The 576,716-nt window shown below is 39.9% G+C and overlaps 3 protein-coding genes and 1 pseudogene across 8 annotated transcripts; 1 reads left to right on the forward strand and 3 right to left on the reverse strand.

The window, feature by feature from the left end:
- Nucleotides 1–4,501: 4,501 nt before the first annotated feature.
- Nucleotides 4,502–340,877, reverse strand: FAM13A (family with sequence similarity 13 member A). Of its 2 annotated transcripts, XM_060011983.2 has the most exons (25): nucleotides 340,766–340,877; nucleotides 313,100–313,289; nucleotides 305,503–305,712; nucleotides 282,420–282,597; nucleotides 222,119–222,272; nucleotides 190,655–190,729; nucleotides 138,770–138,933; nucleotides 86,887–86,928; nucleotides 73,843–73,884; nucleotides 71,172–71,351; nucleotides 63,205–63,394; nucleotides 50,671–50,747; nucleotides 50,253–50,295; nucleotides 41,185–41,332; nucleotides 31,534–31,747; nucleotides 30,880–31,018; nucleotides 29,805–29,886; nucleotides 28,750–28,970; nucleotides 28,037–28,120; nucleotides 19,627–19,722; nucleotides 17,796–17,879; nucleotides 12,072–12,268; nucleotides 11,374–11,475; nucleotides 7,041–8,665; nucleotides 4,502–4,639 (listed from the first exon to the last, which is right to left on the reverse strand). In XM_060011983.2, exons 1-24 carry the CDS (start codon nucleotides 340,790–340,792, stop codon nucleotides 8,539–8,541), a joined length of 3,066 nt encoding a protein of 1,021 aa, XP_059867966.1. In that variant the 5' UTR covers nucleotides 340,793–340,877; the 3' UTR covers nucleotides 4,502–4,639; nucleotides 7,041–8,538. The 2 variants fall into 2 exon arrangements, with proteins under 2 accessions (XP_059867966.1, XP_069396774.1); XM_069540673.1 differs by lacking the exons at nucleotides 138,770–138,933; nucleotides 190,655–190,729; nucleotides 222,119–222,272; ... (2 more) ...; nucleotides 313,100–313,289; nucleotides 340,766–340,877 and adding an exon at nucleotides 104,001–104,727.
- LOC132425739 (protein BTG1 pseudogene) lies at nucleotides 77,560–79,054 on the reverse strand (annotated as a pseudogene).
- Nucleotides 340,878–362,021: 21,144 nt separating the features above from the next.
- Nucleotides 362,022–403,412, forward strand: TIGD2 (tigger transposable element derived 2). 5 transcript variants are annotated; one of them, XR_009519489.1, is made up of 6 exons: nucleotides 362,022–362,345; nucleotides 362,525–368,443; nucleotides 396,505–396,797; nucleotides 399,398–399,502; nucleotides 402,541–402,848; nucleotides 403,266–403,412. XR_009519489.1 is itself a non-coding variant. In XM_060011981.1 (2 exons), the coding sequence occupies exon 2, from the start codon at nucleotides 363,441–363,443 to the stop codon at nucleotides 365,016–365,018; it is 1,578 nt and encodes a 525-aa protein (XP_059867964.1). In that variant the 5' UTR covers nucleotides 362,022–362,345; nucleotides 362,525–363,440; the 3' UTR covers nucleotides 365,019–369,641. The 5 variants fall into 5 exon arrangements, 1 of the variants encoding a protein (XP_059867964.1); XR_009519488.1 differs by having other exon boundaries at nucleotides 402,541–403,412; XR_009519491.1 differs by lacking the exon at nucleotides 362,525–368,443 and having other exon boundaries at nucleotides 402,541–403,412.
- Nucleotides 403,413–469,989: 66,577 nt separating this feature from the next.
- Nucleotides 469,990–543,800, reverse strand: GPRIN3 (GPRIN family member 3). Its single transcript, XM_060011982.1, has 2 exons — nucleotides 543,476–543,800; nucleotides 469,990–481,221 (listed from the first exon to the last, which is right to left on the reverse strand). Exon 2 carries the CDS (start codon nucleotides 481,105–481,107, stop codon nucleotides 478,759–478,761), a length of 2,349 nt encoding a protein of 782 aa, XP_059867965.1. The 5' UTR covers nucleotides 481,108–481,221; nucleotides 543,476–543,800; the 3' UTR covers nucleotides 469,990–478,758.
- Between the last annotated feature and the right edge of the window lie 32,916 nt (nucleotides 543,801–576,716).

The raw sequence follows: 576,716 nt of genomic DNA on the forward strand, positions 1-576,716 counted from the left end.
TGATGGAGAGAAAGGTGGAATGAAGGAGGGCATACGACAGAACGTCGAAACAGATCTGAGGCGCAGCCCAATGAACAGAATGTCTTGTGTTAGGGTCAAGCACAGAAGAGGAAGTATATAAAATCAAGGCTAATATGCAGAATTTTATCATTTCCTCTCAAAAAGAAATGCAAGCTTTGGTTGTCTCCAGTTTTCTTTGGCTCTTAAAAATGGAGCCAAGCATATTTTAAAATATGCTTAGATAGCTCTAGAATATCTAAGAACATGATGCCCATGTTGCCTTCGTACTACTTAGCTGGGGTTGCTTGAGTTACGAGTCTTCTGGTTTGTGAATGTCTTCATTTTTAAGAGATGCCTTCTTGGGGCATTGATAGGCACACTGGCAGCCTCCACCTGCAGACTGATCTTGGGGAACAGTATCTCACAAAGCTGAAGAGGAGCTTGTGATAAGGAAGACAGTAGGTCCTCATGTCTTCAGAAGAGGTGAAAACTCTCCTGCAGATTAGATCAAGGCAATTCTCCAGTTGGATGTGACACAGAAGCTACCACCACGCCTTTCCAACCCAGGTAAGGAGGGATTGGTTAACTTCCCTCGTGGAGTGAGAAACAGGGATATGCAACAGAATAGGTGCTGGAGGAAGTGTCCACCCCATTGTGGGCAGATTCTCTGCATCTGTATTAATAACAGCCTCTCCCACGGATTAGCTGATCCAGGCTTTAGTGTTTTATTTCCTTCTAAAAGTAACGGAGTTATGTGTGGCATGGAGAAAATCAGTTCAGATGTCAGCATTTTTTTTCTTCCGAGAGTGGCTGGATGCTTGGCAGGGTGCACAATCATACGGTCTTCAGATCTTTTAAAAGCTGATTTTCCTGGGCCTAACCCCGGGGGAACTGGATACAATCTCTGGTTATTATTGATTCAGTTCCCATTGGTGTTGAACTTCCTGAGAAATTAAATAAGATCTAAAACTCACACACATACACTCCTCAGGTGAAGGGAAACTCTAAACCAGGTTAGTTTCACGGTCACCTTGTTTTTAGGATTAGGAGAAAAAGAAAGCCAAAGAGCAGATTTGGAAATAACCCCAATGCCTACAGTGTCATAAGAGGCCTGGGGCTCCTGAGAGCAAAGGTCAATAGCGAGCGCCAACTAGGTACTGGCTCGTGGCCCCACAGGGACCGGCCTGCCACTGCCAAAGGCTTCTTGTTGTTAAAAACGTGTCTCCTGACCTTTCGTGCCTGGGCTCTCCCAGGAGCTCAGATGCTGGTATAGCAGACTCAAGGGCTCTCAAGTTCAAGTTTGGCAGACTGTTCGGAGAAGAGACCTGGAGTTGCTGAATTTATGAGGTAATGGGGGGCAGGGCCTCATTCAATGAGAGTGGAAGGTCATTTGAACCCAAAGCTTGCTCTGCTGCTGGCCCGAGCAGTGGCACCCCGACTTTGCCCCCTTGGCGCTGATGAGGGAGTGGAGGATGACCCCAGGCCCCCTCCCAGTCTCAGCCTTGTCCACGGGCTTGGTGAAACACAGGATGCTACTGAGGGGCCTGCCGAAATCAGAGCAGCTCTTCTCCCTGGGGTACGCTTCATTTTTAGTTGTTTAAAAATACAGCCTGAGGGCTTCCCTGGTGGCGCAGTGGTTGAGGGTCCTCCTGCCAATGCAGGGGACGCGGGTTAGTGCTCCGGTCCGGGAGGATCCCACATGCCGCGGAGCAACTAAGCCCATGCGCAACTACTGAGCCTGCACTCTAGAGCCCGCAAACCACAGCTACTGAGCACAAGTGCCACAACTACCGAAGCCTGCATGCCTAGAGCCCATGCTCCGCAACCAGAGAAGCCACCGCGATGAGAAGCCCGCACACGGCAACGAAGAGTAGCCCCCCCTTGCCAAAACTAGTGAAAGCCCACGCACAGCAACGAAGACCCAACACAGCCAAAAGTAAGTAAATTTATAAAAAAAAATTAAGAAAAAAGTAAAATAGATAAACAAGGGCCTACTATCTACACAGGGAACTATATTCAATATCTTGTAATAACCTATAATGGAAAAGAATCTGAAAAAGTATATATATATATATATATATAAAACTGAATCACTTTGCCATACACCTAAAACATTATAAATCAACTATACTTCAGTTAAAAAAAGTAACAGTTACAGAAAAATAACAATATCTCAAAATATCTTACCAAGAAGTACTCAATGCTGTAGAACCAGAAGCATGACAAGGATTTCTCAGCATCTTTGAATTGCTTTTGAGAAATTAAAGGAAGATTCAAACGTGTGGAAGATATGAGTTTCAGAACTCACAGTAACACATGATTTATACACACAAAGGCTCAGCTGAGACATGGAAGTCCAGAGGTCTCGGATTTGGTTCTTGCTGCGTTTCGCACCGGGCCGCGTTCCCCGGAAGATGCTGCACAACTCGTATCCACCCTGCAGTACAAGCCTTGTCGATGGAGAGGAGCAGTGAGAAGCAGGCTGTCCACAAGCCCAGCTCCTGCCAAACCCCACTTGTCGGCCTGCCAGCCAGCATTCTGAAAACGCATTTGGGAATTTCTACTTTCAGCTTTTACTGAATATGAAATCCAACTGTGTATTTATAGCCTTGATAAGCTGACCCAGCTTAGGGATAACCCCGATACATTTTGTCTTACAAGATTCAGAATCCATTTCTAGAGGAGGTAATAATGAGGCTATTGAAAGGAGCGACGAGGACTGTCCTTCTCTCCCAACCTTCCCCCGTCGGTCCCTGTTCTGAAATTCCCATTCAGTTCGTCCATAGTGCTGCAAACTGATAGAGGAGGAGCAAAAACATTTCCAGGGGAGTCGGGGAGGCCGTCTGGAGGGCCATCAGGCTTTTAAACAGGCTGTAGAAGCTGGTGTACTTGGGCCAGCATCACGTTCTGGTCACTCGGAGGGGCGACAGCAAAACAGGACTTAAGAAAATGAAGGGTCGCTATGTACTGCTTGCCACTTCTGCCTCAGTTTTATTACTTTGGACCCAGTGTTTCAAAAGGTAAGTTACTCAGACGAGCTTCAGTGTTTTTTTTTAAATTTATTTATTCCATTTATTTTATTTTTGGCTGTGTTGGGTCCTCGTTGCTGCACGTGGGCTTTTCTCCAGTTACTGTGAGCAGGGGCTACTCTTCCCTGTGGCGCACGGGCTTCTCACTGCAGTGGCGCCTCCCGTTGTGGAGCACGGGCTCTAGGCGCGTGGGCCTCAGTAGTTGCAGGACGCAGGCTCAGTAGTTGCGGCTCGTGGGCTCAGTAGTTGTGGCTCGCGGCTCCAGATCGCAGGCTCAGTAGTTGTGGCGCACGGGCTTTGTTGCTCTGCAGCATGTGGGATTTCCCTGGACCAGGGCTCAAACCCATGTCCCCTGCATTGGTAGGCGGATTCTCAGCCATTGCGCCACCAGGGAAGCCTGAGCTTCAGTTCTGACAGAACGCCAGGCCCCTGTGCCGTCAGCAGTGCTGCGTCTTCATGCTCCGAAGTCAGACATCTTAGTTCAAATCCTGGTATCAGTCCTGGGACAGGGTCCTTGCTCCAAGCCTTAATTTTTTTTTTTTTAATTTCATGGTTAGTATACTCTGAATGTGTACTTGAGTCACTTCAGTCAGGCGTCTGTAACGCATGCAGCTTAAAGAACACCTGTGGGCCTAACCTCCCCCGACCACGAGCTACTCACCTCACACAACTGCAACGTGCCTTTTCTTCCATGTCACAGTTTTCTGGTGGCCTCATTAGCTTCAGAGTAGTGAGTGGTTCACATATTTGCGTGTGATGGCCTCCGAGACTTTGGAAATGTACTTAAACAGTTGTTTTTCTTAATGCCTTTCTTTCTGCACCCCTCCAGCCCCTTCCATTAATTGCTTCAAAGGCAGCCGAGCAGAGAGCACAAGCCTGTTTTCCTACTGACCATCACGGGCATGTCTAGCTTGTACCCAGTTTGCTTCAGCTTCCAGTGGCCTGCCTGGAGGGGAGGCTTCTGAGGAGCTCAGGGGAGCAGCGTGATTCCCTACATAGGGAAAGGTCAGACCCCACAGAGGGTTCAGTCACACGTTCCTGACGCTGTCAAAAAATTCAGGACACTCACAATTAAAAATATTTTATTTATGTTCATACAAAATACAGCCATGTACAAAAATGTACATAACATTTTCATTCAGTTTACATTTTACAAAAGGAACAACTGTAATTTCAAATACTTTCTGCTTACATGGCGTGTAAACATTGTTCTGGGCCCATGTTATTTACTAAAATTGCATCCACTCTCGGAGATTTTCATGATTGTGTAGGTGCTTTCAGATTGAGAGACAGATCTGCCGAATCGATTTCTCAAGCTGCGCACGTGGCCACGACTGGCTGGATTCCAGACAAAATGAGATCCTCTAGAGACATACCTGCACTTTCATAGCAATGTGAAGTTGTAGATGTATAGATTTCATTTTAATACACATCTGTGTGTACCTGCAATTGACCTCAGCTTATCCACATACATCTGTTATGAAGGATCACGGTGGAAGAGTGTGGATGCCCCAAGGGCGCGATCTCTACTCTGGAAAGTGGCTGAGGCCACGGCGCAGCGGCTGACACGTAGATCACCATCTCTTGGAGCTTTGGCCGTGTCAGCTGCCCTGTGAAGAAGTACCAGTATGCACAAGTTCAGTACCTACGGACTCAAAAACACGTGTAGCCTATCTTTTGACAAAATGTACTCTTCAGTAGATTCTGAGGGTCACGTGGGGGAAAAAAATATAACGGAAGGGAATTAATCAAAGAAAAAGCAAGCACACTCCGGCTTCTGCTAAACCCGTGGCCTTCCGAGGAAACACTGCTTTAACGTTTTAGCCCAGTTTTGTCCCTCCCTATCGGTTTAACCAAGTGGAGACTACGAAAGAATACCACAGAGGTGCTGACCTGGGTGCAGAAACTACCACTCCTCACCTCGGAAGAAACCCCCCCCCCCAGGATGCAGTGTGCCAGGAAGACCCGTCTTGAAAGCAAAACCAATTTAGACTACAACCAGATTTTCACAAGGCAGTTAAAAGAGATGATGGCGTTCAGCTATAAATATACCATCAAAGGTAGTGAGGTATACAGCCTTAAGAAATATACCCTTAAGAAAGATGGCATCTTCACGATCAGATTAAGAATCTCTTAAAAAATTCATCAACAAACTTTAAATTTTGATTTTCCTTATAAATCTGTGATCAGTTCTGGATACAGGGCTCAATTCTGTCTACTGAGAATTAGGCAGTCCCAGAAGGAACCAACTTAACTGGCACCATGGCTGCCCTTTGATTCTGATAATCAACTTAACAGTCACCTTATAAGGAATTCTAAGCGCAAGGCACAACCCTGAGGCACTTGTCCTGGGCTAGAAATGACACACCTGGGAGCAGGCACACCCTTTAACAGGCTCTTCTGGCACCACGCAAGTGTTGCATCAGGAGGAGAGAAAGCAAAAATCACACTGATGTTATATATAGAGGCATTGCCGATCCCTGCCTTGCCAATGAATAATCACCTTTTGACTTCAAACCAGCAACGAAAGCCATCTACTTATTAGCTCACAATAAATTATAGCTAGCAATTAAAAAAAATAGTTCTCCAGCCTGAAATGTGATGTGTTCTTTCATGGGACTTTTCCCTGAATCGGAGATCACTGAGATTGTGCAGACTTCCTTCTACCAGCACCAAGACAAACTTCGGCTGTCCTGAAAAACTTCTCAGCGGGCCCTTATCCTAAACCTCGCACATACCTGTCTAAAAAGGAAAATACGGACTCAACGCTTCAAAGATGAAATGCAGTAATGATAACATACTTAATATAAATATCTATTTCAAGGTTTGCTCCAGGCTAAAACATAATAAAGAGCAAATGCTTGGGAAATGACAAGCCTCTGCTATCTCTGATTCTTACAATCACACGGCCAAGTTGATTCATGCTTTGCTTCTACTTATCATTGTTATTACATAACCCTTGACATTTATTTTGTTGGCATGTGCTCATAAACACACACACATTCCCCACAGAGCAAAGGAAAAACCGCAGTCCGGAGTATTCTGTGTTAGGCCAATTAAGACACTGCCTCTAGGGCCTTGAGACTCTGGGCTGCAAAAAATGGTTGCTATGGAAACAAATTTACCTCCGCATTTCTGGCAGAGCCAGAACCTATGGACTAACCTGTCTTCAGATAGAATCTCCTGTAAACAGGGCTTCCCTCCCTTAATTTGGGCACCATTCTAGGAAGTATATTATTATAAATTACAAAGGAAAACATGACATTCCATACACATTTTACTATAACTCGGTATCTTCTTTTATTCAATCATACAAATTTGAATGGGGATTCCTGAATAAATCTTTTACTTAATTTACCTTTGGCAGAAACAAGAGATTTCAAAACATTTAGTAGCTTCTCATGTATATAGCTTTTTCTCTTTTAAAGTTCTATAGCATATTAGTATTTGCAAAACAATACTCTTAGATGTGCTTTGAAAGTTAACTGGTAATGATGTGATTTACATTATAGCTTATGTAAGAGATTACTTAAAAAGGACGAACTAGACATGTATTTCTTTTCAAAAATACAATTTTTGGTCATGTGAATGATTCATGTTCAGATTTCAAAAATAGAAACGTCCTAAAGTGCATCATTTTATAATATAACTCCTTGAAATTATAGCAATCTGCAATGTAAACAGTAAGGCAAAGAATACCAAGCTATATCTCTATTGCAGGATTCTGTACTGTCTTTAAGTACGTGGATTCAACCAGGGCACTTTCAACATATAGCTCATGCTTTTGGATGATTATTTTTAAGAGCAAATTTAAAGGTATTCTTTTTCCCCTACTCCTGACTTCAACGATTTTCAACCGACAGAGAGCTGCTACTTCACTTCAACAATGGAAAATGCTGCTACAAATCCAATCTGACCAGACAGTTTCTCAAGAACCCATTTTGGAAACTGACAACTGATCAGGAAGGAGTTTTATCCTTGTTATTATTATTAAAGAAAACAAAATGGTACCCTTTGCTGTCCCGTTCATCCCGCAACATTATCTTCAAAAGGCAGAGCCTGCTGAAACACCTTCTCTTGGCAACCAGCGGCTGGTGGGCAGACACCTGTGCTCAACCTCACAGAGCAGAAACGTGGGCCAGGATGGGCAGGCGGAACCAGGACCCACTTTCCTCAGCGCAAACACAGAAAGTCAAAAAGTAACAACAAATCACAAGATAACACCGGCACACTGGAGAGATGAATGATCTGGTGTCTTCAATTCCCTGGTCCCTCCAAAATGTCTAATATAGACAGTTTTGTGACACCGTCTTTGAAAAAATTAGAATCATCATTGGCTATACACCATTATTTTTTTTCTCTTTATACATGATCTTGAAAATAGTGTGATTTCGATTCTGTCTTAGGCTGAGCTCTCAGGGCTATACTTACCCTTCAGGAGATTTTTAGTGCAGGTTTACTTAAAAAAAAGAAAAAAAAATTAAAACTCTGGTAAGTCCTCAGGAGGCTCATTCTCTCTCACGATCCTCTACACTTAAGCTAAGAATGAAGCAAGACCCTTTTGTTCGGCTACAGCCAAAACAAAACCAAGCCCCAAATAGGCTGCTGGCCTCGCCCAGTGTTTGATGTTAACATCTGAGGCTAATAAGTGCAGTCAACGTTCAGGAAAGGATTCTCCAGGCTCTTCACCGCTGCCTAACTTAAAAATCAGCACAAATATTAGCTACTTCTCTATCCCCTCTGTCCTCTGCAGATGGTCCAGCCCTAGTCAGGGATCACAGCCCTCTATCAGCTGAGGACATCGTGAAGAAACACACGGTCAAATAGAGGACTGCACGGCCATTCTGGGCAGACGCGGCTTCCATCCACCTGAGAGCTAAAGGGGAAGCGATTCACACGAGTGGGGAAAGGCGCAGCTCTGTGGAAAGGTCACGAGGATGGTCAAGGCAGCAAACAGGGCTCCAATGCAGGTTCCCACTTGACTGGGTCCAAAGAGAGCCCGTGCTCTCTTGGGCTGGGCCCATGCTCTCTTGGGCACCTGCACTGGATGTGCACAGCAAGATCGCTCTACAGAGTGAAGTCCTGAGCTTGTTTTTGTCACAGTCCGACAGAGAACAGGCTGCTTCTCAGTTATCCAGAGAAGAACAGTGTGTATCCTCTGTAGATGAGTGTGTCTCAATGTAGTGATTCGTCGCTGCCAGTTGTCAGCGAAGCTTCCGCTACAGCGTCTGTGTGTGTCTGTGAGCGCTCGGGTGCACGGAGATCTCGACTTTCCCTTACACAACTCCTACATGGGGGCAGGTGCGCTCCCTCCATCTAGGCGGTTTCCAAGGCAGGCAGTGGAAACTGGAGACGATCCCAGTGGCCCAGAGGCAGAAGAGCTACTCTCTTTGTAGGTCCAGCTCCAAGGCTGCCTTCCAGTTTCTGCAGAGCTGCTATCTGCCAGGGGAGGTGGGGGGCACATTCACCCTGCACCCCCAGCCCCCTTGGCTCGGGTAGGGCTGCCTCCTCACACGGACTTGGAATCAGTGTCTCTCTTGCTGATGAGCACCTCCAGGAGCCTCAGTTTTGCCTTGATGTGCTTGTATTCGTTGTATTCTTCAGCCATAGAGGTGCGGTCTTCCTTCTGGACGTTTCTGACGGAAACAAAGGGAAAAGGGGCTGGTGATCACGTGCTGTCTCTTCTAGAGGATACTGTTCCTCAGGTGAAGGACCATCATGTGGAAATGTGCAGTTGATCACCCCATAGAATCAGTGTTGCCAGGCATCACTTGGTATCAAGACTGGAGCTGGGTTTAGACAAGCAGTGAAAGACAGTGTCCCCAGAAGGCACCATGCAACTGAGTTTCAGAGTTAATCTGGCATCTTGAAGCATGATGGGAAAGACTAAGAAATGTAGAAACTTTCTCTCTCTGCTGCTGCTACGTATGAATTCATACTACAAGTCTCCGTACACTGAAGTCCTTTACTTACACTTAATGCTTTCTCACTTCTATATACTTCACCTAATGAACCATTACATTTCTGATTAGTAATTGGTATACCCGTAATTTACAGGGTTTAAAAAAATAGTTAATACTCCTACTTACTATAAAAATTAGTCTTGGAATTCAGCAACTGGATCACAGAATACTAATAAACCTTTATAGTTTACTGAGTCATTTTACATGTATACTTTTTATGTGCACAAGTATTATACTTGAGAGCTGATTATAGGGTGAGCACCATGCTAAGTACTCTGAATCCATGATCTAATACAACCCGCAGGAGAACCTGACGAAATGCCGCCGTTACCCTCATCCTCAACCGGTACTGCCCTGCTTCTCATCTCACTTGGAAACGCACATGTCAGACATTCAAATACCAGGCTTCCTTTACTTCTTATTCAAGAGCAAAAATGGGAAATGGGATAGCCTGGGGCTCATTTAATTTTGCTCAATGAACTAATTTTATTGCTGCTTTGCCTGCTCAAGGAAAGGACCCTGGATGCTCCCAGGAGACGGCAGGGAAGGGGGCATCTGACCCTGGCCCCAGACGTGCCTTTGAGGGTCTTCACTTGCCTCACGGATAAAGTGATGGAACCAGATTCTGTGAAATCTGAAGTCCCTGACAGTTCTAAACTTGTATGATGATGACTGATTCCCATCAATTGTATTTTCTTAAAACTTGTGAAGGTTACATAATTATAGGATATCTATGCATAATGTGACTATAAACAAACGGGGAAAAAAATGAGCAGACAAACCAAAAATATGTTTGGGAAGAAGACTGGAATGAAACACATCAAAACATTAATCCTTTGGTTTGTCTTTGGGTATTATTATCATTTTGGGTATTATTTCTTTTATCTATATTTTCTAAATAACCTACAGTTCATGGAGAAAGAAAAACAAATATTTAGGTATAAAAATTCATAAATCTTGGGCTTCCCTTGTGGCGCAGTGGTTGAGAGTCCGCCTGCCAATGCAGGGGACGCGGGTTCGTGCCCCGGTCCGGGAAGATCCCACATGCCGCAGAGCGGCTAGGCCCGTGAGCCATGGCCGCTGGGCCTGCGCGTCCGGAGCCTGTGCTCCGCAACGGGAGAGGCCACAACAGTGAGAGGCCCGCGTACCGCAAAAAAAAAAAACCCATAAATCTTGAGAAAGTCATTATAGGACAGATCCAAATCAGAGATCCCCCAAATAAATTTATACAATAATTGAAATAAACTGAAATATAGTACATTTTTAATGCCTAAGTTAATCTTTATGGTACTTTTATTTCCCAATACTTTTGATAAGTATAAAAGGAGACTTAAAGAGAAACTGTATTTACACCGTTTAAATAATTTAGATTAAAACATTTTAAAATGATAAAACTTAACTCCAATGTGAGAGATGGAGCTCTATTCCCTGCTCTAACCTGGTCTCATGCTGTGACTTGAGTCGGACGTTCTGTGCGTGGTCACTTGCTAACAGGGGTGACTAACCCTCAGCATAGCGCTCTATGATGATGATTACAGTATGTCTTAAAACTCACTGACAGGGGCTTCCCTGGTGGCATAGTGGTTAAGAATCTGCCTGCCAATGCAGGGGACATGGGTTTGAGCCCTGGTCCGGGAAGATCCCACATGCCGCGGAGCAGCTAAGCCCGTGCGCCACGACTACTGAGCCTGCGCTCTAGAGCCTGCGAGCCACAACTACTGAAGCCCGTGCGCCTAGAGCCTGTGCTCCGCAACAAGAGAAGCCACCGCAATGAGAAGCCCTCACACAGCAACGAAGAACCAACGCAGCCAAAAATAAATAAATAAAATTTATAAAAAAAATAAAAAGAATGTTAGGTGATAAAATGTATTTAAAAAAAAAAACAAAACCTCACTGGTGAAAGGCACTCTATCAGTCAGGAGGGCTTCTTGTTTCTTGTGTATTTCTCATTTGACTTGACAACTCTGCTTTTAAAATGAGCCTACAAACCAGCAAGACCTAGAGTGCCCCTTTCCTTATTTCTCCTTCAAGTTTATTAAGATTAAAAAAACAAAAACAGAACCTAAACCAGTGCTGCCCACTAGAAACAGCTTTAAGCTGCTCATTTTCGATTAGAATTTGATATGACAGGTGAGTTTTGTAAATGTTAGCTGAATCTGTATCGGTCTTGGATATCATCCAAGGAGCACTTCTTCCTGAAGGGCCACACAAACCTCCCCATTTCCAGTAAGCCTCAAAGGGGCCCAGGGCACAAAACCAAGGGCCAGGTTACAGGAAAGCTGTAGGGTGGCTCCCACATGGGAGGCTTTGCACAGATGTGACACAGAAAAAAGAGGGCTGTGTGTGAGGTGGGGGAGGGGAAGGACAGCACACGCACTTACCTTCCATTTTGTCTGAAAAAATTGTCTTCAAAATCACGAAGTTTCTTTCGAACCCTTTTCTTTTCTTCTCTCATTTCCTGAAGGTGTTCCAAGAGTTCTGGTCTAAGAGGGGCAGAAGTATTTCAAGAAAATTGAGTTAAATCTGAATAGTTGTAAACGTAAGGAATGTGCAACTCGATAGGAGTTGTGGAGAAAGGGAAAAGCATATAAATGCAGGAACTGTGCAAGGAGCTGAGGGTCACCAGAAATGGATGTTTTCCATCCCCTGGAAGCCAAAGCACACGACGATAGATACGGCTTCTGGGGCTCCTGCGAGGCTCCTGCTACTTATGAATTCCTCAGGCTTGTGAACTCCCATGGCGCTTTGTCATATTTTGCTTAGAAAGAAAGAGATGCCATCTGTGCTCGGTATGTATTAAATGGCGAGCTGTGGCGCACAGGACCACACAATGCCATTACAGAGACCTTGCGATTGTTTAAGCGAGATCTCAGATGCTCCCTCAGATAACACGGGATGAAGCATATAGAACCACTGAGCCAGAAATTAAACAAACAAGCAAACCCTGTTTTATCCACACAGATGCACCCTAGGCAAGTCACTTACGTTTTGGCAGCCAATTTAAGTACAAAGGCTAAAATAATATTTCAGAAAATTATTTTCATCACAACATTCCAATACCACCACCAAAACAACATACATCGAAGCAGCATGGAGATTTGAAAGTCCGGTATCCTGGCTGCATTTTGATGGTATTTTATCATCCATCGGGGAAATAAAGCCGTCAGTGACATCTTCAAATTGGTCCAGAAAGCAACGTGCACTGAAATCGGTCTTCAGGGTGACGGTGAACTCTGGCTTTGTGCTGCTTTCGTCTTCTGAACCCTCCTCTTCTTCCTGGAGATACACAGCAACCCCAATAAAAATTGGGTCACTTTTTCGGGCCCTCTGTCATTACAGGTATCACTTCACGATCACTTAATTATCCAGACCCCATATAGTTTCTTCTATATAGCTACAGTTAGCAACACATGTGTACATGATGGATATATTATTGAATATCTATATGTACACAGTAAATAAGACAAACACTAAACACAGCTACTCAATAGGGAAAAAAGCTGTAAAAAAATTAGTATATGGCACAATTAACAGTTGTCAAGGTCGAGGGTAGGAAGGAACAATGATCACAATTTATACCCTAAATCAAAAGAAGCAAATGAATTTAAACACTCTCAGCTCTGTGACAATACCTAAAAAAAAAATCCACCACCAGAAATCAGTGCTTTAAAGATTCTATTAGTTATGTGTCTCAGAATTTTTTTAAGCTGTGAAGATTTTCCAGGAATTCAACAATACGGCCTTTCTATTTAAAAGTTGAGATTATGAAATATTTGTGGTTGCTTGGTGCACAAAATTTTAGGAAGCTTTTGAGAAGATCAAAACGTTTATCTTTGCATGATCAGAATCATAAAACTTACGTTTTTTCAAAGAGGTTCCAAGGACCACATGCTGTATTTTTCAGCATTCAAGATTCTAAGAAAAGTGTGATATTCTCTGTCTTGATAAAAATGCAATTAGAAAAATGAGGTCAACTTAGTTTTCTGAGAGAATGTCTTAGTGCCAATTTAAAGCTATGTGATTCTAAGAAATGATATCAGAGTCTGAAAGAAAGATTTAAAAAAAAAGTAATTTACTGCCAACATGTACAGTCAGACCAGAAAAGAATATCCTAATATCTTGAGAAATTAAAAAATTGGTTAGGCGTTCAGCTACATGAACAAGAGCATTATAACATCAGTTGTTAGTTCAACCAAGTGGCTTCAGGGCCACTGCAGCCAATGGCTCTCAGGAGGCAGGAGGAACCCCTGCTCACAGGTAAAGTACAGGATTCAAACTGTCTGTGGTGGATTTTTCTTACCATAAAGTGTGGTATGTTTATAATGGTGCCTCTGAAGAGAAATAATGTGAATAAAGAAACAAATAGGCAAAACAAAAGGACTAGTACATAACTACAATGAAACTACTGTTACAAAGGCATGAAGGTAAAGTTGGCAAAAAACTAGGTGACCTTTCCAGATTCTTTTTGCTGGGACTTCAGATCTTCAATCTCTTTTCTTGATCCATGGAAGTAAAAGCTTCATTATTAATTTTTAAAAAATTAAAACCACTTTTAAATTCACAGAGGAAAAGTGGCTTTTAAATCAATAGTTTAAAAGTTTCTCTTTTTTTATAAGATGAAGTGGCAAGTCCCATCTACATCATTTACATAAGAATTGAGAGAATGCGTGTTGAGTACCTGAGCAGGTACACCGGGCACACAGGCAGAGCTACTCAGCCTCTGCCCACCTCCCCTTCCTGGATGAGGAGACCAGGTGGGACCACCTGACTATAAACTCCATGGAAGAGGGATGGATTTGGGCCTCTCTGTTCACTGCTGTTCCCGGAGCTCAGCCAATGCCTGCCTATATTAGCTGTTCAATAAATATCTTAGTCCAGTAATTCAGCTTTAAAAGAGAAATACAAATGACTCTTAAGAGGTTATTAAAGCCCGAGATAGAAAGCAATGAAGTTAGGGGTCTAAGCCTTAACAATTATATCCCAAGGTCCTGAGAGAACTTCAGAACGGGAGACTGTGTCTTGCACATCCTGAGAACTCAGTGTTTTTGAAGACGAAGCTACACAAAGCTATTCTCAGTAAGCTGTGAAAAACATAGGGAAAAAGAAACAGCAAAACAGATCTTCAAATTGTAAGACCATCAGGTTGTTGTGGATACTGAGTGGCTTCTAGAAGGAACCGGTGTCCAGATAACATATGAGCAACTGAAAAGGAATCATGGATCAACGGTGACCAGCACTGGCTTCTTGCACACAAATCAGAAGAACTAACCATTTTCTTCTTTTGTGAGAGAATTGGCATAATATCTGGATTTCAATAAGGAATGAGGCAGGCTGATTTGTGCGAACATTTATGCAGAGTGCGGCTGCGGTGCTGAGGTGAATCTGCAGGGGGCCTCTAGCAGGCTCTCCACCTGACCCATCCTTACTCAATATCTAGCAGTCACTTGGATATTCACACAATGCGCAGCTGACACAGTGGGGAGGGCTATCTGGGTGTACTGGAACGTAAAGGCTAGCTGTAATCTGTTCCATAAGGCTAGCACAGAAGTATGAGAAGTAACAAGCGGGAAAAATGCAAGGTCCTATCATTAGATTAGGAAAAAAAAAGTGGACGCAGACACTGAGCAATTCTTGGAAAAGGAAGCTGGGGGCTGCATAAATCAACAGTGAGGCAGGGCGACAAGCCGTGGCTCTCAGCTGGGGGCAGGTCGGCCCCCTAGGGCACCTTTGGCAACGTCTGAAGGCATGTTTGGTCGTCATACTGGGGAGGGATGGTCGTACTGCACTACTCGCACCCCGTGGGTGGAGGCCAGTCCTCCACAGCAAAGAGTTACCTGGCCCAAATGTCTGCAGGGCTGAGGTGGACACATCCTGCCTTAGAAAGACTAAGAGGAACGTACAGCACACTGACAGTCACGTAGGCACAGACTTCGAGAACTGAAGGGCCTCGGTCATCTAGAACAAGGTCACGACTAGTCCTCGGTCCACTGTCGGGCTGGTTAAACCACATCTAGAATCACGTTCAGTTCTGGCTATCAGTTTTTTAGAGGGATATAGAGAGACTGGTGTAGAGTGCAGAGCCACTGCACTGCTGGACAGTCCGGAGCCCAAATCACATGAGAAAAGAGTAAGAGGAACCTGGAGAAGAAATGTTCACAGGGTGTGGGTGGCAGTGGGCAGGGCAGGTGACCGTAAATACGCCAAGTGCTCTCAAGGAGAAAGCAGTACGCTCAGTCCATGCTGCTCCAGAGGCAGAACTAGCCCTGTAAGTAGAAAGTCATACAACCGTAACTGTGAATCCTACAAGCTAATTCTTTCATTAATTATATTTTATAGTTATTAAACTTATACATTCTAAAATTATATCATTACTATAGTTTTAGATAATTTTTCAAATGATAAGCTATAAAACCAATAACATAAATTTTTAGCTCTTGTAGATGCTTAGCCCGTGTAACGAGCGACCTTACTCTCTTCATTGCTGTAGACATCTCAAGTTTGAGGGTGGAATAACTTCTTAGGGACGGTGCCTCTATTTTGTCAGAGAAGTTTTAGAGGAAACTCTTATGTTGGATCAGAGAACGGACTAGATGATCTGTAGGATTTGGGGGCTGGAAGTTCTAGGGCTTCAGAACTTGAGCTGGCTCTCTTTCACACACCGCTGGTGTCTTCCCATAAGCATTAAAAATCGGGGATGGTTTTCAAAAACCATTTAAATACAATCTGCACACACACCAAATTCTAAATTCTAACCGGATTTCTGAGAATTCGTACAGTCCAAATACCTGCTGATGAACCTGGCCAACTGGGACAAAATGAACTAAAAGACAACACCATTTGTGAGAACAATGTAATAATTGCAAAATTATCTGAAATTCTGACCATCGTGAGGGCCAGTGGCCAAAACATAATTGTGAAAAAAATAAACTAAGCTAAAGGATAAGATTTGGAGGAACACTTTTAAAAAGAGCATCCTTCCTGTGTCTTCCATTCGTTTCATGAGGCAATTATCAAGTGTCATATTTCGGATGTGTTTAAGAACACATTTTTATCTAGGAATAGTTTCAGCGCACGCTTCTAAGAGAAATATGCTAATTTTCATGCACACACTTGCCCAGATTTCTTCAATTATGGTGTTTTAATTCTTGTGTGAAATTACCAGCTAGATAAAATTTGTCTTCTTTCATCAACATCGAGTCTTATTGTAAGAAAGTAGCTCTAATTTTGAAGATACAATGTAGCGTATTTGCCTACATTTCACATCTACAGCATCTTTACAAAACAAGTTCTGTTTAAACAATATGAATAGTGAGCACGATCACTGCCTAACACCTTAAAGTGAGGTCTATGAAGTAGTTAAGACCCTTGGGAGGTAAGAAAAGGAAGAGAGTGAAGAGAAGAGACGGCTTTGTGGCTTCCGGTTCCTTACCTCAGTTACAGTGGAGGCAATCAGGCAAGAAATGGAGCGGTTCTCAACTGGTGTCCCTCCGTGGCAACGAGGCCCCCATATTTTGAAATAATCGTTCCTAACTACAGTAAATAAACGACACCCCAGGCTTGGGGTTGCCATAGGAATATGACAAGTGAAACTCTTAACACTCACTTCCACGTGGGGCTTTACTCCCGCTTCTGACTTAACTGCTAAATAACAATCATCAATTTTTTAAAAAGATTGACTTTGACTTTTCATTTCTAGAGCCCTGTACGAGGCAGTCAGTGTGTTCAGTTGTCCAGAAGTAAAAATATGAAAGAGGCTGATCCTAGTCTAGGCCAGTTAGGTCCCTACAGATCTATGGGCACAGACGGTTCCTCCCATTTCAGCAGAAGTAGCCACCAAGGACAAGGATTATCTGTACAAAATCCATGATTACTCCTGGTGGAAAAAACCAGAGCGCACATCCTAGTGACTGCTGGTCACAGCGCTACATTCACAGATCAAGAACAGATTATAGAATTAGCACCAAGGACTAAATGTGCCAGGGGGAAGGTGAGAGGAAAGGAGAGTGGATGAAACTGTACCCACATATCTGTCAAAGACAACTAAGATATTTGTCTATAAAATGATAATTTTTTGTGTGTGCTACGTACACTGCCTTCGTTAATTTTGGTTTCGCTTATAAACTTAGTAAAGGAGATTTTTTTTTAAAGTTACCCAATGAGTTGATTTAACAAAATTTTGGAGTACAGAAAATCCATTCCTCAAATAGGGGGAAAGAAACAAAACAAAAAACATTTTGAAAACAAAACAAATATCCCTGCAAGCAAAGTAAAAACCAACCAAACAACAACAAACAAAACAAAACAAAACAAAACCCAACAGCGAGGGAGTGAAATGAAACTAAGGAGATCAGCCGGTCTATGACAAATAAAAGAGGACTGCTTAAAGTTGGTTAGAAGCAGCTACTGATTTTTTTTCTAAATTTATTTAGTTCTATGTTATTTATTTATTTTTAACATCTTTACTGGAGTATAATTGCTTTATAATGGTGTGCTAGTTTCTGCTGTATAACAAGTGAATCAGCTCTACATGTACCTATCTCCCCATATCTCTTCCCTCTTGCGTCTCCCTCCCTCCCACCCTCCCTGTCCCACCCCTCTAGGGGGTCACAAAGCGCCGAGCTGATCTCCCTGTGCTATGCAGCTGCTACTGATTTTTAGGGACGGCTGCAGGAAGCCATCGCCCAAGGGCCCGATCACAGCGGCTTTCCATCCACAGGAGGGAGAGAGGGAGAGCGGGAGAGAGGGAAGGAGGGAAAGACATTGCTGCAGAGGTAGCAAGCGGTTAGCAGCTGGGGGTCTTCACCTTTATCTCCTTGAAGAAGGAAGCAGTTTCGCCCTCGATAATTGGCTGCAGCAAAGGGCTTCTCCGCTTGCTGGAAGGGGAACCCTGCGACAGGCGTTAATAGGCAGGTTATACGGAGAACTTCTTTCCCCATCCCCTTCTGACTCGCAAGTATTTACTTCTGCCTTTTAACTACAGACTCGAACCCCTCCCCGCCAAGAAGTCCCAGGAAAACCAGACACAACTGAAGCTCCTGTCCAAGTTGCTGCTTCACTTCGGAGCTCTCCCCGACCCCCACCCACAGAGGCCACATGAAAGCAAGGATGGCACACGAGTATGTTAACCACACACGCAGAAAAAACCTGAGGGGCACCTGCCTCCCGCCTTTCCTCCTAGTCACCATAACTTCCAGAACAACTAACGATAACGTAAGCTCATCAGGTGATGCAAAGGTTATCAACAGAGGCTATACGGTCACCCCACTGAGGGACACTAAGGACCCCTGACTGGGGAATAAAAAGGACTTCTTAGATTTAATCCTTTTGTTGGTCAGAACAACTAACGATAACGTAAGCTCATCAGGTGATGCAAAGGTTATCAACAGAGGCTATACGGTCACCCCACTGAGGGACACTAAGGACCCCTGACTGGGGAATAAAAAGGACTTCTTAGATTTAATCCTTTTGTTGGTCAGAACAACTAACGATAACGTAAGCTCATCGGGTGATGCAAAGGTTATCAACAGAGGCTATACAGTCACCCCACTGAGGGACACTATGGACCCCTGACTGGGGAATAAAAAGGACTTCTTAGATTTAATCCTTTTGTTGGTTAGGTTACTGATTTATTCTGTAGAAAACGTCCAGAAAGGTAGCTTTCTTCAAACACACCTGCCTGAGGTCTCTGGACCCTGCCCCATTAAATATGAACAAACATACTGTTAAAAGACATAGAAAGACTGCATCTTGGGCCTAGAAATAAACAAGGAGATTTAAAGGAGGAATAGAAGAGCAGCAGCTGAGAAGAACACGCATTTCACCAACAACATAAAAGCGAGGCCACGCCTGCTTACTACAAAGCCTACAGGCCAGCAGAGGAACCCTCAGGATCCCCGAGGTGGGCACTAAAACAGAGGCAAAGGGTCCCCACGAGATGGACAGGGCAGAAACACTGCCCTCACAGCAGGGCTGGGATCGGAGGTGGTGGTGGGGGGCAGGCTGGCCAGGGCCCGAAAGGGTTTCCTCGAGCTGAGGGCCCGTCGCTGTTCCCTACTCCTGACAAAGTCCCAATTCAGAGGCCCAAAGCAGTGAAGTCCAAGGGCGGTGGCCACTGAGCGCAGTTCACAGTTGTTAGCTGCCCTCCCTTTTCTTCCACCTCACACTTTCCTACATCCTCCTCCAAAAAGAGGAGGGTCCCTCTCCTGAGTGCCTTAGAAGCTCTCTCCCAGCAGGGCTGATCCAGCTCTTGGAGGTGGAGAGAAGACTATTAACAGAGGCCGCTAAGACTGTAGCGGGGCCCTGGCGAGGGCACAGCCCCGTCCTCTCGGTGCTCCGTCTCTGAGGAAAGCATGGGAAAGCTGGCCCAGCACGTGTCAGATGGAGGCATACGGCCAAGGCATATCCCCAAGGGGGAAAACAAATTTCTGTCGGCCTCAGATTTGCTCATTTTTGGCAAACGTAGCCTCAGAAGTCTTTGGTAAATTATTCATCCCTCAAGCTTAGGGGTCATGGATATTAATGGCAGGTTCAACTATGAGAGACTATTCTTTCATGAGAAGGCAAGTTGGGGCCCAAGTAATATAGCCAGGGCCCATTGAGCCACGTAATTGACAACCGGGCCGCGGTGTACTCACAATGATGGGGACAGTGCTGGCTCGCGACAGGATCTGTTTGACCAGGCGGTACCTGTCGTACAACGGCTTCATAATCTGCCGCTCATTCTTGCTCACCTGAAATGCAAGAACAGAAGAGCTGAAAAGCCTGCTCCTGGTGGCCAGGCTGGCCAAGCACGCTCTGGGCCGAGAGAAAGTACAGGTGATGCAACTGAAGACTCGCCAGTCTTGCAAAATTTACTAAACTGATAACATGAATCAGTGAATATTTAAAATATCGACTTCAGCTGCAGATCATTGGAAATCACTCCCTCAGCAGTACTACTTTTCTTCAATCAAAACTATGATCACTATTAATTATTAGTTCCCTATGTAAAACTCTTGAAGGTTGAGAGTTCCCAGATGATTCACTATTTTCTAGGTCCAGGGAAGAAGAAAGCATGTGTTTCTATTATACTACTTACCATGCAGGTCTGTAATCATTAAAAAAAATATATGTCTTTCTTGGGCTTCCCCGGTGGCGCAGTGGTTGAGAGTCCGCCTGCCGATGCAGGGGACATGGGTTCGTGCCCCGGTCCGGGAAGATCCCACATGCCGCGGAGCGGCTGGGCCCGTGAGCCATGGCCGCTGGGCCTGCGCGTCCGGAGCCTGTGCTCCGCAACGGGAGAGGCCACAACAGTGAGAGGCCCGCATACCACAAAAAAACAAAAAAAAAAACCCAAAATGTCTTTCTTCCCCCTGGAATTGTTGTGTTTTTGGGGACAAATTCTGGCAAACAGTAGGTATTCATGGAACATATGCCCATAGAATACATGGATTGATTCATCTCTGTGGCCCTAAAATCTGACACAGGGCTCAAAAATGTTTACAGGACTGACTCTACAGGCAGTGGGGAGAAATCAAGCTCAAACACCTGGCATAGTATTTGAAGCCCTTCATTACCTGCTGCTTCTCATCATCATTCTCATAACTCAAGCTCCAGAGAGAAACTAGTTTGTGTCACACCTCCTTGTCTAGTTCCCTCTGTCCTGGAATGGCCTCCTCACTGCTCTTTGGTTTAGCAAATTCCAGATCAAGAGCCAGCTCCCACTCCTGTGCAGGCTTTTTCCAACATGTCCCTCTCCGGGAGACCTGCTCATCCTCCCCTGCGTGTCACCTACCACAACCTGTGTGTGCCTTGTAATTCACATGTGCTTTGCTATAGACAGAACGTTCGTGTCCACTCACTCCCCCGTCCCCACTCCAAATGCATATGTTGAAAAGGAATCCCCGATGTGACGGTATTTGGAAGTGGGGCCTTTGGGAGGCGATTAGGTCATGAGGATGGAGCCCTCATGAATGGGATTAGTGCCCTTATAAAAGAGACCCCAGAGAGATCCGTCACTCCTCCTGCCATGAGAGGACAGTGAAAAGATAGCTGTCTATGAACTGGGAAGTCGGCCCTCACTAAACACCAGCACCTTAATCCTGGACTTCCAGCCTCCAGGACTGTAAATTTCTATCTTTTATAAGCCATCCAGTCTATGGTATTACAGCAGTCCTAATGGATGATATATTTCTATACTCTATAGTAACTACCTGTTGATACGTCTGTCTTCTCTTTAGGCTATAAGCCCCTTGACACCAGGAGTTTGTGTTTTTGTACCCCTGGTAACTATTTCAGTGCCTGACATGATAAAAGTATTCCATAAATATCTATAAAATGAGTGAATGAATATTTCAAATATAAATAGGTATGCCAAATTCATAAATATGCATTTGTTTACTTAAATGGAGTAAGAGGTGAAGTATCTTTGTTTCAAGTTTGCTGTTGGCCTTCTGCATTTTATTTCTACTGTACACATGAGGCAAGGGTTACAGAGGTAAGGAAGGGCAAACAGTATTCGCTGTGACCATTTCTCTTATGGGCCTTTTGGGCCTTCAGCTTTGAAGACAGGTCTACATTATGCATGAATTGATTGTCCTTTGTTGCCTTTTTTATTTGCCTTTCCCAAAGTGGTCAACAGTAAGTGAACTTTGGATAAACTTGTTAGAATACTGCCACTATGCAAAGACATCTTGAGTTATTTATCTTCTGTCATCAGCAATAACAATAATCGCTTCTTTCTATCTCTTCCTGTTACCAAAATATCAAGAGGTGCCATTTTCTTGCTTTTACTATCTACCATAGAGGAAGGAGTTTTAAATTTGGTATTTCATAAAAGATGAGTGTCAGAACTGGAAGGGAACACAGGAATTATTTCATACAAAAAAAAGAGTGAGGTTAGAACCACAGGCCTCACCACTACATACCTACCACAATGGCTGACCTGAAAGACAGACCGTGTCAAGTGTCGGAAAGAATGCTGAGAAACTGGAATTCTCTCTCAGTGCTGGCAAGGGTGGAACACTTTGGAAAACTATTTGGCAGTATCTCCTAAAGCTAAACATATGACTCATCAATTCCGCTCTTAAGTACACAGCAAACAAGTGTGGTCTTAAGTTCAACAAAAGACATTCATAAGAATGTTCGTAACAGCACTATTTATAAGAACCTCAAACTGGAAACCATCCATATGCCCAAGAGTAGAACAAGTAAGTTCCAAAACGGAATACTACACAGCCACGAACATGAATGGACACAACGATATGCAACATCATGGATTAACCTCACAAAAATAAAGCCAAGGAAAACAAGCCAGACACCTGAGAATACATACTGTAAAGTTCTAATTATACAAAGTTCAAAAATAAGCAAATCAAATGTATCACGTTAGAAGTCAAGAGAATGGCTCTTGTGGGTGGGGTGGAAGGTCATGGTATTGACTGGAAGGGGACATGAGAAGGGCTTCCAGAGGGCAGGCCACATTTTATTTCTTGATCAGGATGTTGGTTACGTGGATTTGTCTACTTTGTGAAAACTCATCAACATATATATTTATAATTCAGGCTCTTTTCTGTATTCATGTTATACTTCAACAGAAGCTCAACAGTAGGCACAAATAAGTGTGAGGAATAGAAATAAATGACTTGTACAACCTCACATGTAAAACGACAAAATTTAGTACTGGAACACATGAAATGATTTTTTTTTTTTTACTACAAGATGTATTCATTAAATGTATTGCAGATGAGATTAAGGCACATCCTAATTTTCAACCCATGACAAATATTATGTAAGATGTAAGATTATGTAAGATAAAAGACCACGTCTTTTGGTCACAGATGTTTAGTGACCAAAAGACGTGCGAAAAATAAGAGTAATAAGTAGCCAACATTTCCCCATTGCAGACTAGCATCCTATTACTACATCTGACCGTAGAACAAAATGGGTTTGAACTACACGGGTTCACTCACACGCGGACTTTTTTTCAATAGTAAATACTACATTACTACACCGTCTACTACATGGTTGCCTCCACGGATTCGGAGCCTCAGATATGGTGGAACCACGGATACAGAGGGCCGGCTCTAAGTTATACTCAGATTTTCGACTATGCTGAGGGTTGAACAATGCCTAACTCCCGAATTATTCAAGGGTCAACTGTAGAAACATCTTTGGATTATAAAAGGAGACTTTGGATTTTGGAAGGAGACTTAATGCTAAAATCAGCCAGACGTGGCAAATGTGACAGAATCAATGTCCTTTCTAACTCTTTGTTCGAAAACCTAATTTTCTAGTTAGAGTAGATGAAGAGGATAAGCTTGCTTACATGTGGCTTGTAACGCTGCTAGTTAGACTTTCTATGAATTGCTCATTTTAAGAATGAATGACCCTCAGAACTAATCGCCTGTGAGAGATCTGATGAGATCCAGTGTTTGACTCTGGAGAGTCAAAACTCATCATGATTTGACCAAAGTTAATGCTGGCATGTGATGGAAGTAGCTAAACACCAAAAATATCCATGATCTTTAGGTCTGAGGTGATGGAAAGAATACTACTTGATGTACACCAGGATTATTTCCATGATAAATGTCTGAAGCCAAAGGCCTGGTGACACCAAAGGTCAACACGACTTTCACCCTTCGTAAAGCCACGTCTTAGTAATTACCACTGCTGGATTCGTGAGCAGAGCCAAAATCGAACCAAGAGTTAGAAAAACAAAGCAGCTCCTTGGTTAAACCGTTAAAAAAAGGGCCGCTGATATTAAGTCGACCAGGGGCAAACTGTTCAGAAGTTTGACATCTCTTATTCTCGAGTCATCAGCTGCTCAGGGATTCCACTCCTAACCAAGAATAGCCCTTTGAATGAGCCAGTGAGGTTGAGTCTCGGTTTCTTGACTGGTAAACTGCAGAATTCAAATTAGAAAATCGTTATGATCCATAATTGCTTAAAAATGACTTTAGGCCAAGCTTATAGTATATTGTCTTTTCAACATACTTTCCCTCTTCTTTTTTTTTTGTGGTACACGGTCTTCTCACTGTTGTGGCCTCTCCCGTTGCGGAGCACAGGCTCCGGACGCGCAGGCTCAGCGGCCATGGCTCACGGGCCCAGCCGCTCCGCGGCAATGTGGGATCTTCCCGGACCGGGGCACGAACCCATGTCCCCTGCATCGGCAGGTGGACTCTCAACCACTGCGCCACCAGGGACGCCCCTCCCTCTTCTTGCTTCAAGCCTTTATTTAAATTTTCATTTAAGTGGCAGCTCTGAGTGGCTTTCAATGTGCGGAAATAGGGTTAAGCCTAAGATACACGTTTACACCCAAATCAAGACAGCATGAACATCTAGCTATGAAGATCTCATGGCTGAAGGCAGCACCTTCCACTCAACCTTTGCTTTAGATGGAACGAAATCTCCATCCACTGGTCTCTCACTATCCTATTTGGTTTGCGCTATAAGTCTCAGAAAAATATATCAAATCTCCTTAGTAAAACAAAAAATGGTCTGAATCTGTGTGTGGAGGGGTGTCTCTGAGTCATAAAACCGCTAGTGGGAGAAGACAGATGAGATGCATTCTTATAACGGCCGCATTCTTGGCCCGTTGATTCGGAAAACGGTGACCCGCTCTTCTTTACTATCAGGTGACAATGCTAGGCTGACTGGGCAAAGATCAGATCAAATAATCCCAAACAGCAGATAAACAAATGATAGTATTTATATGTGGCTTTAGAATTTGCATTTAAATTCGAACATGGTGCGTTTAGGGTCCTGTTAGTTCCCCGGTTTTTTAAACAAAAGATTAAAATATATCAGTGAGAACCCAGAAGTTGTGAGCAAGCCACCCAGTCTCTCCCCTCCACCAACATCGGGGTCCGTAAACAAGGTAACACAGGGAGCTGCAGCTGTCTGTTGGACTTCTGTGACGTGGTCTTCTGATGAGACCCTCAAATGTTGAAAAGGACACACTTCAATAATAATTCATAGGGAATTATGTGCCAGTGTGTAGATGAGCGTGTTTCTGTTTTCCTTACATGTGTCGGTCTGTCTGGAGGGTGTCCCGTTAGAGCAAACAGCCTTGTTAAAACGTGTACAGAAGCAGCACACGTGGCCTGTGATTTTGACTGTTAGTGTCCTTTTATATCAGAATCTGTAGACTCAGCAAAAAACCATCAGGCTCTAAGCATCTGCTTTTCTAAAAAACTCGGGGTTTGGGATCCCTGCCCTCACAGATCTGAGGATCTAGTGCATTATTCTCGAAGTTTCTTCATCTAAAAGAGCATATTTCGGATGAAAAGACTCTCTCCATTACAAAGCTATGGCTGAGACTGGAAAAGAGATCTGCATTTTGGCAGTATAAAAATCCATCTGTGAACATAAACTTCATGCTGCCTTACACCTGCTCTTAAGAACGTGTCTTGCTTGGGTTCTTGACAACATTCTTAACAGAAGGTTACTAAGAGTCACTGACTAGGCGATCTGATTACAAGTTCCCTAAGGAATAGAGCAGAAGCTGTCATGCTACTCTCTCCCCCAGGACTAACAACAAATGTTCAATAATGTTTTAGCTCCGGAAGTATATGTATTTTTCGTATTTATAAGTCCAGGGTCCGTGGCAACATCACAGATCTAAGAATGAAAAGTTCACTCTTTGATTTTCAGACTGGCCAGATATCAATTGAACTCTGCTTTTCCTGAGGAGGCTGGAGTATCATGTTCCAGAGACAGGCAGAAAGCCCGACTCAGGAACAGGAATCAATGACACTTGAACTTCCTAGAGCATTTGTCCCCTGCCCTGTGAGATGCTAGAATTCAGATCCCAGAAGTGTGCTTCCTTCATCTAAAAGAATGATGGGGGCTTCCCTGGTGGTGCAGTGGTGAGAGTCTGCCTGCCGATGCAGGGGACACGGGTTCGTGCCCCGGTCTGGGAAGATCCCACATGCCGTGGAGCGGCTGGGCCCGTGAGCCATGGCCGCTGAGCCTGCGCGTCCGGAGCCTGTGCTCTGCAACGGGAGAGGCCACGACAGTGAGAGGCCCGCGTACCGCAAAAAAAAAAAAAAAAAAAAAAAAAAACAAAATAAAATAAAATAAAATAACGATGAAAGAAAGGACCACGAATTAATAGTTCAGATTCCTAATGATAAGAGTGCTAAAAAATGTGCATTTCTCCTGATTCAATCATTTAATAAGAAATAGACAGCAGAAGGCAGAACATATAATTGTACCAGAAGTGAAACCTATCATTTACTGAGGAATCCCACCCATCTCTCCCCAAAGCCACTCTGCCCTACTTCCTCAATGCCAGACAGCCTACAGGTAAATGTGTGTGTGTGTGTGTGTGTGTGTGTGTGTGTGTGTGTGTAATGTCATGTAATCTCCATGACAACCTATAACAGACATCTATTAGGAAGACAAAACACTGAGGCTCTGAGAGTTACCTAAGCAGCCGAGTCACGGAGCCGGAGTCAGCAGGGCGGAGGTTTGCATCTAGGTCTGCTGATCTTGCCGCCTGCATGCTGCTACAGTCCAGGCAGAATGAGAGACACCGTGCCCAGCTCGGAGCAACAAGTACCATGGCACACAAACCCCTGCACTGACAGTAAGGTAAAGACCAGTGTTCAGCGGAGAGATCTCGGGCCTCAGGCAAGGAAGTCTTTGAAGGAGTCTGTCAATGTCATAACCTGAATCCACACCACGGAAAGAAGGAAGATACCTAAGTCCCACCTCCCTCATGGAGGCCTGCCTGGTGGCCGTGAGGACAGCCCTTTAGTGGAGAAGGGGTTTCTCTCTGTTAGAAGAAGTTTAGTTGCATCTCTACAAGCTTTGAATACCCCAGAAGAGAACGACAAAGTTTCACGATGTAGGAGAGCTCCGGAGCATTGACTATTTGGTTCAACGCCTTTAAAAGATCCAAAACAAAACTTGGCTTGAAACATGACCATTATCCCAGAGCACCAGTATTTTTCCACTGCAGGGACAGGCCAGCAACATCAGTCATCATCAGCTCCAGTTTTTTTTTTGTTTTTTGTTTGTAATTTAAACCTAATAGATTCAGAACCAAAATACCACGGAGGATCATTCAACAGATAGTTTATTGGGCACATGCCCCGTGTCAGGTCTTGTGCTAGCTGCTGAGGGCCAGGTTCACCATTAGGTAAACAAAACCCAGAACCCCTGCCCTCACAGATCTGAGAGGCTAGTGCATTATTCTCGAAGTTTCTTCATCTAAAAGAGCATATTTCGGATGAAAAGACTCTCTCCGTTACAAAGCTATGGCTGAGACTGGAAAAGAGATCTATGCATTTTGGCGGTATAAAAATCCATCTGTGAACATAAACACCTGCTCTTAAGAACGCGTCTTGCTGGGTTCTTGACAACATTCTCAACAGGAGGTTACTAAGAGTCACTGACTAGGCGATCTGATTACGAGTTCCCTAAGGAATAGAGCAGAAGCTGTCATGCCGCTCTCTCCCCCAGGACTAACAACAAACATTCAATAAACACTCTTGCTGAAGAACAAGTGGTCTCAAATGCTTCCAAAGACACATCTCGGATTCCTCACACTTTGGGTTCTCGATGGCAGCTAGAACTTCTCTACAAACACAGGTTGCAAACGGCATTGCAGAGAAACTGAATTTTAGGGCAGATCATTCTAGTTTAGCACCTTCCTTTTATGGATAAGAACGCCTAGAGCCGGCGGCGATGACAGCTTTATGGGGGCAGAAAGAGGGGCAGGCACGTCTCCTCACTCTAGGGCTCTGTGCACCGATTTATATCCTCCACCACCATTTTCCCCTCGAAGCACGTGTAGACATGAGTGACTACATTTTAGTTGCAAACTGATTTTTCTTTGGAGCTTTTTGAAATTTAGCACCTACTAGAGAGTGGAAATTTAGCACCTACTGGAGAGTGGAACTCGTATCATTGGTGTAGCCTTCCGAAAGCTTACTTCTGGTGAAAATACAGAGTATTTTAAACATCGGGGAACCTCATCTGCAAAATACTGAACGTAGAAGATCCCCTTCTAAAGCCAGGTGATTTACCCCAATCAGCAAATTCCGTGCATTCACGTACCGGCCGTCCATGAATGCTTTCATAATATAGCAGAGCTTTCTGCAGGGCCACTTTCTCATTAGCAATCTGGTCTTTGGTCATATCCTGTATAAACACAAGGATAGAAAATGAGAAAGGGGAAAACATTTGTGAACGTCCCGACTTCTTTATTTAGTTAAACAAATTTCCCACGGTAAGGTTAAAAAGAATGTTTATACAACAGCCCTCCCTAGCTCGATCCAAAGCTAGGAATTAGCTATTCCTGGTGTCTTACTGGAAACACAGACAGCACAGCAGAATCGTCACCTATGAGTACTCCTATCTCCCATGCCGTGGGCAAAGGCACGTTGGACTGAGGTAAACAAGGCTGCAAGGCACATGGGGCTCAGCTTACCAGCTCCGGCAATGACTACAGTTACAGGACACACATTCCCAAAGGCTTGTCTCTACTCCTCAGAGAGTCACCACGCTGTCTATTAACTGAAACAAGTCCATTCTTCAATCTGCACAACAGGGTTTCCTGCTTTCAGTCTGCAGTCCAAACCCAAAGTCCCTACAGTTAAAACACTCTGAGTTTATCTGCTTCTCTGGACGTCTCAGAGTACGGGAGGTTTAAGAAGGTGCCGCTCTACCCCCCTTCCCATTGGGACCCTGGGACGGGCCCTGCCATCCTACCACGCCGACCGGAATGCTTTAGGATTAGCGGTCGGCTCGGGGCCTTCAGAGAACCACACCTTAATGTCCTCAGGACGGCTGGTTTCCACCCGCTTCTCCTGGAGCTTCCTTTGGATGGACTCCAGCGTGGCTTCGACGCTAGGCTTTAAGGCTTTGTCTACCAGCTCCTGCTTCTTCTCGTCTTCTTTCTCAAGCTGGGAGCCAAAACTCTTGGGGAGAGTATTGCTTCGCTGCCGCATCCTGGGGCTTAGGTCCTCTTCCGATATCTTCAGTTTTGACTCTAGGAGAAAAGATTTGGGGGCGGAGATGTATGGGAACTGACGTCTGCTGAACCCAGATTGTTTCTCTATGCTGCTGACGACTGCTTAGCCTTGTCTTTTTTCCCCCCAGAAAGTATCTAATTATAATATCAGTCGAAATCCCTGGGTTATTGTGTTAAACCCAAGAAAAATGATAACGTCTTCCTGGATTCTCTGGTATGATTTCCTAACCCTAATTCCTGAGAACGTTTTAGTTCTTTAACAGCCATGCGTTAGCCACACCAACCTGTTTGCCGTTCTCAGAATGAGGCGGATGTCTTCCTACACTGATTCCCTCAGCGTTTACAGGTATTTGCAGATGTAGCGCCCAAGTGCTGGCCAACTTTTTCTGTATGACGTATAGACCTCATTTTGGAATTATTTTCACTTTGTATTCTATTCTATTGTGTATATGACTCTGTGTCCTAAAAGACAGCAAGCGCTTTGAGGGACAGGGACCAAATCCTTCTCATATCCATCTGTGTTCTATGTCTTAATTCCAGAGCAAATAAAGCCTTGGATTAAACAGGTCCTTCGAGTTGAAACCATCATCCTTATATTAGTGATTTAGGGAAGTAAAAACTATGCTGCCGAATTTGCATCTTAGCTGATCTGGGTTTCCCCGTGATTGAGGCCATGGGAAGACATGGAGAAAGTGTGCCCTGAACACGCAGAGCCCTGGGAAGCAGCTTCAAGGAACTTGTCTTTCCTGGAATATTTTAGCAGCGAGGGGCACTCAGCACGTGGTGAGGTCGCAGCTCCTGCACCTGGCTTGTTCTCCGGAGACCACACCGTAGGTCTAGAGCTTTACCTACCTTTAAGTTGTTTCCGGAATTTGGCAAGGTCGTTTGTCCATTTCAGAACCTCCGGATTGGCTGCTTTGTCGCTGTGGGAAGGCTGAGAAAAGGAAATCTTGAGTAAATGTTTTGGAATTGGGGCAGGAAAAAGAAGAGTTTGATAATCAGTTTGTTTTAAACAGGAAGGAAAAGTTGAGTTCCACTGGAACAATAAATGAACCGTGATTAATCAGAGCAACTTCACAGGTGCAATTCCATTATCCTTCTTTATATCTGGTTGTTTATTTATTTTTCAATACTATCTGGTTATTTTTTTTTTCTTTTGTGGTACGCGGGCCTCTCACTGTTGTGGCCTCTCCCATTGCGGAGCACAGGCTCTGGACGCGCAGGCCCAGCGGCCATGGCTCACGGGCCCAGCCGCTCCACGGCATGTGGGATCTTCCCGGACTGGGGCACGAACCCGTGTCCCCTGCATCGGCAGGTGGACTCTCAACCACTGCGCCACCAGGGAAGCCCTATCTGGTTATTCTTGATGCTTTCAAAGAATTCCTTAGAGGCAAAATTCTGGATTTTTATGATCATGGACTTCTATGAGGCCCATGGCCTCTTTTCCTTTATTTGTAGGGTTCAACCTGTCAGGCTAACAGGATAGAAAGCAGAGGGGTATACAATATTTTACACTACAAACACCACGAAAAATGCCTTTTTTGCCACTCTTGTGAGAAATACTAAGGATAGAGCTGAGAGTAGAATGAGGTCAGTACTAATAAAATTTTAGAAGATAATCCTGAATTACGTTTTAGGCAAGCGAAATACTTCAGTTAATGATTTTTCCCGTCCCTGTTCACTGATCAATTTACAAGACGTTGAGGAAAGCATTCAGTTCCTTTGTAAGGATACACCCGTGCAAGGAATTTGCTGATACATGATGTCTGGGGTTTATCAGGGTTTATTACCCAGTGCTTCGTGCCTTTCTGTTTTGAGATTCCCTAGAAATTTCCCTTCCCCTTTATCACTCCTCTGACTTGCTGACACTCAGATACATCACGTCGAGGGAGGCGGGGGACGGAGGGAAGCTGGTGAGGATGCTTACCCTGTACTTCCGCTCTTCTTCGAATCTGTCTTCAAACTTTCGGATCTTCTTTTTCAGGCTCTGAATCCTTCGCGTGAGCTGCGCAGGTGTCAGGTCCTCTTGCCCATCGTCATAGGAGCCCAGAGAGGAGCTGCGTCGCCTGTGAGGGACACAGGGCGGGGTCAGCTTCCCTAGGAACAGTCACCGCCTGCTGGGAGGGGCTCTGGGGATGGGATGAAGGATGGGGTAGACAGGGGTGGGCGGGACCGTCCACACCGCGTTTATCCTCTCGAATAAAAGAAAGCTGACTGCTAATTCATGTTGTGACCTTGAGCTCTGCATGTCCTGCCTTTGCCATAGGTCCAGTCTTCTCCAGCTCACCTTTACACTCGGCGAAGCTAGGACTGAAATGTGCACAGTGGACCTCACGGTTAAATATGAGAGAGCTCTGGAAAGGAGGGGCTGATGGAGATGCAGCTGATGATGCTGTCGTTGGGCCACAGGTCAAGTGAAAAATTACAACAGAGGATGTGCACTAGGATGGAGAGTCTCAAATATGTTCCTCCATCTACGTACGACTTAATTAAAAAAACTACTAGCCATCAGCAACATTCCTAGGTCTTCTAACGTTACAGGGATGGTACCTTTGCGCATCTGCGACATAAAGAAACACACCTCATGAAAGGATGGGAATTGGGGGGAGAAGGGGGCACTTCCGTGTCGTCCAGGTACTGCCTGCTCTGCCCGTAAGCGTAGAAGCGGGGAGAGAGCATGGGGCCGCTGTCCTCATCCAGGAGCTGCCGAATCAGGCGCCCTGCCTGCGGGGAGAGGCGTGCTTCGTCAGCGTGTACACTCTCCTGCTGCCACGAGGAGAAAGCCGGGGTGGGCTCTGGAAAAGAACAAGGGTAAGAGGCCAAATGGTTCTTCAGAGCACGCTTGTTTTCTGAATGCATCAGGAGGAACTGAACTCGGGAGGCACATTTTATTTATTTGTTTAGTTTTCGTTTGGCTGTGCTGCACGGCTTACAGGTTCTCAGCTCCCCAACCAGAGATAGAACCCGTGCCCCCTGCAGTGGAAGCGCAGAGTTCTAACCACTGGACCACCGGGGAATTCCCAGTTTCACAGTTTAGATGGAAGGTTGTAACTCGGGACACTATGCCCTGACCGGAATCGGCAAATCTAACTGACAGCCATCATCTACCCTCTGTCTCCACCCTCACTTGCCTTCAAAAGAGAATGTGCTAGGGGTGCCCTTAGGAACAGTGCGTGCTTCCAACTTTCCCCACAGATCCCTGTTGGTAACTTCTCCATCGGAGGGTGTTATGGAAGAGAAACTCACGTGTGCCTGGGAGCGAGTGGTTTGGCATCATGGCTGGACATCCCTCACTGAAACCACTAAGGAATCACATGAACCTTGTGAGACCCCATCGGTTTAGGAGTTTACGGCCTCCGCTGAGGTCATTCAATAAGCTTGTTTTGTGCGCTTCTGCTTAGCACATTAGGATTTAGCATGTTTAAAACACATGCTCTGTACTTGAAACCTCAGAGGCTACTTAAGACTACAGTTAAAGTAAGATACATGCATAAAATTAGTCAGAAAAAAAGAAAGCCTTACAAAGGACAAATCAGTATGAATTATTTTAGACACCCTTGAAAAAAAAACAGACTTAGCACAAAATCCTGATTTGTCATTTTGGGAGGGAATAGGATGATATTGGTTTCCCTTCGCTGCAAGACCCACCTCAATGTATTTCTTTCCTCATTAAAAAAATCCTATCTGACATATTTTCGGGATAGATCTCAGATGATGTAGGGTATTTCATTTGTAATCCTCTCCTTCATTAAAAGAACAAGAAAAGATTACGCTTTAAATACACTTGTGGATACTGTGATTTACACAAGGCCGGAATTTGGCCATGATCTTAAATTCTGGGATTCCCACAGTTTGAATCATGGAACAATTGCTCCTTCAGCTATCAAAGTATTTCTAAAATCTACAAAATTATCTTCAACAAGTGCTTACTCAGTATTTTACTTCAAAAGATCATACTGTAATCACGGAACATTAAAGCTGGTTGAAACTTCATACATCATCTAACCTGGTGACTTTTCAAAGCTGGCTGCACATTAGGGTCACAGAGAGAAGTATAAATAACTCCTACCGTACAGGTCCTCACACCACCCAATTGGGCAGAATTTTTAGGTGAGGGTCCACATTTGTGTGAGACACACACACGCAAACACACACTCTCTAGAAAGCTTCCCAAGTCTTCCAAAATGCAGTCAGGTTTGAGAACTACCGATTCAATCCAACGGATTACACATAAGGACACTGAAACCCAAAGAATTCCAGAGCAAACACCTAATCAATGACAAGAGTTGGGTCTAGAAACCCAGTCTCCTATCCTCCAGGACAGTGCTTCAATTCAGAATGTGCCAGGTGCTTCAAGGACAAGGATGGCTGTCTTAAAAATATTTTAAACCCCACAGTACAGCAGAAGAGTTAGGCGCATTAATTTAAAAAAATGAACCTCATGTGGGATGAGGCCCACAGGTTCTCAAAATTTAAAGACAACCAAGTTATCTGGTAACACAGATGATACTATAAATACTTTGAAAAATGAAAGCATGTTAAAGACAGAGTCTTGCCTATCGAGTCTTAAAGAGTGGCAGAGAATATGCTGGTAGATAGACACAGCTAAAGCCGGAGACGAACAGAAGTTGTTTCATTGTTTGCACTGACGCTGTCGGCTGCCCCCCCCCCCCCAAGTGGCAGAGCTCAGATACGAGCAGCTCTGGAAATGCCAACAGGAAAGAGTGAAAATGGATTGCGAGGTGAGGGGGTATGAGGGAAGGAGAAGGTGAGTGGAAAGCAATTCCTAGAAAAAGAACAAAAATGTAGTATAAAGCTGCAGAAGACGGGACTATTTAGCTGAGTAGATGACATCGTCTATTTCATGATATTTCATAAGACAGGAGTAATTTTCTATAAGGACTAAAATCAATGGAACCAGGACAGGGAAAGGGTTAAGATGACTTGAACAGTAAAGCAGCACGCAACCACCTCACTGCCAAGTGGCAAAGGAGCAAAACCCCTGGGGGAAGGGCTCAGTGGTTGGTGAGGACAGAGGGCATCAGCTAAACAAAGTCTGATGTTGATGTTGGCATGGGTGTGCTGTCTACATTTCTCCTCATCAAAACTCAGTTTGAAAAGGTGTTACTTGAGGTCCTGAAGCCCTTTAATCTGTCTGAATCTAGCAGATATCACTCTTAAAAAATATTACAACTAATCTCTGCTTTGAGCTTGAACTCTGTGGTCTCTGTGCACCAAAATTTCTGCAAAGACAGTATGTGTTTGTGACCATTAACCAAACATGTCTCCAGTAAAAAATATACAGTGATCCTGAGTTAACTACAAAATACTACTCATGTGCTTGTTGATGCTTTGTGACTAACATGGGGCCATCCCTCAGACTGCCTTTTTGTTAACACAGCTGTCTTCTGGGGCTCCATTCTGACCCATTGCTTCACTGACAAGAAGACAAAATGTGTCATTTTCCTAGTGTCACCAGTGGTATATATAAAGTACATGGCTAAAGATATTGTAGCTTATGGGTGACACTGTTTCTTGAATTCACTTTTAAAATTTTTACCTTTTACTGTATGATTCTGTTTATTTTTTAATTGAAGTATAGTTGGTTTACAATGTTGTGTTAATTTCAGGTGTACAGCAAGGTGATTCAGATATATATGTATACATATATATACACACACACACACACACACATACACACATGTATATTCTTTTTTAGATTCTTTTCCATTATAGGTTATTATAAGATATTGAATATAGTTTCCTGTGCTATACAGAAGGCCCTAGCTGTTTATCTATTTTATTTGTTCATTTATTTATTTATTATTATTTCTTAACATCTTTATAGGAGTATAATTGCTTTACAATTGTTTACCTATTTTGTATACAGTAGTTTGTCTCTGTTAATCCCCAACTCCTAATTTATCCCTCCCCATCCCCTTTCCCCTCTGGTAACCATAAGTTTGTTTTCTATGTCTGTGAGTCTATTTCTGTTTTGTAAATAAGTTCATTTGTATCATTTTTCTAGATTCCACATATTAGTGGTATCATAGGACATTTGTCTTTCTCTGTCTGACTTAGTTCACTTGGTATGATAATCTCTAGGAAATTCACTTATTTAAAAATGAGAAATAGGGCTTCCCTGGTGGCGCAGTGGTTGGGAGTCCACCTGCCGATGCAGGGGACGCGGGTTCGTGCCCCGGTCTGGGAGGATCCCACATGCCGCGGAGCGGCTGGGCCCGTGACCATGGCCGCTGAGCCTGCGCGTCTGGAGGCTGTGCTCAGCAACGGGAGGGGCCGCAGCAGTGAGAGGCCCGCGTACCAATCAATCAATCAATCAATCAATCAATAAATAAAAAAGGAGAAATATAAGACCATTAAGAATTTCAACCTTATAAGCTGGGACGAAGTGAGAGAGAGGCATGGACATATATACACTACCAAACGTAAGGTAGATAGCTAGTGGGAAGCAGCCGCATAGCACAGGGAGATCAGCTCGGTGCTTTGTGACCGCCTGGAGGGGTGGGATAGGGAGGGTGGGAGGGAGGGAGACGCAAGAGGGAAGAGATATGGGGACATATGTATATGTATAACTGATTCACTTTGTTATAAAGCAGAAACTAACACAACCATTGTAAAGCAATTATACTCCAATAAAGATGTTAAAAAAAGAAAAAGAATTTCAACCTTAACAAAATAAAAAGACGTGTTTCATCATTAGCTGCAGATAGAACAGAAGTTTCTCACCTATGCCATATGAAATGCTTAAATGATTTCTCTCTCCTTTTTCTCTTTCTTTCATTCTATAAGTCTTATAATTTAAGGCTCCTACTCAAAAGAGTTATATAATTACATGTAATACATAGTTCAATATAACTAAAGAATCAGTAAGACCAACTATCCCTCTGTTTTAGTTTGAAGTGATCTAAGAATACAAGGCTATCTCATGTTTTGAGAGTTGGCGCTCAAATAGAATAACAAGAACAAAGCGAGAACAGCCCTGTAGTCCGTGATAGCACGTCCTATGCATTACCTACCTGCTTAGAGAGCGAGTTTGAGACTGTGTTCACTGACCATTCCCCACTGAGGGCTTGGGAAATATTTTATATTTTAATCAGTAATTCTAGAGCAATGAAACAGACAAATATGTTGCAAGACAATTATTCAAAGGAAAAGAGAGAAGAGTTGAGGCTTCAAACTGGATTTTCATCTTAAAGGACCACATAAAACAAAAGCGTTTTCATATCTGGAGCAGAATTCCCTGGGTACGGTGGTTTTGGTTTTAGCCATGTGTCTGGTCACAAAGAACTCTGGGCTTAAGTATGGCACGTCTATTAAAAATTAATCCGCCCAGGTCAGCTGACATCACAGCAGGTCAGAAATAACAGAGATAAAAGCTGCATGCTTGCTACCTAAGTAATAAAAAAGAAGAGATCCTGGGGGAGTTCCGGTTCAGACACTTACAGCACACATGGAAATGAAGGAGATTCACTGCAGGAAGAGGGAATACAACTCTGACTAATGCTAACGTGATCACTGGGACATAGCTCCTCTCTGCTTAGCTGGCTGGATCCATTTACTACACAAAGAAAACTGACTACTGATGATTTATCTCTAAGAAATCTGCACAGAATTAAGGGAGCTGATGCTTTCCATGTCTCATTACCACCTATGTACATGCTATTTAGAGCCATTCCTACTCGTCGTGATGTCGCACTGTCTTCCCAGGAGGCTCCTCGGCAGCACTGGAGGTCCCTGCACATCCCAGATGCAGAAACGTGGAAGCCCCACTGGTGAGGGGTCTTCACTGGGGGAAGCCTTTCATAAAATTTTCCTTAGAATTCCAAAATTTAATCTTAGAACAATGGCTGTCCTATTAAATTGTTCCAATAGTCTCGCAAACTATCAAAGTTAGAGGGAAACTTAGTAACCATCAATCCGAAATAACATCAACTAGGTCCATCATTAATAAAATAATGCCATCTGCAAATGGCATTATTTTATTCTTTTTAATGGCCGAGTAATATTCCATTATATATATATGTACCACATCTTCTCTTTCCATTCCTCTGTCAATGGACATTTAGGTTGCCTCCACGTCTTGGCTATTGTAAATAGAGCTGCAATGAACATTGGGGTGCATGTTTGTCCTACTGAGTGAAGTAGGTCAGACAGAGAAAGAGAAACATCGTATGACATCCCTTATATGTGGAATCTAAAAAGAAATGATACAAGTGAACTTATTTACAAAACAGAAACAGACTCACAGACTTAGAGAACAAACTTATGGTTACTGGGGGGAAGGATGGGGGGAAGGGATAGTTAGGGAGTTTGGGACTGACATGTATACACTGCTATATTTAAAATGAATAACCAGCAAGGACCTACTGTATGGCACAGGGAACTCTGCTCAATGTTATGCGGCAGCCTGGCTGGGAGGGGAGTCTGGGGGAGAGTGGATACATGTATATGTATGGCTGAGTCTCTTTGCTGTGCACCTGAAACTAACACAACATTGTTAATTGGCTATACTCCAAGAGAAAATAAGAAGTTAAAACAAACAAAAAAGCAACATCAGCTAACACTCACTCAGTGCCCAACAAGTGACTGTGCTGAGTACTCTGCATACGTTAGCTCATTTAATCCTGCAAAAACATACTAAGTAGATACTACTGTAGTTACTACACGTTATTAGGTACTGTGTCACTTATTACAAGATGGGGAAGCTGAGGCCCAAACGGAGAGAGGCTGACTACCTTGTCCACAAAGCTGATTAAGTGGTAGAGCCATGATTTGAACTCTCGATGTGTCTGCCTCTTAACCTCATGGTCCGCTGCCTGCCGCGATACTGAACTGGCACTGCTTAGAAAGAGGGTGGAAGTCAGGAGACAATGATCTTGAATCATCATGTTGCCTCTTTTAGCCTCAGCTTTCTTAGCTGTATAATGGGAGGGCTCAACTGTAAGAGCTTGAAGATCCCTGGCTTCTCTATCATTTTTTTTTTTAGAGAATTTCCTTTCTACAGTGATTTTTGATAAGCAGTAAGTGATGAATAAGATATCTGAAGTATTTTATGTCCTTTAAAAAATGTTCTTTCAAAGCTGATTTCACCAGGACAAACCTAATAGAGTAACCGAGTGTTTACATCTCAGTCCTTCCACAAGGGGTGGAAATCAACATGAATTGGCCGATTAGGAACATTCTAATTATGTAACTCTCAAGGACTTTAAAGAAGGAAGACGAGTTCACTTGATTTGTGTATTCGTTTAATTTTGGAGAGCGGAAACCCTAGTAAGAGTGATGATGATGTTGCTGTCACGTGGACAGATCAAATAATGTGCCCTAATACATAGCTACACGTAGAGAAAAAAGAAGATCAAGCATGTGTTATGTATCTGTCAACAAGCACAACGAGACCGTGATCCCACATGCTCTTTGAGAGGGTTCCACTCTACGTAGCCTATGGAACCTACTATCAGTTTCATTTTTCTTTGTATTTCCCTGATACCATATGCCCCAGAAGCCAGAGAGCATCATTTCCACGTGGGAGCATACACGGCGGAGAACAGTACGAGCAGGCTGCTCATTAAGTACTGTCTCACCTGATATTCTGGGAATGAGAATGAACTATGGCTCGGGGATGGAGAATAAGCAAACCAAAAAGAGGGGGTTACACTACACGGTGGTCTGGAGACTAGTGACGGAGACCTATCGAGGGACACTGGCTCATACGGTTTCGGTAACTACTCCTTTTGTTTATGTATTTTGTTGCACTGGTTTCACATCCACCGTTTAAATTAGTGCCAAGTTAATTCCTTACTGGGAAGCCACCATGTTGTTTCTTACTGAAGCTATAGAAAAAGTGGTTCAGTTCAGTGACTGAACTGACTGCTCACATCTTAGCCACGCTTTATGCAAAAATTCCTTTGACTAGACTTACAGCTATATTACTGCTATAATGTAAAGTGGACCTTTAAAATAAATGAATATATATATAAATATAGTGAAAGCAGTAACTAAATGATCTAAACAGCCTTGAAATGAATCCACGTAGATTTCTGAGATATGCAAGTTCAATGACAAATGCAGTAATCGGCAAAACAAAAACAAAAACAAAAACGTTAAAACTACTTATTTCATAAATTACATGGATAACACAATTCACATTCCCAAGCACAGTAAAATGTATTTCTTTCTCTCCATAAGCTTTAAAAATTTCATCTAGGGGCTCCCCTGGTGGCACAGCGGTTGAGGGCCCGCCTGCCGATGCAGGGGACGCGGGTTCGTGCCCCGGTCCGGGAAGATCCCACATGCCGCGGAGCGGCTGGGCCCGTGAGCCATGGCCGCTGAGCCTGCGCGTCCGGAGCCTGTGCTCCGCAACGGGAGAGGCCACAACAGTGAGAGGCCTGCGTACCGCAAAAAAAAAAAAAAATTTCATCTACTTTTCCAATACAAAATATAATAAAATATTGGTCCCTTCATCTTATTTTTTATCTGGCAGAAAGTTCTTTACGTTAAGTGATGAAATAGTTTTAAGGAAACAATAAGTTAGCTTTCACCCGCTCTGGAGAGATTTTTCAGTTTTATATTTAGCCTCTTTAAGTGTGCTGGAAGAGACTATAAATTTATGATTAACCAAAGTAAAAACAATCCAACACCTGAGTCCACTTCAGTAGGAGGAGGAAGAATCTACCTTCCCCTTTCCTCAATAAATCATCAAGATAATATGGCCAATGTGAATTCTGACCCAAAGTCCTAGTTTTTATCTAGAGCTGTATGTTAATGATATGAGGAGACCATATTCTTGAAACCCAAATATAGCACTGATTTTGGCTACTGTTTTTGTTTTATCTGGGTGACAGTGGCTACCGTGGGACTTTTTTGGTGGGGTGGTAAGGTGGTTTTTAATGCATGAATGAAAAGCACACCTGATTATTTCAAAGTACACAAAAGAACAACAACAAACAACAGCCAGGAATGGATCTCTTAAAAACAGAACAAAAAACCCAGAATTCTTCCCAGTGGACAGATGATGGGCTAGGACGATCTGACAAAATCCCAGAGCCACTGCTTAATGACATGGGGAAAACAAAACAAAACAACAACAGAAGGAACTGGAACACGTTTCTGAGATTGCAAGGAGGGAAAATGAGAATAAAAAACCAGTTTGATTTTGTTTCCCTAAAGCCCGATGCAAGGAGCATCACGGGTGCCACTGTTTTTCACCTTGTGCTCTTTTGAGATCATCTTTTGGCCCTTCACCTAAGATCGTTAACATAATGAATACTTTTTGGTTAAAAAGGGGTGGGCAGAAGACAAGAAACTCCGGTGCTTTTGAAAAAGACTGATTTTCTTAATAGTTGTCATTCTCTGCTAAGTCATTGTGTTAAATCAGGCTGCTGTTCTGAACTCAGGAGCACAATTTCTCCCTCTCTGTAGGCTTCAAACACACATACGGCCTAGAGGCAGATGGGCACTTATTTTGGACACACACTGATATGTTTGGATGCAGACACATGGAAAATGGAAGAACAGCAGCTTGACAGAACTGCTGCAGGATCCTCCCTGAAACACAGTTTTGACAAGATGAGGATACCCTCTTCTTCCGCAGAAGTAAATTTCTAACGTTTTTGTCAAAAGTCTGTAGAAAAACCAATCTAAAGCAATGTATTACAGGCTTTCAAGAAGAAGCACTTTTATTCAGTGCTTTCCTGATAAGCAAATTCCTTGTTTGCTAACCTGGATTTAAAAATTCTATCCATAAAAACAAACATAGAATCAAAGCAGATCAAAATCATCTTGAAAAATGGGAGGAGACTTAGCCAAGGAGGTGGATGGTGGGCATGTAGCAGGGGGAAGCAGTTACACTGACAGCAAACCCTAAATGCACACCAGTTCCCTATTACTCAGCTTGTACTCCTAGAGGGAAAAAGGCACTCACACATCAGCACCCCTGGAGAGTCAAAATGAGAAAAAAAAAAAAAAAAGGACTGCAAGGTGACACTATAATAAAGGATAAGCACATTTTCTTTCATAGATTGCAGTTACTCTTGGCAACACTGAACGTGACACATTCCTATGTCAGGGGAAGGATTTTCAGTCATTTAGAAATGTGGTTTACTTCTGCACACACAGCTCTCGCTCTCACCCACACATCCAACATGCTTCTCCTTTCTGCTAATTTACATATGCTTTTCCACTATTAAATCATCCAAACAGCAGACGACCTTACCTTCCCAGCTCTTCTCATCGCACAATGCAGTCAGGTCCAGCTCCGGCACTCCGGAGACAAAGCTCTCTTGCTGGTCATCAGCATTTGGAGTCCTCTGCAGCTTGCTGTCAGGTAGGCTGGGACGCTCCTGGATCTTCATGGTGGGGTCCTGAAATAACAGCACAACGTCCCCAAATCTTTACTGCTCATCAAAGCCCCCAAACGTCCGCAGCAATTCCACTCCTGCTGGGTGAAACCTCCCAAGCCACAGCTGCTGATGTCCCCCGCACGGAAACCGAAATCATAGGTTGATGCCCCCTGGATGCTAGCTGGCCACTTGCATGCAAAAAGCGACCATCCGTCTGCGCTCCTTTAACTTTGCTTCTGGAAGAAAGACAAGATGCTTTCTGCGGCTGCTCTTCCTGATAACTGCTGGCAGCTGACAGTCTGGATGATTACTGACTGGGGCCAGGAAGGAGGGAAAAGGAGTTTGTGTTTCCTTAAAGGAGGACGGCTCTCCAGACTGTAAACGAAAACCCAAAACTCAGCTAGTGCCGTTGCCAAGGCTGCAGCAGCAACATGGTGTCTCCTGCACGCAGACTTCCTTGCCCCTTAGGTAAACAGTGCTGCAGGGCCAGGAGCGGAGGCTGTGTACACGTGTGCTCTCCTGCTGGCCCTGCAGGCTGAGATCCATTAAGCGGGGCTAGCTGCACATTCCCAGATTTCCTGTGGTTGTTTTTGCCTCGAGTGTGGGGAGAACAGACTATTTATGGAGGAGCTCTGGGTATGCACTGTTGCGCAAATTCAGACGGCAAGGGGGTCTGGTGTCGCAGCTAGCAGCTAAGCGGTAAGGAATACACATTCTGGAAATGAGCCAAAATCACACGGGGAGCACGACTTTTTTTTTTTTAAGTAAAAAGGCAAGAGCTGGCAAGTCAGAGATGCATAATTTATACCTTACAAATATGCAACTGTGGCTTGTTTCCTTGGTTTTGTTTATTGGTGGCGCGCACACCAGGCTAGGATGTCTGGGGGATGGGAAGACTCTCCCCCAAAGGCTGCTCTTTTAGCTAAGTGATTTCATGTTTAAAAAACTGCATTGAAATTTAGTCTTTTTTACCTTGTCCTCTGGCATCGGGTAAAACCCAACCACTGCCATACTCTCCTCTCTCATAAAATTACAAATAAAAGTGTTGCCTCAAAACACAATTCTCAAGTAGCACAGATCTGTACAAACGATTTTCTTTGAGAATAACCGGAAATTTATTTTAGCAAATATACCATCATTAAATAAAAACAAACAAACATCTGGAAATCATAAATGATTCTGTTAATGTATGAGAAATATTCTGATGCTTAAAATAAAGCAGTACTAAGACTTCCACCTCCTTTTAATAGCTATTCACCCTCCTTTGATATCACCAGGGGAATAGATAGGGCTTTTACTACTATATTTCCATGAAACGAAGCATTCTCTTTACATTTGGGATAAAATGAAATATCACCAATCAGTTCATGATAAGCTACTGAAAGATGCAAATGCTAAGTAAATCTGGGGCTTTAAGACACTTTAAACATTCTGCTTGTCTATTGTAGGGGAAAAAACACACAGATTATGCATTTATGTCACAAAAATCATTTGTTCCCTGAGCTGAATCCTAAGTAGACAGAGTTGAATGACCCAATCTGGTGCTCAGCTTTTTAAAAGTTACAGCATCAGTTAGTCACCTATCGTGTGTGTGTGTGCGTGTGTGTGTGTGTGCGCGTGTGTGCGTGTGCGTGTTAGAACCTCATACCGCAAATAAACATTTTGTCAATAAAGATCCCTAATAACTGTTACACTTAGAGACAGATAAAAGGGAAGAACATGAGATATGATTCCATGTGGTAAGTACGGCACTTTCTTCACGAGGAACATCTTTGCAGCCACTGACCAGCAGAGGAGTGGACATGCGTTTTCCCTCCGGGCAGACCTGGGATTGAAGCGTGACTGACGTTTAGTAGCTCGGTGCCCTAGCTGAGCCATTTCGCTCCTCTGAGCCTCCATTTCCTAATCTATAAGACGGCATTGAAAACACTAACCTGGCAAGGTTCCTTTGAAGATCTGAGAGAAGGTATGAAAGGCCTCTAGCACGGTGCCTGGAGCAGAGCCACACAAATGGAAGCGATCCCTCTTTTTATTATTATTAGGCACCACAGGAAGATGAGTAAAATATTGCTACATCTCAAAATGCTCAAGAGAGGAGTGGGAGAGGAGGCATATAAACTGCAATTCGAGGTGCAACATGCTACGACAGGGCGGGGCAGAGTCTTAGACGCATTATGAAAAATGATTAGAGAAGAGAGCCACTTGCGTTCCCATCATGGATCAACAACAGCGTCTGGGGGCTGCGTGGGCCAGAGAGCACTTCATACAGAGAGGCGGGCAGGAGTGGGGGACAGTGACCACAGGAAACGAGAGGCTTGGGTGCCGGTCCTTAGCACACGTGACGAGGGGGTCGGACGAGCGGCTGGGCTGCCAGACGCCCTGCATACTGGGCTAAGTTTGGATTTGATCCAGTGGTAGATAATGGAAAGTCACTGAAGGATTTACAAAACTGACTCATCCTGGAGAAACGTGCGTTTTCCAGGCTGATGCCTCAGGCATGGGAACGCACGCTGCTGGGAAGACCCACAGCCCTCAAGCCGGGCTCACAGGCAGCTGGCACCCCCTGCTACACCAGTCACCGGCTCTGCTCCCCCTGGTCCCTGTGTCCCCTCAGGGCACTCAAGAGTCCTGCAGTGCTTGACAGGACGTGTATAAAATCCCCCAGTTCCACAAACACACAAGCTAATTGAAAACGTGTACTCTTTATGATTGCCACATCCAAATTAGCACCAACCGCAAAGTGAGAAAACTAAAATTAGAAAATTCTTCCTTAGTTTTTTCCTCCGGAACGTATGGGTTCACTCACTCCTTCAACAACAGTGGGTTGGTGCACCCACTCTGTGCCGGGCTCTGTGTGAGACATGCAACTATGCTCAGGGAAGCTCTGGAAACTCGACTTTGGTGTGAGGCCACGGCAGTCCACCTTGTGAATCGGTGAGCTGCCCTTCACGGTGTTCAAGCCAAGTCTGGGCGTTAGAAATGCAGGAGAGGGAGCGATTACCACCCTGGGTAGGATGTTGGGATAGACAACCTTGATAGGACTCTACTATTCTGACAAAGAGAATCAGGTCAAAATTGTACTAGTTTATTCAATTATAAGAATATGTATCACATATTATATACCTATAACAGGGCTGCCTATGATATGTCAGGTGCTAGAGATACAAAGAGAAAATTTAGTTACTCATTCATCTAAGAAATAATTTTTGAGGGCCTTCCATGGGCTTGACAGTTTTTTAGATGTTGGAGAAATTTCAGTGGCCCAAGTCAAGTCTCTGTCCTCATAAATCTTAAAGAAGGGGACAGTTAATAAAGAAAAAAAAAAAAAAAGTCAGGTAGTGCTATGGACATGGAGAAAACAAAGCAGGGTAAGGAGGATGATGGAGGTACGGGCCACGGCCTGCTGTTTTCTTGGGTGGCCAGGGACAGTCTTTCCAGTAAGGTGATGTGTGAGCAGAGACACGAAGGAGATGCTCTTCTGTGGGAAGAGCATTCCAGGAAGAAGGAAAGCAAGTGCAAAGGCCCTGAGGCACGGTCATCTTGTACGTGTTGAGGAACAGCAAAGAGGTCACTGTATCTGGAGTCAAGCAGAGGCCAGTCAGGGCCATCAGTTATGCGTGCTTAGGACGTGCACTGTACCATCTGCAACGGGGTGTCATTCACACCGCAGACCTGTATTAACTCACATGAGCTTCTGGGCCCCCCGGCTGATCTGCACAGCAAGGGAGGGATGCGTCCTACGCAAACCCACAAGAGCTCGCACAGCCACGGACACACTCGGCAGGGCTCACTCGCCGGCACGTCCACCCACGCGCTGCTGCGCTGCTGTGCTCCGAGCAGTCCCCGGGGCTGCTCATTCACTTGCCTGCTGCAGCTTTAGGCCTGACTCCCAGGTTCTGATCTCGGAACCAGACACAGTCACCTTGCCTGTGGTTGCAGGGTGGGCTGCTGGTGTGGTCCCAGGGTTTACAGGCACGTGGAGCTCAGGATACTGCTCGGAGGCTACACAGGCTCGATAGCAATACACTAGCAAAAACCTACCCGTCCTTCAAACGTCTGTCAGGCTCGTCTGGGTGAGGCACCTCACCAGGTTGTTTCCCACTCTCTAACACTGCTTATTGCAGAGTATCGTGCCTGTCTACTTGCTTGTCTGTTTCTCCGGCTAGATCATTACTGTTAAAATGTCAAGGACGTTCTTAAATACCAAAATATTTTTGGTTTCAACTTTTGTTGTTTACACAGATTGTATCTTCAGTTAAATCAGGGTAAATACATTCATTTCACACTTATCAACTCAGAGATCCTTGTGCTGTGATGTCACACGCTAAACCCTTGTCCAAAATGTGGCACCATACGAAAACATGCTAAATATTCATGTCATGAAATAAACTGAGGGACTGGCTCTTTGGAGAGACAATAGGGTATGTGAGATATGGGTTTTAGAGTAAGAGACTGGAGTTCAAATACAGGTGACCAGTTGCAAGATCTTCAGTGAGTAAACTTCTTTGTACTTGAGATTCTTTTCCTCTCATACAGGAACAAAACTTCATAAAGTTGTGAAGATTAAGTGAAAAACATGTAGCATAAAAACAGCCAGCCCGTAATAACTGTAGAAGAAATGCTAATTCCATTTATACGCTACCTCCCCTTCCCATTCATTCATTGGGCAAGTGTTTATTGAACATGTACTATGTGCTAGGTACTGGAATTAAAGGGATTAACAAGATAGGGGATTTGGGGTGGAAGGGATTCACTGATCACATAAGTGCCAAGTCACATGCATGTTATAAAAGAAAACCACAGGGTGCTCGCGAGCAAATAAGAGAGAGCTCATTTTGCCTGGGGCCGCACGTGACATTTCACATTCAGGGAAAGGAACCATTAACTATTAGTCCATCCACCTGATCCCTGTTAGGACTTGTCCCTGTCTGGCTGGGCCCGGCTTTTTCTCTCCTGACTTTATTGATCCTGCTCTTGCCCTGGCATCAAATCGCTGGTGAATTTTTGTTCTACCCCTTCTCCCTCCCTACACAGGATTTGGATAAGCAGCAGTAACTACTAGCTCACCAGAGCGGGACAGGACAGTATCAGTGCCCTGCACAAGGCAGTGTGCACAGGAAGGAACCACACAGAGTTAACAGAAGGGCCACATGGAAGCATAAACATTTACTGCTTGGCTTGACAATAAAGGAAAATGAACATAACAAATTCCCCCAATTCATCTGAATCGTGAAGCTTCTGTAGCCTTTCGAGACTGGATGGAATTGGAAAGGAATCTACACAAATAGAGCTTTTATATTTTTTCTGGTTCTGATACTAAAGCCAGTAACAAATCCTAAAGCTTCCATGATATACAGTGAAACTGAAATAACAGAGTCATCCGTTTCATAAACACTCGTAGACAGGGATATTTCCGAAGTCATCTCAAACCTTCTCAGGGCAAATAAAAGCCTGCACTTAAGCTCTTGTGACAATTAATATTAATTCTTACGCTTGATTAGAAAGTCTTATCTTCTCTCCCCAGTTTTTTTTTTTTTTTTTTGGAAGCAGGATAAGAAAAAGGGAAATAGTCTTTTGTTTATTATGAATGTCCTGTTTGTTATCAAAGGTATGCTTCTAAGCTCTTTTAAAACAGTAGGCTTAGAAAGCATAAAGAATGTAAAAATATCTTGAAAGAATTTAACACTTCATCAACCGTAAACTTCTGACTACAAGGACCTCTTCCAGGTAATGTAATACCCATCCATGTACTTAATAATTTTTACATGTTTTGCTTTCTTCACAAAAAGATTAAGAATAAGGTTGTAACTTTACTAGTCTGGATTTTAGACGGAAGCCTAAAATATTTGCACGACAGAAAATAACTTACTGAACGGAATCAAATTGAAGCGTAAGGTATACACTCCACTGTAAACTGAACTCTGAAAATGTTTCAGTGTTGTCTTTCAGAATCTAGAAATTGCTAGTTTGAAGGACAACCTCTCTCCTGGATACTTCCAGTTGTCAAATGAGTTTAAAAACAAACAGAACAAAGTCTTTGAACTCCACATGCTCAGGGAACAGGGGGCTTCAGCTCTTGCACATGTTATCCTATTTCATCCACAGCCCAACGGTATTTTATTAAAATGTCAGCCTTTCCAAAGCTTAGCTGAAGAAATCATACTTAAATCTTTGACATTTTGAAGGGACTCTTAACATTTTTCCCCATCGCCAATGTGTCACTAGACGAATTTTAATGCAAACCACATTAAGAAATTCAGATGACCTAGAAATGGATGACTCTCATTGACCAGCCGAGATCTCAGCAGACTCTGTTTTTGGATAAGATAAGTTGTATAATTAAAAGAAAGTAAAAAGACGTGCAACGAAGTATAGGCCCATGTTTACTCTTCAACACATGCCTTCAAACAAAAACACACTTAGGGCTGCAAAATGATTATTTAAAACATGAAGTCACAGCTGTGCAGGCATTCGCCTTTGAGCAGCAGACTCTGAGCCAGCCCCTCTCTGCTGAGGAGAGAGGAGCATCTGTGACGGTGAAGGTTAGTGTTCCTCGTTCTGATGAAAATACCAGTGAAAGAAGAAAGACCAAGCACCTTTCTCCAAGAGCTGTCATCTGCCGTGTTATCGTATATGAATCTGGGCGTTTATAAGGAAAAACTTCAAGGGCAATATTAATGAGGACAAAATCTGCCTTAATGGAAAATGAAATCGGAAACATCATCATATCCATTCACAGTGGGCATGTAAATTCTAGCATCTCAATCTGATGCTCTAGGAGACTTGGAAAAAGTAACAAACAGAATTCTACTAGGGGTAACCAACCTCTAGACTTCCTTTCCATCTCTGAGATTTAGGAATTAGTGCGATATTCTCAGAAAACCAGACTAACTATTTGGGTTGTATAAGTTCTAGAAAGTGCTCCATATATTAAAAAGTAGGAAATTATGATAGACTGTAGACAAGGGAAAGAGGTTTAAAAATGGAAGACAGATCTTTTCACAGTCCTTCATTAGTAATAAAATACATTTCTTTCAGTGAAGGAGACACATGCCGTCACAAGTCGAAACACAATCCTAATCTTGTGGAGTGATGTCTTTTTTCCCTCCTTTGGTGCAGTTGTGAAAGAAAGATGACACAGAGAGCTTAGTCTGGATTTTAACTCACTGCCTAATTTTATCTCCTAGCTGAAATTACCATGATTACAATGACTATTACTAGTGAGTGCTTCAGGAGTGCCAACAGTGGGCTAGGTGCTGACTGGTAAATGTACATGCACGACACAAGTAAGAATAGATCCTGGCCCATGGAAGAAAGACTTGAGATTCCTTCCCCATGATGCATCCTCTGCTGGGGGAGCTGTCCACAAAAACACCGAGGTAAACGGAGTTCAGCACCCATTTTGTTTGGGTGCCACTTGGAATTTATGAGTTAGTTACATAGTTCATCCACAAAGGCCGCTCTCTACCCTTTTATCTCCTAAAGGATACGAGGCATAAAAGGGAATAACTGAGAAGAACTCTCTAGGAGGCTGTTAAAGCCATTTTCTTTAAAATGAGGTTCAGTGGCATGCTGAGTAGGTGCTTGCTGTGGGCAGAGGAAGAGAGCAGAGAAAGGAGGAAACAGAAGGAAACTAAAACAACACTATCATGGGGATGCTGGGCTCTGAAAAAAGGTGACTAGAGCCAAGGAAAGAAGGTCTGCTTGTTGCGTAGGTCTCAAGGAAGGATGCATAAACGAGTTGGAAATAAGAGATGAAAGCAGTGGCTCAGAATCTGTCAAGTCAAAAAGCAGCAGCCTCTAGCCTCCCTTCCCTTCGTCTGGCTGGTTAATGAAGGAGTGCACGTGAGAAACTGCACAGAGGAGATACGAGGCGTCTAGGACACGGCGGAGGCGGGCTGTCAGGTGGCCATTCATTTCTAGCAATTTTATGCCAAATTTTACATGAGTGGGCATTTTTCTAATAAGGGGGTCCACAGCTTTTGAATTCTTCATTTGCTAGACTGGAAAACTTTATGGAGGTAGGAACTGCAGCTGTTATTAAATCCCAGCTCCTAGCACGTCACCTGCACATAGTAGGACTCAATATATATTACTGGATAAATCCATCAGTGGGTTAGGTTAGTGCATAAAAAAGATGAACAATCACTGGGTTAGACGGGAAGTTCTATGTATAATTAATAGATCAAGAGTCAGAATCCAAGAACAGGTTGAGAAACGCTTTAACCCTTGCCAAAAAGAAAGCTGATTAATAAGATTGAAGGCGCAGCTGGAAGCATTTGGAAGTACTGGGTTACACACACATGCATGAATGAAAAATAAGGCTCAGAACCCTGAATGGAAGCCAGCGTTGGGAGCAAAGGAAACCAAATACTTGGGTCAGCAAGGCTATGCCCCCAGAGGACAACAGGGAAGCCAGGAAGGTCACCAAAACTTTAAGATCTAGACCACAGAAGGGAGTGAGATATTCTTTCTCTGTTGTCTACTTAAAACAAGACACAAAACTCAGAAAATGAATTGGATTTAATAACTTGAACTGATTTTACGTTAATTTGAAAATTAATGAGATCATCTCTTTGACACATCCACTAAAATTCACTATTTATTTTAATCACTTAAAAACTGCATGAAATCATGGAAAATAAAACTAGTAGCTTTGGTATTTGTTTTGTCTTATGTTATGGAAAACCTAAGGAGTAATCCCCATGCTATTAAAGTTTATCCTCACAAGCAAAATGAAAGAATTTCAAAAGCAAAAGAGTGGAGTTCTTCTGATTTCTCAAGGAACCTTCATGTCTTGGCATTTGTCTTTCTCACCAATCCCAATCCCGTCACTGAATGTCATCACCCCTTATTGATAAGCTAATAATGCTTCACACTAACTCTCAAGAATGTAGGGACAGACCTGTCACAGTCAAAATCTTACTTGTTAGCTACTCACCTCAGAATGCTGGGTCTGTCTGCAGTCCTTTTCATTTTCTTTGCTACAAACAAAATATCGTAAGATGTCATTCTGTTTTATAACAATGCTTTTCATTCATTGAAATTATGATTTCATTTATTTTAGAAGCTCAGTAGCTCTAAATAAAATTCTTATGAAATTCAAAAACAAAACAAAAACATTCATCACAACGAAACAAAACTAGAAACAACACAAAACAGGAATACGGTTATCTGCCTTTAACAGCACCACGGCAGATTTTTCCATTTAAACATTTTCCTCGCTATAAAATACTGTTGGTAAACATATAGTCCTTTAATTCTACTCCTTTTAGTTCTTACAATGCACATGGCACTAAATGAAAAAAAAGTCTATTCACATTCTTATAAACAGTGTAAGGAGAAAACTCTCAAATTACCTTCCATCAGATGTCAGTTCAACATCATCAGGTCCAATCCTTTCAGGAGATGGTGTGGGATTGAGACTTTCCATATTCTGTAACAAAACGAACCATTTGTTGCCCAGTAGGAATGGTAAGACGTATGCAACAACAGACCCGCCTTTCTTTAAAATAGAAACATCGGATAACAAGCAGATATTACTTCTAGTCATCAGAGTCCTATCTTGAAAATTATGACAGTTTATTAGACACTGCTGGCATAAAATTATATGCTGAACTTTACCATTCCATTAACAAAGATATCTGATAGCACCACAGAAATGGTCACTGTGGTCTATAACGTTCTTGTTAGTTATTATCCACATTTTATAGCTAAGCATAAACAAAACCCAGACTCCCAGAATACCAGGGTGGCATTAGAGCTAGACTTGAGGAATCTGACCTCCAATGTGATCAGAAGCCAATGTAACATTCATTGTCTATTTAACATCTTTTCAGTCTATATTGACAGTATGATCTGGGGTAATATGTAGCTTGTATCTAAGCTATCAAATAGCCGTAAGAAGACATGGAGTTCACTTGAGAACCTTTCTTTCTGTGATATTTAATGTGAATCTTTATATTAGCCAAGATGGACAAAAAATATAAACACGAAACTTACTTCAAATAGCGTGTATTTCAGGCTGACCAAGAGGGCTTAATGCTTTATCAGGAGGTATATTTGTAAGGTTTTCTAACTGCCTCTGTAAAAACGGCCAACAGTTTCTAAATACAACTCGGGTGACTGAGCACAAAGTAAGCCGTCCCCAGGCAGGAAGATTACAAATATGCAAACAGGAGCTCGTTTACATTCGGGAGACCCAAATACAGAGATGCCTTGGAGATCTGGAACTGAATTCCGTTGAAGTCAAAGATTCATATCTGCATTAAAAGACCATTAAGCACAATCCATGTATTCTGTGTTACCAAAATAAAGAACACATAGCGAAGCAACGTGTATTCATCTACATGTTTATAATCTCTCCTTGTGAAAAGCCCGTCGGAAAGTATATCTGATTAAGGTTCACAATGATCCCATGAAATTGAAATATACAAAAATCTTCACAAAATAAGACTGGATAACTAATCTTTGGCTTGTAAATATTTTCCATTTATGGTGGTGTGGCCAACCTGTCTGGAATTCTTAAAGTTTAAAACCCTAGGCTCGGGACTTCCCTGGTGGTGCGGTGGTTAAGAATCCACCTGCCAATGCAGGGGACACGGGTTCGATCCCTGGTCCAGGAAGATCCCACGTGCTGCGGAGCAACTAAGCCCGTGAGCCACAACTACTGAGCCTGTGCTCTAGAGCCCGCGAGCCACAACTACTGAGCCTGCGCACCACAGCTACTGAAGCCCGCGTGCCTAGAGCCCGTGCTCCGCAACAAGAGAATCCATCGCGATGAGAAGCGCGCGCACCGCAATGGAGAGTAGCCCCCGCTCGCCGCAACTAGAGAAAGCCCGCACATAGCAACAAAGACCCAACGCAGCCACAAAACACAAACAAAACCCTAGGCTCCATCAAGAATAAAAACAAAGGGAGACAGCATCCCATAATAGCTCTAATGGTGGCTTTGGAGCCAGGATGTTTCAGTTGGAATCTTAGCTCCACCATTTACCAACTGTAAGACCCTACCTGACTCTCAGTTTCCTCATCTGGAAAAGGGGGATGGCAACAATAAACATAGGGTGGTCATAGGATTAAATGAGATAATACACGTAAAGCACTAAAATAATACCTTGTACTTTTAATGAATAGTAGCTGTTGTTGTTGATGTTATTATGACTTCTAAAACTGTGAAATCTCCAAGGAAATATTTTGCTTCTGTTTACCCACAGTTAAGATGATGTTCTAGGAACTAGTAAGACAGTGATTGTGTCTGCCATTACTGCCCACCGATTTACATGTTTAGATAATTTACACAGTTAGATAATTTTAGAATGGATCTGAGAAATAAAGAAGAAATTATAACCACATCCAATTATACTTACATTTTTATATCTCTAAAGTTTGAGTTAGAAGAGGCCTCTCTACAATGGCTCTCATGAAGCCAAAGTGTAGCTGCTCTTATTACCTGAATGTGATCTTCCTCATAAAGAGGGATCTATGACAAAGAATCTTTGTTCTCATTGGTAATCTTCAATAGATTATCAAAATCTTTAGTGTAAGATCTAGTGCAATAGCATTAGGTTTTCCTGATGCTCTGAAACATGAATTCCTAGGGGAAGCACAACCCTCCACCTTCAGATCACTTTAAAACACTATCAATGAAATACATTTATAATTACAGTAAATACAAATGACTATTTCAGCAGAAATAAAAACCTTCAGGGCTTCCCTGGTGGCACAATGGTTGAGAGTCCGCCTGCCGATGCGGGGGACACGGGTTCGTGCCCCGGTCCGGGAAGATCCCACATGCCGTGGAGTGGCTGGGCCCGTGAGCCATGGCCGCTGAGCCCGCGCGTCCGGAGCCTGTGCTCCGCAACGGGAGAGGCCACAACAGTGAGAGGCCCGTGTACCGCAAAAAAGGAAAAAAAAAAACCAACAAAACCTTCACGTTGAGGCTAAGAGATATTCAGAAAGAAGGAAGAAAAAATAAACCATAGTATTATATAAATTTAAAGATACTTCAGTTAGAAAAATGTTAGAAGACTGATTTTTTTCCCAAAACAGAAAGAAGCAAGATTTAAGCAATATAGGTTTTGAGAATTATAGAAAAGAGACAGCTATGTTTTACAATAAAAAGCTCTGAGAAAAGCAGGTGTGAAATGTGAGAAATTTTAGTTGATTTCCAGGGTTAAAACAAGCAGTAACTTCAACTCCCTCGCCCCCCACCCCCGCCACTTTTTAAAAAATGTTTGATCTGTGTGTTTTATACCTCTCCAAGGACCTGAGTTTTTAATACATGTAACTGACAAAGGGTGACTTTCAGTATTGTTCAGTATTCCTCTCTAAAGCTTTACAATAATTCCAGTTTTCATGTTGTCCTCCACATGACTGAGACTAGTGAATATTCAGTCTGCTTTCACCAAAGCAGCATGCAAGTACACCGTGTTCCTTTGCTAAGGTAGTTGGGTTGCCCCTATACCTTTGGGAAACAGGAATCTGGGAAGAATGTGTTACAACTGGCAACCTACCCTAATTTTTTCAGAAGGAAAATAATAAAGGTAGTGAAGATCCAGGAGTAGAGTAACAAAAGTACCTATTACCATGGCTGCAAAGCATTTTATAGATTCTAACTTGCATCCTTTGCCTAAGGGTTTAGGGAGGGAAGGTTAAGAAATAGATCAGCAATTTCCCCACATCACTGAGATGGGGGAAGGGGAAAATGGAACGTACAGGTCAAAATATTGGCTGAAATGTAGAAAGCTTCCATTGTAAGAGAATTATGCTACTGGACTTTCAAACGCTCTGTAGTTGTTAATAGTGCTGGTCTTATGAGAAACGCCGACTCCACGCCTTTTGAAGGTTTTAAACTGTTTTATGTCCCAAACACTTCTCTAGGTGTGGTAAAAGAGTAGGTCATCGATGTTTTCATTTATTAAAGTTGAAGTAGTACAATTCTTATTAAAAATAATGACTTATTACATTAACTTAATTTTAATTAGTCTTCTAAAGTTAGGATCTTTTAAAGGTAATAGGTAATTTTAAGAAATAGCAAAGAACAGATTACGTCTTTATGTAGAATGTGATAAATTTGCTTTTAGAATTGCATTAAAAAAAGACAGATAGGACTTCCCTGGGGTGGTCCAGTGGGTAAAAACTCTGCGCTCCCAATGCAGGGGGCCCAGGTTCGATCCCCGGTCAGGGAACTAGATCCCACATGCCACAACTAAGACCTGATGCAGCCTAAATAAATAAATATTAAAAAAAAAAAAGACAGCTAAAGCCTAGTTCTGCCTCATAGAAGGCCTACCAGTGACTTTCAAAACATACAGATTTTCTATGATATAATTTACTTGGACAATTTTTGGGTGTCAGAAGAAACAATTTTAAGAACCACTCCCCTCAATCATAAAAATGACCTCAAATCTATAAAGAGCAAAAGCTTTGAAAAAATTAGCTTTAAGACTGTGGAATTTACTTTCAATTTTTTCCCCTGGCCCCATCTCTGTTTTGGCATTAACAGCTAGGCTCCAAACTTGTTTGACCACTGAAGCACTTGAAAACACCTGGAGCAAAAACAAATTTGTCTTCTAAAACTATAAAATGCTGACAAAGCCTTTACAGAGGACACTCAAACAATGCCTTCGCTCAGTATACAAACAGCTCAGTCTGAAGGCTGCATGAACACTGCTAGTCAAAACAAGTTCATTATTCTAACCTTGAGCTCTAAGAGAAGGTACGTGATAATATTCTCATTAACAAAGGATTCATGGCAAATCTGAATTTCTTTTTGTATCCTTCTGTTTTATGTTTTATTATGCTTAAAACTCATAAATTAATCCATATTCAAAAAGAATTCCCGGTACTGTAAGAGGACACCTATGGAAGAGCTGGCTAGCTGTCCCCACAAGTCCGTTCCACCTTTCTTGCACAGCAGTGCGGGAGCCACACGCCCAGCGACAGCGCAGCCGCAGCCCCTCCGGCAGGTAGATGGGGCCACGTGACCGACTTCTCTCCGACAGGCTGTGAGAAGTGGTATGTGTGTTTTCCAGGCCTGGCTAATAACCTGCCTCACCAGGTTCACGCCTTGACTCACTTATTCTCTCCTCTTGGGAGCTGGAACGGAGATGAAAACCACGAATGCTCTGGAAGCTACCTGCTAAAGACGGCAGAGAGGCAGTTGGCCTGGGTCCCTGAAACATCGCGTGGAGCAAGTGTTCTAACTCTTCTCCTGAGCCCCAAACTGCTTTAGATTGTCACGGGAGGAAGAACTTTTACGGTGTGCAAGGCATTGCATCTTGGGTCTTTTTGTTACCCAAGTTACTCTAAGCTATACGGGCAACCATTCATTCGCTCCCTTTTTTTTAACTCATTTTTTGTGAGTGCCGAGCTATGCTGGGCACTGGCGTACAATGGTGGATGGGGAACCGGACAGACACCGGTCCTTGCCACTGTGACTGATGTATTTTGGTTACTGCTCCAACTGTAGTTTGTTACACTGTTAATATCATCTTTATTTTTAAGATGCGTGCTATCTGAATAGCCCTCAGCACCCTTGGGCCATACAGTTGCCAGAGGGACCCTTTCAAAAGGTACTTCAGAAAATGACTTTTTTTCTCTTTAATCTTCGAATGGTTCCTCATCTCACTCAAGGTAAATGCTCGAGATCTAAAGATGGCTACAAAGCCTTAAGGGATCAGCTCCCTTGCTACACCTCTGACCTCATCTCCTACAACGCTCCTCCCTCAACTCTGCTCCAACCGTGGTAGCCTCTTGCGCAACCTCTAAAGGCTAGGGCTGTTCTCCCTCCACCTGGACAGTCTCTCCCCAGATATCCTGATGGCTCACTTTCTCACCTCGTCCAGGTTTCTGCACAAGCACATTCTCAGTGTGGCCTGATCTGAGGACTCAACCCGTGCAACGCCAACTCTTAACCTCCCGTCCACTTCCCATCTTATTTATCCTGCTCCACTTCTCTCCTAGCATGTGCTGCCATCTGACTATACGTTGACTTGTTTCTTATCTGCCTCATCCTTCGGGAATATAAACTTCAGGATGGCAGACAGTGTGTCTGTTTTGGTCACCATTTCGTCTTTAGTGCCTAAAACAGTGCTTGTCATATAGTTAATTGTTGTATCATTGAAGGAATGACAACTTTTAAATCAGTGGTTCAAATGGTGGGGTTTTTTACATTATATTGACACCACTCAGAGAATCACTGTCATGTAGTTTTGGACAGGAGTTCTTACTGAGTTATACTGCATTAAAAACGTGAGCTGAGGGGGCTTCCCTGATGGCGCAGTGGTTGAGAGTCCGCCTGCCGATGCAGGGGACACAGGTTCGTGCCCCGGTCCGGGAAGATCCCACATGCCACGGAGCGGCTAGGCCCGTGAGCCATGGCCGCCGAGCCTGTGCGTCCGGAGCCTGTGCTCCACAACGGGAGAGGCCACAACAGCGAGAGGCCCGCGTACCGCATTAACAACAACAACAACAAAAAGACTAAGAAGATGATGATCTGATGAAATCAGATCGGTATACTGAGTGAAAAGAGACCAATGAGGGAAAGAAGATGAGTTTGATCTTCACATGTTGACTTGGGAGGACTATCTAAGGTGAGCTGCAGAGAGCATTGCCTAGATGTTGATTTCTAAGTCATCTGTAGAGAGGTGACATCGGACAGCATGGAATTAGAGAAGCTCTCATGTGAAGTGCTAACGGAAAAGAGATATAAGGCAATTACCTGCATAACATTTACATCTAAGCATGTTTTGTGGAAGATCAGCCAGTAAAGGACACAGTAAAGAAGAATACAGTCATTGAGGTAAGAGGACAAAGAGAGGTCAACATCCTGGAGGCCAAGGGAGAAAGAGCTCTGAGAAAATGAGAGTATCAAGCACCACAGGGACTTCGGGAGGTCAAGGACCAAGCAGACAATAGCACAGCGGTCTTAAAAGACCAGTTCCAACCACATGTCCACCCAGTGACACAGAGAAAGTGGTTTCTTAGAGAGGTCTTTAGAGGGGTAGAATTCAGATTACAGGGGTTGACGAGCAAGTGTGGAAAGAACTGGAAATGCAGCTTGTTGAAAATTTTTGATGGCAAAATGAAGGGGAGAGGTTGGCCATCAGAGCAGAGGGAGTAGAAACGAACTTAAATATGTACTGCTGTCAGTCTTTCCTGCTCTTTAGCACATTTCATTGCATTCAAATCTCACACAAAACCAGAAAGAGATATTAATATTCCCATGCTACAGATGAAGTAACTGAGGCTAAGTAACATGCTCACTTGCCATAGCTATTAAGTGATAAAGTTACAACTGAAATTCAGGTCTGAGTGTAAGACCTATGCTCCTTCCTTGAACCCTGCCTATGGTTTCAGAGGGTATACGTGACATTAAGGAGATGCTGTTTATGAATAAGAGAGCTGCTAGACTATGTTTTTTTTTATATATATAATGTAAGGCTTATTATAGAATTAGTATAATCACACAAAGAATATTTGGAAAATATTCTTTGGGAGTAACGACTGCCTCTAATACTACCACCGCTCCCATAATACAATCATACCATCGTTTTAGGTATATTTGTCTTTTTTCCTAGGAATGAACATTTAAATATATATTTATATACACATATTCATGCATAAATGCATGCACTGTATATACTGCTTCATAACCTACTTTATTTAAAAAATCTATTTATTTATTTTTGGCTGCGTTGGGTCTTCGTTGCTACATGCGGGTTTCTCTAGTTGCGGTGAGCGGAGGCTACTCTTCGTTGCGGTGCGCGGGCTTCTCATTGTGGTGGCTTCCCTTGTTGTGGAGCACGGGCTCTAGGCGCGCGGGCTTCAGCTGTGGAACGCAGGCTTAGTTGTGGCTCGCGGGCTCTAGAGCGCAGGCTCAGTAGTTGTGGCGCATGGGCTTAGTTGCTCCACGGCATGTGGCATCTTCCCGGACCAGGGCTCAAACTTGTGTCCCCTGCATTGGCAGGCGGATTCATTTTTTTTTTTTTAGATGTTGGGGGTAGGAGTTTTTATTAATTAATTAATTTATTTTTGCTGTGTTGGGTCTTCATTTCTGTGCGAGGGCTTTCTCTAGTTGTGGCAAGCGGGGGCCACTCTTCATCGTGGTGCGCGGGCCTCTCACTATTGTTGCAGAGCACAGGCTCCAGATGCACAGGCTCAGTAGTTGTGGCTCACGGGCCTCGTTGCCCCGCGGCATGTGGGATCCTCCCAGACCAGGGCTCGAACCCGTGTCCCCTGCATTAGCAGGCAGATTCTCAACCACTGCACCACCAGGGAAGCCCTATAACCTACTTTTAATATGAGGGAGAGTATCGTGTAATCCGAGCTCCACCCCTTATGTGTGACCTTGGGCAGCTGTTTAATCTCCTGTGCCTCAGTCTCCTCATGTTTAGAATAAGAATATTAAAAACAATAACTACCTTATGGATTACTGGAGGATTAAAATTGATAATATATGCAAAGCACTTAAAATACCCCTTGCTAAACATTTTTCACTTTATTATATAGTCTTCAGAACCATAATTTTTATTTGATGCATAATATTTTATTGAATTGACATGCAAATGTTACTTATCTGGTCCCCTACTTTTGAACATTTAAATTGCTTCTAATTTTCCATGATTATAGATGCTCACGTGGTGAGCAAATGAATACTTACAGTCTTTTCCATATTTACAATGATGTCTCTAGAGCAGGGTGGCAGAGGTGGGATTATTGGATACACTGCGTGACTGAGTTATAGCTTTTGATTCAAACTGTTAAATTGTGCCCTAGAAGGAATGTTTTTAGAGACAGACATTTTCTAGGCTGACAGAAATAAGCCAGTGGAGAGGAAGCAATGAAAAGTGTCTGCATGAGTGAGGGACTGAGTTTGTGTATGTGTTTGTACACGTACAGGGGGTGGGGAGATGGATGTAGAAAAGAGAATTTCCAAGGCTACTTAACCTTAAAGTTAACCTTAGAATTTAGAAAAACCACTTCATCATTTGAGCAGGTGAGAAAATAAAATGGGTGGAGATCTAGAGAAAGTTTGAAGCATGAGTGAGGGAAGCTGCTGAAACACAGCCTGGCTCTCTTAGCTCTTCAAAATAAACCAGGGGGCAAGGTTTCCTTCTGAGAAAGGCTGAAGAGCACAGGTGTGAGCTAGCAGTGCAAGGAGAGAGGAAAAGGTTGGGACCACGGCAATAATTAGAGATAAGGCAGAGCACCTGAATGCCACTCACTAATTTCTGGGCTCTGAATTATCCGTAGTCTCTTAGTCTCTGCTGGTCATGACAGCCCCGAGAGGAAAAAGGATAAGGGAAAGTACGCAGACAGTTCCCACTTTAGAGATTCCAAATTTGCAAGATGCTTTTATAGGTCACTGTGGCTGTGTTGTGGGCTGGTGAGATCACTGTGATATTATCACTCAAACTCTTCAGTCAGTCTCTTCTCATTTTCTCTGGAAGATGGTTTGCTCCCATCTCTCCATCAAAACTGCCCTTACTGAGTGAACTCCAGCTTGGTAATCCCAGTGGCTAAGCTCTCAGTCTTCTACTCGGCCAATCATCTGACCTTCTTTCCAACTCGAGATACGTGGTTCACTTGGCATCCAGGACACCAAACACACTTCATTTTTTTCTACTTTGCTGGGGTCTCCTTCTTGAGTCTCCTCTACTGGGACCTTGTCATCTCCCCATCCTTTACACGATCGTATGCCTCAGGGCTCACGGTCCCTGAGGCCACTTCCCTTTTCTGTCCATCCTCGCTCCCTCGGTTATCTCATCCAGTACGCTGACTTCAGATAGCCTCTATCTGCTGCTGGCTCCCACGATGCATCTCCAGCCAGGATACCCTCCCTAAACTCGCAGAAATCCAGCTGCTTTCCTGCTATCTCCTCTTAGATATTTGACGGGCAGCTCAATCTTAACATGTCCAACACTGAACCATGACATCATCTCCCAAACTTCTGTCTTCTCCATCTCGGTAAACTGGCCACACAAATCTTCTAGTTGCCAAAAACCTCGGAGTCATCTTTGACTCCTCTGTTACTTTCACACCCCACAGTTACGTAATGTCAGGAAATCCTGTCAATTCTATGTTCAAAAATATATCCAGAATCCACCTATTACCTCCTGACTACTGCAATACACTACTCCAGGAGGACCCATGCACATGTTAGTCAATATGAACAACGCCCCCTAGAGCACTGCACTGTGCAGCCTGCAAGGCAATACGTGCCGGCTCCGGTATCACCTTAGTTCACACCATCATCAGCGCAAACCTAGATTATTGCAAGAGTTTCCTAACGGGTTTTCCTGTTTCTTGCCCTTGGCTGCTGACTGTCTATTTCCAACACAGCAGTCAAACCAAATTTCAGTAAGTCACATCACCGTTCTACCTGGAACCCTCACACGGATTCTCATCTCACCTGGAGTAAAGGCAGAGTCCTTAACAATAATCTACTTAATCTGTTCTCTCCCCCCTCCAACTACCTCTTTCACTTTCCTCATTCTCTTCTAACCCTAACAGTATCTCTGTGGTTTCTTGAACACTGCAGATAAGTGACTGTCTCGGGGTCTCTGCAACCTGCTGTGACAGTATGGCTCGTTTCCTTACTTCCTCTAGGTCTTTGCACTCGTGTCAAATTCCTGGGAGGTCTCCTCTGACCACTCTCCTTAAAATTGTATCCCCTGCCCTCTCACAATTCCTATCCTCATCTCTTGCTTTATTTCTTGCTTAATAGTTACCACTATCTAATATATTTTATGGTTTACTTTTTTTATCTAGATTTTGTCTGTTTCCCCTACTGGAATGTAGGCTCCGTGAGGGCAGTGATTTTTGCTTGTTTGTCTCTCAGCTGTATCCCTAGATTCTGACATATTTCCTGGCACACAGAAGGCATAGAATTGTGTATGTTCTTCCAGCTACAGAAACAAAAGTTTAGTCAGTGTATAAAGAACTTGAAGTGGGAGAAGGTTCTGGAGGAGAGTGGGGTAAAGTAAAAATAGAAGGTTAAAAGTAAGTGGGACGTTAAGATGCACAGCTGCACTTTCAGGACTAGTCTAAATACTAGTCGTTGTTATGTTCCTTAGCTCTTTGCTTTGTGGTGACCTGTGAAGATGAGATTTAAAATTAATGGAATATGAGTCAGAAAAGATCTTTGAGAATACCCTCACTTCACAGACGAGGAAGTTTTGCTTCTGTCTCAGTTGTGTTGACAGGGTTTTAAATTATTCATTGCAACAAAGACACGGTCCACCTAGCTCACTTATGTTAACATGTGACCTGCATAATCCTGGAATGCAGAAACTGGTGGCTAAGGTGGAGACAAACCCCTTTCACAGAAAAAAGACCACAATGGGATTAGGCTCTCTGCTCCAAATGTTTTTAAACAAACACGATGTCCATAGTTTTAGCAATCACACACATATTCTAAGGAATAAATGTACTTTCCCACTTTTATTAGCTATTACCACCTAGCTAGTTAAGATACTATTTCTGGTGGAAAAAAAAATATTGATGAGTTAAGTTCATTTTAAAAGGGATTCAGAGAAGTACATTCTTCTCTGAGAAGCCAAGTGTCAGACTTCTAGTCACTGTAATTCTCTTCGGCACATAAACAAATCATGGGCCAAATAAAGAGCTAATAGAGTTAGTATCATTTAGTTTATTAAAAATGTTACTTTTCCCCCAAATAAGAATTAAGTTAGTGTTAAAAACCATTTAATGTGCAATGGTTCCAAAGCTTACATTCTGTATTGGGAGAACTGTGTCAGACACGGGTCTGAGGTGGATGTCTCTGTCCATTCTAGCTGATCAATTTATTTCTAGAAGCAGGGCACCAAGACATTTGGAAGAAAATGGAATAAACATGTTTTCCCCAGATTTGCATTTATGCATATTTTATTTAGGGAATAAAATTGGGAATCTTCTCTGAGCACATGCAGAAACTGACAATGGGAAAATGAGTGGCCCATAAGTTTTGCTAAACTTACAGAAAACCCAGCATGGAGGTAAAAACTGCTCAGAGATAAAGCAGAACAGAGGCTTTACACATTGTAAGAATGGATATTACCTATTACCTATTTTTATTAGGGACGCTAGTTCATGTTATATTATAAAATTCATCTGCAGGTTTTTCTTTTCTTTTTTTCTTTGGTTACATTTCTTCTAACTACAGGGAATTAGAAGACAGACTTTTGTTCTCACTTTTCAGAGAAACTGAAGCATACACAAAAAAGGATGACATATATTTATAGTTAAACTGCATAAATATTTAGTTATTGACTAAAACTACCTGCTATAGCTTATGTATCAAATTAATGACCCAGAGTTCAGGTCTGAGGTAACCGTGTAGGAGATTAATTTTTTTGTTCCTGAGACATAGAGGAAAGAAACTATTTATAGTGTACAGCTTTGAAATTAAATTTCTGAACACAAAGAGATTTCTGAACACAAAGACAATTGATCCTCGTCCTGTATGTATTCTTCTTTCACTTCACTTTAAGTTCATTTATTAATTTTTTTTTTACATATTCATATAGACAGGAACAAATAAAATGGGGGAATAGAAGGAAAACTGCTGTGACAATTTTATTCCAAAAATAAAATTTAAAAATGCTCAAAAGAATGAGAGGAAACTCAGACCGATTTCAATAACATGGAAACCGAGGCATGTGTTGCCCCTTGTTCCTTTGGCAAAGTGTAATCTACCTTGGACTTGCTTCTTATATTTATCAGAAAGAAATACGTGTGTATACTTAGTAGCTCTTAAGGTCTTTTTCAGAACTCATGCTCTATAATTCTGTGAAACTCCACACTGGTATTTTTTACAAAGCAAGGAAAAGAGGTGTGATATTCCCTAACTGACCACAAGTAAAGATTTTACGGAAGTATGCACTTACCACAAGACTATCTTGATGTTCACTGAGCTCAGAAAGTCCGGAACTGGATTTCTGACGTTTCGGTTTGCCCCTTTCTCCAAGATAACCAGAAGTATTTTCATGTAATTTTTCCACTTCATGATGAGCATTCAAAATACATTCATCAAGGTTGCTGAACCCAGAAGGACTATTTTCTTTGTTGATAAGTCCCCTTGAATTGAAAAGAGATTTAGCTTAATTTTACTTTAAAAGGTAAAAGGGACATTTAAGTGACATTGCCACTGCATCACACAGAAAGTCAGAAGAGTGCTTAGAAATTCCAGGTTGCATTTTTGATCAAAATCTGAGCAGAGTGCCACTCCTGAGAGCACTTGGCGCCAAATATATCACATTAAAAGAGAAATCATTCTCAGAGGCAAATCGGCAAGGGCTGTGTTTCTACCAATGAACAGCTTTTGTATTTGTACCAAAAGTAATCTGTATTCAAATCAGGAGAACAGTGCAAACTTACAAAGACATTTCCCATAATTCATAGGTTTTATATAAATACACACACACACACACACACACACATAAATCTTATAAAGTAATAGAATGTATGAAGAAAAATCTGAAAAGGAAATACGCCTTTTTCTCCAGAATGGAACACTGATTCTCCCAACTGCGAAAGACATTTTAGCACAGTAGAAATGCATTCATACCTAAATCTGACTGCATTAGATAATCTTGGTAGAAATAGTATAATAAAAACTATGGAATACGAAGCGTTTTAACTGAAATATGGATTCATCACTTCCCAGTACAAGTTTCTGGATGTAAGCTTATAACTAGAGTTCCTCACGACTTAGTTTTAGACATTTTAATTATAGAATTTAATTCATTTAATGCTCTTGAAATAGTTTCCCTTAAGTATTTTAACATTCCCTTTTAAGAGGTTTTCACAAAATTAAATTACTTAGAAAAATGTTTATCCTTGACTACATCACAGAACAAATTAAACCATCAGTGCAGCACCATGGCTTGGTCAGGTACAAGTGAATGAGACTTTATACGCTCCCTCATGGTGTGACCTTAAAGGTATCTCCCTGCAGCTAGAGGTTTTCATACTAAGTGAAGTAAGTTAGAAAGACAAATACCATATGATATCACTTATATGTGGAATCTAAAGTATGGTACTAATGAACCTACCTACAAAACAGAAACAGACTCACAGACATAGAGAACAGACTCGTGGTTGCCAAGGGAGAAGCGGGGAGGTGAGGGATGGACTGGGAGTTTGGGGTTAGTAGATGCAAAGTACTACACACTGAATGGATAAACAGCAAGGTCCTACTGTATAGCACTGGGAACTATATTCAGTATCTTGATATAAACCATAATGGAAAAGAATACAAAAAGGAATGTATATATGTGTATAACTGAATCACTTTGCCGTACAGCAGAAATGAATACAACATTGTAAATCAACTATACTTCAATTTAAGAAAAATATAAAAAGGCATCTCCCTCAACACCCAAAGCTGTTATCTTGAAATAAATGAGCTCCAAAGAGTAAAAACAGATGACCATATTTTACTATCAGTTCAATCATATCCCCAAGTGAAAGATAACATTAAATATTTATTCTGCAATTTAAATTCATATCCTATCTTAGATAGGCTATCATGGAGGCAACATTATGAATTAAATATTATCATAATATTTTCAAAGTTATACTATCTTTGGTGATTTTTAATACTCCATATTTAATTTAGTCTTATTCTATACAACTTATAATGTACAAATATGTAGATTTAGTAAAATTATATAAAAGATGTATGTAACATTTATAAGAAATATCCTAAGTATAAAATAATTGAAGACGTGAGGAAAAGTTGCTAAGGACTCACATGCCGGCACATATACACACACGCTTAAATCTCTCCCCTCCCTCCACTGGGAGCAGTGCCTTCTGTGGATGGCTAGATGAGTTTGGTCTCAAATTCACAATCACTTGTTTTACTATTTAAATTTGTCTTCTTCTTTCTCTTCATATTTTCCCTAACTCCCGGGGTATAAATCCAACTGTAATTTTTTAATGGAGGAGTTTTTAGGTTTGAAAGTTGTCATGGACGAAATTGTATTCCCCCCAAATTCATATGTTGAAGCCCTGCCGCCAAGGTGACTGTATTTAGAGACAGGACCTCTGAGGAGGTAATTAAGGTTACGTGAGGTCATAAAGGTGGGAACATAATTCAAGAGGACCGGTGTTCTTAAAAGAAGAGGCAGAGACACCAGAGAACACAGTGGAAAGGCCATGTGAGGACACACTCACTGAGCAGGCACCGTCAGCAAGTCAGAGAGGTCTCAACAAAAACCAACCCTGTCAGCACCTTGCTCTTGGACTTCCAGCCTCTCTGAACTGTGAGAAAACACATTTCTGGTGCTTAAGCCCCTAGTCTGGGGTACTTTGTTATGGCAGCCTGAGCAGATGAATACAAAAGCTAAAAATTATTTTTAGAAATTAAAAGACCAAGTTTATTTTCTAATCTTTGTGAATAGTGAATGAATCACTGGAATAAATCCTGTCCAAATAAATATACGAAAATCTGATCGTGCAGTTGTGCTCAGGTGGAAATCCTGTTCTCCTCAAAGGAAACTCTTTGCTCTTGTGTGAGTGAGTGCCTCTCACTGCGGTGCCCATGTGACCAGGAGCACAGGTGCATGACTCCTTCCCATGACACGGTGACAGGCTCAGTCACACCCGAAACACTGTGATTTGACCTGAACTTAGATCTCGGTGGCCTCTCACTTTCACCATCTAGATCTTAGTTTTAGTTTTTCTTCTTTTGCGAGTTTCCTCCTCACCCCTACATACACACGTAATGTTCTAGCAATACTGAACTCTTCATTATTCTAAGATAGCACGCTTTTCTTTTTACTTTGCAGTAGGAATTTAATATAATATTTATATAACAAAAGATATGCATAATTTTCTAGTTCACTGTGTTTTGGAAGATTGAAACCATTTTCACCTGTCATGCCTTGCCTTTCTTTTTAAACAAAAGTTTATTACGAAATGTACAAACATAGAAAAATAGAGGGAATATCACCATGAATTTCCTTATATCCATCACCAAGATTCAACATGTCCATGCTCCTGGCAGATGGCTAATTTTTTAGTAAAAATTAAACCCTTTTACATAATGAATACATTCCTTAAGCTTTCACATTTTTATTGTAACAAATAATAATATAAGCCTGATAATGTTTCCTTATGAATTTAGACAAATAGGAAATCATGTGCACTAAAATGAAGTATTTATAATCTTTGCCCTCTACATTGCTTATTTAGAAAATCTGCCGTGATGATATTACGACAGACTTTATTGACTCTTTAATCTCACCTTGAAATGTGGTGACTGTTGGCTTAAAGGATATTTTTGTAAATAGTTGCAGCTCTAAGTTGTTAAAGGCGAAATAATAGATCATAGATTTTTATTTTTCAAAACATTTTAAAACCACTCCATATGGCTAATAGCTTTGAATACAGTAAAGTCTAGCTTTAACCTTTCCTTATTTTTTAAGCAAAATCTGTTGGAAATCTTAGATGACGAGTCAATTATGTATAAGCAAACACTGAGAAAAACATACTTACTTTAGGCTATAATAATGATTCTTAACCTTTTTACAACTGACACCATGTCAGTGCATCTCCTGGGGACATACTGAAGAGGACCTTCATGGGGGCAGAAGTAGCAGATCTAGAGCTCTGAGAGATAAGGTCCTTGTTCCTCCAAAGCTGTGGAGAGCTTAGAGCAGCCATTCAGTACGGGCTGAGAGTTCAAGAAGACGGACTATCAAGACACAATAGTGTCAGGTGAGGAGGGGCCTTATGACCAGGAAGGTGAAGCCAACAAGGACCATTTGAAAGGGACTTCTGAACGCCCAGACTACATGCTAAGGAAAAGCATCAGGTGAGACTGTGAGTTACTTCTGCTATAAATAGTTTACACCCCACGATTTTTTCACTCAATGCACAGCTGTGGTTTGACCACAATGAGTGGCCAGAATGAGCGGTGAAGGGACATCAGACAAGAGAAATGAAGGGAAAGGCTAGAGCTTCATGGATACCTCTTTAGATGATTAGGTAGACTCTACCATTCCCCACCACCTTTTGTTCCCCTGATGTTGATACTGAAAAACAATCAAGGTAACTTATACTAGAAATATCCCCAGATGTGGGAAACTGTATTTAAATTCTGCAGGAGTGGTTACTCTGTGTTTCATATTTCTCTCCCTGTCTAGCCCCTGTTCACTTTTTTCAAAAAAGTTTTTATTGGAGTAGAGCTGCTTTACAATGGTTCTACTGTACAGCAAAGTGAATCAGTTATATGTATACATATATCCCCTGTTTTTTGGATTTCCTTCCCATTTAGGTCACCACAGAGCATTGAGTACAGGTCCCTGTGCTACACAGTAGGTTCTCATTAGTTATCTATTTTATACATAGTATCAACATTGTATATATGTCAGTCTCCATCTCCCAATTCATCCCACCCCCTCCTTCCCCCTTGGTATCCATACATCTGCTCTCTATGTCTGTGTCTCTATTTCTGCTTTGCAAGTAAGATCATCTATACCATTTTTTAAGATCCCACATATACGCGTTAGTGTATGATATTTGCTTTTCTCTTTCTGACTTACTTCACTCTGCATGACAGTCTCTAGGTCCATCCCTGTCTCTACAAAGTACCCAGTTTTGTTCCTTTTAATGGCTGAGTAATATTCCATTGTATATATGTACCACATCTTCTTTATCTATTCCTCTGTTGATGAACATTTAGGTTGCTTCCATGTTCTGGCTATTGTAAATAGTGCTTCAATGAACACTGGGGTACATGTATCTTTTTGAACTATGGTTTTCTCTGTGTATATGCCCAGTAATGGGATTGCTGGGTCATATGGTAGTTCTCTTTTTAGCTTTTTAAGGAACTTCCATACTGTTCTCCATAGTGGCTGTATCAATTTATGCTCCCACCAGCAGTGCAAGAGGGTTCCCTTTTCTCCACACCCTCTCCAGCACTTACTGTTCGTAGAATTTTTTTGTGTGTAGTATGCGGGCCTCTCACTATTGTGGCCTCTCTCGTTGCGGAGCACAGGCTCTGGACGTGCAGGCTCAGCGGCCATGGCTCACGGGCCCAGCCGCTCCGCGGCATGTGGGATCTTCCCAGACCGGGGCACAAACCCGTGTCCGTTGCATCGGCAGGCGGACTCTCAACCACTGCGCCACCAGGAAAGCCCTGTTCGTAGAATTTTTGATGATGGCCATTCTGACCGGTGTGAGGTGATACCTCATTGTAGTTTTGATTTGCATTTCTCTAATAATCAGTGATGTTGACCATCCTTTCATGTGTCTCTTGGCCATCTGTATGTCTTCTCTGGAGAAATGTCTATTTAGATCTTCTGCCCATTTTTTTGATTGGGTTGTTTTTTTGATATTGAGCTGCATGAGCTGTTTGTATATTTTGGAGATTAATCCTTTGTCAGTTGCTTCATTTGCAAACATTTTCTCCCATTCTGAGGGTTGTCTTTTCGTCTTGTTTATGGTTTCCTTTGCTGTGCAAAAGCTTTTAAGTTTCATTAGGTCCCGTTTATTTTTGTTTTTATTTTCATTACTCTAGGCAGTGGATGGAAAAAGACCTTGCTGTGATTTATGTCAGAGAGTGTTCTGCCTATATTTTCCTCTAAGAGTTTTACAATATCTGGCTTTACATTTAGGTCTTTAATCCATTTTGAGTTTATTTTTGTGTATGGTGTTAGGCAGTGCTCTAATTTCATTCTTTTACATGTAGCTGTCCAGTTTTCCCAGCCCCACTTATTGAAGAGGCTGTCCTTTCTCCACTGTATAGTCTTACCTCCTTCGTCATAGATTAGGTGACCATAGGTGCGTGGGTTTATCTGTGTAGCCCCTGTTCACTTTTGACCTTACCCTGCCGTGCTCCTCCCTGGCCTGCCCCAGGTACCCACCACCACCAGGACCACTGTCCAGCTTTGTTCTACCACGTTCGCTATCGCTTCCAGCCTCTGCTTGCTATCCCTCTGTCCAAACAACGAGGGTGGAAAGCACGATGTCGTGACACACTAAGGCTTTTAAAAATGCAGTGTTACTCCATACTGTGTGGCAGAAAAATGAGGCAGAGGCTAAGAACAGTGTTAGATGAATAACTGGTACTCGCTGTATAACACAATATAGGCCACACAGACTAATTATATACCTAAACACCTTCTATAAAGCTTAGTCAGTAGCTAATTTTAAATGTAAATATGTCCCGTATTATAATTTTCCTATTTTCTAAAGGAAATACTACAGCACCCCCTCCTATCCACCAGCTCTAAGACAAATATTTTTTAAAACGTGCTGCTTGTACCACTTGAAAAGTCAGTGGGTTATAATACGGATACTTTTTAATTTCTAAAATTACATTTGTTAATATAGCTCTTAAACATCTTTATAATGTGCAGCATGGAATTTATTTATACTATTTATCTTTTGTATTTGCTTTAAGCAAAGAGAAGTTGCTTTTTTTCCATCAACATTTTGAGGTAGATTCTGAGTCCAGGTGAAAAGGAACGAGGCAAACTAGGGCTTGGTTTAGTCTTTATCATTTAATAAGAATTTCAAAATAATAACTTTACAGAGACTAAATGCTACAGTAGATAAAATTTTCAGGAAAAATATGGGACTATAGTCTATTATATATAAATGTATTTTCCTTGACAATTTAAATCATGATTATTCAATAAGATGAATGGTAATTAGTCATTTGTATTTTATCAAATCTTTTCACGGAGAATAAAATTTGTTGTAATACTCTTCTTGAAGTTCATGCTGAGAGAATGCCTTAAAATTAGTCATTATAATAATAAAGAACTCAAGCATTTCCTCTTTTGTTAGACTTAAGCTCAATCTTTCTTCTACTAAAACATCATCAACTGTCAGAGCATTACAGTAATATTCTGGTATTTAATCCGGTCAAAATAGTGGGGAAATCTACTGGCTCATAAGCAAGTCTAATAGCCAACTGAATGTCGTCCAACAAGGAAAAAACCGTCTCTGGACAGGAATGTGGCAATTTTCTCCTCCAGTGCTTCAGAATCTCTCTAAATATTGACAAGATATTCACGAGGAAGCCATGAAATGCATTAAATCAGAGGTGGCTTCCCATAACATACAAAACATCTAGATGAAAAGGAAATGTTTATTCAATCACTTATGAATTTCTAAATGCCAGCCAAGTTTAGAAGGGTCAAAATGAAACCTTAAAATGTTAACCTGAGTACTGAAATGAGAGTGTCTATAACACAGTCACTAATTCGGGGGTGTGTGTGTGTGTGTGTGTGTGTGTGTATATATATATATATATATATATATATTTTGTTTAATTTTTATCTATTTATTTATTTTATTTTTGTCTGTGTTGGGTCTTCGTTTCTGTGCGAGGGCTTTCTCTAGTTGTGGCAAGTGGGGGCCACTCTTCATTGCGGTGCGCGGGCCTCTCACTGTCGCGGCCTGTCTTGTTGCGGAGCACAGGCTCCAGACGCGCAGGCTCAGTAGTTGTGGCTCACGGGCCCAGTTGCTCCACGGCATGTGGGATCCTCCCAGACCAGGGCTCGAACCCGTGTCCCTTGCATTGGCAGGCGGAATCTCAACCACTGTGCCACCAGGGAAGCCCGAAGGGGGTTTTTGTTTGTTTGTTTGTTTGTTTGCGGTACGCGGGCCTCTCACTGTTGTGGCCTCTCCCGTTGTGGAGCGCAGGCTCAGCGGCCATGGCTCACGGGCCCAGCCGCTCCGCAGCACGTGGGATCTTCCCGGACCGGGGCACGAACCCGTGTCCCCTGCATCAGCAGGCGGACTCTCAACCACTGCGCCACCAGGGAAGCCCCCGGGTGTATATTTTTAAAAGAAGAAGAGCAAATGCAAACAAGAAGTACCAATGCCGACTCACATGTCGCTGCCATGTCGAACTTCATCCTGCTCCTTGGACTGGCGTCGTCGCTGTTTGGTGGATGTGGAGAAAGATGCTGATGATGTTCCAGATTCTGAGTCCTCTGAACTTTGCCCTCCAGAGCTATTAACATCCAAAAGATGTTGTTCTACAGCTGACCGGATGGTTCTTTCTAAGAGTCTGGTAAAAAAGAATGCAGAGTCAATCAAGCAATGAAACTTATCAATAACTGCGTTTAAAAATATGTCCCCGTACATGGAAAACACACTGGTGGTCGCCAAGGGGGAAGAGGCTGGGGGAGGGATGGAGTGGGAGGCTGGGGTCAGCAGACGTAAGCTCTTATATATAGAATGGAGAAACAACAAGGTCCTACGGTAGAGCACAGAGAACTATATTCAGTAGCCTATGATAAGCCATAATGGAAAAGAATATGAAAAAAGAATCTGCATATATATATATATATATGTATAATGGAATCACTTTGCTCTACAGCAGAAATTAACACAACATTGTAAATCAACTATACTTCAATAAAAAAAAGTTCCCGTAATATTGGAAATATCAGTATTTTCCATGGAACATCTACTACCGCTTCATGAGCAAAGACAGTATGAGGCATTAATCCCCAAATATTTGCGCTGTGTATTAAAAACAAAGCTACACAGAACAAATTCCACCAATGTGATAATTGCGTTTTCTATCCTGGATTACTGAAACTCTCACGGCAGGTCTAGCAACAATTGTAGGAGGCATTCAGGAAATACAGATCATTTAATATAAGGCAGAATGAGGAAAGATTTTTTCCTCATAGAATAATAATGGACCTATTCTTACAAAGGTGAGTTTCTTCCAGATTTATACCAGTTCTGCAGAGGAAGACAGTATGATTTACAAAGCAAATTGGCACAAATGATTTTATGATGCCTATTATCTCTTTGGAATCCCTTTAAGATAAAATTATATAGGCAATAATGCTATTAAAAAAGAACACCTTACCAGAGCAATTACTCCTCATAACAGAATGGTAAAATCTTTCTGAACCTTTATTCAATCAAATTGTAATATACATGATTGAAGCTGTATTCATGCAAACACCCCAATGTATATTACTGGAGATGGAAGGATAGATTTCTGAAGAAAACAGGTAAGCTCAGGGGCTAAAAAGAGTGCATGATAAGACAGATGACGTATCATTTTTAAAGCTATATAATCTTTCAATGTGTCTAAACCCATTTTTATCACTTCATTATTTAATTCTGAATAAGCAGGCATGAAAAATTCTAAACTGACACTCCTCAAAGCATGTTTTCCTTCACTTGAAAAAAGAATCACATCCAAACTCATCAAACTGTATACATTAAGTATACAATACAATAAGTATGTGTATAGTTTTTTGTATATACACCTCAAAAAAGCTGTTAAAAATTTTAAAAACCACATATATATTTTAAAAGTGGTCAGATTGAGAAACACATTCAGTTAAATGAGTTTTGAAAATTTAAGAACTTTACATTTTCCAAATGTAGTTTTATAATAGACTCATAGTAATTTCATTAAAACTATTTTACCACAATGAGCAAGTACAGAATGACTAGGCATTAGGACTTTAATATCTAGAACTCTACAACCCCACGATTTGAGATTACCTCATAGTGGTACATAGGAAAGTGAATAAATTAATATATACATACATACCAAAGCCACACCTTTTCCAAACGTTATACAAGACATATAAGAAGTAAAGGTCATTAGGAAACAGACAAGAACACATCAGTCTTGCTGTAATTCTGGAATCTCTTTAAAATTCTCAAAGATAAAAGACATCAAATCTGCCCTCGGAGTGCTTCCTCCCATAACAAGGAAGGGAAAAAAAAAAAAAATCCCAACTCATCCTATTAGAGCCACATTCATACCAATGTGTGTTCCTTCTAATGCTTTTCTCTTCCTCCTTATCACACACCCGCCCCTTCTCAGCCGCCTGATCCCTGCTCATGGAAGATGCTCCCAAAGGCCCACCCGGGTCCCAGCAATGTCATGGGGTGAAGCACAACGAACAGGCAGGGGGAGATGGTTGCAGTTCAGATTTTAGTGTAAGTGCGGTTGGTCGTCTTAGGAGGAAAAAGACATGCGATGGACATAATTAACAGAGCACTGCCACTGCCCTGTGGAAGAGGGACTTGCTGCCATCACTAACTTGCCTCCTCTTCTGTGTCCTATCAGACTGTAAAGGCCCCAAAGGCAGAGCACAAGGCTTCTTTGACATTAGACACCTAACACTATGCTTGGCATATAGCAGAGGCACTCCGTAAACGGAGGCCGATTCAAACAAACAAAGGAAGAAGTAAAACACACGGTTCATGTTTCCACCTTTAACGGCAAGACACCTCCCAGCGCACACAGACTGCTTTGCGCGTACTAACTGACACGATTTTGACTAAAATGCACAGAAAATCTCATATGTTCACACGGCTGAGGGGTCTCCAGTCACACACCCACACAGAAGCTCAAACGGGAACACTTCTTATTTGGTCTCCTCCTCTGGGTGGTTTTAAAAATCATCATTCGTTGCTTATTATATTAACCTTCCAATGCTATACACCATTAGAAAAGCTTTTTTACTGTTTAATACATGAGAGGAGGGGGAAAAAAGCCCAAAATCCGGATCACTTACTCGCCCGTTGCCGACACATTGCTGACTTGGGATACGTGGGCACTGTAGAAAAGAAGCAAAAGAAAGGAAGCCAGGTTAGACAGAGGACCAGAGAGTGCGAATCCAACATGTGAGGGCATCCCGGGCTGAAAGTATTAGCCCTGAATGACCCTCACATGACATTTAATTACCCACTGACCGCTGCTGATTTTTACCTGTCTCTAGATTAGAGATGGCCCTGGGTGCATATCCCCAAACAGCTTCTTTTCTCCATGTTAAGATGTCCATGACGGATAGTTTCAAAGGTGACCCCTGAAAACCGTTTCTGCCTCTCAGACTATGGCCATGGCCCTAGTCTGGGGTCTTTGAATTTTCCCCAAATGTTAATACGATTGCTGCCCACTGCTTTCCTGCTACCAACTGCCCTGTCTCTGCTCTCTGCAGCCCAGGTCTGTTCCCTCCTGACCCACTCCCTCCGGACCTGCAGACAGAAGCATCTTCCTAAAACTGCTCTGAACATGGAGCGGGGGCCGTAGGGGACAGAGAACAAGGAATAAACACTGTTTTCTACACGACTCTATCTGAGCCACGTTTTCTGCCTAAGCTCCTCAAGATGGAAAATACCTCAAGCTCTATAATGTTTCATCTTAACACCTAATTTATAGCCCTTTTATTGAGCATTTATAAACTTCCTCTAACTTTCCTATTTTCTCCAAAGCCTGAATTCCTTTGAAAGTATTAAAAAGTAGTCAGTAAAAAAAAAAAAAAAAGTAGTCCACATAAAACGGAATGGTGAAATGAGAGAACACTATCTGATTAGCACGCTTCAGAACTTCACCCTTTTGCCCCCGTTCTACTTTCATATAAGCACAGTGTGGGTCGAGGCTGGCATCCGTCTTAACCATATCAGTGTGAGTACTTTCTTACATTCTGCCTTGTACTGCTCAATTGGCTTCTAAGTCAAGATTCAAAAGTATCTATGTTGAAAATGAGATTTAAAAAAAATCTTCAGTGCATGTCAAACTACACTTTTGCCTAATCTAACAGTTCTCCCATTTTTACTTTCTTCTTTGTAGAAGACACCTGAAGAAAAGAAAAGCTGTTAATGACCAATACTGCTGGTTGCCTTTCAATCACTCCAAGCATCCTCACTTACACTGCAGAATTTTCAGCACGTGAATGTGTTGCTTTGGAATCATCTGTGGAGCTTTTCTTCCATGTACGTGTATATGTGTATCTCATCACTTTCCATTTAGAACCTAAGTGCTTCCAGGGACTGTATAATATTCCTCATTTTCTTTCATGACAATACCTACGAATACCACCAGCACATACTCATTATCCCAAAGGTGATCAACAGACACTCACTCTTTAACCCCAGAGAATTCCTTTAGCTAAAGCTGTAGCTCTTTGTCATGGTCACAAACCACAGCCAAGTCCCAGAACAACTGCATAAAAGGGTGCTGTTGTTCACAAGGGAAACGTATGAGAAGAATCGTCATTAATAAATGAATGAACAAATAAATAAACCCGAATGCTTACTGAGTGCCGTGCTTCAGACATTGTGCTTAGTATTGCTTACAGAGCTTTTCTCATTTACTGTTTACAAGAACCCCATGAAGTAGGTACCATTGTTTTCTTTTCCCTATTTTCAAATGAAGAGGTTAGAGAGGTTAAGTAACTCGCAGTCATAGAGCCAAGAAGCAGATGAGCTGAGATTGGAACCAAGAAAGTTTTAGCTTGGAGTCTCAGCTCCTAATCACTACACTCGACTTTTTGAAGCCATCACTCACTAGAAGAAACACTCACTAGAGTCATCTTCCCATATGGAGGCCTGGACTCAGGTATTTAACTTTGCTTTTAATTACAACCATTTCTGCCTCACAATACCTGCTATTCATAGAGGTTCCCAGGTTACATAACCAACAATAAATCCTTTGCGGCTCTCTGTCCTGAGCTGGAACAGGCAGTCCCTGCTTTCGATGCCTGTGGCTCACTCTCTGTAAATTCAACACTGTATAATTAACTCCGGCGCTCCATGTCTCACGCAGTTACACAACCTTGGTTTTGGGGGCAGGGGCCAATTTGAATAATGACTCCGGAAGAACATACAGGCGGGAAAAGAATACAGAGCTGCTAGATACTAAAAACATTCCAAAGACATAGAAATATAATCAGCCAATCAGTCAGCCACGCCATCTCAGAATGAAGGGATACATTTCCTCTCCTCCCTTCTATACACTTTTGACCTGAACTTCTTTTTGCTTATTAAAAAGCACACACTGATATTTTTATGTTCCTTTTGGGGTGGGGCAGGGCGTAGGGAGGAGAAGATGAAAAAAGGCGAGGAAGAAAGAGACACGGAAATGACAACAAATGGGACCAGGTTCTTAGACTCCTAACGCTCTAACTCTCTAACTCTAATGTGCACCAGAATCACCCAGGATCTTGTGCACACACAGATTCTGATACAGTAGGTCTAGGTCTAGGAAAGGGGACCTGAGATTTTGTATTTCTAACACACTCCCCAGTGATTCTGATGCTGTTGATTTGTGGAGGACATTGTTTAGCAAGGTTCCAAATTCCTGCAACTAAAATTCTTTTAGACTTCAGTGACTTAGATATCACAATTGCTGTTTTGAAAGATTCTAAGTTATGAAGGTATGATTTGGAAAACATATGCTAATTGGAATGAATAAAAGGCAATACATCAACATTTCCCTCAGAGCTTAAAGAAAAATGACCTGAGCCATCGAAATCAGTCTTAAAGAGCCTTTCTCAGAATACAAAATAAATGAAAAAATCAATAATAAGACTAAGTAATTAAACCATATTGATTTTTGTTAATACATATATCTTAGGTCAAATTTATGATAAATTTATATTTTTGTGTTTTTGTAATAGGCCTTTGGAATTTTTGGTATTACTTAATGTGTCCATACTTCCATGCTTTTAAAACAGAATTTTTCTGAAGGAAGTATTCTTTTTTTTTTTAAATGCCAAGAAAGAATTTATTACAGAGAGAAGAAAAATCTCTCATCCAAAATACAGAAATCTGTACAACTCTGCCACAATCAGTACACATGAACTGTACAAATTCACACCAGTTCATAATTTACCCAACAAACTATGACTAACAAGGTTCACAAAATAGATGGTGGTTTATGGAAAAGACTTTTACCCAATTAAGTACAAGAAAAGTTACAAAGCAGACCTCCACTTTCTAAAAATAAGAAGTATACTCAGTCTTAGAAAACTACAAGCTAGCAAATGTACAGAGAGCTGGCCAGTGCTAACACCACCCTTGAGAGAGTCTCTTTTTAAGGGTCTTCTTCAAAGGCTGTTGCCACTGCAGATTCTGGTCACTTGCTACTTTCAAGGCCAAAAACACAATACAAGGTCTGACCATTTCCCCAGGTCATCCTTACTAGTTTGTCTTATGTACATTTATATTTAAGAGCTAGGTAAAAGTCTTGTCATAAAATTTCCAGTACTACCACGTTTTAAAGGTTGAGCTGCCAAAATAGATACCAACTTTAAGTGTCATAGTGCAAATGTTCTCTGCAAGTTCTACTGCAGAGAAAGGTTCTTTGAAATACAGATTTGCGTTAAAGGGACTGATGTAAAAATGGATACCAACTTTAAGTGTCATAGTGCAAATGTTCTCTGCAAGTTCTACTGCAGAGAAAGGTTCTTTGAAATACAGATTTGCGTTAAAGGGACTGATGTAAAAATGGATACCAACTTTAAGTGTCATAGTGCAAATTTTCTCTGCAAGTTCTACTGCAGAGAAAGGTTCTTTGAAATACAGATTTGCGTTAAAGGGACTGATGTAAAAATTTAGGCATCATGTGTGGGAGAAACTGAAACCACCCTAGGACTTCTCTCCCTGCGAATAAGGTGATCATTTACTTGGACTCACAGGCTATTAAATCATTGAAAGGGACTGTCCAAACTATAGCACTGTCACGTACAAATTTTTTTTAGCACTCTGTTTTGTGCCAGAACTTCACAGCTGTGACATGGTTTAAATTCCATAATCCATCCCCCAAGAGGCGCCCACCCAAAGCAAGTATCAAATTTATCCATCCATTATAAGATGACCCGTCCATAGACTATATCTTAACCTAATACAGTCATTATATTGTAGCGTTGGGAAGGGCTTGTTCTGTCCAAGAGAAGTTCCTCCTTACAGCTGATTCTGCTGTCTACCGTTGGCACGTTGGTGCTGTTGCGGGTGCTGCCTCCTGCTGGTGAGGCTTCGTACAGCACACAGATGGAGCCATCCATCCTCTCCAGTTCTGCAGGACACTTCGTAAGGGTCAACCCAGAGTGTGAGTTCACTTGGGAGAAGCCTGAACTGCTCCTGACCGCTCAGTCCAATCGGCTGTGCTGCCTGTCCAGTGAGAGGATCCATTTTATGGTTGATGGGAATACAACGGTAACCCGATCCCTTGCAGGGCTTTTCTGGGAACCAGTGATGTTTCTAATGTTCTGCCAGCAACTCCTGCAGGCTCTGGCGGAAGGACTGCAGCTGTCGCTCGCTCGTGAGCCCCTTGATGCGGAGGAACTTGGAGATGAAGGCCTCGTTGGCAGCCATCTTGCCTATCACGGTGTTGGCCCGGGTGTAGAAGGGATGCGCGGGGTTGGTCCGGGCTACCTCACAGGTCAGAGGGCTGAGAGAGAGGGAGGGAGGGGCGGACGGCTACAATTTTTCTCCTTTCTTTATAGTAAAAAAGTTATTTTCGAGACAGGAGGTGGCCAGAGAGAGGAAGAGACGAGTGACCGCAGCCTGGTCACAGCGCCCGGACCTCCCAGGCCACCGCCGCCTACGGCTCTGCAGCCTCCGAAGCTCCCAACAGTTGCATTTCCAGCTCCGAGGGGCCTAAAGAAAGTGTTCTGAAAAGAGAGCATTTTGCGTTGGGAATCAGAAAAGTGAAGTTCTGGTCTTGGCTCTGCAGTTAACTAGCTGCAATCACAGTCAGATTGTTGGTTAGCTTGGCTGCTTCGGGCTGGTTTCTTCATACAGAAAATGAAAGACTTGGTTCATGATCTCTGGGATTTTCTTTTAGCTCTAAAAGTTTATGACTATCTCAGTTTCAAGTTTATTGCCCTAAAGTTTAATTCATTACAAAAGGTTATAACTGCATATTTAGTTGTATGACAGTGTCAGTCATAGTGAGGGTTTATCAGATACCAAAATAGCTTTGGTCAGGTATCCAATCACCTCCATAGTTCCTGTGGGATGTGCTTAACACTTCATCAATAACAAGATTTCTAAGAATATTTACTGTCAGAAATAGGGCCTGCTTCCGTTGCTATAATCAGCTTATGGAGGTAATGTTAAGACACTAACAAAAAGACAATAAGCAAATAAGCTAAAGTGAAAGATAATGATTTTCTTCATCTACACGTAGCTTGTTTTCTATCCCCTGCAGAGGGCTAAGAATAATGAATTTTTTTCAGAGCACTTGACTGATTTGCTAAGAAAATCTCTTACTTATGCAGCATAAACACCTGAATATGGAAGAATTCATTTCCTAATGTTGATAAAGCAAGTATTCAAAACTAAAATGAATAAGCAGACTCAGCATTATGGTCAATTTCATTACCCAAGCCTACTTAAGTGATGATGCAAATGAATGTTCTCCTGGTACGGTCATTCAAAACAGATTCTAAGCCTACTCTGAAATATATTCTATGATATAGTTAAATATATTTAGTCTTTATTTCTATTAGCAAAACATTTCCATAAAGGGATTATGCTCAGCAATGTTAGTCTATAAAATGTGCATGTGATAAGATGCACAGAGTGCCTGTTGACGAGTGATTCTCTTATTAGATCTCTTGATTTGAAATAAAGAAGCCTTTCAAATCGACTGAAACCAGACATCTTGAAGAAGGATGTGTCCTCTTTTTTCTGTCCTCTTACTTCAGTATATTCTCTTTTCAGTGGTGTATGAAATGCTGCCCGTAAAATATTGTTTTAGTAGGAACCATTAGGTCTAACAGAATTATCCTTTTTCTCTAGAAGATAATATTTACATTCAATTTTTTTAATGAGTAAGAATTTAAAAGACAATTACGTGATGTTTGTTTAAGCCTCAGGATGAGGATCCAGTAACTAATCATCAAACCAGAATGAAACTCTTCATTTGTCTATTTAACAGAATACGGTATTTTTAGTATCATCTTAAAATACTGAAAGTTGATACACAGTGTCAACATAAAAGATGATTGTACCACTATTTCCTTGTAACTGTATAATGAATTTGTAAATGAAAACATTTTTATGATTTTAGTTCAATTCTCTACAGTACCATACAACAAATACACTCAGTCCTCAATATTTATTCACTTTGCTTTAACTTTTACATATGATGACCACATGCAGAAATTTTAGGGAGCATTTATAGGTATTTAGATTTTGACAAAAAATATTTATCCCCACACATTTTTATCGAAACTCACACATACTATTCCTTTAAGTATTAGGACTGATTTGAAGAAATGAATTATTCTTCATTCCTATATCTTGATACTGTATTAAATATTTTCTAACAAATTAAACTGAGCCCATCAAAATGTCAAAATACATTTTGTACAGCTTCTTTAGGGCCCTAATTATGGGAGTTATCAGTTTCATATATTTAGAATGTTTTGCATAAAAAGACATTCAGAGCTTTATTTTAGTTTTTAGACTAAGGTCTTTATAAAGCAAAATTGAGAAATGAAATGGAGAGGTGACACTATATACTATACCCATTTATAGATGAGGAAATTGAGGTTCCGAGAGGTTTAGTATCTCACTCAAGTTTACACAGCTCTGATTCCATCTCACGTAATCTGGCTTCAGATATGTCCTTAATAAAAACATAATCCTTATTCTCAAATAATGCTGCTATTCACATAAATCTTTGGCTACACATCTATTTCTTTTCTTAGAATTAGAACAGATTATTAAAAGTATTTTTTGCATTCACATGGAAATTTCTTCTCAAAATTTATGCTTTCCAGAAAACCTTTTATTTCATCTAGGTTTTCATGTTTATTAGCATAAAATTGCATGAAGTATTCTATAACCTTTTAAAAACTACTATACCCCTCACAGCAAACTTCACTTCTGATTATTAGTATTGTCCCTTTTTTTTTCCTTAAGTTTACCAAAGGTTTTCTTTTTTATTTTCATTTTTACTCTCAGAGAATGAGTTCCTGGATTCAAACATGAGTTCTGCTATTTTTATGTTTTCATTTATTATTATTAAATCCTTTTGGGTTTCCAAGAAGTTGCTTTTCTTCCTTTTTGTAACTTCTTATTCTGAATGTGTGGCTCGTTTACTTTCAATCTTTTTAAGAAGGTAAAGTTACCTCTTAAAAAGAGTTTAGATCTCATTCCACAAATTTTTATATGTACTTTTCCTCTTTTTCTTCCAAATAGTCTGTTTTTATTTCCTATTTGAATTTCTTCTTCTCTTTAGGAGAGTTTTCGTTGGTTGATTGGAAATTTTTTGTTCTTAATTACACTGTGGTTAGAAGACACAACTTAACATTTCTACTCTTCAAGAACTTTTAGAGATAGCTGAGTAATCTTTTAGAAGGTAGCAGGAATGCTTAAGCCCTATTTGTAGATTGTAAAGTTTAGTGTATGTGATGCTCCTATATTTTAAATCTTATTAATTTTATTAAATTCTCAGCACTATTTATAAATTTTTGTTATAGACATATTGTGGTATATATAAGTTCTATACTTCAAATGTGTTTGCATGTTTATCCTTGTTAACTTAAGGGTTTAAATTTATATGATTTGATACAATGCTAGTTTATACATACTTATTATTTTAACCTTTATATTTTTAGTATGGATTTTACCCAATAAAGTCTAGGTTTGTCCTGTTTAATGGATTTGGCTTTAAACTCTAGTTGTTCTGGTATTGATATTGCTATCTCTGCTTTCTTTCTGTTCATATTTATCAGAGATAAATCCTGTATTATTAACCTTTCTGTGCTATTTTGTTTTAGGCATAGCTCTTTTGAGCAAAACATAGTTCAAGCAGTCATTTAAAAAAAATTACTTTTAGCTTTTATCAAAGAATTTAATCCATTTACACTTATTGTCATAGCTGATACATTTTTTCTAGTTTTATGTTTTTGCTTTATGTTTCATAATTTTGGAGCTTCCTTTTCCTTTGATTTCTGTCTTTGCTCTTATCTTCTGAGGTGATTTGGGATATATGAGTCTATGCACAATTCTACTAGTTGTTGCCTCTACAACCCATACATCTGTGACTATTAAAACTGAAACAAAAACGCAAAAAACAAACCACCAAAAAAAAAACAAACCCTGAAACACTTGATGCCTGCTTCTACTCTCCTACCTTCCATGCAAGATAAGAAATTTAGAATTTCATTACTTTCTTTGGCTTGCCACTAATAATTATAATCAGGTTTCTACTTCCTAATTAAAAAAATATTTTGGGGGATTCACCTCTCAATTAGCTGGGTATATATTAACACTGATTTCTACTTCTATTTCTATTAGTATGGTTTTCTCCTTAGAATCATAATTTTCAGGTTGGCTTTCTGATCTCTGACTTTCATATCTAACATTATTTCTCTCACAGCTTTTTCTTTACCCTTTATATTTTGGAAAAGCTTCTCAAGTTTCTCTCTCATCATGTACTTGATTTATTTTAAATACTTTCTGCTCTTTACTGCTTTCCAAAGTTTAAAAAATCTCTGCAAATACGTTTCTAGGCTTCTCTTTCCCTCATTTCAGCTGTTCTTGTGTGTCTCTAGCCTTTTAATTCTCAACTTATTCTCTCCTTACAGGTTCCTACTCATATTTCAAAGAGGCTGGTTATGTCCTTGAGCATTTTTGGAGAAGATTAGTACATATTACTTCTCAAGTTTTCTTCTGAATCATACAAAAAACAGTTTTCTGAAACTGTTTCTACTCTGAGTCCTCAGAGCAAGTCATCCTTTCCCCTAGCTTGTAATTTCTCTTTATAGGTCCAAAATAGTTCTTTGTGTCTAGGGGTTCGTCAGGGGGATCAATTCAGGCAGAGCCATTATCAAAAACCTGGCTGGGGGCTTCCCTGGTGGTGCAGTGGTTGAGAGTCCGCCTGCCGATGCAGGGGACATGGGTTCGTGACCCGGTCCGGGAAGATCCCACACGCTGCAGAGCGGCTGGGCCCGTGAGCCATGGCCGCTGAGCCTGCGTGTCTGGAGCCTGTGCTCCGCAATGGGAGAGGCCACACCAGTGAGAGGCCCGCGTACCGCAAAAAAAACAAAAAACAAAAAACCCTACTCCCAGTGGAAATAACCACAGAAATCAAAACCTGGGCTTGGCAACACCGAAGACTTAGATAAATAGAAGTAGAACTAGCAACAGATCCCAACCAGATCTGACTGGATGCCACCAAAAGAATTCAGACAACAGGCTGCATGTGGCACAGAAGAAGACCTACTGCAAGCTGCTTTCACACTAATCTGAGCAACTGAGGTGGGGGCTCCTTTTCTGGGATTCCAGTCTAGACCAGGAAAGAGGCCAGGGTGTGGGCATCTTTGCCAAGCATGTTCTGCACCCTTAGCACGCAGGTTCGTGTTTATTTGCGGCAATCTCACTAAGGGTTTGGTATAATCGGTCCTTCCCTTTCATTCCCTTAGTCACTTCAACAGGGTGGGTAATCTCTAATGAGCATCTGGGGAACAATGACACCTACTGTTTGAGCTACTGTAGCCGCAATAAACTTGCCACATGGGATGGTGGCAGGTGTAGATTTGTAGTTACTATTTCTTTCCTTTGCAAAAAAGGACAAATGGCTCTATGGTGAATTAGGTTAGGTTGGAGAAGTACTGGAATTAAAGAAGACAGAGTTCTTATCACAGAAAACTATTCATCTAGAATGAGAACATCTGAGTGCATGTCTATTTATAAGAGGCCTACCTTACTACAGAAAAGCCTGAAGGCAGTGGAAACGTACAGTAGACCAACACGTGGTTCAGCCGTAGATGTTAGAATAGCAATCACAGAAACCGCAATTCTACAGGGTGAACGGTGGAGCAAGGTAATGACCGAAATGGCCCCTCTCGGTCTCTGTTCCTGTAACCGACCTCCCTACCCCCAGCCACAGGAAGGTCCTGGAACCTCCACTAGTACACTGCAGCCTCTCGGTATGCTCTGCATCTCTACTCCAGACACAGACCCTCTCTTGCTGTTATAAATAATGCACCTTGTCTCCACCCCAATTGCTCGATGCCTGTCTGATCTACCGTATCTGAGTTCCTTTATAGAGCAGCTATTCTCCTTCCTCTGAAATGGGAGGCCTGCTTTGCCCTCATCCTCTCTCTGTTTTGATTTGGTCTACATGAAGACTGCCCACTCCCAAACCTGCAGCCTCTGAGATCTGCCATCCTACCTTATGTCGGACCTCTCAGAATAAACCACAAAACGGAATACCCCTCCGTTCAATACCCCATCTCCTCTGCCTGGCTGCCTGTGGCTGAACCTACTTCTGGTGAATACCCACCTCAGATGGGTCTCATGTCTTGATTGGGCCTTTCCTCCCCTGAAAAACCTGACCAATTAACACTGTCGATACATAATATTTAGTATTCAACATCCTTAGCCAGGGAAGATACCATTTTGTCACTACCAATCATTTTTTACTTTTCAAAGGCACAGAAAAAATTATTTTGGATTTAAAAGAGCCAATTTAGTTTTTCATCATGTTAATAAATCATCATGAAATTCATTAGTCATGTAATGACTCCCCTTTTCTAACACTGCAGCAAAGGAATTGTAATAAAGTTGGAGGGAAAGGAATAGAAGACAAGGACATTACAAAAATTTATTTAAAATGTTTAAGCACTCATTTGCTCTTACTAGAGGTAGTGCAAAAAAAAAAATGCACTGATTTATACATTAAATTATCAGTGGACATGTTTCTGATTCTAGTCCCAAAATCTAGAACTTAGTCATAATTAACAATCATGTTTTCCTTTTTCTACTTGAATTCTGTATACTAGATTAACTCAAGAAAAGTCAATCTCAAACCAGCCATGCAAATAATTAAAAAAAAACAGTTCATGTTTTATCAATAGATTCTCCCTATTTCATGTCAAGTGGGTAAGAAAAAAGCTAAATTAACTTGTACCAACCTAATTCTTACATAATTTTTAAATTATCATGTAATTTTATTGGTTGGCAGGAAACCAGGACGAATCAAATGGACCACCATGTTGTCTCAAACTGAAACCTCAGATGTTCCCTGCCTTGCCACAAAGTGATTACGCAACAAGCTTCAACTAGCTAAAGGGCAGAGCACTACTGCAAACCAGTTACTTGGCCAAGCCTGACTCCCTATGACACATTTCGGAACTGTGGTGGTTGAATTAAAGTCTAAATCTAACAATGAGACTACTGCAACAAATCAGACTCAGAAACAAAGAAACTATTTACGTGATACCCTGACACTGCTTTTTTTACATCTTTATTGGAGTATAATTGTTTTACAATGGTGTGTTAGTTTCTGCTGTATAACAAAGTGAATCAGCTATACATATACATATGTCCCCATATCTCCTCCCTCTTGCGTCTCCCTCCCACCCTCCCTATCCCATCCCTCTAGGTGGTCACAAAGCACTGAGCTGATCGCCCTGCGCTATGCAGCTGCTTCCCACTAGCTATCTATTTTACGTTTGGTAGTGTATATATGTCCATGCCACTCTCTCACTTTGTCCCAGCTTACCCTTCCCCCTCCCTGTGTCCTCAAGTCCATTCTCTAGTAGGTCTGTGTCTTTATTCCCGTCTTGCCCCTAGGTTCTTCATGACTTTTTTTTTTTTTAGATTCCATATATATGTGTTAGCATACGGTATTTGTTTTTCTCTTTCTGACTTACTTCACTCTGTATGACAGACTCTAGGTCCATGCACCTCACTACAAATAACTCAATTTTGTTTCTTTTTATGGCTGAGTAATATTCCATTGCATATATGTGCCACATCTTCTTTATCCATTCTTCTGTCGATGGACACTTAGGTTGCTTCCACGTCCTGGCTATTGTAAATAGAGCTGCAATGAACATTGTGGTACATGACTCTTTTTGAATTATGGTTTTCTCAGGGTATATGCCCAGTAGTGGGATTGCTGGGTATGGTAGTTCTATTTGTAGTTTTTTAAGGAACCTCCATACTGTTCTCATAGTGGCTGTATCAATTTACACTCCCACCAACAGTGCAAGAGGGTTCCCTTTTCTCCACACCCGACACTGCTTTTTAAAAAGTAGAATTCAAAATTGAGGAAAGGTTAAAAGAAAAACAAAAAAAAAACTTCAGCAATTTAAACTTGAATTTATATGGTCATATTACTTTCAAATATAGTTTCTAAGCCTCTGAAGTGGGTAGGTAGTGAGGAAAGAAATGCAGCAAGTAAGAAAAAAGCCTGGTTCCAGGTTCTTACTGATACCTAAGTGGGATGGTTCACTGAAAAATCACATCAATACAACAACTTCTTAGTCTGGAGGGAAGTGATCTCATCTAACAGCTACTTTGATGTAAACTTACCTGTTTTAAGAGTTGTCATTCTGGCTTTATAAACTTTAGAAAATAATCCTGAACTCTAAGAACTTGCTGAACATTAGTTTCACACTTTGCTACTATCTAGAAAATGACCTAATGTAACCCCAGACTCCTTCAGCAAGTGAGCCTTAGGCCCAGAACCCGCCCCACCAGCATGTATGTGTGGAACAGCGATTTTAAAATTTAGGTTACAGCCTAATCATTAGGCAGATTTTGAAATTCAAATGGAGAGCTTGACATCTTTGAATTTAAAACCAAATATCTTATTTTAGTCTTTTCAACTACGTTAAAATTTGTTCTAAGATTTCTTAAACAAAAGAGAAGAAAAATATAGCATGAACATTATGGTGAGGGATTCCAATAAGCTTAGCCTGGCCACAGCACAGAATATTCTATTGAAAAGAATTAACGTGGGCAAATAAACCCAAAGAAGCCTTAACCCTCCCCAATTCCCTGTAACAGACCAATAAAAATCAAATAAGTACCTCAAATAGAAAGGTGACATAGGTCTTTCATCTTCCTGCGAACTGAAAGGAAAAGAAAACTTGAATTAATATAATTCCTGTTAATATCATAACATCTCAATTTTACTAAAACTCTGTTCCACCTATCACAATTTTTCTTTTGACACATTAGAGCTAATCTCACTATGGAGTAAGGTTAGTAAAATATACGCTACCTTGGACCTAGCCAAGGTCAATCACTTCTTCAAGGGAGACCATCAAGAGAGGTTTCTTTCAAGATTAGCCTAAGGCAAAAGCAGTTCACATCACCCTTTGAAGAGGAAGTTTTTTACTACCTTATTCTACAAGCCCAATCCAAGTATTCATATATTACACATAAACCCTTAAAATGATTACATACTCAATTATCTCAATAAAGCTAATTACAACTCATTAACATGATGATGAAAGTAAGACAGCCAACAAAATACTCCTGTTAAGTGTATGCTGCCCTAGCAATGAAATGCTAGGGCATCAGTAAACAACACTCATGCTCTTTGTCGTCTATAGTTACGCACAGTATTAATGAGGGTGAATAACATGAAAGGACACAAATGAAACTATAAAGAATAGTTTAAGGGACTTCCCTGGTGGCGCAGTGCTTAAGAATCCGCCTGCCAATGCAGGGGACATGGGTTCAATACCCGGTCCAGGAAGATCCCACGTGCCGCGGAGCAATGAAGCCTGTGCGCCACAACTACTGAGCCTGCGCTTTAGAGCCCCTGAGCCACAGCTACTGAGCCCACATGCTGCAACTACTGAAGCCTGTGCTCCACAACAAGAGAAACCACTGCAATGAGAAGCCCGCACACCAAAATGAAGAGTAGCCCCCGCTCGCCTCAACTAGAGAAAGCTCATGTAGAGCAATGAAGACGCAACGCAGCCAAAAAAAAATAGTTTAAGTTCCTCAAACAGCACTGAAGCAATATGAAGCTTAATATAAAAATATTTAATTAAAAATATAAAATACATACTATAGTAAAATATTTTTCCTTTCTTCTACATGTTTTTTTCTTCTGATAAATTACCTCGAATCAATGAATGAGTCTCTCCCCTTCAGTGTCTACTGGAGTGGTCTTTGAACATTTTTGATTACACACTCATATAAAAATTTGCTTTTAAGCAGCTACTCCCCTTAATATATGACTGAGTATCTATTTATGTTAATTATGTGCATCATTAAACAGATAAAAGTAGAAATGTGAAGTATCAGATAAAATTAAGAAGCGCTAATATTTTCTTCTTGTACCCCTGTGGTATACCACAAGCAACATTGATGAAAAGAGAAAAATTTGCTTCAGTTGGTAATATTATCCTGGCAATCACCAAAAATCTTATTACAAGTTATAGTGTAAAACAGACACACACACACACACACACACACACACACACGCACGCAACCCTGTCCTGGAAGTTGAAAAGGTCTTAACATTTTAGTTGCAAGACGGCACATAAAATATGGCATACTAGGGCTTCCCTGGTGGCGCAGTGGTTGAGAGTCTGCCTGCCGATGCAGGGGACACGGGTTCGTGCCCCAATCCAGGAATATCCCACATGCCGCGGAGCAGCTGGGCCCGTGAGCCGTGGCCGCTGAGCCTGTGCGTCCAGAGCCTGTGCTCTGCAATGGGAGAGGCCACAACAGTGAGAGGCCCGTGTACCGCAAAAAAAAAAAAAAAAAAAAAAAAAAAATACGGCATACTATCTGTCACTCTCTCATGATTTTGGTTTCCAATGTCAATATCGCTTAACTATTCTAGTGTTTATCTTGCCAAAGATTTTGTTTGTAACTGATTGTGCCAATTCTTCCCAAGTGAAAGGTAAGTGACAGATCAGTTTTATTCTTGACTCTATAATGTTAATGGGCTGAAGGCAAAGCTTGACAAGTTACAGGCACTAACACCTGGGAACTGTCCACGTGTCTTGGGAAGAAACCACCTAGAGCAGCGCTATTACAGTAGTGACTACTTTAAGCCAGACTGATACAAGGGGCTTACACGTTTGACTTCAACACAGTCCTTGAAAACACTGAACAAATTATAAACATGTTAGAATTGGGTTTGTTTCCTAATCGAGGGTTCAGTGTCAAAGAGTACTAAGTGTGACCAACACTGTGCAAAGAGGCTGCAACAAAAAACCTATAATGATTTTACCATTATGGGAACATTGCCTCCATGTGAAACCGAGCGGAGCCCATGGGGCTCCCAGGCACAGAGGCCTTTCTGTTCCCCATTCCTTGTAGGCAAGACTCCAGCCTCCATGACCTTCCCTGAGTTCCAAAGGGCAGATTCGAACAGTTGCAAATCAAGGGAGGAGCTGCCACGAAACCACGTGAGGCGAGATTAAAGGGACCAGAGAAACTCATCAAGATCAGCAGACGGACCACCTGAGACCCTGCACACACCCTAATCCCGTCAGCAACCCCACCCTTTCGAAACTCTGCAGAAGAAAGAAGAATGCAGGACTGTTACTGCCTCCATCCTTATTGCACACCCCCGACCACGAGCCCTGACCTCTCCCTATGCCCCAGGGAGGGGGCACAGTTCTTGAGGTGCTAGCCTGCTGTGTTCCCCTCTTTGCCTGGCAAAGAATAAACCCACTGCCTCCATCCTTATTGCACACCCCCGACCTCGAGCCCTGACCTCTCCCTATGCCCCAGGGAGGGGGCACAGTTCTTGAGGTGCTAGCCTGCTGTGTTCCCCTCTTTGCCTGGCAAAGAATAAACCCACCCCTTCTTTCTCCTCCAATACTCTCTGTATCTCATTTCGGCATCGGTGTACAGGGAGCCAAGATTTGGGCCACACAAGTGTTATAAAATGAGCACCACACTAAGTACTTTTTTTGCCCAGAACAGATCCTTAACTCTAACACGTAACAAATTATAATGAAAATTAACAAGGGTACTTTAGTGAACGTTCAGTTAGCAATATGGTTGGTTTTCTTAGAAATCAGGAGTGCTTTGGGAGATGATTTAAGGGTACAGAGTTCTGAACACAGCTGTTCATGTGCTTCGGTTAACGCTTTTTGTGTGTGCCTGAAAATTTCCTTGTAGCCAACAGAGGCAATCAAAATCAATCTTTTCTCTCTTTACACCTTCTCTCCCTCAGACAGTTATTCATCAGCCAGGTACCATCGGGTGCTCGACATTAATTATCTGATGTGAATCCTCATAAAAACCCTCCCTGGTACTTGCCCCTCCCTTGAGAGCAGCAGGCTCAGAGAGGGCACACAACTTAACCAGGTCACACAGCTAGTGATGTGCAGACCACACACACACTTTTGTTGTTTACTACCTTGCCTTCAATTTTAACTTATCAAAATATTCTGGAGTGAATGTCCTCATTCTGGCACAAGACCTTGTGGACTTTATAATTTATAAGCTCCATGTCATGCTTCTGATTATGGCAACTCTACACCGACCTTAGTCAAAGTCCATTCACAATGCATTATGCCTGACGGTGTGTACAAGGTGATTAATTTATTAACATGTATTGGCACTATGTCAAGAATGTCTCGATAGAAACACAAGTTTTTAATCGTGAGCAAATATTTTTCAGGCTGCACTTGTATAAGGTAAATTTGTCAATGAAAGACAAAAATCAGAAATTCTTAATTGGGATATGTCCCTGAATTCTGAGCAGTTATAAGTGTTCCAAAAAAGAAAATGTAAGCACTGTTATTTAAATGAAACGAAACAGACTCAGCAGATTTGCTTACTCAGTAGCGGTCAACAGGGCAGCAATCCACGCACAGTACCCAAGAAGAACAATATAATTGGAAAAGAAAACGAGGATAAATAATTAATTTTGACACTTAATTAGCCGATTTCTTTTTTCCCTTTCATAAAAGTACCCTTGCCCGGGGTTTAGTAATGTAATCTTGACAACAGTATAAATTATAAAACAACTAAAGCATTGATTTCAAACTGATTAAGTCAATTAATTCTAAAAATCAATTTTATGCATTGACTTTACAGGCAATTTGAAGGAAAAATGGCCAAGGACAATTCTTCCAAATAGAACAGAGAAAAGAAACTTTTCCATAAAATTTACACACTGGAATGCAAAACATTTGAAAATATCACCATGTCTACCTCTGTGCAAAATGAATATTGGACTATTATTATATGTCCCCAAACACCTATTTATAGAGATATTTACGCCTGTTCCTAGCTTTACATCAATCTCAGACATGTCCAATGATATCAACTGAGTTGTCATTTTTTCCCTAAATTTTAAATTGAGAATTAATTCAGATTTACTTGCAATTTTTAAAAATAAGCACATGTACTGTGAATGAAGAGGGGAGTGCCTGTCATGAAATGAAGCCAATGACAAACCATAACAACCTGGAATTCATTCAGTTTCCTCCTTGGTTACTAGTATAAACCCAATGTTTTAATTATTTCCTGTTTGCTGACTCAGAATAATAGCCAAGTTTAAGCAGCTAATTAGTTTGCCTTTTTTTTTTTTTTAATTTAAATACACTGAGAGATTTGGGCAATCACCTCATGTATGACAGGCCACTGGGTGCCTAATGTCCTCAGACATGGGGTGTTACAGGCTCTCAAAACAGCTACCTGTGGGAAGGACATTTATCAAATAGACCCAAGTAACAGTCCAAATCTAAGAAGCTACAACTGAGAAGGGCAATAACAGACTGGAGGGTTTTAGTGGGGGCCTAACTTACCTTTTTTTTAAATTTAATTTTTATTTTATATTGGCGTTTAATTGATTTACAGTGTTGTGTTAGCTTCAGGCCTACGGCAAAGTAATTCAGTTACACATGTACATATATTCATTCTTTTTCAGATTCTTTTCCCATATAGGTTATTACAGAATATTGAGTGCCGTTCCCTGTGCTACACTAACTTATCTTTTTATGTGGTTCAACATTGGTTGAACATAAAGGCACAGGAATGGATGACACCTAGACTCACAATCTCTTCCTGAGCTGCACTCGGGTCTAAACTGAAGCCACAGAATGCAATCCCTATCAATTTAATTACACAGCAAGCTCACCGAAATTGTGAAAAGCATGGCGTTTTCTGTGTCTAAGAAAAACCAAATACTCTTGGGAGAATTCCCAGCCTGAGGTATTCAGAACGGACTCTCAGTTACTGGATCAAACCACCATTCCATTCAATTCCCTTTTGAACTGTCCTGATAAATGTTCCAATTAGTCCAACTTTCTAATTGGTTAATGCGGCTGGCTACCCGCAAATTAACATAATCTGCATATTGGGCTACATACTTCACATTTTCAAGTGATCTGAGCTAGGAGAAATAGTTTGTAAGTGTTCCTTGGGTACTGAAAAGTACAGCAAAATAGGGAAAGGCTAAGGATTAGGTTCCATTCATTGAAGAAACTCGAAAAAACATCTACTGGGGCTTAAATACAAACAAACAAACAAACCACAAACAGCCAGGGGGAGAGAGAAAGGGAGGGCCAAGTGAAAGGACAAAATTTAAAGTATTAAGTAAACATTTTCTCTGGAATTCAGGTTCCTCCCTCACGTTGCAACAGAATGTACTAAGTGGAAGAATTTTCATAGATGAATTTTCTTGGAGGACGATGAGGTGAGTGGAATTAGCACATTTTCTTTCCTTCCTTCCTCTGCAAACTATAAAGTACCACACTGGAGCCTTTTGATTTATCCACAGTCTCAGGCATTAACATTCATAACCCTCCATTTATAGCATTTATACCGCTCCATTTGGGGTGTGATGTAGCAGCTGGCGTTCTGCTGTTCAGATTTTTGGTTCAGCTCCATTCAGGAACACGGGAGAAAACAATCTCCCTGTTCCTTTTGGAAAACAAGTCAGTTTTGGAAAACAGATCAGTTCACAGCTAAGTGTTTGCCCCTGTAACTTCAGGGGGCATTTTTGTAGATGGATGTATACTTCTTTACTATAAACCCAAGCAACTTTGTTTCCAGTTTTATTATTTGTATGTTGTAACTAAGAATGCAACACCTAGCTGTCAGTAGAAATAAAAACAAACCATTGAAGTTCAAGAGCAAATATGTTTTCCTGACCAAAGGGTAATGCAATACGCTGAAATGTTAATGTTCACAGGACTAGAAAGTTTAGCTAACACCAAGAGGTATTACACTTCGGAAGCAAAACCGATCAGAAGACTTCCAAACATTTACAGCTTTCCCCCCAATAAGACAGGAAAGTATTTCTACCATTTTCCTGATTGCTTAGTAGAAATTTGAAATATATTGTTAGGGGATGAATTGTGTCCCTGCAAAAAGACGCGCTGAAGCCCTGACCCCCAGAAACTCAGGATGTGATCTTATTTGCAAATACAGTCTTTATAGAGGTGACCAAGTTAAAGTGAAGTTACCGTAGTGGGCCCTAATTCAATATGACCAGCGCTCTTATCAACAGGATATTTGCACACAGGGAGCACAAGTTGTGAAGACTGGAATTGTGTTGCCACAAGCCAAGATCTCCAGGAAGCGAGGAGAGAGGCAGGGGACAACTCATTCCCCAGGGTTTTTAGAGGGAGCACAGCCCTAGCCAACGTGTAAATTTGGGACTTCTGGCCTCCAGAACCGTGAGACAAGAAATTGCTGGTTGGGCTTCCCTGGTGGCGCAGTGGTTGAGAGTCCGCCTGCCGACGCAAGGGACACGGGTTCGTGCCCCGGTCCGGGAAGATCCCACATGCCGCGGAGCGGCTGGGCCCGTGAGCCATGGCCGCTGAGCCTGCGCGTCCGGAGCCTGTGCTCCGCAACGGGAGAGGCCGCAACAGTGAGAGGCCCACATACCGCAAAAAAAAAAAAAAAAAAGAAATTGCTGGCTTTCTGGGCTACCCTGTTTGTGGTACTTCGTCACAGCTGTGCTAGGAAACTAATATATCTACTAAAAAAATGTTTTTTTCCCAAATCCGGAATTAAAACCTGACAAAAGTGTGTCCATCTTATGTAAAGGTTGTGCTCTGGAAATTCATTTGTAGCGATGCTAAGACTAGAACGGATTTCCCACACTGACACGAGGATTCGATTTCCAGGCCTGTACTAACCTCTCGTTCAAATAAACTATCGTCAGTAAGCAGTCCAGAGTCAGTGTTTTGAAAAACGTTGGCCACGATCCAGTTAGAAACACATTTTACATCATGATATGTAGTACACAGACACATAGAAGGGACACATTTCATAAAATTATTCTTACTTTGGATGTTTTCTATTTTGTTATACTTCGCTTTATATAAAACACTGGTCACAACCTGCTCAATTGGTTTTATGACCACCAACAGGTCATGACCCACAGGTGAAAAACGCTATGCTAAAAACACATCTCCCTGGCTTGATGTGTAATTAATACTCAGTGAATGTTGCTGAATTAAGATCTATGTTCTCATAGGACAGAGAACAAACACTTTTCTTCTCTGCCCCACTGCCAGAATGAGCTCTGGGCCAAAGAAGTACAGATTTTGTTAAGCGTGGATGGCACAGAAAATCAGAGAGGAAGCGGGTCCAGATATGCCCAGCAATGGGCGTGAGAATGTCGTTCTAGATGACCGTGGTGGAGCTGACAGAGGATTTCCAGGTCTCTCTCTCTCTCTCTCTTTTTTTTAAAATTTTATTTCATTTATTTATTTATATATTTTTGAACGTTATTTATTTTTTATACAGCAGGTTCTTACTAGTCATCCATTTTATACACATCAGTGTAAACACGTCAATCCCAATCTCCCAATTCATCCCACCACCAGCCCCATCCCCGCTTTCCCCCCTTGGTGTCCATACTTCTGTTCTGTACATCTGTGTCTCTATCCAAGTCTCTTTAAAATATTCTTTTCCTGCTTATACCACAGGATGGTGTCAAGGAGACTCAGGGACCCCTGTTTTGTTTTGTTTTTTTTTTTTCGATTCCTCCTTACTTTGTGACCACAGCATTCTTTATCACCTATATTTTGGTCTCTTCAAGTCAAAGAACTATTATACTTGGAGGGAACCAGGGACCATCTCATTCTAATTCAGTCCCTCTACCCAGCTAGCTCTACCCGTGGATGCCCTTCTGATGACCACCTTTCAATCTCTAGGGAGTTGGAGGGGGTGGTGAGGGTGTGCGCTTGTCAGGGAAGGGGAGTAAAGTTTGAAGCAGGGAGGGGTGGGATTGCTTCACCTTCTACCTCTTGTGTATCTTTCCCTACAGTGAGAAGGTCAACAGGAAACTATTACTACCTGTGGACTGGCTGACACAGCCAAGAGCCTCACATTCCACTTTACAGGGGATCCTGGCTGGAGATGTGTTTAGAAGTCACAGGACAGAATCCTCATGCCTGTTACAATATTTAAGTTGTATTAACAGGCCAACTGCTCTCCTTAAAAAAAAAAAATAGTTTATCCCTTACCCCCCCCACGTGGTCAATCACCAGACTGTGTTGATTTCATCTCAGAAAGAGGCAAGTCTTCTGAATCTGATCTTTCCTTTCCATTTCCACTGCCGTAGTCTTTCAGAGGGGCAGTACTCTTTTTCCCTGCCATCCAGAGCAGTTTACCCTTAATACCCCCACCAGATTTATCCCCCTAACCTAAAAGCCTCCCTGCTTCCCCTCTGTCTTTGGGGTAAAATCCAGATGTCTGAACCTGGCGCACAAGAGTCCTCCCAATCTCAGGGCAGTGAGCCTCTGTCGACCTCTCACTGCACTTTCATAACTCTGTCTGTACGTGCTGTTCCCTCTATCTTAAATGCTTTCACCACCTCTCTCTGCCTGGTAAATACTTCATCTCTCAGCTCAAATGTCATCTAATCTGGGATGCCATCTCCATCACCCTGGAGAGGGGAGTGGCTCCTCCCTCCAGGCTCCCGGACACTGTTCACAGCCATGAGCCAGCGCTTAGCAAGAGACGCTGAAGCTCCTGAGTTCGGATGCTTGCCTCACCTCCTGGATTTGTCTTTACGTTTGTCCCACCGGCACCTAGCAAGGTACATTCCGGGTGCTCAGTCAGTGGCTGTGGAATAGTCAGCACCATCAAGACCATGCTGAGTGCTGACACTACCGTGTGATTGCATATTTTTAAAACACATAATTTGTAAAATTAACTTTGCCAGCTGGAAGCATTCTCAGAGAGTTGTACGTTGATTAGTTTAAGTTATCTTCTTCCCTGCGATTCCAAACTTAATGCAAGTGCAACTGTGCCACGGGTTTTCTCCCACCCTTATTGAGAAAAGAAAATTAATTTTCTCCCACTGCACAGAGGGGGAGCTCCGCCATTGTGCCAGTAATCTAAACCCTGTGCTTTCCGCAGGGTACAGTGTGCCCAGAAAAGGATTTGTTCAGGCAAGGCAATGTTTGCATATGGCCTTGCCACACACTCTATCTGTTTGTTCTGGCTTGAGAGCAGGCAAAGAAAATTTTTTTTTACTTCATTGCAAACCCAAAGGTTTGGGTGGAGCTTAGAGAAATTTTTGGTTTAGTCACAAAACTATTTTCAATGCAGCTGGAAGCTCTGATTTGTTTTTGAGATTCTTGTTCAGCAAACTGATGTGTATCATTATTATAGACATAGCAATACCGCCTCAGGGAGGCAGCAGTTTAGAATGTAAGAACACAGTAACTTTCTTTTTGAGGGGGTTGATATGAGTGGATAAGAGAATATTTTTGGAACATTAGCAAGTCAGTTAAAATGCTTTCTAATCTTCAGATACTGAAACAAAAGCAAAAGAACAGGGGGATACGTGCAGAAGGGAAGAAGGAAACAGGAAATTGTTTTTTTTACTAAATTCTTTCAATTATTCCCTTTATTATAACATTCTTAATGGCAGGTATATAATTTCCCCATTTCTTGAGGCAGACAGAACTGTGCCGAAAGCAATGCGAATTCGCCTGTCACCTTCCAGCCAGTGAACCCTCCCCCTGCCACAGGAGGGCTCTGCACAGAACGAGGAGTCAAGGACGTGTATCTATCTACACTGCCATGATTTTACACTGGTTTGCAGGAGGACGAGTGACCGGCGAGTGTACAAAGGTTGATGTCCACCCAGGCTTGAGCTCTGTGAGCTTCCCAAACCACGGGCCAGTGCTCATTCAGCCTTTTTTGAGTGTCTACTACTTATCAGAGCCTATGCGAGGGGCTGGAGATACACAGGCTATTAAGATATGGGCGCAACCTTCCCAGAATTTATAGACCAGCCGAGAAACAGAAACTTGACATTTGACCATTTTCATAAGAAAAGGGATCCAGAGCTACCGCGTACTGAGAGCTCTCCCTAATAAGCCAGGCTCTGGGCTGAGAACTTCACGTACATCATCTCACTCAATCCTCAGTGACATCTTTGGAGGAAGGTATTACTCACCAGCTTTTTCAAAGAAGAAAAGTAAGTTTTAGAAAGGTTAAGCAACTGGTGGAAGGTCACGGAGCCAGGTGGGGCTGAGATTCACATCCTGAATCTCGGCTCTGTGGAAGCCAGAGCTCCAGACCTTGAAGTCAGTCAGAAGCTCGGTGCAGACCCGCAAGTTAGGGGAGCTTAGGGGACGTAAGTGACACTGGGAGCGAATTGTGCGGGTCACACTGGAAAAAGATAATGGACAGGAGAAAAGTTCTCCAACAAAGGCAGAGGATGTGTGAAGGCGTGAGGAAGCACTGCAGGGGTGTGCCAGGCGGCGGCACTAGAGGAACTGAGAAAGACACAGAGACAGACACACACGCACACACACAGAGGCAGGCACTTGAGTTTTCACCAAGTCAAGGAGTTGAAAATGAAGGAGAGTCCCTTACAAAAACACAGCAGAGTTTATCAATGGTCTCCTCTGGCTGGCTTTTGGTTCCTAATTTTAGTTTCAGGGGCCATTTTAACCTAGACAGCGAAGTTACGTTTCTTCCCATCGTCATTTTGCTGACAGCAAAACTACTGAGGTATCACCTTAAGCTTTTCCTGAACCTACTTAACTTTTTCTAGTGTTTTGGTTCCATTCAATGTGATCTGAGAAAAGCAGTTCAGTTCTTCATTTTTATTTCTATCAAGTTCAAGTGTTCTGATTTTTATTCTTATATTTGATGAGAAGATGCCATGTTTTCCTGACCCCAAACCTTAAAAGGTTTTCATAGAATGTATCCTGTGTCCCTTCCCTCTCCCCTCACCCAGTACTTTTATTCCTTTTACTGGGGCCACTTACTTTAAAAAATCAACTTCTAGGGCTTCCTACTATTTCTTTTTACTACCCGCGTCCCCACTATTTCCCATCAATATACCTTTTTTATGCAAGAAATAAAATCAGTTTCCACATCTGGCTTCTTGATGATCTGTTATAATGTAGTATCTAGAAAAGGCGAGTCTATAGAGACGGAAAGTAGATTCGTGGTTGCCTAGAGCTGGGATAGGGGGCTTGAGGGTGGCTTTGGTCAGTCTGGGCTGCTATAACAACATACCACAGGTTGGGTGGCTTCCACAACAGAAACATTTACTTCTCACAGTTCCAAAGATTGGAAGTCTGAGATCAGGGTGCCAGCGTGGCAGGTTCTGGTGAGAGCTCTCCCTGGCTTGCAGATTTCCACCTTCTTGCTGTACCTCCATGGATGGGGGTGGGTGGGGAGACTGTGCTCTGGTCCTTTCGTCTCCTTGTAAGGGCACCAATCCTATCTTGGGAGCTCCACCTCTACGGCCTCATCCAAATCTACTTACCTCCCAAAGGTCCCACCTCCAAATACCATCACACTGGGGATTAAAGCTTCAGCATATGAATTTTGAGGGGCACAAACATTCAGCCCACAGTAGGGCTTGAGAGCTAAAGAGCACAGGGTTTCTTTTTGGGTGACGAAAATATTCTAAAACTGACTGTCAGTGATGGTTGTGACTGTACTAATAACCATTGAATTGTATACTTTAAGTAGGTGAGGTGCACGGTATGTAAATTATATCAATAAAGCTATTACTGAAAAAGTTATTTCTGGTTCTTGTTAAGGGAAGAATAAATCGTGCTTTTAAAAGGTTTCATATAGTACAAACTATTTTTTGGCAGTTCATTCTATCATCACATAAATATATAAGTATTACAGGAAAAACAGGGTAAAAAGTTTTGAGAGTTTCAAGGAATTTGATTCTATGGTATTTGCAGCGGCACTTCCCACAAATCATGCTTTAGCTCGCTTTCTACTACTCATCCAATACAATGCAACGGTAGAGCATCACCTTACGTGTAAAGCACTCTTGCTTCAAGGAACTGAAAGATAATGCAAGTGTAAGAGTAACAAAATCAGAAGGAAAGCAATATGCTACTACTCGTTACATGTGAAGAGTTACCACTTACAAAGAACTATACTATTCTTTAACTATAGAATTTCTCCTCTAAGTAAGTGTAGTAGGTATTACTATCCCCTTTGATAGGTGAGGAAGATGACCTGCCCAAATTCACACGGCTAATTAGCTGTCAGTGTCTGGATATGTTTCTTGACGGCAAGTTTATTATCTTTCCATCGCTTTCCCCACTGTTTAGTGCTGACTCTCTAACGCCTCTCCTTCTTTCAGTGGCTTAGACAGGGTGATCTCTGTAAAATTTAAGAATATCCTTAAGTAAGGTACGAAGGTATCCTTAACTGAGGTATGAACCTTAGTTCAGACTATCTTCTTTATCTGGAGTAATTAGCAAATATTTCAACTCCAGAGGTACTGCCACCATCACATGAGAGTAGAGCCCACAGAGGTCTGTCTTGTTCTCAATGATTCTTGTTACTACCAAATACAGACCACACTGGTGACGAGTCTAAGTTCAGATATTCAACCCCAGAAGGGTTAACCCAGACTTGAGGCGAGGCAGCTTTTCACTCCCTTTTAGACTGTGTTTGTGGAGGGGGGGAGGGCAGGGAGTGCTATCAAAGTGCCAACAAGTTCCGAATAACGCGGGTTTAAGAGCTAAATGAACTGAAGGCGTCACCACCACAAGCAGTAGAGGGCTCTCTAACATCACCCAGAAGACTCACAAGCAGGACCATCATTGCCTGGGTTGTTCCCTGGTCAAATCCCACATCATCCCCATGTTCCCAGTGTTTACTTGTTTGCTGAAGGACATTCTAAAAACCCGTGCTTAGAAAGACCAGATGAATTCTGCTGATGAGCAGATTCCGTGAAATTTTCCCATGCTGGATCACTAATACACGTTAACTAATCCTGTTGCCATAAACCTTCTGAAAGAGCCATTGCAGTTTAGAAGTATGGTGTGTTTCACCATCATAAAATGAATATTCAATAATGTATGTTGAATATCATAATTTTCCAGGGAGAGTAATGAAAAAGAGAGTTACACTGACATCGTTCATCTCAGTTTCCCACTTTGATCAATAAACCAAGGGAAAAAAGGGATGCTAAACATGTGAAAAGAGATGGCAATGCATTAAAACCAAAGGAATCTAGATTAATCACTAGTGCTCTTAACGTCATCCTCCATCATTAGTCTTTGTGGATAGAAGATGAGTTAGTGACTATTTGAAAGTTATTCTAGCAAATCAAAATCCTGCTGTGAAGTTGAGAGTTTTGTCATGGACATAAGAGTGAGTGAAGACTTTCTTTCTTAGCCTACTGAAGTCTTTCTACACATAAAATGGAGATCCTTACCTACAGCTCCATGATCTCTAAGGGAAAAAAAGCCAATGGAATATGAATCATGCAAAGAGTCTGAGGTCTAAGTAAAGCCTAGAGTCTGATAAAACATACTATCTCTTTAGTGACACAGGGTAAATTTAATACCTGAGAAAAAAACATTTATTTCAATTCTTAATATAGGTTCTCTACTTATTTATATTATTTTATTTCTTTGGAAGAACTTTTTCAGTTGGCAAGAATATCCATATAATGCTATACAGTGCAAATATTTTAGTATTTCTAAAAATATTTGGGATAATTGAACCATCTCAAAAGACATATAGGATCTATCATTAATTTAAGCCATTTGAAGTGAACATTAAGAACTGAGTCCTTCACTCTATAGAGGGTCCCATTTTCAATATTCAGCCTCTGCAGTTTTTCTACAGATCATGAGTTTCTGCATAGTTACTCCCACCCGGGAAAGTCTGCAAATTATATTAAGTTGTAAACAGATAGCAAAATACATTAAAGCGAACCCAGGTTCTTATTTCATTCTTAGCCTTCGACCCCATCTGTTAGTCTCATCTTAGTTACAGATAAGCAGTAACAGATTTATCTTCTACATACTTTCACAACATGCTAAGAAAGGCTAAAAAGTCACTCATGGGAATTATAAGCTAAGTAGACACTGAGATGCAAACGTGCCATCTAATAAGATCATATGCTTATATGAAGTCACGAAGGGTAATATTATCCACGCAGGTGCATCTCTATTATTATGCTAATTATACCCTCCATTACTGGATTCACCACAGTAATGTAATTGTAACTGTCTGGTAATGTGTCTGCATCCTCACTAGCATGTGACCTCTCTGAAGCAGAGTTGTGTCTTAATTTACTGGCAGTACAGGGTAGTGTTCGGTCATAAAGAAAATATTAAAAAACACTGTAAGTATGTTTTGTTCTAACAGGTAACACCGACCGTCTAGTAAATGAAAGCACCAATTATGACAGAGACACCTCACGTAAGGTCCTGCTATTAAATATGTTATTTGGGGATGTTGAATAGTAGAGTGTTAGCATCTTACATCCTAACACCTGCTGTCAATGGCTTTATACAAGCTATACTCATTAACCGGAGTTTAGATCAGTGTTTCTCCGCGTGGACCATTTGTACCAGATTTGCTTTCAGGAAGCTTGTTAAAATGTTGATACTTTCCCTGTCACACCCAGATTCAGATTCAGTAAGTCTAGGGAAGGAAGGCAGCAGGAAGAAGCGGATTTTTAAAAACAAGGTCCCTAGGTAATTCTCATGCACCTAAAGAATGAGAGGCACTGGCCTCTCTGCTCAATACAAACATGAGTGAGCATGAGCTTCTCTAACTGGTATTTAAAGCTATTCTTTCCCTCACCCTCTTTTAATTCAGTTTCTAGCCCCTCGGTGCTCTTCAAGAGAATGGAGCAAAGCGTTCATCCCATCAGCCGGCATGTGCACCACGAGGCTCTGCAACTTTCCTGTTCCGGGCGGGATAACAGTGCGGGCAGTTGGCAACAGTCACCTTTACTAGAGGGTCACAGAAATCCTTAGCCAAAAATGTTGAACTGGGCTCGGAAGCAGCAATCATACATAGGAACAGGAAAGTGCTCTGCATAAGCGCTTAGATTCACAAGAGATCCATAACGAAGTGAAACCACAAACCTACCGGTTCCTTGCCTTCAAGAGGTACATAATCACAGGCAAGCACAGGCTGGAAGTTAAGGACTGCAGGGTGACCCATCAAATGAAGCTCTCAGAAGCAGGGGGACAGTGAATGCACTGATCAGCAGTCGTGAATCAAATCAGCAGTCGTGAATGCAAATTCAAATGACTAATACATTTGAATGCAAATTCAAATGTATTAGTAAGGACTAACAGAGAAAAATAATTTCGGAGGAAATGACGCTGATTCTATTTTAGCTTTCCTCAACTTAACTCTCTAAACAATATTTTAGCTGAATAAAGATCTGTTTGCTTCTTAACAGTGGTTATATCACAGAGCAGCTTATTACAGAGTTCAGTAATAGCCAATATGCTTATCTAGAAAGGACTTGCTTAAGACACTTAAGAACTGACACCATTATAAGATAAAACAGGGTCCCAACTTTAAAGCTGGAAACCAAATGAAGACTCCGAAAAGTGTACATTAGTTTTTAGTCTCTCGCAAGTTTCAAGCATGTGGACATTTCCACTGAATTAATATCGACAAATTTCAGATCTATTCATAAATCACTCTGTGCTCCCTTGGGTTGGGTTATCAATTTTAGAAAAGGAAGTCTAGGGACACCCCCATCAAGTTCCCATTACAGTGCACTTGTCCTTACAGTGAAAGGAAAGCAACCACACCGTTTTATCTCACAGGGTACATCTGCAGGAACCATTTTCCAAACGAACACTCAATTTCTGTATACCTTATTTTCATGTTAAAACATGAACATCCAGTAAAATATTGGTGGCATGGTTTTTCAAAAGAAAATTCATTTTTTTGTCTAGGTTTTTTTCAATCTTATAGATAAACCACATTCACCATTTGACTTTTAAAATCACTTCCACTAACAGTTTTCTTAAAGGAAGCATTTACATGGAATCAAATGTCACTGCATGTAGAGCAGGTGCAGCTGAAACAGAATAATAGGATTGGCAAAAGTAATTCTAAAAATCCTAAAACACGACCCTAGGAAACTCAGACTTCCTTCAAGCCTCAGTTTTCCTGCTGTGAAACTGGAGGGCTGGACTCCATCACCACGGAGGTGACTCCCAGCTTCAACATTCCGGGACACCTTACTCACATATTAGTTCACCAGCAGTGTTCTTTTTAACAAGCCTTTTGTTTAAATTTACCTTTTTCTGCATTGGTATAATAACTCTTCCACCTCGCCCTCCACAATCCATATTACAATCATTAATGAACAGGACAACGCCTTGCGCTTAATCATTCTTACAGAGCAGTTTTTTTTTGTTTAAAGATGTCATCTGTGTAATAAACCTATCTAGAATTATTCATGGGGAAATAATAACCTTAACGTTTATGTCCATGTATTATAAAGTACTGATTGATAGAAAATCCTTGCCTAGATCTGAACTCCAGCAGACAGGGCTCCTAAGATGCATTTTTAAAAGGTCTTTAGCCTGTCGACATCCTTCAAAATGAGCTTAGAGCTCACCGCCGCTTCACAACATTGCTAACAAGCTGACTCAGTTTTATTTTAAACCTGCTCGATAGATTCTTCACTTTCTGTTTTTCTTCAGCTGTCAAAGCTGTTTTCTTCTATTTATTTTCATTCGAGGAAGGCAATAACTGAACAGACTAATCAAGTGAAGAAGATGACATGCTGGGCATAAGTGTCAGCAAAAGAAGCGATCAAACAGCTACATTTCTCTGGTCTTGGGGAAGCACATTGCGTCCAAGGAACTCTACACAGTTTGCAGCACACTACTGACAGATGCCAAGGATTGGCAAAGTTACACGGTTTTGGAACATTCAGAAAATACAGAAGAGAAGAACGAAACCAAATAGGAAAGCATACTACCTTTGCAGGGGCATGATTTCACAAGCCATCCTTGTCTGGAAATTTGCAAGGGACCCTCACAACTGTCTCTTCCGCGCCCAGCTGGGCGTCTGTATAAGGGGGGCCAGGCTGCAGTGGCTGAGCTGGGCTGGGGGCGTGAGGCTGTAGCTCACCGCTGGAGAAGCAACTTGCCCTGCAGTCAGCCAGCGTTCTGCTGTTCCCAGCCTCCAAACTTCTCGGAGCGGAGCTACAGTGCTATTCGATCGCTGCCTCTCCACATTTCCACCGCAGTCCACTCTGACCTTTGTTCCAGGGAAGCAGCTGAAGCAGCCAGCCAATCAGAGGACCAGCTGCTGCAGGGCTTAAAGGCGCTGCTGCTTTTGCTGCTGCTGCAGCTCCTCGCGGGCTTGCCTAATTCTGGTAACTCGAAACTCTCCTCTGAGCCCTTCCACAGACGGGCTTGTCCGTCTGGGGAAAGCAACCAATAACAGCAGCAAGAGCAAAGGGTCCCTTCACTTCTCAACGTCACAGAGACTGCCAGCAAGGAAATCCATTTGTCAAGGAAAGACACTGCCTCCGAAACGAAAGGTTTCCGTGACAGAAGGCATGAGCTATGCTCAGTCTCCTTTCTTCCTTAAAAAAAAAAAAAAAATCAAACCACTAGCATTGGAAGGCGTGACACTTTTCTAGAAGGCACACAGGCATTCTTCTAGACTCCCGCCCTACCCGTATTTATTTCCTGCTGATGTCTGTTTACATTGCGGTGGTTACTAGTCACTGGTGACATCTCCCAAGGCACATAGCTCTCGTTTCTGGGGAGAACACACGTCCTAAGACTGCCCACTGTCTCAAGGGATCAAAACGGCTATTCCCACGGAAGTATTTCAACTGATAATTTCTGTTTATCCTTATAAAATTGAATGTGTTTATTTAAAGAGTCATTTTCCTCTAAGAACATCACCAGCATTTTTTTTTGGTTGGTTGGTCATTTATTTATTTATTTTTTTACAGGTAACACCAAATCAATTTCTCATAAGGTCTGCTAAATGCCTACTAATTATCCAGCTCTCCCTTAGTTTCCTCTTCAGTGTGGAATACTAAAGTGTTATTTTAGGAACATAATTGTTCATTCAGAGGTTTCAAACATTGCAACAACAATAGTAAAAATATATTTTAATAGGATTTCTTTCATATCATAGGATTTGCCGAGAGTTACAACAAAGCCCAGAGCACAGCTTTTAGCAGAAAAAAGGGCAGAAAGCTAGAGTTCATGCCATTCAGAAACAGAGGGGGCTGGTACCACCAAAAAAGTATCCTTCTCCCCCGTATTTTTTCCCAGATTTCTTACAGATCACTCATAATTCTGAACTTAGAACACAAAAAGTCCTTTTGTAAGCGTCTGCTCTCCTTTGCTACACATGCTAATAAAAATATTTCATTGTCTGACTAAATCCTCTATCATATTTATGAAAATGGATTAATCATCCTGAAACTTATATTCAGACATTATGATAGAATATCAGTAACTAAAATCAGCCTTTTAAAACAATGGAAGTTAAGTCCACAACTTACTTTAATTGAAGTTGTCAATATATTCTTTTGTTTTGATTCTAGATTTAGAAATACTACTTGGATTCTCCAGCAACAGTAACTTAATTCTATATATTTGCTTAAGTTTTTTATCTTTCAAAAATGCAACTTTACATCTTGCTTAACACTTCAATTAACTTCTTGAGTTAGGAAATCACTATTATATATCATAATATCTATTTTATTGATGAGTAAACTTGGTACTAGAAAATTAAGTAATTTCTTCAAATTCACATGGAAAGTCAGTGGCAGAACAGAAACTGGATTCAGAATTTCTCAGGTCTGCTTCAGAACTCTGCTATACAGCATAGTGCTTACTCTATTCTACATGAGTTTTTAAAATATTTCACAAGTATTTTTAGAAATCGTTAAAATTCAAATGACAGAAATAATATTTTGTCTTTTCTAATTTTATGAACACAACAATACCACATGCCTAAAATAGACATATGAGTTCAACAATAAGGGACCCAGCATTTCAGACATACGTTAAACCAAACTATAATTTACATACAATACATACTAGAGGTAAAATACTGATGAACAGGGGCATTCAAATTTAAAATCTGATTCCACATATATTTCCTGATAATTTAAGTCTTGCTATCAACATCCCTCTAACATGCCACATTAGTAGTTAGATGTCAGTGGTCATTTTTGAAAATCGCCTAACACTAGAACTCAGTAATTAGCTGCCTTTTCAAGTCTCTATTATTTATTTATAACAATTCCTCCTTCTTCTGGTTTTTGGTCGATTTGGGGGGCATGACTTGATGATCAGTTTTGAATTTGTACCTGGACCGCAGCTCCTCCTTTCAACTACACCCTCTGCCAGAGTCCTCGATCACTGGAATAGCTTTATTACTCTACGTCCCACATCCTCACGTCAGTTCTTCACTGTCAGGCAGCAGAGCACCACTCCCTGAATCCTGCTGGTTCCAGCTTCTCAGACTCTGATCCCCTGCCTGCATTTCCTCCGCACGAGCCCCCGGATGTGCATCCCTCATAACCGCCCTGCCCCTGCCTCCCCCATTCCCCCTCCTCAGCTACTCAGCTCCGACCGTCCCTGTCTGCAGAGAGACAGCCTGCACCCAGACCAACTAGTGTGCAACTTTAAAAAAGGTGCATTCCTGGCTTCCCTCAGCATTCAGTTATTTCTCGAAACAGGTTCACTAACATCCTCTGCTTCTCCACCCTGTATGCATCCTGCCAGCTGCATGCCCTTACTGCCAGGCTGCTAAGACACTGCGAAAGGAAGTCACAGAACCCTGGCGACTGGGTAGATTAAAAGTTCCTGTTATTTAATCTTGGCCTGAACCTCAGTACTCTGGGGGCAAACTCTGTAGTCGTCTTTGACTGGTTTTTGACCACTTTCCCACAGAAACTACTGCTGACCTTCTCCAGTGGCACAAATCTCAATCTCTCTCGGTCACTAATCACCCTGCCTCCTAAATTTACTAAGAAAGTCCAGATCATCAGATATGAGTGAGTGCCTTTGATCGTCTTTGCATTAGGGGTTGAAGTACAACCACCGCCCCCGGCCCCCTCCAAACACACACACACCTTGCCTCCTCCTTTCTGACTTCTTCCTAGGCTAGGGGAACATGTCCCCACTCATAGGACTCAAATTTCTTATCCATGTATTGGATCTCATCATTTTATCTTTCCTCAGGAAGAAGCCTCATCTCTCCTCCACCTTAAATCTGTCCCCCTTCCGACAGGCACCCGAATAAGTGCCCCCCAGCCTTGAAAGCAGTCCTACCCTCTGGTGACGCAGCGCCATTTCCCTCCCCTTCCCCCTGACAGGCTCCCCAAAGCCCACCTCTGCTGCTCCCACTGCCTCAGAAATTACTCCTCCGCCCCATGCCAATGGACTTCAGACTCCACCACGTTTCTGAAACTGCTTTTAAGACCACCAATGCTCTTCTGGTCACTAAATCTAAACGCTTTGTCTTAGATGCCGTTTTACTCTCAACTTTGCAGAAACACCCACCTTCAGTTTTCCGAAAGTCTTTCGCTCTCCGTGATCTTTCCTGGGAATTCTCCAAGTGTCCCCAGTCACTCCATCCTCCTTTTATTTCATCTGTCTTTCCTCCTGTCTTACGCCCTTCCTGCCTCACCTTCCAGCCCCACATCTTTCAATACAGGCATTCTATTAGGGCTTGATAAACTGCGCTCTGGAATTACGCTCCTAGGGATTGGTTTCTGACTCTGCCACAGACAGGCGGCGTAAACTTGGGTGAGCTGTTTAAAAGCTCTGAAACGGCTCTGAGGAATAAATGAAATCATGCATGTAAAACACATAGGATAGTTCCTGGCAAGTAAGTGCTCAATAATTATGAGTATTATCGCCCTAATCAACACTTTCAAAGCCTCATATTATCTGATTCTTAAAATTCTCCTCCTCTCCTGGTCCCTCTTGTTAATGATGTTATTGTTCTCTTCATGAATCAGATTCAAAGCATGAGTCATCTTTACTCTTCCCTTTCCTCTCCTTAACCAAATCTGTTGATTGCCCTGTCACGTCTCTTTAATCAGTAGGCCTTGGTCATCTGCAGTATCATGATAACCTTCAAAACGATCTTTCTGCCTCTATTCGCTCTACCCCCAGTGAATACATTTCACTGTGAGAGTGAATTTTCTGCTGTGGTTGTGATCTGGTCACTCACTCCTCTTTCTCAAAAGCTTCAGTAGCTCTCAGCTGCCTCTTAAACGAACCCCAGTGTCCCTCTGCAGTTCAGCCGCTTATACCTCCTAAGGAAGCCACTCCGGATGTACCTGGACACTTTTTTCAAATCTGCTCTGAACTCTTCTACCCCAAACATTTACCTTTTGTCTGGAGTATTTTCTCATCCCATTTTCTCCTGGCAAAATTCTATGCATACTCAGGCTTAGGCCAGATGGAACAAATCTCTTGGCCCTTTCAACTCAGATGGCCCCTTGCAGCTCTTATGATATTTATCTCTTCTTCCCAGAATATTATTTTATTATTATTTGAATCTAAATATTATCTCCCGATTAGAATGTAAGTTCTCCAGGACAAGAATTGTATTTTTCCTGCAGCCATTACACAGAACAGACCCTCAATAAGTGCTGATTGAATGAATTGATACATCAATCACTCTTTACCGGAGACTGAAGCATAGTTCCTTTAATTAGACTTTAACTTATCAAGCAACATTTCTACCCACTTTTTAATATTTCCCATTGCAGGCCTACACTAAAGATAAAGTAGACACCTCTTGGAGTTTCAAATGAAGGATAATGATAACCAACAACTGACTAGAGAAATAAACTATTGGGGTTATACGTTGATGTGCAACCACAGAGACGCAAAAAGTAAGATGCTATCCAAAACTTTCAAGATCTTTTAAGCATTTTACATTATCCAATTTCTCCTAGTTTATTTCCTTTTCTACACTTCAGCTGGCTTGCAGACTTCTAATTTTCTTACATAACTTCTTCAGCAGATTCCAAGTGTTTGGCAATATGAGTTTACACTTGTGCTATCAAGAGCAACAACTGCTCCAAAAATGATGTGGCTTCATTTGTTTTAATTTCAACATCAACTTGAAGCAACCACAGAACCAAGAACATTTCTTGGCCACATTAACTTGTTTTCATATATCGTTTTAACATCAGATCGATTTGTTTCCTAAGAAAAAGTATGCTGCAATAATTTCTTTCTTACAAGTTTGGTAAGAAGGTGCTTCTCAGGCAAGGTTTCTTCCTCATATTTTTTATCAATCTCTATAAATTGCACTAAGAAACAAAACCTTCCACAAGATGCTCGCATAGTATTCATAAATGGTAATGAATAAATCGGACAGGATTTTCATAACCACAGAGCCAGGATTTTCAGGGCACATATAATTTAGATATCCTGGTACTGCTGCAAAGGTCCTGACTAAACTTGCTCTCTGGCAATCTGGGTTAGAACACTAGTGAATTTCAGGGCTCATCAGGGGACATCATCATCACTGACAGCAGCAAACGTCAAAAATAAAAGAGTCGGGGTGGGGGGGCTTCCCTGGTGGCGCAGTGGTTGAGAGTCTGCCTGCTGTTGCAGGGGACGCGGGTTCGTGCCCCGGTCCGGGAGGATCCCACATGCCGTGCCTGTGCTCCACAACGGGAGAGGCCGCAGCGGTGAGAGGCCCACGTACGGCAAAAAAAAAAAAAAAAAAAAGAAAAAACAAAGAAAAAAGAGTCGGGGGGAGAAGGAACTGAAAGGGTGGTATATGTAAGGCAACCAGCACTTATTGAGAAGTTATGCTGTGTTCATTTTCATAGATGTGGAAATGAAAAATTAACTTGAGCACGCAGCTAATAAGTGGATGACATGAAGCCAGTATCTGAATGCCACAGCATTTCCACCATACGAAAGCTTTTAAAGATGATAAAGTATTATACTCACCCATCAATAACACACATTATCAACTGACTATAGGAAACAAAGAATCCTTTCTTTTGGTCTGAGTTTTACATTTTGATGAGTGCATATATATTAAATAAGGTCTATACAGTCTAATAATGGCTGTCTGAACCAAAGACATACAGTGGACCAGAACAAACCTCTTTTGCTACTCTGAGCCAACAGTCAGGGAGTGTGTGTGTGTGTTGTGTGTAGTGTGTGTGCTGTGTAACGGTAGAAGCCAGCTGTAGTTGCAGCGGGGGAAGAAGTGGTTGCCATGGGGTGTTGAAGGAAAGAGGAAGAAATAGAAAAGATGGGAAATCAAGTTTTCAATTGTATTCTTAATTGTATTCCTCTAAGAACATATGGAACTGACAGGTAGGCTGTCAGTTGTTTTTACGTAAAAAAAAACACAAACCTACAGCATTTCTTAACTCAAAGAATTATTATAAAACCTCATTAAAGATTTATTTTAGAAAGCAAAACTGTGACATTTAAAACAGGTTCATGCTAATAGGAATACGGAATTTCTAGTTAGGTGAACTATTTTTCTTCAGTCACAGCAGAAATGCAGATGCTCGCTTTACTGAAGGCCCAAAGAAAACTAACTAATAAAATCAACATAATTAACATCTTTCCTCACTTATTTATTAGGCTTATTTAGTGTATGTTAGAAGACTACTGGAAAAAATCCCATGGGGACAGAAATTATATAACTGTTTTTCCAAAGACACACCTCTTTAATTCCAATGACGGATCTTGCTTTTAAAACGGTGTATGCGGTTATTTCATTAAAACGTTATCTGACTGGCCTTGGTGGAGCCTACAATGGCACACAGGGTTCACTTACTCAGGTTCTAAAATCCTGCAGAGCCGCCGTTGGGGGCAGAGGAGAAGGTGGCAAACAGTGAGGCAAGGCTGAAAGTCCTCCAGAGCTGGAGAGGCACTACTCAGGGTTCCCCTTTCCACCCCACGGACTCCTTGATTTCACTAACTGATTCCAGTGTTCCCAATATGAGTCGAAACCTTCGCCAGAAAGACTGAGTAATGATTTCAAATCAAAAGACAAGTAATTACAGTACATACTCACGGGGGATATGGCCAATATTCTATAAAAATTGTAAATGGAGTGTGATCATTAAAACTGTATAAAAATTAATAAAAAAGACAATTAGCTGTAATTTATGGCACATAAATAGTTATATAGAAATTCATACAGAAGCTCTATTTTTTTCCTTAAAAAAGTGAATTTCTTCTAAGAACAGAGGGACTGCAAGTTCTTCATAAAAAATGGTTAAAAATAAATTCTTTGAAACAACTTACATAATTGTTCTCCAACTTTCTGGGACAGTGAAAAATCCACACTTTCGCCAGATGGAATCTCAGTTAGTGATCACTGCCAATAAATAAATGCTTGAACACATTTTCCTGGAATGGGACTCCCTGGGCATGACTTTCTCCAAATCTCCCTCAGGAGCCCAGATAATAGTGTTTCTGTTCTCACAAAATAAGTCATGTCCCACACAACAGCTGCTACCACACCTGAGATCAGCTGCCTTCGACTGTCCCAGTGACCTTTCACCCTGTTAAATGGTATTTCCTGGCAGGGGAGAGGCAGGCTTCAGCGGGGCTTCCTTAGAGAAATGTCAAAACGGGTTAGTGTGAGATGGTAACCGATTGGTAATCACAACAGCTGACTCTGTATCCCGCAAACATAAAAGAAACTCTTCAAATTTCTGAGACACGAAATGCTTAGCATGAGCACAAAATCTCTCAATGGCAATACACTGCCTGATAAAATTAATTTACTTTCAAGTGGCATGCTTTGCTTTCAAGCAACTCGATAAATGAATAAGTGGAAATATGTTAAGAAGGAAAGTGAAAGGAAAGTGATTATTTGTATCACCAAAAATAGGCCACATTAAAAAAATCACACAAATAAAACAAACAAATTAATATAACAAAACAGAAACAGACTCACAGACATAGAGAACAAATTAGTGGTTACCTGTGGGGAGAGGGAAGGGGGAAGGGCATGATAGGGGTAGGGGATTAAGAGGTACAAACTGCTATGTATAAAATAGCTATAAGGATATATTATTATACAGCACAGGGAATATAGTCACTATTTTACAATAACTTTAAATGGAGTATAATCTATAAAAATTTTGAACTGCTATGTTGTACACCTGAACTATATAACACTGTAAATCAACTATAGCTCAATAAAAAAATTAAATTAAAAAAATCAGAACAATGGTGCCTTAAAGTGTCAACATCTCTAGAGCATTTTAAATGATTTGATTTAAAAAACCATTTTAGGGCTTCCCTGGTGGCGCAGTGGTTGACCGTCCGCCTGCAGGTGCAGGGGACACGGGCTCGTGCCCCGGTCCGGGAAGATCCCGCATGCTGCGGAGCGGCTGGGCCCGTGAGCCATGGCCGCTGAGCCTGCGCGTCCGGAGCCTGTGCTCCGCAACGGGAGAGGCCACAACAGTGAGAGGCTCGCGTACCACAAAAAAAAAAATTAAAAAAATAAAAAAACATTTTAAATTCAATGTTTCAGAGAATTGGACCCCCTGCATTAAATAACTGCATATGTGTTACATCTTCTTTCTCTAGTGCAATTCATGTGTAGATATTAGAATTCATAAATGAATCCAAAAACTTTTTCCTCATTGAATTTTAGTGAGGAGATATACAAATTGGACAAAGAAATTTCAAATAAATTAGGAAATAAACTAGACTTATAAATAAATACGTAAAGCTAATAAAAGCAATGGTCCCCTCCAAATAGACAACGCAGTTCATTCATTATTTAAATAGGTGAAAAAATACATTGAAAAGTGAGTTATAATTCCATAATAAGTTTCCAAAATGCTGCTTCAGGAAGACAACACTGAAATGTAAGTCAATCCAATTCGAAGAGTCTGGAAACAACCTAGTGAAATATTTTTGGACAAATATGAGTAACGCTAGAAATAACGTCAGCCTAGACTTCAGATCACTCTATGTAAAACAGATAGATGGTACTGAGTTTGGCCAAACCAAGTGATAGCTGAATGGATACTCTGTTACTAAGAGAAGCTTAAATGAGATAATATTGCCTCTCTTACCCTCAGTGAGCTCACTACCACCACCTATTCTTTTCCATTTCCTTCACCCTTCCCCCTAGTTAAAATTTTTATTACTCAACCTCTAGATGATAGCTTTCATATTAGGTTTGGTCTTTGGTCTTTCCCACCACAAATCCAAACTGTACAGAAGTGACCTTCCCAAAACGCCGCTTTAATAATAGCAGAAAGCTCTGATTGCTATTCATAGCTTAACAAAGTAAAATTCAAACTCTACACAGGGAAGACAATTAGCTGTAATTTATGGCACATAAATGGCACATAAATCTACACAGACAGGGCTCTTCTACTCCTCCATATCCACACACACTATCACTCTCTCCTTCACACGAACTGGAGGTCCAGGCAGGCTGAGCTGCGCTTGCCCACTGTCAAGCTCTGCTGTCCACTTTTTTCCTGTTCAGGCATTTCTCCTAGCCTGGAATCCCCCTCCTGAACCCATACCCAGTTGCCCAAACAAAACTCAGGCTTTCTGGGCTTCCCTGGTGGTGCAGTGGTTAAGAATCCGCCTGCCAATGCAGGCAACATGGGTTCGAGCCCTGGTCCAGGAAGATCCCACATGCCGCGGAGCAGCTAAGCCCGTGCGCCACAACTACTGAGCCTGCGCTCTAGAACCCACGCGCCACAACCTGAGCCCGCGTGCTACAACTACTGAAGCCCACGTGCCTAGGGCCCGTGCTCTGCAACAAGAGAAGCCACCGTGATGAGAAGCCCACGCACCACAACGAAGAGTAGCCCCTGCTCACCGCAACTAGAGAAAGCCCACGCACAGCAATTAAGACCCAATGCAGCCAAAAATAAATAAATAAATAAATTAAAACAAACCAAAAAACTCAGCCTTTCTGGGCTACTCATACGCTGCCCTTTCCGATTCCCCTACTCAGGGGATTTTATGCTCTTGAACGAGTGAAACCATAACTGTCAGGTCCAAAAGCAGTTCAGTTGTCACTCTATATGATTTCTCTAAAATCTGAAAATTACTATGTCTTCCTTGAGACATATGTCATCCTTTAACTAAAAGACAGAAATAAACATTTTTCTTCCTGCAAACTATGCAATCTATGCTCACACAGAAAATTTAGAAAATACAGAGAAAAAGAATGTAAAAGTCAAGCACAATCTCATCACTTACATAACCGGTATTTAATACGATTCTATGTTCTTCCATTCTTCTCTATTTATATATAATATGTATAATTATGTATAAAGATGGGACAAGGTGAAGGTGCTTAATGCCACTGAACCTTAAACGTAAAAATGGCTGCAATGGGAAATTTTACGTTATGTATGTCTTACCACAACAAAAAATACAGGACCACGCAGTATAACATACTGTTACCACATACTGTTTTATAACGTTAATTTTCATTTAATAATCAGTAATATATTTCTGTGACATTTCTAATCCTCAAAAATACTTTTATGCTTATCTTATTATTTTTTATCCACGATGATAAGTTTAATCATTTGGTTCAAGCAGTGACTGTGAGATTTCTCCCTTGTAAAAGAACCTTTCCTCTTTGTAATGAAAAATTATCTGTGAGATGATGATTTGAGACTGTGGAAATTTAGATTCCAGATGTTTGAGCATAGATTTTGAAGGCAGAGCCAATAGGACTTGCTTATGGACTGGCTGAGAGAAGTGGAGGAATCACAGATTTTTGGCCTGAGTAACTGGGTGAATGGTACAAATTACTGAGATGGGGGAAAACCTGAGGAGAAATGGGATTGTCTTTTTTTAGGCAGAAGTGTAAACTAGGAGTTTTGTTTTATATAGATTGAGTGTGATACGCTCATTAAATATCCAAGTATACTTGTCAGGTAGCCAATAGGCAGGGCTGGCCTCATAGGTATATGAAATCTGGGCCCACACTCAGAAAGCCCCACATTTGGTTTAATGCTCTGCTGTTGTCATCTTGAAATTCTCAGTAATTTTTAACAGAGGGCTCCACATTTTCACGTCGCATTGGGGGGCACCCCAAAGTTAAGTAACTTGTCCTACCAACTGGATATAATAATTTCTAATATAACAGAGAGGCTGGAGCTGGAGGTATAACTTTGGAGGTCATAGGAATAAAGATGGTATTCAAAACCGTGGACCTGGATGAAAGCACGCAAGATGAGCACGGCTTGAGATGGGGTCACAGGACTGAGCCTTCTGGTGCTCTAACTCTGAGAGGTCTTGGAAAAGAAGACAGATTTTGCAAATAGGACTAATAAAGGGGGTCCAATAAGACAAGAGGAAAACCGGGAGAGGGTAGTATTACAGAAGCCAAGTGAAGAAAGTGCTTCAAAACAGAGTCATTAGTTGGGTCAAGTCCTGCTGAGAGATAAGAGTAAGATGAGAACAGGAGACTGACCTTTAGATTTGGCAAGATGGGGACTGCTGGTGCCCTTGACAAGCACAATTTCAGTGGTGTGTGGGGTGAAGAAAGAATGCGAAGAAAGCCTATAACGACAGCAGGTACATATAATCCTTTCCCAGAGCTCTAAAGAGAAGAGGGATCTTGTTTCTAGGCAGGATTCAAAAATATTGAGAGCTATTATAAAATGTTTCTATGCTGATGGGAAGAATCTGGAAGGGCAAAACTGATGTCATAGGGGACGGAAGGGATTATTTTCACTTAGTCCTGGAGTGCGTGGGAGAGAATGGGGTTCAGAGTACCAGCACAAGGGTTGACCCCAGAGAGGTACAAATTTGGTTCATCCACTGAGACAGGAGAGAAGGCAGAGTGTAAGGGTAACAGGTACAGATACACTGGTAGATTTGGGAGGTAGGAGGCTAATAGGCATTCCTGATCACTGTGTGGAACAGGATAAAATCTTTGGATTGTGCTGTAAGATTTTATAAGTCTAAGCCATGCTTATTTCTCTACTAAACTGAAGTTCATGTTTTTAGAAAACAAAGGTGGTGAGAGAAGAAAAGATCTAGTAGGTTTAGCTTTGTTTTTCTAACATCAGACTCAGATGTTTGACAAGGAAACCAAAAAGACAGTTTAATGGGAAAGGAATAATCTTTTCAGCAAATGGTGCTGGAACAAATGAATGTCCACATGCAAAAACGAAGATGGACCTGTACCTCACACCATATATAAAAAGTAATTCAAAATGGATGAAATACTTAAACACAAGGGCAAAACTATAAAACGGTTACAAGAAAACATAGACGTAAATCTTCATGGCCTTGGATTAGGCAATGGTCTCTTAGATAGGACATCAAAATCATAAACAAAAGAAAAAAACAGATTAATTGGACTTCATAAAAATAAGAAACTTCTGTGCTTCAAATGACACTATCAAAAAAGTGAAAAGACAACCCACAGAATGAGAAAATATTTGAAAATCATACATCTGATAAGGGCTAGTATCAAGAACATATAAAGAACTCTTCCAACTCAACAGTAAAATGACAAACAATCCAACTTTTGAAAATGGACAAAGGATTTGAATGGCCATTTCTCCAAAGAAGATATACGAATGACTAACAAACACATGAAAAGATGCTATCATTACTCATTAGGGAAATACAAAGCAAAACCACAATGAGATACCATTCTTCTACACCCAGCAGGATGATTTTAATAAAAAAGACAATAACAGGTGTTGGTAAGGTTGTGGAGAAACTGGAAACATCATACATTGCTGGTGGAATGCAAAATGAAGCAGCCACTTTGAGAAACAGCTTATCAGTTCTTCAAAAAGTCAAACATAGAGTTACCTTATGATCCAGAAATTCCACCCTTAGACGTTTACCCAAGAGAACTGAAAACATGTCCATAGAAAGACTTGCACACAAACATTGATACTAGCATTATTCGTAATAGGCCAAAAGTAAAAACAACCCAAATGTCCATCAACTGATGAATAAAAAAAATGTGGTGTATATATAAAACGGGACATTATTCAGTCATGAAAAGGAATGAAATACTGATACATGATATGATACGGATGAACCTCCAAATTGGACACTAAGTGAAAGAAGGTAGATCCAAAGGACACATATTCTGTGATTCCAATTATATGAAATGGCAAGAGTTAGTGGAAGCCTCCTAGAGGAGATGAAAATTGACCATGGAAACAGTGGAACAAGGACACTCCAGATAAAGGGCACACGTTAGCAAAGATACAGACATGTGAAACCACTGGGATATTTGAACAATGTCGTTGCAATGTAGCCTGGGTATACAATAAAGAACTGTGCAAAAGTAAGTCAAGAATGTAGGATGAGCCAGATTTTTAAAGGCCTTGAATGACTTGAAATTCATTCAATGAGAAGTCCTCTTTGGTTTCACAGCACATCTACTACGTCACTTTAAAACCTTCTGCAGGAGGAGCTTCAAGATGGCGGAAGAGTAAGACGCGGAGATATCACCTTCCTCCCCACAGATACATCAGAAATACATCTACATGTGGAACAACTCCTACAGAACACCTACCGAACGCTGGCAGAAGACCTTAGACCTCCCAAAAGGCAAGAAACCCCCCACGTACCTGCGTAGGGCAAAAGAAAAAACAGAGACAAAAGAATAGGGACGGGACCTGAACCAGTGGGAGGGAGCTGTGAAGGACGAAAGGTTTCCACACAACAGGAGCCCCTTTGCGGGCGGGGACTGAGGGTGGCAGAGGGGGGAGCTTCAGAGCCATGGAGGAGAGCGCAGCTACAGGGGTGCGGAGGGCAAAGCAGAGAGATTCCCGCACAGAGGATCGGTGCTGACTGGCACTCACCAGCCCGAGAGGCTTGTCTGCTCACCCGCTGGGGCGGGCAGGGATGGGAGCTGAGGCTCGGGCTTCGGTCGGAGCGCAGGGAGAGGACTGGCGGCGTGAACACAGCCTGAAAGGGGCTAGTGCGCCACAGATAGCCGGGAGGGAGTCCAGGAAAGTCTGGAGCTGCCGAAGAGGCGAGAGACTTTTTCTTACCTCTTTGTTTCCTGGTGCGCGAGGAGAGGGGATTAAGAACGCTGCTTAAAGGAGCTCCACAGATGGGCGCGAGCCGTGGCTAAAAGCGTGGACCCCAGAGACGGGCATGAGACGCTAAGGCTGCTGCTGCCGCCACCAAGAAGCCTGTGTGCGAGCACAGGTCACTGTCCACACCTCCCCTCCCGGGAGCCTGTGCAGCCCGCTACTGCCAGGGTCCCGGGATTCAGGGACAACTTCCCCGGGAGAACGCACGGCGCGCCTCATGCTGGTGCAACGTCACACTGGCCTCTGCTGCCGCAGGCTCGCCCCACATCCATACCTCTCCCTCCCCCCGGCCTGAGTGAGCCAGAGCCCCCGAATCCGCTGCTCCTTTAACCCCGTCCTGTCTGAGCGAAGAACAGACGCCCTCAGGAGACCTACACCCAGAAGCGGGTCCAAATCCAAAGCTGAACCCCAGGAGCTTTGCCAACAAAGAAGAGAAAGGGAAATCTCTCCCAGCAGCCTCAGGAGCAGCAGATTAAAGCTCCACAATCAACCTGATGTACCTGCATCTGTGGAATACCTGAATAGACAATGACTCATACCAAATTGAGGAGGTGGACTTTGGGAGAAAAGGCATATATATTTTTTGCTTTTTCTCTTTTTATGAGTGTGTATGTGTGTGCTTCTGTGTGATTTTGTCTGTATAGCTTTGCTTTTACCATTTGTCCTAGGGTTCTGTCCATCTTTTTTTTTTTTACTTTTTAAAATATTTTTCTTAATAATTATTTTTTATTTTAATAACTATTTTATATTATTTTACTTTATTTTATTTTATTTCCCTTCCTTCCTTCCTTCCTTCCTTTCTTCCTTCCTTCCTTCCCTCCTTTCTTTCTTTCTTTCTTTCTTCATACTTCTACTAATTCTCTCTACTTTTTCTCCCTTTTATTCCGAGTCGTGTGGATGAAAGGCTCTTGGTGCTCCAGCCAGGTGTCAGGGCTGTGCCTCTGAGGTGGGAGAGCCAACTTCAGAACACTGGTCCACAAGAGACCTCCCAGCTCCACATAATATCAAACGGCGAAAATCTCCCAGAGATCTCCATCTCAACACCAGCACCCAGCTTCCCTCAATGACCAGCAAGCTACAGTGCTGGACACCCTATGCCAAAAAATCGGCAAGACAGGAACACAACCCCACGCATTAGCAGAGAGGCTGCCTAAAATCATAATAAGGTCACAGACACCCCAAAACACACCACCGAAGGCAGACCTGCCCACCAGAAAGCCAAGATACAGCCTCATCCACCATAACACAGGCACTAATCCCCTCCACCAGGAAGCCTACACAACCCACTGAACCAACCTTAGCCACTGGGCGCAGACACCAAAAACAACAGGAACTACGAACCTGCAGCCTGCAAAAAGGAGACGCCAAACACAGTAAGATAAGCAAAATGAGAAGACAGAAAAACACACAGCAGATGAAGGAGCAAGATAAAAACCCAACAGACCTAACAAATGAAGAGGAAATAGGCAGTCTATCTGAAAAAGAATGCAGAGTAATGACAGTAAATATGATCCAAAATCTTGGAAACAGAATGGAGAAAATATAAGAAACATTTAACAAGGACCTACAAGAACTAAAGAGCAAACAAACAATGATGAACAACAAAACAAACAAAATAAAAAATTCTCTAGAAGGAATCAATAGCAGAATAACTGAGGCAGAAAAACGGATAAGTGAACTGGAAGAAAAATAGTGGAAGTACCTACCGCAGAGCAGAATAAAGAAAAAAGAATGAAAAGAATTGAGGCCAGTCTAAGAGACCACTGGTTCAACATTAAACGTACCAACACTTGAATTATAGGGGTCCCAGAAGAAAAAGAGAAAAAGAAAGGGACTGAGAAAATATTTGAAGAGATTAGAGTTGAAAACGTCCCTAATATGGCAAAGGAAATAGTCAATCAAGTCCAGGAAGCACAGAGAGTACCGTGAAGGATAAATCCAAGGAGAAACACACCAAGACACATATTAATCAAACTATCAAAAATTAAATACACAGAAAAAATATTAAAAGCAGCAAGAGGAAAACAACAAATAACACACAAGGGAACTCCCATAAGGTTAACAGCTGATCTTTCAGCAGAAACTCTGCAAGCCAGAAGGGAGTGGCAAGACATATTTAAAGTGATGAAGGAGAAAAACCTACAACCAAGATTACTCTACCCAGCAAGTATCTCGTTCAGATTTGACGGAGAACTTAAAACCTTTACAGAAAAGCAAAAGCTAAGAGAATTCAGCACCACCAAACCAGCTTTACAACAACTGCTAAACGAACTTATCTAGGCAGGAAACACAAGAGAAGGAAAATACCTACAATAACAAACCAAAAACAATTAAGAAAATGGTAATAGGAAGATACATACTGATAATTACCTTAAATGTAAATGGATTAAATGCTCCAACCAAAAGACATAAATTGGATGAATGGATGCAAAAAAAAGACCCGTAAATACGCTGTCTACAAGAGACCCACTTCAGACCTAGGGACATATAGAGACTGAAAGTGAGGGGATGGAAAAAGATATTCCATGCACATGGAAATCGAAAGAAAGCTGGAGTAGCAATTCTCATATCAGACAAAATGGACTTTAAAATAAAGACTATTACAAGAGACAAAGAAGGGCACTACATAATGATCGAGGGATCAATCCAAGAAGAAGATATAAAAATTGTAAATATTTGTGCACCCAACATAGGAGCACCTCAATACATAAGGCAAATGCTAACAGCCATAAAAGGAGAAATCGACAGTAACACAATCATAGTAAGGGACTTTAACACCCCACTTTCACCATGGCCAGATCATCCAAAATGAAAATAAATAAGGAAACACAAGCTTTAAATGACACATTAAACAAGATGTACTTAATTGATATTTATAGGACATTCCATCCAAAAACAACAGAATACACATTCTTCTCAAATGCTCATGGAACATTCTCCAGGATAGATCATATCTTGGGTCACAAATCAAGCCTTGATAAACTTAAGAAAATTGAAATCGTATCAAGTATCTTTTCTGACCACAATGCTATGAGACTAGATATCAATTACAGGAAAATATCTGTAAAAAATACAAGCACATGGAGGCTAAACAATACACTACTTAATAACCAAGAGATCACTGAAGAAATCAAAGAGGAAATCAAAAAATACCTAGAAACAAATGACAATGAAAACACGACGACCCAAAACCTATGGGATGCAGCAAGAGCAGTTCTAAGAGGGAAGTTTATAGCAATACGATCCTACCTTAAGAAACAAGAAACATCTCAAATAAACAACCTAACCATATACCTAAAGCAATTAGAGAAAGAAGAACAAAAAAAACCCAAAGTTAGCAGAAGGAAAGAAATCATAAAGATCAGGTCAGAAATACGTGAAAAAGAAATGAAGGAAATGATAGCAAAGATCAATAAAACTAAAAGTCGGTTCTTTGAGAAGATAAACAAAATCGATAAACCATTAGCCACACTCATCAAGAAAAAAAGGGAGAAGACTCAAATCAATAGAATTAGAAAGGAAAAAGGAGAAGTAACAACTGATACTGCAGAAATACAAAAGATCATGAGAGATTACTACAAGCAACTCTATGCCAATAAAATGGACAACCTGGAAGAAATGGACAAATTCTTAGAAATGCACAACATTCTGAGACTGAACCAGGAAGAAATAGAAAATATGAACAGACCAATCACAAGCACTGAAATTGAAACTGTGATTACAAATCTTCCAACAAACAAAAGCCGAGGACCAGATGGCTTCACAGACGAATTCTACCAAACATTTAGAGAAGAGCTAACACCTATCCTTCTCAAACTCTTCCAAAATATAGCAGAGGGAGGAACACTCCCAAACTCATTGTACGAGGCCACCATCACCCTCATACCAAAACCAGACAAAGATGTCACAAAGAAAGAAAACTACAGGCCAATATCACTGATGAGCATAGATGCAAAAATCCTCAACAAAATACTAACAAACAGAATTCAACAGCACAGTAAAAGGATCATACACCATGATCAAGTGAGGTTTATTCCAGGAATGCAAGGATTCTTCAATATATGCAAATCAATCAATGTGATATACCATATTAACAAATTGAAGGAGAAAAACCATATGATCATCTCAATAGATGCAGAGAAAGCTTTCGACAAAATTCAACATCCATTTATGATAAAAACACTCCAGAAAGTAGGCATAGAGGGAACTTTCCTCAACATAATAAAGTCCATATATGACAAACCCACAGCCAACATCATCCTCAATGGTGAAAAACTGAAACCATTTCCACTAAGATCAGGAACAAGACAAGGCTGCCCTCTCTCACCACTATTATTCAACATAATTTTGGAAGTTTTAGCCACAGCAATCAGAGAAGAAAAAGAAATCCAAAAAAAAAGGAATCCAAATCAGAAAAGAAGAAGTAAAGCTGTCACTGTTTGCAGATGACATGATACTATACATAGAGAATCCTAAAGATGCCACCAGAAAACTACTAGAGCTAATCAATGAATTTGGTAAAGTAGCAGGATACAAAATTAATGCACAGAAATCTCTAGCACTCCTATACACTAATGCTGAAAAATCTGAAAGTGAAATTAAGAAAACAGTCCCATTTACCACTGCAACAAAAAGAATAAAATATCTAGGAATAAACCTACCTAAGGAGACAAAATACCTATATGCAGAAAATTATAAGACACTGATGAAAGAAATGAAAGATGATACAAACAGATGGATAGATATACCATGTTCTTGGATTGGAAGAATCAACATTGTGAAAATGACTCTATTACCCAAAGCAATCTACAGATTCAGTGCAATCCCTATCAAACTACCACTGGCATTTTTCACAGAATTAGAACAAAAAGTTTCACAATTTGTATGGAAATGCAAAAGACCCCGAATAGCCAAAGCAATCTTGAGGAAGAAAAATGGAGCTGGAGGAATCAGGGTCCCTGACTTCAGACTATACTACAAAGCTACAGTAATCAAGACAGTATGGTACTGGCACAGAAACAGAAATATAGATCAATGGAACAGGACAGAAAGCCCAGAGATAAACCCACACACATATGGTCACCTTATCTTTGATAAAGGAGGCAAGAATATACAGTGGAGAAAAGACAGCCTCTTCAATAGGTGGTGCTGGGAAAACTGCACAGGTACATGTAAAAGAAATAGAACACTCCCTAACACCATACACAAAAAATAAACTCGTAATGGATTAAAGACCTAAATGTAAAGCCAGACACTATCAAACTCATAGAGGAAAACATAGGCAGAACTCTATGACATAAATCACAGCAAGATCCTTTTTGACCCACCTCCTATAAAAATGGAAATAAAACCAAAAATAAACAAATGGGACCTAATGAAACTTAAAAGCTTTTGCACAGCAAAGGAAACCACAAACAAGACGAAAAGACAATGCTCAGAATCAGAGAAAATATTTGCAAATGAAGCAACTGACAAAGGATTAATCTCCAAAATTTACAAGCAGCTCATGCAGCTCAATATCAAGAAAACAAACAACCCAATCCAAAAATGGGCAGAAGCCCTAAATAGACACTTCTCCAACGAAGATATACAGATTGCCAACAAACACATGAAAGAATGCTCAACATCATTAATCATTAGAGAAATGCAAATCAAAACTACAATGAGATAGCATCTCGTACCGGTCAGAATGGCCATCATCCAAAACTCTACAAACAATAAATGCTGGAGAGGGTGTGGAGAAAAGGGAACCCTCTTGCACTGTTGGTGGGAAGGTAAATTGATACAGCCACTATGGAGAACAGTATGGAGGTTCCTTAAAAAACTAAAAATCGAACAACGATATGACCCAGCAATCCCACTACTGGGCATATATCCTGAGAAAACCATAATTCAAAAAGAGTCATGCACCACAATGTTCATTGCAGCTCTATTTACAATAGCCAGGACGTGGAAGCAACCTAAGTGTCCATCGACAGATGAATGTTTAAAGAAGAAGTGGCAGATATATACAATGAAATATTACTCAACCATAAAATGAAACGAAATTGAGTTATTTGTAGTGAGGTGGATGGACCTAGAATCTGTCATACAGAGTGAAGTAAGTCAGAAAGAGAAAAACAGGTACCGTATGCTAACACATATATATGGAATCTAAAAAGAAAAAAAAAAAAAAAGGTCGTAAAGAACCTAGGGGCCAGACGACCTACTAGAGAATGGACTTGAGGATACGGGGAGGGGTAAGGGTAAGCTGTGACAAAGTGAGAGAGTGGCATGGACATATATACACTACCTAACATACACTACCTAACATAAAACATATAGCCAGTGGGAAGCAGCTGCATAGCACAGGGAGATCAGCTCGGTGCTTTGTGACCACCTAGAGGGGTGGGATAGGGAGGGTGGGAGGGAGGGAGACACAAGAGGGAAGAGATATAGGAACTTATGTATATGTATAACTGATTCAATCTGTTATAAAGCAGAAACTAACACACCATTATAAAGCAATTATACTCCAATAAAGATGTTAAAAAAAAGTTATAGTGACAAAAAAATAAATAAAGAATAAAACCTTCTGCATTTTTTATCATTTTTAACCATGTATAAGTTTGCCTCAGTTAATGGACTAGGAGACTCCTAGAGATTAGAGATGGTGCCTTAGTTCTGTTTGCCTTCTCAGGGCCCAGTGCAAAATGTGCCGTACAAAGAATGTGCCCAATAAGAATCTGTTGACTTTGAATTACTAAAATAAATTCAGTTAAGACCACAGTAGTCCAGATATACTCTGGTGATTTACATGTTACTAGCAATGATCTGCAGGGAGTTCCCTGGTGGCGCAGTGTATAAGACTCCGCAGTCCCAACGCAGTGGGCCCGGGTTCGATCCCTGGTCAGGGAAGTAGATCCGCTGCAACTAAGAGTTTGCATGCCACAACTAAGGTGCCCATGTGATGCAACTAAGGAGCTGGCGAGCCACAACTAAGGCGCCAGCCTGCCGCTACTAAGACCTGGTGCAACCAAATAAGTAAATATTAAAAAAATAAAACTGGTATCAAAAATACTTCCAAGTTAATGATAAAAAATAACTCCTTAAATTTTTGTAAAAAAAAAAGATCTGCAAACATGATAATAAATTTCTTTACCATGACTTACCTTCCCTTACCAACTGCTCATACTATAAATGGAATTTAGAAAAAACTTTTAAATTGAAATTTGCATTCCAGTGAAAGGCCAAAATTTGAAGAGAGCAATTGTATTGAGTGGCAGACCTTGGTGAATAGGTAAATTGTTTTTTTAATAATCAAAATAATTGGAGAAATATCAGGGACTTTCATTTTAAATTACAGGAATAAAGGGAGATTGAAATTAAACACTAGAAAATATGTTTAATAGTTATTCAACGTATATGAAACAGTTTATGTAAGATGACCCTGGAATATTTATCGTGGGAGCTAGTGGTGTTAAGAATAGATTAGAAAACTATCTGTAGAAATGGAATTCGATATTTTTTCTAACCCAGCCTGGGACCCTGGGGACTTTTTCAAACCTAGTTTTCTATTAATCTTTGTTACGAAGGCCAGGGAGCGTAAATACCTCAGAAAATAATAGCTCTGTAGGTGAACTGTGTGGCGAGACTTACCACTATGCTTTTCACAAGGTGGTTGTAAACTTTCCTTTCCTCATGTGGGACTCATTGGAGGAAACCTTAAAGACTCAGCAGCACATTTACTGTACATGACATGGTTATGCATCTTGTAGCTAAGAATCCTAATTTCATTTCAGCTTCACTACTCAGTTAAAAGTTCTGAAACCTTTTTCCAAGTAGCAGAGAGTGAGACACTATGGGGAACAAACAGATGTTCAGGAAGTAACTGGAGTGCCCTTTATGAAGTGCAAACACAGGATAATTATGGCTGCTTTCTGTTGCTGGCTTGACTTCAGAAATGAAGAAAGTCATAGTTGATTGCCGGAGTTAACAGATTAGATATCTTGAAATACAATGGGTACAGTTAATATTGTTGAATATTGATTCATTATTAATATCATTGGAAGCCTGAATCTTATGAGATTTACTGTTGTAATGTGACTAACATATGACGTGTCACTTGGCAAACATCACAAGACACGATTTCTGCTACAAGGGCAGAGAGTTGCACAGAGATGTTATGAGCCACATAAAACAACGAACTTCTCCTACATAAATAAGCAGCACATTACTGATAGAAATGCAACATCAGGGCCAGAGCCCCCGTAGGGAGACGGCACAGAGATTAAGTGGGGATGATGAGAGGGCACAGCTGCCTGGAATTCTGTGGCATTTTCAAGGGTGGCCAGTGCAAAATCCCCAAGGAACACTTTCCAAGGACCACAAAAAACAGAATTAACACATAAAATTCCACCATTTTAGAATCAGACCTCAACGTCAGCTAAGAGGACGAGAGTAGAAATTCAAATTGAGCACGTGTAATAATATTACAAGAATAATGACTATGGCAGGAGCAGCTAAGTATATACCTACTAGGTACTGTCATGGATGCCAAAAAACCACATAAGATGCAGTCCCTCTAGTTCAGGAAGTCACAATCAGGTTGAAGAGAGAAGTATAAAGACATGAAAGGGTGAAGTAAATCAAGGTAGAAGACAGGCAGGAAATAATTGTAAAATAATCAGAAGACATATATTAATCTCAGCCTGCCAATTAACTATGTAATCTTAGATAATTCACCTAACTCAATCAATATCTGTGAAATGCATAACCTTCGCAGAATCATAGTTTCTTCATCCAAGATTACTTTTCAGCTCTGAAAATCCTTTCACAGGGTCACCTGACAAAACTGTGATGTAAACAAAAATGTTACACGTAGGGTTATTTAGTTTTTTCTCGCATTACTGAGATATAATTGACAAATACAAATTGCATATATTTAAGGTATAAAATGTGATGATTTCATATGTGTATACATTGTAAAATGATTACCACAATCACGCAAATTAACACATCCGTCACCTCACAGCTACAGTTTTGTTTTTCTGGTAAGACCAATTAAGGCTGACTGTCTTAGCAAATTTCAGGTATACAACACAGTATTGTTAATTATAGTCATCATGCAAAACATTAGATCCTCAGAACTTATTCATCTTATAACTGAATATTTTTATCCTTTGACCAACATCTCTCCTTTTCCCCAACACCTCAAATCCCTGGCAACCACTGTTCTACTCTGCTTTTATGAGTTCAACCTTTTTAGATTCCACATATAAGTGAAATCATACAGTATTCGTCTTGCTCTGTCTTATTTCACTTAGCATAACGTCTGTCAGGTTCATCCAAGTTGTCTCAAGTGGCAGAATTTCCCTCGTCTGTGTGAGTGTATGTGTGTATACATATACCATATATACACACACACACACACACACACACACACACACACACACACACAAGAAATATACAAGCAATGGATATACACACACAATGGCATATTATTTATACCATGTTGACTTTATCTCTTCATCCACTGACAGACACTTAGGTGGTTCCATATATTGGCTATTATAAATAATGCTACAATGAACATGGGAGTGCAGATATCTCTTTGAGATACCAATTTCATTTCCTTCAAATACATACCCAGAAGTGGGATTGCTAGATTACATGTTAATTCTATTTTTAAATTTTTTGAGGAAGCACCACACTCTTTCCCATGTGGCTATACCAACTTACATACCTACAAACAACACGCAAGGGTTCCTTTTCCTCCACATCCTCATCAATGCTTGCTCTCTCTTGTCTTCCTGACGACAGTTATCCTAACAGGTGTGAGGCAATAGCTCATTGTGGTTCTATTTTACATTTCCTTGATGATTAGTGATGTTGAGCACTTTTTCATATACCTGCTGACCATTCCTGTGTCTTCTTTGAAAAAATGTCTATTCAAGTCCTTTGCCCAGTTTAATTGGGTTAACTGGATTTTTTTTTTTTTTTTTTTTTGCTATTGAGTTATATGAGTTCCTTATATATTTTGGATATTAACCCTTTCTCAGGTATATAGATTGAAATATTGATATTTTCTGCCATTCCACAGTTTGTCTTTTTTGTTGGTGGTTTCCTTGACTGTGCAGAAGCTTTTTAGTTTGATGTAGTCCCACCTGTTGATTTTTGTTTTTGTTGCCTGTGCTTTTAGAGTTGTATCAAAAAAATCACTGCCAAAACCAACGTCAAGGAGCTTTTCCCCAGTGTTTTCTTCTAGCAGTTCTACAGTTTCAGGTTTTACATTTAGGTGTTTAATCCATTTTGAGCTAATTTTCAAGTGTGGTGTAAGATACGGGTCCAGTTTCATTCTTTTGCATGTAGATATCCAGTTTTCCTAACACCATTTATTGAAGAGCCTATCCTTTCTCCACTGTGTATTCTTAGCACCCTTGTCAAAGATTAGTTGACTGTATATGCTTAGGTTTATTTCTAGGTTGACTATTCTGCTCCATTGGTATGTCTCTGTTTTCATACCAATAGCATACCGTTTTGATTACTATCCCTTTGTAACATAGTTTGAAATCAGGAATATGATGCCTCCAGTTTTTCTTTCTCAAGATAGCTTTCACTCTTTGGGGTCTTTTGTGGTTCCATATAAAATTCAGGATTTTTTTTTTTAATCTGTGAAAAATACCACTGGAATTTCGATAGGAATTACACTGAATCTGTGGATCTCTTTGGGTAGTATTTTTAAATTATTATTAATTAATTAATTAACTTTGGGAGCTGCACTGGGTTTTCATTGCCGTGTGAGGGCTTTCTCTAGTTGCAGTGAGCAGCGGCTACTCTTCATTGTGGTGCGTGGGCTTCTCATTGCGGTGGCTTCTCTTGTTGCGGAGCATAGGCTCTAGGCACGCGGGCTTCAGTAGTTGTGGTTTGTGGGCTCTAGAGCACAGGCTCAGTGGTTGTGGCACACGGACTTAGTTGTTCTATGGCATGTGGGATCTTCCCAGACCAGGGCTTGAACCTGTGTCCCCTGCATTGGCAGGCGGATTCTTAACCACTGAGCCACCAGGGAAGTCCGGGTAGTACGTTTTCATGTGGTTACTTAGCTTCCTTTTCTTTCAATTTGAATAACGCTCTTAGGCCTTTCTTGTAAGGCAGGTCTTGTGGCGATGAATTCCCTGAGCTTTTGTTTGTCTGGGAATGTATTCATCTCCCCTTCATTTCTGAAGGACAGCTTTGTCAGATATAGTACTCCTGGTTGGCAGTTTTTTCTTTCACACTTTGAATATATCATCCCATTTCCTCCTGACCTACAAGGATCATGCCCCAAAATCCACTTAGAGCCTCATGAGGGTTCCCTTGTAGGCGACGAATTGTATTTTCTCTTGCTGCTTTCAGGAGTCTCTCTTGGTCTTTGACTTTTGACAATCTGTATAACATGTCTCAGAGTAATCTTGCTTGGGGTCCTTTGGGCTTCACCTGGAATGTTCATATCCCTTTTAAGATTCAGGAAGTTTTCAGCCATGACTTTTTAAAATAAGTTTTCTTCTCCTTTCTCTCTCTCTCCTGCTTGAACTTCTACGTTGTGAACATTCATTTGCTTAATGGTGTCCTCTAGGTCTTGCACAATTTTGTCACTCTTTTTCATTTTATTTTTTTGTTCCTCCAGCTAATGCTAAATGACCTATCTTCAAGTTGGCTGATTCTTTCTTCTTCATGATCAACTCTGCACTGTTGAAGGTCTCTATTGGATTTTCAGTTCTGTCATTGTATTCTTCAGCTCCAGGATTTCTGTTTGATTACGTTTATGGTTTCTATTTCTCTATTATATGTCTTGATCTGTTATGTACTGTTTTCCTGATTTTATTTAGCTATCTATGTTCTCTTGCATCTCAATAAGCTTTTTTTAAAAAATGAATTTATTTACTTTTGGCTGCATTGGGTCTTCGTTGCTGTGCGTGGGCTTTCTCTAGTTGCGGCAAGCGGGGGCTACTCTTCATGGCGGTGCGCGGGCTTCTCATTGTGGTGGCTTCTGCTGTTGCTGAGCATGGGCTCTAAGCGTGTGGGCTTCAGTAGTTGTGGCATGCGGGCTCAGTAGTTGTGTCTCGCGGGCTCTAGAGCACAGGTTCAGTAGTTGTGGTGCATGGGCTTAATTGATTTGTGGCATGTGGGATCTTCCCAGACCAGAGCTCGAACCCATGTCCCCTGCATTGGCAGGTGGATTCTTAACCACCGCGCCACCAGGGAAGTCCCATGATGAGCTTTTAGAACATGATTTAAAAAAATACTTTTCAGGAAATGTGTCCATCTCCACTTATTAGGTTTGGTTATTGGAGCTTTACTGGTTTCCTTTTGTGGTGTCATGTTTGCCTGATTCTTTATGATATGTGTAGCCTTGTACTTGTATCTGTGCATTTGAAGGTGCAAACACTTCTTCTGGTCTTTACAGACTGTTTTCAGCAGGAAAAGACATTCTTCTTTTAGGTCCCTGAGCTGATGGAATTGCCTCTGGGATCCCAGTTAAGCAGGATTAAAGCCATGTCATAGGGCTGCTGCTGGGTCTGTGGTTGGAGGACTTAGGCAGGTGTGGATCCTATCTGCTCCCTGGGATGGTGCAACTGCCTCCAGGACCTTGGTTAGTAGAGCTGGCACTGGGACAAGGGTCTGCCTTTGGGTCCTCAGACAGTGGCCTGTTACCAGATGTGTGGCTCCTGCCAGGTCTGTGGGAGGGTTCCTGCCAGGTCCTGGGTGGGCAGGACTGCCCCTGACCATTGCTGAGAGAGGCTGGAACTGAGTCACGGGACTGCTTTGGGGTCCACAACCAAGTCTGAGGTCTGTATCCCTGCCTCTGGGTATATGGATGGATGTGCCTCTTGCCAGGTTCCTAGGTGGGTAGGACTGCCGCTGGCCCATGGCTGAGTGCCGCTGGTGCTAGCTAGGTCATAGTGCTGCTTCAGAATCCACAGTTGGACTAAGCTAAACAGGCCTGCCTCTGGGGGCTTGGAGAAGCATGTCTGCTGCCAGGTCCCTGGGTAGGCAGGACTAGTCTTGGAGCACAGCTGGTAGGAGCTGGGGCGAGTCACAGTGCTACTTCAGAATCCTCAGTCAGACCGAGGTTGGCAGGCCTGCCTTTGGGGAAATGGACAAATGTCACTCCTGCTGGATCCCTGGGTGGGAGGGATTATTTCCAGATTAAGGCTGAGAGTGGCTGGAGCCAGGTCACAGGCTGCTTCAGGTCTACAGTTGGGACTGAGGTCATGGACCTGTTACCCAAGGCATGGGTGGGCGTGTTTCCTCCCTGGTCCCTTGTGTGGTACTGGTGGTGGAACCAAGGCCAAAGGGGGCTACAGCTGAGTCCACAGGGGAATGGGCCTTTTCCCAGGCCTGTAGCCACAATCATGGAACCATGGTTTGTGAGCCTGTCACCGGGGTGAGGGTAGGTTTTCTCAAAATGACCTTCCTTAGTCTTGGGCTATGCTGGAGTTTTGCAGCCTCTTACTTGGATCCCAAAACTCCCACAAAGGCACTTCTGTCTGCGGACGGCTGCCAAGTTATTGTTGCTGTGGGGGGTATGGGCGTGGCACCTCCTATTCTGTCATCTTGCTGTAAACATTTTTTAAGCAAATATCAAGACAAAGTCTGACACATGATTTAATCTTGAAGAGGATACACCTGAATCCAAGATAGTCATGGAAAGTATGGGTTATATGGTGGCTGTAAGTATGAGAAAAAGGCAGCCATAGAGGAGGGAGGAGGGGCTGGAAAGACAGGTAGAGAACAGAGAAAGGGTTTTCTTGTAGGTTGGGCACGTGTAAGCCACTAAATAGTTCTGAGAAGGAGTATGATCTGCATTTGCATTTGCAGACGTGGTAAGGAGTAGGGTAGTAGTGAGGCAAATATAGACAGTGAGACTGTCCAAGAGCATTCTGGGATTGGCTGGCTATGGATGGGGTAGGGGGCGAGGGAAGGGTCTGTGGTATCTTATGGATAAGTTGACACGTCTGCTAGTTAAGAGTGACATACAATGCGGGATTCTGAATGGGAGATATAGATCCAGAAATCACTGTATAGAGTTAGGAGTTGAAAACAGAGGCATAGGACCAACTTGTATGAAGAAAATAAATCCAGTAGGTTAGAGGAGCGCAGAAGATGTAGTAATTATCTAAGCACAAGGTGAGGGAGGCCTAAATTACAGTTGAGATCATGGGGGAGAAAATGGGGAAAAGGATGTCAGAGATACTGAAAAGGAAATACTGACAAGATTTGGTGACTTATTATATAAAAGGTTTGAGTCTAGTGGCTGAGAGGATGCAACACATAGCAAAGCTGGAGGGAAAGATGAACACGTGAGTTCTGTCTGGGCACAGTGAGTTTATGGTAAAGGCTGAAGTAGAGATGGCTGCAGGCCCTGGGAACTTAGAGCTGAGTTAGGGCCAAGATACTGATTTGAGTATTATCATTCCGTGACTAGATTAGCTGTGGAAGAGACAACAGACAGAGGAGGGAGTACCACTGAATAGCAAGGTGGGAAGGAAAGGGAAGGAATGACACAGTAGGAGGAAACGATACAGGAAACTGGAAAACTTCAGGAACACGTGAAGCGTCACGATACATTCAGTATCATGAAAATTGTTTCCTAAAAAGTGGAAAAGTGTGCAAACTGTACTCCTGTGTAAATACGCTGAAAGACGTCTGGAAGAATATATAATTGAACCCATAATAACAGTTATCTCCTGGAGGAGAGGGGAGGGAATTTGAATTGTAGAGCAAGACAGTCAAGGGGAACTTTAGTCTTATCGGTGGTATTTGAAACTTTTCTAAGAAGAACGTATTCCTCATGTAACTCTAAAGTATTGAAAAATGGAATACATAGACAAAACTTTCAGAATACAACAGTGCTTTCAGGCAGAATATGCTATCCCAGGGAACGATTTGTTTTTAATACACATTGAAAAGAGATTTATTGTCATTTCCCTCATTTATCTATCAAATTAGGAACACCTCTGTAACATAAGCAAATACATTTTAATTCTATATTCTTCATATTATTTTAAGTAAATGATTGGCATAGTGGTAGCTATTTATTTATTCCTATTACAGAAAATGAAAGCATTTTAATCACTCTTATTTGCGTTATCTCTTTATGTGAGAGCCAAGTACAAAACTTATTTTCATTGTCAATGTGTCTATAGGACACTTACCTACAGGAAAGGAGACCATGAACTTCTGTTGACAGAAGCATACTGGGTAACTTTTCTGCTTTATGAACAATGGACCTATGATTTTCTTTGTGGAACTCCCAAGATGTTGGAGCTTTTCCTTTCTGTTTCTATGTCTCCCTGAAATACTGATCACTTGAATAACTTTTGATTATAGCACAGTAAACCACAACCTGGAATCATTCCAGGGATGAAAAAACAAAGAGCTTTTTTCCCCTCTCTACTTTTCTTTCCTTATGAATTGCATTTCAAGAGGACCTGACCTTTATTCCTGCCACCATGCTGGCATAGTCAATGGAAAGTACAAAGGAACAAATTCTCTTAAAATGTAGCAATCACAGTTCTCTGCAGAGAGCATTTACTTATAACAATAGTGGTATCTCAGCAATTTGCACTCAAGTGACTTTCTTGGTAAAGCATATGCATTTCTCCTTACTCCAACTTTTTTTGTGTTTGTATTTTTTTAAACAGTGTTATTGAGGTGTATTTTACATATCATAAAATCCACATTTTCAGGTACACAGTTCAGTGATTTTTAGTAACTTTACCAAGTGGTGTTAACTACCATGATAAATCAGTTTAGAATATTTTCATTCCCCTAAATAAGGTCCCTCCAGGCATGTACAGTTAATCTCCTGTACATATACAGTCCCTTCCTGGCTCCCCACCCCCTGACAATCACAACTCTACTTTCTGTTTCTATAAATTTGCCTCTTCTGGACATTTCATAGAAATGGAATCATACAACGTACAGTTTTTCTTGAGTCTTCACTCTGACTTTATAGAACTAAAGTAGAAATTTTCCTTTGGCCTTTAAGAAAATCACATATTTAAGGAAATGCATAACCTTTCAAATAAAACATTACAATAAATATTGTTTAACATCTAAAAGACTAAAAATATTAATCCTCTTCTTTAAGCTCTAAAATTAAATCCTGAAAGTAATAATAGAGTGTAGTGCCAGTAACATGAAAAAATAATCACTTATCTATTTCACAGGTTGAAATAGATAATACTATAGCTATCCTTGAAGCTTCAGATCATTTTAACATCTTAAACTTTACACACGGATCTTTTCCTTTTCCTTTTTTAGGATGGATGTGTAACTTTCTCTTCCAGGAAGATGTTTAAGTGGCCTGTTTACTAACCGAGTTAACACCTACAGTTTAGTTCTTGTGTAAATGACAAAACAAATATTCTCCTCAGTATTTTTAAAAGCAGCAAGATAAGATTATCATGTGTAGGGAGAGGGACTGGAATGTTCCAGCCTTGCCTAAGGGATGCATCTGTCCAACAATATCCTCCACCACCAAACTTGTGCACTGTAGCTACACGGCGGAGAAGGACAGGCCTTTACTCCTTTGAAGTCAGCATGTCAGATTAGGAGTTATGCCTTTCAGTCTACTGTGAGTTTTGGTAATGCCAGCAGCTGGATTACAAAAAAGAATTATTGACAATATTCTGGAAATTGCTGATGTCAGATTCAGATGATATAAATGGATTAGCTAAATGCCTTTATTGAATGAAGTGAACCTCTCACTAAGCACTTCTGTCCTTGCCTGCGAGTCCAGCATAAAACAGCTCCACTGAGCTCTAACAAAATCAAGAGATAGTTATTCCTAAGCTTTTCTCATGAAGCCATTTTAATTATGAGAGAAAGATTCTATGAAGACTAGAAAAATGATTGTTTATATGATTACATCCTCAAAGCCAATTTTAGACAATTACAGAAATACAGAAAAAAGTTATTCACATAAATAAATAATGTTCCAAGATAGAAGTCAGCCAGTAAGCAATACATGATACTGAGCTCCTCTCTGAATGCTCATTTTAAAATGTGTTACTCCTTTATGCTTTTATTTCTACTGCCACTATCTGAAGAGCAGAAAAACAGTGAACACTTGCTGATAAAAATTCACATTTCTATTACATCTCAAGAAGCAATGGGACTATGTTTAAGATTTGAAACTAAGAAGAAAAAAGATCAAAGTCAGCCAACCTGGGAAAAAATACTGAACAAGGTCTAAACTCTAATAATTCCAAGTTATCAAGAACACACTGTTAGCCAAAATCACTTCTCAAAGCCCTAGATATCAAACCTGTTGTTGAAAAATCATAGGACACGTCATCATTCTGGACATTTCATACCAAAGGTTCTTTCTTGGTTTTATCTTTGTTGTTAACTGATATGGTAGCTCCGCTGAAAATCAAACTGTTATGTATAAATGTGCTGCAATGATTTTATTAAGAGGTGCAAAGAGAATTGCTTTATTTTTTGTTGTGTAAAGTAAATCAAACTTACCAGATCATAGGTCAAACAAGAATAGATTTTGCTGAATTTTTTTTTTTCTTTTAATAGGAGCAACTAAAAAATAAATCAATACTATGAAAAGCTCAGATGAATGCTTCTTGCCAATTCCTTGGAAAAGTGTTGGTAAGCCAAAGTAACTATATTTAGAGAACAAGGGCAGAGCAAAATACTTAATACAACACTGTCAACCTCTGTGGTTAAGACTGAGGCAACCAATAAACTGTTAAAGAGAAAAATGGAAACTTCCCTAAGAAAAGATTTAGAGAAAGTTGAGTGTGTGTACCAAACACAGGCACACTTCTTTTTTTCTAGCTCAAATTTATGAACTAACCAATAACTTGTTTTAGAAAGCAACTGCAAATGAAAACATCTTCGTAAGTTCGTTTTTGAAATAAAAATTGGCACAAGACCTATTCTGCTACTTCAAAGACATATAAAGGATTTAAAAGTTATTTTTAGTTAAATTCATTTTAATGATCTCCATTTGTCTTTTGATAACTTGTCAATCTATTAAGAGGTATATAAAAATAAAAAAGTAAAAATCTCTGCACAGACGCTCCAGATTTATGGATAGAGACAAGAGACTGAATGATCTTCTGCACGATGGTGGGTTGCAAGGTTTGACAGGGAGGTGTTGTCCTATCTAAATCTTTACGGTTGCCCAGCGGGAAGAAGTTACTTCTTTAAGACCGTACTTAAAAAAATAATTGGAAGGTACAGAAGAAATTAAAAAATACTAATATGCATTTGTTTTAACTGGAGATATGCTAACCAGAGGGACAAACGGAGGCCAGAGCAATGTTAGCTGTGCCTTCTCTCCATAATCTCACTTCTTGATTTGTGTCTCAGAAACACACAGGAATTTATAAAATGTAAGTCTGTTTCTATCGTTTTCCTGCTTATATTCCTGTAATCACCCTCTGTCACTTCTAAGAGAAAAATCCAAGCTCCTTAATATGGGGTACAGCTGCTCACGCCCTGACCTATTCATCTTCGTCTCTTACCCCACCTTTAGCCCCTCTGCCAGTCTCAGTTCCAAAATCCAGATGTCCTGTCTCCCCGCCGCACTCACAGCTCTCCTCCAAGCTGTCCTCACTGCCCTACGTGTCCTTGCACATGCGCTTTTTTCCTTCCAGAAGCACCCTTCTCTTGGTTTCCCTGCCCAGTACCTCCACGAATCCCACTAGCCTCAGTTCAAAAATCACCCTCATGGGCTTCCCTGGTGGCGCAGTGGTTGAGAGTCCGCCTGCCGATTCAGGGGACATGGGTTCGTGCCCCGGTCCGGGAAGATCCCACATGCTGCGGAGCGGCTGGGCCTGTGAGCCATGGCCGCTGAGCCTGCGTGTCCGGAGCCTGTGCTCCGCAACGGGAGAGGCCACAACAGTGAGAGGCCCGCGTACCGCAAAAAAACAAACAAACAAAAAATCACCCTCTTTCTGAAATTTCTGAACTCCGGGTCCCCACCTCTCACACGGCAACCTGCGGACGGTTTTCGAAGAGCCTTAAGAGAGGCACTTGAATGACTTTATCACCAGCCCATTTCACAGTGCCTGGTATGTAACAGGCACTTAGCGAATGTCTATTTAATGATAATTATGGAATTTTTACTCACTTATCCTCTGCCTCCCCTAGTGCAAGGCATATGTCTCTCATTCTCTGAATCCCCAGCGCCCAGCAAGTAAATGCCACACAACTAGATCTCAGTGAAAATTAATAACTGTTGAAGGAACCAACACTGTACCAGCCTCCAAGCTCTCCTCTCTCAATCAAGCCTGCATGCTGATGGAAGATTCCTTTTCCAACATGCCAACTTACCGTGGCTCCCATCACCTAACCCTACCCAGCTGGAACTCTCCCTGGTTTCCTGTTACCTGTAGCAGGAAGCGAAGCTTCCCGACCTCAGTTCTTCTGCACAGAAGTGCGCTTGCCTTGCAGGCTCTCTTCTCTCCCGCCTTCTTGTCTCAATTCAGGCTTCCCCTGCCTAAGCGAACTAAAATGGTCTTTGGGTCTGTCTACTACGTTAACCTACTTGTTTCTTAACTCCCCCATTTATTAATGAGCTGAAACGGTCTTCACAGGCTTTTTTTTTTTTTTTTTGTTTCCTGTGTGTCTTGCTATTGCCTCCCTCACTAGAACACAAGGTCCATGAACTCCAGGGTCTGGTCGGCTTGGTTCACTGCTGCACCCTCTGTCCTAAAGCACCTCCTGGAAGCAGAGGTCAAGTGCTGAACATCTGTTCAGTGAGGGGCAAGACTGAACAAGAAATAACTGCAGGCTGGCATTGGAGGTCCTCAGTGGCTTGGCCTCACCCCACCTCCCCAGCCTTTTCCGCACTGATTCCTCACAGGACTTCTGTTTCGTGTGTCCCAAATACGCTGCACCTACTCCTGCCTCCTAACTGGGCCCATCTACAAGAGCCTTGCCTTCTTTTTCTTCATATTTAAATTACCTTCATTTTAAAAATCCAGCTGGAACTCCATCTTTTCTATAAGGCAATCCGAAGTGGCAAGCTCTTTAACTGCATTATTTCCATAATGTCTTAAAAATCTTTCCATTCTTTAGGGCTCTCTGTCTTATACTTGTGATGACATTTTTTAAATTATAGAAATAGGTTGTCAGTTATAATAAAAGATGAAAAACCTTTAAAAGGAAAAATTCTGTATGTGAGGAGTAAATAAGGTTCAAGACCCCATTTTACCTATTTTAAGAAAATTGTATGCCTTTCTCCTCAAGTACACCACAGAAGTTTGCTTTCAGGTTTAACGTGCAACCTAAAGGTTAAAGGGCAACATTCAAAATCTGTGAGTGAGAATCGGTTCTAGTAACACCTGTGACGTCCACTTTCATTGCAAATAATACTGACCACTGAACATACTATGAAAAGCCATCTAAAAAATAACTCTTCCAACTTTTAATGTGAGCCTAGCACAGTCCGACTGACTAAATAATTTGTTTTAATCCATAAAATAAAATATAACCAACTAGGAATGCTTGTGTGATAAGAATGCTTCTGTGATAAGAATTACTAGTCAGAAATTTTTCAAAAGTTACAGTAGGTTTTAAATACCTGTACTGATCTGTATCCCAATGACCCCGGTGGTAGATACGTGCAAACATACCTGCACATGCGGGCCTGTGTATCAGCACAGATGATGCAATAGATGACGTGTAAACAAAGGAAACATGCTAACCTGGAGAGCAATTTGACAGCATTAGCATCCTCTGCTGAATTCATGTCATCCCAGCAGGAACTTCTCGGGCTTCGCTGCAGGCTGACCTGAGGAACGCCATCAGACAGCTCTGGTTGCGGTGCCCTGTGGGCCTGAATAGATCCCTCACTCCTAGATTTGGGGATCTAAAAAATAAAATAAAATAAAAAAGAGAAGCATTTTTAAAAGTCTTTCCAATTAAGTTATTGAAGATAATTTATTCGAATTTATTAATAATCTAATGGATTAATCACACTCCAGAAAAATATCAACCGAGGGAGAAAATTGAAAATGCATATTAAAAATTCTTATATAGCAAAGGGCACAGTGAAGGGGAGATACCAATATTTCTGAGGGGAACTTTCAAACCATTATGGCCCATACCCCTCTCCTGGATTCTCATACAAATCTTCCCCAGGCCTAACCTCTCCTTAGAATAATTATTCTATGTAATGAGAGATTATGAGAGTATATCAGACTGCAACCTAGAAGGAGAGAAGAAATAGTCAGAGAGACGCAGAAAAAAAATAAAAACGGCTGAGAACCACTGAAATAGAGAATGCCAATGTGAGAAAGGTGTCCGGAGATATTTACTACCAACAAGCAAAATACACACCAGTTGGCAAGTTTCTACTGTAATCCTCTGTTGTAGGGCAACGTATGGTGTAATAAATTTTGAATTAAGGAAATAAATAGGAAAAACACAACTTTTTTACTTTTCTTCTATCTCTGGAATCATGGGCAGCCCAAGTGCCAAATGAATACTGGGTATAGTCACTTTTCATATCTGAGGTCTCTCTGACCCCAGAAATACTTTCATGCTCTCTTATTTTAGGTCAGAAAAAATGAGAAAACAACCTGTATTCTTTTCCTAAAAATGTGTAAAAATCATGGCAGAATTTCAGGAAAGTTTCAAACCCTTGGATCAAAAGTATTCATTACACTGGAAGCTTTTCCTCATCTCTAGGACTTTTCTCTTGCTTGTCCTTTCATCTACAATGTCATGTGTTGATCACTGGCCAGTCACCAACCCAACCAAATCCTAAACTCCTTTGAGGTTGAGATAAGAATCCACTGCCCACAGAGCTTCACTAACTACCCTTAGGTCTAAATAACCTTTCCCAACTCTGAATTCCTGTAACTCACCACCACACAATCTACACTTGACTGCATGTCATCTGATACCGTAATCTTAGTTATCGCACGTTTCTAGGTCACGTGGCCTCGACCAGATCGCTCCTCCTACCTCGCCCTTCTCTTCTTCTTCTTTATATTATTTGTAACATTTTTACCAAGAAGTCTAGCAAAGTTTTGAACCCATTAATAACTACTTATTGTCGGACAAACACTCTTCAACTACAAGATATTCCCAGGACACTGACTGACCAAGAGGCTAGGATAATGGACAATTAAAAAGAGTAACAGACAATTATGGACATAAATATTTAATAAGTTCATATCACTGTGAGGATTACATGAAACTAATTTAGCAAACAGTTACATTTAACACAAAATAAACACTAAATCAAAGCTAGCTTTTATTAATATTGTTGTTATGTAAAATTTGCCCAAGTCTGATGAATGCCAATTAATTGTTCAGTTGCATTTCTCTGTAGAGCATTCGTAAGCTCATGAAAATCAAAGGGAAAATTTTTTTAAATTATGAAATAACTCTAGCTCATAGCTATATCTGCCAAGAATACTTCTAAAAGAAATACTCAGATAAACAGCAACACAACATGAAAAGTGTAAGCATCTGCTATTACATATTTCATAAAGGGACTCCTCTGGCATGTAATTTTTCATCAAAACAGACATGAAAAATCAATAAAAACCACTCAAAAAGCAGAACGATTTCCAATTAGTTAGCTTAAAAAAACTCACATCCACACATATTTGTTTTAATATTGAGAGAAAACTAAGAACAGTTGTTTGGCAATATTTCATGGTGTAAAATAATGGCATGACATTTTAGGTTCAGTGATAATTTGGGTTCTAAATTTGACTCAACAATTCACGTAAAAAAAATATTCTAAAGTAAAAAAAAGGTAATATGTAGCTTATTCCATCCTGCCAGTTTATATTAAAATAGACTCCATAACACCATAATAGAATTCACATACCAGCAACTACACCAGCTACATTTATCTAAGTGTATTTCCCAATGATTTAATTTCTATAGAAATAACAGACATGATTGTCGTTAACCATTAACTTTAAAATATAAACTCATTATTTATACCAAAGGAGTGCAAAGAATTCAGCTCGTGCACAGAACACGAAAATACTGCATGAAGTTTATGAGAACAAAATTGTTAGAAAACAAGTGGCTCAGTAAGTCTAAGATGACCAGAACTGTGGAATATATACACATTTTTAAAAGGAATGCACAATTTTTCAAGGTGATTAATGATATCTTCTTGAAGATGTACCTGGAAGACTATACATTTTCACTATAGAGATGATTACAGGAAAAATTAATAGAGTGATAAAATTTTAAAACCTGCCGTTTTACTGATGTAATTAATTTTAGTACAAATGTATTAACTTTGAGAAAAAGGAAGAGATCCCTTTCTTTACTTTAGCTGGAATTGAGCTTTTTAGGAACACAGAGTTTAAGCCTTGGCATTGTAATGTTGGTAGAGGAGTGGTTTTATTTCTGTGCTTCCAGGTGTCTATTTCGGATTGGATATAGTTCAGTGGTGGACTTGGAGACGGTGTTCAAGGCCCCTTGAACTCTCTGAGGAATATGACACCAGTCGGCCAAAGCCAAGGGTACAAAGCCAAGGGTACAAAGAGACATGTTATTACACTGTGGCCTTAGAGCAGGGGTTCTCACCCAGAGCCAGTTTTGTCTAGAGACATTTTCGGTTGCCATGAACAGGGGTGAGGGTATGTGATATTAGAATCTGGTGGGTAGAGGCCAGAGATGTGACTAAACATTCTATAATGCACAGGACAGCCTGCCATGAAAGAGAGTCATCTGGTCCAACTGTCAGTACAGCTGACGCTGAGAAACCTTGCTTTCAAGGGAATGGGGAGAAGAAATCTGTACGGAGGCAGCTCCTCTCTCTGTGTACACTTTTCATTTGTCATTGGCATGTAAACATATAACAGGCCCACATCAGCTCTGAGTTGAGCAGGAATGGGCCAAGAAGGCCCAGCAGGCCTGCCTTGTCTACACAAGAGTTGCTAGTGACTCCATGTGGTCCAGCCAAGCTCTGTGGGGTAAGAATTTACTGTAATAAAAATAAAAACCTTACTGTAACAAATGGGGTGAATGTCCTTAGAGAGACCCATCTGCAGCCTCATAACGTGTGGCTACGGTAGGAAGACGGCCAAGGGTTTGGGACACTGACTGGGGTAGGCAGCTTTCCCTTTCTACTGCAGATATGCAGGAGTTTACACCACGCTTTGCTCTTTTATTTGAGTGATCTTCATGATAACTTTTGGACTCGAAGGTGAAAACTATGAAAGCACCCCAACCATCTGTGAAAAACATTTTGCTAAGAATTCTGCCATTGGCTGTTTCAGATAAGGATCTATGCACATGCTGTGTGATTTATGTGTACAACTCAAATACTAGCAATCCCAGGAATCTTAAAGCACATTCCGTGCATGTATTTGCAGGTATGGAAGAGCCTAAGAAGTAATTTGAGATACTTCAGTATTCGAGGTGCCAGAGGAATAGAAACAAAAGAATAGTCTTTGAAAATGTAAAATCAGGAAATAGTCTCTTAGATGCCGTTGCTGTGACTGTTATGAACAAACATTCAGTGAGTGAGCATCTACTCTGTGCTAGCACCGTTCCAGGAGATTTACATAAATTAACCCATTTAATTCTTACAACAACCTGAAGAGGCAGGGACTACGATTATTAGCATTTCACAGCTGAGGAAACTGAGGCATAGTTCAAGTTGTCTGTCCAGTGAGGAAGTGGCAGAGACACAGTTACACCCCAGGGAGCCAGGCCACGGGACCTGTGCTTACCACTACTCTCTAGAGTTGGTCGCATGTTAAACGTTAGAATTGCAAGAAGAAAAGGCAGTTTTGGATAAAAGTCACATTATATCCCATAATGCAACCCATTTTCTTCTTTTGGGGGGGGCATTAGTAATTAAAACTTTCTTTAAATTTATCTCTCTGGCATCCACTGAAGCATTCTAGCAATATAATTTTAGGGGGAAGAAATTGAGTTTGAGGAAACTATACGGGAAATGTGTTCATTGTAGTTTATTTATAATAGACCCCAAATGTAACTAGTCTAAACAGCTAAATTACTATAAGGTAATCATGGCACATGTATATGATGAAAGAATATTCAGTCATTAAAATATCTACAAAGTTTTTACAGGACTGTGAAATAATTTTATGATATATAATATAGAATGAGCTCAGTTAGCAAATATATATGTACAGTTATACACACACACATATATATATGTGTAGGTATATATATATAGATGTATATGTCTCCAGTAATGCTTGGAACATCAGCATACTTGAAATATACGTGAAACAAACTCATGGTTACCAAAGGGGAAAGGTAGGGATGAATTAGGACTTCGGGGTTAACATACACACACTACTATATATAAAATAGATAACCAAAAAAGACCTGCTGTATGAAACAGGGAACTCAATATTTTGTAATAACCTATAAGGGAAAAGAACCTGAAAAAGAATATATATACATTATATATATGTTTATACCTGAATCACTTTGCTGTACACCTGAAACTAACACAACATTGTAAATCAACTGTACTTCAATTTAAAAAATTAAAAATAAATCAAAAATAAAACATACATGAATAAATTTCAAAGGCCAAAAATCAAATTCTGCCACAGTCAGCGCTATAAAGGTTTTAACAAGGTCTCCTCTTTAAAAACTGAACAAAGAATCCAGCACTTGAAAAACATGCTTATGATACCAGACTGATTTACCCTGATACAATGATCTGACTAAAAATAAAAGACATAAGAAAATAAGACATAAAGAAAATAATGTGGGCCTTAATATTTATCCATATAAATCTGTCACTGCGAGGGCACAACAGTGCCCTCTGTCCCATGGGCAAGTGTTGGGTGGGAGCTGTCTGCCCTGCAGGACTGAAACAGAGGAATGGCAGGTGAGTCAGAAGCAGGAGGGACTCAGTTTACTGGACGGGGACCAATCTCTCTGAAATTCGTAGCTCCCTTTCCTTTGTGTAGGTGAATGTTTCCTGATTATTTTAAGATTCTTCCTAGAAAAGTGATGTGCATGTGAATCAACTGCAGGAAAATTTATAACAGTAACTGAGCATACTATTATGAAATAGTATTGTTAATACTTAATTTTTAAAAGTTTAAGCGAAACAAACTTTAATGTTTTGGTCTTAGGAGTCACCCTAACCACCGGCCAGGTGCTATGCTTGCATTTTGAAATGACAAAAACTTTAAGTCTGTTCTTTTCATCATCAGGTACTTTGGGAGAAGATTAGAACAGGGCAGAAAATTATATTCAAGGCTCAATGATGAAGGAAAATTGTGATAGCAGGATGAAAGCAGAAAAGTTCATTTCTAACATTTAGACTTTCTAAATAAAGTTCACTAGACCTCCTCAATATCCTTGACCTTTTCTGTCTTCCATTTGTCATTTGTATGGAAGAGGACACAGCCTCTTGCTTTTTCTTCACGCTCATTAAACTCAACATCTTCATAAAAAGAAATGGTGAGATAACTAAGTACCAGAAAACAGATGTTTAGCTCTAATTTTTTTTTTTAAAGAAGACAGGCATTTCTAGCTTAAAAAATTAGAGAAAAAACAAAAACCTCTCTAAATTAGAAAAAATTGAAATAAGAAAAATTTTAAAAAGGCCATTGTTTTTGCTCAAAAATCTTTACATTTTGCTTTTCAAAAGTGAGGCTTGTTTACTCAATGGGAGCAATCAATTCTCCTCATAAATAACTCGGCCCATCTATTATGTGCCAGCCACAGTGCTAGCTAATTAATGGCCCAGTGGGTTTTTTTTTTTTTTTTGAGCAATTTATTAACATGCTTTAGGAAATTAGTTGTAACTAATTAAAATCTCATCTTGATCTAAATTTTAGAGTGGATCTGTACTTAGCATAAAATCATTTTAACTAAGTTTGTTAGAAAAATGACTCAGAGGTGAAAAGACAAAAATTTCACAATTAAAAAAAAAGTTTATCTTGAAATATAATAGATTAATTATGGTTTCACAGTGTGGCTCAAGCAAGTAACAAACCTCTTAGCATCTGACTCTCCTCAACTCTTTCCTTCTCACCTCCTCACTCCTCTGCAAAAGCTAAATGCCATCAGAGCAGAAATTTTTGCCTGTTTTGTTAACTGCTGTAGCCCCGCCTCCTAGAGCTGTACCTAGCAAAATAGTAGGGGACCATTACATGTTCCTATAATGAATAACCGAACAAACTAACTGATAGATTCTACCTTCCTTTCAGAAATACTGATGCCATGAAGCACATTAATTCCACTGTGTAAGCATTATTCTTATTCTAAAAGTTTTGTCTATATTCAGTTTCAAAATCTCTAAGTCAGTTTTAAAAAACAGCTATGGTACAGAAATGGGAAGAATCTGAATTTACAAAGCATAGGGATTATTAACGCAAGATTGGGGGCTGGAACCTGTCAATACATTTACTTGGCCTAAGTGGCCCCATGGTAGAGCCATCTGTCCTGGGACTTAGGCTCAAGTAAGTCTCACCATTTAGAAGCTGCTCATAGATAAATCTGCACATGGCAGTAAGGTGAGGCCTCTTAGAAACATCAACACAGTCCCATCTGCTATGTTACAAAGTCACTTGTTCAAGTTCCTGACTTCAGGTCTTTCATCAGAAAACAATTCAGGCCAAAAGTAACTGTGTGAACTGAGCAGTTTAGAAATTAATTAGAAGATTTCTACAGATTTTCATGCTATTAATAACATAAAAATTTGCTTTGAAAATTTTGATCATTTATCTCTGATGATCAAAACCAATGGTCAATCAATGGGAATGTTTGCCATCCAATCCCAAATGCGATCCTTTGGCCTCAAAAGTTCTTGCTAACTTAGAGGACATGATTACACAGGGTGATGGGGCCTTAAAACAAGATGTTCTCTGGAAGCTTGTTCCAGAGGGACACTACCGACACTAGCTGGAATGCCGTAAGCAGTGCTTCTTACCCAGGGGTGCACACTGGAACATCCTTTGGAGATTTAAAAAAAGTGGTACACTTGCTAAAATTCATCCCATCACCTCACTTCCCATTCCCAGGGAATATATCTGAGTTTCATCCTGGGCAGGTGAATTTTTAAAAAATCCTTAGAATAATGTGTGCTGCTGATTCAGAGTTTAAAAATTTGTCAAGTAAATAATTTCTCTTTGAGGTTTTTAAAAATTAGAGTTAAGATGAAAAAATAAACTTAACATTAAATAACTGAATTGCTTGATCACAGCTGGTCATGGTTATGCAAGAAAAATTAGGTGGAAAATTCAGAAATTAAATGATTATTTTAGAACCACTCAGTTTTAGAGTTGACGAGAGGTCTACTCCAATCCCTTCATCTCAGAAATGAAATCCAGGGGCCCAGAGAACTGACATGATTTGTCCAGAGTTGTACAGAGAGTGGGAAACTTGGCTATTAAAATCCCCTTCTCCTGACCGAAGTGAAGGTGAGAAATAAAGTAATAAACTGTAAAATCCAGGGCAAACTAACAATTAATGGTAGTGCAGCGCAGCAACACACCTCCTGTGGCCTGGAAGGAGAGCAGATGGCAACACCTAGGCTGGGAGGCCCGCGCTGCAGCCGTGGGGAGCCGTAAGCTGAAGCGTCCTGGGTCTGTGGTGACCTCGTAGAGCCTCATTACCAGTCCTGGCCTGACTTACAGGTTTTGTTCATTTGAAGGAAATATATTTCTATCTTGTTTAAGCCAATGTTGTTTGAGGTTTATTTATATGCAAGAACACCTAATCCAAACTGATGTAAGATTTTGCTCAAATGCTGTCTTATCAGTGAAGCCTTCTCTGTCATTACAGAATAAATAGCAAAATTCTCCCTTATGCCCCACTCCCCATTTGCCTGACCCTGCTTTATTTATTTCCATTGCACCCAATACCATCAAACACACTGTATATCTACTTATGTGTATTTATTTGTTGTCTTTTCCCCCAACCAGATGTAAGTTCCACGAGGGCAGGAACTTTGGTTGGTGTTGCAAACACTGTGGGATGGGGGGAGGGTGAAGAAAGGGCACGCCTCACTCTTAAAGGGAAATCCAACTGCTTACTTTTGTTGGTCAAAATTTAGTCACATGGTGACACACAGTTGCCAGGGAAGTTAGGGAAAGTGGTCTTATAGCTGTGCATCCGTGTACGCGGCCAAGGAAGAGAAGGAGACTAGATCCCGGGAGGCCACTAGCAGTCTTGACCACAGACCTAAAGAAATAAAGGAGTGTCTCAGAAGAATGTCTGGGGAGCAGCATTCCAGCTGGAGAGCAGTGCAGAGGTCCTGAGGAGGAAGCATGATTTCCAAGGCTGAGGAACAGCAAGGAGGCCACTGCGGCTGGCTGGAGACAAATGAGTGAGAACAGTGGCAGGAGGTGAGGTCACTGAAGTAGCAAGAGGGCCCAGATCACGGAGACCTTCAGGCATTTTAAGGACGTTGGCTTTTACCCTGCGGGGGTGGGGGGGTACTTTTAGAAGGTGTTAGACAGAGAAGAAACATGCCTGACTTTTATTTTGAAAGGATCCTTACTGCTACAGCGAGAAGACTGTTGAAGGGTCAGAGTGATTAAAGGAGACCAACTAGGAAGTTGGAAGTAACTGAGATGCTCGTGGGCTTGGATCAGGGAAACGATGAGATGACACCAGATTCTGTATATATTTTGAAGGTGAAGCCAACGGGATTTGCTGATGCACTGGACAGGAGGAAGGAGTCAAGGATGACTCCAAAGTTTTTGGCCTGAGCACTGAAAGAATGAACTGTATCATGGAGTTGGAAAAGACAGCAGGAGGTACAGATTTTGGCGAGTAAATCAGGAGTTTATTGCTCTGGACATGCTAAATTTGAGATGCACATAAGACAGACAAGTGGAGATGTCATGTAGACAGTTGGATATAGGCGTTGGAGTTGAGAGGCATGAACTGAAAATACCAATTTGCAAGTCATCTATATGTAGATGGTATTTAAAAACCACGTAATTGGAAGAGATCACCTAGGGAGTGAATCTAGATAGAGAAGGGAAGAGGATTAAGAACTAATCCCCAGAGCACTCGAGGTTAGAGAGGCAAGACTCAGCGTGACTGAGAAGTGGACAGTTAGGTAGAGGGAAAAACCAAGAGAGTGTACTGAAAGGCAAGGGGAAAGGGTTTCAACAAGGAAGGAATAAATACAGTTACCATATAACCCAGCAATTCCAAAACATATGTCCACATAAAGACTTGTACATGAGTGTTCATAGCAGCATTATTCATTATAGCCAAAGACTGGAAATAACTCAAATGTCCATCAACCGATGAAAGGATAAGTAAAATGTGTATATTCATACAATGGAATGTTATTCAGTAATAAAAAGGGATGAAGCACTGATTCAACAGAGCTGAATCTTGGAAACATTACACTGCGTGAAAGAAGGCAGACACAACGGAAACATACAGTATTATTCCATTTATATAAAATGTCCAGAACACATACATCTACAAAGACAAAAAGTAAATCATTGGCTACCAGGGACTGAGTGACGGGAAGTGACTGCAAACGAGTGTCGGGTTTCTTTCTGGGGTGACGAAATGTTTGGGAATTAGATAGTGATGATGGTCGCACAACTATGTGAATATACTAAAAATCATTGAATTGTAATTTTAAAGCAGTGAATTTTATGGTATGCAAATTATATCTCAATAAAGCTTTTTAAAAAAGGAAGGAGTGACCCAGTGTGTCAAATGCTGCCAACAGGGTGAATAAGATGAAAATTAAGACCTGACCACTGACTGTGGCAAAGTGGCATCATTTGACAAAAACTGTTTCACTCTGTAGTAGGATGGATTAGAGCGGTCCCAAAGAGAATAGAGAAGAAGTGAAACAGCAAGCTTATATAATTCATTGAGGAGTTCTGTTGTAAGGAATAGCAAAGGAAATGGGTGAAGGCTAACTGTGGTGTAGAGGCGGGGTGTTGGAGTCAAGGGAGAGGTTGTTTTGTTTTGTTTTGTTTTTTTCTGGTAAGATGGGAAATATAGTATATTTCTATGCTAGTGGGACTGATTCAGTGGACAGACAAAAAAAGCCCTGATGACCCAGGAGAGAAGGAAGGGGTAGAGAATTCAGGGAGCAAAGTTCTTGAGGGGGTCAGAGGGTATGGGATCTTGTCCACAGTGGAAGGCTTCTCTGGGAGAGGAGCAAACACGGCACATCTCCTGCGACTGGAAAGAAGGAGAGAACACGGTGCAGGGGCAGATACTGGATGAATGTAAGGACAGGTGGAGAGTCTCTCTGGATTTTCTTAGTCAAATGAAAATCAGGTCATGAATGTTGCAAAGGGGGATGTTGGAGGTTAAGGACCAAGGAAATGGTATGAAACAGAGTTTAAAAGAGAGGGAAGAGTGAAAAAACTGGGGAGAGGAGTAGGACTGCCAGCGAAATGAGGACCATTTGAGGATGGTAATCACACATTTAAAGTGAGACATCAAGCCCAAAGTTAGCAGATGGAAGGAAATAAGAATGATCAGGGTAGAATTAAACCAGACTAAAAAGATAACTGAAAAGATCAATGAAACTAAGAGGTAGATTTTGGAAAAGATAAGCAAAACAGACAAATTTTTAGCTAGACTCACAAAGAAAAAAAGAGAGAAGATTCAAATAAACAGAAGTGAAAGAGGAGATGTTACAACCGATCCCACAGAAATACAAATGGTCATAAGAGACTACTAGGAAAAATTATATGCCAACAAATTGGATAACCTAGAAGAAATAGGTAAATTCCTAGAAACATACAATCTACCAAGATTGAATCACGAAGAAACAGAAAGTCTGAAGAGACCAGTTACTAGTAAAGAGATTGTTCAGAGGATTTTGATTACTGATTCAAACAAAAGTCCGGGACCAGATGGTTTCACTGGTGAATTCTACTAAACATTTAAAGAATTAATACCAAACCTTCTCAAACTCTTACAAAGAATAAAAGAGGAGCCAACACTTCCAAGTTCATTTTACAAGGACAGCAAACCCTGATACCAAAATCACACAAGAACACTACAAGAAAAGAAAATTACAGGCCAGTATCCTTAATGAACATACATGTAAAAATTCTCAACAAAGTATTAGCAACAATACATTAAATTCAACAATACATTAAAGGGATCATACACCATGATCAAATGGGATTTATTCCATGGATGCAGTGATGGTTCAACATCAGCAAATCAATCAATGTGATACACTATATTAACAAAAGGAAAGACAAAATTCATATAATATTCTCAATAAAGAAAAAGCATTTGTCAAAAATTCAACATATATTCATGACAAAAACTCTCAACAAAATGGGTATGGAGAGAATGCACTTCAACCTAATAAAGGCTATACGACAAGCCCACAGTTAACACCATATTCAACAGTGAAAAGCTGAAAGTTTTTCCTCTGAGATCAGGAATAAGACAATGATGCCCACTCTTGTGACTTTTATTCAACACAGGGCTGGAAGTCCTAGCCAGAGCAATTAGACAAGAAAAAAAGTTAAAAGTATCCAAATCAGAAAGGAAGAGTACAATTGTCTCTGTTTGCAAATGACATGATCTTGTGTACAGAAAACTCCGAAGACACCACCAAAAAAACCATTAGAATAAATGGATTCAGTAAAGTTGCAGGGTACAAAATCAATATACAAAAATCTGTTGTATTTCTACAACTAATAATAAACTATCAGAGAAATTAAGAAAACAATTCCATTTATAACTTCATCAAAAGAATAAAATACCTAGGAATAAATTTAACCAAGGAAGTGAAAGATCTGTACACTGGAAATTACAGGACAGTAATGAAAGGAACTGAAGAAGAAACATATGGAAAGATATTTCTTGCTCATGGATTGGAAGAATGAATATTGTTAAAATTTCCATACTACCCAAAGCAATCTATAGATTCAATGCAATTATTATCAAAATTTCACTGGCATTTTCCACAGAAATAGAACAAATAGTCCTAAAATATTTATGAAAACACAAAAGACTCCAAAATAGCCAAAGCAATCTTAAGAAAGAAGAACAAAGCTGGAGGCACCACACTTCCTGATCTCAAACTACATTACAAAACTACAGTAAACAAAACAGTATGGTATTAGCATAAAAACAGACTCAGAAATCAATGGAACAGAATAGAGAGCTCAGAAATAAACCCATGCATATCTACTCAATTAACTTACAACAAAGAAGACAAGAATATACAATGGGAAAAGAAAAATATCTTCAATAAGTGGTGTTGGGAAAACTGAATAGCCACATGGAAAAGAAAGAAACTGGACCACTACCTTACACCATACACAAAAATGAATTCAAAACAGATCAAAGAGTTGAATGTAAGACCTGAAACCATAAAAATCCCAGAAGAAAACACCTTAAGGTGTTAAGCACCTTAACATCAGTCTTGAAAATGGTTTTTGGATTTGACATCAAAAGCAAAGGCAACAAAAGAAAAAATAGACAACTAGGACTATATCAACCTAAAAAGCTTCTGAACAGCACAGGAAACCAACAAAATTAAAAAGTAACCTACTGAATAGGAAAAATATTTGCAAATCATGTATCTGATAAAGCATTAATATCCAAAATATATAAAGAACGCATACAACTCAATAGAAAAAAAGTCCAAATAGAAAATGGGCAGAGTATCTGCATTTTTCCAAAGATGGTCAACAGGTACATGAAAAGGTGTTCAACATGAATAACCATCAGGGAAATACAAATCAAAATCACAACTGAGATATCATCTCACATCTGTTAGAATGGCTATCATCAAAAAACAAGAAATAAGTGTTGCCAAGGATCTGGAGAAAAGGGAACCCTTGTGCACTGTTGGTGGGAATGTAAATTGGTGCAACCACTATGGAAAACAGTATGGAGGTTCCTCAAAAAATTAAAAATAGAATTACTATATGATCCAGCAATTCCACTGCTGAGTACCTATCCAAAGAGAATGAAATCACTATCTCAAAAAGATATCTGCAAACCCATGTTCATTGTAGCATTATTTACAATAGTTAAGATATGGAAACAATCTAAGTGTCCAAAGACAAATAAATGCAGAAATAAAATGTGATATATATACATACACACACACACACACACACACACACACACAATGAAAGCTATTCAGCCATAGAAAAGGAAATCCTGCCATTTGCACCAACATGAATGGACCTTGAGAGCATATGCTAAGTGAAATCGATCAGACAGAGAAAGACAAATACTGTATGATCTCATTTACATGTGGAATCTAAAAAAAAAAAAAAAGAACCCACAGATATAGAGAACAGACTGGTGGTTGTCAGAGGCAGGGGGTAGGAGGTGGGTGAAGTAGGTAAAATTGATGGAGGTGGTCGAAAGATACAAACTTCCAGGTATACCATAAGTAAGTCCTGAGGATGTAATGTACAACATGGTGACTACTGTTAATAATACTGTGTTGTATGTTTGAATGTTGCTAAAAAGTAGATTTAAAAAGTTTTCATCATAAGAAATTTTTAAAAAATTGTAACTGTGTGATGATTGGATGTTAATTAAACTTATTGTGGTAATCATCTCACAACATATACAGGTGACCCCTGAATAATGCAGAGGTTAGGGATGCTGATGAAAATTCGAGTTTAACTTTCCTGTGGGCCCTCCATATCTGTGGTTCTACATGAGCGATTTGATCCATGTAGTACTGTAGTACGTATTTACGGAAAAAAATCTACGTATAAGTGAACCTGAGTAGTTCAAACTTGTGCTGATCAAGTGTCAAACTGCATATCTCTCAAATCATCGTGTTGTACACCTAAAACTAATAATGGTGTTATATGTCAACTATATCTCAACAAAAAAATAAAGTGAGGTATCAGTGTAGTGTTGTGGGTTTCTCCAGCTCCATTCAGCTGCTGGGGTAGGCAAGGAGTAAGTAGCATGTTGGTTTTAGAGAGGGTTGAGATTTTAAGGTAGCAGATATTAGCTTCTTCATTCCTGTGTTGTAAATGCTTGTTTACCTGCCGTCAGCCTCATTAGTTTGAGTGATGCCCGAGTATATGTCTTTCTCATTGTTGTCTCCCCTGCCTATAACTCTTTGACATATAAGAGGTGATTAATAAATGTTTAATATAATATTTCCTTTCTGAAAACATATTTAGGAATTACTTCGTTGGTTATGCTACCTCCCCAAAATGCAGCTGATGAATCAAGCGAGATGATTTACTTATAAATTATATAAGACTACAGTCAGGTTTTCCCTACCAGTTCTTTATATTTAAATGTTGAATTGATATTTTCAGAAAGTAGTTATATTCCCTTTTCTGAGAACTAATCAAATCAGTTCATCAAAGTGTTAATCAAACATGAAAACGTCCTTTGATAATGTCATGGGTGAGTTTTAAAAAATATTATCTTAATCTTCTAAGCGCAAACATGGTGGGGGGGGGGGCAGTGTAATGCAACATAGGTTTCTCCAAAAGATGAGAGTTAACTCCTCAGGGAAAGATAAGTATTGGGTTGGCCCAAAAGTTCGTTTGGGTTCTCCATAGGATGTTGTGGAAAAACACGAACGAACTTTTGGGCCAACCCAATTTTGGCAGGATTCCTCGTTGTAAGACTTCTCATACTGTCCAGAAATAGTTGAGCTTCTCCCTCTGGAAAACTTCTAGTACCATTCTTTCTTCCATGTCTGTGAACAGTAACCAGCACTATTATCTAGTGATCTGTTTGTGTTTCTATGATAAATCCGTAAGTAAAGGTACATTTTTCAGGGGAGGGAAAAGCACCTCCCACATCAAAATGGGGAACTAAGATCCCACATGCTATGCGGTGTGGCCAGAAACAAAACACAAAACAAAACAAAAAACAGTGAAGGAATACTGCATTTACGGCTCCTTCTGAAGGTGCTGTTTTGGTGAGCAGGGCAGCACATTTCAGTCCACATCTGTTTGTCAATGTGTGTTGTGAGCATGACTGCCAAAAAATGATTAAAGGGATAAAAAAATGCTATTTGTAGTCCAAGCTTTCTTTTAACATAGTTCTTACCATAAACAAGGAAAGCTGATGGAATGTTTTGCACTCCTTTTGCCAAACTCTGAAACTAACGAACCCTCGGCCACAAAGCCACCTGGGAATTACAAGATCTAGAGTCAGTGGGGTCTCTTTCATTTTGGAGGAAGTCTCCATTAGGGCACTGCTCAATGTAACAAACTATGAGGCATTACTAGGTTGTTTGGTTTTGGTAAAATACCCATTCTCAATAGAGTAAAAGCCATTTTCGGGCTTCCCTGGTGGCTCAGTGGTTAAGAATCCACCTGCCAATGCAGGGCACAAGGGTTCCAGCCCTGATCAGGGAAGATCCCACATGCCGTGGAGCAACTAAGCCCGTGTGCCACAACTACTGAGCCTGCGCTCTAGAGCCTGCAAGCCACAACTACTGAGCCCATGCGCTACAACTACTGAAGCCCACGCCTAGAGCCCGTGCTCTGCAACAAGAGAAGCCCACGCACCGCAATGAAGAGTAGCCCCCGCTCACCACAACTAGAGAAAGCCTGCGTACAGCAACGAAGACCCAATGCAGTCATAAATAAATAAATTAATTAATTAATAAAAAAATAGGGTAAAAGCCATTTTCATTGTCATAAATATAAGTGAGTATTTTATAACATATTCATTTCTGGGGAAGAAACTGGCTTTGAACTCTACGTATTTCTTTCTATTGCTGGCTGCACGATTTTGGGCAAGTCTTCTACCTTCTCTAAAGCTGCACTGTCTCATCTGTATAATTAAAAACTTACACCTCATAAGACGTGATGGAAATTAAATGAGATAATTCATGTTCCATTAGCGCCGGGAACAGAGTAAGCATATAATAAATGATAGAAATGAGAGCTACTAATTTTAACAATTAACAAACATAATAAAGGACTGCAGAAGTTGGGACAACATGTCACTATTACCAAATTAACCCAGTGATTTAATCTTAGACAGCATTCTTCAAATTTGACAACAATGTAATTCAACGAGCATTTATTGAAAAATTATGACACGCTGGGCCACAGGCTAAGTCCTGGCATCATTAGTGATGCAGGCTGCCCTCTTAAAGAAGTGGAGAGTCTAGTAGGGAGACAGACACACAGACTCCTACCTCCTGCAGCAACTGTTAGGTGTTCACTGAAAAGTAGGCATAATGTTTAAGCACTGCATGTATATTTTCTCATTCTCAATTAAAAACAACGCTATGAAATAGGTACTATGGTTCTCATTTTATCAATGTGAGAACAGAGACACAGCGAACTTAAACTAGCCCAAGATCACCTAGCTGGTAAGTGGCGAATCTAGGATTTAGATTTCTGGCAACCTCACGAAGGAGCCAGCAGCTTTAACTTTATGCCACCTTGCCTCTTATATTTTAAAAAACATTCAACAGCAACAGACATTTACTGAGCATTTACCACCTGTCAGGCACGAGGGAGAATAAATCGGACCTGATTTCTGCACCGTGGCGCGTGCGATACAGTAGGGAAGACACATGTTCATCACCTAGCTACGTAAATATATACATATGAACCGTGATCAATGCTAGAAAAAACTGTATTAGGTAAAGAATGTATAATGTATGCAATGCTATTTGCGAATATATACAGGGCACACAGTTAATTCTGCCTGAGGCAGATACAGGTGAGAAGGGAAGGGCTTTCACAAGGTAATAAGAACAGGAAGAAAGGTACAAAATAAGAAAGCTGACATGACTGGGCACAGAGGGACTAGAGAGATGGGGGCAAGGGCTGAGGCTGAAGGACTGGGCTGGAATCACACTGTTAAAGGCATGTGTACTGGGCTAAAGAGTCTGACTTTTATTCAGTATTCAGCGGTGAACAAAGCGTTTTAGAATACTTACTCCGGCTACAGTGGTGGAGGAAAGACTAGGGTGATACTAACACAGTTTTGGACTGAAACACCCCCAGACACTAACCTTTATTGATAATAGAATGCCCTAGATTACATTCATAACTTTCTGACTTTTTTTTTTTTTTTTGCGGTCCGCAGGCCTCTCACTGCTGTGGCCTCTCCCGTTGCAGAGCACAGGCTCCGGACGCGCAGGCTCAGCGGCCATGGCTCACGGGCCCAGCCGCTCCGCGCCATGTGGGATCTTCCCGGACCGGGGCATGAACCCACGTCCCCTGCATGGGCAGGCGGACTCCCAACTACTGCGCCACCAGGGAAGCACCCTTTTTCACTTTGATATTCAGTAAATAGAGCATGTCGAATGGACAATTTTGGGTTGCCTCCCCAGTGCTCATATCTCTCCTTGTCCTCTGCCAATGTCCCCAGTTTCTATTGGTGTGCCATGGGGTTCCCAAGGTGACTCCTCTCCTGGCTCAGGGGCGAATCATGTGACCTAGCCTGAGCCAGTTAGTACACTCCTATCTCCTAGCCACAGTCATTTGTTCAGGAAGGTGACTCTCAGGGATTCTCCTGGGAATGCTGGGACGAAAGGTTCTCTCATTTCAGTGAACATGGTAGTGTTAGGAGAGAATTCTCTATAGGTCTCTTATGTTCCTGCATGTCTTAAACAGAAGCATTCACTGCCTTTATTCTGGATTATCTGTTCAAAACGTTTGTATAATGAACTGTCTTGGAAGATTGGATAGATTTTGCATCTGGAGCAAAGGCTGGTTTCCTTACAGCCTTGGAAGACAGAGATAGCTTCTCCCTCTGGAGCAAAGGGCAGTCATGCTTACTGCCTGTTATAAAAGAGTCAGGTTCCCTAAATTCAGAATACCTCTCTGGTAGCACAATTGACTGCTAAGGTATCAACTGAACCTCTTTGCATCATTGTGTGGGAACTGGGGTTTACGTAACCAGCATGAAAAAATGCTGGCTATCGCTAGTGCTGGGAGTAAGAAAGCGTCCTTCATCTCAGACCTAGGAGTCTCAGGTCTTCTACTAGCATCCATGAAACTGGCAGATTAACTTGTCAGCTTGCAGAAAGGCTAAAATCTCAGACCCTCACAGTTCTCAGTTGGTAGCATAGCCCTGGAAGCCACTGGCAGCCATCTTGGGGCTGTAAGAGGGGTTGGCTCTAATGTGAAGTTGACACTGTGGAATTCAAAAACATGGAAAGAAATCAGGTCCTCAGTAGACATTATTAAGCTATACAGTCAAGCTTTGACAGAACTCACAGTATTTCTAAGATTTTTGGTATATGAGTCAATAAATTCTCTTTCTGGCTTAAGGAAGTTGGGATTGTGTTTGTCTGCTATTTGAAACCAAAAGTATTCTTACTGGTTCCACCTGAATGTTGTTCTTAATTTGAAAATACATCTGATTTAAATGCAAGCCACATTAACTCTGGAATGATCACGTTACTCTGCTGCTGAAAGCGATAGCATTATCAATTTAAAGGCCACTGATTAATTGGAGTGCTTGGCGGAACCGGTGTTGACAAGATCACTTCCCATGAAAGCCCTAAGTAAAAAGGGACTCAGAAAACGTTTTTGGGACGCGAGAATACTACTAGTCAAAAGTAGTAGTTCAAAATATTGAACTCTCCTACTCTGTTTTCAATTGTTTAGCAGGTCCAGCAGTATATAAGGATCCCATTTAAGAGGTCTGGGTAGATTTAAGAATTGCTAGGCTACTTACCAGTCTTTATCATTCTATGCTATATAATATGGTCACAAAGAGAGACTTCTGACTTGGGGGCATGATGGGCATAAATAACTAGGTTATTTTTTTTTTCCTTTTTCTCTTCCCTCATTTAGAAAAATAGAAAAGAATAAGATAAAGGGATGTGAGGCTCCTATTAACAGAATGAGTAAATAAAGGACTGATTAAAGTTATCAGAGTAAGCAAATGATTAAAGAGCTTTAACAGGAAGCAGAGGACAAGGTCAAGTACAAATTTTCATGATGTTCTCAGGTCCCAAAGTGTATATATGAAAAAGAGAATCAAATAGTGTTGCATTTAAGATCAAGAAGTAAACAAAAAAATGGGAGTAAATTGTGATAACAGAATTAGAGAGGGAGAATAAATCATTTATTCAAACAAGAAGCATTTACTGAATGTCTATGCTAGGCAATATGTCAGATTCTATATACACAAGGATGAATACCATACAGCCTTATTCTGAAAAGAGCTTGTATTCTACTGAAAGGTAGACAGAGTAGTAGTCAAAAAAATGCCATACTGACATGGAACCCAATAGGTGTGATGATTTCCATCAGGGAGAATGATACCAGGAAAGGCTGCAAAGAAGAGTCACTTGCAAGACAAGTTAGTATTTATTTGATGGGCAGAAGTAGGTGTTGAAGAGGTTAAAACACTTCTTGATTTATAAAAACACATTCCTTTAAACTTTCCCCTGAATCATACCTTTCCTTAGGAGTTCCTAAATCAAGGAAACTGCTAGAATTTCCTTGTATTTGTGATACTTTAACAAGGATTTACCTATGTTTATGTGCTAACTGATTTCCTTTACGAAGAGCATTGCTGTGGGATTTTTTTTACAGTATTTCTCTAAGAAATAGAAAAAACTGAAATGTTGTTTTCTCTGTCATTCATAGCTATAACTAAGTAATCAAAGTGAAAGGTGATATCTATGAAAACTCCAGACATAAAACCTATGAGGAAATAAATAATATACATAGAGGTGCAAACATCCCTAGATACTCCATGACTGCAGAACATCACAGGGTATTTCAAAGAAGTAGCAACTTGTGATAAACATCAGAAAAAATTTTCATATATAGCCACCCAGAGAGAAAAACCAAATGTCTGTCTAGGCATATAATTGAGTTCCTTGGGCCATATCAATACATAATTGGGTCTGATGTACTGCTTGGTATAGACACTAAATAAATGCTTGGTGAATGAATGAATGAATGATTTATTCTCCCTCTCTAATTCTGTTATCCCAATGTATTCCAATTTTTTGTTTACTTCTTGATCTTAAATGAAACCCTAAATGATTCTCTTCTTCAGATTCACACAATGGGATCTGAGAATATCATGAAAATTTGTACTTGACCTTGTTCTCTGGTTCATGTTCAAACTCTTTAATTAGATGCTTACCCTGACTTCAGAAAACACAAGTGAGAAGCAAAGTAAAAGCTGAAGTATGATCAAGATTATAATAAGTTTTTGAAAATGTATTTACTCAATCCATATTGCCTATTATTATTTTTGTCCTAGCCAGTATGTCAGTAGAAGCCAGAGAAACGATTCACTCTAAAAGTGACTCATCAGATGGAAAAGTAAAGGAGAAACCAGTGTGATTTCTTATAATTAATTTAAAAATCAGATGGAATGTGATTTTAAAGTAAAATAATAAATTCATCTGCTTGCAGCTAATAAATAATTTATACTTTATAGCAATTATATAAGTTTTAAAATGACAATACAGTTGTAAAATAGGCCCAAGAGAATACAAAAAAATTTCAACCATATAAATTCTGAGTTTTAGTATCTGGTGTGGTAATAGTAAATGAGAAAAGTGATTAGTTATAATAATTCAGGTATTTACCTTGGTCTATAGCAATTATGCCTCTATGTTAGGAGGTGGCAAACATTATCTGTAAAAGGCCAGAAAGTAGTCATGGCTTTATGGGTTATATGGTCCCTGTTGAAACTATTCAACTCAGTTTTTCACACTGAAAAACAATGTGAAAGCAGCCACTGACAATATGTAAAGACAAGCACGGCTGTGTTCTAATAAAATGTTATGTAGAAAAACAGGTACTGGAGTAGTGTTGGCCTGTAGACCATAATTTGCTGACCCACATTCTATATCATTCATTTCTTTCACCTTTTTCTTTCTTCTCTGTTTTTTTAAAGTGTCCACACATTCATGAAAGGTTCAGCATTGTACATACAATTTTATATTGAGTTATTTGAAATTAATTAAATTTGACCAAACTTTTTTTTCACATAATTAACCTTTAAAATGTAATTATGAATAGTCCAGAATTCAGCAAACATTCTCAATCCCACTGGATACTAGGAAAATGACATTTTACATTCCAATCAGAGAGATACTAATTCACATCTATCATGTTGGTAAACATATAAGACTGATAATATCCCATGCTCACAGTTTATAGAGCGCTGGAACTCCCATATACTGTTGGCAGAAATACCAACTGGTACAACCATCTTAGAGAGTAATATGGCAACATCCAGACTTACTAACAATGTGTAGACACCTTAGTATTTCACTCCTGGCTACAAATCCTGACGAAATATATTAATATAAAATGTTTCTGTAGCATTTTTTATAATTAACAAGTTGAAAATAAGACAAGGGATCATTAAAATGTGTCATGGTCATACCACAGACTATCTCAAAGCAGTCAGATATATAGCTGGTTCTCATTATCTGTGATAGTTATGTTCTTTAAAGTTGCTATGAACACTGAATTAGAGAATACTGAACCACTGCTCCCAGAGGAAATACAGAGTTTGGTTCCTATGGGCCTCTGATTCCATTTTTGTCAACTAATCAATATAGAACCTTCTTTTATATGTGTTTATGTTTAAAGACACCTTATTTAATATACCTGTTGATTTATTAACATTGAACTCACAGCAAACAGCACTATAACTCATGCCTGAACAATGCTTATGAACACACATATTCTCTGTAAAGCACATCACAGCCTTCTTCTGCTTGAGAACACTAAGAGCTTGGAGATTTCATCCAGCAAATACAACAAAATCAAGCAACTTTACAAAATACTATTAACGAGATCCAGGATAGAAAAATAAATTATTAGACATATGGAGACACAGAAAAATGTTTCTCATATACAAGAAACAGGAAACTGAGGGAGTCTGATCTGGGAGTATCCAGGTACAGGATTTAGCAAGTAAGATATTTTCATAAGCTACTACAACTTTATAAGTTCCACTGTAGTATAACTGTATAAACTCAAGGACTTAAAGGAAAATATGCTCAGAATCACTATGTTCAAATAGGAACTGTCAACAGGGAAACAAAATCTATAAAATAAAAGCATCAAACAGAATTTCTATAAATAAATTTTAAAAACAGTATCTGAGAGAAAAATTCACAACATAGGCTTCCCTCAGATTTGCGATAACAGAAGTCATTAAACTTAAGACAAAACATTAGGTATTATCCAATCAGAAGAACAGAAAAAAAATTAAGTATTTAACAGAACTTGTAGGACAATAATATAAGGTCTCACATAAAGCTACTAAGAACCCCATAAGGAGAAAAGAGAGGCTGAGACAAAAGAAAATACTTTAAAAGAAATAATAGTTTAAAACTTTCCAAATTTGTTGGAAGACAGAATTTACCGGTAGAAAAAAACTGAAGCAAATCTCAAGCAGGAGAAAAGAAAACCCATTTAAGCACATCACAGTCAAAGTGCTGAAAGCCACTAATAAAGTGGACTATTTTAAGCGGCCAGAGACAAATGGTATTTCATGTACAGGAACAGTGACACGATTCAGAACTCACCACGAGAAAAAATAAAACAAAGAGAAACCAGAAGACAATGGAATGACAGTTTTAAATGGCTGAAAGAAAAAAAAAAAAATCAAACAACCATACACATAGAACTCTATTTGTCAAAAATATTCTTCAGGATTGAAAGCTAAACAAAGTCATCTTTGGATAAACAAAACTAATATTTCATTACCAGCAGAGTCACCCTATAAAAAAACGCTAAAGGAGATTCTGTTGAACAGAAATGATAACAGAAACTGACAGCTTCACGAAAGAATAAAGAGCACCAGAAATGGCAACTATACATGTGTGTAAATATAAAAATTGTGTTTCTCCTCATTTATTTGAAACACACATGACTTTAAAGCGAGAATTTTAACATTGCATTATAGAGTTATAAAGAGAGAATACATCTGACAATTAGAGCATAAAGAAGTGAAAGGAGGGACTTCCCTGGTGGTGCAGTGGTTAAGAATCCACCTGCCAATGCAAAGGACACGGGTTTGATCCCTGGTCCAGGAAGATCCCACATGTCACAGAGCAACTAAGCCCATGCACTACAACTACTGAGCCTGTGCTCTAGAGCCCTCGAGACACAACTACTGAGCCTGTGCCCCACAACAGGAGGAGCCACAGCAATAAGAAGCCCACGTACTGCAGCAAAGAGTAGCTCCCGCTCACCGCAACTAGAGAAAGCCCACACACAGCAATGAAGACCCAACGCAGCCAAAAATCAATCAATAAATAAAATTCAGAAAAAAAAGAAGTGAAAGGAGCAAAATGGATCTAGATTACAAGGTTCTTATATTTTACATAAGTAGTAAAACATTAATTCTGAGTAGATGGTGAAATGTTGAGGATGCAAACTGTAACAAATAAGCAATAATGCAAAGAGCTATAGCTAAAAAGCCAACAGATAAATTAAAATGAAAATTTTTAAAAAGCTCAGTAACCCCCCAAAACACATAAAAATAACAGCAAACAAAACCAGGGAAACAGAAACAAAACAAGAAAGAACATACAGAAAACAAATAATAAAATGGTAGGCCTTAAATCTAACCATATCAATAACTGCTTTACTGAAAGGCAGAGATCAATCAAATGAATAAAAAAATAAAGACAATAAAAATTTGATTATATGCTGTCTATATTACATGTACTCTAAATATAAAGACACAGTTTGAAAGTAAATAGAAAAAGATGTATTTACGTAAAAGGAAGCATACGAAGAGGTTTTATTAATAAAAGATGACGCAGACTTGGAGACAAAGAGTATTACCAATGATAAAGGTAAGCATATCATTATGATAAAAGGTCAATTTATTGGGAATATACAGGAATCACAAACGCTTATGTGCTTTAAAACAGAATATCAAAATAAAAGAAGTAAAACGTGACAGGATTAACGGAAAAAATAGGTAATTAACTAGTTGGAGATTTTAACACCGCTTTCTAGGAATTTGATAAAATGTGACAGAAATATCTGTAAAGATATCAGGATTGTGAAGACAATATCTAAAACACAATGAACCACTGTGACTTCACTGATAATGGTAGAACACTGTAACAAAAAATTGTAAGATACACACTTTTTCTAGTGCACATGCTACATTCACCAAGATGGATCATATGTGAGTCATAAAATAAGTCTCAGTAAATTTAAAAGGAAGGAAATCATACAGAGTGTGTTCTCTGATCACAACAGAATTAAATTAGAAATATTAATAAAACATCTAGAAACTCCCCAAATGTTTCAAAATTAAATATTTGTACTTCTAAATAATCCACAGGTCATTCAAAACGGAATGATAATGAAACTATTTTAAAATTTTTGTGATGCAGCTAAGGAAATGCTTGTATTAGTGAAGAAGAGAAAAAAAATGTATTGTCCCAATGTTTTACCTTAAGAAGCAACAAAATGAAGTGCTACGTAAACCCATAGATAAAAGCTGAAACTATAAAGCTTCTAGAAGAAAACAGGAGAATATCTTTGTAACTGGGAGGTAGGCAAAGCTTTCTTAAACAGGACAGGGACAGCACTAGGCATAAAAGAAAATAATCAATAAATTAGACCATCAAAATCAAAATCTTTTAATCAAAAGATAACACTATTAAGAAAATGAATAGTTAAGCTTCAGGAAGGGGAAAATAGTCACAAAACATATATCTGACAAATTATTTATATCAGAATATAATGCACTCCTACAAAAAAATAAAAAGACAAAAAACCCAGTAGACAAACTGGGCAAAAGATGAGAATAGACACTTCAAAAAATATATATAAACACATACATGAATGGCCAATACACACATAAAAAAGTGCCCCAAATTATTAGTCATCAAAAAATCTGGATTAAAATCAAGTAAGCTGCTGCCACCTCTTCCAGCTCCACCACAGGCGCTGCAGGGAAAGGCAAAGGCAAAGGGGGGTTCTGGAGATTCACCTGTGAAGCAAGTGCAGATAGATGGCTTCGTGGTATTAAAGATTATCAAACATTACCAAGAAGGACAGGGAACTGAGGGGGTTCAAGGAGTGCTTTGGGGCCTTGTTGTAGAAGACCAGCTTGAAATTACCAACTGCTTTCGTTTCCCCCAGCACGCTGAAGATGATGCTGACTCTGATGAAGATCTGTAAACTTGACAAGCCTCTTAGATAGCCTCATCTACCAGAGGGCAGACAGCAGAAGAAGAACTACAATCCTGCAGCATGTGGAATGAACCACATTCACAGAAAGATAGACAAAATGAAAAGGCAGAGGGCTATGTACCAGATGAAGGGACAAGATAAAACCCCAGAAAAACAATTAAATGAAGTGGAGATAGGCAACCTTCCAGAAAAAGAATTCAGAATAATGACAGTGAAGATGAGCCAGGACCTCGGAAAAAGAATGGACACAAAGATCGAGAAGATGCAGAAAATGTTTAACAAAGACTTAGAAGAATTAAAGAACAAACAAACAGATAAGCAATACAGTAACTGAAATGAAAACTACACTAGAAGGAATCAATAGCAGAATAACTGAGGTAGAAGAATGGATAAGTGACCTGGAAGACAGAATGGTGGAATTCACTGCCACAGAAGAGAATAAAGAAAAAAGAATGAAAAGAAATGAAGACTGCCTAAGAGACCACTGGGACAACATTAAACACACCAACATTCGCACTATAGGGGTGCCAGAAGGAGAAGAGAGAGAGAAAGGACCCGAGAAAATATCTGAAGAGATTATATTCGAAAAGATCCCTAACAGGGGAAAGAAAATAGCCACCCAAATCCAGGAAGCACAGAGAGTCCCAGGCAGGATAAACCCAAGGAGAAACACACCAAGACACGTAGTAATCAAATTGACAAAAATTAAAGGCAAAGAAAAATTATTAAAAGCAACAAGGGAAAAATGAAAAATAACATACAAGAGAACTCCCATAAGGTTAACAGCTGATTTCTCAGCAGAAACTCTACAAGCCAGAAGAGAGTGGTATGATATATTTAAAGTGATGAAAGGAAAGAACCTACAACCAAGATTTCTCTACCCAGCAAGGATCTCATTCAGATTCGATGGAGAAATCAAAAGCTTTACAGACAAGCAAAAGCTAAGTGAATTCAGCACCACCAAACCAGCTCTACAACAAATGCTACAGGAACTTCTCTAAGTGGGAAACACAAGAGAAGCAAAGGACCTACAAAAACAAACCCAAAACAATTAAGAAAATGGTCATAGGAACATACATATCGATAATTACCTTAAACGCGAATGGATTAAATGCTCCAACCAAAAGACACAGGCTCGCTGAATGGATACAAAAACAAGACCCATATATATGCTGTCTACAAGAGACCCACTTCAGACCTAGGGACACATAGAGACTGAAAGTGAGGGGATGGAAAAAAATATTCCATGCAAATGGAAATCAAAAGAAAGCTGGAGTAGCAATACTCATATCAGATAAAATAGACTTTAAAATAAAGAATGTTACAAGAGACAAGGAAAGACACTACATAATGATCAAGGGATCAATCCAAGAAGAAGATATAACAATTATAAATATATATGCACCCAACATAGGAGCACCTCAATATATAAGGCAAATACTAACAGCTATAGAAGAGGAAATCGATAGTAACACAGTAATAGTGAAGGACTTTAACACCTCACTTACACCAAAGGACATATCATCCAGACAGAAAATTAATAAGGAAACACAAGCTTTAAATGACACAACAGACCAGGTAGACTTAATTGATGTTTACAGTACATTCCATCCAAAAACAGCAGATTAGTTTTTCTTCTCAAGTGCACATGGAACGTTCTCCAGGATAGATCACATCTTGGGTCACATATCAAGCCTCGGTAAATTTAAGAAAATTAAAATCATATCAAGCATCTTTTCGGATCACAACGTTATGAGATTAGAAATCAACCACAGGGAAAAAAACGTAAAAAACACAAACACATGGAGGCTGAACAATACATTACTAAATAACCAAGAGATCACTCAGGAAATCAAAGAAGAAATAAAAAAATACCTAGAGACAAATGACAATGAAAACACGACGATCCAAAACCTATGGGATGCAGCAAAAGCAGTTCTAAGAGGGAAATTTATAGCAATACAATCCTACCTCAAGAAACAAGAAAAATTTCAAATAAACAATGTAACCTTACACCTAAAGGAACTAGAGAAAGAACAACGAAACCCAAAGATAGTAGAAGAAATCGTAAAGATCAGAGCAGAAATATATGAAATAGAAACAAAGAATACAATAGCAAAGATCAATAAAACTAAAAGCTGGTTCTTTGAGAAGATAAACAAAATTGATAAACCTTTAGCCAGACTCATCAAGAAGAGGGAGTACATGGATAGATCTAGAGACTGTCATACAGAATGAAGTAAGTCAGAAAGAGAAAAACAAATATCGTATATTAACGCATATATGTGGAACCTAGAAAAATGGTACAGATGAAACGGTTTGCAGGGCAGAAACTGAGACACAGATGTACAGAACAAACGTATGGACGCCAAGGGGGGGAAGTGGCTGGGGGTGGTGGTGGGATGAATTGGGAGATTGGGATTGATATGTACACACTAATATGTATAAAATGGATAACTAATAAGAACCTGCTGTATAAAAATATAAATAAAATAAAATACAAAAACTCAAAAAGAAAAAGAGGGAGAGGACTCAACTGAACAAAATTAGAAATGAAAAAGGAGAAGCTACAACAGATACTGCAGAAATACAAAGCATCATAAGAGACCACTACAAGCAACTCTATGGCAATAAAATGGACAACCTGGAAGAAATGGACAAATTCTTAGAAAAGTATAACCTTCCAAGACTGAACCAGGGATAGAAAATATGAACAGACCAATCACAGGTAATGAAATTGAAACTGTGATTAAAAATCTCCCAACAAACAAAAGTCCAGCATCAGATGGCTTCACAGGTGAAGTCTACCAAACATTTAGAGAAGAGCTAATACCCATCCTTCTCAAACTCTTCCAAAACATTGTAGAGGAAGGAACACTCCCAAATTCATTCTACGAGGCCACCATCACCCTGATACCAAAACCAGACAAAGATACGACAAAAAAAGAAAATTATAGAACAATATCACTGATGAACATAGATGCAAAAATCCTCAGCAAAATACTAACAAACAAAATCCAACAACACATTACAAGGATCATACACCATGATCAAGTGGGATTTATCCCAGGGATGCAAGGATCCTTCAATATATGCAAATCAATCAATGTAATACACCAAATTGAAGAAGAAAAACCATATGATCATCTCAATAGACGTAGAAAAAGCTTTTGACAAAATTCAACAACGATTCATTATAAACACTCTCCAGAAAGTGGGCATAGAGGGAACCTACCTCAACATAATAAAGGCCATATGTGACAAACCCACAGCAAACATCATTCTCAATGGTGAAAAACTGAAAGCATTTCCTCTAAGATCAGAAACAAGACAAGGATGTCCACTCTCACCACTATTATTCAACATAGTTTTGGAAGTCCTAGCCATGGTGATCACAGAAGAAAAAGAAATAAAAGGAATCCAAACTGGTCAAGAAAAAGTAAAACTGTCACTCTTTGCAGATGACATGACACTACATAGAGAATGCTAAATATGTCACCAGAAAACTACTAGAGCTAATCAATGAATTTGGTAAAGTTACAGGATACAAAATTAATGCACAGAAATCTCTTGCATTCCTATACACTAACAACAAAAGATCAGAAAGAGAAATTAAGGAAACAATCCCATTCAGCATTGTAACAAAAAGAATAAAATACCTAGGAATAAGCCTATCTAAGGAGGTAAAAAACCTGTACTCAGAAAACTATAAGACACTGAAGAAAGAAATCAAAGATGATGCCAACAGATGGAGAGATATACCATGTTCTTGGATTGGAAGAATCAATATTGTGAAAATGACTATACTACCCAAAGCAATTTCCAGATTCAGTGCAATCCCTATCAAATTACCAGTGGCATTTTTTACAGAACTAGAACAAAAAATCTTAACATTTGTGTGGAGACACAAAAGACCCTGAATAGCCAAAGCAATCTTGAGGGGAAAAAAACAGAGCTGGAGGAATAAGACTCCCTGACTTCAGACTATACTACAAAGCTACAGTAATCAAGACAATATGGTACTGGCACAAGAACAGAAATATAGATCAATGGAACAGGATAGAAAGCCCAGAGATAAACCCACGCACCTATGGTCAACTAATCTATGACAAAGGAGGCAAGGATATACAATGGAGAAAAGACAGTCTCTTCAATAAGTGGTGCTGGGAAAACTGAACAGCTACATGGAGAAGAGTGAAATTAGAACACTCCCTAACACCATACACAAAAATAAACTCAAAATGGATTAAAAACCTAAATGTAAGACCAGACACTATAAAACTCTTAGAGGAAAACATAGGAAGAACACTCTTTGACATAAATCACAGCAAGATCTTTTTTGACCCACCTCCCAGAGTAATGGGAAAAAAAACAAAAATAAACAAATGGGACCTAATGAAACTTAAAGCCTTTGCACAGCAAAGGAAACCATAAACAAGACGAATATTTGCAAACGAATCAATGGACAAAGGATTAATCACCAGAATATATAAACAGCTCATGCAGCTCAATATTAAAAAAACAAACAACTCAATGAAAAAATGGGCAGAAGACCTATATAGATATTTCTCCAAAGAAGACATACAGATGGCCAAGAAACACATGAAAAGCTGCTCAACATCACTAATTATTAGAGAAATGCAAATCAAAACTACAATGAGGTATCACCTCACCCGGGTTAGAATGGGCATCTTCAGAAAATCTCCAAACAACAAATGCTAGAGAGGGTGTGGAGAAAAGGGAACCCTTTTGCACTGTTGGTGGGAATGTACATTGATACAGCCACTATGGGGAACAATAGAGGTTCCTTAAAAAACTAAAAATAGAACTACCATATGACCCAGCAATCCCACTACTGGGCATATACCCAGAGAAAACTGTAATTCAAAAAGACACATGCACCCTAGTGTTCACTGCAGCACTATTTACAATAACCAGGTCGTGGAAGCAACCTAAATGCTCATTGACAGGTTAATGGATAAAGAAGATGTGGTACATATATAATGGAATATTACTCAGCCATAAAAGGGAGTGAAATTGGGTCATTTGTAGAGACGTGGATGGATCTAGAGACTCATACAGAGTGAAGTAAGTCAGAAAGAGAAAAACAAATATCGTATATTAACACACATATGTGGAATGTAGAAAAATGGTACAGATGGACCGGTTGGCAGGGCAGAAACAGAGACGCAGATGTAGAGAACAAACGTATGGACACCAAGGGGGGAAAGCAGGGGTGTTGCTGTTGGTCATGTGATGAATTTGGAGATTGGGATTGACATATAGACATTAATATGTATAAAATAAAAATCTGAAAACATCAAGTAAGATACCACTATATATTCTCCAGAATGACTAAGTTTAAAAAGATGGAAGTCTTGAAACAGGAACACCTAATTAAAGCAGAGAAAAAAAATCAAAATCAAATCAAGAAAGCTATTCCTTCTGGAATGGTAGGAATGGCGTTCAAGTGAGGAAGGGCATCTGGGAGCTTTCTGAGCTGTTGGAGGTGTTCTACAAATAATTAAACTCTAATAAACTGCATGCTCAAGTATTTAGAGGTAAAGTGTATGGACATATGCAATTTACATTAAAATACATAAAAAAATAAGACGGAATGAAAGATGGATCAAAGATGGACAAATAGATCCATATGTAATAAAGTACATGGAGTAAAATTATATAATTTTATACTATTATTATATATATTAATATATATAATTTTGTAATATTATTATATAAAATTATATAATATTATTATAAAAATTATAATTCTATAATCTGGTTGGTAAGTATATGTTTGTTCATTGTAAAGTTCTCTCTACTTTCTTTCTGAATATTTTCATATTAAATGTTGGGAGAAATATGTAAGCCAGAAATCGATGTAGTTTTTTGTTTTTTGGGTTCTTTTTGCGGTACGCGGGCCTCTCACTGTTGTGGCCTCTCCCATTGCGGGGCACAGGCTCCGGACGTGCAGGCTCAGTGGCCATGGCTCACGGGCCCAGCCGCTCCGCGGCATGTGGGATCTTCCTGAACCGGGGCACGAACCCGTGTCCCCTGCATCGGCAGGCAGACTCCCAACCACTGCGCCACCAGGGAAGCCCTCGATGTAGTTTTAATCACAATGAAAACACATCTAATATACCTGATCTTGTTTTCTAAAAACATATTCCCTGCTGAAAGGAACCAGGGCTCCTTGGAGAAATGGCTCATTCCAGGTCCATGACAGGAAAGGTAAAATGTAAGCTCAAGATGAACGAATACATATTAAAAGTACACAGGAGCCAGTCTGAAAAGTCTCCACTGGCCAGTGTGGGACATTTAAAGCAAAGAATAGATTTTAAAAAGGCTTATAATTTCATTGAATTATAACGGAATCTGTGAGTCCATGATGATAGTAAAAAGAAGACTGGGGTGGTATGAACAGGACACTCTTCTCTACAGAAAAATGCCAGTTCATATAGGAGGAATGCTAGACTTAGAAAATTACTATTTTGCACTTGAGCAAATTAATTGATTCAGACAAGGATCATCGATGTATGCTTACAACATTACTATGTGAGAGGTGTTGGGGAACAGGATATTCACTTGGGGTCGAAGATGACTTATCAGTTACTCATGGAGAAAGGTAATTTTACAATGGAGGGATCTGGCAGGACCCCAGCTCAACTAAATGATCACACTTAGCATCACCAAATAATGAAATAAGTAGACGTATGCTTGCTGATAGAGAGCACACAACAAAAAGGTTACCCTCAATCTATGAGAAGAAACAATTAGCTAGATCTAGACTGTGGAACATTCCACAACAAGGGTTGGCAAACTTTTTCTGCACAGGCCCAGGCAGTAAATATTTTAGGCTTTGCCTATTGTAAAGTCTCTGTTGCAGCTATGCACCTTTCTGTTTTATGAATGGGTGTGGCCATGTTACAACACAACTTTATGTACAAAAACAGGTAGTGTGTCTTAGCCATAGAGCTGCAGTTTGCCCACCTTTGTTCTGTCCCCTGACAACTGTCCAAGAGTCTTCAAAAAACGCCAATATCATGAAAGAAAAACAAAAGAAAAAGGCAGGATGACTATTCTAGATTAAAGGGATCTGATGCTATTACGACAGTAAAACAATGTTTGATCCTTGATCAGGTGCTGGACTTTAAAGGCATTTGGGGTACAAATGAAGCAATTTGAATAAGGACGAAAAATTATACACTATTTATTGTGTATCAATGTTAAAATTTCTTCAGTGTGATAACAGGATCAAGAAAATGCCTTTGTTTTTATTAGATATATGCCAAAAACATGATGCCTGAAAATTACTTTCAAAAAGGAGAAGTAAATATGTGGCAAAATGTTAAAAACAAAGTAAGCTATCTGCTAATCTGTGTCCAACAATAAAATGCGTATGTCGGAGAAAAAGAAACCACAACAGTTCACTGAAAAGAAAACCGATGTCTCTATATATACTACTATGTATAAACTAGATAACTAATGAGAACCTACTGTAGAGCACAGGGAACTCTACTCAATGCTCTGCGGTGACCTAAATGGGAAGGAAATCCAAAAACGAGGGGATATATGTATATATAAAGCAGATTCACTTTGCCGTACAGCAGAAACTAACACAACATTGTAAAGCAACTATACTCCAATAAAAAAGAATTTTAAAAAAAAATGATGTCTCAAAGGGTAACACATAACAGAGACTTTCTTGAAAACTGTAACTAGTTTTTGAAACTTTAAGGAATATAGTTACATTTTATTGTACCAAGAATCACTTCAAAAGCTTCCAAACATAGAAAGTAAGACAGATTTTGCCAAGGATGTTAAGATGCCAATACCCAACTGGTTGTCTTGTCTCCATTTCCTGATCTTGAAAAAATAATGATCCACGGGCAGCTGTTAATTGTGGTTAAGGCCTAATCAGTACACGATGCTGTGCTTGTATCTGCCCTGTCAAAGCCTATAATGAATGTTCAGTCAAAATATTTTTATGTTCGTCTCGGCATTTTATGAGAGAACGCCTCTATATTTTCCCCAAGTATCCCAAACTCCCCAAGGCCCAAACTAAACTCATCCTCTTCCCAGCCCTCAAGTAAGCTCCTCTTTTTTTTTTCTTTTTTAAACTTCTCGCCCTGAAGAAGGCAGCAAACATCCACCTGGTTTGATCTGGAAGGCATTCCTCCATTTCCTTGCCAGGTACCAAGTCCCGAGGCTTTTATCTGTATACTCGCCTCCCTTACCTATCACTGTAGGTGGGGCCTTCCCCGTTCGCTTCTGGACTACAGCTTCCTTCGGAGTCTCCGCCTTTGTAATCCACTCTCTCTGTTGATAGGGGTGATATGACCTTATTCCCTGATGAAAATTGTTCAATGGCTTTCCACTTCCTATAGTCTATAATCCAAACTCTTTGGCATTGCATAAATTGCACCAGACTATTTCTGCATGTCCATCTCCTGCCACTTCCCAAGACACACTATACTCTAAGACCAATACTTTTGCAAGTCTATAAACACGCATGCTCTCTCGTTCCCTCTGTTCATGCCGTTCCCTCTGCAGCACACCCTCTTACAATACAAGTTCTATCCTGGCTGCTCGGTATATACATAAATTCCCTAAGACTTCAACACAGGCATAGCACTAATCACCTGCCTTGCCTTAGTTTTCATATTATAATACAGAGAAGATTATGACAGTTCATTTAGGCACCAAATTCCATCAATATGCTAATGATTCTTAAATCTGCACCTTTGTCAAGACCTCTCTCTCAAGCTGCAAACCTATATCCAATCTTGATCTTCAGTTAACATCTCCATTTGGAAGATCGTGAGGCTAACACAGAGCTTGCAGAGCACGCAGCAGGGCTGGGGTTCGAACCATCAGGTACATGGTCTCCAACCAGCCTGGTCCCCAGACCAGGAACCTGACGGTCATCTTTGACACTTCCTTTTCCTTTACGTCTCACCTCCATCACCCAGTTCTAGTTCATTAATAAAGATCCCAAGTCAGCCTACCTCTGCTCACCTCCACCCATTCCAGGCTTCGACACGTTATTGCTCTGACAACCGCAATTGCTTCCTGATTGGTTTCCTGCTTTCATTTTTGCTCTCTCCTGACTTTATTCACTACATCTGAGCCAGATCTATATTTTCTAAACAGAAATTTTGTTAGAGTTTTCCTTATTTAAAGTTTATCAATGGTTTCTCATTTTGTTTTGGCAAAACGCCCCAATTCTGAAGAGCCTAAACAGCCCTTTTCCGGCCTCTCTGGAGGTGCTCTCTGCTACTCTCACTGGGCTTCCGCCTCCTCCCAGGGGCCTCTGTTCAGCTGTCTGCCTCAGGCCCCTGTTACATGTTACAGTGTTTGGAAATTCTCTACCCCTCCCACCCCTTCCTCACCTATTCTCCCTCATCTTTGGTCTCAAAAGAAATGTAACCTCCTTTACAAGTTCCTTCCTGGATGTATCAGTTTAAATCAGGTACCACTGTTATATGCTGCCAGCGCATTCTACTTTCCTTCCTAGCAATTTATACAAGTTGCAACTAAATATTTGCATGTTAGCCTCTGCTCCTCACTGGCTTGAAAACTTCTCCTACCAAGTTTAATATCTAAGTGTTTAGCTCTAGTTCAATGCCTGTCATATGATAGACAATTAGTATTCTGAAGAAATAAGTAAATACTGCAGGCTAAAATAATATAGGTTAAATGCATGGTAAGACAAAGAGAAGAAATAATCAAAACAGATATGACTCAGCATGAAATGACCAAAAGGACTAACATTGGAAGGTGCACAAAAGTCAGAATATGTCAGCAAAGTCACTATGGGCCCAGATGAAATAGAACTACTTACAGTAATTCATTTATTTACATCCTTTCTAATCATGCCAATTTTCAAAACCCAAGATTAACTCTGAACTGAGACTTCGGTGGTCTAAGTTTATGTTTCTATCCTGAGCCTGTTATCTAAAGCAAATTACTTCTCTGTGCTTCCTTCTTAAGAACAGGTAACATTTCTGCTATGAAAATGAACTGTAATGATGAAATTTTAAACTTAAGGGGAAAACAGTTTGAAAAGTACACTATTATCATTCTGTAGTGTGAATGCAATAGGGGAATTAAAAAGACTCTGCCCAATATCAGAGCAACATTATCATAAAAAATAATGTAATACAGAATTTTTCTTACTGGTGATTCTGTTCTAAAATCTATTCAATAGACAATAGGCAGATTAATCTTAATATACACTTATGTCTGGTCCCGTACTTCTTCACTCACAGACCTTCACTGCCAGTATTTTTAATACAGAATTAAATCATACAGCTTCTTAAGAAAAACACCAAGATTGCACGAGCTAAATGGAGAAGTATGTTGAATTGAAAGATACTCCACAAAAGAGGAAATGTAAATAACAGTAAGCCTGTATACAGAAATATGTGGAATTTCATTAGCAATATATCACAAAGTATGAAATTTAGAACAGGGTCTTATTTTTAGTCCTTTTGGCTCATATACAAGGATTAAATACCTACTGTTGATAAGGATGTATGCAATTGGCACTCTCATATTTTCCAGTGGCTGTGTAAATTTTTATAACTCTAGTAAAAATTTAACTTAGCAATAGGTTTTAAGGGCCATAAAAATACTTATACCTTTTGAACTGGCAAATCCACTTACAGCAATCTATCCTGAGGAAATTATTCTAGCTAAGAAATAAACCTTATGCTGAAAAATGTTTAACCACTCAGTATTTATAATATTGAATCACTGAAAACCTGAGGTACAATAATGAGAATGATCATTGTTATTATGAAGCTTGTACTAACATAGAAAATGCTTATAATAATATATTAAGGGAAAATAGGAGAAAATAAAATTGTTTATATGAGTATATCTTTCAAATACATCCACATACATGTAGGCAAAGAGGCAATAATATTATACATCAAAATTCTAATAGTGATTATATTAACAGAGGTAGAAAGGAAGGAGGCAAATTTTTGCTGTTTTCCTTTACTGTCTTTTTTTCAATGTCACTTGACATTTATAATAAAGTTAACAACAGCAACAAAATCTTCAATGGCTCCCCACTGTCGGTTTAAATTTATGAGTACGAATTTCCTATTCAAAGTCCTCAGTTCACCTCTGCTTTCTCTTGAATCTTATCTTAGACTTCTTACTCCTTACACTGTATCCATCCCTTAACAAGTCCCCTTCCAGTGGGCCCAGTGGTGGTACTCATTCCAAGTTTACTTAGTTGAATAGACAAATCTTTCCTCTTTTGGAACATTTCCTGACCCACTCCCTGCTGGAGAGAGATATATTTTAGTTAAAGCAATTTGGTACTTTTAAGAGAAATTCTATTTCCATAAAAAGACTGTTTATAAAAGCAGTAACCTATTTAATTTGGAAATAGGCATAGTAACCTATTTAATTTGGAAATAGGCATCAGATAAAGTCAATCGGGACACTGTACCGATTTTTTTCTTTTGTAGACATACAGTAATTGACTTTATTTTCTGCATACCATATGTCTCAAAATAGGAAGCACAGTTGCTTCAATAAATGAATTTAAAGGAGTCAAGTTATATTCCACATCTAGAATTTTGTTCTCTTATTTAAAATTTATTCCATTAACATGTCAGATACAAAAATAAACATAAACATTCTCTCAGTATTGGTTTTCAATAAAATTACTAGGTAAAGCTAATGATTTAGGATTATAAGAACTAAGGCAGTATTTAGTGATGGCTTTAAGAACCTTCTTTAGCATTTACAAAGCTATTTAATGCCTATAAATTCTGGGTATGAGAGGCCTTAACAAAGAAGTACATTTTACAGCTGCATATGACAGTGTGAAACAATAAACAAACATTTATCACGCTGAGGAAAAAGTCCAAACTTTATGGCCTGATATGAAACTTAACCTGTAATATTCCATAGCAATAGCCACATTATTGGTAAGGCGTTGGATTCCTAGGACACCCCCCTAAAATCTATTTACCTTATTATACTGAGAGTTTGGTAAGATAGTCTGAGGGAATCTGATACCCCAAAACCTTAGTTGACATATAAAATGGTGTTCAGAATGGGTGATAAGAATAAGAAGTCCTGTGCAATCGGCTGCCTTTACAAACAAGACATGTGTAATGCTGGTAACTGAGTAGAGCTGCTGTCATCACAGAGAAAACACAGTCACTACAAAAACAGTTCAGAGCTTTTGTACTTAAGAAAGACTCTGAGTTATGGGTTAAGAAGTAAAAGAAGACAAAAGATAACATCACCAGAACCTGCAGGCTCACTCCATGTTGGGAGTATAACAATTACTTAATTATGTTTAATTCTCACAACTTCTCTGCAAAGGAGACAGTATAACACAATACACCATGTAGGGCCACAGAAATGCGAGAGGCGCTAGGAGGGTAAAGAGTTTGAGCTTTAGGATCAAATATATCTGGAACTTATTATCCATACAACCTTGAGAAAATTAACTAGCTTCTCTAAGCCTCCATTTTCTCATCTATAAAGAAAGAAGGATGATGCAGACGCAGAGAATGGACTTGAGGACACGGGGAGGGGGAAGGGTAAGCTGGGACGAAGTGGCATGGACATATATACACTACCAAATGTAAAACAGCTAGTGGGAAGCAGCCGCATAGCACAGGGAGATCAGCTCAGTGCTTTGTGACCACCTAGAGGGGTGGGATAGGGAGGGTGGGAGGGAGGCTCAAGAGGGAGGGGATATGGGGATATATGTATATGTATAGCTGAGTCACTGTTATAAAGCAGAAAGTAGCACACCATTGTAAAGCAATTATACTCCAATAAAGATGTTAAAAAAAAAAAAAAGAAAGAAGGAAAATTAAGGTATTGGTAAAGTTTCTTCCAGGCGTATTGTAGGGTTGTATTTCCTGTTTCCACTGTGGCTGGGTGAGGCAATAGGATTACTTCTGGCTAACGAGTCATGACCAGAAGTGATCCAGTTACTTCTGAGCCAGGGCATTTAATTGCCAATGCAAGATCCTACAGAGCTCTTTCTTTTTCCTCTAGCCCTGTAACTGGCCACATTTAAGATGGGTTGCTCTGTCAGAACGGGTCCTCGAGAAACCATCGTAAGCAGAGTCCCCTTGTCAATCTAGATTGGACGGGTAGCATGAGCAAGAGATAAATGTAGCTTTAAGCCACTAAGATTCGGGGATTGCTTTATCATAAGTGTAACCAAGGCAATATGAACTGATAAAGGTCACTTCTCTCCTATAGAGTTATGAGGATTTAATGAAGTAATATTAGAAATATTTTTCAAAGTCTCTAGCAAACAGTACTCAATCGACATCTATGATTACTATTATGTTATTATCTTTTATAAATTAGAATACTGAGATCGCAAAATATTCCATAATGTGCCTCAGGACACACTGCTATCAAGAGACACAGTTGCTTCTGTAACACTGTAAAGCCTAAGATCTGTTCATTAAAGCCCCCCTCCTTTAGTCATCTAACCTGGCCAAAAAAACCCCCAACCTTCTAATAGTTATTATCTTTTTGTTCATATATGGGTTTTTTTGTTGCTGTTCTCAAACCTTCTCTCTGTTGCACAAAAATTAATTTCTTTTTATTCTCTGATTTTTTTCTGTGTGTTTGCTGTTTATTTTTTTTAATAAAGTTTGTCACACAGCATGGCAATCTTTATGCAAGATTTAACACTCACACCCCCCTACAATTTGACTGCAGCCTATCTTTCAGAATTTATCTTCTACTTCTACCCATGCTAGTCTGGTCTATAAACGCTGATCCAAATATGAAATGCTCATTTTCTCCTTCTAGTCTTTGCTTATGCCATTCTAACTGAAATTCTTCCTCTGTCCAGTTTCTGATTCTTCTTTTTAAAAATTGGACTTAAACTCTATTTCTTCCACAAAGTCAACTCTAATCACAATTTAAGAGCACAGATGGTCCATCCTGCTTATTTGAAACATAATTTCATGTGATTTTATAAGACAGCTGTGTACTGCAGGGGTATAAAGCATGGAAACTGCAGTTCCCAGAATCCCTTGCCAGTAGAGTTCTGGTTAATTTCTTCCTATGACGAGTTCTTACGAGATCTGAAGGCAGAGGAGGAAACAACATGCTTTGAGGATTTTAACTGCCTCATGGAACTGACTGAAAGCAAACAGATCAGACACTAATTACGTTTTTACATTTTGAGGGAGTTTACTGTAAACCCCCTTTACACAACAGCAAACGAATCAACAAACCACCGCCACTACCACGAAAAAACGTCAGCCCACACTAAAGAAGTCTTTGCTGTTCAAGAGGTTAAACAATCCCTGAGACACCAAACTTCCATGAATGGGAGGCAAGCTGTAGTTTAAAGAAGACATACTCGCTATACACACTTCAAGGGGAATAATGACAAAGAGGCAACTCTAAAAGGTGAAGGCACCTGTCAGAGAAAAAGGACAATGGAGTTCCTTGCAGGAAGTGCCTCCACTGCTTATGCGCACGTGTGTGTGTGTGTGTGTGTGTGTGCTAGAGTGTGAATGGGATTGTTTAGTGTCCCATTTGTATATGGGGTGGATGTGTGTGGAGGGAGGGACAATCTGTCTTCTAATTTTATAGATTCTCAGAACAAGAGGAACCACGTCTAGACCTGATGGAGCATTGACAGGTCTCCCAGATATTTTGGAGATTGAGTTGGTTGTAATGACTGGTTGGTTCTTTGGATTTTTATCCTGGCAAAAGGACTGGGTGTATTTTCTGCAGGGAAGAGAAAAAATGTATCTGGCAAACAGAAGGACAGGTTGCGGCAGCAACAATATACATACTCATCAATTCCTAGTTCATTGTCCTCTTCCTGGGCACACTGGAAAACTACATTTCCAGACTCCCACAAAGGTTACTGAGTCCTGGAATGTGAGTAGAAGGGACAAGAGTTGCTTCTGTACTAAGGCGGTTAAGTACCTATGAACTTTGCACACACTTTTTTTCTTTTTCACTCCTGATATTAGAAGCCACCTTTTTAGACGACACTGTTGAAAGATGGAAGCAGCTTGCCATCTGAACCACTGCTTGGAGGCTTTTTACCTATGAATCCCACCCCACCTGCATCAGACTGTGAATGAAGCCAATAATATCACGGGGCTAACGGTCACAAAAGTTGACATTAATAATCGTGATTAGACTGGTCATAATGATTGAACAGGACAAACCAGGGGAAACTGGAACAAAAAGGTCAGTGAGAACTTTAGGGTTAGTGAGAAATCATGGCAACCAGGCTAAGATTTGGTTGTTTTCAAAACAGGACAGTGAACCCAAAGGTAGATCTGAGATCAGAAAATCAGTCTAGCACGTGTGATGTCTTAATTTTGTTGCTTGTATGAATGTCTGTCTGGGCTCCAGTTCCTTCCGGTAAGAGACAGTGACTTTTCAACTTTGCACCCCTAGCACCTGGTGCAGGACAGATGGGATAAAATGTCCAAACTGAGCATAAGCTTCAGGGTGTTTATCAAAGCAGGTCAGATATGCAAGAGGACATGATTTTGGCTGGGGAAAGTCAGGGATCAGGTTTCTATACCCAGTCTTAGGAAGCTGGGTACTCAGGACCAGTGGGTCCAGGTCAGCTATTCCCTGTGTGCCACAGCAGTGCTCGTCTAGAGATACTTCATAGAGGTCCTTGCATTCCTTGGCCTGGGGTCACTTCAGCTTATAGCATCTGGAAAGAGGCTAAATATAGAGGTTAAATGAGCCAAGTTATTAGATTAAGAGATTAGGCAGGTACACCCAGAAATACCATCATATTTGCATTATTATTTAAAATAACTATTTAACTCTGTATTATTTTTACTCAATAGTATATATATGTTATAAAATATCACAGAACATAGGAAACACTATCCAAATAACTGAATCTACATGTCATTAATTCTAGAGAGATTAAAGAAAGAATATGCTTGTAAAAAATAAAAGATTTAGTCATAGATATAACTGTAGTAATAAATGAACAAAGTTATTCACTTTTACAATTTTTATGCTTCTTAACACTGAAGAGACAGCTTTGAAAAGTGATTTCCCAAGATAATGAAAGAGGCAAAAAAGGAAGAGAATTTTATCACCCAGCACCTATAGGGGAGACGGAAAAATACGGAACATTTTCTATCTAGTGAAGTAAACATACATTCATATATACAAACATATGGGGGCAGAGAAAGCAGATGGGAAATTATTATAAGAAAAGCTCTAAAGAGACAAATCAGGAAAAGAAACACATAAGACCCAGATTCTTAAATTCCAGAAATAATTATGTATTTAATGGTTATTGAACCCTTTCCAAAGGAAAAATGTACTGAATTTTACTAGATTTTTACAAGAGCAAATTCTCTTTAACCTCCCCCCAAAAACACACACACACTGACACTCACTGCTTTCATATAAAATAAGAGAAAAAATTGATTTATTTATTTGTTCTTTATCAAGTATTTACTGAGCATTCACTATGTGCCTGACATTGTGAAAGTATTACCAAAAAAAAAAAAAAAAAGGAAGGAAGAAAATGACATGATTCTAAAAGAGCTCTCTAATGTAATAAAGACATTCAACACATCAGAAGAGGCTGTCAATAAACAGAGCAAATACACTTAAAAGAACTGGTTATCGAGTTTCACTACCACATCACATGGAAAATGTATTAAAATATATGTCTATGGAGGAAAAGGTGACAGACATTAGGAAAAAAAATCTACTGCATGAATAATAGATATAGAGAAAATAGGAAATAATAGCAGAGAGCGATGAAACAGGAAATAGCTACAGTAGAGAATCTGTAAAACTGATAGCTGCAAAGACTAATAGACAAATATCTAGCAAGCCTAATCAAAAGCAAAAAAGAACATGTCCCAAAATATTAAAAATGAAAAAAAGACTAACTATAGATGAAATATTGATTTCAAAAATAAGAGGAAACATTAAAATATTTTATGCTGATTAATTAATTAAAATAGACAATTTCCTAGAAAATATAACATCAAAAAACTAAAAACAGAACTACTATATGATCCAGGAATTCCACTCCTGGGTATATACCCAAAGAAAATAAAAGCATTAATTTGAAAAGGTACATGCACCCCAATGTTCATAGCAGCATTATTTACAATAGCCAAGACATGGAAACAACCTGAGAGTCCATCAACAGATGAATGGATAAAGATGTGTGTGCACGCACACACACGCACACACATATATGTATATCGATAATGGAATAGTATTCAGCCTTAAAAAAGAATGAAATTCTGCCATTTGTAACAACATGGATGGACCTAAAGTGTATTATGCTTAGTGAAGTAAGTCACACAGAGAAGGACAAATACTCTGTTACGACTTACTTGTGGAATATAAAAAATAAACCAAATGAATTAACAAAACAGAAACAGACTTATAGATATGGAGAACAAACCAATGGTTACCAGTAGGGAGAGGGAAAGGGTGAGGGGAAAGCTATGGGTAGGGGATTAGGAGGTACAAACTACTGTGTATAAAATAAATATGCTACAAGGACATACTGTACAGCACAGGGAATACAGCCAATATTTTATAATAACTTTAAATGGAGTATAATCTATAAAAATATCAAATCACTATGCTGTACACCTGAAAGTAATATAATATTGTAAATCAACTATACTTCAATTAAAAACTAATAATTCAGAATAAATAAAAAATATGAGGGACTTTCCCGGTGGCACAGTGGTTAAGAATCCAACTGCCAATGCAGGGGACACGGGTTCAATCTCTGGTCCAGGAAAAGCCCACATGCCACGGACCAACTAAGCCCGGGTACCACAACTACTGAGCCTGTGCTCTAGAGCTTGCGAGCCACAACTACTGAGCCTGTGTGTCACAACTACTGAAGCCCGCATGCCCTAGAGCCTTGGTGCCGCAACTACTGAGCCCACATGCCACAACTACTGAAGCCTGCGCGCTCTAGGGCCTGTGCGCTGCAACTACTGAGCCTGCTCGCTGCAACTACTGAAGCCCGTGCACCTAGAACCCATGCTTCGCAACAAAAGTTCCACAATGAGAAGCCCGTGCACCGCAAGGAAGAGTAGCCCCCACTCGCTGTAGCTAGAGAAAGCCTGCACGCAGCAATGAAGACCCAACACAGACAAAAAAAATAAAATAAAAAATAAAATAAATTAAAAACATGAATAGGACTATAGGCACAAAATAAACTGAATCAGTAAAGATCAACTTACCAAAACAAATTCAAAAAACAAAACAAAATTAAAAACAAATAAATCAATAAACCTCACTAGATCTAGACACATTCTGCCAAATATTGCAGGAACTGATAATCCTCCTCTTAAACTGTTTCACAGATTACAAAAGGCTCCCCTCATTTCATTTTATTAACATAGCGCAACCTTTATACCAAAAGTAGACAAAACAAAAAAAATTATTAACCTAGATGCAAAAATGCTAAACAAAATATCAGCTATCCAAAACTTTCAAGGTGTTTAAAAATAGGTATCAGGGCCAGGTTCAGAACTGGTTTATTCCAGTGATGCACTGTTGGTCTAAGGTTAGAAAATCTATGAATATGACTCTCCACAATAAAAGAAAATGGGAGAAAAACCATGCAATTATCTTAACAGAAATCAAAGGAATATTTGCTGAAGTTTAACATTCACTCAAAATAAAAATTCTTAGCAAAATATAAATTTATAAAACATACCTACCAAAGACCTAAAGTAAACACCATAAACCTAATGAGTGTATGTGTGAAGAAAAAATGCATGAAAACATACTGACACTAACTACTTTCATATGAAACAAAAAAACACGAAGCAAATATTTATGTGTTCATTTTCAAGATTTTATTGGAGGTCGGCTATGTGCTTGGCATTTCAAAAGAATTACCCGCCCCCTCCCCAAAAAAAGGAAAGAAAGAAAGAAGATAAATGCAATTATAATATGTAAAAGTAAAATGTAGAAAACTTCCCTTAAAATCAGGAAGCAACTCAAGAAGGCATGCTATCATCATTTCTATTTAACCTTATACTGGGAGTCCTGGAACGTAGCACAAGAAAAAAAAGATATTAAATGATAAAAGGCTTGAAAAGGAATAAATGATGCTCATTATTTCCACATGATATGACTGTCTCCAAATGAAGTCAAACAGAATTGCTTACAAAATATTATAAGAATCTGGCAAGGTTTTCAGATATAAAGTCAATGGTAAAAGTCAGTTTCAACATTAAACGTCAGCAACAAAGTTTGAAGACATAGTAAGTACTCCATTTATAATATCTACAAAATGGAGATCTAGGAGAAAATGATAATTTTTTAAAAATCAAAAGACATTAAAGAGGACCTGAGTAAATGGAAAGTTACATGATGGTCATGTATAAAATACCAATGCTCATGAAATTAATCTATCAATTCAATTTAAATTCTAAATGAAATTTCTCATGAAACTTGATAATATTCAACTGCAAAAGCAAAGGACCAAGAATGGCCAAGATAATTTTCAAGAAGAAAAACAAAGTTGAAGAAACTTATTCTACCAGATAACACTAATTAAGACACTGTGGTAATGACATAAGATAAACACACAGAAAAAGCAACAAATAGTACAGTCCAGAAAGAGACATAGAAACATCTGATATACAATGGAAATGCTATTTCAAAAAGTGGGGGAAAGACGAACTATTGAACAAATATGCTGAGTTGATTGATTTTCACATATAAAATGAGATTACTACATTATGTTTAACATAAAATTCAATTTTGAATGATTAAGACCTATATATATATATACAAAGCAAACTTTAAAACTTTTGGAAAATAATAAAAAAGACTTTCTAAGTGATTTCAAAGTAGGTGAGGATTTCTTAAACAAGATGTAAAAAAGCACAAACACTAAAGACTTCACTGAAGTAAAAAACTTTCAAACATTAAAAGTCACTGTATTCTATATGAAAAAAAAAAACCCAGAAAATTGGGTGAAAGTATTTGGAACATATATAGCTGACAATAGCTAGCAAACTCTTACAAATCATTAAGAAAAAAGCAAACAACCCAATAGCAAAATTTGCAACAGTAGGAGAAAGCAGTACACAGAGTAATAAACACAGATATGACCAAAGTTTAATAAACATATGAAAACAAACACATGAAATACACGCTGCCCGCGTGGTAGGCTACATTATAGGGAAGGTACAAATTAACTCAGAAATCTCAGTGGCGTAACAAAACAGGTTTGTTTTTCAGTCATGACACAGATCCAATGCAAGCTGACAGGCCGCTCTGGGGACCCATGCTTCACTGTCCAGTTAATGTACTGTAAGAAAGGGCTGGAAAAGTTTTGAATCTCTACCTCTGACATGACAGTTGTCGCTTCTGCTCACAGCCTACTGGCCAAAAGTAGTTGACTGGCCTCACCTACCTGCAATGGGGCTGGGAAACGTTGGAGAGACACTTGGACATTCAGTGAAAAATAAATGTCTCTGTGATGAGTAGCAATTAGAGAAATCCAAACTAAGGCAATAGCAAGATGCTTCCCACACTCATTAGATTCGGGGGAACGACCATGAGAACTCTGATATTACCAACGATTTGTGAGGATGTGAAAAACGAAAGTCACACACAGCTGTTGAATATGTAAATTAGCACATCTTAAGAACATCTGCAATACCGGGACAAAGGTGTACCTACTTACGACCCTACTCTACAGGTGCATAAAAGGTGTCATGTGAAAATTATTCACTTAAAGTTGGTTTGTAATAGCAAAATATTGGAAATCAACTGAATGTTGGAGACAACCTAAATATTAGAAAAACCTAGAATACCTAAACTGTATTTTATTCTTACTGAAAGTGAATATTGATAGAGCATACTGAACAGGAAAAAAGTTGCAGAAGGTGATATACTGTACACTTTATTAATATAAAGTTGTAAAACCTGCAAAGTTATCATATATATTGTGTGTAGATACAGGTACGTGGTTAGCCTATAATAATGTGCATAAATTATAAACAATTTCAAAATGGGGAGGAGAGATGGTATGTTTGGCTACACTATTCATAAAACAATTCATATCTGGTAATTCTACTATAGGTAATAAAACCTAAGAAAATAATACTGTTTAACAGTCACAAGTTATTCTTTGTTAACACTTACCTAGTAAGGCTTTTTATATTAATGATAATTAGAAGCAGCTCCATATTTTCAAAATAGTTAAATATGGATGACAACACATGAAACACTATGATTATTAGAAATCTATATATTAAGTAGTATAGTGACTGGAACTTGACCAACAGTAGCTACTGTCATCATCATCACTGTTACTGCTACTACTATTATTTACCTTTATTAAAGGAATAAGTACGCAAAGTAGGCTGATGTGTGGAAACAATAGTGAAACAATGTCAACTGGAAAAAGTGGAATACTAATTAGAATGTTTGTATACATTAATTAAAGCAACATAAACTATATTCACATCCATTAACAATGATTTTAAAATAACTTAGCATTTTAGTAAAATTTAATGCTTATTAAATGACTATTAATTTGCATATTGAAAATAAAATTATACTGTCACTCAATTTTCTCAAAACCCTACGTTAGTTTAAATTTCTAGTTCACTATGCTAATAGGCATAGGCATTTATTTTATTTTTTATTTTATTTTATTTATTTATTTTTTTGCAGTATGGGGGCCTCTCACTGTTGTGGCCTCTCCCGTTGCGGAGCACAGGCTCTGGACGCGCAGGCTCAGCGGCCATGGCTCACGGGCCCAGCCGCTCCACGGCATGTGGGATCTTCCCGGGCCGGGCACGAACCCGTGTCCCCTGCATGGGCAGGCGGACTCTCAAGCACTGCGCCACCAGGGAAGCCCAGGCATAGGCATTTTTAAAACCATTTAAGAAAATATATCTGTGACAACTAGTTTCATTATTGAAGAAAATCTCCTTCATAAATGATGCATGGCCCCTGAAATCATTAACTTCTGAAAAGAAAAATAATTTCACAGTTGTTTCTACTACATAACTGCTTACTTGATAACTGCATTATTTTTATCACACAGTTTTTAGTTAATATGACTTGGTTTACTAAAGGAAACACCTATAAAAGCAGTAGGAGAATGCAATGACTAAACCTATTATGTGCTTGTAATTTTAATTTTTATCAGTACAGTTTTATCCACTGAGAAAAGTCAGGAAGGAAAGAGATTATCTTCTATTTTATACTTTCACTCCAGCACTGAATGAATCTGACATTTATTTTTATACAATGGCCCGAACCTGAGGTTTTTTTTTTACCATGGTCAACAAGAACACAGCAAATTCAGTGGCAAGTCTAGGTCATACCCCAAGGGGAGAGAGAAGAAAGAGTTTTCTTCCCTTAGTTCCTGGATCTTCTTCAGGGTTTATACTGTGACCAACGAACATGGGTTGTGAGGCTTATTTAGAGCCATTTGCACTTGTGTTAGGTAGAAAAAGACTTTGTCTCCTCTCCTCTAATCATTATTATACTAGGTTACAAGGAGCTGTGCCTATGTTCCACACCTCTGTAAAAATCTATTTGATGTTCCCTTCTGTATCATCTATTCCATTTATTTGTTTGCATATGTAGTCTACCCAGTTATTGACCATGAAATGGTTATATGACCATGCCCTTGAGCTAGCTGGGCTGGTGATCATTGCTCATCCAGGAAGTGTCATGGCAGTGTGTAATGGAGGTATCATTTTTTTTTTCCAGCTTGGACTCAGATCAAGAAGAGGCTTTCCTATATAAGGGACAGAAATACAATTCTCCCCATTGCCTAAGAGCAGAGAAAACAGCTAGCAGAGAGAACACAGATGGGGACAGATGGCTTAGACTAGAGAGACATCTCCAGAGCCAGTGGACAAATGCCATTTCTGGATTACCATTTTACATCTCTAGCCATACAGGGATCAGAAATGCTTAGCTGTTCAAGACACATACAGCTGTAACTAGAGATGTCTGAGAAAGATAGCTACGGAGGCCAAATGAAGTAACATTAGTACCAAGGATAGACATCATTCTCACAGCTCACTAAGTCATTCTAGAAAGGACACACCAACCACATTTTGTTTGTCTGTTTTATACCAACTATATTTGAAAGTGTTTTCAGCTTCAGTTTTCAAAGATCAACTGGCGGAAAAAAAGATCTTAAGATACAATCTTGGTGAAAGAGTTAGTGCCTTATAATCTCTTGCAACTCACATGCTCTGCCTCATTTCTGGGGATTTGAAATAACAAGGATTTTAATCACCTCTAAACTAAGCAGAGCTAAGCAAAGATTAGTCTGCTCATGTAAATTTAAACTTGCTCATGCAAGACCACAGAGAAGCTAAAGTTACAAACTACGGATTAACCAATTTCTCTATTGAGTTAGCTTGGTCATGAACCATACAGTGAGACTGATAGAGGGTAATCAATATACATTAATTATTGATTCTCTATATGCCTGAAATATTCCAAATGGGATTAATTTCATAATAGAATCTCTTCAAACAGTTTTTATGACAGGTTTCAAGATTATCTTTCATTTATGAAGTGATTCATCTAAGTCTCTTCACCTAAAAGTAGGTATATTCCAATATAAATGGAGTTAATGAGCAAATGTTACCTAAAAATGTTCCTCAAATGCTATATTTTTAAATGCATTTACTTGGTGAGTATATTTTTGACACTGAATTTTTATTAATTCACAGTAAACAAAATTTCTACTATATATTTGAATTAGTTTTCTGTAAGCTTGTATACACAAATATTTCAGTGAAGAAGATACAGAAGATAGTTTGAATCTGGAAAGGAATGCCTAGTAGTTAAAAAAATTTTCCAAAAATAAAAATTAAGGTGGAACAAGTTTTATAAAAAAAGATGTTTGTATTTCTTTTAAAAATAAACTGTAGTCTCTTACCCTAAGTATTAAGTAATGACTCATTACTTCACTTGATTTAACTTTAAAAAGAAAGCCACAATTATTTTTATAATAACCTGCAATTAAAACCAGAGATAAGAATCCTTTAAAATTTTGCCTACAATGAACACAAGAAAGTTTGGAGAACATTTTGTCTTAGAACGGGAAAAAAAGTAGCTATATAAATATCATAGTGGTCAGTTAGGAATATTATATACACCTAGTAAATAGGAGAAGTTCTACTCAAAAGATTTAAGACTTAGAAAGGGGCTCTAAAATTAATGCGATCACTCTTCTGGTTGGACAAATGATCAAATAAATTCTCACGATATATTTTAGGTTAATGGAGTTTTTTCTTTTCACTAGCAAAACAACTATGTGCATTTTGGAATTCTCTTAATAAAGAAAACAAAATTTTACACATTAGACCCTTTATTCTGTCATATGTATGATAGTTCTTATTTTTCTTGTTAAAATTTGCTTACATACTTTCCACTGACCATGTGTTATTTTTATAATTATGAAAAAATCAATAAAGTGATTTCTATTTTGCAAAAGAAAAATTACAGTTGCACATTTTATTTTACCCCCGGAAGTAACCTTCCATTATACTTGAGTGTTCTCTATATTATAGGGAATACAATGGAAACAATTCTGATTGAGCAGAAGTAAAACTGTCTATTAAAAAATATCACTAAGAGTTTTATAGTATCCATTAGTCTTTAATCCATTTTGAGCTTATTTTTGTGTATGGTGTTAGAGAATGTTTTGATTTTCTTCTTCTACATGTGGCTGTCCAATTTTCCCAGCACCACTTACTGAAGAGACTGTCTTTTCTCCACTGTATATGCTTGCTTCCTTTGTCATAGATTAACTGCCCATAGGTGTGTGGTTTTATTTCTGGGCTTCCTATCCTGCTCCATTGATCTATAAGTCTGTCTTTAGGCCAGTACCGTACTGTTTTGATTGCTGTAGCTTTATAGCATAGTCTGGAGTTAGGGAGCCTGATTCCTCCAGCTCCATTTTTCTTTCTCAAGATTGTTTTGGCTATTCGAGGTCTTTTGTGTTTCCATATAAATTATAAGACTGGATACTATAAAACTCTTAAGAGGAAAACATAGGCACAACACTCTTTGACATAAATTGCAGCAATACCTTTTTGTACCCACCTCCTAGAGTAATGAACACAAAAACAAACAAATGGGACCTAATGAAACTTCAAAGCTTTTGCACAGCAAAGGAAACCATAAACAAAACAAAAAGACAACCCTCAGAATGGGAGAAAATATTTGCAAATGAAGCAACCAACAAGGGATTAATCTCCAGAGTATACAAACAGCTCGTGCAGCTCAATATTAAAAAAAAAAACAAAAAAAAACCCAATCAAAAAATGGGCAGAAAACCTAAACAGACATTTCTACAAAGAAGACATACAGATGGCCAAAAAGCACATGAAGAGGCTCAACACTGCTAATTATTAGAGAAATGCAAAGCAAAACTACAACGAGAGATCACCTCACACCAGTCAGAATGGCCATCATTAAAAAGTCTACAAATAATAAATGCTGGAGAGGGTGTGGAGAAAAGGGAACCCTCCTACACTGTTGGTGGGAATGTAAATTGGTACAGCCACTATGGAGAACAGTATGGAGGTTCCTTAAAAAAACTAAAAATATAGCTAACACATGATCCAGCAATCCCACTCCTGGGCATATATCTGGAGAAAACCATAATTCAAAAAGATACAAGCACCCCAATGTTCACTGCAGCATTATTTACTACAACCAAGACATGGAAGCAACTTAAATGTCCATCGACAGAGGAGTGGATAAAGAAGATGTGGCACATATATACAATGAACTATTACTTAGCCATAAAAAAGAATGAAATAAGGCCATTTACAGGAACATGGATGGACCTAGAGACTATCATACTAAGTGAAGTAAGTCAAACAGAGAAGGACAAATATCATATGATATCACTTATACGTGGCATCTAAAAAATGATACAAATGAACTTATTTACAAAACAGAAACAGACTCACAGACTTAGAAAACAAACTTATGGTTACCAAAGGGGAAAGGTGTGGGGTGGGAGGGATAAATTAGGAGGTTGGGGTTAATATATACACACTACTATATATAAAATAGGCAATCAACCAGGACCTACTGTATAGCACAGGGAACTCTATACTCTGTAATAACGTATATGGGAAAAGAATCTGAAAAAGAATAGATATATGTATATGTATAACTGAATCACTTTGCTGTACAGCTGAAACTAACAAAACATTGTAAATCAACTCTACTCCAATATAAAATTTTTAAAAAGTTAGTGGGTAAAAAAAATAAAAACATAAAAAATATCACTGTCCATTAAATAATAAGAGTGTCCTGAGCATTTTTGGATGAATATAACCTTGGATTAAATCCGCTAAAAAGAAGTATATTTAAGACCACTAGGTCCAAAAAAAAAAGGGGGTGTGATGCTGAGGGAAATGCAAGCCACAGAGCATGGAAACCCAAGAAGATAAAGAGTCTTTCTAAAGGTTTCACACAATAGCCTAAAGAGCAGACATAACCTACCTTGGTTTTTGGAGATGGCTTTTGTGTGTCTCTCACGAAGTCTTTTGTTAGAAGGATGTTCTTACAATTGGCCTCCTATAAAAGAAGTATAAAAGGAACATTAGAGACCGAAGAACACTACCCTAACCAGAAATTACAATGTAGTGAAAAGCATTTCTGGACTGAGTTGTTCATATCAGAAGCTAGTGAGACTGTAGAGAGCAGTCAAAACGTTTCCTTTCTTCTTTGTCACATACATCAGTGAAGTAATGTAAGACAGTGATGGAGTAGGTGTGGGGCTTACAGGACATATATATTCAGAGATGAGTATTAAGAATCTCATCTACGCTATCATGTCATTTACATATCCACAGACATTTCACCTCTTCTTTGGAGAACTGAGTAATTCTCCAAGATATCAACACCAAACTTGAAGTTTCCAACTTTCCCCAAGTATTTTACAAACGGGTTCTGATTCTGTAAATGTTTTATCATAAACAAATTCCTTCACATTGTTCATAATCCGTATCGAATAGTGACAGCTGCATATCAATATCCCAAGAAAAAATATCTGAGTATCTGTTTACAAAATTATTAAGCTTCTAAGTCCTCGGTTCACGCCACAACAGTACATGCAAAAATAAGAGCAGAGATTACGAGGCAGCAGCTTACTTGCGGTTGGATAGATTTACTATTTATTTCTACATGGTAAATAAAAACAACAATCTTGTTGTTTTTTACAAAATAATGTAGGGCCTCACTTCTGAATAGCCATTAACTTGAGTCAATTTTCCATAGATGATTCTATCTCCAAATTAAGACAGAACAAAAATACATAAGAGGAAGATTATAGTCAACAATAAAGCTAAGGAGTAAATAAGTCAGATTTCTTTTACCTGCTCCAAAACCTTCACCTCTGCAGCCCATTTCTTCCCCTATCATGTCTACCATTCACTCATCTAAATAATGAGGTTTTTTTCCAATTTACTTTAGGGTTAATTATCATCTTTTAAACAAAACTGTATTCTACACATTTTATAATATTACTAAAATTTCCTGGAATTACATTCTTATATTTTTAAAGGGAACAGTGTATTATGAGGACAAAGTGTCCCTAAAGAAAATAACACTACTACTTACTACTAATAAATAATTACTAAATCATAGGATGTTTCGGGCACTGTGCTAAAGACTTTGCATTCATAATGCCATGTCCCCCTCAACAGCCCTATGAGTTAGGTACTATTATTATATCGTATTATCATTCCCCCTTTAAGTATTACACAACAAAAGCATACAGAAGTTAAGTAAATTGCCTAATGTCACACAGGACTCAAAGATGGTTCTGAATAACTTTAAGGCCTGAGCTCTTATCATCTTTATATACTACTTCTCATCCAATATACTTGACAGCTTAAATGACCAGGTTGTAGAACCACAGCATTTTAAAGCCAAGAGATTTTTTAATGACCAACTACTCTATCCACGCCCCTAATTTTACAGATGAGGGGTGTGCATCCTGAGGTGATGTGCCCAAAATCACACAGAGAGTGGTAGAGTCGAGACCCATGCCTGGACCACAGGGCTGTACAGGCTACCTGTCCTCCACTCTGTGCTAGGGAGCAATATTCCCAGACTCGGAGGGTATCATGAACCTCTTGTGAGCTGGGGGCAGGGGTAGCTGCAGCACGGCCAACACTCTCAGCTGCCCGTGGCCTCATGCACAGCCCTGTGTAAGGACCAAGGGTACATTTCTGAGCTCTCCAAATAAGTGTGCATTCCAGTCCTACCCTTTCCCACCAGTCACACCACCTGCTGTTGGGAAGCTGTTTACTGGAAATAGTGAATGAACCCATTCCCGCTTCTGACTCACTGTGAGAGGGATAAACTATATCCAGCATGACATTTAAAAGGTTTAAGTGATTAACTGCATAGTCCGTTGCGTAATTTGGCTACCCTTGGATAATATAATTAGGTATAATCCTTATACCTCTTTTTAAACTACTGGTAAGTAAATGTTAGAATGTGATGAGAAGAAAAAAGGCCAACTCTTAAGGAAAGTGAATAGGAATAGGTGACCTTTGTTTATGTCTGTCTGAGCTTCTAAATGCCTATAATTCTTTCTTCCTTATGCATAAGCTAAAAGTGGCTGTGTTTCCTTTAAAAGTGACAGTATCACTCCTAATTTGCCTCCCTGTCCCTGTGAATTAATAAGTATAAGGCTGACAGTCAGCTTTTCCCTAAAAGACTCTGAAAGCATTTTCTGTAAACTTTTAACTGAAAATGCCACCTACATAAATTACATTTATTTTTTGTTTTATGACTTTAAATTCAGAGAGTGGAGTCAAAGTGAAGTTCAGTAGTCACAGCACCATCCTAGCTCTCTAACCAGCTCTAGGAAGTCAGGCAAGCATTTTTTTTTTTTTGCGGTACGCGGGCCTCTCACTGTTGTGGCCCCTCCCGTTGCGGAGCACAGGCTCCGGACGCGCAGGCTCAGCGGCCATGGCTCACGGGCCCAGCCGCTCCACGGCATGTGGGATCTTCCCGGACCGGGGCACGAACCCATGTCCCCTGCATCGTCAGGCGGACTCTCAAACACTGAGCCACCAGGGAAGCCCCAGGCAAGCATTTTAACCTCTTGGACCTCTCCCTCAGTTTAAAGATCTATACAACAAAGGGACTGGATTAGGTGAGCTCCAAGAATCCTAGCTAGCTCTTAAATTTCAAGACTTTATGACCTTATGATTCTTTCAGGAAGCAATATTTATTGACAAAAAAGTTAAGCCACATCCTGTTGAGGGTTGCATTCCCAATGCCCCCATCCGAATGCTGCTGGAGTACTGGCTCCCATGCAATAGCAGTGAACTATAGAACACAGGCCACACTTCCTGCAGGGCCAAGTGTTACTCAGATCTCTGGAGGGAAATTAAGTAATTCAACTAGTACCTTAAATTAGTAACTGGTAATAACTTAATGTATTGTTTTAAAACAGATATAGTATGGTAACTCCATAATATATTATGAGAAATATTTTAAAGATAAAACCTTTTTAAAGTTGTGCTTTTAAAAAACCATTTATGCTTGTAGGTATATACCTGAGAATTAAAAACATATGTCCACACAGAAACTTTTACATAAGTGCTCACTGTAGCATTTATGTTTGTAGGTGTATGCTTGTAGATATATACCTGAGAATTTACGCCTGTAGGTATATACCTGAGAATTGAAAACATACGTCCACACAAAAACTTTTACATAAGTGCTCACTGTAGCATTATTCATAATGGCCCAAAAGTGGAAACAACACAAATGTCCATCAACCGTTGTTCAGATAAAAAAAATACGGTGTATACACACAATGGAATATTGTCCAGCTATAAAAAGGAATGAAGTACTGATACCTGCTAATCACATAGATTCACCTTGAAAACACTATGCTAAGTGAAAGAAGCCAGACACAAAAGGACATATATTGTGTGAGTCCATGTGTACGAAATGTCCAGAACAGGCAAATAATGACAGGAAGCAGATTAGTGGTAGCCAGGGCCTGGGAGGAGGAGGGAACGTACAGTCACGTCTCATAGCTCCAGTCTGCATGGGGCTTCTTTTGGGGTGACAAAAATGTTCCGGAGTTAGGTAATGGTAATGGTCGTACAACTTGGTGAACATGCTAAAACCCAATAAACTGCATATTGTAAACAGGTGAATTTTATGGTACATGAATTATGTCTACATTTTTTAAAAAGCCTTTTAAAGCAAATCCCCACATTCCCAGGGCAAAGGGAAGAGACCTCAGGTTTGCGTTTGAACTCTCCCCTTAGAAGAACTTCTTTGCAAAGGTTTGAAGGGGGAACGTTTCGTGTTTGTAAGTATTATGTGAGCGTGGAAATTCTCTCAAATATTAACTGAACCCTATTATTATGTGTGGCATTGCAATGCCGGTCACTGGAGAATGGAATGATAAATTAGACACGAATATATTACATAGGGTATACTTATATTTATTTTAAACATTTCTACTTGAACGAGACTTCTGACTGAACTGACTGCCCACTCCAAAGACTTGAGTAACATCCAATTGCTTAAACCCGCTGTATCATGAAAACACCATTTAAAAATACAATAGGGAAAGAAAAAATACCTTGTTTGTCCCTGCTGTGTTGGCCTTTCCATTCACTTACTAACGACAATAAAAAATAGGAAAGCACCTGCCGTTCCCTCCGCCTAGCCCGCTGCTCCCAGCTATTCACATTTTGTGCCCACACTTCACCCAGGTCTCTGTTCAGATTTGCTGGAGGGGACTCCCTCCCTGGAACACCTCATCTGAATCACCACTGCTCTCCCCCCCACTGGGGCGCTCTCTATTTCTTCAGAGCGCTCAGCAGTATCTCCCTTTAATATTTAGTGGTTTTAATTCTTCACTGTCCATCTCACCCTGCTCTGTGAGAAGACCTGTGTCACTCACAGATACATCCCCAAGGCCTAGAACAGTGCTCGGCACACAGCAGAAGCTCAGCTGTTGTGGTGAATGAGTAAACCAAATCAATGAACAATATCCCTTTTCTAACCTTTCACAATCCCTTTGTGCATTCCTCCTGTTTTTAATTCTCTCCTTAATCAGCTTACACTTCACGACCTTTCATTCCTTTGCTAATGCCCTTCGTTTTCTTCCTCTTGTCGTCAATCACTGCATTTATTTCACAAAAGGACAACCTTGGATGAATCCGGTTATATGCCTTCTCTGTGCTGGGAATGGAGCAACTGAAAGTGGCTGGAAAAAAATTATAGAACTGGGGCTTCCCTGGTGGTGCAGTGGTTGAGAGTCCACCTGCTGATGCAGGGGACACGGGTTCGTGCCCCGGTCTGGGAAGACCCCACATGCCGCGGAGCAGCTGCGCCCGTGAGCCACGGCCGCTGAGTCTGCACGTCCGGAGCCTGTGCTCCGCAATGGGAGAGGCCGCAACAGTGAAAGGCGCGCGTACCGCAAAAAAGAAAAAAAAAATAGAGAGAGAGAATTGGTTGACTGTGTCATGTTAAATTTATTACCATAAATCTTGAATGAACCCTGTCTAATCCACAGCAATCCTGCTATACTTCTTTAGTAACATGATTTTCCACTCTCCAAGATGATACTTCATGTCTCCTCCTCTCTTCTCAAACCCTTTCCCTTCCATTCTTGCTTCACTGGAAAAAAGAAGCAACAGAGAAGCTTCTCATTACCCCACCATCAAATTTACAAACCACTCTATGTCCCTCCAGTTACCATGGAAGATTCTGGTCCTAATCAGCCATTCCCTCCACGCCACCTTTGAGCCCATCTCCTCTCACCTTCTCAAGGACGTCACTCTTTCAATTCTCCCCTCCCACTCCCTCTCCACTAGATCATTCCCATAATCACACGCATGCTCTGTAATTATCTTTAAGAACAGAAAACACCAACCAAAAAAACAACTTCCTTAATCTTAGTTCTCTCACTAGCTGTGGTCCCACGTTGTTTGCTTTCTTTTATAGCGCACTCCTCCAAAGCAGCTGTCTTCACCGTATCTACTTCTTCATCTTCAGTGCCCCCAAATCTGTGTTTTTCGTTTGTTTGTTTTTTTGGTCACTAGCCACAGAAAGTGCTGAAAACAGTCACAGCTTGGTTTCCATCTTACTCAGTTAGCAACACCTGACCCAGGTGATTCCTTCTAATAGCTGCCACGTCGTCACTGATGGGGGGAAGCTGCCCACCTCATTGACCAGCTCCACAGGATCTGCCTGGGCACTGCTTCTCCTCTATACAATACAGTTACATATCTATTGGTTATTGGTTTGTTTTGTGTATCCTCTACTAAATACAAGTTCTATGAAGGTAAATAATTGGTGTCCCTTACTCATGACTAAAACTACAGTGCCACTGAAAAGTGCCTTGTGTAGTAGGAGCTCAATAAATATGTGTTGAATAAATAGTTGAATGAAATCGGAGTGACTCAAGGGTTGATGTAGAGAATTCTTCTTTTCCCAAAGGATACAATGATCTCAGAACACTTTCATTTCTTTTCAATACAACCAATATCCTAACGACTCCCAAATCTGTATCACTGTCTGACATTTCTCCTAAGCTACTTAAGTCAACTGCTTACTTGGCAAATCTACCTTGCTGTCTAATAAGCACCTCAATTTATGTCCAAACCTGAGCTTTTGATTTGTCAGCAAAATAATTTACGTCAGTCCTGGAGTTTCTTCCCCAGATTAGCAAATGGTACCCAGTTGCTCAAGCCAATGTCTTAGGTATCAACCTTGATTCCTCCCTTTCCCATACCTCCCACCATCAAACCTATCATCAAGTCCAGTCAGCACTCTCCAAAGTAAACTGGGATTCATTCACTTCTCTCTATGTACACAGCCAACCCAGTCACAGCCATCATTTTTCACCTAAATTACTTCAATCATCCTGCTTTCTATAAGCTTTGTATACGTAAATCAGATGATGTCATTCCTCAAGCAATGTCTCATCATTACTCCCGGAATAAAATCCAAACTATTTACCATAACCTACATAGCCTCACATGATCTAGCCCTTGCCTTCTTGTCTAACCTCATCTCACACCACTTGCCCGCTCCCTTACTATGCCTTAGACACAATGGCCGCGTTTTCTACCTTCAAACACTCCAAGCCCTTTCCTGCCTTCAAGTATTCGTCCTTCATATTCCCTCTCCCTGGAATGCCTCTCCACCATTTCTTTAGCATGGCCGGTATATTCTCCTCCTTCAGCTCCTATGTCACCTCCTCCGAGAGGCCTTCTTTAACAACCCCATCTAAAGTGGCTCCCCTGATTACTCTCTTCCCTTATTAACCTGCTTTACTTCAAATACAGTACTTATTCTAATTTGTAATTCACAGTTTTGTTTTACATTTTGATTTATTTATTGTACATCACCTCCAGTAGACTTTAAGGTTCATGTGGGTAAGGATTTGCTCAGTGTACCCCCAGCATTCTGTAGGTATTTAATAAGCGTTTTTTGAATGAATAAAGAAAATAATGTCAACTCTTACATTTCCCTTGCCTTTAGTATTAATTTCCAACCACTAAAGAAACGTGATGGATCTCCATGATATTGAGAATCAGATGATAATACATTTTCTTACTACCTGGGTAATATAATAATGGGTGAGGGTAGGTGGCAAAGAAGCTGTTATTATGACAGGCAGAAGTTGTCAGAGAGCTGCAATTGGTATGCTGGAATCAAACCACACAAGTGATTTGATCGAATTTAGTGAGTTGGAGACATGACAGAGAGAAATGCTGATATGATTACAAGTGGGTGTAACAGCCCAAGCCTAAGGCCTCCTACAGGAAAAAGCTACACAACACACTGCTACTTTGCACACAACCAGGATCCAATAAATGTCACTGGCAGATTGCAGACCACTCCTTACAATACCATAAAAGGCTCCACTTTAATTCAACTGTATCTGCAAAATGAATCTTAATTTGGCTGACTATAACAAATGAACAGGATGTTTTCTTAAAACTCAAAAGTAGGGCTTCCCTGGTGGCGCAGCGGTTGAGAGTCCGCCTGCCGATGCAGGGGACACAGGTTCGTGCCCCGGTGCGGGAAGATCCCACATGCCGTGGAGCGGGTGGGCCCATGAGCCATGGCTGCTGAGCCTGTGCGTCCGGAGCCTGTGCTCCACAACGGGAGAGGCCACAATAGTGAGAGGCCCACGTACCGCAAAAAAAAAAAAAAAAAAAACCTCAAAAGTAATACAATGTTATCTTTACATAAATAAAGGGAACAAATTGAATTAAAATAGCATTTAACAGATTTTCATTATATAAACTTTTGGGAAGAAATCTGTAGTTCTTGGGCTTGGACCAGGGAAATATAAAGGGAAGAGGTGAGAAGTAGTTAAGTTTCAGATGTATTTTGGACTCATTACTTTTACTTTATAAACTGCAACTACACTAGTCACAAGTACCACCTTAATTGTCTTTTAAAACTGCTTTACAGAGAATGTTGAAAATTGTTTTACAGAGAATGGCAACCAGTCATTTCTGATTAAAGAAAAAGGAATGAGAATGAATATAGCAAGAGATGGTTAAAGATTTAAGCATCATCAAACATTAGAATCTAGACTTCTGATCTCATCATTACAATCCATTACAGTTTTCTCTTCCTTCCGCTCCTCTGTCACCTCTTTGGAGAAGCTTTCTGTAACAACCTCATCAGAATCAGCTCTTCCTAGTTACTCTCAACTTGCTTTACTTCTGTAACAGTCACAACTGGTTTAAGATTGGTTTAGGTGTCCATATGTTGTGCTGGTGATTTCAGATCTATTCTTAATATATGTGCATATTAGCCCACCATGCTTTCTTGTTTCACAGTCTTGAAGAAGGTCTACTTTTTACTGATTTGCACAGGGGTTTGAATCTGTTGTCAGAGGCGAGTGAACGAGTGCCAGACTCAGGCCTTTTTATCTGCTGGTCCCTCTGCCTGGGATGCTCTTCCTCCTCATGTCTATATGGCTTGCTCCACCACAGCACTGTGATCTCCACTCATCTCAGAGGGGCTTCCCTCAATTTTCTATAGAAAATAGTGATGCCAACTTCCCTCTCTCCTCTCATATACCATTAATCTCAAGTCTTTATCATGGTTTTAATTTTCTTCACAGAATGTATCATCAAATGTCATATTAATTTTCTTAATTGTTTACTGTCTGTGTCCCCCTCCTAAAGAGGCAAAGTCCACGAAGGCAGAGATTTTTTTAAAAAAATTAAGTGCTATAGCTCCAGTTCACATAATACTAACTGCTACACAGTAGGTGTTTAATAAATGGTGGTTCAAATTAGACTTTATTGCTATTTTCAGGATATTACATCCAAAAAAAGCAGAAAACATTTTTTTTTTCATGTGCACATGGAACATTCTCTAGGATTGACCACATATTAGGGCACAAAACAAGCCTCAACAAATTTAAGAGTACAGAATTACTTCAAGCATCTTTTCTGACCACAATGGCATGAAACTAGAAATAAACCACAGAAAAAGAAACAAGAAAAAAGTGATTACATAGAGACTAAACAACACGCTACTAAAAAAACAATAGGTCAATGATGAAATCAAAGAAGAAATTAAAAAATACCTTGAGTCAAATGACAATGAAAACAGAACCATACCAAATCTATGGGATGCAGCAAAAGCAGTTCTTAGAGGGAAGTTCATAGCAATACATACCTTCTTCAAGAAAAAAGAAAAATCTCAAATAAACAGCCTAACCCACCACCTACAAGAATTAGAAGAAAAACAAAGAAAACCTAAAGTCAGCAGAAGGAAGGAAATAATAAAGATCAGAGAGGAAATAAAATAGAGATAAAAAAATAGAAAAATGAATAAAACCAAGAGCTGGTTCTTTGAAAGAGTAAACAAAATTGACAAACCTCTGGCCAGGCTCACCAAGAAGAAAAGAGAAAAGACCCAAGTGAACAAAATAATAAGTGAAAGAGGCGAAATCACAGCCGATACCAAAGAAACACACACACACACACACACACACACACACACACACAAAACATAAGAGAAACTGTACAATTATATGCCAACAAATTCGACAACCTAGAAAAAAATGGACAAGTTTCTAGAAATATACATACCACCAAAACTGAATCAAGAAGAAATAGGTAACTTGAACAGACTGATCACTGGTAGTGAAATAGAATCTGTAATAAAAAAAACTCTCTACAAACAATAATCCAGGAACAGATGGTTTCACAGGTGAATTCAACCAAACATACAAAGAAGAGCTTATACTGATCCTTCTCAAACTCTTCCAAAAGATTGAAGGGGAAGGAATACTCCTAAAGACATTCTATGAAGCCACCATCACCCTGATACCAAAACCAGACAAAGATACCACCAAAAAAGAAAATTACAGGCCAATATCTTTGATGAATATAGATGCAAAAATTCTCAAGAAAATATTACCAAACCAAATCCAACAACACATAAAAAAGATCATACACCACGACCTAATTGGATTCATCCCAGGGTCACAAGGATAGTTCAACATATGCAAATCAATCAATGTGATACACCACATCAACAAAAGAAAAGACAAAAACCACAGGATCATCTCAATAGATGCAGAAAAAAATGATAAAATTCAACATTCATTCATGATAAAAATCCTTCTGAAAGTGAGTATAGAGGGAATATATTTCAACAAAATAAAAGCTATTTATGACAAACCCACAGCCAATATAATTCTCAATGGTGAAAAGCTGAAAGTGTTCCTGCTAAAATCTGGAACAAGACAAGGATGCCCACTCTCACCACTTCTATTCAACATAGTACTGGAAGTCCTAGCCACAGCAATCAGACAAGAAGAAGAAATAAAAGGTATTCAGATTGGTAGGGAAGAGGTAAAATTATCATTATATGCTGATGACATGATGCTATATTAATATGGATAACCCTAAGACTCCACACAAAAACTACTAGAACTGATAAATGAATTCAGCAATGTAGCAGGATACAAGATTAACACACAGAAATCAGTTTCATTTCTTTACACTAACAATGAAATATCAAAAAGGGAACATAAATAAACAATCCTTTTAAAAATCTCATCAAAAAAAAAAAAAATACTTAGGAATAAACCTCACCAAGGAGGTGAAAGACATATGCTGAGAACTACAAAACAGTAATAAAGGAAACTGAAGGTGATTCAAAGAAATGGAAAGATACCCCATGCTCTTGGACTGGAAGAATTGATATTGTTAAAATGGCCATGCTACCCAAAGCAATCTACAGATTTAATGTGATCCCTATCAAATTACCCATGACATTTTTCACAGAACTAGAACAAATAATCCTAAAATTTATATGGAACCATAAAAGACCCAGAATTGCCAAAGCAATCCTGAGAAAAAAGAACAAATCTGGAGGCATAATGCTCTCAGACTTCAGACAATACTACAAAGCTGCAGTAATCGAAACAGCATGGTACTGGCACAAAAACAGACATATGGATCAATGGAATGGAATAGAGAGCCCAGAAATAAACCCATACACCTACAGTCAATTAATCTTCGACAAAGAAGGCAACAATATACAATGGGGAAAAGACAGTCTCTTTAGAAAGTAGTGTTGGGAAAGTCAGACAGCTGCAAGCAAATCAAGGAAGTTAGAACACACCCTCACAGCATACACAAAAATAAATTCATAATGGCTTAAAGACTTAGACATAAGACATGACACCATAAAACTCTTAGAAGAGAATATAGGCAAAACATTCTCTGACATAAGTCGTAAAAATATTTTCTTAGGTCAGTCTTCCAAGGCAATAGAAATAAAAGCACAAATAAACAAATGGGACCTAATCAAACTTATAAGCTTTTGCACAGCAAAAGAAACCATTAAAAAAAAGAAAAAAGACAACCTACAGACTGGGTGAAAATATTTGCAAATGATGCAACTGACAAGGGATTAATTTCCAAAATATACAAACAGCTCACACAACACAACAACAATAAAACAAAAAAACCCAATCAAAAAATGGGCAGAAGACCTGAACAGACATTTCTCCAAAGAGGACATACAGATGACCAAAAGGCAAATGAAAAGATGCTCAACATCATTAAAGAAATGCAAATAAAAACTACAATGAGGTACCATCTCACACTGGTCAGAATGCCTGTCACTAAAAAGTCTACAGGACTTCCCTGGTGGCGTAGCAGTTAAGAATCTGACTGCCAATGTAGGGGGCACACATTCAATCCCTGGTCCAGGAAGATCCCACATGCTGTGGAGCAACTAAGCCCATGCACAACTACTGAGCCCACGTGCTAAACTACTGAATCCTGCATGCTCTAGGGTCTGTGTGCCGCAACTACTGAGCCCACGTGCTGCAACTACTGAAGCCTGCGTGCCTAGAGCCCGTGCTCTGCAACAAGAGAAGTTACCGCAATGAGAAGCCCGTGCACCACAATGAAGAGTAGGCCCGCTTGCAGCAACTAGAGAAAGCCTGCACACAGAAATGAAGAACCAACGCAGCAGAAAATAAAATAAAAAATTTTTTAAAAGTCTACAAATAGGGCTTCCCTGGTGGCACAGTGGTTGAGAGTCCGCCTGCCAATGCAGGGGACACTGGTTCGTGCCCCAGTCCGGGAGGACCCCACAGGCGGCTGGGCCCGTGAGCCATGGCCGCTGAGCCTGCGCGTCCAGAGCCTGTGCTCCACAACGGGAGAGGCCACAGCAGTGAGAGGCCCGCATACAGCAAAAAAAAAAAAAAAAAAAAAGTCTACAAATAACAAATGCTGAAGGGGGTGTGGAGAAAATGGAACCCTCATACACTGTTGGTGGGAACGTAAATTGGTACAGCCACTATGGAGAACACTATGGAGGTTCCTTAAAAAACTACAAATAGAACTACCACATGACCCAGCAATCCCACTACTGGGCATATATCTGCTCAGGAGATAATTCAAAAAGATACAAGCACCCCAATGTTCATTGCAGCGTTATTTACTACAGCCAAGACATGGAAGCAACCTAAATGTCCATCAACAGATGAATGGATAAAGAAGATGTGGCACATATAGACAATGGAATATTACTCAGTCATAAAAAGAAACGAATTGAGTTATTTCTAGTGAGGTGGATGGACCTAGAGTCTGTCATACAGAGTGAAGTAAGTCAGAAAGAGAAAAACAAATACCGTATGCTAACGCATGTATATGGAAACTAAAAAAAAAAAAAAAAATTGGTACTGATGAACCTAGTGGCAGGGTAGGAATAAAGATGCAGACAGAGAATGGACTTGAGGACACTGGGAGGGGGAAGGGTAAGCTGGGACGAAGTGAGAGAGTGGCATGGACATATATACACTACCAAATGTGAAATAGATAGCTAGTGGGAAGCAGCTGCATAGCACGGGGAGATCAGCTCGGCGCTTTGTGACCACCTAGAGGGGTGGGATAGGGAGGGTGGGAGGGAGGCTCAAGAGGGAGGGGATACGGGGAGGTATGTAGGCATATGGTTGATTCACTTTGTTGTGCGACAGAGACTAGCTCAGTATTGTGAAGCAGTTATACTACAATAAAGATATATATATATTTATATATTTTAAAGTATATAAGAGAATAGTCTGTTAGCCACAAGCCTTCAGAGTTGCCAATGGAAAGCAGTCACTGTGCTTTGAATACAAATGCAGAGAATTGATTAATCTAGCAAATTAGTTAGGTGGAGTTCCGTTAAGCAAACTTTTATTGTATACTCTATAAACGTGAATGATTACTAATGCGCCAAAGAGTTACTATGACTTTCCTGAAATAAATTTGAGTCAACTTTTATTTATACATACATGGTGCAATTCAATTGATATTTCTGAGTAAATATAAGGAACTAGAATAAGTGCTTTGGAAGACATAACGTATGAGTGATTCCACAACTTTTAGAGAAAACCCAAAGTACATGTAAATATGAGATATTTTTCTCAACTTTGAAGAACTTATAATGTAATACAAGAGAAAAAAACCAACTTTCCCAGGCAGAAGGTGAGACTTGTTCTCATAGAAGGAGAGAGAGAGCACCCTAAGACAACACAGGAGATGGGGATTAACTGTACCTGGAGAATGAGAGAGGGTTTCCTAGGGGGGGAAGAGAATTTGAGATGTCCTAGTTGGACTTCCACTCTCCCAACCAGAAGTACACTCTGCAACAAGGATCGATGGCAGGTAGTTGATACGGGTAGTTCAGCAGGGGAATGGGACAATAATGGAGGGAGAAGGTAGTTAGTAAGGGGTGTCATTATTAAGCTACTAGAGCTTTTTCAGTGGTTCTAAAGCGTCAACCTAGGGGGAAGCTCTGGGAAACTCTATAAAATACACACGCCAGAATTATTCCACCCAAGGAGTAAGGTTGGGAATTTATACCTCCATACTCCTCAGTCACTGGTTAAAGGCTGCTCCTGGAGGGATACTACTTTCTAGGCACTTCTGGTCCACAGAAGTATAACCTCTATCCCTACGAGGCCAACTGATGAAAGTAGCAGAAATTCAGTTCTAAAGCAAATACAAGTAATCTTTGAAAATCTTCAAATATTCTCTTGCTATTTACTGAGTGCCCCTATTTGCCAAATATATACAATGTAATGATTTAAAGTAGGCAATTTCTGAGGTGTCAGTCCCAAAGTATTGCTTTCTCACTGTAAGTAGTTTAAAGGTTATACAGTATAATAATGTTTTCACAAGCAAGAGCAATTTAGTCTATCTTCTATTAAACATTCCTCACAATAGGAAAGAAGGAATTGAACACCTGGCACGTATATATCTAATCTATTCCAATGATTTCTGAGCAGACATGACCTTCTAATGTTTATCTGTAAGCACTCTACAAAACAAAATGTCTAGGGAGAAAAAATTAGTAATCTGAATTGTAAATATGTGACCCCAAGGTAAGTAATAAGTTTTAAAACTACTTTTATTACCTAATACTTTATACTTATTGATAATCTAATCAGTTTCCACTACTGGAAGGTGCCCATTTGAGTCATGCAAGCAAACAACATTCTATCTTGCTATTTTACCTGTGCGTTTATTAACCATCATTGAATATTTTTTAACCTTCAAACTTAGAAGCAATCTAAAAGGCACAGCTCAGGATCCAAAGAACGGTTTGATCTGACAAAACGAGCAGATGAATTTAGTGTCACCTCTGAGTTCCTCGGTGCTCAAAATGATAACCTACAGATTTTGGTGCATACAAGTTAGTCATTCTTGCTATGTAAGTTCACCCACACAGAGAGACACCACAGCTAATCACAACTATCAAACAACAACATAAAAACCAAAACATTTTTTATTTTCCATTATGACTCCACTGCTACCCAGTTTGGAGTATTCTTGAAGGGCTATAAAAAAGACTAGTAGTAGTAACAACATGTAGGACTAGAGTCAGAACAACAGAATTCAAGTTCTTCCCTGATACTAAACTGCTATAATAGATACAGAATGAATAATTTGGGTTATTTCTGTACTTCGCCTGTAGTCAGTGCTTTGAATTCAAAACCCAGCTGTCATTTACTGCTACTGACCTGGAATAATTTACTCCTTAGATTTCCTCATCTGCAAAACAGAATTAAGGCCACTTACTTTCCAGGATTACTTTGAGAAGTAAATGAGACCATAGGAATAGAAGAACTCAGCACAGTATCTGCATAAAGTCCCCCTTCTCCTTTTCACCCCTCTGTGCCTGCAATGATTTTGTCTGTGTGTTGTAGACTGCAAATTCCCTTAGGGACAGACACATGTCTCATTTTCTGAAGAGGTCCAGCACTTAGTCCGATCTGTACACAGAGCAGGCATTAAATGAAAAAAAAAAAGTGAACGTGTTGAAATTAATTTTAGATTATAGCTCTAAATGAAAAAATGGAGACACATGCAACGTTTTTGAGCATGAAAAAGACATGGGAAATGTTCTAGGAAATTTATGTGATACACCAGTTTATATGATAAATGACTCGACAGGAATGGAATAAACTTTGTAATCAGACTTGCCAAAACATATATTGATGTGAGCACGTCTCTTAACTAATCACTGTTCTAAGATTTTTCTTCTGTTCAAAACATTTTAAAGTAACTGTTTTGAGAGTTTGCATGTGAGTCACACAGGAAAATCAGCATAATTATTTTACAACCAGATTTCAATTTTAAAACCAAATGTTAATATTTAATCATTAGTCCCCAACTTAGTGAACTGCTGTGGCTCAAAATGATCATTGACTACTTTTTGTAATCAAATAAAGCATTAAAGTACAAGGATTTCCCAGTCCAACAATGTATAAAAAAATAGGACACAGGAATGACATATATTTGAAGACAATTTCTAAATAAATTCCCAAAGATATGCTAAGCGACAGCGACACACTGCCTAGTAAAGACAGTCTCACAAAATGTTTGTTTGGAATACAGACTTATCTAGATACTTCTAGATAGATATTTAGTAACATATTAATCACATTATTTTGTGTATGTACATATATATGAGGCTCTACATTAACCCTATATATATGGTATATATACTTGTAATTTATGCACAAAGCATATAAGTAACGTGGATACACTAGGTAGACCAAACGCACAGCCTTCCTGTACGCCTCAGTATCTGCTACCCTCTTGGGTAAATTCAGGACCAATATGGACAAACCATCATCTTTGTCATCCTTTAACCATCTCTTTTCCAACGATTTTCTTTTTTTCTTCCACGTCAGTCACTCTTTCTCATAAACACAACTTAAACCTCATCATCCCTCCAGACAGTTCCACCTCCAAAATGACTACCGCAAACATCCCACTCTCTGTTCACAGCCGCCTACTCTTCTAGCTGGCCTCCTCACCCACTCTCATCTCAAACATTCTCCAGCCTACCTGGAGTCTCCAGGGCCTTCTACGGTGTTGCTCTTTCATATCCTAACTTACACTGCAGGTCCTCTCACCATCTTCACTGCCACCACCTGGGTCCAAGCTGCCATTGTATCTTAAGGTGACTACTGTGATAAACTCCCAGTGGGTCTCCCTGTTTCTGCCTGTCCCTCTCAAAAGTCTATTCTCAGCCTAGCAGCTAGAGTAATCCTTGGAGTAGATAAGTCCTATCATGGCACTCTTCTGATGGATACTAATTAAAAAGTGCCAGGATAAAAATGCAGGTCATTACAATGACCTGTAAGAGCATACACGATCTGGTCGCTTGTTGTCTATGTGACCACTTTTCTTCTCACCTTCCCCCTTGCTCACTGTAATCCAACCACACGAGCCTTTGCAACTCTGCTCAGCACACAGACCAGCTATACTTTCATCTCAGCCCTCTGTATAGCTCTTCTCCCCCACCAGCAGTGCTTCTCTCTCAAGGGTCTTCAAGGTTTGCTCCTTTACCTCCTTCAAGTCTCTGCTCAGACGTCCCTCGTCGATGAAACATTTTGTTCATCTTATTTAAATCAGCAAATGACATTTACCAGCACTACTTCTGTCCTCCCCTGCTTTCCGTCCATAGAACATATCACCACCTGACAAAGTACCCATTTCCTTAATCCTTTGTTTATTGCCTGTCGTTTACTGTATCCTCATTAGAATACAAGCTTCAAAAGGGCAGAGACTTCTGTCTATCCCTCACTGATGTAGTCCCTGTTCCTAGAACAATGCTTTGCACATGGCAGGCACCTGACGATTCTTTAATGAAAGCAGCTTAGATTTCACGGTCCATTATTTCAACCGTATTTTTGCCACCAAACTTTGTGTATCTAAGTATTTAGGTGATTAAGTTAATTCTTGAGTGCAGATAAGGGAAAAGCTTCACTAAAGTTTGAACTTAAGTCATCTTATGAGAAAAACTCTAAAATTATTCTGAAGCTGGAGAAATGAAACTATGGCTGTTAGATGCCTACTTGAAAGATGTGATTCTCTTAACCCATTTATTCAGAAATATAGCTTTGACTTTCCAGTTTGACAAAATAAAGGCACTTCCACTTATGCTCTTTTTTGAAACCTACAATAAAAATAATGAAAAAGAAAAAGGAAAGCTTCACCTTGAGTAAGAAATGGCCATAACTGTAGACAACCAACTGTGAATACTACTTGTCAAATTCAACAAAATGTGGACCAAAAGCCCAATAGCCAACATACACATTCTCAGACCTCCAGCAGACCACAGATTTCCCCAAATGTCACAGTCCTGAGAGGTCTACCCAAAATTCCTGTGACTGAAGTTGCTAGATGTGGTAGACATGGCCAAACCACTGCAAAATCTGGAAAAACCCTGCAGGGCCCGAGGTTCACATACAGAGAATGGCAGGGAAACGGAGCTGCAGGAGGAAGCACGCAGGTACACCTCTGTCCTTGTCTTTGCTTTGAGCTCCTGGTAGAGGACGCCTGTCTGGAAGGGAGGCCGATGAGTGTGTTACAGAAGCCACGATCAGTTTTGCAGCCCTGACCAGAGTCAGCTGAGCAGAAATAGACGGACAGCTTGCTACAAATATGCTTTACCGATCACACCAACTTCCTGCTCGTGCCAAAGGGATAAAGTAAAACTCTAAAGTATAGTTTAAATCAAATCCATCCTGTTCTTAAAACCTTTCGTCATTTTCCTATTCCTATAAGTTTTAGCTACTTAGTTAAACTCCATCCTAACTTAACTCTAGTATCTAGCTTTCTCCTGCTACTTCCTATGGTCCAGCCAGAAATGTTCAGTCACCACTACATGAACCCTCCACGTCCTACAACATCCTTTCTACCTAGAAGGGTTTCTGTTCCCCACAGCTCCCTTCCTCTCCCCAGCAACTTGCTGAAATCCGAGTCATTTTTCACAGAGCCACTTAATACCCCATTCATCCATAAAACTTCCACTTCAAAGAGTTTTATGGTTTATGAATTAATTCATTTTTAAAAAGCAGAACTGGCGAGATACATTAAATACTAAAATTACACTCTTCTGTCCATTGAGGATGCAATCAGATTGTTGCTTCCCAAAGATAAAAAGATGCTTAATTTAACTATACTGAGAAAACTAGAATACTGAATAGTAAAAAAATGTCTAGAAGTAGCAGGTGTTCCATCATGAGGAACACATCTGATTGGCAACATTATTTTTCTGCTTTTGACTGTTTTCCTTCTGTTATCAAGCCTGATACCCTTTAAGGTAAAGGGAAGTAAGGTGATATCATAAAGGTGATGTGACCCTAATAATTTCTTTATTTAAAAGCTAAAATTTATTGAAAACTGGCCATCATTATCTCATTTAATCATAACAAACCAAATTAGTTACAGATATTTTTCTTATTTTACAGATGAGGAAGTCAAGGTTGAAGGAGAGATTGAATAATTTGCCCAGAGTCACACAAATTATAAGTTCTAAGCCAATCTGATTCTAGAACTAGAATTCTTAACTCTGCGCTCTAAGCTTATTAATATATTTACTAAAGTATCTCTGACCAGATGGTTTCAAAAGTAAGCCAAAGGCTTCATCAGTTACTCTTCACCCTATATTATCACCCCACCCCCAAAAAAGTTGCAATACTTTCCATTTCTATACTACTTAACTGGCTTTGAAAATACTTCCACAAGTATTAATGGTTTAAATCCCACAACAAATCTATAGGACTTTCACCATTTTATATAGCAGGAAAGAGGAACAGAGAGATTATAAATTACCCAGTCACACTGCTGAGTAGCCAGGATACAGACACAACCTTCTTAACCTAATATCAGTGCTCTTTCCAGAACAGCTAAACACTTTAGAAGTATCTGATACCTTTCCTTAGATATGGAAGTCATGAAGTATTCAGCGAATTGTCATGTTTCCCAGTTTCACTCAATTAATTTGAAGACATTCATTGTTATTACTTTTATACTCTGTAGAAATTATGATCATAGACATATTTTCAGTAATATAATGAGTCCAGTCATTAATCAAGGAATTTTCAGTGTCAGGCAATATGTTCACCAGCTTGACAAGCACGAGGCCTGAAATGGCATGGTTTCTACAATTTCAATGGATAGAAACCATACTGTCATAGGTTTCCATCAATGACTGCTAGAACACCAAATGTATGGGCAGGAGTGGTGGGAAAGAAGTGTGAATAGGTAGGGTGAGTTCAAATCATGGAAAGCCTTGTTTATCATGCCAAGATTGAGATATAAGGATAGGTGAAGAGGATCCACTGAAGAATTTTGATATGGGAAGTAGTACGTTCATATTTGCATGACAGGAAGTAACTTAGGCAGTAGAAGATGGAAGATGGTGTCAAGGGCCAGAGCAGAATCAGGGAAACCAGTAAAAATGCTACTGTAATAGTCTCCCAAGGCACAGTCAATTCCCAAATGTGGCTCATTGTTTGAAATTACCAAGGAAGCCTTTTATTTTTTTTCATCATTAGAATATATTTTGCATTTATATAATAAAATATAGAAGACAATAAAAATAAGTGAGCATTGCTACAAACAACAACAGAAATAAAATTCAGCAAAACAAAGCAGACATAAAATGATATATATTGTATGGTTTCTTTTTAAAAAATTCAAAACTGGGCAAAACCAATTTATGGCGAAGATAATGGTTACTCTGGGGGCAGAAAGGAGGGGCCATGACCAGGAAATGGTATGAGGAAGGCTTCCGAGGTGCTGGGAAAGTTCTGTTTCTTGATCTGAGTAGTGCTTATGCTAGTGGGAGCTCACATAACTCACATAAGTCGTAAGTTTATAGTTAAACTTATGACTTATGCACTTTTCTCTGTGTTATAACTTATTAAGAAAGCTAACACAAAAGCCTTATTTAGTTCACTAAGATCAACAATTGGCAAAGAATTACTGAATATTATTTTAAACACCTACAACGTTCAAGGAACTGCCTTAGGTGATCAAAGATTCCAAGTACATTCCATTAACAAACTTTTTTTTTTCATATTAGTCATCCATTTTATACACAGCAGTGTATCCATGTCAATCCCAATCGCCCAATTCAGCCCACCACCACCACCACCACCCCCTGCTGCTTTCCCCCCTTGGTGTCTATTCGTTTTTTCTCTACGTCTCTCTCTCAATTTCTGCTCAGTAAACCGTTTCATCTGTACCATTTTCTAGATTCCATGTACATGCGTTAATATACAATTTTGTTTTCTCTTTCTGACTTACTTCACTCTGTATGACAGTCTCTAGATCCATCCACGTCTCTACAAATGACCCAATTTCGTTCCTTTTTCTGGCTGAGTAATATTCCATTGTATATATGTACCACATTTTCTTTATCCATTCATCTGTTGATGTGCACTTAGGTTGCTTCCATGACCTGGCTATTGTAAATACTGCTGCAATGAACACTGGGGTGCATGTGAATTTTTTTTTTTTTTTTTTTTTTTTTTTTTGCGGTACATGGGCCTTTCACTGTTGTGGCCTCCCTGTTGCGGAGCACAGGCTCCGGATGCGCAGGCTCAGCGGCCATGGCTCACGGGCCCAGCCGCTCTGCAGCATGTGGGATCCTCCCGGACCAGGGCACAAACCCGCGTCCCCTGCATCGGCAGGTGGACTCTCAACCACTGCGCCAGCAGGGAAGCCCAGGGTGCATGTGTCTTTTTGAATTATGGTTTCTCTGGGTATATGCCCAGCAGTGGGATTGCTGGGTCATATGGTACTTCTTTAAGGAACCTCCATACTGTTCTCCACAGTGGCTGCATCAATTTACATTCCCACCAGCAGTGCAAGAGGCTTCCCTTTTCTCCACACCCTCTTCAGCATTTGTTTGTTTGTAGATTTTCTGATGATGCCCATTCTAACTGGTGTGAGGTGACACCTCATTGTAGTTTTGATTTGCATTTCTCTAATAATTAGTGATGTTGAGCAGCTTTTCATGTTCTTTTGGCCATCTGTATGTCTTCTTTGGAAAAATGTCTATTTAGGTCTTCAGCCTATATATGGATTGGTTTGTTTGTTTAATATTGAGCTGCATGAGCTGTTTATATATTTTGGAGATTAATCCTTTGTCCGATGATTCACTTGCAAATATTTTCTCCCATTCTGAGGGTTGTCTTTTTGTCTTGTTTATGGTTTCCATTGCTGTGCAAAAGCTTTTAAGTTTCATTAGGTCCCATTTGTTTATTTTTGTTTTTATTTCCATTACTCTAGGAGGTGGATCAAAAAAGATCTTGCTGTGATTTATGTCAAAGAGTGTTCTTCCTATGTTTTCTTCTAAGAGTTTTATAGTGCCTGGTCTGACCTCTAGGTCTTTAATCCATTTTGAGTTTATTTTTGTGTATGGTGTTAGGGAGTGTTCTAATTTCATTCTTTTACATGTAGCTGTCCAGTTTTCCCAGCAGCACTTATTGAAAAGACTGTCTTTTCTCCATTGTATATCCTTGCCTCCTTTGTCATAGATTAGTTGGTCATAGGTGCGTGGGTTTATCTCTGGGCTTTCTATCCTGTTCCATTGATCTATATTTCTGTTTTTGTGCCAGTACCATATTGTCTTGATTACTGTAGCTTTGCAGTATAGTCTAAAGTCAGGGCGTCTGATTCTTCCAGCTCCATTTTTTTCCCTCAAGACTGCTTTGGCTATTCTGGGTCTTTTGTGTCTCCATACAAATTTTAAGACATTTTGTTCTACCTCTGTAAAAAATTCCATTGGTAATTTGACAGGGATTGCATTGAATCTGTAGATTGCTTTGGGTAGTAGAGTCATTTTCACAATATTGATTCTTCCAATCCAAGAACATGGTATATCTCGCCATCTGTTTGTATCATCTTTAATTTCTTTCATCAGTGTCTTATAGTTTTCTGCATACAGGTCTTTTGTCTCCCTAGGTAGGTTTATTCCTAGGTATTTTATTCTTTTTATTGCAATGGTAAATGGGAGAGTTTCCTTAATTTCTCTTTCAGATTTTTCATCATTAGTGTATAGTAATGCAAGAGATTTCTGTGCATTAATTTTGTATCCTGCAACATTACCAAATTCATTGTTTAGCTCTAGTAGTTTTCTGGTGGTATCTTTAGGATTCTCTATGTATAGTATCATGTAATCTGCAAACAGTGACAGTTTTACTTCTTCTTTTCCAATTGTATTCCTTTTCTTTCTTTTTCTTCTCTGACTGCCGTGGCCAGGACTCCCAAAACTATGTTGAATAATAGTGGTGAGAGTGGACATCCTTGTCTTGTTCCTGACCTTAGGAGAAATGCTTTCAGTTATTCGCCATTGAGAATGATGTTTGCTGTGGATTTGTCGTATATGGCCTTTATTATGTTGAAGTAGGTTCCCTCTATGCCTACCTTCTGGAGAGCTTTTATCATAAATGGATATTGAATTTCGTCAAAAGCTTTTTCTGCATCTACTGAGATGATCATATGGTTTTTATTCTTCAATTTCTTAATATGGTGTATCACATTGACTGATTTGCGTATACTGAAGAATCCTTGCATCTCTGGGATAAATCCCACTTGATTATGGTGTATGATCCTTTTAATGTGTTGTTGGATTCTCTTTGCTAGTATTTTGTTGACGATTTTTGCATCTGTATTCATCAGTGATATTGGTCTGTAATTTTCTTTTTTTGTAGTATCTGTCTGGTTTTGGTATCAAGGTGATGGTAGCCTCATAGAATGAGTGTGGGAGTGTTCCTTCCTCTGCAATTTTTTGGAAGAGTTTGAGAAGGATGGGCGTTAGCTCTTCTCTAAATGTGTGATAGAGTTCACCTGTGAAGGCATCTGGTCCTGGATTTTTGTTTGTTGGAAGATTTTTAATCACAGTTTCAATTTCATTACTTGTGATTGGTCTATTCATATTTTCTATTTCTTCCTGATTCAGTCTTGGAAGTTTATACCTTTCTAAAAATCTGTCCATTTCTTCCAGGTTGTCCATTTTATTGGCATAGAGTTGCTTGTAGTAGTCTCTTAGGATGCTTTGTATTTCTGCAGTGTCTGTTGTAACTTCTCCTTTTTCATTTCTACTTTTATTGATTTGAGTCCTCTCCTTCTTTTTCTTGATGAGTCTGGCTAATGGTTTATCAATTTTGTTTATCTTCTCAAAGAACCAGCTTTTACTTTTATTGATCCTTGCTATTGTTTTCTTTGTTTCTGTTTCATTTATTTCTGCTCTGATCTTTATGATTTCTTTCCTTCGGCTAACTTTGGGTTTTGTCTGTTCTGCTTTCTCTAGTTCCTTTAGGTGTAAGGTTAGATTGCTAATTTGAGATTCTTCTTGTTTCTTGAGGTAAGCTTGTATTGCTATAAACTTCCCTCTTAGAACTGCTTTTGTTGCATCCCGTAGGTTTTGGATCATCGTGTTTTCATTGTCATTTGTCTCTAGGTATTTTTTAATTTCCTCTTTGATTTCTTCAGCGATCTCTTGGTTATTTAGTAACATATTGTTTAACCTCCATGTGTGTTTGTTTTTTACGTTTTTTTCCCTGTAATTCATTTCTAATCTCATAGCGTTGTGGTCAGAAAAGATGCTTGGTATGATTTCAATTTTCTTCAATTTACTGAGGCTTGATATGTGACCCAAGATGTGATCTATCCTGGAGAATGTTCTGTGCACACTTGAGAAGAAAGTGTAATCTGCTGTTTGGGGATGGAATGTCCTATAAATATCAATTAAATCTATCTGGTCTATTGTGTCATTTAAAGCTTGTTTCCTTATTAATTTTCTGTTTGCATGATCTGTCCATTGGTGTAAGTGAGGTGTTAAAGTCCCCCACTATTATTGTGGTACTGTTGATTTCCTCTTTTATAGCTGTTAGCATTTGCCTTATATATTGAGGTGCTCCTATGTTGGGTGCATATATATTTATAATTGTTATATCTTCTTCTTGGATTGATCCCTTGATCATTATGTAGTGGCCTTCCTTGTCTCTTGTAACATTCTTTATTTTAAAGTCTATTTTATCTGATATGAGTATTGCTACTCCAGCTTTCTTTTGATTTCCATTTGCATGGAATATCTTTTTCCATCCCCTCACTTTCAGTCTCTGTGTGTCCCTAGGTCTGAAGTGGGTCTCTTGTAGACAGCATATATATGGGTCTTGTTTTTGTAACCATTCAGCGAGCCTGTGTCTTTTGGTTGGAGCATTTAATCCATTCACGTTTAAGGTAATTATCGATATGTATGTTCCTATGACCATTTTCTTAATTGTTTTGGGTTTGTTTTTGTAGGTCCTTTGCTTCTCTTGTGTTTCCCACTTAGAGAAGTTCCTGTAGCATTTGTTGTACAGCTGGTTTGGTGGTGCTGAATTCTCTTAGCTTTTGCTTGTCTGTAAAGCTTTTGATTTCTCCATCGAATCTGAATGAGAACCTTGCTGGGTAGAGTAATCTTGGTTGTAGGTTCTTCCCTTTCATCACTTTAGGTATATCATGCCACTCCCTTCTGGCTTGTAGAGTTTCTGCTGAGAAATCAGCTGTTAACCTTATGGGAGTTCCCTTGTATGTTATTTTTCATTTTTCCCTTGCTGCTTTCAATACTTTCTCTTTGTCTTTAATTTTTGCCAGTTTGATTACTACGTGTCTTGGCGTGTTTCTCCTTGGGTTTATCCAGTATGGGACTCTCTGGGCTTCCTGGACTTGGGTGGCTATTTTCTTTCCCACGTTAGGGAAGTTTTTGACTATAATCTCTTCAAATATTTTCTCAGGTCCTTTATCTCTCTGTTCTCCTTCTGGGACCCCTATAATGTGAATATTGGTGTGTTTAATGTTGTCCCAGAGGTCTCTTAGGCTGTGTTCATTTCTTTTCATTCTTTTTACTTTATTCTGTTCTGCAGCAGTGAATTCCACCATTCTGTCTTCCAGGTCAGTTATCCATTTTTCTGCCTCAGTTATTCTGCTGTTGATTCCTTCTAGTGTAGTTTTTTTTTTTTCAGTTATTGTATTGTTCATCTCTGTTTGTTTGTTCTTTAATTCTTCTAGGTCTTTGTTAAACATTTCTTTCATCTTCTCAATCTTTGCCTCCATTCTTTTTCCGAGGTCCTGGATCATCTTCACTATCATTATTCTGAATTCTTTTTATGGAAGGTTGCCTATCTCCACTTCACTTAGTTGTTTTTCTGGGGTTGTATCTTGTTCCTTCATCTGGTACATAGCCCTCTACCTTTTCATCTTGTCTATTTTTCAGTGAATGTGGGGTTTTTGCTCCACGGCTGCAGGACTGTAGTTCTTCTTGCTTCTGCTGTCTGCCCTCTGGTGGATGAGGCTATCTAAGAGGCTTGTGGAAGCTTCCTGATGGGAGGGAATGGTGGTGGGTAGAGCTGGCTGTTGCTCTGGTGGGCAGAGCTCAGTAAAACTTTAATCGGCTTGTCTGCTGATGGTGGGGCTGGGTTCCCTCCCCGTTGGTTGTTTGGCCTGAGGCAACCCAACACTGGAGCATACCTGGGCTCTTTGGTGGGGCTAATGGCAGACTCTGGGAGGGCTCACACCAAGGTGTACTTCCCAGAACTTCTGCTGCCAGTGTCCTTGTCCCCATGGTGAGCAACAGCTGCACCTTGCTTCTGCAGGAGACCCTCCAACACTAGCAGGTAGGTCTGGTTCAGTCTCCTATGGGGTCACTGCTCCTTCCCCTGGGTCCCCATGTGCACACTACTTTGTGTGTGCCCTCCAAGAGTGGAGTCTCTGTTTCCCCCAGTCCTGCCGAAGTCCTGCAATCAAATCCCGCTAGCCTTCAAAGTCTGATTCCCTAGGAATTCCTCCTCCTGTTGTCAGACCCCCAGGTTGGGGAGCCTGACGTGTGGCTCAGAACCTTCACTCCACTGGGTGGATTTCTGTGGTATAAGTGTTCTCCTGTTTGTGAGTCACCCACACAACGATTATGGGATTTGATTTTATTGTGATAGCACCGCTCCTACCATCTCATTGCGGCTTCTTTGTCTTTGCATGTGGGGTGGCTTTATGGTGAGTTCCAGTGTCTTCCTGTTGATGACTGTTCAGCAGTTAGTTGTGATTCTGGTGTTCTCGAAAGAGGGAGTGAGAGCATGTCCTTCTACTCCACCATCTTGAACCAATCTCCAAGGAAGCCTTTTAAAATACAGGTTTTAGAGCCCTGCCTTGAGTGTTCTGACTCCGTCTGGGTCACCAGGTACATGTGATAATGGGCCAGGTGTAGAATTCTCCTGCCTGGATGAGAGGCTATGAGGAAGCACCAGTGAGGGTGGGAGAGATTTATGAGATACTTAAGCAGCAGAATGAACAGGTGATCTTCAAGGGCAAGGAAAGATGATGAGACAGTCCACAGGACATGCAGGTACAGGTGAGCATTAGGTAGTTAGATATAGATGTAGGGTTTGCCAAGGAGAGCTCTAGACTGAAGGCCTAAGAATGAACCTAGGAAATAATGTTTAAATCTGACTCAGAAGGAAGAGACCTCAAAGGAGATGGAAGACAGGCCAGAGAAATAGGAAGGTAAGAACAATTCAAAATTTATTCAAGCATGTAATGGGGAAAGTTTGGCTTGTGGACAGAGCATAAAGGGCCTAAATTCCAAGAAAATAAGTTTTGATTGTATATTGTCAGCAAAAGTGGGGGAGAGCAAAACAATAACAGCAAACGGTTTGCTTACTTGAGTCAAGACTATGCTATGATCAGGTTTGTTTTGGGGGAACATCATTCTATCACTGGTAGAAAGGAGATGGAGAGAGGGTGAGTCTAGAGGTGGGAGAACAGCTTGAAATTGTGTGGCTGTCATAAGGGCCTAATCTAAAGCATTGGGGGGTGGGGTGGACACAAGACACCCGTTTCAAGAGCGATGTCTAAGGCAGAACGTGAGTCCCAGCGGGAATGGTAAAGGTGGAGGAGTTAAGGGCAAACTAAGGCTTCCAGCTTGGCAGACCGGTGGCCGGCAAACTAAGGTTGGAGAGGGTGGAACGTAGACAAAGTTTTGGTGATGATGTTGTGAGCGTGAGCAATTTCAGGCACCACATGGTTTTTCATGGGTAGTGAGAAATATGGCTCTATTGCTCTGCCAGGAGGTTGAGGCGAGGAGTTATGAGTTAGAAGTCATCAGCAGTATGGGAACTGAAGTAAAAGACAGTCACCCAGGCAGATACATATTTAGTGAGAATAAGTGACGACCAGTGGTGACTGTCAGGAGAGGGTGAACGTAGTACTCAGAATCAGATCTAATGCTACAGATGCTGCCTGATCTACACCAAGTGCAGGGAGACATACATTCTTTATTCTAAATATTACTCAGTATACTCAGTGAATCAATCAGTTTGTTTTTTTGGCAATCACATCACACTGACATTTCACACTGTGTTAGAAGTTAACTAAAATCCATGCATATCTTAATTGAACTATTATGAATTAATTTTGGTCTTCTCTTGACCATGGACCTAAGTAGAGGACTTTCCAATCATACTGATTCCATCAGACGTGATGCTTTTGTTGCAAGAAACAGACTACTGCACTAAAAGTAGTTTATCCTATGATGACATTTGTTTCCCTCTCATAACTATAAGTCCAGAGGTATGTGTGTTGAGGGTTGGCTCAGCAGATGAGCAACGATGAGGAACTGAGTCTTCTTCCTCCTTTAGCTGCCAACCTCAGTGTGTCAGCGGTACATTCATCAAGGGCAAAAGGTGATGGTGGCAGCGCCCCGCATTCTGCTTTCATATGACAACATCTGATAGCAGGATGGGAGCAGGGGCATGTTGACCCAGAGGCCTACTCTCTTTTTTATTAAAATTTAAATAATAATTTACATACAGTAAAATGCATGAATTTTAGTGTACAGTTGAAAGAGTTTTGAGAAATGCATACACCCATATAACCCACTTCCCTATTGAGAACATTTTCATCACCCCAGAGGGCTCCCTGGGGTACTTTCTTCGTCAGTCATCACCACTGCTGCCACCCTGTGCCAACCACAGCTCTGATCTCTTAAATCATTCTCTTTTTGGTAATCAGGAATGAAAATATTTCCCAGAGCCCTCTGCCCCCAGCACACTTTCCCTTACATCTCCTTGGCCCGAACTGGGTCACAGCCGACCTTTACGTCAATCACTGACTAAAGAGGATAGTATTATTGACCATTTATGACTCATCCATCTGTTGGGGCCCGTCTGACCTAAGCACACTGCTGCAGACCCAAATACAACTGGGTTTTGGGGGTTTTTTTACAGCAAGAAAGAATAGGGAAAGGGCTATATACACACACACCATTTTGTTGGTCTACGTATCCAGCCATCCAGTATCTGACCTATTCTTCCAGCTTTATTTCCCTCACAACAGTGCTAAGTATGTGCTCGTTCAAGCCAATGATTAAAATCCTGAGAATGACACAAACAAATGTAGAGACCTCCCCTGAACTGAACAGCAATCTATGTTCCAACACTCTGGTCAAAGTCCTTCATCCTGGTCCAAATGCAACCAAATCTGTATTTGGCTGGGTCCCCAATTTTCATTTAGCCCACAAGGGTATCATGAGAATGTCATCCAACACTTGGGCTCCTACACGGGGGCACACAGAGGTGTGTCAGTGGATAGGTTTAGTACTTTTTCCCTTTAAAAGCCCTTTTCTCTGTCTCAGTACGTTTTACGAGCCTCAGATTATTCTCAGCTCAGATATTTCGAGTCTCTGTCACTGTAGTGTATTTATCACTTCTTCTGTGCCTGTTGACTCTTTTTGTGTACATCCTTCTAAAAGCTGAGCTCACAAGAATGACACCTTGTTTTTCTTAGCTGCTCTTCCACTCTTCCTATTTTTCAGTATGTTAATGATATCCTAGTGAACCTCCCAATCCCTTTTCAATCCAGCTTCCTTTTGGCTTATCTCTAATGTTTCTACGATCTTAGGAATTTTAGAAAAATCTGCTTTCTAAACAATGTCCAGGTTTACATATCTAACCATGGCTAGCACATTCTTTATTGTTATGGATCTTAAAATGGCCCTGGTACATCCCATTAAACTAATTTCCATAACTTCCATTCAATCCCTATTGGTTATAATTAGGTCCAGAAAACCATGCTTCCTTGTTGCATTATTTACCATCTCAGAGGTAAGACTATCAGCAAGATCAGTAAAAAAAAACCACATTAAGGGCTTCCCTGGTGGCACAGTGGTTGAGAGTCCGCCTGCCAATGCGGGGGACACGGGTTCGTGCCCCGGTCCGGGAAGATCCCACATGCCGTGGAGCAGTTGGGCCCGTGAGCCATGGCCGCTGAGCCTGCGCGTCCGGAGCCTGTGCTCCGCAACGGGAGAGGCCACAGCAGTGAGAGGCCCGCGTACCACACACAAAAAAAGAAAACCGCATTAAGTATTCTGCTTTAACAGAATGATGCTTCAGAGTATAGACATGGAGTTCCCAATGAGGACATTTATCTGCCTCTAGGCCAGATTTGAAACTTGCATTATGAGAGCAGCAGTCATATTCATCCACCTAAGACATCTGCATTTGACTCCCTCAGTGTTTTCAGTTTATGTATCTTGTACTCTCATGCTTAAACCTAGTAGCTCAAGGATTTCCATGCAGGGCACGCTTCCACAGATCTCAACAGGTGTTTATTTGTACAGCATGTAAGCTCCTGTTGGTGTATTCTAGTGATTATTTGTATCTCAGCAAGTTTGTCTTGCTTAGGAGATGATATTTATCTAGTTTCATTCTATTCTAGGTTTACCGTATTATCTTACCAGCCCTCGTTAAAACGTATATGTGTTAAGAAGTGTTTATCCGTGATATAGCTGAAACAAAGTCAGTCACTTTTTAATATTTTAGAAAGAGACCCTTTGCAAAGCACTATAGGAGTCAGATAAACATATTTAAGGTAGATTTTTTCTATTTAGAAAATTATTTTAATTTTTCATAGAAAAACTGATACAAGTTACTTTGTTTTAATACTCTCTTGTGAATCACTGATATTTTCTCAGCTACCACATTACCTCCACTTTATGCTACACTTGATATTCTCCAAAGTAGCTCATTTTATCTGAGCATTGTTCTTCCTTTTCCTCAGAGTTCAGTTTAAAGTTCTCTTTATCAGGTTGGCAAGATTCTTGTCAAATGCATTCCTCTCATAGTACGCTATCCCCTATAGGGAGTCTGTTGTATTCACACATGAGCCCTAGTTAAGAAAACCTCATTTCGGTCTTTGCTGTTTTGGTTGGGTGCTACACGATACCGCTTACCTTTCATTTCTTCTTCAAAGTCATGCCTCAACTGGAAGAAGAAATGAAAACAGCCCTTCAGTGCCCAAACCAAATGCCATATGAACCAACAAGAGTATAGTGTGGTCTGTCAATGTGATAAGTCGCAGGAAACCTCCTGAAGGAACCTCCCGTATCAGTTCCATCAAGATTCACCTCAATATGAATGAGAAAGAAATAAGACGCCTTCCCTCTAGTCCCTACCTGAAGGACTGGCTTTGGATGTTTATCCTCTGACTCCCAGTTGTAAATCTTTAGAGAACTACATGCATTAACCTAATGTGTAAAAGATATGTTATAAATTATCAGCCAATGATAAAAAGATTTAGATAGTATTGTCAAGATTCCTCTATAGGTTTTAAAACTAGCCTCCTTTACTGGTGGCAGTTACCAAGGACCGCATATATGGGACTTACAGTCGCAAGTTGAACTTGGAAGTGTGCCAGGAACAGAAGAGACAAAAAGACATAGTAATACTGTCTGCAGGAAGCCACAGTCTACTTGGTAACCTAACACTGCTGGACACAGACCTCAGCACGTATCCCTGCTATTAACACCAGGTGCACCCAACTGACCATACCTCTGGGCTCATGTAAGTGCTTTTGAGATGATTTTATAGCAGTAAGGAAACATCAATCCACAATTATTCTCCAATCTTAGAAGAATATGTATCAGTTTAACAAACACTTGATACAAAGAATAGATTTCGTAAAAAGAATTCAACGTAGGAATACTAATCTGCAGGTATATCCATAAGGAATATTTATAACAGAGAATGATTAAATAAAATACCTTCCATTAAAAATAGAGCAATACTGAAAATTAAACACCAAAGTTACTTACTTTTACTATGATGAGCCTCGCTCGGTTTTCACACCTCTGGGTATCATTTTCTACATACTCCACTTCAAACAGGGTATTATAATTTTCTAATATTTTAGCCATTATCTTGTTGCAGAGGTCTTGCTCTTTCATGCCTTCAAGCCCAGGAGACACACTAGAAATAAGGGGAAAAAATTGAGAGGAATTACTTTGTAAAAACACAACTGGCAGCACAGCTGACTCAGGTTTATACTTTGACCTTTCCTGAACGATGGATCAGTCGTCTTATAAATACACACAGGATTTTAAATAAGTTCTATGGTGACACACAGGATGTTGTTGGGACAACTGGCAAGTTCCCAAGATCTGAATTAATAACTTGTGCTGAATAAGAAAAGTACATGTTGCTCAGGAAGAGGGCACAGGTTAACATGAGTGCAATCGATAATGCTTTATACATATTAGAAATTGCTGCATATAAAGTAACATTTATAAAAAAGTAAAAGCTAGAGAGACACCTTCAAGATGGCGGAGGAGTAAGACGCGGAGGTCACCTTCCTCCCCACAAATACATCAGAAATACATCTACACGTGGAACAGCTCCTACAGAACACCTACTGAAGGCTGGCAGAAGACCTCAGACCTCCCAAAAGGCAAGAAACTCACCACATACCTGGGTAGCGTGAAAGATAAAATAAAACACAGAGACAAAGGAATAAGGACGGGACCCGCACCAGTGGGCGGGGGGGGGGGGGGGGGAAGCTGTGAAGGAGGAAAAGTTTCCACACACTAGAAGCCCCTTCGCGGGCGGAGACTGAGGGTTGTGGAGGGGGGAAGCTTCGAAGCCACGGAGGACAGCGCAGCCACAGGGGTGCGGAGGGCAAAGCGGGGAGATTCCCGCACAGAGGATCGGTGCCGACCGGCACTCACCAGCCCGAGAGGCTTGTCTGCTCACCCGCCGGGGCGGGCGGGGCTGGGAGCTGAGGCTCGGGCTTCGGTCGGAGCGCAGGGAGAGGACTGGGGTTGGCGGCGTGAACACAGCCTGTAGGGGGTTAGTGCGCCACGGCTAGCCGGGAGGGAGTCCAGGGAAAAGTCTGGAGCTGCCGAAGAGGCAAGAGACTTTTTCTTGCCTCTGTTTCCTGGTGCGCGAGGAGAGGGGATTAAGAGCACTGCTTAAAAGATCTCCACACATGGGCGCGAGCCGCGGCTAACAGCGCGGACCCCAGAGACGGGCATGAGACGCTAAGACTGCTGCTGCCACTACCAAGGGGCCTGTGTGCGAGCACAGGTCACTGTCCACACCCCCCTCATGGGAGCCAGTGCAGCCCGCCACTGCCAGGGCCCCGTGATCCAGGGACAACTTCCCCGGGAGAACACACGGCGCGCCTCAGGCTGGTGCAACGTCACGCCGGCCTCTGCCGCTGCAGGTTCGCCCCGCACTCCGTGCCCCTCCCTCCCACCGGCCTGAGTGAGCCAGAGCCCCCGAATCAGCAGCTCCTTTAACCCCGTCCTGTCTGAGCGAAGAACAGACGCCCTCCGGCGACCTACACGTAGACGCAAGGCCAAATCCAAAGTTGAACCCCAAGAGCTCTGCAAACAAAGAAAGGGAAATCTCTCCCAACAGCCTCAGCAGCAGCGGATTAAATCTCCACAATCAACTTCATGTACCCTGCATCTGTGGAATACATGAATAGACAACGAGGCAACCCAAATTGAGGAGGTGGACTTTGGGAGCAACTGTAGACTTGGGGTTTCCTTTTGGCACCTAATTTGTTTCTAGTCTTACGTTTATCTTAGTTTAGTATTTAGAGTTTATTATCATTGGTAGATTTGGTTATTGATTTGGTTGCTCTCTTCCTTTTTCTTTTAATATACAGATATGTATATATAATTTACCTATTTCTCTTTTTGTGAGTGTGTATGTGTATGCTTCTTTGTGTAATTTTGTCTGTACAGCTTTGCTTTTACTATTTCTCCTAGGGTTCTGTCTGTCCTTTTTCTTTTCTTTTCTTTTCTTTAGTAGAGTTTTTAGCACTTGTTATCATTGATGGATTTGTTTTTTGGTTTGGTGGCTCTCTTTTTCTTTCCTTTACTACTTAAAAATTTTTTTTAATTTTTAATAATATTTAGTTTTTATTTTTCTTTCTTTCTTTCTTTCCTTTTTCCTCCCTTTTCTTCTGAGCCATGTGGCTGACAGGGTCTTCAGCCGGGTGTCAGGCCTGTGCCTCTGAGTTGGGAGAGCCAAGATCAGGACACTGGTCCACCAGAGACCTCCCGGCTCCACGTAATATCAAACAGTGAAAGCTCTCCCAGAGATCTCCAGCTCAACACTAAGACCCAGCTCCACTCAACGACCAGCGAGCTACAGTGCTGGACACCCTATGCTAAACAATGAGCAAGACAGCAACCCAACCCCACCCATTAGCACAAAGGTTGCCTAAAATCATAATAAGGCCACAGACACCCCAAAACACACCACCAGACGTGATCCTCCCCACCAGAAAGACAAGATCCAGCCTCATCCACCAGAACACAAGCACAAGTCCCCTCCACCAGGAAGCCTACACAACCCACTGAACCAACCTTAGCCACTAAGGGGGAGATACCAAAAACAACGGGAACTACAAACTTGCAGCCTGCAAAAAGGAGACCCCAAACACACTAACTTAAGCAAAATGAGAAGACAGAAAAACACACAGCAGATGAAGGAACAAGGTAAAACCCCATCAGACCAAACAAATGAAGAGGATACAGGAAGTCTACCTGAAAATGAATTCAGAGTAATGATAGTAAAGATGATCCAAAATCTTGGAAATAGAATGGAGAAAATACAAGAAACATTTAACAAGAACCTAGAAGAACTAAAGAGCAAACAAACAATGATGAACAACACAATAAATTAACTTAAAAATTCTCTAGAAGGAATCAATAGCAGAATAACTGAGGCAGAAGAACGGATAAGTGACCTGGAAGATAAAATAGTGGAAATAACTACTGCAGAGCAGAATGAAGAAAAAAGAATGAAAAGAATTGAGGACAGTCTCAGAGACCTCTGGGACAACATTAAATGCACCAACATTCGAATTCTAGGGGCCCCAGAAGAAGAAGAGAAAAAGGGACAGAAAATATTTGAAGAAATTATAGTTGAAAACTTCCCTGATACGGGAAAGGAAATAGTCAATCAGGTCCAGGAAGTGCAGAGAGTCCCATACATGATAAATCCAAGGAGAAACATGCCAAGACACATATTAATCAAACTATCAAAAATCTAATACGAAGAAAAATTATTAAAAGAGGCAAGGGAAAAATAACATACAAGGGAATTGCCGTAAGGTTAACAGCTGATCTTCCATCAGAAACTCTGCAAGCCAGAAGGGAGTGGCAGGACAAATTTAAAGTGATGAAAGGGGAAAACCTGCAACCAAGATTACTCTACCCAACAAGCATCTCATTCAGATTAGACGGAGAAATTTAAACCTTTACAGACAAGCAGAAGCTAAGAGAAATCAGCACCAACAAACCAGCTTTAAAACAAATGCTATAGGAACTTCTCTACGTAGGAAATACAAGAAAAGGAAAAGACCTACAATGACAAACCCAAAACAATTAAAAAAACGGTAACAGGAACATACATATCGATAACTACCTTAAATGTAAATGGATTAAGTGCTCCAACCAAAAGACACAGACTGGCTGAATAGATAAAAAAACAAGACCCGTATATATGCAGTCTACCAGAGACCCACTTCAAAACTAGGGACACATACAGACTGAAAGTGAGGGGATGGAAAAAGATACTCCATGCACATGGAAATCAAAAGAAAGCTGGAGTAGCAATTCTCATATTTTGTTTTAAAGACAAAATGGTCTTTAAAATATAGACTATACAAGAGACAAAGAAGGACACTACATAATGATCAAGGGATCAATCCAAGAAGACGATGTAACAATTTTAAATATTTATGCACCCAACATAGGAGTACCTCAATACATATAGCAAATGCTAACAGCCATAAAAGGGGAAAATGACAGTAACACAATCATAGTAGGGGACTTTAACACCCCACTTTCACCAATGGACAGATCATCCAAAATGAAAATAAATAAGGAAACACAAGCTTTAAATGATACACTAAACAAGATGGACTTAATTGATATTTATAGGACATTCCATCCACAAACAACAGAATACACTTTCTTCTCAAGTGCTCATGGAACATTCTCCAGGATAGATCATATCCTGGGTCACAAATCAAGCCTTGGTAAATTTAACAAAATTGAAATCTTATCAAGTATCTTTTCTGACCACAACACTAGAAGACCAGATATCAGTAACAGGAAAAAGTCTGTAAAAAATACAAACACATGGAGGCTAAACAATACACTACTAAATAACCAAGAGACCACTGAAGAAATCATAGAGAATATCAAAAAATACCTAGGAACAAATGACAATGAAAACATGATGACCCAAAACCTATGGGATGCAGCAAAAGCAGTTCTAAGAGGGAAGTTTATAGCAATACAATCCTACCTCAAGAAACAAGAAACAGCTCAAATTAACAACCTAACATTACACCTAAAGCAATTAGAGAAAGAAGAACTAAAATACCCCAAAGTTAGCAGAAGGAAAGAAATCATAAAGATCAGATCGAAATAAATGAAGGAAACGACAGCAAAGATGAATAATACTAAAAGCTGGTTCTTTGAGAAGATAAACAAAGGTGAGAAACCTTTAGCCAGACTCATCAAGAAACAACGGAGAAGACTGAAATCAGTGGAATTACAAGTGAAGAAGGTGAAGTAACAACAGGCAATGCAGAAATACAAAGGATCATGAGAAATTCTTACAAGCAACTATATGCCAATAAAATGGACAACCTGAAAGAAATGGACAAATTCTTAGAAACGTACAACCTTCTGAGACTGAACTAGGAAGATATAGAAAATGTAAACAGACCAATCACAGGCACTGAAATTGAGACTGTGATTAAAAATCTTCCAACAAACAAAAGCCCAGGACCAGATGGCTTCACAGGTGATTTCTATCAAACACTTAGAGAAGATCTAACACCTATCCTTCTCAAACTTTTCCAAAATATAGCAGAGGGAGAAACACTGCCAAACTCATTCTACGAGGCCACCATCACCCTGATACCAAAACCAAACAAAGATGTCACAAAGAAAGAAAACTACAGCCCAATATCACTGATGAGCATAGATGCAAAAATTCTCAACAAAATACTAGAAATCTGAATCCAACAGCACATTACAAGGATCATATATCACGGTCAAGTGGGGTTTACCCCACGAATGCAAGAATTCTTCAATACACGCAAATAAATCAAAGTGATAAACCATATTAACAAATTGAAGGAGAAAAACCGTATGATCATCTCAATAGATGGAGAAAAAGCTTTTGACAAAATTCAACACCCACTTATGATGAAAACACTCCAGAAAGTAGGCATAGAGGGAACTTACTTCAACATAATAAAGACCATATATGACAAACCCACAGCCAACATCGCTCTCAATGGTGAAAAACTGAAACCATTGCCTCTAAGATCAGGAAGACGACAACGTTGTCCACTCTTACCACTATTATTCAACATAGTTTTGGAAGTTTCAGCAACAGCAATCAGAGAAGAAAAAGAAAGAAAAGGAATCCAAACTGGAAAAGAAGTAAAGCTGTCACTGTTTGCAGATGACATAATACTATACATAGACAATCCTAAAGATGCTACCAGCAAACTACTTGAGCTAAGCAATGAATTTGGTAAAGTAGCAGGATACATTAATGCACAGAAATCTCTTGCATTCCTATACACTAATGATGAAAAATCTGAAGGTGAAATTAAGGAAACACTTTCATTTATCATTGCAACAAAAAGAATAAAATACCTAGGAATAAACCTACCTAAGGAGACAAAAGACCTGTATGTAGAAAACTATAAGACACTGATGAAAGAAATTAAAGATGATACAGACAAATGGAGAGATATACCATGTTCTTGGATTGGAAGAATCAACATTGTGAAAATGACTATACTACCCAAAGCAATCTACAGATTAAATGCAATCTGTATCAAACTACGAATGGCATTATTATTCACAGAACTAGAAAAAAAATTTCACAATGTGTATGGAAACACAAAAGACCCCGAATAGCCAAAGCAATCTTGAGGAAGAAAAACGGAGCTGGAGGAATCAGGCTCCCTGACTTCAGACTATACTGCAAAGCTACAGTAATCAAGACAGTATGGTACTGGCACAAAAACAGAAATATAGATCAATGGAACAGGAGAGAAAGCCCAGAGATAAACCCACACACATATGGTCACCTCATCTTTGATTAAGGAGGCAAGAATATACAATGGAGAAAAGACAGCCTCTTCAATAAGTGGTGCTGGGAAAACTGGACAGCTACATGTAAAAGAATGAAATTAGAACACTCCCTAACACCATACAAAAAAATAAACTCAAAATGGATTAAAGACCTAAATGTAAGGCCAGACACTATCAAACTCTTAGAGGAAAACATAGGCAGAACACTGTGACATACATCACAGCAGGGTCCTTTTTGACCCACCTCCTAGAGTAATGGAAATAAAAACAAAAATAAACAAATGGGACCTAATGAAACTTAAAAGCTTTTGCACAGCAAAGGAACACATAAACAAGACGAAAAGACAACCCTCAGACTGGGAGAAAATATTTGCAAATGAAGCAACTGGCAAAGGATTAATCTCCAAAATTTATAAGCAGCTCATACAGCTCAATATCAAAAAAAACCAAACAATCCAATCCAAAAATTGGCAGAAGGCCAAAATAGACATTTCTCCAAAGAAGATGTACAGATTGCCAACAGACACATGAAAGGATGCTCAACATCAGTAATCATTAGAGAGATGCAAATCAAAACGATAATGCGGTGTCACCTCACACAAGTCAGAATGGCCATCATCAAGAAATCTACCAACAATAAATGCTGGAGAGCGTGTGGAGAAAAGGGAAGCCTCTTGCACTGTTGGTGGGAATGTAAATTGATACAGCCACTATGGAGAATGGTATGGAGGTTCCTTAAAAAACTACAAATAGAACTACCATATGACCCAGCAATCCCACTACTGGGCCTATACCCTGAGAAAACCATAATTCAAAAAGAGTCATGTACCACAATGTTCATTGCAGCTCTATGTACAATAGCCAGGACATGGAAGCAACCTAAGTGTCCATCAACAGATGAATGGATAGAGAAGATGTGGCACATATATACAATGGAATATTACTCAGCCATAAAAGGAAACGAAATTGAATTATTTGTAGTGAGCTGGATGGACCTAGAGTCTGTCATACAGAGTGGAGTAGGTCAGAAAGAGAAAAACATATACCATATGCTAACACATATATATGGAATCTAAAAAAAAAAGAAAAAGTTTCTGAGGAACCTAGGGGCAGGCCAGGAATAAAGACAAAGATGTAGAGAATGGACTCGAGGACATGGGGAGGGGGAAGGATAAACTGGGATGAAGTGAGAGAGTGGCATGGACATATATATATACACTACCAAACGTAAAATAGATAGCTAGTGGGAAGCAGCCGCATAGCACAGGGAGATCAGTTCAGTGCTTTGTGTCCACCTAGAGGGGTGGGATAGGGAGGGTGAGAGGGAGGGAGACGCAAGATAGAGGAGATATGGGGATATATATATATGTATAGCTGATTTACTTTGTTTAAAGCAGAAACTAATGCACCATTGTAAAGCAATTATACTCCAATAAAGGTGTTAAAAAAAAAAAGAAAAAGCTAGAAAGAACAAGTGTTATCACAAAAAGAATGAGTGTTTTACCATGACAGAAATACTCAGTTACACAAATAACAGCAACACAGTCTTTATTTAAGGATTTCTTAGGTAATGCACAAAAGGCACACAACCTAAAGGAAAAGATAAATAATTCTGGGAAAAAATGCTGATAACTGTTGAAGATTATGTACATTGAAGATGCATTATACTAGTCTCTCTCTCTTCTTTTGGGTATGTTTAAAAGTTTCCATAATTTAAAAAAAAACGGTATAAAAAGCTTCTGAATGCAGAAGACACTCTATATAAGGTAGAAAGACAAGATATAGATTGGAAGAAAAGAAATATCTCTTCAGTAACATGGACAACTGACATAGCATTAGTGATCTGAGTATCTAAAGTATGTTTACTAATCAATAAGAAACTGAGTAATTTTCTTATCTTTGTTTTTTTTTTTTTAAAAGAGACAAAAGACAAATTGAAAAACTGAGAAGAAAACACTTGGACAGTCAAGAATCTTATGAAAAGATACTTAATCTGACTGAGTAATCAGTGAAATGCATTAAAAAAGCAACAATGATGTATCAATGAATATCCATCTGTATTCGTTTCCTATGGCTGATGCAACAAAACTGGGACAAGTTGGGTGGCTTGAAACAGAAATGTATTCTATCACAGTTCTGGAGGCCAGAAGAGTAACAGAAATTAAGGTGAGCAAAAGGCCGCACACTCCACAGAGGCTCAAGGGGGAGATTATCGCGACAGCATTACTTAGTTGTGGCTGCATCACTTCAATCTTCAATCAAGGCTGACACCTTAAATTTCTCTCTACTCCATGTCCACATGGCCTTCTCCTCTGTGTACATGTCCAAGCCCCTTCTGCCCCCTTCCTATAAGAATACATGTGATTGCATTTAGTACCCACTGAAATAATCTAAGACAATCCCTTTATCTGAAGATCTCTATCTTAATTACAACTGTAAAGTCCCCCTTTTTCACCAAATAGGGTAATATTTACAGTTTCCAAGGATTCTAACTTGATATCTCTGGGGGACATTGTTCACCCTACTACACCATCTTTGGGGTACCTATCCTAAGGTGACTCCCAATGAGTCACACTCCTGTACTCACCTCGGGGGTAGGCAGAACCTGTGACTTGCCTCTGATCAAGAGAATATGGCAAAGGTTATATGATGTCACTCCCATGCTTGAGTCTTATATAATGTAACATAATCTCAGCAGACTGGAGTGAGGATACCGCTGCTGGTCTTGATGAAATAAGCTGCCATGTTCGGAGAGGACCCACGAGACCGCCACATGGCAGGGGACTAATGTGTACCTGAGGCCTCTAGGTCACAGCCAGTAAGAAGCTGGGGTCCTTATGCAGCTGCAAGGAAATGAGTCTACCAACAACTCTCATGAGCTTGAAAGCAGATTCTGTTCCAAACTTGAGCCTCCTTATGAAAATGCAGCCCAGCTGTTACCTTGATTTCAGCTTTGTAAGACCAGAGACAGAGGACCCAGCTAAGTTGTGCCTGGACACCTGAGCCATGGACAGCATGAGATAGCAAACTTTTGTTGTTTTAAGGCACTGCATTTGTGGTGATCTGTTACACAACAATTGAAGACTAATACAGAGTTTGGTATCTGGAAGTGGGTTACTGCTCTAACAAATATCTAAAATGTGGAAATGTCTTTGGAACTGGACAGTGAGAGGAGACAGGAAGAATTTGGGTAGCATGACAGAGAAAGCCTAAAGTGCCTTCAACATATTTTTAGTTGACATCTGGATTTTAAGGACACCACTGGTGGACTTCCCTGGCAGTCCAGTGGTTAAGAATCCACGCTTTCACTGCAGGGGGCATGGATTTGATCCCTGGTCGGGGAACTAAGATCCTGCATGCCGTGCAGTGTGCCCCCGCCCCCGCCCCAAAAAAAGGACACCGCTGGTGAGAGCGCAGAAGTGCTAGCCAGGCAGTAATAAGGAAGGGGTGAGGTCAAACCAGAGTATGTCATATCTTACAGAAGGAAAATAATAGGCAATGAGAGAAGGTGTAACACGCACTAGACAAACAGGTTGAGACCCAGAGCGTGAATTTTAGAACTCTCTTGTGTCCTGTTTACCGATGACTTGGAAGAAGATGAATTATGGCCTCCTGGGTCTTCATGTGGAAACAAAGGATAGGTATTGGTATTTAGAACAAAGAATGCAGAAACAAATGACTTATCAGGAAGGAGAAGTAACCATAGCAAACATAATAAATCAGTCATAATGACTCCCAGGTTCCGTTCCAAAGGTACGGATCAGTCTAAAACATATTCTTTTTTTTTTTTGGCCTCAACCAGGGATCGAACCCACACCCCCCTACAGTGGAAGGTACCTGGATTTTGTCAACCTAGAGTGACCTTTGCCTCATTTTAAAGCTAAAATCTCCACCCCAAGGGTGGGGGATTGCCACTATTTCTGAACCTGCAACTGTGTTTGAGCATGTTGTCACACTGTGCAGGCCCATCTGGAACTCCACCTCTACATGGAAAATCACACTTGCCTCTTCAGGAAGATGCATGCACCCATAGCTTAAACTTCCCTGATCCTGCTGTGCTGGGAGACAAGGATTTGAGAGCTATCTCCCTGTCTCCTTACTTGTCGCAAGGAATAAATGCTTCTGCTTTAATCAAAAATACTTGGTGTGTTCATTTGGCGAAGCACCCCAAGTGATGGACGCATTGTGCCCAGTAACAGAAGAAAATAAGAAACACGTTATTGGAAACTGGAGGAAGGGAGATCCTTGCTTTGTTGGCAGAAAGCTTAGTGAAACTGTATCCTGCATTACGTGGGAAGCAGCATGTGTAAGCAACAAGCTTGTATATACAGTGCAAGACATTTCCAAGCAATATTTTGAAAGTACCACCTGATTTCTCCTTGCCACTTATGGTAAAAGCTGAGAGTGAGACAGAGACAGACAGAGACAGAGAGAGGAAAGGAGAGGGAAGAGAGAGGGAGGGAGAGAGGGAGAGGGAGGGAAGGGGAGAGAGAGAGAGAAACTGAGGTTAAAACTTAAGTAAACAGGAAATAGGACTTGATTTAAAAGTTGACTCTACAGATGGCAAAAGACACGTAAATTAAGAGATTCACTGTCAGGAAAGCAAGCTCCACAGAAAAGGTTGAGACTGTGATGATATAACCTTTTGCTAAAACCACAGAAAGATCAAAACCTCAGACTATGCAGTTAGACAAAGGTCCCTTTCAGGTGATTCAGGGTGTGTCTCACAGATCCTTTCAATTAAACCAGAGAGCCTCTAGGAACTTAAAGGCACTGCCCTTCAGCCATTTTAGCACGAGCCTGAACTACAGAAAGGATTATCTTGGAAAGATCTGAGGGGATGTGTCTTTTTTCTCTACTGGAGTGAATCCCAGTGAAATTCACAGAAGACTAGTAAGTTTTTGAGAAATTTATTTCAGCAGAAACACTGCCAACTTGGAATGCAAGGGACAACAAGGGTACAAAATGAAAGGAGGCCATTGGATTTCCAAAATTCTATTGGCAGGAAGCAGGCTGATAAAGCCACTCAGCTGCAAATGTGCTGCCTTCCATCAAAAATGAAGGATGACTCAGAGGGCAGAACCAAGAACCAGGAGGGGGAAGTTGAAAAGCGTGGACAAGTATTCCCAGGCTTTGAAACCCAGTCAACAGATTTGCAACATTTGCTGGGCTGGATATCAGAAATGTCACTAGCCAGTGACTTTATTTTTTTATCTTGAATTTCTTCCTCTTTGAACCAGAACATCTACTGTTGTTATCCTATGTTTGTTCCGGCAATATATGTTACGTGTGTTGCAGCAAATAACTTCTCTCTTTAGTTTCAACCTCTAAGGATGCCTTTCTCAAACCACAGAATAACAGCCAGTTTTGAGATGTTGCCAGCTATCTGTTGTAACAAAGTAGACACTTCTGCCTTATTCTGAAACTAAATTAGATTCAACGTATTCTATATAATACGTTTACTCTCAATCGTTTTTATTACAGTATGTTTCTTTAGTCAGATGTAAGGGTAAAGCTTCAGTTAAGGAATGCATGGATCCTATCACTTAAGACCTTTTGCATCAATTCTGCAGCAGTCTGCTGGAAATTGCTGTGGCAGTTATAACTTTCTGCCATAGGGTTATTTCCATTCAGAAAAGCTTGTCAATTTTAAATTTACCACTTTTTAAATATCCAAGACAAAACAAATGAGAAACAATGTAAGGAGAGGATTCTGGGAAGATAGTGGAGTAGGAAGCACCAGACATCTGTCCCCCTACCCAGGTAACAATTACACCAGCAGAATTTGTCTGATTAAATATTTTGGAGCTCAGTAACATCCAGGGAAGGCTCAGACAGTAAGCCGTGATTAAGTTTGGTCAATTTTAGCTCTTAGCACAGTAGCCACTCATCCCCCACCCCAGCCATGTGGCAGGGAAGCTATTCTCAGGTTCCTTGAGCAGCTTGCACACAGCTTGTGGGAGCCAGCATAAGCAAAAAGGACCCTGTCTTTCAAATATTGGGGAGCTGTGCTCTGAACGCTGACTGCTGCTTCTCAGGTGCAAAAAGGTGGGCAGCCATTGCTGCTGCACCTCCCTCCCTTGTTGAAAGCCCCTCCCTCTTAGCTGAAGTGACTTCTTGGGGATTTAAAGGGCTGACACCCTTTTTTATGCCACTTTGACTTTTTTCCATTTTCCTCTTTTGGGAGTCAGACATTCAAGACTAGGACATTCAAAAACACCTGCATATATGGGGAAAATTAGAAAGTGACTGTGCATGTCCAGGGAAAGGCTCAAAAAAGACCTGAGAAGACCTTAAGTTCATACTTAAGGCTGATGTTGGTACAAAAAAAGTCTACAACAATCAAAATCAAAAACCAAAACCAAAACCAATCAACAACATACCCCAGGCAAGGAGGAAAATCTGATTTCCAGAGTTACTACATTATTAGATTTACATGTCTTTTGTTCAACAAAAAAATCACAAGGCATACAGAGACAGGAAAATATGGCTCATTCAGGGAAAAAAATAAATCAACAGAAACTGTCCTAGAAAAAGATTTGATGGAAGATATACTAGATAAAGACTTTAAAACAAATGTCTTAAAGATGCTCAAAAAACTAAAGGAAGATGTTGAAAAGTCAAGAAAATAATGTGTGAACAAAATGGAAGTATCAATAAAGAGAAAGAAAACCCAAAAAGGAAGCCAAAAGAAATTCTGGAGATGAAAAGTACAGTAACTGCAATGAGAAATTCACTGGAAGGATTCAAAGACAGATTTCAGCAGGCAGAAGAAAGAATCAGTGAACATGAAGATAGGACAGTGGAAATTATTGAGTCTGAGGAAAAGGAAGAAAAAAAGATCTAAGAAAAGCAAACAGAACCTGTGGGACACCAGCAAGTACCAACCTACACATCATAAGAGTCCCAGAAGGAGAAGAGAAAGAGAAAAGGGCAAAGAAAATATCTGAAAAAATAATTAATGAAAACTTCAAGATGAAAGATATGAGTATGAATATCCAAGAAGCTCAAAGGACTCGAAGACCTACACTAAGACACATTATAATCAAACTTTGAAAAGAGAGAAGTGAATCATCACATACAAGGGATCCTCAATTAGATTATCAACAGATTTCTCATCAAAACTTTGAAGGCCAGATACTGATATACTCAAAATGCTAAAAGAGAGACTGTCAACCAATAATTATATCTGTGGCAAAAATGTCCTTCAAAAGTGAGGGAGAAATTAAGATATTCTCAGATAAACAAAAGCTGAGGGAGTCAGTGACCAACACCCCTGCCCTGCAAGAAATGCTCAAGGGAATCCTGCACAGTGAAATGAAAGGACAATAGGCAGTAAACTGAAGCTGAATGGAGAAATAAATATTTCAATAAAGGTAAATACATGGGGAATTATAAAAACTTGTGTTACTGTAACAATGGTAACTACACTTTCTGTTTTCTACCTAATTTAAGAGAATAATACACTTAAAATACAAAAAAAAATATTAGTTTAAAAGCCAGTAGTACTATAACTTTGACTTGTAGCTCCAAATCTAAGAGACTAGTGATTCAAAAGAATTATTAGTAACCCCAATATCAAAACCAGACAAGGACACTACAAGAAAACAAATTACAGGCCAATATCCTTGATTAACATAAATGCAAAAATCTTCAACAAAATATTAGCAAGCCAAATTCAACAATACATTAAAAGGATCATACACTATGGGATTTAGTCTAGGGATGCAAAGATGGTACAACACCTGCAAATCAATGTGATAATGTGTCATTAACAGAATGAAAGACAAAAATCATATGATCATTTCAACAGATGCAGAAAAAGCATTTGACAAAATTCAATATTCATTTACAATAAAAGCTCACATCAAAGTGGGTATAGAGGGAACATACCACAATATAGGCCATATATCAGGGGTCCCCAAATCCCAGTTCCTGTTGGGAACCGGGCCGCACAGCAGAAGGTGAGCAGTGGGCGAGTAAGCAAAGTTTCATCTGCCGCTCCCCATCACCCCCCATCATTCTCATTACCTCCTGAACCACCAGCCCCCCGTCCATGGAAAAACTGTCTTCCACGAAACTGGTCCCTGGTGCCAAAAAGGTTGGCGACCACTGCCATATATGACAAGCCTGCAGTTAACATCATACTCAATGGGGAAAAGCTGAAAGATTTTCCTATAATAACAGGAACAAGAAAGGATGCCCACTCTCAACACTTTTATTCAACATAGTATTGGAAGTCATAGCCAGAGCCATTAGGCAAGAAAAGAAAAGACATTCAAACTGGAAGAGATGAAGTAAAACTGTCACTCTTTGCAGATGACATGATGTCATATATAGAAAACCCGGAAGACTCCACCAAAACTGGAGCTGTAAAGGAGCAAAGTTTTTGTATGCTACTGGAGTAAAGCTGGTATTTATTCAAATTAGAGTATTAAAACTTTAGGAGAGTAAATGTAATCCCCATGGTAACCACAAAGAAAATAGCCATAGAATGGACAAAAAAGGAAATGAGAAAGGAATTTAAACATTTCAGTACAAAAAAATCAACTTAACACAAGAGAGAATACTAATGCAGGAACTGAGCTACAAAGAAGCTATAAGGCTTCCAATTATATAAGATACATAAGTACTTGGGATGTAATGTACAACATGAGAAATATTAACACTGCTGTATGTTTTATAAGAATATATTTAACAGAATAAATCCTAAGAGTTCTTATCACAAGAAAAAATTATTTTTCTTTTACTTTGTGCCTATATGAGATGATGGATGTTCACTAAACTTACTGTGGTAGTCATGATGTATATAAGTCAAACCATTATGCTGTACACCTTAAACTTGTACAGTGCTATATGTCAATTACATCTCAATAACACTAGAAGAAGAAAAAAGCTATAAGGCATATAGAAAACAAATAACACAATGACAGAAATCCCTACTTATCAGTAATTACTTTAAATGTAAATGGACTGAACTCTCCAATCAAAAGACAGAGAATGGATAAAAATACATGATCCAACCATGTGCTATCTACAAGAGACTTGAGATTCAAAGACACAAACAGGTTAGAAGTAAAAGGATGGAAAAAGATATCCCATTCTTATAGTAAGCAAAAGAGAGCAGAGGTGGGTATTCTAATATCAGACACAACAGACTTTAAATCAAAAAAGGTTTCAAGAGACAAAAATGGTCATCATATATTAATCAAAATTTCAATACAACAAGAAGATATTATAATTACAAATATTTATGTATCTAATGACAGACCATCAAAGTATGTGAAAGACAAATGGACAGAACTGAAGGGAAAAACAGACCATTCAATAGGAGTTGGAGAGAGTTCAATGCCCTACACAGAACAACAGAAAGAACAACCAGAGCGAAGATAAATGAGGAAATACAGGACTTAAAAAACAACAAACCAAATAGATCCATCAACATATACAGAATATTCTACCCAACAACAACAGAAAGCCCACTCTTCTCAAGTGTACATGTGACATTTCCCTGAATAGACCATGTGTTAGGCCACAAATTAAGTCACAACACATTTTAAAAGACAGATATCATACAATGTATCTTTTCTGACCATAATGGGACAAAGTTAGAAATCAATAACATTAAGAAAATGGGAAAATTCACAAAATTGTGGGATTAAATAACACATGTTTAAGCAGTCAATGGATCAAAGAAAAATTGTCAAGGCAAATTAGAAAATATTGATACTTAGAGATGAATGAAAATAAACCACAACAAACCAAAACTTATGGGATGTAGCAAAGTGGAGCTAAGGAATAAGCTTATAGTTATAAACACATTAAAAAACAAAAAAGATCTCAAATCCAAAACCTAACTTTACATCTTAAGGAAATAGAAAAAGAATTTTTTAAAAATCCAAAGCTAGCAGAAGGAAGGAAATAATAAAGGTTGGAGGAGAGATAAATGAACTAGAGAACAGAAAAACAAAAAAGTAAATGAAACCAAAAGATGGTTCTTTGAAATGATCAACAAATACACACACACTCACACATACACACACACATATATATACATACACACACACACACACACACAATGGAATATTATGCAGCCATTAAAAAAACAATGAAATACTGCCATATGCAGCAACCTGGATGAACCTAGAGAATATTATGCATAATAAAACAAGTCAGAAGAGACAAATACTGTATATCACTTACATGTGGAATCTAAAAAAACAATACAAATGAGTGTATATGCAAAACAGTAACAGACTTACAAATATAGAAAATAAACTTGTGGTTACCAAAGGGGAGAGAGAAGGTGCAGGAACAAATTAGGGGTATGGGATTAATAGATACAAACAACAGTATACAAAATAGATAAGCAACAAGGATATACTGTACAGCTCAGGGAATTATACCCATTATCTTGTAATAAGCTATAATGGAATATGATCCGCAAAAATAATGAATCACTGTGCTAGACACCTGAAACTAACACAATATGGTAAATCAACTATACTTCAGTAAAAAATAAATATATATATATGTAAGGAAATGCTAAAGATCACACAAAAAACTGTATAACAAATGAATTCAGCAAAGTAGCAGGATACAAGGTCAACACACAAAACTCAATTGTATTTTTATACACAATGTGAAAAGGAAATTACAAAAACAATTCCATTTACAATAGCATCAAACAGAATAAAATACTTAGGAATAAATTTACCAAGGAGGTGGAAGACTTATACAATGAAAACCACAAAACATTGGTGGAAGAAATTAAAGAAGACATAAATAAATGAAAACATACCAAATGTTCATGGATTAGAAGGCTTAATATTGTTAAAATGTGACTACTACCCAAAATAACCTACAGATTTGATGCAATACTTACCAAAATTTCAATGGCATTTTTCACAGAAATAGAAAAATCCATCCTAAAATTCATACGGAATCTTAAGAGACACCTAACAGCCTAAACAAACTCAAAATAAAAGAAGAAAAATAGAAGACTCACACTTAACTTACTGAAGGCTACAGTAATCAAAACAGTGTGGTATTAGCATAAGGACAGACATACAGACCAATAGAACACAGAGCTAGAAATGAACCCTAGCCTATATGCTCAAATGGTTTTTTGACAAGGATGCCAACACAATTCAATGGGAAATGGACAGTCTTTTCAACAAATGGTACTGGGAAAACTGGATATCCACATGCAAAAGAATGAAGTTGGCCCCTTACCTAGCACCATATATAAAAATTAACTCAAAATGGATCAAGGATCTAAAACAATAAAACTTTTGGAAGAAAACAAAGGACAAAAGCTTCATGACATTGGATTTGGCAATGATTTCTTGGATATGACACCAGAGACACAGGCAACAAGAGAATAAACTGGACTTAATGAAAATTTAAAAATTTTGTGCACCAAAATACACTATCAACAGAGTAAAAAGACACCCAGAGTGGGAGAAAATATTTGTAAATCATGTATCTGATAAGGAGTTAATAACCAGAATATACAGAGAACTCCTAAAACTCAACAACAACAAAAAACAACCAACCTGATTCAAAAAGAGCAAAGGATTGGAATAGACATTTCTCTGAAGAAGACATACAAATGGCCAATAAGCACATAAATGATGCTCAACATCACTAATCATTAGCGTAATTGCAATCAACACTGCAATGAGACATCACCTCATACCCACTGGAATGCCTAATATCAAAAAAAAAACAAACCAGAAAATAATAAGTGCTGGTCAGGATGTAGAGAAATTGGAATACTTGTGCATTGTTGTTGGGAATGTAAACTGGTATAGCCACTATGTGAAATAGTATGGTGGTTCCTCAAAAAATTAAAAATAGAATTACCGTATGATGCACCAATTCCACTTCTGGGTATATACCCCAAAGAATTAAAAGCAGGGTTTAGAAGAATATTTGTACACCAATGTTCATAGCAGCACTATTCACGATGGCTAAAACGTGGGAGCAACCCAAATGTCCATGGATGGATGAACAGATAAGCAACATGTCATACAGTGGACCCTTGAACAATCAAAGGGGTTAGAGACAGGGATTCCTGTGTAGTTCAAAATCTGCATGTAACTTTAGAGCCGGCCCTCCAAACCCATGGTTCTGCATTTGTGGATTCAACGAACCTCATGTGGTGTAATACCATAGCATTTATTGGGGAAAAAAAAAATCCAGGTACTGTATAAATGGATCTGCAGAGTTCAGACCCAGGTTGTTCAAGTTTCAACTATATATACATACAACGAAATATGATTCAGCCTTAAAATAGAAGGAAATTCTACTACAGGCTACAACATAGTTGAACCTTGAGGATATTAAGTAAAATAAGCCAATCATAAAAAGACAAATACTGTATGATTCCACTTACATGAGGTACTTAATAAGATGGTCAAAATCATAAAGACAGAAAGTATAATGGTGGTTGCCAAGGGCTGTGGGGGAGGGTGGGAGTTAGTGTTTAATGGGTACAGAGTTTCAGTTTTACACTGAAAAGAGTTATGGGGATGGATGCTTGCACAACAATGTGAATGTTTTTAAGACCACTGAACTGTACACTTAACAATGGTTATGGCAGTAAAATTTATGTCGTGTGTATTTTAGCACAATAAAAATACAGTTAAAAAAAAAAAAAAGGAACGTAAGGAATGCTTCTTCCTCTGTACTGCATATAAGGCAATTGGGGACACTGACATCTGGTTATCATGACCCTTCAGTGATGACTGCTTAATGAAAGGCAGATAAAGTGATGAGGCAAGATACACTTGCAATAATCATATTCACATTAACAACATATTAAAGCTATACATGATATCCATTGCAGCACTTAACAATAGTAACACTAATGTTTACTCTTCAATAGAACTAGTCTGTTCACCTTATTATATGTTAAAGTCAGGATTTAGATTAATAGCCAACTTTTAAAAAATTACTTTTAAAAATGAGCCATAGATAGATCAATGGAACAGGATAGAAAGCCCAGAGATAAACCCATGCACATATGGTCACCTTATCTTTGATAAAGGTGGCAGGAATGTACAGTGGAGAAAGGACAGCCTCTTCAATAAGTGGTGCTGGGAAAACTGGACAGGTACATATAAAAGTATGAGATTAGATCACTCCCTAACACCATACACAAAAATAAGCTCAAAATGGATTAAAGACCTAAATGTAAGGCCAGAAACTATCAAACTCTTAGAGGAAAACATAGGCAGAACACTCTATGACATAAATCACAGCAAGGTCCTTTTTGACCCACCTCCTAGAGAAATGGAAATAAAAACAAAAGTAAACAAATGGGACCTAATGAAACTTAAAAGCTTTTGCGCTGCAAAGGAAACCATAAAGAAGACCAAAAGACAACCCTCAGAATGGGAGAAAATATTTGCAAATGAAGCAACTGACAAAGGATTAATCTCCAAAATTTATAAGCAGCTCATGCAGCTTAATAACAAAAAAACAAACAACCCAATCCAAAAATGGGCAGAAGACCTAAATAGACATTTCTCCAAAGAAGATATACAGAGTGCCAACAAACACATGAAAGGATGTTCAACATCACTAATCATTAGAGAAATGCAAATCAAAACTACAATGAGATATCATCTCACACCAGTCAGAATGGCCATCATCAAAAAATCTAGAAACAATAAATGCTGGAGAGGGTGTGGAGAAAAGGGAACCCTCTTACACTGTTGGTGGGAATGTAAATTGATACAGCCACTGTGGAGAACAGTATGGAGGTTCCTTAAAAAGCTACAAATAGAACTACCATATGACCCAGCAATCCCACTACTGGGCATATACCCTGAGGAAACCATAATTCAAAGAGTCATGTACCAAAATGTTCACTGCAGCTCTATTTACAATAGCCCAGAGATGGAAACAACCTAAGTGTCCATCATCGGATGAATGGATAAAGAAGATGTGGCACATATATACAATGGAACATTACTCAGCCATAAAAAGAGACGAAATTGAGCTATTTGTAATGAGGTGGATAGACCTAGAGTCTGTCATACAGAGTGAAGTAAGTCAGAAAGAGAGAGACAAATACCGTATGCTAACACATATATATGGAATTTAAAAAAAAAAAAATGACATGAGAAACCTAGGGGTGAAACAGGAATAAAGACACAGACTTACTAGAGAATGTACTTGAGGCTATGGGGAGGGGGAAGGGTAAATGGTGACAAAGCGATAAAGAGGCATGGACATATATACACTACCAAACGTAAGGTAGATAGCTAGTGGGAAGTAGCCGCATAGCACAGGGAGATCAGCTCGGTGCTTTGTGACCGCCTGGAGGGGTGGGATAGGGAGGGTGGGAGGGAGGGAGATGCAAGCGGGAAGAGATATGGGAATATATGTATATATATAACTGATTCATTTTGTTGTGAAGCTGAAACTAACATAGCATTGTAAAGCAATTATACTCCAATAAAGATGTTAAAAAAAAAAAATGAGCCATATTTTAACTTCCCCTGTTAAATAATATTTGAAGATTATGTCTAATGGCTGATTTTACTTACCTACATGTTCTTAAGATGCTTTCATAAACATCTTGCCTAAAGTCTGCTGTGCTATTTTCTAAATTTTCAGTGTTATGAAAATTTGGGTGTGACCTTGAATGTGTCTCATACTCACTCAAGGGTCATGCATCATGCATGTCAGTTGGGACAATGGTTGAAGATCATTCTGGTCTAGTTCTACTCTAAGCATTCTCAGTGAGGGATATATTGCCCCCAGTGGGGCATATTGGTTCTTGCGGGATGGGTGAAAAAAAACTACTCTTTTTATATATAAAGCACAGATATTTACAGTACACACACAGAAATATAGTATATCTATGGTGTTAAAGTTTAATTGGGGAGGGTATGCGATTAGGAAAAAAATTCTAAAAAGGATCCTTATGGGAATGATAATGAAAGAAAGGTTGAGAAATGCTGCTCTGGCCCTTCCATTCTTACTGTGAATGTTGAATGCTGGCTCCTAATATAGGATCCACCTGCAGGTGAATGAACAATGCAAAGAAGCTGGGGCTCTTGGAGCAAGGGGCTAGATGGAAAGATCAAGGAAGTGTTTGGGATTCTGAATTAGAAAAATGAAGGTTCAAGTCCTGGATCCACTATTTATATAGTGTAGCTTTCAGAAAGTTCCTTAACTGAACCCTGGTTACTTCATTTATATAACAGATATTGCTAATATTAGATGCTGTAGAGATCTTATAAGAATGCAAAAAGTTATGTGAAAAATGCTTTGCAAAACTATGGGGCCAGAAAATGATCAGGGGTTACGAGGGGCTTGGATATACAGAATAGCTGACTAAAAGGGACATAAGGGAACTGTTGGGAATGAAGGAAATGGTCTACAATCTAAGTTGCGGGGGTGGTAATATGACGGTATGACTTTGTTGAAACTCAGAACACTATACTACAATGGATGTGTTTTACACTATGTAAACTGTACCTCAATATCCCAACTTTAAAAAAAAAAGTGCCTTGCAAACGATAAATAATCATGCCAGTGCTTTCTATTATGAAGAGTAAGATTCTAGCTTTCGAAGTAACACTGTTGGCCTACACTGAACTTGCAATTGCCTAAAATTCTCTAGTCTTTTCTTAGGAATTGCTATTAAACTAGGTCTTTCTACTTCTGATCTCTCTTGAGAATCAACGTTCAAGACTAAACATTTATTTACTGGAAACATCAATCTGCTAAGTCTCCATCCATTTTTTCCATCTATGATAAGATAAAAAGAAACAACTAACATTTTCGTAGTGGTCTTCAGATCTTTTATTTCTAACCTTGCTATGTGACATATCAGTTATCCTTCTCAGCTTTGTTTCATTCACTACTTTCATATGCATAAAGTCTTCTATATCTTAATCTAAATCATTAACAAAACGCTTAAGTAGGTAGAGAATGATGAGATACTTCAACTGCAAACTCTTTTTGGACTGTCATCATTTGATTCATCAATACCCTTAGAATACGCTTGTTCACCGAGGCCTGAATGTACCTAATTTCATTATCTTTACATCACATTGCCCAATCTTGTCCACATACATTATGTGCAAATAGTACGTCCTCAACTAATTATTTCGCAATAAAAAATCCTGACATGATGAAACATTCCCCCTTATTTAGATCTTAGGAAAAAAAATTTTTATTGAAAGCAATCACTGGAGGCCAGGTTTAATAACCATTTTAAAAGGTGTAAAAACTTCCAAATGTATTCTGTTCTATTAACGAATCTATTGTGATTGACCTATATTTATTTATACATTATAAATAAAATATTAGTACAAAGGAAGAGTTGGAAGATTTTTTTAAAAGATAACATTCAATAATAAAGCTCCTGGTGGTCCTTCAAGATGGCAGAGGAGTAAGACGTGGAGATCACCTTCCTCCCCACAAATACATCAGAAATACATCTACATGTGGAACAAATCCTACAGAACACCTACTGAATGCTTGCAGAAGACCTCAGACTTCCCAAAAGCCTCAGGAGCAGCAGATTAAATCTCCACAATCATCTTGATGTACCCTGCATCTCTGGAATACCTGAATAGACAAAGAATCATCCCAAAATTGAGGTGGTGGACTTTGGGAGCAACTGTAGACTTGGGGTTTCCTTTCTGCATCTAACTTGTTTCTGGTTTAATGTTTATCTTAGTTTAGTATTTAGAGTTTATTATCATTGGTAGATTTGTTTATTGATTTGGTTGCTCTCTTCGTTTTCCTTTTTTTAAATTAATATATATATAATATATATATTTTTTCCTTTTTCTCTTTTTGTGAGTGTGTATGTGTATGTTTCTTTGTGTGATTTTGTCTGTATAGCGTTGCTTTTACCATTTGTCTTAGGGTTCTGCCTCTCCATTTTTTTTTTCTTTTAGTATAGTTTGTAGCGCTTGTTATCACTGGTGGATTTGTTTTCTGGTTTGGCTGCTCTCTTCTTTCTTTCACTCTTTTTTTAAATTACTTTTAAGTTAAAAAAAATTTATTTTAATAACTTTATTTTATTTCTTTCTTTTTTCTTTCTTTTTTCCTCCCTTTTCTTCTGAGCCATGTGTCTGACAGGGTCTTGGTGCTCCGGCCGGGTTTCAGGCCTGTGCCTCTGAGGGGGGAGAGCTGAGTACAGGACACTGGACAACCAGAGACCTCCTGGCTCCACACAATATCAAACGGTGAAAGCGCTCCCAGAGAGCTCCATCTCAACATTAAGACCCAGCTCCACTCAACGACCAGCAAGCTACAGTGCTGGACACCCTATGCCAAACAACGAGCAGGACAGGAACACAACCCCAACCATTAGCAGAGAGGCTGCCTAAAATCATAACGTCACACACACCCCAAAACACACCACCGGACGTGATCCTGCCCACCAGAAAGACAAGATCCAGCCTCATCCACCAGAACACAGGCACTAGTCCCCTCCACCAGGAAGCCTACACAAGCCACTGAACCAACCTTAGTCACTAGGGGTAGGGGCAGACACCAAAAACAATGGGAAATATGAACCTGCAGCCTGTGAAAAGGAGACCCCAAACACAGTAAGTTAAGCAAAATGAGAACACAGAGAAAAACACAGCAGATGAAAGAGCAATGCAAAAACCCACCAGACCAAACAAATGAAGAGGATACAGGCAGTCTACCTGAAAAAGAATTCAGAGTAATGATAGTAAAGATGTTCCAAAATATTGGAAATAGAATGGACAATATACAAGAAACATTTAACAAGGACCTAGAAGAACTAAAGAACAAACAAACAATGATGAACTACACAATAAATGAAATTTAAAATTCTCTATAATGAATCAATAGCAGAATAACTGAGGCAGAAGAATGGATAAGTGACCTGGAAGATAAAATAGTGGAAATAATTACCACAGAGCAGAATAAAGAAAAAAGAACGAAAAGAACTGAGGGCAGTCTCAGAGACCTCTGGGACAACATTAAATGCACCAACATTTGAATTATAGGGGTCCCAGAAGAAGAAGAGAAAAAGAAAGGGACTGAGAAAATATCTGAAATTATAGGGGTGGGATAGGGAGGGTGGGCGGGAGGGAGACACAAGAGGGAAGAGATATGGGAACATATGTATATGTATAACTGATTCACTTTGTTATAAAGCAGAAACTAACACACCATTGTAAAGCAATTATACTCCAATAAAGATGTTAAAAAAATAAATTATAGTTGAAAACTTCCCTAATATGGGAAAGGAAATAGTCAATCAACTCCAGGAAGTGCAGAGTCCCATACAGGATAAATCCAAGGAGAAACACTCCAAGACACATATTAATCAAACAATTAAAAATTCAATACAAAGAAAAAATATTAAAAGCAGCAAGGGAAAAGCAACAAATAACATACAAGGGAATCCCCATAAAGTTAATAGCTGATCCTTCAGCAGAAACTCTGCAAGCCAGAAGGGAGTGGCAGGACATATTTAAAGTGATGAAATGAAAAAACCTACAACCAAGATTACTCTACCCAGCAAGGATCTCATTCAGATTCGACGGAGAAATTTAAACCTTTACAGACAAGCAAAAGTTAACAGAATTCAGCACCACCAAACCAGCTTTATAACAAATGCTAAAGGAACTTCTCTACGTAGGAAACACAAGAGAAGTAAAAGACCTACAATAAGAAATCCGAAACAATTAAGAAAATGGTTACAGGAACATACATATCAATAATTACCTTAAATGTAAATGGATTAAATACTCCAACCAAAAGACATACAGGCTGAATGTATACAAAAAAAGACCAGTAAATATGCTGTCTAAAAGAGACCCACTTCAGACCTAGGGACACACACAGACTGAAAGTGAGGGGATGGAAAAAGATATTTCATGCAAATAGAAATCAAAAGAAAGCTGGAGTAGCAATTCTCATATCAGACAAAATGGACTTTAAAATAAAGACTATTACAAGAGACAAAGAAGGACACTACATAATGATCAAGGGATCAGCCCAAGAAGAAGATATAACAATGTAAATTTTTATGAACCGAACATAGGAGCACTTCAATACATAAGGTAAATGCTAACAGCCATAAAAGGGGAAATCGACAGTAACACAATCATAGTAGGGGACTTTAACACCCCACTTTCACCAATGGACAGATCATTCAAAATGAAAATAAAAAAAGGAAACACAAGCTTTAAGTGATACATTAAACAAGATGGACTTAATTGATATTTATAGGATATTCCATCCAAAAACAACAGAATACACATTCTTCTCAAGTGCTCATGGAACATTCTCTAGGAAAGATCATATCCTGGGTCACAAACCAAGCCTTGGTAAATTTAAGAAAATTGAGATAATATCAAGTATCTTTTCTGACCACAATGCTATGAGACTAGATATCAATTACAGGGAAAAATCTGTAAAAAATATAAACACATAGGGGCTAAACAATACACTCCTTAATAACCAAGAGATCACTGAAGAAATTAAAGAGGAAATCAAGAAATACCTAGAAACAAATGACAATGAAAACAATGACCCAAAACCTATGGGATGCAGCAAGAGCAGTTCTAAGAGGGAAGTTTATAGCAATACAATCCTACCTCAAGCAACAAGAAAAATCTCAAATAAACAACCTAACCTTACACCTAAAGCAAACAGAGAAAGAAGAACCAAAAAACCCCAAAGTTAGCAGAAGGAAAGAAATCATAAAGATCAGGTCAGAAATAAATGAAAAAGAAATGAAGGAAACAATAGCAAAGATCAATAAAACTAAAAGCTGTTTCTTTGAGAAGATTAACAAAAGTGATAAACCTTTAGCCAGCTCATCAAGAAAAAAAGGGAGAAGACTCAAATCAATAGAATTAGAAATGAAAAAGGAGAAGTAATAACTGACCCTGCAGAAATACAAAGGATCATGAGAGATTACTACAAACAACTATATGCCAATAAAATGGACAACCTGAAAGAAATGGACAAATCCTTAGAAAAGCACAACCTTCCAAGATGGAACCAAGAAGAAATAAAAAATATAAACAGACCAATCACAAGCACTGAAATTGAGACTGTGATTAAAAATCTTCCAACAAACAAGAGCCCAGGACCAGATGGCTTCACAAGCGAATTCTATCAAACATTTAGAGAAGATCTAACACCTATACTTCTCAAACTCTTCCAAAATATAGGAGAGGGAGGAACACTGCCAAACTCATTCTATGAGGCCACCATCACCCTGATACCAAAACCAGACAAAGATGTCACAAAGAAAGAAAACTACAGGCCAATATCACTCATGAACATAGATGCAAAAATCCTCAACAAACTACTAGCAAACTGAATCCAACAGCACATTAAAAGGATCATACACCATGATCAACTGGGGTTTATCCCAGGACTGCAAGGATTCTTCAAAATATGCAAATCAATCAATGTGATACACCATATTAACAAATTGAAGGATAAAATCCATATGAAAATCTCAATAGATGGAGAAAAAGCTTTTGACAAAATTCAACACCCATTTATGATAAAGACACTCCAGAAGATAGGCATAGAGGGAACCGACCTCAACATAATAAAGGCCATATATGACAAACCCACAGCCACCTTCATTCTCAATGGTGAAAAAAACTGAAAGCATTTCCACTAAGATGAGGAACAAGACAAGGTTGCCCACTCTCACCACTACTATTCCACATAGTTTAGGAAGTTTTAGCCACAGAAATCAGAGAAGAAAATGATATAAACGGAATCCAAGTCGGAAAAGAAGTAAAGCTGTCATTGTTTGCAGATGACATGATACTATACATAGGAAATCCTAAAGATGCTACCAGCAAACCACTTGAGCTAATCAATGAATTTGGTAAAGTAGCAGGATACAACATTAATGCACAGAAATCTGTTGCATTCCTATACACTAATGATGAAAAATCTGAAAGAGCAATTAAGGAAACACTCCCATTTACCACTGCAACAAAAAGAATAAAATACCTAGGAATAAACTTACCTAAGGAGACAAAAGACCTGTATGCAGAAAACTATAAGACACTGATGAAAGAAATTAAAGATGATACAAACAGATGGAGAGATAGACCATGTTCTTGGACTGGAAGAATCAACATTGTGAAAATGACTATATGACCCAAAGCAATCTACAGATTCAATGCAATCCCTATCAAACTACCAATGGCATTTTCCTGAGAACTAGAAAAAAAATTTCACAATTTGCATGGAAACACAAAAGGGCCCGAATAGCCAAACCAACCTTGAGAAAGAAAAAAGGAACTGGAGGAATCAGGCTCCCAGACTTCAGACTATACTACAAAGCTACAGTAATCAAGACAGTATGGTGCTGGCACAAATACAGAAATATAGAAAAATGGAACAGGAGAGAAAGCCCAGAGATAAACCCATGCACATATGGTCACCTTATTTTTGATAAGGGAGGCAAAAATATACAATGGAGAAAGGACAGCCTCTTCAATAAGTGGTGCTGGGAAAACTGGACAGCTACATGTAAAAGAATGAAATTAGAACACTCCCTAACACCATACAAAAAAATAAACTCAAAATAGGTTAAAGACCTAAATTTAAGGCCAGACACTATCAAACTCTTAGAGGAAAACATAGGCAGAACACTATGACATACATCACAGCAAGATCCTTTTTGACCCACCTCCTAGAGTAATGGAAATAAAAATGAAAATAAACAAATGGGACCTAATGAAACTTAAAAGCTTTTGCACAGCAAAGGAAAACATAAACAAGACCAAAAGACAACCCTCAGAATGGGAGAAAATATTTGCAAATGAAGAAACTGACAAAGGATTAATCTCCAAAATGTACAAGCAGATCATGCAGCTCAGTATCAAAAAAACAAACAACCCAATCCAAAAATGGGCAGAAGACTAAATAGACATTTCTTCAAAGAAGGTTTACAGATTGCCAACAAACACATGAAAGTATGCTCAACATCACTAATCATTAGAGAAATGCAAATCAAAACTACAGTGAGGTATTGCGTCACACCAGTCAGAATGGCCATAATTAAAATAATAATAATAATAAAGCTCCTAATGCTTCTTGGAATTGAGGTGAGGCAATGGAAACAAAATTTTCCAGAATCGTTTTTGTACCTGCAGCCCTTCCACCCACCTCCCTGGCAATGCTTCCCTTCTTAAGAACTAAGATGTTGGTGTTTCCAGGTATTCAATTTATATTATGTATCTCAGCTTCCATTTTTTCCTTCTCATATTGCAGATTTTATAAACAATACCATTTACTATTAATTCAATTGATGAGTTAATCTTTTCTACTTAAAAGCACTAATAGAACATAAAACTTCCTAAATGAAAGTTCTAGTCTACTATATCAACAATTACCCAACCATGTCTATACAATAATCAATGTTTTAAATAAATTAGAAAAATTTACATCAATTATTTAGAGGTATTAAAATATCCAGATGATCGATTGGTAACTGAGTTCCCAATCATTTAGTCGGATAACTAATTTTTAAAAAATTTATAATTGATTACTCGATATGTTTCAATCTATTTTAGATACATGGTTTCAACCAAAATAGTGAAAAAGTAACAACTGACTGTTATTAAGGACAGTTATTATTAAACCTACAATGATAAATATCAGATAGAAATTGATATCCTTAAAATGAAGATCGGGATATTGTTATTGTCATTTCCAAGAGTTTTCAAAAAATTTTCCGTATTATATTAAAACAAAATATGTCCTTAAGTATCTTACAGAAAATCTGTCAGTAGTCTAGAGGCGAGGAGAAAACTGAGGTATAGGGAAAGGTAGATGGTATAGGCAAACCACTACCAGAATGAACAGAGATTAAGTGTTGGTGTCTCAAAGATACTGTTTGTCTGAAAGGTTTACAATCAGAAAGGCTCTAACAGATTCTGGGTGAAGAGCAGTGCCCCAATTCAAAATCTCACTGAAATTTTCCATGACTCCCATTTTTATACAAGGATGCGGCTGATGTTAAAATAGCATATTAATAGCAATGGGTTAATAACGCTCTTCAGCTGTTGTTAAATTGTTAGACCCAGAAGCAGCTAGGGTATCGACGGCATTTCAGGTAACCTGCTTTAGACAGAAGAGCTAAAACATGACAAGACACACAGAGGGAAGCGGGGCTCACGCACAGAGGTGGAAGCCCTCTGCCCATTCCTCTGCTGTGCTGGAAGGTGGCAGGGACCACGGGCTGAGAGCCAGAGCAACGGTGCCCCTGAGCTGCTGCTGCCACTTATTACACTTGTCACCTGGGCACTGAACCTCTCTGGAAACGTTCTCATTTTCAAAATCTGAGTTTTGTCCTGAATGGTATCTTGGATCCCTTCCATTTCTGTAATTGCACTTTTCCGAAGAAGTACACTGATGAGGTGAGGTGAGTGTAGACTCCCGTTGGCTTTAGAACACCAGTGACTGGACAGAAGAGCAGGTATGCGTGTGAGTTCTACCAGCATTAACAAAACATGGGGGATTTTGTAGAAACTCAACTTTACCACCAGTTCTCATTTTAAAGCAGGAGGGGAGAAATCTCATTTTTCATTTAAAGGGTTAATTTCAGGGCCTTACCTACAGAAACTTCTCATTGAGCAGGAACTATCACTCCTGGTCCTGGACTTGGTTATAAACTTTATACCCACCGAAAGTGATTAGGATCAGAATGGTAGCAACTTGAATGGCTCATGTCACTTTTAGTTCTTTTTCATCATTTCCTCCCCTGCTCCTTCGGGTCCTGTGACATCACAACACATCTTCAACCTCAGAGCTTCTACTCATGATGTATGATTTTTCCTGGAAAGTCTTTCCTCTCTTTCTTCACTTAGTAAAGTCTATTTATCTTCTAGGGTTCAACTAAGCTGTGGCCTCCACCTCCATCAAAATTAACTGCCTCTTCCTTATTCTCACGAAATTCATTTCATCTTCTATCATAGCATTTATAAGTGTCTGTTTTGTATCATAATTTGCTATGAAGGTATTTCTCTCCATTACACTGTAAGTAACTTAAGGGCAGGCAGTCTGTCCAAATCATCTTGAATTTCCAACAGAGGCTGCTACTACACACGGCTAAGAACTAAAAAATCTGCATACTCCTAGAAGCAGAATTGGTCTTTACAGTTCACTTTCAATTTAATTAAAAGTGACTTTCCACTTTTCAGTTATAAGGTGAATAAGTTCTGGGGATCTAATGGACAGCTTGGTGATTATAGTTAAAAATACTGTATTATATACTTGAAAGCTGCTGAGAAAGTAGATCTTGTCTGTTCTCACCACAAAAAAATGGTAATTATGTGACGTGATGGAGGTGTTAACTAACGCTATGGCGGTAATGATTTTGAAAAATTTAAATATATCAACAAATTGTACACCTTAAATTTACAAATGTTATATGCCAATTACATCTCAATATAGCTGGGAAAAAATTAAGTGTCAATGGCACCAAAAAAAATTAATTTCCTCTTTGTATATAAATGTACCACATATGCTTGTAGTGTAGAGTATAAAATATAGTGTAAAGAATATACCCAAATGTTGTTACTGGCAGCATCAGAATAAATAGCATTTATGATGCATCTCCTCTCCAATGGGAAGAGATACTCCCCGAATCAGCAAGTTATAGGCAAAAGCAGCCATTTTCAATCTAGTTGGAACAACTGGAATGCTTCCAAATGGGCTAAAGAAACACTGGCAAGGCCTTCAGGGAGATAAATACCAAGAAACATATGGTCTTTACCAAGAGCTCATCCTGTAATGGTACTGAAAATAAAAGTAAAACTTGAATCCTTCATTACTCCAGTATCAATCCCTTTTCAGGACCCAGTAGGGGTACATAACACTGGTTATCAAAAGAGTACGAAAACCTCTCAGAGTCTCAAAATCATCCTTATAATAGTTTGAAAGGAACTGTTTCAGTATTATGCCCAGCTTCATGGTATCTGACAGCAGTCTAGCTATTACCTGACAGGAGTCTCATGAATCCTAGCTAAAACATGGTGAAAATGTAAAGAAGATGACCATCTTATTCTTGTTTTATTCTGTACTACGTGTAGACACGTGTGCTTTACTCTAAGCCTTTAGCCCACTGAATACTTCAGAAGTTTCTTCAAGTAGCAAACGGGACTAGCTCAAATCTTAACTCCTTGTTTCCTCTTCTTTTTTAAAAATTGTCGTAAAGGCACATAACGTAAAATTGACCGCCTTAAGCATTTTTAAGTGTAGAGGTTCAGTGTAAGTATACCCACATTGTTGTGAAACAGATCTCCAGAACTTTCACCTTGCAAAACTGAAACTCTATAGCCATTAAACAACTCCCCTCTTCCTGTCCCCCCAGCCCCTAGCAACCAACATTCTACTTTGTTTCTATGAATTTGACTATTTTAAATACCTCATGTAAGTGTAATCATACAAGTATTTATCTTTCTGTGGGCTTATTTCACGTGGGTATAATGTCCTTTAAGGTATGTATTCACATGGGCATCATGTCCTTTAAGTTCACTCATGTTGTCACAAACGACAGAGCATCCTTCCTTTTTAAGGTTGCATATTCTCTTGTATGTATATGCCACATTTTGTTTATCCATTCATCCACTGAAGGACGCTTGGGTTGCTTCTACCTCTTGGCTAGCGTGCCTTGCCTCTTTCTACATAGAAGTGTTCAACAGCAACCAAGGGTTTAAACAGCGGGACAAGAAAGAATGGAATAAGAATAATGCACAAATTCTGAAGTCAGCCCTAACCCAACCAAAGTGAGCCAGAATGTCTGGAAATGACATAAACACAAAAGTTAAAAAATAAAATGTTAGACTTGCTGGATTTATCTGATCTACCTACAACTAAGCCAAAGTGGGGCTTCAGAGAAGCCAAAACAAGACAACTTAGTTCGTACGACACATAAAACCTTATGAGGTACTCTATTTCTTATACTACAGCCAAAGCATTTTGTTGATTTTCAGAAAAGGTAGATACTTTATGAGTAGCAAAAATGAAAACTGATTCACGACCATGAACTAACTTAACTCCTCTTATCTGTTTCTTTTGGGCAGTCCAGAGGAACACAGGAGAACGCTAGTGTCCAAGAAGAGCTACCATACTTTTTCTAAGCGCTAAACTGTCAGCTATCCATCCATCCATAAATCCAACCATTCATCCATCCACCGAAGTATGGGAAGCCAGGCAAGGCACTGACACTTCTGAGATGGGGAGATGGGATTCCTGCCCTAAAGAAGTTTACAAGTGGAATCTCGGGAGGAGTCAGGAAGAAGCAAATGTCAACAGGCTTAAACAGCTATCCAAGAGGGGCCGCAAAGCAGAAGCATGTTCAAAATGCTACGACAGCTGTAAGCATAGCAGTTGTTACTCGTTCTTCCCATCACCACCATTTTCTTCTTTTCTGGCTCTGATTTTCTTGATTCAGATCCCATCAGGATACCGGTCTGCCAGTCAAAATTAAAGAAACTCCAAAGTGCTTCTTTAATACCCCTCACAGATTTGAGACTTTCACAAAGAGTTTCTGAAGACTGGATGCTGCTCAGTCTTTTTCCTTTCAATGCTGGTGGCAGCAGAGCAGCAGGTAAAAGCCCTCTCTTAAGTTCAAGGCAAGTTCAGAACACGCACATAATCTATCCGAATACTGGCAGTTCCCAAGTAGTACACAACTGTGCTCTAAAAATTCGCGTTGCAAATCAGTCACCTAGAATACATATTCTCTCATAAGGAAAGGAGAGAGGAAGCGTGGCCCGGAGAACAGGGCGCCGCGAGCCAGCGGCACCCTGCCCGGCGGCCTTGGGGGCTGTGCACCGGCCCCGCTCTGCTGTCGCCGCGGAAATTCAGACCAGCACGAACGCGTAACAACAGAAAGCGGTGCTGGAACCGTGCACACCAGCAATTTTGCACGGAAGCTGTGGGAGATGTTGTTTACTGTAGTCTGCCTGAAGTTGGGACAGAATTGAACAAACAAGAGGAATCTGGTGCTTTGGAAAGTGTGGAAGCGTCTAGTGAACTCTATTCTCCTCTAACAGAAGTAACTGAAATTTATGAAGCTCTAGCAGAAAATCCAGGACTTGTCAACAAATCTTGTTATGCAGAGGGTTGGCTGATCAAGATGACACGGAGGAACCCTTCAGAACGAGATGAACGAATGAGTGAAGAAGCATATGAGAAATACTTAACATCTATTGAGGAGTGAAAATGGAACCCCTGAATGAACTACTTTGAAACAACTTAACCTAGCATAGTTGTCTTAAGTTAGGGGTGGATAAATTTTTAAAAAGCAACTTTTGGCAAAACAAACTACTTGCAACCATGTTTCCTGAAGAAAATACCCCTTAACTTCCTAATGACTTCAGATAAACACTGCATCTTTTTCACAGCACCCTATGATTTTCAGGCTAGTCTCCAGTTATAATATTCAGAATTCCTGAAATTATCTGTGGTAAAACTAGTTATAAAAATTATGTAATTCAAGGATAACATTGCCTTATATAATATTGTAATTTGCTTACAGCCACCCCTGGTTTGGGTCAAAATACTCAATGATCCTCCTGCTGGAAATGAGTGGCAGTGGAGGAAAGTTTGTTAGTTGTAGAGTGTCCGATGAAGACCATTACTACCTTAATTTTGCAATATACTGTGTTTGCCGGTGTTCTTTTTATACAGTGAAGCAACAGTCTTGCAGGAAAATAAACAGCTTAATAATAAAATATTCAACCTATTAAAAAAAAAAGTAAGCATGGAATTTAGGTTCTGACGTCACCCTCCAAAATCAATTTAACACATAAATAAGATTTACATTACTCACAACATAAACAAGAGTAGAAAAGCAACAGTAGCACTGTGTGTCAAAATATATTTGTGTGAATTTTTTCAGGAACCTGAAAAAAGCAACAGAAAGAATAATAAGTAGTAGAAGTAGTAGAAAAAGAACTTTTATTGAACACTTACTATGTGTTGGACACTATGCAAAGCACTTTGAATTCACAATCTGATTTAATCCTCACAACAGTCCTAGGAGGAGGGTGTTGCTATAACGTCTGTTAGACATAACGGAATATTAGTCAAAGTGGGAAAAAAAAGACACAGGACACCACATACTGTATGATTCTATTTCTACACAATATCCAAAAAAGGAAGATTTATAAAGACGGTAGATTAATGGCTGCCTGGAGGTTGGGTTAACTGTAAAGTAGACATGAGGGGTCTTATGGGAGGTGTAAAAACACGTTCCAAAACTGATTTGGTGATGGTTACACCACTCAGAAAAGTTACCAAGCATCACTAAATTGTACACTTGAAATGGGGGAGTTTTATGATATGCAAAAATATATCTCAAGGAAGCTATTATAAGAAAAAAAAAAAAAGATGGAGAAACATAGGCTTAAAGTTTAAGGAATTTACCCAAGGTTACTACATAAGTTTCCTACTGCTGTAACAAATTACCACAAACTTAGTGGCTTAAAACAACACAAATTTATTATCTTACAGTTCTGGAGGCCAGAAGTCCAAAATGGGTGTCACTGGGCTAAAATCAAGGGGTCAGCAAGGCTGCATTCCCTCTGGGACAGAATCAGCTTCCTCACCCTTCTGGCTTCTAGAGGCCATTTGCATCCCTCAGCTGGGGGTCTCTTCTTGCATTACTCTGACCTCTCCTTCTGTCATGATGGCTCCTTCTCTGACCCTCCTGCCTCCCTCTTCTAAGAGCCTTTGTGATTGCACTGGGCCAACCCAGGCAACCCAGCAAATCTTCCCATCGTAAGATCTTTTCCTTAACCATAGCTGCAAAGTCCCTTTCCCCATATAAAGTAACATATTCACTGGTTCCAGGACTAGCATATGGACAACTGTGACGGCACATTCTTCTCTCCACTGCAGTCACTTCTCTAGGCAGGTTTAAAACCAAATCCAAACCCAGGCATCTGAGTCCCTTGCTGGAGCACCATATTCCTACGCCCCACTGTACACAGTAGAAGCTGCCAGGCCCACAGCAAGAAGGCCCCAGGACAGCTCTGGAAATGTCTGCCCCAAATACCCTAGACACTGAGAAAGAAAGGATTCTGGGGTCTTAAAAACACGTCTCACATTCCAGAGTTCTAGGGGCAGTCATCTCAAATTCAAAGTGGTTGGCAATTCATATGCATGGAAATACCTACACAAGACAAGAGCAATCTCCCACCTCTCTGCAGGACATAAGTGAAAATGCTGCAGGAAGTCCTTTAGGAAAATAGACTATCAGTTATTGTCTTTCTGCCTCTCTTGCCTTTTTTTTTTTTTTTTTTTAAATAAACAACACAATTTCCAACATCCCAAGGCCTGTTTGATTTTTGAGTGAGAGAGACAGTTTAAAAATTTGTATCCTAGTTCTGAGTGGAAGTGTACCTGAAGATATTAAAAAAAACTGATGGAAAAATAAATAAATAAATAAATAAAAATAAAAAAACTGATGATTCAGTTCAACTATAAAACAATGGAGAGAGAAAAACAGAGGGATAAAAGCCAGCCTGCCCAAATGATCAGAAAAAATCCTTTGGTTCTGCTCCCTGAATATCACCTGCTTCAAAGGAAGACAATATACACAAAAGAGCAAAACAGTAAACGATTCCTTTTCTACAACAACCAAGGTATTAAGATGACTAACTTGAGTACTCTCATGGAGAGAGAAGAATGAAGGAAGTAGCAGGTAGGAAGAAACATACAGAGGTATCCCCAATACATTTAATTTTATTTTCTTTAGTAATAACTTCCTTATCATGATTAGTAGAACATTTTAAAAGTAGAATACTCATCTTGATACACCTTGATATATTATCACATTCTTTAATCAGTTGCCTGGCCAGACCTATCTCTACTCCTCTACTGCTGATTTTCTGAATTTTTTTTTTCAACATGGCTTTCCCAATTCCCTTTTTAACCTACAACCCAAACGTAGGGTTTCTTTCTAAGTGTAGGCACTGTCTCTTGTAAAACTGCTTCCTGAAAAAATTTACAGGATTATTGTGGAACACATATGTAACAATTTATATTGTAAACCAGAGTGTGCAAGTTGTAACGCAAGGAACAGTTACTAACTGAAGAACACAAATGCTAGTGAGAAGAAACTTTATGAAGAAACTTGAACAAAACTGTACTTCTTATGGAAATTGATGAACTAGCTCGTTAAGTAGCACAAAAAGTACATCTGTACTAATTATTAAAACTTCTTTAAGGAGGCCCCCCTCTTACAGTTGTATTCCAAAGTTCACTTTAAGTCAGTTTTAGAATTCAGAATACGCTTTCTGATAAACACAGTGATCAATTGGTGATTTAACTCCAAATTAGCCTAGAGCAACTGATATAACCCAAAGAAGTTTTGAAATAGAAAACCCAAAAAACAGAAAATAATATAGTTGGAATGAACATTTTGAAACAAAACACCCGTTTTAAAAATAAAAGAGCAGTCAGTTATGTTTTACCTAAAACGCATTCATTCATTTAACATGTAATGTCAATACCTACATCTGCCAAGAATGGAGAAACATCAAAACAAATTATTGGGCTTCCCTGGTGGCGCAGTGGTTAGGTATCTGCCTGCCAGTGCAGGGGACATGGGTTCAAGCCCTGGTCCAGGAAGATCCCACAGGCGGAGGAGCAACTAAGCCCACGAGCCACAACTACTGAAGCCTGTGCACCCAGAGCCCGTACTCCGCAACAAGAGAAGCCACTGCGATGAGAAGCCCGCGCACTGCAACAAAGAGTAGCCGCCGCTCGTAGCAACTAGAGAAAGCCCGCGCGCATCAACGAAGACCCAACGCAGCAAAAAAAAAAAAAAAAACCTTCAGCATTTGCACAGTTTTCCAGAGGGGAAAGAAAGGAGGTGGGAAAAACACTGGGAATCAGAGTTTCCAAGATTGGGAGTTTAAATGCAAACTGCGTAGGGAGTGGGCTGCTGGGGGAGGCTCCAGGGTGGTGGGAACAAGGGGTTACTGGGCTGTATCACCAAGGAGTCGTTGCTATTTGAGTGTGTGTATATAAATACATATGTCTATATATGTGTCAATCATGAGAGAGTCATCTAAAAACTATGCAGATTTTAATTTTATGACATAACTAGAAGTCACTGGAATATTTATGGGATATACACCATTCACTCATAGCAACCAGCCTTTCTGGACCTTTCTGGCCACTGAAGTGTGAGTGTAACATTCTAAAATTGAAAACCACCTAAATATTCATCAGAAGCGAATACAGCAAATTATAAAGCATAAAGGAATACTACAATAACTGTTACAACTGGTGTATAGATTAATGTTTGCTGACATGGAAAGATGTTCATGGCATCTTTATCATCTAGATGATACAGTTAGTAACAGAATAGCAAGCATGAGTAGTTCTTTTATGTAAAATGCCTTTAAATTTCTGTGTAGAGATTTCTGAAAGGATGTTCAGAAAAATGTGAAGAGCAATGGGTCATTGGGTAATTTTTGCTTTTTCTTTTTGCCCTTTTGGGTAGTATTTTAGTTACCTAACAAGGAGAGAGTATCATTTTAATGGAATAATGTTACTTAAAAACATTTTAGAGTGATGAGAGTATATGCTTCTGTGAAGCTTAGCAATCTGGTAACAGTATCATTTCCTCACCCAGACCAAACAAACAACATTTAATAAGCTGGTTTTATTCTATAGCAACACGTTGGCCACCCAGAGAGAGATTACTAATACTCTTAACAGTTTCATTTGATACCTTTTTCTTAGAGATGAGAGAATAATTTCACCTCAGTGTTGACACCTAGAAAAACAATTTTCAGTAGTAAAAAGCCATTACTAAACATCAAACTATATACTTTACATAAATAATTTCTATGAAAAAGTAAACAACATACTATGTGAAAGATGAGAAAGCCTCTTCCACCCGTGAGTAACAAGCGGAATTCCTTCAGGTGACTCTTTTGGAATGTATTTAACCAGTATACTCTTAGCTCAACTAAATTAAAATCAGTCCCCTGAAAATTAATTATATACCAAAGTTTCATTACACAGTATGTTTAACCTTAAAAAATATATGCCTTTACTGAATAAGTAATGTTGATGGGTGAGTGTATCCTTTCTACCTCCACAGGGTGATAGCAAATTTCCCTAGAATAATAAGACGATGACCAGGGTTTCTTTTCAAAAGTTTTCTTTTAAAAACCATAATTATATTTCATAGTTCCTTGTTTATCTGTTTGAGGGACCAAACAGTCTTGTTAGTTGGTGCTAAAATGTATAGATAAGATGGTAGGATACTTATCGTTTGAAACAGATCGCACCGACATGAAGGGTATTTCAAGCATGCAGACACCCACATTTACTTAATAGGGACAAGCAGTAGATGAGTCATCTGATGGCGAGCCAATGAATAAATGAGTGCTGAGTTTAAACTGTTTGGTGTACAGTACAATCCTCGGGCAGGTCCCATTGAACAGCAGCACCAATGAAGAAGAGAAGCTGTAAACAACTTCCCCTTCGCCAGAAAACTCAGTAGGTTTGACTTGCATTCAACACAAACAAAAACTTCCTGAACGGTCAACAAGAAATGAAAGTAGCTGCAACCTGTCTACCTAGTTAGGCAACAGGATGTAGTGAGGGACTGCACTTGCATATCTTCCAGCTAGAGAACAACGAGAACAGTTAATTGAATGAATATGTAAACAGTCAGTTCGATCCAACAAATATTTACTAAGCACTTACTGTTTTCTTTGTCAGTGGGAAGTGCTTCAGACAATGCCAAGATAAAAGGCAAGATAGTCCCTGCCCTAAAGGAGCTTATATAATAGCGTGAAGGGGAAGAAAATTATGTATCATAATTAATAGACTATTTCCATAGGAAAGGTACAAACCGGCATAATTACCAGAGTATTTTCATAAGATACGTACAGACTGGTACAAGCTGGCACAAGGTACGAACAAGAGTTAAGCATTATGTGTTTTGGCGAGTGATTTGTCTGTTTAGGAGCTAAAAAGTATTATCATTAGGAAAGGTCTTCTAGGGGAAGTGGCATTTGATATAGGACTTAAGTCTGGATAACATCGTTAGTACAACTACATTCTTCCAGAACCTCTTTTACAGAGCGCACCAGCTAGTAAGCATAGTGAGTCACAAAACTAACATGCACTCTGCTTTAGGTGGTTTCCAAACTGGACTGCTATTTATTAAAACCAAATTAAATAGATGATTAGTGCAGTTTAGATTAATTCTGGGTAATTGCTTTTCCTCAAATAATTAAGCATTAAACTCGTGTGGGCTCCATCATCCCTCCCCTCCTTTACCTAGATTATTAGAAACAGAATTCATCCTTCATATTCATTCACTCAACAAATACGCACTGGGGGTCTATTATGTGCTGGGCATTGTGTGCTAGGCATTGGCACCAAACAAGACAAAAGTGAAGTTTTCACCTGTCCCCTCTCACATCTGGCCTTTTTCCTGCAACAAAGAATTACAGCATTAGGGGGACCATCAGTGATCCTTCTGCCTAGAGGTTGGGCTATATCTTCATATGCCCAACAAAAAAGCTATTTATTTTTCCATCTAATTTATTATCTGCTTTATTACTAATTATAGGATGTAGGTTCAACTAAAGTTGAATCCCCGACATTTAGTTACAATATTCGTTATTTTTAGTCCATCCTGACTTGTGATATTCTATGTTAAAAGGAATCACATTAGTGCTTCTTCCAATGAACTACAAAGAAAAAAAAATGCTTATAAAGTTAATCAGAAATGTTACATTGAATTAAGCATCATGGGCCTATCTCTAATACATGCAGAACAAAACACTGCAGTTACTAAAGTAGAACCTAAACTTTTAACCTACTAGAAAATCATCATCCTTTCTCTTCAGTATTCTCCAACTCAGTACCTTGTTTTTCACTCTAGGGCCCTTGTTGTGTTTTCTAATTACAGTGTAGAAGTCAAGAATTCAAACTCTGAGCCTTGTATCCAGGTTTAAATCTTGGCTCTCTATATTACTAGCTGCATGACATTGTATAAGTTACTTAACCTACGTGTGTCTCTTTCCTCATTTGTAAATTTGGGATAACATTACCCAATTTATGGGGTTGTTGTTAGGATTAGATGAATATATGTAATTTGGTTAGAACAGTGCCTGACACCTAAGAAACACTGTTACCTGTGACTATTATTGTAATTATTATTTATTTGCACAGTGTTTTTGTCTGTTTCCTTCCACAAAAACATAAGCTCACTGAGGGTAGGCAGCATGTCTCTCCAGTTCATCCACTATATATCTGGTGCACAGTACATGCCTATGACAGGATGTGCTCAATAAAAGTCAGTGAATGAATAATCTCATTCCCTTCCAAAATCTACTTGATTTTTTTTTTACAGGCACTTCCTCCAATACCACCAGTATTTCCTATGTAACCAGCTCCAGTTTAGACAGACTGTACCAAATTCCCTTATTAGAGCTTTTATCAGTAAGTTCTATGTTAACATTTTAACTATTCTAGAGGGTTAGCTACGAATACTGTCAAGTCTTCACATTTATCTTAATTTATAGCATGAGCCCTCTGTGAGATGATGTCTAAGTGGCGTGCCTTATCTCTGCTCATTATAGAAATGAGAGACATTTCCATCTGACTTGTAACGTGGGAAAGAATAATGGAAAGAAAAATCAGTGGGACAAGCGTTGGGCCGACACAACTTTAGGAAGAGCAAACCAAACTCCAACCAACAGTCAGTTAGTCCCACTATGGCCAGGAGGTGGGTAAGTGGGGTGAAGGGAAGGAAGATTCTTTTGGAGACGGCAAATCAGTTGATACTCAGTTGTTACCAAGAGTTTTACGCTGCCACATGGAGGGGATTGGCTGAGTGACAGAGTCCATGGTGGTGTAGGTGTTTGCTCTCCACAATTAAGTCCACTGCATACTTACTTTTCCTGTTCATTCCTTTCAGAGGAGGGGCCATTATGCCTGTGCTATTGACTAAAGGTTTGTTGACTCAAGGTGGGAGGTTGTCTGGGTCCAATGGCCAAGAAGGGCTGATAGTGAGAACTACCTGCAGCATCTGATACAACACACATACAGGACACACCTTTCTAAAGTTTCAACTTCATACCACTTCTAAACAATCGGGAAGCGGGGGGCAGACAACCAGCGTCCCCAACATAGCAAGTATAAAAATACTAGGGTCAGAAGCAATGTAAATCTGATTCTTTGAAAAAGCTTTCAAATTTTCTCTTGGCTCTGACCTAGAATCAAGCCGTGATGAAGTGAGGATACAGTAATTACTTATTCCACAATGAAACATTTTGTTTTGAGTTGATTCATTCACTTGGCAGTTGTTCTCCGTCTTTTTTTTTCTGCCTGATGTGCATGAGAGGATATACACTGTTCTTTTCTTAACAGCAGGTGAATCACTGACTTAATTTCCAAAGGTATTTTGGAGGTTTTAATCCTGTCCCAACCTTTTCCCATTTTTTTTCATATTTCTTACCTCATGTTCCTGCCCTTTTCAAAAAATACAAATATACAAACAGCTCATGCAGCCCTATGTCAAAAAAAAACCAAACAAACCAAACAACCCAATCAAAAAATGGGAAGAAGATCTAAATAGACATGTCTCCAAAGAAGACATACATATGGCCAAAAAGCACATGAAAAGATGTTCATCATTGCTAATTATTAGAGAAATGCAAATCAAAACTACAATGAGGTATCACCTCACACCAGTCAGAATGGCCATCATCAAAAAATCTACAATCAATAAATGCTGGAGAGGGTGTGGAGAAAAGGGAACCCTCCTACACTGCTGGTGGGAATGTAAATTGGTACAGCCACTATGGAGAACAGTACAGAGGTTTCTTAAAAAACTAAAAATAGAGCTAACATATGATCCAGCAATCCCACTCCTGGGCATATATCTGGAATAAACCATAATCCAAAAAGATACAAGCACCCCAATGTTCACTGCAGCACTATTCACAATAGCCAAGACATGGAAGCAACCTAAATGTCCATCGAGAGAGGAGTGGATAAAGGAGATGTGGTGCATATGTACAATGGTATATCACTCAGTCATAAAGAAGAATGAAATAATGCTATTTGCAGCAACATGGATGGACCTAGAGATTATCATACTAAGTAAGTCAGACAGAGAAAGACAAATATCATATGATATCATTCATGTGTAGAATCTAATTTAAAAAAATGATGATACAAATGAACTTATTTATACAAGAGAAACAGACTTACAGATATGGAAAACAAACTTACGGTTACCAAAGGGGAAACGTGGGGGCGAGGGGAGGGGATAAATCGGGAGCTTGGGATGAATAGACACACACTACCATATATAAGATAGATAACCAACAAGGACATACTGTATAGCAGAGGAAATTCTACTCAATATTCTCTGATAACCTATATGAGAAAAAATCTAAAAAAGAATGAATATATGTATATGTATAACTGAATCACTTCGCGGTACACCTGAGACTAACACAACATTGTAAATCAACTATACTTCAATAAAATTAAAAAAAGGAAAAAGAAGGAAAAAAAAAGAAAGGCTAGTTTTTTTCCACTGATGTGAACTTCCAGGTCTTTGCACAATGACTGTAAAGAGCTCTAAAAAATCCAACCATACTGGATTGTTTAATGCATTGATACTGTCTTCATCTGTGTACATATATGATTACATCTGTTATAAAGTTAAAGAAAATTTTTCAGAAAAAAAAGATATGGTACATATATACAATGGAATATTAGCCATAAAAAGGAATGAAATCATGCCATTTGAAGCAACATGGATGGACCTAGAGATTATCATGTTAAGTGAAGTAAGTCAGAAAGAGAAAGACAAATATCATATATCACATATACGGAACATAAAATACAACACAAATGAACATATTCCATGAAACAGAAACAGACTCACGGACACAGAAAACAGACTTGTGGTTGGCAAGGGGGCAAGGGGGCAAGGGGGGCAAGGGGGTGGGGAGGGATGGACTGAGAGTTTGGGATTAGCAGACGCAAACTATTATATACAGGATGGATAAACATCAAGGTCTTACTGTGTAGCACAGAGAACTATATTCAATATCCTGCAATAAACCATAATGGAAATGAACATGGAAAAGAATGTGTGTGTGTGTATATAAATCACTTTGCTATACAGCAGAGATTAACATTGTAAATCAACTATACTTCATAAAATTAAAAAGAATATATATATATATATATATATATATATAAAAAACCACAAATAAAGCCCATTTTACAGATGGGGAAACAGACTCAGAAAAGTTAAGGAAACTTTCCTAGGGCCCTACAGTCAGTAAATGGCAGAGCTTGGATCTAAATCCAGTCCGTCTGGCACTGGAGTTTACGCTCTGAAGTACTTTCTAACCTGTTCGTGATCTTTTTCTCTGCTGGGATGAATTCTCGTACTTCGGATCTCAGCATAAATGTCACCTCGACAGAATGGCCATCTCTGATTCCCTAATCAAAAGTAGCCATCCAGTCCCTTGCTGTTATATCACCCTCTCCTTAGCCATAAAACAGTGCCTGTCACAGAGCAGCACAATAAATATTTGCTGAATGAACAAGGATTAAGAAAAGTTTGTTACAATTACTAGAATTTTGGAGCCGTAAGGTACCTTTGAAATAATATATTTCAACTTCCTCTTTTACATCTGAGGAGAGCTATTAAAGAGACACAGTGAATTGCCTAAAGAAATGAGGCATGCAGGGGTAAAGCAAGGACTTGAGTGTGGTGCTCTTAACAACCAGTTCTGTGTTAATCTTACTATTTGGCTTCCAAATTTAAGAGACTTTTGATAGCATATCTGTGATGATAGAAGCCATGTTTTATGCTTAATTAAGGGAAAGACTCAAGAAACTAAAACCCATGGATACAGAAAAACTGCTCATTTTATGTGTAGGTTTATGTCTTTGAGTGAGTGAAACTGATTAACATAAATGACTGAATAACTACAATGGTATTTTATCGCTCTTTGAAGTTATTGCCAAGAGAAAAGTTGCTAACGTTGCAAAACCATAACTTTGTTCCTCTACTTTAATATTTACTTAAAATAAATGCCAGTCTTCACACTCCCAGTCCACCCCATGTCCCTGTCGTCCAGCTTGTACGTACAGCTAAGCAAAACTCAAGCTAAACATTGCAGACTAGGCTTCGCATGTCCAGGACTATCAGTGTATTCCTCTAACTTAATCTGACCCCGCCACGTCTCAGGGTGCACGTGAATTCTCCTAATAAGAAAAGTACTACTGCTGCCTTTAATTTCTTTGGGCAAAGCTGTTTTCATAGAGAACTAGAGTGAGTACCCGACTGACCACATAGCATAAAGAAGGGTGACGTCAAGGCAGAGCTGAAGATGAACTGCTATTTGAGCCATCTTGGTTTTTATAAAATGTGAAACAGGGCCATTATTTCCACTAAATGGATAAAGGTAGATAGCCTATGGCTGATGAGTTTTTACAAAACAATGAAAATGTTTGAGATCTCAGGATTCCAAAATCCAAAAAGAAAACTCGACAAAATATATTAATTATTCAATTACAGCTCAACAGAAATCAATTTTAAAAATAAATTATAACGTTACGGGTTGTGGGTACATTTTAACATGTTTGATGTGATGCAGTGCGAGGCTGTCAAAAGAAGAGAGTTTAAAAAACCTAGGAAATTCTTCGAAAACAAAAAACGCCTAGAAAAGCAATACACTGAAATAAATGCAAGGAATATTTGCCATCTATGTTTAAAAGTACATCTACAAGCAAGATTAATCCCCTAGATTAATCCATGCACAAGGAAGTTACATTGATCTATATTAGAAATGAATACCATAATTATATCTAGGAAATAATAGTGCCTAACCTTTTACATGTCCCTGGACGTCTTTCTTCCAAGACATACACTTGTTTCCTATTTTAAGGACAAATCCGTGGCCGCAATACTGTCAACTGAGTTGAAGCCCCATGATGGGGAAATTTACAAACTGCGGTGAATCTGCTTTTCTAGAAAATCACTAAACTGTAATCATATATAATATTAATATGTCCCAGGAAATATTCTAAGCTTCATATATATTATATAAATATACATATACTGATATATAGCTATATATACACTTACATATATATATATTCATATATACTAACAACCACTATATAAGATAGCTAATATTATTCTCTCTCTTTTGTAACTGAAGAAATGAGAGGTTAAATAATTTGTCCAAGATCCTACTCTTAGAAAGTAATGAAGCCAAGTTTAAACCAAGGCAGTCTGGCTACGCCGTCTTTCGATACCAAATTATATAAAACCTGAACCATGTCTCATTTCATTTTGATTTATCACAGAATTGTTCCCATGACCCACCAAGGTAATTCTCTAGGCTCATCGGGGGGGCAAATTTTTCCTTATTAGCCACATTAAGGAGAAGGAGATACCATATGATCAGTCTGCCTTTTAATAGTCTATTAGTCTTTAATTACGAATGGAGGGGGGGGGTCTCAGTTTTTTCTAATTGTAACAGTTAAATCTTTAAAAACCAAAGGGATATGACCTTCTACCTGAGCCCAGTCCAACACAAAAACATTCCAATCAACTGTGTATATAGCAAACATACTATTCGATCACAGATTCTATAGAACTCATCAAAAACTAAGTCCTCCATCATTTACATTCTATTGATACTTCAGGAACAAACCTACGTGCATTTTTCCCCTTTTGTTATCTAATAGAAAATTTAGAGGAGGCATGACAAATTTAACAAAGACTGTATGTGATGGTATAAAATTGAGAACTTCCAAGTTCTCAAGTTTAAAAACTGAGTCAGGGGCTTCCCTGGTGGCACAGTGGTTGAGAGTCCGCCTGCCGATGCAGGGGACACGGGTTCGTGCCCTGGTCTGGGAAGATCCCACATGCCGTGGAGCGGCTGGGCCCGTGAGCCATGGCCACTGAGCCTGCACGTCCGGAGGCTGTGCTCCGCAACGGGAGAGGCCACACCAGTGAGAGAGGCCCGTGTACCACAAAAAAAAAAAAAAAAAAAAAAAAAAAAACGGAGTCAGTCGTTATTTATATTAATACATCTTAAAATGACTACTCATTCTAGAAACAGAGGGTTTTTCCCCTAATCCCAGAGGTAGTTATTTTTTCCCCATGTAACATTATGCCTCTCCTGTTTTCTTAATGAGTGTTATTCAGATGACTGTTCTTTTGGAAACAGTATAAAGTGTCATTATGTGCCTGCAATTAATGATTAAAAAAATCTCTATATCTACAAATCCAGGATACTTTTCTCAGTCCTCTTTCTCCTTGATCCCTCTCTACAGTTCACGCTTTCTTGAAATTCCATTTTCTTTGGCTTTGGTGATGCTACACTAGCTTATATTCCTCTGATCTCTCCAAATGTTTTTTCTCATTACTTAGTATAGACATTTCCCAGATGCCACTGTTCTTGGAGAGTTTGTCCATTTTGTCTTCAAGAAGTAAATTAGAATGAATGACTTTCAAACTCTAGCTCAGTCAGATTTTTCTCTAATCTAGTTACAGTTGCCTAGCTGTAGATCCCTGATGGACAATTCTTAGGAAGTAGCAGGACAACAAGTGAGGTTACACAAGAAATTAGGGACCAAGTCATTATAAGGCTTTGAATATCATGGTGGAGAAAAGAAATATCCCTGAATGAAAGTCTTGGAAACAAGAGAGAAGATCTGATTTATATTTTAAATAAGTAATCTAGCAACGGTGTGGATCTGAAGTACTTGAGAGCAAAAAGGAAAACCAGTTAAGAAGTTACCAAAATCAGCCAAAGAGGAAATGAAGGGAACTTGGGGGATGCTGAGTACATTAAAAGGGAGGGAGAACTATACATCAGCTAAATTTGAATGAGTCACAAGCCACTTCCCTGGCATACACACTCATAATCACATGATTGGGATCTCTACTATAAACCCCACTGCAACACTGATCTGAACTGTAATTCAGTAATTATTTAAGGAATCTCCCTGTTCCCCCAACAAGTATGAGCTCCCTGAGGGTCTGAACAATGTTGTTTGGCCAAGAGCTGGCACACTGTCTGCTGGCATACAGTATGTACTCAAAAAATACCTGCTAAATGAATAAATTTGCCAAATAAATTAAAGTTCTAGAAAACTAAAGTCACAACAAAATCAATGCAGAAAAGAAATTCACGGATCAACTACTAGCAAATAGAAGGTTAGAAAAATTAAATGACTTGCTTCAAGTCGCAAAGCTAGTTAATAACAGAGGGGGGAGTAGAATTCTGCTCCTCCAAGACTAGAGGAAAATAAAAGAAACGGCAAATGTAGAAGGCAGATATGGGGGTGTAAGATAATTCTGGAGATTATTACATAAGTGTACATACACGCCCACATGTCATGTTGAGAATATAAACTTGTCCCTGGATTTTGTCAACAGTGAGGTAACATGCCTCAATGTATAAATCTATATATTTTTGCATGTATGCCTAAATTTGCTGCTTGTCATTATTGGATGATGATGCCAAAAAGTTTAAAAGGTCAATAGCTATTTTTAAGATTACCCTTGAACAAGACATATGGCACTAGTTTTTACCTGAAATCTTATAGGCAGCAGCCATTACATTAGTAGTTTGACCTTGCTTTCACTTGAATTTTCTTTTAGAGGTATGAAATGAGAAAGCAGAATTATTAGAGTCTGCGTTTGTTTTCTTCCTCCCGAAGAGAAGAATATTCATTTTAAATTCTTTCTTCAATTTTTTAAAGTTATATTTAAAAACTGACTATACACGTGTGGACGTCAAGGCAAAGAATACAATGAAGGTTATTAATCCCGCACGTAACCCATGACTGCTGAGATAGAGCACAGTGCAGTACATAACAACTTCTGTAGCTGAGAAAATATGTGATGTAGTGGAAAACCCAGCAGGCCAGGAATCAGAAGACATCCTATTCTTAGTCTTCCTGCCTACAAGTCATATAACTTGAAGCCAATCATTGACACCCAGCCACCAGCCACCTGATGGAGCCTCAAGTCAGCCTTTGTGAAATAAAATCAACCGGCCTTCTCTCTTCCTAATACTCACACAAGGAATAAGCACGATCGTGCATGTAGAAGTCCTCTGAAGGTATTTTTGAAGGGAAACAGGCAATTTCATTTTTTAGATCAGTATTTAACAGAGTAGTGTTGATGACTTCTGGCTGAACATTTCTCTTTAAGAAATAACCGACTGACTTAAAGGACCTTGAATTTACCCTGGACCATATATTTTCCCAGCTGATCGTGAACGGTCAGGCAGACGTTATTGCTTATTTACTGCACTCCCACAGAGACGGAAGGACTCAAGGTACTATTTTTAAAAGGATGAGACATAGCGAGAGAGAGGCATGGACACATATACACTACCAAACTTAAGGTAGATAGCCAGTGGGAAGCAGCCGCATAGCACAGGGAGATCAGCTCGGTGCTTTGTGACCGCCTGGAGGAGTGGGATAGGCAGGGTGGGAGGGAGGGAGATGCAAGAGGGAAGAGATATGGGAACATATGTATATATATATAACTGATTCATTTTGTTGTAAAACAGAAACTAACACGCCATTGTAAAGCAATTATACTCCAATAAAGATGTTAAAAAAAAAAAAGGATGAGAAATTTTTTTGCTCTGGCTCCAATCAGTAATGTTTAACTACTGAGACTGGTTATTCTCTAAAGAGGTATATTCCAGAGAAGGGTTCACACATTTTAGAAACACTGCATCACACTGATGGGGTAAGAGACCCACAAGCCATCTACTTTACCCTTTTTCTCACATCAGCACTGACCTTAAATGTATTGACCTAAGAGTACTAGGGGGGAAAAAAAAATTTCTGCTCCTTGCAATATAAAAGTAAATTCTTATTTCACATAAGAAAAGATGTAAATTACCCTCGACATTTTTCAGTACTACTGGTTGTTTATCTCATATACTACAAACAAGCAATCTATTTCTATCTTTGCAACCACTTGCAGATCTAAGGTTAGTACATGGCCATCTCTTGAGTGAGACCAAGGTCAAAAGGCACCCTTTCTAATTGCTTACGTTTAAAAAAATCAAGGCTTGACCCATCATTATTACCATTAACCAGAGTAATAAACTTTACTCTACCTTCACACAGAATATTGGGAGGAACACTATGTATGGGTCATATAAAATTATACACCATCATTGTTCCTGGAAAAACGTAAGAGAACAGCTAACAGAATTTGTAGTATCATCTTCAACATGTATATTTGATTTCTTATGATTCAAACTCATGTTCTTAGCTGATAATAAAGGGAATAACAGACTTGCCCTTACTATTAGATTTAATTATATGTAGTTGCAATATTTGGCCATTTTGAACTAGAAAAATGGCAGTTTTATATGGTTTGACCTATACTTCTATTCAGCTGAGCAAGGGACAATGATAATGTAGAAATCTTTCTGCACCAATGTGGTTTCTTTCTCTCTGAAAAGCAATTGATTATTCTCTTGCCTAGTTCAGAGTTTCAAATGGAAAAAACCAAAATAAATTTCAGTTCTATTTTAGCTTCTGTAATCCTAAACATCGATACTTTGCACACTTCAGCTTTTTATCCATAAAAGTATGAGAGTACCAACTATGCTTATGGATTCACCCTGAGAAATACATAATTGAGGAATATACTTTTTGTACACACACAGAATTCAATATACAAGTCTGTCATCTTCTATACAAAAAAATCTTGGCTATGAGCAAACAAAAAAGATGTAAAACTAAAGGATTTAAATGACATGAGAAACATTATAATTTAATGTTTTGTACAAAAAAAGGATTAAAAAGGTATATAAAATGTAAAACATAAAATTTACAAAAGAACATAAAAAGAAAGCTGAAAGGAATAGACAAAACATTTTCAGTTAGTAATTCTGATATTACCTAGGATTACTGGATGATTTTTCACCGTATACTTGACAACTTTACATGTTTTTTTCAAACGTCTACAATTTTAGGGAAAAAATCTGTAAGTAAAAATTGGACTAAATGGGGAGATATGTCATTTTACTAAATGAATGACTCAATATTAAATATTTCAAACTCTACCTGATTAAAATTAAAACTCAATGGGAATTTTTCAATCTAGAAAAATATTCTTATGTTCTGGGAGAATATATGCACATAATTATCCAGGAAAATCCTGAAAAAGAAGAATTAAGTGGAAGAATACCACTCATGACATTAAAATAGAAAGGGTATGATACTAACACCAGAGAGGCAGGTATATTCATGTAGGGGAAGAGAGCCCAGATAAGGCCAAAATATATCTAAAAATTTGATATAGTAATGACAAAAGTGACTTCTGAATCACTTGGCAAAGTATGAATTACTCTCTAGGTGTTTGGTTAGCAGGCTAATTATTTCAGTGAAAAATTACATTTTTTTAAAAATTACATTCTTAAAGCATACCTTATTCCAAAGTAAATTTCACTAGAATTCAGTAACAAAATATTTTAAAAATTATAAATATGCTATGATAAAATATAGGAGAATATTTAATAACTTTTAGATTCCCATATACCTTTTCTAATATTCACGTATACTCAAGATTTCATTATCAAAATATGAAACTGCAAAAATATTGAGACAATATAAGTAAATATTCTTACAACCTTGAAGTAGAAGGTCTTTTATGGATAACATCAAACACAAACAACACAAACTGATATACAGGATTAATAAAAATTTTAAACTTCTTTATGGCAAAAAGAATTATGAGGTTTAAATGTGAATTATATATAAGCTGTGAGTATTTCTAATATATAACAGTAGATTAATAGTTGTACTACAAAAGGAACTCTTACAAATTGATTACCAAAAAAAAAACAAAAACAAAACCCACCAGCTTAGAAAGACTGAAAAAAGTAAAAAGGCAATTTACAAAAGAAAAACTATATGGGAAAACAGGTTTTTAAATATTTTGAACCTCACAATAATCAAATAAGCAACATTTTTAACAAGAAATAATATTCAATTATATTGGCAAATATGAAAAATAATAACATCAGTATTGGAGAAGGTGTGGGAAAGGGGAGACATTCAGAGGTGGACACTCCAGCATGAACTGGTACAACCTCTCGATGAAGAAAAAATTTGTGCTACAAATATCCTTTGACTAGTCAAGTCTACTTCTAAAAGTACATCCAAAGAAAATAATCAGTGATGTGTGAAAAATGTATGTTCAGTAATAGTCTCTGCAATGCTGTTTATAGGGGAAACAGTTACTGAGTGGTGATTAAGAGCTTGGAGCTGAGGAACTAGGCTGTCTGGATTCAGATTCCTGATGCTAACCTCTTCCTACCCATGTGACCTGCAGCAAGTTTAACTTTCTGTGCTTCAGTTTCTTCATGAGTAAAGTTCAGACAATAATAGTATTTGCCTCATAGGGTTTTAAGAATGAAATTGGCAAATAAATGAAAAGCACCCAGAACATTGCGAGGAGCTTAGTAAGCACTCAATAAATGTTACCTATTATCATTGCTGAGAAAAAAATTGTGAAATGCCATTTATAGGGATGGCTTAAGTGAAGGATATTGATCAAAAGATCAGAACACTATGAGGTCATTAGAAATGACGAGGTAAAATTACAAGCATGGAAAAATGCCACCGTAGATGACATTAAGTTTTTAAATAAGGGTTACAAAGCAGGAATACTTTACTACCTCATCTTTAATCGAACAGATATAAATATATATGTGAGCACTCAGAGAAAAGAATACGGAAGCACATAAGCCGAAGTACAAAAACAATGACTGCATGTGGGTGTAGAATTACGGATGATTTTCATTTTCATCCTTATACTTGCGGTTTTTTGGTATGAAAAAACCTTTTCTTTTTAAATTAATGTTACTTTTATAATAAAAAATAAACTTATACCCATTTTGAAAAAAAGGCAACTGGAAAGTCAATTAACACAATTAGAAGTGATGGGTGATTGATAACGCAGAAGTACAGGCAATGAAGTAACCACGGGAAAGGGCTGGTCCAGGTTTCAGCAGAGAAAGACCAAACTTTCCACTCACCCATTCTTTAATTGCCAAAAACATGTTTATGGAGGATGACGATAATATATACAATTGTGCTAAAAATTACTTGAACAACTTGCAGTTTATAAATAGATATGTCAACAGGTTATAAATATATAAGTATGTGAGACTAGGGCTTGGGCTTAATTTTTTAAAAAGATCAACCATCTACATTTTTCAATCCAAATGACCAATTTCCCAAAAGTAACGTTTGGGCTACAAACCAAACAAAGCTTCTTAGTAGCAGTTAGCAGGTAAGATGACAGCAACATCGTAGGCTTATCTGGTTACACATCCTGTTTATGTCTACAAATTTAGCTGATCTCATCTAATATTAACTGATGTCCAAATACCTAATTATACACACACACACACACACACACACACAGATCATGTAACCACAGGTTATAAGTCAGTGACTTGGTACCATTAACTTACTGTATTATTTTGTTTTCAACGTTTGAAAGAGGCCAATAGCAGCTTTAAAACCATTTTTATGGTATCTCTAAGCAAAAACATAATATTTCCGATAGAAGCACATGGGGAAGGCCTTATCATTCAAAATCTAAAATTGATTGATCTCTTTAAGCTTCAGAAATACCCATATTACTGATTACCTTATTAACACTGAAACATCTGTTTTAAGGGATAGGATTAACTTCCTGATCTATAGACAAAAGGCAAAGGAAGCATAGGGATGAAGCAGAGTTTGATCAAAATGGCTTACTCATCCGTAGCAATTAGCAGATTTGTTTTAATTACTGGATATTAAATTTTGATGTTACTGATATTATTAAATGATGGAAACTGAGTCTACACAATGAGTTTAATGCAGAGTGTCAAGAATATTAAACAACCAAAAAAAAAAAAAAAACTCAGCTAAAGCATCATTAGGGGGTCTTTGGTCTCTTCATCAATGTCTATTTAACAAATAGATTTTTAAATTAATAATAAGAGTAAATACAAATATTTAGCTTTTTCTAACATCATTCTCAGCTTTGAATACTTTTTCTCAAAGGAAACTTCAAACTCAAAGGACTCCTATAATAATACCGGGGAGGTAAAATGTTTACAGTGAAGTTGCTGTTTATGAGGAAATTAGGTTCCAAAGTCAGCATGTAAAAAAAAAAAATCATGCATAGCCAACATTATTCTTTAAAGTTCTTAAAGTACAACACTCTCACCATAACTTAAGAAACTAGATTTCTTCCTGTATTGGAGCAGCCTGCTGAGCCCTTAGGTGCACAGGGCCTTAGAGCAGATGCTCAAAAAACAGAAACAAAAACCAGAGACTGCGGCAAGGATGGGGATGTTGGTGCATAACTTTGGAAGTAGGGGACAGGTCAACATGGGTGAGGAAAAGAGGCAAGTGGGGATGTGAAACAATGAATAGTGCGCATAGCTATTTTGCAAAGAACACCAAGACACACAACAGTTTGTTTGAAAGACGCTGTTTGATGGCCTGGAATCCAGCAGGTGGGCTGCAAGGAGAGAGAAGCCATGGCATGCAGTATTCCATGGGAGGGTGAAAGAAGAGATCTAGCTGGTTTCCTCCCAACTCCTGTTCTGCATTGCTACGGTTCACTCAGAGGGACTTAACTGTTCTAGACTTTCAGGTTGCCTTATTCAGCCCCTCTGGCAGCCATCAGGAATTCAGATGCTAGTCCAGAGTCCAAAAGTGATGGGGGAAGCTCTGGGCAGGCGGCTGGCTGGCCCAGCTGCAAGGCAGCAGCCAAGGAGAAGGATCCAGCATTCCCAAGGCAGCTGAACAGTCTACCCCTGGTGGCAGATTCGTCTGGGAGGTGGATAGTGCCAAGGCAATCTGGGGAGACACACATCACAAGATGTGTGTCTGATAATTTGAAGAAGTTGGTTTGTATTTAGAAGTTTTACTGGACAAGAAAAAATATCTTCTTTAAATATTAAAAGGCATACTCAATACTGTATGATCATAATACATGTAAGAAGAAAGTGAAAACGAAGACAACTGAGGTAAACAAAATGTCATGTCTCTCATCTCACATTTCTAAGGAGCTCACGTCATTAAGCAGTATGATGGGCAAAAATGTATAAAACCTGATCTTTCCCTTAATGCAATTTTAAATGTGTTCAGTTAAATGTATACACATTTCAACACCACTTTACCAATTGTCTACTAGGCACCAGGGCTTTCTCTTATAGTCCCACTTAAGCTTCAAAGCAAACTCTATAGGTCCCATTTTACAGAAAACTTAACAGAAAAGTAAATAACACAGAAGGTCGCACCTATCAAATGACAGAACAAGGACTAGAATAACATTCTTTTATTATGTCATGCTATCCAAAATCCAGTACCCATTTTAATAATTATCAAAACTTAGGAAAGCAATTGCTTCTAATCTCTAAGAATAACATTCTTTAGGAGGACGTGTACTTGTCTTAGAAACTAGAATATTAGGGATCTCCCTAGAAAAACCATATACAACTTACAGTCCAAAGTTTGCTGAATTTTTCATAGAAAAATATGTATTACTGTACCGTAGTATATTATAAAAACATTATTATCACATTATTATACAAATATAGTGAACTTTGTGGGCCTCACGTGCTCCTTCACACCAGAAATATTCATTACCCCAGGTGCCGAGAGTGTTGCCTACTTATGGCTCATAGCCAAGTCCCTCCCCTAAGATTACACCACCTCCCTGGGTACAGCTCACTTCCAGTGACTGATGGAGATGGGGTAAATGGACCAACCTCCTTGACTCAATTTAGGGTATCTCTGAAAAGCCATTCCAGCTTCTAAGTAATGCTGGGACTGAGTGAGGCCTTTGTTACCACTGTACAGCAGTTCAACTTCTGCCTAATCCTTCTTCCCTCTATTCCTTACAGGTATGGTTCCAAAGAGCACTACCCAATAAAACTCCTGCTTGAAACCTCAGTCTCAGGGCTTAGAACTTGGACAATCCAAACTATGACAAGAAGAGATATTGAATATTGATTGATATTCAATATTGATATTGAATATTGAATGTGATGTGACAAAATGAGACTGAGAGATAATCAGAGTTTTAAATGTGTTTACTAGGGGAAAAAAGAGCGCAAAATAAATAAATATCCAACAAGAGAAAAAAAAACCAAAACCCTGAGGACCTGATAGGAAAATGGGCAAAAACACGAACAAACACGTCGAGAGAAAGATACACAAATGGCCCTTAAATATAAGATGTTCCACTTCATTTATAATAAAATATGTTAATATTTTTATTAACTTAAAACTATGTTAGCACTAGCCATGAAGAATCTGAAAATAAAATTAAGAAAACATATTTAGAATAGCATCTAAAAGAATACACATTGAAGAATAGATTTAACGAAAGAGTATGAAATTTGTGCTCAGGAAACAATAAAACATTGTTGAAAGAAATTAAAGAAGACATAAGTATGTAGAAAGACATCCCATGTTCATAGAATGGAAGATTCAATATTGTTAAGCTGGCAATACTCCCAAAATTGACCTACATATTCAAGAGAATTCCTATCAAAATACCAGCTGGCTTTCTTTTGCAGAAGTTTACAATATGATCCTAAGATTTATATGGAAATGCAAGAGGCAATCTTGAAAAAGAAGAACAAAGTTGGAAGATGGACATTTCTTGATTTCAAAACTTACTAAGAAGCCATAGGAATCAGGACAGTGTGGTAACCGCATAAGGATAGAAATATAATAGATCAATGGAATAAAACTGAAAGTCCATAAATAAACCCTAACCATATGGTTAACCAATTTCTGACAACAGCGCCAAGACAATTCAATGGAGAAAAACAGTCTTTTCAACAAATGGTACTGGGACAACTGCACCCAAAGGAATGGAGTTGCACTCCTTCCTTACATCACACAAAAATTAACTTCAAATTAACTCCACAGACTTACGTGTAAGAGTTAAAACAATAAAGCTCTTAAAAAAGTCTTCATGGGTTAGGCAAAATCGTCTTAGATACAACACCAAAAGCATAAGTGACAAAAGAAAAAACTAGATATATTGGACTTTACCAAAATTAAAAATTTTGTGTTTGAAAGGACACAATCAAGAAAATGAAAAGACAACTCATAGAATAGGAGAAAATATATGCAAATCCTGCATCTGATAAGGGACTTATATCCAAAATATAGAAAAGACTCTTACAACTCAATAATAAAGACAAAAAATCCAACTAAAAATGGGCAGATGACCTGAGTGGACATTTTTCCAAAGATACACAAATGGCCAATAAGCACATGAAAAGATATTCAATGTCATTAGTTATCAGGGAAATGCAAATCAAAACCACAATGAGATACCACTTACCATGGAGACTCTAAACTTCCTCTGAAAGGGTAAATGTAATAGAAATATGGAAAATAGGAAGAAGCCATACAAACACCAGAAACAAACTCATGTATGTGTAGGAAGTTAATATGTGACTGAGTTGGCATTGTAAATTAGCAAAGAGATGTACTGCTCAATGAATGATTTGGTAACAATTAGCTATCTACTTGAAGAAAAATCAAACTGGATCCATATGTGATAGATACAAAAATAAATTCTAGGACCTCCCTGGTGGCACAGTGGTTGAGAATCCGCCTGCCAATGCAGGGGACACGGGTCTGAGCCCTGGTCTGGGAAGATCCCACATGCCGCGGACAACTACGCCGGTGCACCACAACTACTGAGCCTGTGCTCTAGAGCCCGCGAGCCACAACTACTGATCCCACATGCCACAAGTACTGAAGCTCATGTACCTAGAGCTCGTGCTCTGCAACAAGAGAAGGCACAGCAGTGAGAAGCCCACGCACCACAAGGCAGAGTAGCCCCTGCTCACTGCAACTAGAGAAAGCCCACACGCAGCAACAAAGACCCAACGCAGCCAAAAATAGATAATTAATTAAAAAATAAATTCTAGATAAAGTAAAAACCTAATCATAAAAGCCTATAAATATGACAAAAGAAAAATGTTTTGTAATACCTTTATGATATTATTAGTATTAAGCAAGACATTATTAATATTAAAGATCTAAATTCTGATAAAAAGAGGAAGAGTTGACACATTAAGTAAATTAAAATCAAAAAAATTTATAAAGCACCATAAATAAAGCTAAAAGGCAAACAACAGAATGGGAGAAAATGTTTGTAATCTTTCTAACGGACAAGAGACCTAAAGAACTTCTACGAAGCAATAAGGCAGGGTACATAAAGAGTCAGATGTGCACTGCAACTGTTTTAATAAAAAATCGACAACCTCAGTGCTCATCAATTGAGAGATAGTTAAGTTAGAATAAATTCACACTTTTAATAGCTAAAAGAATGAGGTATATAAATACTTTGTCATTAAAAGTTCTAGTGTTACCATAAAAACCATCAAGCTTCACAATATATGCATCTTAATCCCATTTATATTTAAAAATAGATTTATGGGACTTCCCCCTCAGTCCAGTGGTTAGGACTCCGCCCTTCCACTGCAGAGGGCGGATTCAAACCCTGGTTAGGGAACTAAGATCCCGCAGGCCATGCAGCATGGCCAAAAAAAAAAAAAAAAAAAAGATTTATGGCTATGTTCAAAAAGAAGAAGCAGGGGACACTTCCCTGGTGGTGCAGTGGTTAGGACTAGGTTCTTCTACTGCAGGGGGCACAGGTTCCATCCCTCATGGGGGAACTAAGATCCCGCATGCTGCACAGCGTGCCCACCCCCCAAAAAAAGGATACGTATCTACCGGTATGTATTTTACTGATTTTATCTCCAAAGAGAAGCGGTTGAAATGGGAGGAACTAACGGACGATATTTTTATTCTATATACCTCTACACTGTTTGAATATTTTACAGTGATAATATTACCCAATCATCTAAATTTAATAACCCATAACTGGAAGTACATGTTGAAAACCTGGTAATTAAGAGTCACCAAGAAGCCGAGCTTCCAGAATACCAATCATATATTATTGGTATTTTCCTTCCAGTTTTATTATTGTATACCTCATAACAATATCATTTTGTATCTAAAATTTATAGCCTTTAAAAAAATAACATTTCATGAGGATTTCCCCTTTTCAGAAAAAATCCTCCTCTACTGACCATATAATGTATACACTGTATTCACCTAAGTTATTGAAAAGTATTTCATTTGTCTCTCAGTGGTTCATGGTGAGAGAACTGTCCTTAAATGGCAGGCTTTCTACTGATGATTTTTGTAACAGTTATGGACTAACTGTGGTCATTGACCTAACTGTGGTCACAGGAACTGAAGTAACTATTTTCTTGTCCTAAATCGGCGAACTTCAAGTTCGAAATAAACCATCTCTCCCTCTTTGGACTCAATCAGATAAATGAGTACAGTACTTAGTAAGTTCTTAATAAACACTACCTGCTATAACTATTATACTCTATGTCAGTGAGAAAAGTACCTAATAGTGACTTCAAAATCCAAAAGTTTAGAAATACACATCAGTTAGTAGATCACACCAATGTGAATGGACTTAATGCCATTGAACTGCATACTCAAAACGGTAAACTTTATATTATGTTTATTTTACCACAATAAAAAAAATTTGAAAAGCTATATTGATTAAAAGACTCATTTCTTACTGGATATTATAATTGACTAATTGAAGCAGAAATTCCAGATCAAGCCCAATACAAGTCAGCAAGGAAGTATGATCTGTATGTCATTCGATCAGCATTCTATTTACAAATTCATTTTCACCTCTTCTAGAATCTAGGGTTTCAAAATTACTGAACAGTTTTCTACTTACCTTTATTTCTTACACGTAGGTCACCGAAGGTTTACTCTGCAGATAAGTGTAAAAAAGAACAAATACAGTCTTTTTACTATCACAGAGCTCCTGAATAAGATGTTAGTGGAGCCCGTGTCTGAGATAGCTACCCACAAGACCCTAACATATCCTATGCCATTATTTGAAATGTAAATCTCTAAGGTTACAAGGGGGATTAGTTATTTAAGGTAGAATTTCTCTCCACAGTCACTACGATCTAAGCCAGAGTTTATATTTAGAGTCATTCTGACGACTGTAATATTACTAGTTCTGGGCAGCTGAATGAGTCTGTAGATAAATGGAGTGGATAAGCAGATATACTATTTAAAAACAAAACAAAACAAAACAACAAAAAAACTTGCTGAGAACTTCTGAGAGCTTTAAAGTGTCAGTGGTCTTTCTTTCTCTCTCCTTATAAGTAGAAGGAACATGTCCGATATCAGAAGTATTAATAGGAGAGTTAAAAGCAAAGTCTCTGGTTTACAAAATCATAGTTCATGTATCAATGATTAAAGAGCTTTAAGGAATAACAGGGAAAATATAAAGTTTTACCAAAGTTCTGTGTCTAGAAATATAGCACCTACCAAGGAGACTAGTTTATTTCTGGTCTATTCCTAGAAAGTAAATAAATGTAGCTGAGGTTACATTTTTCTCTCACTGACATATTCTGCTTGTTATTTTCCATCTATTAGCAATGATTTGAACTTTATCACTATTAAAAAAATTACATACTATATCAAACTCCTTCCCTTTTTTCTAATCAATGTTTAAGATTAGATTTATTTAAATGTCCATTTTAATGAAAGTAAAACTCATTTCCAGAATTTTAAATAAGGTTGTTTGGAACATTACAAATTACAGTTTCATAAAAAGGCATAGCTTCCTTCTTCAAAATTGGGATGGAAAAAAAAGGCTAAAATGCCCAATACCAAAAATGGAACTTCTCCAACATAAACTGGTTGACTTTTTAGTCTGAAATATGTTTCTACATTGCAGTGATTTCAGGCAGTTGTAAAGGAAAAGGCGATATGTGATGATATTAACAGCAAAACTTCACTAACTTACTGAAAGCAATTTGGCCCAAATACAGTGGCGAGATTGTGAACATTCATGCGGTTCTGCCCATGGTGCTTGGCTACTTTTGTCAAGAACTGGCAAAGGTACTTGAGGAGGCAGTAGTGGGTGTCTGGCAGCTCTTTTATTAAGGCTCTTAAGCTACTCTCCTGAGCATCATTTCTGTCATCTGGAAAGAAAAAAGAACAAAAAATGTTCTCAGGCATATTTTACAGTAACAATAACAAAGATACACCGGTACAATACATTATAACACTTAATTCAGAAAATCATTCCCAGGGACTGAGATACAGCATTATAAAGAGGCATTTTTTCCTTTTCTTTGATCTTCAAGCATTTGACTTTAAAGAATAACTAACTTATTCAAGACATCCTGAAAACCACAAGCTTTTTATTCAGTGCATAAAATAGGTTACTATTTCAATTCTGTGTTTTCATGACACATATTAAGATAATGGTTGGGTTTTTATTCATAGCGGAATCTTCCATTTGACTTTTGTCTTCCAGTCTGTTAAAAACAAGAATCTCTTGGTTGAATAAAATTTGATACAAGAGACCTTCCAGGATTATCATGAGTGACACCAAACTTAGTAAGCAGGAATCTGTGCACAGAGAAAACTGAAGGAAACTTTTAATTTTTACACAGCTTTTTAATCGCCCACGTCATATAGTTTAGAATTTGCTACGTGCCTCATACAAAAGCGGAATAACCTTGTATAAAACCAAAAGTATCCAACGATGTGCCAAAATTCACAGGCAGACGTGTGAAAAGTTCTCCTCAGTTCTCAAAGATTTGTTTGTTTTGTCAATATTTAAATACAGTGAAGTTGCTATCTTAAGTAATTTTGTATACTACTTTCTATCAGAGGAAAATACAAATCTTTTATAGCAAATACTTAAGCAGAATAATGACAATCCATCCTTTAGACGGATGTGTAAGAGAATGAAAATTTAACCCAGTTATATTTAACGCACATTGGATTCTTTAATTGAGATAGGCCAGCTGCTTTAGCCAGTCAAGAGTATAAGAAACAGAAAAGTGAAGCAAATAAGATGCAAAGGAAGAGGGCTGATGGTTAACACTGATTAGTCAGCGTTACAAGATACATAGGCAACGTGCCATCACAGGAAACAAAAACACAGAAAACACACAGAAAGTCACAGACTGCTACTGAGTGTCTGCAGAGCACAGGGTAAGAATGCAGGCTTGGGAGCCACTCTGGGTTAGGATCCTGCTTTAGCCACCTACTACCTGTGTGGCCTCGGACTCTTCACTAAACTGTTTCCTTATTTGTAAGTGGTAATAGTAACTATCCAGTAGGGTTGTGATGAGGATTAAATGAGTTGACAGTCGTAGAGTATTTAAAACAGAGTAGTTGACACATACTAAGTGCTATGTTAAGTATTTGTTACACAAACAAAATAACTTTTTGCTTTACCTTCATTAATTTGGTTTTATGAGCACACTGAGGTTTTAGTGAAATGTCTTTCAATATGAACCCTAATCCAAACCTAACCTTTATGAATATTAGAATAAGTGATGCTGTCAAAAATAGCAATGCCGGCCTTCCCTGGTGGTGTGGTGGTTGAGAATCTGCCTGCCAATGCAGGGGACACGGGTTCAAGCCCTGGTCTGGGAAGATCCCACATGCCGCGGAGCAACTAGGCCCGTGAGCCACAACTACTGAGCCTGCACGTCTGGAGCCTGTGCTCCGCAACAAGAGAGGCCGCGATAGTGAGAGGTCCGCGCACCGCAATGAAGAGTGGCCCCCACTTGCCGCAACTATAGAAAGCCCTTGCACAGAAGCGAAGACCCAACACAGCCAAAAATAAATAAATAAATTAAAAAATTAAAAAATATATATAAAAAAATTGCAATGCCAAAAATGTGTAGATTTCAATCTTTGGTAGAATCATATTGGAGAACATTCTATTTATGATTAGAATAATTATTTCTTACTGATCACAAACAATGTGATTCAATAAACTATAATGTTTAGGGCAAAATAGATTTCTTGATTCTAGAAGTTTTTCATATTAACTTAAGTTACATTTAAAAAAGAAATCATACCCGAATACTTTGATAATCCATAAAGACGTGTGTGGCATGTTGCGTATGATGGCATTATTTTCCACTGTACTATGACCTTGCCTACCAGGAATACGTAAGAAATGGAAATAATTAAGTTTGGAGTGATTAAAAATGAAGACTACCTATTTCTCATGCCTTTATATCATATAAATATGAACTAAGAGAAAATGTACTCCTATTTGGTTTTTTTGTTTCTTTTTTTATGGTGACTAATCCAAAGTGAGTCTGGATGTCTTCATGGGTGTGTGCTCTCATTCTAAAATTGTGGATTAATTCCCAGCATTTCAGGGTACAAGCAACAGCTTTCCAACAGCCTTGACAATGCACCCCTGCCCTTCTTTCTGGCTCTGAAATGAAACCTCAAATCCTACGGCAGGCAATGCGTGAAGACACCAGATCAAAAAAATATATTCAGAATAGTTAGGAATTTATGACATCTTTGAAAAAGAAGCAGTACTTTGATCATACTTCTAATATTCTGAAATACAGTGAATAATTTCCCAGGAAATAAAACCAATAAAAAATAGGAAGGCAGACATCTATTCAGAGAATCTCCAACTTAACAAAATACCATGAAATCCTTTATGGCATGAATGAAAGAATCGCTGAATATGTTTTCCAGAAGCAAAACTAAATATGCGGGAAAAAATATATCTATCTCCTTCTACCCAAGAGCATTTCTGCTGCCTCTGATGGAAGACAGATTCACTGGTTCACTCGCTGGGTGAGGACACGAGTGGCCTCTACTTGGGCGGCTCTGACAGCAGCACATCACGTTTGGACCTTAAATATTCATAATTTACCTCCTGAATTTGTTCAAATACATCGACAGGGCTGTCAAGACCTTACTTTATTAGCATGACATTTCTACTGGCCTCTTTCCATACCGATTAATTACATGCTACCGTAATACTGAGAATCTACCACGTGCACTGCGTTTCCAGAAATATGGGGTAAATATCACCGTTATTGTCCGACTACAGCAACCCCACAGACGAGATCTCCTACACGTAAGATTAATAACCGCTCCACACGTTTAGAGGGGGACTGTGGAAGAATGCCCAGCGTAGCACTCCGTGGGGGAGTGTGGGTGTGAATGTGCCTAAGGAGATGTCTTCTGATGCTTTCCAGAAGCAAAATTCATAATAATTATTATTGCATGCATTACTTTTTGATTCACTGGTACCTAAATATAATAAACAGTGCCGTGTTCATTCATGTTCTTGCCTTTATATCGGTCATGACAATGTCTCCCTCAACGTCTCACATCATGAACAAGCGTCAGCCGTGCTTCTCTCTTGGCCACGTTGATTCCTAACGTCTACTTACGGCACACTACGTGTGATGTTGATCACATGCCGTCTGCGTGTCTGACTGTCTCTGACACCAGGAATATAGCACTGAACGAAATAAACATCATGCTTTTATTAAGCATATTCTACTTGGGGGGGAGACAGACAAAAATCAAATCGATGTTTTTGATTTATGCTATGAAGTGCTATGAAGAAACATAGAGCAGGGCTGGGGGGACTAAGGCAGAGCGACGCAGGAGCGAGGGATGGCGGGGAAGGCCTCTTGATGAGGTAGTGATTGTGTTTACCTTATCGAAGTCGAGAAGGCCTCTCGGCTGTGGCGACAACCGAGCAGAGCTGAAGGAAAGAGCCAAGAGCATTCTAAGCAGTGGACACAGCAGGTGCTAGGGCCCGAAGTGGGTCCTGGGGCTGGGGCCAAGGGGTGGAAGGTGGGAGAGTGGTAGGACATGAAATCAGGGGACGGTGAGGACAGATCATGACAGTCTTATAAGTCATGGGGTTTTTTTCTCCCCACTATGTCAGGGTTCTGAGCTGTGGGGAGACTTGGAAGGACCACTCTGGCTGCTGTACTGAATCCCAACTGTGGGAGGCGTAGCTGAACGCAGGGAGACTCTGGTTAGAGGACCACTGTGACACTCCCAGAGGAGAAAGGCCAGTTGGCCTGGACCAGGTTGCCAGTGGTAAGATGGTAAGACATGGGCAGATTCTGGATACAGTATCAGTGTGTCCTGTTTGTTTTACACATGAAAACTATGTGTATGGAATACTTATTCAGTCATTCAACAGGTAGCTATTGAGTTAACTACTCTATGTCAGGCACAATTCTAAGCATTTGGGATACATCAGTAAACAAAACAGAAATCCCTGCCTTGATGGAACTTACATTCTCGTGGATGAGACATTAAAAAATAAATATAGCGATAGGGCTAGAAGAAACTGAGAGTACCGGCCAGGGTGAGGCGTGGTGACTGTAATTATAAATAAGATTGTCAGGAAGGCGTAGTTGACAATGCATTTGATGTTTGGAGGAAGTTAAAGTAAAAAAAAAAAACAAACCACAAACTGGCAAATGTAAGCTCTTTCAGAGTTGGAGATCGAGTTTTAAATATCTTTTAAAGCCCCTCAATGCCTGGCATATAAAAAGTGATCAAGAAGTAGTTTTAATAGATCGATACACATTTAAGGCACACTTTTAAGCCACCCAGTAAGACCTAATACTATAGGAATAAAGAGACATCTATATATCAAATATGTCTAAAAGAGATGTGGACTAATTTAGTCAATTTACAGAACTAGCTGGGTCAGGGTGTTACATAGGAATTATACTACAGGGAGTATTTAAATGATAAGAAATCCTTTGGTGGTCAGAGAGGAAGGACACTCGGCAATAAAATTCCACAGAAAGGCCTCAGAAGTAGTGAAGTGCGCCTCTGCGGATGTATTAGAATATTGTAACTGTTTTAAACTTGAGGTTACTTCTAGAATTCAATTGGAATAAAAAATTAGGATGTGTATAATTTATTAATCCAAAAGGCTTAAGAAAACTTTGCAGATGGAATAATGGTTTAATAATTGAAACAGTCATCATTTTCCTCAACATCAATCTTTTCCTAGGACAAGAACTAACTTTTTTCCATTAGTGAAAAGGGCCACTTCAAATTATTCATGTTTCTTAAAAGATTTTCACTGTTGGCTGAATTTGACCCATTTTTTAAGCTACACCGCAAACAGGAAACTAGCACACAGTACATGTGGTACACAGGTAAACTACTCAGCAGTTGAAGAAATTGGTACCGTAAGAACTTTTGCTCCAGATTAGGTAGCAAACGCTGAACCGTGTGACAAGTATTTGCTCTCATTAAAAAGAGATTAGGATCATCATCAGTAACGCTGGACCCACATCACGGGATGGCACCTAACTCTAATCTGGACATTTATCCTAGCGCTTGTCATGTGCTGTGACTTTTCAGTGGCCATGAAGTGATACTGCATTACTATACACGCAATCTTAGCCTCAAGGAGAAAAAAAACAACAACTGGCAAAACGCTAATCTCTACTACGATGTATCTCAGGGCCGTGAGAAGGTCAGCCATGAAAAGAACCAAAATATTTAGCTTCATGGCGCCAGATTCACTGAAGTAGCTTTTTATTTCCTCATTAAATCTCACACAAGGATTTCTGAAAACTTGCTAATCTATCCGATAGAATAGTGAGCTGCTGCTGACCCTGAAGACGGAGGAAGGTCACAAGCCTGAGAATATGGACAGCCTCCAAAAGTGGAGAAGCCAGCAGGGAAACAGGGGCCGTGGCCTCACAACCACGCGGAACTGAAAACTCCCCCAAACCCGAATGAGCCTGGAGCAGCAAGAACTCAGGCTGACTGACACGTCGGTTTTGACCTGTGAGACCTGGGGAGAGAAACCCAGCTGAGCTTACACACTTCCCATAGAACAAGGAGACGGTAAACGTGTGATGTTCTAAGCCACTACATTTCTGGTAATCTGTCACAGCAGCGATAGGAATCTTAGGCACCCCCAGCTAGAGATGACTAGACTGAAAGAGAGAGATTAATTAACTCTTCCATGTTCACACAGCTACCACGTGACCGAGCTGCAACTCAGATCCCGGCAGTCTGACCTCAAGAGCACATGATCTGATCGGTGCGCTCCAACAAAGCTCGCCGTTACTAGCATCATTATTACACAGCCCCTAGCACACTGTCTCAGACATGTAAATATTTAAGAAATATTTCTTGAGTCAACAAATAAACAAGCAAAATTGGTGAGCAGTCGGGGGTGGGAATCTTCATTCATTTACAATCAATTATAGCTTCTTAGATGCTGGGGAGTATGCGGGGAACAGCATATTAATAAAAGCCTACAAGAGTGTCAGGTCACAGAAGGTTTTATACAACATGTAAGAATAAACAAAACACGAACTATATTTCTTTCTAAATATGCATTCACAGAAGAATGGGAAAAATAATCATAAAACACCAGCTACCCTGGATCGGCCTGAATCTTACCCCCGCATTTCATTCCTCAGGAGTGGAATCGCTTCTTTAGAGTGACGAGAAGTTTATATACATAATTATATCTTATGGTTAATGGAATTGGTATTTTTCCACGTAAAGGGAGAGGTTATATTTTTACAGCTCTCTCGCAACCCTTGCCCTTGACAACGTTCTCAGAAGCCTCACGCAAATTTCTCAAAGGGCAGGATGATAAAGTGACTAACAAAAATTAATAAATTACAGCCTATCCTTAGAAGCTATTAATGAAACGACAAATCTTATCATGCTGATTAGCTTCTGCAAGATGCAGAGGTGTGTTTATTGCCAAATTAGCTGGTATCTACACTGACACTCCCACTCCCAGAAGGAACCCACAAGTTAAAGCAAAGGCAAAGGGCACAGAAGAGCAAAGAGTTAGGTTCACATTTCAGTCCTATAGCCAAAACCTAACTCTCCATGACACCTAAGTAGTAGATCAGCGTATCTTTTCTGTGGGCATCCACTGAGGGCTGCATGCCTGTCAGTGGGGACAAAGACATAGTTTAAAAATATAACAAGCGGGCTTCCCTGGTGGCGCAGTGGTTGAGAGTCAGCCTGCCGATGCAGGGGACGCAGGTTCGTGCCCCGGTCCGGGAGGATCCCACATGCCGCGGAGCGGCTGGGCCCGTGAGCCATGGCCGCTGAGCCTGCGCATCCGGAGCCTGTGCTCCGCAACGGGAGAGGCCGCAGTGGTGAGAGGCCCGCGTACCGCAAAAAAAAAAAAAAAAAAAAAAAAAAAAACCATATATATATATATATATATATATATATATATAAAAAACAAGCATGTAAAATATTCTATCTAAATATCAAAACTAAGAGCTCACATCTAGGCTAAATGTTAGACACAAGCATGTTACAGCTGAAGAACCTGTTTATAATGTGGGAATGTCTGTACACAGGAGCATGGGAAAAAACGTCATAGCATATAGGAGGGGGAGCCTCCCACAATGATGCTAACCTTCAACAGCACTGGCAATATCCCAGCCAATAAAACTTGGCTTTCTCCATAAATCTAGTGCTATATTAAGCGAGCAAAGTACAGTAAATATGTAGTTTCAGTGCAAATCATACCACTCCTATTCTATCCACCCTCCACCGCTGATCCAGCTGACACTTGTGCTCAGCTGTAAGTGGACTGGATCGGTTTAAGTCACAGGACACCAAACCATCAAGCCCAGAGCTATTTAAGACTGTTCTGGATGTCTTCTCCTTCCCCTTAAGTCTTCAAATTGTTTATGGACTCAGTGTAAAACTTGACTATGCCCATGGGCTCAGCAAAGCAGGGCTTCAGGACATATGTTCAGGACACAGCTTAACTCAGTTCAGGTAGAGATGCAGGTGTCTAGCAAGCTCGTCACTTGGCATCCCTTCAAACTGATACTCTTTACACAAATTTTCAATATTTTATCTGAGCTGATTCTACTGATACAAGTTGTTTTTCTTCTTTTTTAAATAACTCATTTGTGGGCTGTTCTCTCTTTCCCTCTTCCAGCTCAATCTAAACAGGACCTCCTCACAAAAGCATTCATGCAAAGTGCAGAATTTACTGAGGATTTCACCCGGTTTGCAATAATTTGTTCCAAAACTCCCCAACAGACATTATCTTCTTGGACTTGGAGCTGCTGGGTCTCTTTTTTTCCTCTTCAAGCCCATAATCTTCATGCTATTACAAAACTCTACTGTCGGTACTATGAGGATAATGAAAATAAAAAAACACAGACAATAACAGGTATTATCAACAATGTAGAGAAATTAAAACTTCCATTCATTGTTGATGAAAACATAAAATAGTGCAACTACTTTGGAAAACTGTTCCTTAAAATGTTAAAGTCACCATTTGACTCAGCAATTCCACTCCTAAGTAGACACCCAAGAGAAATTAATACATATGTCCACACAAGAACTTGTACATAAATGTTCATAGCAGCATTATTCCTGTTAGCCAACGGGTGAGAACAACCCAAATGTCCATCAACGGATGAGTGGATAAATACAACGTAGTATAGTCATACAATGGACTATTACCCAGCCATGAAAGGAATGAAGTACTGATGTATGTTCCAGCATGGATGAACCTTGAAATGTATGCTAAGTGAAAGAAGACAGTCACAAAAGACCACATATTGTGTGATTCCATTTATAAGAAATGGCCGTGATAGGAAACCTATATAGGTGGAAAGTAGATTAGTGTTTCTCTAGGGCTGGTAGCAGTGGAGGGGGGAAGTGGGGAAGGAATGGGGAGTGCCTACTAATGGCCTTGGAGTTTCTTTTCAGAGCGATAAGACTGTTCAAAAACCAGAGAGTAGTGATGACTGCCCTCTATAAATACACAAAAACCACTGAATTGTACACTTTAAAAGGGTCAATCTTACGTTGTATAAATCGTATCTCAATAAATAAGGAAATTCTGTTGGCTCTAAAATCCAGTGTAGGAAAAAGTTAGATGAGAACTTTCAGTTAAAGATGAGTTTATCTACTAAATGGGAAGGAAATCCAAAAAAGAAGGGATATATGTATATGTATGAATCACTTTGCTGTACAGCAGAAAGTGACACAGTAGTGTAAAGCAGCTGTACTCCAATAAAAATAAAATAAAATAAATAAGCTACAAGGATATATTGTACAGCACAGGGAATATAGCCAATATTTTATAATAACTTGATGGAGTATAATCTATAAAAATTTTGAATCACTATGTTGTACACATGAAACTAATATAATTTTGTGAATCAAATATACCTCAATTTTTAAAAGTAGATACATTTTTAAAAAAAGAAACGAAACTGTCAAACTGTTTTCCAAAGTGCTGTATCATTTTTACATTCATACTAGCAGTGTGTGAGAGCTCTAATTCCTTTATATCATCACCAACACTTATAGGGTCAGTCTTAATTTTCGTCATTCTGATAATGTGTAAGTGGTAGCGCATGGTGGTTTTAAGTTGTACTTCCCTAATGACTAATGATGTTGAATAGATTTTCATTTGTTTAAAAAAAAAGTATATATAGTAAAAAGTGAAATGTACTTCCAGAAACATGTACCCATCCACATATACTATTTTTAAACAATCACCTCAATAATAATACATACCAGTCATTTATCATGTACCAAAAAAAAAAAGAGTTTATCTACTTTTCCTCTTAATAACTCACTAAAATGACAAGAATTTAAGGTATAAGCCATCAATCAAGGATAAAGAGAACACGGTTGAAAAGACAAGGTAGATGGAAGATTTCAGTGTATGTGTCAGTTTACATACACACATAATGTGTGTAGGTTTACATACACACATATTCACACACGTACCTCAAGACCAGTTGTTCTAATGCAGAATAACTTTGCTCAGTCATGACCTCTCTTCCCAAATTTGCATAATCCCACTCACTACCTAATACTACCTCACAGTGTCAAAGGTCATTAAGAGGAAAATATTTATATGTGTACTCAGCAAACAAACGATCATCTAGCTCTCAGGACCTACAATCTTAGAGATTACAGGGGATTATAAACAAGAATGAGGCTTTTCCTGTCACATGGATCTGGATGGAAGCAGAACCAAACTGGAATATCATCAAAATGTATAAAGTCATGCGTGGAAACCTGGGTCTCCTGACGCCACGTTTCTCATTTATTCCAGTGGAGCGTTCACACATCTGACGGGCAGCTGGGACAGATATGCAAATGGCAATGCTTTCTGCTCTGAGTTTAGGTCTTTACCCAGAAAAAATGCATAATTTATATATTTGGCATTGCTTACAGAAAACCTAAAAGGCATATACTGAAAATGGAAAGGGCTTAAACTTGGAGTTTAATATAAAGATTCTCTTTTTCATAGAAACAAATTTGTGAGGGTTGAATAATTTTGAAAGAAAAGGAACTCAGTAAGAAGGAATGAACCTAGGGAAGGAGACATTTCATATGCTTCCTCTGGAGCTCACACGACCAAAGGAGTAATGACTTAAGAACTAGTATTATAAAGCACCGAGCTGATCTCCCTGTGCTATGCAGCTGCTTCCCACTAGCTATCTACCTTACGTTTGGTAGTGTATATATGTCCATGCCTCTCTCTCGCTTTGTCACAGCTCACCCTTCCCCCTCCCCATAACCTCAAGTCTGTTTTCTAGTAGGTCTGTGTCTTTATTCCAGTCTTACCCCTAGGTTCTTCATGACATTTTTTTTTCTTAAATTCCATATATATGTGTTAGCATATGGTATTTGTTTTTCTCTTTCTGACTTACTTCACTCTGTATGACAGACTCTAGGTCTATCCACCTCATTACAAATAGCTCAATTTCATTTCTTTTTATGGCTGAGTAATATTCCATTGTATATATGTGCCACATCTTCTTTATCCATTCATCCGATGATGGACACTTAGGTTGTTTCCATGTCCGGGCTATTGTAAATAGAGCTGCAATGAGCATTTTGGTATATGAGTCTTTTTGTATTACGGTTTTCTCAGGGTATATGCCCAGTAGTGGGATTGCGGGGTCATATGGTAGTTCTATTTGTAGGGGTGGGATAGGGAGGGTGGGAGGGAGGGAGACGCAAGAGGGAAGAGATATGGGAACATACGTATATGTATAACTGATTCACTTTGTTATAAAGCAGAAACTAACACACCATTGTAAAGCAGTTATACTCCAATAAAGATGTAAAAAAAAAAAAAAGGAACTAGTATTATAACTAGCCAACATCTGCATAGTACTTTAAAATTTGCAAGGCCAAATCACTCAGCTAACGTCAAACAATACAAGTGGCATTATGATATATATCAATAGAATAGATAAAAGACAGCCTTAACTCAGACTTATCTAGTGAATACCTCACGTAATGAAGAAAACCAGCACAAGCCTCAAGCACAAGTCAGTGTACGAAATTAGATTTCTTTACCATTAGGCTCTGTACTGATTAAAATGGCATTACTAGGGTGGTTTTCTTAAGAAAAACAGATGCTGTCTACATTATCCAATGCTCATAAGCTAAAATTCACAGGTACTTAACTCTCACATAGTGTTTGAACAGCCGCTATTGTAAAATTCTATCCCATTTAAAATCAAGTATGCGGGGGGAGGCAAAGGAGAACGTCCATTTAAAGAGACGAACTGATCACATATTCTTCCCAAGACCCCACTAAAATGATGGTAAAATGATGTTTAAAAAGTATAAGCGCCCGCAAGCAAAAAAAGAACAGCGGAGAAGACAGAAGGGGATGAGATTTCAAAGCCATTTGGAAGTGAATGCAAGTGACTGAAAACAGACAGGCTGTTTGAAAGCCCGGCAGGCTCCAGGGAGCTTCCGCCGCCCCGAGCACCCAGGCAAGCGCGCCGCAGGCAGAAGTGCTGAAGTTTACGCTCTTCATAATGTCAGTGAATTCTTGGACATCTGAGATAGCTAAGGGCTAGAGCAAGGAACACAGCTGAAAATGTAAAGATTAGTGAAAATGTGCTGAGAACTAACGGGTCCATTAGCTTACTTCCCACGTCCCTCCCACTCCTGCCCCTGAGGAACTCAATGGTTGAAGAGAAAAATATGTCCACACATTGACATGTGTGGGTCCCCAATGAAACAGCTAGATTTCCCTATATCCCCACTATCTAATCTTCCTGAAGTGAGGTACACCAGTAGACAAGCCCAGCGGCCCACATACAAAATGTTATTCCTAAATCACAGCAGCCAAAGATGCTCCTATGTTTGAGTAAAGAGATACAAAAAGAAATATAAGGGGGAGAAAACCAAAGCAAAAACAAACAAGCACATACCACCAAAAGCCTTATTTGTATCTCAGAAAGAATAAGAATAGAATGCTATAAAACAGAGTACTTTGAAACAGAGCATAAATATGTTGGCTATTAAAATCGAAAAGCTAAAATTCAAACAAACAAGGTTGGAAAATAAAGTTGATTAAATTTCACAGAGAACAGATTTAAAAGAAAATTATTAAACCTCTAAAGGCACAATAAAAGGTAAGACAGGTACATTTCCGAGACCAAAAGACAATATTTTCCAGGTTGAAGGGATCTGCTGTGTGTCCAACACAATAGACGAGAAGGGACTGCAGGGAACAGCAGGTCCAGGAAGATTGGTGTGGGAGGCTCAGGGTGACACCTACTACTTGGGGAGAAGAAGCAAAAGGGCCAAAGAGGAATCGCCCCAGAAATGAAGAATTGATAAATTACTTGATGTTTTGAAAAAAATAGGTAATGGTGGATTTGTTGGAGCAATATGAAAAAAATTGCAGATATGTTTTCATTCACATAATTTTCTATAAACCTAAGACAAATATTAACATCAGGCAATGCACCTCACACAGGCACACACCCTCACACAGTCTTAAGGTAAAAATTAATTATGAATTCAGCTAAAATTATGATAGAACGATACTGGAGTAAGTAACAACGTAATAGCTAATTCCGCATATTTCGTAAGTGGAGGCAATGAGATAATGTCTGAAAGTGAGAGATCAAGATAAAACATTATATTATCAAATGGAAGCAAATACCAAAAGAACAGCTAGGTAAGTGAAAACTGATTTGCTCTGGGAAAGAAACTTAAGGGCTGCCAAAGGGTGTGAAGGGGTTTTCTATAAAAATCTTTTAATTTTATTTGATTTTTTTAATAAAACCGTATGCATGTATTAGTTTGACAAAAATATTTCTTTAAATAAAGGAAAATATGTCAAAAGCAATAAGATGATGAATTTTATTAAGAGTAATAACATCACTTAACAATGTGCCTCTTCAGTGTTTGATTAATAATGTTACTGACAAACTACCAAACCCAATTATAGTAACCACCCATTTCCCCCACCTTCCTGAACACACACTCTATGCTCACTGCTGAAATCACGTACCTCTGTTTTCCAAACACCTTTGCTCCTGTAATCCTTTCTTCCTAAAATGAACACCATCTGTGGGAATTCTACCAGCCCTCCAAAGCCCAGTTCAGGTACTAATTCCTTCTTCCGTAAACCCTCCTTATCATCTGACTTAGAAATGATTCCTCGCTGTCAACCCCACTTTATTCTGTGTATCCTGGCTCTCTGTGTACATGTTCTAGTTCCCTACTAAAACTGTAAGCCCACTGTTGGCAGGACAGTATCCTACTTTTCTATGTGATCAATAAAATACCAAACAATGCCTTCACCTCAATTTAATAATTGAAAAATTTCCAATCACTGATTTAATATAGAAAAAGTCCTGCACTATATATAACAGGCCATATTTGCAGGCTTATGCTTTCATTAAAATTATATAAAATATTTTAAAAAATAAAAATTGATAACTGGTAGCCATTCCAAAAATATTCCCAAATGAATTTCTGGAAGATATTGTCCATATTGTGTGATTTACCAGCTCAACCAACAATCAAAAGATCAGGTAGTTTCAATTAACTTGGGCAAGAATTTTGAAATCTTCATTTAACTCCAAACTGGAACTCATTGTGTCCCTTTTCCTTCCTCCTCCTTAATCATTAGGCAGGTAGGTGCACTTATTCTTCTGTAATTTTTTTTTAAGAGACAGGAAAGTTAGGATACAGAAAGGATAAAGAAATCAATTTTAAGGTTAAAAGTGGAAAACTTGAGGGAAATCACACTAAATGGTTTGTCTTCGTATAACTAAGAAACTAAGGGGTGGAAGTGAGGGTTGAGGATAAATTGGGACATAAGCACAGGGAAGGAAGACTGCATTCGAACAATGGATGCCTGTGTCTCATCTCTAGAGATGATGACTTAATTGGCGTAGGATGTAATGATCTCTGGGATTTTTCAAAGCTTCCCAGATAATTCTTCTGGGCTTCCACAGTTGAGAAGCACTAACTTAACATTTATTAAACATATATGACTGACACTGTTTTAAGCGCTTTAATGGATAAACTTATCCACAACAAACTCAGGAAGTAAACACTACTATGAACAAACTACTACAACAGTTAGGGAAACTAAGTGTGGTGGTTTCACAACGTCCACAAAGTCTGACACTTCTTCCTTCAAAAGATGGTGCCTAATTCCTCTCCTCTTGAATATGGGCCAGATTAAGGACTTGCTCCTAATGAACACAATGTGGGGCAAATGATGCTATTTGACTTCTGGGGCTAGGTCATTGAAAAGATAGCTTCCATCTCTCTTGACGTGCTCACTCTGGGGGAAGCCAGCGACATGTTATGAGAACACTCAAGCGGCCATCGGGAGAGGCCCATAGAGAAAGGAACTGAGGCTTCTCCCCAAGAGCCAGCACTAAATTGAAAGCAACTCCCTGACAGACTCTGAACCAGTACTGCCTAACTAAACCACACCTGAATGCCTAGCCCACAGAAACCATGACAGAAAATACACGTTTAGAGTAGTTTTAAGAAAATTGTTACGTAGCAATAGATACCTAACATACTAAGGCACAGAAAGGTTAAGAGCCTGTCCATACCAAAGCAGCGGGCAGTGGGCAAATAGATTTGTAACTAGTCAGAACGGACCCAGAACCTATGCTCTAAGCCACATGCTATAATTTCTTTCTTCAGAATGAAGATTATCCTATCTGTACCTCATCAGAGTTGATGCTGGGATCAAAAGAGGTTATATAAATAAAATATCTTCTAGGTATTATGCAGTGAGGAGTCACTAGCACCTATTATCACTAAAAGGGATAAATTCTTAAAAAGAATCAATATTAAAATACAAACAAAAATACAGAAAATTATCTATACAAAAACTGAAAACACACCCCAGTAACATTTTTTTCCACAGCTTGTTTTAAACTCATTCCTTACTCCTAGCTCTGCTAGTCATCTTTAAAGATTTCCAAGAAAAAACCATCAATTCTGTAGTCATGATTTCTATTCCAGAGACCACCTAGTTAGCATCCACTGTAGGCATTTTACTAATTAATTTTTAATCATACATATACCAAACTGTGGTAAGTTTTTAAAACTAGTGTTATGGACTGAATTTCGTCCCTACAAAATTCATAGGCTGAAGCCCTAACCCCCAACGTGCTGTATGTAGAGGCAGGGCTTTTACAAAGGTAATTAAGGTTGCGTGAGGTCATATAGCTGAAGCTCTAATCCAAAAGAACTGATGTCCTTACAAGAAGGGGAAGAGGCAGGAGAGCACACACACAGGCAAGGCCATGGGAGGCAGCAGTGAGAAGGTACCCTTGCAAGCTCAGGAGAGCTCCAAAAATTACCCTGGCCAGCACCTTGATGTTGGGCTTCCAGTCTCCAGAACGGTGAGAAAATACATTTCTGTTGGTTAAGTCTCCCAGTCTGTGGTATTCTTTTATGGCGGCCTGAGCTGACTTATATGCACAGTATGATGGAAAAAGCTTGGGCTTCAGAATGAGGCAGGTCCTAGCTCTGCACATTCTAGCTGCTTGCTCTTTGGTAAGTAACTTACCCTCCCCAAACTTCACTTTTCTTATCTATGAAATATTTGTAGGAGTAGCTGTAATGGAGTTTGGAAGGCACACATATGTAAAGCCTCTAGGCAAAATCTTGGCACAGAAAAGGTACTTAAGTCATGATGAAAGGTATATAAAATCCCCTTGCTCTCATCAGTTTACAGCTACACTACTGTCCACACATAAGTGATGCTCAGGATTCTAAGTATGAACACGATTAAGTCTACAAAGATGACTAGAAAGTTCACATCTTCAGCCTGATACCCCTCTCCCAAGCACTAATGTTCGTTTTATTCATTTAAAATGAGCTCCTCGGGCTTCCCAGGTGGCGCAGTGGTTGAGAGTCCGCCTGCTGATGCAGGGGACACGGGTTCGTGCCCCAGTGCAGGAAGATCCCACATGCCGCGGAGCAGCTGGGCCCGTGAGCCATGGCCGCTGAGCCTGCGCGTCCGGAGCCTGTGCTCCGCAACGGGAGAGGCCGCGACAGTGAGAGGCCTGCGTACCGCAAAAAAATAATAATAAATAAAGTAAAATAAAATAAAATGAGCTCCTCATGATGGCCCCATAATCTTCCTTTCTTGACTTCCATTATTGTTATTAATAGACCAATTACCAAGACGCCACATCAGGATCTCTCCTCTTTCTTCAATAACAACAGCTGGATCTCTGAGATAGGAGACAGACAATAAAGTCCCCACAAAGAGATCATCAGATCCTACCAAGCATCTGAGCCTTTGGGCTAAGTCCCAAGTTCACCTGAAGGCAATAGCATCTGAGCCTTTGGGCTAAGTCCCAAGTTCACCTGAAGGTAGAGAAGGAGAATTAGTCAGCCACAGAAGGTTCCTAGAAAGTTGAAGACTGAGCTTCTTCATTTCAGGACAAAAGATCAAGTCTAACAGACTGAAGCATTTTATAAAATGTTAAGATCCACCGTAGGTAGAGATAGAAAAGATTTGAATTACTGAAGACAAAACAACGTTAGTTGCTTTAAGCCTTGTCAAAGCACAGGAGTTGGCAGGGAGCTCTCCCCAGTGCTATGTCAACCTTGCCTCAGAAATTTCCTTCCCAATTTAATTGTTTCCACTCACAAAAGTTTAATAAATGCCCTCCGCTGCTGTGGCCTTCCCAGGGCCCATTTCTGTGGGCTTCACCAAAGTTATGGCCACCAGAGTCAGGCCACCACGCTACTCGTCCCACAGTTTTTCACTCCTTTCTTATGCTCACCCTCTAATTATCAGCGATCATGTTTCTGCCCATGTTTTCTCTCTCATATTTCTGTCTCTGGCAACCTTCCTTGAAAATTCCAATACCCGTTTCTGTTTGGGATGATGAGAAAGTTCTGGTAATGGGTAGTAGTGATAGCTGTGCAACATTGGGAATGCACTTAATGTCACTGAATCGTACACTTTAAAATGGTTAAAATGATCAATTTTACATTATGTATATTTACCCCAGATTTAAAAAAATATTCCATTGCCTATTACTTATCAGATACAGGTCGTTAGGATCAAGATTTCTGCCAGTACTCTAGATAGTCCCCCTGCACCCAGCATCTCCCCACCCAACCATCTTACACAGCACAGCCTGAAATACTGCTTCCATCATATGACTTCTTTCTTCAAGTATTTACTACTTACAGATAAATATTAGTTCCTTTAGCCTAACGTTCAAGACCCTCTGCCACCTAGTCTCAACCTACTTTTAAAATTATATATTTGGCAAATTTCCTTTAGCTATGGACAACTCTGTCAGACATTCCTGTCTTACACTGACAGTGTTTTTACTCACGCCCTTTCCTCACCTAGAAGATTTTCCTCTCCATTGAAATTAATTTTACATACCCCAGTTTTACTTTTTTCACCAAGCATTCTCTGATTACCATAAACCAGACTGGCTTCCTCCTCTCCTTGTGAACACCAGCTGAATGCACTTCCTCATCTGAAGGACTACAGAAGGTGTACAACATACATCCTACCTCCTCAATTAAACAGCACACTCCTCGAAGTCAAGAAGTTTAATCTTTTATTTCTTGGGACCATCCAGTGTATAAGTAGATGGTATTAAATAAATATTGATGGATTGATCCAACTCAAACAACAACAAGAATATTCCACGATGAGGCAGAAATATTTGTATTTACATTATAGAAGATTTTTCAATAGAGAGCATTCAAATACTGTAAAGGGGTTTCTAGTTAATTCTAAATTAAATGAATCCTATCCTAAAATCATTTTATTGCTTGCCATTCATACTTATTCCCCAAACACATCTGAAATTATTAAAATAAAAAATAGATATGTTACTGGCCCACCAAGATAAGGATAAAATAATATCAGAAGTCATGGAATATAGCCAAACTGAAACAATTATACTGGAAACCTAAATTAAGGAAGGCAAGTTGGTACAATCAGAGATAGGTTTAACATGACAACAGAAAAGGACAATCACTGAAGATCCTTTAGAGTCTCTCTCTTAAGATGAATTGTCTAAAGCAGGCATCTGACAGAAGCAAAAGGCTCTGGCAGAAATCAACTCTATATAGAACTTTTTGATAAACACGTGGTATGTAGATGTATTGGTTTGCTAACTAAAAATATACACAGTCTCAGAGCTTTAGACACTAGACAAAGTCTAAAGTTGATAATTATCTAAAGCTGATGATTTTTTATAAAAAGGAAAGAATCTAAATGTCCATGCACACAAGGGGCCACTGTTGATCTACAAGATCAAAGGGTGGTCTAGAGCATGGGTATGCCCACAGGCAGCAGCCATGCTGTCCTTGGGGGCTGTGGTTTAGCTTAAATGTCTAAAAATATATTAAGTTGGGGCTCCAGAATTCCATCCTCTAAAGTATGGAAGAGATGAGCTTGAGCTGAAAAATTTTAAGTCATATTCAATTACAAATAGCTTGCCCTTTATACAGGATACAATTCGAAGGCCCACAACATTTAAAAAAAAAAAAGAAATCTGGCATTGATTTGTGACAGACTATCAAAAAAACTAATCTGGTGTCATAAGGATTGAAATATAAAACTAGTGTAGTCTTTACTAGGGAAACTGTATCAAAAAATTTTGTTATATATTATTGTCTAACAGAAAAGAGATGAGAATATTATAACAGGCCAAGTGTAATATCTCCTTAGTGAGTCTGCAAAGAGCCTTCAACCTCTGGCTTTGGAGTGACCAGTTGCAGTGGGTACCCTCTACTGTGAGAGTACTGTGTGCAGGGTGAACCAGCAGAAGCACAGGAGCCCTACTTGCATATTTTCTACCTGGACTATTAAAGAGAGAAGTTTATTTTATAAAGGCTATACTGTCTGGCACCTAAGACATACTTTATTCCCTCTACTTAGCAGCTGACCTAACTTGTAAGTACTTCATTAGTACTTCCTTATTCGAAGTTCTCAGATCTAACCTCAGAGGTTTTCAAGCAATGAGAGAATACTACCAATAAAGCAAAAATTAGTGTTTCTGCCCCATTCAGAATTTGTTATTTGTGCACAATCACACAACCCCCAAGGCTGACTAAATAAGCAGTCTTACTTCTATTAGAATGATACCCCTTGCTTTTTCTGATGCGTATCAACTTTTTTAGCCACCAAGAAAACATGTCATGAATGACAATTTACAAAGAAAACTTGAATTATAACACATTACTATAATGTAAAAATTAACAAAAAAAATAAAAGAGTGCATTCTCATTATCAAATGAAAGCTATTCTAGGAAGTGTGATACACTTTTAAAATTCACAAGTATTCACAAGTAGTAGTATAGTAAGATAATATTATGATTATAGTATTATAAGTTATAATAATATATAATTATAGTATTATAAATTATAAGGTATAATTTTAAGAGTAACAAAGATTCTTTGTAATACTAAATATTTTGTATTAGGCACACAATATTGTAAATCTTCAACTTGCTTTTGTAGCAATTACTTTAAAATGTAGCTTACTGATAAAAAACTTAAAAGCACTGAAGAAAACCATAACAGACAAATAGTTCTGCAATTTTTGCTTTCATATTTTATTCCTGTTTTTCAATAGAATACAATATGGCCTTCTCACTTACTCATTCTTTAGCATACTACATGTGAATAGTTATACCACTGCTTTAAAGGAATGTGGCTTTCAGTAACATCCTTCTTAATCTGGTATCTAACACTCTTATAAATACATTTTCCCATTTTCACCCTAACTTGTCAAAAACAGGGAAAGAAATGGCTTTTCAAAGCTAAATCATTTTTCTTCCTATATTTAGGGGGGAGAACTCAATAATGATTATGTCTAAAATGAGTACCTTTAAAAATGAAGATTCTTCATTTAAAACCACTTTATAATACAATCAATGTTATACACCACATTAACAAATTGAATAAAAACCATATGATCATCTCAATAGATGCAGAAAAACCTTTTGACAAAATTCAACATCCATTTATGATAAAAATTCTCCACAAAGTGGATATAGAGGAAATGAATCTCAACATAATGAAGACTGTATACAAAAAGCCCATAACTAACATCACACTCAGTGAAAAGCTGAAAGCATTTCCTCTAAGATCAGGAACAGGACAAAGATGCACACTTTTACAACTTTTATTCAGCACAGTATTGGAAGTCCTAGTCACAGCAATCAGTCAAGAAAAAGAAATAAAAAGAATCCAAATTGGAAAGGAAGAAGTAAAGCTGTCACTATTTGCAGATGACCTGATACTAAAAATCCTAAATATGCCACCAAAAACTACTAGAGTTCATCAACGAATTTGGTAAAGTTTCAGGACACAAAATTAATATACAGAAATCTGTTGCATTTCTGTACACTAACAACAATCAGAAAGAGAAGTTAACAACCCCATTTACCAATGCTTCAAAAATATATATATATCTAGGACTAAATCTAACTAAGGAGGTAAAAGACCTGTACTTGGAAAACTGTAAGACAGTGATGAAAGAAATTGAAGATGACACAAACAGATGAAAAGATATACAGTGTTCATGGATTGGAAGAATTAACATTGTTAAAATGACTATACTACCCAAAGCAATCTAAAGATTCAAAGCAATCCATATTAAAATACCAATGGGTGTTTTCACAGAACTAGAAGACTTCTGAATTGTATGGAAAAACAAAATATCCTGAATAGCCAAAGCAATCTTGAGAAAGAAGAATAGAGTTGGAGGTATCACACTCCCTGATGTCGGACTATACTACAAAGCTATAGTCATCAAAATAGTATGGTAGTGGCACAAAAAGAGACATATAGATCAACGGAACAGAATAGAGAGCCCAGAAACAAACCCACATACTTATTATCAATTAATATGACAAAAGAGGCAAGGGGAAAGGACAGTATAATGGGGAAAGGAGAGTTTCTTCAAGAAGTGGTGCTGGGAAAACTAGACAGCTATATGTAAAAGAATGAAATGAGACCATTTTCTCACACCATATAAAAAATAAACTCAAACTGATTAAAGACCTAAATGTAAGACCCAAACCATAAAACTCCTAGAAGAAAACACAGGCAAAACACGAACATAAATTGCAGCAGTATTGTTTTGATCTGTCTCCTAAAGCAAAGGAAACAAAAGCAAAAATAAACAACTGGGACCTAATTAAACTTAAAAGCTTCAGCACAGCAAAGGAAACCATTGACAAAATGAAAAGACAACCTATTAAATGGGACAAAATATTTGCAAAAGATATGACCAATAAGGGACTAATATCCAAAATATATAAATAGTTCATATAATTCAACATCAAAAAAACAAACCAATTAAAAAATGGCTCAAAGACCTGAATAGACATTTTTCCAAAGACATACACATCACCAAACAGGCATATGAAAAGATACTCAACATCGCTAATCATTAGAGAAGTGCAAATCAAAACCACAACAAGCTATCACCTCATACCTGTCAGAATGGCCATTATCAAAAAGAACACAAATAACATAGGTTGGTGAGGATGTGGAGAAAAGGGAACCCTTGTACAATGTTGGGGGAATGTAAATTAGTGCAGCCACTATGGAAAACAGTATGGAGGGTTCCCAAAAACCTAAAAATAGAACTACCATATGATCCAGCAATTCCACTCCTGGGTATATATCCAAAGAAAATGAAAACACTAATTTGAAAAGATATATGCACCCCAATGTTCATAGTGGCATTATTTACAATAGCCAAAATATGGAAGCAAACTAAGTGTCCATTAATAGATGAATGGATTAGAAGATGTGGTATATATATTTAATATATACACATATACAACAGAATAGTACTCAGCCATAAAATAAGAATGAAATTTTGCCTTGACAGCAACATGGATGGACCTAGAGGGTATTATGCTTAGTGAAATAAGTCAGACAGAGAAAGACAAACACTGTCTTATCACTTAAATGTGAAATCTAAAATAATAAAACAAATGACTACACATAACAAAACAGAAACGGACTCACAGATATAGAGAACATACTAGTGGTTACCAGTAAGGAAAAGGAAGAGGGAAGGGGCAAGATAGGTTGGGGTAGAAGATTAAGAGGTACAAACTACTATTTATCAAATAAATAAGCTACAAGGATATATTGTACAGCACAGGGAATATAGCCAATATTTTATGATAACTTTAAATGGAGTATAACATATAAACATTTTGAATCACTATGTTGTACACCTGAAACTAATATAATATTGCAAATGAACTAGACTGCAGTGAAAAAAAGATGCTTAAGAACATTTAAAAAATCAATTTTAACCTCAGTTATGTAAAACAACTACTGTTTTAGGATCAGTCTTGCTTATAAGAAAAGGAAAGCCCACCAGTGACTTTTCGGTCTCAAAGGTCACTAACCAAACACAATTTAATTAATTAATATTTCCTACATAGAATTTAATGCCTTAGTCTTAGTATCAATACTTCCATGGCAGTCACTAACCAGTCAGAAAAGAATTTCTTTGGTCCCAAAGCATCAGGGCTTTTCAATGCCAAGAGTCTTAGAAATTACATTTAATATAATGGTATTTCATCATCAGTTTAGCATTATCTTAGGGTAGAAGATGAACACCTAGAGTGAAATAGCAAGATGATGGTTATGGACAGACCACCAATATTTAAAATCCTATTTTAACATTTAGAATTTAAATATTTAATATTTAAAACCTTAGTGTTAGCTGAAAAATAAAACTGCTTTCATTCCTAGAAGGATTCAGTGTACTGACCCTGAAAGAGCTGAATGAACCGAGGCTGCAGTGCCGAGGTGATCACGCCCTCCGGCAGCTCCCTCAGGAAGAGCTTTAACAGGCTGGCCGCCGCGCAGACGTCGCCGTCCCTCCCCAGCTCCACGGGCACCCCACTCTCAAACTTCCATCGAAGCTGTTCTACCACCCTGACGTTGCCATTCACACGAAAAAGGCCTTCCTGGGTGAGTCCTGGAACAGCAGAGTGCATGCACAGAAAATAACAGAGGTCTCTCACAGACAGGTACAAACTCTAAAGAACAGCGACGTAAATAGATCTCAGTATAGAATTTTCTGAATAATTATCAAGCACTGGAAGACTTTCACGTCCTATAAAAATGTTTCCTTAGAATAATACATCTTCCCATCTATTACACACCAACTACAAAGATCCTAAGTGGTTATAAAAGCTGACGTCTAAAACTAAGGTTAGGACACATACAGACACAGAACACGTACTACTCTATAAAGAAATTTCATTCGTATAATTTTCTACAGTGTATAACAGAAACTTACCCTGGGCTCCGAAAGCAGCTTAGCATTTTGAGAACAACTATTTAAGAAAAAACTAACATGTACGTAAAAAATGTTAACTATATGTGATTACCTTTGTAATAATTTGATAAAGAACTATTACTTCTTTAGTAATTAATAAATTCAAATTATAAGACTCAGAGACTGTAAAGTAGCGGAAGACGACATCCTTGCCTTTAGCCGATTGATTTGTGATTACTAGTGTTGGCTGGGGTCCGCAGAGAAGGCTTCACGGAGGAGCCATGGCGCTGCCGCATAATCTCTGGCTAAAGCACAGGCATGACTGGGGAACCGAGGCTGATGTACCGCGAAGCTAATGAAATTTAAGCTTCAGGGTCTCTCATTTTTGGGGCCCTTTCCAATGCTCTGTTCCTAATTCTATACTCTTAATTTTGTGTTCTTTTTCTTAAAGAGGGCCCCAGAAGGACTAACCATCAGGCCCACAAAAACTTGATCTACCCCTGACAAAGAGAAACAAATGTATGAACAGAGAAGCAGAGAGAGGAGCGTGTAAAGAAAGGCAGGCAGATGAAAATATAGGGTGTTTAGGTCAAAGAGTGATAGGGTACTAAGATGGAAGAAATGCTAAGTAGAGGGTCATGAGTGTCAAGGGAAAGAGTGAAGACTTTATCATTATTTATCACTGGGGCATTAAATGTGTGTGAGTTGGGGGCGGGCAGGGGAGAGACACAACATAATCGTAGTTTAAGGAAGACCTAGTTAGCAAAGAAGCGGAGAATGGAGAAGGCAGAGAGCTTGCCTTAGGGGGACTACAGTCAACTGTAAGACAGATTATGGTGGGAAGGAAGTGAAAAGGAGAGAATGAAGATGATTTGGTAACTTAGTACAAAAAGAAAATAGGGAAGACGAAGGGTTGAAACATAACTTTAAGGTTTGAAAACTAGAAATCCAGGAGAAAGCATGGTAAAAGATAAGGTGAACTGAGGGGGAAGGGCGGCAGCTGCTTTAAGGTAGAGGATAATGATTTCCAGCTCAGTGTGCTGGATTCAAAGAGACAGAGCACCACGAAAGCAGTGAGTCAGACCACGGAGCGATGCTCAAGGTGTAAGACACATTCTAAGAAGAGAGTGACCTGGGCTTCCCTGGTGGCGCAGTGGTTGAGAGTCCGCCTGCTGATGCAAGGGACGCGGGTTCGTGCCCTGGTCCGGGAGGATCCCACATGCCGCAGAGCGGCTGGGCCCATGAGCCATGGCCGCTGAGCCTGCGCGTCCGGAGCCTGTGCTCCGGAACGGGAGAGGCCACAACAGTAAGAGGCCTGCGTATCGCAAAAAAAAACCCCAAAAAACAAAAAAAAAATTGACATGAATTTTAGCTCCAATTTTGACAAAAATCTGTGAAACCAGAGATGCTATTAAAAATAGTTAACAACCAGTATGGCCACAGCACCATGTAATCAGAGAAGACACCAGTCAGTTTGTGTGCTAGGCAGCTTCTCAACTGGCCCATTGATCCCCACCTCTTGGTAACCATATCATGTATAATCCTCTCCCCGCTTGAGTGCGGTCTGGACCTAGTGACTTGCTTCTAACCAAGAGAACGTGATTGGGTTCCAAACTCACTTCTGAGATCGGGTTATAAAAGACTGTGATGCCTACTTTGTTTCCTTGTTTTTTCTCTCTCTCTCTGGCTCTTCTTGCTTTGCTCACTGTGATGAATCAGCTACTATTTTGTGAGCTCCCTTATAAAAAGGTCCACGTGGCAAGGAACTGAGGGCAGTTTCTGGACAACAGCCAATGAGTAACCGGGACCCTCAGGTCAACAGCCCACAAGGATCTGAATCCTGCCAACAAGCACATGAATGAGCTTGGAAGTGAACCTTTCCCCAGTCACGTCCTGGTATGACTGCAGCCTTAAAGAGTCCCTAAAGACAAAAGACATAACCAAGCTGTGCTCAGATTCCTGAACCACAGAAACTGTGAGACAATAAACACTGCTTTAATCTACTATGTTTTGGGGTCATTCGTTTTGTAGCAAGAGATAACTGATGTGATAGGCCATTCCCTTTAATACTGCAGAATATCGGTTACTATCAAGAGACTTCACCTCAGTCGTTTTTAAAGCTTTCAAGTTCTGTTTCCTCTACTCTATAAAGCTTCATCTGTAACTTCAGAGACATATACTGGCATCAAGCAGACAGCACCCAGTAAAAGAGAATCCCATTCCTGGTCAAGGCCCAGATCCTGAAGATACAGAATTTTACGACACAGTCCTGTATCTTACCCAGCTCCAGAGCCTGTTTTTGGACCAGCAGATGCCCCTGGATCTGATTTCACAGTGTTTTTCTAGCTTTGACCTGAGGTTCCCTCTTCCAACAAGGTTTTTTGACCTTTTCCTCAAATAAATATACTTCCAGTTATTCGAAAACAGCTACCCATCTCCAAGAACTGGCTTTGGTCTTGAAGTTCCTGATCCCCCCAGACCTTACTAGAGGAAAGAGAAGCTATAAATGGAAATCATTAAAGTCAGTGCTTCTCGACCATTTTTTCTGCCCTCGTGGCCATTTATTTGCACAACTCTCTTCCCTCAGGAACATCTCTCACCCAAAGAACTCTTAGGGGCTTCCCTGGTGGCGCAGTGGTTGAGAGTCCGCCTGCCGATGCAGGGGACGCGGGTTCGTGCCCCGGTCCAGGAGGATCCCACATGCCGCAGAGTGGCTGGGCCCGTGAGCCATGGCCGCTGAGCCTGCGCGTCTGGAGCCTGTGCTCCGCAATGGGAGAGGCCACAACAGTGAGAGGTACGCGTACCGCGGAAAAAAAAAAAAAAAAAAGAACTCTTAGGATACTTAGTGATTTTTCAATCCGGAGAAGTTTACTTCTGGACATGACTATATTACACTCTGGCAAAAAGAATCCACACAGCTTTTAAAAGTCCCTTACGAACTTATAATATATACAATACCCATGTGAGGTTTACCAGATTATATAATCTCTAATCTTTCCTACTCTAAATTCTTAGGAAATGATTATAACAGAAACGTTAGAGGGAGGAGATGTTTAGAAAGCTTTATGGAGTTACTGCCATACATTTAAGATTCTGTCATATTTGATTTCATGAGATATGGGTTAATCATCACGAAACAGCAACTTATAAATGGTTTAGTAATACCAAAAAATAATATATAACACTGACAACTACTTTCTTGTACAACTGAAGTATTTATTTCAAAGTCTGATGAGCACATCTATGAATGTATGAATACATCAACAGAAATGAAATATGCCAGAGGTCAGAATTTGTCTTATTGGCACACTGGCCCTGAGAGTCATGTGACAATATGTAAGCATATTCTGACATCTAGTGGTAAGTGGAGAAACCTACACTATTTAAATATCCCACAGCATCTTAATGGTAAAGTAGAAGGAATCCAGTAACACTGTCATCGAGATTAGTTATTTTAAAATAGTACAAAGATGATACGCCTCAGGCTTCCCTGGTGGCGCAGTGGTTGAGAGTCCGCCTGCCGATGCAGGGGACACAGGTTCGTGCCCCGGTCCGGGAAGATCCCACATGCCGTGGAGCGGCTGGGCCCGTGAGCCATGGCCGCTGAGCCTGCGGGTCCGGAGCCTGTGCTCCGCAACGGGAGAGGCCACAGCAGTGAGAGGCCCGCATACAGCAAAAAAAAAAAAAAAAAAAAAAAAAGATGATATGCCTCGTAACTTATAAGATTTTCCCCTGAATGTTAAAAATGTGTAATTTTTCTTTTTTTTCTTTAAAGAGAAAAGGCCAAAGTCTATTGAACAGGCCTTAATATAGGCCTTTATAAATGCTTTCTGTCCTAAAATTCCTTTATAATAATAAAAGGTTTCCCTCATGTCGAGTTGTTATATATCTACATGTACATTAAACAACAAAGTATGACCACAATATCTACCTATGGTTAATTATACAACCAATCACCTCATATCCCATACCTGACAGAGTGCCTACTGTATTACAGGTCCACAACAAATATCTGACTTAAACAGTTAAATAAAACTAATTGAAGTATCTTGCTCTCAAACTTACACAGGCTCTTTGGTTTATTAACATGATATCAATAGTTTCAAATACAGAAAGGGGCTTCTGGTTGTCCATGGAGTAATTAACTATATAGCCTTTCAAAATACAGGGCAGGTGCCCTACCCTAGTTTGCCCCATCAAGATTCTGATTCAGGGGCTTCCCTGGTGGCGAAGTGGTTAAGAATCCACCTGCCAGTGCAGCAGATACGGGTTCGAGCCCTGCTCCGGGAAGATTCCCACATGCCGTGGAGGAACTAAGCCCGTGCGCCACAACTACTGAGCCTGTGCTCTAGAGCCTACGAGCCACAACTACTGAGCCCATGCGCTACAATACAACTACGGAGCCCACATGCCTAGAGCCCTGCTCCGCGACAAGAGAAGCCACTGCAGTGAGAAGCCTGCGCACCGCAACGAAGAGTAGCCCCTGCTCGCCGCAACTAGAGAAAGCCCACACACAACAACAAAGACCCAATGCAGCCAAAAATAAATAAATAAATAAAGTTTCAAAAAAGGTCCTGATTCAGTAGATCTGAGGTACTGCCAATTGCATGGGTATTCTGAAAAGATTCCGCTAGTGACCATTTCACATCCCTGGTTAAGAATGACTGACTGAGCCCACTAAGACATTTAGTTTTGCATAATCTGAACACACCCTATTAAAGTACACCTAAGGGTATATCAAGGAGAGGCAGAAGAAAAGCAATCTCTAATTCAAATTTTTTCCAGATTTTCATACATTGATGGTGTGACTATAAAAAACTGGTTTATTTTAACTTCTGGGGTTGATTGTAAATGCACATTATCTTTTGACCCAGCTGTCCACTTCGAAAGGTTAGTCTACGGACACATCACAGTACTTGATACGTGTTAAAGGTCAGTCACTGAATCATTGTTTGTAGACATCAAAAGACTGGAAACAATTCAATGCTGATCAGGATGTAACTGGTTAAAGCAGTGACACATACAAACATAAAGTGGAATAGCATGCAGGGGAAAAAAAGAATTAAATGAGGAAAGCTCTTTATGTAAAATGGAACAGTCTCCAATACTGTAGAGTGATTTGTTTTGGCCGTGCTGTGCAGCATGTGGGATCTTAGTTACCCGACCAGGGATCGAACCCATGCCCCCTAAAAAGTAGAATTGCAGAGTCTTAACCCCTGGACCGCCAGGGAGGTCCCAAGTGTTTTTTTCTGTTTTTTTTTTTTTAGAGGATTCACAAATGGTGTACACTGTGTGCTATGTTAAAAGAGGGAAAAAATACACATATCTGCTTATATATTCAAATATCTTTGTAAGAACATAGCAAAAAATAGTATAGTACTATTGTTTCTGGGAGGGGAAATGAATGGTCAGGGGACAGGGTTTGGAGGGAGAGACTTTTCACTATATACCCTTCTGAACTTTGAACCACATAAATATATTAATATGCAATACTTTTAAAAAGGTTAAAAGTGAAAATGATTTTACATAAGAGTAACCTCAAAAGGCTATTATTCAATCATTGCTGCATAAAAGGTCAGAATACTAATGATGCTAAAACCAAAATATTACTTTAGTTGGTCACACTTTGGCACCCAAATGAGTAATACTGAACGACCCTATTTAAGGTATTAAATGCATTACCTAGAGATCCGTTTGTAGCTGAGTCAGTAGGATACAGTTTTACTCAATACTGAGTGTGTAAATGAGTCCTGTCAAAGCTCTATCTCAGCAACATCTGGCTGCAGGATCTTCTAGGCCAAGGGCCCATCTTCCTGCCATGCTGCATATAACACCTTTGTATTTAACCTGTTTAAAGTATCTGAACAAACTCAGAGCTGTTCGCTAAGAATCTCACCCTGCTGCAGCTATCTTCCTCCAAAAACAAGGAGACAACGCCTACGGGTTAAGAATGTAAACCTGGCTCTTCAGTTTTCAGAACAAAATACCATTTTGTCATCTACATACCAAGTAACCTGAAAAAACAGCTGTTTTCAACTAACACAAAACACCTGACAACCTTCTGAGGTCTGAACTGTCTTGCCATATGGTCCCTGTCACAAGCAGACACATGTTCCTACAGAAGAAAGGCGGTACCATGCCTCTCAGGCATTTCCCACGCAGCCACCTTCTCAGCAGGAAGAACGGACTCGGAATCACGGCAAGATTGAGGGGCGGAAGCAAACTGTGCAAAGTACAGACCTTCTTCCAGGTCTCAAGTTTCACGTTTAAAAATGCCCGCAAATGTTATATTCTACTCTGCAGTGAGTCTTGTTTTAGTATAGAAATGGTGTTTCAGCATAGAAAATTAAAATTCCAAGCTCTTCCCCCTGAATACCTTCTTCACAAATCTCTTAAAGTTTATTGATATTTATTATATAGTTTGGAGTTCTCCCACGATACTGCCCTAGTTTGATAAGCCTCATTGTCTCAAATTATCCAGGTTTTTAAGTTCCATTTTAAATAAAATAATTTAAAAAGCTATAAAACATAATAGTTCTCAGCAACTAAGAGAGATATAATTCATCTTTTTATCGTGCAATGTACTGTGGCACTCTGCAATTATTTGACACAATTGATTGTATCATTCCAAAAGTTAATGTCCCCCCCAACACCATGCTAGGTTACAGATCATACTTTTTTTTTTTTGGTATTCTCACTGAGTTTTGAAGGCAATTAAGGCATTCAGTAAGTTCATGACTGACCTCAAGCTGAAAGAGATACTCAAAAAGTATTCTGTGACATTAAAAATTATTGACTCTCAGTGGGAATTTAATGCATCAAGAGAACTCACTGTTAATATTAAAACAGTGTAGTTTAGCACTTCAAACTAGGAATCATTCCAAACTAGAAACCTCAATAATTAAAGTGATTTCTCGATGGTACGTTGAATTAAGTATTTTCAAAAGAATGTTAAGCAGTCATAATGCCCTTGACATCCTTTTATAAGGACAAAGTGTATTATGCCGTAATTCAATATTCTAATTAAGGTGTTTTAGGGACTAATTCACACAAAGCAACAGAATTACAACTCAACTGGACTTACCATGCATGGTCAAGTACTCCACTAGGCGCCCCACGATGGCTGGAACGCCGTTCTCCGTCAGCCCCTGCTGGTGGAGGTCTTGGAGACTGACTCCAAATAACTTTGTGTAGGTGGAATTCCTCTGCTCGTTGAGTGGCACTGTCACAATCTTTTTCATGTCTTCTTTCAGCCGAACTGCTGAGTTACTTTGCTTGAAATAGCAGAAGAAAAAAGAGCAGTCAGTCATGTTTACCACAGGAGGCTGCATGGTCACTACAGAATCACCTGAATCAAAGGGTACGCGTTCGGAGGCTGCAGAGTAGTGGTCTTCACTTATTTTTACTTCAGCTCAAACCCAAATCCCTAACATCTCTCACGTGCTGCTCAGTGTTAGGAATGGTGCACACCGACACAACGGTTAAAAGGAGTGAAAAATAATGAGGAACATAAAGCCACAACTTCAGCGTAGCTAAGAGAGGGAACAATACACTGCAGTATCTAAGATATATTACTAGAGTAACCAGGGTGTGACTCACAAGTGCCTCGTTAACAGCAAAATAAGACACTTATCAGAACGCCGAAACCCCATGCAGATTCTGAAATAGTAAGAGGTTACTGAAGACGAAAATTTATCTCAATGTCATCTTAAGGGAGCTTTAATTTGAAGGATTAGAAAAAAATATGTATGTGTAGAAGGAACATTTCTTTCTCTGATTTGATTATATCTGAATATGTCAGGAATATTTTGGCACATAAAAATCAACTCAATTTTCTTTGAAGTTCAAAATGCTATAATCTCCGAAATAGCAATGTTTCAGGTAATCACAATTTTTAAAATTTCAATGAGACTGTACATATTATAAATAAGAAATGCAATTTACAGTCAATCAATTCAAGTTATCACCACGCTGAAAACTTCATACAAATTTGTTTCTTCCTTTTAATAGAAAATTTTTCCCCAAGGAAGTATTTTAAAAGATAAATTTTAATATGGTTTAATAAAACTAAATGAGGGATTGTTTTTTAAAAAAAACAGCATGTGTCCTACATAAATGTATGTATCTGTAACTTTAAACACTGAAAAGATGGCAAAAAGAAAAAATTTTATTTGAGGACAGAGGAAGCAGATTAGGGGAAACACACCCTTTTTGAGAATGAATGCAGCAACTAACCTAAGTGTCAATATTATAAGTGTAGGCTCATGTAGCTGTTACAATCTAAAAGAAGAAACATTATCTCCACTGTAGAGATGAGGAAAGAAAGATCAAAGAGTTAAGAAATAATTCGGTAAAAGTCATGGAACTGGTAAGAGTTTCATCGTACTCTAAGTCCATGCTCCTTTCCTTAATTTAAATTTATATTAATGTTAAAGTGCAATTTGTGTATAACACAAACTGTGATAAATTCTACACGTGACACATGACAATTACACGAAGATAATTCTACAGTTGTGATTTTTAGTAGGTTCCCTGTAGTTTCAATTTGATTTTGAATCTTACAATCTGTAGAATCAGGCCAACTTTCATGGACATCTCTGCATCTTTTAATAGGTCATATCTGAAAGCCAGATTTCCCTAGTGATAATTCAGCAAATGTATAAAGTTACAGAATAGATTTAGTTATCTATTAGTATTATAAATAAGGCACAGCGTTAGCTACTGCAGAGTAGTACGGGCAAGAACTATCATCTCTGTTACCAAGGAAGTTTACTTAACTAAGTCAAATCTGTAACCACTAGTATTTTTGTGTGTGTAAGTTTAAAAACTTATCAATACCTTTCAAAAGAACACATGGGAAATTTCAGTCAACCAGGTCTATCTGGTGAGTAGGCAGCCAAAAAGTAACCTTTAATAATGAAAACTTGAAAATAGTCTCAAATGTTGCATCAGAAAGAGCTGACCATGAGATTAAATCCTACATGTTTTATCTTCTTATTTTCTTACAGACACAATATAGCAGAGTCGTTTAGAGCAGGGGTCCCCAACCACCCGGGCCGCGGACCATTACCAGCCTGAGGCCTGTTAGGAACCAGGCCACAAAGCAGGAGGTGAGTGAGCGAAGCTTTATCTGCCGCTCCCCACAGCTCACATCACCTCCTGAACCATCACCCCCCCATGCCCCCCGCCACTGCCCGCCCCCTGGAAAAACTGTCTTCCATGAAACTGGTCCCTGGTGCCAAAAAGGTTGGGGACTGCTGGTTTAGAGCGTGGACTGTGGAACCAGACTCCATTTCGAATCCCATTCTGATCTCACTAGCTGTGCAACCTTGGACAAGTCACTTACACCCAGTTTCCCCGTCTACGAAATGGGGATACCAGGAGTCCCTAGCTCATAGGAATATATAAGGTTGGAAGGAGCTCATATACATAGAAGAATGAGAAGGGTGTCTGGCATACTCAGTAAGTACTGATCGTTATTATAATCATCATCATCATCATCGTTCTTCCAGGAAATTATTCTGATTTCTTCTCAAAACAATTGAGAGATACTTAACCACTCAGGTACTCAAATGTTTTCGTGGACTAAAGATTGCTGTTGAAGAAGCCACCATGGTCTAGGCCCGTGGTTGGTAGATAGTCTGACGACCTAATTATTCTCCGTGTATCTCAATCTCTTAACATATATACGTATGACTTTTGAAAGATAAACATAAAATCATTTTGCATGTCAGTATCAGAATTTCTCAAGTTTTTATTAGAAATTCAAGGTTTTCTTAGAAATCCTGTCTACCTGTGCCATTCTTTCAGCTAATAGCCCTGTTTTATATTCCGTCCTTTACTCAAGTACAGTCACTATGTTGTGTCTCCTATTAATAGCATAAATAAGCAACCTTGGCATCATGGCTCAATATTTTCAAGGATGAGACATGTAATTAACCTCACACATTTTGAACTGATTGCAAATTAAACTGTTTACTCAGTACAGAGCCGTACTACAAAGCAAGTTTATATGTAATTATAGTAATAAAGGAACATCTGATTATTAATTGGTAATCTAATTTACGTTAATACTTTTAAAAAGGTAAATATTGTTTTGTTTTCTTTGTTTGTTTTTTGGGGTTTTTTTTGCGGTACGCGGGCCTCTCACTGCTGTGGCCGCTCCCGTTGTGGAGCACAGGCTCCGGACGCGCAGGCTCAGCGGCCACGGCTCACGGGCCCAGCCGCTCCGCGGCATGTGGGATCTTCCCGGACCGGGGCACAAACCCGCGTCCCCTGCATCGGCAGGCGGACTCTCAACCACTGCGCCACCAGGGAAGCCCGTAAATATTGTTTAAAGACAACTACAATGAAAAAAATACAGCTATATTTTTAGAGAAATCCAAATCAGTCCTTCACTGACGGGCTTAGAACAAATATTAAAAAAATATCCTTTCTGGTAGGTTATAAGACATATTCTATAGTTCCCTACTCACAGAAGAAATAAAATAACTGAGGTAGTGGAAAGCCATTTATGATTAATTCCATTTAAATTGAAATTACTTTCCTTTATACGATGATAACATCACTATCTCTTTATAACTGTCAATATCTGTGGAATTTCAGCTTCCCTTCAAACACACATTTTACCTTTCTTGACCTAATATAAGTTGAAAAAGAAAGTTACTAACTGAGGTATTCTAAGTCAAACTTAACTGTTTAAACCTTTGTTTGCATACAATGCCATACATCACTTGAGTTTGGAAACTGGACTCGTGTGTGTGTGTGTGTGTGTGTGTGTGTGTGTGTGTGTAAAAGTAATATAGGTTCCCACATTAAAAAAGACAGGGAACCTTGGGGTTTACTGCTAGAACAATCTGTAGGGGTTAGTGCTTATAATATCACCTTAGGAATAAGGAAACCAGGACCCCAAAACTTGTGGTGAACTCAAAGAGAAAGGGTTGAGCCTAGAGCCCATGTCACCTGAATTTTATGTCAATATTCATTTTTATAATTGCATGCTGGGACCTTGTTTTTCTATATTTATCTGTGATAAAAAATAGTTAAGATAGCTCACAAAATGCATGCACCAGGACCGTAGTGAATATTTGTTCACTACTGTGAACAAATGTGGGGACCACTTAGTCTTCACTTGCCCTTTTGTCTAGTGACAAATCCTGACTGCCTTTGGGGGAATGACTGCACCCTCACTGTGAACATCCTTGATGAGGCTGCCACTTACAACCGCTGCCCTGCCTTTAGCAAGAGCTGGGCTCTGGTGCCCTCGCAGGTCAATCAGACCCTTTGTCCTGCAGGCCACTGAAGCTTGAGTGGACTGCCACTGAAGCTTGAGAAAAATGGATGGAGCCAATTTATTCCAGCTGCAGTGCTCTCACAAGATGCTTAGATTAACTAACCATGATGTACCTCTTGCCACCTGCATCACTGGAGCTGCCGTGGGCCTTTAGCTGCCCCTTTCTGACACCGGTCCTTCAGCTGTTCCTTCTACATGGTGGGCCACTCTGTAACTTTCCAGTAAAGTTTCTTTGGGCTTAAGTTAGCCAGAACCCATTTCTGTTCTGTGTACACACACACACATACACACACACACCCCAACTGATAAAAGTACTCCAAAAAAAACAATAAAAGACTAATCAGAGCAAACAGAAAACCAGGGTTTTAGATAATGAGAAAATCAGAACGATAATGACAGCTAACTTTTATGGAATGTTTATAGAGTATGTCAGTCACACTTCCGAATACCTTAGATGGCTTCACTCTTTAAATCCTGATAAAGTGACATGAGGAAGGAAGATACTTTTGTGACCCTCATTTTACAGAGCAGCCAAGTAATGTGCTCCAGGTCCCAATCAAGGATATGGTGTGGCCAGGAGTCACGCTCAGGCCATCAGAGTCCAGAGGACACATGCTTAATGCTGTCTCCACGAAGGATGTAGTGATACTCAAGAAGCATGTGCTGGGAAGTCCAGTCCACGTGCTAAATATAAAACAAAATTCCTATTCTTGCAGCTGAGGAAAATAGGATTATTTGAGCTTCTTGGTCTCCTTAAAATAAAGTTAGATATGCTCAGAAGCGACAACAATATTTGATACTAGAACCTGCATAGAAAAGGTTTTCATCAATCTAGTAAACAGGATGAGCTTCAGAAGCCTTGAGTTTTTACCACAGCTAACATTTATTAAGTGCCAATTTTGTGCCAGACTCTGTGGTTAAGTGCTTTAAAATTAACATCTCTAGGGCTTCCCTGGTGGCGCAGTGGTTGAGAGTCCGTCTGCCGATGCAGGGGACACGGGTTCGTGCCCCGGTCCGGGAAGATCCCCCATGCCGCGGAGCGGCTGGGCCCATGAGCCATGGCCGCTGAGCCTGCGCGTCCGGAGCCTACGCTCCGCAACGGGAGAGACCACAACAGTGAGAGGCCCGCGTACCGCAAAAAAAAAAAAAAATTAACATCTCTAAATTTCAAAACTAACTTTTTAGTAGGTACTCTTAACTATTGCCATTTGGACACAAAAACTAAGGTACAAAGTAAAAGAAACTTGCCTAAGAAAGTTTTATAGCTAGAATGTAACCCCCAGGTGCTCTGGCTCTAACGCATGAGCTCTTAACCATGACAGACTGCCGTATTTCCAGAACCTTTAATATTGGTGGTTCTATGAGCCCCCAAAGGGACAAAACTACATGCAGCACTTTCTTTACAGAGTTTAAAGCAAAATGATTTTAGATTACTGAATTCAACGGCTGTATTTCCTTAAGGCAATCCTCCAGAAATTTAAGTACCATGAGTTTAAGGTACTTTGAAGGACAATCAGGTTATACTACTGGTTACATTCAGAATTGTGCACCTGAAAACTCTTTGCAGCTGGGGCTAGCACTGATCCATCCAAGCAGGAACGTGCAGGATAGAAAGCCACTCCACCACCACGTAAAATGGGTGCGAGGAAAGCACAAGGTGAGCCTGAGACCGCTTGTTCCCGAAGGCGTGGAAATGCTCAAGGATCGATGGGGCGTGTCAAGAAGACCTGTGGGCCATCTTAACTGGGCTCCTTCTGGCCAAGTTCCGGACAGTTGGAGCACCAGGACTAAGAACTATCAACGATTCTAAAATATTATGTAAATAAAATTCCCTGAATCAACAGTGATACTAAGAAGAGTGGAAGCATGGGCTTACCCAAGTAAAAGGCTGCTTTACAGAACACGCTGCAGCTAAATACACAAGGGACAACAGAATTAGAAAATCACCTTTTCCCACAAATCATTGCACAAAGAGTTTTGTCAAAGATTTGACAGCGGATGCTAAAACATCAGGTGAAAAGTTGTCTGAGAACAGCATTTTCACAGTGTCAAAGATCACACGATATTTGCAAAGGAAAAAAAGATTACCTTTACAATTGATATCTGGGTGTACTCAGCTTAACTCAAAAGATTAAATTTATCACCACTCATCACGAAGAGCTGACGTTACGTGCTCCTGATGTGATGCGACATGCAGAGCACATCATTTATATTCTTGCCAAAAATGTTTAAGCTGCTGCTAATCTAGCCTGTAAATCTCATAGTTTACGGGTAGAACAGGAGCTAAAAGAACAAGTTAAAAGAGACTGTGAGGAAACGAACAAATTCAGAATCAGGGACATTCTAACAGGCAACTGGCCTGCACTCTTCAAAACATCAGTGTCATAAGGGAAAGATCGGCTCCAGATTTTAAAGAAATTACACAAAGTTCAAATGTAGTCTGTGAATACTGATTGGTTCCTGACTGAAAAAACAAAACCAAAAACTAGCCAACTGTCTCTGAGACAACTAGGGAAATGTAAACGTGTTGGATGTTAGATGAAATCGTTGTAAAGGTTATTCGGTGTAATTCCACAGCGGCGGGATTTGAGGGTGTGCACACGCAGAGGTGGGGCCGACCCCTGAGCCTAGCGTTGGTGCTCCCACAGTGGGCTCAGCTTTGGTGGGCTTTGGGAGCTCACGCTCTGGGAGCATGCATACACAGGAGGCAGAACTGACAGCCAAGCAGATTATCGGAGCTGCCACAGCGGAGGCGGTCAGGGGCAGTGCTCCTTGTGGGCCTGCACACCGGGTGGCAGGTGGTGTCACAGAGCCATAGGTCCCGGCTGACAGCTCCCGGGGAGGAATAGCAGAGGCTCCTTCCCCAGAGGGAGTGCTCCAGTCCCACCCACCTCACACTACAGCTTAGCATGGGATCTGGGGGCTTCTACGCCAACAACCAGGGAGCACAGTCTGCCCCCAACAGGTCTGTGACAACCACAGAGCACAGAGGAGGCCCCACTCAACATCCAGTGCAGGCCCTGGTCACCAAACACACCCCTATAAAGGGGACAACAGCCAGCACACCCTGAGGAAAGACACGGCAGGCATCCATACCAAAAACAGCCCTTGCACCAGAAATACTGGACTCACACAGTCTGCACAGGGATACTCCCACATAAAAACAGCCCTTCAAGACCACAGTGGGTAACTGTTTCTCCTAAATTCAGAGAGTAAGAGAAATAAGTAAAATGAAAAAGCACAGGAACTACTCCCAATTAAAAGAACAAGAAAAATCCTCTGAAAGGCCAACAGTGAAACAGACCTCTCCAGTCTACCAGAGCCTGAGTTCAAAAAGGAGGTAGTGGGCTTCCCTGGTGGCGCAGTGGTTGAGAGTCCACCTGCCGATGCAGGGGATACGGGTTCGTGCCCCGGTCTGGGAAGATCCCACATGCTGCGGAGCGGCTGGGCCCGTGAGCCACGGCCGCTGAGCCTGCGCGTCCGTAGCCTGTGCTCCGCAACGGGAAAGGCTGCAACAGTGAGAGGCCCGCGTACCGCAAGGAGAAAAAAAAAAAAGGAGGTAGTAAAAATGCTAAAGGAATTAAGACTATGGGTAGAAATGCAGATCACTGTAAAAAGGAACTCGAAACTATAAAGAGGAGCCAATCAAAATTAGACAACTCAACTGCTGAGATAAAAACTGAACTAAATGCAATCAACAGCAGACTAAATAAGGCAGAAAAATGAATATGTGACCTGGAAGACTGAATAATGGAAATCACCCAATCAGAACAGCAGACAGAAAGACGAATGAAAAAAAAAAAAATGAAGGCAACAAACGAGAGCTATGGGATAATATAAAACATGCCAACATACACGTAATAGAGATTCCAGAAGGAGAAGACAGAGAAAGGGGGATCGAAAATGTATTTGAAGAAATAATGGCTGAAAACTTCCTAAACCTAAAGAAGGAAACAGATATCCAGGTACAAGGAAGCACACAGGGTTCCTGACAAGATGAACACAAAGAGACCCACACCAAGACATATCATAATTAAAATGACAAAAGTTAAAGATAAAGAGAGGATTCTAAAGGCAGCAAGATACATAGCACAGGGAGATCAGCTCGGTGCTTTGTGATCGCCTAGAGGGGCGGGATAGGGAGGGTGGGAGGGAGGCACAAGAGGGAGAGGATATGGGGATATAGGTATACATATAGCTGATTCACTTTGTTATACAGCAGAAACTAACAGAACATTGTAAAGCAATTATACCCAATAAAGATGTTAAAAAAATAATAATAAAGGCAGCAAGAGAAAAAAAACAAAGTCATTTATAATGGAATCCCCATAAGACTATCAGCTTATGTCTCTGCAGAAACTTTGCAGGCCAGAAGGAAGTGGCATGCTATATTCAAAATCCTGAAAGGGAAAAACCTGCAACCTAGGATACTCTACCTAGCAAGATTATCACTTAGAATGGAAGGAGAGAAAGAATTTCTCAGACAAGCAAAAACTAAAAGAATTCAGCAATATTAAACCAACCCTAAGAGAATACTGAAAGGTCTTCTTTAAATAGAAAAGTAGCAAGAATCTATAGGAAAGGCAAATATTTCTAAGGATTAAAGAACACTAAAGCCAGTATGTAGATAAAAAGACATTTAAAAAATTGTAAAAGCAATTTTAACTACAATAAACAGTAAAAGTATAAGCATAAAAATGTAAAATAGGACATCAAAATCACAAAATGAGGAGGGAGGAAAGTATAAAAATATAGATCTTTTAGAATGTGTTTGAGTCTGTATGTCTATCAGTTTAAAGCAAGTAGATATAGTTATGGGTCAACATGCTTGAACTCCATGGTCACCACGTCAAAAACATACAAGAGATTCACAAAAACCAAAAAGAAAGGAACTCAAGCATACTACAAAAGAAAATCACCAAATCACAAAAGGAAAAACAAAAAAGAAGAAATGAACACCCTGATACCAAAGCCAGACAAAGTCACTATAAAAAAAAGAAAATTATAGGCCAGCATCTTTGATGAATACAGATGCAAATATCCTCAACAAAATATTAGCAAACTGAATCCAACAATAAAGGATCATACATCATGATCAAGTTGGATTCATACCAGGGTCACAAGAATGGTTCAACATACACAAATCAAGGTGATACACCACATTAACAAAAGGAAAGACAAAAATCACATGATCATCTCAACAGACACAAGAAAAGTATTTGGCAAATTTCAACACCCATTCATGATAAAATCTCTCATTCAAGTAGTTGTCGGAGGGAACATCTCAACATAACAAAGGCCATTTATGACAAACCCACAGCCAATCCTAATACTCAAGGGTGGAAAGCTGAAAGCCTTCCCACTAAATTCAGGAACAAGACAAGGATGCCTACTCTTGCCATTTCCATTCAACATAGTATTTGAAATCTTAGCCACAGCAATCAGACAAGAAAAAGAAATTAAAGGTATCCAAATTCTAAGGGAAGGGATAAAACTTACTATTTGCAGATGACATGACACTCTATATTGAGAAATCTAAAGTCTCCACAAAAACTATTAGAACTAATAATGCAGCAAGGTAGTAGGATATAAGATTAATATACAGAAATCTGTTATGTTTCATTACACTAACAGTGAAACATCAGAAGATAGTCTCTTCAGCAAGTGGTGTTGGAAAAGCTGGATAGACACATGTAAATCAATGAAGCTAGAATGTTCCCTCATGCCATACACAAAAATCAATTCAAAATGGCTTAAAGACTTAAGACATGGCACCATAAAACTCCTGGAAGAGAACACAGGCAAAATGTTCTCTGACATTAATTGCAGAAATACTTTTTTAGATCAGTTTTCCAAGGCAAAAGACACAAAAGCAAAAATAAACGAGAGTGACTTTATTAAACTTAAAAGGTTTTGCACAGCCATGGAAACCATAAACAAAAAGACAACCCACAGAATGTGAGAAAATGTCTGTAAACAATAACAACAAGGGCTTAATTTCCAAAATATACAAACAGCTCATACAGCTCAATATCGAAAAAACAACAATCAAATGAGCAGAAGACCTAAAAAGACACTTCTCCAAAGACAACATACAGATGGCCAACAGGCACATGAAAAGATGTTCCACATAGCTAATTATTAGAGAAATGCACATCTAAACTACAATAAGGTATCACCTCACACCAGTTAGAATGGCCATCATCAAAAAGTCTACAAATAATAAATGCTGGAGAGCGTGTGGAAAAAAGGAAACCCTTCCACACTGTTGGTGGGAAAATAAATTGGTGTAGTCATTATGGAGAACAGTGTGGAGGTTTCTTAAAAAATTAAAAATAGAGTTACCACATGATCCAGCAATCCCACTCCTGGGCATATATCCGGAAAAGATGAAAACTTTAATTTGAAAAGATACATGCACTCCAATGTTCATAGCAGCACTATTTACAATAGCCAAGACATGGAGGCAACCTAATTGTCCATCAACAGATGAATACATAAAGATGTGGTATATATATACACCTTGGAATATTACTCAGCTATAGAAAGAATGAAATATTGTCATTTGCAGCAACATGGATGGACCTAAAGATTAACATACTAAGAAGTCAGACAAATACAAATATTATGTGATAACATTTATAAATGGAATCTAAAAAATGATACAAGTGAACTTATTTACAAAAGAGAAACAGACTCAGACATAGAGAACAAACTTACGGTTACCAAAGGGGAGAGTGAGCATGGGGGGGGGGGACAAATTAGGAGTATGGGATTAACAGATACAAACTACTATACTTAATATACATAAGGAACAGGGATTTACTGTATAGCATAGGGAATTATATTCAATATCTTGTAATAACCTATAATGGAATATAATCTGCAAAAAGAAAACTGAATCACTATGCTATACATCTGAATCTAATGCAATATTGTAAATTAACTATACTTTAATAAAGTAATAACATAAAAAATTGGGGAGGGCTTCCCTGGTGGCGCAGTGGCTGAGAGTCCGCCTGCCGATGCAGGGGACACGGGTTCGTGCCCCGGTCCGGGAAGATCCCACATGCCGCGGAGCGGCTGGGCCCGTGAGCCATGGCCGCTGAGCCTGCGCGTCCGGAGCCTGTGCTCCGCAACGGGAGAGGCCACAGCAGTGAGAGGCCCGCGTACAGCCAAAAAAAAAAAAAAAAGGGGGCGGAAAAAATAGAGACCTCTCAAAGAGATTCCATGCCTAAGAAAGAGTAATACCATTTTTTGACAGCAGAATTAGGAGGGAAAGGAATATGTTCTCTTCAAATTGCAATTTAAAGATTAACAACAACAATTGTGGGGATATTCTTACACAGAGACGTGGACCATCCTATCAGCTTGGATAGGGTTGCATCACTGGGAAAGCACTCTGCCGGAAATTAGGGTACCTGGGTTTAAACCACACGGTTATGCCACTGGGTATTTTCCCTGGGAATGTCAGCCTCTTTGGTTGAGTGTGAGCTTAGGAGGGGGGCAAATGCACCCCTAAAGAAGGATGACCCATGCTCTCTGTCCAGCCACAAGAGCTAAGTCAAGCTTATGTATCCCCAGGAGGACAATACTGCAGCCAGATGCCCCTCACATTCAGCCTGCTGACCTTATACAGGTTTTCATCTACAACAACGCTGGGTCCTCATCTGTTGAGCTACAATAACACTACCTACTTTGAAGTGTTATGAGAGTTTAATAAGATAACGTAGAAGATATGTAAAAGCATCTATTATACAACCAGAAGACAGTCAATGCTGAAAAACACTAAGAATTTCTCTGTGGTAACCAATTCTTTAAAAGGACACTGTGACAGAGCTTACAGTTGCCTATTGATGGGTAATTTCTCTCTTTTCTCTTGACAGAACTCTGATTTTGTTGGAGAGGGTGGGGAGCAAATTGCCCAGTTAAAATATACCCCATCTTCTCTGTAGCAGCATATGTTTGTAGACATGGATGATCACATATCTAAGTTTGGCCAATGAGATATAAACAGAAGTTGTTAACAGGACCACCAGAAAGACTCCTTAAAAGGGAGGCCAACTCAGTCTTTTTCCAATACCCCTGTTTTCTGCTTAGATCACAGCTGCAATGCCTGATAGCCATCCTGTGACTACGCAGCAACCCAGAAGCTAGAAGCTAAGCTCTAAGGACAATAAAATAGAAAAAAAAAAAAAAAGAGAGAGAGAGACTTGCATCATGATGACATCACAGAATCCACCTGGAATACCTATCTATGGGCTTCTTTTACATGAGATGAAAAAAAATCAGTTTCAAATAATGCTCTGTTAGAATGTCAACAAGTATTTACTAAATGTATCGTTAAGTCAAGAAAATCAGAAACTTTCTATAACTCAATTTTTCCAAATCTAGCTCATTAATTTTAAAAGCCCAAAGAATTTTCTGGATTTCTTATTAGTTATCCTTACTAGTTATGCTTTAGAGCATATATTATCAGCGTGTATTGTAGATCCAAACAATGTTTCTTAACCTGAAATCCAAGGATCATGAGTCCTTAAAACTACATGAAACGTATCACAATGTTCATTGCAGCTCTATTTACAATAGCCAGGACGTGGAAGCAACCTAAGTGCCCATCGACAGATGAATGGATAAAGAAGATGTGGCACATATATACAATGGAATATTACTCAGCCATAAAAAGAAACGAAATTGAGTTATTTCTAGTGAGGTGGATGGACCTAGAGTCAGAGTGAAGTAAGAAAGAGAAAGACAAATACCGTATGCTAACACATATATATGGAACCTAAAAAAAAAAAAAAGATTCTGAAGAACCTAGGGGCAGGACAGGAATAAAGACGCAGATGTAGAGAATGGATTTGAGGACATGGGGAGGGGGGAAGGGTAAGCTGGGACGAAGTGAGAGAGTGGCATGGACATATATACACTACCAAATGTAAAATAGATAGCTAGTGGGAAGCAGCCGCATAGCACAGGGAGATCAGCTCGGTGCTTTGTGACCACCTAGAGGGGTGGGATAGGGAGGGTGGGAGGGAGACGCAAGAGGGAAGAGATATGGGGATATATGTATAGCTGATTCACTCTGAGAAAACATATTCTCAGAGGTCTATGATCTGAAAAGTTAAGATCTAAGGATCTTTAGACATGCATCGAAAAGTTAGGTTTAATTAAGATGTAAATTCTCTATCCAAATAAACATATACTTAAAATATCTCGGATCACTGACTATCTCACAAATAAGTTCAACTAATTTCCACCACTTAGATTAGAAAACATTTATTAAAGTGTCCTTATGTTACCTGGTATTACTGAAATGTTAAAGAAAGTATTAAAAACAAATCCAATAAAAATCTTGTGAATCTTATCACCTTTCTTTTTGAAACCATACAGATTAAGAAGATGAAAGTAAATCAACAGAAGACAGAAAAGCTATGAACTCCAATTTGTGTATTATGGCTGCTAAAGGTAAAGACGGGGCAGGACACTTACGGCAGACGTCACACCAGCACTATGAGGGGTCTGGAGAGAGTCACTAGGGACCCAGCAGTGGCTGTTCTTTAAAATCTCCTACAAATATTTATTATTTTAAAGATAGAGCACACTTTTGTTTGTTTGTTTGTTTTTTGCTGTACGCGGGCCTCTCACTGTTGTGGCCTCTCCCATTGCGGAGCACAGGCTCCGGACGCGCAGGCTCAGCGGCCATGGCTCACGGGCCCAGCCGCTCCGCGGCATGTGGGATCCTCCTGGACCAGGGCACGAACCCGTGTCCCCTGCATTGGCAGGCGGACTCTCAACCACTACGCCACCAGGGAAGCCCGAGATAGAGCACACTTTGACAAGGAGCTGAACAGGGCTCAACTGCTTAGAGGAAGAAGAGAAAGAAGGTACATAAAGTACCTGCAAGGGACCCCAAGAGGCAGATATCAGGAAGCACCAGAAGAATCCACCACCTAATAGTGAGTTCATGACCTGGGAGGGCAAGTTTTTGAAGAAAAGGCAGTAGAGCGTTACTGACCCAGGCGAGCTTCTGAGAGAAGGAGGAGAGATGGGCAAACAGAAGGGCCACAATTAAGAGAACAGTCCTTTGGTAGCAACAGAGCAGGGAGTTCCAGGGCTGTAAAACTTGAAAAGCTACCTTGGCCTCTCATCACTATACCTCACAGGAACGTCTCTTGATACTGACACCACAAAAAGCCATCTCATTGAAATGTGAGTAAGAAAAAAGGAACACAGCCAGCAACTAGACAGAGACAGTATTTCTTTTGAAGTATAAAAGAGCACCACGACTTTCTTGAAATAACTCATTAGAAAAATGCTGCCAGGAAACAAATGAAAACTGTAACTTAGCCTAACAAAAATAACTAAGGAAAGTTAAGAAGGAAGTGATACCAAAAACACATGCCACAATGACAAAGATAAACCGTATTTCATTAAAATGAAAAACTTCTGCGCGTCAACAGAGATTATCAACAGAGTGAAAAGACAATGCATAGAACAGGAGAAAGGATTTGCAAGTCATATACCTGATATAGGTTTAAGATCCAGAATATGTTTAAGAACTCCTACAACTCAATAACTACGACAAAACCCATTTCAGAAATGAATAGACGCTTCTCCAAAGAAGATATACGAATGGCTAATAAGCAAACAAAAAGATGCTCAATTTCACTAGTCATTAAGGGTATGCAAATCAGAACCACAATTAGATACACTTCACACCCATTAAGATAGTTATTATAAAAAAAAATCAGAAAGTGCTGGATAGGATGTGGAAAAATTGGAACCCTTATGTATTGCTGGTGATGATGTAAAATGATACAGCACTATGGCAAACAGGTGGTTCCTCAAAAAGTTTAAAAATAGAATTACCGTATGATCCATCAATTACACTTCTGAGTATGTACCCGAAAATCAGGAATTCAAAAAGGTATCTGTACACCAATGTTCATAGCAGCTTTATTCACAGTAGTCAAAAAGTAGAAACAACCCAGGTGCCCATCAACAGATGAATAAACAAAATGTGGTGTATATATATATATATATATAGATATAGATATATATACAACATAATACTATTCATTCTCATAAAGGAATGAAATTCTCATACCATGATATAACATAGATGAACCTTGAAAATATTATGCAAAGTAAAATAAGCCAGATACACAAAAAACCCCAAAATTGTATGATTCTATTTATATGAGATACCTAGAATAGGCAAACTCATAGAGACAGAAGGCAGAACAATGGTTCCAGGGGCTGGAGGGAGGGGGGTAACGGGGAGTTATTTTTTAACGGGTACAGAGTTGGAGATGAGGAAAAAGTTCTGGAAATGGATAATGGTAATGGTCACACAACACTGTGAATGTACGAATGTCACTAAACTGTAAGCCTAAAAATAGTTAAAATGGTAAATTTTATGTTACATGTATTTTACCACAACTTTTTAAGAAGTTAATGAATCGATCACAATGATGAAAGGATACCACAAAGCAGAAACACAGAAATATAGGGGAGAGATAATCGTCAAAAGGAGAAAGTGAAATGGAGACCGGCAGAAATCAGCAATGGAAGGAGAGGAAAAGACAGAACATTTTCAGAAGTGAAGCCTCAATTCTGATGAGCACAAAGGAGAACAGAAACCACGGACAGCCCAGTAAGGGACATGGAAGACATAAATGAGAAAGTAGACACAATCAAACATTTTTCAAAATCACAAGGAGGTGATAGCTACAGAAAGCAGTTAAGTGAGCTCCAATATATGTGTTATTGAAGTCCCCAAAGAAGAAAACCAAATAATATCTTGGAGTAGAATATTCAGTGAAGTAGAATATGTAAAGATGAAATTCACAAAAACTTTCTTTAAATAGAAGCCTTGAATCTACAAATTGAAATGGCACAACATACCCAGAACAGTCTACACAAAGATACATTCTAAGGAAATTATTAGACTACCAATAAAGAAATAATCCTTTGGGCAGCCAGGCAAAAAGTATGTCATAATGAGGAAAGAAAACATGAGTGGCCTCAAATTTACCGACTGCAGTGTTTAACATAGGAAGACAATGGAATAAGGCTCACAAGATAGTTAAGAACACATGAGCCGAATTTATTAACCAATCAAGCTGTCCTCCAACTGTAAAAGCTACAGCTTGAATAATAGGCTAAGAGAATACTGTACACATGAACCTTCCTTGAGAAAACTACCAGCGCACAAATTTTAACCAATTAATAGAAGACTGAGGAGGCTCTGATGAAAGGACTGGCAAAGAAATTTTAAAAGGAAATTCAAATTTTTAATTTAAGAAAATTAAGTAAAAATAAAGTAAAAATTTTAAAGTATAACCATGTTATGCGAGGATGGAATGAAGAACCTGGCACAATTACACTCAAAAGAGAAGACTCGGGTTAAAACATTTCCAGATTTTAGAAAAGCTGCCATGTGATTCAGAGGACAAAACCAAAAGTGAATGGTATTTCTCTGGAGACAGATTTTAAGACGTATAAAGAGATAATGGTCACTTCTAAAGATGGAATAGATTTTCTCAGAAGGTGGTGAAGTTCCTAGTAATCAAAGATAGGCAAAAACAATAATGTGATACCACTTGTCATCCCTTCTAACTCATGGCAATTTTCCTTAAAAGAAAATGTTGGTAAGAAGAAAAGAGGTGGAACGTAAATTGGTTCATATCTGGAGGGCAATTTGGCAACATCCAAGAAACGCTGTACTCATCCTCCTCTAGGCCGTCCTGCCTCTAGCCAGGTCTCCAAACAGGGGAGCAGGGGAGGTAACAGTGTGCATGACTCGTGTCTTATGCAAATGGGAACTCAAGATAGTCACAATATACTGTTAATTGGGAAAAAAAAGAAGGCTATGAAATTAAGGTCAAGTATAATCTCATTTTATAACTTTATATGCTCATAGAAAGAACTATAGAATATAAGCAAATATATATAGTACATGTTTCTGGGTTATGGAATCTTAGATGATTCTTATTTTCTCCTCTTATTTGTATTTCCTAATTTTATACGTTAGACATATATCACTATTATACCAAGAAAAATTAAAAGGTTATTATAAAAAGCTACATTCTCTAATATAAAAGAACTCAGGACCTACTGCTGACTTCCAGTGACGGTAGAATAAAAGGTCTGCAAATCCTCTCCTCAAGAAACAATACAGAGACTGGACAAAATTGTCAAAACGACCGTTTCAGAGCTTTGGAAACTGACTGAAGGCAAAAAACATTGAGAAACACTTATTGATGAAAAACTCATGAAGTTTAGTTGAGAATCGTGTGAGCTTGTGACACGCTGCCTGGGCCTGCTTCCAATCCCTCCGCCCTCCAGGCTGGGCTGGTAGAGCCCTGAAAACCAGCAGCTTGGGTTTGGGCTGAACTGATTTAGAAGACAGGACAAAACCCCACACCCAGCGGGTTCATGTATCTGAAAATGAACGTACATCCAGAATATATATATAAAAAAAAAACCCTACAACTCAATAAGAACAAAAAACTCAATAAAGAAATGGGCAAAAGATATGAACATTTTAACCAAAGATGATATACAAATGGATAATATGCATATGAAAATAAGCCCAACATCATTAGTCTTTCAGAAACTGAGATAGCACTACAAATTCAGATGGGCTACAGTAAAAAAAAAAAAAAAAAAAAAAAAAATGGTCTGACAAGACCATCGGCTGGCAAGGATATGGAGAACCTGGAACTCTCATACATCCATGACGGGGATGTAAAGTGGTGCAATCATTTTGGACAACGGTTTGGCAGTTTTTAAAAAAAACATAGATTTACCCTATGATCCAGCAATTCCACTCCTAGGTACCTACCTAAGAGAAATGAAGATACAAGTTCACACAGAGACTTGGATATGAATGTTCATAGCAGCATTATTCACAATAGTCAAAACTGAAAACCAACCAAATGTCCATCAACTAGTGAATGGATAAAAGGTGATACAGCATATAAAAGAATGGTATTCTATTATAATAAAAAGCAATGAAAACTGATACATATTTTTGATGAACCTCAAAAATATTATGCTAGTAAAGAAGCTAGTCGCCACAGAACATATATTGTATGAGTCCATTTATAGCAAAAGTCCAAAAAAAGGCAAATGTATAGAAATATAAAGTAAATTTGTGGCTGTCTATGGTTGGGGGTGCTGGTGCAAGTGGGAACTAACTGTAAATGGGCACAAGGGATCTTACTGAAGTGACAGAATGTTCTAGAACTACACTGTAGTGCTGTTTGCGCAACTGGTAAATTTACTAAAAATTATATTGTACATTTTCAATGCGTATTTTATGGTATGTAAATTACATCTCAAAGACCAGTTTAAAAAAACAGAAAGTCAAGTAGTGCTTGGTAATTTCCTGCCAGACCGTCAGTAGAAAGAATACACTGAATAATAATTTGCTTTTAGAAACATTCCACATTCTTCATTATAACTGCACACTTTGTCCATCTTCAATAATTCTAGATGAAATAGGTAAATTCTGGGGTGGCTCCCTATTAAGTGACTGCTGCTATACCAATGTATAAAAACCTGAAAGCACAGAAACGTCCGTGTGCTTAGAATCCCTTGGTTATTTTGGGAAAAGGGGTACAAGCTCTTAAAGCCACTAGTGTTGAACCTTCTGTTCATCATTGCCGGCAGTCTTAATAGAGTCAAGGAGGATTTAAATGGAAGAGAGGCTGTCATCAAATTTGAAAAATACTCCTGGAAAGGCCATTGGTTCTCAGCAAGTTCAGCAAAATGTGAAGTCAGAAACAGAAGGACGTTTTTTCAAAAGAAAGACTCATTTAAGGTCAATGACCTAATACAGTAAGAACTAGAGTGTTAAAACAAAAGATTCTAAAAGGCATAGCTTCAGAAAAGCCAAATGAGCTTAAAACTAATGCTGCATGTAAGTACTTGCAGGCTGACGTGATTTACTTACAGTGTAAACCACAGAAAAAAACATTTCTACGAGACGATTTAGTTACATTTTGACTAAAACTAGTTTCTTCAGTATTAAAAGAATGGCTGGAAATTAAGACCAAAAGTAAATTAATTGCTAAGACGATTTTATATCAAAATTCTCTTTGAACTGTTTTACTTCCAGCATACCTTTTCTACTCTCTACACTTTTCCTAGAATGAACACTATTTGACTGAGTTCCACTGTATAATTTTAAGTGACATACATTTTTCATACAGTGAAATGGAGTAAAAATTTAGCAAGCCTGTAGTAATACTCTCTAATTCCTTCATTTAGAAAATCTGTTTTTACAGCTAATGAGACTAATTCAAACGTTACTTACCCTCACCCCATCCCTAGGGACCTAGTTTTGTATTCTTAAAATCATGGAATCTTGCCTTCAGCTTAGGCTAATCATCCCATCGTTCTTACAAAGGAGGCCCTAATGAAGGGAGGATGGGGGAGGGGAGTGTTTATGCTAAACTCCCAACAGCCTAACAAATGAAAACATATAATTGGCTGAGAACTACAAATTCTGGGACATACGCAATGGCTCACAGAATCCTTGAACACTTCTAGGGTATCTCACCTCATTAACTCTAATTCCATCGTGGAACGGCTATGACTAGTCGACCCATGACCACTCAGCTTTCCTTTTCTTACTTTTAGTGATGGGGCACTGACCACCTCATAAGGCAACCAGCTCAATTTTTAGACAATCTTTAGATGCTTCTTTCTACTGGTTTGACACTGCATCACTACCTTCTACCCAGCTCTAGGTCTGCTTTATGAAATTTACAGGGAAAGTACACTTCCTTTCACATATTAGACAATTTCTCAAGTAATTTATATATTTCAATATATATTTGTAAGAGTACTGTACACATTCAAATTTAATAATCATTGCCTTTATGATTATAAACCAATCTGTTTCTTCCAGAGCTACCATTCCCTACTCTCTGAGCAGCTTTTATTTTTAATAATTTAAATGTAATAAAAGTAACACATGCACTTGATCAAAACCCAAACAACATACAGGAGTTTAACCTGAAAAGTCTTCTTATCCCAGCTCCAACAGTTCTTATATTTTCTTGCAGAAATTTTGTATGCATCATTAAGCATATATATGCATACTCTTCTGAAAAAGGCAAATGTAACTATTTGTATACTTACACTTGCTTTTGCTACTTAATCTATTTCGGAGGTCTTTCCATAGTAGCACATCTACCTGTTAATATTACATTATAAAGACACTATAATCGACTTAACCAATCTTATTTACTAATGTTTAGGTTTATAGTTCTTGATATTACAAATATTTCCGCAATAAGCATTCTTGCAAACATTTCTATGTTAATTGTACACACACCTGTAAGATAAGTTCCTAGAGGTGAGATTGTTAGATCAACAGGTTTATAAATAGTACTTTTTTTACGCTAATTCCAAGAGTTAAATGAGTAGTCTCTACGCTAGACTTATATATGAAAGCAAAATAAATTTTCATTTTACTTGTTACTATATAAATTTGGATACATATTACCACGTTGCCCTACAAAAACGCTTCGTGGTTTACAGCTTGATCGATAGCATGTGAGAGTGCCTGTTTCCCATTCTATCATCCCCGAGCATGAAAAAATTTTAAATTTTGCCAAAATTTAACTGTGGATGAGACTGAGCAATTTTGTCTATTAGCACCTACGTTTCTTATTTTGTGTCTGAAACTTCTATTCATAAGCTTTGCCTAATTTTAATTGGGTAGTTTTTCTTACTGATTTATAGGAATTTTTTTGTATATTAAAAAAAATGAATCTTGTTTAGTCATGTGTGTTGTAAATATCTGTCCTAGTTTTCTTTTGGCATTTTAATTTGTTTATGATACTTGTGGTTGTGCAGACATTTTGGTTGTCAGAAAACTTTACCCATCCTTTTCTTTAGGGCCTGCGGCTTGGGTCTCCTTTGAAACACATTCCTCGATCCAAAATTAATTTTTAAATTCACACATGTTCTTCTAGTATTTTTATGATTTTACTTTGATATTTATATCTTTGATCCATCTCTAGTTTTAAAGAGTTAGGAAGAAATCCAGCAATTCTTTTCCTTCAAGTAGCTAGCCATTATTAAACTGTTTTAATTCCTGTCATTTTACTATCTGATATGCTCAATTCTCCAAACTTAGTCTTAAAGGAGTAGCTATAATAATTTAGAGCTGTCATAAAATAATATCATATAGATTATTTTCCCATAAACCACTCATTTTGGATGATAAATTTTTTTAAATCTCCAAACTTCCTGTTATTTATATAATTATATAACATATAAACTTAATTACGCTATGGCTTGCTGCAGTACCTCTTCATAAACCATTGCTAATTCGTGGTTACAGAGAACAGCTCAAATATGCTCTCTTATGGTCTCTGTTTCACAAACTACTGGACGCAAGCTTCTTCTATGTCTTTGAAATCTAGTTTCCCTAAGTCAGCTTTAAGACATGGATCAGAATTAATCTAACTTATCATTTTAGCATGGTCCTCCCTCCTCAGTTGCCTCATTCTTTCACTTTATATGCTACTTCATGCTGGTTTGCACTTTCCAGCACTGTCACTAAAACTTCCTCAAAATCTGTACAGGAATTAAAATTAAATCCATCCACACAACCAACCATGCTTCAAAAAAAATGAACCGTAGAATAAGTCACCTAGATACAAGTGACTTTACCCCCAACTCAGCTTCTAAACACTCATCGATTCCTGTGTTATGGACGATTTGTTTGATTTTTGAATTCTCTATGGCAAAGATGAAAATTCTTCTTGCAACACAATTCAAATGTGAAGCAGATAGACATGCCTTTGACTATTAATCTAGTCTTCTAATATCTCATCATTGGTTTACTGTAAAAGCAAGCAAGGCAAAATGAAATGTTTAATCCTGCTTAAAATTTGGTCTAAATCTAATAATATAAACATTCCATTCAGATTATAGAGTTCCTTTTTTAATTTAAAACAGATATAGTATTAAGGAAACCACCTTAAGGCAAGTAGCGAGCCATATGACAAAGGTAGTGTTTTATGATGCTTTATAATTTACAACGTATTTTCTTTTCACATGAGTGTTTGATTTGATTCTCACAACAATCTCAAACAATTTAGGCTGCTGTTGTCCCCATTTGATAGATGAGGAAGTGAGAGGTTAAACATCTTGCCCCAGGTCACAGAGCCAGGAACTGGCTGACCCAAGACTCAAAGCCTTGCCTCCTGCCTTCAAATCCTGCCTCATTCTAATGCATGACAAGCTTCCCCAAACCACAGAACAGTAAGCCACTGCGTGATGCTGTATATCGGTTAAGATGTTTTGGACCGCAAGTAATTGAAATTTCAGCTCAAACTAGCTAAAATAATAAAGGACATTTATTAACACATTATAATAATACAAAGGAGTTCAGGGGAATGAAAGACTAAGTTGGTAGATGCAATGGCTCATCAATGTCACCACTACTTTGCCATTTATTGATCAATTAACTAAAGGCAGATCTTTAGGCTGCCTTCCCTCTCCATCCATAGATTAGATGCCTGCCAGCAGCATCTGGGGTATTTAATTCCTTGTTTACATTCAGTAGGGGAGTGGGAGACAGACTGCTACCGTAATCCTGGAACATATGTCCTTCTCTTTGTTTGATTTGAGCAAGTTAGGTTATGGCCAGAGACAGTGTTTGTTTACACATTTCCCCACTACCTTGGCATTTAGGTGGGAACACGTGACTAGTTCAAAGCAATGAACCATGAGAAGAGAAATGAGTCACCTCCAGAATGAGGCAGATAGTAGCATGTGTGCCTCCTCCATTTCTTTCTTTCCCTGATGTAACCTAGGGGATACACGGTAATATGTTAAACTAGCAAATAGATCACAGAATGGAGGAAGCCTGGATACCACAGCCACCAGATGGAAGAGAGATTCTGATAACCTGCATCAGACTCTGAGTAATCTACAAATTAATTTTTGTCTCCTTGAGCTACTGAGATTTCAGGATCTGTCTGTTGGGACGTCCAGCGTTAATTACCTTGATCCATGCAGATTACACGCCCACCTGAGGGAAAGCTATGCACTGACCAGACTAAACGTCATCTGAGATGGAATGGATGTGCAGAATCTTTTGACTATATGCAATTTTATAGTAATAATTCCTGTGCTATTCGGTTGGAAACTCAAATGATTAAAAGTACAAAATATTTATAATTATCCTGCTAATTTTTGCTAAATGGAAAATTGTGCCATTTTCACGAAAAGCACCATCAGAAAGATAGAATGCCTTTGCAGACATACCTTTAGATTCTTGAAGGTCTTCAAAAATCCTTTTAGAAATAAAATACAAGCAGGTGACACTGCAAAACCTAGGGAATGACTGAGCTGTTCTGTGCAAACATTTATTGAACAACTACTATTGCCTAGCCCTGAGCAAGAAGCAAGTAATGCAAATAAGATATGACCCCTTCTGTCAAAACTATTGCCTACTAGAAGGCAGACAGACAAATTATGGCAAGAAGTTGAACAGATGGTCAAATACTCCCAAAAATCTACTATCAAGACAGCACACTGCTCAATAACGTCTAAGATCAGAGTGTAGTAACTAACATAACCAGGATTTAAGCTCAGGTACTCCAAGCTCCAAACAAGGCCCAAGTTTCTCTAAAACCCCAATAAAAAACGGATTTAAAAAAATTAAGAAATTCATCATGACATTTAAGAAACCTAAATATAGCCTTTGTGGGAGGAAGCTGATACCAAAAATCTAGAAACCACAAAAAGGATAATTGTGATGGCCTTGAAACTTGACCTTACATGTTGTTTGTTGTATTAAAGAAAGTTTGGTTCAGTTAAATTGATAACAAGAGAAACAATAAGGAGAACAGATACAACGAAGTATTGACAACATGTAAGGATATAGGATAGCCTGGTAGATATATTCAACCTAGATAATTAAGAAGAGATGAACGATAATTAAGAAGAGATGGAAGAACCAAGTTAAGCACCCAACATTTATGAGACACCAAATACTCATGTCTTTAGTGGGTCGCCCATTGATTGTACCCATTCTGGCCCCATGTGCTCTCTGCCTGAGATATGCACATAAAAATCCATAGCTGGTCAGTAGTGTCTTAGCAAGCTACAATTATACCTAGGCACACTTGCCCCTGATGATAGAGCAAGCTGTGTTGGCTCCAGATGCACTCCATCAGCTGAGCCAGCTCATGCTCAATACTGGTCTTCAGAAATGCGCCACAGGACTTCCCTGGTGGCACAGTGGTTGAGAATCCGCTTGCCAATGCAGGGGACACGGGTTCGAGCCCTGGTCCGGGAAGATCCCACATGCCGCGGAGCAACTGGGCCCGTGAGCCACAACTACTGAGCCTGCGCGTCTGGAGCCTGTGCTCCGCAACAAGAGAGGCCGCGATAGTGAGAGGCCCGAGCACCGCGGTAAAGAGTGGCCCCCACTTGCCACAACTAGAGAAAGCCCTCGCACTGAAACGAACACAGCCAAAAATAAATATAAAAAAATAAATTAAAAAAAAAAGCAAGAGAGTACCTCTCTGATTCATTGTGTTTTAAAGAGCTCACCTAATAAGTTCACACCCAAAAAAAAAAAAAAATGAAATGCACCATGATCAGGGAAGGTTGATGGCAAGAAAGATAGGAAGGATGAATATTACGTAACACAGGATTCAGGGAGTGTGGTCCTTCAGTCCCACTTAAACCCCTTCTAAGTAGGTAAACCTACCCCTATTTTTTCCCCCTTGCTTCATGCTGTGTTTTAGGCTGATTCAATAAATCTGCGACTAGAGTATCTTGATTTGGTGTGTGAGCCTTTCTGTGCTGTGACCTGCCTACACCATGAGATATGTGTAAGGTAGCTGATGGTGCCAGAGGGTAAGGCCAGGAGGTGCCCAAGTTAGGGACAAAGGCTACAAAGCCTGGGATACCCCTGGAATTGTTGCCAGCACCAGCAAGAGTTGGGGCTAAGTCAGGACAGGGGGCCCGCTGGGTCCCGACAATACCAGGAGAACTGATCCACAAATTTACCAGTCACAGACTTGCTACCTGAACTCACTCACACAGCAGGACGTTCAGAGTATGCTATAAGAACATACACATAAGCGCTCTAGGCTCCCCTTCCTTCGTCCACCAGAATATGCAAACGCCCCATTCTCAGCCCACCTCTCCTCAAAATGACCACACACCACCTTGGACAGAACAGCTGGAGGGGCAGGGAATCAGAAAGACTCAGGATTCACCTGAGAAAGCTTGAGTCATTCACGCGAAGAGACTAAGATAACATCGGTTGGCAAGTTTAAGTTTTCTGTTCTGCCTGGGGGTGATGTACTGAGGAAAAATAGGTATGTTACAGTAAAGAACCTACCTCTTCTTTGTAACGTAAGTAAATTTGTGAGTCCCCTGCAGTTGTACTCACAGCACTAGCAATTTGGGAAAGAGAAAAAAACAAAAGGAATGAGGAAGAGAAAGTTGGTTAGTCAATGGAAGTAGGAAATGAAAATCTTTAAACCTGTCTGTCCCACTTCAAGAATCCATAAACACACACAGCCATACACACACTCTAAAAATATCTGGTACTCGATTATTTTGTCTGGAGAATGACTATCTTCAGTAGCAGGATACTCAGCAAGTTACTACACATATGTCTAAGTAGAAAAGTCCCAAACTCAAAAAAGCATAGGAGCCCCTATGCATTCATTTATGTGTGAATTAGTTCTCACTTTTCTGCCACAAACATAAAGTGTTTTGTTCTTCAATAGCTCTTTTTCCAGAAATACTATGCTACGATTCCTAAAAATGTGTTTCCTCCTATAGTAAAACTGGGACATAGCACAATCAAAGGCCAAGCTGGAGTCGAAGGGTAAGAATGATTCAGAAGTACTCATCCATTGGAGTGAATGATCTCTTAAATGGTATGATTTTTATGTCAACATTAAATGAAATTCTGTATGTGCTTTGGATATAAATTAAGGAAAAAGATGGAATTTCATACATGGGCTAGTCTGCTTTTTAGTCAAGGTAGTGATCAATATATGTAGGCCAAGGGCAAGTAGTAGAGATCCAATCAATCAGATGTCTGCAAATCTCAGGACAAGTAGATCAATCTTTACACATTTCCAGCTCTAAAGTATTTCTTTTATAAAGCTGAAAGAATGCACACCTGTGTCTGCAGTAAAATTAAAAACCCAGTATTTCCACATAGAAAAGTCAGATTTTGAAGGAAGCTCTTTGGAGTGATAAAAAGATCACCAGCTGCACACCTGGACGCTACGAGCACCCAAGCATCGGGGCGGAACAGAAAAGAGACAAGAGTCGGGAAGACTTGCACACAAGATGCTGAGATGTTCTGAGCTGAAAACGAGGGAGTCACCCTGCAGTTTTGCTAAGATTCAACCTGTGGGGCTAATGCGCCATCTGGTGGCCATTCAGGGCCTATGTGTCAAAAATTACCCAGATATTTCTAGATATTTTAGGATGCCATCATAGCTACAACAAAATACAGCTCATTCTGAAACTTAATAAATAGGATCTGATCTAAATGTGATGAAACACTAGGGAGCAGTTAATAATACAGAATAAGATATTTCTCATTTAGTACCTCCAGGGACAAAAAAAAAATGCCCCTTGGAATACAATACCAACTTGAGATTTCTTTATGCATTTTCTGTATATTGAGATAAAAAATTTAATTACAGTATCCTGTAAGTTATATAATTGAAGATATATTCGGTTATTGCAAAAGATTACATGTAAGCACCAACAGAACTGCTTTTGAAATTCATGAATTTCAGCCCTAGAAATATACACATTTCCCCACGGATTTTACATCAGTGTTATTTACTGCCGCCACTGCATTATAACCAGAAGTTTCCAGAAGGATTCACACTCATTTATCCACTTAGCTCTTTCACCATTACTTTTAGCAACCACGCTGAAATAAAAATTCTAGAAATTACTCAATGAAAACAAGAATATGAAATAGAAAAATGCTATATATATTCTCGGAAGCAAATAAATTAATGGTTATTTTAGTTCTTTTAATTTGTTCTCAATCTAGGCACAAGGTATTGCCAACAACTACAATTTAGCTTATATTTAACTCTTTCAGAACAAGAGAGTCTGAAACGCTCAAGAGTGATCTACAGGATATCAAGTTCACTCAACTGAATCAACTCGGCACGCATCTTCCTTCACCTTTTTTTGGAAAAGGAAAGTGGACAAAAATACGGAATGCCACCCCAAATACTGCTTAATGTCCATTTGAATAGATAGGAATTTAAGTTAGCACATCTCCCGCCACCTCCCAAGAAGGAAAAACAGAGTCACACAAACATCTCCTCAGAAGTCGGCGGTGGGGGGGGGGGGGGGGGAAGAGGCCTCTCCTGGGCCCTGGCAGTGTCCACGGAGACAGAGGCGGCCTGTACTCACACAGATGGTGAGAGCTCCAGCTCCCATCTCGCAGGAAGTACCCAGTAGATCTGATGAAGACTGGAGGAAAACATCAAAATGACAGCAAAACGCTAGAATTCCATTCGGTCGATATGCTCCGATGTGAAACCCAGCTCCAGATCCAGAGGCCCCACGGTGAGCGGAGAGCGGCTCCCAACATTTTCGGAAGTGTGGTTTTGCTTCTGATTTGGCTAAACCCACATGGCTGGGAGGGCTGCCCGGAGTTGAAACCTGATCCAGAGCGTCTAGGACTGGCAAGCAGACCGAGTCATGTGACCTGGGTCTTAAGTCGCTGACATCTTTTCCTTAAACCTGACTTGTTAGAGGCCACACACAGGCTTCTTCAGTTCAGAAAATGCCTATCACCTGGTGGTGCTCGTTAACAGGACTTAACTAAGTGCACAAAGCGAAAACATCCCTGCTTCCTGTGGCTACTCATCTCCAAGAAACATTCACGTATTTCCACTCAGGTTTAAGTCTGCAGGCATCTCTCTCACTTTTCTGAGGCAGTTTTCACTTCTATTGCCCCCCTAAAAATCAGTTACATTCTATCAGGATTTTCTTCCTTCCACCTTTATTCTATCAGCACTGTTCTAAATGAAATGCTCTATTTTGTGTAGCTGTTACTGAACGCTTCTAATTATTTTCAAATTATCTTACACACACTGGTGATAAACATAAAACATGTTTCTAGACAGCCACAATTCTACGTGTGTGATTTACTGTCTGGAAAATTAGCCTCCAGCTGACCTTTCCAGAATTTTCTACTCCATATGCTGTGTCATTAGAAAATCTGATTTAACGATTTCCAAACATTTAAACGGATGGCTACAATATCCATGTCATTCAAGGCAGAAGGAAACTATCCTATTTTTTTAATACCACTTTTTCTGTCAAATCTTTCTCACTGGCACATTTAAGAGAATGCTGACGAGTATTACGTGGGAAGTTTCACTTGACCCAACTTTAAAAGACTTAAATTGTCCCCAATCACAAAACATATTAATATTATACCTTAAGGGGACGAGGTGGGAGGAAAAGGGAAAAACGAACTCATCTCCCATTTCAATACTCTTCTTCAAATCTAGTATTCTTTGCACAACGATAGCCAACCAATGCTACCTGCAGCAGACCCAAGAGAGCAGATCGTATTAAGCCACAGAACGTGACAGCGTACGTTTTATTTCTATACGTGCACACGTAACCCCGCACTACTCTACTTCCAAGAGACAGAATAACACAATCCCAAGGCCACACAAGGGAATGGACATGGGATAATGGACAGAATCTTCTCTATTGCAAAAAGGAAATTTTTTCTACTTCCACCTTAATCTAGATTTGTGTCACTTCTGCTTCTCGTTCACCCATGAGAAAACTAGGCTGATTACTAAAGAAAATCATAAAATAAAACTGTTTCTCATACTTAAATTTGTCTTTTTCTGATTATATAAATATTGCTGGTCCATGGTGAAAAATAAAAAGATTAGGTCACCTCGAGGCCCATCATCCAACATCACCCAATCAATATGTATTACCTACACTGGGCCAGGTGCTACGCTATACACCTTACTGACAATGTATGTACCTTCATTCCCGGATCATCCAATGGGGAGAGGGAGGAATAAGTAAATAAACTTTTTTCATTAGTAAGTGTCGAGACGCTAATAAAGAAGCCAAGATGTGGTAAAAGAATACCAGAGGTCACCCAGAAACATTTAACAGATCTACTTCCAGGATCTTTTCTATGCTTTTTAAAAACCATAATTTGAATCTAATTTCTGATCATTTTAAATCCTAATTTTTTTCACTTAATATTGCATCAGAGGCCGGATCCCACATTCTCAGCATCATAAACAATTTTAATCATGTGTAGTACTACATTCTGTATAGATAACCATTGAGTCATTCTCCCATTTTTAGACATTTACACGGTTTCTGATTTTATGTATGTATGATTTTAAGTAATGCTTTGTCCTCATTCTAATTTTCTTTCCTAGTAAAGACTCCTGAAAGTGAAAGTTCTGGATCACAGAATATGAACATGTGCGAAGGCTCCTGACATACACTGGCTTCGGCGGTTTCTATTCTACAACCCACCCTACCCAAGTCTGAATATTTTGTAAAACATTTCCTAAGGTAATTAGTGAAAACGATTTCTCATCTTAAAACTTACACCTCTTTTTTTATCATAACATTAAAGAGATGAAAATCCTTATTAGTCATTGGTATTTTCTGTTCTGTGAACTGTCTTTGATCCATTTTCTTTGTCCATTTACCAACTGCGGTCCTATCAGTTGCAGTCTCTTTTATAGGGTCATTGTAAAGATCAAATGATATAATCCATAAAAGGCATTTATTGTTATTACCATTTGCCAGGTGCTATGCTAACAACTTTCGATGCTTATCACATGGTTTGACCATACATCTACCTGGTATTATTCAAAATATAATAAAAGATGAGGATCTAACTTGATGCTTTATTTTCATAAAACTACTGTGGCCCAGACTGTTAACACTCTCCAGTATGGAATCTCTTTCTGATAACATTAGAGCTCTTTCTCCCCCTTAGTTGGCTGAGCCCACAGTTATCGAGCTGGAGACTACATTTCCCAACCTTTCACACAGGCAGACAGGGCCATGTGACCAGATTTGCATTACAGAATGTGTACCAATAATATATGTGCAATAGTATTCTGTGTCATGTGCTTAATAGGAAATCCCTTGCTCCACATTTACTCTCCTTGCCCTTCATCACAAGCTGGAATGAGGATGCACCGGAAACCTAGCTTCAACCATGCAGAAGAGGGACAATGTCCCAGAGGATGATGGAGTAACTAGATGGAAGGAACCTAGACCTCTGAATGACCTTGAGGAGTACCACGTCCTACAAGCCTAGACCAAGGAAACTTTTATGTGGCGATGAAATAAATCTCCCAATAAGCTACTATATTTGAAGGGTCTATATGTAAATATATGTGTATGTATATAAAACAACTCTGTCTTTAGCCTAACTCACATACTCAACAAAAGGACTCAGCCCCATTTACTGAGCAAATTTTTCATTTCCCACTTGTGACACTATCCATACTATATATTAAATTCACACATACACACACATACACACACATGCACACACCAGGGTATTTTTCAGGCTAAAATATTCTATCTAGTTTTTCTTCCTAGTTTTATATCACTTTCATAATATTTGAACAACTATAATATTCATTTAAATATCTAACAAAGATAGTTTTTCATTATCCATCTCTTTCAAGATCGTGTTGCTCTTCTTTCTAATCAAGTCTTAACGATGAATTTCAAAAACATTCAGTAATGTCACAAGTTAGAGAACCAAAAAATTATACCTCTTGTTATTGTTTCTAATAGATATATGTTTATCTTATTTCTGATTTGGATATTACTATATAAAGATGACATAAGGAATCTCCATAACTTTTTATACACCATTATAAAGTAAAATTAGTACTGTACCTAAAATTTTTATCCTTAGTTATTTTTCTGTGATGGCTAGATTTCACGTGCAAAAAAGAAACCCTGAATAGGCCCTTTAACAAAAAGCACCAGAAGACTCTCTTCACTACAAACAAAGTTTGTTTCTCCATGGAATGTATATATAATTGGAGTCTGAAATATTATATTTTCCTGACCCTCGAATGGATGAAAGTGATAGTAGAGTCCAATTAATTCCAGAAAGGTCTCTGAACTGTCACACATGTACATCCCTGAGTACTGATTTACAAAGAACCTTAAGACATACAAGCCACAGCCAGGAGATTTGCTTATATGAGCTATTGCTTTTCCCCCAGGAAGGATAATCAAGGAGTTTTAAAAAGCGCTTTTCTGAATAGTCCGCTATGGTGGGCTAATTCGATGACTACTTCCAGAAATGCTGAAATACCACGGCAGGACAAAGGATGTCCTATTTTCAAGAAGATCCCTGGGCACCCTGGAGGAAGGTGCCAAGGTTACTTCACAATGGGTGGTCAAGGCCCCTAAGACACTGTCATTCAAAATCACCCTTTGACCTGGGGAAGCCTGACAAAGGAAGCTAAAAGGACCAGGTTTACCCTCTAGCCTCCAGAAAAGCTAAAAAATGCTTCAAAGCCAAGCCCTCTGATGCCAGCTGGCAGAGCTCTCAAAGGGAAAAAAATCTCTTTAGCTGGAGTAGATATAACAGTTGCCAGGAGAACAGTTGGCAGTACCTTTAGATATAATACTGTTAGCCATGTAGCAGGCACCAGCGAGTATCAGGGCGGGTAGTGGCAGTGGGCGGCAACTATAGAATGAACCACCTGAGGCCCATTAGAAATGGGACAGTGGAGGCTTTTTTTTGGTCCAAACTCAGTCACAGTCTTTACTCCAGCTCCTGCCCTCTCCCAGCTATTTCTCAATGAGAATCCCAACCTGGCCCAGAATCAATGACCTCCAATCAGATAGGATATCAGAAGTCAGCTAGTCAGCAACTATTTCGCATTTATATACTCTCTCTCAGTCAGAAGAGTTCCGATACTTTGGTGTTTGAATCCCTCACGGTAGACGCACCTGAAAGATTCCTTGTGCTAGTCCAGGGTCAGCAAACTAGCCTGTGTGCCGAACGCAGCTACCCTAGATGACGTCTGGTCACACCCATCTGTTTACAGGATGCATATAGCTACTGTGGCAGTACCAGGGAAGAGATGAGTAGCTGCAGCAGACGGAACCCGTGGCCCAAAAGCCTAAAATATTAACCACCTGATCCTTTATAAAGCTTACTGACCCTTGCTCTAGACTATTCAGTAACATTACTGGGCATGAGAGTCCTCATATAACCAGAGAAAGACTAGTCTATGGGCTTTGACTCCTTAGAAAATAGGAGGAACTAAGTCTTTCTTTGGTTTGTGAATCTGCTTCGTTAAAACAACCCCATTCTGTGGGGTCAGGCCTATTCTTACCTTCTCCTAAGTATTTTCTGAAAGATTTCCCTGAAAAGGGTCCAGTTTAAATCTGATGATCTCATCTCTGCTCTGAATTCTAGATACCTTCCCACCCCACTTCAGGAAAAAAAAAAAAAATGACCACAGTCCTAGGAAAAGATCAATTTCTTTGTAGCCATGGAAACCAACAGCCAAAATAACTAACTTAAACCTGTTCAATCGTCACCTTGCCTCAGTAAACCACCTGGTTTTGCAAGGCAGCCCATAAATGACAACCCATCACTTCTGGCCAATGAGCAATGCTCTAATAAACATGTCTCTGAGCGCCAAGCAGTCGATAAGCACCTTATTTGAATAACCGCTCTGCTTCAGATGATGTCAGCACCTCCTGAAAGCCCACCAATCCTAATTCCACACTTCCCGTATGAGACAGCAGTCCGCTCCGCTCAGAAAGCCTTCCTGCCCAGCATAGCTTTCCCTTACCACAATAACCAAACATTCAGCTGTCTTTTTATTTCAGGTATTGAGAATTGGTCTCATCATTCTTTGATGCAACCCAAAGTTTAGACACCCCAATTCCATGGGTCATTTTTCCGTTCTGGGGTTTTTTTTTTTTTTTTTTGCGGTACGCGGGCCTCTCACTGCTGTGGCCTCTCCCGTTGCGGAGCACAGGCTCTGGACGCGCAGGCTCAGCGGCCATGGCTCACGGGCCCAGCCGCTCCGCGGCATGTGGGATCTTCCCGGACCGGGGCACGAACCCGTGTCCCCTGCATCGGCAGGCGGACTCTCAACCACTGCGCCGCCACGGAAGCCCTCCATGAGTCATTTTCAAGCCACAGTGGTTGACCTGCATTTCTACTGCTTCCTCACTAGCTTGCCTGCTGCCCCTCCTTCTAGCCCCCTTTACAGTTTCCATGTTAACGCTCAGCATGCCCCCTGGCTGAGGCTAGACTGCTTGCTATCCTTCCCTCCTCCCCCGGAAGCCAAAGCAGATCCACTACACCACTCGCCACGGCAGGAGAAAAGCAGGGCCCCCAGCCCACGATGAACTGGGCAAGAGGGCTGACTTGGGAATCGGAAGCAATGGACATCCATGGTAATCCCCCAGATGGGAAACAAGAGAGGAGCTACATTTCCTTTTTTTTAAATTGAGGTAAAGTTGATTTACAACATTATATAAGTTTCAGGTGTACAACATAGTGCTTCACAATTTTAAAGGTTATACTCCATTTAGAGTTATTAGGAAATACTGGCTATATTCCCTGTGCTGTACAATATATCCTCATAGCTTATTTATTTTATACTGGATTTTCTTTTGAAAAGTTTTAGTCATTTTCCCGACAAGCTTGCTAAAGCCATAATTAACTTTTTAATTTCACTAGCACTTAATACAATGCACAATGTGTACCTATTAATATTCTAGGAATCATGGCTAAGGAGAGGTACGGGAAATGGTGTATCACTTGAACTATGAAGTATATGTAAAAATATTAAGGACATCAGTTGCACATCTTGTGAAGGTATACCGTTTGACCATTTTGTCTCACCTGCAGAGTGATTTGAAAGACCATGTACCTGTACGAGGTAGGAATTACTATTGCTAGCAATCAACACACACACTTAATACTACTGTTCGTCATTCTGCCAGCTTCACAGTTGACGATTACCCCATGGCCCCTGAAGGCACTTGAGTCTTAATCTCTCAAGTAGAAAATACAATACACTCAACTGTATAATCAAATTTGAAATGTGTGCCCTTAGTAGTTGAGAAAATTCTAAAATTAGAAGACAGGAAAAGATGGGATGGACAGGAGTGACTGCAGCTAGAGCTGCAAGGAGGCTAGTGTTGAGCTGACTCATACGGAAGTCATTGATGAGGACAACAGAGGAAGGAAAGGGCATCTAACGTGGGTCTGTGTGATGAGCACGGAGACAGATACCAGCGGCAAAAGCAAGGGGTTTTAAAGAGCAAAGGAAGAAACCTAGGCAAATCAGGAACTATGGTGGGTTCTTAAGGAGAATGAAAAGCTTGAGAAAACTAGTGCCAGATTCATCTGGAAGTCTAAGCAGAAGGTGCTAGGATGGGAAGGAGACTCATTATACACAAATGGACTCTGTCAATAATAATCCAGCCGAGACAAACAGGTCTTGAATTTATGTAGTGAGGGATAAATCACGTGAATTCTGTAGAAAGAACTCATAAGAAGGATAACTGACTTTACATGAGAGGCAAAAGACGTGCGATACTGGTCAAGGTGAGAGAGGCATGCAAGATGGCTCTGGAGCTGGTTTTCCAGGACACTGGAGCAGTGCCTAATAACTAGGGCACTTTAAACTCCAGTCTGCCTGGAGTAAAGTTTCGATTTATGCTTGTTGACTTACGAATAAGGTCCCCCTTGACTCTTAAAAGTGTTCTGGGAAAGCTGAGGTTAAGCGAGGTACCAGCAAAGGCTATTGCCAGGGTGTCAGAAGGACCCCTCCACCAGGATCTTAAGAACCCAGAATCACCAAAAGTCTGCCTTGCACTGGGAAGATCTTTTCACTCCTCTCTACACTAACTCCAGTGCAAGGTCCCGTGGACCCGTTCATGAGCTGCGGGCCGAGGAGGCCTATGTGGACCACCGCAACCCACTCCCCCTGGGGGTTTTCTGGACCACCACAGTCTTAAGTAGCAATCAAAAATGTCTGTCCACCAAGGGGGGTTTCTTGTCTTCTTCTCCCATGCTGAATTTTCTTCTGTCATCCCCACACACTGAAAACAATAGTGAGGTACTGCCAGCCCCGATTCAATCTTCAAACAAATTTGCTGCATAAATCCAGAACCACAAGACACTTGAGGCTTTTTGTCACTCTTCAAAAGTGATTTTGAATTCTTTTCCACCTTTGATTTAAGAGACTGTATTACTTGGGAACTCCCTGGCGGTCCAGTGGTTAGGACTCCGCGCTTTCACTGCCGAGGGCCCGGATTCAATCCCTGGTTGGGGAACCAAGATCTCACAAGTCAAGCGACCCCCCCCCCAAGAAAAAAAAAAAAAGAAAGAAAGAAACTATTACTTAAGCGATTGTACCTTTGACAACGGAAGCTTTAAAGGCACAAAATTTTTACCTTAGTGTTTTACAAGTAAGTTTGATTTAAATATTAAAAAAATGGTTCTAGAAATCATTGTCCTAGTTGGGACTACGTATTATATGGTAACCCTAATAGAAGAAATTAATTAGTTGGCAAGCAACGTGTTTGAACAGAAAGTTACGGTTGGTTTCAGGTAGACTCTAGAAATCAGTCACGAAGTGGGAGAAAATTTCAGTAGCACGTGTACGTTAGGGTCATTTTCGTAAACATCTCAAAGCCTGCTGCGGCCTCCTCTGGATTCTTTAATCCCTCCCTAGAAAATCAGCACAGCCTATTCTCTCTACCTCATAAAAGTTTTTCAAATCAATTTCCTCTCTGTTCCCACAGCCATTTTTAAAATGAAAACATGTTAAATGCAGACCTCATCAGCGTCCCTTTGGTACAACTGCACCCCTTCGTTTCTGAACTAGGTCTGACTGTGTTCCTTTCCTGCTTATTCTCTTTAGGTCTAAGGGCTCCACAGATGAGGCTCGAGGGATCCGTGGTCACCCATTTAATTGTATTTGGATTCTGATGCTCACACTGAAGTGAGCATCCGTTGTAATATTTTTAACCTTTTATGAGAATAAAAACTGTAGGCCTAGATGAAATTCCAAACTCCTTTAACGTGGCTTCAAGGTTTTTCAAAATCAAATTCTGTACTAGCCTTATTTCCATCGTATACCTTAAACTCTAATATCTTGCTCGTGGTAGGCTGGAAAATAACCACCCAAACGTGTCCACATCCGAATGCCCAGAACTTGTGAATATGTAACTTTGCATGGCAAAAGGATTTTGCAGATGCAAATTAAGATGCAAATTGAGATGGGAAGACTGGCCTGCAAAATCTAATCTCAAGGTGGGCCCAATCTAATCACAAGCATCCTTATAAGAAGGCAGGAGGGTCAGAGTTGGAGGAGCTGTGATGATGGAGACAGCAACTGTAGTCAGAGAGATTTGAAGGTTCAGGGCGAATGGCTTGGAGAGAGAGAAGGAAGCCACAGCCAGGGAAGGAAGCTGGCCTCTAGAGGGGCAAGGAGGACCCCGATTTTAACCCAGTGAAACCGATGGCAGACTTCTGACCTCCTGAACGGTAAAATAATAAAATTATGTTGTTTTAAGTCACTCAATTGGTGGTAATTTGTTACAGCAGCAATAGGAAACGAATACATTGTCATTCCAGAAATCAAGTGAGGCTTACATTTTCCTTTTTGTTCATAGTCTTGTATTTGCCAGAAATGTCCTTGTCTCCTCTTCCCACTTAGGGAACTAATACACACACTTCAATGTCCAGCACCAATGTCACTAGCATGCCTGACGGGTTGTCTCTGTGCACACATGTCTGGTTTAAACCACTAGTATAATATTTACACATGGCATTGCTATTGTTTGCAAACCTATCTTTCTAGATTGAGAACTCCTTGAGGGATAGGGCATTATCATATTCAATTTCCTTATAAGCTTCATAACATAGATATTTGCACAAGTAACGCATTAAATGTGTGGTGATAAATCTTGGGTTGCTCCTGGAAGTGCTTTGGGACTCATTTAAAAGGAGGACAAGAAATAGAGATTGCACGAGCGTACCAGACAAAGAACTGAAAAGTGTGAGCACGCATATAATTTCGAAGGGATTTGGGAGAAAAAGGTTCAGAGATTTGAAAGAGGAAAAAGAGTCAAGAATAATAAATACAGGATGAGGAAAACAGGTGGTCCAAAGGTAGAAACTTCCAGGGGTAAGATAAATAAGTCCTGGGAATGTAACGTACAGCATGGTGACTATAGTTAATAATACTGTTGTATATTGGAAAGCTGCTACGATCTTAAAAGTTCTCACCACAAGAAAAAAAAGTATAACTATGTGAGGTGATGATGTAACTAGACTTACTGTGGTGATCATTTTACAATATTACCTATATCAAATCATCATGTGTATTTTAAACTTATGCAATGTTTATACGCCATTTATATTTTAAGACAACTGGAAAAATAACAAAGATTTATATTTCTGTAAGAAATTAATATAAAATTATATTCTGTAATTATATTGTGCAAGCATATAAAATCTCTAAGACAAAAAAACAAGGAGGAGTGTAGTGCTCATGGGAACATATGTTCGTGGCCATTAATATCCGAGTTCTTCATTTTCAACCTCTATCAGGAAGAGTCCACTGAACTTTTTCAAGTCTTAACTCTGAATAAAGGTTAAGTTAAAATTCTTGAAGCAATTACTTTTGATTTTTTTTAATAAGAATCCAGTTCGTTAAATTTTATTAAAAAAAATTTTTTAGGGACTTCCCTGGTGGCGCAGTGGTTAAGAATCCGCCTGCCAATGCAGGGGACACGGGTTCAAGCCCTGGTCCAGGGAGATCCCACATACCGCGGAGCAACTAAGCCCATGCGCCACAACTACCAAGCCTGCGCTCTAGAGCCCACGAGCCACAACTACTGAGCCCGTGAGCCACAACTACTGAAGCCCATGCACCTAGAGCCCGTGCTCTGCAACAAGAGAAGCCACCGCAATGAGAAGCCCACACACCGCAGCGAAGAGTAGCCCCCACTCGCAGCAACTAGAGAAAGCCTGAGCGCAGCAACGAAGACCCAACACAGCCAAAAAGAAATGAAAAAAAAAGTTATTTTAAAATATATGACCTGTGGCTGGCACAGTGCCTGACCCATTGAGAGACTGTAATAACATGCTTCATATTCTTTAAAAAAATCCAAAAAGTGAAAAAACAAGTCATGAGCAAATAAAACAAAAATCTTATTTACTGAATAATTCCCAGAACTGGAATTAAAAGTTGTTTTTTACTTGTGATGGTGTATACGAAATAATCACTAACATTTGTTTATTGCCAAAGTGTTTCACAAATGCTCTCATTTAGTTACTGCAACAATTCCACAGTATAGGTATTATTCACGTTTATCAAATGAGAGACTGAGACTCAAGAAAAGGTTCAGATTCGCACAGCCAACAATGGACAACGCTAGGTTTCAAACCCAGGCTTCTCTGAGATCTATGTTCTCACAAATGCATTAAATTACAATCAGTAAATCCCTCTTTTTGTAACACATCTGATTTCCAATTGTGACAGGATCAAGTGTAAAGACATATTATGAACATCATTGCTAACTACAAGATATAAATAGTAAACCAATAACAACTGAGAATTAAAGCAGAAGAGATCTTTTGAAAAATTAATTACTAAGCATTTTTACCTGTATTATATCTCATTCAATCAACATGAAAAAACCTAGAATGTAAATGCCATCATTCCCATTTTATAATGAAAAACTATTTGAAACTCAGAAGTCAATTTACTTGCCCAACCACTGCTGGAAAGATGTACAAACAGAATGAAACTCAAGATGTCATGTATTTATTTAACAATAAAATAATTACTAAGAGAATACCATGTGCCATGTACTATTGCAAACAGTGGATTTTCTATGGATATAACTTGTAATTGTAAAAGCATTAAAATTCATGAGTTATAATATGCTAGACTATCATCGACTGCTTGGGAAGATGGAAGGTGCATTACTACAGGATTCTTGTGTATTCATGCGGCAGCTAACTGTTCAGTAGCAATATCTCACATTACTATAGCTGTAATAGTTTAATGATTATTTACAGATATGCATTTCTATTAAATCCCCATTTTATGTATAACAATGTGTGCTCCCCTTCACTGGAGTATGGTAAAACACCTAGTGGTCAAGCAATTAACTACTGCAGCCTGAGATAAATCAATTTCATAGTCATGCACATCAAAGAGAGTCTCAAAGTACACAAAAGGGAGAGAATCCTTCAGCTCAAAAGTTAAAAGTTAAAAAATGCAAGGAAGGAAAGGAAGGAGGGAGGGAGGGAGGGAGGTTGGTTAAAGTCCCAATACTGCATATAAAAGATATGTCAGAAAAAAATAAAACTAAAAACTTTCTCTTCAGTGACTGTAGCAATGATAAATTAAAATCACCTACTGGTTACAAAAAAAATCCAACAACTTCAGAACAAACAAGGTCAGTGCAAAATTAATTCCTGTGTTGAAGTAACAGAGATCATTGTTAAATAAATCACTCTGTTTGTTTCTGTTTAACACAACTGGAAACAAACTACCGATTGAAGTGAGAAATTTTAAAAGTCCAATCAGCATTAAAATGATGGATTTAATGAATCCATAAATTTCTCCTAAATAAGCAATCACATAATTGCACATCAATTTCAGCACACTGTTGACAGGGACTTTCCAAATTGCTAGCTAGTTCCACTATTATATCCCCAAAGGAAAATAACACAATGTAAAAGGAAGAGGGGGAAAACAGAAATTTGTGAGATCTATAAGCTTAATTATAAAGAGAAAAGGGTAGGGGAAAATATATACATACTTATACATACATATAAAATGATATATGTATACACACACACATATGAAACGAAGCAAAGGAGGAAAAAATATGAAAAGCCAAGGAAAAAAGATAATTATCATCTACCACCACCTTTCAGAATTTCAGTGTCAGGGTTTAGGTTGAGAGATACAATAAATGCAACTAGAAAGACTAGAGTTAGACTTCCCTCTCTCCATTTTAAAAACTTTCTCTCCAGTTTTGGTTTTCAAACCTTATAAAGGAGGACAAAGATAATAAGGTATATTTCAAACATATTTCCAAAGTATGACCATCTGAAGACTGTCAATTGCATCATACCCACGTTTTATATGTTTACTATTCCTTTCAGATACCTAAAATCAGGCTAAAAATCTATCCGAAACGTAGTATACGTAATGTGCTGTGATTTAGGATTAAAGCAAGGAAAGAAAATGTGCAACTGTTTTGAATTAATGAGATGAGAATTTTTAATAAATAATCCTGAGGTAGGTCTGTGAATTCCCCTTATAATGACAACCACAGGTACACAATCCCCTCTTGCAAATACTCTACAATATCATTACATCTGTATGAATTCATTTGGCCTTTTGCACTACTGTCTTTTAGCTCCTTTCAAAGTCTCTTTTCTTAAAAAGTTGAGAGAATGCAAGTGTTTCCTTCTAGTCAAAAGATGTAGGAGGGCTTCCCTGGTGGCGCAATGGTTGAGAGTCCGCCTGCCGATGCAGGGGACACGGGTTCGTGCCCCGGTCCGGGAAGATCCCACATGCCGCAGAGCGGCTAGGCCCGTGAGCCACGGCCGCTGAGCCTGCGCATCTGGAGCCTGTGCTCCGCAACTGGAGAGGCCACAGCAGTGAGAGGCCCACGTACCGCAAAAAAAAAAAAAAAAAAGATGTAGGAAATAATAAAATCACAGCTAGTATTTACTTGCTAGGAGAGTGTGGTACTTTGCAAAGCAATTTCTATTTCAGTTCATCCTTACAACAAAACCAAAATCTGTATGATTTTTATTCCCGTTTTTGATATGTGAAAGATTCTATAAAACCAGCTGGAGATTCCAGGGCTGGTGGGTGGCAGTCAGATGTACAAATCAGAGACTGCGTTTCTAGAACTCATAAGGTTTATCGCTAAGATATACTGCCTGTCTGGTCTCTTAATTTTATTGTTTACATGCTTCTAAAACAATGGTTGAGGTAACTGTAATATAAAAAGAGAGTTACCACTAAAACATTAAGACTAAAAAAAAAAAAACAACCAATGGATAAGAAAAAGAAAAGTACCAGGAATTCAAAAGGAGTTAGCTATAGCAATTGAGCACCAACCAAAGCTGATAGATTTGTGTAAGTCAGTGCTGAAATGGACACACCTAGTTCTTCTGTCAGATAAAAGGAAGTCACATTTCTTCTGGAAGTCATAATCTTTTCTTCTGACATTAAAGATAGCCAGAATTTATCACATGAATCCTTAAGTAAAGTGACAGTATATCATGAGAAGTATTTTCAACATCAGTTGGGCTAAATACAGAGCTATTCCTCAGAAGGTTCTTATGCTTATATCTTCCCTCTAGGAAAGCCAGTGGAGGAACAGTCAATTGGAACACTTGACACTTAACATTGTACCTCTGTTATGGCTTAATTATAAAGTGAGTTCAGGATCTGAATAGATGTAGTTCCAAAAAAGATCTGCAAATGGTGAATAAGCACCTCAAGCAATGATCCAATGAGCCGTTAGAGAAATGAAAGGCAGACGACAATGGGATACCACTTCACACCCAATGGGATGCTATAAACAAAAAAAGACAGCTAATAACAAGTGTGGGTGAGGATGCAGAGACCCTGGAGCCGCTGTGGTCTGAATGTTCACGTCCCTCCAAAATTCATGTTGAAATCCTAATGCCGGTTGTGATGGCATGAGGTGGCAAGGCCTTGGGGAGGTGCTTAGGTCATGAGGGTGGAGCCTTCATTAACAGATTCTTATAAAAGAGACCCACAGAGATCCCTCACCCCTTCCACCATGTGGGGACCCAGCAAGAAGGCATCTATCAACCAGGAAGTGGGTCCTAGCCAGCCATCACACTGAATCTGAGGGCACCATGGTTCTAGACTTCCAGCCTCCAGAACGTGAGAAATACATTTGTTGTTTATAAGCCACCCAGTCTGTGGTATTCTGTTACAGCAGTCTGGATAAGACGGGGTCCTCACACACTGTAAGACTGTAAAGGGCTTTAGAAAGCAGCTCCTCAAGAGGTTATACACAGTTATCACATGAACCAGCAATTCCAATCTGCTGTATACCTCAGGGAAATGAACACATATGTCCACACAAAAACTTGTGCATGGATGTTCACAGCAGCATTACGCATAATAGCCGAACAGTGGAAACAACCTAAATGTCCATCAACTGACACATGTGAAACAGGAGGGAAGGGGGCAAGGCACAACCTTTAAAAGAATGACACGGCCATAGTACATGACGAAAACTAGTGAGAATCAACTAGGTCCAAGACAGCGGAAGATTTGACTTCCAACAGACCTTGAGCCTTATTATACGCTCATTGTAATATATTAGCATGCTAAACGACACACCCACCATCACCATGACAACCCTGAAGCTAACCATAAAAGGCCAGAAAGTGGGAGGTGGCCCATGTCCTGGAAATCCCCGCCCCTTCCCCAAAATAGTTGGAATACTCCTCCCACTCATTAGCCTATGAACTTACCAGCCCAGAAAAACTAACCACACCATATTTTGAGGCCTCTTGCTTCTTGCCTTCTGAGATGGCACATACTCTGTCAGTGGACTATGTTTCTCTCTAAATAAATCTGGTTCTTACCCATCACTTCGTCTCCGAATTCTTACCCATCACTTCGTCTCCGAATTCTTTCGCAACAAAGAAAGAACCTGAAATTCACCAGCAACAGATGGATAAATATAGTATATCCATATAACAATTATTTAGCAATAAAAGGAAACAATGTATGACGCATGCTACAACAGCATGAAGCTTGCAAACATTTTGTTAAGTGAAAGAAGCCAGTCACCATGGACATATATTGTATGATTCCATTTATATGAAAAGTCTAGATGAGTGGTTGCCGGCTGAGGAAAAAGAGAGAGTGTTGGAGGGAATGTGGAATGACCACTAATGGTATGGTATTTCTTTTTGGGTGATGAGAACTTCTACAGTTGATCCAAATTGAGTTTCAGAAACACTATCATGAGGTCGTTTTTAATCTAGAAGCATTGCAGCAGGTGTTAATAATTGTCATCTTCAAGCATAAGGGAGTCTCATAAGGTAGAATTGCATCATAATATGACCAGCTAGTTGCGTTAGGGATACCTTCAAGGCTCAATGAGCTAGTGATTATTATTTAAATTTATCAATGATTATTATTTAAACTTTTTTGGATCCTGGACCCTTTGAGTATGGGTTGAAAGCTTTGAACAAGGTAGGCATGGTGTTACCCTGAGGAATGTAATTAATTTCAGACATTGGAAGAGGACTCTCCATGACTGTAGTGAAACAAGACAAAAACAAGATCATTCTCTAATCTTGCCTGAACTGAAAATTTAACCAGGAAAGAAGCGGAATGCTGTGCCATCACAAAAATGACCAAGCATCCCCCTCTTCTGGTTAGCAGGAGTGACTACTGCCTCTTCTCCAGTGATGACTCTAGCCTGTTCCTCTAGCTTCCTGGATAAAAATTAAGATACCTAACAGTCACACTGCCTCTGCTCTTTGACAGCACGCAGCCCAGAACAGACCCTTCACTTTCTTTAAACTTCTCTAAAAACCACCTTATCCAAATCCTATAATAAGCTCCACCTGACCCTTCTTTTTGAGCCAGGCCATGGTTTTCCAAGGTACGGATCACCGTTGCTGCAGTAGTAAGCCTAATTGGGCAAGGGTGTGTTCTTGCCGGTGTCTGGCTGATGGGAACCAACAACACCTAAAATATTTATCGTATGTTGTTAATAAAAGCATGTATAAAATTTTATGTATATTATAACTTCATGTTCCTATTGAAATCCGCATATAAAAATCACACACATTACATAACAGTTACACTGATACAAGAAAGAACGTGGATACACACCAAACTATTAAGAGGAATAGTTGGTATGACTGTTTTCCCTTTTCGTTTTTCTGGATTTCATATTTTCCTTCAAATATCTATATAATTTAAGAAGGGAGGAGGGGAAGAGACAAGAAAAACCCTCCCCAAAGAATATGTTTTAAGAGAAGAATCTCATTCACAACGATTGTCCATGTATAAAGGTTTCAATCTTTAGCATATTAGAATCACTTGGGATACTTGCTGAAAATAAGGATTCCTGGGCTTCATCCCTGGGGTGGACCCCAGAATCTGGATGTTGGACCCCAGGAGATACAAACCCATAAAGTCTGAGGAACCTTGAATAATGCAGCTTTGGGGACAAACTAGAACTTGAAAGATGTACAGATTAACAGCAGAAGGAGAGGACTTTTTAGGCTAAAGGAGAAGAATGAGTAGCCTGAAACCATGCAGCTGCATGTGCGGGGAACAGGGAGAGTAATGCCCCGCAGGCTCTCATTAACCTGATTTGACCCATCTGATGGAACTGCAGGCTCCTCTAGAGAACAGTTGGAAACTGAGCAGGTTTGGAAAGGTAAGGTGGGTACTATGTAAAGTTCACTCAAGTTTCCCACCCACATTGCTGACATCAATCAACAATTCACAGGTTTCTTCAATTTATATCCACACGTTTTTCTAACTTTTCTTTAACATTTCCACTAGCAATCTTCCTTCTTCCAACCCTATTAAATCTTTTCTACCCTCCAGGAACTCATTCTCTCCTCTTTACTTACGCTGCCAGCCAACAAAGAAACATGGAAAACAAAATTAAGTTTAAAAGTTCCCTGCTGAGCATCTACCTGATTCTATGACACAAGAGTGTAAGTCATCAGTATCTTTCCACATCATGTTAACTTTTTTTTTTAAAGGAATGGGACTTTCCAATGAGTAATCTGATCTCTTACTTGTGTCAAGAAATTTAAGTGGAAAAGTGTTCCTACCTTTAACCATTTAAAAGAAAAATGTTTATATTAAAAGTGAATAATTTGAGCTTTTGTCTACAATATAAATAACTTTACAGCTGAAAGAGACTTCAAAGTACAAACTTTCATTTTACTGATCACAGCTGTTTCACAGCTTATTTGCCATAAAACACACCCCCAAAATTATATTTTAGCTGAAAATTCCCCTCTGTATTTTATGCCCCATAAAATAGTTAACAGTAAACCTTTTTTGTGAAAACCATTGATTTTCCATTGGCAGTAAAATTTTCAATTAACAGAGAAATACTATTTGATATTAAATCAGTTTAATACATATGGAATAATGTTATCATGTCCTCATCCTAAGCCTATTGGAGTAGCTAATTCAGGTATCAAACAAAAATCTCCAAGTAGATGATGGTCAATGATAAACTAAATGGAACCCCAAAAGCAAAGAAGCAGTTCCTTTAAAATTAAAAATTTACTCTGCCTAGAGGTTTTCTATTCTGCTACAAAACTATTATGAATAAAGGATACCACTGAAAATGAGGCACATAGTATACTTGCACTGATATTATCTCAGCAGAAAAGGAATTTAGAGCTTGTAATGGTGAGAAACATGAGCCATTTTCAGGTGATTTGGAGTAATTTTAAGAAAACTCCCATTTAATAAATTAAATGCTATGTCTGATGAACACAGCTGCAGACTCGAAGGGCTCTCACAACTAGAATGCCTTCTTGGTAGGTTAATGTCAAAAGTTCCATTTTAATAAAGGGCAACTTTAATTTTGCAAAAAAGTAATCATGATACACTTTCTTCTTTTCATGTCTTTGAGTTAAATTAAATACTTCGATTGTGATAGCGTGGGCAGAGAATGTTGTTTTAAAGCCAGATAAAACTCCATTCTACAACCTATGTTTGATAGATTCATACGCTTTTCTAGCCTTTTTCCCCCTGTACATAAATGAGGTAACATCAGCCTCATAGTATTATTACAAGGATTAAGAGAGACTGTGTATATGTAGAAGGAAAGAAATACTGGTGGCAGAACTCCACAGGAGTGAAGTGTCTTTTGATTAGAGAATAAACTACAGTGAATGGTAAGGGACAACTAGAAAACAGAACAGTATACGAAATGACTCTGCGTAATAAAGGAAAAAGAATCTTAAGATTTCACAAGCAGCTGAGAGGGAAAGAGAGAAGGGGCCTTGAGAAAAATGCTGGAGAGAGAAGGGAGAGGACAGCAAAGCAAGATGGAGGCAAGACTGTGACCCAAAGAAAAGAATTGGCAATAAGAAGTTCCCTGTGGCCAGCTAGGCTCTTAATAAAACAAGACTGACAGACATTCTATATTAAGGATCCCCCCCTTGTACTCTAATGTATATCTGCTGCAATTAGCAACCCCTCCCCCCCCCCCAACAAAAAGGAACAAGTCTGTTAGAGGAAAGGATCTCGTGTAAAGCTGTCTTGGGTAAAGTCTTTTTTTTTAAGATTTAATTTAATTTATTTTTGGCTGCATTGGATCTTCGTTGCTTGTGGTGAGCGGGGGCTACTTCTCGCCACGGTGCGTGGGCTTCTCATTGCAGTGGCTTCTCTTGTTGCGGAGCACAGCTCTAGGTGCGCGGGCTTCAGTAGTTGTGGCATGCAGCCTCAGTAGTTGCAGCACACGGGCTTAGCTGCTCCGCGGCATGTGGGATCTTCCTGGACTAGGGCTCGAACCCGTGTCCTCTGCATTGGCAGGCAGATTCCCATCCACTGTGCCACCAGGGAAGCCCCCTTGGGTAAAGTCTCATTAAAAGTTGGCTAAATACAACTGCCTCCTACCAAGTGGTGTTTTGAGGAAATCAAGGAATGTGGGCTGTGTTCCAGATTTGAACTTACACAAGGTGATGAAAAGGGAACAGTTCTAAGTGGTAAGACACAAGCAAGCTGGAGGATTCAGAAACAGAAAGGACCAAGTGGTGTCTGGAAGAAAATTAAACCCCAGAGATAGTGGAGGAGGGAGGTAAGAGGCAGAGTTCATTTCATTTAAATATCATGGGACCAGTGACCCCAGTAGGGGGAAAATCAGGTTGCCAACTTCTGCCAGTGTCTTTTGATTGGCAGTCAGTAAATGTCAGTTCTCTTCCCTTCTGAGGAAAGAATAACGTTTCATACCTCGGATACAACTGTTTTCACGCTTGTTACAACTATCAGAGAAAAGAGGCAAACTTTAAAAAATGATACAAAACTAGCATGAAGTTGCACTTTATCCAAAATAGTCAACCAAGACTGAGTGGTTGATTGGGGGGGGGGAGGGCGGAGATTACCTTCAGGAAAAGCAGACATTTGTCAAAAACCACTAGAACTTCACAGTGTATCTAGGAGATCAAAGATTCTCCAACACGTCAGACAGGGGAAAGCTACGATTTTGAGGAAGGCAATTGAGCAGTCTGGGCAAGGAAGTCAGATAATTAGAAGCCTTAAAATCAACATCTTTTCTGCATTAAGAATGCTCAGGTCAGTTCCCTTTTGAAACATTGTAGCAACAACGTGGCCTTTGCAAATAAATGAGGAATTACTACGCTACTTTATGTTAACGAAAAAGGTTAGACATTTATGTTCAGAAATTAGAGAAACTTAACTGAAGGCTTCTCCATTTTTTCAAATTATACAGAAAAGAAAGGGTAATAAAGGAAAGACGAAAAGCGTTTCCTCGGTAAACAGGTGCTACAGGAGGAAGGCGGAGCTCCCTTCTCCAGGGAAGGCTCCGAGGGCCCAGCGGGGAAGCGAGTCCGGGAACGCGGAGAAGGCACGGTTCATCGCAGGGTAATTAGCACACAGGTGCCCGCATTCCCTCCATTTAAAATGCCAAGATAGAAACGTACAGTATCTCCGTTTCAAACAAACCAAGGGAGCCTCTGTCAAACTGCAATTCTCTTACTACTACTACCTACAAGCAGAGGCAGTGAAGGAGCGGCAGGAAAGTCACGAGGGAGCTTCCCACAGACTCGGGCACAGGCAGCTCTGCACAGAGCAGCTTCTACGGAAAGCGTGACTCACACCCTCGAGCAACCCACCAGGGAGGAGAGACCTGATATCCAGTTTGACCGCCCTCCGCTGCGCCCCACCTGTCCAGGGCTCGCTCGGATGGGTGCTGCAGACTGTAAGCCCCACGTCCTCTCCTCTCCCCCCAGTCTCCAAGGGGAGCCAGCCTCCCTGCCTTCGGCCAGGACCCGCGTCCGCTCTCTCCTACCTTGGCTCGCGGTCCTTGCTCCGGCTCGTCGTGCCGCGGCGGGCGGACTGGGGATACCCGGGAGTCGGCGCTGGGAGGGGCGGACGCCGGGGCCGCTATTTGTAAACACGCTCCACGTGCGCTCGCCCTGCCCCATTCGCATCCCGCTCGGGACACCTGAGGATGCGCAGCTTTCTCGCGAGCCCTCCTAAGGTGCGATTTTTATTGCACCTGAGAGCGGAGGAAGCCTTGCCCACGGAACCGGGACACTGGGAAAAGGGCTGAGACAAGGTGAGCTTGTACCGCTCCCTGCTGGCCGGCGAAGCAGTCTGCAGGTTGGAGCAGCAGGGCCCTTAGTAGAACCCACGCGGCGCCCAGAGACTCCGCGGCGGCTGCGCCCGCCCCCTCCCGCCCGCTCGCCGGAGACCCCGCCCCCGGGCCGCGCGCTCGCCCGCGGAGGCCCCGCCCCCTCGCCGACACAACGTTCCTGCGGGGGCGCGCGCGTGCCCCCTAATCCCCCGCCTTCCGGCTCCGGCGGCGACGCTCGCTGCCTGCTGTCTGCTGCCGCCGCCGCCGCCGCGCCGCCGCCGCCGCCGCCGCCGCCGCCGGTGTCAGCCTCCCTCGGGAGACTCCATTTGCTCTCAGGTTGGTTTGGCCGCCGCGAAGGCAGGCGGAGAGCGATGCCCCCGGCCCGCGGACTGGCGTCCCCTGGGCCAAGCGCCCGCCCGCTCGCTGGCTGGCTGCGGCGGTGACATCCTGGTCGCTGGCGTCCACGGAGGAATCCGGGCTCCCACGGAGCAAAGACGTCCGGCGTTCCGGAGCTCTCCGTGCGGGGAGAGGCCCTCGCTAACGCGGCTCCTCTCTGACCGCTTAATTTCAGGAGGTAGGCAATGCAGGTCCCATTCCCTGACACTCTAGATAATGCCTGAAAGCAGTCTGTGTCGTATTTAGCCATCACATTCCTAGGAGGCGTTAATTTTCTCAACACAGTCGCAGGATAGATGTGGGTAATGCCACAGACCCTGATATTGAAAGAAAAATGTTTTTGGTATCTTCCTTTAGGTTTCGGAGGCTCCGAGTGCCTATACAGCCCCCGACAGGAACTACTGTTGGCCCATCGAGGATCATCTTTCACCAGGATTATCGTAACATCTTCACTGAGCCTTCCCCCACCCCATACCCTCTACCATGAGTCCTGATTTCTGCCAATGAAGTTTTTTGATGCTTTCTTTAATCATGTGACACCACTTCTTGTCCACCTTTTTCCTTTTCAGTTGCCAAACACATGAGGTGGAGGTTTGTGTCATGTTAAAGTACACAGTTTCCTGCCTGTCCCCTTTCACCTGATTGGCACCGCTCCCTTCTGTTCAGCTTGCCTTACCCTGATTGCTTACGATTTCCATAACCACTCACTTGCACATCGTGTAGCAGCCCTTGCCTGGGGAGGTAGCATTCCATACAGCGCACTGCCTGACAAGGACAGCAGTCAGGGGGCGAGTTTTCCCGTTGTATTTTCCTATCAGGTTTGCAAGCCCTTCTTCCAACTCTTTGTTCCCTAGCACAGTGCCCCAAATACTCCCACCAGAGTCTTAGTTTCTTTAACATAGAGCTTCGCCCATAAGGATGGCAAGAATCAAGTATGTAATGTGACTGTTTTAGAGACCTTGCTGGTACAATATTGGTTGTCATCGCCACTGAGATCGCAGTTCATGAAAAGATCTTAAACTAAGGGAGGAGGAGGCAAGACAGAAGGTAGGATTAAGTGGAGCCAGTCCTTGTTGTTTGAAGTTTGTAAGTTTCAAAACAGCAAAGCGAAGAGAGTCATGTAGGCCTTGTCTGGAAATTGGCCAGCACACTGTCCATCTAGGTCCTAGGGGGGGAGGAAAGGGACCTTAAAACCCCATTTTCTAGTCTCATTGTGTCCAAATCTAAGTTGTTACCTATCTTGTTCTAGTAATCGTCTAAAATACTAGATACAATGTTGGGGAAACGAAAGCGTGTGGTGTTGACAATTAAGGACAAGCTTGACATTATTAAGAAACTTGAGGAAGGCATCTCTTTCAAAAAACTTTCTGTGGTGTATGGAATTGGTGAATCCACAGTGCGTGATATTAAAAAAAACAAAGAAAGGATAATAAACTATGCAAACAGTTCAGATCCTACAAGTGGGGTATCCAAACGTAAATCTATGAAGTCATCAACATATGAGGAACTGGATAGAGTTATGATAGAGTGGTTTAACCAACAGAAAACAGAGGGGATTCCAGTGTCTGGAACGATTTGTGCAAAGCAAGCCAAGTTCTTTTTTGACGCCCTGGGGATGGAAGGTGATTTTAATGCATCGTCTGGCTGGCTGACTCGATTTAAGCAGCGCCACGGTATTCCAAAGGCTGCTGGTAAAGGAACAAAACTGAAAGGAGATGAAACTGCCGCCAGTGAGTTTTGTGGTAACTTTCAGGAATTCGTTGAGCGAGAGAATCTACAACCAGAACAAATTTATGGTGCTGATCAAACTGGATTGTTCTGGAAATGTCTACCGTCAAGGACATTAGCTCTTGAAACTGAGCGGAGTACTTCTGGTTATAGGTCAAGCAGAGAGAGAATCATTATCATGTGTTGTGCAAATGCCACAGGTTTACACAAACTTAATCTTTGTGTTGTGGGGAAAGCAAAAAAGCCTCGTGCATTCAAAGGAGCTGACCTCTCGAACCTTCCTGTCACTTATTTCAGTCAAAAAAGTGCATGGATAGAACATTCTGTTTTCAGACAGTGGTTTGAAAAGTACTTTGTGCCACAGGTCCAGAAGCATTTGAAATCCAAGGGGCTTCTAGAGAAAGCAGTGCTCCTTTTGGATTTTCCCCCAGCCCATCCAAATGAAGAACTGTTGAGTTCAGATGATGGTAGAATAATTGTGAAATATCTACCACCAAATGTCACAAGTCTCATTCAACCTATGAGCCAAGGAGTTCTAGCCACAGTAAAAAGATACTACCGAGCAGGACTTCTCCAGAAGTACGTGGATGAAGGAATTGACCCCAAAATGTTCTGGAAGAACTTGACAGTGTTAGATGCAATTTATGAAGTGTCGAGAGCTTGGAACATGGTAAAATCAAGTACCATAACCAAAGCATGGAAAAAACTTTTCCCTGGCAATGAAGAGAATTCAGGCATGAATATTGATGAAGGAGCCATTTTAGCAGCTAACTTAGCAACAGTTTTACAGAACACAGAAGACTGTGAACATGTTGACCTTGAGAATATCGATCAGTGGTTTGACTCTCGGAGTAATGACTCAAACTGTCCAGTGCTAACCGACAGTGAAGGTGCCGAGGACCGGGCCAAGCCTGCCGAGCACAAGCCTTCCAGTAAGACTAGAAAAACAGAACTGAACCCGGAGAAGCATATTAGCCACAAAGCTGCACTCGAATGGACCGAAAATTTACTGGATTATCTAGAACAACAGGATGACATGCTTCTGTCTGATAAACTGGTGTTGCGGAGGCTTCGAACAATAATAAGAAGAAAACAGAAGACCCAGAATAGCAAAAGTCATTAATAATCCTCGTAAGCGTTTCAGTGTGTTTGCATCTTTGTGACTTTATCTGCAGTGGAACTTAATTACCGTGTTTGCAGTGCTGTGGATTTCAGGGCCAAATATATTTTATTAATGAATTTAGGAGTAGATGCTGTTTTGGATTACTTCAATGACTGTGCTTGAATGTGCATCCTAGGAAGTGAGCATTGACATGTATCTTGTCTGTTTCTAATCTGTATTATACTAATTTACATCATAAGGTACCTGAGGCCAGGGATCCTGTGTCTGTTTTGTGCCTGAATTTCATTGTCTAATAGAGTACCATGCACACTCTAGGCAATCAATAAATCTTTCTTAAATTGAATTTTTATGGCTTTCTCTGAACTTCAGTTTCCAAACTGAAATACGTGGAGGGTAAGTTTGCCTTTCTACCGCGGTTTTTTTCCACCTGCCGAAAATTTTAGAACTCAGCAGAGATTGTACTTGAAGTACATGTATTTCGCTGTGAAAGCAGAGAACTGAAGGAAAATACTCTGAAGCCTGAAATACGGCATTTCTATACCAATAGTATTTGGACAATCAGAAATTCAGATTGGCTGTCTCTGTATAATGAAGTAAGAAGAAATAAGGTTAAAACGTCCCCAGGCAAAGGACTTGCACTTCACTTTTATTTCATCTGGCAGTAGGGAGAGTTCCTTCAGAGTTGTGGAAAGAATGCCATCATTGTTCCAGAAAAACAGATTTCATTTCCAAATCATTGCTATTAGAAGAGAATAAGGATTAAACTGTGTTATCTGTCATTTTGATCCTTTATCAGTAGAGATATGTAAGTAGTTTTTTCTCTTTAATAAGCTATTCGATGTAACACTTCAAAGCTTTAAAGTACGTCATTTGCTTTCATAATAGCGTATTTTTCTTGAGAACTAATACGGAGAATATAAGCACACAGTGCATTTGTGGAGCCACCACGTGAACTGACATTAAATTGAACATGAGAAAGGCCCTATAGGACAGCATAGGCTGCTGTGTGACCACGGGCAAGTTACTTGACCCATCTGTAAAACAGGAATAATACCTGCCTCTGAGAGTGTTTTGAGGAGTACATGAGTTAATATATGGATTTTAAGTAATACAGGCTTAGAACAGGACCCGGCTCAGAAAAAGTCCTCTGAGTGTTAGCTCCTGTTACCGAGTTGCAGAAATGATGTTTCAGAAGTGTGCTCAACAGATCCGGTGTGTGACTGAACCCTGATGTTGCTGCAGTGGGAAAACCCTTTAGAGGGAGGTGAGATAAAAGAGAGGCAAGTGACTAGATTCAGCTGAAATATAACAATAATTTACTTCAAAGAAAACTGGAAGGTTAATCCAATTCAGAAATCATTTCCCGACCATCTACTGCTAGGCACAGTGAGGCATGCCGGCACGTTTAAGACATCTTAGTTTGAATTATAAAAGGAAATGGGAATGGGATTGTAGTTTCTTTGCTCCAGGCCTGCAAATAAAATACATAGATGTTGGCTTTGTTCACAGAATCTGTTACTGATATTGGCCTCGTTTACTGAAGTAATAAAATACCTTTAAAGCAGACAAGGTAGCAGTTAGGAGGACCAAACTAAAGTAACACAGGATCAGGAGAAAATTAGAGTAAAAGAAATATCACAGGAGACTGGTTACGGTAATTAGGTCCAGCCATATACTGGGAGCTTTGTTGTGACTGACCTGAGATTTTAGAAGCTCTGACAGTCCTTCACGAGGACTGTTAAGCTCAGAATTCTGCCTTTTGACAAAGCAGAGGCTTTGAGTTCGAGAAAGGCCTTTTCGGAAAACCTTTAAGAATATTTTCTTTGGGAGGATTCATACCTTATTATTAACACACCTCTCGCAGTTTACACAATTTCACTTACTAGAGAGGCCTGAGGAAATGAAACTTTGTGCAGATAAGTCCTGAGACTATTTGGCTTCTTGGAGGCAAAGGGATTCTGAAGCCTGGAAATGGTAATGACATTTGAATACTGCTTTGCATTTTTCACAGAGCTTTCTGCTAACAAAAACTTCTCAAACTTCTTTCAGTCATGACATTGAAATGGTTTAATCCTGTTTTATCATAAAGGCCGATATAAACTGTGCATTCTAATTCCATAATTAACTGTAATACAAAAATCTTTTTCCTTTTCCAGGTATTGTTATATTAATTATATCCTCTAGGAAGATGCATTGTGTTATCTTGGTTAACCCCATGCTCCTTGTACGTACCCTAGTTTGAGCAGCACAGAAAATAATGTGCTCTCATTTGACTTTGTGCACCTTAAAGAAAGTATCCACACATCTATTTTTAAATAAATTTATAAATGGAAATTAATAAATTTTCCATTTATAAAAGTGCCTATTTTTTAGAGGATTTGAAAGACACAGAACTCAGACCAAATGGGAAGTGTTTGGCAACTGAGAGCATACTTTAAAAAAACTTGTGTAGTGGGAATATTTACTATTTCATAATTTAATTTCAGAGAGTAATATAGGGGTTGACTGGAGAACCTTGAATGCTCAGTAAATATAACAGAGTCGGCAGGGCCCAGATAGTAGGCACAGTCAATTCAAGTAGAATTAGAGGATTATAATGGTGCTCTTGTTCTGGGACTCTTTGTTTTCAATCTAGCTTCAGACTGAGCTCCGTGGTCCCTTCATCATGAATTTTCTGCATTTAAGGAAGCTCGTGGTGGACTCAGTGGCACAGTTGACATGAAGCAGGAGACAGTTAGGTCATGATCTCAGAGACACTCTGCCTCCAGTGATGTGGCCAAAGCCCCCCAACGTATTACAAATCAGAGCCAGGACCTGCACTACAAATGCAGCCCTCCTTCAGGAGGGCTGTCTACTTACTAGTATTTTCACAAAGTTCACCTGGTCTTATTTAAACATATACTTTATCTCCACCCTAAGCAAAATCACAGGTCTTGTGTGCTGACTGCGGTCTCTTTCTAGTCCAAGTTAAAGTCAATATAAAACTTTTTTTTTTTTTTATAACTTGACAGTCTGTAACCCCAAATTACCTTGTATATCTCATTGGCACATTTTGTGAAACTCTGGCTCAGAAGAAGGAGTGGGGTTGTGGAAGGGTAATGGATTGGAGTACAAACACCAGCTTCTCTGCTTTCTCCCTAGATAACCTTGACAGCTTTCCGGACCTCTCTGAACCTCAAGTTTCTTCACGTGTAAAAGGGTGGCAGGTTAAACGGGCACACTCCAGGTGTTCATAAACACCAGCTATTAAGCAACCCTATGGCTGTTCACTGAGAATCCCTGGCTTCCAGGCTTAGGCTGGAGAATGAATCACAGTCCTTCTCTCATGGTGACTCTGTGCAGACCTCCGGGAGGCCTGGGCACCCTTGTTGAGGTCTAGGGCACTGCCTCGTCACTGGGAATGCTGGCTGCGGTCGCTGCCACAGGTAAGAGGGCGGTGCTGAGTCCCTCAGGCCCTTAAGACTACAGTGTGTGCTGTCAGTCATCACAGGGGCCCATCACTAAACAGAAAAACAGACAAGGACAGGTGGGGCCTGCTTTAGCTGTAGTCTGGGATAACGGGGCTCAAAGAGAAATGGGTTCTTCCAGGCAGCTGAAGGCATCCTTGTGAGGTGATGCGCTCTTATGCTAAAGGCAGAAATGCAAACTGCCGGTGCAAACACAGGGGAAACCGGAGGAGCAGACGGGCCCAGCCAGAACGCAGCACCATCAGTGCGGTCCCCCATCTAACAGATGAGTCCAGGGGTCACTGGGCCTGGCTTGCCCAGCAGCATCCTGATTTACGCTGGTGGTTCAGAGTAAGTGTTGCAGAGCCCTTTTTACTCTCATGTGTCCCAGCTTAGAAGAGAAATTAGGCGGTTTCCCTACCAATGACCCAGAGAAGGGAGTTGATCTGCTTAAGGTCACATAGTCGCTAGGGGCCAAGAAGGGAGTAGAAGCTGCTCCTCTCAGCTCCGGACAGTGGTGGCCTAGTGGCCAAGGGTAGGGGCTCCCTCCAGGCCGTGCCTCCCAGGGCCGGACTGCAGTCCTGGAGTCCAACACAGGCCTGCCTGTTCGACACAGGTTGGGAAGTCCCGTAGTGAAATTCTCTCCTGGAGGACGGGGTGCGCCCAGTTCATGTGCTGGATGTCTGCTATGTGCCAGGCCTGACGCTGGGCGTTCCCCAAAGCAAAGTCTATTTTGTGATCCTCAACACCAATCCTGTGAAGCATGATACCCGTTTGAGAAGGAGTTCCCAAAGGGAGCTGGCAGAGACCAGCCGAACACTCCTGTCTGAGACAGGGACAGAGGTTGCAGCCCTTGCAGGAAGCTGCGGTCCTCCGTTCCCCCGCGGGCATCCAGACTGCAGGAATCCATGAGGCTGTCAGCCAAAACCTTCCTTAAAACCACTGTTAGCTGGGTGTGTGCAATTCCAGAGAATGCTTCCACCAGGGCTATTCCCCAGGCACCTGAGTATCATTGTAAATCCATCAGGCTCAGGAAGTCCTTCAGTGAAGCTCCATGCAACAGACAGATGCAGTCATCACGAGGGCATCTTTGAAATCATCTTCTGATCAGAAGGTCAGGCCCGGGGCTAGAGGGTAGATCCAGCCATGCCTCCACAGGTTATTGGGGTGGCCGACATCCTTTCTACATGGAAATCCCTGGGCGGGTGGGGGGGTGCTTATCCTTGTTCCTAGCTCTTCACTCTTCCTCCTGGTCTAGGTTGCCCCAAGAACCAAGCCTGCCTGGGTTGCAGACTCATGTCAAGAACATACTTGTTTAGTATAATTTGGAAAGTGAGAAACAAAAGGTGCTATAGATGTGTGATGACATGTGTAAGGCATACATACTGTCTTTCACAGTTTTGGGTCAACCTAAAGATGGATATGAAAATATTTAGTGTAGTTCCTTTATAGAACTTTAGGTGTAATTTATGACTATCCCTAGAACTTCAGACATAGACCTTTGGGTTTTTGTATGTTCATAGTGACTCGGTAATGAGATGATTAGCTAATACCACTGTAACTAATTAAATCACTGGGGGACATGATAGATTAGAGTTACTCTACAGATATTAAAGGAATCAGTGAGGTTTTGGAACATTTAACTTTTTTTTCTTAAATTAGAAGAGAAAAATTGACTGTAGGACTCAGCCTCATTAACCTATGAAGTAACTACCCAAAGTGCTTTTGTTCTCAAGAGGAACCTTAATAGCTGAACTTACGACCAAATCACATCTAATTTCTTCTAAAACCAACAAAAATGTTACCCAGTTCTTTACTATATTTCAGAATATGTTGTTCGTCTGGAACTTATTACCAAGAAAACATAATTACCTTTGAACCTAAAAAAAGGCAAAGTAAACTTAAGGAAAACAGTTTTCCTCATCCACTGAAGCATTTTTTTTAAGTCATATAACAGAATAAAGTTATAAAGATACTCTTTTTTCTTAATGAGAAATGTCTGAGGTTATACACATAGTCTTGGTGTGTTAATTTAAGATGACAGAGAACCCAGATTTTTTCCCCCTTTTTGGCTTTAAAAATGTAACTTAAAAGATGAATTCAATAGGAGTCTTGATAATCAATGTGATCTAATCCAAACGAACATATTTTAAGCTGTTTCAATGTAATAATCACAACACAAAGCTGACTCCCAAAGTATGGTTGTATTTTTTAAAATTACTGTTATAGTTGGACAATATATAGAGAATAGTATTTCCATTTTCTGTTAATCAGCTTTTGGGGGCCATTTGCTGATTTACTTTAGTATTTGGGGGAGTCTTTGTCTCCTAATTGTGTTTATAAGATACTTAGCCTATAGTACATAAAATGCCTAAGTTGCTTTTCTAAAAAAACTAGAGAATGAAGGGTTTTCTCCTGCACTGTACAAATATTCAGTACTGTAAATTATACTCACCAATTAAATTAGCACAATGTATAATTAAAAATGTTTCTACCATGAGAAAAACTACTGTATTTCATTGATTCTAAAGATACACATTTTAATACCGGTGAAATTGGGATACTTCTTGCAATCAACAGCATCTTACAATTATAGTTGACAGCATTTTTGTCTTTCTTCATGGTATGTAAAATAATTATATCTTTTAGGTTCTGTGAAATATAAATTTTTTTGTAAATCTTGCCTTTCTTTTGAAAATAGAACTAGAAGTAATGGCATACATAAAAATTTCCATTTAGTATATATACATTTATAATTACATGTTACATATGAATATACAAAAATCAGATATTTACAAGATAATCTAAGAAGTGCTATTTCATGATACTATTAATTGCTCTTGCACACACACTTATATTTTACTAATTTAGGAGTAAAGATAGGGTAATCCTTTTAACTACTACCGCATGTCTTTTAAAGACATGCTGCTTTATTTCATTTAAATATATAAAATAAATTGTAGAGCAACTGAAGTGTAGACAAATAGTGGCTTTTTATTGGCCACACTTCTAATGATTTGTATGTGAATTAATCTGTTAAGAAGTTTCTAGATTGTTCAAGGATAGCATGTTTTCTTTGTTTATATGTTCTATCCATGTAACTTACCATAATAGGTTTTTGTTTGTTTTTCTATAATTTATTCATATTTCCTTAGTTTTAACCTAATATCTTTTTTTTGTTCCCGGATCTCATCACATTACATTTAGTTTTCATATCTCCTTAGGCTCCTCTTGGCTGTAACAGTTTCTCAGAATGTACTTGTTTTGATGACCTTGACAGTTTTGAGGAGTACCGGTCAGGTATTTTGTACAATGTCCCTATACCCTGTACCTCTACCACAATTTGTTGTTGTTCTTTGTGCATCCCTTGCCTACTCTAACACAAAGCAGATTGTGAAAGTGCCACGATTAAAGATACATTATCGGGCTTCCCTGGCGGTGCAGTGGTTGGGAGTCCGCCTGCCGATGCAGGGGACACGGGTTCGTGCCCCGGTCCGGGAAGATCCCACATGCCGCGGAGCGGCTGGGCCCGTGAGCCATGGCCGCTGAGCCTGCGCGTCCAGAGCCTGTGCTCCGCAACGGGAGAGGCCACGACAGTGAGAGGCCCGCGTACCGGAAAAAAAAAAAAAAAAAAAAGATACATTATAAAGAAATAAAAGTATGAGAGAGAGAGAGAGGTAAATTTTGATGAGGATCCGGAAGCCTTCTTGCCCTTGAAGCAACTGGTAGAGTCTGCGGTGTGATGGGGGGAATGACTGTGAGGAATGCAGGTCATCTTCTAGTCACAAACTAATATGATTTCAACATGAAGTTTATTAAAAGTGTAATTACAAGTGTTGGTGTCAAGTTTGGTAGGGGCCTGAAGGGTTTTTCCCCTCCTGACACCAAAATACACGGTGTCTTTTCCAACACAGCTTCTCCAACGCTGACACCAACGAGGTGTCCTACAGTTCTGACACTGTCAGGGTTAGACCGCACAGGTTTAAGGGCTGTTGCATAAGACTGACCTCACTTCACATGTCAGTGGCACGTATCAGGTTCCCAGGTTACCCTCACTTCTCTCTGTCTTGACTGCAAAGCTGGGGGTTCCCACAACCCCCCAGTTACTATTATAGTTTATTATAAAGGATACAAATGGTCAGATGTAGTGACATGTAGGGTGAGGTCCAGAAAGGTCCTGAGCACAGGAGCCTCTGTCCCTGTAGAGTTGGGTGGGCCACCCTCCTGGCACATGGATGTTTTTGCCAACTTGCAAGCTTCCTGAATCCTGTGGTTAGGGGCTTTAATGGAGGTTTAATCCTGTAGGCATGGTTGGTAAAATCAATGGCCATTGATGACAAACTCAATCTCCACCCCCTTCCTTTACCCCGAGGTTGGGAGGTGGGTCTGAAAGTTCCAAGCTTCTAGTCAAAGCAACCAGCCCCACTCCTGAAGCTATCTGGGGGCCCCCAAAGAGTCATCTCTTTAGAATATCACCCTTAGCACTCAGGAAATTTTTTTTTAATTTTTAAAGAGAAAAAATTGAGAAGACACACGAAAGTGGAGAAGCAGAAGTGTAAATGTTTGAAGAAGTAAGACTAAAAGAGGGGGACTGGGATGCAGAGAGAGATGAGCAGGTCCCCATCTTTTGAGGGAGAAGCTTGGAGAAGGAGGAGGTACCCCTCAGAGCCACTGTCATCATCTTATTTGCCAGTGCTCTTAAATGACATATGTACACATAGCAGAGCTGTGATAAAAAGCAAGATATTCAAGAACACTACAAGTTTTTTGGGATATTGTTTAGCTTTCTATTTCTAGATTTTCCTATTCCAGTTAAGCCAGTTTATTCTCATCTTGGGCCCTATCTGACACTCAACCTAGATTTGGTTCTGGAATGCCTCCTTAGACAGCTAATTTTAACTCTCTCGGTCCTTTTTGCCAACACTTCTGTAAATGTAACCTTCCTCTCTTTTGTGGCTGACAATTCTTTTTCTTTTCTCTTGTTACTCATCACTGGATAATTCATTTATTTCACTAATACTTTTTTGAACACCTACGATGTACACTTACAAATTTGAGCCCCAGGATAGCAGGGACTTTAAATGCCTTGATGATTTTTGTATATCCAGAATACAAAATAGTCCTGGGACAAACATGTTCAATAAATATTGGTTGGGCTTCCCTGGTGGCGCAGTGGTTGGGAGTCCACCTGCCGATGCAGGGGACACAGGTTCGTGCCCCGGTCCGGGAAGATCCCAAGTGGCGCGGAGCGGCTGGGCCCGTGAGCCATGGCCGCTGAGCCTGCGCGTCCGGAGCCTGTGCTCCGCAACAGGAGAGGCCACAGCAGTGAGAGGCCCGCGTACCGCCAAAAAATAAATAAATAAATAAATAAAATAAATATTGGTTGACAGAACGAATCAGTGCCATATGGAACACTATATTCTTGATTAAGATAAAAGTTTTATTCTCAAGCATTTTACAGTAAAGGAGTGGACAGCATTGTTTACGCAAATAATTACAGGAAAGAATTATTTAATAAAAGTCAGAGAGATAGGAGAAAATCTCCCATAAAGTTGGGATCACAAAAGACTTACATCTTCAGTGAAAAGGAATCAGAATAAACTTGTGGCACAGGAGGGGCAGCAAGAAAACTCCCATTTTGACCCTGGCATTGGGTGGGAGGAATAGAAATATCTCTCCTCAGAATTTGTAAACACGAGCCTGACTCCTTAGAGGTTTGCAATACGAATTTACTGTCTATCCCCAGACCATTCAGCCAACAATTTAATTTAAGATGGTTGTGCTTGCAGAAGACTGGTAGGAATAGACACAAATTCTCTCTGAAGGAATACAACTTCAACATAGTCCTCAAAAAATTCCATGGATAAAGTTCCAAAGAAAAAGAGCTCACGACGCGCCGTAAGAGCCAGCAGAAACAACTGAAAGCAGCCTCAGACCCACTCAGACTCTACTTATTGCAATTACTATAGCATGCAAACATAGCAAAGTTTAGCTTCTACACAGAGAAGGTTTAAAATATAAGCAAGAAATAGACTTAAAGATCAAGCAGATTTGAGAAGGAACTAAACAGAACTTTGAAAAATAAAATATACTTGTCAATAGAATCATTGCAGGTGAGTCACTGTGACCCTTATCGGAGCAGGGTCACTGAGAGATGAAGGGCGGGGTCCAGTACCAGGCAGGTGAAGAGTTAATGGCAGTAAATAAACCGTGCAATACACGTTCCGTGATTTTCTGTATGCACGTGATACTTCACAATTTAAAAATGTTAAATAGAAGATAATGAGAGATGAAATAAATAAGACTGGTAAGTGCAAACTGATTCTAGTACCTTTCAGTGGTGATAAAACGGTGATGGTGATGAGGACAGAGGGAATCCTTTCCTCCATCAGTGTATCTCATTACTCCCAGATGCCAAGTCTACTTCCTTCTCTCTAACTAAAAGAAAACGGGAGATAGAGAAAAGGGAGGGAGAGTGGGAAGATGAAGGAAAGGGGAAAAAAGAATAGAGGGTACCTCCTCCTTCTCTAAGCTTCTCCCTCAAAAGATGGGGACCTGCTCATCTCTCTCTGCATTCCAGTCCCCCTCTTTTAGTCTTACTTCAAACATGTATGTTTTGCTTCTCCGCTTTCGTGTGTCTTCTCAATTTTTTCTCTTTAAAAATTAAACAATAATTTCCTGAGTGCTAAGGGTGATATTCTAAAGAGATGACTCTTTGGGGGCCCCCAGATAGCTTCAGGAGTGGGGCTGGTTGCTTTGACTAGAAGCTTGGAACTTTCAGACCCACCTCCCAACCTCGGGGTAAAGGAAGGGGGTGGAGATTGAGTTAATCATCAATGGCCATTGATTTTACCAACCATGCCTATAGGATTAAACAAAGGGGAATTGAAGGGGTTAAGGAGGGAGGGGAAGCCCACATGGCTGTATTGAGTGAGCCTCTTATCCCTGTGCTGGACTTCATGGCAACAGAGAAAAATAAGTTGTGGGAGAGAAATGGGGGAACATGTGAAACACATTCTAAATCAACTGCCTTGAAAATTAACATTAAGATAATTTTTTTCCACTCTAAATCATAAATCTCACTTAAAAAAATTTTAACGCTCAACTAATCCTCTCTAATTTCATTTTCAACCTATGGAACTGGATTCGAACCTAACCAAAAGTGACAGGCTCCACTCTACAAACCCTGAAACATCACTACCTCTTAAAAATAAAAAGTGTAAAGTAGGACTTTCAGTTGTCATCATGAATTACTTTTCCTTGTTTTAGAAAAACATAGTCTAGGCCTCTCAGAGAGCCAGGGCGAGGGGAAGCAGAAGAAGCCCACTGTTGCGGTTCATAGGTCAACAGAAAAGAATTCATCTCCTTGATTTTGTAGGGCAAAGGATTAAACATTTTTTCTGTCCAACTGTTATACTTTGAATGTAGTTGAAAGTCAGGTAATATTGAAAAAGCACAGTATAAGTTTTAGACAAATCAGATATGTTCAGTTCTTTATAAAACAGCAAGTCAAAGCATTTTGCAAATAAAAAAATAACAGCATAATTACGTAATTAGAAGCAATATTTCTCAATTTGGGTAAATCATTCTCCCACTTTATTTTACAAAGTACTTGAGAATGACCATCACATTTTCTCCGTCTCCTGCTTCTGTTTGAAAAGTAGCCTGACTGGGGATGTTGTATTCATGATGACTCTTTATAAAGCAATCAGTACCTAATAGCCTATCACGTTCCTCCTGGTTTTCCAGGAGGAACGTGATAGGCTATTAGGTACTGATTCGAAAGTCCAGAGGGAAGCATGGCTTTAGGTATAGCTTGATTAAGGACTCTACCCGTGCTCACAGGGTCCATCTTTGCTATCAGGATCCCTGTAAGTCAGCTTCGCCCCCAGGCTGGCTTCTCTCATCACAGAAAGGTACTGGTGAGCTCCAAGACCCATGTTCTAGCACCAAATACACCCCCAGCAAATGTCTTCTCATCTCTTATTGTCTCTGAGAGCTGACGTGTGCGTCTAGGCCTGAACTGTGGATGAGTCCCACTGCCTGGCTTAATCCAATCAGGGCCCGGAGCTCTCAAGCTTACGGCAGGGACTGTCCCTTCTAAACAGTATTGCTAAGAGTGGTTTTCAAATAAAACTGAAGCAACGATCACCTGATGTTTTAGGAGGAGGCATGGATGCTTGGCAACAAGGAAACCAGATCGCTGGGGTAAGTATTGGCCAGAGTTGGCTCTAGAAAAAATACCGAAGAAGTAAAATTTGGTATTTTCTCTCATTTCGAGATCTTCCACTCTCACACCTTTCCCCCCTCCATGTTCAGTTTCTATGTTACTCTTGCATAGCAAGACCCTTGCTTTCTAAGGCGAGGGTCATTATTAATGTATATTTGGCTTCAACCCACAATGGCTAGTACATTGTCAGTCAGTGAAAAATCTATAAGCACCAAGAACTGTTTTCTCCCTTTACAGTTTATATTGACCCTGAAATTTCAGAAGAAAAGAGCATTTCTTTAATGTAAAGTGAAGTGTTACTTAATAAACTGTTGGAGAACAAAAAAGCTTTCACTATTCATCAGTTATCACAGATTTATATGATCTTTCATCCTCATTCCTGTCCCAGAAAGTAGAAAATAGACATTTGAAATCTAATGTCACCAACAAGAATTTTATTTTTATATAAGCCCGTTTAAACGATAAACATAAGAAAAGTATGCAAGCATATTGTGTATTTTGATAAAGACACATTTCTCCCTTCCCTTTGCCATTCTCCTATAATTAATTCATTCAGCAATTACTAAGTACCTCCTCTATTCCAGGTACTCTTTTAGGAGTTGGGAATATAAGACGAATGCTTTATTATATCACTCACAGTGGAATCCCAATCATATACCCACAATAAAGATAATTTTGTTTTGATGGGTTATAATTAAAGAGGAACCATATATATGTAAATGAATATAAAATTGTTATAATTTCCAGTGTAGCAAGTATAATATTCTGGCTCCCAGGAGGAAGAACTAGTTTTTATTTAGACACATAAAATCTCAATGTGAAAGAAAAGTTTCTCTGTTTGGGACCAGAATTGTGCTCAAGGTTTTTTCCATCACCATTCTCTATCCCTGGTGGAGACTGCTCAAACCAGTAGTTGACAGAAAAAGGATGTGGAGCATCTAAACAGGGTTTTCCTAGGATGTGGAACAGGTTTGTTTAAGGAGAAAAGAATTATAACTCTGCTATTATCTCTTGTTCAAGCTTAACTGTTAAAAATTAAAATTCACATATGTGAGACCATTTTATATTAATACAAACGAGCAAGCAAATATATAGTTCTTTTCACTAATCTATTTTTTTCCCTTGGATATTTGAGGTTACAAAACCAGGGCCTGGGAAAACCAGATTTTAATGAAATTCCTAGAAAATGATAGCTAGAAGACTTGTTGTTTCAAATGCAGCAAAACAACATCTGATTTGCAAGTGGTTACTTTGGGTTTTCTTCTGCTTGGCTGGAATCCTAAACTTGGTTTTCACAGTGTTGTGTTCCCATGTAATCCTTGTGTTGTAGAGAGGCAGAATAGTGAGGTGGTGAAGAAAATGACTATGGGTCCTGCCTGCCTGGGTGGGAATTCTCATTCTGCGGTACGCTGGCTGTGTAATTTTACTCTCCACCTCTGTTTCCTCATCTATAAAATGAGGATAAAATAAGATCTACCTTAGGATTGCTATGAGGATTACCTGAATAAATATGTGTAAAATGCTTAGAACAATGCCTGGCACATAGTAAATAATATGTGTTTGGTTAAATCAACACACACACATATACAGTAATTTCTCGCATTTCGTGTAGTCAAACTGGGATTATTACTTTATGATACCCTTATTTAACTATAAAGGAATATTTTCTTATTTGACTTAGCTTATTCACTGAGGACTATTCAAACTTAAAGGATAAGACTGGATATCTAACATACAAGTGAATTTTCTAACTCTTCCACTTAAGATGTCTACCAGAACCATTAAGTGTACTTACATTTAATAGGTGATACATAATGTCATATTTGTGTGTGTTCCTCAACAAATCCACAATGGGTATAAAAAATGCACAAGTAGCATAAAAACAAAGGGAAGTAAAAAGGTTTCATTTCTAGTTACAGCTTCCCAGTGGGGTTCATTGTTCATTTCTGGACACGCTGGCAATGGGAGTATAAAGACCAGAAGGAAGCTCTTCCACTAGGCTTCAGGAAGAGCCACTGCATACTTAGGAAATTAAGGAATGAAAGTAAAAGAATTTCATGAGACATCTGGGACTCTTCTTCTTTATCACTTCCTCCTAATACACGAAATTCTGAAATATATATATATTTCTTCACTAAGGCAGTACTGTCTTCCTAGAGGCGTTTAAGAATGTACGGATGCTATAAACAACACAATGTCATTTGTCAATTATACCTATAAAGCTGGAGGGAATGTACAGGTGCTACTAAGATTTAATAGGTTTGGCATAGGAATGCTAGATGTCTTGCAGAGAGTGGGAGAGTCCTGCAGAATAAAAATTCAAACGCTCAGAACGCCAATAGCACCTGATCTTCCCGTACTGATGCTCACAAAGAATGTTCAGAGAAACAGCTCTGGCCTGGAAACGGGAGACGTATGTTGTGGACCTGCTTTAACCCTCAACTAGCTACCTGACCTTGTGGGAGTCCTGGAATCACTCTGAAGTTCATCCTCTCTTATAAATGTAATAGTAGAAGCCCATTTCACCACTATTTCTTTAAAAGACTAAAGATAATTATTTTGTTTTCCTGTTTAGCAATAACTTTACTTTTCAGTAATATCCTCTCCAGGTGACATTGATGTCAATCCATCTGAAGCCACGACTGTGTGCAAATATTATCCTGTAAATATTCCAAGAAGTCTTTAACAAAAATATTTAGTTTTAACTGGAGTAAAAAAATTTAACTTGAATTCAATATTTAATGTGAAAATATTACTATTCTCTGATTTGATAGATCTTGTATTATATTTCAATTTGTTCCTATTCAAGGCCCAAAGAGCAACCTGATTCCAAAAATAGTTATAATTAACGTTATCATATTTCTTCTTTTCATAACTAAATATTAAATAATGTACATGATAAGAAAAGGCCTATTTAACAAGCAAGGCTAATGATCTCCTTTATAAAGGCAACTTATCAGCAAATTCTGCACGTACTTGGAGTTGATCAATTTTAGTGTTTGTATCTTCAACATAATAGTAACTATAACTCACCCAAAGTTATTATGTTAATCTGTAACTTCTAATAAAGGGTTACCTGATGTGTGGCATATTCTTTACGTTTACATTGTGAGCACCTATAGTTCTTTCATTTTTATTATGTAACTACTTATTTTTATTTTGTATCTAGGCTCATTCTATATAAAGTGAACATTTTATTAAATACTGATGTTAAGAAAGAAATCTAATACAATATACTCTTTGCTTTGCTTTGCTAAAACTCAGGATGAAAAGCTTTCCACATAATATTTTTCCTCCTAAAACAAGTTGGTTGTTAATATTATGCAAGCTTCTGTGTGAAAATGGGGTTGATAAATGCTTCTGAGACCAGGTTCCTTGAGAAAATATTTTATCCATTTTGAGTCAAGAGAGGTGCTGTAAGTGCTCTGCACACATTCAGTCCTTTCTGACAGATTCACTAATCTGTCCTATCGGATTCACTAATCTGTCCTAGCTTTGCAGTTTCATTTTGTGACCTAGAATAAAATGTATCAAAGCCATTAGTGAATAACAGTTGGCAAACTCTGATCCAAAACAGATTTCTTAAAAAAATTCCCTAAATTTTTAAGCTCCCAACTGGTACTACTACAACAACAAAGTAAGTGTTTGTGGCAAATTAATCAAAATAAGTAAAATCATTTCTTCATCCTCCAGTGGCCTTTTGTATCCATGTTACTGTTTAAATATACACTTTCCATAAGAGATAAAAGGACTCATGGAAGGGTTTTTCATTTGCTTTGTTTACTTTGTAGGAAAATAAATTACTTTTTTTTTTTTTTTTTTTCCGGTACGCGGACCTCTCACTGCTGTGGCCTCTCCCGTTGCGGAGCACAGGCTCCGGACGCGCAGGCCCAGCGGCCATGGCTCACCGGCCCAGCCGCTCCGCGGCAGGTGGGATCTTCCCAGACCGAGGCACGAACCTGTGTTCCCTGCATCGGCAGGCGGACTCTCAACCACTGCGCCACCAGGGAAGCTCCCTACCTCACCTTTTAAAGTACCTTTTATATGACAGATATGAACATGTGGCTATTCATTTACATCATAAACAATTCACTTTGAAAAGTTAAAAATTATATATTTTAAAACTGGTTAATTTTTCCCATTATAAAATGATTGTGTGCTTATTATAAAAACTTGGATAATAATGAAGGTAAAATTAAGAAAAATATGTAAAGAAAACCATAGTTAACATTTTGGTATATATAATGTTTTAAACTTTTCATGAAAATTAATTAAATTAACATATATTTATGCAAAGTAAAAAGGGCATCATTTTAAAATCAAAGAGTACTACAAGATTTATAAGAGCAATCCCCTCCCTTTCCTATCCTTTAATCCCTATCCCCAGATCCAACAATTATTTTCAACACTTTTTAGGTGGTTTCCAATACTGTCTCCACATTCAAAGATATCCACATCCTAATTCCTGGAACTTGTGAATATGTTACCTTACATGGTAAAAGGGACTTTCAGATTCTAAGTTTAGGCTCTTCGGATAGGAAAATTGTCCTGGGTTATCTGAGTGGGCCTCATATTGGGTTGGCCAAAAAGTTCGTTCGGGATTTTTCTGTAACATCATTCATATATATCCATATATATATCCATATATATCCATATATATATATATATATACACACATATATATCTCCATATATATCTATATCCATATATCCATCTATCTACCTACCTATCTATCTATCTACAAGGTAGGAGGATCAGAGTCAGTAGTAGGAAATGCAATGAAAAAAGCAAGAGGTTGGAGTGATGCAAGGAAGGGGTCATGAGCCAGAGAATGCAGTGGCCTTTAGAAGGTGAAAAAGGCAAGGAAATGGGTTCTCCACATACAGCCTCCAGGAAGATTCAGCCCTGCTGACACCTTGACTTCAGCCCAGTTAGACTGATTTCGGACTTCTGACCTCCAGAACTATGAGATGATACATTTGTGTTGTTTTCCACCACTAAGTGGGTGATAATTTGTTATAGCAGCAATAGGAAACTAATACAGCCTGTTATTTTTTCATAGAACTCTGGGTTGTTTGTTTTTTTTAATGTGCAGTATATCTTCCCATCTCTCTGAGGGTATTTTTTATAAATTAACTTACCTCTTATTCTGCACATTGCCTCTGATTTTGGGGGGTTCTCTTTTCTGGTTTTCCTCATTTTATTGTTTTACTATCTTTGGCTAGCCATTTATATTTGAGAGTGAAATCCGAAAAATCGGTGAGGAAGCGTTGTTTAAATGAGCAGGTTTATCCCAAGGAGAACTTTACTATATATAATGTAATTGGTGGGCATATGGCTATTCCACTGAAAGCCCCCTGTTTCTGTTACTGTTGCTTCACAATAAGTTACCCCAAAGTTTTGTGGGTTAAAATGACTATTTTATTTTGCTTAGCACTTTTGTGGGTCAAGATTCAGGATAGGCTCAGCCGGGCAGTTCTCAAATGGGTTATCTCATCCACTTGCAGTTAGATATCAGTTGGAGTTGGAGTTATAATCTGGCTTATTTGGGCTGGAGTCTAAAATAGCTCACTCTCTTGGCTGACCGTTGATGTTGGCCACTGGCTAGGTGCTCTGGTGGTCTGTCAGCTGGATCGTCTGCATGTGACCATTAGGACATGACAGTCTCAAGTAGTCAAACTTCTTACATGGTGATTGGCTTCCTCTAGATCCCAGAGCAAGCGTCCCAAGAGAACGAGGTGGATCTTTCGTGACCTCTTCCAACCAACCTTCAGAACTTGTGCCATGTTATTCCTCTTCATTCTATAGGTTGAGGAGGTCATATGCCCACCTGAATCCAGGGGGACTGGAGATAGACCGACCATTCAGTTGGAGGCATGGAAAGAAATTAGAACTTGATTGTTCCATTCCACTGATCTATTTGTGTATCTTGACACCAATACTGTATCTTTGTAATAAATCTTGAAATCAGGTAGTCCCCGTTCCCCAAATTTGTTCTTAGTTGTCATCATTGATTTGGCTATTATAGGTCCTTTGCATTTTCATATATGTATTTTAGAATCAGTCTGCCAACTTCTAAAAAAAGGGCTGCTGAGATTTTGATTTGGATTGCATTGGATCTATCGACCAATTTGTGGAGAACTGACATCTTAGCAATACTGAGTCTTCTGACTCATGAGCACAGTATATCTCTCCATTAATTTAGGTCCCCTTTAATCTCACTCTGCAGTGTTTATTTTTTAGTGTCCAGATCTTTCACATCTTTCGTCAATTTATTCTTAAATGTTTTATATGTTATGCTATTGATTTTGTATATTGATCTTGTATCATACAAACCTTTCTAAACTCATTTTTTAGTCCTGTTAGCTTTTCTGTCAGTTCCTTTGGACTGTCCACATAGACAATCACATCATTTGTGAATAGAGACAGTTTTACTTCTTCGTTTCCAATCTGAATGCCTTTTATTTCTTTTCCTTACCTGACTGCACTGGCTAAAACCTCCAGTACAATGTTGAATGGAAATGGTGAGAGTGGACGTTTGTGTTATCTCTGAGCTAAAAGGGAAAGCAAACTGTCTCTTTCCATTAAGGTATGATATTAATGGTAGGATTTTATAAGTGCCCTTTATCAGGTTGAGGAATTTTCTCTCTCTCCTAGATTGCTGAGAACTTTTTTTTTTAAATCAGGAATGAATGTTAGATTTTGTCAAATGGTTTTACTGAGTCTATTGAAATTATTATATGGTTTTTGTTTTCTAGTTTATTTATATGGTGATTTACATTGAAAGATTTCAAATATTAAAACAACCTTACATTTCTGAGATAAGCCCCATTTGGTCATGATGTAGTATCCTTTTTATACACTGTTGTATTTGATTTGCTAAGATTTTGTTTAGAATTTTTGTACCTACTTTCATGAGGAACACTGGTCTGTAGTTTTGTTTTCTTCTAATGTCTGTGTCTGGTTTTTATATCAGGTCAATGCTGGCCTCACAGAATGAATTGGAAAATAGTCCCTACTTTTAAATTTTCTGGAAGAATTTGTGTAGACTAGGTATTATTTCTTCCTTAAACATTCGGTAGAATTCACTGGAGAAGCCATCTGGGCCTGGGATTTTCTTTGCGGGAAGGTTTTTAACTAGAAATTTAATTTAAAAAGTAGATATATGGCCATTCAACTTATCTATTTCTTTTTGACTGAGCTTTGTAATTTATGTCTTGCAAGTTTTATCTAATGTGTTAAATTCACTGGCATAAAGTTGTTAATAATATTCTCTCATTTTCCTTTTAATATCTGTAAAATCTCTAACAATGTCCCTCCTCCCATTCCTGATATCACCAATTTGTGCTTTCTTTCTTTCTTTTTGTCCTTATCAGTCTGGTTAGAGGCTTATCAATTTCACTGATCTTCTCAAAGAACTAGCTTTTAGTCTCACCGATTTTTTTCCATTGTTTTTCTATTTTCTACTTCATTGATTTCCACCTCGGTCTTTATTATTTCCTTTCTTCTACTTAGCTGGGACTTAATTTGCTCTTCTTTTTCTATTTTCTTAGTGTGGAAGCTGAGATTATTGATTTGAAAGCTTCTTTTTCTCATATAAGCATTTAGCACTGCTAGATGGCACTAGGTACTGCTTCAGTGGCATCCCAGAAACTTTGATGTTTTTCAATTTTCATTCCATTCAAAATACTTCCTGATTTCACTTTTGATTTTTATCCATGATCCATGAGTTATCTAGGAGTGTATTACTTAGTTTCCAAATATTTGGTGCTTTTGCAGAGATCTTTCTGTTATTGACTTCTAATTTAATTCTATTTTGTTCAAAAAAACTTACTTTGTATGCATTGACTCATCTTAACATTATTGAGACTTGTTTTCTGGCCTAGAATATGGTCTATCTTGGTAAATGTTCTGTGTGTACTTGAAAATAATGTATATTCTGCTGTTAGGTGGAGTGTTTTATAAATGTCACTAAGTTGTTTGATAGATTTATTCACATTTTCTATACCTTTACTGACTTTCTGTCTACTTGTTCTATCAATAATTGAAATAGACATACTGAAATCTCCCCCAATAATTCTAGATTTGTTGACTTATCTGTTCAGTTCTGTCAGCTTTTTGCACCATGCGTATTAAAGTTCTGTTATTAGGTACATAAATATTTAGGATTGTTATGTCATCTTGACGAATTGACCCCATTATCCATAGGAAATGACTTTTTATCCCTGGTATTATTCTCTGCTCTTAAATTCGTTTTCTCTGATTTTAATATAGCCACTCCAACTTTCTTTCGATTAGTATTAGCATAGTATACCTTTTTCCATACTTTCACTTTTTTTTTTTTTTTTTGTAGTACGCAGGCCTCTCACCGTTGTGGCCTCTCACCGTTGTGGCCTCTCACCGTTGTGGCCTCTCCCGTTGCGGAGCACAGGCTCCAGACGCGCAGGCTCAGCGGCCACGGCTCACGGGCCCAGCCGCTCCGCAGCACGTGGGATCTTCCTGGCCCGGGGCACGAACCAGTGTCCCCTGCATCGGCAGGAGGACTCTCAACCACTGCGCCACCAGGGAAGCCCCCATACTTTCACTTTTGACCTATTTGTCTCTATATTTGAAGTGGGCTTCTTTGTATGCAGCATGTAATTGGATCTTATTTTTGAAATCAATCTGACCATTTATGTTTTTAAATCGGGGTATTTAGATAATTTCCATTCAATGTATTTATTAATATGGTTAAGTTTAAATATATAATCTTGCAATTTGTTCTCTAATAGGAGACAGCCTGTTTTTTGGTTTACATTTTCTACTTTCCTGACTTTTTTGGATTAGATATTTTCTGATTCTATTTTATCTTATTGGTTGCTTATTAGCTATAACTCTCTTTTAGTTTAGTCGTTTTAGGGTGCTCATGTATATTTTTAATTTATCACAGTATATCTTCAAATGATATTATACCACCTCATGTATAGTATAAGAACATTTCAATAGTTTACTTTCATTTCTCCGTTCTCTACCTTTGCACTTATTGTTGTAATACATTTTACTTTTACATGTTATAAACCACATACTACCTTGTAATTCGTTTTGTTTAACTACAGATTTTAATAGTAAGAAATTTAAAAGAAAAAATTCTTATGTTTAACCACAGAGTTACAATTTCTAATAATCTTTATTTCTTTGTATAGATTTATATGTCTATCTGGTATCATTTTCCTTCTGACCAAAGAACTTCCTTATCGTTTCTTGTAATGTGGGCCTGTTGCTGATGAAATCGTTTGGCTTTTGTATGTCTGAAAAGTGTTTTTTTATCTTTATTTATTTATTTATGTTTTGCGGTACGCGGGCCTCCCACTGCCGCGGCCTCTCCCGTTGTGGAGCACAGGCTCCAGATCCGCAGGCTCAGCGGCCATGGCTCACGGGCCTAGCCGCTCTGCGGCATGTGGGATCTTCCTGGACCGGGACACGAACTCGTGTCCTCTGCATCGGCAGGCGGACTCTCTACCACTGCCAGGCGGACTCTCTACCCCTGCGCCACCAGGGAAGCCCTCATCAGAGCCTTTTGATGGCCACCTTTGATTCGAAGACTCCCTGACAGCACTGCAGACCTTTTCTCAGACTCCACAGCAATGGAGACTATTTCCACCTAACCTTCTTTCCCCTCTCCTTCATCCAGAGTCGTGCGTGCTTCATGGTCCAATGGCTCTACCAGTGTTCCCAGTCTCTTTCTCTCAAAGGTATTTCCCTCATAACATCCTTGCATGTTTAATCCTGTCTTGGTGTCTTGGAGGAATTGCACTAACACACCAGATATGGTTAAAAAATCAAGTAGGAAATAAAAAAGGAAAACTAAATTTTCTCTACCTACACTACCAACTTATGTTAGAGCTGGTGTCTTTTGTGGGGAGAGAGAAACACATCAATACTTTATCCCCAAGATTCACAGAAAAATATCATTCTCTTTTTCTATGACAATGATTGACAATTGTTACTGGATTATTATATCTGTAACTTAGTGATCACATTAACATTCTGGGATTTGTAGCTATAAGAATATTTATGTAGGAATACCTTGAGACTTGAAAATTATTTCAAGAATTCCTCTAGGGTAAAAAGATTCAAAACGAGTACTCAAGCCTATTTCTGACAGGCTTCAACTCTCATTTCGTTCCTTGATCCTCTGGGTGTTGTATTTTGTGTTGAAACTGAAATATTTTGCTCTCACCTGGCAGCTCAAAGTAGCTGAGTCCAATTCTTGCCAACACAGAAGCCCATCCTAAAAGCCATCTCCTGTTTCCTCCCTCTTGATGTGATTTATGGAGTCTCCGATAGAGTCTAGCTGTATGGCAGGTAAAAGGCTAGACTCTAGTCCTAGAGGGATTACACAATTTTACAAGGTTATTAAGACAAAATTTATGTACAGGGGTGTTATAGGACTAGAGTTCACAGATTAGGGGGAGGAAAAACATCAAAATTTGGGTATTAAACATGGCAAAAATCCCAATTGTTATAACTGGCACTCAAGATCAGGTACAGGAGAGCAAAGTGTAGTATTTAAGAATATCCCGTATTGCTATCAAGCTGCTTGAAACCTGGCTCTATCACTGACTAACCATAGGACGTTTGGCAAGTCACGTTACCTCTCTAGTTTCCTTATCTACGAAAATCGGAATGATAAAACGTGCGTAGAAGAATCAAATGCAAAAATATAGGTAAAGTGCTTAGCACTGTACCTGACGCAGTGTAACCACTCAATAAAGGGTGGTTTTCATCACTAGTAAGGATACTTGTACAATTTTTCATCTGAGTGCTATACTATCTAGGCACTATGCATCTTGCATTGAGATCAAATTCTTTTGGTAAATTAACTTTTATTGTTATGAAAGAAGTACAGGAAAGTACAAAACAAATCAAGGGTGATGAGGTTCCCACAGTTCAGCACGTACACTTTCACTTAACACCCATCCTTGATGTCCACCATCTCACTCCAGTTCTCCATGGTGTCCTTAAGCTTGGAGCTTCTCCAACCCATCTTCTCCAGGGAATAGTTGTTGGGCAGGAGAGGAAGGGATAGGAGGTTGCTGGGAACTAGGGGAGCTGCTGCCTTACTTGGATAGGAGAGGGGCCCCGGCCATCCAAGCATTTCAGATGCTTTCAGTCATTCCTCCATTTCCAGACCTGGACCTCACGCCCTTCTGAAGTAGATGGTGCTTCCGCTTGCACAGGGCGGATGCACTCACTTCTCATCCGGGATAATCCCTTCTGCCAATTTTCAGGTGGTCACTTCTTCCACTCTGGTAAATTTATTACTGTTCCTCCACCTACTTGGCATCTTCTGAAAATTTGTTGCGATATATTGTTTTCTGTAGTTTTCCCTACCATTCTTTTGGTCCTTGTGTGTTAATACTTTTTTAAAAAAATTCCTGACCTATCATTTCAGGAAGATTTGAAGGACTGGGAGAGAAGATAAACACATGTGGCAATCATTCTTTTTAAACTTGAAGTAGATGCCAGATTCTAAGATCAGTTCATAAGGTGAAAGTTGCATTTAGACAAAATTAATCTTGAACTCGTATAGTATGGAAAGAAAAGTATCTTTAAATGTTAGAATCCCGGGCTTCCCTGGTGGCGCAGTGGTTGAGAGTCCGCCTGCCGATGCGGGGGACACGGGTTCGTGCCCCGGTCCGGGAAGATCCCACATGCCGCGGAGCGGCTGGGCCCGTGAGCCATGGCCGCTGAGCCTGCGCGTCCGGAGCCTGTGCTCCGCAACGGGAGAGGCCACAGCAGTGAGAGGCCCGCGTACCGCAAAAAAAAAAATAGAATCCTAGTCAGCCTGGTGAGATGTTTTTACTCTGAGAGGCACCTGGGACCTTAGGCACGGGAGTAGCACTCCCACTTTATACACCTATGGGAACACAATTTTGTATATTGGCATGGCAAGTGGCATTACCCATACTATTTGTTATTTTTTATGCTTGTGCTTTTTCCCCTTAACTTCTAAGCCTTTGCATAAATAAAATGTGTGCAAGATGATAAAATTAACTCTGCTATAGATTCTTAAACCTCTCTTTAAAGAGACAGTTTGGTACAAGAGATTCTAAGCTGAACACATAGGCAAGGTTAAAAAGTCTTACACGGGGATGGTGAGTTGGTAGGTGCCCGCTAAAGACCAAGAGCTAAAAAGCGACGGTGCCTGAACTGGAATCGTGGACTCTCTCTACCCCGTGGCCCCAACTTCAGAGTTTAGAATCAAATTAAAATTGGGGAAAGACTTTGAGCAGGGTTGTTTTGGTTTTCCAGTGCATGCCTAATAATGCAAATGAATCGTACTTTGCATTTTTATTTATATAATTTGAAATAAGACATTTAAAATGAGATAATTGTATTGTATAAGCACTTTATGTTTTGATTGATTCAGTTCCTTTACCTCATTTAGTCCTCACAATAATTCAGTAACATAAACATTGTTATTACCCTAATTTTATTGATGAGTAAACTAGGGCTTAAAGGGGTTGAAGACTTTCTTCAGGTCATACAGTGGCAGGACAGGATTCTGTGACTTTTATCACCACTGTACTCTGAAATGGGGGGAATCTCTGTTTATTTAAACTCAAACACTTAACAGAATATGATCATAACGACCAATACTTAAGCTCCAACTGCCTTTAAAAGTACAATAAGTTCATACCTCTTGGAATAGACAAAATTTTAGGGGCAGAAAGGGGAGGGTCTGGAGGAAAGAATATTCTGGACTTGCCACTGACTCATCAAAAATAGGAGATTATGGTGACAGTGAACTCACAAAGATTTTTGAACATCAAGGTAAGAATTTTTCTCAAAATATAGCTGGATTCAGAATCACACTGATCTGACAGTGTTGTTTTCTAGACTGAAACTTAGAGAAGTAGTCATTAGAGCTACTTGTTTTTTTAAGGTGTCCAGTTATATTTCAACTTTATAGTGTATCAGATTTATCCATACTAATGAAAATCTTTTTACATACTGACAATCTATTCTAAAACTATCTAAAAATGCCAAGTCTGCCAATGATGGTAACAGCATCATTAATTAATTTTCTCACTTAAAATAATAGCCTCCCCTTCCCTTCTCCCCCTTCTGGTCCAACTTTAAGATTTATTTCAATTCATATTTTCAGCCTACATCTGCTATCAGATATAGAAAAATGACCCAAAACCTCAAGTGATATCCACGCCAGCTATCATATGTAATGAACACACTTTTATAAGCTGGCCTTTTTATACTTCTAGTTGACAGATAACTGTTTTATGAACAAAAGCATAAATAATTAAAAATCATTTTGAATCTACATAAAGGTTTCCATAATAAGCCTTTGATGTGATTACCTCATGCCTTTAGCATTAATGAAACAGAAAGATTTTTTCTGATATAAAATAAAATAATATTTGCTATCAAGTAATAAAGCTATTTCACTCAGAAAATCACTAACTGGCTTAACTGGGTGTGTAATAATATTACAATTATCAGTTTCATTATATGATACTTTCTTGACACATCTACGTGTTTTGAAAAATCAGAAATGTAATAATAAAATAATTATAATGAACTACTGAAGGAAATCTGCAGAGTACAGTATTAAGTATGTCCTTAATACTGAGCATAATTCAGAAAGCACTTGTGGGCTTAAAATATGGCTTCTTTAGAAATATTCCTTATTATGTGCATTCGGTTAGAAAAATATATTATGAAAAGTTTGGTGACTTTGACATGTTGCCATTGCTAAAAATAGTATCTGTCAGTAATGTCCTGGTGCTTTCAAGGACAACAGTCATCAAAGATTTTTCTTTTTACCTATAGCATTGCTTTTGCATGTGAAATTTAACTACCATCCACTTATGAATATTACTTTTTAAGCATGAATTATAATTGCTCATAAAACATTTCTGGGAAAAGATTGCATTAAAGTGAAAATATACCACTTATCATAGAATAAACAATGAAGCTAAAAGATCAGTACAATTAAATTTAACCTAAGTAGGTCTTAAAACACAGCACTTTGCAAAGCAGTTTGACAATATATGTATAAAACAGAACCAAGAAACTAGACGTAAACTGTTGATTACAAGGAGAATACGTGCAATCCAACGCCTTTGGGACTCTCAGTTCCAGTCACAGATACAACCTTTAAAAATACAGGCTAAAAATTTTCCCTAAGATGATCTGTGCTAAGGCTTTATATATCTTAACATTTTTTTTTAGTTTTAAAATAATGGCCCAATTGTACACAAACAAGCCCGAGTTATGATTGCAATTTTAAGATTTGATAATTGTTTAAAGCATTGAGGTTATAATGACACATCCATTTTTAAAGGCCACATAAAAGGAATATTTAAATCAATAAATGGTAATGTTTATGTGTAATTGTGCCTATATGCTAAAAGTACATACAATTTAAAAAATAATTTAGTTAAAATTTTTCATTGAGGTAACATTGGTTTATAACTTTATATAAGTTTCGTGTGTATATTTCAACTTTGTTATACACTACAGCCTGCTCACCACCAAAAGTTCAGTTTCTGTTTGTCACCATATAGGTGACCCCATTTACGTGTTTTGCCCTCCCCCCAACCCCCCTTCCCCTTTGTAACCATTACTCTGTTCTCTATGTGTTTGTTACTGTTTGGTTGGTTTGTTCACTTCCTATTTATTTATTTGTTTATTTATATTCTACATATGAGTGAAATCATATAGTATTTGTATTTCTCCATCTGACGTATTTCACTTAGCACAATACTCTCAAGGTCTATCTATGTTGTTGCAAAAGGCAAGATTTCTTCTTTTTTATGGCTAAGTAGTATTCTACTGTATACATATACCACATCTTCTTTATCCATTCATCTGTTGATGGACACTTAGGTTGTTTCCATATCCTGGCTATTGTAAATAATGCTGCGATGAACATAGGGGTGCATGTATCTTTTCAAATTAGTGTTTCTGTGTTCTTTGAATAAATACCCAGAAGTGGAATAGCTGGACCACATGGTAGCTCTATTCTTAACTTTTCAAGAAATCTCCATACTGTTTTCCACAGTGGCTGCCCTGACTTACATTCCCACCAACAGTGTAGGAGGGTTCACTTTTCTCCACACCCTCATCAACATTTGTTAATCCTTGTCTTTTTGATAATAACCATTCTAACAGGTGTTAGGTGATGACTCCTTGTGGTTTTGATTTGCATTTCCCTAATAATCAGTAATGTTGAATATCTTTCATGTGCCTGTTGGCCATCTGTATGTCTTCTTTGGAAAAACGTCTATTTAGATCCTCTGCCCATTTTTAAGTCAGGTTGTTTGTTTTTCTGTGGTTGAGTTGTTTGTGTTCTTTATGTATTTTGAATAGTAACCCCTTTTCATATATAGGTTTTGCAAATATCTTCCCCCACTTGATAGGTTGTCTTTTCGTTTTGATGATGGCTTCCTTTGCCATGCAGAAGTATTTTTTTAGTTTATGTAGTCCCATTTGTTTATTTCACTTTTGTTTCCCTGGCCTGAGGAGACATATCCAGAAAGATATTGCTAAGACAAGTGTCTTGAGCATTGATATTGCATAAACTGATGTCTGTGTCAAAGGGCATGCTGCTATGCTTCTTCTAGAAGTTTTATGGTTTCAGGTCTTACATTCAAATCTTTAATCCATTTTGAATTGATTTTTGTGTATGTTGTAAGAGAGTGGTCTGGTTTCATTCTTTTGCATGTGGCTGTCTAGTTTTCCCACACTATTTATTGAAGAGACTTTCCTTTCTCTAGTGTATGTTCTTTGCTCCTTTGTCAAAATTAATTGTCCATATATGTGTGGGTTTACTTCTGGGCTCTCAGTTCTGTTTCATTGATCTGTGTGTCTGTTTTTCTGCCAATGGCATGATATTTTGATTACTATAGCTTTGTAGTTATAATTTGAAATCAGGGAGTGTGATGCCTCCAGCTTGTTCCCCCCGCCTCAGGATTGCTTTGGCTATTCAGGGTCTTTTGTGGTTCCATATAAATTTTAGGATTTTTGTTTTATTTCTGTGAAAAAATGTCACTGAGGTTTTGAGAGCAACTGCATTGAATCTGTAGATTGCTTTAGGTAATATGGACATTTTAATGATGTTAATTCTTCCAATTAATGATCACAAAATATCTTTCCATTTCTTTGTGTCTCCTTCAGTTACTTTCAACAATGTCCTATAGGTTTCAGCGTACAGGTCTTTCATCTCCCTGGTTAAACTTATTCCTAAATTAAATAATTTAATCTTATCAAGAGGACTAGACAGAAATTGTTGGTCAAAAGGACTGTGTCCTCTAGGATAAAAAAATCCACCAAATAAAAAAGAAATTCACTTAGCATTTTTGAGAAATTCATTTCTTCATCATTAAAGCAAAGGCATGTTAAGTTTTTCTAATTGAAAAACATAGTTTATACCCAGAGATTCTATGAAAATTGGATATTAGATAGCCTTATATTAACATATCAACAGCTTATTAGTCATTTCTCAGGTGCTTGGTATTCTTATTTCTAATTAGCATCCTTTTATAACATAATGATCTTTTAATATCTTTGATATAAAAAGCTGGTCAGACTTAAAAAATAACCTTTATGGTCCTTCACTTTTTCTATTTACCATTTTGATCTCTGATATGCACAAAAGACTATAGTGGACCCTTGATCAACGTGGGTTTGAACAGCTCAGGTCCACTTATATGGTGATTTTTTCTCATAAATATGTACTACAGGACAACACAACCTGCAGTTAGTTGAATCCACTGGTGTGGAACCATGGACAGGAGGGCCAACTGTAAAGATATACTCAGAATATTTGACTGCGTGGAGGCATCCCTAACCCCTGTGTTGTTCAAGGATCAACTGTATTTGTTTTTAAGTCATTTCATGGTGATAAGACTTGCTTCACTACTAAACTGTAAATGAGGGGACCATTCACAGTGATTAACAGCAAACCTTCTGCAGCCAGACTCCTTGAGTTCAAATCCTAGTTTTGCTACTTAATAGTTGTGTGGCTTTGATCAATTACTTAATCTCTTTATGCCTCAATTTTCTCAGCTATAAAATGGGGATAATGTTGATAATAATTCTTACCTTGTAGTGTTATAGAAGGAATTAAATGTATTAATACAGGTCAAACATTTAGAACAGTGTCTGGAAACTAGTAAGATCTAAAAAAAAATCCAAGCTATTATGAATATTTATTCTTACAATATTTTATTGCCAAGACACTATCTCAGTCAGCTAGGTAAAAATCCATCTTCGTCAGCATCTCTACATTTCCTGATAGTTTTGGTGAGCTGTATCTGTTTATACATGTGATAAATGCCCTGTGTGACATTTCTTTCAGTTCCTGGTCCTTGACAAAACTACATCTTGTGTATTCACTGATTTTTTTTTTACAAGGGAATATATATTGTCATGGGGTGAATTCTGTCCTCTTCCAAAGATGCACTGAAGTTCTAACCCCCAGTACCTCAGAATATTACCTTGTCTGGAAATAGGGTCTTTGCAAATTTAATCAGGTTAAGAGGAGTTCATGAGGGTGGACCCTAATCCAATATGACTGGCGTCCTTATAAAAAGGGGAAATTTGGATACAAACACATAGAAGGAAGCAGATGTGAAGATGGCCATGTGCCTAGAGTGGCACATCTACAAGCTAAGGAAAGCTAAGGATTGTTGGAAAACACTACAAGCTAGGAAGAGGCAAGGAAGGATTTTCTCCTGTCAGAGAGAATCAAGGTCCTGGGACACCTTGATTTCAGATTTTTAGCCTCCAGAAGAGTGAGACAATAAACTTCTGTTGTTTTAAGCCACCTAGCTTTTGGTACTTTGTTAGAGCAGCCCTAGGAGACAAATACAGGTATCATATAGATTTATCTACATTCTAACTAGACACTGAGGAGGCTGCAATTAATCATTCCCTCATTTTTTTTCTTAAGGGTCATGAACTATGGATTTGAAGAAATAAATCCTTAATTTCTAGGTGTAAATGAACTAATGCAATTATTTTTGATCAGTGAGTGGAAAACAAGATGGTGAGTGACTGAACAGTGTCACAGCAACGTGATTGGGCCTAGATTTATTTCCATTTTCTACTGATATACTTTCCAAGGGATACCTTTATTAATGCTTTTTAAAAAACTACCACTGCTATCTTCTAAAATGATCTACTTTTATATTCCGGGAGACAAATGTACCTGTTAAATAAACTGTCCTTAGCTCCTTAAGTACCCATCACACTGATAGATTGATTTAGCAGGGAATTAATAGATCAGGTAGTTGAACTGCTTTACTTCTCACAGGAGGAAACTAAAGTCAAGAGAGGTTAAGTAACTCAGACTTGTGATGCACAGTCTAGAGGCTGTACTTATTATAACCTTTTTTTCCGCATCACATCACTAAGGACTTAAACGTAAGTTAAATCACATTTAAAAGATCAGATTCTTCTGGATCTTTTTTATATCCTCTTCATAGCTTGTAGTATTAGTGGCCTACCAAGGGGAAGTGATAACTGTTTATTGGGGAGAATGCTTGTTTGCCAGTTATCTTGAATCTGTAAACAAACTTGCTATTAATAGTTGAGTAGAATGTGGGTATATATGTGGGTATATATGACTTCCCTGTCCTTGTGATAGCCATAACACATCGAAGCCAGTGCATGTGAAGTCTACACTGTTTTCTAAAGGCAGAAGCCTTCCTTAGGGTGGTTAAGTCAGTAGGAATATTTCTAAATGGGGCATCAAGTAAAGACTGGTCCTGAGTTTCAGAAGCATGTAGACATTTTTAGTACGACCTCATATCCCATCATAGCTGACTTTGGAGGCACTGGGTGAGGAGGTCATGAGAAAGATCAACAAACCAAAATAAAAGAGAATCTAAGTAAAACTACCAAGATCAAAAAAAAGAGAAAAGGCATAACAGCTTTAATAAATGACTTTGTCTAGAGCTATTAGTCAATTCATAGCTCGAAGACTCAACCTGGTAATTAACAGTTTAATTAATATCTACTAATCTACAGTTACTTAGGGACCTCTCATCTTCAAATATTTGCTTCAAATATTATTAAACTTACTTTCTGCCAGAAATCATGCTAATTACCTTACAGATGTCTTTTTTAATGCCACAAAACTGTAAGAAACTACAAATATTATCCTCATTTTTACAAGAATGAAAATGAAGCTAAGAGAGTTTAAACAACTTGCTTTATGTTGCATTCTTAGCAAATGATTGGGCCAAGATTTAGACTTAGATCTAACTCCAATGACACTTGCATTCATGATCTAATCAGAAGGTTGATAGAATCCCTGACTGGGCATCTTTCCGTCTCCCTGCTGTTAGGTAACATATGGGCCCTCCTGCTGGTTAAGCACTTGGGTCATTCTCTTCATCTGAGGTCAGTTTTCAATATAATCCTTTCTTCTTTCAGGCCTTAGGGATTTGGTCTGCTTACTTTTCTTTTTTCCAGCTGTCACTGATTCTCCCTCCTGTGATTCATCTCCTACTAGAATTCTGGAACAGAATACAGATTCCCTTTTTTCCCCCTCTTTCTGTTATTTCTGATTAAAAAAAAAAAGCTTCAAATTTTTAAGGAGAATCTCACTAGCAACTTTAAGTTGCAATATAATGATATTACAATTGCTTCTGTGCTTCACTAGCAAAAGGTTACTTTTGCTACTGATGTTAAATTTACTGTTCATAATTATTTTTGCATATGTTCTTAGACACTTATAAGGCAATAAGTAGAATTTTAGTTTGACTCAATTACAATTTCATAACCCTTGCTCTTTCTGCAGGCGTACAACTGTCCTGATTTATCTTGCTACAGCTTATACTTGAGAGATACTAAAAGACATTATTGAAGATTATATTATCAAGATTTACATCTTAAGAAATAACTAAAGACAAGAGACCTGAATATGAGGAAGTTCAGAAAACGCCCGCCTATTAGCCAACTTTGCCTTTACTGAGACTAGTATTTATGGAGCACTTCAAGTTCTAAATGCTTCTTATATAAAAAGCCATGATGATGATTATCTACACTTTACTGATGGAGAAATTGAGGCACAGAATCTGCCCAAGAATACTAGTAAGTGATGGGCCTAAGATTCAAACCCAGGTCTGTATAAACAAATGCATTCAGCAGATTTTCAAAAATGTGGTATATGAACACAAATCTTGAATATTATGTAAAGAACAAATTTCATTTTCTGTATTTTTTATCCTGCAGTTCCTCTGGATCTTAATTCGCTTTCACACTCGCAGTATCACTCGATGCTTTGGAAAAATGGATCTCATTTTACTTAAAAAAATTCTACAGTTAAATAATAGATGAAATGCTTCGTTAGTGTGGCTTTTTTAATTTAGTCATTGTGAGGCTAGCTGGTTAGCTAATTCTGTTGAGATCCTTGGTTTAAATTAGTATCTCCGAATGTAAACTCTTCTTAAAAATGTACACTTGCCACTTGTCTCCTGGGTTCTTTGATAAATGCAAGTGCATAACACATATGTGATAAAACTTCAGATATACCATCCATTTTACAGTCCTCTCTTATAAACTTTACCAGCTGAAATGTTCTTACTACCGTTGAGTGTTTTTTGGATGTATTCAATCCAGGAATACTGAATAAATTAATAAGTTTTATAGATTTGTTTTTAACTATTGTCTCTTTTTGAGGAAAAGGGCAAAAATGCCCCTCTTCCTAACCCCAAAACAAAACTGGCATTGACCTCAGAACTCAATATTTATGTTTAATAGACAGCTGTGTATAAATGTGTTTAGTAAACTGTGCATAGTTCTTTTAACACAATGGCTCTAGAATCTCAGGAAAACGTTTTTTAAGGAGAGATTAAAATGAAGATTATTAGCCAACAGTAGTAGTTCATTTTACAGTAAAAATATATTATAGTGCATAAAATGGCTCTCTACTCAGAGTCATAACCTTGCTTGAAAAACTACTATGAGCTTATGCGATAGGTAACATTGGCCTAACAGGCTTATCTTTTATCCTATTTTGTTAGATTATTAAAAAAAATTTTTTTAATACTTTAAAAATAGAACATATAATTATGAATGGGAAACATTTGAAGGTTATTAATAACAGCCCAAAATCAATGATGTTATTCAACTCCAAGACCATTTTGGGGGGAAAAGATTATCTTATCAATATCTGTTCTTGGATGAGATATTTTCCCTCTGTATCTATAGTCAGTTCGAGTTCAGAAAACTGACTTTCAGAGGGAGGAAACTGAGAGAGCTTTGTTTGTGGCATTTTTAAAAGACTCAAAGTCATAATCTAGATTATCCTTGTGGAAATGTCTACATATTATCAAACATCTAGAGCTGTGCTGACCACATTTCAAGTTCCTAATTGCAGAGAGGAATTTCTGCCACCACTGCAGAAAGTTCTACCGGATAACACTGTTGCAGAGGGTCAGAAATGGTAGTAAATATTTTAATTGTTAGACAGCTTATCAGTATACATCCAGATATTTGGTAACATATAAAAGGAACTATGAGTTATTTTTCCCAAGAAATTTAGAGCTGACAAAAATAACTTACAAATTCATTTATCAAAATTTTAATAAAAATTCATTAAGATGCTAGGCACTAGGTTAGGCAAAAGTGAATGAAGTGTGATTTTTTTTTTAACCCTGAGTGATTACAGTCTTGTGGCTAAGCTGGACAAGTATCCAATCACTATATAATGTGAGTTTTGCTCTAATGAGATTATACACTAAACAAAGAAGATATTAGCTGTCTGGAGGAATTGAGGAAGACCTCAAATAGGAGATGATAGTTGAGCTATTATATTAAAAAGCTATTTTTAAAGGATGTGAAATAGGAATACAAAATAAAAGGCTTCATCTTTCTTGATGTCTGTATAGGTAAATTTGGGACTAGCCCTGAACCTGAGGCAGGACACGCCACCAACATTTTGTAGCCTGCACTTGGGAATCGATATCCACTGAATACCATTCTAGAGCCACATACCAGGTTTTAGGGATATGACTCGGCCTAATGTACAGGTTTTTTTGGGAAATCCCAGGCTACCAACTAGAGCTGCTATAACCCACAGTGTGATAGACATGAAGGGATTCAACAGTAGAGCCTGCACCCTCCCGAGCTCCTGCTGCCAGGCCACGATGAGTGGTATAACCTGGGGGATGTCGCAGGGCTGCAGAGCAGGTGGCTCCATTCTCAGCGGGACTCTTCTAGGTTTGTACGTGTCCCTCCCACCATCACAGCTTGGGGGGATGCAGATAACACCCCAGGGACTGTGCACTGGGAGAATAAACGAGTGGGGGCTCAGGCTGAGGGCACTCTCTGATGGCCTTCCCGCACGAACGTAGTAGGGCAGGTGGGAATCCTGGAGGTGGGTAAGGGGTCCAGGGAGTATCAGAACAGAGACTTTACTATACTGGTTAAACACAATCACCAGTTCCTTCAGCGAGAAAGACTGGAAGTTATTTAGCCATTGTAGTATGTCGTCTATAGATTGGTATATGTCTTTGTATCAGTCAGGGTCCAATCAGAGAAGCAGAACCATTAGGAAGTATATCTGTAACAATCAGAGATTTGTTATAGAGATTGGATTTTATGCAATTGTGGGAGCTGGGAGCTCAGGAGGAGGGACTGAACCTTGTGTCAGTTCTGTGTCTGATGTTGAGGGAATGGGTGTCTTGCAGAAGCTGGGAGCCTCCGTCATGTCGCTAAACACACTCCAGGCCCAGGAGCTGGAAGTAAGGAAGAGGGTCCTGGGAAAGATGAAGCAGCTACTTTCCACCAACGAGGTAAGAAAGCAGATAAATGACAACGTGTGTGAGCTACAAAAATAGCTGCGGCTTCACCTCCGTCCTCCAAATCTCACGCAATAATCTCTCCTGGGCCTAACCAGAGATCCACAGGAAAGAGAGCTCTAGGAAATGCAGTTCAGCCCGGCCAAGCTGACACACTGCAAAGTCAGCATCTCCTTAGGGGACGGTGTTTCGGTCACAGGCAACAATCTCTGGTTAACTTCATAGAGCCATGTGTTAAAACAACCAAAGACTGCTTTAGGTATTTATAGAGAGAAATACTTAAATGGAGTAGATTCTGACGATTCTACTTGAGTCTGGTGCTCCAAGTGGGCAAAACCAGATAAGTATCACTTCTTAGATGATTTTAACCTGGTGAGGAAAGGCCTATGGAATGTTGACCTTCACAGCCCCATAGACTTGGCTACTTTCCTCGTGATGGCTAAAATTACAAATCATATGTGGATTTCTTCGTAAGTATGCAAAATTAACTAAGTAGGAGAAAATGCCTAGATAAAATTCTTAGGTATTTATTGACAGGTACCCGTGACGTTGGGAGACTTCCCTGTGCATGAAAATTAGTATGAACCACATAAATATATCTCACTAAACTCAAACTAAATGTATCCCCTACTCAGCCTCTGCTTAGCTGGATCTCAAAATGCCTAGGCACTCTAAAAGCAATGAACCTGAAGGGAAGTAGGAACTGAAAGGGATAGTGGTCTTAACTGATTGTGGTTTAAATTTCTCACTTTGTAAACTTTATAAAACTATCTAAACATGTAAAATCATTACCAAGTCTCTTGGGAACCATGAAAGTGAAGTACAGTCATCCTTCTGTGTCTGAGAGGGATGGGTTCCAGGACCCCTAGAAGATGCCAAAATCCACGGATGTTCAAGTCCTTTATGCAAAATGGTGTAGTATTTGCAATATAACCTGCACACATCCTCCTGTATACTTTAAATCACTCTAGATTACTTATAATACCTAATGAAATAGAAATGCTACGTAAATAGTTGTAAATAGAATGCTAATGCTATGTAAATAGCTGCTGGAGTGTGGCAAATTCAAGTTGTGCTTTTGGGAACTTTCTGAAAAATTTTTTCCTGAATATTTTCCATCTGCTGTTAGTTAAATCGATAGACGCGGCCCCTGTGGATATGGAGGAGAGCAGCTGTACACAGAAGCTTAAGCTTCTTTAGGTCTGTGGTCAATCTGCCTCTGGCTCATGCTTTATTATGATTAACTGTGAAGTCCCTGAGATCATCACCCACACCGCTTAGCACAGCTCTTAGCACATGTTTGTCTCTTATTAAAATTTGTGGAAGGCAAAATAAAATAAAGGGGAGAGAGAAAGAAAGAGGAAGAGAGAAGGGGGAGAGGGGGAGAAGAGCAAGGGAGCAGGGAAAAGGGAAGAAAAAAGGAAGGAAGATAGCAAAGAAAAAGAAAGGGAGGAAAGGAGGAAAGAAAGAGAGAGGGAGGCAAAAGGGAAAAAATGTGCAAGTTCATTGAACCAGTTAAAGACAAGTCCTGGTCCAGATTCCAGGTAATCTAGTCAGTTCCTTGAGAAATCAAATAAAATTAAGCATATATTTTGTAGACCTATACTTTAAGCCATGATTATAAAAGTAGTAGAAATATTCTGTATCATATAAATGTTCATTATAGCACGATGTAGAAAAATAATAGTTATGAGAGAAAAATAGTGTTTTATTCTTTAAAAATACCTTATACAAAGAAGATTTCTACAGATTGGTAGGGTCTTAACGAAGATTTATTTTTAGAAGTTTTGATGTCTAATATTTCCTTGTTTAGTGATCAAATATAAACTATATTAAGGGTCAGGAATGATTATTTTGGAGTCTCTGAATCCCAAGGGGCCTGTGGCTCGAACTCAAGTGGTCTGTCAACTTAGACAGGAAAAAATAACAATTTTTTCCAATAATTTCTAGCTGTAGTTTAGCATGTCCTTCAAGTATGAACGTAGGCAGCAAACAATAACATTAGCCTGTGACACATTTTCAAATCACATCACATGTTGTCAATATCTCAAATATGTTGACTCTATTCACTAATTTGAGATCCTAGTAGTTATTAGACTGGCCACTAGATGTTGTTCCTTAATGTGTTAACGAAGAAGCATACATGTTAGTCTATTTCACATTTGTCATTTTAAATCTTTTGGTAACTATATTTCAATATAGTTTCTAATTCTAGTGTTTTATTCCATACACTTAAAAACATTATTACAAAAGGGGTACATAGGTTGCCAAAGAGTCCCATGTGCACTAGAAGGATTAAGAAACCCTGCCTTTTGCAAGGACAAAATGTCTCCTTCATTGCAGTATTTTTTTCTGGTTAGTATTCTACAGATAAGAATGGAAAATAATGGTGATTACAGGCGTAGTACACAAGGTGGCAGCACGTCACAGTTTAATTTCCCCAAATCAAATCCCCTCATTCTCGGCGGTATCTGGATGCTTCAGTGTAAACAAGGAGATGACTAGGATGTAATACATTTTCAAAAAATAGCCTTTGATACTCTCAGCCTTCTGATGTATATTGGTATGCTCTTTTTGTGTGTGTGGTATACTGCACACATTAAAAAAAAGTTTCTCAGTTTGAGAAACAGAATAAGAAATGATGTTAAATTATTTTCAGGATTTTCTCTAAATGTTTCCTAAAAACAAAACAAAAAACCCCAGCAAAATTCAAAGAACCAAAAAAGACACTACCCTTATGAAGAAAGACTTTTTTCTTAGTATAGGCACCATGGTTTCATTTACACTAATATGTTCTATGTGCCCAACGGGTAATTGGTGAATTACATAAAACTTTTTCCACCGGCATACACCATTTGTAATCACATAGCCTCTCTGGTTTAAACTTATGAGTTTTTTTTTTAAGTGAAAACAAAAGGAGCAGGGAGGTAGATGTGGTAAAATGCTCTTGGGTGGAATACGTTGAAAATTGGCTGCGATGCTCATTTCTCCCATGATACCTCCAGTGTTTCCTTTTGCTTTCCTTTTTTCAGGACTGGGGATGGAGCTCACGTGGGCACCTCAGGGAATAACGTGCCTGGAAGAGCCTTCTGGAAGGATGTGAGAGTCATGAGAACGAGACCTGGAAAGCTGAGTTGCCCCGGCCGGATAGAGCCCAGGAAAATGAGGACCCAGCCAGTCTGCTCCCAGACAGACAAGAGAGGCCAGTTGAGGCCGGGAGAATCACACAGCCTTAGTCTCTGAGCTGTACCTGATTCTAGCTGTATGAGCAATAAACGCTTATTCTTTTTAGCCACTGAGTTTTAGGGTAGTGTTTTAGGCAGCATCGTTTGTAGAATAGGTAAGTGTTACAAACTATATTACTAACTAAACATGAGCGCACGCCCAACCCAGGTGATACGTTTTAACAAAATGTAGAAACTATGAAATACCTAGCATTCTATTGCATCAGCTATTTTGGCCTGTGTGATGTTTACTGAGAGCCTCTAGCCATTTAGTAAATCTAGTTTTGACTTTAGGTACAGGAACTGGGGGTAAAAGAAGAAATTGAGTATGGGCATGAGGAGGAACTGTTATAATGAATGTTTGTGTCCCCCGCAAAATTCGTATGTTGAAACCCTACCCCCCAGTGGGTCTGTATTTGGAGATAAGGGCTCTAAGGAACCAATTAAGGTTAAATAAAATCATAAGGGTGGTGCTCTCATAGAATTGTCTTCGTAGGAAGGAATATCAGAGATCAATCTCTTTCTCTCTCAAGCCCTGTGTGCACACAAAGAAGAGTCATGTGAGAACGCAAGGCCAGCTGCTTACAAAACATGCCTCGGAACGAAACCTACCTTGCTGGTACCACGATCTTAGACTTCCCAGCCTCCCAAACTGTGAGAAATAAACGTCTGTCGTTTAAGCCGCCCAGTCTGTGGTATTTTGTTATGGCAGCTCCGTTGACTAACAGAAAGTGGGAAGACAAAATAGAGGGAAAGTCATGATGACTCGTAATTATGGTTTCCCAGCATTCCGACGACTTAACAAATATAATTTTATTTAGTCTCCCACCACAGCCCACTGGGGGGGATACTATTCCTAGCATCCTCATTTTATTCACAGATCAGAAAACTAAGACAAAGAAAGGCTAAGTAACATGACCAAGTTCTCATGGTTAGTAAGTGGCCGAGTTGGAATTGGAATCAGGACGTCTGTCTCTAGAAGCTGTGCTCTTAATTGGTACTTTATACTGGCAAATGAAGGCAGGGAAAGAAAGAGGAAAGAGAAAGTGGTTTATAGGATGAGCCCAGGGCTGGTGATCAGACTGTTGCCGTCTCCCCAGCTTTCCCTGACTCAGAGTTTACTCCTGAGGGATACATCTCCAAGCTGGGTGTCCCTGGAGGCCCAGCGCACTGTGACATCTTGTCTGTGGAGATCTGCACAGGACTTTGAAATATGGTCTCCATTCTCTTCTTCCATTGTTTTCATGGACCGAATTGCTAAATTGTTTCAGGACCCCTGGGCCCCCACCCCCAAAAGCTGTCTTTGGGTAGAAAGAGGATCACATCAGCCTTGCTAGACTTGATGATATATGCTGTGTAGTCTGGTACGTGATGACACACTGCCACATGCAGCATGCTGTTCTGATGAGGATATGAATAGGCAAGTTTACTATCATAAAACAAAATTCTATGTACACTTGGAGGCATGAACAAGAAGGTATTTAAAAGCATTTATCTAGCATTGCTCCACACTGAATACATATAGGATGAAGTTACAAATTGCTCACTTTAATTCTACCTGAAAGGTACAAGATTAATTTGTTGATGATTAGGTCTCCCATATATATTTTTTAAATAAATTTATTTTTATTTATTTATTTTTGGCTGCGTTGGGTCTTCGCTGCCGTGCATGGACTTCCTCTAGTTGCAGCGAGTAGGGGCTACTCTTTGTTGTGGTGCGCGGGCTTCTCACTGCGGTGGCTTCTCTTGTTGAGAAGCACAGGCTCTAGGCACATGGGCTCAGTAGTTGTGGCTCGCAGGCTCTGGAGCTCAGGCTCAGTAGTTGTGGCGCACGGGCTTAGTTGCTCTGCGGCATGTGGGATCTTCCCAGACCAGGGCTCGAACCCACGTCTCCTGCATTGGCAGGCAGATTCTTAACCACTGCACCACCAGGGAAGCCCTCGGTCTCCCATACTTAACTGGCTACATACAGCTGAAATATGAAAAAAAAAAAAAAAAAGTTTTCCCAGGCTTCCTCTTGGCCAGAGAAGGAGTTGCTCCTGTCTTCATAGTAGGAAGGTATTGTAAAATTCTGCAGCATTCTGACAGACCAGCTGGAGAAGCCAGGCTGAGAAAATTAGTCCCCATCCTCCAAGTTCCCCTCAGTCCCAGAGCATATAGAAGCAAGACAATTTCCAAGAGATGCGTGAGGGGGGGTCTGACAATTGAGAGCCACTGTGCCTGCCCGAGGGTTTCTATTTTAGAGAGAGTGGATGATGTTGTGAGGCTCCATGGTGACTTGATAATATGGCAAAGTTTCAGGGACTGGCAGTCAAGGGCAAGAGCAAGGTGGAGGCAATGAAGAAGGTGGGGAGACCATGACCTGACCGTGAAAGAGAACAGATTCCTCTAGTTACATCAGCCTCAGCAGCCAGTGCAGTGAGAACAGAGAATGTCCCAACATGAGGCTGGTCGAGCTGCAGCTTCAAGAAGATCAGTAAAGACGAGAGGCCAGTGCACAGATCAGCTGGGCGCCCTCCTCCCCATTTTAAGACGTTACGTAAAATTCTTCCCGGATCCAGCCTCTCGTCTGGGGAGAATGAGGGAAAGGGAAGAGAAGAACAGATCAGAGGGGCCGCCGTCCAGAAATGAAGTTTGGAGTTTGAATAGACCAACTGAATTCCCAAGAGACCAGGAGTTAAGCCGGATGTGATTACATTGTTTTAATTAGCTACTGTCAGGACGTCTCACGCCCTGCCTCCCATCCCCGCGTCCAACCGAGTGACATAAGGAATGTGTGCGCAAAGTGAGCTCAGTTATAAACTAGAGATTTCTACCTTCATGAGTGGCAACTGTAAAAATAAAGCTGCTACACGTCTAAAACACAAGCTACTTTCTTTCCAAGAATCCAGAGTCTGCTACACATTAGCCGTACCTGCATATGCGAAAACATTTGTCTGTTGCTACAAATTCTCTCTGATATCCGCATTACGCGATATCAACGGGTCACAGGGAAAGGAGTGTGAAAATAGTCGTTCGCACATCTAAATCGACATATTGAAAAGGTACTCATACACTTACATTGTAGACATGAAAAGTATTTTTCTAAAATGCAGTGGGAAGATAGTAAATATTTAATACATTTGTACTAGTTATCTATTGCTACATAACAAAGCACTTAAAACTAAGTGGGTTAAAACAACATTTATTATCTCATGGTTTCTGTGAGTGCAGAGTTCAGTGAGGGCACAGTTGGCATGGCTGGTCTCTGCTCTGCAATGTCTGGGGCCTCAGATCAAAGACTTGAAGGCGGAAGAGCTAGAAGCATGGAAAGCCTGACTCGAGCTGGAGGATATACTTCCAAGGTGGCTCTCACGTGGGGGCAACATGGTACGGGGAGAGTTGATGCCTCCAAGGGCTGCGTGAGCGTCCTCGTGACGCGGCAGCTCTCTTTCCCCAGAGTGGACTCTCCACGGGTTTAAGGAAGTTGCCCTAGATTTGGGGACCTATCTTCAGAAGTCTCACACCATCACTTGTGCAGTATTCTACTGGTCACACAGGGCAGCCTGACTGAGCGCGGGAGGAAACTACACAGGGGACTGTATCAGTTATCTCCTGCAGTACCAAAAATTACCCTGAAACTTAGCAGTTTAAAGCAATAAACACTTATTATTCACAGTTTCTGTGGATCAGGAATACAGAAGCAGTTGAACTGGATGGTTGTGACTGAGAGTCTCTCATGAAGCTGTCTGCTGGGGCTGCAGTCATCTGAGGTTCAACTAGGGCTGAAGAATCTGCTTCTGAGCTCCCTCGTTTGCTGGTAGACTTCAGTGCCTTGCCGTGTGGGCCTCTCCCGAGGCTGCCTAGGTGTCCTTACGACATAACACTGGCTTCCCCCAGAGTGAGCCATGCAAAAGACAGAGCCCAAGACAGAAGCCACAGTCTTTTATGACCTGATCTTGGAAGTGACATACGGTATTAGTTTCCTGTTGTTGCTGTGACAAATTACCACAAACTTAGTGGCTTACACACACAAGTTCTAGAGACCAGATGTCCAAAATGAGTTTCTCTGAGCTAAAATCAAGGTGCTGACAGACCTGTGTTTCTTGCATGGACTTTAGAGGAGAATCCATTTCCTTGCCTTTTTCCAGCTTCTAGAGGCCATCTGCATTCTATAGCTCACGGCCTTTTCTCTATCTTCAAAGTTGTCAGTGTAGCATGCTTAAGTCTCTCTGACTCTGACTCTCTCCCATCTTTTTTTTTTTTTTTTTTTTTTTTGCGGTACGCGGGCCTCTCACTGTTGTGGCCTCTCCCGTTGCGGAGCACAGGCTCCGGACGCGCAGGCTCAGCGGCCATGGCTCACGGGCCCAGCCGCTCTGCGGCATGTGGGATCCTCCCGGACCGGGGCACAAACCGTGTCCCCTGCATCGACAGGCGGACTCTCAACCACTGCGCCACCAGGGAAGGCCCTTCCATCTTTTAAGAGCCCTTTTGATTACATTGGACCCACCCAGATAATTCAGGATAATCTCCCCACTGTAAGATCTTTAATTTAATCATATCTGCGAAGTCCCTTTGGCCATGTAATTTATTCAACGTATTCATAGCTTTAGGATGTGGGGATAAGGATGTAGACATATTTTGGGAATTACTATCCTCCTACCACACACACCATCACTTTTGCTATATTATACTCATCACACAGACCAACCCCGGTACAGCGCAGGAGGGGACTACTTACGGGTGTGAATATGAGGAGGCTGGGGTCCTTGGGGATCATTTTGGAGGCTGGCTACCACTACCTTTTTATAGGACTGTTATGTAACAGTGAAAAGGGTTAGTTATTGCTTCAAAATACGATTCTGAAATAAAAATCCTATACAACTATTAACATTTTATTCTTGTTAGACTAAGAATAATAATAATAACGATAAAATCACACTGGCTACCGTTACTGGTTGAGTGCCAAATTTGTGCTGGGCACAGTATAAACATTTACCATAACACCTCTAAGTTATGTAGCATCGTGAAATATGAGAAGGTCACTATTTTTATCATTTATAATGACACATATAAAGAAACGGGTTCAGAGAAGCTAAATGATTTGAGTAAGTTCACACAGAGGAGTAGGTGGAGAGAGAAGGTTTGAATGGAGTTTGGTCAGGTGTCAGGATATGTGGGTTCCAGTCCCGCTTTGCCACTAACTACCTGTGATCCTACATAAGTGACTTCAATAACCAAGTTTTCCTTGTTGACGTTAACTGGACTATAGATTCCTTAACTGTATGATCCTGAAAGAATAAAGAATGAAGGTATTCATACAATTTATTATCAACCTACCAAAGGCACTTTTGTGTAACTAGAAGCTCAGCATGTGTACAGAAGCTCAGCTTCGAAACTTAGGCTGAAGACAATTATACCAGAAAGTGAAGTCCCTGTGCACGTAAACAACATACCATTGTTCTTGTCTGTGCCAAAGTGAAAGGGGAGAGAGAGCGAGCCTCATGTAAAGATTTTCTACATGAATTCTAATCTACGCATATAAGCCACCCACTGAGACAACGTAAAAAAAGACCCTTTACACTGCATATCCTCAGTTCACCAAACATCTAGAGAAATCCATACTGTGACACACCGAAGTTCTATACAAGAACAAAGGAATCCACTTTTCTGTACATTTCCCCCTTCTTTCATTTCTCCCTATTTACGTATAGTCTTTTCAGTAACAGATATTTACCCTATCTTCCTTAATTGGCTGTCTTGAATAGCTCATTTAAGAGAACACTTCTGGAGAGTTATTAAAAAATTTTTTAACATCTTTTTTGGACTATAATTGCTTTACAATGTTGTGTTAGTTTCTGCTGTATAACAAAGTGAATCAGCTATACGTATACATATATCCCCGTATCTCCTCCCTCTTGTGTCTCCCTCCCACCCTCCCTATCCCACCCCTCTAGGTGGTCACAAAGCACCGAGCTGATCTCCCTGTGCTATGCGGCTGCTTCCCACTAGTCATTGATTTTACATTTGGTAGTGTATGTATGTCCATGCCACTCTCTCACTTCGTCCCAGCTTACCCTTCCCCCTCCCCATGTCCTCAAGTCCATTCTCTATGTCTGCATCTTTATTCCTGTCCTGCCCCTAGGTTCGTCGGAATCGTTTTTTTTTTTAGATTCCATATATATGTGTTAGCATATGGTATTTGTTTTTCTCTTTCTGACTTACTTCACTCTGTATGACAGACTCTAGGTCCATCCACCTCACTACAGATAACTCAATTCCATTTATTTTTATGGCTGAGTAATATTCCATTGTATATATGTGCCACATCTTTATCCATTCATCTGTCAATGGATACTTAGGTTGCTTCCATGTCCTGGCTATTGTAAATAGAGCTGCAATGAACATTGTGTACATGGCTCTTTTTGAATTATGGTTTTCTCAGGGTATATGCCCAGTAGTGGGATTGCTGGGTAGTATGGTAGTTCTATCTGTAGTTTTTTAAGGAACCTCCATATTGTTCTCCACAGTGGCTGTATCAATTTACATTCCCAGCAACAGAGCAAGAAGGTTTCCTTTTCTCCACACCCTCTCCAGCATTTATTGTTTGTAGATTTTTTGATGATGGCCACTCTAACTGGTATGGGTATGAGGTAATACCTCATTGTGGTTTTGATTTGCATTTCAATAATGATTAGTGATGTTGAGCATCGTTTCATGTGTTTGCTGGCCATCTGTGTATCTTCTTTGGAGAAATGTCTATTTAGGGAGGGTGGGAGGGAGATGCAAGAGGGAGGAGACAGGGGGATATATGTATACATATAGGTGATTCACTTTGTTATACAGCAGAAACCAACACAATATTGTAGAGCAATTACACTCCAATAAAGATGTTTAAAAAAGATACTTTCTATCTCCTTTTGAAGCCTTTGTCTCGTCTAGAAATTTGTCCAGTAGGAACTCTTTGATGTAACAAGTCCACTCTCAGATAGTTTCAAACGGCTCTTTCGTTCTTGAAACTGCAATTATTTTGTCCCTGTGCGCTTGAGGCTTGGATGGGAAAGATTTTTTCTCAACTATCAACCACCGTATGAATGAACAGTGGCCTTCAATTACTGGAAACAGATAAAGTGGAAATCTCGACTGCACATATTTCAATGTTGTCACATAAAACGGTGTTTCTTTTTATCAGCAAATGGTTGACAAATGTTAACATCACCCCGAAACAAACAGCCTGGTTTAAAACAACATAGTTAGTGGTGTTTCCATTTTTAATATTCCGCGCCAAGTTTAATGTCCTATATTCATGTTTCAAGTAAACTGTTTAATTAAAGCTTAAACAAGGGTCTCCAGAGCCTTAATAGCAAAGCATTATATTAGAAAACCAGGTAATGAATTCTAAAAAATTAATTTAGTATGGCCTCCTTATGTCAAATAAATCAAAGCCTATGACGTATTGCCTGATGTTATAGATCTTGCATTCTGAAACTCTTGTGTAAATACTGATCTAAAATCATACGTTCTGAGCCACATTTTATATTTACTTATTTATCTGATCAACAACAGATAAGCCTCGGTTTGGTTTCCACGGCTGCCACTTAGCAGCTACTTGCCTTCTCTGAGCCTGGGTTTCTTCAGCTGTAAAATGGGGACAACATCCCTAAACTCATGGGGTTGATGCGGAGTGTAATTGAGAGAACGTGGGAAAGCACAGTGCTGGGTACAACCCTACTTGCCCTTTCTGCTCCCATTCCAGGGGCACACTCACACTCACCCTCACCAGACACACGTACACAGGTGTTTTTAGAAACCAACGGGAAGAAAAGCAAAGGAGAAAAGGATGCTTAAGGGGAGCAAGTGCCTTTCCTTCAGGTTCTGCATTTTCGACACAGGCTAAATCAAGCCAGGCAGAAAAAGGAAGTATTTAAACAGAAAAGCCTTCAGTTCCCATGGCTCTTGAAGCTGCTCTGGAATATCTATATAATACCAAGAAGAGACTGAACTTCCAACACGACTTTATACAGTTCTTTAATCGGAGTGTCTTATTCAGCAAATTGGGAAATCTTGCCAATTCACATTTTAATTTCTCTCCTCTGAAAGGGAGCATTGCTGTGTGAGGAAAGGACACATTTTACTATGGAATTCCCTTTTTATAGTCCTAAAATGTTATTTATCCACATTCTAATTGAGGCAGAATCATGTGCTCTGCAGTGAAAAACTTTGGAATCAGTTCTATATTTGAATCTTATTCCCTCACATGTTACTTGTGTAAGCCTTAGTTTTTCATCTGTAAAATGGGATACCCACCTCATGGTGCTGTGATGATTAAATGAGATAATATACGTAAAACTTCATCTCATTGACTTTGAATAGTAAGTATGCCAAGAAGTGAGCTGTTATTATCCTAAAGTATTCCAGACATTAGCTTTAGTCAAAATTTCCAGTTGTTGGCTATTCTTTGCCAGTGCTTTAGTTCCAAACTAAAGCAAGAAGACCATTTGGTGAATGTCAGTAAATGCCAATTCTGAAGGGTGAAGGAGAGTTGCGTTCAAAATTAAAAAAAAAAAAAAAAATTAGGGATGTAGGAGAAATTATCCAGCTTGTATATGAATGCTCTCAATAGGACCAATACCACAAAAAAGGAACTTATCACTAGCTTATCTAAATAGACACATGCCATTTCTGGACCATCCCAAGGTCAAGTTCAGAAAGTCAGCAGTGGGAGGCTGAGATTGGAAGCTCTATGCGAACATCAAGAATAAGTCAAGCGCACTCACCTTGCTGAAAGCGGGGAGAGAAAGTACAAGAGGCCTTTGTTAATCAGACAGGAAAATCATAGTCTGAAAATGCTGACAATGACATTTCAAAAGTCTCAGTTACTTAGTGATAGGCAAGAACATGTGAAGAAGGAGAAAAAAAAAATCCCTGAAGTTTTAAAAAGCAAAAAAAGGATCAAATATCTGTTGTATGTCAGAACTTTATCTTGCAAGGTTACTTCAGTTCACATTTCCTAAACAGGGACACCTCTGCAGAGGGAACACGAGGCTCCACTTGTGAGACACTGTGCTGGTAATTTGTGACGATGACAAATGCCACCTGATTGACGGCCCTGCCTATCCCACTTTAGGCAGTCAGAGACATACTGAAGACAGAGTCATCCAAATCCAGGTTTACTTATAAAATACCAAAGGGAACAGAACCTCCCACGCCCTCCAACTCCCCTCGTCCTGGCACTGTAAGGGGCCCAGGGGGAGAAGCATCCTCTCACTAAGACTGGCCCAGTGATGGGAGACACTGAAAGGGAGCAGCGAGCTCCCTAGGGACCACGTTAGCCTCAAGTAGTGATATGGTACCCTCTATCCCCACCCCCCTCCTTCTTCTTGAACAACCACTCCTTCATTTTCTCTCTTTTCTATCCACCACCATCTGTCCACAAAACTTCTGGAGGCCTTAAGAACTGAGTCCTTTGCCCTGAGACATTCCTCCTGTTTAACCACTGACCCTTTTATCCAACCTCACCTCTCCACCTGCCTCCAGGTGTCTCTCTGTCATTCTGACACCTGGGGATTCAAAGGGTGATATACCACCTGGGCTCAAACTGGACTTCTTCACTCTATAAACATAAACTCTGCTGTTCCAGTCATAATAAACCAAACTTCCATGAAGGGAACACTGGTCTATATTCTTAAATCTTAAGAAAGAAAATCAGGTAAGTGGTCAGGTAGTTGACCTGGGAGAATTCTGTCTCTCCTTGTTACAGTTGCCATAGCTTGGCTATCATTGCTGTTCCCATCTCTGTTTACTGCTGAAGGATTCCAGAAATCTCCATGCTGAGAAAAGGGGCAGGCTGCTCCCCACATCCACTCTCCCCACCTAGGCAAGAACGCTGGGTCAAGGTAAGGAAGAACATGGCAGAAGGCCCAGAAACGATTGACAAGGAGGTGACAACCTCAGACTCACAAAGGATATAAGCAGGAAGTAGAGACTTGAGAGGTATGTGGGGAATTGGCACAGAAACCAACTTGGGTCACACAATGAATAGGAAAAAAGAAAAGGTAACTGTCTCAAGTTAAAAGCTCTTTTCTTTCTTTTGTTAAATTAATAATCACAACTAAAAGCATGGAGGATTTATGGGCTTTTGTTTAAGGAGGTATCTTTTTTTGCTTCAGTAAAACAGTATCTTTAAAGATGAATAGGACTGGCAAATGAATTTCTTTTAAAACCCAGAAGGATACATTAAAAGGCAGGAAACCGTATAAACATAAACATTTTTGCCCAGTCACTGAAAATGTTTCAGCAAGCATGAATAAAGTGACCTGTAAGCTATGCTAATACAGCCAAAAAGGACCATTTCAGGAAAGGAAAGAGACTTACTGAGCTCCATACCGATAACAAAAGTAGCTTAGAAATAGATACAGCTGTATCCACTTACAATCCAAATTGCTATATGAATTGGGAAGCACCTTGCCCAAAAAGTGTCACGGAGCTCTGGAACAAAGCTTGACCTGGCAGGGTTCTGGCTTTGTATCTCTGTGACTTTTAGAGAGCTCTTAGGCCTCTCTGGGCCTCAGGCCCTCAGCAAGAGAAGGAGGGGGCTAGGGCTTAGACAGTGTCAAGGTCCTTCCTGCCCTAGAATTACTTCATCGTCAAGATTTATAGAGAAAGCATTGTAAGAGCACAATTAGCCTAAAGTTCGGGCATTTGTCCTGTCTCTCCATACTTCATCAAAGGATTCTTTGGCCTCTTTCTTCAAGGTGATTAGCAAACCTCGTGAGTGGAGTTGTTATACTGTGGTCTTTGGCCACAGCCCGACCTGGGATAGGTCTCATCTTTGTCAGTTCCTAGTAGTGTGATGAAGAACAAAGGACCATGCCTCTCTGAGCCTGCTTCCTCATCAGTTAAACGTCGTCTTATCTCGTAGGATTGATAGGAAAAAAATGGCATTAATCACATAAAGAGCTCAGCATAGCATCTGACACCCAGTGAGTACAGAAGTGATATATTATAAACTGTATGTTGCATCTATAATATGGAAAGTGTTTGAGAGAGTCAGCACAACATAATGGGTAAGCACATGGGCTCTGGAGCCAGACTTCCTGGGTTCAAATTCTTCTCTGTCATTTCTTAGCCATGTGGTCTTGGGCAGATTACTTAAACTGTCAGTGGCTCAATTTCTTCATTTGTAACTTGGGGATCATGATAACAGTATTTAGCAAATTGGGTCATTGGGAGGTGTGAATGAGTTAATATTAAAACACTTAGAACAGTATCTACCTGGGGTGGGATGCTAAATAAAATGATCAGATCAACTTTTAATTAGAGGCTGGATCCCACAACATATTTAAACAAAAAAACCCACTTTAAAAAAAAAAAAAATTAGCAGGGCTTCCCTGGTGGCACAGTGGTTGAGAGTCCGCCTGCCGATGCAGGGCACGTGGGTTCGTGCCCCGGTCCGGGAGGACCCCACGTGCCGCAGAGCGGCTGGGCCCGTGAGCCGTGGCCGCTGAGCCTGCGTGTCTGGAGCCTGTGCTCCGCAACGGGAAAGGCCACAACAGTGAGAGGCACGCGTACCGCAAAAAAACAAAAACCAAAAATTAGCAGCCTAAAGTGTAATTACTTTAGGCACCTCCTGCTTAAACTCTTTCACGCAAGTATCTGTCTTTTAGAGGCATTCAAACTCCGTCAGGATTGTGGGTGGGAGCAATGGTGTCTCCTTAGACACTTCATCCTCTAACGGAGTCGGTGGGAACTGGTTCTAAACTCCTGGCTGGTGAATTTAATCTCTGATATGTATGCATTCTTTCCAGCATAACATTAGAAACCATGAGATGAAATTAGCCGCCTTTGTGCTACAAAAAAAATGAATGAAATATCATAGCAAATGGATTTTGTGACATTTCTCATATAGTCTTTGGGCTCAGGGCTTCTATAATGAAGCTCTGCCCTTTCCCTTTTGCATCTCTTCAGAAATGCTCTTGATTTTCCATCTATTGGAAAATACCTGACTCACACAAGCCAGCAGAGCTCTATACCTCATTATCTGATCTTGTTTTACGGTTGAGTTAGAACAATATGTTAGGTCTATTTTAGTACAATATAAAGCTTTTGGTGAAGAACATTAAATTCAAGTATCACTGATTAGTGAAATAAAAGAGATTTTAACAGTGATTTCAGGGAGATGGAGATTCACAGTATGGATTAATAAGTCAAGTATCTTTTGTGATATAACTTATTTGAATGCATTCATCTAAAGTTGTAGAAAGTGATGCTGGACTTGTGCAAAATAGCTTCCAGTTAATGGACCATGAAATGATGAGGCTTTATTGTTTGAATTACAGGAGTATCATGAAAACCACTGCTCTATGCCCCAAAGCAGATTTTACTGTGATGGTAAAAATGTGTGAAAATTCACTTTGCTAATATATGCTCTCAGTATGTTTTCAGGAGGGAATAATGTCAATCACAATCAGTTACTTTGATCTCAAAGGTCCTTTTTATCTGTAAGATCCTGACTCTGATTACTGAACACCCACGTGGTGGAAGGCACTATACCAGATATTGGCTTTTATACCAAATGTTGAAACAGGCTCCAGAATTTCCCCAGGGACCTCCCTCCACAAGAGAATGTACATTCTCCAACCACCGGAGAATTCTCCGAGTAACCCACTGTGCCTTCAAAGACACATGACTCTTCTATTCTGCAGTTGCTACTGAAATGAAGGTTTCTTGAAATACTCAACTGCCAATCCTTTTAACATTTACAAATCTTGGGAGAGCCTCTTTTGTTGAATCCTTTTCTTGTATCTGCTTTAATAGCAAACATCTAAAAATTCAGAGAGGGCTTGACATCATTCAAACTGTCAGATACAGGAAGTAGCTTGGTGGTTATTTTAAGAAGGATGAAACATACCATGCTTGGCCCTCAGCAGTGCTCACAGAATAATATTTGAATGAATTCGTTAAAGTTTGACAGACCTAGGAATGAGCTTAGGGGTAATAGGGGAAAAAATTACTGCACTGGGTCAAAGGTATCATTTGAGATACTAAAGGAGGAGTATTCACGGTTAATGGTTGCCATGAAAGACACTTCAAATGGGACACTTCAAATATTAATTAATATACACCCTAATTCTGCATAAGTAGGTTAAAAAGTATTAAAAATGAATGCTTTTGCTTTACAGATAAAATAAATGGAAGATTTTAATATTAATTTTGTATCTTTCACATATCTATCTTTGGGCTCAATGTTTCTGAAAAGAAACATAAATCTGTTTTATCTTTAGAGAACATCTTAATTTTCACTCATATGAAATGCCCTTGATACGGTACTTTCTGGGATTCAAGGTGCAGTGACCATCTTTTCACGATATCTACTCAACAGAGGATGAAGTTCTAGGAATACTTCGTGAAGCTTTTTTTTTTTTTCTATTGCTCAGCTAGCTGAATGAAAAAAAAGACAAACAAGAAAAGAGAAATTCCCTTACTGCTTTCCCAGGCTCCCACCCCAGTGCTGCGTGTATAATGCTGCCCTCAGGACACCGTGTAGTCTAGGGGAGAGAATAGGAGCTTCAGCAGCAGACCTAATAGCTGCAGTTCTGCCCTATTTTCCAGGAGGCCTCAGACGCGATAATTAACCTGCGGGGCCTCCATATCTGTCTTTGTAAATGGGAATAATATTTATACCATAGGGTTATTACGTGCATTTCCCAGCATACAGATTTTGAAGACTTTTTATTTTGAATTTCAGACTTCTAGAAAGGTTGTAAAAATAGTACAGTTACTGTGTAAACAGGTTTTAACAAGTGTTAATTTCCTTCTCTTCCTACGCAACATAAATTTGGTCTATGTTTTTCTATTTCAAAACGAAGAGCTTCAAATATTTCCTTTGATTTGGCCTCTCTAGTAATCAAATACATACACACACACACACACACACACACACACACACACACACACACACACATATATATATATTTTTTTTTTTTTTGTGGAACGCGGGCCTCCCACTGCTGTGGCCTCTCCCGTTGTGGAGCACAGCCTCCAGACGCGCAGGCTCAGCGGCCACGGCTCACGGGCCCAGCCGCTCCGCGGCATGTGGGATCTTCCCGGACCGGGGCACGAACCCGTGTCCCCTGCATCGGCAGGCGGACTCTCAACCACTGCGCCACCAGGGAAGCCCTATATATTGTTTTTAATCAATAGAATTTAGTTTTTAGGGCAGTTTTAGGTTGACGGCAAAACTGAGCGAAGGTACAGAGGGCTCCCACATACCCCCTGTCCCCATGCATGCACAGCCTCTCCCACTATCAGTATCTCCCACCAGCGTGGTACATTTGTTATCATCGATGATTCTAAATGGACACATCATTATCACTCAGAGTCCTTATTTTACATTAAGGTTTACCCTTGGTGCTGCCCATTTCTGGGTTTTCACATGTGTCCACAGTTATAATATCATATGGAGTAGCTGTGCTGCCCCAGAACTCCTCTGTGCTCCACCTTTCCATCCTTCTTTCCTCCTCGCCCCCCTGCCACCAGTGACCTTTCTGCTGTCTCCATAGTTTTGCCTTCAGAATGCCATATCGCTGCAATCATACAGCATGCAGCCTTTTCAGATTTGCCTCTTTCACTTATTGATACGCATTAAGGGTGTCTTGGCTGCTTCCAAGTTCTGGCAATTATGAACAAAGCTGCTATAAACATCCATGCACAAGTTTTTGTGGAGATAAAAATTTTCACCTCGGGTAAATACCAAGGAGTGTGATTCCTGGATTATATGGTAAAAGTATGTTTCATGTGGTAAGAATTTGACAAATCGTCTTCCTAGGTGGCCGCACCATTTTACATTTCTACCGGCAATGAATGAGGTGCTGTGGTTCCACATTCTTGCCAGCAGTTGGTGGTGTTATGGTTTTGGATTTTCGATGCTCTAATAGATGTATAGCGGTGTCTCATTATTGTTTCAAACATAATCGTGTAAGTGCTTGAACTCTTGGGAGGGCAGAGTTAAAGTCTGTTTCTCCAGGAGGCCTCTGGGCTCTTATATAAATCAATGGATTGAATTGATAAATTAAGGAGAGATAGAAGTTTCACTTAATATTACTCAACAGAGTCACTTGAATACCAGATTCTGCTGGCCAAGAAAACCGAGTCCCTACTCAACAACTGTCTCCTTTCTAAACCCTAGTGTTTTAGAGTTAAGTTTAGCTACATGATACCCGATGGACTAGCTGCTTTCTATGAGAACAATGCCATTCAAAAGCTTGTATGTGGGTGGGTCTTCCTCTGTAGGGGCAGTGATATATAGTTAATGAATAATGGTAGCATAATTGTTTATCCATCTGGAGGAAAGTAAAATTGGACTTATATCTCCTACCATATACAGAAGTAAACACCAGACCAATTAAAAACTTGTATGTAAAAAATTAAGAGAATAAAAATCTTAAAAGAGAATTTATGAGATTATATGCATAATGCAGAAGTTGAAAAAGAATTTTAAATCCAAAATAGGAAAATCAAACATATTTGACTATATAATAATAATTAAGAACTTTTGTACAGTGAGGATATAGCAACTGTTGAGGAAATATATTTGTAATTTACATGATAGGTAAAAGGTTTGCTATAATATACTGTGAGCCTTTATAAATTAATAAGAAAAAGATAAAAACTAAATTGAAAAATGGACAAAGGATATATAAAACAATTAACAGAAGAACAAATTCAATTGGCCAAAAAATATACGTAAAGATGCTAAACCTCATAAGTTGCAGGGAAATGGAAATTATAGTGAAAATGTTGGAAGAAAGACAAGTAGGAGGTCTGAGCTCGGAGAAAACCCCGTCTATTACAGCCTTCAGTGAACACCCTGGTGATACCAGGACGGTAGCGTATGACACTGACTTGGGCAATGCTGAAGCATTTTCTTAAGGGCACTTACTATAGCCAGAAGCCATATAGTGATAAAAAGCGTGAACTCTGGAACCACTTCAGAGATGTGAGTTTGAATCCTTACTCCCCTTTTTACAACCAGTGCAACAAACAAGTTAAAATTTCTAAGCTATTTCTTCATTTAAAAATGAGAATAAGGGGCTTCCCTGCTGGCGCAGTGGTTGAGAGTCTGCCTGCCGATGCAGAGGACACGGGTTCGTGCCCCGGTCCGGGAAGATCCTGCATGCCGCAGAGCGGCTGGGCCCGTGAGCCGTGGCCGCTGAGCCTGCGCGTCCGGAGCCTGTGCTCCGCAACGGGAGAGGCCACAACAGTGAGAGGCCCGCGTACCGCAAAAAAAAAAAAAGAATGAGAGTAAGAATACCTACCTTCATGAAGTTATGTAAGTTCATAGGTTTTTAAGCTCTTAGGATAGTATAAATGCCTACTGTATTTTTGATATTTTTCTTAAGATACTTAGAATTATGAAAATTTATGAAAAATTTATCAGAAGCATTGGTACAGAATCTATATGGTTTATTTGCAGGACGATTTTATAGGAAGTACATACTGTACTTCTTGAATGTGTTGGGTTACTTTTCAAAATGTTCTAAAATATTAGAAATTGCATCTCAAACCTAGATAGTAGCAATTTCAGTTAAAATTGGGCTAGTGCAAGGATCAAACTGTGAAGGGTTGGATGCCAACTGTAAGACAACCCAGCAGATATCAACCTTGACTGAGGTTCAGTCCACAATCTATAAGCTAAGTCCAGCAAGCCAGAAAGTGATTTAAAAATGTCCAAGATTGTACTGAGAGTACAATTTGGAAAAAGTCACCATAATCTAATTAATATTATGATGATCTATCTATTCAATTTCATGTCTTTTTAACACCCCCATATGCTTAAAAGATTATATAATACGAAGTTAGAAAATTGTTTTTTATTTCTACATTAAAACAAAAAACATACTCTCTCATGTGATCAAAAAATAAACTTTGATTTTAGAGAGTGGAGTGACTGTGCCATTGTTTTTTTTTGTTTCGAGAAAAAGAAGAAACTAACATTTCTTGAATTCTTACTCTATAAACTTTCTCTGCCTTATGAGAGTAATTTGTTTTTGAAACCCCCTTAATAGGACAAAATATTATAAGTTGGAAACTTAATTACTATTAAAAAGTTACTATAAAATTTTTAAATGTACTTCTCAGTCCCCAGATCAGAACTTATACTAGAAAAACTATAGTCCATTCAAGTAGAAAGAGCACACAGGGAAAGGTGAGGCAACATGTAAGAAGCTGTTATTAGCCCAAGGGTTGGGGGACATTGGGAAGAGGTGTTTTACCAGAACCCAGCAGCTGGAGCCCAGGGGATATCCTGCTAGAATGGTCACATCCCTTTCTCTCCTCCTCTCACCTTTTAATCTGCCTTTAGTGCCTCTCACAGTCTGCAGAAGCCAGGTGGCAAGGGAGTCTGGGAAATAGTTAGCAGGAGTTTGCTGCCTGTGGGCAGAGCAGAGCTGGGGGGGAAGGCAAATGGATCTGAGAGCAAAGAGGTATGACTGGCACAGTCATAGAACAAAGCAGCTTCCCAGTTGAAACACATAAATTAGTCTGTTTCTACGAATTTGATATTTTTCCCCAGATTCCAGATACAAGTGATACCACGCAGTATTTGTCTTTCTCTGTCTGGCTTATTTCACTTAACATAATGCCTTCAGGACCCATCCATTTGTTGCAAATGGCAGGATTTCCTTTCTCATGGCTGAATAATATTCCATTGCATACACCACAACTTCTTTACTCATCTGTCCATTGGTATCAGAACACTTAGGTTGTTTCTATATCTTGGCTATTGTGAATAACTTTGCAATGAACGTGGGAGTGCACGTATCTCTTTGATATCCTGTTTTCATTCCCTTTGGATATACATACCCAGAAGTGGGATTGCTGGATCGTATGGTAGGGTGGGGAAAATAGGGAGAGGTTGGTAAAACGGCACAAACTTTTGGCTCTAAGATAAATAAGCTCTGAGGATCTAATGTAAAGCATGGCGACTATAGCTGATAACACTGTATTTTATAATTGAAATGTGCTAAGAGTGTAGAACTTAAATGTTCTCACACACAGACACACGCAAAGATAACCATGTGAGGTGAAGGATGTGTTGATTAACCAGCCGGGGGACCCTTTCACAGTGTATACGTATAGCAAATTGCCCACAGGGTGCACTTTAAATATCTTACAATTTATCTGTAAATTATACCTCAATAAAGCTGAAAAAATGGAAAATAGTTCTCGTATGTGCAAAAACACTCGCTTACTAAGCCAGAGTAGGTGTATTCAATGAAACACTTCATAAAGCAGAAGTATCATAGCCCAGTTGAGTGTCTTCCAGGATTTTACTGCATTAGATATTGAGTTAAGTACCCTACATCCTCTAATTCTTTTAATCTCAGCAAGGATTTAGGCACTATTATTCATACAAAACAGAAAACGTAAGGATCAGAGAGATTAAGTAATTTTCCCAAAATTTAGTTAATTAAGCAACAGAACCAAGATTTGATCCAAGCTCTCCCAGACTCCCCTGGCCTTTCCACTACTTCAGATATAAAAATGATTAAATAACCATTAAATAAATGAAATACGCCAATCAACATAAATATGGGACCATATATTTATAAATAGTATATATATTATATGTTTAGTATGTATACTAAATATTAAGAATTTGGGCTGTATCAATTAAAAATATAATTTGCTTAATCTAAACTAGACAAAACCAATATAGATTCATGATATTTGGTCTCAGGTTTATGTGTGTTTTTTTTTTTTTTTTTTTTTTACTGAACCAATATTTCTCAGCATGTTCTCTGAATCATTTGGGGAGTTTGTTAGGAAGTTAAACAGGCCTCACTTCAGACAGCCTTAGTAAGAGTCTCTAGGAGCAATGCCTGGGAATCTGCATTTGAAACAAGCTCCACAGTAGATTCTTAGGCACATTAATATTTGACAAACTTAAAGTAGTTCTGTATTTGGTCATACTAACTCTCTTAACAAGAGTTATTTTAAAATAATTTTCCTTCAAAAAGGAAAACAAAACAAATTGACCAAAGGAGAAAAAATAAAGCCACAATCCCTGTCTACACCCACCAAACCCAAATAACCTACTCTTTTCTGTATAGAACCTTAGTTCAGAGATAATAAAGCCAAAGAAAAATACCATAGGATTTCACTTATATGTGGAATCTACAAAAACAAAACAAGTGAAGAAACATTAACTACAGAGAACAAACAGGTGGTTGCCAGAGGGAAGGGGAATAGGGAAATGAATAAAATCGGTGAAGGAGGTTACGTGGTACAAACTTCTAGTTACAAAATAAATGAGTCACGGGGAGGAAACGTACAGCATGAGGAGCGCAGTCAATCGTATCGTAACATCTTTGTATGGTGACAGATGGTAACCAGATTATCTTGGTGATCATTTTGTGATGTACAGAAATATCAAAACACTATGTAAAAAAGAAAGAACTAGGAAAGTTCAAATGTTAAATCTTTAACATTCTATCTTCATGTACTTCAAACACTTTTATATTATCTCAAAAATTTTTTTCTCAGTATGAATGGTTATTTGTTTTATTTTTTATTTTTGTAGTACGCGGGCCTCTCACTGTCATGGCCTCTCCCGTTGCGGAGCACAGGCTCTGGACGCGCAAGCTCAGCGGCCATGGCTCATGGGCCCAGCCGCTCCGCGCGCGGCATGCGGGATGCGGGATCTTCCCGGACCGGCGCACTAACCCGTGTCCCCTGCATCGGCAGGCGGACTCCCAACCACTGCGCCACCAGGGAAGCCCATGAATGGTTATTCTTAAAGCCTTTGGTTATGTTACATGATCTTAAAGACTGAAGGTTTTCATATTTCTCTAGTTTATTTCTTACATCGTATATGATATCTCACATTTCCCAATATGCTTCTTACATACTCCTTTCAATCATCAGGTTTATGAAACTATGTGTTTATATAGGCTATGTCTTCTACTGTGTTTGAAAAATTCCTAAAAATACATTTGTCTCATTCTTATTAAAACAAAACAAAAAAGGATGATTCAAGGAAAAAAAGATGACAAAGCTTCTTCAGGTTGGTGATATATTTAAAGAGTAATATGTGATATACAACTTAGACATTTGGCTTCTGAAAATTTGACTAAGTTACAAATATCCCAGGCTACATAGTAACTCTAAAATTCAATAATTCAACTTTGTTATAAAGAAAGAAACTCCAAGGTACAATATTTTAGTGGATATCTTAAATTCTTCCTAAAGAATCTCAACTACTAACTGATTAATTATTTCATAAGATTATTATTCCTATCAGCAGCAATGGATACCTAGCTCTATTCACATTAAAATTAATCTTGCTATCTAGTCAAATTTGCAATAATTTGAACCCAATATCCTGATTCCATTTAATACATGAAGAATTGGGACTTTAATTGCCTTAAAATACATACATTTCATTTTTATCCTTCTGATATAGCTTTCCTCAGTCTTCTAATTCCTGAGAAAGTCTCAACCAGGAAACAAACTGGTTTTATAATATAGAATTATATAAGAATTTATGATGAATCTTAGACAATTAATATATAATATATATAATAGATGTATCATCTAATCCAAATCACAAAGCAATCATATATATATTTATATATACTTGAATTATAGGTATATGTATATATATAGTGTAATCCAAAACACAAAGCATTCATGCACTTAGTCATTCAACAAACACTTATTTAAAACCTACAAAATACAGGCAGTGTCTAGGCTCTTGTGATGCATCAGTGAACAAATAAAAATCCTTGTCTTAGTGGAGTTTGCATTTTAGCAGAAGGAGACAATAAACAATAAGCATAATGAAGAACCAAATTACATAGTATGGTAGCAGGTAACAATTACTAATGGATAGAAGAAAAAGTAGGGCAGCATAAAGTATGAAGTAGATTACAGTTCTTAAACAGAGTGGCCAGTGCAGGCCTCATTCGAGCAAAGCTTTGAAGAAATTGAAAGTAAGTTATTTTTGTTTTATAAATATGATCATACATAATAAAATATAGCCTTTATTTCTATTAAATACTCCCTTACACATTAAGTTTTCTAAATGAGTTAATTATCTTTTAGTATTTATTTGTTTTCTCTTCTGTTAGAATCTCATCTCCTTGAGGAAAAGAACTGAGTCTTATTCATCTTTCTTTTCCAAGCCCTTAGTACTGTCCTTGGTACAATATTTGCAGAATGGGAATTGAATTGTTTAATAAGATATGGTTAGAAACAGCTTGTGAGATTTCTAGCAATGGGATTTTAGTTAGCAGAAGGAAAACAAAGTAATGTCATTTTTCTTCTACTTGTTTCTTTAATACTCTCTATAAACCATATTTCATGAATCCCCAATTTTACCATTTTCTTGGAACTGGGAGAAAAATTGTCAATTAGAGGAGTCCCAGTATGCATGGAAGGAAATGGAGTAATTCTTAATTTTGTTTTTTTAATCTTAAATAACAATTAAAATATATGTTAGCACATTCAGCCTACAAAAGTGAATATGAAATATTCAAGTAATAAAAACCCAGGATCTTCAACCAATCTAACTTTTTAATAGTATAAGTTAGACTCCAATGATTTTGGGTAGTAGGCATAATTGTTTGGTGTTTGGATAATTACTATACTCTCCGTGTAGGCCACTTATAACTTCATCACAGCTGAGAAAGAGAGAGCGAGAATTTCTGGGTAGCAGTCATAACCAGACTATTTCGGAAAAGGAAATCAAATGCCATTGGAAGTGAGGTTGATAAGTGAACTTTGAGAAACTGCAATCAGAGAGATGCAAAGAATTAATATCTCAACAATAGGCATTAGGGTCTATGAACAAGAGTCATGAGAAGAAGATGGGCAAAACACTACAGGACAGTAAAACAAAAAACACCAACAGCTGTGTCTATATATCTGGATCTGGATCTATGTCTACAAGGATGAATACATGAATCAGACACAGACATAAATGAATCTTTCTCCTAACCTTGGTCTCAAAGGATTTCTCTACCATCCTTACGATACAAGATTGGAAATTAATACCAGAATTACACTATATTCTTTGTTCTTTGTTACATACATATGTGTATCTATATACATACATATATATATTCTAAAATTAATATAATAAACAGTTGCATAAAGGTCATGGTCAATTCTTAACTAATGAATTCTCCTCTAAATTTTTGGTTTTTATAGTAACCTGAGTTAAAGAGTGTCAGATTAATTAAAGATAAATATTAGCTCTGGCTGTAACTAACTGAATGCGGCAGCTCTAAAAACTGTGTTACTGTTGGTGTGTTAAGTATGTGGTAAGTATTGATTCCAACAAATTTAGAGTGAATTCTCTCAATCTAGGTATCCAACACAACAAGCAACAGCAAAGCCCCTAAACTCCTTGCGCAAAGGGTAGATTATTACTAATTCCTTTCTTGGCATAAATTTAGGCTTTAGTCCTAAAGTCAAGAGTAGTCTTGAAAGCAAGTGAGCTCTTATTAACATTTTGTACTTGGCTTCCATCTCTGAGAATGTGAAAAGCAAGATTAAAATTAAAAAGGTGCTACAGAAGTTGCTAGGCGCTTTGGTTTAAGTGCTGCATGGTATCAGCAGGAACACATTTGATGTTCGGGATGTGTTTGACACACAACTCTTGGAATAGGTACTGAGAATTTCTGAGAAATCTGTAGGCCATGCCTTGTAAATTACCAACAGTAACAATTTCGGTCTTTGCTCATCAGTCAGAAGCAGCCGCTGAACGATAAGCCATCCCCAGGGTCACCTGGACTTTAGCGGTCTCAGCAGAGCCAAGGGAGAAGGAGTTTTCCTGCTAGGTCAGGAACCCGATTTATAGAAAGGAGTAACAAACAATGAACAGCATAAATTTGTTACTTGCTGGCATTCTCCCAAGACAGACAAATGAACAGAAAATTCAAAGAGCAGGGTTTTACTTTTCTTTTCAATCCTTACCTTTTTTAACATATAAAATTATCAAGTCAAAAGATGAGTACTTATTAATTAAACAAGGAATAAAGGGAACAGCTACCATAAGCCTGGAACCATTCCATATCTTTTCCTCTCTCCTCGAATAAACAAAATCCTCACTTTATTGCATTGTGCACAGGTAAATATAGCCTTGAACTCAATTCTGATTTCATTCTGGTCAACCTTGCAGTGACCTTTGGCAAATGATTACTTTTTTTGTACGCTTTTTAACAGCTAAAATGAATTTACAGGACAATCTTTTGACCCTTAGTTGATGGTTTAAAAAGTGCTCAAATTTTAGGAAAAGGTGTTTTACATACATTTTATATTGTCAGGTTGTTCTCTGACAAAATATTATTTTGGGTGCATTCTTCTTGGAAATCATACTGAGGACAAATACATCTTAGGAAAATAAAACTGTGTTAAGAAACTATGGCTTACTCGGTAAATATTTATTTAGTCCCTTCTAGGAGCTGGGCGTGTTGTTAAATACACCGCTGAATTCAAAGAATGATATGGTGTTTCTGCTAGAGAGGTGTGTTTGTGGTGGTTAATAAAATGGGTTCTAGGGTCAGGTGGATCTGATTTTTAATTCAGGCTTCATCATTTACCAGCTGTACATCCTAGAGCAGGACACAAACTGTTTAAGCCTCAGTTGGCTCATTTGTAAAGTGAGAATTAAAATTGCACTTGTCTCATAAGGTTATTGTGAGGTTTAAATGAGATAATATATGCGGCATAAAGATACTAATTTATATTTTATTTTCCTTATGGTATAGAAATCAGCAGGAATGGGACTGTAACTGTTTTATTTCCTTCCTTTCTTCCTCCTTTGCCCCTCCTTCCCTCTCCTCTTCCCCCTTCCTCTTCCTCTCCAAGGTAGCCTGAATCGAATCCCTCTGTTTCTGTGGAGAGGGTGAGATGGGGTATGAAGACAATTTCCTTTTACGGTGTTGGGGCTCAGGACACACTACCCCAAATATGGTACCTCGGCATAATGAATATTTTAAGCTGAAGGAGTTGGAGAAAATGGTAGGCCATGCCGAACTCTCCCCAACCCTTCTCCTCTGAAACAGGTCAAAAAACCCTCACGTGAGAGGTGCCCTTCCTGTACCCGGAGGGAAGGCACATCTCTATCTCTGAAGACAAAGGGATGCCAAGGAAGAATCTGGACAAACAGGCCTTGTCAAGTTTCCCTCAGTTACCACACTCACCTTAACTTAGCGTACTCCTCCATGACTATGCACTTTTCATCAAACCTAGCACACAATACTCAGGTCTAACTCTTTCTCTGGTGGGCTTCCCTGGTGGCGCAGTGGTTGAGAGTCCGCCTGCCGATTCAGAGGACACGGGTTCGTGCCCCGGTCTGCAAAAATCCCACATGCCGCGGATCGGCTGGGCCCGTGAGCCATGGCCGCTGAGCCTGCGCGTCCGGAGCCTGTGCTCCACAACAGTGAGAGGCCCGCGTACCAAAAAAAAAAAAAAGAAAAGAAAAATGAGTAACTCTTTCTTAGGGACTTCATTTCCTTACAAAGGCTCCGGTGTAATGTAAAACTTATATTAAGTAAATCTGTATGCTTTTTTCCTATTAATCTTTGTCCATTCAATTTTCAGACCCAGCCAGCGACTGACCCTAAGAGGGTTGATAAAAACTTTTTTGCCTTTTCTGTATGTGTGTAAACTTTAGCTCATTGCTGGAAATATACTAGAGAAAGGGAAAACAGTGGTAGCAAGAAGGAGAGAGATTTTTTTCCCAGGCTGGAAGGGCCCAGAGATTGTGGGTTCCAAGAGGAGCAGGAACCTGAGCCCAGATCCATGGCCGTGGCCAGAGGTGACATGGTCTTGGGAGGTACTTTTATGGTGTTCCCCATAGGCTGGATCCAGCCACCCAGACTTCCAGCCTTGAAATATCTCCACAATCAGGCCTGGCACAAAAATGCTAAGACTGCCTGTTTGGCAACTTTATGAGAGTTTATAATAGCGGCAATAAAAGGGGACCAAAGAACAAAGAGGCTATTCCCCATTTTCCGAAAGCACATAAACCTCACGTGCTTCTAGGTGACTCCAGCGAGGAATAATAACTGAGACTGAATTTCTTAGCGAGTTTGACAAGATTGGGTTTGGTATATAATTTAATGTGATTTAAAGGTGATAAAGATACACAACTTTTTTTTTTTTAATCAGGTTCATGTATATAGAGCATTCGACACAGTGCCTGGCAAACAGTAAGCACTTAATAATAGTTACTAGTATGGCATCTCTAATCTCTGTAGAAAACATTCTTATTACTTTAGTCCTTCCAAAGTACTAGCTGTTTAGAAAGCTTGCTAAGCTTTCTTTACTACGTTAACCACCGACACCTGAGTAGTTCATGTGCTTTGATGTATTGTAGAATGGATGGAACATCCAGGTTGTAGCACAGCAAGAGTGTACATTAAGATATGGAATGGGGGGCTTCCCTGGTGGCGCAGTGGTTGAGAGTCCGCCAGCCGATGCAGGGGACACGGGTTCGTGCCCCGGTCCGGGAGGATCCCACATGCCGCGGAGCGGCTGGGCCCGTGAGTCATGGCCGCTGAGCCTGCGCGTCCGGAGCCTGTGCTCTGCAACGGGAGAGGCCACAACAGTGAGAGGATCACGTACCGCAAAAAAAAAAAAAAGAAAAAAAATTATGATATGGAATGGGAATTGTCAGATATCTGGAGCTATCTCCTCATTGTCAGCTAAGATTCCTGTTCATGTGCTGATGTTAATGAGTCAGCGTTCTTCTGAAAATTTCCGGACAAAGCAGTTATAAGATCTGTGTTTCTCCAGTCTTTCCGGCCATATAACTGAGCTCTGAGGCCTGAGGCTGGCACAAAAATTATTATCTGGGGGGAATGGAATAAATCCACAGAGGTTCTAACCAAGTCCAAGTCTAATTCAGCTACAGAACAACTCAGATCTTTGCAGATCTTTGCATTAGTGTGAGTAGCTTTTGCAGGAAAGAGCTCTCTGCAGGAGGCCCCTCTTGTCTTGTCACTTTAGCAAAGCTCTATTTTAACTAACTTCTGGCCCAAGCACAACTTTCAAATCTTTTGATCACACAAAGCCTTGTGAAACCTGTTGCTTCTTTCCTCAGATCAAAGAAATAAGAATTAAGAATAAGTAATTAACAGATGACCAGATCTTTTCCCCAACCTTCCCTTCAGTAATCTCACAAACTGTGTGAACAATATAACATCCAAAGAAAAATCACAAGGAATCAACAAGCCTTCATGCAATGGGAGATGGTGACAAATCTGACCGCTATCTCATTGATTAACTGAGATTACTTCTCCATTTTCCCTTGAAAAACTTTCACGGCTGAACAGAATCTTCAGAGTTGGATTTGGGACACGAGTCTGCCTTCTCCCCAGATTGTCAGCTTTCTGATTAAAGCAAATTTTTCCATTCCTACCAACATCTGTCTCTCACACTGACTTCTGAGCAGTGAGCAGCCAGCCTTGAGTTCATTAACGTTAGATTCTGACAAGCTCTTCCCTTCTGAAGATGGTACGGTCAGCACTCATCTCTCACCCTCACCCAGGTGCCCAAGAAAGAGAAACAAGGAAGTGAAATTAAGTGGCTCTGGCACTGCTAACATGGAATTACCAACAGTGCGAACATCCAAATTCTCAAAAAGAAAAATTTAAGAGCTCTATCCCCAATAATGCTCAAACTACTATTTTTGAACACTTTTCTGTGTCCTTATTGGACCTGATTAAAGTACCAAGAAATGTCACTTTACCAAATGTTTCAAAGTTATTAAGTGTTCTGAAATGAACATACAAAAAGCTTCATGTTAAAGTAAAATCTCTTCTTTCTTCCATAGAACTGCTTCTTAATTTAACAAAGTCCAGCATGGAAAAATCTGAACTAATAAACAAACGGGAAAACAGATGCACAGAGAGGTAACTTGCTTAAGGTCACATGGTTAAACCTGGCAAAGCTCTGTCCCCAGAGGTCTGATCTCAACCAGAGCTGACTGTTACCTGTGTTTCACTTTTCTGAGTTGCTTATTCGTGTCCTTTCCCCATTGTTCTCATGTCCTCAGAAATATGTAAAGTTCCCGGAACGTTAAACCTTTGACGTATATTTGTTGCAAACATTTGCCCCAGTTTGTTCTTTATCTTCTACGTTGTTTATGTGTTTTGAAGGTTTTAAAAATTTTTTGTTATTTAAAAATATTTAAGTCAATATCTATCAGCCTTTAACACACTAAAAAGCATATTTAACTTTTGCTTTTATAAGTTCCTTCCTTCCTTCTTTCCTTCCTCTCCTCCTTTCTTTATCACTGGTGCTTTTTTTAAGAGTATGAAAATAGGGAGTTCCCTGGCGGTCCAGTGGTTAGGACTCTGTGCTCTCACTGCCTAGGGCCCAGGTTCAATGCCTGGTCAGAGAACTAAGATCCCACAGGCTGCGCAGCACAGGCAAAAAAACCCCAAAACCCAAACAAAACAATCGACTGCATACATATTTTTTCAAACAATGTCACTTTCCCTTCCGACTCCACCCCCATCATAAAGACTCTGGCAGCTGGGAGGCTGTGGTTAAGAATCACTTTTCAGCTGTTCACCACTGCATGATTCCAGTTGTTCATCTGCTGAATCTTTTGGTATTTTGAAAAGTCTAGTAAGTAATATTAATATATCTTATAATCTTGAACTATCACATTACTAGAATGAACCCCACATTGACAAGATATATTGTTCTTTTAATATACTCTGAGGCTTAAGGGTTTTATTTTATTTTATTTAAACCTTTTTTCTTTTTTTAATAAATTTATTTATTTATTTTTGGTTGAGTTGGGTCTTTGTTGCTGCGCGCAGGCTTTCTCTAGTTGTGGCGAGCAGGGGCTACTCTTCGTTGCGGTGCGTGGGCTACTCGTTGCGGTGGCTTCTCTTTTTTTTTTTTTTTTTTTTTTTTTTTTTTTGCGGTACACGGGCCTCTCACTGTTGTGGCCTCTCCCATTGCGGGGCACAGGCTCCGGACGCGCAGGCCCAGCGGCCATGGCTCACGGGCCCAGCCGCTCTGCGGCATGTGGGATCCTCCCGGACCGGGGCACGAACCCGTGTCCCCTGCATCGGCAGGCGGACTCTCAACCGCTGCGCCACCAGGGAAGCCCGCGGTGGCTTCTCTTGTTGCGGAGCATGGGCTCTAGGTGCGCAGGCTTCAGTAGTTGTGGCACGCGGGCTCAGTAGTTGTGGCTCGTGGGCTTAGTTGCTCCGTGGCATGTGGGATCTTCCCAGACCATGGCTTGAACCCGTGTCCCCTGCACTGGCAGGCAGATTCTTAACCACTGCACCGCCAGGGAAGTCCAAGGGTTTTAAAGAAAAAAATTTCCTGTAGCTCCTTTTAACATGTAAAAAATCATAAACCTCTTAACAAAATAGTTTCAGGTAAAGTGATTTAAATAATTGATTATATATTTAGAGTCAATTTTTGATCAATTAGAAGGAAAAGACAGATATTCTGAAATTATAAGTGAAATAGGAAATCTGACTTACAAAAAATCTGAGCTATATACGTTTTCTATGTATTGAATAGCTTTGAATGTAACTATCTGGGGGCTAATTTCCTGAGACAAGCACTTGGATGGGCCTTTAAAACAAAGCACCCAGAAATTTAAAACGGTTGAGCTTACTAAGTCTTCAACCTACAGAACAACAAACAGTGAACACTGTTTTTTTCCAGCAAGAATCATGTTTTATAAAGAAAATGAAAACAAAGTATAGTATTCGCTTGGAGAAATGAAAATTTCATGGACGTCTTCAATCCTCTTAACTGTTGCTTGAAGCTTAAATCAGTCATTCTGTCAGGCAAGCTGTCTGTTACCTTGACATAATAAAGGCTGAGTTAGCCAGCACTTTCCAAGACACCGCCCGTGGTTGCCTTTTACTGACGGCTCATTCCAATTCTAAGTCTAGTTTAGTTATCTATGTTAGTTAGACTAGCTGCAATACAGTTGTCAGATTATTCAGTGTTTTAATCCATTCCGGCTGCTATTACAAAATACCACAGACTGGGTGGCTTATAAGCAACAGAAATTTATTTCTCACAGATCTGGAGGCTGGAAGTCCAAGGTCAGGGGGCCTGCGTGGTCAGGTTCTGTGTCTGATGAGAGCCCTCTTCCTGGTTCCGAGATGGCCATCCTTTCCCTGTATCCTCACGTGGTGGAAGGGGCTAGGGGGATCCGTGGGACCTCTTTTATAAGGCCACTAATCCCAATCTCCTAGTTACCTCCCCAAAGCACCACCTTCTAATACTATCACTTTGGGGATTAGAATTTCGACATGTGGATTTGGGGGGAACATAAACATTCAGACCATTGCATTCCGTTATAGGAAGTAGCCAGATGACTGTTGTTTACTTTCTCTTGGGGGGAGAAGGGGTGAGAGGGTGAAGAAGTGGATTACGTTAAGGAATACTTAGAGCTCGACTTCTCAGAAAATTGACAACTTCCAGATAAATGGATACATTTCTGGGTTTTTTGATTAATGGCTACCCTTTCATCTAGTTATAAACCCTGGAAGAAGAAAAAAAAATCTGGAAGAGTCAACTTCAGTTCATTTAATTTCCTGAAAATTTTGATAATCAGTGCCATCATGCCAAACAACAGAGCTTTCACGGTATTTTGATTGACGGATATGCGTTTACGCAAGTTGGGGGAAAAAGACTCACAGTCAGCATTTAAAGTGCATTTATTTCAGTTAGAAAAATAAGGAGGTATATGTGGTTTCCTCCTAGCACGACGGGAGGGTGGTGTTATGATCTCCTAGTGTGATGGTATCAGTACAACTTTAGTTGACAGAATAATAAAAAAATTTGAAGAGGAAGGCAAAAATGTCAGAAAAGTAAGAGGAAGGAATATAACGACAGAGAGAACATCTAAACTCATTGCTTTAAAACACATGAAAATATTTTAGACATCAGTTGTTGGAAATTGTTATGGGCTGAACCGTATTCGTCACAAATTCGTTTGTTGAAGTTCTAATGCCCAGTACCTCAGAATGTGACTGCATTTGGAGACGGGGCCTTTAACTAGGTGATTAGATCAACTGGAATCATTCAGGTGGGTCCTAATCCAATATAACTGGTTTCCTTAAAAGGAGAGGGGACTTGGACACAGACATGCACAGAGGGCAGACCATACGAGGATAAGAGACAGAAGACGGCCCTTTGCAAGCCAAGGACAGAGGCCTCAGAAGAAACCAGCCTAGTCAACCCGTTGACCTTGGACTTTCCAGACTTTGGGACTGTGAGAAAATAAACTTCTGTTGTTTAAGCCACCCAGTCTGAAGTACTTTGTTACGACCACCTAAGCAAACTAAAGAAGCAAAGTGTATACCCTTCTGAGAGAAAAGTGAAAACAACATAACACTCTGAAAAAGAAATGATATGAAACCACATTTAACTCCATATTCCTTTTCCTCCCAATGAAATTTCATTTCCTCATTGATTGCTGTTGTAAACCTGGAGTTGGTCTAGCACAGAATGATGTCAATGGAGAAGGAGGGGCCGCTTACACCACCCTGAAAGCGTCCTCATGAGCCCTGATGAGGCCATGACTGTGGCCCCAGATCAGGGTTTTCAGGGCTCCACCTCCGCGAGCCCAAGCAGTCTTCCCTCAGTGGAGAGAGAATGCTGGGGATGTAGTACCTTGCAGAAAGAAACTCAATCTTAGGAAGATCTGTAGGAGACAAGAGGAGGACCAGCAGCTTGGTGGCTTGCACGTGTCAGTTTACATTGCAGGATTCCCTTTGATGGGGTTCAGGACATGCCACTCCAAAATATGGCACCTTGGCATATTAAATATTTTCAGCTGCAGGAGCTGGAGAAAACAGCAGAAGCAAGGACACTCTGGTTTTGCCCCTACCCTCTTCCCTAAAACAGATCATAAAACCCTCATGTGAGAGCTGTCTTGCCTATATCTGGAGATAGGTGCATCCTTACCTTTGAAGACAAAGGATGCCAAGAAGAATCTGAACAAACAGGTCTTGCAAATTTCCCCAGTTTACTATACTTACTCATAATCCTTAGCTTCTCAAACTCCTCCATGACTGTTCACTCATCAAAGCTAGCATCAAATACTGAGCTTGAAGTGTCTTTGTTTCCTCAAGAACGCTCCCAAATTAAATAAATGTGTATACTTTTTGCCCGTTAATCTGTTTTTGTCAGTTTCATTTTCAGACATAGCCAGAGACCCTAAGAGGGTCGAGGAAAACTTTTTCCTCCCCTTCTCCTTGGTATCCTTCACATCTGAGTAGAACTTTTTGAACTTGAAACTCATCCAAGAGAAAGAGCTTCCTCAACTCCTCCCCTTATCAAGAAACACTGCTGCATAGAAGGACACTGTAAGGGCACTGGCTTCATCCATGTTCCTCCCTTCTTTCCAAAGACACCATCAAAGGCAAATGGTTTGAGGGAAAGAGGGTATGTTTTAGTCTTTAGGCAGCTGAGTCAGAATGGTATCTGTAGGAAAAAAGTACTTCCTTCTGACTCTGCTCTGCATCTGCTTAAATCTTTTCCTATCAAGAGTGAAGCTTGTATTTGTAAAAACAGGATTCTTGCAATATAGCTAAGCTGGTGTGACTTTCAGTGATCTGCCAGTAGATGTCTGTCTCCTTAAATAAGTTATTTGGCCTGAAGGAAAATATGTTACAGTGTTATCTGCTCATGCTGAAAAGCGGATATAAAATGGGTGTCTGTGCATATGAAAAGAGAATAAAGGGAGCCTTTGACAGGGCAACCACTTGATCAAGCATTCTGTGCCTCCTACCTATTTTGCATTTTTAGATGCAGAAATCTGGGTTACTATGGCTTCCAATAGTGTCAGTAAAATATAAGTCCCTGATGCATGTTTGCTTATAATAAAACATAGGTGCTTCTGCATATTTGCTTTAAGCACATTTGGAGTAAGGAGATCTTTCCATTTAGGTTTTGCTGATACTTTTGCAAACAGTAGACCCGCACGTGCAACAAACTTACCAGGTAGCTCAGCAAGATCACCAGAAAACGGCAGCCTAAGGTCTCCCTCTGTTCACTTATTTTTTTTCTTTTTTGGTTTCTTGCACCATTTTTGCGCTTCCTCATACAAACTTTGATTATTTAACTCAAATTGGGATTCAGGTTCTGACTAGAATGCCAGCTTATCATGGACAATGAACTATCACTGATGCAATGAAATTTCCCCAGAAATATAATGAAATGGAGAAAATGATACTCATGATATTTATCAGAATTCTTCCTGGGAGTGTTCTGTATGCAACTGGAAGGAATACTTTGCTATTACACTGTCCAGGAGCAATGCATAGTTGCACGTGCCAGGCTGCCTTTCAGAAGGGTGGTCCTGGTAGCACGAAAGATTTTATTTTGTGCTGAGTGGGCTATGTTAGTTTGGGGCCAAGTGGAATAGCTAGAAATAATAAGAGAAAGGCCAGTCTTTAGCAGTGGTGCATCTCCACTTGCTCTCCACGTAGCGTTTAGTATCACCTCAGTATGACTGCCAAAGGATATTAAAAAGATATACACAGGGCTTCCCTGGTGGCGCAGTGGTTGAGAGTCCGCCTGCCGATGCAGGGGACACAGGTTCATGCCCCGGTCCGGGAGGATCCCACATGCCGCGGAGCGGCTGGGCCCGTGAGCCATGGCCGCTGAGCCTGCGCGTCCGGAGCCTGTGCTCTGCAACGGGAGAGGCCACAACAGTGAGAAGCCCGCATACCGGAAAAAAAAAACAAACAAACAACAAAAAAACCCAAAATAACCCCCTAAATCCATTTTTCTCTCCTGGATTATTTAATAGCCTTGGACTGTTCTGCCTGTTTCTGTCTTTGCTCATGGTTTCCTGTGCCACTCAGATAAAGCCAACTTCTCAAAATGGCTTCCAGGTTTTACATGATCTGTGCCATTCTCTCTTCTCAACCCTCTGCTACCTCATCACTGACCCCTCACCCAGCACTCATTTTGTTCCAGCCACACTGACTTCCTTGACGTTTCTAGAACAAATCAGAACAAATTAGACAAATCACACCTCAGGGCCTTCCATTTGCTGTTCCCTCTATTTGCAACACTCTCCCCTCATTTATCCATGTGAGTTGAATGTCACTCAAATGTCAGTGAGGACGTCGCTGACGCCTTGAGTCTAGCAAGCCTTTTCCTCCACAGCCCTGTCCTCTGGACCACATAACTTTCATCCACCTCCCAGTGGGTACTTCCTAGATCTTCCTACTGTTTTTTTTTTTTTTTTTTTTTTTTTTGCGGTACGCAGGCCTCTCACTGCTGTGGTCTCTCCCGTTGCAGAGCACCAGCTCCGGACGCGCAGGCTCAGCGGCCATGGCTCACGGGCCTAGCTGCTCCGTGGCATGTGGGATCTTCCCGGACCAGGGCATGAACCCGTGTCCCCTGCATCGGCAGGCGGACTCTCAACCACTGTGCCACCAGGGAAGCCCTTCCTACTGGTTTTATTTTCCTCTGTACCACTTACTACCATCTGATATTCTTTTTTTTTTCTCTCTCTCTTTTTTTGGTTACCATCTTAACCATTTTTAAGAGTACATTTCAGTAGCATCAAGTATATTCACATTGTTGTAACGACAGACACAGAAAAACAGAAAAGTTGTCTAGAACTTTTTCATCTTACAAAACTGAAACTCTATCCTCAGTAAACATTAATTTCCCCTCCCTCCAGTCCTTGGCAACTAGCTTTCTACTTTCTGTTTCCGTGATTTTGACTACTCTAGATACTTCACATCAGTGGAATTATATAGGATTTATCCATTGTGATTGGATTATTACGCTTAGCGTAATGTTTTTGAGGGGCATCCACGGTGTTACACGTGACAGGATTTCCTTCATTTTCAAGGCTGTAATAACAGTCCATTGCATATGGGCAGCTATAACATAACACCATAGACTGGGTGGCTTATAAATGATAGAAATTTATTTCTCATAATTTTGGAGGCTAGAAGCCCAAAAACAAGATGCTGGCAGATTCGACTCTAACGAGGACCTGCTTACTACTGCCCCCTAGTTCCTTTGTAGCTGTTCTCTCACTGTGTTCTCACGTGACAGAAGGGACGAGGGAGCTCTCTGGGGCCTGTTTCCATTCACGAGGGCTCTGTCCTCATGACTTAATCACTGCCCAAAGGCCCCACCTCCAAATACCATCACACTGAAGTTAAGATTTCAACATATGAATTTTGGAGGTCACATTCAGTCCATTGCAATCATTTTTGCAGAAATATTACCTAATTGGTATTATATCCTTAGAGCATCCTATGAGGGGTACATAATGTCAGTTTGTCCCAAATGTAAAAATTAAATAGACCCCAGGCTTAGCGAGAGTGCAGTCTATAGACACTCATGCACTGCTGTGTACAAATTTCACCCATGTTGTCCTTATTAGCAAATAAAAAATTGCATGAATTTTAGGTAGCATATTCAGCAAATAGATCTTTTCTTTGGGAAAAAAGGGAAGTCAATTTTTTCCCCTCCCCTCTGGTAGAGGAGAAATGGAAAAGTTTGCCAAGCAGATGCTGTAAATGTTGGCTAAAAGAATTAGAAATTTGAGATTCTGAGCACTGCGGGAGTTCTTGTCATAATTGTCCTCGGACAAGTCATTTAGTTGTTGATCACCTTGTTTCATCTTCAGAATGACGGAAAATCATGCTTACTGCTCACCTAATCTCTCTCACAAAGGCACTGGTGGTCTAGCCCAAGCAAAGGCACTCAAGGAAGTACCAATTTTGTAATTTAAATGAAAGACACACAGAGAGGCAATGCTCTAGTATTATACAGACTGTTTTCATAATTAACTTAACAGCAGTCCTTGGAAGCGGCAATTTTAATATATTGTACATTTCCTAAAAAGTAAACAACAGATGAGGCTAGGACAACCATATTGGAAGGAACTGATAAAACACTGATCTCTAAAAACTCCCCTAACAATGAAATACAATCCTGTAATTAAAATGAAGTCCCGGGCTTCCCTGGTGACACAGTGGTTGAGAGTCCGCCTGCCGATGCAGGGGACACGGGTTCGTTCCCCGGTCCGAGAAGATCCCACATGCCGCGGAGCGGCTGGGCCCGTGAGCCATGGCCGCTGAGCCTGCGCGTCTGGAGCCTGTGCTCCGCAACGGGAGAGGCCACAGCGGTGAGAGGCCCATGTACGGCAAAAATAAATAAATAAATAAAATAAAATGAAGTCCCTTTTTATTAAGAAAAATTAACAGGTCTTTTGGATAAGAGTGGTTTATAAGATGAATAGATCTAAGGCTATTAGAGTAGACAGTCTCATAGTTAAGTCTTTGGGAGGATGGCATTGCAATCATTACGCTGATATCAGTGTCAAAAACAGACACCATGGAGCTGGACAAAATTAACCATGTTTTAGCCAGTTATCTTCTGAGATAATGTCTATACATGTTTAAAAAATACATGTAACTATTACAGTGCTCTTTCTCCCTCGTTGTCTTGACTATAGTTTGCTTCTTGACAGACGATGCTACTCTCTATGCAGGAACTTGTTCTTCCAGCTCTCATGTGCCGAAGCGCTGGCTGTCCGTTGCTTCCAGACCTTGGCAATCCAACCTTTGTGCAGTTTAGGTGTCTAGCTAGAGTCTTCAAAATCCCCTTTCCGTCAATGACCTGACCTTCTCACCCCTTCCCCTTGTTTATCCAACATCTTGGGACCTAGCTGACCCATCCACCCCCATTCCGTCACTGGAAATTTCAAGGAACATGTAGACTGTTGTATGGCCAGCTTCAGGGCATGTGATCTATGCTGTCACACAGAGCTCCACAATTAAAAGGGCCCAACAGTTGGTTAACTATTCTGCTTTTGCCATTCTGAAGTCCTCAGTTTTTGAACAAGTTTTATTCTACAACAGGCCTCGCGAATTTTCTAGGCAGACCTGGTTTTGTTATAAGTTAGGTTTCCCAAGAAGCAGATGCTGAGATGGAGATTAGCGGAGAGGATGTTTATTGGAGATTGTTGGTATCATCACCTGTGGAAGTGGGAAAAAGGAAGGAGTACTGGGCAGGGTGAGAAGCTGAGTTCTGACGCAGTCTCAACGAAGACCTCTCCAAGTCCACGGGGAGCTCTGATACTAGCGTGGTCTTTAGAGTCGTTCTGTGTGAAGGCAAGAAAGCCAGGCTTTGCATTAACTGTCAAGAGGGGAGTACAGCTCGGAGAGCTGATTCTTTTCATCCAAGGAAATTCCAAAGAGAGCTTACAGCTGAGGGCCATCTCTCAGCAGCTGGGGGAATCTGGGTGGCACACCACAGCATCCACTACAGCTACCCGTTCAACCATTTTGCCCTTAGCTCTTCAGATGTCATTCTTCTAATAACCTCAAAACATCCCTGGGCATTTTGTCCTTGTGTGGACTTGCTTTACCTTAGACATCGTCGTGTTCTCACTCCTACTGCTGCGGCTGACTCAATACGTTCATCACACAATTTTCTCTTTCTTGGGACAAAGAAAGACTATCTTTCCCACGTATTTAAGTTGAAATTGAGTCCCTGTCAACAGAAGTGTGAATGGATACAGTGTGCCACTTCCTATCTGAGACAATTGAGGATGGATGTGGGTTCTCACACTCTCTTTTTCTTTTCTACAGGTTGGATGTAAAGATCTCTGAGATGGCAGAGTTACAGGATAGAAGCTGCCTTGGTCTGTGAGTCATCTTTGGAGTAGATCTTTCAGAGACAGCTGCCTCTACCACTGTGATGACAGTGACTAAAACACTGCTCTTCCACTTCAAAAAAACAAAACAAAGAACAAAAAACATCAACAGAACTTCAGGTTCTTAATTTCTGCTTTTCTTCCAGACTCTCAGCCTCTCCTAGCCATCTGCCTTCCCAAGCCAATCTGCAACTCACAGTTGATCGTGAGAAACAATCTTTCACCTACACCTTTATTTGCTTTGCACACTTTTCTCCTGCTGTGCCCTTTCAGCCAACCCTCAACTCCAGAGAAATTCAGCAATCCATTTTTTCCTTTCCTAGACTAGAATGGCTCAGTACTGCTGGAGACAATCACAACCACTTGTCTGACTAATACCACCCCAAAGTCAGATTTCCATTCTCAGCTAGGTCTTTAGCATTTCCTGGAAGTTCTGGCTCAGAACCCTCCTTGATCACCTCAACCACCCTTCCCAGACTCACCTGTTTCTACGTGTTCTCTACTCAGTCCTTATCCTAATCTTAGCAGAAACCTTATTTCTTCCAGAAAACAAAACAAAAAAACTATAGACAGAACCTGCCTCCAACTTTATAATTATACAACTTTGGGTAGTACTCAAGAGAGCTGAAGGGATAATTTTTCCCCTTGTGAATGAAAAATGTTTTCTTCCAGTAAACAAAGGACGTTGTACAGCCATCAAGCCATCACATTACAGCTGCCCCAATGGTGAGCCCTGAGGGAACTCAGGATAGAAACAGGATGCCTGCCATCTAGCAGTGAACTGCTGCAGCCACCCCTGACTGTGCACCCTGAGGAGACTCAGGGAGAGAAAGCACAGGATACTGGCCCTAGATAGCCGAGGTGCCTATCAAAGGAGTGATTTCAGTGAGCCCGGACTCTTGCATCTTCCCACACATAGAAAAGTGCTAAATTCCTTGAGATGTCTGGTTTTCTTTAATTAACAGTACTCTTTTGATGTTCTGACTACTTGGCCTTTGTTGCATGAACTCCTATATATCCTGGCTCCCCTCCTTGCCTCTTTGGAGCAGTCCCTAGGAGTGACCCAAGAGTCCTGTCTCCTGGGCTTGAAGTCCTCAGTTTTGTCTGCTGAACAAAACGTAACTCTCAACTCTTAGGCTGTGCATTTTTTTCAGTTGACATCCTTTACCTTTTTTCTCCTTTGTTTTTCTGAATTAAATTACCTTAGATAATTACCTTAGAAATTAAGCCCACCTTTGAGTCCTCACCACCAGGGTTGTAAGAAATTCAATTTCCTCCTTGTTTTGAAGTTGTATGGGATCTAGGGAGCTTGTGTGGGGCCTGATACATGGGGAAAAGGCCTCTCGACCCCCACCTCTTATAGGATAATGTTGATACTTCAGGATCCAAACCTGTGGGCCCACCCAAAGACTGGCAGCTCTACTATGTAGTGCCTATTTTCTGCTTGTTTTCTCTGAGGTGGGGTACCACTCTGCCTGCTGTCTGGCATTCCTGTATGGTTCACATCTAATTCCTCTTTGAGTTTGGTTATCTCTTGAGATGCTTTCAGAGACTGGAGACACTAGTCTCTGCTTCTCGCAGGACATTTCAAGACCTCTACGCCTTCCTAGTTGAAGGGAATTCCATGTCCTTTCTTCTATGACTATTTCAGCTTCTCCTCTTAAAGTTATTCAACTCTCACTCCACTCCCCAAAGGGATGAGCTAGCATAACCCTCTCAGTGACTTTCAGCTTATAAACACAAAAACTTGGGGGCAGTCTGTCTTCAAGAAACTTCTGCTTGACAATCTATAGAAATGGATAAATTCCTAGGAAAATACAACCAAGCAAGACTGAGTCATGAAGAAATAGAAAATATGAACAGACAGATTACTTATAAGGAGATTGAATCAGTACTCAAAAACCTCCCAACAAACAAAAGTCTAGGACCAGATGACTTCACTGGTGAATTTTACCAAACATTTAAAAAGGAATTAATACCAATCCTTCTCAAACTCTTCCAAAAAATAGAAGAGTAGGGAACACCTCCAAACTCATTTACAAGGCCAATATTACCCTGATACCAAGACCAGACAAGGACACCACAAGAAAAGAAACTCATTTACAAGGCCAATATCCCTGATGAACATAGATGCAAAAATCTTCATCAAAATATTAGTAAACCAAATTCAACAATACATTAAAAAAGCATATACCACGTTCAAGTGGAATTTATTTCAGGGATGCAAGGATGACTTAACACTTACAAATCAATAACTGTGATACACCACATTAACAAAATGAAGAGTAAAAATTATACAATCATCTCAATAGATGCATAAAAATCATTTGAGAAAATTCAACATCCAATTAAGATAAAAACTCTCAACAAAGTAGGTAAATAGGGAACATATCTCAACATAATAAAAGACCATATACGAGAAGCCCACAGCCAACTTCAGACTCAACTGTGAAAAGCTGAAAGCTTTTCCTCTAAGATCAGGTACAAGACAAGGGTACCCACTCTTGCCACTTTTATTCAACATAGTATTGGAAATCCTAGTCAGAACAACTAGAAAAAAAAAAGAAATAAAATTCATTCAAATTGGAGAGGAAGAAGTAAAATGGTTACTATTTACAGATGACATGATAGTATATATAGAAAAACCTTAAAAACTCCATCAAAATGTTAGAGTAAACAAATTCAGTAAAGTAGCAGAATACAAAATTAATACACAAAAATCTGTTGTGATTTTATACACTAATAATGAACTATCAGAAAGAGAAATTAAGAAAACAATCCCGTTTACAACTGCATCAAAAATAATAAAACAGCTAGTCATAAATTTAACCAAGGAGGTGAAAGACCTGCACACTGAAAACTATGGGACATTGATGAAAGAAACTGAAGAAGACACAAATAAATGGAAAGACATTTGATGCTCATGGACTGGAAGAATTAGTATTGTTAAAATGTCCATACTACCCTAAGATATCTATAGATTCAATGCAATACCTATCAAAATTCCAATGGCATTTTTCTCAGAAATAGAAAAAACAATCCTAAAATTTATATGGAACCACAAAAGACCCCAAATAGACAAGCAATCTTGAGAAAGTGAAACAAAGCTGTAGGCATCACACGTCCTGATTTCAAACTATATTACAAAGCTATCATAATCAAAACAGTATTGCACTGGCATAAAAACAGACAAATAGATCAGTGGAACAGACAGAGAGCCCAGAAATAAACTCACACATATGCCACACTTTATCTATTCTACTGTTGATAGAAATTTTGGTTGTTTCTATTTTGGGGGGTAAAATGAATAAAACTGCTGAGAACATTCTTGTACATGTTTGTGGGGGGAGCACAAGTGCTCATTTTCTGTTGGAATTGAGTGGAAATGCTGGGTCATAGGATATGTGTATGTTTAATTTTAGTATATATTGCCAAACAGTTTTCCAGAGTGACTGTACCAGCTTATACCCATCAGCAACATATGACAGTTCCAGTTGCCCTAAGTGTTGCAGAACCCCAGAAACCATAAAGAAAAAAAGTTAATGAATTCACATAAAGACAGACAAAACCTATGCGTGGCAATAACTAGCATAAAACAAAGTTGGAACTCCAAAGATAAACTGGGGAAAAAAATTTGCTATGCATCATATTTAAGGAGCTAATTTTCTTTAAAAAGAAAAACAAACAAAGACCTGGGAGTCCTTTTTTTGATTTTTTGTGTTTTTTTGTTTGTTTGTTTGTTTTTTTGCGGTATGCGGGCCTCTCACTGTTGTGGTCTCTCCCGTTGCGGAGCACAGACTCTGACGCGCAGGCTCAGCGGCCATGGCTCACGGGCCCAGCCGCTCCACGGCATGTGGGATCTTCCCGGACCGGGGCACAAACCCGTGTCTCCTGCATCGGCAGGCGGACTCTCAACCACTGCGCCACGAGGGAAGCCCCCTGGGAGTCCTTTTAAATCAATTCAGAAAAGACTAACAACTCAATAGACAAGTGGGACAGGACATTCAAAGACAGGTGAAAGTAAAAACAAATAATTTTAAACAGGAAATGATCCCCAGTTTCAATCATAATAAGAGAAAAGCAAATTGAAAGTATATTGAAAGCATTTTTAATATATATGATTGGCAAAGAGAAAAAAAGTTTGATTAATGTAGCTAAGATGTAGAGAAATAGCTACTTCCATTTAGTAATGGTAGGATTCTAAACTATGGAGAGCAGACGATATCCATTAAAATTAAGAATGCATGTACCTCAAGAGTGATATGGATAAACTGTGATGTATTACACAATGGAATATTACAGAGAGAAAGAATGAATGAATTATAGGACTTCCCTGGCTGTCCGGTGGTTAAGATTCCGTGCTTCCAGTGCAGGGGGTGCGGGTTTGATCCCTGGTCGGGGAACTAAGATATCACATGCCGCGTGACGCAGCAAAAAAAAAAGAATGAATGACAGTTCTTACACCGTATAGATGATTCTCACAAGGGTAGTGTTGAGTGGAAGAGCCAGACACCTAAGTTCAAAACCAGACAAAATTAATCTATGGTGTTAGAGGCCAGGGTAGTGTTACCCTTGATGGAGCTCACTGAGAGGGAACACAAGAAGGGCTTTGAGGGGCTTCTAACGTCCTGTATCTTCATGTGGGTGCTGGTTACACGGTTGTGTTTACATTGGGAAAATTCATCAAGTTATAAGCCTAGGGTTTGTGTACTTTTCTGAATGTATGCTATACTTCAATAACAATTTTAAAATAAAAAGTGTATACACAGTCAAAAAAAACCTCACACGTGTTAATTAATTTAAGACAAAGGAGGCAAGAATATACAATGAGGAAAGGACAGTCTCTTCAATAAATGGTGTTGGGAGAACTGGACAGCCACATGGAAAAGAATGAACCTGGACCACTATCTTACACCATACACAGAAAATAACTTGAAATGGATTAAAGGCTTGAAAGTAAGACCTGAAACCATAAAACTCCTAGAAGAAAACAGGCAGTACACTCCTTGACATTGGTCTTGACAATAATTTTTTGAATCTGAAACGAATAGCAAAGGCAACAAAAGCGAAAATGAACAAGTGGGATTACATAAAACTAAAAAGCTCTTGTACAGCAAAGGAAGCCATCAACAAAAAGAAAAGACAACCTACAAAATGGGAGAAAATATTTATAAATCAAATATCTGATAAGGGGTTAATAATCAACATATATAAAGAACTCATACAACTCAAGAGCAAAAAAATCCAATTAAAAAATGGGTAGCAGATCTGAATAGACATTTATCCAGAGAAGACATACAGATGGCAAACAGGCACATGAAAAGATGCTCAACGTTACTAATCATCAGGGAAATGCAGATCGAGCAGATCAAGAGTACGAGATCACCTCGCACCTGTCAGAATGGCTATTATCAAAAAGAGAAGAAATAACATGCTGGCGAGGATGTGGTGAAAAGGGAGCCCTTCATGCTGTTGGTGGGAATATAAATTGGTGCAGCCATTATGGAAAACAGTACGGAGATTCCCCCAAAAATTAAAAATAGAACTCCCACATGATCCAGCAATTTCATTTCTGGGTAACTATCTGAGGAAAAGAGAAACATTAACTTGAAAAGATATGTGTACCTTCATGTTCACTGTAGCATTATTATAGTAGCCAAGACATAGAAGAAAACTTAAGTGTTTCATTCATCAACTGATGGATGAATGGATAAAGATATATATATATTTATACACACACACATATACATACAATGGAATGTTATTTAACCATAAAAAAGAAGGAAATCTTTCCATTTGCAACAACGTGGGTGGACCTTGAGGGAATTACTCGGAGTGAAATAAGTCAAACAGAAAAAGACAAACACCATACGATCACACTTATGTGGAAGCCCCCCGCCCCAAAACAAAACTGGAACTCATAAATACAAAGAACAAATTGGTGTTTCCAGAGGCGGGGGGTGGGGAGTGGCTGAAATGGGTGAAGGGGGCAAAAGGTACAGACCTCCAGTTATAAAATAAGTCAGTCCTGGGGATGTAATGCACAGCATGGTGACTATAGTTAGTGATACTGTATTGTATATTTAAAAGTTGCTAAGCGAGTAGATCTTAAAAGTCCTCATCGTGAGAAAAAACATTTGTGACTATGTGTGATGATGGATGTTAACTAGACTTAACGTGGTGATCATGTCCCATATACAAATGTTGACTCATTATGTTGGACACCTGAAACGAATGTAATGCTCTATGTCATTTACATCTCAATTAAAAAGTAGAAAGATTAGTGTGCCCTTGGTTTAAGCCACTTGACTTTAGGGCCTTTTTGTTATCACAGCTTAGATTAAAACCTAACTAACGCATGTCATCCATTTATATGAATCATTTTTTAGTAAGCGTGAAAGTTTAACTTATGAGTATTAGAAAAACATGCTGTTCTCTATTCTTGGTTGCAAATTCATTGTGAGGGCACACATTTATATTCCACTATTATTCACCACATTGTACGGTTTTCTTAACAAGACTATTTCAAAGTTTAAAATTATGAGACTTTCAAAAACAAAATAAATTGATTACATTCAAAAGCAAAAAAATAAATGTGTGTGTGTGTGTGTATATATATATATATATATATATATATATATATATAAAACTTCTGCTCTCTGCTTCCACTAAGCAAATGCCCTGAGGAATGGGACACAAATGCCTGGCCACCCCCTTGGAAATGAGAAATTTTAATATGAACAAAACACAAATTTATAACTTAGTTGCTTATGTTGTCACTCTTAATTGCATCTATATGCATCCTTCCTTTTTTTAGGTTTAAGGTAATTCCTTAACCCTGACTTTCATCTATTCTGTTTCTTCTCCTCTGAAACCTCGATCAGGAATGACTTTTCTTTTTACAGCATCTTCAGTGTTGCTCACCCTAGAAACATGCTTCAGTCTCTCCCTATCTGCAAATTGTCCTTCAACTCTGTACCACTCTATTTTTTAGCTAATTAATTAATTATTGGCTGTATTGGGTCTTCGTTGCTGTGCGTGCAGGCTTTCTCTAGTTGTGGTGCGTGGGCTTCTCATCACGGTGGCTTCTCTTGTTGCGCAGCACGGGCTCTAGGAGCGCGGGCTTCAGTAGTTGTGGTGCACGGGCTCAGTAGTTGTGGCTCGCAGGCTCTAGAGCACAGGCTCAGTGGTTATGGAGCACGGGCTTAGTTGCTCTGCGGCATGTGGGATCTTCCTGGACCAGGGCTTGAACCTGTGTCCCCTGCACTGGCAGGCAGCTTCTTAACCACTGCGCCACCTGGGAAGCTCAACCCTGTGTCACTCTTGAGTACTGTCCATCTCTCTTCTCTTTCAGAGCCAAACACCCTCAAAGGAGTCAGTCTTCGCTTCCTCATCTTGCATTCACTTCTCAAGCCCCAGCTATCTGTCTTCTGACCACAATTCACTGAAACTACAGTTGCTAAGGTCACTTGTGACTTCCAGTTGCCAATGCCAGTGAAGAGATTTTAATTCTGATTTTGTCAGACCTCCTCACTGCATTTTAAATTGCTGATTTGCATTCTTTCTGGAAATTGCCTAAACTGTTTTTCCTGATACCCACAATCTTCCTCTGGGCCCTGTGAGGGCTCGTCTTCCTCTGGGGACCCGAACATGTTGCTGATTCCCAGCAACTGACCAAGAATCACTACTTTTCTCATTGTACTCACCCTTCCTGGGTGATTTCATCCACCCTCATATTTTTTTTAATAGGTTAAAAAAAAAGGCTTAAAAATTTGTATCTGATGTCTCCTAAATTAAAATCTCCAACCCTGAGGTCTCTTCAAAGGCTCAGACTTCCGTATCTAATGGTCTGCTGGGCATTTATGCTGGGTGAGGAACAAACTTACTCTCAGAAACCTCTATGTAGGGGCTTCCCTGGTGGCGCAGTGGTTGAGAGTCCACCTGCCGATGCAGGGGATACGGGTTCGTGCCCCGGTCCGGGAAGATCCCACATGCCGCGGAGCGGCTGGGCCCGTGAGCCATGGCCACTGAGCCTGCACGTCTGGAGCCTGTGCTCCGCAACGGGAGAAGCCACAACAGTGAGAGGCCCGCATACCGCAAAAAAAAAAAAAAAAAGAAAAAAAAAAAACCTCTATGTAGACACGTGGCAGATTCCCAGGGCCTTGTGACGACACTCACATATTACTTAAAAATATTCATTGGTCTCACAATCTCATTAATAGTGTGGAAGTATACATGTGCCGAATATTTTAGACATTCCACCACCCTCAGATACATAGAGAACATGAATGTAATGAGCCCTGTAGACTGTAACCTTGGGGATAGCGTGCTGAGCTTAATCCCTGAAGTGTCCCATAGGCCTCAAGTAGTCCAGATTCTCTAATGCCATATATTAAAAAAAGGGGGCAGTCAAACCCTATCTGTGGCATGGTATTACACTTGCCTAAGGCGACGCTTTTTATGAAAAGTATTTTTGGAGCAACAAAAAGGACGAAAAGCTGAGGCTTCACCATCTTTAACGAACAGGTTGCACGACCGTGTTGTGCCAGTTTTCTAACTGTGGCAGATTGTATTTTCACAGACTAAAGGATCTTCTGCAAGGTAACCTTGTCACCCTCCCATCAAGCTATAGGAGCTAGTTTCTTCATTCCATTGAATATGGATAGGCCCTGTGGCTGCACTGGTGACAGAGTATAACCAGAATGACTCTGCCAGTTCTGGGTATAGCCCTTAACTGTCCTTCTTCCAGCCACCATGCTGCGGGAAGCCCAAGCCACATAAAGAGGATATGCACAGGTGTTACGGCTGAGCTCCCGACCACAGCAGCATACAAACCAGCCCTGTGAGTAGCCGCCACGGATGTTCAATCCATCTGTCCTCCAGAACCCCGGCAGACGTGACAACTGACAGATGCCAAGGGAAAGAAGCCACCCAGCTGAGATCAGTTATACCTCAGAACTGTGCGAGATTAACAATAAGATCGTTATTTCAGCTGTGAAATAAAATTCGTATTTTAGAGCAAGACAAGAAAAATTTTAAACAAAACTTTTCTCTGCCCTTCGCCCCCCCCCCCCTCACTGTGCACTGTATGTCCTTCCCCATCGGCAGGAATACCTGCTCAACCGTAGAGAGCACATTCTCCTAGCATCAAGACAACTCCTTAAAGACAGCATTCCTTCTTGATCTCGGAAGGGGTCACATGACACTTAGATTTGGATTATGTCAACTGTCAATAATATGTCATCTAAGGTACAGCCCTCTGCCTCAAAAAACTTGTATAACTGCACCTTGATTTCTAAAGGGCGGAGCGGTTCTCAGAGCTTTCTGAAATGCTCTTCCTGGGTTATAATCCTCAAATTTGGCTCAAAGAAAGTTTTCCATTTCTTTCTTAGATTGACTGATTAATTTTTCATTGACACAGTCTACTAAGTTTTAGGGTGGTTTGTTATGAGGATAGATAGCAGAACACTAATAAATGCCTGTGCTTACGGCAGAATTTGGTCCGCAACTTGCTTTCTTTATAACCTGGTATTGAAGTTGTAGCTTATTGAAGCTTATCCCTTATCTACCCACCTCCAAATATTGTTGCCTACTGAGATATAACAAAAAGAACCTATGAGTTACATGTGACCAAACTGACTTGGGGAGATAAGGCATTTCCCCCGGTACTAACAGAACAAGAATTTCGAGGCTCAGAACCCAGATAGTAGGCCTGTGTAATATGGTTTGCCGAATAACAGAACTATAGCTTCAAATGGTACCATACTGACTGAGAGTATAAAAGTCAGGAAAGCCCATAGATCTGTAATCCTTCTGCCCCCGTGGACAAATTGTTCATATACATTGCCTAGACACCACATTTGCAATGTGTCTCCTTAAGATAAAAGGGAGGCAATGAGGACCTATGTCAGCCCTTCACATCCCTATCTTCGCATTGCTTGTTTGCTGCTTCAGGAACCCGCCAAAGCAAAAGCAAGCTTGAATGAGTCCAAGTCCATATTCTTATCCATCCTGAAACCTGGCACAGGTGGCCTTGTACAATATCTCCACCCCAAGCCTCCACAGGCATCTCAAATGTACTGTGCTCCAAGCTGAGCAGATCCTACTTCCTCCCAAACCCACTGCCATTACCACCTTCTCTGTCTCAGTAGATATTAATCTCCATCCACCCGTTCACCAGATTTCTTCCACCTCTTTCACCACACCCCAAAAATATCTAAGGCCAGTTAATATGACTTCCTGAACAATTTTTAGGAATCTCTTCCTAATGCTGCTTCAAGATTCATCATGTCTCATCTGGACATCCTGATACATCTCCCTGCTTCCAGTCTTGTCCATCTAAACATCCCCCCCCTCTACTCAGCGAGCAAAGGAAGCTATCTACAACGTAAATCTGACCGCGCTGTTTCTTTGCCCCAAATCTGTTATCCTGAAAGCAGCACATGGCTTCCTCGCTCGCCTCTCCTGTCTCATGTCCCACCACTGCTCTCAGAACGCTGAAGGCCTTCTTAAGAACACTGCCGTCTCACAAAACTGAAACACTTGTCAAACACCGAGCTCTTTCCTACCTCAGTGCCTTTGCTCGTGCCGCTCTGCTTGACATACCATCTCCCCATGCCCTTCCCCATCTTCCCACTCCTCAGCCTGACTAGTTTCTTCTCATTCTTTAGAACAGTAGAGCTTGAAAAGACCCTGTTTCCTAAGAAACACCCCAGGCCAATTACGACAGAATTTAGGCAAGTGGCTCCCAGGATTCAGTTTTTTTTTTTTTTTTAACATCTTTACTGGAGTATAATTGCTTTACAATGGTGTGTTAGTTTCTGCTTTATAACAAAGTGAATCAGCTATACATATACATATATCCCCATATCTCCTCCCCCTTGCATCTCCCTCCCTCCCACCCTCCCTATCCCACCCCTCCAGGCGGTCACAAAGCACCAAGCTGATCTCCCTGTGCTGTGCGGCTGTTTCCCACTAGCTATCTACCTTACGTTTGGTAGTGTATATATGTCCATGCCTCTCTCTCGCCCTGTCACAGCTCACCCTTCCCCCTCCCCATATCCTCAAGTCCATTCTCTAGTAGGTCTGTGTCTTTATTCCTGTCTTACCCCAAGGTTCTTCATGACATTTTTTTCCTTAAATTCCATATATACGTGTTAGCATACGGTATTTGTTTCTCTTTCTGACTTACTTCACTCTGTATGACAGACTCTAGGTCCATCACCTCACTACAAATTACTCAATTTCGTTTCTTTTTATGGCTGAGTAATATTCTATTGTATATATGTGCCACATCTTCTTTATCCATTCATCGGATGATGGACACTTAGGTTGTTTCCATGTCCTGGCTATTGTAAATAGAGCTGCAATGAACATTTTGGTACATGACTTTTTGAATTACGGTTTTCTCAGGGTATATGCCCAGTAGTGGGATTGCTGGGTCGTATGGTAGTTCTATTTGTAGTTTTTTAAGGAACCTCCATACTGTTCTCCATAGTGGCTGTATCAATTCACATTCCCACCAACAGTGCAGGAGGGTTCCCTTTTCTCCACCCCCTCTCCAGCATTTACTGTTTGTAGATTTTTTGATGACGCCCATTCTGACTGGTGTGAGGTGATACCTCATTGTAGTTTTGATTTAATATTTTTTAAAGCTGCTCAGGTGATTTCCATGGCAGCTCAGGCTGAGAATGATGCTTTGGAGTCACGATGCTCCTTTTCTCTCCAGATTGAAATGCTCCTTTATAATCCCATAATGTTCTGTAACATCTGTTGTATTGCACAGTCCACAATGCATTATAATGAGCCATTTACGAGTTTGTCTCTCTAGAGGATAGGAACTTATCTAGGGTAAGAACTTTTTTCAAATTCGTATTTTCAGTATTTTGCTTGGTGGCTGGTAGGTACCAAACAATCAATCACCCTTCATGAAAGAGACTGAAGGAGAAAACAACTCAACTTACGCTAATAAACGTCTTCAGAATATTCCTATAAAAAGTAAATGAAATGTCATCCTATTTTACGCCAGCACTATTCATTTCCGGTAAGTCCCAAAGCACACAGGTACGAGTAAGGGTTAGAATACGTACAGTTTGCTTTATGATTGGAAACGAAGATATTAACAGACCAGAGCAAGCACTGCAGATTTTGAGCAGGGTCCACTCAAGGAGGCACGAACAGGCCCAAGAATGTGAGACGGGCTACCGAGCTGTAGCGAGAGGTAAATTCTTGCTTCAGAGAGAGAAACAGAAAAGTGAAACGTTTAGGGTTTACTCAGTCACTTTACAGGGAAAAAAACCCTTTTCTCCTATTGTAGTTTCATCAGAAAATAAAATATAAATGTGTACTTTTGAGCATTGAGAACACCGTAAAGAGGGAAATAATAATTTAGAGAATTCAATTATTAGACTACTGGATTCAATGAGAACGTTTGACGTACATGCCGACCTGAAAAAACATATTCTGGAATCATTGCGATTCACTAACCCAGTTCTGCGCATCCAATTTCAAGTCTCTGTGAACTGGAGCAAGAAAGTCTCTGATACCAAGAAACTTAGTCTAATAACAAGGGTGATGGGATCAATGACGTAAATATGTATTTTGAGCATCTACTAGGTGCCAGGCTTTGTCCAAAGATCTTTACACGTATAAGGTCAGCGAATCTATGGTTAACTTGTTATTCTCACTTTTTCAGATGAAGAAACTGAGACTTAGGGAGATTAAGTCATTTGCCCAAGGTTGATAAAACTAGGATTTAAACTCATATTTTTTTTGGTTATAAACCATTCTGCTTTCCTAGCAGGGGAGATTAAATACGTACATCAATTACAAAAGTCAGAACGTGATATATGCTGCAAACGAACGAAAGGCCATGAGAGCATGTAATATAAAGTTTTCCTTCTCACAGGGGACGGATAAAAGCAGACATAATGGGGAAGATATCTGATCCAGCTCTCGTAACTCTCCTTAAGTTTAGTAACTCTCCTTGTTTTCTCTAGTGGTTTTATTATGAAATATATTTGGGTTTACAGAAGAGTTGCAAAAATAGTACAGGGTGTCCCCTCGTACCCTTCACCCAGCTTCCCTTCAGGTTAACATCTTACATACTCATGGCACAAGAAGCAAAACTAGTAAATTAACATTGATACAATACTATTCACTAAATGACAGGTTTACTCAGATTTTCCCCATTTTTCCCACTAATGTCCTTGTTCCAGGCTCATGTAATGAATTTTATCAGGAGAAGATCGAAGAGGAAGATATTCCAGAAAAAGGGAAGTCCCTGAACAGTGAAAACAAATTCTAAGCCCAGGATACTTCTTCTGAGATGACCAATGATGTTTAAGGAATCTAAATCGCTTTGTTAGCAAATGGAGAATTTTCAGCTCTGTCTGGCTGAACATATAGTGATAAACAAAAAGGGAAATAATTCCTGTTATTCTCTTCTTGCTCTGACATATTTTCCTTTTGCAGCACCAGTAATAGAACATTAGGCTGTGTGCATTTCAGTGCTAATGCACTCTCAATGGCTTTGCTGTCTTGGTCTGACAGTTCTGGCCTCATTGTAACATACCACAGGTCTGAGAAAAATATGCCAGTCTATTCTGTATTTCCCGAAATAACTTTTTCATTTTGCAGGGTAGAAAGAAACTGCTCTCCAAAAAAGCATAAACAAAGCCATTAAGTTCATCCTACGCCTTCTTCTAAAAGGCTTTTAGAACAGCCATATTAAAAAAACCACCACCATAAACCCCATAGAGCAACGATACACTAGACATAAATTTAAACACTATGTCTCCATTAAAAACAACCATCACAGAAACATTTACCTGAGTCTCTGGGGAAATATGAATGATAGGAAATGTTGAACCTTGCCAAGTTCTGTGTGAAGAACCAAAAGAATATTTTCTCAGAGGAATAACAAACATGTCTCCAAGTTAATTTTCTTTTTTGCTTATTGGATTTGATGCATTTCAGCCATGTTCATGTATATCTACTTTTCTATTTTGCCCTCCAGATAATCAACTGCATATATAATTTTAAAGGTGAATCAAGAAAGGTTAATCATTTTTTAAAAAAATAAAAGTTACTGTCATCTCCCTTTCTTTGACTTTGAGGTAAAACATGGGACATATTCTGGCCGATCCAAGGCAGAGGTAGGGCTGCAAGCTGGCTGTGCCCACGTCATCACCGACAGTGACTCAAAGGTCACCAGTCGTCAATACTTCCTGCTGTTGTCGGGACTGCAAACTGGCACATTCTTAGTGCCATTACTCATAACCGTGCTTTGGTTGTTTAAATTGGAAGGAATGATAATGAGAGTAATTTGGGGGTAATTAAGCCTCTCCTTTCCACCTGTCAGTTACGCAAACTAGAAGATGAACAGCATAGTCATGTGTTGCTTCAATTAAGAACAATTTCATGGGGACTTTGAACAATGTGGGTAGTCTATTAAAATGTTAGGGGAAAAAGTTGAAATCTGTGATGCTTTTCAAAAGTTTTATTGAGATTTTTATATTTTTGAGATTTATATATATCATAGAATTGACCCATTTTAAGTGTACAAGTCAATGAATTTTAGTGTATTTACAAAGTGATACAATCATCTACTGGAATCTAAGTTTACAACATCTCCATCCCTTTAGAAAGAAATCTGTGCCCATTTTGTCACTCCCGATTTTAACCTCCAGCCCTAGGCAACTACTGATTTTCTTTCCTTTCCTATATATTTGCCTTTTAGGATTCTTTTTCATATAAATAGCGTCACACAATAGGTGTCCCTTCGTGTCTGGCTTCTCTCACTGAGCACATTTTGGAGGTTCACCCGTGTTGTAGCCTGTATCAGTACTTCGTTCCTTTTCGTCGCTGAAGTTATCCATTCTACGGATATACAACATTTTAGCTTTTCACCGGTGGATGGGCGTTTGAGCCATGCCCACCTTTCTGGCTATTGGGCACAATGCTGCTCTGAACATTTGCATTCACACATTTGTGTGGACGTATATTTTTAATTCTCTTGGGTAGATACGCGAGAGTGGCATTGCTAGGTCACATGGTAAGTCTGTTTAACTCTTTTAAAGAAACTGCTAATCTGTTTTCTAATATGACTGTGTTACTTTACATTCTCACCAGCAATGTGTGAGTGCCAGTTTCTGCACATTTTTGGCAACATTTGTTATTGTTTGTCTTTTTTATATACCCATCTTAGTGGGTAAGAAATGGTATCTTATCATGTTTTTTTTAATATAAATTTATTTATTTGTTTGTTTTTATTTTGGCTGTGTTGGGTCTTCGTTGCTGTGCGCGGGCTTTCTCTAGTTGCGGCGAGCAGGGGCTACCCTTCATTGCGGTGCGTGGGCTTCTCATTGCAGTGGTTTCTCTTGTTGCAGAGCACGGGCTCTAGGCGCACGGGCTTCAGTAGTTATGGCTCACAGGCTCAGTAGTTGTGGCACGCGGGCTCTAGAGTGCAAGCTCAGTAGTTGTGGCACACAGGCTTAGTTGCTCCGTGGCATGTGGGATCTTCCTGGGCCAGGGATCGAATCCATGCCCCCTGCATTGGCAGGTGGATTCTTAACCACTGCGCCACCAGGGAAGCCCTCTTATAGTGGTTTTCATATGCATTTCTCTAATGAGTAATGATGTTGAGTATCTTTTCATATTCTTATTGGCTTATTGGTACTGTTTATTGGTATAGTTTCTTTGGATAAATGTGTATGCAAATCTTTAGTCCATTTTTGAGTTGGCTTACTTGCTTATTCCATTTTCTTGTCTCGTCCTGAAGTAAAGCGCTATCTCAAATTTTAGGACCATTATTCCTTTGCGTAAAAAATTGCTTTAATAATGTATGGCTTTAAAAATTAATTTTATCACATGTCCCTAAACAAAACACCGTTTTGTTCTGCTTTTTCTTGATCTTTGCAAAAATGGATTTATACTGTACGCAGTCTCCATCAATAGCATCTTGAATATTCTCAAAAATCCAATTTTCATGTTGGATAAAATCAATTGTTTTCCAACAGCGGTGCTAGAATACTTAATGCAGAAAGTTATCTTTAAGTTTAAAAATAAAGTGTGTAAATGAGAACATGCAGCTGCTGATTCTTGTCTTTTGGAAAATTTGCTGGAGTTACTATAAATAGGGTGACAAAAAGCCCCCAGAATTTATGAACATCAACTATTGCACTAATCTGATATTAGAACGCAGAGCTATTTGCCTCTAAGTAGTCCTATCCTCCTGGGAATTTTTCAGTTTGTGAGACTAATTTTTATAACTTTCCTGTCTCTTTTTTTCTCTGAATCTGGTAATTACATCTTTTATTACTCTCACTGCTTTCAACAGGTTGTTTTCTATCTGACGCAGACATAGAAAACAGATCATCTAGAATTGTGGTTAGGATTAGAGTGACTGATTTAGGTTCTGATTAAGAGCCTGAGGGATTCCCTTGGAGATGAGTTAATAAGCTTTAGAGTATGGATTATGTGAAATTTATTTTGATTGCAGAGGCCTTTGTTTCCTTCTTTTCTCTTAGCTTTTTTCTGAGCGGAGATTTAAGAGTATGGGTTTAAAGACGGATCTGGTTTTGCATCTTTGCTTTGCCATTTTATTGGCTATGAACACAATACTCCATGTTCTTTATTCTCTAAATGGGGAGGAATGCCTTTATCACATATATAATATGATAGCACAAGATAAGATGATGTGTGTAAAGCATCTATCTCGAAGCATTCAGATGTGTGGATCCTGTCTTTTTCATAATATGGCGTGTCAATATCAAGGTCTGCAACTGTTCTTTGGTGACATCCGAGAGTAGTAAAAATAAAAACAGTACCGACAAGAAAGACTGTACGTCTTATATAAGATATGTAAGGCTTGTTAGGACAAGGGAGGAAAGAATCGAGAACCAGTATTGGATGGGTGGGAGGTGGTAGTGGTGAAGACGGTGACAGGGAGGAAGTATTCCAGGAACGCCTACAAGGAAAACTCCCACATTCCTGTTGAGACAAGTTGACGCCAGAAGAGGTGTACCATCAAGAGAGTCCTGAAAGGGGACTTAAGCATTACGTAGCTCAGAGTTCTTAAATTTTATCACCACTAAGATGTTCTTTTATTACTTTTTCCTCCATTGACTTAATCTGTTCACCAAAAGATCCAATGTCCCATGAATTAACTATTGTGTGGGAGAACAGAGTCTGGAGAAGAGAATGATTCTTCCCCCTTTTTCCTCTCTGAGATAATGAAGAGGGGATGGGTGGGGCTTCAGAGACCGTAAGATAGTGGCTGACAGCACGTGGACTCTTCCCTAGCTCTCAACCTGGCTAGGGTCCATGGCTGTAACTGGGCTTTATATAGAGAAGCTATCCTCCCTCATTCTGCGCTGAATCTGGCTTAGCCTAAGGGTAGCAGAAACTATAGGGTACATGAGCTTGTCAGTAACTCAAGGGTCCCACAGCACTGGAAAGTCAAGGAGACAACCTCATGGGCTTGGGAGACCTCCGTAGACAGTGTCTGCAACCAAGGTGATGGTGTTTACAATCTCGGTTTGCAGAGGACAGTTACCATCTAGCTGACAGGAGGGCAAAAACAGGATTTCACTGATCTATGGGCATCTGTGTAACTTCCCAGGTAGTCTCAGAACAAACTATGGGAGAAATGATTAAGGAGCTACCTGATAGTTATACAGATAAGGGTGATGAATCAGATAAATTTTGGCTTAAATGATAACATAAAGTCATTTAAATCCACAGAGAGGTCCCAAGATTTTTGAATTATGTAGATAATGATTTACAAATTAAAGCAAAACTAACCAACCAAACGTATTAATCTAGGACCAAAGTAATAATTATTATAATTATATATTTTTACTAATAATTATATGTCTTTAGAAATGTGATGTTTTAGCTAACATGTGTGTTGTCCTTCATGCATAGGCCCCTTGTAGTTCACAGATCCTTTCGATTACATTCTAGAATCTCTAGGGGTCTAAGGACCTTAAATTGGGAACAGTGCTATAGTTCATCTTTTTCCATCCATATAGGGATAAATAAGGGCTGGAGTGATAAAGTTAGTATTAGAACTCAGCTCTCTTTTTCTAACTCAGTGTTTTTCTATTCTTATCCTCTGTCCCCCCTAGTCACTTTAAATATCACTAGCCCATAGTCGTGTGTTACATACAAGAAGGGAACTCAGCAAACATACAGAGCAATTCGAGAATCATAAAGTGGTCACACATGCTGGGAGTCCATTTCACTCTAGAGATAAAGTACTTTTGACACAGGCTGGGATCTGGGTCCCGGGACCCTTTGCTGCAGTGCGGCAATGCTCGCACCTAGACACATCTCTCCTCAAGCAACAAAATACAAAGAAACCCTATGGGACTAAAATAGCTGCGTGCATGCAGCAGTTGGGGCAAATTCTGGACCCAAAAGATACAAAGAGACCAAAAAAAAAACAGCTGCCACTTTTTTTTTTTGCGGTACGCGGGCCTCTCACTGTTGTGGCCTCTCCCGTTTGCGGAGCACACGCTCCGGACGCGCAGGCTCAGCGGCCATGGCTCACGGGCCCAGCCGCTCCGCGGCATGTAGGATCTTTCCGGACCGGGGCACGAACCCGTGTCCCCTGCATCGGCAGGCGGACTCTCAAACACTGCACCACCAGGGAAGCCCCCAACTGCCACTTTTGAAGAGCCTGGAGCCAAAACAGGATGCCGGGAGCAAAAGCAGAGTATTGAGCGTGCTCCCCGCACACAACACCACCTAAGGGGTTTGCAAAATACCTAAGCAGCCCCTATGGACACACCCATACCCTCACCCCATATTAGGAACAAGCTTGCCCCTCCTCAGGCAGTGGGCAAGCAAGGGAACCTTGCTTTCTCGCTCCCCCGTGCTGCAGCTGAATTTCTTGTCTGGCCTCTAGTCAGTTTCTGTTGATTGCGGAAGACCAAGAACCCTGGTCGGTTAACACTTGGGTGTTTTGGGTGGAACCGGGAAGGGAAAGATGTCTCAGGCTTGTGGCAGAATGTCACCTTGGTTAATCATTGGGGAAAGCAAAAATACAAGGCCTACTTACTTAGCACTACGTAAGAGGCCACAGTACAGAGCTCAGGAGGAGAAAGAACCAGCATGGCGGCGAGTTGGAGCAGGGACAGTAGAGGCTGTAGCAACTAGCCTAGAGAGAGTATTCATGAGCTTAGCTGTCAGGAGGGAGAGTATAAAGGGGAACTGGCATCTGGGTCCTACGGAGGAGTCTCAGAGAGGCTGGTCATCTAGGCCTCTCCAGCAGAGGGCAGTCACAGCTTGGTTTTTCTCAGGCGATCCATGCTTTCACTCCTTGGGTTTCCCTGCCAGGTCTGAGCTAACTCTGGGGTCCCAAGCATGGGGTAGGACAGCTCCCTCTCTTCTGCAGGGGAAGTCTTCCCCAATCTGTAGAAAGGGAAAATTTACTGAGGTCTCAAATTCCAGAGGGGACCTTGGAAATCTAGCTACATTTTCTCCTTCAGGGCACAGGCCTGAGGGTCCATCCACATAGATTTTCTTTTTGTTTCCCTGCTCTCAAGTTTGATCAGTTCTCTCTTTAGCATATATCTGTTCAGAATATGATTTAGACGGAGGCTTGACTGAAGGGGACTTCCCTGGTGGCGCAGTGGTTAAGAATCCAGCTGCCAATGCAGGGGACACGGGTTCGAGCCCTGGTCCGGGAAGATCTCACATGCCATGGAGAAACTGAGCCTGTGCTCTGGAGCCCGCGAGCCACGACTACTGATCTCACGTGCCACAACTACGGAAGCCCGCGCGCCTAGAGCCCGTGCTCCGCAACAAGAGAAGCCACCGCAGTCAGAAGCCCGCGCACCGCAACGAAGAGTAGCCCTGCTCGCAGTAACTAGAGAAAGCCTGCGCACAGCAACGAAGACCCAGTGCAGCCAAAAAATAAATTTAAAAAAAAAGGCTTGACTGAAGTTATTGTTGCTTAACTGAAAGTTTCTTGCAAAAGAGAAAAAAAATATAGAAGATTGAAGGTGGAAAATCTAAAGTATTTAACAGACTTCAGAAATGTATGAGGAAAAAAGAAACCCACCTATTTAAGGGACCTCAAACATCTTGAAGGCAGGTACTTATATTCAAATAATTATTTTACTAGTGATTCTTGATAACGAAGGGTAGCAGAATACACCACCTCAAAATACGCTCTTTAGTATATTGATTATTTTGAACTGTAGGCACTTGAAAAGCAGCAAATGCAGAGAAAGGCTTTCTCTGAACTCTCCTTATCTGCCTAAAGACAGATCCTCCAAAGGAAACTCAACTGTCATAAATCCTCTCTCCAGGAGTCTCATTACAGGAGAGGGGCCTGTTTGACACCCAGACAAACTCCATCACAAACTATCATACCTCCAGTCTATTCTTCTACGGGATGATTCATCTTTCCTAAAAATCATTTACTCTCCCCTAAAAGGCCTACATTCCCTCTCCCCTTTCCCTATTAAGATGATATTTAAGCCTGAATTCTAAGCCACCTCAGAGAGTGGCGTAATTTTTTCCTGGGTTTCTCCCGTGTGCACATGAGGTATACATGTTAATAACCTTCTGCTTATTTTTTCTTGTTAATCTATATTTTTACTAAAGGGGTCTAAGCTAAGAACTCAGAAAGGTAGAGGAAAAATTATTTTTCCTCCTCTACAATAATTTATTCAAGTCCATAGTCTACAACTCTGTTAATTCTGTATTTAAAAATAGGAAAATGGAATGCTATGCTGTTCTTACTAACAACCAAGTCTTAGATCATATGTGCTACAAATGTTTTAAATTAATCGTTGTTTCTTTCTCTTCTTTCATTTGAATTTGGGATTCAAAGTATATTTAGCCAAATCATCTAAACTATTTTTCTGTTCCTACAGGGACGTTAATTCAAGAGACTCACCTTCCAATAAACTGCCAAGTAGTTTATAATAAAGTTTTACCTACTGCATTCTTTTATGTAAATTGAAGTACAGTTGATTTACAATGTTGTGTTACCTATTGCATTCTTAACTGTGTACATTTTTGCCATATTTTCACGATGAATATAAAGTTACTAGTTACTGATGTTACAACTTAGTAAAGTAACTCTGGTTCCAAATTGTAATATATTTGAATTCAAAGGTTCGACATCCAGTTCGTGTGTGTGTGTGTGTGTGTGTGTGTGTGTGTGTTGGCGGGCGGGCGTCGGGGGGCACATTTCCCCACATCACCAAACAATCCTGGGACTCCAGCTGGTGACCTACAATTCAACTCAGTTCTGACACTCTCTACCTGGAGATAGTGTCAGATCTCACAGGTTAGGGGCTTAAGGGCTCCGTCCTACAAGACTGCCCCACCTCACCCCTCCTTCGGGCACCAAGTCCTGGTTGCCACCTGTGTTTCTGACCAACTGGCTACAGGTCAGAGGTTCCAATGGCCCCCTCCTTGGGTTTGATTAGTTTGCTAGAGCAGCTCACAGAACTCAGAGGAACATTTTACTTAACTAGATCATGGTTTATCATAAAAGGATATAATTTGGGAATAGCCAAATGGAACAGATGCCTAGGGCAGGGTATGGGGAAAGGGCACAAAGTGTCCACGCCCTCTCCAAATGCACCAATCTCCTTGAAACTCCATGTGTTCACCGACCTGGAAGCTCTCTGACTCCCATCCTTCGGGGCGTTTATGGAGGCTTCCTTACAAAGGCATGACTGATTAAATCATTAGCTATTGGCGATTGATCCAACTTCCAGCCCCTCTTCCTTCCCCTGAGGAGATCCCTAATTACACAATTAGCTCCCCTGGCAACCAGCCCCCATGCTTAGGTTTTGGTCCAAAACTCACTCAGTAACATAATAAAAGACACATTTATAGCCCTCATCACTTAGGAAACGCCAACAGTATTAGCTCTATGCTAGAAACAGGGTCAAGACCAAACATATACTCCTTATTACAGATCACAATAACCCAGTCAGAAACTTGAGTCCACAGTCTCTCTCCTGACAATTCGTGACATGAACCTTGGTTTACAGATTCCTACTGATGGATTTATTTGGCAGAAACACATTTATATACACCCAACTGGACATGAATATATAATGTTCATTTTTTTAGAGGAAATATTTTGTCCATTCTTGCAAGAGAATGAATACAATTATTTTCCCTATCCTTGAGCAGGAGAGAAAGGCCGTTATATTTCTAAGGCCTGGGCCCTCCTTACCTTGGAGGGAGGGTGTGACAGATTGAAGATTACGTGCTCTAATGATGGCTGCATCAATATGTTTATTCAATCTCATATGCTTTTCTTACCAGATGATTGCCACTCCTCTCAATGGGGTTTATGTTCTCTCCCTAGAATCTGGGCCTTGACTAATGGAGATCTCAGACATGATGCTATGTGATTGCCAATCTAAATCATAAAAAGGATGCAGCTTCTGCCTCTCACTCTTATCCTGAAGGAATATAGGGTTGTGTTTTCAGATGGAGGGGGCACTGAGGGTGAAGTGGTGTTGACAACTACAAACTCCAACATTTTTGAGGTGCCGTCTTATACTACAGGCAGCATGTGGGCTCAGAGAACTTAGATTTTAATCCTATTCATGTAATGGGAACAGAAACTCTGAAATCTGTAGACTGAATAGTCAATAGTGAAAAGAGGAGGTTTGCGTCTCCCTGACCTTTTTAAACTCAACCGAGAGAGTTTTCATTTTGAAGACTCTCCAATATCCCAAGAGTGGAAGTAGAGACAGAAGGAAAACCCAGACCACAGTAACCTTACCTTTCTCCGTGACTAAGACATGCTTTACAGGTGAGATAATATCATGAGATAGAACCAGGCAACCTCTGACCCTTTAGTTCCAGGTTGGAAAATAACTGTCTTTCAACGTGAAAGGATATGTACGCGAGTTTTTGATTAATGGGAATAATTTCTGATTTACTCCTGTTGCCTTTGGCATCTCATTTTGAGGGTCATCAACACCAGGCAAGATACGGACAGTGAAGAGCCTTGTGGTCTGAACGACTGCTGAAAGGCACCAGTGTTTTCTATCACAGGAGCACAGCCATTAAGTTGCTTCCACCTCCAATCCTCACATACTGAATTCCTGACGGTTGTGTGAGGACGCCCTCTCCCCCCATACTGTAACTCCTAGGGGGCAGTCTGAGCACCTCAGGATGAATTACCTCAGAGAACCCCAAGCTGAGCTCAACCAGCAGTTGACACTCCTGTTTCACACCCATTTGGACCCACATGACTTCTCCAGCCAAGAATATCATGTGACCTATTGTTTTGTATTGATAAACATTGAACACTGGTAGACTTATTTTTTATCCTGCACTGACATCTGGTATTCTTTGTCATGCTCATGTTGCAGAAATCACAAACACAATCGGTCAAAGTGAAAGGAAACAACAGCCTGACATGTTTCATAGGAAAAAAAGCATTTTCTTAAACACTATTTTAGGTCAGGTGTACTTCCCTCAACTATTGGTTCCAAACATGATTTAGGGGTTTTGGATAAAGGAGGAGGTTCATTTCTATATATCGTATCTCACCATATATCATCTCCTCATGTTGTATATACAGATTTTATATACTATATATTTTACTATTTTTCTTTTCAGTGTTCATTCACTCAATTATTTTTCATGGTACTACCCACTTAAAACTTTCACATCTCATCAATGAATGTGTGAAAATGTACATTCAAGTTTACCAATATTGTGATAGTCTAGTGACAAATAATTTGTGACATAATACAAGATACTATAAATACGTAGGAGTGCAAATATACACTGTGACATTCTAGGCACTGCGTTTTCCTGTTTCCATCCTCTAACTTCTAGCTTGAACTCTAGAAACAGGGTCAGAGCTTCATCTTCTGGGCTCCTATATTAACTGATAATAGCTCCACTGTGGCCTTTTTGATACTGTTGTGTTTTGTGGTTTATAAATCTGGGAACCTATTAAAGGTTAGAGTGTGGGTCTATTCACATTTTCAACACCTGCGTGTCACATATGTGCTTAGTTCAGGTGCCTAATTTATGTTTACTGAAAGGACGGCTCTTCTGATGTCATTTGAAAAAAATCTATTACGGTTTCTTAGGTTAAGATTCTGGTTGACATTTGACTTAGTGGAGAAAAAGTCCCCCAATTATGGACAGAGTTGGTTATTATGCCCTGGAAAGTTCTCAGAAGGAGATATGGTCTGTTTCTGCTTTTTTAAAATTGAGAATTTACCTGCCAAGTCATTTGTGTCTCTGTGCTTATCTCTTTAGTATTTCTAATGTTTTTTTCCAGAGAGGAAGTATTAATACACTGTGTCTGCCTTCCTTTCTTTCTTTAGGCACATCAAAAATGCCGATGGTTTCTGTTCTGTTGCAATATACAGCCTTGGAAGATAAATCAAAAACCTTCTCAAAATGAAATGACTATATCACTTACGAATTCGTAATTACTTTAAATGTCTCAGTCCACATTTGGCCAATGCTATTAGGATTAGTATCTTTAAATGAACGTTTCACCTTCAAGTGAAAAAAGAAGTTGTACCAGGCCTTGGTTCTGTCATAATGGAGGATGTAATTTAAAATTTATACCTTCCAATAATTATATTAATTATTTCAAAATGTGCTCAAGGCTTGTTCATATATTTCATGAGTTACATTTCTAAAGCTCATAAAAATTTAAATTAATTATTACAAACACTTGTGAGGGTAGAAAGCAATCTCACTTGCTAGGAGACAAGAAATAACTTTTGGTCAATTTGTGTAACTGTAATTCAGATTGCCCATAGAATGCCTTCATACACCCAGATCTATTTTTTCCCCTTTTCCCAGAAAAGGGCAAGTAATTTTGTACAGTTTCAGTAAGTATTCTCCTATTTTTTTTTGCAGTCTTGGCATAAAATTACTCATTGTGATTGTGAATATGAGATTTGCATAGAGTATGAATGGATATTTTTTTTTTTTTTTATTTTTTTTTTAATAATTTTTTTTTTATATATTTTTTTTAATATTCCACCCTTGGTTTGAGAAGATTTGTTACCTTTATGAGGGCTGCATCACTTAACACTTCAGAAGCCTGAGTTAATAAAACTTTGCAAGGGGTAATAGAAGAACGGGTTAGGTCATAATGAGAAAACCACTAGGTTTTATTGAAGTAGTATCTAACATCCTGGTAATTCCTATTTTTTTTGTCATCAGCATTTTGTGTACAGTAAGGCAGCCTTAGTGAACTAGTTACGTAAGTAGATGATAACACTGAGCTTGAGTGGGTTTGAATCTTGGTGCCAACACCAACTAGCTATATGCACTTTATCTCCCCGCATTTCATTTCATCTGTAAATTGCATTTCAGCTTTCATAGGTAAAATGTGCAACGTAACACTACTACTTACATCACAGAGTTATTGTGAAGAGTAATAAGAAACGTATATAAGAAACTTAGAATAATGACCAGTATGCAGTAAACACTCAATATACCTGAGCTACTATTATTAACAGCAACAGTCTGGAAAAAACACACTAAAGTATAATCATGTATATATAAATTTAGTTGTGAGCAAGGGACAAATAATACTAATTGTCCCACTTTGTGAATGGGGAAGATGAGGCACATGATTTCATTAAACCTTTATCCTAAGAGCCCTGGGAAGCACAGGTACCTGAAGACATCTTGTAACAACCTAGTGCCTATTTCATACCAGGAAGCTTCTTTACTAAAATGACACTCTATCATACAGTATAGAAAATCCTACCTGCATATGAGCTACATTACTTACACCAAATGGTTTTCCAATTTTATGGAGTATCCTCCCTAAAGGGAGGTGAGAATAATAAACTAATAATACTGGAAGGTGAGGCAGCACAGCTGGATGTAGCCAGCCAAAAGAGAACGAAATTTATCTTAAGTCCCATGTTTTATCATTTAAAAATGGGCACTCTGTCCTTTGATTCCTCCAACAGTCAAATTCTGGTAGGAAACAGTTGGCATTTTCAAATTGGGTAATTGAGGAGAATTCCATAAAGAGATTTACACGGATGTAGGTAGGTTTTAGGGCAATCACAAAACAGTCGTGCAGTACCAGGGGTCTCGACACAGGGTAGGGTCCAGGACATCCCTCTTAGGCCTGAGGTCAAGGGCAGGAACAATGACCAGGAGCCCGCCTAATGGAGAGGTCTGTCTGGCAGGGGTTTCAGCTTGGTTGAGCGTGACACAGCCAACACAAGGCCTACCAATGAGGCCAATGCGGGAAATAAACGTCCCAGCCTTACTGTCTCTTCTCCCTGCCACCCATCTCCAGCCAGCAAGTGGACAGGCTGAACGCAGTGGGTAGAAGCACGGCAAGGGGGCTTGTGGTACCCACCCCTCCAAGTCAGCCTCCAAGTGCACAGAACGGGACGAGTGAGGGTGAAGCGTGGATGGGTAAGAGCAGAGGGGAGATACCCAGCGTAACTACAAACATCTATGTTCGCTTCAGTGTTAAAGTGACTCAGGTACTCACCCATTAAAGCTACCATCAGATGTTTCAGGAAAATTGATACTTCAGCATGGAAGGCTTCCTGTTTCCTGGTTTGCATAGCAAAGAAAGAAACAAACCCCTGACTGAGCAACTCATCTTTGGCAATTTCGAATCCCTAAGTGAGAGCTGTGTTCGTTTTCCATTGCTATGTAACAAGTTATCAGGGTCTCAACCACTTAAAACCGTACACGTCTGTTATCTTAACAATTTCTGTAGGTCAGAAGTATAGGCCTAGCGTGTCTGGATTCTCCTCCAAGTCTCGTCTGACTGAAATCAAGGTGTCGCAGTTCTCACCTGAGTTTGGGAGTCCCCTTCCAAGCTCACTGGCTGTTGGCAGAATCCATTTCCTTGCCGGCATAAGGCTGAGTCGCTGTTTTCTTCCAGTCATCCCAAGGCGGCTCCTCTCAGCCCCTCGAGGGTATCCCAGTTCCTTGCCACGTGGCCTCCTCCTTGCCAGCCAAGTGGGGTGCTTGCTTTCTCCCAGGCCAGATGGAATGCGTCTCTCCGACTTCTGGGACCGGCGTGGGGCGAGGGGGGGAGGTATCTTTTAAAGGGCTCACGTGATTAGGTCTGGCCCAGGCAGATAATCTATTTTAAGGTCAGTTGACTTGGCACCTGAATTACATCTACAAAATCACCCCACAGCAGTGCTTGATTGAATAACTGGGGGAAGGTGCGCCAGTATCAGAGGCCAGGAATCTCCAAGGCCATCTGAGAATTCTGCCTGCCTCAGTGGGTCTGAATAAATGGAAGCGGAATCACCTGGGACTCTGTCTCCAAAAGCCGTGGAAGGTCTGATGTGGTTGCTGACCTCTAAAACCTGGGGTAGCTTTGGGGCTGGACTAGCTGCAAATGCAGATGCTCTCAGGGGCCACGCAGGTAGCAGGGCTCAGTCACATGAGCTTCCAGTATTTTCTGTGCACACAAAGCTTTATGTCAGGTGGCAAGGTCATCATTGGTGACATCGTCTATTTCAGTTTGGGGAGCCCTCCTTGATTCAGCAGGCACGGGTCATTCAAATTGCAAATGCAGTCTCAACGCAAATTTCAAATGCCCAGTCTCATGGGATAATCACTATTCTGTTTACAATTGTAAGTTCTCTCCTTATCAGCCAGACCCACAGACCCACATGAAGAAGGGGGCTGTGATTTGGATTCTTGTTTCTTTCCAGCCCTGAAAGATTCTGTTTCTACCAGAGAATCTGGATGAAGACCAGGGAGAGACAGGAAAGGATGGGCTCTGGAAAGGTCATACTTTCCCAATGTTGCACTCTCTCGCAAGGGTTACATCGAACCCGCCCTCACGTGCGTTCTGTGGCTTCTTTGGAGAGCCCACCTCCGCCTCCCCTGCGTGCAAACACGTGCTGCTCCTGGGCGCATGCGCACACACCCTGGCTCCCTTCTGCCCACGCACACCTCACCAGGGATCTCCAACTTGCATATTTTTTTAGGCAGGTGAAGTACTCTCTTCCAGCTCTTGGATGTAAAGCTCAAACCCTGTGAATCTGAATCTGTTGTCTCCTCCAACAGCATGCAGCTGTGGCGGACAGAGATTCGTTAGTGGAGTCGAGCATATTTTCATACGTTTCTGATGCTCGCTTGTGCAGTTTGACAAATCTCTCTGTTGTATTCATCTTTTTGTAACTGATTTGTAGGTGTTCTTCCTATTTTTCTAGATTCCAATATTTTGTCAGATATCACTTCTCTTTTAATTTGCATATGGAATCTTTTATCATCTCTCAGTTTTAAATATTCGAGTAAAGTTACCACTTGTTCCCCATTTTTTCCTCCTTTTTTGAATTGGTAATATTTTAATTAGCATTTAACTTTATGTTTAAAAAATCATATTTGATGTGACAAAGTTAAAATCTTTTACTAATTCTTAAGGATCTGATAACGCTAAACGTTTGAATAGTGTTATCCTTCTGTTTTAAACAAAAAAGGGAAATATGCTTAAAGTGACAATTTAGGTATGTCATAGTCATGTTTAAAACCATTCTTAGTACTTTTCTAGATTTATAAAAAGCTTACTAAATAGAAGAAAATAGCAAAATGCCAGCCTTTTTATAATAGAACGGTAACGTCAAGCAAAGAACACAAAGCGCAAAGGAGTAGGGGAAGGAACTAAAATCTGTTTTACCTGTGGCAGTTAATCCTCACAGGTTTGCAAAGTATGTACTGTTAGCCTCAATTCACAGGTGAATGCACTGAGCCTCAAAACGATTAAGGGCCTGGGCCAAGGAATTTAGCTTTAAAGCTGAAATTTGAACCCAGGATTCCTTAGTTCTAAGCCCGGGTACTTACCACTATATCTTTTTGAGACTCCGTCTCAAGTCAACACTGAAAAAATATTGCCTGAAAAAAACGTGCATTTATATACAATACCTCCCAGGGTTGAGATATATGCGGAAGTGCCCAACAGAATACTTAGCCCTTGGCCATTCCTCTTTGTATTGACTTTAGGCAAAAAGAACACAGATAATAAGCAAATTCTTTCCAACATGTTAAGAAGTCTTATCTTGCTTCGAAACACCTAGAATATCGTTGACAATGACATTATGCTTAGTTTTTTTTCTTTTTGAATGACAGGCCAAGGTTCCTGTGCAGTTTGATTGAGAGGTGTCAAGTGGGAATGAAAAAAAAAAGGCGTAGGAAGATATCCTCTCTTGGAAGCTAATACTCCCACCAGAAATCTCTGAGCGCTTGCAGCTTTCATCCTGATAATACGAATTTCTACTATGTTAGTCCTGCATGATATATTTAGAAAAACCGGCTGCAGGACATTAAGATAATTCAAAGGGTCTAAACAATTTAGAACTCTGTAACTTAGCCCACTGATGGTCTAGAATGGTGTGGAGGAAAATCAAACAATGTTGGTGTTCATGAGTTCATTAAGAATATATGCTAGACTGAAAGCGATCCTATATGGTTTACAAAAGGCATAGGCTTCACAAGAAATAAGAGGTATTTTGAGTTCACAATCAGTCCAGTGAAACTGGATTATGCTAAGGCTGTTCTTGTGTTTACTACTTAACATTAAAGATGTGGGTGAGTGAGAACCGTTGGCTGGAAATGGCACCTAATGATAGGAGTGCCTGCTGGTGGGACATAAACAGCTAGAGGCATAAGACAAACCATCTCAGCTCCCCTGAGGGCCCTTGCGTCATCTGACGTCTCCGCGAATAGCATTTATATCTTTGGAAATGCACGAAGTTGAATTTGCCAGAATGAATGTCTAAGTAGGCAAGAGTCAGGTAATGGCAGCTTCAGGACATTGTTTTAGGCTGAAATGGTCTGTATGTATCCATATAGAGTTGTTGGAGGGAGAGCATGGCCCTTGGAAGTTTGGAAACAGTCACTGTTTAAAGTTCATGGAAAATTCACTACATCATTTTTTGAGATTTGGGGTTAATAAATTTTATATCTATACAGCTGTCCAGTTCTTCAGTGAATTGAACACAGATTCAAGGAGGCAAAAGGGGATCTAAATATATTATTAGTTTTATTAATGACTAATCTGGATTGGAGGCCATGGCTAGGTTTTCTGTCTCCTTCTAGGAACCTAAACTGTGGGATCCAGATTTATTTACCCAGGAGTGGGCAGAAAAAGCTGAAATCACACAGCAACACACCTGGGCGGCCATGGGCAGAGGCATGAGACCATATAAGCCTGAATATAGATTTCCATGCCTCCACAGGAGTAGATGTACCCTGTAACACCCCCACCCCCCCGCCCCCGTATTTCCATGGATGTCAACCTCTCATCACCTCTCACGGAGCAAAAGCAAAAGTTCATACGTGCACACACACACACACACCACCGTGCCATTGAGAGCAGGGAAAACCACTGCCTCTGATGACCTGCAGGCACTGTTGATTCCATAGGAATTCTATTTTAATCAAAGGAATAAACCCGTTCATTGTAAATACTTGCAGCTCCACTGCAGATACCTAGCAGAAGTGTGTCACACTGAAAATCAACTGATTCTAAACATCTAGGGCTAAGAGAACAATTTTGACAGCAGTGGCAGAAACAATAACAACAAAAAACAAAGACTGTAACTTTTTATCTATATTACATTTATTTTGGAAAGTAAAATGCAAAAAAATCATATTTGACATTTTTTTCAAGGGTAAAACTAAGTCATCACTTGAATTTCATTCATTCATCTATTCAAAAATCAAATCCAAAATGAGGGTGGATGTGTAATTTCAAAATCTTGATCTATCATAACATTCCAACTTTTCTAGCAAATGAAATTTTATTGGTAGGTCAATTTCCTTCTGGAGATGGGGGCTTTCTTAAATAAGCAATTTAACGACCTTTGTATAGCAACATCATGAAAAGACATAACTTTAGATTCTAATATTGATACATTCATAAATGGAATTTCATTTTAAATATTACCGTTTCTTCAGTGATTTAACATCACACTACAGTTTTGGTCTTTCTCTTTTGAGTATTTACACACATAAATGATTCTTATATTGACAGCTATAATTTTTCTGGTTGGCACTTAAATTAATACCTATCTTCCAAAATAATTACATAAATTTATCTTTTAAGCAACAGTAGATATTGACATCAAGATTTCATGTATGCTGCTCTTATAAAGAAGAAGGTTTTTAGTAGTTAAAAAACACAGCTAGCTATAGTTGTAAACGTAGTGTCCTTATGGTTGTTAACCTTTTTTTTTAAATCTAAGATATAAAGATGGCACATTCAGTCTTTAAAATATGAATATGTATTAAATAGTATTATTAACTTTCTACTGAGAAGTGGTTATATTTGTACTTTGCCACACAGAATTTTCTATTAATGGGCAATTCTGATATTTCTATTCATAACTTCAACCTAATATCCAGCCAACATAATTTTTAGTGTCAAGGGATCAGGGTCAAATCGTATTAGGTTTTAGGAACCAGATCAGACTTTTTGATGTCTAGTAGAGTACTTCCTTTTCAAAGAAATGAGAGAAACTAAAACAACATCGATTCACTGATGGGAATTATGATAAATTGACAAACGTCATCCAGTGTTGGCATTTGCTGGCTAATGACTCTAATCTTGTTATCCAGTCCATACAGTATCACCTGTTGTCAATAATAGTAATTCATTTGAGTCCATCTTAAGGAAATCCTAATTGCTAGTATCCTGTTATTCTACCAGCATCATCTATAATTTTAAAAAATAAAATTTTTACTCTATGACTTCTCTTTGGCGTTGCTAAACGTTGTTTTGCTGATCTCAAGAGAATAACGCCTGCAACCGTGCTTCACTTCGATTATACACTCTTGAAATCTAGGGATACGTCTCTAAAATGTAGGGCTTTTATCAGCCTGTGCAAATAAACATACTAATAAATGCACAAATGAAGTCTATGAAACATAATTGGTTTTCCCTGGTGTTTGACATTTCCACATATAAAATTAGGTGCTTAAAGAACAGCATTCAATCTTTGAAGCCGCTCAAGTACCTGTCTGTGCCTCAGTAAGATACCAACTAGATTTTCGTGACTCAGTGGGTCTGGGCTTTCCTAAGCGCCAAATCTGCTACCAGGGAGTAACACCATTTAATGGGGAGCATCTGATCTGATATTAATATATGTAAAACAGAACAGTCATGAAAAGATGCAGTTTTCAATTAGTTGTTTTAATTCATGATTGATTTAAATATACCAGTATGAATAAAATGCATTTATGTGTGCATGTATATGTGGGTAAGCTATTTACAGTTGTTACGTATACATTTTTATGTGTAGAAAATGAAAATACACATTGATTAGCCCTTTTGAGGCTTTTGAACAACTGTTTCTTCTTCCTGCTTTCCTGCCCTGCTTTGAAGATTTAGATAATTCATACAAGGTATGTACACAATCACACCCATAGTATGTACACCCTAATCACACACTTAACACAGAGAAGATGTGTGAGCAATGTAAATCAACCCAGTGGTCAAAGAACTGACCTTACCTGTGACTAATGGTGGGGACTTAGCCCTGGCATATTTAGTAACATGCCAATGAAATGATGACTACGTTCAACCTTTGTGACAATTATGTTATCTACTCTTGGAGAGGATTCAAAGAAAAAAACAACAGCCATTTCTGACCTTCAAAAATGAAAGGACAAATTCTGTTACTTAACACACACCCACACACACCTACACACACACTCTTTTGTTGGTTTTATTCACTTTCAGCCGTGTGCCTACCTAATGACAGAGCTTGGCCTTAAAATGGGATACAGTATGTTATTGTTTTCTACACATAAAAATAGAAAACCAACGACTTACAGACTGTACACACTTACAGAATGTACTGACGTACCACAACCACTACAGTGTAATAATGCACAACACAGCGTTCGCACGTTAGTACAGCAGAGATAAATACATTTAGAAATGTAGTAGTAATTGTTAGTATATTTCCTTCTTGAGTTTTCAGGCCCTGTTGACCTTTCTCGACCTCAGGCAAAGGTATTTCCAGATGCCCTTAAAAACAAGAATTAGTCTTTCCTCCCCTGTAGGGACTGAGGAGTATGATTGTAATACTGCAATCTCCTGATCTACCAACATCATCTTAAGACATGACAGAAAGCATTATGGAAAATAATTTACTCAAAGCTGTGGTTAAAATAAATGCCAAGAAGTCTAAACTGAAATCATTAAGAGATACTGATAAACATGAGTAAGCCCCCTTTGCTCATTTCATAGTTTGCTCTGTTACATAACACAAAAGCAATATGAACCAGAAAAAAAAAAAAGTTTAACTGCTCAGAAGTTTTGCTGAAGAATAATTTAATTTTCAGAGGAACAAAGGGTAATGCTAGCAGCAATGTTAAAAATCAAGCTATCATTTTCACCCTGAAGTAAGACGATGACCTACCCACATCTTAAGAGACTGAGAAAGAAGTTAGCATTTCTCCCACATTTAATTCTCCTCAACACGCTTAAGTCACCAGGGTATCTCTCGTCATAATTATCACCATGCCGGTTGATCATCAGTATCTTTTCCTGAAGTGTAAAATATGTGATCTTTATTCCAGCCAATAGATTTTGAGCTTGAACCCAAAAGGATACTTGATGAAGAATTAGTATTTAGAAACGCCCATCTGGAACATCATTTTCTGTAAGGCATTATTTCAGGCCCCTTTTGATATGAGTACTCTCATTTTAGTTATTTTGCATTTGAGAACACTTTTTTTTTTTTCATAGCTAAGGCTGGTAATCCTCTAGGCGGAGTTAACTGAATTCCTTTCCTACAGGCTAGTGTCCAGGAAGAGTAATTACCAGACACTTAACCCTCCATTTCAACCAAGTTTCAGGTTGGAGCTGTCGAGTTTTAAGCTAGCAAGATTCTTGGTGATTCCTTCGGTCTTGGCTAGGGTTAAGACAGAGCTGTTAACCATAAAATCTAACGCTCACGAGTGCTGTACCTCTTTATGGAGCTCCTAAACGAGTTTTTCCGGCAAGAAAGCAGACATTATGCCTTTTCTTATGTTACCCTGTGGGTTACGGTCAGTCTTAATGGAGCAAACCATAATTATATAATGGTGTGCCCATGACAGATGCACTTGCTGGTATAACTGCCTCTTTTGGGCACATTATTGCTTGGCTTTAATTTCATTATCAACAGTCTTTATTCTCATGATGAGTAACTGAGATATCTGGGTCTTAAAAAAAAACACACCAAACTTGGGAATAACATCTTGTTGCACCATTCTGGCCTCCACAGTCATTTCACCAAGGCCTGCTGTTATTTCAATGTCCTTTGTAATTATCACCTTGATTTACCTAATAGCTAACAGTAATTTTTCAGGGTTTGTTGTTGTTGTTTTTAATCTACACATATATACAGATGTATTGGATTTGCTTTGAGAGAGGTTAACTGGTTGTGGCTAGTGAGTAGTTTAGCTGGTGAAGGTTCACAGTTAAGAGCAGCTGTAATGAACTCGGGCAGATGTCACTGATGGCGAGACAGAATTTTTCCACCTCCATCCAACTTCATTTATGTCCTTGGCTATTGCAAATCAAGTTTATTTCTGTAGCCAAGGAGAATTTGTTGTTTCCAAGCATAGGATAAAGTTTAAGGAAATCTGTTTCAGTCTTTACTATTTTTTTTCCCTTTTGCAAAAATGTCTAAAATTTTGTAGACATCGTTAAGCCCATGTGTCTGCACAGATGACATTTATAATTACTCAGCCGGTTGCAGAATTTCATTAAGAAGGATATAGTTACAGAGATGGACAGGAGATTCGGCATATCACCTGTTATTTGCAGGTGGCAGCAGCTGACCCACCTGTGGAGAGATTCAACCAAAGGGGCCATACATGGAATCAAAGAACATTGCTAACAGAAAACAAAAGGCTCAGATATGAATATAAAATAGCAAACACTGAGGCAGACGTGGACAAGACTTCTGATTCACGGTGTGGACAAGACTTCTGATTCACGGTGTAGACAAAACAGGGGTAGAGACAAGACGGTCAGCTCAGTTATCCGAGATACTGCTGAGTTCATTGTATTACTATCACAAAGGGAAGTTCACAGGCTTCATTTCTCAAATACCACTTAGGACAAAGCTGGAGAGAGTAAACAGCGCCATCTCCATGGCAGCATTGTAGACGATTAGTAAGTCAGACAGGTAGAGGCCTACACAAGGCTACAAGTGCCCAATTTTCAGTAAAAACACATTTATGCAAATCTTACCCTAATGTATTGTTTTTCTTTATACTGATTCTTAAAAAGTAGACAAGGGATGTGGCAAATTATGTGGTACTAGAAATGGACACATTTTTTAACACTTGCACAATATGTAGGAGGAAGAGAAGACAATTTCTCACATTTTGGCACCAAAACGGTAACGAAGTGGATACAACAGAACCAAACAATTTACATTAACAGCATACTCATATATGTCCTCTGTAAACAAATTTTAAAGTCACATCGTATTCTAGTCTTCACGTGGTATATATACAGGTATTCCCCCAATGATAGGAACTCCTAGAGATGAGAGGAAGAACATTAGAATAAGCTGGGAACTATAAAACCTTGATACTCTGAAATGCAACCCAAAGCTGTTTTCCTCTTCTGCTGTCTACTTTCAGATAAGCTCTTATTAAGAATTTGGTTCCAAAATTCAACCTCTAGGTATACGTTACACATGCATATTCGGTCCAATTTACTTCAATTATGATATTTAACCTATAACATGGAAAACAATGGTATCCAAGATAATAAATATTAGACAATTCTATAGATTAAACGTCATCAAAAATCAAATTGTAGTCAGTATAGCTGACTTGTCAAGGTAGGAAAACACAGTAATAATTTTTATAAATATTTTTATAAATTTTGGATGCAAACAAAAAGGTTTCTGGTTAACTTTCTGGTTAACAAAATGTTTAACTTATACCACTGATCCAAAACACAAAGCTTAATTAGGATTTTACTGTATAGAAAGTAGTTGGTCTGTGGCATCACGGGTAATAATCCAGAAAGAAATAATTAGAAAAGTACTGAAGATACATAGATATGACAGTTGAAGGGATCACATTTTTCGTATAGTCATAAAGATAGAAAAATCAATATTTAAATTAAAAATTCTAATATTCACTGGGTAAGCATCTTCACATTTTAAACATTTAGATGTTCGAACTCATCTCTCTTTTGCTACTGGTTTAAAAAATATCTTATACTTATTTACTTAATAAAATATCTCCTCCATTTATATCAACAACTAAAATGCATTAAAAAGGACCAAAACATAACTAAAAGAAATTAAGGAGAGAAACAGCTTTTAACCCAATGTGTGTCATGCAGGTAAGCAAAAGAAGAGCAAGTTCAGAGACTGTGCCGTGAAAATTATTTTGAAACTTCACTTGTTGAATGAAACTAAGGAACCACAAATGATGTCCTGAATGTGTACGCTGTGCCACAGATGGAGGTGAAAGAACGTTTTCAAATCAAGGTTTTGTCCTGAGGGTCCTTAGGGGATCATAATGCGGAAACGCTGCCGTCTTAAATGGGCTCCTGTTCACTGGAAGAGCTACTTCTGTGACTTGTTTTTCAAAGCTGTCCCTTCTATAAGATTCAGTAAGCGAGAAGAGAGCTTTTGTAACATTTTGTGACAGTCTTTAGAGCGTGGTAAAGATCGAAAGTAAAAAATTAAAGGTTAAGAAGTCAAGGTTAGTTTCAGTCCCAAAGAAAACCAGCTACAGTGACTCCATCACCCATTAAGCTTTCATTTGAGGGGCCTAACTACAACACCAAATTCAGTTTTAATTTATTGAATTTTCTTAATTTATTTTTCATGTGTGACCAGTGCCTACAAGTCTCTTCAGCCTCTGTTTCCTTTTACTATTTATATAAATCATGTGGTTACTCCAAACTCATGAAAACAAATATTATTACCAGATGCTGAATTCTTCCTTTTCTCCTCCTATTTTAATGCAGGGAACAGCCTGTTCCAGCCAGTTCAGAGCAGAGGGTGACCTGGGGCCCGCCCATCTGGAATGGGTACTGCTGACAGCTGCCACTGTGTACAGAAGGTGTTCTCCGTGTGTACACAGCACGTGTGAGGGAGACAGCCAGTGAGCGAGACAGGGGGAGGTTACATACTGGCAAAGGCATCTTCTACAGAAGTGACATGAACACCACGACACATGGGTATTTAAGGCCCAAAGAGAGAGTTTTAGACTCAATTCATTAATAATAATTTGGCCGCTAATTTGATGGTAATTTCTACTTTAGATAGCCTTTTTACTAGAGGCCAATCGGTGAGAAACTGAAACATGTGCTTTATTAAAAAATTCATTGTAAGTTTGAAGTCTAACAACTCTAATTGCCATTCTCCGGCTCTGAGAATGCTGTGACTGGTCTACTTATACAGGCTTCATCGACAGTCCAATGGCTTTGAAAGCAATCAATGTCTATTTACTAATTTAGGTTATGTCCAGTGTAGCCTGTGGTGTTAAAGCTTACGTATGAGATCCAAGCACCACCATGTATTCAGAATCTTCAAAAGAGAATTAAAAAAAAAAGCCGAAACAGACACTGTGCATTTACTGCACAAATGGCATTTATGAATCTCTGGAGAGAGAATACTGCTCATCAAGGGCCCCTCCAAGCTCTAACAGTGATTTTCTAGAAGCAAGGTGGAAACCAGCAACCTCCCTGCAAGTCCAGGAGGGGAAGCCTTTCAAGGACCCTCGCTCACTCCCCTCTTCCTCACTACCCTGACTCAAGCCACTGTTGGTCACCCCAGCCCAGTGCCCTGCACAGCACTCACGGGCCCCAGGGACACGCTCCCCTTATGGAGACAGGAGAGGGCTCAGCTCAAACAGGTGCCTGTGTTCTCAAGGACCAAGCCCACCCAAAGCTCAAAGCATGTTTTTGTAAAGGCGGCTTCTTTTATTGGGTTTGAAGGATGAGATAGGATGGTATTTCTCTTAAAATCAAGAGGCTTGCAGAGGTTACCTTTTTACCACAGATTAGACGTAAGTAATTAGACGATATTAGTCTACATACAAAAACAGTAAGCGAGCTCATTTCTATTTGACTCCATTTTCTGTGAGAAGCTACCGAACCAAATCAAAACAAAACAAAAAAATGCATCCCGTTTACAGGAGTTTCAGTTAAACCTGTTGTTTTTGTTACTCAGGAGGCTTTCTTTTTTTCAACACAGAAAAAAGTGTTTGGTAATTGGCTATTTCTAATTCCTTACCAGAACCATAACTTTCTCAGTAGAATGTCATCAGAGAACACCTGAACAACACACGATTTAGCATTATCAATGATTTGAGGACTCTCTTCAAGAATTCAGTCGCACGTCCTTCCTCTAGGGTAAGGAAATATGAATTTAATCTAGTTACAATCACAGAGATGACCCTTTCCTTCAGTGCAGGAAAATGTGTAGATATAAACGCATGTTTTATGTGGGCAGTAATCATAGTCAAATGCTGTGCTAATTTTTTTCCTAATATGACTTTCTTACGTTTATTAACAGGTATAACAAGGTTCATCAAAAGGGTTATCTGCAGATGTTTACAAATATTACTTCATATTTGGCATTTTATGCATTTAAATGCTTTTATTTAATATCTTCTGGCCGAGGAATGAGTCAAATTTGTTTCCTTTTTTTTTTTTTTTTTTTTTTTTTGCGGTACGCGGGCCTCTCACTGTTGTGGCCTCTCCCGTTGCGGAGCACAGGCTCCGGATGCGCAGGCTCAGCGGCCATGGCTCACGGGCCCAGCCGCTCCGCGGCATGTGGGATCTTCCCGGACCGGGGCACGAACCCGTGTCCCCTGCATCGACAGGCAGACTCTCAACCACTGCGCCACCAGGGAAGCCCTGTTTCCATTTTTTACATGGTATTTCTCATCACCTACTTGAGTTTTGTGTGGTATCAGCATTCTTATTGCAATGGACTAGAAAGCATAACCGTGTTTTCACTAAGAGTGTTTTTGCTATTTTTAATATAAAGCAGGGATTTTAATGGAAATACCACAGTGTGATAAATTGAGTGAGTAATACAAAATGACATGGGTAATGATCATGTTATTCTATAAGCAACATCATAGTAAAAAACCCACTGAATGTTATTTCCTCTTAATTAAGGTCGTAAACCTTCGGTGAAGTTTGCTTCTTTTCTTTCTTTCAAACCGAAATGATGTATTATTTATGGACCCCCAATCCAAGGACGCCACAATCCTTAATAGCAGTTTCCTCAAGTTAATGCTTTCTCTTCCTGGTCTCAGAAAACACTAAGCTTTGACATAGACAGAGGGCTATCTATGAAGACCGTAAAGCATACAAGGGCTCCCGTACATGTTCCTTTTCAATCTAATACAGAAGAAGGAGCAGGACGAATGCAGCAGTTGGGCCGTCGGAAGTTCTGCAACATGGACTGGAAAACACTGGGCTGCCTGCCTTTGAGCTTTTTATTGGAAGAAGTATCCGAGGAGATGGATCTCCGGCTCTGGCTGCTTTGAGATTTGATTAATTTCTCGTGTTCCCTGATTTGTCGTTGTAAATGGTTCTGGATGGCGACGCCCAGGGACTCTGGGTCCAGGGAAGCGCCGTACACCTCCCAGGTCATGCCCTGCTCGTCCCACACCACGTCCCGGACACGCTTGGACTGTTTCAACTGCAGCCTGGCGTCAGCACCCAGGTGCTTTTTCTTCTCTCCCGGAGTGAGTCCCACCTGGGCGGCAGCTGCCGTCACGTTTAACTTCTGCTCCTTGAGGAACTCGCTGACCCGGCTGGCCCGGCGGGGACTGGCTTTGACGGAGCGAGAAGGGGTTCTCTTGCCAGAACCGGGACTGGAGTCCCCCATGGAATCAGACGGCAGGCTTAGGCTGGTGGCTGTCTTGGGCTGTCTATTTTCTTCCACGCCGCCCTCCTGGCTCCTCCTAACTGGGGAGGGTGTAGGGCTGGCAGCTGAGGCGGTGCCTCTACTTTCTTGAGATTTAGGATTGAGCAGTACAGTTTTGGCCTCTGCCCTTGCCCTCGGGTCCAGGATATCGGTGCCGGAAGATTCTTGTTCTCTTACTATCTGAGGAGATGCAAGCTGCTTCTCTCTTGTGTCCCCTTGATTCGTGAGATCCAAGTTCCCGGGCTGGTCAGCTCTGCTGGCAGGGCCACAAGAATTGGAGAGTTTCCAGTCTGGGTCCGGTTTGTGGCCATTGGTGGCTTCCGCTGCAAACTCAGATGGCTTCGTTTCAACTTTCCCTAATCCGTGACTTGTTTCCGCTTGACATCCTGCACTGATAGAAATCTGGTCACTGAGGCTAGCTTTCAGGGAGGTAGAATTAGTACCCAAAAGCTGTCTAGAGGCGGGCTCTTGCCCCACCTGGGTCATTCCCGCTGCCCTCCCATCTTCTTTACATGTAGCCTGAGCGTTACTGGATGCCACGTGGATTGATGAGGTTTTAAGGACCTCAGCCGGTAGGCTCGCTGATTTACCTTCCCCCCGGAAAGCTGCAGAAACAGCTGCAGCTGACTGGATGTGCACCTCTGGCATGATGCCAAGGCACTGACCCGCCTCCCGGGGGGCTGGGGTGCTTGCAGACAGCTCCAACGTGTGGCTTACGCGGCCACTGCCGCGGCAGACGACACGCAGCTGCTCCTGTTCGAACTGCTCTGGAGCGGGGGTTTCCTTTAAGAACGCAGTGAGAATGCTGGGGCTGGTAGACACCGATCTGCTCTCCACACTGGCCACTGCCTGCACCTCAGCATCTTGCTGAGCCCTGGGGGGAACCTCCTTGATCTCATTTTCAGCTTGGCTGGTCATCGTACTCACTTCTCTGAACCTTGCCCCCTGAGGCTGTGCTGGTGGCAGCATCTTCTCTGGATCTGGAGGAAACACGGACCCTTCGCTAGGGAGGTGGGATGATTGGGGTGCCACCGAAGTCACGGCCTGGGGGTCTGAGGTCGTGGGAGAGGGTGGTCTGTTCTCCGAACATCTAACTTCTCTGGCTGGAGATTCACAGGACCTCGTCTGGGAATCGCAGACGGCTTGCTGCCTTGCCCCTTCAGGTCCACCTACAGGAGCGGAGGCAGGGCTGAACGCCTTGGGTGCTGTATCTGCAGGTTGCACCATTCCCTGGATGGTTTCTTGAGAAGGAGAATAAGGGGGCACCTGATCTTTGCCACGGATCCCTCCCACCGGACAACTTGACTTCTCAGCTTGCTCTCCGTCTGCAGTTCTCTGTGATTTCACCAGGGTGTCTTCAGGTCCTGATGGGAGGCTGGAGTTGGGCTGGTCCCCTGGGATGGCCGGGTGGGTGTGCTGATTGGCTGGTATGGTGAACGCTACGTGTATCAGATCCTTTCCTGCCGCAGAACACGGGGCTGGCGCTGCGGGCTCCCTGCTCCCTGGCAGCTGGGTATTGCCAGGAGAGTTGAACGTGGGAGATGCTTTCCCCACCTCATTGACAATGCCAGCAGACGACATGGCTGGCTGCGCGGCCTCATCCTCACTGGCCTGCATCAGGGCCTCAGCAGCTGTCCTGGGACTGAGGTCTGGCTCTGCAGGAGTGCCAGAAAGGCCATTGGTGTTCCTACCCAGGACGGCTGGTTGAGTCTGAGGTGAAGCAGCCTGAACCTCTCCCAGGTCCTCTTCTTTTCCAGAAGCTGCAATCAGGGAAGTTTTAGCCGATCTCAGAGGGTCAGGTACAGTCCCCATGGAATTTCTCTTCGGGAAAATCTCAGAGCTCTCCCCTGAGCAGCGCTCCCACTGGGAAGCAGTCGTAGCTCACAGTGAAGATGCAATCAGAGACGATTCCTCTGAAGGACCAATCTGTGAATCAAGGAAACAGTACCATTAATACAGTATTTGCGGATTGAAACTACACCAAATTGTCACTTGTATGAGATCTCATAAGCCCATGAAAACTTCTCTTCCCATATCTCTTGATATAAAAATAGATCTTGGGAAGAAAGATTCTGGAAAAATTATTTTAATTATACAGGTATTATTTTGATATATTAGTTTCTGCTTGCATCCCATCGCTGTCTAGCAAATAGGTTTTTAACATATTTACCTATGCACTTGATAACTACCTCATTTGAGTAATCCGATTTACCAGGTATCAGAAAATCCTATAAAGCTACTGTAATCAAATGAATAAGTATTGAAATGGGCCTAAACAGATATGCGGAATAGAATATCTCGAAATAGATCCAGATATAAATGAGGATTCAATATATGATAAAAAAGGCGTTTCAATTTGGTGACAAAAGGATGCGTTATTTAATATAAGGGGCTGGCAAACTATTCAACCAGAAGAAAAGAAAACTAGATCTTTATCTTACACCAATTCCAAAAATAAATCTTAGATGGACTTAGAGAGATTGAAGGTTAAAATGGAAAATAAATAAAGAAATAATCCTGTTAAGAACATGTAGGATCATAAATGTAACCCAGGGGCAGGGTAGGAAGGCTTCTTCTGGCAAAGGCAGAAAATACAAAATCTGTGAGAGAAAACATCAGCATAGGTGACTTAAAAATGACAAAATTTTTGCATATGGCAAAAGATGAGGAACAGGTATGATAGGTTTAAAAACGTTTGCAACCCTGGAGGACAGGCAAAAATATCTGTAATATAGCAGAAGCTCTTAAAAACGTACAAGGAGACAAAATAATCCACTGGAAAAATGGATAAAGAATATGAAGGAACAGTTTGCAAGATAGGAAATCCAATAGCCAATAGTCTTATGAAAAGATGATCAAATTCATTTGTACTCAAAGAAATGTAAATAAAGTAACAACGAGATTTTACTCTACACCAATTGCACTTGCAAAGACTTAAAAAAACAATGTTATAACACCATGGCCTGGGGAGATCTAGTGAAGGGAAGTATTTTCATTAATTGTTTGTGCAAATGTGTATTGTTGCAGCTTTCTTAGGGAAGCAGTTTTGCTTTTAAAACTAAAAATACACACATCCTTGACTCAGTGATCCTAGCCATAGAAATAAAATACCAGCATATGTAGATATACGTACATGTATGTTTATTGAAGTACTATTTGTAGAGACAAGAAATTCAAAATAAACTCATCTCCTTGATTAGGTGGAAAGGCAGAACAAATCATGACAAAGCTCTATGGTAAAGCAATATACAACCATTAAAATAAACAGTTAATTAGACTATAACTTTTCACTTGGGAGAAATTTCCCCAAGGTATGGCTGAATGAGAAAAGCAAGGTACAGAGAAGAATATATATGTTTTCATTTCTGTAAAACAATGACCTAAAACACTACATATGTATGTGTTATGTGGGTGTGTACAGATGTGTTTGTGTATGATTATGTAAATTCTAAAAATATACAGAATGAGACATACTAGGTGGTAAATGGAGGGAGTGTGATGACTTTGGAAACAGGGAAAAAGAGATGGAGGTATCCAAAAGTATTTTGGATTTTAAAAGTACATTTTAAAAAGTATATCTGAATTCTTTTAAAGTATTTATGAAAATTTATTCATGTGAGTTTATGCATAAACATTTTTTAGAAAGGAAAACCAGACTCCAGCAATGGTTCAGAAATTAGTAGATGACTGTTTTAATATTACCTCTATCATTCATAGGTTCTGTGACCTCATGGGAATCACTTAATCTTTCTGCACCCCAAATTAACTCATTGGTGAAATGAATTATGTGATTTCTGAGGACTCTTCCAGATCCAAAAATCAAAGATCCTACTGTTTTGCATGTGTTGGATAATAAATCAAACAGCACAATCTTAACTTCAGCTTTAGGGTCAAAGTAAGGCAAAGGCAAATCTGGCTAAGCCCAGATTTTTTTTTTTTTAATTCTTTTTTTTTTTTTTAACATCTTTATTGGGGTACAATTGCTTTACAATGGTGTGTTAGTTTCTGCTTTATAACAAAGTGAATCAGTTATACATATACATATGTTCCCATATCTCTTCCCTCTTGAGCCCAGATTTTGAAAATAAATAATTTTATATTTTGGTTCCATGTTATTTGGCTGATCTATCATATGACATCTAACAATAAATCCAACTTATCTTCTTCCCCAAACCAGCTCTTCCTTCTAACTTCATTATTCACATTCATGGGTTAAATGTGCTTGGTCTTGACAGCTTTCTGCTCATTCAAACCATGTCCCCAGGTTTATACTCCATTTCTTCCTTTCTGGAGTTTTCTATCGCAATCACTTGTTCTGGCGCCAGCCCATCTTTCCTCTCGCTCTTTCGTACCTGTCTTTATTATACCTTTAGTCCTCTCTCTGAGCCCCTCATCCTCAAACAGCCTACCCATTCTTCAAAGCCCCACTTAAATCCCATATCCTTTCTGAAAGCCTTCTGAGGCCTTTCAGGTCATAAAGTCTCTCTCTCTTTTCAAAATCCTACAGCTATGGTCATCTGCGTCCTTTGTATTGTGCTTTTTATGTACTGTTTTTGTACCGCTGTTATGTGTATAAATGCCTCATTTCTCCCAAAGTCCTTCAGGTCTCAGGAGGGAAGGGAACTAGCTTATTCATTCTTTTCTCTTCACTCCACAGGACACAGTGCAGGGTCCTGCGCACAAAAAAGGTGTTCATTGATTCCAGTTCCCTCCAAAATGGCCATTATTAAGCCCTGCCGAACTTCAAAATAATAAAAAAATTTAACCCATGGCATGAAATATTAATGAAAACACAATTTAAAAGAGTGCTATTTTTAGAAATAAGAACATGGTTGTATCTTAGTTTTGAGATTTTATGTATCTGTAACCCAGGTTTAGACAATTAAAAACAAGTACATTGGCCACCTGCTACAGAACGCTGGAAGGTCTAATAAACCCAGGAGGACAGAACATCTCCCATGTTACTCGGCTGGAGCCAAGAAGCCTGGCTTGCCAAAGGCGACTGTAAAGTACGAGCACCTCAGAGTTCAGCAGCTGAAAGTTGAAAGACTTAGAAAAGACGAGGGACGTCATTAAACTCTCAGGAGTCACTGAGTTTACCCCCATTTCCCACAGAGAGCTGATTGGACTGGTTTATTTTGGAAAGGATGTTTTCTTTTGTTTGCATTGTGAATAGTGGCTAAATTATCCATCAATTCAAGAATCAAGAAGAGGGACTTCCCTGGTGGTGCAGTGGTTAAGAATCCGCCTGCCAATGCAGGGGACACGGGTTCGAGCCCTGGTCCGGGAAGATCCCACATGCCGCGGAGCAACTAAGCCCGTATGCCACAACTACTGCGCCTGCGCTCTAGAGCCCGCGAGCCACAACTACCGAGTCCACGTGCCTGGAGCCCGTGCTCTGCAACAAGAGAAGCCACCGCAATGAGAAACCCGTGCACCGCAACGAAGAGTAGCCCCGGCTCGCCGCAACTAGAGAAAGCCCGTGCGCAGCAACAAAGACCCAACGCAGCCAAAAATAAATAATAAATAAATAAATAAATTTATTTTTTTAAAAAATCAAGAAGAAAAGCCCAGATTGCTTGGCTATCACCTGTAATTCGAAATCTCTTGATTCAAGGGTAGATAGGAAATCAACACTACTCAAAACATATCTGCTATTGTAATTGTCACAGCACCTCCAGGAGCCCCGGAAAGACTGCTAGAGCTCAGGAAGCAGCCCTCCCTCATCTGCCCCTCGCCTCTCCGGCCAAACAGCAGAAATCTATAGCCTCTAATGGGTTGGACAAATAGGTCATTTAAAAAATGTAATTACTTGGTGGTTTAGAGTGAGGAGTAAAAGTCTTTAAAAGCAATGGGAGTCCACTGTGATAAGATTTAATAACACCTAAAAATGCGCTTGCAAACAGGTGATCCACAGACTGAATAAATTCCTTCTGCAGGTCTGTGTGTGTGTCCTGTGTGATTTTCCCTTCCCTTCCCTCCCCTGCCTCTTCCTCTCTCTCTCCTCGCCCTTTTCCTCTTTCCTTTCCTTTCTTTTCTTTCTTTGTCCATTGAATTGAGCTTTCATAAAAATCCAGATTTCTCTCTTGCTTCTCTTAAAAAAAAAAACCACTCAGAAGGTCATTTCCAGGTAGCAACACTAGGTGGCGCAGATAAGGGCAGTCCCTCTAGAGGGCAGGGACGCTCCCGACTCCAGACTGCCCATTTCTCACCTAGCCCGCTTCACTCCTTTACATAACTTACCCCGGCTCCAATGCGCAGCTCAGTTTGAGAGCTCTGTTGTAAGTGCACTGACACAGTGGACTTCCCAACCTAATTTTCAGTCCTCTGAGGACAGTTTGGCACTGTGTTAGCCTCTTTAAGAAACCTCATATTTAAGCTTTGATCTCTGTTAAAAGAAAAAATTATTCTTATACTTGTTAAAAATGATAAGGAAGATTCAGAAAGATTGAGCTCAACTCCACGTACATACACAAGAATGTGTGGGGATTTACAACCAAGGGGTAGGTTTGTGTTGGGGAGGTTTGTCAGTGCATGGAAAATGATTAAGAACAGACATCAAGGGCTTCCCTGGTGGTGCAGTGGTTGAGAGTCCGCCTGCCGATGCGGCGGACGCGGGTTCGTGCCCCGGTCCGGGAAGATCCCACGTGCCGCGGAGCGGCTGGGCCCGTGAGCCATGGCCGCTGAGCCTGCGCGTCCGGAGCCTGTGCTCCGCAACGGGAGAGGCCACAGCAGTGAGAGGCCAGCGTAACGCAAAAAAAAAAAAAAAAAAAAAGAACAAACATCAAGGATAGGGGGATTATTGCTGAAGGCAGGTCAGGTGATCAGATATCACCTGGCGGATGGTGAAGGAGGAGGAATTTGATTGGATATTGAAAATGATCAGATACGATGGGTAGGAGTATTGTCTCTAAACTGGCTTAGCAGGATTCTTGCTCTGCAAGGACAGACAGGGAAGCCCAAGACTGAAGCCTGATTAAGAAGTGGGCTCAGAGGAGACTGACTGAAGTTTGGTAAAGGAAGGAGTCTTCATCTTCTCATCAGCACCAGCAAATATGGAATTTCTTATAAGAGTCTCTGGAGCATTATGACTTCTTTCTGAATCGGGCACGGATCCCATAGAAGCTCACGGTATCTCTAAATGAGTTTGTCTTTAAGTCTGATGGGAACTGGATGCTTGACAGCAGGTCCCTTCGGCGCTTTTGCCTTTAAAATTGTGAGCAAAGATTGAAAGCTTGTTCCAGCAATGCAGCAAGGCTGCAGGGTACACATTAACGACTTTTTACAGGGAAGGAAACTGAGGTTCAGAGATTAAGTCACCTACTCAAGGCTGAATACATCTAATTCCAGCTGAACTGAATTCTAATGAATGGTAATGCCTGGGCCCCTTCCATGTGTTTCCTTGTTATCTGTAACTCTGGAAAGAAAAAGGAAAGAAAAAAAAGTATATCTATCTATCTATCTAGCACCTATCATCCATCTATCTTCAAAGGAGAGGGAAACTTCTTTTTGTAAGTCGTTTGCCACTTAGCAGCAGCCTGGATGGTACTAACACCGACTACAGTGGCATTCATAACTGGTCACTTTATGAAAAGCCCGGCTTGTTGAAAGCTGACATCACCTCTGCTCATTCTGAAAACAGTAGGTTCCACTAGGCTGCCACGCTACCTATTTTCATAACAGACACCCTTGATTAATAAGACAGGTAGCGGGGAATCTCAGCCCTTTGTGTCTTTCTCCAAAGCTGCTCCGGTGGGAAGAGCATTAGACAGAAAGGATGGAGAGAGGCTCGGCAGTTCCAGACCAGCAAGATGCTGATACCCTGCAGGTGATGGTGATGATCCAGAGGGTAGCAGCTACCTTCGCCCACTTCACAACGGCTGCCCTGGCTCCAGGATGCCATCAGAACGCTTTAGTCATATTAGGCAAGTGTTCTAGGGACCTTGGTGTCCCCGTCTCCACCCATCATCGGACAGCAGCCTTCAGATGGATGGTACAAAGACCCTTAGAGAAGAGTGAGGTGAAACATAAGAGACTATTAATCCTCGAGAAAAGGATAAAGAAAAAAATGTCACCTGCTATCCTATTTAATCCAATTTTGTTTGCCTCCTTTAATGGGGAACGTTTGCCTGGATCATTGGCATTCTGAACCCAGCAGATCCTGCCAGTTCAGTCCTAAGGGGAGGTGATTCAATCCCAGGAAACACCCACAGGCTGGGAAGAGCAGTTGCTTCTTCTTTCTTTAAAAAAAATCATACCCTCATGCGAATAGCTGCCTCAGATGCACTCTTCAAAGACGCCAGCTGAGACACTGGTTCTTCCCTTCGAACTGCATCTGAAGCGAATCAGAAGGGCTGAAGAGACAGGCGGGCTGCTTTGCTTAGTGCCAACAACAGTGTCGTGGACTTTCAGTTATAACGACTACTTTAGTAAAGGCTTGTGAGAAACACACTGCATCCCTTCCCTATTCAGTTCTTCTTTTGTTCCCCAGTGTTTTGGAAAAACATATACATGGCTTGCTATCTCACTGAATTCCATGGTAAGCAGGGCTGGACACAAACCAAGAAGTAAAAAGGGCCTTAAGAAGCATGAAGACCCCAAACATATCCTCCCTTTTCGTCAAATGTGATTTGAACAGACAGCTTCTAAATTCACAACAGATTAGAAGCACACAGTACAGCAAGCACTTATTGCTTTCTATATTCCAAACACTGTTCTTTATACGAACTTCTTTAACCCTCAGAACAACTTTAGGGGCATGGTCCTACTCTGAGTTCCACCTTGCAGAGCTGGAAACTGAGGCAAAGTCATGCAAGTAGTAAGTGGGAGAGACCAGATTTAAATCCAGACCCTCTGGTTCCAGAGTCCAAGTTGTTGACCAATTGTACACAGGACAGAGACGGGCATTTTTTCCTGGAGGCAAACTCAGGGACCTGGGCAAGAAGCATCATCAGACAATGAGGGAAACAAGAGAAAACTCAGAAAACATAGCCTTGGAACCATTTACTTGTTCACGCTAATAGAGGCAGACTAGGCAACACAGGAGTGCCTGCTCTTCATAACGATTAATCCAATTTGGATGTTTTAAGGGCCACAGAGTTTTCTGAGAAGCTGATGAAAACCATGGACTCTCGATAGAAACGCACATGTGCACACACACATACATGTTTGCAGATAATTTCAGGAGGGTCATGTCTGGAAACATTTCCAAGACTGCACGTTAGTATCCTTTCGTCTAAGGCATTGGAAAATGTCACAAAATGGAACGTACCTGCCTCAAAGAGTTGTTATAGAGCTTAAGTAAGTTAAATACTCTGCATGGTTCTTGGAAAATAACAGATACACAATCGGGAATTATTATTACTTAAAAATTATTATTTTGGCCTCATTTACCTAAGAAGGTAGAAACTACGCAACCTCTTTCTAGAGAGTCCAAATTAAACGTTCTAACGCTTAAATAAGTTTACTATACGTTCTCCCAAACCCCTGCCCGAAGACTGTCATTTGAAGAGGAAACTTTTAGCTAACTTGAAAATAAACACAATAATGAGCTCTATTCTTTTTAGATCACGTGGGAAAGGTGACCTTTTGGGTTCTTTCTCAGCAAAGTCGACTCAGGTTTTAGTAATCTTCAAAAATTAACCCCTCAAGAGCTCCACTTTCCTACCTGTGGAGATAATTCATAGCTAGATATCAAAGTTGCTGTTTTAAAAAGGCCTTGAAATCGGTATATTTTAAACTTGAACTCTTCTAAGGAAGAGATGATTAAAATATTTAAGTTTTGCTATTTCTTTACCTTCCCTCATCAAGCTGTCTCTTATCATTTACTCGGTTTGCCTGATAGATATTCAAATCTGAATGTTTTCCTTTTCTCTCACAATTCAGCTTTGAACGTTTTCAACTGCAAGCTTATTTTAATTGGAAAGAGAAAGCAACAGGATCTCAGGGCTAAATGGTAGTTAAACAATAAGCTATTGGAAATAAACCCAGCAGATTGGCTTTTGCATTGTTTTTGTATTTGCATTTTAAACTCAGCTAGGATCAAAGCTGCCCGCAACCCAATTTTCTGCAGGATCTAATTAGCGCCACGGAGCCTTACAAACGAGGATTCTTGCCTTTGCTTAGTTCTCGCCGACCTTGCTGGTCCGCTGATGCCTGTTCCCCACCCACACCTGGGGCTTCTCATTAAAACAAGGCCTCGCTCCACCCACTGTCCTTCAAGCCCCGTGCCTGCCCAGGTGTGGTGGGCCTGGAGGGAGCCGCTAAGCGCAGACCCCTGCTAGCGGGCAGTGGGAGGAAAGCTTGAGTGATTTCTGTGTTTAGCTCAAGTCACACTGGGGCCTTTAGTCCTGCTGAGTTGGGAAAGTGTCTGGTAGCAGCATTTGCAGTGATGGACACAGATGTGAAAAGAGAGCTGTGCACGAACAGGTCAGTCGGGGCTCTTCTCTCCTAGAGAACAAGGTGGGGAGGTGGGAGAACGCTAAGTCAGGAAGCAGACGGACCCCTCAGGGCCCTGCGCCTGGCTCTTCTGCTGTTGGTAAGGAAGGAGGACCCGAGTGTCTGGGAGAATCTGGGGTGCTCTGCTCTTGAGAAGGAAGAGTTTCTTTTTTTTTTCTTTCAATTTTTTAACATCTTCATTGGGGTATAATTGCTTTACAATGGTGTGTTAGTTTCTGCTTTACAACAAAGTGAATCAGTTATACATATACATATGTTCCCATATGTCTTCCCTCTTGCGTCTCCCTCCCTCCCACCCTCCCTATCCTACCCCTCCAGGCGGTCACAAAGCACCGAGCTCATCTCCCTGTGCTATGTGGCTGCTTCCCACTAGCTATCTACCTTATGTTTGGTAGCCTGGAGATGGAGACAACCTAAGTGCCCATCATCGGATGAATGGATAAAGAAGATGTGGCACATATATACAATGGAATATTACTCAGCCATAAAAAGAAACGAAATTGAGCTATTTGTAATGAGGTGGATAGACCTAGAGTCTGTCATACAGAGTGAAGTAAGTCAGAAAGAGAAAAACAAATACCGTATGCTAACACATATGTATGGAATTTAAGAAAAAAACTGTCATGAAGAACCTAGGGGCAAGACGGGAATAAAGACACAGACCTACTAGAGAATGGACCTGAGGATATGGGGAGGGGGAAGGGTGAGCTGTGACAAAGCAAGAGAGAGGCATGGAAGAGTTTCTTTGCTGAGGTCAGGATCTTCTTTGGGTTTGGTCTGAGTTGTGACTAAGACAGATTTAAACAACCTGTCACTCTCTTGCTTTATACACTGTAAAGTACTAAGTTAGGCCTCACTGAGGTTCTTACAATTTTTGATTTTTGCCCTTCAGGAGATTTCAATCCATTTGAGGAGACGAGACAAATTCAGTCAGAAGGTATAAATGAGCAAGCTAGTATATAATGAAGTGACTAATGCTGTGGTAATAAACCACAGTTTACAGAAGTTTAGGTCAGGGGAGAGGCCCATGTTTCTTATTCAGCTGACACTTCCTGGTACAATTCCTCTGTCAGCCAGAAAATATTACTTGCGTTAAGTCTAAAGAAAACTGGACATTTGAAGTTAGGAGAAAGTGAGCAAATAAGAGTAAAAAAATGGCCTTTGATTAAAAATAAAATAGGGCTTCCCTGGTGGCACAGAGGTTAAGAATCCTCCTGCCAATGCAGGGAACACAGTTCGAGCCCTGGTCCGGGAAGATCCCACATGCCGCGGAGCAACTAAGCCCGTGCGCCACAACTACTGAGCCTGTGCACTAGAGCCCGCGAGCCACAGCTACTGAGCCCGCGTGTCACAAAAGCCCGTGCGCCTAGAGCCCGTGCTCTGCAACAAGAGAAGCCACTGCTATGAGAGGCCCGCGTACTGCAACGAAGAGTAGCCCCCGCTCACTGCAACTAGAGATACCCCGCGTGCAGCAACGAAGACCCAACGCAGCCAAAAATAAATAAATAAATAAATTAATAAAGGAAAAGAAACGAGAGAAAAATAAAATAATCCCTTAAGTCACACTGAGACAACTAGAAAGTACTGTTAACATCCATTCATTCATTTAATAAGCTGAGTGCTTTCTCTGTGCCAGATATTCAGGATACAGATATAAATAAGATACATTCGTGTTTTTGAGGAGCTCACAGTTCCTATAACTCATTAATTTCAATACAATATAAATGTTGGAGAAGAAACAAAAGCCAAATGTACTATAGAAGCACAGAGGACTCGTTATTTTATTTGGCACAGACCTTAGGTCTCAGGGTCAGGGATCCTCAGCTTTCTAAAAGATGTATTTAATACCATCAGCGGGATGTAGACATTGATCTAGGGCAGATGTCCTTACTCTGTGCTACCGCCATTTTGGACCAGATAACTCTTTGTGGGGCAGGAAAGACAGGTGACTGTCCTGTGCCTGTAGGCTGTTTCCCAGCATCCCTGGCCTCTACCCACTAGATCCCAGCAGCACCTCCACCTCCTAGTGGTGACAATCAAAAACGTCTCCAGACATTGCCAAATGTCTCCTGGGAGGCTAAACTGTCCCCAGTTGAGAACCACTGATCTAGGAGACAAACTTATCACCTTGGATAGAAAGCAGCATCTTCAGAATGGACACCTGTGAGTTGATGTGAGACCCTTTGAATTTACTCCAGGTACACATGAATTAACGATACAGTTTTCTGCTCTCAAGTTAAAGATAGTGTTCTTCATACTCTACCTGTGAGAATGCAAATGTTGTTTTGAGAATGTAAATTGATACAACTTTTATAGAGAACAATTTGGCACTATGGGTCAAAAATACAAGGTCAAATACACTTTGACTCAACAATTCCACCTTAGGTACTACCTAGGTAACCTTATGAGTAAAATAAATAAATAAGTGTACTAATTGATATAGGTACAAGGTTATTCACTGCATGAAATAACAAAAGATTAGAAGCAATGTAAATGTCCATTAATAGGGAGTGGTTAGTTACAAAAATTATGGTGCTTCCATATAACGATATACAAGCAGCCCGATTTAATAACAACGAAACTCTTTACGTATGGATATGGGATAGCCTCCAAAATATATTGTTAAGTAAAACAACAAATAAAACAAAACAAAAACACAATGATAGTTAGAAAAAACCCTAAGATACAGAGCAGTATGTTTACTGTGCTACCAACTGTATTAAAAAGGGGAAAAGGAATATCTTTTGCTTGTATATACATAAAATATCTCTGCAAGGATAAGTAAGAAATTGCTATCAGAGGAGGGTAACTGGGCGCCTGGGGGGTAGGATGGGTGGAAGACTTTTCATTCTATATCCTTTGGTACTTTTTGAATTTTAAACTATATGAATGTATTACCTATTCAAAAATAATTGAAAATTTAAAAGCTGGTGTCCCGCTGCCTGGCAAAACTGAACAAGCCTGCACCCTGAAGCTTTTCTATCGTTGCTGATGGATTTGTGCCGATCTGTCCTTCCACACTCTTTCCATCTGCTCTTTGCTCTGCAAGGAGATCAGCCCAGAACGCAACCAGTTAAAAAGAAACCATAATTTCTTTATCCATTTTTGTTATCTACAAGCTTCAAGCTAGATGATGTAATTATTTTTCAAAGTCAAGAGCTGACAAATGCTTTTTAAAGCGATGTCTGTTGGGCCACAAAATAAAGTTTACTTAAGTTTCTTTTCCCAGACTCTCTGACTCCTTTTTATCAGTTGATTTCTTTTTTTTCCCTCCTTTCCTATTCTTGGTAGCTTGAGCAGTTGGTCCTCAAATCATATATACCTCAAACAGTAAATCCAAGGATGACCTAAAGCCAAACTCTGGGAAACTGGGTCAAACCATCAATGAAAATGATTAAGGAAAATTTATTTCTTTTGCCGATATTTTGAGAATCGACTACATGTTAAGACATAAAGTTTAGAAAACATTTTAATTACCAGTTATCAAATCCACCTCTTCTATCTCTACCAGGCTTAACTGAATTTATCACATCTCACAACAGTGCCATATCACACTCCTTGGTCTCACTGAGCCAGTTCTGAAAAACGCACCCTGCACTCGCTGGTCATGTTGTCATTCTAAAACGAACATACACTATGTCACTTCTCTGTGCAAAACAATTTTAATGGTTCCCCATTACCTATAAAATAAGACATGCTCCTCAGCGCCGTTTAAAAAATGTCCTTCACTATCTGATCCATTTCTCTTGTAACAGTGATATGCTCTCTCATCATCTGTCAGACCTTGTATGTTACTTACTTTTCTTCCAGCCAGCTTCAAAGAGGGTTATTATCTTTATTTTACAGATGAGAAAACTGGGGCTCAGAGAAATCCAGCTCACCAAAGTTGCACATTCAGTAAGTGGCATAGTTGGAATTCAAATCCAGGTGAGTCTGAACCCACACTCTACTGCGTCCAAGAGCACAAAATGGGAGGTAAAAATGAATTCATGCTGTGTGCACATTAAAGACAGCAAGCGGGGGGGGGGGGGGGGAATCTGCAAAGCATTTTGGAAAGATAATATCTCCCTAAGACCTCTTCTGATCACATCAACCCAAAGTGATTGTCCCACCTCTCGTCTCTGGCAGTAGATTGTTCATTGTTGTACCAACGGCCCCTTGTACATTGTGCCTCATCCTTTGTCCTCCAGGTGCAGACGGCACAACTAGTGCAGAGGCAGGAGCTCGTGGGGAAGAGCGACGAGCTTAGCGTGGCAGTGGGAGCTGAGTAGGAGGGCAGGGGAGTGACATCAGGTGGAGGGATTGCACAGGGCTTCTGTGGGTCTTTGCTCATGGGTCGCCTTCCCAATGAGGTCCCTCCAGACCAGCCTATTATTAAATCGCCAATCCTCTGACTTCCACTCTCTGTCACTTCTGAAGTCCTACTAAGCTTACTTATAATTCTACTTCTGGGACCTGAGCCTAAGGAAGTAAACAAAATGACTGGTAAGTGTTTGTGAACCGCGAAGCTCACTGGAGGGTTATACATCAGAAGCTCTCTGCATAACCCCGCCCAGCTAAAGAGCTTTCCACTCTGAACACAGGCTTTACTGGTGATGGAACCTTGTAGCTGGTAGCCCTCTCTCTGGTGGTCCTGCCGGGTTCTGCTTCTATCACTTACATCGTATTAAGACCGAGAGTCAGCGGCTCTTCCTGAACTTGCCCGTGCCAGTTGCCCTTGTTCTTGTCACCCCATCATTTGACTACAACTGTATTGCCTTAAAAGGATAACTTGAGGGAACAAGTGGTTTTGCTTCCTGGAAACTAAGTTGAATGCTTTGGTAAGACTTGACAAAGGTGGGTGACTATAAGAAAGGAGCGATTGAATTAGGAATGGGTGAGACAGCTATAAAAGGGGAAAATAATTGTAAACACTTAACATTCTTAATTAGAAATGCTTGGCTTCACTTTAACAAAACTGAAGTAGAAAAATATTGAGAGTCCATTATGGGTTTACATAAGAAAGAGGTTACAAAATTCCAACCAGTGGTTCTGTTCTCAAAGAAAACATCTGCCCTGTATCAAAAGGCTAGTGAATGATGCGAATTCAAATGTTTTAGCTGGAAGGAAAAAAAATCTTAGGAATATACGTATCATTTTCATAATTCCTCATTTTCTCTAATTTTGATCAATTGTATCAGTAAGTTGTGATGCTACAGGCTGCGAGAAATTTATATCTAATATATTATGTAGAGAAAATACATATGTAGAAAAAATACTAGAAGGAAATGTGTAAAATGGTGAGTCAATATATAGTAGTTTTATGGGTGATTTTTAAAACTTTATTCTTTTGTACTTTTAAGTCCCTGTAAACATAGTCTTAGCTCAGCTGTGTAAACCTTAGCAAAACATGTAAATAAGAGTAAGAATGGAGAAACACGATTACTGCCGAGTCAAACTCCATAGCCCTGAGGCTTCCTATTTTATAACGCGTGTTAAAATCTTGGGTTTCCCATTGCTAAGAGTATTCACGGTGTAAAAACGGGAAGGATGTTTTTCTCGTACATTGCACTCTCAGACCTTGTGTTATCTTGATGCACTCTCTGGGCTTTCAGATATTACACCAGCTCTTTACTTTGTCTAAACCAGTTCTGCACGCGAGTCCCCAGTATACAATTAGACTCCACTAGATACCTGGGAAGAAATCTGGGGTTAAACCTGCCCCACGGAGGTGGTCTTCTATGTTGCTGCCTTAGAAGGATTACGGTCGCCCTGACGTCTCTGGTTCAACAGCATTTACACGCCTTTCCTAGGAGTTGCTTATCGCTGCTCCTGTGCAGTCCTGGACCTTCTTTCCTGCCTGGGCTCCAGCCAGTCTCTGGCTTCTGCTTTAAGCCACTTACATGCCACAGTCATTTCTCTCCTCTTGTTCTAAGATGTATTACCTCCTCTTTCTGTTGGTTAACGTCTGAACGTGCTACATGAATTTGAGTCAGACCTTGAATGACAGGGAAGATTTCAACTGTACAAAGGGCAAAGACACAGACACAAAAAGAAAGACGCAGGCATGGGGAAAATATACCAGTTATTCGAGGAAGAGTGGGTTGTTCTGAAAATTTAAACATAGTGTACTCATGTGCAGGAGTGTCACTAAGAATGTTTACCAGCCAGTACACGCCTGCGTGGACCTGACTTGTCAGATGGGATGCTATCTGTAAAACAACCAATACTAAGGTGGCCATCGGGAGCTAAAAGCTGATGTGGTAGATCAGGTGAGACTGGAAAACCTTTAATGGCTTTGTTGACATATGTGGCGGTTTTTTGGTGGGCAGTACGAAGCTACCAGAGCTTTTCCAACAGGCCAGTGAGACAATTAGAAAGTTTACAAAGGAAGCAGGTTTCGAGTTGCACTGACTAGTCGAAAAGAATCCACAGTTAGGGAGATCAATTACAAGGCCACCGCCACGTCAAAGGTAGGTCAGGAGCCCATCGATGTCGCTGGTAGCAAGAGAAAAGAGATGAGAAAACTACGGCAGAGGTGGCATGTGGGAAGCAAGGTGAGGGAAGGAATGAAGGATGATTCCAAGATTTCCAATCAGAGTGACTGGGAGGATGCTGGGAAGGTTGACAAGACGGTTAAAGAACAGGGACCAAGGCTGGACCGGAAGACTTTTAATGGGTGACTGTTGCCAAAGGTGGGTGAATGGCATGGACTGGGGGTTGGGGGCTTTAGCTACTCCCCACTGCTCTATGCCCCTGAATTCACTCCAAACCCATATAATCCAATAAAAACAGTGCACTTACTATGCAGCCTCCCTTTGCAATTACAATGGCCCTGCAATTCCCTTTTATACAGAAACTCTGGAGCCACTACTAAGGTACCCAAGTGGTGAAAGGTGGGACCAGCAGGTCTACAAGCAGTCGTGTGCCGGATCTCTGTAATCAGTGACATCACCGGCAAACTCCGAATCTGAGGGGTATTTTTCTCCCAGAGAGCCAGTTGTTAAATATTTATACCATTCTTGAGAAGCTGGCTATGGAAGTAAGGAAAACAGTGAAGCTCTTGAACGATTGTAAGGCAAATCAGTTGGAAGGCGAAAGGGAGAAGCATACGATTTTGAGGTATGCTGGATATACACGTTATCAAGGTTGAAGGAAGGTGGGATGGCAGGATTTATTCCCACCTGGAAGGAATCCCTAACCATTGCTCAGTTAGTTCTTAGTTTCTCGAGAGAAAAATTTCTTCTGATTTTTAAGACAATAGTTCATACCTCAGTACAAATTATGTTTTTCAAAGATGGCCATTGTAGGGCTTCCCTGGTGGCGCAGTGGTTGAGAGTCCGCCTGCCGATGCAGGGGACGCGGGTTCGTGCCCCGGTCCGGGAAGATCCCACATGCCGCAGAGCGGCTGGGCCCGTGAGCCATGGCCGCTGAGCCTGCGCGTCCGGAGCCTGTGCTCCGCAACGGGAGAGGCCACAGCAGCAAGAGGCCCGCGTACCGCAAAAAAAAAAAAGATGGCCATTGTAGGTGGGACCTGCTTCTCATCCTTCCTGTGGCAGTGGTGCTGCTGGATTTCCTCTGCAAATTTGGTTAATTATTCAGCTGAGCAACAATGACTTTTTTCAGTAGGCTAGCGTGCTTAACGTGTAGCAGTGTTTAAAAAGATAACAGTTCACCTCAATAGTATATCACTAGACTTCTCTTTGAGGGTACCTTTCTGGAAGTAGGTCTGTGTTGAAATGTCCACCCCATCTCCCTACAAGCACATCGGCCTGGCCTTTCTCCTCCCTCCTCCAAAAGGCTAGTGTCGTTGGTATTCACTCTTTTCATAATGAATCGTTTCTAAGGCTTAATCCCTCAACTGTGAACGTTATTACAGAAATTGTTAACCAGAGCAGGCAGGATACAAGAGGTGATTATGCCCAAATGACATTTTGGTTGGATTAAGGTTAAGATACCCATTATTTAGAACCATATTCTCCCATACAGGACAAAACATAGTTTTTCTAAGCCTACTCAGGTGTTGAAAAAACTATAGATTAAGCAACAGGGATTCCCGTTTTCAAGGCAATGATTAGGCACTATCAAAGAATCCAACCTTTTGCTATGTGGTTTGATACATAATTGGTGATCAAAAATAGTTGTGGAGAGACAGGAATATTTTTCTGTAGCAGTAGGATTCTCATTGCACTAAGCTTTAAATCAAATATTTGAGGAACTAAGGTAATACGTGTCCCTTTCACTTAAAACACTTTTAGAACTGTCAGCTTAATTTAGCCAACCAACAGCATGTAAATCTTGAGCATTTATTTATTCTCTTAGTCAACCTGAGTATCTTTAATTCTCATTCGGGGAGAAAAATATTACACGAGACCTGTTGATTAATTACCATTTTAAAGTTACCAAAGCAGAGTACATAGTGACATGAAAAAACATAAAGGAGGTGAGGAGAGGGATATGATAAATTGATTGACCATAAAAAGGACAAAAGGAGTGGGAGAAAAAAAGATAATCTGGTGGTCTTAGTACAGCTTCTCAGGGATGAAGAAGGAGCTTAACAGTGATAACCTCTGGGGTCGACATCAAATCTTTGTGACTAAGTCAGTCACCTCGCAATTTGCTTTGATGCTAAGAAAACAAAGGTCAGTTAACTAGAATCAAATTAACTTATCAAAGTTGCCAGACAAAGGTAGGCCTCACTGAGTCTACACTGAAATACAGATGGTTCATCTATTTCTTACTCTTTCAAACACATTTTGTTCTTATACGTATTATAACATATTTGGCATTTTTACGTTTTCGTTAGCTAGGGCATCTTTCCTATAAATCTCATGCACGGAGATACACATAGGAGAAACAATACCTCATCACATATGTTGCTAAGGGCCAAGTGAATGACAGAACACAAGAGGCAGCATGATGCAGATGCTGGAATGTGGCACAGCAGAGAAGGATAAGGGCGCATTGGGGAAGTGGCAATTGAGGGAGGCTACAATGCTGAAGGACAGCTACAGTGGTGTGTCTGTGAATCAGAAGGATTTGACACTATGAATACAATATGTCAGACTAAGGAAACTTGAGTATTGTTTTGAAGAGTGTGCACCCCATCATACAGGTTAGCAATATGTCATGATGTGGAAACGTATTTTGTTGAGCACATACTATGCTCTAGGTGTTCTTATGTCCTAAAGACTTCCTGAGCATGATCTCATTTAAATAACCCTATGAGGTAGTACTCATTTAACTCACATTTTATAGTTGATGAAACTGAAGCTCATAAAATTTAATTAACTTACCCAAAGTCAATAGCTAACAAGCGATACCGCTGGGTTCAGAGTTCAGATTCTTTCAGCTCATTGAAGTGCTTGGACTAGGAGTGGAGCACACAGGACAGGGGTGGTGGCATCAAAGGGCAGTGGGCAGTACGTGGGTATATGGGAACGCTGGGGGGAGTGGAGTAGAGGCAATGGACAGGTGGTTAAAACAACAGTCTGGACAAGCAGTGAGAAGGAAAGCGGAAAGAGAAAGACATCCTGGATGCAATACATCTTTTGACGGAAGAATTACCAGGACTTGAAACTCTAACTGGTTAGAGGGAATGATGGAGGAAACAAGAACCTGGAGACTCGGCCTACGTGTTGGTGGGAAGGCTGTAAAAATTAGGTCTTTAATATAAGCCTGCAGGGAGTGGATGGAAAGGGGAAGGCGGTACAGTCACAGAGTGGCGATTGCTGGTGTTGGGTATTGGACGAGTTACACTTTACCGCAGCACACAGAGCTCTGCTAATCCCATAAGGAGTTTCCTTGCAGAGTTTTATGTTCAATCATACCATTATGGCAGTGATGATTATATTAGCACTTACTATTTTAAGATTTATAAAAAGAACATTTTCTTTTCACATTCTCAATCACTCTTTGGGCGTTAAACTCAAGCTTCCATTGCCCCTGGTACTCTTCTGATGGCATGTTTCTAATTGTTTGAAAAGAACTGTGGTTAATGGGATTTTTGCTTCGGTGAAGTACTCGGGCTACGACAAATTTTTCTCTGTCGATATATTAGCTATACCAGTGGATTTCAAATTTTGACACAATCCAGCTTTAAAAAAATACCTCACAACCCAGTACACACATTTGTAGCCAACTGTTTAGTCCACTAAAATAAAATGGTACTAAAAACAATAGTTCTGATATTTCTATTCAATTCCATCCCATTTAAAAATGCTGACTAGATGCAAACTATTATATATAGAATGGATAAACAACAAGGTCATACTGTATAGCACAGGAACTATATTCAATATCCTGTAATAAACCATAATGGAAAAGAATAGGAAAAAGAATATACATACACATATAACTGAATCACTTTGCTGTACACCAGAAACTAACACAATGTTGTAAATCAGTTATACTTCAATAAAGTAAATTAAAAAAAAATGCTGACTAAAACCTACCAAATTGATATCTGTAGTGACCCAAAGATTGAAAAACAGAGAGTTTAACTCAGAGCGCCAAATAACAGGTAACCATGTGTTCAGCTTGGGCCTCTGGTGCCCGGCACAGAATCTAACACGTAGAGCTTTAGAAATGTTGCAGACAAGAAAGAGGGAAGGTATCACATCTTTTTGGTAGATCATTTATTTCTCTTAAGAAATATCTGGTAAATTCATTGCATGACCATCTCTGTTTATGCCATCTGCAAATTTAGTAAATGTGTTCCCAAGTCCCAGATAATCCCAACTATAGCATTAATCTAACAGCTACAACAAATTGGAGTTTAAATCTTCCGAAGGTCATGGACAGGCATAGGAGCTATAGATGTGGCAAAAGGAGCTGCAGGCTCTTTGGCAAGCACTGTGTCCTGGTGACTTTTGCATTTTCCAAGAAGGGGCCAGGCAACTGTGTGTGTCCGTGTGTGTGCGTGCAGTGGGCACACTCACGCATGGGTGCAGGGTGAGGAAACCAACTAACCTAAGAGTAAAGCAGTGCCTTTGTCTGAGAAGAGAACTCAAATAGAAGACAGGTTTGGCCCCGTGATTTGAGTAATAGAACAAAAGCTAGATATCTAATTTTAAAGTTTTACCAATGATGTTTACATTGTATTATTGAAGATATTTTTTTTGAAGTGTTTTTGATGTGGACCATTTTTAAAGTCTTTCTTGAATTTGTTACAATCTTGCTTCCGTTTTCTGTTTTGGGTTTTTGGCCCCAAGGCATGTGGGATCTCAGCTCCCCGACCAGGGATGGAACACATATCCCCTGCATTGGAAGGTGAAGTCTTAACCCCTGGACCGCCAGGGAAGTCCCATTTCAAGATATTCTCATCAATAATAAAATGATAGCAACCTGCCTACAGTCAGCAGCCACTCCATGCTAGACGGGGTTAGCACATTCTTGGACCTCAGGTTGTATTTGAGTATTTTGGAATCAGTCGGAAAAAAAGGAATCAAAACAGAGATAAAAGACAACAGGATAGCTTTCTTGTTCCTTCTTCAGAACAGATTCGGATTCCCCAACAGTTGGACTAGATTTGCTCTGGCAGCTCTGTGCCCCTGCTGACATGCTGAGAATTGCGTCCATCCTTGGAGGAGGGGCAGAATGCAGCCCTTCTTCGTCCTCACTCATTTCCGGCCAGCCCTGCAAAGAGCCCTAGGAAAATGATTGCGCAACCCCTTCATTGGCTGTTATTTATTTCTTCCTTAATGAAATAGACCTTTGTTTGCCTCCCTTGTCAACGTCACCAGTAATGAGGAACTGTAATGTCGTCACCATAATGCAATCTGGGATCCTAATCAGACTGGTTAATATTTGCCAACACATTTCATAAAGAAAAAAAGGAAAACAAAATCCTAATCTGCCTAAGTGATCTTAACAGTGGGTCAGTTTCATGTGGTTCTCTCAGTTCCATAATAAATAATGTCTACAGTTTACTTAGGCCAGGCAGACTTAATTTCAAGGGAAGTTCCTCTGAGCCTTACCTGTCTCAAGAGACTTGAATTCCAGGAAATTATTGCTTGAAAACAGAATTACCTGTTTTGGAGCTCAGAGCTATCTTGTCCCTCTGCCATATAGCAAATAATATAGAGTATTTCTTGATACTAACAATGAATTACCAACCATTCTTTCATAAATATTTATTGATCACCTACTGTGCACCAGGTATAAACATGTATAATTGTATTTTATACAGTTTTTACTCCTCTAATTTATTCTATCAACTGTCTATACACTGATCCTTTAAAAATTAATTTAAAAAATTTTATCCAAGTATAGTTGACGTACAATATTACATTAGTTTCAGGTGTACAACATAGTGATTCAATTATTTTTATAGCTTACACACCATACAAACTTATTGCAATATTACTGACTATATTCCCTGTGCTGTACATTACATCCCCATGATTCTTTTATTTTAGAACTGGTAGTTTGTACCTCTTAATTCCCTTCACCTATTCCGCCCATCCCCTGACCCCCCCTCCCCTCAGTGGGCAACCACCACTTTGTTCTATTCTTGTTTCTGTTTTGTTACATTTATTTGTCTTTTAGATTCCACATATAAGTTAAAATATACACTGATCTTTAGGTCCCTTTCAGAATATTTATTTTAATTTAATTATTATAGTTTTGCTAATGATATTCTAATTCACATTTTAATGTAATCTTTCTTAATTATAGATCCCTTTCATTACTTACTATTGCACTAGACACTTCTGTTATTGCCTAGAATTTAGATTTTCCTTTTCCTTATTTATACATGTAGAAAGACTAGCTGAAAAAGATACCCTCAGTAGTTTCTTTTAAAAAAATTTTATACAATAGAAATAGACATATTGATATAATATCCTTTTTATAAGAACATATAAAAATGGCATGACAGGCCTCGGTGACCCATGGGGAAAAGGATAAAGAGAAATTAATTAATTATTTAAATAATTAAACAAGATAGTGTCCTTTACAGACCAGTGCTCATAAACTGAGTTGAGAAATATGATTAATGCAACCACCAACCATAACTATGAGTAAATTTTAGAATATAAAAAATTTAAAGAAGAAACTTAAAAATTCCTAATGTCACTCTGGAAATACGATTAAATTTTTTTTAAATTAAGACTTTATTTTTAAAAAGCAGTTTAAGGTTTATAGCAAAACTGATAGGAAGATAGAGACATTTTTTATATACCCCTAACCCCACACATGCATAGCCCCCGCTATTAACGTCCTCCAGCAGAGTGGTGTATCTGTTACAACTGATGAACCGACATGGACACAGCATTATCACCCAACGTCCACAGTTTACGTTAGGGTTCATTCTTGGTGTTGTACATTCTGTGGGTTTGGACAGATGTATACTGACGTGTTCCCATCATTATGGTGCCATACAGAGTAGTTTCAGCGTTCTATTTCACTCTGTGCTCCACCTATTCACCCCTCCCCTCCCTGCACTTCTTTTTTAGTACATGTGCTGCCTGAGTGAGCATCCTCTCTGCCCTTTTAATCCCTGGAAAACACTGATCCTTTTAAAAAAATTTTTTTTTGAGGTCTGTGTTTTCTCTTTTTATTTTTTTAAATTTAATTTAATATTTTTTTTTATACAGCAGGTTCTTATCAGTTATCTATTTGATACATATTAGTGTATACATGTCAATCCAATCGCCCAATTCATACCACCTCCAGCACCACCACCCCCTGCCACTTCCCCCCCTTGGTGTCCATACGTTTGTTCTCTACATCTGTGTCTCTATTTCTGCCCTGCAAACCAATTCATCTGTACCATTTTCTAGATTCCACGTACATGCGTTAATATACAATATTTGTTTTCTCTTTCTGACTTACTTCTCTCTGTATGACAGTTTCTAGATCCATCCACGTCTCTACAAATGACCCAATTTCGTTCCTTTTTATGGCTGAGTAATATTCCATTGTATATATGTATCACATCTTCTTTATCCATTCGTCTGTTGATGGGCATTTAGGTTGCTTCCGTGACCTGGCTATTGTAAATACTGCTGGAATGAATATTGGGGTGCACGTGTGTTTTGAATTATGGTTTTCTCTGGGTATACGCCCAGTAGTGGGATTGCTGGGTCAGATGGTAATTCTATTTTTAGTTTTTTAAGGAACCTCCATACTGTTCTCCATAGTGGCTGCATCAATTTACATTCCCACCAACAGTGCAAGAGGGTTCCCTTTTCACCACACCCTCTCCAGCATTTGTTGTTTGTACATTTTCTGATGATGCCCATTCTAACCGCTGTGAGGTGATACCTCATTGTAGTTTTGATTTGCATTTCTCTAATAATTAGTGATGTTGAGCAGCTTTTCATGTGCTTCTTTGCCATCTGTATGTCTTCTTTGGAGAAATGTCTATTTAGGTCTTCTGCCCATTATCTGATTGGGTTGTTTATTTTTTTACTATTGAGCTGCTTGAGCTTTTATATATTTTGGAGATTAATCCTTTTGTCTGTTGATTCATTTGAAAATATTTTCTCCCATTCTGAGGGTTGTCTTTTCGTCTTGTTTGTAGTTTCCTTTGCTTTGCAAAAGCTTTTAAGTTTCATTAGGTCCCATTTGTTTATTTTTGTTTTTATTTCCATTACTCTAGGAGGTGGATCAAAAAAGATCTTGCTGTGATTTATATCATAGAGTGTTCTGTCTATGTTTTCCTCTAAGAGTTTTATAGTGTCCTGTCTTACATTTAGGTCTCTAATCCATTTTGAGTTTATTTTTGTGTATGGTGTTAGGGAGTGTTCTAATTTCATTCTTTTACATGTAGTTGTCCAGTTTTCCCAGCACCACTTATTGAAGAGACTGTCTTTTCTCCATTGTACATCCTTGCCTCCTTTGTCAGAGATTAGTTGACCACAGGTGTGTGGGTTTATCTCTGGGCTTTCTATTGTGTTCCACTGATCTATATTTCTGTTTTTGTGCCAGTACCATATTATCTTGATTACTGTAGCTTTGTAATATAGTCTGAAGTCAGGAAGTCTGATTGCTCCAGCCCGGTTTTTTCTCCCTCAAGACTGCTTTTGCTATTCAGGGTCTTTTGTGTCTCCATACAAATGTTAAGATTTTTTTGTTCTAGTACTGTGAAAAATGTCACTGGTAATGTGATAGGGATTGCACTGAATCTGTAGATTGCTTTGGGTAGTATAGTCATTTTCACAATATTGATTCTTCCAATCCAAGAACATGGTATATCTCTCCATCTGTTTGTGTCATCCTTGATTTCTTTCATCAGTGTCTTATAGTTTGCAAAACAGTGATCTTTTTACTGTATCCATAGTTTTGCCTTTTCCAGAATGTCATGTAGTTGGAATTATACAGGATGTAGCCATTTCAGATTGGCTTCTTTCATTTAGTAATATGCATTTAAGGTTCTTCCATGTTTTTTCTTTTCTTCTTAGCATTGAATAATATTCCATTGTCCAGATAAACCATTGCTTACTTATTCATTCATCTACTGAAAGACATCTTGGTTGTTTCCAAGTTTTGGTAATTACTAATGAAGCTGCTGTAAGCATCCATGTACAGGTTTTTCTGTGACTATCAGTTTTCAGCTTATCTGGGTAAATACCAAAGAGTGCAACTGCTGGATTGTATGTTAAGAGTGTGTTTAGCTTTGTAAGAAACTGCCAAACTGTTGTCCAAAGTGGCTGTACCATTTTGCATTCCCACCAGCAATGAATGAGAGTTCTTGTTGCTCCACATCCTCATCAGCATTTGGTGTTATTATTTTTTTGGATTTTAGTCATTCTAACTGGTGTGTAGTGATATCTTGTTGTTGCTTTAATTTGCATTTCTCTGATGACATATGATGTGCAGCATCTTCTCACATGCTTATCTGCTATCTGTGTATCTTCTTTGGTGAAATATCTGTTAAAGGTTTTTGGCCCATTTTAAAGTCAGGTTTTTTTTTTCTTGTTGAGTTTTGAGTTCTTTGCATATTTGAATTAAGAGTCCTTTTTCAGGTTTGTCTTATGAAAATATTTTCTTCCAATCTGTAGTTTGCCTTCTCATTCTCTTGACATCATCTTTCATAAAGCATAAGTTTTTAATTTTAATAAAGTTCAGTTTATCAATTTTTCCTTTCATGGATTGTGCCTTTAGTGTTGTATCTAAAAGGTCACCACCATATCCAAGGTCATCTTGGTTTTCTCCTATGTGATCTTCTAGGAGTTTTATACTTTTGCATTTTACATTTAGGTCTATGATCCATTTTGAATTAATTTTTGTGAAGAGTGTAAGATCTGTACCTAGGCTAACTTTTTTGCATGCTGATGTCCAGTTGTTCCAGTACCATTTGCTGAAAAGACTATCTTTGCTTCATTGTAGTGCCTTTGCTCTTTTCTTCATGATCAGTTGACTATATTTATGGGGGCCTATATCTGGCTCTAATGACATTTCAGTGTTCCATTGATTTATTTGTTCTTTCACCAATACCAGACTGCCTTGATTACTGTAGCTTTATAGTAAGCCTTGAAGTTTGGTAGCATCAGTCCTTCAACTTTGTTCTTCTTCAATATTGTGTTGGCTATTCTAGGTCTTTTGCCTCTCCACATAAACTTTAGAATCAGTTTGTCAAGATCACAAAATAACTTGCTGAGATTTATATTGGTTTTTCATTAAACTTATAGATCAAGTTGGAAGAACTGACATTTTGCCATTACTGACTCTTCCTATTCATGAACATGGAATATCTCTTCATTTATTTACTTCTTTGATTTCATTCACCAGAGTCCTGTAGGTTTCCTCATAGATTTTGTACATATTTTGTTAGATTTATACCTAAATATTTCATTTGGGGGGTGCTAACATAAATGGTGGTTAGTTTCTTTTGAAAAACTAGACATCACTCTTATGTTTCTCTACAGAAATAATCTGTTACACATGAGAAGTGTATCCTCCCCTCACTCATCCCAAAGCCTCTAAAACTAAAAAAGAAACATAAATGTATTAGAAAATAATGTGAGTGCACTGCAATCTGTAAAGAAACAGGGAAAGAACAGTTTCAGATTATTATTATTGTCAGGCATATTGGCAGTGTTTCCCAGCCTTTTCTCTATTACCCACATGACGGGAATTCAAGGGTGGTGGTATCATCATTTCTCCTACTCTCATTTGTAGAGTGGGTATGTTGGCTGGGTATGTTGGTTGCCTGCCAAGAATCCAGCAGGAGGAGTTTGGCTCCTGCAGCATTAGTCTGAACATATACGTAATATTCCCATAATGGGGAGAGGAAGGGTACATTCATAAAATGAGGTTATAATAATACATGTCAAATGTAAGACTGGATACTATAATGAAGACCGGACACTACAAAGCTCCTGGAGAAAAACACAGGCAGAACATTCTTTGACATAAATCGCAGCAATATTTTTTTGGATCGTCTCCTAGAGTAATGGAAATAAAAGCAAAAGTAAACAAATGGGACCTAATCAAACTTAAAAGGTTTTGCACAGCAAAGGAAACCATAAACAAAACAAAAAGACAACCTATGGAATGGAAGAAAATATTTGCAATTGATGCAACTGACAAGGGATTAATTTGCAAAACACACAAACAGCTCATGCAGCTCAATAACAAAAAAACCCAAACAACCCAATCAAAAAATAGGCAGAAGACCTCAATAGACATTTCTACAAAGAAGACATACAGATGGCCAACAGACACATGAAAAGGTGCTTAACATTGCTAATTATTAGAGAAATGCATGTCAAAAATACATGGTTTTGTGACTACTGGTAAGATATCACCTCCTACCAGTCAGAATGGCCATCATCAAAAAGTCTACAAATAATAAATGCTGGTGAGGGTGTGGAGAAAACGGAACCTTCCTACACTGTTGCTGGGAATGTAAATTGGTGCAGCCACTATGGAGAACAGTCTGGAGCTTCCTTAAAAAACTAAAAATAGAGTTATCATATGATCCAGCAATCCCACTCCTGGGCATATACCTGGAAAAGATGAAACTCTAATATTAGAAAAGATATGTGCACCCCAGTGTTCATGGTGTACACAGTCAAGACATGGAAGCAACCTAAGTGTTCATCAAGAGATGAAAGGACAAAGATGTGGCATACACACACACACACACACACACACACACACACACAATGGAATATTACTCAGCCATAAAAAAGAATGAAATAATACCATTTGCAGCAATATGGATGGACCTAGAGATTATCATACTAAGTGAAATAAATCAGACAAAGACAAATATCCTATGATATCACTTATATGTGGAATCTAAAAAGATGATACAAACGAACTTATTTACAGAACAGAAATAGACTCACAGACATAGAAAACAAACTTATGGTTACCAAAGGGGGATGGGCAGGGAGGGATAAATTAGGAGTTTGGGATTAACAGATATATGCTACTGTATATAAGACAGATAAACAACAAGTTCCTACTGCATCACACAGGGAACTATATTCAGTATCATGTAATAGCCTAAATGGGAAGGAATCTGAAAAGGAATATATATGTATGTATATATGTATATGTATGTATATATGTATAACTGAATCACTTAAAAAAAAAGAAAAAAAAAGGATATGGGTCAAGTATGCTTGTTTGGGCAGACCTAAATATAACGCTTTTTTAATGTCTTTTTTTCCTTTTCAACAGTTCATTCTGATTCATTAGCTTCTCACACATTTTGGGAAGGGCCTTCAGCCCAAACAAAGAATTTTTCTCCTAGAACCATTAAAGTTGGGGAGTGTTATGACCTCAGAAGTGTCCATTCTCCATCACAGTGGCTTTTGAGTTTACAGCTGAATTCTTAAAATGGCTTAGGAATTGTAGATTCCAGCCCAGACGGTGAGAAGAGTAGCCAGTGTTCCCTCTATTTGTGGGCTAACTTCTCAGGAGAAGTGGCAGATCCCGCCCTTGTGGGGCCTATGTCTAGGTGGGAGGCGAGATGATCCCAGGGGAAGACACAAGAGACCTGCAAGGGCAGAACATCTGTCTGCAAGGGGCAGTCTGTAGTCCACACATTGTGCATGCCAGGGAGGGACCAGGAACCCCAGGGAACACAGGCTGAACTATATTCTACTTTCAAACCACTGTGCTTTCTCGTGCTGACCCAGATGTTGCTCTGTGTGGCTGCCTGCCCATTATCACTCCACCTATCAGATCTACAACTTGGCTTTTCCCCCTGTGTCATGGGACCTTGGAGAGTCAGTCCACAACGGTGACCTTAGATTACTTGTCTGCAGAGAGGAAATTGGCATGTTTCACTGCTGGGCCACTTGCTGGGCCTTAGTCATTCCAAACTCCTTTTTTCCGTCCTCTGTCCTTGGGTGTCTGAGCCTCCTGGGTATAATTTCTTGTCACTAGTTGCTCATTATTTGACTCATAAAGCCCAACCTTCAGCACTGCATTCCACCCAGCCTCACGCTGCCATCACTGGTGACCTCGATGTGGATGAATCCTTCATCTTAGTTGACCTCTCAGCCACATTCAACACGTGACTATTTCTTCTTTGAAATGTGTGCCTCTCTTGGCCTCCAGGACCCGCAGTTTATTCGTTTTCTTCTGTATTTCTCTGCAGTCTGCCTTGGGTAGCTTTTCCTCCTTAGCTCTAACTGCCAGAGTTTGTTAGATGTATTCCTCGGCCTTTTCCCCCTTTTCCTTAAAGGGGATCTTACCTAATCCCACAGCTTTATAACCCATCTTATCAGTTACTTTTAGCTGCAGTATTGCTGGGTAACAAACTACGCCAGAGCTCAGTGTCGGACAGCAGTGAGCATTTTCTTCATGAGGAAATTGAGACTCATTGAGAAATGTTACCTTTCGGGGACATAAGTGACATAAGCCTTCAAATCTGATTCTTGGATCGCTGCATTTTCTACTGTATTATGAATTTAGAAAGAAAGGAACACTCATATCCATCTCATTTCTACCAATAGCCAGCGTGGAGTTACCACATTTCAAAATAATTTTTTAAAACTCACCCATATTTGTTCTCCAAAACGCTGTACAAACATGCCATTAATGTCTCTTGTTAACCTCCTTTATTTGATACTTAAATGAGAGCTTTCATCCATTTGCACAACTATACTATCATATTCAAATTCTCTTTCTCTCTAAACCATTGTGAATGGTCAATCCCTATGAAAGTATTAATTACATGCGATTTTCAAGGTCAGTATAATATAATGTTACGCCTTTGGAATGAAAGAGGTATCCATTAAGATTCTTTCGTGCCACATAGCAACAGATGATCCTGGTTAGCTTACAGAGAAGGGGGATTTATTGGAATAATAATAACAAACACCTATAGCAGTTACTTTGAGTAGGCACCATTCTAAGCATTAAACTCATGAATTCCTAGAGAACCCTGTATATAGGCACCATTACTAGTCCCACAGATAGGGAAACCAAGGCACAGAGAAGCTAAGTGATAACTTGCTCCAGGTCACGCAGGTAGGATGTGGCCAAACTGGATTTGAACCCAAGCCACGTGGCTTCACAGTCTTTGGCACTATAGCCTATCAAAGGATATGGGGTAGTCACAGAATTGAAGGAGAGGCTGCAGAAGCAGGGTAGAAGAGGGTAGAAGCCAGGGTTTGGTAAAGAACTGTCACTGGGGTAAGTTAACTCTAATCACCCCCTCCCCCATCCCCCAACCCCCTGTACCAGTTAAGGCACCAGATTCAAAGCCCTAGGAGAGAGGCACAATTGACCCTTGCCTGGGGAGGACAGGGTATCTTGTCTAAGAGTTCTAAGGCTGCAAACACAGCAGAACAATCAATTCCCCAGGAGGAAATGGGAGCGTTGTTCCAAAAGGACCGGGAATGGAGTTGGGAAAGGTAGCCAGCAAAAAATGCCCATTTCATGGAGAATGAAGGAAAGATTTTTATTCCTATTAACAAGATGTCCACATAGCAACTGTATGAGAAACCCCTCAACTGCCTTAAGAACATGTCCTCATAGACTCCTTTATTTGTAAGAGATACCCCTACACTTTTCCACCTTCCACCTCTTCCCCAAGGCCACCCTGTAGAACCCATATTTTCCCACTTGAGTTGGATCACAGCATGCTTAAATCCCCATCATTAGGGGAAACCTCTTCCCTAACCCCACGGAGCTATTGACCCTAATAGATCTTCGATTCCCTCACAATCCAACTTCTTGAAAAGACAGTCCACAATCCTTACACGCCTCCCTTTTCCCAAATCTACTGTGGTCTTGCTTCTTCCTCTGTCATTACTGCCACTCCACTGAAACTGGCCTTGCTAAAGCCATCAATGACTGGATTTTGCCAGAACGAACACTTTCCTCTCCTTATCTTTGCTGACTTCTCAGTAGCGTGTGACAGTCTGAGCACTGTGTCCTTCTGGAAGCTCTCTTATCTGTGGTATGCTCTCCCTGGGTTTTCCTCTTTTTTCTACAGAAATCTCCTCTATAATGCATTCTTTGGTTCTTTTTTCCTCAGTTAATTTCCTACATGTTGTCACTTCCCAGACCTTCTGCTCCTCTCGCTTTTTGCACTCAACTTGAGGGACACGATTACTTATATGTTCGTGAATCTCAAATCTCAAGCCAGAACTGCCTATTGATCGCCAAAATAGCAGCTGTCCACTTAGCAGTGTTATTGGTACCTCAAATAGGTCCCAAAACTCATCCACCTTTACCTCTAAGCATGTTCCTCCTCCTTAATTATCTCAGCGAATGTCAGCTCCGTCTCCTCACGTAAGCCAGAAACTTCAAAGCCGTTCTTGTCTTTCTCTTCCCCTCCTTCACATCTAACTAGCCACCCTGTCTCAGAGATCCTTCTTTCTGCATATCTCCTCTATGAACCACCTCTTCTCTAGTCTCCCTGCTGCTGATGTAACGTAGGCGCTTATCATTTCTTGCCAGAGTTATTTCAAGGACTTCCTATATAATCTCTCTGCCTGCAACCTGTACCTTCTTCTATTCTCCACACTGCTGCCAGAGAGATTTTCTAAAATGCAAATATGATCATGTACCTTCCAGAATTAAAATCCTTCTGTGACACCCACACGTTTCATGAGGAAATTCAAATTCCTGAGCTTGGCACACAAAACGCTTTGTGATGAAGCTCCTGTGACTTCTTAAGCCTCATAACTTGTTAGGATTCCCAGAGCCTTTCAATCCAACCATTGACAAGCATCCGTGGTTGCTCCAACATGTCAAGGTCTCCACGTGGCTTTATCCATGCTGCTTCCTGTTTCTTGAATGCCCTCTATAGTAGCTGAATACTGTCCCCTGAAATTCAGGTCCACCCAGAACCTGTGAATGTGACCTTAATTCTCAACTAGGGTCTTAATAGATAGACTCAAGTTAGGATGTGTTATAAGAAGAGGGAAATATGAACAAAGACACAAATACAGGGGAGAATGTCCCGTGAAGAGATAGGAGCAGAGATTGGAATGATGTATTTACAGAGCAAGGACTGCTGGCAACCACCAGAAGCTAGGAGAGGGACATGGAACAGATTCTCCCTCAGAGCCACTGGAAGGAACCAACCCTGCTGACACCTTGATCTTGGATTCCAGCCTACAGAACAGTGAGAGAACAAATTCCTGTCGTTTCAAACCACCCAGTTTGTGGTATTTTGTTACGACAGCTCTAGGAAGCTAACTGCTCCTAACTCTTTACTCCTTTGTGAACCTCAGCTCAGCTCAGCACCTCCTCCCCTGGGAAGCCTTCTTGGAACTCTCCCACCCGAAGCCTTTCCCAGTCCCTGCTTTAGATACCTCCCCTCTGTTCTCTCCTTGCATCTGTGCATATCTCCATTATAATGCATTGCTATGCTGTCCATCATTGTTGTTGTTTTTTTTTTTCCTTTGTGTTTCTTTGTTAGGCAGTAAGCTCTGAGAGAGTATAGAGAGGGTGCCTACACGGCAGCTCCAGTATCCTGCATGGCACTAACAAGAGGAAAAATACATGCAGTTAATATTGGTAAAAGTTAACGTGCCTCAAAAGAAGTGTGATTTTATTTCCTTCAAATAGAAAGTTACAAATCATCCAGTAGAGTGGATACAAATTAATGGGAAAAATAAGATCTCACATAAGACCAACAATGTGCAATGTATTGCCAACAAAATCACTTTAGCATAAAGGAAGAGCTGTTTCTATTATTGAAGCTAATTTTATTCACTAGCAATGATGAGAATTATGTCCATGCTATCTCAAATCATGAATTGTTTGCTTTGCATTTTTTTTACTGCTTTGACTAGCAGTTTATAACAAAAATAAATATTATATGATTATCTAGGTAATAGAAATATGCTTTTTAAACAATAAAATAAATGGAAGCCAGGAAAGTTTACATCACGCCTTGTCAGCCTGACCATGAGCAGTTGCAGTCTCTCTCTGGCTTCAGCAGTGTGCATCCTTCACTGGGATAAACCCACAGGTTTATGAGAGTTCATCAAGAAAGGATCAATCCAAAGTGTGTAGGGTGCTAGCCTGAGAACTTACCTGTCAGATGTGCTGGCACTTTTAATTAAAAATGACCTCTTCATGGCCTGAAGTGGCTTAGTGGGTCATTCCCACTTGGTTATCATGGGAACTATGAATTGACATCAAAGATCTCACAAATCTGTGGAAATTCGCCTAATAAAAGATATAACAAGCTGGACTTGTTTACTTTTAAGAATTCACTAATCTGATTATTTGTCATCTATGCAATTATATTACTCTTGGATGGTAATGGAGGCCATTTTTTTTCTAAAAGTGAGAAAAACATCATCTACATCTGTTCAGGGCTAATAAGACCACCTGTTATTAAGATTAACAAAGCTTGCCAAGGGCCTTAGTGTGTTGCTTGTAAAACCTCTTGCTTAATTGAAGGCTATGAGATGAGATTAAAGCAGGGCCTTCACAGTAATTATTTTTTGTATTCACTCAACTCAACACAGCTAAATAAAGGGCCTGAAGTACTAAACATGAAACATATTACTTTTGTTTTGTTTTGTTTTGTTTGCGGTACGCGGGCCTCTCACTGTTGTGGCCTCTCCCGTTGCGGAGCACAGGCTCCGGACGTGCAGGCTCAACGGCCATGGCTCACGGGCCCAGCCGCTCCGCGGCATGTGGGATCTTCCCGGACTGGGGCACGAACCCGTGTCCCCTGCATCGGCAGGCCGACTCTCAACCACTGCGCCACCAGGGAAGCCCTATATTACTTCCTTTTAGCTATTCCAAACTGTTTAGCATATACTAGTGCTGAGCCTCTGGTAGGTACTAGAGAGACACAAAAATGAGCAAAACTCCATCCCTGCCTATAGGGGTTGGCATCTGCTGGGGAGAGAGGCAATTTCAGTGCCAGAGATGTCAACAGGAGCCCGCCCAAGAGGAACATCAGGAACAGTGTAAATAACCAAACAGATCATGCTACACACAAGGACAGCTCCAAGTTTAATGAGCAGTGAGGGGGAAGGAGAAATAGTAAGGCATGAGGCATAAAAGGTGGAAATAATGTTATTTATATATGTGACATTTAAACATGTATATTAACTCATTAATTGATTCATCAAACATTTATCAAGCTTTTGCTATGTCCCAGGCACTGACAATGTCATGATAAGTATATACCAGTCCTCACTTTCAAGAAGTTCCTCTCTAGTGGGGGGAGTCAGAAACACAAAGGGATGATTGGAATATAAAGTAATGAGCTCCATGCAAGAATAAGGTACAGGGCATGAAGAGAGCACACTGTTGGTGCAACTGAGTGAGGGCCTGCCTAGGGATTCTGAGTGTAAGTGACAACAAAGTTGCCTTGAAAGTCAAGCAGGAATCCTCAAAAAATATTAACAAACTGAATCCAACAATATATAAAAGAGATCATACACCATGATCAAGTTGGACTTATTCCAGGGACACAAGGATGGTTCAATATTTGCAAATCAATCAATGTGATACACCACATTAACAAATGGAGGGATAAAAATCACATGTGCATCTCAATAGAAACAGAAAAGGCATCTGACAAAATTCAACATCCATTCATGATAAAGACTCTCATCATGGTAGATATAGAGGGAACATATCTCAACATAGTTAAGGCCATTTATGACAAACCATAGCTAACAGCATACTCAGTGGTAAAAAACTGAAAGCCTTTCCTCTAAATTGAGGAATAAGAACAGGATGTCCACTTTCTCCACTTCTATTTAACATAGTATTGGAAGTCCTAGCCATGGCAATTAGACAAGAAAAAGAAATAAAAGTAATAATAATAATATTATAATAATAAAATTTGGATAAATTGGAAGGGAAGAAGTAAAACTGTCACTATTTGCAGATGACATGATACTTTATATAGAAAACCCTAAAGTCTCCACCCAAAAACTATTAGAACTTATAAATGAATTTAGAGAAGTTGCAGGATACAAGATTAACATACAGAAATCTGCGGCTTTTCTATAAACCATTAATGAATTATCAGAAGGAAAAAGTAAAAAAAAAATCTGTTTAAAATTGCATCAAAAAGAATAAAATACCTAGGAATAAACTTAACCAAGGAGGTGAAAGACCTATATTCTGAAAATTGTACACTGATGAAGGAAATCGAAGATGGTACAAAGAAATGGAAAGATCTCGCATGCTCTTGAACTAGAAGAATTAATATTGTTAAAATTACTCAAAACAATATACAGATTTAATGCAATCCCTATCAAAATACCCATGACGTTTCTCATAGAACTAGAACAAATAATCCTAAAATTCATATGGAATCACAAAAGACCCTGAATTGCCATAACACTCTTGGAAAAGAAGAACAAAGCTGAAGGTATCACCCGCCCAGGCTTCAGACTATACTACAAAGCTACAGTAATCAAAACAGTGTGGTACAGTAATCAAAACAGTGTTTTTGTACTGGAACAAAAACAGACAAATAGACCAATGGAACAGAATAGAGAGCCCAGAAATAAACCCATGCCCCTATGGTCAATTAATCTAGGGCAAAAGAGGCAAGAATATACAATGGAGAAAAGGCAGTCTCTTCAGCAAGTGGTGCTGGGAAAACTAGACAGTTACAAGTAAAACAATGAGATTAGAACATTTCCTCACACCATATACAAAAATAAACTCAAAATGGATTAAAGACCTAAATGTAAGACCATAAGCCATCAAACTCCTGGAAGTGACATTAGGCAGAGCACTCTGACATTAATCATAGCAATAGTTTTTTTGATCTGTCTCCTAAGGCAAAAGAAATAAAAGCAACAATAAACAAACGGAACCTAATTAAACTTAAAAAGTTTTGCAAAGCAAAGGAAACCATCAGCAAAACAAAAAGACAACCTACAAACTGGGAGAAAATTTGCAAATGATATGACTGACAAGGTGTTAATATCCAAAATATATAAATAGCTCATACAATTCAATATCAAAAAAGCCCAAACAACCCAATCAAAAAATGGGCAGAAGACCTCAATAGACATTTTTCCAAATAAGACAAGCAGATGGCTAACAGGCACATGAAAAGATGATCAAAATAGATAGTTATTAGAGAAATGCAAATCAAAACTACAATGAGATATCGTCTCACACCTGTCAGAATGGCTATCATCAAAATGTCTACAAATAACAAATATTGGTAAGGATATGGAGAAAAGGGAGCCCGTGTACATTATTGGTGGGGATATAAATTGGTGAAGCCACTAAGGAAAACAGTATGGAGGTTCCTCAAAAAACTAAAAATAGAGCTACCATGTGATCCTGTAATTCCACTCTGGGTATATAGTCAAAAAAAAAAAACAAAAACACTAAATCGAAAATATATATGCACCACAATGTTCATAGCAGCACTGTTTACAATAGTCAAGATATGGAAGCAACCCAAGGACCCATCAACAGATGAATAGATAAAGAAGACGTGGTATATACATATATATATATATATATATATATATATAAAATATATAATGGAGTATTGCTCAGCCACAGAAAAGAATGAAATTCTGCCATTTGCAGCAACATGGATGGACCTAGAGAATATTATGCTTAGTGAAATAAGTCAGACAGAGAAAGACAAATACAGTACGATATTATATCACTTATAGGTGGAATCCAAAAAATAAAACAAATGAATATAAGTAGCAAAACAGAAATAGACTCACAGATATAGAAAAGAAATCAGTGGTTACTATTCGGGAGAGGGAAGGGGGGGAAATTAGGGGTATGGGATCAACAGATACAAACTACTACGTATAAAATAGATAAGCAGCAAAGATAGATTATATAGCACAGGGAATTATAGCCATTGCCTTGTAGTAACTTTTAATGGAGTATAATCTGTAAAAAGTACTGAATCACTATGCCGTATACCTGAAATTAATATAATATTGTAAATCAACTGTGTATCTCAATTTTAAAAAAAAGAAAGTTGAACAGGAGTTGTCAGTGAAGGGGAGAGGGCATTTCATGTGCACATGAACAACAACATGTAGACAGATGGACAGAAGCGAGACAGTCTGTTGGGAGGAGGGATTGAGGGCGGGATGGGGTTGGAACAACCTGTAGTTGAGCATTGCTGGAGCTCCAGATCCAAGGCCGACAGCACAAAGCAGCCATCTGTCAAGAGAGGAGGCTGAAGGGAGGAACACAGCAAGACTGCTCTGGGCCTCGTGTGGCATGTCCCCAGGTCACAGAGGGCTTGACGGGGCAGGTGTGTGGAGACTGGAGGCAGAAGAACCTCTCAGAAGGCAACTGCAGGAGGTACTGAGAGAACCAGGGTAGTGGTCACAGGAATAGAGGGGAAGGGATTGGTCTAGAAATACTAGAAGAGGCGAAATCTCCTGTGCACCATGATCGACTAGATGTGGTCAAGGACAAATCAGCAGGGGGATCCAAGGTGTCAAGGTGAGGCAGAAGGGTGCTATCAGGATGCTATGGTAAATGCTACTACGGACGTACTCATAGGGTACCACATAGGTCTGTGAGGGAAGGGACCCCACCCACCTTGAGGAGGGCGCTGGAAAGCTGTGCTGAGCAGGATGGCCCCTGAGCTGAGACCTGAAGGGTGAAGCGTTAGCCGTGTGAAGGAAAGGATGGATGGAAGGAGGTCACTCAAGGCCAGGAAACAGCATAAGCAGAGGCAGGAGACTGAACACAACACATTAGAGAACGTACTAGCAGGTTGGAGTTCCTGTGTCCCTTACCTGCAGGAAACGTTTCTCTGTGTGAGAGCCTACATTAGCACAGTAGTTTAGAGTGCTTCCAGAATCAGATGATTTGGATTCACACCCAGCTTGCCACTTAGGAGCTGCATGGCTTTGGGTAAAAATGACTTAACTCCTCTGTACCTGAGGCTTATAACACAGGGATGGAAAGAGAGGCTGTTGTGAGCTCTTAGAAGACAGCTTGGCACACAGCGTTGGCTAGCAGCAGCATAAGTAGTACTAGTGATGGTCATAGTACAATTGCTTGTACTTTCTTACTAATGTAAACTCACTGCCAGGTGACCTTCCATGTCCACTGCCCGTTCCCCACCTCCCTTCTCTCACTCCATCCACTCCATAATCACAGAACAACAGAAAGATCATGGTCCATAACTTGACATTTTAATTATGAAAATGCGTTGGCAACCTCAGGCTGCATTGCAAAGACCTCAGTTCTCTACTCTGTCATCCGATGCACTTCTTTTTACTTTTCTCAGATCTTACTATGTCCTTTCTCCATAATTATTCCTAAAAGAAATTACTCAAGATTCCCTGTACATAAACTGAAAGTAAGTCAACATCCAAGAATTGGCGGAGGAACTGGTGTTTGAGAGGGAAACACTATGAACAGGTAGCCTGTTAGAACATCCACTCTTTGCCTAAATCTCTAACTCTGATGCTCCAACTGTTTAATTTACCCTCAGTGGAAAAGGAGGTCATGCACTGGTTCTCCATTTAGATTCATCATTTTCTAGCTTGACTTCATCAGTCGCTTATCTTTTCAGCTCTCTCCCTTTTCCTTTTGCAAAATATATCTTTTTCCTTAACTTTTAGACGTTTTACTTTGATTCCTTGGGCTCCGGCTGGGGCTGGCTTCAGAACAGCTTTGATATTTCTCTTTCAGCCAAATTCACCTTTCACTGGTGCTTTCCTATATTCTGTCTTTATCACATGGGAAATGCCGTACGAGGCCCATTTTACTTTGTGGTTGAGGTTGCTCAATTACACTCATGTTTTTGAATAGAAGGAATATGTTTTCCTTATGTAAATATACATAACAATTAAGAGGACATGAGTATTCTCGGAATGTTTGAACAAGAGCAATGAAAAGAAGGAGAAGTCAGGAAGGACACCAGTTTGCAAAATATGAAGATGTTCATTTCAAAAGCTGAACCTGCTTCAACAAAAGTATGGTTTTTGCTGATCATCTTGTTAAAGTTATACAGATGATAGTATCGGGTGGGTCATGCTCATCATAACCACTGTATAATGATGATCCCAAAAATCTTGCCCTCAACTTTTTGACTCCTCGTGCTCTGGCTGGGGCTGGCTTCAGAACAGCTTTGATATTTCTCTTTCAGCCAAATTCACCTTTCATTGGTGCTTTTCTATATTCTGTCTTTATCACATGGGATATACTTTCTTTTCATCTGAGAATCTACCTCATATTTGGAAAGTTACTTTAAAAAATACTAACGTTCTTTTGTCTTTTTTTTCATGTTTTAAAAGTGTGAGTCCGATTTAAATGTATTTCCATTTCCTATGTACATCTCCTCTTCTACATTAATTTCCTATTTTTATTTTATCCCTTAGCATTGGTTCCAGGAGCTTTTTTACTTTCATAATGAGTAGAAAACAAAAATCTCAAGGAAGAAAAATCACCAAGTACTGACAGGGAAATATATGCTTTATCTCATTAAAGATACCTTAAATACGGTAAAAACCTTAGATACAATAAAGCCACTTAAAAAAAAAAACTCAACTGTTAATTTTACAAGGATTTGAACGGTAGTACCACAAAAATACTTACAAAGCAAATTATTATTTTTTTATTCTACTACTCTTGTCTCAAATTCCTGAAGAATTCAGTACTGAACTCAATGGAAAACTGAACTGAATTTAATAAACATTTACTGGGGATTCCTGTGTATAGGGCATTATGTTAAGTTGGGGGGCTATGCAAAGATATAGAAAGATATAGAAAAGCTGGCTGATATGCTCCACAACTGACCATTTTAGGGAAGATATACCCCTAAGGACAACTATAATACTAGGCATGTAAAGGAAAGTGCTGTGGGAGTACAGGAGGGCAAATGTTCAATTGACACTAGAGTGAACTTCAAAGGCTTTTTGGAAGTGCTGGGTAAGATTTTTTAAAGTACATACATATAATGTTATTTCCTTAAGCCTTGACATTTTGGGGTTATATGTTATTAGAAGTTAGTCTACTCTGGCTTATATATTTAAACTGACTAAATTGGACTGTGTGCTATTTCCTAGTACATGGTAAAGATCTGAGCTGGGCTTTTAAAGTTGAGCTTTGGGGCCAAAAAGGGAAAGCCTAAGCAAAGATTCAAAGATGGGAAATTATAGACTTACTGTGGTCCATTATGCCTGGAACTTAAGAGTATATGAAAGAGGAGAGCTGGGAGTAGTGTATAAACAGGGTACGGGTTGGGATACTCATTGGGAAACATGGCTCTAGGCCCAAGTCTATTACGAATAGACTTCAATGCCAGTTAAGAAACTGAATTTTATTCTAGAAATTACTTCAAAGTTCCATACTTTGAAGTAAGTGAAAAATAAATGACTCCATTAACTGAAATGTGGAACGAAAGTAGAGAAAGAAATGTGTATGTTTAGAAATGTTTGAAAATTTAGAAAATCATAATAAATCCTAAAGTTAAGAAAGATTGATGGGCCGATTCCATGATAATACTGATTTTTACTGATTACTGTAAAGATAGAAGAAAATTTGCCTTGGTTTCAGTGTTGGGACAGCAACTTATAGCAAATGATGACAAAAAGGTGTTATCAATTTCCTTGGGAGGTCCCACAATTTTTTTAATTGACATATAGTTGACCTACAATATTATGTTAGTTTCAGGTATACTACACAATGATTTGACATTTGCATACATTATAAAATGATCACCACCAGTCTAATAACCATCTGTCACCAAAGTTATTACAATATTATCGACCATATTCTTATGCTGTATATTACATCCAGTGGCTTATTTATTTTATAACTGGAGGTTTGTACCTCTTAATCTCCTTAACCTATTTCCCCCCCCATCCTTCCCCTCTAAAAACCACCCATTTGTTCTCTGTATCTATGAGTGTTTTTATTGCGTTTTGTTTTGCTTTTTAGGTTCCCACATATAAGTGAGATCATTTGGTATCTGTCTTTCTCTGACTTTTTTCACTTAGCAAAATACCCTCTAGATCTATCAATGTTGTCAAAAATGCCAAGCTTTCATTTTTTATGGCTGACTAATATTCCATTGTATATTCAGTTGACTCTTGAACAACATTGGTTTGAACTGCTCAGGTCCACTTACATGCAGATTTTTTTCATTAAATAGAGTGCTACACAATCTGTTTGGTTGAATTCACAGATGTACAACTTGAAGAAAAGGAGGGCTGACCATAAAGTTATATGCAGATTTTCAACAGCACGGGGGTGGGGAGGTCAGCCTTCTAACTCTCATTTTGTTCAAGGGTCAACTGTATATATAACATCTTCTTTATCCATTCATGTACTGATGAACACTTAGGCTGCTACCTTAGATATTGTAAGTTATGCTGCAAAAAACATTGAGGTTCATTTACCTTTTGAAATCAGTGTTTCATTTTCTTTGCGTAAATACCCAGAAGTGAAATTGCTGGATCATGCGGAAATTCTATTTTTAATTTTTTGAGGAACCTCTGTACTGTTCTCCATAGAGGCTGCACCCGTTTACACTCCCACCAACAGTGCACAAGAGCTCCCTTTTCTCCACATCCTCCTCAACATTTGTTACTTGTTGTCTTTTGGATGATGGCCATTCTTACAGGTGTGATCACACTGTGGTTTTGATTTGCATTTCCCTAATGATTTGTGGCTGGTGGCCAACTGTACGTTGTCTTTGGGAAAATGTCTATTCAAGTCATCTGCCCATTTTTCATTTGTGTTTGTGTGTTGATGCTGAGTTGTATGAGTTCTTTGTATATTTTGGATAATAACCTCTTATCAGACATATCGTTTGCAAATAATTTCTCTCAGTTGGTAGGCTGCCTTTTCGTGTTGTTGATAGTTTCCTTCACTGTGCAAAAGCTCTTAAGTTTGATGTAGTCTCATCTGTTTATTTTTGCTTTTGTTTCCCCTGAGAACAGATCCAAAAAAATATTGCTATGATTTATGTCAGAGTGTTCGGCCTATGTTTTCTTCTAGGAATTTTATGGTTTCAGGTTTTACATTTAAGTCTTTAATCCAATTTGAATTTTCATGCATGGTGTGAGAGAGTAGTCTGGTTTGATTCTTTTGCATGTAGCTATTCAGTTTTCCTAACACAATTCATTGAAGAGGCTGTCTTTTCCCCATTGTACATTCTTGCCTCCTTTGTTGTGGAGTTATTGCCCATATAAGTGTGGGTTCATTTCTGAGCTCTCTATTCTGTTCTACTGATCTATGTGCCTGTTTTTATGCCAGTAACATACTGTTTTAATGACTGTCTTGTGTGGTCCTCTTTGGGCTGACCCTGTTTAGGACTCTGTACTTCCCAGACCTGGATGTCTGTTTCCTTTTTCAGGTTGGGGAAGTTTTCAGCTATTATATCTTCAAATATGTTCTCCACCCATTTCTCTCTCTCTTCTCTTACCAGCACCTATAATGCGAACGTTAGTACACTTGATGTTGTCCCAGAGGTCTCTTGAAGTGTCCTAGCTTCTTGCTTTTTTCTGTTTGGTTTCCGTGTTTTCCACTACAGTTCTCTTGAACTGTCCTAGTTTCTTGTTTCTTTCTGTTCGATTTCCGTGATTTCCACTACTCCGTCTTCCGGTTTGCTAATACGTTCCTCTGTATCATCTGATTTACCGTTGATTCCTTCTAGTGTCTTTTTTATTTCCGTTGTTGTATTCTTCAGCTCTGTTTGGTTCTTTACGTTTTGTAACTCTTTCTTGAAATTTCACTGTGTTTATCCATTCTTCTCCCATGACTGGTTAGCAACTTTATGATCATTACCTTGAATTACTTATCAGGTAGATTTCTTACCTCTACTTGTTTAGTTCTTTTTCTGAAGTTATGTCTTGTTCCTTCATTTGGAACATATTCCTCTGTCTCCTCATCTCGCCCAATTCTCTGTGATTATTTCTACGTGTTAGGTAGGTGGGCTATATTTACTGATCTTGGAGAAGCAGCCTTACGTAGGAGATGTCCTATGGGATCCTGCAGCCTGCTCCACTCTGGCCACCAGAGCCATATGCTCTAGGGGTGCTCCCTATGTGGAATGTGTGCTCCTTCCTGTTCTGGCAGAACTGGCTACTGTGGGCACACTGGTAGGTGGGGTAGGCTTCCTGTGCAGTTGGCTACACGGCACAGGGGGCCATGGGGTTGGTGCTGGCCTGCTGGAGGGTGGAGTTGGGTCCCTATGCAGCTGTCTGCATGACCCCATGGTGCTCAGGGCTGACACTGGCCTGCTGATGGGCAGGGCTGTGTCCCTAGTATTAATAGGTTATAGGGAGAATTCCAAAACAGTGCTGGCCAGCACTGGTGTTATCTCGGTAGAATGAGATCCCAAAATGGCTGCTGCCAGCGTCTTCACACCCAGGGGGAGTCCCAGCTGCCTCCCGTTTCTCCAGGAGGCTCTCCAAGATCAGCAATGGGTCTGACCCTGGCTCCTTTCAAACTACTGCTTCTGTGTCGGGACTCAGAGTATGAGATTTTGGGCACACCCTTTACGAGCAAAGTCTCTTGTTTCCTATGGCCCTTGGGCTCTCCTGAACATAAGCCCCCTGGTTTTCAAAGCCAGATGTTCTGGGGGCTTGTCTTCCTGGTGCAGGACCCTCAAGCTCAGCCCGTTGTAGGGCTTGGACCCTTTGCTCCTTGGGGGGGACCCCTATGATTGTTATATTCCTTCCATTTGTGGGTCATTAGTCCAGGGATGTGAGTTCTGACTACACTGTGTGTCTACCTGTCCTACCCATTTTGCTGTGGTTCCTTCTTTGTGTCTTTAGTTGTGAAAAATTTTTTCTGTTAGTCTTCAGGTAGTTCTCATACATAGTTGCTCTGTAAGTAGCTGTAAGTTTGGTGTGTCTGTGGGAGGAGGCGGGTTCAGGGTCTTCCTGCTCTGCCATCTCGGCCACCTTCCCTCTACAGTTTTTGATTAATCATTTGAACACGTGGAATAATGTGCCACTGAATTTCAGAGCCACAAGGATCTTGAAAGACCACAGCATCCTGCGCCTTGCCTTGGATAGCTTTCCCCAGAGTTACTGCAGATGTCCCTGAGCCTTTTCTGCTTTCTCACTACGTTTCCTTAAATGTGTACATTTGTACATTTTCAAGGTGGCTGGTTTGAGATGAGATGCAAGATGGGATCCTGGAAGACAGGGGTTTCTTTGTTTTGTTTTTTGTTTGTTTTCCTGTTTTAAAAGCAAACTGGTTTTTACCTGAATCAAAGCAGAGATGCTCAGCCTCTTAGATAAACATTTAAAAAATAATTGGCATGGCACAGATAGATTTTATGACTGTTCTATGCTGTCCTGATCACTTATTCATTAAGACAAAGTAAAAGTGTATACATCAAACCAATATTCTTTTAATTTTTTTACCTTCACTAGTGACTTTCTGGGTCAACTAAGTTTCTTCTCCATTGCCACCTTCAGGATTGCATTAATGTCATATAAATGATACCTTCCACATTAGGGCAGCGGGAAGCAGATGGGAAAGCTCTTCTTACCCTGGGTACCTTTGCTATGATTTAACTTTGGCAGGGATGGGAGAAATGTGTTTCATGCAGGGCACCTTCACGAGTTACTGAAAAACAATATGCTCTTGTCAGGACAGTATGGAGCTCTTCTGAAACCGGGGTGGAACTAGGTTTTACACTTTAAAGGGTGGGAGATGTTATTATGCAGCAAATTCAGCCTATGACTTACTTTTAAGAAAGGAACATCACGCATATGCCAAATTCACAAGGCCTGGTTTACATTTTTTTAAATCCCTAAAGGATATTGAAAACGGGCATTAATTTCCAGTAGCAATGCTAATAAGAGCTCCTTTTTAAGCCTGTTATGTATATTGTACTACATACTGTTTCTTATTTATTCTCCACAACAAGCCAGCAAAGAAAGTCGTATTTTCTTTCTTTTATTTTATTTTATTTTTTAAAGTATTATTTTCTTAAGTTCAAAGTGAGGAAACTGAATTTTATTCCTCATCTGTCTAGAGGATGGTCTTCCCTGCTGACGCCCGCCTCTTCCTGCCCCTCTTCCTTGTTGACTTTCATTTCCGCTTTGGATGGTCCCTTTGTAGCCTTAGATCAAACTTTTTCCTTTTCTGAGCCCTGTACCTGGGTTTTACTAGGAATTCTTCTCTCGGTCCTCTTCTTTCCTGTCCTTGGGAATCTCTTTCACACTTAGGGTATCTAACGGTGCTGACCTAATGGCTGTAATTTCAGGTACCGCTTTTCCCCCCAACATCGCCGTCCTTCTCCATTTTATAGCTGTGCACCTGCATGTCATGCCAGTATCCCAAACTTAACATCCAACCTAGGATTGGACATCAGTCAATCAATGCCCAAATGCACTTTCCCTCTTGACAGCTCTGTTTCTGTTAATGGCACCAACGGTCTCCCACCCAGGTCTGGCTTAAAATCCTGTAGTGATTTTGACAGTTTCAGCTCCCTTATCTCCTATAATCATGCAGTCACCAATTCGTGTCACATCTCTGCCAGAAATATTTGCAACTTTCTTTCCGATAGCCGAGACTCACATTTATGTAACTCTTTAAAATATACAAAGCTCCCACAGATATTCTTTCTTATAACTTCCACATTAACCTCCTAGATACAAAGACTGAGGCTTCAGAAACGTATGTGATTTGTCCCATAGCTTAGTAGCAGAGTTAGGACTTGATCCCAGGGCTTCTGATTTCTGCACTCTTCCAACCCCTGCCTTCTCCAAGTCCTGCTTGAGCTGGTGTAGGTGCCTCAGGTGTGGTCTTTCTGCTTTGCTCCAGTAGAGCTTATATAATCACTAATAGTCACTGTCTCGTAATCACTGTCAAATGACATTGTTTTAAAACAGACTGATCATATCATTCTCAGTTCAAAGTCCTTCAGTGGCTTCCTATACTGAAAAATGTGCAGAAGAACACTTCCGGTTTGATTTCAACACCGTTTTGGAACATTGCTTCCCCCAAGCACCCTATACTCCAGCCACACTGAACAAGTCTCAGTTTCTCAAACATGCATTTCTCAAGCATTTGCCTGCATTCCTGCGCTCAGGCCATGTACCCATGGAGTGTGTTCTCTGTCTCTGGTTTTTCTTTCTCTTATTAATTAATTCAGAAATATTGATTTATCAGTAGTGTATCAGGGACTGGACTAGATATGGGGGAAAACTAGTAAACAAGACAGAAAAGACCCATTTCTCAAAGAGCTTAGGAACTAAGAATCTTAAAGTTCAGGACAAACGCCACCCTCTCCACAAAATAACCCTTCCTGATGTTTCCTGGCAGGAAGTGACGACTTCCTCCTCTCAGCAGCCATAGTACAGTGAGAAAACCTCTATTATAGGATTTATCATAATCTGATTGAATTATAGTTATTGAGTCACATGCCTTCTCTCTCACCCTAGGTTGTAGGCTCCATCTTTGACACAGATTCTAAGTAGCTTGGTATTAGTGCTCACAGCATGTGAGCAGCACTTCTCATATTATAAGACCTTAACAAATCAGACTGTAAATAATTACTTTCAGGGTCTGCGAATATGAGATTGGGGAAAGAGGGGGGTGCAAGCCCATTTACACACAGACAGTAGATGACACCGAAAGCTCACACTCCTCCCACACACACCCACCGCATGGTTAACATAACATCATTTTAAGCAACAGAACTGTCAACGGATATCCAGGGCCTCCATCCATTTAAAGAGAGTTTTGAGATCTAAACTAACCCAAGATTTCTGGACATCAGAGCACAAATCTGTTCAGTTTGCACATTTTTCTGTGTCAATAAACAGAGAATAGGATTAGCATCTTCTCCATATGGCCTGCTTTTCTGATTTCAGAACCAGGAAGATGCTAAGATCTGGACCATGATTCAAGGCTAAATTTATTTTTTAAGAATTAAAAAAAAATTATGTACAGTAAGATTTTCTTTTTTTGGTATACAGTTCTATGAGTTTTGACAAATACATAGTTGTATGACTACCACCACAATCAAGATATAAAACTATCCTATCATCCCCCAAAGAAATTCCTTTGGGAATTGACTCTTCCACTGTAGTCAAACTGTCCCCCACTCATCTGTGCTCTACTCCTGGTTTTGCTTTTTCCCGATTGTCATGTGACGATAAAAGTACAGAACTGTTCCCGCTGCCTTCTTTAGTTGGCGTAATATATGTGAGGTTCATCTGTGTTGTGTATATCAATAGTTTTGTTCCTTTCCACTGCTGGATAGTATTCCATTGCACAGGTGTGCCACTGTCTGTTTACTCATTCTCTAGTTGAGGGATATTTTCAGTATTTCCTGTTTGGGTGATTATGACATAGAAATAGGTCTTTGTGTTACCATACGTTTTTATTTCACTTAAGTAAATAGGAGTGGAATTGCCAGGTCAAATGGTAAATGAATGTTTAACTTTATAAGTAATTGCCAACTTTTCCATAGTAGCTGTACCATTTTGTATTCCTACTAGCAGCATACGAGAGCCCCAGCTGCTTCACATTCTTGCCAACCCTTGGTATTGTCAAGTTTTTTTGTTTGTTTTGTCTTTGTCATTCTAGATGTATAGTGTGGACCAGAATTTTAAAACTTCATCTTTTTAGAACCATAATATTTCCATTTCCATAGTAAGCACACACTTAACACTTCCTCCTCTCCCTTTGCTTGAACCTCTGTGTTCTCTCTCCTACTAGACTGCAGATTCATTAGTGGATGAGGAGTAAATCCTCGCCACCTGTGTACATATGCTGCACTGTTACCCTAGCCCAAGTGCAGAGATTTGCAACAATAGGCCAATACCACATGCTTCTTCAATAAATGCATCTCTATGCTCAGATCAGATCAACACACACAACAATACAACTAATGCATCCAAAACCTAAGATAGTATTGCCTCATTTCATCAGTTGTTGTATACTACAGGAATTTTTATAAAACTATGCATTTTCCTTCCTTGTTATGGATATTTCCATTTTTATTTGTGTAAACTATAGATTTTTGTTTTCTTGCTTTACTAAGCAGTAAATCAGAAAATATGGTTAGCATGGCAAAATATGGTTGTGATCTGTTTTTTGACGGATTTCTTGTGCATATATGAAAGACAAGATTTTTCTTCCTAGTACTTAAGTAAGGGACAATGCATATTTATTTATAATTTATTTTTTGAGTTAGATCACTTACTTGCATTTTAATGTGTTTTTTAAGTGAGAGAGAAAAAGTTGGAATTACAAGGGGTACCCAACTGTAGACATCATTTATCAAGTGAGTTGGGGGCCAAAAAAAGGGGTTGAGAGTCACTGATAATGACTCAAAGAATCTCAAGCGTGAAATGAGTCTCAGAAGCTCTGAAGGCCAACCTCCCAGTCATTGCAGGAATTCTGGCTATAGCAGCTGGTTGAATCCTTCTACCATTAATAAGCTCACCACTTCATATAGCACTACTGTATACATTCTTACAAGCAAAAGAGTCTCAAAGATAGGGAGGGTGGGAGGGAGGGAGATGCGAGAGGGAAGAGATATGGGGACATATGTATATGTACAACTGATTCACTTTGTTATAAAGCAGAAACTAACACACCATTGTAAAGCAATTATACTCCATAAAGATGTTAAAAAAGAAAAAAGAGTTTCAAAGAAAAATAAATAAAAGAAACATCGGGAAGGCAGCTTCTCTCTCTAAACAAACTTTTGCTTTTCTGTAACATGATATTATACGAACCTTCTGTAGCACCTACAGAAATCTAAAAATGGAGTTTGGAATCTACTATGGCAGAAAATATGTTTATCGTTATATCACCCAGACATGTGCTGAGTTAATCTCATTAACTTTTATATTGCAAGATGATATATATTTTGAAGAGATGAGCTCAGTGGCTTAAATGACATAAATCTTGGAACTTTTTTTATAAATACTCCTTCTGAAGCTTTAGTTTTTGAGTGTAAGTAAACCAACAACTTATAGTTGTGTATAGAAGAAAATTTGTATAAAATAGAATAAAATGTCTGCAACGTAATCCACGAGCAGATTGGATTCTGAGTCCTTTAGCAGGAAGGATTCTTGCAGAATTCAAAAACAAGGGACTGTCTGACCTTAGACATTTCTCTTCCTAGTGGCTAGTTTCTGTGATGATTTTGTACCAGCTGTCAGTTTAGCTCAGATGGAAATCCATTCCCAGAATTCCCTTCTCTAAATGGCTCTTCGTCACAATTGGTAACAAGGGAAACCTAGGTGAGGTTTGGAAGGCAGAAGTGAAGCGGCAGTGTTTCTACTTTCAGAAGGGCAGTGTGGTGCAACAGGTGCTGGGCGCTGATCTTCCGGTTCACTCTGGTGGAGTTGGGCAGCAGCCAGGCTTTGGTCCTTTGCCTCCCACCAGATCCCCATCGTCACCTTTTGGCCCAGGTGCACAAACAGCTTTGCAGTGCAGAGTGCCAGCTCCTTCCACAGTTCTCCCAGGTCACTGAGGCTGGAGGAGACAGGAGTCCAACATAGGCTCTAGTCTGTCCTTGCTTGTCTCCACTTCACATCCAGCTTTTCTTTCCACTGCCAGCTCTGCTAACCTATGATGACTTCAGACCCAATACCAGATGCAAAAGCAACCACTGCTCATAAACTTTTCTGTAAGCTCCCACAACTGTGCAAGGTCTAAAACTTATAATAAATCCATTATTCCATATCACCATAGTGGTTCTGCTTTCCTGATGTGGCTTCCATTAAATCATTTCTATTCAGAATACACACTTGGTTACAAATATTCTTTTTGTGCATGGCTTTCTTTCTTTGAAATTTATGATAGTGTCAAATGCAATCGTACTGATTTATTAAGCCTAAGTATATCATTTTATTTTTCCTTCTCTTTGAGAAAGGGACTTGGAATATGCTCTTTTGCCCAATTCCCCTCAGAACTACTGGGCTGGGGAATTAGAAGTTTGATGCATCACCAGAGAATACAGAAAAACTAACAAACTAATTTGAACTTTGGTGCACTTACTAGCATGAAAAACCACCCGCACTAACTAGCTGTTTCTTCAGAATATGTTTTAATGTGACACTTGGAATGTTATACCTGCTATGAGGAAACATTAACATTTTGAAAACAATTTCAATTAATTTTTATCACAATGTATGTGCACTGAAAGTAGATAAATACTGCCATGAATGTTTCAACCTCTTATTCTTAATGTTAAGATTTTATGGTCTTTTAAGGCAGGGATGCATTTTTCATCTTTACATCCTCCCATAGCGGTACACGGATACGTCCTTATTAAACATCAATTGAACTGAGTAAAAAACAAACTTCAGCTTCCTGTTTTTTACAAGAAAGAAAAGAACAGCAGTGCATGAACGAACAACCACAAGCAACTGCATCCTCTGATGCTTTTCTCACTATTATACAGAAACTCCAGCAGGAAACCACAGCTATATCCTTTTTGCCAGTATAGGAGAATCTTATGAATTGCTGGCAAGCATAAAAGAGCTCAATTGACATTACACAGATGTTTGTGACAATTTCTACTTACAACACTCAGGTGCTTTACAACAGTTTTGCAATGTTTCTCAAGGACAAATTCCCAAAGAAATATAGTCATGATAATAGTTATACCTTAACCATGTGTTTGGGGGTAAATTATATAGAAAAACAATAAACACCACTGAAACTCAATTCCTCCCTCAATGTAACTGAGTTCAAAAAAAAACACCTGAGGTATGCCTCATTTCACTCAGACCTGTAAAAATTTCTAGCTGACCAACTGCATTGCTCTCAACTCAAAAATCAAGAAAGTACTGTTTTTTTTTTCCCTTTGTGTTCAAAAGATCCCAAGCATTAGACCACTCTAGCTGTGAAATATAGAAAGGCCTTTTTGTCCATTCTCATGTGTAATCCTAGTCAGGATTTGCACAACACATGTTTTAAATTTGTAACGTGAGCCTTGATAATGTGTTTTTATCAATGAAGGGACTTTCCACTGAAGATCTTTTAGTTGTTCAGGAAGTACAAGAAAAAGATGATGGCGGAAGTCCAGGGCTTTCGAGGGCTTTAACTTCAATGGGAATAACAGACATGTATACTCATTTAAAACTGAAGTCAGGGGTACACAATTCTGTAGCTTTCTTGTTTGCCCACATTACCTAGTATGTAAGTTCTCAGGAGTATGTGGCGTAAATGAATGAATGCATGAATGTTTGCTGCTGACGGAGGGGGAAGATAAGAAGGGTATCTTTGAAGTCCAGAAAAGGCTGAAGAGAACCCAAATTTAGAAAACAGGCCCAAGAATAGACTGTTAAAAATAATTGGACATTAGAGCTAGAATTGATCTTAGGGATTCCTGGACTAACCTTCTCATTTCTAGAGAGAACCTGAGGAGCCTTGGGCAATGACATGATTTCATGTACCACTTTCACAGATTGTGACACCTGTGTACCTCTCTCATGATTTCTGTCTTATGTACTTCTTATCTAAATGATTTTTTTTTTTTTTTTTTTTGCGGTACGCGGGCCTCTCACTGTTGTGGCCTCTCCCGTTGCGGAGCACAGGCTCCGGACGCGCAGGCTCAGCGGCCATGGCTCACAGGCCCAGCCCCTCCGCGGCATGTGGGATCTTCCCGGACCGGGGCACGAACCCGTGTCCCCTGTGTGGGCAGGCGGACTCTCAACCACTGCGTCACCAGGGAAGCCCCCTCTAAATGATTTTTGACTTACTATTTTTCATTCAATTGACTGTAACTGGTGCACTAGTTAAAAATATTAGCCTAGCCTTAAGAAATGATACCTGTAAGATCACAGGTTTGTTGTGCCAGCATATTTTAAAATATATACTTTAAAATTTATTCTAAGTGTTTTTATATTAAAAGAAATTCATAACTATTCAATACAAAGTAAATCCGTATACTACCTAAGATCATCTCACAGGTCACTGATGGAAATCTCCCTCACTTTGAAAAGCAGTGCATTCTCCTGTGTTACCCTCTGGAACAGAGTTTGTATTTTGAAACAACACAAAGTGGTAAAGACATTCCATACTGATGACAAGAGTCCAGTGACAAGCCTAGTGCCTGTAGGGGACTTTTGTTTTCTTTCTTTTTAACTAGAAAAAAAATCAATCACTTATTACTTAAAAATACTAAGGCAGAAGTCACTACTTGAAAACAATTAGTGGATTTTCATGTTTGAAATGGACAAATATATGTCTATCCATCCTCCTGTCAAGCACCATTAGTTTGTCAGAAATAGAGTTTTAAGAAGGAATTTGTCTCAAATGGGCCTCCTGTACCTAGATTACCTTTTGTTCAGCCTTCAATTTGCAAGCAGAACACTTAGCTGCAAGCTATAATAAGGAATCGCTCACTTTCATAAGTAAATGAATGTCTGTGATTAAAACATCAATCACGGAAACACTAGTGCTATAAATAGTTTCTAGGTCCAAAGTCCATTGGGAAAGCTAAACACAGACTCATGCCTGGTTTTCTTTCTTGTTATATGTGTGAATGTGCACATGTGTGTGCACGTGACAGGGTGAAATTGGCTTTTCTTTCAAGAAACAGACATGTTGTTTGTAGGACTTATGTGTCACCTGGATACTCTGATAAAATGTTTTGTTTTGCAAGTTTACCACCTAAACAAAGATTTATAAAGTTTCAACCTAAAATGTTTGTCCTTGAGCTCCCCCTGTTTGCTGAAAGAATGACTTATCACTGATCTAGAAGCTTTCACATTTGCTCTTTAAACAACATGAAATGAAATCTGAGATAGGAAAGAGCAGTCTGTAAAATCCTGCCCATTCCTCATGTTTTGACTCATAGTATTAAAGTTAGTAATGTTCAGATATTGCAGTGTATGTAGCCCAGTGCCTTTGAAGTTGTAGACAACTCTGGATTCTCACACAGCTCTATTAATTAGTATCTAAGGGACTTTGGGCAAGTTACTGTATCTGTTTCCTCCTCTCTAAAATGCGGAAAGTAATAGTACAAACCTCACAGATTTGTTTAAATGAGAAATGAGTTTAGCAGATGCTACTGGCAGAGGAGCCTAAAGAATGAAGTTTTGAAAGAGTCAGAGGTCATTAATTATACACATCTATAATCTACCCATGTCCAGTTTCCTTACAGTGGAAAGCAGATAGATAAAGAGACATGTATTCCGTTCTCTCGCGCCCCAGAACCAAGACGGCAAAGTGGCCTGAGTGGGTCCTTTGGTCTCTTGCACCCATTTACCCCGCTTTACTTCCTCTTCCCTCATGTGTCTGGCTGGTCTTTTGTTCTTTTCCACTCATCATCATTAGTTCTGTAATCCAGGTACCCTCCCCCCTTCTCCCTTTGCCACGACCTTCTGGGCAGCAAGGCTAGGAAGTTCTCCTCTAAGTAGGGGTGAACACACAGAGATGCAGTCATTCACCAGGGCTTTGCAGAGACATGAATTACCATTTGAACTTTCAGGGTCCTAACCCTGGAGAGGAAAACCAGGGTAAAGTGACGAGCACCACCTTAGAAAAAAAAAGATAGTACGAGGGCATGGGGCATTTCACTGAGCAACTATGAAAACAGCCAGGTATTTTCAGTACCCTGAAATGGGTACATTACCCAATAATGATCTGACTCAAGATCATCCCCCCTAGGGTGGAGGTTATCCCTGAGAGTCTAAGTAATGGTGTAAAACCCTGACCTTTAAACCATCTAATAATACACTAGTGTAGCACAAACTGTTTATGAGCAATGATAAAGTACCAGTGACAACAAATGATTTATTAAAAGAATAATTTAGAGCAGTTTTCTCTAATGTCAGCTATGCCAATCTCGATAATACTCATTTCTATAATAATGTTACTCTCATTCATCTCACTTGCATTTGTAGATGTTTTCTTGAATAGAAAAGAAAGAGAGGGGATGAAGTTACACAGAGTTTCTGGTATACTCATGGGGAGGAAACGTCCTATAGTATTCAGACTAGCCACCAGCAGAAACTTAGATTTCTTAATCTTGTATTTGCCCCATCTTAGTCACTCTTGGGACCCTCTGTTTCTTAGTTGTTTTTAGCAGGATGAAGTTGAAAATACATGTGTCTATGTTTTTATTTTTGATGGCATGAAGGAAGTACAGTGTGGGAAAGACTTCTTCTAGTTTTCATGTTGGCCTGGCTAGGAAAAAAGGAACCCATGTGTGGCGAGAAGGTGGTGAAGCTGTGAAGACGGACGGAAATTGAGCTGAATTGCTAGGGCCTGAGGAAGGAAGAGGGAGGTACAGGGGTTGCTTGGTTGGGACTGAGAAAGGAGCCTGGTCGTTAGGCTGCTGGGGAAATCCCAGAGATCCTGACCAGGAGAAGAGTCCACTGTAACTTTGCTGAGCCACATTTATCAATAAGTTTATCTAATCCAGTAGTCTGGGAATTATTTTGAAAGTTCAGATTATGTTTTATTCAACTTTGAATCCCTAGCACATAGCACAGGGTCTAAGATATAAAGTACTCAACACCAACTTATTAAACGATCCAAGCATCCATCCTCCTTAAATCAGGGCCTTCTGCCAGCCCTCTCTCACATTCTATCCTTCAACTCCTAAATAAATTCCTACTTCCAGTTTGAGGAATGCTTTTATTTGATTTACCAGGCAGAAGTACTGATGTACCCTCAACCCAGTCCAGTTCAGGTTATTAACTTTGATCATCCCTTCCTGAGACTTGGACTCACCACTCAAAAGCCACAAACCCCAGAGGGATGATCTTTAAAAACCCATCACTGCAATTTTAAACATCAAAACAACCATCAGGGGAATAGGAGAATAGTTTCATAAGAGAGCATAAAAGTTTCAGTGTAACAAAATTTAAGGTACTGAAAATCACTAAGAAAAAAATAAGTTTATCCCTAAAGAATTTGAACACCTCTGGTTTTGTATATATTATCAATACACTTCAGGTGATGCCTACTGCTTAAAGATTTGGACATTATTCTAGAAGGAAATACACTCTGTCCCGAGAAAGCACGGAGTCGATGTAGCACTGTGTCCTCCGCTGGCTTCCACTGATACTATTCTCAGCACTGTCTTCTTGGAGTGAAGCTGCTGAAGCACTGATACTTTGGGCTTAATAATTAGGTGCGACGACGCTTTTAGAAGTAAAGTGGGAGGCACGATGTGGAGGTGGCAGGCATGAAGTGTGCACGAGGAAGGAGAGTGGCAGCGGGAGTTGAGAAAGTAGGAGAGATGTCAGAGCTGGGAAGCGCCTTCTCTACTTTAGGGATCTGCCTGCGTTTTCCATCTTGTTGTCTCCGAAGGGCATTTGTTTTTATTTACAACACGAATACATCAACCCTGACAGAGTCACCTCATTTTCAGCCACATGAACAGAGCAGTTCCACACAATCAAGTAGGCAGACTGCACAGGGAGCTGGGCAGCGGCAGCCACGGGCTGGAAGCACAGCCAGCTACCATCGTCAGGTGACCCTTCCTCAGGTGTGCAGACCACAGCTACAAACCGGGATACGAGTCGATACCAGCCCTGGCCGTTTATTCTCAACTGCCCTGCCTACCAAACAGCATGTACCATCTACCGAAAGCTCGAGATATGCTTTGGGCTTTCAGGAGGCTATGCACGTGTAGTGTCTATGGAAAGAGTTGTACGTAAAACAGATACGGTGCATTTAAAAATATATAAAGCTAGACAACAGGGGCCTACTGTAGAGCACAGGGAACTATACTGAATATTTTGCAATAACCTATAAGCGAAAAGAATCTGAAAAGGAATATATATATACATATATGTACAGATATATACACACACACACATATATATAACTGAATCACTTTACTGTACACCTGAAACTAATACTATATTGTAAATCAACTATACCTCAATTTTAAAAAAAAGCAATCCAATGTAAAACTGTAATCATTGGTCAAGTTAAAGAATAGATAATTGATCAAACTTTTCGTTTGTTTGTTTTGCTTTTTGCAACACGTGGGAGAGTAAAAAGCAAGCAAACAAAAATTTCCACTATTCTCTTCTTAACAGACCAGGTCAACTCAGTTTGTATTCATTACCCTTTCACAGAAGCTACATATTTTGATGATGAAAACTGTTCAGTTTATGGGGGTTAACTACATTCAGCACAATGATCTCTCTACTGTGTAGAGTCCCATCAATTTCATGAGTACACTCAGAGCACCGGAGAGCTCAGTGGTACTTAGAAAACATCTAGTCCAGGCTTCGTGAACTCAGTATCTACGGCTTCTAGGTAGCTCTCACAGTTAAGGGAAGCTGTTGAGTACAAGGGACTTATATGAAGTCTCAATGTCAGGGAGACAATAGGGAGTAGTGGGGTCTGAAGTGTAATAAAGAGGTAGCACATACGGTTATTCAGCTCCAGCTTAGAAGATGTGGGTTGGTGTTTCATTTTTATAATAGATCTTCTGATTTTTAAATATTGGCTTAATTAAAAAGAAATACCTGCAGGCCAAGTAGAACATGATCCTCCTGCTGGGCCCACAGACTGCCCGTTTTCCATTTCTGATCCGTAGCATACATCCTCAAACCTGTCTGGGCAGTTTAAGTGAAGTGCGGCAGATCCCTCAGATGCTCACGGCAAAGCATTCTTTTGCTCTGAGAATCTGCATATGTAGACAAGAAATCATCCCCCATGTGAAAGGAGAAGGCACAGCCATTTTCACTCAGTCGGACCTTAGCCCCTGACCCTGACATTGGCAGATTTTTGCTCTCTGACTGCTTTCAGAACTTGTTCAACATGAAAAACAAAACCAATCCTCCACACCCATTTGTCATAAGCAATTTTTACATATTCAAGGATGCAGGGGGAAATGTACATCTGTTTATTAACCTTAGCTCTGGTTAAGATTCTCATTAGCATTAAAATTCTAGTCACTTCATTTTTGCCTGCATATTTCAAGGAGAAATAATGTATAGGATTCAAGGAAAGGCATGCTTAGAAAACAGCACAAGTAAGGATAAATTAAAAATTCACGCCATGGGGACTTCCCTGGTGGCGCAGCGGATAAGACTCTGTGCTCCCAATGAAGGGAGCCTGGGTTCGATCCCTGGTCAGGGAACTAAATCCCACACGCATGCCACAGCTAGGAGTTCACATGCCGCAACTGGGGAGCCTGGGAGCCCTGGCTGAGGTGCTGGCCTGCCTCAACTTAGACCTGGTGCAACCAGATAAATAATTTGTTTTTTTTTAAAATTCATGCTATGTATAAAACAGTAGTTAGAAACAGGTCTAAAGAAGCATGGAGCATTTCTGAAATAACTGAGCTTTAAACCATCTTTTGAGGGGATTGAGAAACTAATTTCAGATGAAGAAATAAGCATTCCAAAGTGAGGCAATGGCAAAGGCAAAGACCAAAGTCCAACAAAGTGGAACCCACAATGATTCAAATATCTTTTGCATTTTTGAACAATAACAAATTTTTTAAACGTGTCTCATGAGACGGCACATTCACAACTGAGTGAAAAAACAAGAAAAGCAGCTTAAAAATTCTATATTATATTCGGCAGCCCTGTCCTACACAGGTGTAATTCAGAACAAACACCCAGAGGCGAGGCAAAATTCTGAATCCTGGTATTTGCCATATTGTCCTTATTAAGGCAGACATACAGGCACAGGGTGTTAGATCTTAGAAAGATTGTCAACAAGAATTGAAACAAAAAGATTCTCTGATTCCTCAGAAAATATACTGAACACAAACATTTAACTCCCTCAAGCATTTCATTTACCCAAAGTTTTACGTTATAAAGAGTCTCCCATAGACACAATATGGTTAGTTTAATTTGAGTCTATTTTGAAGTCAATATCTTGAAAAAACAATCAAGAATCTGTCCACATAAAACATCTTGAGTATTCCCCCTAAACTAGATCTCTCACTTTGTTGGACCATTTGCAATTCAGGCTTTAAAAAAAAAGATTCTCGGGGCTTCCCTGGTGGCGCAGTGGTTGAGAGTCCGCCTGCCGATGCAGGGGACGCGGGTTCGTGCCCCGGTCCGGGAAGATCCCACATGCCGCGGAGCGGCTAGACCCGTGAGCCATGGCCGCTGAGCCTGCGCGTCCGGAGCCTGTGCTCTGCAACGGGAGAGGCCACAACAGTGAGAGGCCCGCGTACCGCAAAAAAAAAAAAAAAAAAAGGATTCTCTGCAACTCCTATGCCTCCAGAAAATTAGTAGGCACAATTAGAGTTTTTAAGGAGCTCTGGAGCTCTCTGTCCAGCTGTTACTGAATTAGCAACAGTCCTGAGGTCCCTAGAGGCACTTGTTACTTTGTGGATTTTTACTCTCTGGCCTTGAGTTTTTTTCAGGGATTGCTTGCTTCTGCCAGTGTCACAGGCTGTGACTACTGACTCAAGCAGTCTTCCTAGGGATGGCTTGGGTACCCACTGGGTTTAGGACCCAAGAATTAATATTTTAAAATGGAATCTGGTGTGTAAGGCCAAGAAAGCACCTGGCCTCAAATCACACAGCTGATCCCCACAATTTTTCTGCCACATCAGACCCTTGAGAGAGAGCTCACTGCATTGACTCGCAATTTGGGAGGAAGGACTGCAGGAGAAATTTGACTTCCCTCCCCCTACCACTGAGGAGCCCCCAGACCCTCACTTCAGGTCTGTCCCTCCTCCCGTTAGTGGAGAATTAGAAAGAGGAGGTCTAGATTGTTTTGCCCCAGTTCTAAGAGTGATTTAGGACAATTTATTAACCTGTCTGGGACTCACCTGTAATCTGTCTACTTCCTTGTATATAAAAGCAGGACTAAACAGGGGTGTCCAAGGCTGGCTATTGACATCCTTTGGGGACCATTATAGAATACAGATTTCAAGCCCTACCTACAGATTTCGATTCAGATTCCACAGGTCATAGCATTTAACCCTCCAGCTAAGGGTCAGTTATTACTGACTGAAAATAATAATTCGGGCCCTCAATTACACTGCTAGCTTCAAAGTAAAGCTGACAGTCTAATTACAGACATGAAAAATTAGAACGCTGCTACCGTATTGCCAACTCTAACATGCCCAGATAAAAGGCTGTGAAAATTTTTCTCACCGGCATTCCAGACAGTAATCTGAATTGTAAGAGATTGTATATATATGTATATACATCTTCCCCCATGAAATTCAACAAATGCCTTTTCAGTTCAAATGCAGCCTCTGAATGTTTTTATTATTCCACACTTGACTCATGCAAAAAAGTTAGATTATCACTAGTCTAAACATTCTGATGTGGAGAAAGATGAAAGAGGAGTCCAGGACATCTTTACAAAAAAGTGAATTTCCATATTTGACTGCCTTTCAAATCAATTAATCGAGGCACATGAGTCTCTGTTTTAACTGGCAGTGGTTCTCCTGCTTAAAGGTACAGCTTTATTCGAGAGGATATCAGTATCATAAGATTGTTTTATTGCTTAGGAAGGACGGCATGAGCTGAGAGTAGCTCCCCAAAAGTTTTCAGAAACACAAGTAATGACTTTTTTCTCTGATTCTACCTCCTCAAAATAACTACTTCGCTATAGCAAAACATTCTAATGTTAATTTCTCAAAATGCATGTAAACGTATTTACATATTTAGCTAAAATGATGGACAAGTCATAGAGCAACTGAAGGGGAAAATCTGGCAGTTTCTGCCCTTCCTTTTGGGATTCTGAGCACCAAGTGGTCTGATTCATCTTCACAGAGCTGCCAGTGCCTAGCACGGGGTGTTACACCTACAAGGCACTCAAGAAAGAAGACTTGTTGAAAACGATAGAAGCGGTTTGCTCTATTTATGGCAATCACTTGATCACCCTTGACCCTCTGTGCCAATGACTATTCTTGTGTTCTGAGAAATGAAATAATCAAGCTGTAATGTGGTGTATCACATAACTTCAATAATTCAACCATTAAATTCATTTGAAACAAGCCTTAGCCATTAAATTATTGCAAAAGAAATAAAAAGATGGCAGGAAATAAGAGATTAATGACTGACATTGTGGCCCTTCTGGCTAGATTTTCCTCAAGTACCAGGATTAGGAAAAGAAATCTTAGACAGAAAATAAATTATAGAAATAAGTGATTTTTGAGTCATATTTTAGTCTAAACAGAAATTCTGCTGTAATTCTCTCCCTCCCAACTCAATAATCATGTTTTTCGTTTCTAAGTGACTTAAATAAACCTCACATTACCCCACCTCCTCCTTTACTTCCTCCTCCTATATCACCACCCCTTGCTCACTGCCCACCCAGATCCATCCATCTTTCAGAAACTACCTCAAGTTCCACCTCCACTTTGAACTTTTTCTAGACTAATTCAGTCCCCAAGGATCTCCTTCTCTTCTGACTTTACTGCCATGAATTTACTGGTAAATTATGATCCCTTGCCTTTCTCAAGACCAGTTTGCTATTCAGAATATGGCATAAATGCTTGTGTAGTAGATCTCTAGTTGACTCTCAGGTTCTTGCAAACTGGAAGCATCTCTTCTTTGTATCACTTAAAGCAGTAGCTTTTGGACTTTCTGAAACGATGTATAATAAGATATACGTTTTATCATAGTCTGATGTGTTTATACATATAGATATCTATTTAAAAGTTCCAAGAACAATACTTATTTACCCGCCTATTCTGTTTTACTGTATTTTGTTTTTCAAAAATAAAAGTGCTATCAGATCCAGTAAACTGACTTCACAACGGGTTGTGACCAGTTCTAGAAGGGCACTTACTGATTACTCTGGGATTGCTGTATATAATTTCCTTCACTTTAAATAATTTTATAATTATCTGTGGCCTTTGGGCTTTTCCTGAGTATTTTTTTTTTTTTTTTTTTTTTTTTTTGCCTTTTGGAGTCATCTGGGACAATTAAATGCTTGGAATATACAAGTATTTTCTATTCTTTGGCCCTGAGCAATGCTGTCATAAAGATTCCCTGCATTTCTATAATACTCAAATCTCCATTCCCTCATTCTCTTTTATTTTCACAATATGCACAGTAGCTGGTAGACATTTTGTGGATGAAGAAATTGAGGCACAGGGAATTCTGACTTTCTCAAGGACATATCTCCCTTTTAATCAGGCTATTGTAAATTAAGGTAAACATGGTTTCTAGATAGTTGCAAGAGATAAACTTGGGTAATATGAACAACATAGAGCCTCAATATGAATGTATTTACCTAACTTGTCTGGATCAGATGGTCTCCTGGCCAGATGAGTTAGCAGCTCTTCTGGACTTCAGTTTGAGGGTGGAACCACTTCCTTCTCCATCGCCATCTTTCCATCTTTCCATCCTCACAGTTTTTCAACCACCTAGAGCTGCTTGTTCTTCCTGGGCCTCTGTATATTTTGGTCCCTATTCATGATTTTGTGATTCTATGATCAATATTTCAATGCTTCCCTGAAGGCTGCAGCTTTTGTGACTGGAAATTCATACAGTGAAGGACAGCTGTGTCTAATATATTCTTTCAAGTTCATTTAGGGCACAACCAAGGAAATGTCGAAAGGACAAATAATTAAGCGTATTGGGCAAGTGTATTTGTTTTAGGGCAATTTTAAAAAAAAACACCCAGATTTTAAAACTGCTTGTTGGAGCCCACCCTGCCCTCCAATTGAGGCACTTCTGATTCATATCATGCCTTAGTCCTCTGTTTCCAATAGGAAGCGATACACTTGCAATTTTGCCCTCATCATTTTCATAAAAGTCTAATTAGTGATGAGGTGAAGGCTCACCGCACCAAAACACACTTTACAGGGATCTCTAGGAGTTCCTCTGCACTGTTTCCAAAATAAATTCCGATGATATAACATCTAGGCTTGCCGTGGCAATTACTACTTTTTTTTTCCGCTTATGAATCAACCACCTATCCCCTCCACTAAACGCACCAAAAAGCTTGAAAAATGTTCTTCGTGATCCTATTTCAAAAGAATATTCTCTAATATAAATTCCTGCCATTCCCAGATAACAGCAGAGAAGATTTTCTTGTTTAAGCTGTGACTCATGTATCTTTATTCCCACAGTTGTTACTCAGGGCAGGCCAGGGGTGAACACAATGGAAGAGAACGAATAGTTTATAACTGGAAAATAGGCCCATTCGGGAGAAGGACACTCAGAGCATTATCAAAGTAAAATATGTAGCAGTACCAACAAGAGCAAACAAAAGCCCACGCAAGAGATGTGTAAATACTTCGTGAAGCTAAAGCCTTAATCAACTCTCTCTCCAAATCTTGCTGGTGCTGTAAACGCTTCAGTTTCTTCCAGTCCCACCATGACCCAGATTCTTTGCAAAAACAAAATGAAAACATGGTCCAATGGCTCTTTAACCAATGTGTTGTGAAAAATATTTACATGGAGCATCTCCAAGGTACTGCCTGAACAGGAAGAAGAGGATACCTTAAAAAAAGGCGGTAGCTTCTTGGTGACTTTCAGAGCTTCGTTTCTCCCCTCCTCCAAATCATTGCCTTTTTCCCACCACCTGTGCTGCTTTCTGGACCTTCACATCATCTTAACCTTGAACTACCTACACCCCAAGCTGAGATTTCTCCCAACGCCCCTCTGAAAAGCCCTTGAAACCCTTTGGGGCTTTGCTGCCTTCCACCATCCAAAATTCACTTTCCAGTGTTTAAATTCCTCTCCCCCCCCCCCCACCCTGACCCGCCTTCACTGTCCATTGTTGCGTCTGAAATTTTGCCTGTATCTTGTAGCTCTGCCTGGTTGGCATAAGGATCTGTCTGTGTATTGGCTGACAGAGTTCTGCAGTGATTTCTTTTCTAAAATCCATCTCCGAAGAACTGTTTATAGCCTCTAGTCTCTACCCTTATTCAGTGTGGTTCCAAAGTTCACCTCTAGATACTAAACAGGTCTCTGCAATGATTTCCCTTTATCAACCTCGGCCCGCCCTTCTCTCTCCGCCTTTCTCAAGAAAAACTGTATATGTGTAAATGCGTGGATACACATGCACACAAACGCATGTATATTATATATAACGATAGTATGTTTCCCTTAAAGGGAATAAGCGTAGGAAAATGAGAAAAATGCCCGTGTAGTATTGCCAAACACGCGCGCGCGCACACACACACACACACACACACACACACTCCTATCTGGATATTCACAGTGTGCAGACCTGATTGATTATAAATACTTCTCCCAAGAACAAGGACAGCAGGCGTCTTCTCTCTTTTACCTTCAAAGCCAGAGCCTAAGGGAGCAATGACCTTGCCGAGAAATTCATCACCTGCGAGAAAGACGGCCCCTCCTGGAGCTCAGGCTGGGATGGGGACGAGAGCAACAGGCAAAAAGGACCACCTGGCAAAATGTGGGACCGAATCCACCTTCCATCGGTACTGAGCACACCGCAAAGCTCCGGTCCCCTAGGGCTGGACGCCGGGCAGAGGTGGCTCGGGGGGGCGGCTCCCCCGCGGCCGCCGGTCGCCTACCTGCTGTGGCCCGGCTCTCCCCGGCGCGGCGGGGCCACTGCCTGCGCTGTGCCGGCGGCCTCCCGTCGCATATCCCGAGCAGCGGCTCCCGGCGCCACACCGATGGCTCGGGCGGGCTCGGCAGCGGCGGTCCTCTTCAGACGCGTTCCGGGAGCGAGCTGGGTGCTAGCAGGAACTGAAATTACTACGCAAAGAGCAGAGGCGGCGCGCAGGAGCCGGGCGGAGACGGCGGGGGGCACCGCGGGGCCGCAGCCGCCGCCGCCGCCGGGCACTGAGCCAAACTGGAGGTGGGAGTTCACGTGCGCGACTGCTCATCCGTCAGGCCCGGGCTGCGGCCATCTGTCCTCGGCCGCAGTGCTGCTCCGCCGGAGACTCCGAGGAAGGGGCGGGGAGGGGGGGGGGGCGGCGGCGGTGGCGGCAGCAGGCCGCCGAGCTCCGCCCCCGCCGCGCCCCCGCCCAGCCCGCTCGTCCCTGGGGAGGGGCTTGAGGCGGCTGCTACGGCGGGCCGGGGGGCAGTCGGGCACGGGCTGGCGGGCTGCGGAGCCCCTGCAGGCGGACCGGCAGCAGATGGAAAGTTAAGAAAAGGATTAAGGTAGAGGGCTGGGGCCGAGAGCGACGCAGCAGGGATTCTGGCTGTTGCTCCCTCCCGCAGGTCACCAGACTCCATGCTGTGTCTAGACTCCAGCAGACGGTTTCTCATAAAGCCACGGGCCGGGGAGATCTGAAAGCAGGGAGACCACCCAACGTTTCCTGTGTGTTGCAACACGTACGGTACCTGCGTATTTGGAGATGGCATTGTTGCTAGTGGTCCTGTCCCCCCGCCCCACTGCGCTCTCCTGGGCGTGGATGGCTTTGGAAAGTGTCCACTCAAAGCGGCTCCAGCAACACTGAATGGATGTGTAGTGTGGTTAGCAGCTGTAGATGGTGCAAAAGAGTCAATGAAAAGAAATCATATTCGCTCAGTATTTGCTGGCAGGCACTGTGCGAAACGCCTTATATGCAACCTCTGTAATTCTCATAACGACCCAGTGAGGTGGGTATTATTCTCCACCTTATTGATGAGAAAACTGAGGCTTTGATGATTCAGACACTTTGCTTGAGGTCACACAGTAGTGACCTGCACAGTTGGGATTCAAAACGCTGCAAAATATATCTTCTCTCCCATGGGAATCACCTGGGGATCTTATTAAAATGTAGATTCCGATTCAGTATGCCCAGAGTGGGCCTGAGGATCTGCATTACTAACAAGCGCACAAGCGTCAGGGGGTGACCGTGATGCTGGCCAAGGGACAAAACTTTCTAAACCACTAGGTCAGGGATTTTAATAAGTTTCTTCTTTCACGGCAGCTCTAGGTGATTGACAGCAACTTCCTAAAGGTGGGTTAAGGATTCTAAGGCTGTGTCTTGGCTTTTGGGCAAAGAATGTTGCAGTCCATTAGCCATGTTCAACTTTGTTAAAGGAGGGAAGTTTGTGACCAGGGTGCCAGGTGGCCACTTCTACCACTGCTAAAATAACACGTCAGTTACTGAGGGTGGTTACGATGTAACATTCAAGGATGGACGTCTTCATTCCAGTCTTCTCCCTTGTTTAGAAAACATTAAGTCAAAGTTTTACACCTAACATTTGTATAACACAAAACACTTTGCACGGTGCTCACATGAATAATTTTATCTGTCTTCATAATGACACTGTAAGGCAGGTATAATTTTACTTTACAGGAAAGGAAGCTGAGGTAGAGTGATTTTCCTGATATTACACAATTAATAAACATGTGGGGGGGACTAGATTGTGACAGATCCCTAGCTCAGGACTTTTTTTTTTTATTATACCACTGTATTAGTTTCCTACTGCTGCTGTAACAAATTACCACAAATTTAGTGGCTTAATACAACAAAAATTTATTATTTTATAGTTTTTGAGGTCCAAAGCCTGAAAATAGGTTTTACAGGGCTAAAATCAAAGGGTCATTAGGGCTATGCATTCCTTCTGAAGGCTCTGAGGGGAGAATCTGTTCCTTCGTCTTCTTTCCCAGCCTCTAGAGGCAGCCTGCATTCCTTGGCTTGTGACCACATCACTCAGACTTCCGTTTCTATCCTCTACTCTGACTCTGAGCCTCCTGTATCCTTCTTTTTTTTTTTTTTTTTTTTTTTTTGTGGTACGCGGGCCTCTCCCGCTGCAGAGCACAGGCTTCGGACGCGCAGGCCCAGCAGCCATGGCTCACGGGCCCAGCCGCTCCGTGGCATAGTGGGATACTCCCGGACCGGGACACGAACCCGTGTCCCCTGCATTGGCAGGCAGACTCTCAAGCACTGCGCCACCAGGGAAGCGCCCTGCATCCCTCTTATAAAGACTCTTGTGATTATGTTGGTTCAACCCAGATAACCCAGAATAATATCCCCAGCTCAAAATCCTTCATTTATTCACATCTGCAAAGGCTCTTTTGCGACGCAAGGTAACATATACATAGGTTCCAGGGATTAGGCTGTAGATACTTGGTGAGGGTCATTATATCTACCAAAACGTCACTTAGTGCTTATCCTACAGTTTCTACTGTATTTTACTCATCCTTCTCTTCTGCTCGATTTCTCAGACTGCTAGGAAGTTCTTTCAATGGAAATATTCACTTGAAAGTCATTCAAGAGACAATAACAAATGTATACTGGCAGGAAATACCCCGAGGCCATGAAAAAGCCATGAGGATGCCTAGGATTGTGGCCATGAAGTGGACACATAAGATTAGGAGATACTTATTGGTCTGAACGGCACTGAGGTGATCCTTAGGGGAAGTCCTAACCACAGTTATAGGCTCACTTTAGCAATACAGAATTTTTTTAAAAAATTCTGCCTCTCAAAGGTACATTGTTCTATGATGAATAAGGCAATTCAAAACTCATACAAAATTGAGTATAACACTAAATTCCAAAGGGTAATAATTATCGGAGTGATGATAAACATTAAACCAGTATGTGAAACAAAGCCAAATCGTATGATTGAACGCCTCGAGGAATTTATAGAGAGACTCTGACATGCACAAGTTTAACATTTCATTAGGAGCACAGAATTCGTGGAAAATGAAAATAATAAAGGATTTAAACAGAAGAAATAGGAGCAGCAACGTGAGATGGTACATGGTTAATTGCCAAGTGAATTAGGTAAAGTGAAAATTTTATTTGGAAGTTAGGTTTATACAGGGCAGTGGAAATAAAACTGGAAAGGTAGGTTAGAAAGGTGTGTTGTGAAGGATCTTCAATGTCAAGTTACAGAGTTTAGACTTAACCTGAAATAATAACAAGAAAAATAATACCTTAGGCTCACATAGTGCCGCGTAATTTACCAAGTGCTTTTTACATATTTTCAGTTATTTGAGTTCCCTCCCTCTGCCCCCAGAGAAGCAGGCCAACATGCTCACACGAACACATACACCCCTCACATCGCATGGGGAAGGAAGTGCAAGCTTCTTATCAAAGAGGTGTTCTCAACCGCTCTATATAGAATCGCAGCTCCCTCCCCACTTACCTGTCATTCTTCCTATCCCCTTTACCCCGCTTTATGTTTTTCCATCAGACTTCCTACTGCATCCTGCGTTTATTTGTTTATTGTATGTCTGCTGTCTATGAGGGCAGGGACTTTGTGTCTTTTGTTCTCTGCTAAATCCCTATCACCTAAAACAGTACGCACCATTTAGTGAGGGCTCAGTAAGTGGAATGAGTCATGACCCCCAATTTATAAATCGGGAATCAAATCCCAGATGTTTAAATAAACTTTATGTTCCACAGCTGTTCAGTTCCTTTACCAAGACTGAAGCCCCGTATCCAGCCAAATGCCTTTTTGATAGTCTCTTTCCTTTCTGAGTGAAAGCTCTCAGGGCTGTTCAGACAGGGGCAGCACTGTATTTGAAAAAGATGAGAATTTGCGATGAGAATCTTCTCTAAATGTCACGTCTTTCCTAAAACCTTCATCAGTTTAGCTGGATTGGCAAGAGGCATTGGCGGGATGTTAGCAGTGGTAGATTCTGGAGGGCTGTCATCACTCCTGCATTAGTTGGCACTGAGTAATACTGTACGTTGTTTTGTAATTGTTCTCTGGTTAATTCATATGTGTGTCTTGACACTTTGTGTTACACTTTTTGGGCTCAGGGACTATAACTTCTTTTTTTTTTTTTTTTAAATATCCATGCATTTTGCCCAGTACTGGACTCTAAGTAGATTTTATCCCTGCATGGTTACAAAATGGCTGCCACTGCTTTAAACATCGTATCCTTACAGACCACGTTCAAGACAGTGGAGGAGATTCAAATATGCTACCGCAGAAATATGCCACTTTGGCATAGGGATTATTTTGAGCTGGAGGAAAACGAGGACCAACAGATGCAGATAGGAGCCTTCTTGGAGTTTCCCTTATCTGACTAAAACCAGAAACTTCTGAGAAGTGAGGATTACCATAAATTCCCTCTCCCGGGGAAGTTTTAAGGTCATGAAGAAAACAGAAAGCTGGCACCGAGATAAGTCTGCAAACAAATCTTATTAAAATAACTCATCTTTAATTAGGTTTCCCCCTATATATTTGCCTTCCCACAGTTTGCTGCCCCTAAAAGCCTAAACCCCTTTCTCCTTTGTCTTGTTATCTCTATACAAATTTACTGTTTTTGTGAAGATGCTATATAAGCCCAAGTTCTAACCACCCCTTTGAGTTACTCATCACTGAGTTTCTTCTGCATCTACGCCTGATGTACATACGTATTAATAAACTCTGTTTCTTTTTCTCCTGTTAATCTGTATTTTGACTGTCTAATTTTCAGGGCCCCAATTAGAGACCCTAAGAGGATAGAGGAAAAAGGATTTTTCCCCTCCTGTATAATAGGAAGAAAAGAATTCCAGTGGAAAAGGGAACCTCTTCTTTTTATGGAAGAAAAAAATATTTTCCAGAACCCATTCTCTTATTCCCAAGTCATTGGCCAGAATTCAGTCACCAAGTCACCCAAGGAGGCTGTGAAAGTGAGCACCTAGCCAGGAGGAACAGCCTTGCTGCGATTGTTCCAGGCTAATTGTCCTGGCGCCCCAATCATAACCAAGTTCTGTTATTAAGAGAGAAGGAACGGAGGCTCTAGGATCAGCCCTTAGTAGTGTCTTTCACACAGAATCAGTATAGAAATACTGAAGACTCACGGTAAGGTCCATTTTGATGTCACCTAACTGCCTTTGGATTTCTGGAAAATGAGGGCCAGTCATATAAGTCAGGCTCTTACCTATTTTCCTCCCTTCACCCTCTCTCTCTCTCTCTCTCTCCCGCCCCTACTCCCTCCCCCACTTTCTTGTTCTTCTTTTCCTTTCTTTCTTCCTTCCATCCTTTCTTTCTTCCTTTCTTTTTCTTTCTTTCCTCTTTCTTTTCTTTCTTTCCTTCTTTCTTTTTCCTTCTTTCACCCTACCCCTCCTTCCCTCCCCTCCTCTAATACTAAATGGCCTCTGCAGCCTCATTTTTAGTCATATTTCGTATTCTACTGTATATTTAATCAGTGCCCTATTGTCAAAGGTTTAGATTCTCACCATCTGCAGTAGTCTTAAGACAGGCTTGTTCAGTTGATTGGATAGAAGACATGCAGATCTCTGCTTGTCACACCAGTGTCTCTATTGCTGCTCCCCGAGCTCACACTTTCCATTCCTGCCCCAGTAGTTTGTAAAGCACACGAGTATATTTTCCCACAGCCCATGACTTTGTTTTGATTTTTACCCGCCCCTTACCCACCTCCCGAAACGCCCTTTCCTCAGAGACACTTATCAAATTCCTGTCCCTCTGGCAAAATCTGGTTTAGCTATCCCCTCCTCCAGGAACCCTTGCCCAGACCACCCAGTTCCATATTTAATTACTTCTTCCTCTGTGATACGTCTGCACCGGGTATCAGTCTTTGCTCTGGTTAAAGCACTGTACCAGAATTTGTGTTTTTATTTGTTCTTCTCCTTGAATAAACTTTGAGTCCCATGAGGACAAGTCTTTGTATTATATTATTTTCTGTTGTCAAACTTGGCACGTTGCCTATTGATGGTTAACATTTGTAGAATTTCAGGCCGGCTAAATTTTTAAAAGGACTGACTCTGCTTCATTTGTTGTGCCAGGCATTTTAAAGTTTATGACTCTATTCAATTAAAGTCAGAGAAGATGGAATGATCCTTTTACAACAAAAGACATCCCGCTAACTTTAAGACAGAGGAGGAGTCCTGAATTACTTTAGGCTCTGAAAACTGTGGCTGTGCTGCCACCATGGTCATGGCTCCACAGTGGGGCAGTGTTTGGTTTGTACTTGGCCATTTTTGCCATATGCTCTTAAGGATAACCGTCACCTTCCATTTAAAAATTACATGTCACACACGTAAAAAATCTATTTCACACAGGACCGTTTTTTCAAGTGATTATTTTTCCCAGGAACTTTTAGGGTATGAGGAGAAGAAAACACACACACACACACACACACACACACACACACACACACACACAGAAATGTACTGAGTTGACATCAGCTACTGTGAACTTGTTTGAAAGATGCAGGGAGGGAAGGACACACAGGGACCCATTTATGGAAGAGAGCAGCTGTTTCTGTCTTCTAAACTTCCACTGAGGAGTACCCAGTGAGGAACCACACCTCAGGCCATGTGATTAGGTAGAGCTGACCTTGATCCAGGGTGCATATATGACCTAGGACAGAACAATAGGAGGACCACCTGTCCCTGGCCATAGTGATCGGTTCACGGATATGTGCAAGACCCAAACTATGGCTGAAACTCTTGGGAAAGATGGGGTCTCCTGCCTAGTAAAATGTAAAACTGAGGCTGCTAGTGGGGACCACTTGGAAGAAGCTTGCATGAGGGAGACGTGAAGACAAAAGAAAGGAAAGCAGGGCTGGGAGATGGAGAGAAAGAGATAGAGTTCTATTTCTGGTGATATCATTTAAACCTCTACATTCAGCCATCCTTGAATTCAAGTTCTACCGTTGAACTTTACACTGCTCAGTCATATTCAAGGTGGGTTCGTCTCCTTCAAGGGAAGAGTTCTTATAGGCTCTTATAACAGCTGCACAGAAAGACTTCTTATGTCCCTCAGAATAGAGCAGCAGATGCAGTGATTGGCAATGGTGCTTAGGGTCCAACAAGAAGCTCTGGTGACTTAATCACACTCTTCCTTAAGAAGCAGCCATTTGCTGTTGCTTCTTTTTCTGAAGCCTGCAAAGGCCCTTGTAACTGTCTTTCTTTCTGTTTCTCTGTCTATACCACTATTCCCTGAATGCTTCTTTTTCTCTGCACAACTGCACAACTTGCGTTCAAGCTTCCCAAGAAAGAGAATCTGATTGACTACTTGATACATTCCCTTAAAATGTATGAAATGCTTACTTGTAGGTCGTTCCCTCTGGCATGATGTCCTGCCCCAGATCTGCCCCTCCCCCCCCCCATTTTTTGGGCTAATGTCTATATGTCTTTCAAGTCTTAGGTAAAGCCATTTTCTCTAAAAAGGCTATCTGAGACTCTGGGATTGGGTTAAGTACTTCTCCTCTGTGTTCCTAAAGCACCTACCTGTTCATCACTTGGTATTACATCACCTATTTATTTGTCTGCCTCTTTACCACAACTCCTAGACTGTAATTTCTTCGAGGACAGGACTTTTTTCTCGGTTTATGAGTGGCACCTGGCGTAGTACGTAGCACATAGTCGATACAAAAAAACAATGTTTGTTAGCTATTGAATAAAATAATTGACAGATTAGGGTGTCTCCCCAGTCTCTATCAGAAATACCATTGACCAAAACAGCAAGGGATCTCCAGAATTAGTTCACTCAACATGTTCAAGGTGTAACATCGGGAAAAGGACTGGAATACAACGAATGTAAAGAAAACTGTAGTGTGAGTTGAAAGTTCATATGACCATTTAACTTATGTAAATATAAATACACAGTATTAGGGAGGGATGTGAGAGAAATACAGCAATAAAAATTCATATGATACAGGCGTTAGGGCATGACATTCCACCATTTAGCATTTGACCCGGGGTTAGCATGAGATAAGAGACAAAAACCTGCTGTCCCCTCAGTAAGTCTCTCATAGCAGAGTTCTCTTGATAGACTGGGGAGTATTCTGGTGTTTAAAGTCCTTTTTTTCCCATAAATTATGGCACCTGAACACAATCAACGACTTGCTTTGGTATTAGACCAAAGGTTCAGAAATCTGTTCCAATGCTGGAAGAAAGGGTTCAAAAGAGGAGATACTACTTTCTTCCGAGAAAAATTGATAGATGATTGATAGATAGACAGACTGACAGACAGATAGATGAGCTAGTGTTGAATATATCTTTTGATTGCAGAGGTCGGAAGTCCCTGCCTTTCCCTTGCACCATGTTGCTACAGACCTCAGGCTTTTCGCCATATATACTCAAGTTTTCAGATCCAAAGCCAAGTCTAACAAAGACAGGCAGTAGACTCTCACTCTCCAGCTGGTGGAATATGGAAATAAGCTCACTAAATTTCCACCTTGAACGTGAAATGACTGAGGTGGTCCCTGAGCCACCATGTCTACAATGACGATCAACCTTCATCTCTGTTCTCCACCATGTTCTCTTGGTTCATACGGTCCCACTTCTGCCTGACTTCTCAGTACTGCTTCATTTGCTGGCATTTCAGCCTGCTTATTTAAGACCCCGACCCTTCTTATCCCTTGCCACTCCTTCTCCAAGGGCAATGGGCTAATGGTACTTGGTGCAACTTTCTCCAGTAACTGGGTAAAGTTCAGCTCTAAACTGGATGGACCTCCTGGAAAGAGAATGCAACTAGCACGTGGCTTCAGGTATAACCACTCTCTAGAAACTGGCTGCCTTGCCTAAGACTATTCTACCTTCTTAGGGGAGCAGAGACTTCTAAGACTACTCCACCCTCCCCCCAAGATGTTGGCTGTATGTTATAAATTTGCTGTGTTCTTTGCAGGCACTATTACTTTTTTCTGAGTTAGGCCTATAAACCAAATTCATTTCCATAGTACACATTTCCCTGGTTCTCTATCCTGCTGACATCACCAACATTCTCCATAAAAATACAAACATTATTCCACAATGTCCATCAGCTGATAAATGGATACATAGAATGTGGTCTATCCATACAATATAATATTACCCATCAATAAAACGAATGAAATATTCATACATGCTCCAATTAAAAAGTGGGCAAAGGATCTGAACAGATAGTTTTCCAAAGGAGATATAAAATGGTCAATAAGCACATGAAAACATGTTCACTATCATTAGTCATTAGGGAAATGCGAATCAAAACCTCACTGAGATACTAACTACCTCACACTCATTAGGATGTCTACTAATGAACAACAGAAAATAACAAGTGCTTGTGAGGATGTGGAGAAATTGGAATGCTTATAATTGCTGATGGGAATTAAATATGGTGCAGCTCCTTTGGAAAAGAATTCGTCAGGTCCCCCAAAAGTTAAACACAGAGTTATCCTATGACCCAGCAATTCCATCCTAAGGGTATACCCAAGAGAAATTAAAACATCTATTCACACAAAAACTTGTATGTAAGTGTTCATAGCCGCATTATTCATAGTAGCCAAAAAATAGTATTAACCTGAATAGCCATCAACTGATGAATGGATAAATAAAATGTATATTTACATATACTCTATATTTACAGTATATCCATAAAATATAATTTTATTCAGAAATAAAAAGTAACAAAGTATTGATACATGTTACAGCATGGATAAACCTAGAAAACATGCTAAGTGAAGAAGCCAGCCACAAAACACCACCTATTGTAGGATACCACTGATATAAAATGTCCAGGATATGCAAATCAATAGAGACAGAAAGTAGATTAGTTGTTGCCTTGGGATGTAGGGCTGAGGGGAGGAGAGAATGGGGAATGACGAGCAATGGGTATGGGATTTCTTTTTGAGGTGATGGAAATGTTCTAAAATTAGATAGGGGTGAATACACTAAAAACATTCAATTGTACATTTAAAAGGGTGAATTTTATGGCATATAAATTATATGTCAGTAAAGCTGTCTAAAAATATTACTTTAACAACTAGTTTAGACTGACGGAATACTTTTTGAGAATTCTTAACTCCCATTATTCTAAGGCCGAGCGCACAAACGACCATTTCACCTCTAATTCAGTTTCCTTAGTGCTCTAGCCTAATCAGTGATACTTACCCTGCCAAATATGTCAACCATGCACATAAACTGATACTCTGGTGTGCATGCCCATCTCTTGTGAATTTTTCCAGTCCAAATAATTTCCCCAGAGTTTGATCACACTTGGGATGAACTGATATAATTAATTTTAACAAACCGCAAAGCTAAACCCCTGGCCTGTGTTAGCCTCACACAGGTACTGAATCCCCAAGAGACCCTCCCTAAAATCATTCTCCAGTAAGCCAGCTGGCCTCTTGCCCTTTCTTTCTGACAGGTCTCAGCTACAATAAATTAGATGGAATATTATTTTTCAGTGCAGAACTATAAAGATTCCTGCTGGGAATGTGCAGTATCATATCACAAAAGAAAAATAAACCAAAAATAAATGAAAAATAAGATATAGTTCTTGACTTTGTCTTCTGGAATGGATGTGAAACCATGGCAAGAATAAACAGTGATTTGGCATTCAACATCACCACTACATCAGTCATCAGAACTGAATTAATGAATGAATAGACTCATGTCATAAGAATATTGTTTATAGGTTGATGAATGTATCCTGTTTGCCCCATATTTGTTAAGTTTATATAGTTATCATGAAATTGCACAACCCAAGGAATACGACTTAACTTGTTTTCTATGTAAATGGTGTTTTCCAAATTTGAACAAAATGGAAAATCTGATTGATTTGTTAGAATGGTAGGAAAACCTGGAACCTCAAAGAAAAAGTGGTTCTTTATACGCTAGCTTTCCTCTTCCTTCACCCGAGGGTAGAATTGTACCAGGCATCTCACTTTACTTTCTGATGCCTGAAATCACTACAGCACACATTATTGATGAGTCAATGGGGTTGATGCCTACTCAAGATTCCAGAGAAGTTTAAGCTATATTTGGTGTTTATGGTCTTATAGACTCATATGCATTGATGACTGTGTTAATATTATGACATCCAGTTGGCTCAGTTTTCTATGGCTGGTCTTCACCACAAGGTGGTAGTCGGGACATGATTGATTTTTAGGTGAGTATCAAAGTAGAAATGGGACAAATGCATTTTGTAAACTCACATCCAATTTGGCTGCTGTGTCTTAACCCTGCTCTTCTGGCATGGGTGAAAGCAGAACCAGACATCTAATCAGTCCATGAAGTGCAAATAACATGGTGGAACAGGGTTTCTAAAAGTCATGATTCCCTTCCCCGAGAGGCATGGTTATTAACCATGCTAAATATTATTAATATTAAGATTAAATATTAGGTCCATATATATATATATATATATATATATATATGAAGAGAGAGAAGATATATATATATGAAGAGAGAGAAGATATATATATATATATATATATGAAGAGAGAGAAGATATATATATATATGAAGAGAGAGAAGATATATATATATATATGAAGAGAGAGAAAGAAAATGCTTTATGTACAAATACAGATGTATATGAATAAATGTGTGTATCACAGAAAATATATACATGTACGTAGGGGACCCACAAAGTCTAGATACATAGATAATGTTTTATTTTTTATAGATTGAAGGTGTCTCTGACAAGATTTACATTTTTCCAAATGTTACCATATTTTCTGGAAACCTTTTATGCACATGAAAGATGAATGCCAAAAAAGACTTCTCTAGTTAAGAAAAATACTTGATTTTCCTAATTATCTAATGGGTTATTATTTCTGTTTGTTATTTCCAGGATTAATTTGTCTCTCTAATTATCCATTTACTATAAGCAATCTCCACATTTCTCTATAAGACATTCCTGGAAGTTATATCGTAAAGCATGTCAGTGTGAAATGGATCTTTTTTTCCTATAACAATAATGTTACCATTAGGCCTGGCTTCTCTGATCATGAATTCAACAACAAAATGACTCAAAGTTAAAAACTAACAAATACTAAAATCTCTACAGTCATTTAAAATAAGATTATGTTCTAAATTTTATAAAATGACATAAATAGGTTGTGTACATCAATTATTCATGGGATCTCAATGTACTACAGTACATATATAGCAATAAAACTATTATAACTGTACTGTATCCTATTGACTTACCTAAAATGAATAATCCAGCTCTAATAACCATTGCATTAATTATATATGATTTAAGGAACAATTTTGTTTGCAATCTTACAATTTTGAAGGAGTTGAGAAGAATAATGTTTTGCCAAATCCTTATTAAAACTGCTTAGGGAAGTTTGAGGGGTTGATATTTTTTTCTCTCGTTAAGTTTTCCTGCAGCAAGAAGTCTTCAAAATTATTGAACAGTTCTGATGAACACATATTTGTTAAGATTTTACCAAATGCCAGATGCTACCCTAAGCAACGAGGATACAAAGTTGAATAATACACAGCCCTGCCCAGGAGGAATTCATTGTTCTGTAGGGGAGACAGACACATAATCAGCTGATTTCCATATAGGAATGAGTTATGCACGAAGCACTGTGGAGTACAGGGCAGCTGGAGTTTTGTGAAAAGAGAGGATCCTTGAAACGAGTTAAATCCAAGACGGATAGGAGTTAATGAGATGAAGAAGTGGAATGAACAGGAGATATCTGTGAGAGAGGATATCCTGGGCTGTGCTCAAAATGGGTCATTAGAAAATAGGGCCATTGCACTATGACGTATTTGAAGTCTTTGTTAAGAAACACAGTTCATTCAATAAAATGCTTCCTGAGTGTTTTATCACGTATTGGGCAATGTTCTAGGTGCTGCAATTACAGCAGCTAACAAAACAGACAAAAGTCTCTGACTTTCAGGAGCCTACATTCTAGTGAGAAAAACAGGAAAGATGGAATGAACAAATAAATATATATTATAATGTCAGATCGTGATGAATGACATATAGGGAAAAAAGCAGGGTGAGGGACTAGAGAGTGACAGGGTGCTATTTTTAGATGGGCATGGGTGTCAGGGAAATCCTCTCTGAAGAAGTGGTTTTGAGTGGAATAAAGTTAGAGGGCCAGCTGTGTGAATATCTAGCGGAACAGCACTTCAGTTACTAGGAATAGCCTGTACAAAGGTTCTGAGACAGGGACCTTGGCTCAGTATGTTTAAAGATCAACAAGGAGGCCAGAACGTTTGGGGTACAGTAAATGAGGGGAAGAACGACAGCAAATGAGTTGGTAGAAGCGGCCAGAGGCCAGTTATATAGAACACTTATCTCTACCAAAGTTGTTTTCTCTCATTCAGAGCCATACTCTATTTCCCAGAATTCCTTGCAGGTAGGGGTGCGTAGCCATATGAAAGAGTTCTAACCCCTGGGATGTGGTAAAAATGCTGTATACTACTCCCAGACTTACTCACATAAACGTTCTGCGTGATTCCCGCTTCTCTCTGATTCCAGCCTCATGGAGGACTCCAAGGCCTTGAGCAGTCCTGCATCCCTAACTAAGCACACGGAAGACTGCTCATTGACTGGGAACATTTGCTCTGTACTTTGTATAAACAAAAAGTACAGTTAACTATGCTAAGCCACAAGATCTGGAGTTATTCTCTTCCATCCTCTTCTCTCCTGCCCTTGGAAATCTTTCACACTTACACTATCTATCTAACGCTGCTGCCTCTAATGGCTACAATTCCAGGCATCGCCAGCAGCCAGTGACTCTAATGAAGTTTTTAGTAGGTGGGGCTTGAAAGAGGCATCTATTGAATTTGATATTTGAGTTCATTTTCTTTTCTTCATTCTTTATCTTATATCTCCCCCCCTCCCGCCAATCAGCCCCCCTTTGGAGGGAAAACCTTAAAGAAGGAAAATGGCCATAGAAGATCAATCTGAAAGCTTTTGTTTTAAAGAGAAGGGGGATAATCACCTTTTGTCTTAGTGATGCTGAGAGGTAAGGATATGAAGTTCAAGGCTTGTAGGAATCACCAGCTTCAGCCTCCTCCCTACAGCAACTCCTAACTGATTCATTATTCCCTAATTCTTTCCCTGCCCACTTCCAAGAACAGTCCGAGTGAACAGGAATGAAGAAAAAGAAAAATATAATTATTTACTAAACAGAACTGAAGTTTGGACCACCTCATTCATAAATAACAAAAGATTATGTGAGAAAAGGACTTGTGTATTAGGGAATTTGGCTGAATAATTAATCAATTCACCTTAAAATTTATATAATTCTCTTGTACCTGTACCTTTTGGGTGTAAACACATGGCAAAGATATAGTTATTTTTATACTATAGTTTCCAACAGTAGTTTTAAACATTTTTTTTCTCCTTGTAGGAATGTTCCTCTAGGTTCACTTTTAATTCTCCTATCTTTGTAAAGTGTACATGATACCACTATGAACATTCATTGCTTCATTGTGTTTTTATTGAGCATATACTCTGTTTCTGGCACCGTTCTAGGTGCTAAGATAGAAAACTCCCTGCCCTTATGGAGCTCAGGGAAAAAAATGAAATTATATTATAACTTAGCTTGGTTTTACTTTTGGTACTGGTTTCCAGTTGCCATGGTAAGAAAGTAACACAAATTTAGTGGCTTAAAACCACACAAATGTAATCTCTTCTAGTTCTGCAGGTCAGAGTTCTGAAATGAGACTTATGGGGCTAAAATCAAGGTATTGGCAGGGCTAGTTCTTTCTGGAGGCTCTAGGGGAGAGTCTGTTTCTTGTCTCTTCCAGCTTCCAGAGGTTGCTGGCATTCCTTGGCTTGTGGCCAAATCACGCCACCCTCTGTTTCTATCATCACAGTTTCTTGTCCTCTGTCTGATCTGCCTGAGTCCCTTATTAGGACTCTTGTGATTTTATTGGGCCTATAAGCATAATCCAGGATAATCTCACCATCACAAAATCATTTATTTAATCACATCTGCAAAATCCCTTTTGCTACATAAGGGACCATACTCACAGGTTCTGGGGATTAGGCTGTGAATATCTTTGGGGGAGGTAGGGAGCAAGTTTTCACCCTGTCACACTTCTTCAGTATTTAAGAGCAAAGAACTTACTTCCCTCTGGGGTAAGCTTCAGTTGGAGTGTCGTAGAAGTTGTTTTATAAAAGAGAAATTTCATTTACTTTCTTCCAATTTGCAGATAGGCTGCTACAACAAGAAGGCACACGTGAGTTCCGTTTTGCTGGGTAGCAGGGTGTTCACACTCAGCCTCACCACTTTCTAGCCTGTGATCTCGGGCAAATTGCTCAGCGTCTGGGGTCCTTAGTTCTTTCATCTCTGTAAAACGGTGATAATAGGACCTTTGTCAAGTGTTGTTATCTGTTGTCTGAGGATCATCTGAGATAAATATGAAAAGCATTAGGCTTATTGTAGGCAGGGTTTCTCAACTCCTGGTACACAGACTTCCAGGGGATCCACAGATAGGATTCAGTGGATCTCTGACCCTCTGGATCTACATGCAAGATTTTGTTTGTATGTATAAACACACGTGTTTTTTTTTTAGGGGGAATCTTATCTCTATTTCTTATTACATTTTCTAAGGGTCTGTAAACTTATCAAATACTAAAAATCATTGTACTAGATCATTATAATAGTACTTCCCTTTTTCTTTCAATTTCTCCAGGAGTGGGATTTTTTCCTCCATCAAATCCACAAACTCGACATGTAGGCAAACCCTTTTGAGTGAACACTCAGAACCTGTGGTGACATCAGTGGTGCATCCTTTTCTCTTTTTATAATGGTGGTTTGTGGTACACAGAACACATCCTGTTTAAAGTAGATGATATGTTTACCTATCACACATCAGTATCCTTATGATATTATTACACTTAAAGTGTCATGTTCCGTTTCCGCTTCCGCTGTTCCTCTTAAAGGAATAAAAATGGCTTCAGCTGTCAGCAACAATTTAGGCTTGGTCTGTCTGAATTTTTAAATCGCATTTCCATCCACGTGATTCAAAAGTCATCAAACACTCCTATCTTCATTTAGCCAACACTCCCTGGCAAATTTTTCAACTTGCCCTTTTCAGCCCAGCTCACTGAGCCACGAGCATGTTTTGAGGATTAATGTGATTTGAACGGAGGCCCTTTATTGAGGCCGTGTACATGGCTTGCTTATTTCAAGACACAGAACTTCCCTGACGTTACGGTTCCATGATATGATCTTATCATGTTGTATGATTGAGTGTGAGTTTCTTGAGAGCAGAGTTCATATTTGGTCCATTTTTTTTAACCCCTACACCTAACACCACACCTAGAATATAGTAAGTACTCAGGAAATATTTGTCATATTCAATCAAATGTTTATTAGTACCAAACTCATATTTTTTTCTCATGACATCTATCTTCCCTTCTATTTTCTTCTCTATTAATGATATCAGTTTGAAACTGTGATTATTTATATCAGGGGTTAACAAACTATGGCCCTCAGGCCAAGTCTGGCTGCCACCTATTTTTGTAAATTGAAAGTTTAATTGGAACGTGGCAGAGTTGAGTAGCTGTGAAAGACCGTGTGGACCGCACAGCCTGAAATATTTGCCATCCTGGCCTTTACAGACGATGTTTGCCAACTGCTGACTTAGGTGAAGATGCCCAGCAGAGTTCTCTCTTGGGATGGAAAAGATTTCTGTCCACATAGCTTTCTTAAATATGGACTTTTCTCACGGATTGTCCCGCAACTTATCCTTGATCCTCCCTTACGCTAAGGGCCACCTTGTTGATCTCGTCGTAAATCAAGAATAACAGAGGTGACCTCTGGAGACTTTGTTGTAGGTATTTTATGTAGAGCGTAAAGGTCTTTGGAAGATATGTACCTGCATCTTAACTGCAACTTCTGTACAAGTAAATGCTTCAGGGCTCATTAAAGGAGAGTCTTCAGAGTGGGCAAAAAGCCCAGAAATGGCATCATGGGAAACAGAAAAGTGTGCGAAGGGATAAGAATAAAATACCCACTGGTTTTCTACAGCACTTTTAATGATTTTAGAGTGTACTGTCTAGCAACAAAATCATTAATGAGAAAAGGAAGATCTATGGAACATGGAATGACACTTTATGTTCCATGTCTTATCTAAAAAAATAAAAATATATAAACGGCTAATATAAAAATGGGTATAAAACAACCTTACTTAGTAATGGTGAGAAAGACATGTCTTACTCTGGACTGGTTGAGTGACATTACTAACCCGCAGAGGTTGAAATGGATGAGATCAAACATTTTAAAATGTTTCCTTTTTAGGAGGCTCCCCAGATGGGCCTCCTTAACCCCTAGGGTGTCCTTGGAGGAAGATTTAAAATTGATGAACTATTCCTCAGATACTCTAGTGATCTGATGACAGAGCAATCTCAGCTTTCATAGAGCTTCCTGAAGTGTACAGAGAATTCTTCGATGTTAAATTTTGGAACTTTATGCACACACATAAACCTGGGGATACGTGGCCCACATTTCTGTCATCCAATGGCTACAATATAGCATTAAAAACTCTCAGGAACATTGAGATAAAGGGACTCAGCCCAAACCTGAGCTCACCACCACACAAAGAGGTGAAAAGACAATGAAGGTTACCCCAGGGTACGGATGGTCTATGGGAATGGAGGGCTATGGGGCAAGGGTATTTGTTTTCTTTTCTTTTTTGTAGTTTTCTCTGATTGTGGCAACATAGGTTAATTTTGTAATTTACAACATATTCTAATAATAAACCCCCCAGAGACTACAAATAGTCATATATAAGCTGAGTAATGGGTATTTAAAATTTTTGAAGTCTAGAAATATTTCAATTAACCAAATTTGATCAAAATAAGTACACATACATCACACAGAGACACAGACATATGCATATCTTTCTCTGTCTATCTATCTACCTGTCTACCTATTGGATTATACATAGATTAGATGCTCTATAACAATATCTATTGCTCAGAGAAGTTTTTGGCAATATGATTACCATAGACATGAGACCTGTACACATTAGGGTGAATAGTAATAAGATTTCCTCTTTCATATGTTGCTTCCTATCTGAGTCCTAGGAAACAAGAGACAATACACTCTTTATTTATTAAGACTACAATCATGTAGTCTTTACCTTTAGTCAGTTATGGTCCACTATTGCCTTTGAGAATAAATATTCCACTGCTACTTGGGTACAGATGAGAGATCCATTCATCACTAGAACAGAAGAAAGACACTGGATTCAGGAAAATTATTTTTGCACAAATTTAATATATAAAACAACTCAATCATTAGTCTTACTGAAAACATAAAGCCTAAGTCCTCTTGGGCCGTATCTCAATGTTACAAGATTGTTGAATAACTCTGGACAAGATTGGACTTCTATGTTAATGTGAAGGGTAGGTCAATTTTTATTGCTGGGGGAGTCAACATAATTATGTAATATTTTACAAAAGTTAAGAGACAGTAATAAATCTCTGATCCTTCATGTCTTTGTATATACCTTGTTCTAACCTAGAAACTACTCCTCTGACAGCTCACGTTTAAATCTTATTAGGTATACACTGAAAATTATGCCCAAACTCCACCCCTGCCAACCACACTATCACCCTCATCACCTCCTACATTCCTTCTATCTTACTGAGTATTTCTAAAACCTTTTTAATCTTATTGTTTCCTTCTCCCACTCTGTCCCATAGTTAGTACTTATTTTTGCTCCACTTTTTGGATTTGAATATTATTCTGATTAAGAAGTGTCAAGCTTCAATCTCCAAATTTTCCTTTGCTCAAACATCTCCTTAAACCCACTCAAATCCTATCTCACCAGGGTCCCCAAATGCCCTGCTGAGTTGGAGAGTCTAGTAATGTGGATTTCACTGTTCTTCCTGTTGAAAATGTAGACTATAGGTTAAGTAAAAAGCACAACTAAATCAACAATCTCATTTTGGGCTTCCCCAGTTCCTCTTTGTTACTAAGACCCTAACAACAGAAAGCAAGCAAGCCAGAGCAGGGGCAGTCTCTCCAAGGCTGGGCATCATTTCCAAACCTTCAGTTTAGGTGTAATACATCTAGAAGATTATAAACTAGAATTAAGTTAGAGGAGAAGAGGAATCTGTAAAGAACACCTGAATCAGGCGAGACACAAGTGGAAGTAACCTATATCCTTAGCTTACCTGTTGAAAAAAATTTGGGGGGCATTCCTGGTAGTGCAGTGGTTAAGCATCCACCTGCCAATGCAGGGGACACGGGTTTGAGCCCTGGACCAGGAAGATCCCACATGCCATGGAGCAACTAAGCCCTTATGCCACAACTACGAAGCCTGCGCTCTAGAGCCTGTGAGCCACAACTACTGAGACCACGTGCCACAACTACTGCAGCCCGTGTGTCTAGAGTCCGTGCTCTGCAACAAGAGAAGCCACCGCAATGAGAAGCCTGCGCACTGCAAGGAAGAGTAGCCCCCTGCTCACTGCAACTAGAGAAAGCCCGTGCAGCAACGAAGACCCAACGCAGCCAAAAATAAATAAATAAATTTTAAAAAAGAAAGAAAAAGTTCTGGGCTTCTCAGACTTACCATCTGTAAAGGGAGCGTCGTAAGATCTATCTTGTAATTGATCGTAAGAACAGGCATAATGTATTTATAGCACATAGCACAGTGCCTACACAAAAGTAGAGCTCATTTAATGGCAGCTTTTGTTATTATTTTTTGCTTCAGAGAGAGCAGGGCTTATAAATGAATTAAGAAACAGTTAAAATTCTCAGAGCCATGGTGGCAAACACATACTCTGGAGTATCAAGTAAATAAGAGAGGGAGTCTAGAGAACTTGGCTGTGACAACATTTGTCTTCACCCAATGAGAAAGTCATCCCTAATAAACTCACTCAATGCTTTCCTCATCAAGGTCCCCAAAGGACCTGCCAAGTCTGAGCGTCTAGTAATGTGGACTTCATTGCTCTTCCTATTGAAAACATAAATAGGTATCTCAGTTATAGGTTGCTATAACAAAAATACAGACTGTCCCTAACTTACAGTGGTTCAACTTACAATTTTTTGACTTTATGGTGGTATGAAAGCAATATGCATTCGGTAGAAACTATACTCTGAATGTTGAATTTTGACCTTTCCCTGGGCTAGCATCATGCAGCACGATACTCCCATGATGCTGGGCAGTAGCAGTGAACCACAGCTCTCAGCCAGCCATGAGATCATGAGAGTGAACAACCAATACACTTACAACCGTTCTGTTTTTCACTTTCAGTACAGTATTCAATAAATTGCATGAGATATTCAACACTTTATTATAAAATAGGCTTTGTGTTAGATGATTTTGCCCCAAAGTAGGCTAATGTAAGTGTTCTGAGAACATTTAAGGTAGACTAAGCTAAGCTACGGTGTTCTATACACTAGGTGTGTTAAATACATTTTCAACTTGTGGTATTTTCAACTTACAATGGGTTTATCAGATGTAACCCCATTGTAAGTGGAAGAAGATATAGATCTAAGACTGGCATAGATGACAAATATTTATTTCTCACTGTTCTGAGGCTGGGAAGCCCAAGATTAAGGTGCCAGGAGATTTGATGTCTAGTGAGAGCTTGCTTCCTGGTTCATAGACAGTTGTCTTCTTGCTGTATCCTCACATGATGGAAAGGGGGCAAGGGAGCTCTCTGAGGTCCCTTGTATAAGGGCACTAATCCGATTCATGAGGGATCTATCCCATGACCCAAATAGTTTCCAAAGGCACCATCTCTTAGTACCATTACATTGGGGGTTAGTGTTGCAGCGTATGAACCATGGGGGGAAACAAATATTCAATGCATTATAATAGGTTAAGTAAAAAGTACAATTCAATGCATTATAAAAGGTTAAGTAAGAAGTACAATTAAAAGCAAGTCTCCTTCTTTTGATCCATTAAACACTACCCCTCACCTAAGACATGTTTTCTCTTTTAGCAAAAAAGTGACATGTTGGATCTATGCTCCAATGGCACCTGAAAACCTCTATTTACTATTAGAGTATCCAGAATGTAATTATGATGTTCAGCCCCAAATTAGGCAGAAGATGGCTCTGTTCTTGACGTACAACAAGAAGGGTGGACAGAAAGGCAGGTTAACGTGTTTCCTTTCAAAGGCCCGTTGTATGGCATCATTAACCCAAGGTATTTAGGAATGTCTTGAGGCTCTTCATTATTTTGGCATTTTAAGTAGTTTTACTAACTCCATTTGGAGAAAGTCACCTACACAGGACTCATCTATGAGAGACAGAAAGATGAAAGAGCTATCGAGGTCCCAGGAATTGGCCTCACTTTTCCAGGTCCCACTACAAAGAACATGTTGACTTCTGATGGTGATGGGGGCCAGAAAGCAACACCATCGGGTTCTGCTTTTCCTCTGACAAAGCATATGACCTCAGACAAATTGCAATCTATCTGGGTCTTGTATTTTTCATCTAGAAAATATGGGAGCTAGACTAGATGACTACCTTCCTTCAGCTCTAATATCATATCAGCATCATTATTTTGATTACTGTTCTGAACTTTCACTTCCTCCAGGGACCCTGGATGCAGGAAATAAAAAATGGACAGGAAGTCAGGAGCCCTGCTCTCCTAGTGGCTGGTGGAGTGATAATGGTCACTGGGCCTCAACTTCCTCTTCTGTGATGCAGTTCAGTGAAGAAAAAGCCAGGCATGTTCCTTGCCCAGAGTTCCTAAAAATAATTTCAAAATCCAATCTCCTGATACAGAGAAGGACTTCTCATAAACCCAGGAACAAAATTCATAGAAAAACAGGGTTTCACAAAATAGTTTTCTGTTTGAGTACATCCAGTGCATGAGTTTAATGTTTTTTGTTAAGAAAAAGAGCAGAAAAATCCACATGGTGCTACTGTATATTACTAACCTTACAGATAGCCATTTCTGAGAATTACAAAGAATCATGGGGAAATGCAAAAGGGAGGAGATATGGGGATATATGTATATGTATAGCTGAGTCAGAAATTAACACACCATTGTAAAGCAATTATACTCCAATAAAGATGTTTTAAAAAAGAAGAATAATGAATCTTAACTATCAAAGAAAGGCAGTGCATTGCTCTTTACCATTGGGTAACTTGTATGAGGACAGTTAATTACCCTTCCCAACTCTGAGAATCCTGGAGGTTACAAAGGACATGCTGTTGTTTACTGTTCAGTAGATGTAGATTGGTTAACCAGAAATCAGATTATTTTATGTTCACATTTCAATTAAGCAGCAAGGAAGATAAACAGATACAACTCAATATAGTATTACAGAAAAAACTCTTTCCAGTTGTCTTCTTTAAAATTTCCCAAGCTCGGACCACTATAAGAAGTATGAACCAGAATCCTTTCTTCCAAGTTGTGTATTTTGAGAGGCCAATGGCCCCCATGTAATAGATTATCTAGGTTCAGCCAACTGAGTCATTAATGCATAAAGGCTTTGTAGCTGTATATGAGCAGAGAAGTAAAAGAACACATGGATAAAACTTCTGGCCATAACTTTAAAAAATATAGTGTTTATTCCTTAATTCCTCAGTACAAAGTAAGCATAGACCTAATGAATTCTTGCTGCTATTACTATTGTTATTTTCTCGGTTGTTTTTTTCCTTGACCCACGTAATATCAAAGTCCAAGTAGCTAGAAGTGTCTTTAAATCGTGTTTGCATATTTTTGAAACATTAAATGAATAATCCAAATATTTAGGATTTTTTAAATATAGGCTGATCTTTCATATGACACAACATTTCATTTTAAGAGTATAATCCTAGCATATTACAAAAAAGAAAGAAAAGAAAATGGTGATTTAGGTAAGAGAGAAAGTTGGTTTCAATGCTTTAGTTATAAGTGCTACTTTCGTTGACTGGCGAAAATATGTTTCTTAAGAGTTCTTTTCTAAGAAACAAACCTTTCTAAGGTTTGTTTCTTTCTCTTGAGTACTATCTTCAGAGATTTATGACTAAGGAACTCCTTGATTAATTCCCTTCAGGAGACCTCAGGAGGCAGGTAAACTGCGAAATGGAAGGAACATTCTTCCTTAAGTACCTAAGCCTTCTCTTCATTGTGTCAAATCAGCACAAGGGAGTCGTGAGTTTGGAACCTTGGAACCTTTGCCATGGCAGCGTAAAACCATCACGAACAGACTAGTGCACCTTGAATGGCGGACTTGAGAGGGTCTCCAAAGCATCATCGCAAAGGCAGCAACATCCTTGGAAAAGCCGGCATGAGTTCATTTCGTATATCCTGAGAAGGTTCTGAATATATAAACTTGTGTGCACGGTAACCCACATGTTGTCAGACTGCGGGGTCTTGGGACCACTGAGGTCTTGTACAATAATCGCAATAGTATCGCCTTAATTTCTCTGCTCCCTCCCCAGAATTCTCATGGGAACCACCGCCCTTTCTCTTCTTTCCTCTCTCACTTCCAGGGTTCTGGGGACTTCATATTCTTTCTCAGTGGCTGCTACAACTTTGCTGCTGCCAATGCCTAGATCATTCTAGGCCTGTCAGTGTCGCTGCTATTGCTACTCCCATTCAATACTCTTGTTGCTTTCTCCTCCTATTGTTACTTTCCCCTGTTGTCAAAACTTCTGACGTGGGTACTAACAATGATGGAGAGAAGTTTCTCTGTCGCTGGTGAATGCTTTCTAGGCCTGCAAGGCTCCACTTGGCTGCTCTTTCCTTACTAATTCTGTATTAGGAATTTGGGATATGATTACCAAAGCCCAAGGTTAGCACAGCAGATATACTTCTCTTCAATGATTGCTGAGTTACACAAAATGAGGCATGTGTTTTATCAGCCTAAGATCTCTGCCTTCTCTATGTTCTGATTCTGAGGCCTCTCCTCCTACTCTCCCTCTCTGTGTGGGTGCTAAGATTAGGCCCAAAGTTCCCTCCCCCAAAACCCAGGAGATCCTGTTAATAGAACCTTTGGTGTTATGGTCTGATTCCCCAGACTCTCCAAGGCAAAAGCAGTGATCAGAATCCATACTAGATTTCTATTCCTGCTGGAACAAATGACCACCAGTGTGGTGACTTAAAACAACACAAGTTTATTATCTTACAGTTTGTAGGTCAGAAGCCTGGTGTGTGTCTCATCAGACTAAAATCAAGGTGCCAGCAGGCTATGGGGAGATTATGTTCCCTACTTACGTTGTTGGCAGAATTCAGTTCCTTGTGGTTGTAGAACTGAGGTTCTTGTTTTCTTGCTGCCTTCTGGTGGGCATTTCCAGCTTCTAGAGCACACCACATTCTTTGGCTCATGGCCTGCTACCTCCGTCTTTCAAGCTAATGATGGCAGGTGGAGTCCCTCTCATGCTTAGATTCTTTCCTTATTCTTCTTACATCTCATTTTTTGACCTTTTTTCTGCTTCCAACATCTGCATTTAAGAACTTAAGTGATTAGATTGGGCCATCTAATCTCAAGGTTCTTATCCTTAATCACACCTGCAAAGATAGTTTTCCTTGTAAGACAACATTCTACAGATCAGAACATGCATATCTTTGGGGGGGGGGTGTCATTATTTTGCTTACCACAGAATCTGCTCATTGATTCTTATTGTATTAGTGTTACCAAAAAACATGACTAGTGTCTAATAGACAGTTACAGACGGCAATTATGCTCTGTATTAGATGACTTTGATTGAATTAAGAAATTGAGATAAAGCAGAAAAAAGATATTCATTAAATTGTTAAGTGGAGAAGTTCAGATGGCTTCAGGCACAGATGGATCCAGGAATTTGCCTTTTTCTTTATCACATGACACTTCACTCCTCTGTGCTAATTTCAAATTCAGGCAGGTTGTTTCTCTGTCTCTAGGTTTTTGCCTTATCATTCTAGCAATGCCAGTAGAAAGAAAGGTTTTCTTTCTCAAGTGTTCCAACAAACATTTGGAGGACAATTCTCATTTGCCCTGCTTTGTCATATGAGCATCTTAAAAGCAGACACCCTGTAGTCAGAGTAATTCAGTGCTTTGATTGTCTAGACATGACCCACATGCCTAAATCTGGAGCCAGGTGATGGGGTCAGGCCCACCCAATCACATGGAGTGAAAGTGGATAGAGGTACTATTATCTGAAGGATGTGTGAATGGTGAGTAGGCAAAAACAACAGATGTCTATCATTTCTCAGAACTTTCGGAAAATACTACATAGAGATTTAATATCTAAAAGTAAAAATATAAGTTGCAAGAGTAAAGAGAAAACAGAAATACGTGGCCTTTCTATAATGCACAATATCAAATACGTGAATAAATCAAAATGACTTTTATCTTTCATGTAAATATTGCACATTTATGTGCATTCTTCCATATATTATCTACGTGATTTTAAGCAAATGACTTGATCTCAGATTTCTCATATATGAAATAAAGTAATAGACTTCCCTTTCCGAGTTGTTGCAGGGACTAGAGATAATGCATGTGGAGAACCTACCGTGGTGTCTGGTGTATGGGTGTTGCTCAATGGATGACAGATCTTGTCATCATCACTATCATTACTTCAATAAACAAGCTCTCTCACTGTTGGAAGAACAGTTTAAATTACAGCACTTCTATGTCTAAGTTTTCCTTGAGGGCAAGTAAGCTACTTGTCATGTTCTTCTTTAATGTCAGGTTTGAAATAACATTTTGATCAATTTGTTCTAAAGCCATTAGGCCTTTTTACTGATTCAGCTCAAAGGAAAACTCCAATAGTTTTAAATATATCGATGCTGGTTTAAGTTAATTTTAATTTAACATAAACCAAAGGCAAAGTGAGGTCAGACTAGCAACGTTGCCAACATGAAATCTGCATCATTTCAAGATGTTCTTCCCTTGCTGCTCATCATTAAATCAAGTTTCATTTAATTAGCCAAAATGAATATGCTTCTGAACCTATTATCTCTTCTCAATCCCCTTCTTATAGAGGGATATCTGCTACTGATAAGTAGGATTCTCTGCAAGCTCCTTAATGGCAAGGAATGTTTCTTAGTCACTATTTTATCTGTCCAGTAGCCCTGTACCGAGCCTACAATTAGATGCTCAGAATTTCTTGGATTGATACTTGTTTAGAAATCAAGATGCAGAATATGTACAGATATGTTTGTATGTGGTCTACTCGTTACAAAATTGGCAGGAAGTATAAGTGATTGAGATGGGAGAAAAATGAAAGAAAAATTAGAGGATAATAAAAAAGAAAATGATTTTTAACAGACGACTAGGAGTTAACCTGGGGTCCTCGGGCAGTTTCAGGGGTGATGTGAACCTTCTGAGATTCTATGCAAAACTTCAAGCACACGTTTGTACGTGTGCTTTCTGGAAGAGGATTTTCATGAGCTCCTAAGGAGGCTCCTATCCAGGAGGTTTCCTTTCTCCAGTGTTACTGGGCAGAGTGCAAGGATTTTATGTCAGAGAATCATCTTGGCAAGTGCACTTCAGATAATTTGTATTGCTATGCAGATTTTTTTTTTTAAAAAAAGGCTAAAAAACGGAGGAAATTCTCCTGGACATTAACAACCCTCCTCCCCAGCGATCCTAAAAGCGATAGATGATCCAGTGTTCCCTAAGTCTCGTAGGGATGCCCTAGCGCATGCTATAATCCTGAACTGGGGAGTTGGCAAGAGTTTGCCCTTTGACAATCAAACCCTGGGCTCAAGTTTCCAAACCTGAGAATTCAGATCAGTTCTGTTGTCCAGGCTCAGCCTTGCTCACGAGGAGCCTGGGGGAGCACGTTACCTAACTAGGATGTGTGAGCTGCTGGCCTGCAGTGAACACAGGTGTTTGGGATGGATGGAAACTTGGCGTGGCCTAGCTGAGCCAGACCCGCTTACATGCTGCACCTGGGAGGAAGGGGTTGTTGGTTAGGAAATTCCACATGTAAACGAGGGGGGATGGGCAGGGAAGAAGAAACTTCCAAGAGGCAGATGATAGTAATAGCTAATATTTAGTGCAAGCTTATTATGAGTTATACATGGTTGTAAGCCTTTTACCTGTACTTTCTATTTAATTCTTCCGAAGCTTTATCAGGTGGGTTTTTTTATTATCCCTATTTTGCAGTCAGGAAACTGAGGGCTGAGAGAGTCAGGAACTTGCCGGAGGTACCACAGCTCAAGCAGCAGGGTGGGATTTGAGCCCAGGAAGAGGGGCCCCATTGCCCACACTCATCACCATGGTCCACCTTTCCCTACTCCAGCCCTTTCCTGTAGCTAGCCAAAAGGGTCAAAAGTTTCAGCCCCTTTTGGGCCCCAAGTTAAGGAAAACCAGCACTGAAGGTGTAATGAGATGGTCCTTCTCTCGTCAGTGAAGTCTGAAAAAGTGTCTGCTTCCTCAACCCCTCCCCGCCCCAAGTCACAGTGGGGGAATTTAGTTTACCTGGTTCCCAGGTGAGTGTAGGGCTGCGGCTTCACCGTTCTCCAGGTCCAATTGGGGATGGTCTTTCTGCTGTTTCCCCTTCTGCCTTTGCTCTTTGTATCTCTGGAACTGGAGCCCTGTACCGGACTCCCCCCGCCCTTTACCTGGGTCCCTAAAACTCTCATCCCCTCCTCACTTAGCTTCTCAAAGCATCCTAGGAAGGGATGACTGCTGACAATCTTAGCTGTGTAGCTTTAAAATATAATACATTGCCCCAAACCTCACTGCATTGCTGGCTAGAAGTCTTTGTAGATGTTCTGAGCCAGACTGCCTCAGCTCAAGCCCAGCTGCGTAACATTAGTCAAAGTAATGATGTTTGTGAATCCTTGGTTTTCTCATTTGTAAAATGAGGGGAATAAAATACCTCCTCATAGGCACTGCCCTGAGGATTAAATAAGATAATTCCTGTAAAGTCCTCTGCACAAATTGAGCACTCAAGGAAATATTAGCCATCATTATATCCTTCTGCTAGACTAAATCTTAAGAAGTTGCTCTCAGGCTTGTGGCTTACGATGTTGATTCTTTCCTAAAAGGGTTTTGCTTCTCTGTTCTGCTTTGCTAAGACCCTGCTCTGTGTCACTATGGGCCTTCTTCCCCGTGGGGCTGGGTTTACCCAAGTTATGGGTAGTGATATTTCTGAAAGCCTGGAGCCTTGGTCAAGATAGGACCGGGGTGGGTCCAGATAGGAGCTCAGTGTCCAGAAGAGACCCACACAGACTGGGGAAGAAGGAGTGGACAGGAAGTGTTGTGGGTTCAAGGGCCACAGAATTGCCATGTTGCTCCCCAGTGAGCTATTTACTGGGTCAGATTGAGGGCATCATTTAATTCATGTTCCAATGGAGAGTGGAACTTAGAGGTTTGACACATTTCCTGGCCTTCTCATGATGTTTTCAGGACCAGGAAAGGGCTTGGGCTTGTGGGGTGCACTGCAGTATACACTGAGTATTAGCTTCCGAGCTATGTTCCTCCTGGAAACCCTAGGGAAAATCCACTTCCATGCCTTTTCTAGCTGTGTTCTTTGGCCACTGGCCCCTTGCTCCATCTTCACAGTCAACAGTCTAGCCTTTCCACATCTCTCTCTGTGGTTAAATGATGACTCTCTACTGGAAAAGGAGATTTCATGTTACACAAAAGCTTGCAAAATATAAAAAAATGAGTTAACTCTTTTCCCAGTATTTGATTTATAAAACATGTGTCTGGCCTCAAATGCTGACACCTCTTTCTTTTTGGCACTAAAATGAAGTGTTGATATTTTATATAACAAACACACACACACACATACAGATTTTTTTTTTTTTTACAAAATAATAGAGGAAAAACCCATCTCAAATATCGGCTCAGCAATTTAGTTCAAAGGTAAAAATATTAAATTCCCAGAGAAATATTAAATTCCCAGAGAAAGGAAGAGAAATCACAGGGAAAGAATAATTTTTACATAGAAATTGTCATGAGTCCCCAGGGTCCACGGTGTGTGCTTAAGACACCCAATGGAGGTCTTAAGGGGTGTAGGCCCTGTTGCAACATTAATTTTTGGTATATTTCCCCTTTAAAAAGGCTCTTCAGTGCCCAGAGGGGATTGGTAGATATGGGGAAAAAATAGTAGATATAGGTGTGAAGGTATTAGAAAAACTTTCATGAATATCACGGTTATTTATGAGCATAAAGGGAAACTTCTACCCCACCCAGACCCCAGTTTGGGGTTGTATTAGTTTGCTAAGGCAGCTATCACAAAGTACCACAGACGGAGTGACTTAATCAACAGAACTTCCTTTCTTCACAATTCTGGAGGCTGGAAATCCTAAATCAAGGTAGTTGCAGTGTTGGTTTCTTCTGAGGCCTCTTTCCTTGGTTCACAGAAGACTTCTCACTGTGTCCTCACATGGTCTTCCTTCTAAGTTGTCCGTGTCTCCATCTCCTCTCTTTATAAGCACACCAGTCATATTGGACTAGAGCTCAGCCGTGTGCCTTCATGTGAACCTCTTTAGTGGTCCTGTCTCCAAATGCAGTCACATTGTAAGGTTCTGGCTGTAGGGCTTCAACACATGAGCTTGGGGGGAATACAATTCAGTCCATAACAAGGACCGACCGAATTCATTCTTTACATTATCTTTGATGGAGTAGTTTATTCCAGCTGTATCCATCACTCTTTCTGGTGAGAGCAGGGTTAAAATAGGGGTTAGAATAAGCTTCACTGATAGTCACCAGGTGGTGTTTCCAAACCTGGCTGAGTTACCGGTGTCACATTCAAACCAAAGCAAGATAAACCCATTCTGGGTCCAGGTCTCTGGCAAAATCATCCAGAACCGTGGAGATTCACAGGTTACCACAAAGTTATTGAAAGCTATCTAAGCTGTTATCTCTTCCCTTTTTTAGCATTTCATATTAACTCACAACCTTTTGAGGACAGAGAGTTAAATTCCTTGACTTTTCTCGGTTTCAGTCATTTTCTTTTCACAAGTAGGGGGTTTATATTTCATGACATATTCATGTCATTTCACTTAGACATGCTGAAATGTAATTTTATTTCCTGTAACTGAACTCAACTGGTCCATGAGCCCCCCCACCCCCACCCCCAGCTCTGGTCAGGAATGGGGAAGAACTTAGATTGCTCGTTCAAGTTTTCTTACTCATTTTTAGTTTAAATCTTCCTCTTTTCCAGAGTAAGTCCATGTTTCTGCCCCCTTCCTGCCCCCAGGATAAGCTCTAGATCCCTGGGAAAGGCCACTGGTCCTTGCTCTGTCCTCCTGCCCTCCTTGGTCTTGGCTGAAGTATCTCATACCTGGAGTTGAATTTACCGTACGGTTAACGAAGCTTAAACTTCAGGGCTTCTTCTGAGCCCTTGGAAGGGGAAGCAGTGATGGGTTCACATCGTCATAGATTTTATAACATTTATGGAAGTAAAATATTTTAACAGCAATTGATTAAGACCACTGTTGTTTGCCACTTGATTTCCACTCTACCAAAACTTTCCCTCGTATAAAATAGCTTTGGAGTGGCTGTAGGAATTTTGGGGATCTGATTAAGGGGAAGCTGAAATGGGGATATGTTCAGTTTGTATTTAGTGTGATAGATTCATGTGGTTTACAGTCACTTCTATGAATAGTTTTAAGTTATAGGCTGGTCAACCTTGGCTAGAAATGGCTTCTAGAAATATTCCTGTCACCTGCTGTGCCAATTCAAAACTGTGCAAGGCTGGGGTCATATCAGGATATAGCGCCTATGATGCCGGGCACTAGAAGTATGTGGGGAGTGGAGGAGAAGAGGCTTTTGGGAAAAGCCTATGGAAGATTCTTCCAGTTACCAGAGGGGTAACATTGTAAGCAGAAAATTTAGTTCTCGTTGACAGCTTGACATAGAGATATTTTTAGGCCAGGAATATTTCAATGATGTAGCGTATGCAATTATAAATGCTACATATATTTTTTTTCTGGCAGAAATTATGCAAAATGGAACTTAACATTCCTGTGTTTGTAAGGCACAGGCATGGAGAGCAGGTGCTTTCACGTGCGAGGCCACATGATTCCTGCTTTCCAACTATCAGTTATAAAAAAAAAATGTCAATCAACGATCCTCGAGGAAAACCTGGATTATCTCCCTTGTTATTCTGTCTACAGAAACTGTTGCAAAATAATTATCATATGAATAAGTGATCAAAAAGTGTGCAGTATGTATGAAAAATGTCTTATAGAGATATAAACAAATAATTTATAAAACCATTGTTATTATCTAGATTTTATGATATTTGTACATTAGCTTTTATATATTTGTTGTTTTCTTTTCTCAAATATTTAAAGAAACATTTACTTTCATTCTTAGTATTGTATTTGTCATGTTATATTCTTCTTTCTCACAGGGCTCCCCAAAGCTTGGAGGCAAGCTTCATGCCCTATGAACCCTATTCTGCTCTCCTTATGCCCCTTGAGGTGTGAACATTGCTGTGTGATGGGGGCTTGGACTCCAGCCCCTATGCAGCGACTCTGTGTTCTCCTTGTCCAGACCCCAGCTGTCTTCCAGAAACTGTGTTCCCTGAGCATGCACGTTTCAGCACCCCTCACTCCCTTTCTGAGTTCCAGGAGCATTTAATGCCCTAGTAACATTGAGGGTACCACCCTGATATGCAGGGTCATGTAGGACTTGCAAAGCAGAGGGCATGCTACTGCAAGCCTGCTTCTGAACAGATGCTCCGTGCCAGTGTCTCTACTGCTCCAGGACCGGTGTGTGTGTGGCAGCATTGGGGATGAGAAGTGGGACCCTCTGTGAAGTTATCTTTACACAGCCTCCTCGGCTTTCGAATTTTCAAACATAACTGGAGATATTTTTAATCTGCCCCTTCCAAGTGTTAGGATTTCAGATCTTTCTTATCAATTCTCTCCAAGCACCTTCTCCCAAGCCCAGGACCTGCTTTTGTAGCACCATGGTGCAGTAGTTAAGAGCACAGACCGGAGCCAAATCACATAGGATCAAATACTAGAGCCATCGATTACAAGCTGGGTAAGCTTAGATAAGTTACTTAACCTCTCTGAGCATCAATTTCCCTATCTGTACAAAAGGTTGTTATGAGAATGAGCGAGTTAACGTCTCTAAAGTACTCGGAATACACAATGCAGATGGTTTAGCTACAGAGTAAGCACTTGTGCCATATTCTGCATCTTTCTTGGTCTGTGGCTTATAGTAAAAACACTATGCTATGAGGGTCAGGCTTTGATCCTTGATATTTAATGATAAGATTTTGGAATTTAGAATACTTTTTTTTAAATCACAAAGGCCCAGAAGTTATAATCAAAAGACTGGATTTCAGGACTGTTGTTTCAGAGATGGATTTCTAGTGCCTATCGTGGAAGTCTAGAAATGAAAAAGTAATTTTTATTTGTGCTTTCATCCCAGCTGTAAAGATACTAAATTTCTCTGAGGCAATGAACACTTCTGGCTCAAAAGGAGAAGCTTATGGAAAAAAGATTTTAAAAAGTACAAATATTAAAATAATAACATATTTCAAAATGCTACATAAATAACAATAAAGGAGAACCAACACTTTTAATTTCCTTTAAGGGTGCCAGGTCTCAGGCCATGAAATTTATATTGCTTAATCTTTACAGTAGCCTCTTACGTAGGTAGTTTCATTTCCATTTTACTGGTGAATAAACTGAGGTTCGCAGAATTTCAAGTGACTTGCCCACACTATTAAGTGCGATAAGGGGTAGGCCACGATTCAAACCGACATTTTGCTTCCAAAAGACATTCTCTTCCCACTCATCACTCTTGAAGGTCCACCCCTTACCCCCTAAAATTTAATTCTCTGAAAGAAAAGCATCTGACTGGGAAAGAGCATTTTTCTGTAAAGAAGAGTTTTCCATCATCAGCTGAAGTCTTGTCAACTGTGGGAGGCATCTTCCTGAATCTCGAGAGCCTTCCCTCTGTCAGAAGAATAACCTCAACTTAATAAAATAATCTAGGATACAGTTTCCATCTGCAAGTGTGACATCAATTATGAAAGTATATCTCAGTGTGACTGCAGTCAATTCTAATGAACTCTCCTCTACCAGTGAATTCTGCCGATACATTGATTCTATTTTAAAAAGTGAGGCTGTCCTTGTGGAAGAACCTCATTCCATCTCTCTCAGGTATTTGTTGCTTTGACCCTAAGCCTCATCTTTCTTTTTATCACAAATTCCTTAGAAAAACTCTTCCTCCCATTCCCATAGTGAATTAAAGGAATCATGCTTAAGACAGTGACAAAGAAATTTTGCTCTGAATTTAAAGCAGGAATACAGAAAAAATATGTGAACTCATTACTCTGGCTAACAGTGAAAATTAGTACCA

This window comes from Delphinus delphis, chromosome 5 (genome assembly GCF_949987515.2).
Source record: "Delphinus delphis chromosome 5, mDelDel1.2, whole genome shotgun sequence".
Classification (NCBI taxonomy): Eukaryota; Metazoa; Chordata; class Mammalia; order Artiodactyla; family Delphinidae; genus Delphinus; species Delphinus delphis.

Excerpts from the sequence above, each read along its gene's own strand:
- FAM13A (XM_060011983.2), bottom strand. The coding sequence starts at position 340,792 with ATGGGAGCTGGAGCTCTCACCATCTGT. Across the intron at positions 138,934-190,654 it reads AGCCATCTCCAAAAACCAAG|ATCCCCAAATCTAGGAGTGA; the intron begins GTAGGTTATGTC and ends TTTATTTTTTAG. Across the intron at positions 28,121-28,749 it reads GCCGTCCTGAGGACATTAAG|GATATGACCAAAGACCAGAT; the intron begins GTGTGGTTCTCT and ends GTGTTTATACAG.
- TIGD2 (XM_060011981.1), top strand. The coding sequence starts at position 363,441 with ATGTTGGGGAAACGAAAGCGTGTGGTGTTGACAATTAAGGACAAGCTT.
- GPRIN3 (XM_060011982.1), bottom strand. The coding sequence starts at position 481,107 with ATGGGGACTGTACCTGACCCTCTGAGATCGGCTAAAACTTCCCTGATT.